General features: G+C 37.3%; 8 protein-coding genes across 8 annotated transcripts; 6 read left to right on the top strand and 2 right to left on the bottom strand.

The window, feature by feature from the left end:
- Positions 1-19,383: 19,383 nt before the first annotated feature.
- Positions 19,384-451,195, bottom strand: LOC134661010 (protein madd-4). Its single transcript, XM_063516910.1, has 30 exons — positions 450,539-451,195; positions 273,262-273,295; positions 200,452-200,540; positions 170,351-170,443; positions 134,795-134,938; positions 122,033-122,212; positions 113,790-113,906; positions 89,915-90,059; positions 66,972-67,101; positions 47,961-48,076; positions 47,141-47,241; positions 42,692-42,832; positions 41,785-41,909; positions 39,722-39,964; positions 36,116-36,236; positions 35,632-35,753; positions 35,053-35,134; positions 34,563-34,730; positions 34,018-34,200; positions 33,419-33,571; positions 30,740-30,918; positions 29,997-30,103; positions 26,254-26,354; positions 23,733-23,825; positions 22,913-23,160; positions 22,623-22,734; positions 21,982-22,138; positions 21,675-21,820; positions 21,208-21,373; positions 19,384-19,548 (listed from the first exon to the last, which is right to left on the bottom strand). The coding sequence occupies exons 3-30, from the start codon at positions 200,494-200,496 to the stop codon at positions 19,442-19,444; spliced, it is 3,825 nt and encodes a 1,274-aa protein (XP_063372980.1). The 5' UTR covers positions 200,497-200,540; positions 273,262-273,295; positions 450,539-451,195; the 3' UTR covers positions 19,384-19,441.
- LOC134661087 (uncharacterized) lies at positions 36,550-39,308 on the top strand. Its single transcript, XM_063517010.1, has 2 exons — positions 36,550-37,465; positions 38,819-39,308. Exons 1-2 carry the CDS (start codon positions 36,665-36,667, stop codon positions 39,269-39,271), a joined length of 1,254 nt encoding a protein of 417 aa, XP_063373080.1. The 5' UTR covers positions 36,550-36,664; the 3' UTR covers positions 39,272-39,308.
- Positions 115,679-122,000, top strand: LOC134655576 (uncharacterized). Its single transcript, XM_063511038.1, has 5 exons — positions 115,679-116,759; positions 117,790-118,113; positions 121,315-121,411; positions 121,680-121,776; positions 121,872-122,000. Exons 1-5 carry the CDS (start codon positions 115,808-115,810, stop codon positions 121,998-122,000), a joined length of 1,599 nt encoding a protein of 532 aa, XP_063367108.1. The 5' UTR covers positions 115,679-115,807.
- On the top strand, positions 173,948-180,521 carry LOC134662232 (cilia- and flagella-associated protein 298). The gene is made up of 5 exons (XM_063518493.1): positions 173,948-174,154; positions 176,479-176,649; positions 177,222-177,465; positions 179,569-179,686; positions 180,343-180,521. The coding sequence occupies exons 1-5, from the start codon at positions 173,948-173,950 to the stop codon at positions 180,482-180,484; spliced, it is 882 nt and encodes a 293-aa protein (XP_063374563.1). The 3' UTR covers positions 180,485-180,521.
- Positions 234,413-247,930, top strand: LOC134661409 (uncharacterized). Its single transcript, XM_063517485.1, has 3 exons — positions 234,413-234,516; positions 245,102-246,386; positions 247,810-247,930. Exons 1-3 carry the CDS (start codon positions 234,441-234,443, stop codon positions 247,928-247,930), a joined length of 1,482 nt encoding a protein of 493 aa, XP_063373555.1. The 5' UTR covers positions 234,413-234,440.
- A 29,903-nt stretch (positions 451,196-481,098) lies between the features above and the next one.
- Positions 481,099-484,604, top strand: LOC134661416 (glucose dehydrogenase [FAD, quinone]-like). The gene is made up of 5 exons (XM_063517498.1): positions 481,099-481,278; positions 482,271-482,353; positions 482,459-482,616; positions 482,907-483,021; positions 483,273-484,604. Exons 1-5 carry the CDS (start codon positions 481,122-481,124, stop codon positions 484,602-484,604), a joined length of 1,845 nt encoding a protein of 614 aa, XP_063373568.1. The 5' UTR covers positions 481,099-481,121.
- Positions 484,605-492,796: 8,192 nt separating this feature from the next.
- On the top strand, positions 492,797-494,977 carry LOC134661424 (uncharacterized). Its single transcript, XM_063517512.1, has one exon. The coding sequence runs from the start codon at positions 492,797-492,799 to the stop codon at positions 494,975-494,977; it is 2,181 nt and encodes a 726-aa protein (XP_063373582.1).
- Positions 494,978-505,798: 10,821 nt separating this feature from the next.
- LOC134662233 (glucose dehydrogenase [FAD, quinone]-like) lies at positions 505,799-513,304 on the bottom strand. Its single transcript, XM_063518494.1, has 5 exons — positions 513,151-513,304; positions 512,537-512,619; positions 508,715-508,872; positions 507,934-508,048; positions 505,799-507,143 (listed from the first exon to the last, which is right to left on the bottom strand). Exons 1-5 carry the CDS (start codon positions 513,302-513,304, stop codon positions 505,827-505,829), a joined length of 1,827 nt encoding a protein of 608 aa, XP_063374564.1. The 3' UTR covers positions 505,799-505,826.
- Positions 513,305-519,186: the final 5,882 nt, after the last annotated feature.

The raw sequence follows: 519,186 nt of genomic DNA on the forward strand, positions 1-519,186 counted from the left end.
ATCACGGAACAATGGTGTTCCTAACATAGAGGGCCTTTTGACAAGGGGTAGCAAGTTGCTTGATAAATTGCATTGTGGTTACCGCATTGCTGTCGCAATTGGAACGTTTGTGACGTCTCCTCTGTCACTGGTACCTAACGTCGTGCCACGAGATTCTAACAGATGGCGTTAGCATACCCTACATCGCGCTTACGGAGTTCCGAATGTAAGTGCAATAATATACTTGTATTGAAGTTATGCTGTCAATCAATCTTCAGATGAGAACATGATGAGAAAGAACGGGAGAAGATGACGTCTGTGGCGGTTTCTGGGTCTAATCCACTGGTTTGCTTTGAATAAGAAGTGTAACGTGTGTTATATGAAGTCTTGTCCAGTAAGGACTGTGAGTTGAATAACGTATTTCATTGACGAGGGCTCGCCATCCACGATTGAAGGTCCTGATGTACTCCTGATAGTATGATACGCCCACGATTCCCATAAACATACTTGTACTAGCTTTTGCCCGCAGCTTCGCACGCGCAGGAGAGTTTTTTTTAATTTTGTTTTGTTTTTTTTTTTTATGAATTTTGAAAAACTTTTTCTTAGTGGACCCCTAGACCTTATAAGGAACCTACTTGCCAAATTTGGACTTTCTAGTCCCAGCGATTTGGGCTGTGCGTTGATTTATGTCAGTCAGTCAGGTCTTTCACGTTAGATGTATTTGCACTTACATTCGGAACTATAATACAAGTATAACATCCGCCTCACCTGGGAGAGATTACTCTCATTCAATAAATAATTCAATTTATTAAGAAAATTGACTATAGGTAAGGCTCATTTTACACAAAAACACATAACACAAAAACAAAGGTTTTGGTGTTATAAAGCGAATATTTTGTATTCCTTCAGGTTGTTTTTGTCGACTGTCCCGGTTCGATGCCTTCGTTGCAATATGCACACCTGGTTGCTAGCTGATGCGATATTTGCGGCTTCTATTTGAACGGATGCAGATTGCAACTCTATTAATTAATTAGAAAGTGTCTTGAGGTTTTCTTAGAGGGTGGAGATTATTCAAGAATCGGACTACGGTAAGACATATGGCGTTATTAATAATCGTCGTTTGTTCCTCTCCATGGCATAACGACAGATAGGGACAAACGATGATCATCAACTGATTTAAGTTAATCAGTTAAGGATGACACACTAGTCCGGGCCGGGCCCGGGCCGATGCGTCTGTCACGTCATTTTCTATGACGTATCACGTGGTGCTTTCCATAGAAAACGAAACGCCGGGAGCTCCAGCCGAGCCCCGGTCAGGTCTAGCGTGAGTCATCCTTTAACCCGCTTGCCGATAACAACAGTAAAATAACTATCAGTAAAACTAAAATACGGATAAGCATGGATTGGGAAATTTGGAAAATACGACACAATACGATACGTTTCTTCTATCAAAATTCCAAATTCAAATATGGAATAGATATTTGTGGACCGCACTGACTCAGCGACGGCGCAGCCAGAATGCAGTCCAAGGAAGTAATTATCTAGAGTGGATACCACCCCCGATGGAATACAAGTAAATTAGGTAGTTAAAAGGATGGGAGGAAATCACCTGACCACTTCTCCATACAATCGTGGTTCTAGTTTACTTCTCTGGATTTTAACATATAAAAGATATTTTTACGCGATTTGATGTACTTATATTAATAACTACAGCTAACCTACCCCTACCCTTCGATTGATTTATAAAAAAAAAAATCATCAATTCTTACAAATACGTAGTTGCTGTTGGTGCGTATTGCTGCTTGCTATTAGAATATGAGTAATGTATAGTTACGAATGCTATAGTTACGTACTTACCTTACTCAAACGTCAATACAAAATCCCTAGTCTAGCCTGTTTTTGAAAATAATAATCTAAAACAATACGGTATTATCCTCTCCATAAACAGCCCCCGAAAATTCTATTTGGCGTTGCAGCGAAGAATATGTCCGGGATTTCCCGGCAAGTCTTACATTATGTAAAGTCCCGGCGCGCCGTAAATAAAGATTCCCGCTAATTTATTGAGTCGGTATGCTGTTTATTTACGGCTTGGGTTGGCTTGATTTGACAGCTAGAAGACAGAAAATGAAAACTCCTTCTACAGGATGCTTTCTTCTAACTGGCCAAACTCTGAGGGGTGAATTTGTAGGTCATACTGAACAACTTTTACTATGGGGTCAACCCCAAATCGCAAAAAATCAGCTTTTCTATAGAAAACATTGACTCTGATTCACCGATATGTATGCGACGGCAGATTTTTTTTGCGATTTCGGGGTTGGCCCCAAAGTAAAAGTTGTTCAGTATGACCAACAAATTCACCCCTCAGTAGCACACTTAGGACCCGATTCGGATTTTGAAATAGACATCTGTTAGATATCTTTTAGACATCGCCAAGATACGATAACGATAAGATCTAACCTATCAAATTTGAGATTTGCGCGATTCTGGAGATACCTACTCTTGAACGATTTCCACAAGATATGGCTTAGAGATCCAATTCACATCTAATAGATATATAACTTTAAAGTGACATTGGTTGCTCGAATTGCGCTGCAAAAGAGAACTAGTTGAAATCTAAACTATAACGTATCTAGAATGGATCTAGTACGTGTCGTCTCTTGTGAATATCTTGAAGTTCGAAATGTTCGAATACGGCAGTTACTCCTACTTAACTGCAGCACTACCTAGCTAGGTATTGCAGCGCAACATTACATCGTTCAAAAGGTTAGAATATAAACTGAAATAGATGTCAGAATTAATTATTAAATTATAGATTAAACAACAAATGATAATACCTAAGTCTAAACCTAAATTAGCTTGAGGCTTTGTTCTCAGGACACTGGCCGCGACTGCACAGTGAGGCTGAGTTTTTGCGCAAAATATGCGCCAGCTCGTAGGTGGCCAGACACCCAGACTAGTTTGGTAGAATAGTTTCTTGCAAACCTTAATCGTAGCCCGTGAGATATATTTATTGAAGCATCTAAAATCTTAAAAAAAACTTACTGCACAAAATAAATTATGAATGAAAAATCTTATTACTTATAACCTAGCCCAACCATTATTGGGCTTTCAGCCTTTCACAACAGGGCTGTGACGTCATAATTCTGAATGCCCACTCCTGTTATTCATGGCGGACACTCGGGTATTTTACGGTCATGTAACGGCTAGTGATGAGAAACGGGTATCGACAACATTTAATTATCGTATCGGCTACATTGTTTTGAGAGATAAATAAACTAAGTTAAACTAAACTCTAGAGCTTTTACTATACCTTTCGCGTCGAATGATGGTCCCTGTGACAGTTTTTTTTTTGAGTACCTAGCTGTCGCGAAATATATTGTAGACATTTTTTGGAAGTTTATTAGCACATTCATTTATTAAGAAATGATGGGGATTAACGTGAGGCGTAGATAGTGCTAGCTTTTTGGACAACACTTGTTGCGAATTTTATCGAGTACATTTTGTTTTGACGAAGCTGGCGGATTATTAGATTTGACTTAACCTAAATCTAAACAATAAAATGTTACTTTTTTATTTATAAACCACGTAATGCCATTTTATCTAATAATTTATAGCCTTTTTTTTAGGGTTTTTAACAAAGTCATATTTTGTTTATTAGGTTTATCAACAACGGTTACAATTGAAAATTATTGCATATTGACAATTACCGTCAACCGGGATGAATTGGGATAGCTGGGGTTAATAGGGACAAAACTTAAAATATGATTTCTGTCAATTTCTTAAAAATTACTTAAAGCCAACACAAATAGTATCATTAGTTTGAAAATAACAGTAGATTTTGTATGATAAAACTTGCATGAACTTAAAGCTTAAATTAACATTATCTAAAGAAGAAACCTAAAAACATCGAGATATTCCAGTGTACATTTCAATATTACAAAGTGTCCTTATTTCTTCATCAGAACATTTCCAACTGCCATCGAAGGCCATTATACTCGTCATTAAAGTTCATTACCACCCTCTGGCTGCGGCGCGGCGTCGCCGTCGCACTGCATTTGTTCTGAGATTTGCAAGCAGTTATCTTTTATGGGGCCGAGTGTACCGACGCTTGTAACCACAGGCCCCACGATTGTGGATAAAATTTCATTTTGTAAAATCATGAACCTATACTTCCTTTTACCCTGAAGAGGCATCTTTTTATATCGATTTTAAGACTAACCTGATCATTTTTACTTCCCCAACTCATTGAAATTGCTATTAAAAGATTGGAAAATAATTTTATTGACCGAGCGACAGCGAAGGTCTCCGTTTCAGCAAGTGCAAAAATGCTTTCATACGTCCGGATGTTCTCCTCTGCAGGTATAATTTCTAAACCGTTAGTCGTGAAATTTTGTGAGCAGGTTCAGTGTTAGATCTTTATTTTCTGTCGTTTCGTATTTGAAAAAAAAATGAGGATTCTGGCATAAAGGACCTAAGCTCCAGTAGAGTCTATCGCACTTAAGACCGTTGTGAGTTCACTGTGATAATGACTCAGCGATGTTAAGTAAGTACTTACCTATTTAAAAAAAATTAAGCTTACCGCGAGGTCTACAGCTGATAATTATTACTTAAAAAATGTAAACTACGTTGATATACCTATATGTAGCATCCAAAGTTTCAATAAGTCCTATCGATAATTTTGACCCCCATCACTAGTCAATTTTACAGCAGCGAGCGAGCATCGCATCACGGCAAGATGAAATATTCAGTAAATTGTACCGGATTTAGGACCGTACGGGCGTCGGGATATCGACTGTTCATGTATACGTCACAACACTATTTATCGACATGATTTTCAGTTCCGAGATGTTAGCTTTGTACTAGACTTAGTTTGACTTGCAATATTCGTAGCCCGTTTCGAAATTTGCGAATCATTTTTCAACTAGGTACATGGTTTATCAACTCAAATTAGGTGGTGATTCAGCTCAAATTAGGGAAATCTCGCATTACATTTCCATCTTCACTAACAACAATAACAACAAACACAACAATAACAACACGATCCAACACACACAACAACAATCCTCAACAAGATTGATTGGTTAACAATCCTCAACTGTGCGTTTCCTCAAAAACTTCCTGCCACGCACAACTAAACTAGGTGACCCATACCTTCAAGAAACGAGCGTACTCCTATCTTAAAGGCCGGCAACGCACTTTCAGCCCCTCTGGTGCTGCAGGTGTCCATGGGCGACGATAATCGCTTACCATCAGGCTATTCGTCCTACTTTACGGCATCAACGGCGTATTTCGGGTTCCATAGATATTACTTTTCCCAACCCTGGCGGCGTAGCGCTACGCTATCGAATCGCTTTGTGTCTCTCTATCACTCTTCCAATTCTTCCATATTAGTGTGACAGTGACAGTTGCGTTTCGTTCGCTACGGAGCGATAGCGATTGGCATGTTGTCTACGCCCTACGGGGCCTGAGGGGCTACCGCGAAAACCAAAATCGCAAATTGCGGGAATCTTTCTCTTTTACTCCAATGAAGGCGTAATTGGAGTGACAGAGAAAAATGCCCGCAGTTTGCGAACTTCGATTTTCGCGGTGATATCGGCCTGGTTACCAATGAATTGCAACATTGATTTGGGTTTGGGTATGACCTTGAAATTATCGGCCTCATTTTGTTGTATTAAGTTAAATGAGCGATGCATGGCCACCGTATTAAATATTTACAGACAATTAAGCTGCCAGCCGCCACAATTCGTCGGGACTCGAACCGACTGCCAGGCGACTCGGCGGCGCCGCGGCAAAGAATACATAGATACGACACTTCATATTACGAGTAGTACTAGCCTTTTACAGAAGGCTATATACCTATAAAGACATTGTGAGAAAACTGGACTACCTAACTAATTAATCCCAATAAGGCCTAGTTTCCGCTCTGGGTGCGTATACAAGATGCCAATCGTTCATGCTCCGTAGCGTAGCGTGTTTGGCATTTTGTCTACGCACCCTGGATTGGAAGGTCAGATAGCAGACGGGTTGGTAAAAACTAATGCTTTGGGCTACGTTGCCGAGCGGACCTAATCCAAAGTTGTGAGCCGTGGCAAAAAAGTAAGAAAATTATGATTGTCATCTGCATCAATAATAATGATTGGATTGCGCTTAAAAATACGACGCTACACCAAAATGAAGGATGACTCACGCAAGACCGAGCCTGGCCCGGGCCGATGCTTCCGACACGTCATTTTCTATGACGGCTGATCGGTGATCACGTGGTGCTTTCCATAGAAACACATCGGTAACTCGTGGCATTTAGGTAGCACCTCAAATATTAGTTTAATTAAACCCTTTTTTTTGTGGTTTCTTTTTCTCGACTCGTACAGGAAGAACATTGTCACATCACTAGTCTGTTAGAAACTGTCAAGTGTTACCTAAGTGCCACGAGTTACCGATGTGTGCTCATCACTAATCTTTTAAGTGCTACCTAAATGCCACGAGTTACCGATGTGTAATCATGACGTGAGTGACCTTGAATATGACGGATTTACACTATACCAGGCGTGTCTCACTCCGCGATTTCGTCGCTTTGCTACAGGTAGCTAAAAGTACATCCGTTCGGCCCCAATTTTGGGGAAAGCCGTAAGCCGCGCGTGGCGCTGTCGCCACCTAGCGGCCATATCTGTGCTGATCGTAACAGTCGCGTTTTGTTAGAGAGTGAGTCTTCTGTACTTAGTACTATTATTTATTCTGTGACTATACGCAAAAAATGCAATCTTCTTAAACCTTCTGTATTATTAAAGCTTATTCTTTGCCTTTATCCAACTAGGCAATGTACCAAATACCCTGTTCAGTAAGAAATTTATTACATTATGTTATAGCGGATAGCTGCCCAGCGAGAATGAACTGTAGAACAACGGATTAAGGTACATATTTGGCTGTAGATTTTGGGATTAAGATAGTAAAAATAGGGTGCCTATCTAGTTGCAGGATATTTCAGTGTAAGTAACATTTTCCATTTAAGTATATGGTAAAGGTGTAATACAGTGTGTGGAATTTTTATAACGCGTTTTTGAAGTGAAAACTTCTTTAGCAGCGCTGGGCACTTTTTGAGGTGGGGAAAAAATGATAAACTCGAGACAGCGTAGGTAAGGCGATCACGTGACCGTAAGGAGCGTAAGGCGGTCACGTGACCGTAAGGCCACTCATAATTTAAATGGCATTTAAATCAATAAAGAAAAACTCAATGTTATTTGACATTTATGTTGCGGACTCCTTTTCAAAACTCTTTACCTATGTTCAAATAATTTGACGTTGTTATGGCAGTATGTAAATAAACATTTCAATGAAAAAGTGTGATCATATTTGAGAATGATAATAATACATATATAATAAATAAATAGAATACCTCCGCTAAATGTATGTATCGTGTTACCGGGCGTCGGTAACATAGTGAGGTGAGTTTTCACTTCTATCGGCACTCCCGGAGTGCAAGCGTTGTTGCTTGTTTTTAACAATAAGTAGGTACTAAAATCTCGGATTTGAGGTTATAGGTATATGTTTGTAGTTTGGCACTATGTTTGTAATAAACGCAATTAAAGCTTTAATAATGTTAAATCATATATTTATTTGTAAACAAAGGTTTTTATAGATCATAAGTTGTACAGTTGTAAAATGTTATTGTCTGTACATGCTCTCCAGAGAGACATTTTTTTCAGCATTGCTGCCGCAAATGTCATAATCGTAGTCGTCACCCGGAACTTTGACATTTGCATCAGCAATTTCTGATGCAGTCTGAATCGGAACCGTACGTACCTTTATTCGATCAGTTCTGAGAGATTTTGCAAATGGATCTGTACCTACTTTTAATTCTCTAGTTAATTTGTACCTACCCTTTTAACTAAAAGAATTCTTACTTCCTTTTATCGAACCCCCGACACTCGTACAATTTCGAAATAGGACGGAATAAGACTCCATTTTTATAGACGGAGAGCCAGCCCCGGGAAATGGTACATGTTAATAACAGCAACATAACTTGACAATTTGTACTATTCTTATCTGGCAGATGTTCATCGGTGGAGGTCAGAGAATACAGGCTACTTGATGGATGGAGGATGGATGGATGGATGCAAGTTTTCAGTTCCCTTTGGTATAGCATTAAAGGGAATCATGTTTTTCATTCGAACATATCAAGATGTTTCTGTTGAGATTATTGAGGGAAACAAGAACCAGGCGGTCTAGCATGAGTTGCGTTCTCGCGCGCGACTCCATACTTGAAGTCGCTCAAGATGTATGGAGTCGCGCGCGAGAACGCAACTCATGCTAGACCGCCAGGTGATGTCTTATAGAGTGATTGCCTGCGGTTTTTATTGTCACAATAATGTAATGTAGTTTATTCTAATCATAACATCACGGACCAGCCCTGTATAATGAGACAACTTCCGGACTTTTCTAGTGTCTTGGCATTCCTATTTTTCAACTGACAAGTTTACCTACCTGCCATTTTGATCTCCATCGCGGAACAACTGCCAGAAGTCCGGATCTAGTAAAAAGGATAGTATTTACCTATACCTATAGAAAAGTAACGGCCAAGTTTCGCTCATTATTACTTACCATACCCCGGTTTGACATTAAAAGATAAAAGATAAAAATATATTTTATTGCACGGAAAGGATACAACAGTGGTTACAACACGAGTTACTGGTAAGAGTTGTGCATAACTAAATTGACATGCCGAAATTCCAGGAGTCCCCGCACTAGGCTAGGCCTGTATCGCGGGAGACCAGATGTACATTGTATGTCTTGCAAGTTAACTTAATAAATAATAATTCTAATTTTAACAATTGTGTAAACTATGTAAGTCTATCTGTAGATGACGGCCTCCTTTTGATATCGAATACTCTTTTATACTTTTTCTAATGTTTTGTCACATTTTTTCCTATATCTGTCACTCTTGTCAATTAAATAAAACCACACGTATTTTGCAAGATTTCTACGTTTTTATTAGCGAATTAAGCTCACGACTTCTTCACTATCTGTTATTACATTACTACTAATTTTTGTTTCTAGGTTCACCTTTAGTATCAGTTATAATATCTCAGTCTAATCAGTTATTTTTATATTTATTAAAGTTTTCAGTTAAACAGTTTTTAGAGTTATACAATTTTAGTCTAGTTTAGTTAGTTTTACATTTATTCGAGAATTGTGTTAAACAATTTTTAGAAGCAATGTCTCAGTCTCATTATAATCAAGTGATAATAACCAATTAAACAGTAACCTTTTAGCTACATGCACAGTGCAATTAATTAATTCGCTCTGGAACTTTACGGCCGTATTGTAGATCAAAGAACTAAGGACGTCGCCAAATCGTCTCCCAAAAGCGGAATTTACCCTCGGGATAGGTAATTTAAATACGCGTTTAGAAAGTAATTCTGCATAATTATGATTTAGAAATTGCTTGCTGTCGATATCGACAACACTTGAATCGATATTTAATTAGGTAATTACTAGCACTGGTACGTATTGTCAAAGCTAGTACCTACATGTCTTTTTCGTGGCTAGCTCTTAGTCTATTATTGCTGTTTTGCGTTGAGAATAATTGGAAAACGTTAATATCCTGTCACGGCGTCAGGTGCAGGGATCGCCGTTTAGACTGACCAGGAAAAGGTTTGTTTTAATTAAAAAGGTTACAGGACTTTTCCTTTCCTCAATAAAGGTAAACATCCTTATAGCCCAGTCTTTCGGGGGCAAACACGTACCGGTGCTATTGAATAATTAAAAACTGATATCGATAGCAAACAATCACTAAATCATAGGAACAACATGATCCTAATAATTGGTTTATCTATCTATATCTGTCTATCCCTGGAAAACCGCCTTAAGGATGACTCACGTTAGACCGGGCCGTGTCCGGGCCGGAGCTTCCGGATCTTTGTTTTCTATGGAAAGCATCACGAGTATCTGTCATAGAAAAGTAAGCGCCCGAAGCTCCAGCCCCGACACGGCCCGGTCTAACGTAAGTCATCCTTTATTGGGGTTCATACAGGCACACACAGATCTACATCTAATTAGAACAATAACCAAAATTACACGTTTTAAAATGTCACACGAATTTGAAGCTTACTCCATTTAGAAACAATTGAAATTTCAATAGCATTGTTATGGACTTTGATGAATTAGATACGTATCGACGCATTCAGAGTATATACATATAGTTACCCATTTAATGAAATGTGGATATGTGACTGTGGGTTTGTGGGTTTCCAGTGGGCTTGACTGACTAATAATGACTTAATGAGGTTTTGATGGAACACACAAATGATATTTATTGATGACTAGCGACCCGCCCCGGCTTTGCACGGGTTAACAAATTATATATAAACCTTCCTCTTGAATCACTCTATCTATTAAAACCCGCATCAAAATCTGTTACGTAGTTTTAAGATCTAAGCATACATAGGGACAGACAGACAGCGGGAAGCGACTTTGTTTTATACTATGTAGTGATATTATGTTATGCTGCTGCGTGAGCAAGACAATCGTCAAATGTGGCTACCACCAGCGGGTGCAGCATGGTTCAATTTTTATCGCCTGTCACTATGCCCGTCACTTTCGCACTTTCTTACTAGTTAGAACGTGAACAGCATGGTGACAAGCGATAATAAAAGCGGCCAAGTGCGAGTCAGACTCGCCCATGAAGGGTATTTAGGGGATTTATGACGTATTAAAAAAAACTACTTATTATATCTAAACGAAATTTCTGGGAAGACTTCGATGAGGTAATGCAAAATATACCGGTGGCGGAATATATACATATCGGAGGGGACTTAAATGGCCATGTCGGCAGGAAATGCGATACAAACACAAACGCCCATGGGGGATATGGATACGGAAAGGAAAACCAACAGGGGATAGAAATTATCAACTTTGCTACTAAATATAATCTTAGAATCATTAACACCTACTTTGTTAAGAAAGAGGAACATTTAATGACGTACAAAAGTGGAAATCATAAAACCCAGGTGGACTACATCCTGGCAAAGGAGAACCTGTATAAACTGTATAGGGACTGCAAAGTGATCCCGGGTAACGCTCTCACATCACAACACAGGCTCTTAGTTTCCATTCTGATTCTACCAAAACCTCTAAAACCCCACGTAGACAGAACTGAACGAATAAAATGGCATGAATTACACGGGCCAAGGGGTGACGTTTTGTGCGAACAACTTATATATCTTATCTTGAGGAGGACCTTAAAATTGAAAAATCATTGCAGAAAATGTGGGCTGATTTTGAGACGGTCTGCATAGATAAGGCTAAAACGATCCTGGGTGTATCTAGAGGTCCACTACAATCCAACAAAGACTGCTCATGGTGGAATGGGAGCGTAAAAGAACTAATCAAATGCAAAAGAGAAGCTTTCAAAACCTGGCAAAAATCGAGCTCTGAAGAAGATCGCGAAAAGTATATCACATTTAAAAAGATAGTGAGGACCGCAGTCGCCCAATCTAGAGCAGTTGCAAACAAAAACTTCTACGAGAGACTGGAAAAAGCAGAAAACGAGGCCACTATATACAAGATCGCCCGACAAAGGCATAGGGCGACCCTAGATACAAAATTAAATAAATACATAAGAAACACCCAAGGCACCCTTTTAACATCAAATAGAGATATTACCAAAAGATGGAAGGAGTACTTTGAACAGCTTATGAACGAAGAGTACCCGAGTGAATCCAGGACCACTGTTAGAGCGACCAAAGGCCCTGTAAATCTTATATCTCTCGAGGAAACCAGAAAAGCAGTCTCTAAAATAAAATACCGTAAGACTGCTGGCCCTGATCTAATTCCAGCAGACGTGTGGAAGAAAATGAGTGATGCTGCGTTACCCTGGCTTACAAAACTCTTCAATAATATCCTAATAGAGTGTAAGATTCCCGAATCATGGCGAAAAAGTACTCTATGCCCTATTTATAAAAACAAGGGAGATATAGCCCAATGCGGAAACTACAGAGGGATAAAGCTGACATCGCACACTCTAAAGATATGGGAGAGAATAATCGCGGCCCGAATAATGGCTTTATCTGACATCTCAGAAAATCAATTCGGCTTTATTCCAGGTAAAAGTACGATCGACGCTATACAAACCATCCGAATAGTAATGGAAAAACACCGCGCAAACAAAGACAACCTGTTCTTACTATTCATAGACCTGGAAAAGGCATTTGATCGCGTACCTCGGAAACTAGTCTGGCAGGCTATGAGAGCGCAGAATATACCCGAAGGCTACGTAGCTCTGGTACAGGACATGTATCACGACACTACCACCTGCGTCAAGAGCCCTGCAGGGATCAGCGACCCATTTAAAGTAGAGGTAGGAGTCCACCAAGGGTCAGCGCTTAGCCCCTTGCTATTTAATCTCTGCATGGACTTTATTACACGTGAAATACAAGGGCCCACCCCATGGTGCATGCTGTACGCAGACGACATTGTGCTACTAAGCAGAAGTGCAACTGCCCTGCAAGAAACTTTCGACACATGGGTAGCACGAATTGAAAGCCACGGTCTTCGAATCAGCAGAACCAAGACGGAATTCATGGAGTGTAACTACGGTGGTACAGAGAATGTAGGTTGCACCATATGCCTCGATGACGCACCATTACCTAAAGTAGACAGCTTCAAATACCTGGGTTCTACAATCACACCAGATGCCAACATCGATAGAGATGTAAACAACCGCATAAATACGGCATGGCTTAAATGGAGATCAATCTCCGGAACTCTTTGTGATCCCAAAATGCCCATTAGAACAAAGGGAAAGCTCTATAAGACAGTAGTGAGACCTGCATTAATGTACGGAGCTGAATGCTGGACTACTAAAGCAGTACACGAGCAACAACTACATACGAGCGAAATGAAGATGCTTAGATGGGCAGGTGGTGTGACACGTCTGGACAGGGTCCGCAACGAACACGTGAGGGGATCGTTTAAAGTAGCCCCAATAGCGGAAAAAATCAAGGAAAGCCGACTGCGCTGGTTCGGACACATTTCCAGGCGAGAGGATGACTATGTAGTCAAAAAGGTCCTGAACATACCCAACCGATCCAGAGGACGAGGTAGACCCCCCGCTACTTGGTGGACCAAAGTACAAAAAGAGATGAACCAGGACAGCCTAAATACGCAGACAACTCAGAACAGAGCTCTCTGGCGCAAACGTACAAGGAGACCCGACCCCAGATGAGCTGGGAAGAGGGTTGGCCAAAGAAGAAGACTTATTATATCTTAACCCAATTTTTAATTTTCCATTATTCCATTTAATTTCCATTCCAAATTAAACCAATTTTCGGTGGAAGTTTGCATGGTAATGTACATCATATATTTTTTTTTGTTTTATCATTCTCTTATTTTAGAAGTTACAGGGGACACACACACACACACACACACACACACACACACATTTTACCACTTTGGAAGTGTCTCTCGCGCAAACTATTCAGTTTAGAAAAAAAATGATATTAGAAACCTCAATATCATTTTTGAAGACCTATCCATAGATACCCCACACGTATGGGTTTAATGACAAAAAATTTTTTGAGTTTCAGTTCTAAGTATGGGAGTGGGAACCCCCAAAAAAATTTTTTTTTCTATTTTTGTGTGAAAATCTTAATGCGGTTCACAGAATACATCTACTTACCAAGTTTCAACAGTATAGTTCTTATAGTTTCGGAAAAAAGTGGCTGTGACATACTGACGGACAGACGGACAGACAGACAGACAGACATGACGAATCTATAAGGGTTCCGTTTTTTGCCATTTGGCTACGGAACCCTAAAAATGCGACCGCGCACGTGCAGTGACATAAGTAAACGCTACGTACTTACCTCCTTATTCATAAATCGACAGTCGTGTGTTGAATTTGTTTTCGATTTCTTAGTTAGTAAAGAGTTAGGAGCTTCCAAAAATTGGTAGTTGAGTTCATTATGCGTTCCTAACTCTTATATAAAATAAATCAAAAAATTGAAAAATATCAAATAGAAATTGAAAAAGAAACCTTAAATTATTTTTCTTTATCCACTATCCTCTTAATCACTTTGTTTTCCATGTCTTAGTCTTTGTTATCTTAACTGTATCAATTCACTTAACTAAATGAAAGATATCACCTAAATACTACCACTAGACTCATAAAATCAATACCCACTCGTATTACAAACCAAATCAGCATAACCACGTTTGCCGCCTCTGCGCAACAATGTGCTCTGTGGCAATCAAGCCGAATTGTTCATTAGACCAATCACGTCCCAGGGCGAGCGCGTACCAGCCAATCAGAGCGGAGTTTGGCACTGACGCAATGGAAATATCTCGTTTGGATTTAAATTCGGAATTCTGTTACGGATAGACTGCAGAATGTGTAATTTTAGAACAATGTTTAGTATTGTTTGTGTTAGTTGCGGGCAGTTTGGATTTGACTGAATAATTTATTAGAATAGACCTTATTTCTATAAATAAAGCAATATATTTATGTACGTTATCGTGGCTGTGATTTGCATAATATTTTATGTATTTATTTACTGACGTTAATTTAAGATTTTCAATCAAGATTTCTTTATCTACCTACTCTACCTAGTACGTACATAAATAGAGAAAGAGGGTTTTGTCGTATGTAGGCAGGTAGGTACTCTAAAGGTCAAAAACCAAAGTACTACATTACCTAATTAATTAATTATATTTCCTATTTATATTGATAATATCGTTGGATACAGGTTATCTGAAATAATAAGTGGGGTGAGTAATAAAACAAAATAATTTAAGTAACTTATTTATATAATATATTTTATTCATATTTGAAAATTTCGGTACAATGTACAATTTCGGACTTATGCAATGGGACTTGAACAAAAATACTATTCAACATTGCGCAACATTCAGACAGAGGTATGTAGTGGTTCCATAAACAAAGAACTAATAAAGGTAAATTCAGAAAATTTTGAACGTTGAGTAATTCCGAAAATAACCTACTCGTATAATTCAATCATCAATGTCGAGTCCATTTTCGGAATTATCCAAGTACCTATCTCCCACTACCGGTCTACCTACTGATGCGCCTTCGGAATGTTTCTAAAATTGTGTTGCAGATCACAGAACAACTAGAATGGCGATGCAAGCAGGGTACGTGTCGCCGCCGGTTATGAGCAAATGCTTGCATGCTAGTACTCGCCCGCGCTGACCGAAAAACGTAAACATGCCTTTTGCGCCACAACATTCAGATTAAGAAGCCAGACATCAAATCTGTCTAAAGGAGGCGTATCCATTCACCACGCACACAAGTTTTTACTACCGTTGCGCGAGAGATGTGGAAATGTGGAGAGGAACGAGCGGCGACACCGGTTCCGATACTAACTGCGCGCGATAGCCGTTCTAACCTCTTTAATATGTTCTGTGTTGCAAATGGAAAAAAAAACAAATTTTTTTCATATACATATTTATACATGGGGATAGTCAATTTCAATTTTCAAAATGAAAGTTTCCTTCTGTTTCCGTAAAAGAAGAAACCGCGACTTTTCGCAACTGTTTGCAGAATTCCCGCATATTTCACATCTAGTGGTCTACCGCTTGAAGCGTGGTAAGAAGACGGCCATCCCACACTAGCGTTTTTTGAGCGTCGGCGTATAGTCAGGCTATGCAAAATGGCGTCGCTGCGCTGTTGCGCCAACGTTGCGTCGAGCAGCAGCAATAGACTAGACGTCGACGCTCGGAAGACGCTAGTGTGGGGTAGCTCGTATTGTGGTCAATAATCCAATTGTTAAAGGTTTAACTCCGTACCGTAAAACCGCCCTACTATGTCTAGTCCAAAATGTCCCAACTTTGGTCCAAAACTAACTCGCGAATATCTTAGTTAACCTCGTGCCGCCCAATGTACATTAGGATGTACACTTAGTTTCGATGGAATGTCAACCTTCAAAAAACAAAGTAGGTAGCATTTCATTTGTCTCGTAAAATTTTAGAACAAATGAAATTCAACCTAATTGGAAATACAACAAGATTCTAACTGCCTTGGCTATATTTTTTATGGTGGGCGGCACGAGGCTATGACTATTATTTGAAGTAGCCAATTCTAAAGGGGCCCACTGATTACCAGTCCGCCTGCAGTCTCTGGCATCGGGCGGCCTGCCGTCCTAGGCCAATAACGTCTGCACACTGCGATTGTTGCCGGCAATGGCCTGATTGGATGCTGCCACCATTGCAAGTACACACTAGCAGTTGAGAGTCGTTAGTTTTCGCTCCAAGACCACGGACTGTCCGGCCGATAACTATCGGTTCGTGTTAGTCGTCAGGCCGAAAACTGTAAGGGCCAACCCACACTATCGTCTCCCGAGCGTCGGCGTCTAGTCAACTCTATGGCTACTGCTCGACGCAACGTTGACGCAACTGCGCCGCGCCGCGACGTCATTTTTAATAGCGCTTACTAGACGCCGACGCTCAAAAGACGCTAGTGTGGCCTCTTGCGGTTAACTGACAGCCTGATATCGTTAAACTGGTAATCAGTGGGCCCTTTAAGGGGAAATATTTACATGAACAAACTCAGAAAAACCCGAGAATTGTTGGTATGGATGCTTTATTACGTATTGCACTTGTGGACCATAGTTATAGGATTAGACCATAGTTGGGTGGTTTTACCGATTGATTCACAAGTACCTATTTAATCAAAATAAATCGACGCTACGGTATGCTGATTTTGAAAACATACAATTATGAATAGCTGAAATATGTGCATTACACGACCTCACAAATCATAATATATATTTAACTATATATTTACATTTAGGATAACGCGTTTAACAATTGACAACAAATTGTTTTACCTAATAGTTCGTATTTTTATAATACTGTATAGCGTATTTAAAGAAAAAACGTATCCTTAAGTATACAAGGAGTCGTTGAATACATATCCTAAGTCAGTAAAAATAATTATAATTAAGTATTAAGCTCTTATTTTTTGGAACCGCCTCAAAATTTCACACACACTAAAATCATTTTAGTTTCCCGATTGAGTGAAAACTGAGACAATAAGCTAATCTTGAAACTAATTTATTTTTTCTAATTCAAGGCGGTTCCAACTAATAATTATGTTAAAATATAAAAGTAGTTGAAATTTAAATAAGAGAAAATTGATTGTTACATTTTCCTATTCCACAGGTCATTATATGTATATTTAATTTAAATTAATGGTATTATATACATGTTTAATGTAAGCGATTCGTATTGCTTTCAATAATAAAGAATAATACTAGTTTATAAATTTTCAATATACATATTAAATATGTTAAACATTTGCTTAACTAGATACATACATAGGTAATGCCCTTAACAAGGCTATCTAAAGACAGCTTACGTTTAAATTAATTTTACTAAATTGACATTTAATAATTATTTTTCTATATAATGTAGAAACAACTGCACTCGTAAACAATGTATTTCCTTCTGAATTGATTTTGGCATTTTAACTACCTTTCCTATATATGAATATTGCATTTCCCTATTTAATAGTGCGTTTTCCAAGACAGAGCTAAGCATAATAAGCAGACAGAGGAATCCGTGGGGCAAATTTTCTTGACAAGTAGGGACTTCCTATATCGATAAACTCAATAATCGATGCTCGTTCTATATACTAGTGATCGCCCCCAACCCCAACATTGTGTGTTTTTATGAAATTCACACATAGCACATTTTAAATAATCGCTAGGTTATATAAAGGTACGGCGTAATACTTATTGCACTATAAAATAGTCAATATTATCTCAACCTCTTTATTGATTGATTATCGATCAAAGCGAATTGAGTTATTATTTTATTTGATTTTTACACTTTTAACAAAAACATATTTTTACAAGCAAACCTTTGAGTGATCACTAGTATATAGAACGAGCATCGATAATTGAGTTTATCGATATAGGAAGTCCCTACCTGTCAAGAAAATTTGCCCCACGGATTTCTATGCCTGATAATAAGGTATATTGTGCTGCTTTTGTATATTTATTATATATTTACATATATTTAAATATATAGTACAAAACATTTTACTAAATATTTTGATTCCTACTTACATAATAATCAATTCGAGGACTATTATATTGAAACTTTAAATTGTTCAATCATTATTTTAATCCTATCAAATCATATTGATTTCAGAAATTCTTCTTTCATTCATTAAAAAATATATTACATCCATTCATTGTTCAGTATTTCAGTATCCAATCAGTGCACTTTACGACTAGATCTATTTTTTTTAATTTGTGCAACTTAAATGTCATTTTTCTTTGTAACCTATAACTTATATTAATTATAAGAAAATCGAGTGAAAACAAAGAAATGATCAGATCTGTTGAATTGATATAATTACACTAAAGCATTATTAGTTTGTTTTTAATACAAAAGTCGTCTCACATTAATAGATTTTTAAAAACGTATTCCTGCTTCAATTCCACATTAATTACATTTCAATTCTTATTTCAAATCATAGCCCCAATTAAATATTAAACCAATGCCGCAAAAAACATTTTTTTTGTGATCTTTCTACAATTTAAATTTGGCGTCATAATTTAACATGCAATATCAAGATATCAAACTTATTTGGTTGTTTTGTGTTGTGATTAAAATTTGAATATCAATTTTAATAGGTATTCGAACCGATTCGATCAATCAGCGTAACTTTTGAATTTGACCGCGTACGTATTACAATGATGAGAGACTAGTACAAATCTCGCAAAAATTTCGTACAAATTTCACGCTTGCTCTGGACATTGAATGTTAAACAGTAAACTAACAGATTTTTGTCAGTATGTTTTAAAATTATTCAGCGTACATATTGTACTTGAACTAATAGTTACAGGTTTTATAGAACTGCATTTTCTAGCGTTCGAGTACGTACGAATTGTACTTATTTATATAGTTTTAGCAGACTTAAAACTATAGTTACAAATCTTTTAGCACAGTCGCGCTTAAGGATATCAGTCAGCAAACTGATACAGTCAGCGAATGTTAGAATTATTCAACGAATTTCTTGAAGCACTGCATGCAGCCTGAGTATGTATTATTCTACGCACAAGACGTCAATCATCAAACTGATAGAATTAGTCAGCGCACTGACAGCGTACTTGTTAAATTGTTTAGCGTACTTGAACGAATAGTTACAGGTCTTGCAGCACTGTAGCTTGTAGCGTTGGAGCGCGCACATGTGCCTGAATCGTTTAACAAATCGTTACTGAGTCTTAGCTGAAATCAATCAGAAAACTGATAGAATTAGTCAGCCAACTGACAGCGTACAATAAAGTTGTTTAGTATACTTGAATTAAGTAATCGTTACAAATCGTTTCACAGTCGCAAAAAGTGATGAATAAATGAATTTATTCTTATTCTTATTCTTGATGCCCGTCAGCAAACTGATAGAATTAGTCAACGAATGATGTAATTATTCGGTGTACTTGAACTAATAGTTACAGGTCTTGCAGCATTGCATCTTGTAGCGCTGGAGGGCGCACATGTTCATGGCACGGACGTTCTCGCAGAAGCGCGACGTGTCGCGACAAACGCCATCTGCACAGAACAACTAGCGTTTTTATTGAGCCATGAAAATATATTATTATTAAGGTAGCATTAAAATTGTATTTATATTACAATATAAGGGATGTATGAGAAAGTGATTAAAACCCGCAGTCACGCGAAAGCAAATAGCCAACGCAATGTTGTTTTTGGGTTTACACACTCGTGTTCGCTATACGCCTCGCATCAGTGTAAAACTTTGAGGTAAGATAGTTGCCGAAAACGGTTTTCAATGTCAATTCCGGTTCGGTTTTGTACGATTTGATTGAAATAAGGTTGAAATAAAAACTATTTTTATTGTTACTGTATACTGTAACAATAAAGTATTATGTATACCTACTGTACAATCAACGTTCAAAAATTTATTTTTCAATTTGCATTTAAATTAAATGTACGTAATTAATGTGGCAGACGACTTTTTTTTCTTAAAGTTTAAATAAATTAAAATCACTCAAGAAATCATGTTTAAATAGAGAGCAAGACTAATCGAGTTAAAGTCATGAATAAATTATAACTGAGTTCATTGCACACACCAGACAGCTAAAATAAATTATTTAAAACTAATTAAAGTAGAATACGGTAACAGAACTTAACAATTCAGTGTTTAAAAATAACATTTTATCATTGCCTGTGCATTTTATTTTAGCAGATGCATTTTATACATCTTCATCAACTTTATTTGTGGATCCATTTTGTGACGGTAATGTTTGTGACATAAATTAATCATTCTTAGCAGCACCACCAACAACAGCGTGTATTTTAAAGTTTGTAAAATCACGTAAATGTCGTTTTGTTTCAGGTTTCATATCACTTGACTTAACAAATTGGAATGAAGAGGAAACAAATTACCATTCTGAAGTTCCAATCAAATTAGATTCATTGAATTCATCAACTAGTTGGCTTTCAACAGATTTAAACATCAAAATGGTAAACATTACATCCAAACATTAATCCATTTATTGGCGATTCAAATACTTCATTTCCCTGGCTTACTAATACTACCTTTCGTGGTGACAGAATTTTAGGAGCATAATGTCCGAAAGTTTTAAGTTTATATAGAACATTTGTATATTTGTTTAATAAGTAAATAAATTACATTTATTACAACAGCAAATGTTCATAACATTCAATAAATGAACTCAGGGAAATCAAGCTTTTAAAACGCTACAACTACAAGTCATGCTTGGAATGTATTTACCTATCTATACCCGTATCATCATTTGTGTGAAGATTGAGTGGACGCTCAAATTGGGCGTGCAGCGTCAAAAAGTAATACGTTAGCGTAAAGTAACATGCGGGCTGAATACACACTGCTCAATTTGACGCTGCCCGCTCTTCTGATCTGCCTCACAGTTCTCACCTCTTAACCATCGCCAGCGCGGTATCCATAATCCAGTTGCCTCATGGGCATGCAACGTCGCACTGGCTTATAACGCTGGGCCACTTAAGAAACTCGCTGTTAAACAAACCAGCCCTCCACAGTTCTCACCAACTTAACCATCGACAGCGTGGCATCCATAACCAATCACCTTGCGAGCTTGCAACGTCACACTGGCTTATAACGCGCTTAAGGAACTCTCCCCTAAACAAACCAGCCCTCCACAGTTCTCACCAACTTAACCATCGATAACGCTGTATCCGTAACCCAGTTACCTCGCGGGCATGCAACGTCGCACTGACGTATGACGCTAGGCCGCCTGAGAAACTCGCACGCTGCGCCCGCGCTGCGCTCCTTGCGTCGCTTCTGTGATTGGTTGTGACGCCAGACGCAGCGGAGCACGCGGTGCTGACGGCCTGGTGCGTTGCAAGGGCCTATGCACTGGAGATGAGAATTTTTGTTAACGTCTAAATTGAAAAGTCAATATTATGCAGGGACAGTACAATTGTACATCGTACAATCCATCAGATACATCCGAGCGGCCACGGTGAACAATGCCTCTATTATCAAGAAGTTAAAGTGCATGTTTAGATATTTTGAGCACCTTGGCGTTCTGATAATCTGATGGTGACTAAACATCAGTCTACTCTGCTTTTCGGGTGTTGACTAGTGTTAACTGGGTACGTCTGATGCCTCTGGAGCCATGTTGCTATTATGGAAAATAATACATAGGATTTTGTACCTTACTCCAAGGCCCGAGAGCCCAAGTCGCCTTGCAAGGTTGTGGTTCCCGCCTAGTCTTCTCTGGCTGCGTGCTAATGTCGCAGGCCTCTGGAGCCAGCACGGTGCCGTTGGAACTGACGCATTCCACCCGGCGGCGGACGATGGCTGGATGGAAATGGAAATAACAGTTTTTAGATACAATGAACTTCCGAACGGCATTGTACAATTTTTTGTAAAGAAATTGTAGAATTATGGACATGGACGTTGGAGTTTCTCTTTGGAATTCCCTAGGAGATATACTACATAAAAGAGATAGGCATATTTACCAGCCCCGCTGGCGAGACAGCGAACTGGCGACCACGGCGACGCTCTCCACGAGGCGCACGCGCCGCTCGAGCAAGCCATCAGCACAGACGGAGGCGTCAAGCTGCGCGAGAGACACTCGTCTGTCTCAACGGTTGTCGTCGAGTTCTCTTTCTTGTGCTGTTGATAAGATGACAAATTGTATTGTTGTTGAAGTTTATTTATTTGTTTATTACGTAGGAGGAAAGTTATTTACCAAAAAATTAACTGAAAGTCGTTTAATATAAGCACGCAATTTTATTAATTCAGACAATCCACTAAAGTGGCCAATGCAACAAAATAGTAAAACTTTCAGAATATGCTAGTATTCAGTGGAGTATCTCGCGACTATAGGGTCAAATTTTAGAAATAGAAATACTGCGCAAATATACATAACACCTAACTGTTTTAGGTGTGTCAACTTCTTAAATATGTACAATAAATAGTTCATAAATTGTACAAAATACTTTAATTAAATGAATCCGCAAGTCTCAAGTCAATGTATTGATGGTAAAAAAAGAATTAAATGTGTTGCCATTAAGAAAGAATCACATTTGAGTACAAGAGTGGTTTAGTGCGTGCTTTTAACGCGCAGAATCGGTAATGAATTGAAACACCTAGGTACCTGACAAACCGCTCCTCTAACCTGGTGGCCCGTTTGGCCACAAGGTGCATTGCACGGGGACCAGTCTGTCGTCCTCCACGTGTACTCTTTGGCATCCACGGCTTCCACTCGTCTGCAAAGACACGAATTTTAAATAACCTTATTAGAATGAACTACTTACAAAGAATCATGGAATATAACGTATTATTTTATCTCAAACGTTTAACATTAAAATACCACAAATAGTAATAATCAATATCTGAAATAATCTTCCTGATTTACTTTTCGTTTCCATATTATTGTTAACTTACCTGACTTCAGTAGTCGTTTCGTCATCTTCTTTCAAATTCTCAACTCTAACTTCATCAATGGTATTTTTATCATAATCTTCATTGACAATAATAATGTCAGAATCATCATCTTCAGGGAAAACAAATTGTTTGTCTTCCAAATTGATGATGTGGGCTTTAATAGGGGTCCCGTAGTTTTGGTACATAATGAGCGGGTCCACCATTCGTTGTCCTCTCGAGTTCCCGAAGCCCTGGAAATTCCAAAACATCTGAACATATCAATTATATGTGTCCTTTTTGGGCTGATAAAAAAAATCAATTTAGGGATTGAGAATAACTACTTATATCTACGTAAAAAGTGACCAGAATGATACTAAATGACCTTATCGAATTGTTACAATATTAGGTACATAATAAAACTACGTCTATGGATGAAAATAACCAATAACAATGACGACCATAAGGAAACTGGAAACCGAAAATTACAACCATGTTAAACCCTATCAAAGCAACCTGAAAGAAATAAACATGCCAATACAAAAGATAACTTATGTGTAATGACAACCTTGTTGCGTGATGATAAAAAATGGTTAGTGAAACGCCTAACTATAGAACCCAAAAGTAAAAAAAAAAACAAAAGAAGAGCGATGACAAACCTGTTAAACGATGAAAAAATTATCTAATGAAACTACATATTAAAGGAATCTAAAATGAAGACCAAAATAACTCAATAAACAAAATACCGGTGAAAACATAAACACCCGAAGAAAATACTAGATACTACAGGAAAAATTAAACCAAAGACGATATAAATAAGGTCTCTATTCCGGTAACTTCTCACCTGGATCTGCATAACCAGGAAATGGAAGCAGGGTAGCAGCCGCGAGCCACTGCTCGGCTTGGGGGGGAGCATCTGGGAGGAGACGGCGCTCTCCTTTAGTCCAAGCAGCGTTGGGAGACATAGTTGTTGTTTATAATAAATGTTTGGAGAATTCATACGTACTACGTTGACTAAGACAAATGCGATGGAATTGGAATTCTTTGATGGTTTAAGAATTCTTTGGCTGGGTGCTACATATCTTTTTAATTTTTTTAATGAGCACGGCAGATTTCTTGCAAAGTGTGGTTTATTCTTCTTCGAGAAGTTATTGATTATGACTAAAAATCATTCTTTGTTTGTTTTTGACATTATTGTCATTTAATTATTACAAAGTGTTTGATACTGAATAGGTGCAAATTCATTCGATATAATAATATTTTGAGTTAGACAGTACGCAATGTAGTTGGATCTCTGTAACTTTCGTTTAATTAAACACTGCAATTGATTATTTCATTTACAATTACATATTTTCTTAGAGAAAAATTATTCCCAATATTGAATTTAATTTTTTTGTGTATTTTTGTACTTACATGTCGTGTTTTTGTACAGTATAATAGTGTTTTTTTTATTGAAGAAACTGAACCTTTTAAAGTATATTGTATTCCTTCGTTCAATTACACTGTTGTAAACGTATCAAATGGCAGTTTTAAAGCCTTTTTAAGACCAATCTTTAAAGGTAGATAAAACAATTTACAGCCAAGGTGCCTTTGTCTACTGAATCTCATAATCAGAAGCGAGACGTAACTTCAGTAAAGGAGCCGATAAAACCTGACGATTTTATGGACACAATAAACTAGGAAGTCAATTCTGTTTGAATAATTAGGATTTCATCTTATTTCGAAATATCATTGAGTCGTTTCATTACGAATCTAGAGAGTAAATGCAAGCGAGATGCCTCATAAGACGACTTTTGACTTTGTATTTCTTACGGCTCGGCCACGACATTGAGCGACTTGCGACGGCGGCAGCGATAACCATAGGTTGGGGCGAGATACAGCGATCGGACCTTCCGTTCCCATTCCCACCTATGGTTGTCGTTGCCGCCGTCGCCAGTCGCGTAATGTCGTTCACCGTGAGCCCCAATTTTTCAAATTAAATGATAAATTCACCGCTCAAGGCAAGATTTGAACTTCGCACGCATCTGGTAAGCCTTCAGTAGTAGCTCTGTTGTCGCAATTTAGAATCTTGGTCGAAGCGGTGATATTTTCCATTTATTAATTGATAAAAAAAATTGTATAAGCCGCTATTGCTCAAGGTGATCAACACAAGGTCGTATCAAAATATGATGAAAACTATATCAAATTGTTAAATCAGAATCTGGCTCTCGGTGATGTAGAAACTGATGAAATATAATCTGATTTAGAATAGCGTGAAGCCAACTGAGATTAAAATGGAAACAAAGTAATGTTATCAATTTATTTATTTAATCGTATGGAAAACATATTGTGAAAATATAGATGGTCAACCAATTCTTGTCAGTAAAAAAAGGCGCGAAATTCAAATTTTCTATGGGACGGTATCCCTTCGCGCCTACATTTTTCAAATTTGCCGCCTTTTTCTACTGACAAGATTTGGTTGACCATCTATAGAAACAAATATAATTATAAGATTTATAAGTCTACACTAAGACCATTTAGTTAGCAATAACTCTATAGATAGAGTCAATTATTTACGTACATACTTAGTTGGAAATAGTAATCCTTTGTTGCTTAATGCAATGTTCGCGTAATTGATATAAGTAGGTACTACTTATTTTATATTCCAATGATATAAATATTATATTTCAAATCGTTGAAAGGATATTATAAATAGCGAATTGTAAAGATAATGGTTCACCTGTTTTTATATTTTAATGATTTACCTACACTTTGTGAAGTAGAAAATCGTTGAAAGCGTATTAAAATAGCGTATTGTAAAATGATTCATTAATCAATTCTTAATTAATCCTCACTATTCTGTTTTTTCACTTACACCGAGACAATGTTACGTGAATTTTTCATTGTTTATGAGTACATTTTTAGTTTCAATTATTTTCGCAACGAATTTTTTCAACCCATGTTTTTTAAGACTACGAGTAAACCTTTCACATACGGGTTAGACCATCAACTAGCCAAGAATCACCTATAATTTGTGTGTAATTAGGGAATATTACTTGAAATTATGCCTAGGGGGCGCCACTACCAATTACTCACAGAGGGTCTACCGCAAACGAGAGAGTCGAAATGTTGTTATCTAACTTTGTGTGTTTTGTTATCACTCTTGCATATACGAGCGAGCAGAAATTAGATTTTCGCGTTTCACGGTAGGCCCTTTGTAACCGAAACCTTGATGTACCAATGTTTTATTTTATTATCTGTGGAAACTTGACGAACAACAGTTTAAGGCACAGTATGTATAAGTTACTCTATGGTTTGCGATGGGTACTAGTGCTGCTCTCTGGCGGCAGAACATTGTAGTAATACTCCCTATTGAAGATTCTTACCTCGTTCTCGTCGTAAATGTCTCTGGCCTGCGAGTTATATGTGGGAGACGCCTTTGTTGTCATCGGATTATGGAGGGCGTCTCTAATTTTGTCTATTTTACCTGTTTTAACAAAAATATGATTTTAAATAATATGAGAAAATTATACGAATACTTTAGATTAAGCCTGATTAAGGAGAATGTAGAAAATGACTTGATATTTGCTAAATGTTTTTTCTATTAATACTTACCTGTTGTTATAATTCGTCAGTCGCATTAAGTTTATTTGCCCCAAGTTAATAAATAAAATAAATAAAAAAATGCATTTATTTCAGACTTAAGTGTCCATAGTTTGTTAGTAACAACAAAAAATACTTAAACAACTATATTAGTACCTAAACCTAAGTGAAGCGAGGACCAGTGCCTGATTAGGCCACTGTCCCACCTCCCCGCTACTACGCTCAGGAAAAATGAAAATGACATAATGCTTAATGAAAGTGACAAAATGGTCACAAATAATACATAAAAATTGAAGAAAAATGTACAAGTTTTGTATTTGCGCAAATAAATAAATAGGTAGTTACAGAATATGACCAAAGAAGAAGTGACAAAGAGCGAACAAGACGATATAAAAAACGAGTGACGAATGCAGAATGATACGAAATAAAAAACGAATGAGACGAGCGATGATGATACCCAAAATATATAATTATAGCTGGTCAACCAAAGCTTGTCAGTAAAAAAAGGCGCGAAATTCCAATTTTCTATGGGACGATATCCCTTCGCGCCTACATTTTTCAAATTTGCCGCCTTTTTCTACTGTCAAGATCTGGTTGACCAAGTATAATTATGTTGCTATGCCGCGCAAGACATTTATCATAATTTTATAGAACTTTGTATTAGCCAAGCTTTTATGAATCAATTAACAACTATCAATAGCGGGGAATTGTGTATTGGATATTCAAAACTGCGAGCGGGGTATATTTACATATAAATAGAAGGAATACTTTTCAGTGACATGTGTCAGACAAGTGTCAGTCCCTTTATATGGGCCCTTTGTCAAACTCAAAAATGCACCGAAAGCTTCGTCTATATAATTATATATTATATTACATCGCTGTTGTATTTGTACTAAAAATGTTTCACACGCTTTTACTTCGTTTTCTATCTCTTCTTAGCTCAAGCAGACGCCTAAAATGTAAACCGCCTTTTCTCGTATAAATGTCTAAATTTCCTAAATTATTTTACGACGTCATCTATTCCATTTTTGTGGCGCGCAACAAAACCACTTTGGGAGGGTGCTGAAAAATGTAAATAAATTATGACTCATAAAACTCGTAAATGGGTACCGAGATTCTCGGCGTGATAGAGCAAGCATAGTGAAAGTATACAAGTAAGTTATCTTTGCAATTTATTGACATTGTCCATAAAAAAAAAAATTATCATGCAGATACGTATGTATGTGATACTACTTTTTTTATTAAAGGAAATATGAAACAATATGGAATTGAAGAAGACTCAAACTTGCGACCTTTTGGAATACTGATCCAAAATTTAAAATTAAAATCATAAAAAGCCATAAGTACCTATGAGAATAAATAATTTTAAAGTTTATTTTTTGTTAATTTAAAAGTGGAAAAAAGTACTGTCTTGGGTGTTTATTCCACTTTAAAATTTATTGCAAGCTTAATAGCATCGGTCGCAGACGTTTCTGCTTGTAAAAAAATAAATATATTTTTTGTATTTTTTGTTCAAATAAATCTTTGAATCTTTGTATTGGGCGCATGTCATACAGTCTAATCATAGTATTTTGTTTATGGTTTTTTTATCCTCCCCCGAGCCTTAAACTCTCTCCATAGCAAATTTCATCTAAATCGGTTCAGTGGCTTAAGTGTGATGAGGTAACAGATAGACAGACAGAGTTATTTTCGCTTTTATAATATTAGTAGGGATATCGCCAATGTCACCTACCACTGTTTTTTTTGTAAAATTGTTGTAAAATTAAAGTTCTTATTTTCTATTTAAAAAAATGGGCTAACTTAAAACGTGAAAATGCGTAACATTTATGCAACTTAAACTAGCCAAGCAAAGCTATAAACAAAACAAACTCGCTATACTTTTTCCAACACAGTGATGTGGTCCGCAGCATCCTTAACAGCGGCTTAGCTCTCAGATTAATTAAGATTTGCCCCGACTGCACGGAGCTCCGTAAACAACGGCGAATAGGAACCATTTTGAATTCTTTCACGAAGCCGATTCTGTTGTAACAATTTGTTACGGGTTCGATCTTGTTTTGATACGATCTTAAAGATCGTGATTGGTTTATGCGAAATGAAATAAAAGTGTCGTGAACAAGAACAAAACAACATATAAGAAAAAAAATGTGGGAGTCGGTAGTATCCCTAACTAAGAAGCAGCAGGTGCCAGGTTCGAATCCTGGTAAAGTTATTAAATATTTTTTTCAAAATTATTGATGTTTTCTTTATAAGTATAACTATAATAACTATTTATATATATAACTATATAGTCTATATACCTATATGATTTATACATACATATTGTCGCATACTTAAGTACCCACAACACAGCCAAACCTTCTTAAGTTTACTGTGGGGGCTGTGGGGCTACATCATCGATTTGTGTAAGACCGTTCCAAAATATGTATTTGTATTATTTGTTTTTATCAGACGTTAAAACCAGAATCAGCCTTTAGTGTTTTCGAGCAAAATCGAGTTTCATTCAGATTCAGACATTTTATTTCCATTAGCACTATACAGTTTGGGTTAACGAATTGCTTACTATATTTCTATCTTTGAATTTTCAATTTATGCTTCAGCAAAGCTCAGAGAGAGATTTTACAAAAAAAATCATGATGTCTGAAATGATTTTTCCTTTCAGTTATTCGAAAGTTACTTTTATACTTTGCTGTTTTTACCTTCCAGTTTCTAATACGACAGTTTGATTAGCTGATTCATTACAAAAAACCCTTTATCAATGTTCACAATTTTTTTTTGGATTAGATACTTTTCCCTAAATTACGTTCAATTACGCTTAAAGAAAAAATCAAATGTTCTATTTTCCATTGTTTTTTTAAATTAAGATTTGCTCTAGATTTTAATAAAAATCACCACTTATGTATTAGATGATATACCTACAGTTTACTTTAAAAAAAAAAGCTAATATACCTACATCAGAAAATCATACAACTGTATTTCATGTATATTATTCTTCTGAGACGATACATTTTTATCTTTGCGGGTTTATAGACATATCGTTGGAATAATAATCAGTAGTTCGTGGCTCATGCAAGGAAAATATTTCAAACGTGCAAGTTCGTTGCTTCCAATAAAACAACTTCGATTTGTAGTAAAATTCTCAAATATTTCATGTTATTTCCTTTCAAATAAATAGAGACGAGACGCAAAGGATAGGTATTGTGTTTGTTAAGATAATACTTTCTACAGTTCTTTAAAACAAATATGTATACTTACGTACCCCTTTCAGTAAAGTATTTGTGTTTTAATCTTAAATCATTTTTAAACAAAACCTAGTTTTTAAGAAATTAAGAGTAGGTATGTTTAGATCATTATGGACACACCTGACCCGTTAAGTCACTTCTACTACTGATTGAACTGTATTGTATAATATATTTTAGTCTTTTTTCTATGTCACCTGACCCCGCACCGCACGCCCCGCTTGCTCGTCCACTCAAACACTTGCCCTTCTTTCTTTTTTTTCTTAGTATATGACATTTATTTCACTTACCCTTCTGTTTCCCTTTGTAGCTTTTCCGTGTGTCCCCAGGCCGTTGCTCGTGGGATTGGTCGTCCGATCTGCCCCCCACCATGGCTCGGTAGCGGCCATCGGTTCTGCTGTTGGCAAAATGACATTTACAGCAGGATAGCATTTATAGACGAATGGAGTTTGCAGCAAAAATATCAACCGGCTCTGTCCGATTAATTTTTTTTACAACACAACTTCACACCTTTTCACGAGCGGTAAAATCCTTTATCTATCCATAGGACCATCACCGACTAGGTAAATTATATGACCCATTCAAATCATGGTTCTACAAGACCTATACTTACTACCAGACTGTGTAACAGATTCTAGTCGTTCCGTGAAAATACGATGGAAAATAATTATGTACTACATTATTCTGTATCTTCTTTCATGTGTTGCATTTTGAATACGAAACCAAATAAGAAGACTTTTGCAATATCAGTAATTTCGAAATAGGGTAATTCGTCAGGAACTGGCTACCGGCTAATAACTAGCCACCCTAACCTAAAAATGAATTCTATTCTCCTATAAACAGAATTAATTTTAGTATAAGGTTTTAATAAACTCAGCCTTCAATAACTAGCCACCTTATACTAAGATTAATTCTGTTTATAAGGTGAATAGAATTCATTTTTAGTTTAGGGTGGCCAGTTACTAACAGGTGGCCAGTTACTGGCGAATTACCCTACTATTGCCCAGTGCGGGGGACCTGTACAATAAATTACCTGTCAGCTAAAGGTGATGACGGTTCGTCCAGCGCCTTATGCCGCTCTATCTCCTCGCTGGACGGGAACTCGCCTGGCCGCGGCTTGACCAGCAAAGTCAGGTTGGCGCTGGAGCGGCCAGCAACGCATGTGTAGATACCGTGGTCTCGGAGCGATAAGGAGTTTATACGAAGAGCGCCCTGGGGAGGAAAGTTTATCACATCCTTAAACACAATTAACGAGGATGCAATAGTAATCATAATTAATTTGAGAAATTTAAGCCTCTAATGAACTACCTGGGAATTAATTAGTTTTGCCTTTTTGCCCTCAGGGAAATGCTTAATTTTAAATTTTCTTTGTCAAAAGCAATAAAATCCGAATGTTGAATGTATTAATTCCAAACCGAAATAAATGTCATATCCACTCACATGATTCCGATTTTAACAAAAGGTGCCCTGAACTGCTCTGCCATTTCGCAGATACGACGGCACAGTGTCATGATATTTTCAAAAATCGATAACTTTACTTCTGCTAAAGCATTTGCAACGATTCTTTTGGTTTTTTAATGATAAAGAAACAAAGAATTTATTTTACTACTATAGCATTGTGCTGTTATAATAAAAATAATTATTAAAAATTCACAAAGTTGACCCAATGAAATAATGTCCGCGTTATAGTAGAAAACTATTTTTAATTAAAAATCTAAATCGATAACGTATCTTTTTTTTGTATTCAATTTAAAGAAGACTTAATAAGCTTTTAATTGGTACTAAACATCTTGATAGCTCACCTATGAAATTGCCGAGTAAAACTAATTCAAATTCCGATAAGAAACTTTCGAATTGCTCAATCTGCTGTGAAACTATATATTATGTTCATGATTTTTTTGTGGCTAATTTAGACACTGAAGTACTAAAATATAGTAAAAAACAGTTTAAGACACTAATAATCTTGAAATAAAATGCATAACTTATGCAATTATAACGATGATAGTAGCTATATAACTTAAAATAACAAAAGAGTATCTACGTACCTACTAAATTTTGGTGTTTTTATAATTGCCGATCACCAACAACCGAACTAACTTATAACTACACTAATACGTTTAATACATCCACCATAACACACACTTCACAACATATGAAGCACAATAAACCAATAATAACTATTAACACATAAAATTATACTGATTACAAACGTAAATAAGCCGGTAAACTGACTTCTTCCATCTCAAAAATAAAGATGGCTACCCATTTAGGGTGGAGACACAACAGCGCGCGGTGCAGATGTTCAACAGAAATAGGAACTTTAAAATTGTAATACCTAATTAATTATTTATTTAATCGTATAATTATTTAGTTTATTCAATGTAAATAGCAAAGAAATATTAGTAAATACAAATTATAAGTAAGTAGTAAAAAAAATCCCAAAACGCGTATGCAACGCGTCTAGTACACCACATGCCTTACGATATGCAGAAATGCTTTAAGCAACCACAGTTGCCGGGGTTGTACTTACAATTTACCGTCACATGTTTTGATCGCTAATCCTGTGTAATACACAGTGATTTAATACATTCTATGGTTTATTAATGTAACTTAATCATCGAACTAGTTAATGTCTATTGGTTGCTCAAGATATATTTAGTAATCTTAGAAATGTAGGGCATTCAAATAAGAAACACGTCAAGAATCTACAGAACTATTGTTTTGAAGTGATATTATTTGGTCATCAATATTAAGTAGGTCTAAAATATAGTTTTAAACTAATAGACCAATAAACGCGGAGTAGTTTAATATACATTACTAATAGAAATATCTAAATTTGAATACTTGAGGCATTTTAAAACACGCAGCAACTTTTTACACATCGCACTTCCTGAACAACTTGCAAAGTAAAATAGATAAGAAATACTGTGGTTGTGTCTATATGGTTGAAACATTTTTTAAATATTGTCACGTTGGTAGTCTGTGTTTTAAAAATTGTTTATACCGTATCTGTGCAGCCCTTCACAGATAATAAATAAAAAACCGCATACACTCCTTTTGCAACTCAAGTTGCGACGATCATTTTAGAGGTGCGCAATCTTGAAACTCTAGTTGCTGGAATCATGTGAGTGGATATACGAAGGAAAAAATCCATGGCTAATCCTGGCTGGTAGGCTGGTTCGATTCCAGCCTTGGAGGCCTTGATATTTTTTTCTTTCGTATATGACATTTATTTCGGTTTGTAGGTAGTTAAATAGTAGTTACCTTATAAATAAACCGTTTTATTCTATTAAAGAATATTTTGCAAATGCTTTAGATTAAACTTTGTTGACATCGATATTGTACCTACGTGTAATTCTGACTCTGACATTCTATTAATCTGTAATGCATTATTATTGTTGTGATTGTTTTATTATATTTTATGTTTATTTTATTGTGCACCCTGGCACCATAATATATAATTGTATTTGCATGCATTTAAGTATGTTTTATTGCAAATAAAAATAAACTGAAACTGAGTGTGTCTACTTTAAATAACACAAATTAAAATATTTTCATAGAAAGTAATTTAGTTTATTCCTAATGTCCAAAAATGCCAATAAAGATAGAAGGCCTTTTTGGATTGGTTTCAGTCATTAACGTGACGTTAACTGGCGTACAAATTCATAATAGCGACTTTTTAGATTTTTATCAAACTTGAATCAAATCATACCTTTTTCGATATCTTGTACTTCTTCGACTTGGTGATGATCTGGTGGTCCTTGGCCCACTGGATCTTGGTGCGATTGTAGCCTTTGACCGGACACTTTATTTTCACCTGCGTCCCGTAGAACACTGTGGCTGAACCCCCCACTTTCACCGTCACCTTGGCAAACAAACAAAAGCTGTTAGTTGACTGTGTATAGAAAATTATGCAGAAATATTCCGAAAACTTGGCGAATTCTGCTCAGCTTCAGTTTAAGACTTATTGTACTCATGTAAAAAAAACATTTCCAATAATTTAGTCTTTCGGTAACATGTGTTTTACTTTAAAATAATGTACGATGCAATTATATGGACCTTGGGACCTTTGTCATAAATGGACCTTTTACATAAAGGCATCATAAAGTTCTGTAAGGTCTGTGAATACATACTACACTTTAGTAGGCTTATCACGAGTGCACCACTATAGTATCTCGCACGCTAAAGACTACCCATCTTTTAGCTGTACTTATAAACTAGAAAGGGGCACTCGTACTTAACCTACTTCAAAGCTGCTTCAAATCGTAAAGCTGTGGAGTATTTGAGTAACGTAGAGGTTTATCGTCCTACCTTCTTCTTCTTTGGATCATGCTGTATATACGAGGAATTGTCAAGCTGGATCTCTGGAGCTGACGTGTCCAAAAGACAGGGTCTGCTGTTGCAGGATTTGGTGGGTGCGGGCTTAGGAGAGTTGCAGAAAGACACGGGCCGCTCCACTACGTGAGATTGAGCCATTATTTGCTTGCATTCCACCTGTGGAATGATATTTTATGTAATGTTGATTGGTGACGTAATAATACGTGTAATATTTAGTGTAATTTATATCAAGAGAGGCTGTCTCCCTATTTATGAGCTTAATGATATCATAAAATGTAAAGATTAGTCCTAAGTGGCTAACCGTTAAGGGCCACTTGCACTATCTCACTAACCCGGGGTTAACCGGTTAAACATGGAGTTACCATGGTTACCAGTACAATTTGACACTGAGTCAACGGTTTAACCGGTTAACCCCGGGTTAGTGGGATGGTGCAAGTGGGGCTAAGTCGTACAAGATGTCAAAAAGTACACATCTAAATATATGGACTATTAAAACAGAAAAAGTACGATACACTCACATCTCTCGTCTTTATTCCGCCACCACAAGTCTTGGAGCACTTCGACCATTCTCCTGTATGCCAGCGAACGGGACAGTCTAGGACATTGCAGTATTGGCGGTCTGGCGGAGGTGGTTGAGGGCACATGCTGTTTGGTACGACTACGGTGTTCGTGCCGCCTCGTGTCACCTGTGAAGGAAACGATTACACTAATGATTTTTCTTAATGATTTCAAAAATCTGAAGATCGAACAGCGACAAACTACCTATTATTGTTGCCTACATGACCAGGTATTTTGCTCGTCGTAAGAGAAACGGTAGATTCTGACCACGATGATTTTGCACAAACTTGGCAGTAATAATTCATAGATAAGTATTCCTATTAGCTCCATACTTGACGTAGCAACTTGACGTAGCATTTGGCATAAAAATTAAGCTACGACCACGCTCGCTGACGATTCTTTACAAGTGTTGCTCATAATAAATTGGTAATTGGACGTAAAAGAACTTACCTCATGAATACAAGAAACTTCTCTCGTCTGTATACCGATACCGCAGGATTTTGTACACTGGGAGAACTCAGTGTAGTTCCATCTAAAAGAAAGGAAATTGTTTAATAATGTTTATTACAGAATTCTTTGACCACCAAAGTTGTCAACGGACGCGTGCGGCTACAGGCCAATATCAACCTTCGTGCATTCCGATAAGGTGCACAATGACGCGCCGCACACGATAGGCGTGGCGTTCAAAGGGTTAAATTCGGTGATTTCATTTGAACGCAATTTATAACAATAAACACAAAAGATTATGACACCTTCATCGTCACTCAGGCACTTGAACCACACAGTGTACACGTGTATGTATGTACATTAGTATTACAATAAAGTCAGCCAATCATTTTGTTTCTGCACTTCGGAGGGTATCGTAACTTTTACCTAAAAGTAAGAACGCTGGCATCTTGGGTGGGACAGGAATATAATTACACGCGTACGATAGAGAGAGAAACAGGCGGATCAATGTACCAAATTCTCCGTGCTTAGCGTCCTTACTTTAACACTCTCAATCTGAATCTACATAAGTTGTTTAGGTACCTTGGCGGGCACGGATGGTCGTTGCAAGTCCTGACTCGGTTCTCAGGCTTAGTGAGCGGGTCACACATGTAAGGCGACGCGTTCTTCCCATCCTCATCTCTGACGCACTGGATTATCAGCTCCTGTAGTAACATTTTGATTTAGATATCGCTCGGAAGATGCTCGTTTACTGGAAGGTGATTGTGCAGGATCGAGACAACTAGCGTAAACGTATGTCAGAAACCTAGACTCGGTGCAAGTTACAAGGTTAGAGGAAAGTCAGTTTTTGTTTATTTAGAATTGTAGATAAGTGCGGTAGCGTGAACCAATCTAGTCGTGTGTAAACCACATCAGCGAGGACCTTTTCAGTGTTTTCCCAAGGTAATAAAAAGGTTGGCTTTGCGAGGCCTCCCAAAGTACGAAGCCGTGGGCAAAGGCCCCTTTCGTCCACGCCTAGCTACGCCACTGGATAAGTGAAGCCCAAGTATTTTATACTCTATTTTACCTGAACGCCACTGAGACAGGAGGCACTGCAGCTGGTATACCCCTTCTCCTTCCAAGAGTAGGATTTGCCAGGGGATCCAGGCGCCACCCTGATGTTGCTCGACGTACCGTAGGTCAGTGATCTGCTGGGAAAGAGGTGTCGTTATTATATTATAATGAGGGATCTTTTGGACAAAGTTTGTTTTACAAGTCTTCATAAGTTTACGAAGCTGAACACAATAATGATGATCCTACAAGCATGTAGAGGATGGGAGAGGATCGTGCGGCCAAGAGAGCTTATCTTCTAAATTATTGTTTGTTTCTTTTTTACGGGCCATTTTAAATTTGTAAACACCACAAGTGAATCAGAATGTAAAAACAACTTTAAGTTAAAAATATATAATTATAATAATTATATATTTGATTTAAAAATTTTGAAATGAAATGTAAAAATAATAAACGTCACCTTACTGATAAGTATTATCGGTCGTTATCGATATTCAGCTTATCGCGGATGATTAACTTTAAATAAACATCAGATACCACTTCAACAGAATTTATCGTAGCAAGAATGTCTCTAGACGTCAATATTAGTGAACCCGAAGAATTCAATTGCCAAGAACTGCACACTTCTATTGAACAAACCGCTCTGATTAAAGGGATAAAGGATTTTAACTATCACGTAGATACTATTAGTGGCAAAGGAGATAACTACATTGCAAATCTATTTCGTGTAGTTATCAAAGATACTGAAGATGAAACTAACATCGTCAATGTAATTGTGAAAACTCTTATAAACACAGCAAGACAAGAAACATTTAGTGAATTACACAAACGAGAAGTCAAAGTTTATAATAAAGTGTTACCCATGTTTAAACGAATACAAAAGCTCATTAACGAGGAAGATAGAGTGATATTTCCAGATTGTTTATTATCAAGTATTGAAGAAGAACAAGAGATTTTAATACTCGAAGATATGCAAGATAAAGGTTTTGTAATGAGTGATAAGATGGCTAAATTTGAATCGTTGACTTTTTATGAAATCGAATCAATATTAAAGGAGTTAGCAAAGTTTCATGCCCTCTCTTTGATTTGTGAGAAACAAGAGCCAGAAGAATTTCAAAAGTTACAGAAAAAGTTTAAAGATTTAATGTTCGATAACAGATTTCTGAACAAAAGTAATTTACGAAAATATTTTGTGGATTCTTTTGAGATGTCATTAAAAGTTGTAGAGTGTATCGAACTCAAGAAATTGTTAGAACAAATAGGAACGAGACTTATAGACTTGTTAAGACTGTATACTTCGCCAAAGAAGTTTAATGTATTGTGCCATGGAGACTGCTGGGTTAATAATGTGCTGTTTAAAAAAACGGTAAGATTAAGTACTTGTTTAATTAATTTTTACAACATGTTCATTTAACACAGACCGACCAACTCTTTTATCACTAAAAACGAGTGGAATTCAAAATTGCTATGAGTAATCTTACAATGATCTTTAGTAATACCCTCATGATAATACAGTAAACATTCCGTTTTAATATTTGTTGGATCACTAATGTTGTCAACTTTTTTTTAAGTACATATGTGCTTAAAACACAGGTGTTTTTATTTATTTAATTAAATAACATATCACTTATCCTTATCAATAATAGTTATCCCTAAGAGCTAGCGCCAGATCTGAATTTATCACTAACTATTAGCTTCGCACGGGTTAACAAAAAAGCGGCCAAGTGCGAGTCGGACTCGCCCATGAAGGGTTCCGTATTTAGGCGATTTATGACGTATAAAAAAAAACTACTTACTAGATCTCGTTCAAAACAATTTTCGGTGGAAGTTTACATCGTAATGTACATCATATATTTTTTTTAGTTTTATCATTCTCTTATTTTAGAAGTTACAGGGGGGGGGGGGGGACACACATTTTACCACTTTGGAAGTGTCTCTCGCGCAAACTATTCAGTTTAGAAAAAAATGATATTAGAAACCTTAATATCATTTTTGAAGACCTATCCATAGATACCCCACACGTATGGGTTTGATGAAAAAAAATGTTTTGAATTTCAGTTCGAAGTATGGGGAACCCCAAAAATTTATTGTTTTTTTTTTTCTATTTTTGTATGAAAATCTTAATGCGGTTCACAGAATACATCTACTTACCAAGTTTCAACAGTATAGTTCTTATAGTTTCGGAGAAAAGTGGCTGTGACATACGGACGGACAGACAGACGGACAGACGGACAGACAGACAGACATGACGAATCTATAAGGGTTCCGTTTTTTGCCATTTGGCTACGGAACCCTAAAAACCGCATCAAAATCCGTTGCGTCGTTATAAAGATCTAAGCATACATAGGGAGGGAGCGGGAAGCGACTTTGTTTTACACTAAGTATGTAGTGATACAATCATCCGCACGTCACATTAAATATCACTGCTCAATTTTACATTGCTTTAGCTATGTTCCAAATTCCGGTGTGATTCAGTTGAGTGTGTTCTCTGTTAAATTGATAAGATACGATATCGTACAATTTGCAGTCTTGAATGGGTGTGTATTTGTTTGATGTACGACGTAAACTCAGAAGCTCAGAACCAATAACAATTACGAATCACATCGTATTGACGTTTCTGCGCAAAGGGTCCCTTTTTTAAGCCTTATTTTGTAACAACTTTTTTTCTTGTAAACTATTACTTTTTCGGTTTTCAAAAACAAATTTCTTTTTTTTTTAGGAACACGGAGATCAGCTATGCTTCTTAGACTTCCAGGTGTTACGAAATGCTAATCCAGCTACCGACGTCCTACATTTCCTGTTCCTATGCACCAACTCCAACTTCCGATCTCAACATTTAGAAAACCTCTTAGACGCATATTACGAAAGTTTCCAAGCATTCTCGAATTTATTCAACGTAGATGCAAGTTTAATTTATCCGAAGGAGGATTTTTACAGGGATATAAGGGAAAGTTTGCCTTTCGGGTTCTTGATAGCTTTCATAGAGTTGAGGATAGTCACATGTACCGCGGAGGATATTGATTTTTTGAGAGGTTCTAGTCTTTCGCTGAATAATTTGGTGTCGCCGAATGGCAATGAGCTGTTTAAAACTAGAATTAATGACGCTGTTAGAGAAGCCTCCAATAATGGCGCTATAAAGAATTTGATTCATGAAATGAATAGATTTAGTTAGTGATATGCGTATTGAAGCTATTTGATAATTGTATGTACTACATATTTAGTACGGTTGTTATTTTTACATTTGAATTTAATAAAATGATGGCTATTACTTACAAGTACCTAGGTATTAAAATAAATGTAACATAAGTCCGCAAACAAAGACGTATACTTATAATGTAGCTAGTTTACACCAACGTGTACATAATATGTTTAAGAAGTACGACACGCAATCAGTATAGGTACGAAGCTTTATATGTTCCTATTTAAGTACATTAAACTCACTGGAGTATTTCCAAAACCAAAACAAATATAATTATTATCAGGGAAATATTATATTATTAACCTTTCATTTTATATTATTAATCTTGTTTGATGCTGTTTTTCTTAAATTAAAATAAATAGGCAATACCAAAGTTTTTTAACATCATTCACAGATAAAGGGTTTATGTTACCAGCAACTTACCTGTCAGATCCACCATACGCAGGTACGCTTGAATCCCCAAAGGAAGTCCCATAAGCCAACGAACAAGGTTCCATCACGCATCTCTCCGTTTCCTCCGTTGGCTTCGGCCCCATACATTTACTGTCCGGCAATTTCGCTATAGTCCTACTGAACTCCAGGAATATCTTGCAATGAACTTCTTTCTTTCTCCAACCCTCTCCACATGAGACACTGCACGGTCCCCAATCGTCATCTTTGATGTAGCTAGTAAATAAAAAACAACGTTAACTACTGGCTTATTATTATTACTGTCTATGTCTTAGTTAAAAGGATTCGCTATACTATTTAATACTATAGAAATTCACACGTTTCTCGTCATGCTGGGTGCTGAAGGGTCAATTTCTACTATCCTATTTTTACATTTCATCAATTTCTGGCTGGTATATGTAGAAGTATGTGCACCAGTGTATATATGTTATCTGTCCACCAATTGAATGTTTCACCTGAAAATTGTAACATAGTAAATTTAGCTTTAACATTGAGATTAGAATTAAAGTGCCTTGTAATTTTGTGTTGTAACTCTGTGAGTCAATCTTTTGGAAACAGTGTAGCTGTGTCAGTGTGGGTGCCAGAAATGTAGAGTAAAGAGTACGTATTGGAAAAGTGTTTAGAAGCGAAAGGAAAAACAAATGCAAGACAAATCGTCACTGTGTGCTACAAGTGTGCAAGGAAATTTAAATTTTATTGTGCGGTGCAAAGAGTTGAAAATACAAGTATTGTAGGTTCATGTGAAAGCGATGGATAGTGACAGTAAGTGGTCTGATTCTGATTGGTCAAGGATGTGCAGATTTTGGATCTTTTAGGATTATGTTTATTTTATTCTGTACAGTATTTACAATGAACAATTAAAAACTGCTAAATCATCTAGACATTTCAGGATTATTTACATTCGGGTTTCTGTATCTATTCTAAGACCACTAGTATTTTACCGTGAGAACAGTTGTTCAAAAATGAGTCTTAATTTTGTTATGTTTTAGACCATTTTTGAGCAACTGTTGATACACAAAAGCTAGAAAACATAACAATAGCTAGCAGCCACTTGACTGTGTTGATGGAGGGGGTCAATGTCATTAATTGTAAAAAAATGTGTGATGTTATTTTGAATTGAAAAGTGAAACCTTTAAAAATTTGATCGTTCTCAGGTACAATACCTTACATACAACCAGCCACACGCAAAGAATATTTTGTAATTGCTGAAAGAGACAACAACAAAATACTCTGAGCTTTTAAAGGAAATGACTGAGACAAGTAATACGAGATGGAAATAACCTTAACATTTTAGGAGATTGATAAGGTTTTTCAGTCATAACTGGACTTTACCGTGATTCTTACGTAGATATATTTTGGACCTAATAGGTACCTCACAAAAGGCCTGTTCTACAAAAAGACCTGCAATCGGAGAGTTAGCACGAACTATATGCGATCAAAGTCCAGTTGTGTCTCAAAAATAATTAAATATGACGTCAATTGTGACAAATTATTCTTAATAATAATTGTTAAATGAGAAGTCTGTATGTGTATTCTAAATATTCCTACACACATGATGGACATGATGTTAATTGATGTAGGTACAATGATAAAAAAGAAAACACCATTGGAGTTTAACTATACTGAACGTAATCTAAAATTAGTCTAATTGATATTCAGAGCTTAAACACTAAAGTTAAAAATCAAGGTCTAAAGCACTAACCACACCAGAACTTAACGAACATTAACTCGTGAAGTAAAATATAATAATTATATTGCGTTCTTGTCGTTTCTTCATCAACAATGTTCACTGACAGTGACAATTTGTAAATGATAATAGATCCACCGACGATCAGTTAATTATGCTGCTGTTTGTAAATTTTGCTGTCAATTTTTTTTAAGAACTAGTGTGGCCGATCCTTCGGTATATTGTACCAGAATTGTGTCTGTGATCTTCTTAATGTAATTATATAACCTAATTATTCTAACACAAACTAATAGGTCGTATGAATTATAAATATTCTGGTATCAATGTACTAGGACTACATAAAACTTACGTGGCTTCGACTGGCACGTCGGGGTCTCCGATGAGGCGCTCGGCCTTCGCTTGAGGCGGCGGGTATGGTTGTATGAGGGGTTGGGTGTGGTACACTACGCCTGGGAGGAGTTCTTCGATATCGTCCTAGGTGGGAATACAATAAAATATACATTTTAATAAAACACGTATTTAAGTCGCTATATGTTTTTGAAAAGATCTCGTACTCGTATCTGATAATACTTTTCAAATTTGATACGCGGCGAAATATTATGTATTAGTTCAAAGTTACAAAATGTTTATTTTGGTTAACAATGCGAGTCTTCCCGAAGTAGGAACCTTTTTATAGTGGAATTTCCAGTTCTTGCAGTAAAACATCATTTTAAGTAGTAATGAAGATAATCGAAAAGGGCAGAAGAGTCCGTCGCTTATCTAGTGAACCGTGTGATAATTTTCAACATCACTCGTGTGTCACTTCTTTAAAAAAAAACTACTAATGATATCCTGGTCACGGCACCACATTGTAACAATAAATTAACCATTTACCAGGTTGACAGTTCAAGAATGATAATTGAATGTCAGTCGTACTGATCAAAAATAGAACACATGTTGGAAATGCCGTATGTGGGAAATACATATCCCTTAGCCTGGTAAAGGGTTATTAACTTGATGAAGCAATAACACCTTTGACTTCTCAAATACCCCGTTAATATTGCCAGCAAAGCAATAGTTAATATTGTCAACAATATCCGACTAGATACGACAAGATGTCAGTTGAGAAGGAGGCTGGCTCAACTGGACTCGGCTGGAAAGAGCTGAAAGTAAACGCTCAAGATCGTGAAAAATGGAGGATTTTTCTGCAAGCCCTATGTCCTTAATGAGGGATAAATAAAAGGAATACATCACCATCATGTTTGGCATTGATCTACCTCAGGCTCTTCCTCCCTGCAGCTGATACCAGTGGAGCATGGCCGTGAGATTTCTGGCCTGGTTGAAGGATCGCAGCCGCCGCCAGATGGCGTGCACTCGACACCTCGGACCTGGATGCCTTCGCCGCAGGACACTGAGCACTAGTAACAGGCAATATAAAATGAATAATTATATGTTGTTTATTTGGATCTTAGTGCTGTTTGAGAGAATTATTTAATCTAAACTACAAGTATAATCAGCATCAATAATATAGTGACTAGTGACGACCACGTTGCTAAATATATCGGTATAGATCCTTATTTCTATATAAATAGTAACATCATATCACGGATATTTTGGCCACTTTGGCTCACTATTTTATTCGATGCTGACACTTTAGGGTGATCTGTTCATTAGTTAACCATATGTAACTCACTGTACATGGCGTGAATCTTTGGCATAGACGAACTCGAAGTTAGAATGCAATCGGTTCCTGGCCGCAGGCAAAATGCAACTACATCTAAGTATTTCTATCTATCTTGGTATCTGTATGCCGGACAGTATATTGATCGTAGGCTATTCTCAGTCGCGCATTTAATATTTAATTCCCATTGTAGATTTTGTTCCCTGAGTTTAGTTCAATTCGAAATTCGAACGTACGTAGACTGACATCTAAAATATGATGAATGACTATTCTAATTTCAAATTTTTCTTATGTTTTGTATGTATGTATGCCTAATAAAGGTAGGTAAAGTGTCATTATATGGAACTTGCTACTTATGTAAACAAACCGCCATATTGAAATTGTCAAAAAACATGAACGTACTAGTGACTTTCGTTTACATAGTCAGCAAGTTCCATAGAATGACACTTTAAATATGATTTGTAAGGTGTCGCAATTTTACTTTGAGAGTTGTTCAAAACATTCGGACATATTAAAAAAATTTGGTACCTGCTGTCATTAATTATGAGCCAAATTTCTCATGGTTAAAACATTTTCGACTTCTCGAAAGTACTTATATAAGTAAAACATTTCTGGCTCCAAGAATTATAGCACTTGTTAGTCTTGAAACACTTCTCACAAAAGAATAAGCTACAACAAGAAACAAGTAAGACGCAAGAACTGAATGAAGACAAGCAAAGTTTCCCAACCTGTGCGGGTTGTTAAAAAAGCCATTCCAATTAGCTAAAGTTCTAAGGCAGGTTTTTACTTTGGCTAACTATGTCGCTCGCGGCTTAACCAATTCTTTGATGAGTTGGAGCTAAATCGGCAGCGGAGAGCGGGTGACAGAAGGCCGATAAATTATACCGTTTATGATTTTTTACTTTACATCAAAGACAACTTTTTTTTTTTGCTATTAGGAAACATATAAACGTAAAAATATTTGAGTTGTATATCAGATTTTAGATATGATGTTTTGCTTTGGCATATGGCTACTTCTGGTTGCTAGTCAATATTATAACTAAGATGATTTCAATTACTTATCTAAATTAGGTAGGTATAGTGAAGAAATTAAACTAGAATGGAATTATTATTGCAAAACGGAGATTATTTTTGTATTCATTTTATTGTTAGAAAACTATAGGGAAGGCTTTCTATTTTTTTCCTGACAAACCTCTCGTAATGCATACACGTTACGTCTTAGTCATTAATTTTGTTAACTGTACTTAAACCGGCTAAATTTAACATTACATTTGCAGTCGGACCAAGCTAACTTTGCCCAGACACTAACCTGTCAAAGCGCAACCGTAAACTTCCAATTCCTATGAATATATGCCATTGTGGCTTCACACTTTGTAACTTCAAAGCCGGATTATAGTTAGTATAGACGTAGAGTAGATAGGACCAATAACCTCTAGTCTTAAACTTCAAAGTCCACAACTTCGGCTTACGTTTCTAAACTCACGTTGTCCTCAAGCCTGTCTTAGAAGCTCACCTGACTGAATCGCTGCCTGCCAGACCACAACCTAGACTCGGAACTTACCAACTTGTTAGTCTACGGGTTGTGTTGAAAGTTTGACAGCCCAAGTTGAAAGTTTGCGTTGTCTTCGCTTTGGGTCAATTAATTATACGTCGCGGCTACCATGTTAATTGGGAAGCGAAAAGTAAATATAGTTTGAAGCGTTAGAATTTTTCATATCCTCGTGAGACCCTCTGAATAAAATATTGTTAATTTTTAAATACAATTGTTTTTAAAATACAATCGCTCTGGGTTTTTCCTGATGCAAAGGCTGTCCATCACAACGCGGCAACGCAGCAAGCGTGATGGGCACCTTTGCATCGGGGGCAGCCCGGGACGGGTTTTAGTACCTAGTTATTTTTTTATAAAATTTAGTTTGTATTTATATTTAAGTTTCTACAATACATATTACATATAGGTCTCATTAAAAAAAATGTAGAGAATATCTGGAAATAGAATAAAGGGAACAATCTCTCTCATTTATTAATTTTCGTAAAATGAGTCAATATTTCCAACCCCTATTTTACTTTACGCTGAACATACTTGGCTAAATTCACGATACCGTAATTAAAATGAGGTGAGTGAGGGCAAAACTCACATTCAAACCTCGATAATATTTTATTTTTACATATGCAAACTGAATGGTGTATGTAATAAGTGTTCCGGACGTTTGTATTTTAGTTTTTATTTTATTTTAGGTAGTTCCATTTCATAACTTTGCAATAAACAGGTAATCCCACCTCACCCCGTAGTCCCTCGTAATTGGGGTGAGATGGAATTTCATACAAAGGTGATTTTGGAAGATTGTTGGATCGATTTTTTTTTATTATGAGTACCTATTACTTAACTATAGCTCCATTTTAAATTGGATACCTACATTATTTTTGTAGCAGTAGCCTTAAAATCCCATCTCACCCCCCTTTCATCCCTTCTCTTTCCGTTCATAACCCAACTCTCCCCGCGAACCCTACACACCCCATTTTACGGTATATGTAGTCTCTCTAAACAATATGCTAGTGCTACCCTGATGCAGCACTATCTCAATCCTTTTAGCATCCTGCCAATCAAACACAGACCTTAAACTAGGTATATAAAGTTAGGTCGACTTTAGCACGGCTGAATAATGTTAGAAATTATCTTTTGCATTTTCAACAGGATGGAATGGGCTGTCGAAAAAAAAATTACTACCTATTGAAATCTCACCTTACGTTTTGGAACACCACGTTTAAGTCAACCTTCGTTTTGGTAATGCTCAAAATTATTCATGTTGTGTCTCTATCGCACTCATGAAATATTCATATGAGTCATCAGTCATACTACCACAGATATAAAATATCGCTAAAAAGATATAATAGTGCATCCACTATTATATCTTTTTAGCGATATTTTATATCTGTGGTTTACACACCCATATTCGCTATTTTCTACGCATTTTTCTTGCAACTCATGGCTAGGCAAATTCAATTTTTACTCAATATCCGAATGTCTTACATGAAAACAATGTGTGCAACAAATGCGAGTAGGTAGGTACCTATAAATGTATGACAATAAGTAGTGTGTATGTATTGTAAATAAATACGGTATGGTACGGTATTGTAAATACAGTAATGGTATATTAATTTAGTTGATGTAAATATTTAATAAAATGTTTGCATACCTGATAATGTTTCGCAAAATAAATTATTTACTTTACTTTAATTTACTCGTACGTGTGTGTAACGTTGCATACGTTAGAAATGTCAATCGTCAGTGCAATATATCTCCGTTTACTGGCACAAAACACTAAAATAACAAATAAATAGCCCAATACCAACCAAACGCTCCCCATTTTCAAGAAATAACAACACTGGATTTTAACAACAATATCAGCAATTTCCCATTCGCAAACAACAAAGTGCGGTAAGTACAAAAGTATGCATATTCCCGATATTGCAACGCCGCTATAAAACCCGAGCACTAAAAGTACTGAAAACTTAACAATGTTGCTACTTAGGACAGAGTTACGGGAACAAAGGACGGTATAAATGTTATAAGGTACGGTAACATTAGTGAAACAGTAAGTTATGTTGGTAACGACTTTTTTTTGCGGATAGCTTAAATATAAATGTATTTCATTTGTCTATAGTTATTTTGATTTATTTAATAAGTGCTGTTCAAATCAGTATATGCACAGGTTTGTTAATAAAAACAAATCATTAGACTATTTTACCCTAAAAACTGAAAACAAAGAGTGAAGGACGACTATTAATTAAAATTTGGATATCCAGTAATAGGAGTTTCAAAGCGGGTAAAAGCATGTCGTTCGACTTAAAAGATACCAAAATAACATTTTTAATTACGAAATATCCGTGAGACTGACATATTAAATAAATGACTCTGTCAGTTAACACGAGAGTTTCTGGATAATCTGGATAAAGCTCGTCCCAACAAACTTAAGTGATAAATTTTAGGGATGATGACAAGTTTAGTTGTGAAGTAGGGTTGGTAAGTACTTAACATTTTACTTACCCCTGACCATGGTCCTTCGACCCAGACAGGACAGTCCTCGGTGTTGCAAGGCTGGGTTGAACGAGGCGCTGGAGACACGCAACCAGGGTCTGGACTCGAACCTGTTAAAATAAAATACTGCATTAGTTATTTCTGAAAAATTTTGGTGCATTATACTAAAAGACGATTAAGAAGTCAATATATCACGATCTAGCACGTTAAGCATTTTGTTGCCTAAAGGGGCCCACTGATTAACAGTCCGCCGGACGATATGGGCCTGTCAGTTAGAACAAAAAATTTACAGCTCCGAACAACTGACAGGCCGATATCGTCCGGCGGACTGTTAATCAGTGGGCCCCTTTAGTCGGTCCCTCAATGCTGAGGATCGTGACATGTCCTTTTTTTGAAGACCAGGCGGCCTAGCCAAGGTGACAATCGCTATCGCTTCGCGATCGAATCGCTTTGTGTCTCTCTATCACTCTTCCATATTAGTGTGACAGTGACAGCGTTTCGATCGCTACGGAGCGTAAGCGATTGGCACGTTGGCTACGCGGCCAGGTTCCTCTATAATTAAGCTTCTATTCTTCGCCAAGCGCATGGCCTCGTGCAGTTTTAATTGCATAGACGCAGTGGTTTAAGCACACCATCTACTAGGAGGAGGGCCTGAGGTCTCGAGCCTTCAACTTTTCCTGTCATAATAACTCTCTCCAGCCTATCCGAGGAGCGACGTGAGAGGTGTCCGAAGTTTTATGCTCACCTACTGGTTACTACCAAGAATCGTAGATTAATTGGTAAAGCGATATATGTAATGTATGTACCATATGTGGCATATATCTCTTACCAGGTTCGTATGTGTCCGCTCTTGTCATGTTGGCAGAGCGTGCGCACAGGACGCGGCGCGAGCGCATCCCTCCGCCGCAGGTCATGCTGCAAGATGACCATTCCCCAACGTACCACCTGAGTGACAAAAAGTTTTGTATAGAAGGCACTAGAGATCTTGTGGTAGTTTTTAGGGTTCCGTACCCAAAGGGTAAAAAACGGGACCCTATTACTAAGACTTCGCTGTCCGTCCGTCCGTCCGTCTGTCACCAGGCTGTATCTCATGAACCGCAATAGCTAAACAGTTGAAATTTTCACAAATAATGTATCTCTGTTGCCGCTTTAACAACAAATACTAAAAATAAAACAAAATAAATATTTAAGAGCGGTCGAACACAGGAGTGGTCATTTCTCCATACAAACGTGCTCGACTGTTTCCTCCGTGGGTTTTGAAGCTAGAGCAATGATTTTTTCAACACAGATTAATATTGTCAATATCTGTGTCGGACCGTTTTGCTATTTTTGATATTTTTGTTTTTTAAGGCGCTAGAGCCCTTCAAAAATTGCCAAAATGGCCTAATTGACTATGCCGCAATAAGAGGCGTGCTATTCAAAACTGATATCAATTAGTCAAAAAAGCAAAACGGTCCGACACAGATAATGTCATAATCATTTATATTTCCAAATTTGGTTACGATTGGTTAAGTTTTGGAGGAGGAAACAGTCGAGTACGAAACCTCGATTTTTGAGATTTTTACGCAGGATTTTTCGCCTTGTCCTTATCGCACTCGTTTTAGGAGCCGCTTCCGTTAGCGAGACGGGTATATTTACCTAAAATATTTAAATCTTAGCTCATGTTGGCTCTTAAGGGGGGCTCCCATACAACAAACACGATTTTTTTGCTCTATTTTTTGTTGATGGTGCGGAACCCTCCGTGCGCGAGTCCGACTCGCACTTGGCCGGTTTTTTTTGACTAACCGGCAACTGACCCTAGTCACGACCGGTTACCATGAGTTGCTTTCTCGCGCGCGAGTCCATACTTGAAGTCGCGCGTGTGAGATACGTAGTATAAAAACAAAGATCACTTACATTTTTACGAAATAGTCCACTTTTGCTAAGCTAATACGTATATCGAAATAATAAGTTAGAACTGCTGTTTAATTACACAACTACCCTCCATGTATATTTCTTGACCATAACTGTCAGAACATTAGTAACGTAAATAAAGTATCTTATAATAATAAGCCATGATATTAAATTCGTATTAATTTGCGATTAATTATTCTATAATAAATTAAATTAAAATGTAGCAAATACATTTGTTAAATTGAATTATTATGATAACCGGATGTGCAGGAAACATCTTACTTGTTATTCCTACCAAGAAGTGGTGGAAGGGGTGAAGTCTGATTGAATATAAGCGGGTGTCTGACAGTTGTGGCTCACTTCTCAGTTGGAGAGCTAACGACGACAAACGAAGCTAAGTGTCCATTTTATTTTGTTGTGTTTTTATGACTTGTATATTTTCTTTGTGTTATAGTCTGATGGTATGTACGTTACAACCTTTAATGTGAATATAAACCTTTTAATTAACAATTGCTATGTAACGTATATTCCAACTGATTACGGGGTAATACATCATGTAGCTTATTGCTAGATCTTTATTACTGTTTTGAATTATTTCAGTGTGTACGTTAAGGTAGCCAGTGCTAACTATAAGCCACCAATATCTATTACGCAGCGTACCTACTTGACTAATTTAGCAATACAATATTAAGATTTTTGTGAATTGTGTGGTAAATAAAGCCGATTAATTGTTCAGTAAATCTACAATATACTTTTACTTACAATCTGCTTATATAAATATATTACTTAAATAATGTTTACCATTTTTATATTCTAAACCATGTAGTTGTCCCTATAATAAATACATTACTTTGACCAATAACTAACTGATCTTAATTAAATACTGCATTACATCCTGATTTCCTATGTTATTAATGGTCTTACTATTAGTAAATCTGACATCAGAAGTGGGATAGTAACCAGCTACACTTTACATATCTACTTATTTAATTTCAGACGAATTTGGAAGCTGTGGAAAGCCTTGTGATAGCGGTTATGAAAAACCGTCTCCGGTGCTCGCGGAAGAGACAAAGACATCGCTTTGCCCACCTTTGACCCCACTACAAGCGACAGTGGAGCAGAGTCCTGGTGTACCATGAAGCTATCGTCACGTAATTAATATGTTTAAATGTGCAATGATTCGTCAGATTGGCCGAACGATATTTGGAAGGGTATTTTTTTTTTTGTATTTTATACAAGATAATATCTGCTGTAGATTCGATATGTGATCGCTATGTCTGTGTATGATTTGGCATTTATGATACATGCTACCGGGGCTGACGTGATGTGATAAGTGAAACGGTAGCATGGTGATTGTAACCAGGATAATTGCTGCCGAGCCAACGAGCTCTCGCTTGATGTAAGTGAAAACGTAGCAATATAGGGACCTGCTGCAGAGCCTGTGTGCCCCACTTGATGTTATAAGTGGACCAGTAGCCAACTCAGGGCGATACATGCTACCGAGGCTGACTTGATGTGATAAGTGCCCGTAGCATGGTGATTGTAGTAGGATAATTGCTGCCGAGCCTGCGAGCTCTCGCTTGATGTAAGTGAAAAAGTAGCAATATAGGGACCTGCTGCCGAGCCTGCGAGCTCTCATTTGATTAATGTGATATGTGATATAGTATCTGACTAATAAAAAATAGTCATTGCATATACTAAGTTTAATATGATTGCAGAAATAAGGTACTTCGAGAACGAAGCACCTGTCAGTATGGCCGTGTGAGATACGTAGTATAAAAACAAAGATCACTTACATTTTTACGAAATAGTCCACTTTTGCTAAGCTAATACGTATATCGAAATAATAAGTTAGAACTGCTGTTTAATTACACAACTACCCTCCATGTATATTTCTTGACCATAACTGTCAGAACATTAGTAACGTAAATAAAGTATCTTATAATAATAAGCCATGATATTAAATTCGTATTAATTTGCGATTAATTATTCTATAATAAATTAAATTAAAATGTAGCAAATACATTTGTTAAATTGAATTATTATGATAACCGGATGTGCAGGAAACATCTTACTTGTTATTCCTACCAAGAAGTGGTGGAAGGGGTGAAGTCTGATTGAATATAAGCGGGTGTCTGACAGTTGTGGCTCACTTCTCAGTTGGAGAGCTAACGACGACAAACGAAGCTAAGTGTCCATTTTATTTTGTTGTGTTTTTATGACTTGTATATTTTCTTTGTGTTATAGTCTGATGGTATGTACGTTACAACCTTTAATGTGAATATAAACCTTTTAATTAACAATTGCTATGTAACGTATATTCCAACTGATTACGGGGTAATACATCATGTAGCTTATTGCTAGATCTTTATTACTGTTTTGAATTATGTCAGTGTGTACGTTAAGGTAGCCAGTGCTAACTATAAGCCACCAATATCTATTACGCAGCGTACCTACTTGACTAATTTAGCAATACAATATTAAGATTTTTGTGAATTGTGTGGTAAATAAAGCCGATTAATTGTTCAGTAAATCTACAATATACTTTTACTTACAATCTGCTTATATAAATATATTACTTAAATAATGTTTACCATTTTTATATTCTAAACCATGTAGTTGTCAGTAGTAAGCTAATTACTGTTTCTGCGGCACCCCCGCGCCTACCTGCGGCGCAGATTTTTTTTTGATATTTTTTGCTCTATCCTTAATGGATATATGTTTACAGCTTCTGCGGCGGTCATTGCTTGTGTGGAGTGGATTTTTAGTATTGCCATAAACTAAAGCCACATTTCGTGTGCCTGTCCATTTTTTTGGTTTTGACAAGCGTGTGACTCCATGTTTTTTTGAGGTAGAATAGTTTATTAGGGGTTGCATACGTATTTCTTTAAAACGATTTATTTTATTAAGGTTAAAGTTTTTGCCATTTATTGTAGCCTCCCACGCTGTAATAGTTACATCTTTTGGAATGCAATAATATTATAAATTTATGCGACATGGGCCGTGAGAAGTATTTTTAGAAAACCCATAAAATATCCTTCATTATTACGAAATGTCATGGTCCCCCGAATTTTATTGTGTATTCAATTATAGAGCATTTCATAAAACTGATCAGGTACAAACACGTTGCAACCCACAGGTGTCTATTTTATTTAATAGGGGTTTTGCCTTAGATAACCAATAAAATATCATTAATTATTACGAAATGTCATGGCCCTGTATTTTATTGTGTATTAAATTATAGAGCATTTTAAAAAACTGATCGGCTACAAACACGTCGCAACGTGTCGTATCATACAACGCACAGGTGTTTGGGTTATTTAATAGGTTTTTGTCTTATCCGCCATATGTATGCATGTGTGTGTGTTGTACAATAAAAGGAGAGCTCAAATCGATGGGACCGCCATTCGTTCAAACGTGTTTGTCTCAAAACAGTGTCAAGTGCTAAAAATATACTTCAAGTAGTTTAAAGTATCGCAATACAGTACTCTTCGTCATTAGTGTTTATTTTGCAAATCAGTATACAACTTGCAGCGAATTAAAATGGAGGTAAGCTCAACATTATCTGACTGTTTATACACAAATATTATCTACCTGTTTCCATTTATATCAAGCGTCTCACAAATGTTTTCTTTTGTTTTAGATTTCAAACGAGAATTCTCTTGAGTGCACATTCAAAAATTATTATTACGGCAATGTGAGCGACAATGAAACTGAAGTTTCAAAACCACTTAAAATCCGTACCCAAAAACGAACCAACAATATTGATGTATTTTTCGAAAAGCCTACGAAGAAACAAGCTGCAGAGTATTCGTCTACTGTTGCCCAGTTGACAAATGGAGGTACAAATTATATATCTTCTCGCGTAGATGACGTTTCAAAGGCCACTCATCTCATAAAAGTTGATGTCTATGACATGAAAAAATTGCGAGGTGTTCCAAGCGATCAGCACTGGAAATTCGCGAATACTAGAATCAAATACTACACGCAGACTGAAGAAGATGACTATTATTCCAATACACAAGAATTAATTTACAATATTACTAAACATATTGCAACTAAAAACAACTGTAAAAAATATTTCATCGAAGCAAAGCCATAAATCATCCCTTACGCCGCCCACACGTAGAAATCCCCCACCAACGAACAAACGATTTTTGGGCCTATATATAGATAGACAACGCAAAGCAAAACCATACCGTATCCCTTTTGACACCCGTAGAAGCGAAACAACGAGCACAAAATGGACCTACAAGATTCGCAATACGACGATGAGCTCTATGAACGCTGTGAAGATGTTTCAGAGCTCAATAAGTCAGTTTTTGATAATGAACTCTATGAACGTTGTTTGGAAGCCGAGAAACAACATCAAAATATGTGAGTATAAATATTTTAAACATGTTTTAACTAGTTTTACTTTAATTACTGCTTGTAGTGGGGGGAGATATGAAACCAATATAAATGAAATCCTAAACGATCTGTGTCATTTGATAAACCATCACAATGGAGTTTACTAGCGAAGACATTAAAATGTTCAGCAAATCAGTGCTACTGAAAAGTTTTCATAAATATTTAAGATTGTGGTTTATCAGTGGAAAACTTGATCCGAGTATAGCTCACGATTATGATTTTAAGCCCTATATCACCCCCTGTAGTGGACATGTAACTGTTAAGCGATCGTCGATTTCACCTTATGATGAGATAGATGGTGTATTAACCATGGAAGCCTATTGTTCTCTTTGCCGGTCAAATTTAATGTCAGGTATTATGGTACAAATGACTTTCGTACTGAATTTATTTAGCCCATTCTCGTATATAAGTATTTTAATCAATTATTTTTTTATTGTTTTAGATGCGTAACACGTGGAATAAAAAGAAAACGTGAGTCAGAGGAACCTATTCCAGCATATGATTTAACAAGCCAGCATCCAGCAGCCGCCATGGAGCCACAACCATCAACTTCTCGAACAGCTGAGGCAACATCTACTCCTGTCGTTGTTGATACTGTCGAATGTAAAACATGCAATCGGAACGTTTCAAGGAGGTACTACGCCCAACATGTAAGAAGTAATGTACACAAAAATAATAGTTTAAAATTTCATCATTCTTATCCAAATGTAGATCTTATTGAAACTGCATTTGGAAATAGATTATTGACTTATAGAATATCATCAAATGTGAATAAAGGTAACCTTGAATTTGAGACGCCGGAACTTTTTTTTGAGAGTATTAAAACGCCTTTAAATAATTTAATAGATGATGCCCTTCAACAATTAACAGTATTCAAGGTTAGCTTTATTTTACACGCAGAATTTATACAAGAAACTAAAGGAATCAACAATTTTTTTGATTTTAATATTTTAAGTTGGACAATCTGTAAAGGTGACAACAGGGAAGAATTTTTTGAAAGTTTAAAAATGTCACTCATAAATAAAATTTCAAACTTTGAAAAGAAAGACAGCGGATGGAGCCTTAAAAATATACAATACATAGACATGAACATCAATCAATTCAATCCATTGCGTGGTTCTTCGTATATCGATTTACCACATGATATTAAAACCAAAAAAGCTATAATCAACGTACAAAATAATGACCACGAGTGTTTGAAATGGGCGATTCTTTCAGCGTTGTACCCGGTTAGGAACAGTTCACAAAGAGTGTCGTCCTATATCACTCATCGTAACAAATTAAATTTTTCAAATATACCGTTTCCAGTTAAACTAACAGATGTTCATAAAGTTGAAAAATTAAATAATATAAGCATTAATGTTTTCGGACTACATTATAATGAAAATTCCAAATCACATGAAGTAAACGGCCCACTTTACTTTACCAAATGTCGTAAGTCAACACATATTAATTTACTTTACATATCTAATGGTAGCCAGGGGCATTACTGTTATATAAAAAATCTATCTCGATTAGTAAGCCGACAGATTTCTACAACCAATTATAGCTTTCACATTTGCGATGGGTGTTTATTAGCATTTTACTCGAATGAAGAACTAACGAATCATCAACAAAATGATTGTGCTCACATTGTTGTCGAACTCCCAAATCATGATAAGAAGCACAAAGATTGGTTTGGCAAAGAAATTTCGAACCAACAGATATTTTTTGACAAATATCATCGTAAACTTAAAGTACCGTTTGTTGTTTACGCAGATTTCGAGGCATTTTTAAAACCTATATCGTCTTGTGAACCTAAGCCTAGCACGTCGGAATCTTACACACAAAGTGATCCTAAGCCTAGCACATCGAAATCTAACACAAAAAGTGATCCTAAGCCTAGCACATCGAACATAAAAAGTGAACCTAAGCCTAAAAAAACGGAATCGTACACAAAAAATGTTCAACAACATGAAGTGTATAGTTTTGGATATTTTATAAAGTGTTCATTTGATGATAGTCTTTCACGCTATCGATCATATACAGGTTCAGATTGTGCTAAAGTATTCATGGAAACTCTTTACAATGATTTAACAAAATTAATAAAATTTATTCACTTTCGGAAACAACCCATTCGACTAAATCAGAGCGATTTAAACAAAATTGGAGCTAATAATAAGTGTTTTGTATGTGATAAAACGTTAGAATCTGAAAGCGTGTTCAGTTATGATTGGACTACGGGAAAATTCCATGGAGTGGCACATAAGGCTTGTAATAATAAATTCAAACCTCAACCGTTTGTACCAGTATTTTTTCATAATCTAAGTAATTACGATGCTCATTTTATTGTAAAAGCATTAAATTTCCGTGAAGGGAAAATCGAGGTTATACCTCAAAATAAAGAAAAATATATTTCCTTTAGCAAGGAACTTAAAATTGATGGAAAATTGTTATCACTCAGATTTGTTGATTCCTTTAGATTCATGTCGAGTAGTTTAGATAAATTAGCCCGAAACCTCCAGGAACACCAATTCCATGAATTAAGGAAACAATACCCTACATATGAAGATTTTAAACTTCTGAAGCAAAAGGGTATATTTCCATACGAGTTTATGAAATCGAGTAAATCTCTTGAAGCGTTATCGTTGCCTGAAAAATCTGATTTTAACAGTGTCTTAACAGATAGCAGTATAACAGATGAGGATTATCAACATGCGCAAAACGTATGGACCCATTTCAATTGTAAAACGATGTTAGATTATTCTAACTTGTATTTAAAAACAGACGTTCTCCTATTAACCGATGTCTTTGAAAATTTTCGCTCAGTGTGTCTTGATACATACAGCTTAGATCCAGCTCATTATTTTACAGCTCCTGGTCTCAGTTGGGATGCTATGTTTAAAATGACTGGAATTCAACTTGAACTCTTTACAGATTTTGATAAAATTGCGTTTGTTAAAAAAGGGCTTCGAGGTGGTATATCACAGTGTAGTAATCGCTATGCTAAGTCAAATAATTACTATATGTCAGAGTTTGATCCAAATGAACCGTCATCTTATCTTATCTACCTCGATGCTAATAACTTGTATGGTTGGGCGATGTCACAACGTCTTCCTGTTGGTGAATTTGAATGGGTTGACCCAACTACGGACTTTAAACTTTCAAACGATGCTGATTATGGGTACATTTTAGAAGTCGATTTGGAATACCCAGATTCATTGCATGATTCTCACTCAGATCTACCATTTTGTGCTGAACATATAATAGATGAAAGTAAACAAAAAAAATTGATTCCAAATTTGAAAAACAAAATAAAATACGTTATACACTATAGGAATCTTATACAATGTTTAGACAACGGATTAATTTTAACAAAAGTCCATAGAATCTTAAAATTTAAACAAACTAACTGGCTCAAAAAGTATATTGATTTGAACACTACGTTAAGGATATCTGCAGTAACCGATTTCGAAAAAGACTTCTATAAACTAATGAATAATGCAGTTTTTGGAAAAACCATGGAAAATATTGAGAAAAGAGTGGATGTGTATTTACTATCACAGTGGAAAAGTCAAGATCACAAAAAAGGACTTGAAAGTTATATCGCTCGTCCTGAATTCCATAGTATTTCTATTTTTACCGAAAGCTTAGCTGCAGTACAGTTAAAAAAAACTAGACTAGTATACAACAAGCCTATATACTTAGGATTTTGTATATTAGACTTATCAAAAACATTAATGTATGACTTTCATTATGGATATATGCAACAAAAATTCAGGAATAATGTTAAGTTGTTATACACAGATACTGACAGTTTTATTTATCAAATTTTTACAGAAGATTTCTACTCTGATATAAAAAACGACTTGAAAAAACATTTCGATACATCTGACTATGCTCCCAATAATATATACGGTTTTCCATGTATAAATAAAAAAAAATTAGGATATTTCAAAGACGAAAATAAAGGTAAAATTTTAAAAGAATTTGTAGGTTTAAGATCTAAAATGTATGCGTTGAATATCGAGGAAAAAATAGTGGCTAAGGCTAAAGGTGTGAATAAATGTGTCACTACGAAATTTCAGTTGGAAGACTACAAAAATTGTCTAGATAAAAAGAAAAATTTATTAACAGTAATGTACAGATTTCGATCTATAAAACATGTAATTTTTACACAGAAAATCAATAAAATTTCGTTATCTTATTCTGACACGAAAAGATATCTTTGTCAAGAATCATTTGACACCTTAGCTTGGGGTCACTATAAGTTAAAGTAGTGAAATAAATATTAAGCTGAACGATCATAAAAGTTATTGGATCGATTGTGCATTTGTCATTTAATTGTAAAAGTAATATTAATTAAATTTGCTCTTGTTCGTTAGTTGGAGGGATGATAATGTATTTTTATTTTAAGTGTATTGTATTAATTAATAATCTTTTTTAAATATAAGTTTTCTAATAAACGTATGTGTAATAATTATAGTAATTATTTATTGTTCATAAGGTGTGTCTAAAACAATAAGATGTAGATGTAATATAAAAGATGTAGTTTAGTATGATAGAAATTGTATATATTTTTTGTGACTTAAGTATCTTTTAACAATTGTTTAAATAATTAGAAATAAATATGCTAACAAAAAAAAAATGTTTTTGATTTACTTATAACGTAGTAAATAATTTCGAATAAATATGCATTTTTGTGTATAAGAAGGAGTGCATATATACACATAATCTTATAATTGGATTTTATTTTCTTGACAGTGTTTAAAGGAGAAAGACCGTTTTCTATAATGTATCATTTTATCCATCCTTTTACAGCAATTATTGCTGGTCCAAGCGGTTGTGGGAAATCAAACTTTGTCACTAACTTTCTGAAAAATGTAGAAAAAATGTGTAATACGGAATTCAGTCAAGTTCTGTGGTGCTATGATGAAATGCAGCCGCTATATAATTTAAATGGAGTCGATTATATTCAAGGCATTCCCGATTTAAGTATGTTTGATGGAAAGCAACCTAAACTACTTATAATCGATGATTTAATGAGAGAATCAGATGGACGCATTGTTGATATTTTTACTAAAGGCAGCCACCATAGAAATTTAAGCGTTTTCTATATAACTCAAAATCTATTTCATCAAGGGAGAGGACAACGTGACATATCTTTGAACACAACATACATTGTTTATTTTAAAAACCCTAGAGACAAAACTCAAATACGGTATTTGTCACGACAAGTTTATCCCGAAAATACAAAATTTGTTGAAGAAGCCTACAAAGATGCAACTACGCCAGCACACGGATATCTGATGATTGATTTGAAACAAAGCACTGATGATATATGCCGTTTTAAAACTAAGTTATTTCCATTTGACAAATGTTGTACAGTATATATTCCGAAAAAAGGGTTTAAATATGTCAGTAATCATTCTGTTCTTGTCAGTTCTAAATGATGTCTGATAGAGTAACCACACATCAACATTTACTTAAAGCTCTACATACGTTAAAACCAAAGTATCGTAAAGCTTTACTTAAAGCATGTGATGAAGATGAAATAAATATTATATGTGAGTGCATTTACAACGTTTTAAGGGGAAAAGTTCCATTAGACAGTACAGAAAAGACCAAGTTACATAAACATAAAAATATATTACGGAAATTAGTTTCTAAGGGTAAACAAAAATTAAGAAAGACTATTATAATTCAAAAGGGTGGTGCGTTTTTACCAATTATACTAGGCGCTGTTTTAAGTAGTTTATTGAGCTCATTAACGTAATTAAAATGGAGAACACGAAGAAAATGATTCTAGTAGAACCAGATTTCATTGAGAAGCTTAAACATGATGACAATGCACCTTTGAATTCCTTATCACGTTTAGACGCAGACATGCAAAAAATATTGAAAAGTAAAATGGGAGATCGTGAAAAATGGGCATTATATTCTCAAGCACTGCAACGTTTTTTGCATTTTACAGAAACAGATCGAAAACCGTTCAAGCTACCAATTATTGTTGATGATATAAAAAAAGTTCATGAAGACTTTGATAAGTATATCGATAAATCTATGGTTAAAAGAGATGAAACTGATTATAATGTGACATTACCAACTCCAAATCCACACGAATATGACGCTGCTAGTACTCCTTCAACTCACACTTACCCTGAACAGTTTACTCCATCACATATCATAAATTTAATTCCAAAAAGTTACCAAAAAAAAGGTTACTCCCTGCTTGATTCTATTTTAAAAAATAAACCGAAGATTTGGTGGAAAGAAGGAGGTGAAATCGTAGTGAATAATCAAGTAATTCCAGAAAGTAATATCACTGATTTGATAAGTGACGTTGTGAGACCCCTCAAACGAAAAACAAAACCCACTGGCTGGAAAGAATTTGCTTCAGTTTTAAATGATATTGGAGTTCCTACATCTTGCATAGGCAATCAATCTAATCTAGAATATATAAATAGTCTGCAGTTTAACAAGGTTCAAGATTCGCCAATATATAAAAACACCAGATCAACATCGACTCAAGTAAAAGAAGCCTCTACGCCAATTTCACACAAAACTCCTGAAGCATCAAAAAAGAAAATCAATTGGGAGAGATGGACCCCTTATTAGATATCAATAGGATTTACTATGATGTTTCTAATCCAGCTGGCTACAGCAGTATTGATAAATTAGCTAAAGCAATGCATGGTCGAATGAACAAAGATGAGGTAAAAAACTGGTTACGGTCTCAGGAAACCTATACGTTACATAAACCAGTTCAAAGACGTTTTACACGAAACAAATACATTCTTTCTAATTATAATGAACTTTGGCAAGTCGATTTAAGTGATATGCGTACATATAGTAAATATAATGATGGATTTAAATACATAATTTGTGTTATTGATGTCTTTAGTAAGTATGCTTTTGCTAGATCCATGAAAAAGAAGGATTCAGAAACAGTTAAGCAATGTTTTGATGATATATTTACCGAAGCTAGAGCAACTCCGCGTCACATTCAATCTGATAAAGGGACTGAATTCGTTTCCAAAGAAGTAAGGAACTATTTTAAGAGTAAAAATATAAACTACTATACAACAAATAATCCTGACATTAAGGCAAGTATTGTAGAACGATTTCAAAGAACATTAAAAATGAAAATGTGGCGCTATTTTACACACAAAAATACTTATAAATACATTGATATTTTACAAGATCTCCTTTATTCATATAATCATAGCTATCATTCTAGTATTAAAATGCGTCCAATAGATGTTAATTTTAACAACATTATGACTGTATGGACTCATTTATACGACACACCAAGAAATATATCAAAAAATAATTATACTTGTAATTTCAATGTCGGTGATCATGTCAGAATAACTAAATATAAACACATATTTCAAAAAGGTTACGAAACCAATTGGAGCGATGAAATCTTTGTTATCGAATCAATAATAAAAAGATTCCCTCATTTTGTTTATACCTTAAAGGACCTACAAGGTGAACCAATCACAGGCACTTTCTATTCTAAAGAACTACAAAAAGTTACTTATAACCCCACCATGACATGTAAAATAGATAAAATAATACGTTCAAGACGAGTTGGTAACAGAAAGGAGGTGCTTGTGAAGTGGAAAGGTTATCCAAATAAATTCAATAGTTGGATATCTGCGTCGAGTTTAGAAGAAATATGAGTGATGATAGTTTTTATTTAACTTTGTTGAGCAACAGCTCAATGCAGTATTATCCCGAAAATACAACAGCAAACTTTCTCACCAAACTCCCAAAGACAATAAAATTAGAAGGAGAATGGGTTGTCGGATTAGTGGAGTTTCATTACCCGTGTTCCTTGTACAACGTTCAGGAACATGAAAACGTAGTGTATGTAAAAAAGCACGTATTATTACAAAATGAAAAATCACCTGTTACCGTTGAATATAAGTCTCATATACCGGCAACAACATATGACGACATAGATCACTTTTTATCTGCCTTTAATGAAAACTCATTATTGAAGAACAAGGTTAAATTTAGTTATGACCGAATATCGAAAGTTATCAAGGTGACTTCTTCGCACAAAGAAATTGTTTCCGTACATGCAACGCCAATACTAAACCTTCAGCTAGGTTTCAAACCTAATACGAACCTTATACAATGTCAACTAGGAAAATTTCCTGCTAATTTATATTTAGGCCTACCATCACAATTATTTATATATTCAGACATTGTTCAACCTCAGGTAGTGGGGGATGTTATGACATCGTTAGTAAGAATAATACCGCTTGATCCGACAAAATACATTTATGGAGCATATAAAATGCATAGCTTCTCTCCTGCACATTACATACCCGTTATGCGTAGAGAGTTTGATACAATTGAAATTGATATAAGAATGCATACGGGTGGAAAGGTTCCATTCCAGTTTGGAACTTTATGCGTGAAACTACATTTTCAACGGATAAAATGAATCATAACCGTGAAAATATTCGCTGTCCATATGAACATTATTATTCTCATCAAGCTGGTTCAGGGGTAGGCATTGTATATAAAGGTGTTCCTCACCAACGAGGACATGGCATAGGAAGTTTTTTGGGGGGACTGTTTAGGTCAGTATTTCCTCTGTTATCCAGCGGTTTTAGAACGGTTGGAAAAGAAGCACTAAATGCCGGTGTTGGCATCTTGTCCGACATGATGAATTCACACCCTATTGATGAATCATTAAAGTCTCGTTTTAAGACTGCAAGCAGTAATTTAAAAAGAAAAGCTGATGAAAAAATTGATTCTTTGATGTCAGGGTCCGGGTATAAAATACAACGAAAGAGACAGGAGCGCACCATTACATCAAAAGCAGTGCGACAGAGAGGTACAAAGAAAAATAAAAAATATATAAACGATATTTTTTCTAACTAAAACATGTCATTTTTACATAATCATTCATGCGAATGCGCTAAGTCCGAGTTAGATTTGTTTGCCCTTCCATCAACGCAGACAAGTATAGAAAATGGGCAGTGGATACACTATAAACCTATTTCTTCTCTTAGTGATGATGGTCCTATTGAATTTCAAGTACCAGGATCAGGTGATGACTATATTGACCTGTCTCACACTTTACTGCATATCAAAGCCAAGATATTGAATCAAGATGGTTCTAACATTAAATCGGCAGAAACGCATGTTGCTCCAGTTAATAATTGGTTACATTCACTTTTCAACCAGTTGGATATTTATTTAAATCAAAAACTAGTATCACCGCCTAATAATACATACGCATACCGTGCATATATGGAAACTCTATTAAATTATGGACCGGCAGCAAAACAGTCTCATCTTACATGTGGGTTATGGTACGAAGACACTTCGGGTCATATGAATGCAACTGATGCGACTAATAAAGGTTGGACCAAGAGAGAAACATTTATCGAAAACAGTAAGGAAGTTGAAATGATAGGACACCTACACGGTGATATTTTCAATCAAGAAAAGTTTTTAATAAATGGTGTTGAAGTTCGTGTTAAATTAGTACGATCCAAGGAGTCGTTTAATCTTATGTGTAATCAAGATAAAAAACTTAAAGTACTTATAATGGATGCAAGTTTAATAATTAGAAGAACAAAAATTAACCCGAGCGTTTTACTTGCACATCAAAAGGTTTTAGCTTCAACGACTGCAAAGTATCCCATCACAAGAGCGGAAGTTAAAGTACTTACAATACCATCAGGTGTGCAAGGGAAATCACTTGATAATATTTTCCTCGGCCAAGTGCCAAAAAGGTGTATTGTGGGTTTTGTTGATAATACGGCATTTAATGGTAGTTTAAAAAGTAATCCTTTTAATTTCCACCACCACGATATGAACTTATTTAGTTTGTACGTTGATGGTCATCAAGTTCCTTCAAAAACATTACAACCATCTTTCAGCAACGGTTTAATGGTTTCAACATATCACACCTTGTTTTCTGGAACGGGTATTCATTTTCTTAATGAAGGGAACTCAATAAGTCGAGAAGACTATGGAAATGGTTATTGTTTGATGTGTTTCGATTTAACACCTGATTTATCAGCAAGTTCTACTTCTCACTGGAATCTTGTTAGACATGGTAGTGTACGATTAGAAGTTCGATTTGAAAATGCTCTTAGCACAACTGTTAATTGCATTGTTTATGCAGAGTTTGATAATATCATCGAAATAAACAAACATCGAGATGTGACTGTAGATTTTAATAGTTAGATTATATAATATATTAGTGTATATAATAATAGATATATGAAACACTATGTCATTAGTTTTTGAACCTTGGTAACGAATTCATCTGTGAATTCAATAAGTAATTTGTAATGGATACCAACGAATTACAATTATGTATGAAAAAAATCTGTCCCACGATTGAGTCGCATGTTTATCCAGCTAACAGAATACCTGTTTTCATGGACCTTCCGGTTTATATCATAAGCAATTTAGACCCAGATTTTAAACCCGGATCACACTGGGTAGCAATTCATATTGATATGCATGGCAATGGTGAATATTTTGATTCTTTTGGTAGAAAGCCTTCTGGTTATCATAAGTTGTTTTTAAAAAGAAATTCAAAGAAATGGTTTTATAACAATGTATCTATTCAAAATAATTTCACGTCAGTTTGTGGCGAATACTGTTTAGTTTATATATATTTTAAATTTAATGGTAAAACGATGTTTGATTTTTTAAGCTTATTTATAAATAATACCATGTATAATGATTGGGTTGTGAAAAATATGTATAGATCTATTTTTTTGTGTAATAAATAAATATTTTATCAGACAATGTCTTTACTTTCTTTCCTTATTTCTTATTGCAAGTACACAGAAAGGGAATTATACCAGTAAAATACAGGAGAAGTATTGACAAATTTATTAGCTATAACTAATTACACACAAGTCTTTCCTACATTTACACACAAACGTTTCACATAAAAACACATATAAAGACGGTCTTAATTTTAAAACATCTAGCATCTTAATGCATATCACACCATTTTCCCCCACTCCAATCTCCACTCATCGTATTGTGGCACAGGCGACGAACATGTTGTAGCACAGGTGGCGAACGCGTCATAGCATAATGGTTCATATGCATCTTCGCTGATAGATATTGCCGTGTTGTCCATTTCTATGTCTTCCTCTTCATCTTCCCACGTTATCAAAAGAGGGTTTTCAGCATAACTGATGTATAAAGGCGGTGACGCAGGAGAATATCCTTTAGAGCTTTGATTTTGCATCTCAATGTCTTCACAAATTTTAATTAATTCTTCGTCGTATTGCGAATCTTGTAGGTCCATTTTGTGCTCGTTGTTTCGCTTCTACGGGTGTCAAAAGGGATACGGTATGGTTTTGCTTTGCGTTGTCTATCTATATATAGGCCCAAAAATCGTTTGTTCGTTGGTGGGGGATTTCTACGTGTGGGCGGCGTAAGGGATGATTTATGGCTTTGCTTCGATGAAATATTTTTTACAGTTGTTTTTAGTTGCAATATGTTTAGTAATATTGTAAATTAATTCTTGTGTATTGGAATAATAGTCATCTTCTTCAGTCTGCGTGTAGTATTTGATTCTAGTATTCGCGAATTTCCAGTGCTGATCGCTTGGAACACCTCGCAATTTTTTCATGTCATAGACATCAACTTTTATGAGATGAGTGGCCTTTGAAACGTCATCTACGCGAGAAGATATATAATTTGTACCTCCATTTGTCAACTGGGCAACAGTAGACGAATACTCTGCAGCTTGTTTCTTCGTAGGCTTTTCGAAAAATACATCAATATTGTTGGTTCGTTTTTGGGTACGGATTTTAAGTGGTTTTGAAACTTCAGTTTCATTGTCGCTCACATTGCCGTAATAATAATTTTTGAATGTGCACTCAAGAGAATTCTCGTTTGAAATCTAAAACAAAAGAAAACATTTGTGAGACGCTTGATATAAATGGAAACAGGTAGATAATATTTGTGTATAAACAGTCAGATAATGTTGAGCTTACCTCCATTTTAATTCGCTGCAAGTTGTATACTGATTTGCAAAATAAACACTAATGACGAAGAGTACTGTATTGCGATACTTTAAACTACTTGAAGTATATTTTTAGCACTTGACACTGTTTTGAGACAAACACGTTTGAACGAATGGCGGTCCCATCGATTTGAGCTCTCCTTTTATTGTACAACACACACACATGCATACATATGGCGGATAAGACAAAAACCTATTAAATAACCCAAACACCTGTGCGTTGTATGATACGACACGTTGCGACGTGTTTGTAGCCGATCAGTTTTTTAAAATGCTCTATAATTTAATACACAATAAAATACAGGGCCATGACATTTCGTAATAATTAATGATATTTTATTGGTTATCTAAGGCAAAACCCCTATTAAATAAAATAGACACCTGTGGGTTGCAACGTGTTTGTACCTGATCAGTTTTATGAAATGCTCTATAATTGAATACACAATAAAATTCGGGGGACCATGACATTTCGTAATAATGAAGGATATTTTATGGGTTTTCTAAAAATACTTCTCACGGCCCATGTCGCATAAATTTATAATATTATTGCATTCCAAAAGATGTAACTATTACAGCGTGGGAGGCTACAATAAATGGCAAAAACTTTAACCTTAATAAAATAAATCGTTTTAAAGAAATACGTATGCAACCCCTAATAAACTATTCTACCTCAAAAAAACATGGAGTCACACGCTTGTCAAAACCAAAAAAATGGACAGGCACACGAAATGTGGCTTTAGTTTATGGCAATACTAAAAATCCACTCCACACAAGCAATGACCGCCGCAGAAGCTGTAAACATATATCCATTAAGGATAGAGCAAAAAATATCAAAAAAAATCTGCGCCGCAGGTAGGCGCGGGGGTGCCGCAGAAACAGTAATTAGCTTACTACTGTTGTCCCTATAATAAATACATTACTTTGACCAATAACTAACTGATCTTAATTAAATACTGCATTACATCCTGATTTCCTATGTTATTAATGGTCTTACTATTAGTAAATCTGACACGCGCGACAACGCAGCTCATGCTAGCAGTTCTGATGGAAAATGAAGACAGAGCACAAGATGGAGTTCACCAGTACAATAATAGCCTATTTCATTGATTTCATTTCATTTAATTTATTTGTTGTAAAATTATGTACATAAAATCAAAAAGGTGTTAATTTCTCCATCCTCCGTATTCTTGCTTTAAGTGCCGAAGTCATATTTGTTAGGGAATATAAATGGCGGGAGCGCACTCCATTCCATTAATTTTTGTAACTGCTGTATTATTGTAACTATTGGTAGGTGGAAATACATTACTCTGCACTTTACAGTTTTCACTTATTTAAGTCTGTCCAGGTTCTGCCTTCCCCTTGACAGCTCGAGACAATATACTTACTCTAGGCATACATAAAGTAAACGGAACGGACAAGCATCTATGTTTCAAGAGACGATTGATGCTTATGGCTTATACACAGTGCACAGCTGCTCAGGAGTTCCTGAATAGACAGCTAGCGACATCTATAAGGCAGTGTACGTACTTGAACGGGCAAGGATGTGTGTTACACGGAACGATGGACGCCTGAGGCTTGCTTGAAGCGTTACACAACTGCTCAGGTGCATCTGATCCCGTTAACCGATCGCGGCAGACTGCAAGCGACATCTTGTAGCCTGAAAAGAAAATTATATAGCATTTACACACTGCAAAGTCAGGGGTCATACAAACAAACATTATTAGAGCATTTAAACGTACAAAATACACGCTAACACAGAAAATCTCATTGACCAGAAGAAAACAGTTCTGTAGAGATGCCAAAGACTAATAAAGAAATCGCATCTTTGTAGCTGCTTCTTCGTCGATAAAATAAATATTGTCTACTTCAAAATATTTTTACAAACCATCTTAGCTAGGCATATATATATAGGTAAATCATTAAATATGTATAGACACTATTAAGCTTAATAAGTTAACCAATGTCAAAAATGTTTGATTGCATTCAGTAGTTAGAGTGCGATCATTGTTTTTATTAACGCTCAGAACGAATATTTTTTTCAGTCATTTCAGACTTAAATTTTAAAGAACAGCATCAATTTTCAAAACTACAATTTTCATAATTTCAGGTAAAACAAGCAACGCAAACCTCTGAAATAAACCTCGCCTCGAAAAAACAAATAAAGGCAAGAAACTTTCAGTGTTTAAATAGCTATTAGAGAGCTCTCAGAAACCAAATTACTAAACACGGATATAAAATCATCTGTACAGTTCTCGAATATTATAAAGAAAGAAACATTTTTGGGAAAATTAGATGTAAATTGGATAAGCTGTTGACCAAACCCATTTTGTAAGTAACGTCTTATTGAAGTGGCCTTGGTTCTGCAGGTACCGTCCGATCATGATTAAGTCCTATTAAAATGTGGCATAGTTTTGACTGTGCAGACCTACATTTTTAATCAGAAGTAAAATAAAGTAAGATATCTTTGGAAAGGTTGGCCTAATATTGCCATAGAACGAGACGCGTGGAATAAAGAGAGGGAGGCCTTTGCCCAGCAGTGGGACACAACAAGCTAACAAATAATAATAATAAATAATTAGTGACAAAGGGATTAAATAAAAGAGTCTTCACAAGACGATTCTTTTTATAATACCTTAGCATACCATATAATCTGACGCAAGCAAATAACAGGATTGAATAATTTTACGGTTTAGACTCACTTGTCCGAAACATGTCGCGCGAGTGACTTAAAACAAGTGAGTCTAACTAAACCGTAAAATTATTAAATGTGGGAAATAACAGGATATTCGATTCTCGTTATAATTTCTGCAAAGCACATAATAACTAATAATGGAGGGCTCAATGAGGGATTCTTGTCTGAAAACTAAAGAAGACAAAATATCATTATTATTCCTCGTAAATGGTTCCACCATTTTCTACAAGAAACAAGAAAACTGACAAGTTCATCTAGCGTCACTTAGTCCCTGTAAGGTCGGACCATGGTAATGAGCGATTAGCGGAGCCTGGGAGTTCCCGTGAATACATAAATATGTAAATAAAGATGGAGGTTCATTACGGGCCGCGTTCTGCAGGGGATATCAAATTTAGAGTCGCTTTGCCAGGCTAAAGTGCCGCCGAGAATGGACAGACATTTTTAACTTAAAGTGAAGCGACTATTTTATTTACAACCTACAGACTTGGTCTTTGCTTCTTCTTAAAACCAACTTTAAAATAATGAAGGAAGAAATTTTGTCGAAATATTTATGTTTTTTTTTTAGAATGTTTCCAGATTTATGGAAAACTTGGATGAACTGGCTTGGAAAATCATATTTTAGGATCTGTTGATTCATAATCCTGGATCAATCGAATATTCCGTGTCAATGGTCAATTAATACCTACTGTTTAATTGGTAATGTACCTCAGTGTGGCTACCACCGTTTGGCACTGACATAAACGCTAGCGTGAACGTTACTTACTTTCTAATATGCATCTCGATAGTAGTGATATAGGTATTAGTGCGAGCGAGATGTGGGTATAGATAGTAAATTAAGTACGTAGTTGTTGTCGTATATATGTCAGTGTTGACACTGTCTGTAACTCATGGTGCAGTGCAGGTAAAGGTATTAGTTCTAGTCTAAAATAACAGTCATGTGACATTTTTAGAATAACATGTTTGTTCAGCTTTTTGTCCCCGCAAGGTAGATTTTCTCGCTCGTTTTTGTAGTTTCGACTGCAAACGCTCATTTAAATAGTAAAGACACAGCTAAATTCATGCTTGGTTGAAGGAAAAAAAAACATTCATAAATAAAGGAACAATGAGAATAAGTAATGCAATAAAGGATTTTCATCCATTTGTGCATTTACTTGGTACGTTTGTGCCGCGGTTTTTGTGCATACATTTACCAGACAGAATTTAGTCTGATTTGAATGAACAAAGAAATCATACAAGCTATATTTACGTTTGGTATTTTGTACAGAAAATTAGGACATGTGTAGTTTAAAGGAGCATATATCATTTACTTGTATATTTCGACCTAAGTCGTGGGTAAAAGCTAACCTCTTCTCCACTCCGCTGGATTACATGAATGATTACATTTTTGTAATTGATTATATCATATTCATAAATGAAAGCGTATAGCAGTAGTAGGCGGCGACTAGTTTAGGTTCCCATGATTCTTAATGAATGTGAGCTATAGATGCCCTATAAGTTATGTCAAAATGAAACTAATTTACAAAGTACCTACAAATAAACCCCCCGAATGATATATTAAACAACGGGATTCAAACCCACCACCCCGTGACAGCCGACAAGAACTGCGGCATTTGACACTTTGAGATAATTTGTCGCCAATTAAAGATAAAGTATCGCCTTCATTTGTCGTTTCATTTATTAACTGCGAAGCTTTTGTTAACGATGTCGCGTCGAGTTTGATTCGTGAATTTCTTTGTTTGTGACAATAACAGAAATAATTTATTTGATTTTCAACACGTGATATAGGTATCGAGCTTTAATAACCCGTATATACTGTTTATTTCTCTGTCTAATTAGCGTAAACAAAAAAGATATGGTTCGTACACATCGTTCGTATTTTTCTTGTATACATCGCAAAATCAAGAAAATCCAAAGCAAATGTTTACGCTGCACCCTTTCAGCCTGGATACCTACATTTTTGCATTAGGTACTCGAGACTGGAAAACGGAAAACTATACATATTTGTACTCGGGTCGTTAACTTTTTTTAAATTGTCCTCAGTGGTGGTCCTGTTTGACCCACATATATTTTTGAATAGGTACCTAGTTTGCGCGTCCCAAATAGGGTATTTTCCTACTAGTCAAATCAGTTTCTTTTTTAGAACTGTCAAAACAATTTGCTAATATGGAATGTATATGAAACATTACACAGTGACGTCACGTTCAACTCACCTACGTTTTATATTTCTACCTTTATATTACTAATTGCTAATCTATGTTTTTCTAATAATTATCTGTGCTTTATTTCATGCATGGTGTGAAATAATTTATTTTATATAGAATAAGAAGAATAAAGAAGAATTAAATATACAGTCAAATACCCTATTGTCCTCAGTGGTGGTCCTATTTGACCCACATATATTTTTGAATACCTAGCGCCTATACTTTGCGCGTGCCAAATATCATGCAAATAGTTCAATAGTTCGAATTCACAATTTGGATTATCTTCTGCCACATTGTATTTGGCACAACAGCCCCAAATCTGAAATTTTGATTCACCATCGATACATCAACATAGTTAATTGCTCGGGTGGACGTTAATTTATAACAGTAGACCGCCATTAGGAAAACGCCACGATAAATCAGGCAGGTTTCCTTTTGTCTCCGGCAGAGGGCAGACGGGCGTAGCGGAGGGCTGAAGGTTTTTGGCGATTTTGGAAATGTTCACTATAATAACTATTAATAGTGATGCTTGGAAAGCTCTGCTGAATGAACGTTTCAGGCCAAGCGCGCACCACGATTTTAAATCGTGCGACGCGATTTTAAAATCGCGCTGTAATACATATTTTTTTGTCGCATGTGCGCGCACTGGCATATAAACACATACGTTGCATTTCTGCGACAAAATAATCGCGCGACAAAAAATCGTGGTGCGTTCTTGGCCTTACTGTCTAGTTTATGGTACCGTAAAACGGGGTGAGTAGGTTTCGCGGGGAGAGGTGGGTTATGAATGGGGAGAGAAGGTTTGAGAGGGGGATGAGAAGGGATTTTAAGGCTACTGCTACAAAAATAATGTATTCCAATTTAAAATGGAGCTATAGTAATACGCATAATAAAAAAAAATCGATCCAACAATCTTCCAAAATCACCTTTGTATGAAAACCCCTCTCACCCCAAATACGAGGCACTACGGGGTGAGGTGGGTTTTCCTCTTTATCGTCAAAGTTATGAAATGGAACTACCCAAAATAAAATAAAAACTAAAATACAAACGTCCGGAACACTTATTATATACACCATTCAGTTTTCATATGTAAAAATAAAATGTTATCGAGATTTGAATTTCAGTTTTAACCCTACTCACCCCATTTTACGGTAGTCTCTTGTCTCAAGTGAGGTTGGTATTTTTTTTTTGTTACTTTACTACATATTATTAAATCGAAGCCGATCATCTGAACTAGAACTCAAACCGTTGTAAATAAAAAAGAGACTTGTTGAGTATTTCATATGTCATCAATTTATGACCCTCATCAAGAGTACGAGATCTTTTAATAAAGGTCAAGACCAAGGCTTGTTAAAGTATAAAAATTGTTGCCACAAATAATAACATTAATAACTGATATTGTATACGTATATAAGTAAGCGATCACCATCGGTATCCAAAGGTTGGTTGTGTACCTACACAACCAACCTTTGCTGCATTGCTAGAACTGGCGGTGGTTTATTCCCTGATCCCTATAAAACAGGTTTACCTAGTTTAGGACTCAGGACACTATTCCTAGGCTGTCTAACAGTAGAATACTCCTAAAAATTTAATATTCTTCTATTATGTCCTAAGCTGCATTTTTGATACCCAAATAAATCATTTTTCATTTTCATTTTCATTCATTTTTAAGGTCAAGGTCGAGGTCAATAAAACTTTCTGGATAGTTAATGCCTTTATGGAAATTATTTCTTTCCCCCCGTCGTTTGACTTTTTCCGATTTTTCGATGATTATAAAAGTAAGAAGCAACTCCATACTTAAATCTTATTAAAGCTCCTAGCTCTTATAATAATTAGCCATTATTAATTATCACATCGCGTAAAAATATTTGCTATAATATTAATATTCAGAGAGGAAAATGGGGACTACTTTTTTATGCAGAAGCGGTCATCCCCTTTCGTCCGAAATTGTGCCTCAATTAAACCGCCTCGTGATTGTTTTTATCTATCTACTTGTCTGCTCTCCTCAACCCTAATTAGGCCGGAAGATCCGATAAGAATTAGCATCCGATGTAATCGCACTCCAGAATAATTAACGTTCTCTGATTGATTCTCTTTGTAACGTCTGCCCGGTCGGGTAGACATACTGCCGTATTCGAACTTCAAGATATTCACAAGAGACGACACGTACTAGATCCAATCTAGATACGTTATAGTTTAGATTTCAACTAGTTCTCTTTTGCAGCGCAATTCGGGCAACCAATGTCACTTTTAAGATAGATCGTGTTATTTAGATATCTATTAGATGTGAATTAGGTCTCTAAGTAATATCTTGTGGAAATCGTTCAAGAGTATCTCCAGAATCGCGGAAATGTCAAATTTGACAGGTTAGATTTTAAACATATCGTTATCATATCTTGGCGATGTCTAAAAGATATCTAATAGATGTCTATTACAAAATCCGAATCGGGCCCATAGACATAATTTATTGGTAATAAGGCATTATTAATAGGTGACAATATTCAAACTTATTTCTACACTTCTCACTTCTTTTTTCAAGTATTAGCATTTTATCGTGCGGTTTGCAGGATAGATTGATAACGATAAATATTTTTGATTAAACTTTTACACTATAAACTGAGATATATGTTTTTTTCTAACATACAAAAAGTGGGTAAAAACATCGTGAAATGAATACTCATGGACAAATTTAAAACAACGCAAAAAAAAGTTTAATTACTAATTTTGAAATTACTTCATTTATATCAGCACCTGTAATCCAATTACCTTTTTTACGTTCCTCTTTTGTCCATATTTTGATAAATTAACGCGTAATATTTTATTTTATTCTTTGTTAAAAGTGATACTAAATTATTCATCCGCGTCACCTTTCGTGATTGAACTTTTTGTATAAGTTCAATGTTAAAAGGCTGATGTTTCACTGATTACGCTGAAAAAACCGATACCCAATCACAAGGTTTAATTGGAACGCATGCTAATTTCAGCGCTCACACGATGGATCGGTGTAACTGTAATTACGAGTACACCTTTGCTGAAAGGATGCGCAAAGCTGAAAGGAGCTGTGTTGTGATCGGTTTCAGGAGAGCAGTCAAATGGAGGAATTTAATCACCGATTGTTAGGGTTCCGTACCTAAAGGGTAAAAACGGGATCCTATATTACTAAGACTCCATTGTCTGTCTGTCAGCTTGTTACCAGGCTGTAACTCATGAACCGTGATAGCTAGACAGTTGAAAGTTTCACAGATGATTTGTATTTCTGTTGCCGATAACAACAAATACTAAAAAGTAAGGAACACTCGGTGGGCGAGTCCGACTCGGACTTGGCCGGTTTTTTTAAGTATTTGTAGCCACAGCGGTAAGCATGCCTTATATTAACCCATTCAGAGCTAATCACGACACGTTGTCGTTTTGCCTCTACGAAGCATTTCCGCTACATACCGGGAAATGCGTGTTATCGGCTACGACGTAGCGCTACGACCGTAGCTCAGCGGTGTATGTGTTAAGCAACATAGCAGTCAACCTATATAAATCATGCCTGTCTAATTTCGATTCATTGCGTCTAATAAGTCTAGACAGGTTAACAATTAAAGCCACATAGCGTATTATACGTTTTAATTACAACGATTACTGTTAATTAATATCGGGAAACGGCTAGTGCCGAGTCTCCTCTGTGTTATGTAAGTTAGAGTACCGTAAAATGGGGTGAGTAGGGTCAAAACTGAAATTCAAACCTCGATAACATTTTATTTTTACATATGAAAACTGGTGTATATAATAAGTGTTCCGGACGTTTGTATTTTAGTTTTTATTTTATTTTGGGTAGTTCCATTTCATAACTTTGACGATAAAGAGGAAAACCCACCTCACTCCGTAGTGCCTCGTATTTGGGGTGAGAGGGGTTTTCATACAAAGTTGATTTTGGAAGATTGTTGGATCGATTTTTTTTTATTATGCGTATTACTATAGCTCCATTTTAAATTGGAATACATTATTTTTGTAGCAGTAGCCTTAAAATCCCTTCTCACCCCCCTCTCAAACCTTCTCTCCCCATTCATAACCCACCTCTCCCCGCGAAACCTACTCACCCCGTTTTACGGTATGGCTGATCAGAACTTGTAGGTAAACTTAGATAGTTTAAATTTTGAATTTGAAGGGATTTGTTGTACTTTCGTAGTTCTATATTTCTTATAGTTATGTTAAGACGATTTAGAGGACCCGCCCGAAATCGCCTTTTCATACAAATCTGTTCCTCATTTTGAAAATATATTGACACAATTTGTTGTATATCAAAAACAGCTATGGATTTGGACCTCAACGTTGGATTTTTTCGAATTTTTAATTATTATAAAGTTAGGAGCATTTAAAAAATTGTGTGAAATCTGTTTTTCACTCCTAATTTTTACAATAATGAAAAAAAAAATCCGGTCAATTGCGAGTCGGACTCGCGTTCCAAGTGTTCCGTACATTAAGTCCGACTCACGCTTGACTGAACATTTCTAATAGGTTTTCCTGTCATCAATAGGTAAAAAACTATTTTGAGTATTTTTTTTCAAAATTTTAGACCCAGTAGTTTCGGAGATAAAGGGGATGGATTGGTAGTTTTTTGGCTATTTTCTTAAATAACTTCTAACCTATGTACTTTAAAACCTTAAAAGACGGTAAGTATACAGAGTGCTTCCTGTAACAGGAGCAATAAATTAAACTGTAGGCTGTACTCCTCAAACTGACCAACATTTGATCAGCAACTTTTGAAAATAACTCATCAGGTTTTGATTTTTATTACACTTTAAAGTTTATTCTAAGACGCAATGTATTGCAAATTTTGTTATGTTTAAAGCGTGACAAGCAACGTCAAACACACTGATGTCAGTGTACATTGAAGGCAATATTTATTTTGTATGAAAAAGAGGAAGTCTAAAGGATTTATAATTTTTAAAAGTTGCTGAACAAATGTTGGTCAGTTTGAGGAGTACAGCCTACAGTTTAATTTATTGTTCCTGTTACAGGAAGCACCCTGTATTATATTTAATTATATTGTTGTTGTATTGTATTGTATATAATCAAAAATACGTGTGTAAATTCTCTGTTTTATATACTTATTGTATTTATTTCCTAACCTTAATGGCACTTACCTGCCCTCGCTGGAGCAAATTAAAAACGATCCGAGTGTTTTCGATTAGATCCCATTAAGGCGCCGCCGCAACCCTTGACCGCCGCACAGTGCACAGATTGCAAACGTTAACCTTTTGAATGCCAAGCCTGGGCCATTTCATTTAAAGTTGTCCCATATATTTGTTTTTTAATTTGGGATTTTTTGTTATTTCTACTCAGAATCACGAGCTCTTTTGATCCAAATAGGAGAAAAAAAGTGTCCTACAATTTCCATACATTTTTCTATCTTTCCATTTCGTGACCGCCATACAAAGTCTATGAAAAATGGTAACGGAATGGAAATAAAGCCTTGGGACACTTTTTTTTCTCCTATTAAGATAGAAAGAGCTTGTGATTCTGTGTAGAAATAACAATAAATTAAATTCACAAATTAAAAAAAAAAATGAAGGGGACAACTTTAAATAAAATGGCCCACCTATGGGTGTGCGGCGTGCCATAGTGAACCTTGTCGGAATGCACAAAGGTTGATATTGGGCTATAGGACAGATAGGTATCTTTGGCGGTCAAAGTATTAATGAGATTTTAATCAACGGTTTTCTTTTGTTTTATTCCATTGAATAAAATATAGGAAAGACGTGATTTATGTCACCGTAAAATTGTAAACACTCGTCAGTTCATAGGGCCCGGCCACATGTCAGCGGTGCGGCGCCGCCGCCGCCGCGCGGCGCGGCACCGCAGAAATCTGCGGCGACGCCCGCCGCAACGCAAAATTTTGCGGTGCCGCGCTGCGGCGCCGCAAAGCGGTGCGCGGCGCCGCGCGCGGTGCCGCAAAGCGGTGAGTTTCGCCGCGCGCGGTGCCGCAAAGCGGTGAGTTTCGCCGCGCGCGGTGCCGCCAAGCGGCGTGCGGCGCCGCGTGCGATGTCAAGCTGCATAGTAAAGAATAAAATTCGACTACCTGTTGTTTAATCAGACATGGATCCCTTCACACGTGTTCTGCTCTTGCTGTTGTTATAGCGATAGCGGTTCGCCAAAAAACGCTGCAAATGGTGTTAAAGGTATGAAAATCGGTACGATTGAGCTTTAGGACATTTGAAACAATTTGACCCGAAGCACCAACAAATAAAAAAAACGAGAGGAGTTATGACGTCATCTTTTTTTTTGTATGAAATTTAAAAAAAAATTGTTTAGAAACCTATCGTGTGTAGTATTAAACGAAAGGGCTTCCTGAGCCGATTCCAAAAATATATCACATCATTACATTTGAGTTATTTTTTTTTAATTATAATAAAAATATTTTTCAAAACATACCAAGTTTGGGTTTCTCCAGATACAATACCGTTAATTTTTTTTTTTGTTAAATATACCTCAAATTATACCTAATATCCTCATATCTAATTCTAATAAAGCAATTTTGAAAATATTTACATTTAGTATATTTGTTTTAATTTTTTCTACTCCCGTACCTTTATTTGTCATTTAAAAGGTCATCATACCTTTAAACTAGTTTAAACCCCTATGTTATAGTTGTCAAGACAAGTCTTTAGTCTATTCCCCAAAAAAGTATTTGTGCATACACGCAGTATCTTTTTGGTACTTTTACGATACTTCGTGTAATCACCACTTAAAAAATATTGTATGAAATACATTGTTGCCAACCTAATTTTAATTGATTGATGAGTACTAAGTGCATTGCTGCCAATTTACAAAATATTCGTTAGGTTCTATAGTAGAAACAATAAAATTCCTTCAGAAGTCAGAAACGCGCATGTGACACCCGTAATATAGCAAGATCCATAGACTACGAACACCGCTTAGCGTTGCTTGTTAGTCTCCATAGGCTACTGTGGCCAAAATCGAGAAAAAAAAACTATCCAAAATTGTAATTTAACTAAGAGCAAGTACCAGGGCCTCATGAGTTACTAGAAGGTGTCGCTGACCATCCGGCCGTGGGGCGCGGGGCGCGGTGGCCGAGTCGCGTATCTTAGCTGTAGGTATACTTTTGGTTTGTTTACCTACATATATGTCCTATATAATTTCCACTTGTTTAAAGTATTATTTTTGTTGAATGAAAAATATTTGTTAAATTTACAATTTTTTTTTTTCAAAGTAAGTAAGTGCTTGGTCGTAGAAAAAGTATTGTATGCAACGTTGTTTAACTGAGTCAAAAAATACTCGTGGCGTCTTTATTAACAATTTTCGGCTTCGCCTCAAATTGTTACTCACGCCACTCGTCTTTTTTGACCCCTCTTAAACAACGGTTGCATAAAATACTATTTCAATTTTACAAAGTGTAAGTGTACCCCTGCCGAATTATACTCATAATGTCATTCGGGTAAAATAAGAGTATTGAAACTTGGTTTACATGTTCCTTTGGTAATATCTAAGCTTTAAGTAAGAAAAAGTTCTCATAAGTGGGGGGTGGAGAACTCGGGTAAAGGGGGGGGGGGGGTTAAAGGTGAGATTTTTCAGTTAATTATTACATAAATAATTTTTACTACGACTTATAGATTCCGAGATATAAGCGACTTTCTGGAAAAACCGTTATACTTATATTAATTTTATGCTTTCTATTTAAATATTTAATTGAGAGATTCATAGATCACACTTTGTAAAATTGAAAAATTAAAAAAAAAGTACATGATGAAATTATTTTCAAAATTGCTTTCTTAGGGTTAGATACCTAATATCCTAATAGGATAATAGGAATAATAGGATATTAGGTATAATTTGAGGTATATTTTACAAAAAAATATTGAACGGTATTGTATCTGGAGAACCCCAAACTTGGTATGTTTTGAAAATTATTTTTATTATAATTAAAAAAAACCGGCCAAGTGCGAGTCGGACTCGCGTTCCAAGGGTTCAGCACAATACACAATTTTTAACAATATGTTTTTTTTAATGAAAAGTCAGTAAAATGTCTTTAAAAAACCCGTAGGGGTCGGATCAAAAACTAAGTACTTAAGTCCGACTCACGCTTGACTGCATATTTCTAATAGGTTTTCCTGTCATTTATAGGTAAAGAACTATTTAGTGTATTTTTTCAATATTTTAGACCCAGTACCTAGTTTCAGAGATAAAGGGGGGGAAAGGGTCATTTTTTTTCTATTTTCTTGAATAACTGCTAAACTATTTATCTTAAAATGATCATTCCAAATTTTAATTAATAATTAAATTAATAAACTTTACTTTGAAACACTTTTAGGTACAGAAATTTACGAACTTTTCTCAAAATGAGCTCTTTCATTTGATATGTAACACGATATCTTAGTTTGAAAAACTTTATTTTTTTAATTTGCTCTTTTACCCCCCAAAAGTGGCCTACATATTTAAAATTCATTTGTTTACGTTACATATATGTCCGTCTTTGGGTCACAAACTTACATATGTGTGCCAAATTTTAACTTCATTAAAAGTGAGTAAAATGTCTTTAAAAATCCCGTAGGGGTCGGATCAAAATCTAAGTACTTAAGTCCGACTCACACTTGACTGCACATTTCTAATAGGTTTTCCTGTCATCTATAGGTAAAGAACTATTTAGTGTAATTTTTTCAAAATTTTAGTCCAGTAGTTTCAGAGATAAAGGGGAGGAATGGTAATTTTTTGCCTATTTTCTTGAATAACTGCTAAACTATTTATCTTAAAATTATAAAAAAAATATTTGAGATTCTCAAAATGAGATCTTTCATTTGATATGTAACACGATATATTTTGAATAACTTTATTTTTTTATTTGCTCTTTTACCCCCCAAAAGTGGCCTCCATATTTAAAATTCATTTGTGTACGTTACATATCCGTCTTTGGATCACAAACTTACATATGTGTGCCAAATTTCAACTTATTGAAAAGTGAGTAAAATGTCTTTAAAAAACCCGTAGGGGTCGGATCAAAAACTAGTACTTAAGTCCGACTCACGCTTGACTGCACATTTCTAATAGGTTTTCCTGTCATCTATAGGTTAAGAACTATTTAGTGTATTTTTTTCATTATTTTAGACCTAGTAGTTTCAGAGATAAAGGGGGGGGAATGGTCATTTTTTGCCTATTTTCTTGAATAACTGCTATTTATCTTAAAATTATAAAAAAATATATATTTGAGATTCTCAAAATGAGCTCTTTCATTTGATATGTAACACGATATAGTTTGAAAAACTTTATTTTTAAATTTCTCTTTTACCCCCCAAAAGTGGCCTTCATATTTAAAATTCATTTATTTACGTTACTTGTTCGTCTTTGGGTCACAAACTTACATATGTGTGCCAAATTTCAACTTTATTGGTCCAGTAGTTTCGGAGAAAATAGGCTGTGACAGACGGACGGACAGACAGACGCACGAGTGATCCTATAAGGGTTCCGTTTTTTCCTTTTGAGGTACGGAACCCTAAAAAAAATGACTGAAATGTAATGATATGATATTTTTGGAATCGGCTCAGAAAGCCCTTTCGTTTAATACCACACACGATAGGTTTCAAAACAGTTTTTTTTAAATTCCATACAAAAAAAGCGGCCAAGTGCGAGTCGGACTCGCCCATGAAGGGTTCCGTATTTAGGCGATTTATGGCGTATTAAAAAAAACTACTTACTAGATCTCGTTCAAACCAATTTTCGGTGGAAGTTTACATGGTAAAAAATAGATAATGCACATTATTATCTATTTTTTTTAGTTTTATCATTCTCTTATTTTAGAAGTTACAGGGGGGGGACACACATTTTACCACTTTGGAAGTGTCTCTCGCGCAAACTATTCAGTTTAGAAAAAAATGATATTAGAAACCTCAATATCATTTTTGAAGACCTATCCATAGATACCCCACACGTATGGGTTTGATGAAAAAAAAATTTTGAGTTTCCCTTCGAAGTATGGGGAACCCCAAAAATTTATTGTTTTTTTTTCTATTTTTGTGTGAAAATCTTAATGCGGTTCACAGAATACATCTACTTACCAAGTTTCAACAGTAGGTATAGTTCTTATAGTTTCGGAGAAAAGTGGCTGTGACATACGGACGGACAGACGGACAGACGGACAGACGGACAGACAGACAGACAGACATGTCGAATCTATAAGGGTTCCGTTTTTTGCCATTTGGCTACGGAATCCGAAAAAGATAACTCATCTCATTTTTTTTTAATGGTGCTTCGGGTCAAATTGTTTCAAATTAGGGTTTGCTCCCGGGAAATACCGGTACCGAAAGTACCGGGAATTCCCGGGATTTAGAGCCAAGCAAAGAACCGGGATTTCAAAATTAAAATCCCGGTACTCCCGGGATTTTCGAGACTAAAATTTCCGGTACAATATTTGACTGCTTTCTGTTACTTAGCATGAAATATCATGTTTTATAAAGAAAATAAATATATTTTATCAATCTAAGGCTGATGGTAATACTTTTACGGCTGATCACTACATTAAAATAAATTAAAAAAAAGTCAATGGGTTTGACAATGCCTACAATATAAAATTGCGTAATTTGATACTTTAAGGGCATAAATGTTTGTACGATAAATAATTTTATACGGACAATTAGTTATTTCATATTTGTATACTAACTACAAGCAAAAATAGAGACAATTTTGTAATAATAAAATACTACTTTTAATTCAAATTCAAACACGGTATAAGAAACTCACATATGAAAATGATATTTTAAAATTTTTAAATGAATTAATAATTCTGGCTGAATAATTTCTTGATTTGTCGTATTGATAGTTCTGTTATTATATTTGTCGAAGGTCCACAGCCCATTTTGAACGCATGCGAAAATTATCAATTTTTTTTATCCTTTTTCAAAAAACGTCTTACATATTTAAAAAAAAATGATGATATTACTGAGCCACAATTCAGTTTTTGCCAATCAACAAAGATAGTAAAAATATCATGTAGTTTAGGAAAAAAAAAACAAACTATATTAATGATTGTGTGACTTAAAGACACGTATTATGGTACAAAAGAAGTGTGTACCTTCACTGTGCTACTTTTTTATTGTTTTCGTGTATTAGATTCGTGATTCGTTTTTATTGTATTAGATTCGTGGTCGTTTTACGCTTTTTTTTACTGAAAATTGATGTGAAAACTGATTTTTGAAGGCAGTCCCGAAAGTACCGAAAATACCGGGAAATCCCGGTTCCATTTTTGCCCGGTACCGAAAATCCCGGTTCTTTTAAACAGTACCGGTTCTGCAATCCCTATTTCAAATATCCTAAAGATCAATCGAACCGATTTTCATACCTTTAACATCATTTGCAGCATTTTACTGAATTTCTCGGTGTACTGCCAGCGCTATTAAGAAGGCGCAGAAATAAAAAAACAATTGAAAAGAAAATTTTGGGTGAACCCATATCTTCGTATAATGAATGAAGATGCAAATCATTTCAAAAGAAAATACGGGCGCGGCACCGCAGAAATCTGCGGCGCCGCACGCCGCTCGGCGGCACCGCGCGCGGCGAAACTCACCGCTTTGCGGCACCGCGCGCGGCGCCGCGCACCGCTTTGCGGCGCCGCAGCGCGGCACCGCAAAATTTTGCGTTGCGGCGGGCGTCGCCGCAGAGCGGTTTGCGGCGCCGCAGATTTCTGCGGTGCCGCGCCGCGCGGCGGCGGCGGCGCCGCACCGCGTACATGTGGCCGGGCCCATAATCTCGCTAGTTAAATTATAAACTGACTGTAGGGAGATTATAAACTAACCTAACCTACGTTAGATTGTAAACTAACGGGTTCACAATCGTACGGTGTCATATACACCAAAAATTATACAAATTTGCCAAAAAAAACGACAAGCCCTTTAAATTATGCAACTATCTTGTACAGTCAGCAGCAATAGTTGCTAAGCGGGCGTGGTGTTCAAAATTACCTTGACGCGCTCTTATTCTCTTAACAATAAAGTCGCGTCAAGATCATTGTGAACACCTCGCCCGCTTAGCAACTATTGCCGCTGACTGTACGGTCTATTCTTGTAAGTACTTGGTAATCTCTCAAAGATTATCTCCTGACCCGGCCCTTCGGCGTTTCAATTGTTAATTAGGTGCGGGTGATGAATGGATGTCAGGCTTTTGTTGGGAAGGGTAAGGTGCGTTGGGGTTATTCGGGCTCGAGATAAACTCAATTATAAACTGAAATAGACGTCATACGGAAGAACAAGCGACCAAGTAAAGTGCCCAGGGTTAAATATTTTAAGGGCCTACTGCAGCCGCGTCTGGCGCTTCGTAAACCACGCCCGCTAGTTCTTCCCTCCCCGCTAACACGCACACATGGAAACGCTTCGCGCCGCACGTGAAGTTTGTGTGACCTTTTAGCACCATCTAACGTTACAGAAGTTAACTACCATTATACGCGGTCGCTGCGGTCGGCCAGAAACTTAAATTCGGAAAAAATTGAAACAGATGGCGTTGTTACTTGTTCATAATAGCAAACAATAAAATAATTAATTCATAAACCTGCATATTTATTGTTGTTTTGGAAGATGTTAACAGCATAGAAGCAGCAGCGTATATAGCATATAAGTTAAGAGTATTGATAATAAGAAAATAGCACAAGAACAGAAAAGAGATTATTTTTGATAAAATATGATGAAAACAGATTTACTTGATTACGGTCACCTGACTTTGCGGTCACTAAATGCAAATTTCAACCTTATTGTTATGGGGTTACAATACCCCTGGGGTTGCAGGCGTCCATAGTCGTTATTATTATAAATGCTTTGGTTGAAATGCTTTTTAACCCTCGAATTTTTCATAGGTACAGGTATAGGTAGGTGACTACCTGCAATAATATGTTACTCTTCGACGGCCGCAAAAATATGTGACACGCTCTTATGGCTCTACAAATAAGATCTAACATGATCTACCGCAAAACGGCCTTCGGTGTGTAACATATTATTGCAACTGACTGTACTCGTATTCATTGTTGTATAGGTAGGTATTAATATCTTTTATCCGATCGATTTGCATTTATTTGAAATAAATCACAGTGTTTAGTAATTATCTGGGGGCACGGTAGTGCCCCCGCCAAGACGAGCAAAGCGAAGCGCAAGGGCACTACCTACCTTTTCTCGAAGCGCTTCGTCGTTTTTTTGAACCCTCTTAACTTGGGTTTGGATTATACCAGATAAACAAAACTCTCGGGATATGATGTCAATAGTGGACTTATTAAGCATAAAAAATTTCAATTGCTTAGCTCTTATACTTAAGATTTCATTAATGTCTAAAAAACCCCGATTTCGTCACTGACTCACTCACTCACTGTTGATCATCAAAACCTCTAGGGTACTTCCTGAAGTCCTAGGAAGCTGAAATTTGGTATGTGAGATAGTATTAGTCCACAAACAACAGAAAAATTCAAAAACTTTAAATTATTAGCCCCTAAGGGGGTGAAAAGGGGGGTGGAATTTTGTATGGAAAATCAATAACCGCGGAACCGATTTAGTTGAAATTTGGTATGTAGATAGTTATTGTTATGGAGAAGGATATAAAATAGTTTCAACCCCAAAATCACCCCGTAAGGGTGAAAAGGGGTGGAAAAAGGCGTTAGGGGAAAAAGGGGGTTGAAGTTTGTATGGGGAATCAGTAAAAAGCAGATTGTATATAAAATATGCCCCCAGGTACGTATTTCAGGATTTTTAATAGTAAATCACCCGCAACCCTTAAAAATCAGAAGATTGTCATAAGCAACTTACAAAAAGATGTGAAATCCCACCAAAAACATTTTCATGTAAAATGTTGCCAAGACGAAACCATAAGGCTCGCACTGACAAAAAGTTATCAGATCTCTTGTAGAGCCAAGCTTCTAACTCTACAGGCCCTACCTTCACAGACTCTACACCTTAGTCAAAATATGTGGCTTGGCCGTTTCAATATTACAAAAACTATTTTATAATAAAAAATAATGAATAGTGAATACATTTTTCACCTAATGCCTATGTGACGAAACGGTCAAGCCACATATTTTGACTAAGGTGTAGAGTCTGTGAAGGTAGGGCCTGTAGAGTTAGAAGCTTGGCTCTACAAGAGATCTGATAACTTTTTGTCAGTGCGAGCCTTATGGTTTCGTCTTGGCAACATTTTACATGAAAATGTTTTTGGTGGGATATGTTTTATTGAATAAGAGATTATTTAGGTATGTAAGGAATACAGGGTGCCTTTTTGAAACACTCATTTTTAGGGTTCCGTAGCCAAATGGCAAAAAACGGAACCCTTATAGGTTCGTCATGTCTGTCTGTCTGTCTGTCCGTCTGTCCGTCCGTATGTCACAGCTACTTTTTTCCGAAACTATAAGAACTATACTGTTGAAACTTGGTAAGTAGATGTATTCTGTGAACCGCATTATATTTTCACACAAAAATAGAAAAAAAAAATTTTTTTTTGGGGGTTCCCCATACTTAGAACAACTGAAACTCAAAAAATTTTTTTTCATCAAACCCATACGTGTGGGGTATCTATGGATAGGTCTTCAAAAATGATATTGAGGTTTCTAACATCATTTTTTTCTAAACTGAATTGTTTGCGCGAGAGACACTTCCAAAGTGGTAAAATGTGTGTGTCCCCCCCCTGTAACTTCTAAAATAAGAGAATGATAAATCTAAAAAAAATATATGATGTACATTACCATGCAAACTTCCACCGAAAATTGGTTTAACAAGATCTAGGAAGTAGTTTTTTTTTAATACGTCATAAATCCCCTAAATACGGAACCCTTCATGGGCGAGTCCGACTTGGCCGCTTTTTCTGGATAATTTTGAATTTCAATTGTCAGGGGTGCCTACATTATTTTTAATACATTTTACAACGACAACAAACAAAAGTTCAAATTCGCCGTATTTTTATTACCCGGGTCGATCGCAACAAAATAGAAAATCATGTTTTTCAAATCTAAGCGTTATTGTAATTTATCTCAAATAACCAAAAAGTCAATCTGACTAGAACTTAAAAACGAACTGAATTATTTTAATATGTCGATTTTTCTTGGTGACCCAGGAGAATTTTTTTTTATCCCATACAAAGAGAGCGTATCCCAATCGCGTATCGGTTTTGGTTTTTACTTATAAGTGTGAAAAATATATTCTACCATATACGAAGGATGTGTGTTTTTTCATGTTTTATGTGTCTTTTTGTACAATAAAGTGTTTTACTGCTACTAATATATCATATTAACGATTAACTAAAAAGGTATTTACATCTAATTTAACTGGTAAATTATTAAAGTCCGCTAAAATTAATATATATTCAAAAAAATATTTGTTAATATGTCCCAAAATCATGGCTCATTTTTTAAGTCTCCTCACTTACCAAACATATCGCAACGAAGGCAAGGGTACAACGCGGCATCGTGAACCTAATAACGTAACGTTTCAGTTACTTTTTTAGTCGCCGACCATTTTATCCGGGGTACGAAAAGAGGTATTAGATCTATCCTGGGTTTAATATGTTATAAAAACATAGTTTTTTGAAAAATATTCGTAGGTAGTACACAAAATTTACATTTTCTTTTAAATGTGATTTGGGTCATCGTTCTCCCTGGTGACTTTTCTGGTGACCCAAGAGACTACAATTTTATTATGACTCAGGAGACTTTTTTTCTATGCACTTTGATTTTTTTGATGCGCTAATTTTGTAATCTAAAATAACTTTAAACTGCTGATATACTTATATCACTTTGCTGATGAGTGGAAGTGGAATTTAAACTTAATTTATTGTTCTCTCCCTTGACATTTTGGCATACATTTGACATGCTGCAGTGCACTCCTAACGTTAATAAAGACATAATTTTTAGAAAAAGCTTTAGGAAAACTCACTCTTGAGCTTAAAACGATTAAGTCCTTATCATATTATGTTAGATTTTTAGTACAGACCCCAAATCAGTGAAAATGTGTCTTAGCCAACTAAATTTGTCTCTGGGAAAAGTACGATATCCCTAAAAATTGTACGTACATTTCGCATTTTTCTGAAGGAACGGAATTCATAAATTGGGTTATTATTATTTTTTCAGATTATTTGATAGCATTGACATATCACCAAGATAGATAGAACATTTAAGTTACCAGAAGAAAAGCATTTGTGTTCTTTTATACAGTGTGGAAAAAGTAGGTTCGATTCCCGGGCGCGACTAAGCGAATTTAAAAAAAAACAACGTGTTGCATTCCGGGAGTGCCGACAGAAGTGAAAACTCAATGACTAGTCCAAAATGTCTGCAGCACTATGTATAATTGACCCATCCTCCTTTCTATTGAAAACTTTTGGTTCCGAAATTGCTGGTCAGTGAGCTTGTTTAAAATTCGAAATTCAAATTTATAGCGTTAATTGTTTAAAATTCGAATAGAAATTGTAAAGTTACCTTGCAGACCTCGCATCTAAATATATTTGGTCATGATATTTTGAGTTTTATTCACCAGTACTAGAGTTCACTTTTATTAGCGATTTCATCAAGATGTAGCTTTATTGAATTATATTTGAGTGATATAAAGTTATAATACTGTGAGATCCTCGTATTTCAGGCAGTACAAGATTATAACCTTTTTCATGTAATGTCATTGAGTTTTTCTTTATTGATTTAAATGCCATCTAAACCTTACGGTCACATGATCGCCTTACGCTGTCTCGAGTTTATCATTTTTTCCCCACCTCAAAAAGTGCCTCGCCGCTAAAGAAATTTTCACTTCAAAAATCTTTGAATGCAGTTGTTTCTTTAAAAAACAATAATGTTTCATGTAAGTAAAATGAGCAAACTTAAGGTTTTAAGGCACTTTCCCTCCAGGGCCCATAATTTTTTTCCACCCGGTAGTAGACAACTATTTTTTTCGACTAAATGAAGTTTTATTAGATAAATCGTTGATCACATGGTTTGTTTCACACATCACATCAAATCGTTTGTCATCACAATCAAAATTTGTCAAAAGTAATGAAATTTATGCCAAAAAAACATAAATAAAACATATAAATTCAACACATTTTTTTAATAAAAATCTTTCTCGATGATATAAAAAAGAACATCGACAAATTATGTTCAAAGAATTAATATCAAAACAGATGTCATAATTAGGATTGGCTACTTTAAGAAAGGGACAGAGAAATTTAATCCTCTCGCTCTGCACGTTTTTCTCATTCCTCCTTGTCAAGCCAAAATAAACTATAAAATGATAGTAACACAGTACATTGTAATATTCACTTTTTCCACGGTATCATGTCATTGTAAATTACTTATGTGAAATTGTAGTGGCGTGCGACTTTCAAACCGGAGGTCACGGGTTCGAACCCCGGCCTGTGCAAGTGAGTTTTTGTAAGTAGGGACCTTTTTTAGTGGTACTTAAATATAATAACTTTTCGTATTATTGAAATAAAATATTTTATTCAAACAAACTTAATAATATAATAATTAAAACGAATAATATCAATTAGTTTTTAATATTTATTCAATTATTTTAAATTATTTGAGCATGAAACATACTAGATTTATTTTTATCATTACAATAGAAAAAAAGCAAAAAATATATTCTTATAGATATTTTATTTTCAAACAAAAATAAAGCAAAAAGTTACGGTTAGATTCTGATGGCTAAATACCAAACAGCTACCGATACATTTCAATATCTGTCGAAATTTCCTAACCCGCGTTTGTAACTGACAAAGAGTATAGATTTCGACGTAGCATGACGTAGCTAAGCAAACACGCACACATGCGTAACGTATAGGCCTGTAAGAAGGCACCATCATAGGTTTACCTCCGATTCCGTTACTACTCAATGGAGTTACGACTCAACGTTTATTGGATATTAAAATTTTACGTAATTCGGAGCGCTGCGCGAAGTGACATAGGTCTTACCTCTTTGAGGCACGACGGCCATCTAACATTACTGGCATAAAGGATGCATTTATGACTTTGACGCATGACAGAAAGAGAAACCGAACTGCGTAAAATGGGCGTTTGCTGTTGAATTCATAAAATCAAAAATCGATAATAAATCCATCGGTAAAGGATAATAAGTTAATATTTAGTTCTTTGAAAGTTAAGACGAGATGAAAACCTTTGCTGTAAGGTGGGTTGTGCTAGATATGGATGTGTTTTCTAGTTGCACGAAGCTAAAACCGAAAAATGAACACGTAAGTTTGGATTTATTTTCTATCGAGAAAATTTTAAGCATTCGTGTTTCGACTACTACGAAAACTCTTATCATATAGTCAAGAAACATATATCCGAAAATCACTACTGTTTGTTTCCGGGGCTAGCCACTGCCACCTTTCTAAGATCCTGTTATTTTTCGATGCACGGCCTTAATAAAACAAAATTATTCTTTGTTTATGATATAGGAGGCAAACGACCACACGGATCGCCTGATAGTAAGGAATTCCCGTTTACCATGGACACCTACAACACTAGAGGGTTTGCAAAGTTCCTAGTTACATAAGACCAAAATTTCAAAAAACTAGGCGCTTTCCATTCGTTCCAGTCGATAGTTGTTTGTATGTTTTTGCTTTAAGTATTTCAAAATATAAGTTGCCACGATCATACGATCTTTATTTTTCTTGATGGTATGGAAGTCCTTTTTACAGGTCTATGGGCCGCTAGTGGATATCTTTACTCAAAGTTGTATAATAATCATATTTACTGTTTTTGGAAATTATACTTACACCACGAAAGCATTACCCCGTTTATAGATAAAATACGGCCATTTTTTTTTAACCGAAAATATTTTAATTCAAATGATATTTAAAGAATAATATTCGAAAAGAGAAATGATATTATGTCTACTACAATGACGTTCATCATGTCTCAAGAAAATTCGTAACTTATTACTTTAGAGTCCAATGATTGGTAAATTTGGTAATAATCCCAATGCACTAGTTACCTTTGTTACGAGTAGAAAGGGTACCAGGTCTACGGACGATTTAGGCCTACTAAATTGCTGTAAACCTAGCTTGTTAGGCCATGGCCATGATACCTAACAAGGTTAGGCCAAGAAACTAGATTCTAAGCTGATTGAAAGGGTTAATTATCATTGAAATGAATGGAATGGGTTATTAAATATTTAAACCAAAACCGTTAGTTAGTTTTACTGGGCATTCCGCAAGCCGACAATGGTCCTATTCGGCGTGAAATACGAGGTAGCTCTACTCTAGCCACCCCAGTTCCTCCATGAAACCTAGCAGTGTCTTCAGGTTGCTAACTGCCTCCTTCATTGTGCACGGAGTCCCTAGGTATTGGTTCCTGTATACTTCTAACCAAAACCAAAACCGTATTGCGGCCGGAACCAGCCTGAAATGTGCTTATTATTACATTGAGTGCTGGGAACCCGCTTAGCGGGCGCTCTGTTCGTAGTCGCTTTCCTCTACAAAGCGGGAAAATGCTAGAATCGCGTCTAGCATTACGAAAACGTTTGCAGTGAATGCATTATACAGAAGGAGACGTAATTTTCGTTGTTGAAGTAATTCTTTTCTTGCCTAGCCCATGTGTAATGCGTAGCAAAACATAGACAAGGATAGCATACCTCCGCCACATGTAGCGCTACACAGGGATCCCGGGGTAGCGAGCCAGTGGTACCGTGGCCTTGAGCACGAGGACCCGTCACCGCCGCAGACGCCGCACTCGTCGACGCGGCGCGTGCTGCCCACGCGCAGGTCGCAGCCGACGCGCTGTGGACAAGTATGGGAATTAGAACACATAAAACAGAGAAAAGATGTTGTAAACAATCTTAGGCGCTGTCACGCTTAGGTACAATCTGATGCCTTCTTAAAAAAACCGGACAAGTGCGAGTCGGACTCGTCCACCGAGGGTGCCGTATTTTTTTAGTATTTATTGTTATAGCGGCAACAGAAATACATCATCTGTGAAAATTTGAACTGTCAACAGCCTGGTGACAGACAGACAGATGGACGGACAGACAGACGGACAGGGGAGTCTTAGTAATATGGTCCCGTTTTTAGCCTTTACGTCTTGATCCCTAACAAAAAATAACATTTTTGGTAAATAGAAACTTATGTGGAACTTCTGTATAATTATTAAGTCTATGACAAAGTGCACCCACACATAGGAAGCGGATATTTGGACACATTAGGTACTATTTCACCTCACTGAGTCGTCGCATGAATATGCTATAAGCAATCCTGCGGTATCACAGCTTGTTACGACAGAGAGTGCTTTTAATGATAGCGTAAAATGTGGCAACTTTACTCCCCAATGGGTTTTTGTGCTTAAATAGTTTTTACAGTACATTTATGGGGCTACTTTTCCGCACTAGTGCGTAAAATAGCACTTTTCGTACGTATGTCGACACTTTAAAGTGCCATATGTACTGTAAAACGTTGTTCGATACACGTGCGAATAAGTAATTCGCAACTCGTGTCGATTTAAAACACTCCCTTCGGTCGTGTTTTAATTTATCGCCACTCGTTTCGAATTTCCTCTTTTTCGCACTTGTATCGAAAATAACTATTATGCATGAAAACAACATCACAACATCATTTAGGTGTGACAACATGATCGCTTTACATTAAATCGGCATAATATATAGTATATTAACATACTTACTCGTACCACAATATAGTTAATAAAATAACTTAATTTTAGGCTCCCATTAGCCATGGTAATACACCAGGACAAATGGAAATTATAGGAAGAAGAAATTAAATTTCGTCTTTTGGAGCTAATTTTAAGCAAAGTAGGCACAATTTCCTTTTTTTATGATATAAGAGGCAGATAAGCAGACAAATCGCCTTGTGGTAAGCAATTACCGCCTATGGACACCTGTAACACCGGCCCCTATTTCACCAAGCTGACAGGTACGACAATTGTCAAAAAAATGACAGACCTTTGTTTCACCACGCCGACATTTGTCAGTGACATATGTCGAGTGACAATTGTCAAGTGACAGGTGACAGATGACAATTTCGTAAATTGTTTTGTATAGAACTTCATATAAACATGACAGGTAGTTTAGTACAATTGTCCATCTTAAATTTAATGACAATTATTTTGTGAAACAAGGGTAATGTAAACAAGGGTGTTCAAAATCCAAAAGCGCGCCGTTCGAATAATTGCTAACAAACCGCACGATCATCCCGCTCGGGGCCTACCTATTCAAAGAGCTCAAAATACTCACCCTACCTAGCGTATTCATTCTCGAAGCCTGCCTGCACGTCCGGTACAACCTCGGGTCGTACCCGACTCGCGCGCAACACCATGCCCCCGGCAGGAGCACGCGCGGCCAGCACCTTCTAGTCGTGCCGTCGCGGAGGCTAGCTAAGGTTCGAGGAACACTCGGTGTACTGGGGCCTAAAATGTACAACTGTCTTCCAGCTGACATACTAAACGCGCCCAGCGATGCAGTTTTTAAAAACAAGGTTAAGAATCTGTTACTAGATAAGGCTTGTTACACAATTGACGAATACTTTGAAATGATATCATTGGCCCACTCATAAATATTGTAATACTTAGTCAATGTTAAACTGGCAATCACTGTGCAAATATCTTAAAATTAAACTTAAACTAATAACTAACTGTGTGTTAAAAAAGATATATGAATTAAAAATGTGACATATCTAGTTATAATATATTTTTATGCCTGACATGTAAAATTCTGTTATACTTTTACCAATAAAATTCTGATTCTGATTCTGATTCTGAATGTTTACTAGTCGACATATTTGTCAATTCTTCACAAGAGATCGTTAATTGCTTTCGATGTGCCGTGTTGTCATCACTAACATGATATTGATTGAGATCCCATCTGTGTCCCGACTCCATTTAATGCAGCGTATACCTACATTATATGATGAGAGAAACCTTGGATAAGTGGACAAGAGACCTTGTAGAGTGGTGCCCTAGATATAATAAAAGAAAGAGTGGCCCACAAAAGTTTAGATGGTCGAATGATTTAACAAGAATAGGAGGTAAATGGATGCAAACAGCAAAAGAAAGAAACAAATGGAAAGCTATGGAGGAGGCCTACGTCAAAGGACGAGTTGAAGCTAAAGTTGATAAATCAAATTAATATATGTTATGTACCAGCTTCAATAATAAAGGCTAATTATAATTACAATACCTACATTATTTGTTGACAAGGCGTCAAAGCATTATTTTTTTGTTCATTTTAAGTATTTTTTTCTGCAAATGCAAAGTCAGTGACGTCAAAGTAGGAATCTATTCGTACTTTATATATTCCCTTGTATAAGAATATCACCACTATTGCTTTCGCGGAGATTCATTTTCTAACTAACCAAAACCCTAACTTTACTGTTAGTGCCCAACTTCGCCCAAGTAAATTATTAAAAAAACAATAAGATAAGATAAGATAAGATAGTTTATTCCATAACAATTTTACAATCATGTCGGAAATTTAACTTACAATACCTATCGTTTTTTAGTTTATTATTAGTTTTATGATTATGTTTTTTTATTATTTATTTATTTATGAAGTGAAGTGTGAACATTATACCTATCTAAACATACCTAATTTCGCTACCGGTCCCCAACTTCGCATTATATTTTTTTTATTATGAAAACTATACTGAGACTTATTCCAAATCCTAAATGTTTAATTACTAAACGCCTTCATAGGCAACAATTACAATTTATAATGGAATTATGATTTAATGCTAGTTAAGAAGAATTTAAAAGCGATTTAAAGCGATTTTTATTTGTACCCTAAAGGCGAATTTAGGGTACACAGTTTTGCGAACGTTTATTTTCAATGAACTGCAACGATGATAACGGGGTTTGATAACAACGAAAACACTACAATTGTCACCCAAGCCTGACACAGCTCCGATCTCATGTCAAGAATTACCGACAAATTGACAAATATGTCGACTTATAAAAACCAAATCATTGTCAATTGCACAATTGTAACTAAATGCCTGTCATGTTTATAAGCACTTCTATACAAAAACAGTTTACGAAGTTGTCACTTGTCACCTGTCACTTGACAATTGTCACCCGACATATGTCACTGACAAATGTCGGCGTGGTGAAATTGGGGCCTGTGGTATTTCCTCTGTTTTTTCACAAATTTTTTAAACATATCTAAAGTGTAATTCTATGGAACTTGCTAACTATGTAAACCGCCATATTGAAATTATATCTGAATGATGAATTTACTAGTGACTTTTGTTTATATATTTAGCAAGTTCCATAAATGACACTTTAAGTGTTCCCTCTGTTTCCATAGCACGCCATTCGTCACGTCTCGCGTGATTTAGCGTTAGCTGTTCTGACGCATTCTACATCTCAGTTTGCTCAGACTTGGCTGCGAGTGTTTTATTTATGACGAGCTTTTAGAACTTGTCTCGTTCATTTATCTACGGGAGCGATGTTTATAGTTTAAACTCTGATCTTGTTTCGATATTAAGTTCTGCCTTGATATTAAGTTTCCTAGAGATTTTCTAGTAGGAGGTAGCTGAATTTTGGGACTAATAGGATGGCCCAAATTGACGTTAAAACATATTTTTTCTGCGGCATATTGCTGATAATTTTAACAAAGGTCACAGCGTATGTGCATCGAAGTTAAAGGAGAATATTTCAAAGATAATGCGATTGTTTTTAGTTTTAATTGATTGTAGTTTTTGGCTTTATTTTATAAGCGCTGGGAGCCTAGCGGTAAGAGGGTGCGACTTTCAATCCAGAGGTCGCGGGTTCAAACCCCGGCAGGTATCAATGAGTTTTCCGGAACATAAATGTACCTACGAAATTATTTTTGTATGATTTTTTATATACCATTAACCTTTTGTATAATACAATAAAGACTTTATCTCCTACGAAATATCATTTGATATTTACCAGTTGCTTTTCAGTGAAGGAAAACATCGTGAGTAAACCAAACTAATCCCAATGATGCCTAGTTTCCCTCTGGGTTGGAAGGTACGATGGCAACCGCTTTCGTAAAAATTAGTGCCTACGTCAAATCTTGGGATTAGTTGTCAAGCGAACCACAGGCTCCAAAGAGCGGTGACAAAATGCCAAGATAACGCGATGAAGATTCCGTTCATGTATTTATTTAACATAATACGAATCAGCTTCATGCAGCCAAACCTATAATGAGTTTGTACTTAAAGATAATAAACTCTTACCAACTGCCTCAGTTAAATGGTAGATTTAGGTATAAATGGTACGTGGAAGTTTGCCTTTTATATTTACTTTTAAAGATTAATTGTAAAACGTTAGACGAATGAATAAAATTAGGTTCCTTGAAAATATAATAACACTTTCAATTCAGTAGAATTTCGTTTGTACAGACAATGTAAGCTTTAATTAACCTTTCTCAGAAGTATCCAGCCGTAAACAAATTGAATTATGGGCCGGAGAACCCGTCTTATAATAAATATTCATGAAAATACTAGCCTAAGTCGGTGACTTCGTCCGCGTAGAAATCTTTATAACAATAACCTTAGGGGAGATCTGATATTGAAGTAGTAAAAAGCGTATAGATAATCGTATGAATAATGACATAAATAGGTACCAGTGGCGTAGCGTAAACAAATCTAGCCGTGGGCGAAATCGCTTTTGCCTTTTCTTTCACTGTTCCCGAAGGGGCCTCGCGCGAGGCCCTTCTTGTGTCGCGAGGCCGTGGGCGACGGCCCAATTCGCCCACGCCTAGCTACGCTACTGAATACCTACTGATTTTTACCACTTAAATATCAGTTTGAAGGTAAAATATGTATAGAAATATGTATTCATCCTATAAAAATAAGTTTGCTACCTTAAATAGTTAAATGTTACCTTATTCTGGCGTATTTGGGGCATTTAATTTTAACTGTTATCTCATAATATGTGCTGATACTCGATCTTCCGGCAAAATATGTAGTATTTCATATTTAAGCGTCCCGGCGGACGTTTGCTCGCTCTTTATATCATTTTCGCCGATACATTCCCACTGTAAATCATCGTAACAGAGAAGAGTAGTTCACAAAGTTAATTTCTCGATGTCAGCGTATTGCTTTTCGTAACTAGCTTTGGCAACATCGTCATCATCTTCTTCGCATTGTCTGACTTTTTGCCACGGCTCGTGAAGCGGAGCGTGAATCTCTAGCGACCAAAACGTCGTAAGCGCTGTAAAATTCATGGCGCTTACGCGTTTAGAGCGCTAGATTCACGCTCCGCTTCTATGCTTTGTTGTCAACACAACAACAACTCATGGCGCAGAATACTGGTTCTCTGTATTCTTCTAAAGGGGAAATTCCTCTGAAACCGCACGGACCAATACCAATACCATGGACTATGTTAAAATGTCTTTAGTAATAACCTGATAAAAATGACTAAGGTTTCTTTCCCCACAGGATCAAGTGAGTGGTTTTGTGACTTCGGGTCTAATGTATGCAGGATTCCGGCAGTCGATCGAGAAATAATGTTCTGAGACTGTTTATCTATTCTCAACCGTTTCTTGGGACTACGGACGTGACATACTTAAAAAACTAACACTCAGTGGGTAGGTAGGTACCTACAAACTACATACATAGTAGGTATGTACCTAACCTACTTACCTCGATAAAAATGCAAAAAAAGATTATTTTTTTTAATATTCCTGTGAAATTGACCCTGAGATAAATAGTAAATCTAAAACAGAATTGAAAGATCTATTTCATTTTCAAGGAATAACCAAATTATATCCTTCCCATCTAGTAAACGTTTACAACTCATTTTTAAAAGCAAACATAAAACTGCCTTCCTCATTTAATACTTTGCAGCATCCAAAAAATCAGTTCACCCCACGCCAGTTATAAATTACCCCGATATGTAGCAGTGACACTGCTCATCGTTTATTCACGAGCTCGAATCGAGCCGGTGCCACACAAATGTGGCGAATTTTCCGATTATCATAATAAAGTAGGTTGAACCCGTCCCTTTTACCCCAGAATATAACGCCGTATGAGGGAGTGGATGTGAGTAATCGATCCTGGCTGGTTAAGAGGATTTAAAGTTGAAGATAATTGTCAGCGAAATGTTTGTTTAGGGACTGAAAGGGTTTTTTGGTCGAGCTTTAATGTGATCCAACACGACGGGTGGAGTTTTTTGATACAGATTCGGGTGTGACGTGTTTTTTATGCTTTACATGTTGATGTTTAAGCAGGCGTGGCTCACTCCGCGATTTCGTCGCTTTGCTACAGGTAGCTAAAAGAACATCCGTTCGGCCCCAATTTTGGGGAAAGCCATAAGCCGCGCGTGGCGCTGTCGCCACCTCTGTGCTGATCGTAACAGACGCGTTTTGTTAAAGAGTGAGTCTTCTGTACTTAGTACTATTATTTATTCTGTGGTTTAAGTAAGAAATACTGTAATGTAGGTGTAAATTTGGCTTCATATTGTAAAGAAAGTAGTTTCGGTACTCTGTATTAATGAACTATGAAAATTCTTAGTAAATATGTACTTATAGAAAAGTGAATTGCTTTGCTGTAAAGGTCATAATTTAAGACGATAGATTAAAGTAAAGACGACATTTTTTTACCGAGTAAGGCTTCTGGATGGTAATATAAGATCTGTGTAACTAGTAAGCTTAAAATATCTTTAATTCAATCAGCTGTAAAACTGGGAATACATTAACATTACATATTGCATTTTAATATAGCTTTAGAGTTTTTAGAAGTACAGCTTACACATTTGACTAAAACTACTTTTAGTATAATAAGTCTAGCTTAAGCCCGCAACTATACACTATCGCATTGGGAAACTGTAAAGATAGCTGTAAGATTTATGAAAAAAAAATTCGTCAGCGTGAATTTATCTTGATATTCGTGATTATTGATAAACACTATTTATTATATCCCTCTCGGGGTTTCAATCTAACTCCACACTAAAATTCATCTAAATCGTTTCGGTGGTTTAAGCGTGAAGAGTCAACAGACAGACAGACTGATCTTGATGTAAAAATCATACCATATCTGCCCACAAAAACTCAGATAAAGTGTCACTCTCATCTGTTTTACCTCTCGTCATTTTTGCAAGCCTGACCGTACTCTCCAAAACTCCCATCAAAAGTAACTCACCTAAAACACTAGAGGGCCAGAAGGCCCCGAAAGTGATATAACTCCAGAACGGCTACTACCCCAATTCTTTCAGCATTTTGCATAATTTCATATATTATTTAAGTGGCGACTTCGTACCATCGTTTGCATATTTGCATAATCCGACCCGCCGTGTACTGCCGGAATACTAATTCAGTTTTCAAGTTAGATGGCGCTCTAAAGGATAATAATGACATTGGATGGTGACCTTTTTTGAGGGTCTTTGAGATATGTTAACCTTTCTAAGTATCAGAGAATGTTGCCCACGAGATAGAATTTAATTTATTGAGGGCTGCAAGTATGCATAGATACGTAAGCAAAGCTTCTAATAAATTAGATGCAGAGCGAGTACGCAAAGCAAACATGCAACGACTGAAAACTTGACATGACAAATGCAATTCAGATTTTATAAAAAAAATAGGTTTCAATTTATTGTATAGGTATATGTAATCTGATTGGCTAGGGGTTAATAGATCCTAACCAAGTGACAATGGGACCAACTGTAAGGATATCTTTTCGATAAAAAAGAACCAATGCCTTCAGACATCTTCAGGAAAGATAAACATAAAGATACACATGAGCCAGAAATTCGGGAATATACATAAATTAAACAAAGACTAATGCGAAAACCTCTTCCTTTTTGAAAACCTAGGTATCTTTTTATATTTTGCCCTGAAAATAACTGCACATGAATATGCGCCGTATTCTTTATTAAAGAGTCCATAATTTAAAAACCAGAAAAATTCCTTTTCTCCCAGGTCTATTCAAAAGTCTTCTATAGAAGCCATTCCAATAACTGTTTCCATAAGAATGCTCTTAATACCGACACAGTGGAAAGACCTTTTTAAACAAAGAAAAAAATGCGAATTGAAACCTCGTGACACAATGTCGGAGCCGACCTGACATCATCAGGGAATGGGGACGCGAAATAATAAGGCTTGGGGGTGGAGCAAGGTGAGAGAGAGAGCGTTGCAGAAACATTGCGTTTTTTTAAGCCTTCTTCTTCAAGGGGCCCGTTCCTCAGAAGCTTGTAACTTGTAATACAAGCGGATGTCACTTTTTGACAGCTTTTGTTAGAAAGGAATTCCACTTGTATTACAAGTTACAAGCTTTTGAGAAACGACCCCAGAGCCATCTCTTACTGGAGGTTGGCTATCTCGTGATAGCCAACCTCCAAAGCACCGTAAAGCACTCGTGTGCTATGTGCAAAGTCCGTATAGCACTCGTGTGCTATACGGACTTTAGACAAAGTCGCGCGAAACGAGCGTGTGCTCTGTTTAAACCATGTTCGAAGATTTTTGAGGCATGAGTTACAACTTCCCTAAAGAGGAGGTCTGTATTTAGCCTTATGTCCTTTTTATTAATCCATGTTCATTATACATTTTTAGTTGAGGTTTTTAAACATACTCTAAAAAATCTAACTTATGGTGCCTCCGGCAACAGAGCAGGTGCAAGATGCCATTATTGGTTACGGCCGCAGAAAGAGTAAACATCGTGTTTAAGCGCCGTGCCCAAGGTATCTAAATGCGACAACGTAAAATAGGTATTGTACATAACCGTTCACCACCCTTCTCTTAATCAGTAAACATCTAATATCCCGCTATCTCCTAACTTGCACCACCGTCGCCGGCAGTCGTCGGCGCCAGCCTTTGTCTAGCATGTTTGCTCCCGTTTTTAAAATTAAAACTATGTGGCCCGGAACATGAGCCCCTAGTTATTTGTCGCAACAACCACATTTTTCTAGGAAGAAATTGTTCGACCTTTCAAGTTTTTTTAAGAAACTGATGAAGATATTTCAATCTCGATGTTGGTATCGGAATAATAGAAGAATACCGGCTTTATCTTTTTATCCGAAGATGTCAGTTTGTAATTGACAACCAGCTTTTTAATAACTGGGTACTCGATATCCGATAACGGATATCGTAAGGGTAACATTCCATTTCTGACCGCAGCTGCACTACTGGTACTGAACGCGTCGCCGTCACTGTCAATTTCCATAGTAAAATTAACTAGTGCAGCTGCGGTTGGAAATGGACTGTCACCTTAAACTATCAATAGCCCGACTCCATTGCTGAAGAAAATGTTAAAAACGTCATTTTATCGAGAAATTTTTGACGTTTGCGGTAGTTATGCACTCGGCAGTATTACTTCTGCAGTATTGTTTTTTTTACCTAACATTTTTGACATTTTCGGCAGCAAGTCAGGAGTAATATCGCAGTAATATTGGTGTACCTAGTCCGAATCCCAATGGTACCTTTATTTATGTCATTTGTCTTGTCTGCATCTTCAGGTGGGTGCTGTCTCGCCCATGATGCCGGTTGTCAATATCACTGTGCGAGTTTGACAGCAATATAATTATGCGCGCGCAATAGAGATAGCAACAGGCGGGTCGGTGTACGAAAATCTATCTGGAAAGCGTCTCTTCTTTATGGCACGTTTTTAACCGGTCAACTAATTAATCGAATTTGGGTAGTTTAAAAAAATAGAAACGGGTACTTAAATTAATAATTTGGCAACCAAAACGGAGCCTTAAAATATATCAATATGAGTTGTATTTTAATGTCGTTACAGCTTTTGATTATTTTTAGGCAGGTACCAAGTATTTATTTGGCAACTGAATTATTATATTGGAGACTATTTATGAAGCACATTTTAAAAAGAAAACGGCTATCTATTAATTAAAAAATGAAGTTCTTTTAAAATATTTTGTTTGATCATTACACGGTCAACCTAACACGCTCCTCCTCGCTTCGCTCGTCGTCGCACCTATCTGTTGACTGGCAGAACACAGTGGTAACTATTGAAATTAGTAATAAAAAATTGCATCTAATGGTATAATGGCCATTAGGTGTTTCATGATTAGGAATTTCGACTATAAGTATACTGACCATTGCGTATTGGTAAATTAATTTGAGGTTTTTGTGTCAAAAGTGACCAATATTCATTAAATACTACTTAGCTGAAACGATATGCTTAATAATGATTACTCAGGTGTGAACAACTAGATGACAACCAAATTTTATGATCGCTTTACAATATTAGTTGCCAATTTATTATTTTAGACGCCAACCTATCGCTTCGAGTTCCCTATAAATTTTTTGGGTGGCTTGATTTTGCTGCCAGTTTTTTTAATAATTATGATGCTTATATTTGAGGCTAATATAAATTTTTTGGCGCTAAAATATTAATGCACAGCCAAAATATATTATTATATACCCAATGAAAGTTCTTGTTTAATATTTTAGGTGCCCGGTTAATAATAAGCCCTTCTTTATAATAATTCAACAATCCTAAGACTTAAGAGTCACGCGCTTGTCTTCTCAACTTTATGTTAATTATGGAACTGAACAATAAAAAAAAGATCTGCTTGAAATAATTGCATCGTTGAAACAAAAAGCTCTTTTATTAAGTTTTATCTAAAGAAAGTCGGATCTAATATGCATAAAGAACTGAAGCTTTTCGCTTTCCCCGGGATTTTCTTTTTGGTTCTTTTGTGATTTTATTCACTTTAATAATTATTACGCGCAAGTTTTGCTTTCTTGTTTTTTAACTGCTCAAATGCCGGACAATAAGGGACTTAAATAAGAAATAAAATGTGTCTTTATAATTCCCTTACCCGATTGCATGAGGTGTCTTATTATGCCCTAGTATGGGATATTATCTACATCCTAAGACGTAGTCCTAATACTTGCTGGATTTTAACATTATTACTGTCTTGGGTGAGACTTGAACTCACGGCCTCTGGATCGATACTCCAGCGCTCTGCCATTTGAGCCACCAAGAACATGTCTTGGTTGGGTCATGGATGAGGTGAGTTCAAGTCTCACCCAAGACAGTAATTTGTCCACTTTTAAATTTATTCTAAGCTTAAGCTTAGAATAAATTTAGCATCGTTTGCAGATGTTCTGCTTGTTAAAAATTAAAATTATAGAAAATATTATTTTTACGAGATTTGATGTAAGTATCTTAACCATAGGAATGCCCCTTCGAGCTTCGTTAGATTTTTTTGATTTTATCATAATAGTTATGAGACTTTTAAAATTTACTATAAATTAAAAAAAGAAATATTTTCCTTAATGTCAATATCCAGGGAGAAAAATGAGGACTACGTTTGTATGGAGAAGCGGTAGCCCACTATCCTCTTAACTCATAAGTACCTAGTAGTAGTAGTATTTAGTTTTTGCTTATCAAAATACACATCGAGCTAACTGGGGCCCGTTTCTCTAAATCTTGTAACTTGTAATGCGAGTGGAAGTCCCTTTCTAACAAAAGCTGTCAAAAAGTGACATCCGCTTGTATTACAAGTTACAAGCATTAAAGACGGGCCCCTGGACTACTCGTAGGAAATCCATTATATGCATACGCCGTGCACGGGTTTTTTCAAATTTTAAATTTATAAGTTACCCGAGGCAGAGGCAGACCAAAAATGAGATGGCTAAACGACCTGGACTCATTCTGTGGCGACTGGCGGGAACATGCACAAAGCCGTGACGAGTGGCGAAAGACAGGGGAGGCCTTTGCCCAGCAGTGGGACACAAATTAGGCTATAAAAAAAAAAGTTATTATTCAACTTAATTACCTATATGATGAATTGATGAGCCAATAATCTTAAACAGCTTTAAAATTATAATACCTAATTATAAATTTAATGTACAATTAAAATTTGCTGAAAATTAAAAGCATCCCATTTCAATACAAAATTACAAACTCGTTAACGCTCGTTATACAAACGAAAGCTTAATAACTTTGTTAATATTAAATGAATTTACTAACATGCAAACCGCATTGTCCCAATGTACCTTTATCGGGCCAATCCGAATTACTGTATTGACCGGGATCGGCATAGCTGGTGTTTGTGGAGCTGGACAAACACAATCAAATCCAATTTATTCAGAACCATTGTTTAATTTTGCTGGTGTGCAAAATTTGTATTTTGGTATTGGTGGTGTCATTTATTTTATTTCTCCGTTTTATTCTAATCTAATTGTTCTACGCATAAGTCTGATATGCTCAGGGCTCGGAACCGGTATTTAAATACCGGTTAATATCGTTCCAAAACCGTTATATTAAATCGTTCGTTAAAAAACCGGTTAATAGATGGAACGCGAATTAAAAAATTACGTTCGCGCTCGTCACCGGTAAGAAGAAGGAACGGAATTTTATGGTTCGCAGGGAACGATATAATACCGGTTACTCTTGGCTTTCAGAGACTCTCAGTTAAACTCGTTATCATACGTGAAAGAGATATATAGCAATACTTACTCGTTCTATGTCGCTTCGATATTTTCAATTTAACCGGTAAATTTCCACAAAAACGGAAGGCGAACGAATTTGGTATAAATCAGTGTCACAATAGAACAGTTTTTTAACTGGTAACCGCAAGTGGAAACGAAATCCTTTTCATTTCCGGGTGAATGAACGAAACCGGTTTGAAAAATAAACCGGTTTCCGAGCCCTGGATACGCTACTTTTGACGCTGACGGTACATAAACAAACCAGAAACAAACAGTATTATCCCGGAACTTCCTAACATAACAAACCGTCTTAATGTTTCGTCAAAGCAGAGTTTGTAATTATAATTGAATTTTCTCCACACTCGAGTCATGGCAGTGTATGGTATGGGAACAGTAAGGCAGGCTTACCCATTGAGGGAAAAAAGAGAACAACCATTTGAAGAAAGTCTCTGGTGTGAAAATAACTACTAAACGACGATGAACTAAATAACTGGTAAATAGCAGAACATTTTCTAACAACAAACGTGCACTGCACAGAATCAGTACTGTATGCTCAAGAGCAATGTGTACATTTAATGGAAATTACTATTCTAGTTTAATTATTGGGAAACCCGGCTTTGTACGGCACTAGTAGAATCTTAGACAACGATTCATACGATTCTATGCCTTCATCCTGAACCGTCAGATAAGCATTGGTGCTGATTAAGTCGTAACAAAAATTGCAAGATATAGATGGTCAAACCAATTTGTCAGTAAATAGGAACAAAAAAAACTATACTCATCCTTTTCTTTTGGGTGCTAGTACTAGTGTAAGACAAAGATAGTATGACTCTCTCTGTCTATGTTTGAAATAAGACAGTCCTTTGACACACTAATATGTATCTATGTTTTCCATATTTTAATGTTGGTACTAAATCCTTTAGGTACCTACTTTAGGTATTTGATGTAAAGTCGGGTATGTATTTAAAAGTACCTACATATTTCTTATGGCTTGGAACCGGTTTTCTAATTTGCAAGACGACATGCCAAATTGCAAGCATTTAGGTATAAGATTATTTCTGAACTCACTTATTAACTCAGAAAAAAGTCACTTGGATGCCACAGTCAGGCCTTACTTTACGTAAAAAGGCTTGTGTCGAAAATTAAATTGTAACAAAAACTTATTCCAACGTACTTTGAGAGTTGTTCCACAAATTCCGTTCCATTTCGTTGTTAGACGGTAACTTCGGAATATGCAAATGATCAAGTCACGAGTTGAAAATGTGGAACTCGGGGAAGATCCGTTTGATGCCGGTTTCAAAACAAATGGGCAGGTGGTTTAACAATTCATTTCTTAAAATAAAACATTTTTAACTTTTTTTATGCAATGCATTCTGATCGATCAAAAAATTAAAATCACTCAAATAAAGTCCAAAAGAAGGCAAAATATTTGTATAGGTACGAGGGGCGTTCAAAATATTCTCGGTATTGATATCTTACAACCTCTTCTAAAATTTCTTTCGTTACTGGCCGCTAAGGTTTATTCATTGACATTAAAAAAAAGTATAATTCGAACCGAGATGTTCTTTTGTTTTTCTGCAATTGCTGAACAAACATGAACATCATGTGGGAATTGACAATGTTAACTAAATTAGAACATCGATGCGTGATAAAATTCTTGACAAAACAGGGTAAAAATCAAAAAACCATAAAAGAGGAAATGGATTGTGTTTACCGTGAGTCTGCTCCTTCTTTATCTACCATTCAAAAGTGGTCAAGCGAGTTTAAACGTGGAAGGGAGAGTGTTGAAGACGACCCTAGACCTGGCCGGCCTGTAGTAGCTACTTCACAAGAAAATATTGATAAAGTGGAAAAACTTATATTGGAAGATGGTCGAGTGAAGGTAAAATCTATAGCACAAGTAACCAATCTCTCTATTGGTACCGTACATGATATTATCCATGACCATCTTAATATGTCAAAAGTAAGTGCAAGATGGGTTCCGCGAATGCTGACTCGGCTTCAAAAAGACATGCGTGTAGCTTGTTGTTCCGATTTTATTGACCTGTGCGGTGAAAATCCTGATGAGGTGCTGCAAAGAATAGTTACTGGAGATGAAACCTGGGTTCATCATTATGACCCAGAGAGTAAACAAGAGTCCATGCAGTGGCACATTAAGGGTTCAGCTCATCCCAAGAAGTTCAAGGTCATCCCTTCAGCTGGCAAGGTCATGGCCACGATATTTTGGGATTGTGAAGGAGTATTACTGATCGATTATAAAGAAAAAGGTGTAAATATCACAGGACAGTACTACGCTAACATTCTACGTCAATTAAAGGATGTAATCAAAGAAAAGAGGCGAGGAAAGTTAACCAAAGGTGTTATGCTTCTGCATGACAACGCCCCCGTCCATACTGCTCATATTGCCAAGGCAGCTATTGTTGAATGTGGGTTTGAAACTGTTACTCACCCACCGTATAGTCTGGACTTAGCCCCCAGCGACTTCTTTTTGTTCCCCAATCTTAAAAAGGATCTGCGTGGAAATAAATTTTCCGATGATAAAGCATTGAAGGCGGCAGTGGAGGAGCATTTTTACACCAAAGATAAAAAATATTTTTATGCAGGATTAAAAAAAATAATTGATCGATCTTTTAAGTGTATGAACATAGGGGGGGAGTATATTGAAAAATAAAAATATCAAACTTTTCGTACTTGTTTGTTTTCATTCTCATACCGAGAATATTTTGAATACCCCTCGTAAAACCAAAAAAGAACATTAGCATGGTAACATTACATATTGAATCAGAATCAGAATCAGAATTCGTTTATTTTCATAGTTAAATCGGTTACAACTTGTGTCCCTGCTCCCATTCGAGTCTCAGGGGTGTATACTTGCTTAAGTCTAGGTGAGATCAGTGCAAGTGTGGTGTATTTGATTTAATGTTAGTTACTTTATATAAGGACAACTATCATTGAACGTTCTTTGTTGTGTTCTTAATAACTACTTAAAACTAACTTACAATCTATGTGACCTGGGAACTGTTACTCTTGTACTGAGTGGTCTCCTGCGGTCTTTCTTATTTACAATATACGGAATGTCTCCTATTCTATGGTTAGTGAGCAATGGGTTAAATTGACCTGGGCTATAAGTAACTGGATGATTAAATTATTGATATAAAAAACCGACCAAGTGCGAGTCGGAAACGCTCGAAGGGTTCCTTAGGTACCATTATGCAAAACCGGCAAAAAAATCACGTTTGTTGTAAGGAAGCCCCACTTAAATATTTATTTAATTTTGTTTTTAGAATTTGTTGTTATAGAGGCATCAGAAATACATCATCTGTGAAAATTTCAACTGTCTATAGCTATCACGGTTCATGAGTTATGTCCTGGTGACAGATAGACGGACGGACAGACAGTCTTAGTAATAAGGTCCCGTTTTTACCGCTTGGGTACGGAATCCTAAAAAGATGATTTACTATAAGTACCTACCTAATACTCATTCTACATTGTAATTAACGTCTTACAAAATACAATATTAATTAATCACAGAAAATAACTAACATTCGACTGAGAATATAACAAGCAGATTGTTTTATCAGCAAATAACAATAGAGGAACATTGGAACCGAAACCCCAAGCTCATCACGTCATAAGGTGATTATTAACAATGCCTTTGTAGGTATTTATTCAAACCTATTTGTAATTTCTTGCCAAGGACTACATTTAAGGAAAATGATACAATCCACAAAAATTTTGTCGGAAGCATTTGAACGTTCCGAGTTTAGAAAACTCATTTATTTAAATGACAAACTTCTTGAGATGGATTTTTTTCGGTAAACTACGTCGAAATTAACTCTTTTTGTATACCTACCACTTTAAGCTCTGCTACAGTCCGCAGCAAAAGCACAGAATAACTAATAGTACTGACTAAGCAGGCGTGGTGTTCAAAATTACATTGACACGCTCTTATTCTCTTAACAATAAAGTCGCGTCAAGATCATTTTGAACCCCTCACCCGCTTAGCAACTTCTGCTGCTGACTGTACCTATGTATATTTCTTTATTTGATAAACAGAAAATAAGCGATTTTGTAGGTATCCGTTTCAACCTATCACGTGAAAGCTTTAATTCATATTGCTACTTCAGAACTCTTTTGAATTCGCCTCCCGGGGGCTTCGTAAAGAGATTCAGTACACACAGACATTGAAAACACAGTGCTATTTAAATTGTACCTGGAGCCTTTAGAGGGCCTACCGCAAACACCTAAAAAATTCGGGCATTTTTCTCTTTTTTATTTTTTTTTCTTTTTTTTTATTAAGGCGTATAGTTAGAGTGACAAAGATAGTTGCTCGACGAACTTTTATTTTGGCGGTTAATAGCCCTGATTCAGATTTAACAACATGTTATACAAATACAAAAATACAAAAAAAAAATACAAAAATTCTTTATTTCAAAAAATACACATATTTATGATGCAAGGGATGGAGCTACCCTGTAAGCAAAAATATGCCCGTGTTGGGTAACACCGCTCTTCCCTATGTAACATAATGTACTTAGGTATACAATTAAACTAAACTAAACTAATTAATTACACAAAATTACAGTATACAGTATTACAATGTAAATACAAAGAAAGCACAACTTTTTTTTTTTTTTTGTGTCATGTTATGGTTTTGAACTGGTTTTGATACAACCCTGACCTTCGTCTTGGTGAACTCACGCACGACTTTCACTTCATTTCGAATGCACCAATCAGTGAGCGATCTTACACAAAAGTTTCATAACATACATTTTGGTGAGGTGTTAAGTGTGCAGTTAATATGTAAACTGTCAATATTACAATTAGAAATCTGTAGATATTAAACAAAAAACGTCAAAAATATGTTTTTTTTTATATACCGCGTGGCCGGAGAGTCTGTTCGGAAAGAGTAAAGTCGTGGAATGTATTGAGCCTCATACATTCCACGACTCTTCTCTTTCCGCACAGACTCTAATAGCATTATCCACGCTGCTCTGCTGGCCAACGATCCATTGTCACTAGTCTGTTCGGAAAGAGAAGAGTCGTGGAATGTATTAGGCCCCATACATTCCACGACTCTTCTCTTTCCGCACAGAGATACATTGCCGCAACACTCACGGAACAGAAATAAAAATTAAACTAGAAATTAATAATCTGGCGCAGTCCTGCAGTTTGTGACCAGTATGTTGTCAAAGAACCTCTAGAGTAGACGATGCTCAGCTCTGCAATATTCAAAACGTTTGCCAAGCACTCCGCCCGTATCGCATTCAACTGATTTTATTAATGGTGCCACAGTTTTGATTTTCAATATTGAAAGGGTTGCCAAATGGAGTATCTTTTGTGCCACAAACAATCCCAACACTGAATGGTGGGATGCTGACGCGTATTAATTATACGCTGAAGATGAAAAGGCTGAAATGTAATTGAAAATAAAATGTAATCTAGAGGGGGAATTCCTTGAGGTACTTGTATTCATTCGATTCAATTCATTGTGTTTGCTTACGTTTGAAAGATGATTTAGTTTGAGGCTCTGATCGAAAATAATGTTGGGGATTTATCTTCGTAAACAATTTAATACAATTGTAATTGTTTTGTTTACGTTCAACTGCTATAATTTTATATTTTAAATAGATAATATATTATCTTTAGAATTAATCTACATTTCGGGACAAAAATATATCGATATCGCGATGTAAAAAAAAACAAGAAGAACGTTACGGCGCCATCTATTGGGAGATTTTGTTGACTTTCAGACGAAATTATCTAGGTAAGTTTTTCAAAAGAAAAGGGTTAATCAATTTTTTCTTGTCACCCGTTGCTATAGTCACGGTCTCCCGAGTCACTCTTAAAACTCTAGGTTTTTCGTATTTAATCATTGGATCTTTAGAAACTGAAAGATATACAGGGTGCTTCCTGTAACAGGAGCAATAAATTAAACTAAAGGCTGCTGAACAAATGTTGGTCAGTTTGAGGAGTACAGCCTACAGTTTAATTTATTGCTCTTGTTACAAGAAGCACCCAGTATAGCATGATAAATCTCACAGTAAATACTCGTACTATAGTAAATACTATAGTAAACTTGATTTAAATGAGATATCTTCGCTTGTAATGTAATTTATACGAATGTTTGCACCAAGGACGGTTTGACCCAATTCTTTCCCATAGAAAATCCACAATAAACTCTTTCGAATCTCGAAGTTCGATTGGGTCTCCCAAAGTTTCCTACTTTACTGGGAAGTTAAAATTATTTTCCCCTTTAAATAATTCCAAACCTGTAAAAGTTGGACAAATTAATTTCGTACTACTTTTAGCAATTAAAGTTGAAACCTGCAATTTGGACCGGAACTTTAGTGGGCCAGAGGTTACCGTACTTAAATACAATGTCAGAATAAATTCAGGTAGTTTCTACAAATTTTTACCGTCTGGTTCTTACCAATTTTTTATTACAACGTCGGTGGCAAACAAGCATACGGCCCGCCTGATGGTAAGCAGTCACCGTAGCCTACGCCTGCAACTCCAGAGGATTTACATGACCCTTTAAAAATCTGAAGACTCCTTTTTTGAAGAACCCCATACTGTAGCCCCTCGAGAAAACCTCGGCAGGCGCATTCCATAGCCGCATATTCAGCGTCCGCGGGAGGAAATTCCTCTTGAACCGCACAGAGCGCGGCCATTATTATTACCATCCATTATTATATGCCATTATTATACTTATGAACTCTCTGTAGTTCCCAAGATACAGGCTCGGCCTAGTTTGGGGACCACTGTCAATTTGTTCTGATGTAATGTTTTTTTGCCTCATTAAAACTTCTTCATCCATCCAGCGATGGAGCGTATATTAGGTGTTCGCAGAACTGATCGGATCAGAAACACGGAACTACGCTCCAGAACTAGAGTTGTAGATGTAGGCGTCAAGACCGCTAAGCTTAAGTGGGGCTGGACTGGACATGTCTGCCGCATGCACCCAGAAAGGTGGGCCAAAATGGTTACTGAGTGGGACCCACGGAACACAATAGCCGGTGCAGGCCGGAGTTCAGGCAGACCGAAAAGGAGATGGCGGGACGACTTGGACGCATTCTACCCCAAATGGTGGGAAAATGCTGATGACAGGGTCGAGTGGAGAAAACGAGGGGAGGCCTTTGCCCAGCAGTGGGACACCAAAATAGGCTAGAGATAAAAAAAAACTTCTTCATCATTTTCATTTTCATCCATGCACTTTTGCACCTCGCTCCACGTTCCATACAAACGTATCTTAGTCATTTTCTGTTCCACGACTACACGTCGCGCTTTTCCATTTGGTACCCGCCATACGGACTGCTTCAGAGAGATACTTTCATTATTTATGCATGATCGTCGGTTCGGTACTTTACACCTGACAGTTCTCTGATATCTATAGAAGAGATTCTCTTCTATTTAGTTCGAGTTCGCCTTCTTGTTACCATTCTATCTAAATATACTGGGTGGGGCCTGTAACATAATATTTTCTACTCCCGTACTTTTATTTGTCATTTAAAGGGTCGTGCACACACCTTTAAAACCCTACCTTATAGTTGTCAAGACAAGTCTTTAGTCTATTCCCCAAAAAAGAATTTGTGCTTACACGAAGTATCTTTTTGGCGATTTTACGATACTTCGTGTAATGACCACTTAAAAAATATTGAATGAAATACAGTGTTGCCAACCTTATTTTTAATGTCATATCTGACAAATAAGTGAACCATAGACATGTTTTTTTTTTAAATTTCATTCATTCTTTTCCGGCCCGTACCCTCCATTTTTGCTACTTTTTGAATTAGAAATATTTGTTAAATTTACAATTTTATTTCAAAGTGCTTGGTCGTAGAAAAAATATTGTATGCAACGTTGTTTAACTGAGTCAAAAAATACTCGTGGCGTCTTTATTAACAATTTTCGGCTTCGTCTCAAATTGTTACTCACGCCACTCGCCTTTTTTGACCTCTCTTAAACAATGGTTGCATAAAATACTATTACCTATATGCAGAAGTTCTGTTACAATTACAAGTCGTTTAAAATCAGAATCTGACTTAGATACTTACAGCAGCCTCCTTACAGCTTATGCATACCCAAACCGTTGAACATGCCTTTTTTAATCCACCTCTAACATTTTTAATGACTTTTACGCGGACTTATTCGTGGGTACTCTATACAATATAGAGTTAGCGAAATTATAAAAATATCACATTAGCGAAATTGATATCCTCATCCTATATCAGTTTCAGAATTACTATCTTCATTGTACGTTCAAGCACAAACTAGTGTTGTTAATAAAGAATATATTATTAGGAATCCTTACTTTTACGATTTGACTCTTGACTCACTTCGCTTCAGTTTCGTTTTCTAGTCACAATGCCGAAACATGTGTAATCTAAAGCTTGCTTAGAGACTATTCTCCTATAGAAACTCGAGAAATGCACAGTCGAGGACTGAGTCTAAGACGTCTAAGTGGTGAAAATGGAAAGGTTGTCGCGTAAAGCGAAGGCGGAAAGAAGCGGTAGGGATTAAAGGATGACTCACGTAAGACCGGGCCGTGTCCGGGCCGGTGCTCCCGGAGCTTCGTTTTATATGGAAAGCATCACCTGTCATAGAAAAGTAAGCGCCGCGCCGGTAGCTCCGGCCCGGACTCGGCCCGATCGGCCCAATCTAACATGAGTCATCCTTAATCCGAACAATTCCTCGAAGCATGTTATTGATGTTATAAATGACAATGTCTCTTCTCTAATGTTCATTACAAAACTTCTAAATTACGCTTCAATAAAAGCGGCCAAGTGCGAGTCGGACTCGCCCATGAAGGGTTCCGTATTTAGGCGATTTATGACGTATAAAAAAAAACTACTTACTAGATCTCGTTCAAACCAATTTTCGGTGGAAGTTTACATGGTAATGTACATCATATATTTTTTTTAGTATTATCATTCTCTTATTTTAGAATTTACAGGGGGGGGACACACATTTTACCACTTTGGAAGTGTCTCTCGCGCAAACTATTCAGTTTAGAAAAAAATGATATTAGAAACCTCAATATCATTTTTGAAGACCTATCCATAGATACCCCACACGTATGGGTTTGATGAAAAAAAAAATTTTGAGTTTCAGTTCGAAGTATGGGGAACCCCAAAAATTTATTGTTTATTTCTATTTTTGTGTGAAAATCTTAATGCGGTTCACAGAATACATCTACTTACCAAGTTTCAACAGTATAGTTCTTATAGTTTCGGAGAAAAGTGGCTGTGACATACGGACGGACAGACAGACGGACAGACAGACAGACAGACAGACAGACAGACAGACATGACGAATCTATAAGGGTTCCGTTTTTTGCCATTTGGCTACGGAACCCTAAAAAACATGAGTAAGAGTTTGAGTTCAGCCTTTATGTCAGTGTTTATTTTTCTGTCTGTGTGTATATAATTTTTGTCTGCTGTCTTTGTATTGTTGTTGTTATCCTTTTCTTTTTCTTTCCTTTTCATCTTTGTGTCCTGTGTGTGTGTGATTTATCGAATAAATGACTTTCTTCTTCTTCTTCTTCAGTCTCGTTAAACTGAGTTGAGTCGGTCTTTAGACTCAATTTTTACCAACTCTACCTATAAACCTTGCATATACCTCGCGCTAGACGAGGCACTGCATAACTTTATTATTAAAGCCAGCTTTGTTTATTTGTGGCCGCAAAGCCAACTAAATTACTGCATTTTGGTGCATTGATTTAAGTTACAAGAGGCGTGCGGAAGCGAGAGGGTGATCTATAAATATTGACTCTTCCAGGCCAATTCGAATAGAATGTACATGATCCCAGGACGCCCCCCCCCCCCCCAAACGGCATATTGTGGGAAACGCCGTTTTCACAACTGAAAAGAGCTGGGAGGTGAGAGTCCCACATACCCGGGCCCCCATTATGGGCCCACGTCGGGGCCAGTGGGACTGTGGGACGATGCGTAATGCAGCTAGCATTCCCACATCGACAAAAAAAGGCCAATTCGAATGTACACTGATATCAGAATGATATTTAAAGCATATTATTATGTTAGTTAGTGTTATTGTGTGTTATGTACATGTATTAGCGTAAAACTGTTGACGGAGTTCGGAAACTCGAGTCCTTTTGAGTTGTTCTTAAAAAAAGACCCAATAAAGAACTCGACTCGGGACTTAAAAGACCCAGAAGTTTTTAAGCGCCGAGTCTCGTAAAAACTAGCTGAGTTCGACTCAAAGGACTCGAGTTCTTACCAACACTAGATACACGATAACTAAATAAATAACATGATTCAGATAACACCAGATGACAGTATACTGCGTTCGGTCTGTTGGGTTGTTACGTAACTTGTGGTGAAATTGATAAAATAATCAGTGTCTAGTCCTTTAAAATCATAAACGCCAAGATAAGATTATTATCTTTTTACACGGACAGAATGGAATCGCTTCATTTTGCAAATTAAACCAAAGTGCGACATCAAATATTCAGCTCAGACCTCAGACTGCTATCCGTTCCCTGTATAATGGGATTGTTTTAGACGCCGAACAAAAAGTTCAGAAAAACGGCCGTAAAACAGACTATTGTGGCGAAAATAAAGATATTTCAGGTCCGATATATAAGGTTTAATCACTGCTTCGAAGGAAATTGTTGTATTATTTAAAAATGGCAGCCGTAGTTTCAAGGTATTTTAGTCAATGGTGCTTTGTATTTAGCATGTCCTCAAATATAAGATTAAATCGCTACCCCTTTTCTCCTAGGGGTCAATAAATAGACATTGTAAAGGATGGCTAACGCTAGAACGATCCGGGTTCGGTCCGAGGCGACTAACACTTCAGTTTTCTAAAGGAACATTGGAAGGTGGAAAGTTGGAATTGGAAGTAACTGTAATACAAGCGGATGTCACTTTTTGTCAGCTTTTGTTAGAAAGGGACTTCCACTTGTATTACAATTTACAAGCTTTTAAGAAACGGGCCCTTGATCGATGTCTTCGAGTTACAAAGTTTGAAAATCATATTACGTCGTCACTTCGTACGTAATAGTGGTTTATGTGACTGCTGCATAATGAATGGCATTAAAACTCGAGTGTGGGTTTATGAAACGAACGAAGCGAGTTTCATCATAGAATCACACGAGATAAAAAAGCTAATGCCATACCTGACAGCGGCCGTCGATGCACATATCCAAGCTGCCGGGCCGACACCTCGTGCCGTCGGACACTCGTGCCGCCAGGACTGCCACAACGACGCGGTCATCCTCATCAAGCGACGCACTCTGAAATAAAGAATCGAGTTTCAAGACCGAAGTGATCCCATTAGTGTTCCGTGAGCAAACTTTTGTACGGAACTCTAAAAATAGTCAAATTCACAGAATTTACAGATATAAGCAGAAATCGGTGTGTTAAGAGATTAATTTTGTCTTAATTATTTAGCCAACTTTGTGATCAGAGATGAATCAATAGGATCAGCTTTTGAACTGGAAACGATGAAGGCAAGTCGTTCTAGCGAACCTCTACGCAGGGATCGGAACCGGTTTTTTGCAAAAACTTAGAAATAACCATATTTTTTGAATTATTTTATACTCAAAATGTAGGACTCAGTTGTGTTTTTAGGTTACGACTTCATATTATTAGATTGCCCAATTAGAAATGAAGTACAAAGAACGAAAAAGTACCGTTTCCGTTCCCATACAAAAAATACCGGTATCCGATCCCTGCTCTACGTTAGTAAAATAGATCATACAAATAAATCTGAATAATAAATAAATCTTATTATTATACTATTACATGCTCGATTGCATCTGGAGGAGGTAAAATATCTTAATGAGTCACTATGATGTTTTCTCATAAAAAAGTATACCTACATTTCTTAAATAAAACATATCACTTCAAAAGCGCTAGTCAAGTATTTCTAAAATTCTCTTAGCCGATTTGAACGTCTAGCTCAAAGACCGGCCACGTTCCGGATTATCCTAGTGTACTCGTAACAGTAATTGGCCATCGATGGACCTTATGCCATTGCTTTAAGGTTTAAATTCGTGTATCAACAGTGGGGTACGTGCCGCGCCGTGGAAACGTGGCCACGCTCGTTTGAGACGTGGAGACTTCTTTAAGTTCTGTTGCAAGTGGATCACAAAAATCACGTGCCTAATATCCGGGTTAGGAGCGAATTAAATGTGAAATTGAACGAAAATGCGTTGCTTGTAACTCTCAGGAGCGGTAAGTATTTTGATTTTACACTTAAAAGTTTTGATATTGTGATGACATTGTACTATATGCCCAAGTTAACATATTAACAGTAACTATACGTTACTGCCTGCGACATAAATATGCGACGCACGTAATTGTATAAATAGCATGTAAGCAATAATAGCCTATAAATATGTGTTATGTTTAGATTTACTCTCTCTCTATACTTGGATACCGAGAATACAACACAACTTCGGTAATGTTTGGTTTTACTTAAACTCCATTTCGACCCTCCGACTACCAAGTCATCACATGGCGACCCATACCAGAAGAAAACCAGGAAAGTGAAGAATACCACGGCGCACCGCATACGAGAATGAAGATAGAAGTCAAGGCAAGAAGATCACCCTAATGAAGATTCAAGTTGAAGAACCTATTTTTCAAGAAAGAAACTTCCTGCGCTTTTTCAAGAAAAAACCTTCCTATTAAAACAGAACCCTCCCACACATTTTGGAAACGAAAGAGAAGAAAGAAAAAGATGACCAAGAAACAAAACTCAAATTAAGAAGAGACGAAGAAGGAAGAAAGAAGAGCGTTGTCCAGGGTTATCCCGGCTCGCAATTCAAGAGGTGTCCAGGGTTATCCCGGCCCACATCAAGAGGTGTCCAGGGTTATCCCGGCCCATGCTCGAGGGAGTCCAGGGTTAGCCCGGCCCGTCATCGTCGTCGGAGCAGAGGCAGCCACATGCAGCGTCAGCGAGTGCCACATGGAGGTGCCAGCTCGCCAGCAGCGTCACGCGACCGCCCGCCCGTGCCAGCGCGGAATGCAGCGTCGACATAACCTACTTACGGGAGTACATTGCCCGCTACCAATGTAAGTTAGATATAACTTTATTATTATGTTTTATTATTTCGTCACGATATTTAGCGAATGATAGGTATCCTAATTTTAGCCGTTGTATGTAATTAATTGTAGCCGCGAATTTATTATGCTAGCCGAATTACAGTCCATACGCGACAGATTAAATAAATTAAGAGAAGATATTGTAAAGTTAGGTCCAGACAGGCGACGGAAAGAAATAGGTAGGAAGAAACTAGACGAATCAAACGAATTATATAATCGCGCGGCGGATATTGTGTCTCAGTTACAGGAGCAAACGGAAAAGTATAAAGCTTCAGAATTAGAGTTAGCTAATACGCATATAAACGATATTGCCGACACTTACAGTAGGATAAAGATAGCGTTAAATTATTTTGATACAGAATCACAAACAGAGGAAAAAATGGCTAAGCCCAGTTTTGATGTCAAGACGGCCATCGCCTTGTTGCCCGTCATGACGGGGCAGGAGGATACCACTAAGCAGTTGATAGACGGCATTCTAATGTACAGTTCCATTATTAATAGCGAAACTCAACAGGTTTTAATAGAGTTCGTCCTGAAAACAAGACTCTCATCTAGCGCTAAGCTCAGATTAAAGACGTCATATACTAGCGTAGAATTACTTATCGCGGATATGCGTACATTCTTACTACCTAAAAAATCGTCCGAATCGATTCAGGCTCAACTGTACAGAGCTAGGCAAGGTAGGAGAACTATAGAGGCATTCGGAGCCGAGATCGAGGATCTTTTTGTCAATCTGACCATATCCCAGGCCGACGGTAACGATAGCAGGTACGATGTACTTCGTCCACTGAACGAGAAATCAGCCATTAAACGGTTTGCAGACGGTTTAGCAGATCCCAAGTTAAGTACCATAATATCATCTAGGCAATTTACGTCACTGCCCGAAGCGATCAGGACGGCCATTGACGAGCACAGTTCATCACCACGACAGGATCAGGTCCTACATTATGGGAGCGGACATTCCCGTAATAATTACGGGAACCGGAATGCCCACTCTGCGCGTTACAATAGGAATAGGGGTAGAAATTTTAACGCAGGTAATAAAAATACATTCGGGACACGGTATTACTCTAGTAATAACCGTAACATAGGTATTTCGCAACACGTCCCGCCAAATAGAGTTAAACGACCTGACAATTTCGCTGACAGTGCAGCTACAGTTCGCCGACCTGCGCGCGCGCCCGCTCGCCCGAATACGTGTGCGCAGCACATACAACCGTCACACGATGATGAAAAACCTAACAGGCAGTTTTTTCGTAACTAATATGAATAGCGCAATATTTAGTTATAATAAAGATAATTATAGCACAGTAACTTGTAGTGTAGGTAATGGATATAAGTTAAAGCTCCTGGCCGACAGCGGAGCAGCCCTGTGTGCCATTAGATACGAATATTTACAAAACAAACCCGATCTTTTTAAACAAATACAAGGATATAGCATTACCATTAATGGAGTATGTGGAGATTTAACTTCAGAGGGATATATATATTTAGAATTAGACTTTAACGGTTTCATTTGCGAAGAAAAGTTTCATGTTTTTAAGAATTTGCAATGCTCAGCCCAAGAAATTTTAGGAGAAGAATTTTTCAAACGTTACGATGCAGACATAAGTTATAAACGCAATGCATTAATTTTAGAGGACACAGGTCAGTCCGTATCGATACCTATGCAAGTACATTCAAAGAATACGTATGTCCACAATATACCTCCGCGATGCGAAGTTATGACTCACATTACGTCACAACTAGACGATGATTGCGTAGTACTAGCCGAGGAAATGCAAGAAGGCGTTTTTGTAGCAGGTGTTATTTCAAGACCAGACAAAGGTCAAATACCCGTACGGATATTGAATACGACTGATAAGCCAGTTACTTTAGATTTATCAAAGTTAAAAGTAAACAGATTATGTAATTTTGATATTTGCAATTTTGACTCAAGGAAAATTAGCGTCAATAGAGTAAAAACCTTATTAGATCTTTTAAATTTACACACTTATTTAAACACAGAGGAACAGTTAAGTATAGAACAAATTTGCGCAAAATACGCAGATGTTTTCCATCTGCCAGGCGACAAGCTTACTACAACAAACTTGCTGGAGCACAAAATTAACTTAAAAGAAAATGCCAGCCCAGTATACGTAAAGCCTTACAGGATACCACACGCCTTACGCAAAGAACTCCAAACTCAGATCCAAGATATGCTAGACAACGACATAATTGAAGAGACTACTTCCGAGTGGTCCAGTCCAGTTTTGCGTGTTCCCAAAAAGAGTGATAAGTTAGGAGAAAAGAAATGGAGATTAGTTGTCGACTATAGGCAACTAAATAATAAAATACAGGATGATAAATTCCCATTGCCCAACATAACAGAAATATTAGATTCCCTAGCAGGTAGCATATATTTTTCAAAGCTCGATCTTTCCCAAGGTTATTACCAACTAGCTTTAGACAAGGAATCCCGGAAATACACCGCGTTTACGACCGATAAAATGTATTCAATGAAGAGATGTCCCATGGGGCTCCGAACAAGCGGTAGTGTTTTCTCAAGGCTTATGACCATAGCCATGTCCGGATTAAATTACAAACAATGTTTTATATACTTAGACGATTGTATTGTCATAGGAAAATCCATGACGTCACATAACCATAACCTTACTCAAGTTTTAGAACGTTTGAGGAGCGCGAATCTTAAACTAAATCCATTAAAATGCGAATTTTTACGTAAAGAGATAATGTATTTAGGACACAAAATAACTTCAAAAGGAGTAGAGCCCGACCCAGCGAAAGTAGATGCATTAACCAAATACCCAAGACCAACGAATACAGACGAGGTCAAAAGATTCGTAGCATTTGCCAATTACTATAGACGGTTTATTCCAAATTTCGCGAACATAGCTTATCCCTTAAATCAACTTTCCAAGAAAAACGCAGTTTTTAATTGGTCTACAGAGTGTGAAGCAGCATTTTTAAAATTAAAAAATATTCTTACTAGTCCACAAGTCTTAGATTATCCAGATTTTTCGGAAAATAACACATTTACGTTACATACAGATGCATCAAAAATAGGATTAGGGGCAGTATTATCGAATGCTAGCGGGAAGGTAGTCGCGTACGCAAGTCGAAATCTTAAGCCAGCCGAAACGCGATACCCAATCATAGATTTGGAATTACTTGCCATAGTTTGGTCGACAAGACATTTTAGACCCTATCTCTTCGGGAAAAAGTTTAAAATTGTCACCGACCATAAACCATTGATTTATCTTTTTGGAATGACTGATCCTTCGAGTAGATTAACCAAATTTAGATTGTATTTAGAAGAATTTAATTTTGATATTGAGTACATTCCGGGGCGAAACAATGCAGCTGCAGACGCATTGAGTCGCTTACCGATGAATAGTGAAGATTTAAAAAATATTAGAACAAACGTTGTATCAGTCATGACCAGAGCCCAATCACGGAAACAGCGCGCGCAACAAACTTGCGATCAAGGTAACCTAGCGACAGATGTACCCGCAAACGATAGGCTTGATCAACCTAGAGTTGTGGAAATCATCAAAGCACCAAAAAATTGTATCGAACTCATATTAAGTTCCAATTATAAGTTAAGTAAGACATGTCAAAATAAAATAATGAGTAGTAAAGGAAATTTTGTGTACGTACCAAGCAAATCATGCATATATCTAATATCCCGATCGTTATCTACCGTAGGCGTGTTAGCGAGGGAATTAGAAGAATTTTGCAAGAAGCAATGCATAAATGAAGTTATAATAATAAAAGATAAACGAAATGCGCAAGAAATAAATGATTTTTTAGCTAGCTACAAATGTGATATTCCTAGGATCCTTGTAACAAAAGGTGTTACGAAAGTATACGATAAAGAGGAAATAAGAGTTATTTTGAACGATTTCCATCTATAACCCACGAGTGGCCACGCGGGGGTTAATAGAATGTTAAACAATATAAGACGTCATTACTTCTGGCCAAGAATGAGCCACGATGTATACGAATACGTAAAGAAATGTGCACATTGTCAACACAATAAACACACTAATAGATACATTAAGGAGCTAATGGTTATAACTACAACACCAAGCTCATCCTTCGAAAGAGTTTCTTTAGATATTTTAGGACCTTTAGAAGTAGATAATTATAACTATAAGTACGTATTAACAATTCAGTGTGAACTGACTAAGTTCGTCGAAGCATACCCCTTAGAGAGGAAAGACACTGAGTCTGTAAGCAAAGCATTTGTAAATAATTTTATTTTAAGATATGGCGTACCAAGCGACATCATAACGGATCAAGGTACCGAATTTATGTCCAGTGTATTTAGCGATATTTGTAGATTATTAGGTATAAATAAGCTACACTCGACTGCTTACCACCACGAAACTATAGGAGCACTCGAGAACACGCACAAGAACCTAGGAGCTTACCTTAGGATACAATGTAGTAATAACCGCGCAGACTGGAGTACCTGGTTAAGCTATTGGTGTTTTTCGTATAATACCACCGTACATACCGAGACGCAATATACGCCATTCGAATTAGTTTTCGGCAAACACTGTCGTTTACCGAATAATTTAATTTCTTCTGTTGACCCTCTCTATAATTATGATAATTATACTAAAGAATTTAAGTATAGGTTACAAAGAGCTCAGTCAGAAGCTAGAAATAATTTAATGTCTAGTAAAGTAAATAGAAAATTAATGTATGATAAGAAAATGAATTCTGTACAATATAAACCAGGAGACTTAATACTTTTAAAAAATCAAGTAGGCGATAAATTAGACTCCATTTATAACGGACCTTACAAGGTCATAGAAGATATGTCACCGAATGTTAAGATATTAAAAAATAATCAGGTTTATATAACTCATAAAAATAACACTAAGATGTATTTTGAAACTAAGTAATAACTAGTTTATTATTATATTCAATTATAATTTAAAAAAAATGTAAATGCAACTGCGTGTGTCACATTTTTTTTCTCCTTTGTGGGGGTGAAGAGTAACTTTCCAGGGAGGTGTACTATATGCCCAAGTTAACATATTAACAGTAACTATACGTTACTGCCTGCGACATAAATATGCGACGCACGTAATTGTATAAATAGCATGTAAGCAATAATAGCCTATAAATATGTGTTATGTTTAGATTTACTCTCTCTCTATACTTGGATACCGAGAATACAACACAACTTCGGTAATGTTTGGTTTTACTTAAACTCCATTTCGACCCTCCGACTACCAAGTCATCACAACATGATCTGAAATTACGCATGATTAAGAGGTTGATGGACGTCGGCAAGAAATTGCGGCCTATTTTCTTCGTCTTGCCAAGGACAAATATAAATGTCCGCGAAACTTTACTAGTTGAAAAGGCACTAAAGAAGAAGTCACACTATTGCCTATATACAGGTTCAGTCTGAAATGCATGCTGTGGTTCCCCGCGGAAGGTAAGAGCGCAAGGCTCGGCGTCACCTGGATGAGCTTGCCAATGAAACAAGTGCTGTCGTGTGCTGCGCATTGCTGCTCCCATCATATGTCCTCTTCTAACAGCTAAAGACCTAGCTATCTCTCACACTTACAGGATCAGTCTGCAACGCATGTTCTGGTTCCCCTCGGCAGGTAAGCGCGCAGGGCTCAGCGTCATCTCCATGGGCTCGCCAGGGGAACAACTCGGCACCGTAAGCGGTGCTAAGCATTTCTGCTCTCGCCATTTATGTCTTCTTCTAACAACTAAAGACCTAGCTATCTCTCTCACACTTACAGGATCAGTCGGATCTGCAACGCATGGTTGTGGTTCCCCTTGGCAGGTAATACGTGCACACGGCTCGGCGTTATCAACATTGGCTTGCCAGGGGAACAACTCACCGCCGTAAGGTGCTGAGCATTGCTGCTCTCGCCATATGTCTTCTTCTAACACCTAAAAACCTATCTCTCACACACTTACAGGTTCAGTTTGAAGTGCATGCTGCGGCTCCCCACGACAGGTAAGCACGCACGGCTCGGCGTCATCTCGGTGCGCGCGCCAGTGAAACAGCTCGCCGCCGTAAGCAGTGCTGTCGTGTACTGCGCATTGCTGCTCTCATCATATGTCCTCTTCTAACAACTAAAGACCTAGCTATCTCTCTTACACACTTACAGGTTCAGTCTGCAACGCATGTTGTTGTTCCCCTGGGCACGGCTCAGCTCATCTCCATGGGCTCGCCAGGGGAACAACTCACCGCCGTAAGGTGCTGCGCATTGCTGCTCTCGCCATATGTCTTCTTCTAACACCTATAGACCTATCTCTCTCACACACGTACCGGTTCAGTCTGCAACGCATGTTGTGGCTCCCCACGACAGGTAAGCGCGCACGGCTCAGCGTCGTCACGATGGGCGCGCCAGTGAAACAGCTCGCCGCCGTAAGCAGTGCTGTCGTGTGCTGCGCATTGCTGCTCGCGCCATATGTCCTCTTCTAACAGGGACACGTTTCCGCGGCAAGGCTGGAAAGGAATACAAAATTAGGGTTGTATGAAGAAAATAAGGCACAGGTATATTTTACATACTACCTACTTACTACAGGTGCGTTGCTGGAGCAGCGTGGATAAATGGTGATGGCAACTATCAAAGGTTTGCATAGATGGCGCCATCATAGCTTGCCCCCTTTCTCTAGTTTTGTTCTATGAATTTGGCTTAAAGGGTTGGCATCTAGGACATAAAATTCCAAAATATCAAATTATGAAGGAAAGTGAAAGATGGTAGTTTTACTGTGCCAATCCGCCTCTATTCTAAATTATTTTTGCTATGACGCTGTTTGTTTTCTATTTCAGTAAGTTATTGGATTGGTTAACCTTATAACATTGTATAGCTTTGAACAAAGAAAACCCCACCAACCAAAATAATTCTAGACCCATAATCCTGAAATAAATGCGCACTCACGCTGTACATCTTCATAAAACGGTCATCTCAAGTAAAGTAGTTTAGCTAAATGGACGTATTGTATTATAAAACGGTCGGCACTTAAGCCCTTCATTAGTTGAAAAGTCGAAGAGGTTTACTTTATACAGAATGCATAGTTTGTATTTGTAGTCACTTTACCCTGAATAGTAATGGTTGTAAGTGATGATGTATTTGAATTTAAAATATTAAAATGGTTTTGGGTAAGATATCGTTTCGTTCAGCGATTCCATTTAGTTGTGGAGTTTCATTTATAATTTTACGAAATCGTAGAACTATTTATTATTTTTATATTTTGGGTACACTTGTAGGTTTTCAACACATTTTTTATGATATAAGACTAGGAGGTAAACAAGCAGACGAACCGTGACAAACGGACAAATTATTAGACACCTGCAACACCAGAGAGGTAACATAACCGATAATAATATCGTCTTTTCATAGGCTAAAACAAAAAACCGGACAAGAGCTAGTCGGACTCGCCCACCGAGGGATCCGTACTTTTTCCACCACCGGGATCCGTTGTTATAGCGGCAACAGAAATACATCATCTGTGAAACTTTCTACTGTCTAAAGTCTATTTTTTATTCGGTAGACTAAAATGACATTTCATAGTATGAACATCATGTGTCATTTCATACTATGAAATGTCATTTTAGTCTACCCAATAAAAATAGACTTAGCTATCACGCTTGGTGACAGACGGACAGACGGACAGTGGAGCTTAGTAATAGGGTCCCGTTTTTACCCTATGGGTACGGAACCTTAAAAGACCTTTATATTTCCACAAATATAGGTCCCAATAGGCCTGTAATTCTAGTGTTCATATTTTATGACCTGCGTGCGATCTAGCCGTTATTTCAGGGTTTAATGTAACTTTTTCTACAGCTTAATATGTGAGGATATCAAGGGCGCTGTTGACCTTGAGAACTTTTAACTTATAGTGTTGTAGGTTAGGTAAACATATTTGACAAAAATACCTACTCCTAATAAGGTCAATACGGTTAGTGTCTGACCTTCACATTGGAGCTTGTTTGCGCACTTCTTAAGGGGCCCACTTAGGGTTTGCACGACGGAACCGAAATGTATGGGAATATCCGCGGATTCGGATCCAGATCCGGATAATTTCATACATTTCGGATCCGGATTGCAAACCCTAGGCCTGTCAGTTGATTAGAACAAAAAGTTGACAGCTCCGAATAACTGATAGGCCGATATCGTCCGGCGGACTAGTAATCAGTGGGCCCCTTTATACTTGGTGTTTGCGTTGAGTGGCGAATGTATGAACTCGAAATAAACACAAATTTTGTTGTCCCATGCATATATTTTTGTGTAAGTAGTAACGATTTTTTTGTTACTGTTATTCAAACATTTCTTTCAGTGATATTGAAGTGATACAAGCAAACGGCCTTAGTCGAACTTTAATATTACGTCAAAAACAGGCTCGCGCACTAAGGGTTCCGTACCATTACGCAAAAAACCCCAAAAATCACGTTTGTTGTATGGGAACCCCACTTTAATATTCATTTTATTTTGTCAACAGAAATACTTTTACATACATACAATTTAAACTTTCTAGCTAACACGGTTCATGATATACTGCCTGGTGACAGACAGACGGACGGTGGAGGCTTAGTAATAGGGTCCCGTTTTTACCCTTTGGGTACGGAACCCGTAAAATTAGCTCTGATCGAAAGTAGCAACAAACGCTGACTGCAAAACTCGTGTTCAAAACCTCCAAACTCTCGATATTTCCCTCCAAATGATATTCGAAGTGCCTACCAATCAAATTTAAAAGCGCGCCAGCCAATAAGGGCAAATAACAATTCGTATTATCATTCACTTTTCGTTCTCCCCCTGCGGAGTCGATTAAATTCGTAAGGAGCTTGGGAGTTGCGGATATTTTAAATTCGGAATTATCCTGGAAAGATCTAGGATAAAAGACTTAGCTGTGATGTTGGTTAAGACTTTAAGCGCTAGGTACTTGCACCGTCCCACTAACCCGAAGTTAACCGGTTAAACCGTTAAACCAGTGTCAAATTGTACTGGTCACCATACTAACTCCATAGTTAAGGCTAGTTTTAGTGTCACGCGGACCGTCCGTGCGGATCGCTCCGCACCGGACCAATATGTATTAAGTTCAGGGAGCGTTTTAGAGTAAAGCCGACGGGTCCGCGCGGACGACCGTTCGCGTGGACAGCTTTCTCTTGACGGTGCGGAGCGATCCGTACGGACGGTCCGCGTAACTTTAAAACCAGCCTAACCGGTTAACCCCGGGTTCATGGAATGGTGCAAGTGGGCCTAAGAGTCTTAATTCTTCTACGTAATTTACTTTCTACGTTCGCACTAGTATGCGAGTGCCAGCGAGATGAATAGAAAGTAAGTTACGTTCTCGATAGCGTTTATGTCATACCAAACTGGTGGTAGCCGCACAGGCGGCCTAGCCAAGGTGACAATCGCTGTCGCTTCGACAACGAAACGCTTTGTGTCTCTCTATCACTCTTACACATTAGTGCGACAGTGACAGTTGTGACAGTTGCATTTCGATCGCCACGGAGCGTAAGCGATTGGCACGTAGGTCACCTTCAATCGCATGACGTTACTTCTTTGCTTGGTTGTAAGCAAAGCAGACAAAAGTATCAAAACAAACATAATAACACCCTATTATTCCCAAATTGCCCTCTCATTGTTATGACGTTTCGTACACGAACGTAAAGCTAGTGCTACATGAGCGTAATTTTATTACCGTCGGCTGAATCGCCCGCTCCCTGCCTAATGTCCTTATTAATGCACTGCAGTTTGTGTGCGAGAAGTTGCATCATAACAGGAATATGGTGGAACTTCGGTAAAAGTGTATTGTTTTTATAAGCTTTTATTTAACTTGCAATGTACCTATGTAAGTATGACCGTTATTACAAGCTTTTACTTAACTTGCATTGTTTGTACTTATGTACGTATGTATGTATGTACGGGTCAAATCTTGCAAGTTAAATTTGAGCCACTTCCCGGTTTCTGATGAAGCTGAAAATTTGCATACATATGTAAGTCAGGTGACAATGCAATATTATGGTACCATGAAGCTGATCTGATGATGGAGACAGGAGGTGGCCATAGGAACTCTGAGATAAAACAACGCAACCTAATTGTGTTTGGAGTTTTTAGAATTGCCTCGATGAGTATTAATTGCCTTTGGAAAGAAAAGTATTTTTTTAAAGGTGTCCGAATGTTACTTAAAAGGTCCTACAATTCGAGTAACCTTTAAAAAATCTATCTGTACTCCTCCTTAATCTGTAGCCTACGAATAAATGAGCCAAATATCTTATCTGTGTGTCCATCAGGCTGTATTCCAGTATGTAGTGACTCAAATAGCGAAAATTAGGCAGCGCGAGTTAATCCACCCACTGCTGGATTATAACGCCACCGCCACTGGGGACTGTTGAAGTGTACACCCGAAATATGATTTAAGCTGAGTGCAATACATGCAGGAATTGCTCAATGCTCATACTGTGCTATATATCTTGCCTGTATATTCAGTCTGTAACCCAGCTCCCTGTAGTCTAACTAGACTCAAACAAGGAAAATTGGGCGAGTTAATCCGCGCTAAACCATAACGCTTCTGCCATGTTGACTGTTGAAGAGTTCACGTAAAGTGCGATGTAAAAGCAACACACACACACACACACACACACACACACACATCTTCACATCTTCAGCAAAATCAGCAAAACTTGTCGAAAAAGTAATCGCACAGTTACACCTATCCTAGAATGAACTGGGTTACTACACTTACTACAATAACGTAAAACCAAACAGGATTTGAAATAGAGGCGGATTGTCAAAGTAAATTATGCAGCTACAGTAAATTTACTGCCATCTTTCGGCAGGAAAATAAAACCGTTAGAACGCCATTGATTTTGATCCTTATTCTTTCACTGACATGTGTTAATTTTGTAAGTATCAAAAATTAACGCCATCAACTCGAGATACTGTCGCGTAGATGGCGTTAATTTTTGACATTTAACAAATTGACAAATATTAGTGAAAGAATAAGGATCAAAGTCAAATGGCGTTCTAACAGTTTTAATCTTCTGTCAAAAGATGGCAGTAAGTGTACTGTGGATACATAATTTACCATGACGTAACTCTCTATATACACTATTCTCTTTGGTAAAACTAAGGATATTCCCAAGTTTCGTTACGTAAGATTTCCATTCGGGTCCGGTGAAGGCAAACAAGATAAACTATCAGACGAAACTGTTATAACCGGAACATTGTGATTCGGTGGAAACAAGTTCCGAACTTTAACCTTAGGAACCTGAACTTGGAATGGTTGACTGTCACACCGAACGGGGTATTTTCATATTTCTACGCACAGTATACTCCACGTAAATACAATTATAGCTACATATATTATTATTATATTCTCCATGGACATGTTTCTAGGCAGAGTGATGTCAGGTGGACTAAAATGATGACGGATTGGTGGCCGCTTTCGGATGATAGAAGCGCCTGGCGTCCGTTTGCCTCGTTGGGTGGATGACATTCGAAAAATCTCGGGGCACTTTTGGATGAGACTAGCCCAGGACCGGGATAAAACTTAGTGGCGTTTACGAAAACAGGCCAATGCTCAGCAGTGGGCGACCGAAAGCTACTAATGTGTCTAGAAATAACGTCAACTACACTGGTACATTCGCCATCAGATATATCGGAGCGGCCAAGGTGTTCACAATATCTGAACGCGCACTCTAACGCCCATTGATAGTGTTCAGATATTTGTGAGCGCCTTAGCCGCTCCGATATATCTGATGGCGACTGTACCAAATACAAAACAGTAAGTACCTACCCCTAACTGTAACTTTCATTCGATAGCGTGACGTGACGTACGCGTATGCGTTAAGTGTCATTTTGTGTGGGATTTTGAGTTATTAAAACGTCCCGCTTGGCGAGCTGTTCAAAATCCCATACAAAAATATCGCTATTGAATTAAATTTACACCAGGGGTTGAGAATTTTGGTGGCAGTCGAAATGTTCAATGTGGCATTGTTTCCAGGAAATCCATTTTTCCGAAAGCTTCATTCATCCGAATTTAATTTACGCGAAAGCAATTATCTACGGAGCGCAACTCCAATAGAAAATATAGGTAAGTTAGGTTTCCTTTGTTGTTGTTTTACAAACAAAAACAAGTAGAATGTACAGGAAAAATCCACGCGTACCGAATAATAAACGTAGGTAAGTGTACGTGATTAAGACGCGATTCAGTTTTATAATTAGTAATTATAAACCGTAACAAGTTAATTAAATAGGGCTCCCTTTTATATTTTCGTTCAGTACAGTTTGTACTAAAACATTTACAATGAAATTTGTTTTATATTTATGTGAACTAAATAGCAGAGCTTCACAGAGTTTGAGTGTGGCTACCACCAGTTTGGCACTGACGTAAACGATATCGAGAACGTAACTTACTTTCTAGTTTCTATGCATCTTGCTCGTACTCGCATATTAGTGCGAGCAAGATTATGTTTAGAAAGTAAATTACGTAGACTTAAGCGTATTAACCGTATATGTCCGTTTACGTGAAATCAAATCAATACTGATTGTACTTATATTCCCATTTTGCTTAGCATCTGCAAAAGGCGAGAAACAAAGACAAATTGAATAAAAGTTTTGAAATAACGTTGGCGTAACTATAAGATGTAGTTACGAGTACAACAAGTTTCAAACTTAGGATGTTCCTGACCGTCTGTTACACAGACGAGAACAGATTATGAAATTAACATTGAGATAAGAATGGGACCAGTACAGCAGCACCAGTGTCACGCACACGAATTCGAACCAATCGTGTAGTCTAACGCCACAAAAAGAATGAATAAATAAATAATTATTGGGGACAATATTACACAGATCGGGTTCCAAACTAAGCAAAGCTTGTAGGTACTATAGTCAATACCTATGCGACGATATATGTACATACGTATACCTATAAATAAATACATACTTATACTTTAAAAAAAACCATGACTCAGGAACAAATATAATATCTTACTGTTCAAAACGCGGCCGCGATACAACGGTTTTTTCCTGTGGGTGACTTCTGTCAAGTTATGGTGTAGGACTTAGCAGATTCCAACGGAACCGCCAAAATACCACACCTTTAAGGATGACTCACGCTAGACCGGGCCGGGGCCGGGCCGGAGCTTCCAGCGCTTCGTTTTCTATGGAAAGCACGACGTGATCACCGATCAGCCGTCATAGGAAATGACATGTGGACGCCGCGGCCCGGGCGCGGCCCGGTCAAGCGTGAGTCATCCTTTATACGTAGTCATTACGTAACCATAGGTCTAGTACGGTGTGACAGGCAGCCTCATCGATGTCGCTCACTTCGCCTATTAATCACCGCTGAAAGCAAAGTTTGCACCTCGTCGGCTGTTATTGCTTTAAATTTGTTGGCCCCGCTTGACTTGGGAGTTATGAATTGATGCTTAGTCACATGACAGTATGAGGATGCTAACTTAATTTTAAACAACTAAGTGAAGCCTGACAGGCTTCTATTTGGTCCTGAAAAAGGGGTCGCTACAAACAGCAGATATTTCAATGATGTGCGTACGTAATGTACTTATAGACAAATAAAATGTCAGTAGGTACCAGTCACGCCAACGACCAATTTTAAAACATCTGTAGTTACAAATTGTAGCTTGCACAGCTTCGTCAACCATTCCGTGCCGTGTGACAAGTTGGTATATAGCTCCAATAACTCCATAGTTTCTAAGGTAGATTGTAATGTAATTCCACGCAATCCATACGCATTTTTGTTTTGCTGAATATATTTTATTGTATTATTCAACGTAATTTTTCTTGCATTTTTGGGAATCTTTTTGGGATTTTTTTTAATAATTTGTAACTGCAAAATCTTTACTTAATGTTTACATTAGAGACATCCGCAAAAATTGTGAATCAATATTTTGACACAATATAAAAACCTCCCCGTTTTTCAATGGTATGTGTATGGTATGAGTATGACCAAATTTCACTTGAAAACCATGAAAAATCACAAACTTGTTTTAGTTCCTCTTGAAACGACGCTCATTGTGTCGCACTGCCAACATAGGACATTAAGCCAACTCAAAACAATAATAGCTCCTATCGAATTTCCATTACCAGGACGTTTCATAATAGGCATTACGCCGTTAAATTGCTCAGAACGGGCAGTTTGTGTCCCGAGCCAAGCCTATTCAAAAAGCACAGCGTCGAGATCTCTTAGTGGAACCAGCTATATTAGTACACTAAGGTCAGTGGCTAATTCCGTCATAGGGGCTATTCCTTCCACGAGCGTATACCAATTTCTTTAAAAAAAAAACCATCTGCATTTCATTGCTGAAACTAAAAGCAATCGCTGCTTTGTCGATGAAATTATCAATTTTGTTCGGTGTTCGTGACTAGTAGACGGAATAAAAAAAAATAAAAATAATAATTGTTTATTTCGGACCAGCATAATCCATAGGAGTGTTAGTAAAATGCATCTTAATAGCCTAAATGTTAGTTTACACAAAAAAACAATGTAGAAAAAATAATAATAATATATACAACAAAAAAACTAAAATTAAAATGACAAACACGGAAACATAACACATAAAACTACTTACAAATACCCTGACTATCAGGACTACTTGTCCCTCCCTACCGCGACCTCAACCCAATACTTAATTAGCGGGCAGTCTAGACGCTCGGCCATACACCTCAGCATGCTGTTTCCACTGCCTCGCACTCTTTTCAGCAGTGAGGCTATTCTTTTTCGCCTAATGGCAAAAAAGTCGTCCGCCCTTGCTTCGGCAAACATACCAGAAGCGCTGCAGTGCTTCGGCAGCCTCAACAGCATCCTGAGGATGTTATTGTATTGTAGGCGTATTGTGTTGTAGGCCTTCTGCGTAAATTTCACCCACAGGCTGCACGTGTAAAACGTTTGACAGTAAGCTTTAAAAAGTGTCAGTTTCACCTGTTCATAGTCCTTGTGAATAGTCCCTATATGACGGAATTAGCCACATTTACCTTGCGAAGTGAATTATGTAGAGGAGACAAAGGTTAGACAAACACTGGTCTTCGGTAAAACGTTTAAATCTAGTCGTGGATTAATATTTTAATATTTTCAAAATCGCAAGAATGGACACTATAACATGCACTGGTCTTCAATGACAGAAACGTTACAATCTCATCGTGAACCACCCAAGTCCCGACCGCGCACTTATTTGATAAACTGCAAGGACCCGCTTTGAAGCGACTTGCTCTTAGCTCTGTACACTGCGGGACACCGAAATTGACTTTCTCGAGTGGTTCGTCGAAATGCAGCGATGAAAATTAAATGCTGGGGTGGTAAAACTGACTGTTTTTGAGTACTTTTCTATTCATATATTTTAAAGCAAATAAGTAGGTTTTAAAAGATGTTTTAATCAATTTCATTAGTCTACTTTTAAAAAACAAGATAAGATGGATATTTAAAACACGCCGATTATCAGTATCATACTTGAAACGCGGGCTTTTTGCGTTTTGAAGCTTGGAAGGCGAAAATAAAATGATCAGTACGAGTATGTATAACTCGTTTAAACAAAATGGTGTCTCGGATATTCAAAATACGAAAATATTAAAATATTGTTCTATATGTTGCAAGCAAATGACTACAACTCTCTCAGAAGGTAAAAATAACAATCATGTTTGTTGGCGGGGCCTATTGATGCTTAATTAACGCCATGCTGTGTGTTAATGAAAAATTTGTCAAGTTTGGTGGTAATATACGATTAGTAGCACCAAACCGTCGGTAGACATATTCGTAATTACTTTCGCGGAAATGAAAATAGAATTACCTTTTTACACAAGGAAAACGGGAGTCAGATTATATTTTCTGTGTGTTCTAGAAAGCAATTATTTTCTCGAAATGAGAGTTTAACATTTCTATGAAATCTATTTCGAGCATAAGTGTTTAATTCAATTCAATTCAAATATTATTAATAAAATACAATTTTACACGTCATAAATAATTACTATTCTATATTTAAATTACATTACTATATTTACATACCCATTACATGTTTACCCGTATTTTTATGAATGCTTTATATCTAATTCCTTAAGGTCAATGTGGCTAATTCAGTCATAGGGGCTATTCCATCCACGAGTTATATCTCTAAGGATTTTTAATCGTAGGAAAAAAAAACATCTACTTTTGATTACTGAAACTAAAAGCAATCAATGTGTTGTCGATGAATATATCAATTTTGTTCGTTGTTAAAAAAAACGCTTGTAGACGGAATAGCCCTATGACGGAATTAGCCACATTGACCTTAAACAGACGTTTCTGCATTACTGTCGCGGTTAAAACTGAGTAAATAGCAATGCTGTAAAGGCGGTGTTATTCTGTAGGTTTCCCAGTTGGGATGCTCCGGATTCTATGATATTTCGCTATTCTCCACCTCTTTTTTGGTTAAACATAGTATAAGGACAATACCCGGGCCCAAATTCGGTCTCCGGTGATATTATATTCCCTTGGATAGTTTGCATTGTCCAAACCAACGTCTCAATTCTCCAGGAACTTGGTATTAAGCAGGGTCTTTCTTCCATCGTCAAGTGTCGTATTCTCACTTTCTTTGGACATATTACACGTCGAGATGATACATCTGTGGAACCACTTGCAGTGCAAGGAAAAGTCGAAGGCACAAGGCGCGGTAGGTCACCAATGCGTTGGCCAGACCTAGTTAAAAACGCACTCAATGGACCACACCATGAATGCACAGGAAGAGCTACAGTACGGAAAGAATGGCGACGGATTGTGAAGCTTGCCACCGGCCCTGATATGACGACCACGACCACTCTGACATGAGTGTGACGACAAAGAAGAATTTTCAGTGTATCCATGTTATTTTGTCCGCCATTGCCCCGTCAACTAATTACCGCGACTGCAACAGTTTGATTGCGACCGCAGTGTACCGTTTGTATCGAGTTTATGCGACATCATTATCGTACTGTGCCTCCGCACAGACTTGGTGGTCAGAGTGTGAGATCGTCACTATAATGTCAAACTTACTTTAAATAGGTACATACCCCGGAATACCGGGTGGTAGTACATTCCCTTGGATAATTTTCAGTGTATCCATGTTACAACGCGTCACAAAACTCCACGTGGCCAAGCACTGTGCTAGCTACCAATCTGTCTTGCTTGTTATTTAATAAGTTACCTGCTGAGCTTAAGACAATAAACAATACAATCTTGTTTAAAAATAAATTGAAGGCTTTTTTGATGGAGAAGTGTTACTATACGCTTGAAGAATTTATGACATATGTACCGGTATAAATTTACTTAATTATTGTATTTTCGTTTTATTTTTTTAATGAGCGTGGCAATGCTGCGAGCATCATGGGCACCTTTGCGCCGGGAACGACTTGAAGCGTTGTCTTTTTTTTAAATTTATAATTTTAATTTGTAATTTTAGATATAAATATTAATTTTTTTTAATTATTCCAGCACTTATATATAATTTATTATTGTTTGACATTTTGTAATATATTAATGCTTTTGTAAATATTAATTCTGTTTATTTTTAAGATAATTGTTATTTATTTTGTTTATTTATTAAGAAATGTGAAGAATTTTTGTATATTTCTATATTTCATACACAATTAATATTGTTCATGAATAAATAATGATGATGATGATGATGTTACTTTGTCCGCCATTGTCCCGGCAACCAATTACCGCGACTGCAACAGTTTGATTGCGACCGCAGTGTTCCGTTTGTATCGAGTTTGTGCGACATCATTATCATACTGTGCCTCTGCACAGACTTGGTGGTGTCAGAGTGTGAGAGTGTCACTATATTGCCAAACTTACTTTAAAAAGCGGCCAAGTGCGAGTCGGACTCGCCCATGAAGGGTTCCGTATTTAGGCGATTTATGACGTATAAAAAAAAAACTACTTACTAGATCTCGTTCAAACCAATTTTCGGTGGAAGTTTACATGGTAATATACATCATATATTTTTTTTTAGTTTTATCATTCTCTTATTTTAGAAGTTACGGGGGGGGACACACATTTTACGACTTTGGAAGTGTCTCTCGCGCAAACTATTCAGTTTAGAAAAAAATGATATTAGAAACCTCAATATCATTTTTGAAGACCTATCCATAGATACCCCACACGTATGGGTTTGATGAAAAAAAAAAAATTTGAGTTTCAGTTCGAAGTATGGGGAACCCCAAAAATTTATTGTTTTTTTTTCTATTTTTGTGTGAAAATCTTAATGCGGTTTACAGAATACATCTACTTACCAAGTTTCAACAGTATAGTTCTTATAGTTTCGGAGAAAAGTGGCTGTGACATACGGACGGACAGACAGACGGACAGACGGACAGACAGACAGACAGACATGACGAATCTATAAGGGTTCCGTTTTTTGCCATTTGGCTACGGAACCCTAAAAACCGGCCAAGTGCGAGTCGGACTCGCGTTTCAAGGGTTCCGTACATTACGAGTAAGTCCGACTCACGCTTGACTGTACTTTTATAAGAGGTTTTCCTGTCATCTATAAGTAAAGAACTATTTTGTGTATTTTTTTCAAAATTTTAGGCCCAGTAGTTTCGGAGATAAAAGGGGGGGGAGGTCGGACAGACAGACGGACAGATGCATCCTATAAGGGTTCCGTTTTTTCCTTTTGAGGTACGGAACCCTAAAAAGGTGCATAATTGGACCAAATTAGCTTAGACGGACTCTAATGTATTTAATGACCACGACTTTTAAGAGTCCCACGTACCCTCCGCCTTACAATCGAAGGTATCTAAATCGGGAAATCTATATCAATAGCATGAAATTTGACGTGAACATTCAAGTAACCTATTTCTATCTTAGTTTTCGTTGCTAGAAATTGCAATACAAAGAAATTGTTCCCGTTATGGATTGTGAAGTTTTTTTTTATTACCTATGTTCGTGTCTATTTTCCTTTTCAGTAGATGCTCAGATGCTCTAGCCCTAGGGTCTTCGTGCAGACTAAAGGAAGCAGTTAGCAATTATTAGCAACCTAAAACCCAAATAATAGGCACAATGGTCGTCGATTTGCGGAAAATGACCAGTGTAACTAACTATAGCTCACCTGCATGTTGCAAATCTTGTACCGCACCGGCTCGCCGCGACAGCCGACCGGCGACGAACATGTTCGCAGCTGTCGCGACACGCCACCGTCGCACGTTCGCGAGCAGAGCGACCATTCGCTCCATTGCGACCATCCTCCGCGGTCCTGAGGAAGATGAAAATAATACCAATAGTGAATTCGAAATTAAAGGTAAATGTGAAAAATTGACGTAGGTATATCTCAGGACGGGTCTTACGTGCACTAAACGAACCGGCGAACTTTGAGTTCGCCGCGAGCGCGCAACTACTTCGCTTCCATTCCGCTCGCGGCGAATTCGCTACGCCTTTCGCAAAAGTGGCCCGTACGTAGCAACAATTTATCGTAGTAAGAAAACTCTGCTACGGACTACAGCGTAGCACATGTAGCGTAGTTTGCCAATGAAAGGTACATTTTGCTACACAATACAACAAAGAAACGCTGGAATGCATTCCTTCAGGCATTCGCCTCGGGCATTTTATATTAATAGAGATATGTGATTTTATGAAATAGCGGTTATTATTGAGTTTAATATAATAATACCCGGATAAGGATCGTCTTTCCTGTGGACGATACAGTATCGTCCACAGGAAAGACGCTGTAATTAACTGTAATTAACTATTTGGGTATTTTACTACTAAAGCTTTTACATTTTTTATTCGGTATAATTTCATACGTACGTTGAGGTCATAATTAATATTAAATAAGTATGTAGGTACTTATGTACTACGTAGGTACATGTGTACCTACATAGTTTTCCACCTCAATACATTAAAATAAGTTAAACAAGTGTGTAAGGTATCTTACACAAACAATATTTTTGACCTTAATGACACGGCGAAAAAAATTAATAAGTAAGTACTAAGGATATTTTTTCTTAATCTTTTCTTGACACCTAACACTCACAACAAGCTTAATGAGAAAAGCGTCTGCGAGTGACAAATAACAAAGGTGGAGCCACTGACGTAGCACCAATAGATGCCGTAACATAAACTTAAGAATAAGAATAAGAAACCATTTATTGCCACACACAAAACAGGTTACAAAATACATACTTACAATAAAATAAAAAAAAAATCGACATGTGCTGCAAAAGGAACGGGCTCAGCATACGCTGCGTCAGCCATTTCATCACAAATTGCCTGCGCAGCGCTGATTTTCAGTCCGTCCCCTTCACTGAACCACATTGATATCGGGGGTATGCGGGGGGGGGGGGGGGGGGGGATTTTTTTACCAGAGATAGCTTGTGTGCACCCAAAGCATAAAACAAAAAAACGTGTAATGTGTTTCTATTGGCTTATGACAACACATCCCTCGCTACGCATCCTCACCATATCTCTGGTTGGTGGAAACGCAGCTTAAAAGGAGTTTCGTTCATTAGAATGAACCAGAACCGTTTCATTTCATTATGAATCGTTTAAAATAAACAAATCATCGAAAGAAACACTCTAATACTCCCAATGCACTTATCAAAGGCGCACTCTCAAAGAAAATTAAAAAAAGCGGCCAAGTGCGAGTCGGACTCGCCCATGAAGGGTTCCGTATTTAGGCGATTTATGACGTATTAAAAAAAAACTACTTGCTAGATCTCGTTCAAACCAATTTTCGGTGGAAGTTTACATGGTAATGTACATCATATATTTTTTTTAGTTTTATCATTCTCTTATTTTAGAAGTTACGGGGGGGGGACACACATTTTACCACTTTGGAAGTGTCTCTATTTGGGGTGTAGGTGGGGGTAGGTACGTAGTTCAGGTGTGCGACGCTGGGCTCACAATGCCTACCCCCTCAAGTCTATCATACACGTCCCCGTCGTCTATGGCTCTGCCGCCGCAGGCCATGGACGAACCCATCCCACTTGTGGGGTGGGTCGTACACCCTGGTAATGCTGGTGGTCGGTCGGGCGTCGCACATTCCATCTGCCCCGGACCACCAGTAGCTGAGTATGAAGGCGACGTCGTAACCCATGAGGACCTAAAAACCCGAGTGGAGTACGACACACTCTGGAGAGTCCTGTACGGCGTGGCTAGCAATATGATCTCGATTAAATTGCTAGCTACGCTATGCGGACCTCCGTCATAACCCATGAGGACCTAAAAACCCGAGTGGGATATGACACATTTTGGAGAGTCCGCACGGCATAGCTGGCAAAATGACTTAGGTCAATTTGCTAGCTATACTAAGCGGACCTCCGTCATAACCCGTGAGGACCTAAAAACCCGAGCGGGGTATGACACACTCTGGAGTGTCTGTATGACATGGCTAGCAATAAGATTTCGATCATATTGCTAGCTATGCTATGCGGACCTCCCGGTTCCGCCTAAGGTGTAGGTGACTTAGGCGGACTACACTCACCTGCCTGCGTAAGTCCTGCGCAGTAGAGCGCCGTAAGCGGGGATGCAGGAGTCCTGGGGGCCGAGGCCTGCAGGGGGTCGGGGTTAGTTATCCCCTGTAGGCCAATATGTCCTTTTTGGTCCGAATTTCCGGCGAAACGGTGGCCCTGCAACTAGCCACTGCAGGGTATTGGACACGCGTCCCGTACGGTCGAGGTGGTACGGTCCGCAGGCGAGGTGTGGGGAGGGGCGTCCTCTGGGAGGATGCCAGGGGCTCGGCCATGCTGACGGGGCAAGGGCGCGTGGAACCACTGGGGGAGATAGGATCGTCTCTCTCAGCCACGTGTCTGCAGCTCCCGATGTCGCGCATGAGTCCCACCTCAACACACCTATACCTCTTGGGTAATCCTGGTGTCCTAAGTGACATCCCCAAAGGTGCGGGCTCCATGGAGGGTGGGAAGCTCGAGAGGTGAAACAACACAAAAAAACAACATGGATGAAATAAGATCCCAAACCCCGCGGGTACCGGAAGGTACCTCAACACCGGAGGGAAACGGGGCAGTTTCGGCTGTTCCGGTAACCTCCACACACACACAACACACAACACAACACGGAGAAGGAGCTGTCTCGACAGTTCCCCCCTCCTCAACACGTGCCTACAGGGAGGCTCAAGCAACCCTGCCAGGCACCACTACACACGGAGCTGTCCTGACAGTTCCGACAAATAACACTCAGCAAAGGGGCGCCGTCTTGACAGTGCCCCCACAAAACAGACACACACACAACACACACCGGCGGGGCGGCGCTGTCTCGACAGCACCGCCTCGCAAGGGGCAGGCCGCAGCAGGGGGAAGAGCCGCCGGGAAACCGAAGGCACGGAAACCTGCTGCGCTGACGCCCAGACCAGTAGGCCCGGTACCACAGCGTACCCAGGCCCTACTGCCAACACCGGGGACATCAACGGGTGCTGTTCCGCCAGGGGGAAAACCCCCTGCCGCGGAGCAGACCCCAGTGATGGAACCAGCGCTGGACCCCGTTTCTGCTCAGCTGGAGGCGGGATGGACCATTCAGGTGTCCAGGAAGGCGCGGAAGTGGAAGCCCGATAAACGGGTGGAAACTCCTGTACCCCCGCCTCCCCCTGTTACAGCTGCGGCTAAGCCGCATAAGCTTAACAGGAAGCAGCGACGGAGGCGCAGAGAGAGACTAGGTGCTCTCGACAACACCGCCCCGGCGCCACAACAAGGCGCCCCTGGGAAGGGCCAGGCGCAGGCAGCAGCTGGTCCACCAGCAGCGAACCGTGCCCCTCCCCAGGAAAAGAGGGCGAAGGCCAGGACTAAGGGGGAGAGTAAACAGGGTGCCCGGGCCTCTGCCAAGAGGGCCCGTCTGGACGAGACCATATCTCCCAGAGGCGAGCCTAAGAGGCAGAGGACTGGACCGCCTGGAGAAACCACCCTTGCCGAATATGCAGAGGCTGCAAAGGCTGACCTGCTGGTGGCGGTGACCACTGCCACCTCGGGACACCTGACCTCGCAGCAGTCGGATGAGGTCCAGAGGCAGCTGCTGGCCCTGCTCTCGCAGGAAGCCAGACAGCCCACTGCAAGCCTTCCCGCAGGCCCAATCTTCAGGGGCAAGCCCACATGGGCGAATGGCTCCCTCAGGTTGTGGTGCGAGGATCAGGCCACACTGGCATGGCTCAAGCGCAGCGTGGCTACCATCACCCTCGACAAGGGGGAGAAGGTGGTAGTCAAGCGCCAGAGCGAGGTACCCAAAAGGGTACGCTGCGGTATCCTGTTCCCGGGTGTCTGGGAGGACTTCGGCGAGGTAGGCCGAGCTCTCCGGTATCAGAACCCGTGGGCGGAAATAGACCGCTGGCTGCTCAACCGGCGAGAGGTGCAGGGAACGGAGACGTTCGCTGTCATCAGTGTGCCGGAGACAGTCGTGCAGCCCCTAGTAAACCGCGGACGCCGGCTCGGCTTTATGCTGGGCTCGGTGTACGTGAAGTTTGAGGGGTCACGGGGCAAATTCAGGGAGCAGCCGCCCCCCAGCAGCACTGTCGCCATCGATGGCGCAGCCGATACACCTGCCGAGCCCATGGACACTCACTCGGCGACACAGGCACCTATGGACGAAGTCCAGGAGCCTGAGTCGCAAGCCCCAGCGCAATCTCCTTCCGTCCCCGAGAAGGACGAAGAAGAACTTCTTCGTGACTCCTCGGAGAGTGAAGGGGAGTGCGCGCAGGGGCTGGGTAAGCTGGCCATCGGCAAGGGGGAGGAGGAGCCGATGTCGGCGGAGGAGGGTGATCCTGGTGGAGGAACCCCCTTTGCCAATTGGTAAATTCCTCCAAGCCAACCTCCACCACAGCGAAACGGCGACGGCACAGATCCGGAAGTGGTTGGAGGTCAACACAACAGCCGTAATTCTGATCCAGGAGCCGTGGGTCAGAAGGGGCTCTGTCTGCGGTCTCCGCAACTTAGGAGGTAAGCTGACAGTCTACTCGGGTCCGGACAACCCCCGGGCCTGCATATACACAACTAAAGATATACATGTGCAACCTCTAACGAGCTTCTGTTCTAGAGACGTGTGCGCCATAAGGCTGCACGGCGCGCAAGACACCAGCCTGCAGGAGATGGTCGTAGCCTCCGTGTACATGCCGGAGGCGGACGACCCACCACCGCATGACATGACAAGGCTGGTCAACTACTGCGAAGAGGAGGGGCTCGAACTCATCGTGGCAACCGACTCGAACGCTCATCACCCCCTATGGGGCATGGAAACAGGTAACGAGAGAGGTAAGAAGCTTGTCGAGTACCTATTTACTACAAACCTCAACCTCCTTAACACAGGTTCGGAACCGACATTCATAAACAGACGCAGCAGGACAATCATTGACCTGACCCTAGCATCCGAGGAAGCATCGAAACACATCTCAGGTTGGCATGTATCGGAGGAGGTGTCGTGCTCAGACCATAGGTGGATTCGATTCGACATTCAGGTAAATACACTTACAGCAGTGCCTAGAAGGGACCCACGCAGGACCAATCGCGACCTCTATACCCTGCGTTTAAACACAATACTGGAACAGCAGGAGGGTCCCCTGAAGATAGTAGGCACAGCTGAAATAGAAGAACAGGTAAGCACCCTCACAAACACCATCCTGGATTGCTACCATCAGGCATGTCCCTTAACTACCCCATCAACAAGAAGTGGAAGGAAGAGCAACTGGTGGGGACCTGAGCTGGAGAGACTCAGGGGCAAGATGAGGAGACAACTAAACAGAGCTATGAACACTGGCACTGATGAGGACTGGGATAGCTACAAGTCCACAAAGGCCAAGTACAAGAAACGTCTCAGGTACAGAAGCACAAACTCCTGGCGCAAATTCTGTACAGACATTGAGACCACCATGCAGGCTAACAGGGTAAGGAAGGTCCTCTCCAACAACTCAACCATAACCTTGGGATCCCTGCGGAAGCCTGACAACTCTCTCACCAACTCACCGGAGGAGGCGGAACGGGTCCTGGTGCAAACTCACTTCCCGGACTGCGTGATATCGCACCCAGTAAGTTGGGAGGAGGAGGAGGAGACCACTCCGTCGGAGGACGAGTGGCTGCAGACACACGAGGTAATCAGCCCACAGCGCACGCAGTGGGCCATAAACAGCTTTGACTCCTTCAAATCTCCAGGAATGGACGGGATCTTCCCTGCGCTACTTAAATGGGGCGGCAGGCATCTCACTTTGAAGCTGACCACCGTCCTGCGCGCCTGTCTGGCTCATAGGTACGTGCCGAAGCGGTGGAGAGAGGTCAAAGTCATCTTCATACCGAAACCAGGTAAAAGCGACTACTCGGATCCCAAATCCTTTAGGCCCATCAGCCTGACCTCCTTCATGCTTAAAACCTTGGAGAGGTTGTGCGACAGGTATCTGAGGGAGAGGGTGCTGAGTAACGTGCCCCTACATCCCAACCAACATGCCTACAGCCCTGGCAAGTCTACAGAATCGGCACTACATGCAGTGGTAAGCAAAATTGAGGTGGCGATTAAAAGCAGGTCCATGTGCTTAGGAACCTTTATAGATATAGAAGGGGCCTTCGACAGGACTAGGTTCAGCAGCATTGCAGCAGCACTGGTAAGACATGGAGCGAATACAGTTATGATCCAGTGGATAAACAACATGTTGAGCCAGAGGGTCATAAAACTTGGGACAGGCGAGACACAGCAGGCATCAGTGGCAAAGGGATGCCCCCAAGGGGGCGTTCTATCACCACTTCTATGGAACCTAGTAGTGAACGACCTAATCACAACGCTAAACAACAATCACTACTACACAATCGGCTATGCTGACGATATAGTGACACTAACGAGCGGCAACCACACAGGTACGGTATGCGACGTTACCCGCTCTGCACTAGCCATCGTGGAGCGCTGGTGCATCAACAACGAACTCACAGTCAATCCCCACAAGACGGAGCTGGTAATGTTCACCAACAAACGCAATTTGGGAAACTACCGCCTTCCCAAACTGTTCAATACAGAACTCCAACTATCTGCAGAGGTAAAGTATTTAGGGGTAATACTTGACAACAAGCTAAATTGGAGTAATCACTTAAATGGCAAAATTGATAAAGCTACAGTCGCGTTCTGGCAATGTCGTAGAATGGTGGGTAGAACCTGGGGATTAACTCCCAGGTTAACTCTATGGCTTTACCAGGCAGTAATAAGACCAATAATAAGCTACGGAGCGATAGTATGGTGGCCACGCACCAAACTATCCACAGTTGAGGCTAAACTACAACGACTCCAGAGGCTGGCCTGTATGGCGACAACGGGCTGCATGAGGACAACACCAACCGCGGCCCTGGAAGCCTTACTGGGCCTGCCGCCGCTGCACCTCTTTATACAACAGGAAGCGCTAGCTGCGGCGGTACGTCTTAAAAAATCTAATCTCTGGAGACCGCCTAGGGTGCCACACACCGAAATCCTCTACGAGGCCATAGGTAGGGAACCGCTTATAGAAGCGGTGACTGACAGGATACCCAAGCAGTTCGTCTTCGACAAGAAATACAAAATACAATTACATGAAGAACCCCATGAAGGACTCAACCCAAGAGAGCTGAGAATCTTCACGGACGGATCAAAGACAAGGTCAGGCACTGGCGCTGGGGTTTTCTCAGAGGACCTAAACATACACATCTCAACACCACTTGGTGCCCATAACACAGTCTTCCAGGCGGAATGTATGGGCATCATAATGGCAGCACACGCAATCGTCTCAAGGGAAGTAATGGACTACCCCATCCGCATACTCTCTGATAGTCGATCAGTACTACAAGCCCTACAAAGTTATACTCTCACTTCAGGGCTAATTTACGAATGCCACAAAGCTCTGTCAGAGGTATGTGTACCACCAATGGCGTAACTCTGCAGTGGATTAAAGGACACAGCAACTCACGAGGTAACGATGCAGCCGACATCCTGGCGAGAGGTGGCTCGGAACTGAAGGTGGCAGGACCTGAGCCAATTCTACCTCTGCCATTTGCCTGGCTCCGGAACATGCTGCGACATAACACCAAGGTAAAACACCAACAATACTGGTCTAACCTAGGCACCTGCAGGCAGGTGAAGGAAGCCCTCCCGACACTCAACCCCAATCTGTCACGGAGGCTGCGACAGCTGAAGAGACCACAGCTCCGGCTTATAGCTGGGGCCATAACCGGCCACGCCTCATTTAACAAACACCTACTAACCCTACGTGTTACAGATAGCCCCCTCTGCAGGGCGTGCATGGAGGCAGAGGAGACAGCCGCCCACGTCATTCTCGAATGCCCAGGGGTGGCAGAATACCGGGCACAACACCTCGGCTCACCGGGGTCGCTCCCAGAAGTCGTCAGCAACGTCAAGGGTCTGCTAGGCTTCCTGGTAGAGCTGGGTTGGCAGGAATAGGCCGCCAACCCATCACGCAAAATAGGCGCAATAATATGACGTCGAGTTGCGGAAACCAAGCCCGCGAATACCTATAATACCTATAACCTATGAACCAGAACCGTTTCATTTCATTATGAATCGTTTAAAATAAACAAATCATCGAAAGAAACACTCTAATACTCCCAATGCACTTATCAAAGGCGCACTCTCAAAGAAAATTAAAAAAAGCGGCCAAGTGCGAGTCGGACTCGCCCATGAAGGGTTCCGTATTTAGGCGATTTATGACGTATTAAAAAAAAACTACTTGCTAGATCTCGTTCAAACCAATTTTCGGTGGAAGTTTACATGGTAATGTACATCATATATTTTTTTTAGTTTTATCATTCTCTTATTTTAGAAGTTACGGGGGGGGGACACACATTTTACCACTTTGGAAGTGTCTCTCGCGCAAACTATTCAGTTTAGAAAAAAATGATATTAGAAACCTCAATATCATTTTTGAAGACCTATCCATAGATACCCCACACGTATGGGTTTGATGAAAAAAAAAAAATTTTGAGTTTCAGTTCGAAGTATGGGGAACCCCAAAAATTTATTGTTTTTTTTCTATTTTCGTGTGAAAATCTTAATGCGGTTCACAGAATACATCTACTTACCAAGTTTCAACAGTATAGTTCTTATAGTTTCGGAGAAAAGTGGCTGTGACATACGGACGGACAGACAGACGGACAGACAGACAGACATGACGAATCTATAAGGGTTCCGTTTTTTGCCATTTGGCTACGGAACCCTAAAAATCTAAACGTGAAACATGTTATCTGCTTAAAAGGATTCTCGAATGCACTTTTCGGCGACAAAAACTGAAAATATTCCATTTCTATCGTACCATCGACTGTACTATTGACTGTACATTCTTGGACTTTATGTCTTTTGTAATAAGGTCCACAGATGTACAGTTGAATGTTGCTGTTTGCACGTTTGATACATTCGGAACAGTTGACGGATACCATGTACGATTTGTTTATTTTGCAGATTGCCTGGCTTTTGAAGTTTCGTGCAAAACAAGAAAACAAACATGGAAAACAATCTTTTAATCCTTTGGAAGCTGACTTATTTTATTAGATTAATTTTGTTATGAATTGATTAAAGGTCACCGCAACTATAAGATGGACCGTATTAAGAAATTTAAGAGTAGGTACGAACTTATGGCCCGATTCGAACCCCGATTTCTTCAAACAAAAACGTCACTTTTGACAGTTTTATACTGACATATCTAATCCATATTGTATCTAGACGTAATATTTGACGTACCTATCTTAAAGTTCGAATCAGGCCTATAGCTGCCGCCATTTAGGTAGGTAAGTACGTAGTCATTTTATAACAGACTTTCTGAATAACATGAAATTTGGAATACTTAAACATTCAAGTAAACTAATGTCGGGTACTTTTTTTTTTTGATGCTACAAATTATAGTATCTACCTCGGTATCTAATAACGGGCGGTTTTTAAGTTTTACACACAAACTGGCTCTATTATTTATATTTATATATATTTTTCGTTGTTTACGGATAAAAATCTATTTCCTCTAAAGTCTGAGTTTACTCACTCTTTTCCGGCGATGAAAGTTACGCGTAAAAAAGTAAAAGCTATTTTCATGCAAGAAGTGAAGTGTTTTAGAAAATATGTCTGCAAACTCGTACTTTTGTCACAGAATTAATTTACTTTATAATAAAACTTAGCCGCGCTCTTAGCCTCCATTGTTCACTATCTCACTTCCCAGTTGCCTTTTCAGAATACAAATATTGTTTACCCAGTATATTCATACCTCTCAAATAGGTAGATATATACTGATTATTTCATTTGATACTTTGTTTACATTCATAACAGCTAAATGCTTATACATATAATATATTTTATTATAATATTTCTAAAACTATAATAGTGGCTTGGTTAGCTGTAGACCGCGCGACCCCCATGACCATATCCCCCATGGTTACGCCATTTTGAAAATTTTCCAAAAACTAAATCGACAAAAAAAACTATTTAATCATCGAACCTACTCACAATTGCGACTTGCAGAGGCGATACGGACACACGAAAGCATTTTTGCCCATGCTGAAACGGTTACCTACGCTAAGGGCTCATTTAGACGGCGCGTGAACTCGTACTTACGAGTATACGATTTTAGTCACATTGCGGACCATTGAAGTTACATCTATTCAGCCGACCGATCAAACGACGCAATGTAATTAACTCGCATGCGACCTCGTCTAAATGAGCCCTAACGCGAGGTCAGTTACGATACTACTACTGTACTTTTTAGCGATATTAATATAACTCGTTGTATCTATTCTCTACATCTGTTGTGACCTTGTTCCAGCTGGAATCACGACATTAATGAAACATCAATCAAAACCGGCCAAGTAATTTGCCGGGAAAACGTTTCAGGTCACGTCCCACGGAGTTGGTACGCCCACACTGTTAACTGGCATTTCGTAGATCTTATTACAAGGGCATAAGGTCCAATGATGGTCAGTTAAGAGTGATGCTGTTTGTACGTGCGGAGGTGTTTAGAACGAGAATTGTTATTTGTTGGAGCGCATTGGAGTGGTTTTGACCACCGACGCAAAAAGAGGAGTGTTATTGGCAAGGTGCGAAGCCGGTGGAGGGAGAAGTGGCGCTGATTGTCACAAACAGGTAATCTTATGGAATGTCAAACATTAATGCTAGCGGCAGCCGCTTGAACTAATTTTACTCCATAAGATTTAACGTAGAAAAGCCGACAAAATGAGGGCAGCACCAGTGGGGCACCTAGCGAATATCTATAACACCGCAGCTCGTAAACGGGTAAACCGATTTAGAAGCGGTTAATTTTATTTGAAAGACATGTTTCATCAAAATCGATTCATCCGTTTTTAATTATTCTAATATCGGTTTGATGTCGGTGCACGTTCGAATTGGAAACGTCAGAAAAAAACTATTATTCAAGATTCTACATGACTGTAAATGTTAAAAATATTAAAGGTTATTTGCCAATTTTTGTTCCACTACTACATAAAACAAATATACGTACTCCATCAAAGCTAAGCCGTAAGCTTCACGCCTACATTTTACATTTCCAAATTCACAAAAAAACACATCAAACTCCCAACAGGCGAAAACCGTAAACTAAAATGCAACGAATTTAAAAATCACAAGTCTCCGCGCGCTACTGTTAAAAGCAAATCTATGGATCTTTCGCACTCTCCTACCTTGATATATCTTGTTGATATAATTCCAACCTTACTATAAAACAATAAGGTTGGGAGTTGGATGGATAGTGAAGAAGCGATGTGAAGTGTCTGAGATGCCTCGCAAATCTCGAAATACTTTATACATGCCCCCTCGAAACACTCGGTGTGAACCTTTTATCGAATTTTCTGGTTCACAGGGTCCATTTGTGGAGCACACGTGAATAGTTAATATTAACGATGCACGTATTGATGGAAGTTTTTAAGCGGAAAATGAGGGTACAGGCGCCTCTTTATAACAACAACTTCCTGAAAATGTATGGATCGTTTAAAGTACCTAATCAAGGTAAATAGCGTCAATATTTATATGTAGAATAGACGCTATCAAATAATATATTATATCCGAGCGGCCAAGGTGCATACAAATATCTATACGCCATTATTGTCAAGGCGCTAGAGTGCGTGTTCAGATTTTTTGAACACCTCGGCCGCTTCGATATATCAAAAGGGGCCCACTGATTAACAGTCCGCCGGACGGTATCGGCCTGTCAGTTGTTCGGAACTGTCAAAATTTTGTTCTAACTAACAGGCCGATTCCGTCCGGCGGACTGTTAATCAGTGGGCCCCTTAATGACGACTGAAACAGCAATGTACGGCAAATTGTCCCCATGATGAAACAGGGGCCAGGCAGGACAGGCCATAGTACTGAATCGTAATAGTAAACGATCAGGATGCCAAGCCACGTGCCAATCGTTTACGCTCCGTAGCGTAGTCATCTGTCTTTATCACTCTTCCGTATTAATGCGACAGAGATGCGTTAATTTTTCGTAATTCTCTTACTGATTTGAGCAGAGTTGACGTGGAAAGGCAGCTTAATCCGCTAACAGCATTCAGCAGTTCTCTGTATAGAGAGCTCTCTCGTATCCACCATCGTCCACTGTTGACTGAAACTCAACCTTATTACAAGTACACAAGACTCACAGATACGAGTAGTCGTGTTGTTGGTACGTAGCGTATTCGCCGAATTAAAACTGTCACTCACTGTAACGGAACGAATCGTAACAACTCTTGACTGGCGTTGAAATTTTACCATTGCAAATAGTATAGCAATAGTATTTTACATGCATGACAAAAGAAGTTTGTAGGGTGTACCCTTACCACGAGTCACTGACAGTGTCAAAACTGACATAATGCTTACTTAATTTTTCAACAAGCAGAAACATCTGCGAACTATACTATTAAGCTTAGAATAAAGTTAGTGGAAAAATTACTGCCTTGGGTGAGACTTGGACTCACGGCCTCTGGATCGATACTCCATCGCTCTCCCAGCTAAGCCACCAAGAGCTCATCCCTAGCCAGCGAATTTTTTCACAATGACCCATATGGTAGGCAGTAATTTTTCCACTTTATTTATTCTAAGCTTAATATACGCTAATAACGTCTACGTAACTTACTTTACTCTCTATGCGTCTCGCTCGTACTGGGATATTAATGCGAGCGAGATGTATAGAAAGTAAATTACATGTCAAATGATGTCAGTGTTGTACTGTACGGCTACAGTTTGGCACTGACCTTACGCCATCGAGAACGTAATTTACTTTCTATACATCTCGCTCGTACTCGCATATTAGTGCGAACGAGATGTATAGAAAGTAAATTACGTTCTCGATAGCGTATATGTCAGTTTTGACACTGTCAGTGACTCATGGTACGGGCTCTGGTACTGGTGAAGTGATACTTACCTAAATAAGTGCAGTTTTGAAAAATATTATTTACATAATTCTAAATAAATGCAATTTCGATTAGGACCTGATTTTGCAAAATGAGTGAATTATTTACTCATTACTCACTCGCAAAACATACATACACCACTTTGCATAATGACGCAACCTAACAAATCCAACAATAATGTATGTATGTACAATGAACATCATAAATATGTATTTCACGAATGATCCAACGTTTCATTGTAATAAACAACAAAATGAGTTCTGTCTCTCAAACGTCAGTGTCCCGCGCACGCCTACAATTTGCGATCGGTACCCTTACCATGAGTTTACCTACAGTGTGGCTACCACCAGAACGCCTAGTGTAAATTTCATTCGATAGCACGACGTGAGTTCGTGTTTGCGTTGTCTATTTTTGTATGGGATTTTGAAGCGCGCATAAACACTAGCACAGAATAAGTAATAGTATTATCATACAGAACGGACACGCACCGCCCCGCCCCGATTCGGATTACCTCGCCCGCGACAGGCCGCGACGTGAATGTGTGCGTAAGTCGCTCTACTGAGAGCATGTCAGGATTCCGTCAGAAACTCAATGACGCGTGTACAGACGTGCCGCGCACACATATAAACGCAAATCATTTTTGATGTATGGCGTGTCCGCCCTGTGACACTAGCGTGAACGTAACTTAAGGGGCCCACTGATGATCAGCTCGCTGGAAGATATTGGCCTGTCAGTTGTTCGGAGCTGTCACCTTTAACTGACAGGCCGATATCGTCCGGCGGACTGATCATCAATGGGCAGTTACTTTCTTTGGATCTCACTCGTACTGACATATTAGTGCAAGCGAGATAGAAAGTAAATTACAAGTATGTCAGTTTTGACACTCTCTGTGACTCATGGTATGGGTAAATTGTTTTCAATGGCAGACTTCAGACTTTACAGTTGGCTCAATAGAAAAATTCACGAATGTATAATTTTTTTTAAACTCATGGTAGGGGTACTACACATGTTTCATGCAAAAAAAGTTAAATTTGACATGTTAAATTGTGACTGTGAACGTGTATAAACGGAATTTCTGATTGTCTTTGTTATTTTTAGCGTTATGTTTTTGAAATGTGGAAATCCACAGAGCCAAAAGCAAGACGATGATTTGCGTATGTATGTCATGTTTTGTTTGTTTTAGCTTGAAAAATGGGGGTGGATTTAGGGACAGACAGACAGACAGCGGGAAGCGACTTTGTTTTATACTTTTTTATTTATTCGTATGGCAAAAAATACAATCGTTCGTTTTGTGATATAGCTAACAGGTATATATTATAGCAGTACGCCCAATTGCTGGATCCATTGGGTGACATTGTTGTCTAGGTTGAACAAGTCCACCGGGTTGCCCTGGTATTTGGTGAGTGGGCATTCGCGGATAATATGGTCCATACTCTGCACCGCAGCTCCGCACTCGCATGCTGGCGACTCTCTCCAGCCACATCTGTGCAGGAACTCTCGAATCCTAACCGAAGCCGTTCGTAGATTATTTAACTGGCACCAACTTCGTCTGGGTAGTGAGAAACCTGCAGGTTTTTCTATAGGGTTGTCCGTAGGTTGGTGGGTTTTATACTATGTAGTGATGAATAGAAATTTCTATTACACATAATTTCTACATAATTTCTTAGGTCTTTAAAACTACGCAACGGTTTTTGATGCGGTTTTTTTTAAAATACATACTTATAGTGATTCAAGAGGAAGGTTTGTGTATAATTTGTTAACCCGTGCGAAGCCGGGGCGAGTCGCTAGTATAATAATATGTTACCCTAGTCAGTTGACTAATTTTCACAATCCAAAACACACGATGCTTAAATTCCACTAATATTTACGCTCCGCAGAACGATTTCAAGGCACGAACTTTTTTACATACGGCTGACCGGAATAAGTAATTGTTTGGGGAACTGAAGTATTTGGTTTGGGTGCCTTTTTGTGTCGAGATTGGAGGTTAAATCATATAGGTACTTACTATACTTTTTCTTTAGGTATATGACATCTTTTTCAGTTTAAAATAATTTGATTAATTCCCTTTGAAAGTAAAGATTGATCAGTACCTACTACCTACTACCTACTACAACCTACATGGGAATAATTCACTTGGCAGAATATAAGTGAATATCGGGGACTGAGCATTGCTCGGATAACATATTATCGCTCCTTGAGAAACATAGTGTCATTAACCTGTCGAATCTCTAGATATGACGTCACCATAAGCGTTCTGGCTCATATACAGGGTGCTTCCTGTAACAGGAGCAATAAATTAAACTAAAGGCTGTACTCTTCAAACTGACCAACATTTGTTCAGCAACTTTTGAAAATAACTCATGTTTTGATTTTTATTACACTTTAAAGTTTATTCTAAGACGCAATGTATTGCAAATTTTGTTATGTTTAAAGCGTGACAAGCAACGTCAAACACACTGATGTCAGCGTACATTGAAGGCAATATTTATTTTGTATGAAAAAGAGGAAGACTAAAGGATTCATATTTTTTAAAAGTTGCTGAACAAATGTTGGTCAGTTTGAGGAGTACAGCCTTTAGTTTAATTTATTGCTCCTGTTACAGGAAGCACCCTGTATGAGCCAGAACGCTTATGGTGACGTCATATCGTTTGATTCGACAGGTTAAGGCATATTTAAAACGTGTTTTTTGGGTACAAAGCTTAAATTTCTTCGAAACATCTAAAACTGCCGTATTTGTGATAAAAGTAAAGTTGTTTGGTAGTTTTTGTCACATTTATTTGTAAATTAGCTTGTTAGTCATTAGTTAGAGTAAAATGTGTTTTTTTTTTGTTTAATTTCTAAGATAATTAATTAATTCCATTTTCTTTATACAGGGTGCTTCCTGTAACAGGAGCAATAAATTGAACTGTAGGCTGTACTCCTATAACTGACCAATATTTGTTCAGCAACTTTTGAAAATAACTCATGTTTTGATTTTTATTACACTTTAAAGTTTATTCTAAGACGCAATGTATTGCAAATTTTGTTACGTTTAAAGCGTGACAAGCAACGCCAAACATACTGATGTCAGCGTACATTGAAGGCAATATTTATTTTATATGAAAAAGAAAGAAGTCTCACGGAAGTATTGTTATTGAAAAAGAGGAAGCCTAAAGGATTCATAAAATGTTGGTCAGTTTGAGAAGTACAGTCTTTAGTTTAATTTATTGGTCCTGTTACAGGAAGCACCCTGTATAAAAGCGCACATAAACAAAAAAAAGGCCATAATGAAACAACAAGAAACACAATAACACATGAAAGAGAGCACACTCGAATGCGTGCGTTGTCGGGAACAAACAAATTTGTAACAAACGGCAATTTGCAGGCAATCTGCTCACTTGACGAGTTGGAAGCAAACAATTTATGGAAAAATAACGGAAAGGCGTGTACGATGGGTTCAAGAAATATAAACAAGTAAGTACAGAGAATCTTGCGAAACATGAAAATATGTAGGAATTTTTGACTGATTTGTCGTTTGAACAGGCGTGGCTCACTCCGCGATTTCGTCGCGTCGCTACAAGTACCTACAAGTACATGCGGCCCATAACAATTTTGGTGTCTAGTAGTAGTAGTAGCCATAGTAGTTGCCACGGCTATACGGAACGGACGCCTGCTCGCGCTTGTGCCACCTAGCGGTCATATCTGTCGTAACAGATGCGTTTTTTTAGAGTGAATCTTTTGTACCTAGTACTATTATTTATTCTGTGGTTTGAGTTGGTTAAGGAAACAATAAAATCATCAAGTTGGACCAAATTAATAACCCTGAAGACTTGGCGTCATATTTCATCTCGCAATGAAAATAATGGCGATAAATTTTCGTCTAGCGACCTTCAACAAGGAGCTTTGGCCGAAGAATGCATCGCAACCATAACGTGTTTGTAGTTTTAAATTCTATTTTTAGGGTTCCGTACCCAAAGGGTAAAAACGGGACCCTATTACTAAGACTCCGCTGTCCGTCCGTCCGTCCGTCCGTCTGTCTGTCCGTCCGTCTGTCACCAGGCTGTATCTCACGAACCATGATAGCTAGACAGTTGAAATTTTCACAGATGATGTATTTTTGTTGCCGCTATAACAACAAATACTAAAAACAGAACAAAATAAAGATTTAAGTGGGGCTCCCATACAACAAACGTAATTTTTGACCGAAGTTAAGCAACGTCGGGCGGGGTCAGTACTTGGATGGGTGACCGTTTTTTTGGTTGTTTTGTTCTATTTTTTGTTGATGGTGCGGAACCCTCCGTGCGCGAGTCCGACTCGCACTTGGCCGGTTTTAGTTTTAATTTATAATATGTAATTGTAAACCAGTTTTAGCCTAAATAAAATAAGATTTTCATTTCATTCATATAATTCGAGCCTCAACCGAAGAGCCTAGAAGGAATACAGTCAGCAGCAGAAGTTGCAAAGCGGGCGATTCAAACGTTATTGCATAGTAAAAATTATACAAAAGGCAAACTTAATGCCAGAAGGCATTCTCTACCAGTTAACCCTCGGGCCAAACTGCAGAAAACAAGCAGTAATGAATGCAGGAAATATTATAATACACTTATAAATTCTAATTTTCAGACTCAGAATGCGGCTCTAATATACCGATGCACAAAAGACCGTTAAACATCGTTCGCGCTTGCACAGATTAGCACAGACAAAAAAGTGGCAAGTGTATCGTCGTGAACACTGTCAACCTGTTCTAAGCCTTATTAGTAAGACATAAAGTACACGAACGGTTAAGTGTTAGTCTGTTGGTGTACAATCGCCCACACACTCTTAACTGTCCATCAGTGGACCTTATGCCTGTTGTAATAAAGTCCACCGATGGAGAGTAGAGTGTTCCTGTACGTGTCGGAAATTATGACGTCGTTACGTATGCATGGAGCCGGGCTTACGGAAAGCAAAAAGGGTTGCTTTACACATCATCATTTGCGTCCGGTTTATTGTGAGAAAAGCATTTCTCGACACGCTTTTCTAACCTTTTTTGTTGCGTGTTTTGGATAAATGGAAGGATATAGTAGATTGTTACCCAAGGGGTGAAATACACTCATTTCTGCCGAGGTAGTTTGGTGCTCGAACGCAGGGAGAGCGCCAATAGTCCGAGGCTGAAATGATGCCTTTCACCCGAGTTAAATACTCCACTTTTCATGTCGAATACGAGGAAAGTAAAATGCATATGATTTAAAAAAAAACATGACTGAGTATACATTTTTATACTGTTTCTCGAGAATACTTTCAATTACTATCGGTAAAATAATCGTTATTTATGGAATGGGGAGTTAAAAATCAGAATGGATATTATATATTCGTATTTTGTATTTTATTCCCGTATTTTGTTTTGACATGAATTGATAAAATTGTTGACAGAAGATTGATTATTTTTAAGACATTTTTAATTTGTATCTAATAAATAATATCATGTTAATGTTAATGACGATCATAATATAAATTCATGTAGATTAGTTTAGCATAATTTATAATGTAATTTCATATTATGAGAATAAATATCTAAATCTAAAATCTAAATCTATAACAAATCCATTTAAAACCAAATATCAATTGTTTATCTTAAAAAAAATAAAAAATCGTACTTGGGAATTTAAATACTCTAGTGCAGAAACGTATCACTTTCTGCACACCTTTCAGAACAACAATATATACCACACCATCATCTTTTTTCAACAGCCACCAAAAAAAGAAACGTAAACGTACGAGTAAGTTCGCTTCCACCTTCCCTATATTGTAACATTGAAGTTCAACAAAAAAAAATTTCCTAAACATCTCAAACATCCGGATCACGTAATAAAATCACCCGAAAAACAAAAGACGAGCGTTCCCGTTCATTCCGATTGTTTCTCGCATTTTTTGTATCCAATTTCTTATAAATCAGTGCTCTTTGGGAGTGAGGAAAGAACACTTGGCCACTGTTCGCAGTTGATTGTTAGGCTTTATTTGTTAAAAGTTTCTTAAACTCGAGGAAAGTACAATTAATTTTCTTTATTTTGTTCAAATTTCGTGGTTAGTAATTAGTTATAGCACCCCTTATTTTGCGCCGGGAGTTAAAAAATGTACATCTACAAGTATATCCTATTTTTTTAGGAAACAAACTTTCTGAAACGAAAAAAATTATCGGATTATTGTACAGTTAGTTACAAATACTTATACAGTGTCTGCCAAAGTGGCCAATACACACACACTTTTTTAGTGGCACACTTTTGTTGTTTTTAACCACGTATCTATTTTAACTATACCATTGATACCAACTTTAAAATTGCTGCTGGAACATACAAAGCAGGTGTCGTTCAACAGAATCCTAAAAATAAACACTAAATGAGGAAGTTCCACAATACGAAGGTACGACAATAGAACGAACTAGTATATAAATAGATATTATGTACTTATATTCCAGGCGCGGATCCAGCCCTCAAAAAAGGTTGTGGTCACAGGAACCCAAAAATCTTCAAGTACGAGTCAGAGTAAGGTGTCGAACTCGCTCATGAACAATCATGACTCTTGAACGACCATCCCGATCTCAATAGACCTTGATGACGTCACAAGTCTTTTAGGGGGGGGTACCTAATGATTCTCCGAACAATTTTTCGCAGAATATCGATTCACAGACTATGTTTCACCGAACATCTAACTTTTAGACGACATTTTCTAGTTTTGGTTCACATACCGTTCAATTCGCTTTTGTGTTAATTAGCAGAACAATTAAATATTGTAAGAATTTCATTTGGCAGAGTAATCTTCTCGTTTAAGGAACTTTTAGTCGTGATTTTTAGAGTTCCGTAGCCAAATGGCAAAAAACGGAACCCTTATAGATTCGTCATGTGTGTCTGTCTGTCTGTCCGTCCGTATGTCACAGCCACTTTTTTCCGAAACTATAAGAACTATACTGTTGAAACTTGGTAAGTAGATGTATTCTGTGAACCGCATTAAGATGGTTCACACAAAAATAGAAAAAAAACAATAAATTTTTGGGGTTCCCCATACTTAGAACTGAAACTCAATTTTTTTTTTTCTTCAAACCCATACGTGTGGGGTATCTATGGATAGGTCTTCAAAAATGATATTGAGGTTTCTAATATCATTTTTTTCTAAACTGAATAGTTTGCGCGTGAGACACTTCCAAAGTGGTAAAATGTGTCCCCCCCCCTGTAACTTCTAAAATAAGAGAATGATAAAACTAAAAAAAATATATGATGTACATTACCATGCAAACTTCCACCGAAAATTGGTTTGAAGGAGATCTAGTAAGTAGTTTTTTTTTAATACGTCATAAATCGCCTAAATACGGAACCCTTCATGGGCGAGTCCGACTCGCACTTGGCCGCTTTTTTTTACCGTTTCTTGCGTAATGGTACAGCCCTTCGTGCGCGAGTGCGACTCGCACTTGGCCGGTTTTTTTAAAGATTTCGTTAAGTAGATAGTCTAGTCGACGAGTTCAGGGTGGTGGAACGTAGAGATACTGCTGCTAGAGATACGTGTGATGCCTCATTGAATTCAGCATAATGTCTAGAAATTTCTAACAGTAGTACATGCATTGACATGTTTAAAATACACCATTCCTACACCATTATTTTTTTCCATATTTTTAAATGAATATTTAATACCTTTATAACATTTTACCTTTTCACGCCAATTAGTTTATGAGATATGTACTGGCCAAAAACGAAATACCATACCTATGTATTTTTTAATGTTAATAATTATAACTTTAGCAATTTTTGATGTGCGCTTCGAATAAACACGTATTTTTGGGTGCAGTATCTCAATTTTTCATCATTTTGAGCTTGTAGACTAGACTACTAAAAGTACCTACTAAAGTTACAGGTAAGAAATTAGTGATTTAGCAATTGCGTTACTTACAACATTATATGATCTGTGCTTACAACATTGATTCATTGATGCATAGATAACACTTTTTATACATAGATACCTAAATATAAAAATAAATGCAACGCTAACTACGCGGAAAAAAAACTCGTAAATACACCTGTAAATTAAAAGCTGGCATTATTAATTTAGGAAATTGTACTAATATTTGTGAATGTTTAAGATTTTTAAGACCCCATAAGCTAAAAATAATTGCCCCTGTTAGTAAATAATTTTTATGCTTGCAAATAATTAGAGAATTCCTAATTCATTGGTACCAGACTACCAGTTGATCACACTACCTACTGTGTTTCAACACTTTCAACCAATGGTTACTCGTGACAGTTAGGTACCAAACGATCAGTCTAGTAAAGTTAATTCGCATATCAATAGGTTAATTCGCAATGAAATTCTGCGAAAGGTTCCTCTGCCAAAGCGTCTGTGAAAAATCGGCTAGTCAGGGAATCGATAGGACATACTATTTAGGGTTGTGGGCATGCCCACCGTGCCCACAACGGTGGATCCGCGCCTGTTATATTCGCTGCCACACATAATACCTACATATACGTTACAGTTCTTAACAATAATGTCGCGTCAAGATAATTTTGAACACTTGGCCTGCTTAGCAACTTCTGCTGCTGACTGTAGTATTTAATGATATGTGACGTTATCTATGATAAGTGACCTTATTGTCGATGGCGCTTACGCCATTATTAACGATGCTCCGATATAAACACGATGCCGCGCGACGCTGTGCGACGAGAGCGCCATCGATAATAAGGTCCCTTTTCATAGATATTGCCCCATATTTGATGTTAATCTTTAAAAGACCAGATCTTCTTCGAGATTTACTAATAGACTTTCCAGATTTTTACTTAGATCTTTTTAATAAGCACAATACATAATATAATATTTTATATTTTCAACTGAATTCGGTACACACGTGCACACCCTTATTTCTGTGATAACAAAGGTGTTACGATATATTTGGCCACTTTAGCCGTCACTATCTATTTGAAGCAGACTGTACTTAACTTGTAATGTACACGGAAATTATTCCTTTTTATTAAAAATAGAGAGAATTTGTAGTTTGAGCTGCAATTTATTTTTATTCTTAGTTGAATAGTTGTAACGATCGCTCGGTAGAAATATAATAGAATAGAATAACTTTATTTGTCAGATGTCTGGTACAAGATAAGAATAGAAAAGATCTAAGAAAATAAATAATCTGGCTGACTGAAATAGCCTCCTAGTGGGTAGTCACCCTGCCTGTGAAGCCGATGGTCCTGGGTTCGAACCCCGGTAAGGTAATTTATTTGTGTGATTAGGTATCACAGATATTTTTTACTGAGTCTTGGCCGTTTTCTATGTATTTGTTTATTAATTTTATTATATTATATCGGGGTCTGAGTACTTACAACACAAGCCTTCTTGAGCTTACCGTGGGACTCTGTGTAAATATTTATTTATTTATCTAAGAAGGCCTTGAAAAAAACCTATAAAATGGTTATAATTTTCTCACATGTTTAGTTAGCTTTCAGACACAAAATGTATATTGTATTAATAATTACAATACAACAATAAATACACAGTAACATCATGATGAAATTGTACCCTTCACATGAAGCATATAATTTATGCGTGTGTGTATCGTGAACACGTCAAGCGCTGACTGACCAATCAGAGGCGTCATTTGTGTATGTGCATGTGTGCGTGAACACATTTGATTGGCTATTTACATAATCAGACTATGGCTTCATATCAGAGCTATACTGTTTTAATACCCCAATCTATCGATTTCGATGAGGGCAGCTCTATTAATTATGGATGGGCCAGTTCGGTTTTAATTGTGGCATCTGATTCCGATACGATACTGATCTGTCAGTGTCAAAAGTGACATTTCCTCAACTCAAGATTTTACTGGGTGCTGTAAAAACCTTATTCAATCGTCAAAGCATAAATTTCCAAGGACTACTGTTTCAGAGTGGATTATTAGTTGACTTAATATTTTGTGCCGTACCTAGTTGATATTGTTGATAAGGAATATACTTAAACCTAGCATTTTGTGTTTTGTCATCGCTGAAGCTTCATAAATGTGCCTCCAAAGAACGTATTTTTTCTCCGAATCCAACAAAATAAAACGAAATATTATCTGGAAAAGCTTTTAGGAAAAACAAAAATATTACGGCTACCTAATGATTTCACAGAAATTTATTTTTTGTAAGCGATGCCTCTCACTAATTCAGTTGAAAATATAAAATATTATATTATGTACTTATTATAGAGATCTAAGTAAAAATCTGGAAAGTCTATAGTAAATCTCGAAGAAGATCTGGTCTTTGAAAGATAAACATCAAATAAATCATTCAAACTGAAAGAAAATTTGCTATTATTGATAAGGATTTAGTATTATTAAATACTACAGTCAGCAGCAGAAGTTGCTAAACAGGCCAAGTGATCAAAATGATCTTGACGCGACTTTATTGTTATGAGAATAAGAGCGTGCCAAGGAAATTTTTAGCACCTCACCCGCTTAGCAACTTCTGCTGCTGACTGTACATGGAAAATTGCACTGTCAAAGAAAACATTAAGTACCGACAGACCAACACATTAGACGTTAATATCCGTCTATTCATTTGGATTGCATAACTGCATGCGCACCAAGATATTTAATTTCATGAAAAATATTACGACGACAAAATATAATTATGACGAGATACAGTCAGCAGCAGAAGTTGCTAAGCGGGCGAGGTGTTCAAAAGTACCTTGACACGCTCTTATTCTCTTAACAATAAAGTCGCGTCAAGATCATTTTGAACACCTGGCCCGCTTAGCAACTATTGCTGCTGACTGTACAATACAATACTCTTTATTGCACACCTCACCAAACTCGTAGTTTACAATAGAGGTAACAACAGGCGGTCTTATCGCTTAAGAGCGATCTCTTCCAATATTTCTATTAAATACAACCACGGTCTCTCATCGATAAAATATTAGTCCATCCACCCCTAAAATTGTTCCAATTCCAATATAGTCCATCATGCCTCGTTTTCCTCCTAGTCGTAATGCTGAACTAATTTTCCATAAACAAAACAATACCGACAGAGCCCAGCTTCCCCTCGGCTCTTCAACTTTTTCCTGTTACACAATAATTAATGTTGCCGACTTTTCTTGTAGACCGGGAGGCCGTGGGGAAAAAATAATGTTACTGGGTACCTAATACTTCAGTTACTTGTATAAATACTGCTTTCGATGCCAGAATAGTTGACCGGAAAATTTACTCACTTTTACTTTGAATAGGTTATATTTATTACATCGCAATAGTTGATACAAAAAAATAAGTATGTATTGCCAACATAGGAATCGGACCCCGCTAAGTTTTCATGTAGGTACTAATTACGTCAACTGTATGTATGCATCAAGTTTGGGCATAGTGTGTTGTGTAGTCTAGTATACGTCAAAAAAACCAAAAATGTAAGAGTATGTAAGAGTGCAATAAATGTGTACTTGCCTCTTTTAATATAATAAGATGTTAAGAGCCCTTTTTAATATTTTTTAAAATTATCCCGTACATATTTCAAAAAACCTAGTGATATTTTTGAGGAGTGCTTTTGATAAGTCTTTGATCAATAATATATTTATAATAGATTTTTTTTTAATAACAAACAATAAACTGCCGTATAAATAATAAAACTTAACAAACTAACAAACTTGTTAAAATTTGTCCCTTTCTAACACAAATAGTCAAAATGACGGATAACGGCAAACAATTATCAAGTGCTTGTTTGACTAAATAGACTGTTATGAATAACGCCATCAACGTTTATTATAGAAGACTTAGCTTTAGAATATATATTATCTAACAGTCTTATTGAATTACACAAATGGGTCTACCGCGATATAATTTCATTGTTTTTACCTTTAATTTCGACGTTTCAGCTATGGTCTTTCCGTGACCATAGCTGGTGCAACTCAGCTGAATCGTCGGAATTAAAGGTAAAAACAATTAAATTAAATCGCGGTAGACCCGTTTGTGTAATTAAATACTCGTATGTGTACAAAACGCGAGAGTTTAAATAAATAAATAATAAATAAATATTATTATAGGACAGTATTACACAAATTGATTAAGCCCCACGGTAAGCTCAAGAAAGCTTGTGTTGTGGGTACTCAGACAACGATATATATAATATACAAATACTTAAATACATAGAAAACAACCATGACTCAGGAACAAATATCTGTGCTCATCACACAAATAAATGCCCTTACTGGGATTCGAACCCAGGACCGCGGCTTCACAGGCAGGGTCACTACCCACTAGGCCAGACCGGTCGTCAAAGTGTTATAGTCTTATTGAAATTCAGTTATTGAAAAATCTTACAAGTAAGTTTTTCAGACTTCGATTCTCGGCCTACAGCGAGTTTGTTCTCCATTTATTGCGAACGAGGGATCCGTTTTGTTTTTCACTCGGACTTTAATCGTTTTCGTTTGTCCTTGTTAATGTTGTTAATGAAAAAGTTCGCTTTTTGGCTTGTGCGAAACGTGTCGGTGGGTTGTTACTAATGTAGGTTTTGGGGTTAGGTATTTGACTTTTGATATTATGTTTTAAGTCCTTAAAATATCACAACATAACTTACCATAATTTATTATACAGTATAGAATCTGATAGGACAATTCGAGTGTTAGTTATTCGATCTGTTTCCGATATTATACTGATCTGTCAGACCCAAAAGTGACATTTCTTCGGCCAAAAAACGTGACGTGACACTGACAGATCAGTATCAAATCGGAAACAGATCGAATAACTAAAACGCGAATTGGCCTTCAAGTCTTATTTTTAATTTAATTATTTCTATTAATTATGTTTTTAGTACTTTGTTGTATACAATTTAAGCTTATTATGCCCTAGATAAACCACAAGTATTTTCATTTAGGTCGGATTTCTAAAAGATGAAACACATTCTCCAAGATGTCACTAGAAGTACTAGAACTCTCCAAATGTCAGATGGTCTGAATTATAGAACTGTTCATACCAAATTTTAGAATTGTTCTAGAGATTTTGAGCTTTGTCCAAATTTGTACAAAATTGTACTAGTAGTCTAACGGGCGAAGTTTTAAAAATGATGAGTACCTAAACCAAATTTTTGTTAAGAGAATCCTGTATAGCTGCTTTTAATCTGCTTTTGACTGTATGTAGTTCACAAACAAGTTAACTCAAACCAGAAACAAGCCTTTTTAACATCGCGTCGCATGACCCACATAACGCTCTATTCTCCATTGCATCATATTAGCGACGCCTAACCAGGCGAAATAAAAGAGGTGCAGCGCGAATTCACAATCGCGGGCACACGCTCGCTTTCTGTGTGGTCCAAGGCATAAGAAACATGGCTAGTAGCACAATCGAAACAGGACAAACCTTGGAATCTCTAAAACCGTCCTGAAATTTAGTATGCCGCCATTTTAGAAGTGTGTTGCATCCTTTATAACTTTGCCTTTTACTCTGAATCGCATCGCATGACCCACATAGAGCTCTATTCTCCATCGCATCATGTTACCGGCGCCGAAACAGGCGAAATAAGAGAGGTGCAGCGTGAATTGACAATCGCGGGCACACGCTCGCTTTCTGTGTGGTCCAAGGCATAAGAAACATGGCTTATAGCATAATCGAAACAAGACAAACCTTGAAATCTCTAGAACCGTCCCGAAAATGTAGTACCGTAAAATGGGGTGAGTAGGCGCAAAACTGACATTCAAACCTCGATAACATTTTATTTTTACATATGCAAACTGAATGGTGTATATAATAAGTGTTCCGGACGTTTGTATTTTAGTTTTTATCTTATTTTGGGTAGTTCCATTTCATAACTTTGACGATAAAGAGGAAAACCCACCTCACCCCGTAGTGCCTCGTATTTGGGGTGAGAGGGCTTTTCATACAAAGGTGATTTTGGAAGAATGTTGGATCGATTTTTTTTTATTATGCGTATTACTATAGCTCCATTTTAAATTGGAATACATTATTTTTGTAGCAGTAGCCTTAAAATCCCTTATTACCCCCCTCTCAAACCTTCTCTCCCCATTCATAACCCACCTCTCCCCGCGAAACCTACTCACCCCATTTTACGGTATGCCGCCATTTCAAAAGTATTATCATCCTTTATAACTTTGCCTTTTATTCTGAATCGCATCGCATGACCCACATAGCGCTCTATTCTCCATCGCATCATATTAGCGACGCCCAACCAGGCGAAATAAAAGAGATGCAGCGCGAATTCACAATCGCGGGCACACGCTCGCTTTCTGTGTGGTCCAAGGCATAAGAAACATAGCTTATAGCACAATCGAAATAGGACAAAGCTTGAAATCTCTAGAACTGCCCTGAAATTTGGTATGCCGCCATTTTAAAAGCGTGTTCCATCCTTTATAACTTTGCCATTTGCTCTGAATCGCATCGCATTACCCACATAGAGCTATATTAGGTTAGGTTATTCTCCATTGCATCATATTAGCAAGGTACAATAACACCAAAGTAAAAAACCGCTGATGTCAATATTTTGCGGCCGCGGTAAGCTATTGTGTGACGATTCTAATAGCAGCGCAAAGAGGCGTAATAAATACGAGCTCGAATTTACAATCGCGAACACGTCCGCGTAGAGACGGAGTGTGGTCCAAGGCACAGGAAACGAACTGAAAGCTCCGGAAGCGACGTGAGAACTCTATAAAAGCAGCAGTGGCGTCACCGGTGTCATACTTTAGGGACAACATGATTCGTGAGCCTGAACATTGGGTTTGACAATCAGTTATCATTCTGTGATAAGAGTGAATAATCAAGATCACGTAACAAGATGCTAATTTGAAAAAGTGCTTCGATAATGTCCTTAACCAGTTTGCAGGCAAGAGTGCACACATTAAGGCCGGCCACTTTTATTTAGTCGATATAATGAGTGACAATCGTGTGAGCTTACATCGATATACAGGAAACGAAATTTCAATGACACAGATACAGTCAGCAGCAGAAGTTGCTAAGCGGGCGAGGTGTTCAAAATTACCTTGATGCGCACTTCAACAATAATAAAGTCGCATCAAGATCATTTTGAACATATCGCCTGCTTAGCATTTATTGCTGCTGACTGTACTTCTGAAAATTAAAGCAACGTCACATAATTAAAGTTGTTCATATAAAATCGCCACGCACAACTCCGGGGAGGATGATTGACTGAATCGACCAGAACGAATACGACGTTTTACATATATATAAATTTTCATAACAAAAACCAGGAGGTTTGACCTAACTGGTTATAGTTTTGATCTGGTTTTGATACGACTTTGACGATCGTCATAGACCCAGCATAGATCGTCATACGTCATAGTCATAGTAAGTATTCATAAACAATTTACATTGGTGATTGACACACGTCACACGCATGACGTTCACTTCATTTAGCAATTTTAGCATGCAGCCATGCAGGAAATCAGTGAGCAATCTTCAAGGTATTCTCAGAATAAGTGAGAACCAATAATTGGCTCTGAGATTCTATTGTAATTTCTGGATATATGTAGCGCTGTTGGTTTTCCATGTACTAAAAAATAAGAACAAAACCGTAACAATTTGTTAAATCTGAATCGGGCTCCAGTACTGTTATAAAAGCGACGCCAAACAAGGTAAAAGAAACGGGCGCGAATTTACAATCGCAAACATACGCGAGTATTCATACGGGGTGTGGTACAAAACACAGGAGATTACACTTATTTAGGGTTTTTATCAATATCAATACATATTATAAAACAAAGTCCCCTCCCGCGTCTGTCTGTCTGTATGTTCGCAATAAACTCAAAAACTACTGTACGGATTTTCATGCGGTTTTCACCTATTAATAGGTGATTCTTGAGGAAGGTTTTCGTGTGAATATACAAAGGTTTTGTGTAAATTCGTTGAATTATCCATGCAAAGCCGGGGCGAGTCGCTAGTTATTTATAATTTAACCCACATTACTTTTATGCTTAGAACAAGATTTTTAGTCTGAACTATTTTAATGTGTAGAAGTAGTTCATTTTATTCCAGTGGGTCGAAAACAACTCAATGCACATAATTATATGCGTTAGGTAATTTCGTATACTTACAAAACAACATATACTGGTAAATTAAAACCCACATTACTCATTATCACATCTGAATAACTCTACAACATACTGCGCATAAGATGTACAGTATCGTCTAACATTTATGTAGTGCATTTTAAATTAAATTTTAGCGAGGTAGGTTATTTTATTTTATTTTACTTAGTGTAGGTTGAAGTTTGCTTTGGGTTAATTGTAGATATTATTTTTAATAATTAAGGTTTTGGTTTGTTAGGTGTAAATTGTAACATTTTTGAAAATCATTATATATTGATTTAATCTTCTATATACGTGAAATAAAAGAATAAATTACTAAATAAATATAAAGTTTACTTCTTTAACATCGACTTTGAGAGCGATAGGACAAGATGCAAAATCTCAAACGCTCTGTATGTCACAAAGATACACTCACAGCTTCAATAGTCTAGTATCATAACAACAAAGCCAACGACATAATAAAAATGCGCGCCAATTTACAATCACGAGTGTACGTCTGTTGTGTGGCCCAAGGCACAGGCGTAGCGTTTTATAGTCCGCTCAAACCGTTGCACTATAATTATTACGCGGAATGAAGCGCTATAAAAACGCTCGAGAATATTCCACTGTGAAGGAGCTTAGGATGCTAAAAATAGTACGCAATAGTCGCTATAAGTACGAGTATAAGAATAAAAGTAGCACATGGATTTGTCACTTTTATATTTTCCAAACACGAAGGGTATAATACTTTTTGAATAATTTTTGTTTATTAATAAGTATAATCAGGTATTCTTATGTGGTTCTTTATTAACTTACAAGGGCTCAATAGATCTTATTGTTTTTATAAGTTTTTGTATTAAAATCCAATCCCACATGATGTCCTTTGGTTTGTTATGTGGTGGTACAGTAAAAATCCTACATATTCGCATATCCATTAAAATATAAATGATGATTAGATAGGTACCCTATACCCTATGTGTTCGTTACTACATAAATAGAACGGAATGAACAACAAAGGGGTTATATGCCATCTATTAACGTTATAAGTAGGTAATCGACCCTTGGATAACGGGACAGAACAATAACACAAAAAAGTTGATCCACCCAAGAAACAACGATGGTAGTCGTAAAAATCCACCACAAGCCCTGTATTTGCGAGAAACAAGGTAACGGTTAAAACGAGCTACGGGGCGAGAATTTATAATCGCGTGCATACGTTTGCACTAAGCTAGGGTGTGGTTCAAGGGAGAAGAGACGGCGATTGTACTTGGGTTCTCTTGCAAATTTTAATATGCGATTACGACACTAGGTTATACTTATCGACATGTTATAGTACCTTTATAATTCATTAGAAAGGCCTCGAGAAGTATTACCTACTTGACAGACATGCATATAGGAAGTACAAATAGGAAAAAAAGTGTCTCACAAAAACTTTTTGACAGTAACTTGTTTTTATTCTCTGTCAACTTAAACATAGACCGATATCAGGGGCCCGTTTCTCTAAAGCTTGTAACTTGTATTACAAGTGGAATCCCTTTCTAACAAAAGCTGTCAAAAAGTGACATCCGCATACAAGTTACAAGCTTTTGAGAAATGGGCCCCAGAACTGAAGACACAGCATACTCCCCGCTTCTTCTCATAGTTAAGGTTTTAAGTAACAAAAAAAGGTCGAACCTTTTTTTGCTTGATTAAAGCATGAAACTTGGCACAGTTGTTCCTTATATCAAAATAAGCCGATTAAGATCGGTAGCCCGAGGGACCCCCCGCTTAAGCCCGAGAGGGGGGGGGGTCAAGTAGCGCCCCGCCCGGCTTCATTCTAAAAATTCTAACAGGCCCCGTTTAGCTAATAGGTCATATTTGGTATCAATTTCGGATAAATCAATAACGTAAAATTCATTTCTGGTATAAAAAATTGCAATTTGTTGAAAAAAAAATAAAAAAAACACAAAAAATCTAATTTTTCAAGTGTAATTTTTGTTTTTCATTTATTGTCAAAATTAAACTGCTTGGTTTTTCTACATATAAAAAATATGATAATAAAGCCTATTTAATGCAGATTTTAAAAACATAACTTTTACTAACCTTTATTAAAAGGAAATTGCATTAAAAAAACATATATCGTCCCGCGCCGGTGAATATCTTGTTACCGACATAGGCATCGATATAGACAACATCCGAAGTACACACTCTGGAGACCGACTAAATGTGTTGTTTATTATTGTAGATCATATATTAAAGATAGAAAGGCGTACATAATATTTGATTAGAAAAAAAATGTGTCGTTCAGTGAAAAAAGGGACCTTGGAAAAAATTATCATAGAGCCTCTCTTTTGTATAGAAGCATAGTTAATTCCAACCACTCCATGGACTCCATGGTCCCTGTTCTCAATGAATAAGAAGTAAACTGTAAGTATTATTTAATCTACTTACTTATTACATTATAGAATAATTTGCCAGTAACTGGCCGCTTTAATAACTAGCCGCTCTAAACTAAAAATGAATTCTCTTCACCTATAAACAGAATTCATTTTAGTAAGGTTCCAAAAACTGGCCAGCTTTCAATAACTGGCCACTGGCTAGCCTAAAATGAATTTTTGGTTTTGGGTGGCCAGTTACTGGCGAATTACCCTACCACACTTTAATTTTGCGTCTTGTGTCGGAATACAGTTCCTTCCCCAGACACATAAATGCGTACATTTCATCATTCATGTAGTTGCATCGCGTTTTTTATTCCGGTTTGCATTTACTTCTGGTCAGTTTCAACCATATTCTGACCAAAGCAGGTGTCAGACCAGTGTGGAACCCGTCGTCTGCTTCTTGCTTCCATTCTCAAGAAGTCTGACGGACTGAGCAAGTTTGACGACGAACTAACGTCTGACCCTAAACATCAACCCCTCGGTACACTGTGCGTAATAGGGCATTTATATGGCTCCCTTTTGTTAGAAGTAGGTATACATTATGGAATTTAATAATAAAATAACTTAGCAGTGACTTAATCTCATAGAACAGGTATAACATTATACAACTCTTCATTTAAATATCCCGGTGTAACTTGCCTTCTTCAATATTGCACTTATTACCGATCATATAATAACATTTTAGTATTTTAGGGGAATGCTTTTAGCCACTGCTATTGCTCTATCTTGTAAGAGCTTGAATCCTTGTAGTGGTTTGGTTGAACTCTGAACAGATTCCATGCTTCGAATTCACTTTTTCTCCCCTTTCCACTGAATGCTCGAAACAGGGGTAAGACTTCCGCTCTTTTAGGGTAAATAAAAGATAGTTTACTTAGCTTATAGAATAGATAATTTTATTAGCTTAAAATATAATTCCCTGACCTGGATACAATGGTGTGTCATGTGATATAATTGTGTTTTCCACTGTGTCAACGTGAGCCCACAATTCCTGTAGTTGGGGAAATATTCGTACGCATGAATCTAGTCTAGCTGCTATGACTACGTTCGTGTCTACTGTGCGTATGACTGATTTACAGCATCTGCAACTAGGGCCATCATATTAAATGAATCGGACTTTTCATGGTTCTTGGAGTATTCGGAATCTCACGAGGAACATTACTTGTGACATGTTTCTCTACACAATTTCGCGATGGCATAAATAAGGACTTTTAACTCTTCGAAGTTTTGTCAACACAGTGTCTCAAAATTATTTACCTAGTGGTAAAGAAATGAGTTTCACTAAAAGATCAGTGGTTATAAGTGAAGCTTACCGTCATGGTAAATTAAACTCTAAATTTATTTCTATCGGGCCCTGAAAAACCAGGAGTCGTACTCGTATTCCAAGCATTCTCTCGATCGACCTTGTAATACTGTAAGCTCAATAAGACTTGTGATGTGGGTACTACATGATATATATCATATATATTTGATACATACTTTCAAAACATCCATAGATAATTCAGGAACAAGTATTCACGATAAACAGACAAATAAATGCCTTCTAGAATTTGAACCCGGGTTCCCCATTTAATATAAGGTGTATAAAAGTGAGATCTAAGCATGGACCCTTTTTAGCCTGGCCGATACAAGGATTCAAGCTCCTACAGGATGGAGCAATAGCAGTAAATAAATAGCATTCGCCAAAACTTTATTATACCTTTATATGAAGATAGGTGAAATAACCTTGTAAAGCAAAGTAAAGTGATACTTACAGATAAAGCCGTTGGTAAATAATTAAAAAATGCCCGAAATAATTCTTTACATGAATCGACTACTGAAATAGAAGCAGCCTTATCAGGATAGGATTATATGTTTGGGGTCAGACTTTAGTTCCTCTTTAAACTTGCTCAGTCCGTCTTCTTGAGAATGAAAGCAAGGAGCAGACGACTGTTTCCAAACTGTTCTGACAACCCTGCTGTGGCCAGAATATGGTTGAAACTGACATATATACGTGAATGACGAAATGTACCCATTCATGTGTCGGGGGAAGGAACTGTATTAATACACAAGACGCAAAATTAAAGTGTGGTATAATGTAATAAGCAAGTATATTAAAGAATACTTACAGTTTACTTCTTATTAATTGAGAACAGGGACCATGGAGTCCATGGAGTGGTTGGCACTAACTAAATACGAGTATGCTTCTATACAAACACGAGGCTGGCTGTGATAATTTTTTTAAGGTCCCTTTTTCACTGAACGACACATTAAAAAAAATTGTACGCTTTTCTATCTTTATAATAGAATCTACAACAATAAACAATACATTTAATCGGTCTCCAGAGTGTGCACTTCGGATGTTGTCTATATCGATGCCGATGTCGGTAAAAAGATATTCACCGGCGCGAGACGATATAAGTTTTTTTATGCAATTTCCTTTTAATAAAGGTTAGTAAAAGTTATGTTTTTAAAATCTGCATTAAATAGGCTTTATTGTCATATTTTTTGTATGTAGAAAAACCAAGCAGTTTAATTTTGACAATAAATAAAAAACAAAAATTACACTTGAAAAAATAGATTTTTTGTGTTTTTTTTATGTTTTTTTCAACTAATTGCAATTTTTTATACCAGAAATGAATTCTACGTTATTGATTTATCCGAAATTGATACCAAATATGACCTATTAGCTAAACGGGGCCTGTTAGAATTTTTAGAATGAAGCCGGGCGGGGCGCTACTTGACCCCCCCCCCTCTCGGGCTTAAGCGGGGGGTCCCTCGGGCTACCGATCTTAATCGGCTTATTTTGATATAAGGAACAACTGTGCCAAGTTTCATGCTTTAATCAAGCAAAAAAAGGTCATTTCACTTAACACCCTCACTATCATGACTCGCGCCTTTATAACGAACGAAACAACTGACATAGTGCCATATGTAAATTCCAACCCCCAGGGCTACCAACTTCAATTTGTCAACCGCCGTTACCGTTTCATTTTTTCACAAACGACTTTATCTTCTAAAACTTAGAGTTTCATTTCGCGAATCAAATATTTGATTAGAATGCGGGGAATTTCTGATCTAGTTTGAATTTGGAATTAGCAGATCTATTATTGAACCGATAGCGAATTTGGGAAATTCGGCATTTATTATTTAATCAGAATGGCAGCTTGAATTTTCCGTATCTAATTCACAAAGTCCGGCAATTACTGTCCGTATTTAGTTTGTTACTTGATTTTATTGAAATTACAGTTCACTTTTTGGTGTGTTATGTCTCATTATATGTTTGCATCGCGAAAATATACTTACAGTCGCCATCAGATATATCAGAGCGGCCCGGCCAAGGCGTTCACAATATCTGAACATGCACTCTAACGCCCTGACAATAGAGGCGTGCTCAGATATTTGTGAGCGCCTTAGCCGCTCCGATATATTTGATGGCGACTGTCCGCTATTTTCTTTGAAGTTATGAAGGTCTCCGTCTGGAAAGACCGCGAGCGACAGTACGGTTACCATCAGTTTGTCACTGAGATAAACGCCGTCGAGAAAGTAATTTACTTTCTATACATCCCGTTTGCACTAATAAGCGAGTGCGAGCGAGATGTAAATTAAGTTCTCGACGGCGTTTATGTCAGTGACAAACTAATGGTACCTGATGGTAGCCGTACAGTTCATTCCACAGTTAAGCTGTGCGAGGCAGGTTTCTGAAGAAATGCACAGTTGAGGACTGCCAACCATCAGGCTATCCCACACTAGCGTCTTTTGAGCGTCGGCGTCTAGTCAGCCCTATGAAAAATGGCGTCGCTGTGCAGTTGCGCCAACGTTGCGTCGAGCAGCAGCCATAGAGTTAGCATAAAGCTAGTGTAGGGTGGCCCTAAATGGTGAAGATGGAAATGTCTCGTTACGTTGGCCTGGTTGGTTGATGTTGTAACTAACCTTGCCATGATGTGTTGAGTTGTCATGCTCGCTGAGGTCCGGGTCCTCTGTTGAGATATCGTGCCCGTGTCTGTGCGTGCTGCCCCCTGATATCTGAAACAATGAAACATAAACTTTAAACCTTGCTTTAAAAGTAATTTCCACGTTGGAAAATGTTAAATACTATTTTTCTTCTAACAGTTAAAGTTAAAAAAAATTTGAATCTGAAAACATGAATTAAACTTGGCTTTTGAGTCATGAAAATGTGCGATTTCCAAGACACCTATATTAAAACTTTATAAATTAATGTCATTTTTACATCATTATTTATCTCTCTATCATTAGTGGGGGGAAGTGATAAATAATAAATAAGACCATTTAAAAAGTTTCAATGTCTGTTTCCCATACTAAACAACTGACAAAACTCTTATAGAGACAATAGAGACCGTGCGCATTGGAGGATCTGCCATCTTCTGGCCTGAATCGGAAACATAAACTTGACATTGACACTTCACGTAGCAGGCGCTGCCATTTACAGTTCACGCACTCTATCTTGCGCGTTGTAGGTTCTGCCATCTTGTAGCGTAGATTATTTACGCTTGATACTTTTTTCAATTTCAGGCCAATAAACAGGGGGCTGCCCGCTACATGCACGCTCCCTATCGTAATAATTATAATAACAATCCAACTTGCCGCACACTATCGCAAACCTATAAATAATACCCAACCCGGCATAAGCCGCTTAAGAAATACAATCCGTTGCAATGAAAAGCAACTTGCAAATAGGTAAGATCGATTTTCAATTTGAAATCTCGCCGAATTTATGCAATTCAGTCCTCAGATGATCCTAAAATACCACTATAAAGTAAAGGGAACCTTCTGGCAATAGTAATAAAGATGATATCCAGAAATCTTGTAAGCTCTGGGATATTCCGGACTATTTGAAATGTGTTCGAATTTAGAATTGAACAATCGCTTCGAATGAATAGAAAATTTGAGGGTATATTTTGACAAATATTTACTTGGAATATTTAAGTATTGTGTTCATCACAATATTGTCATGGCAATGTGTGCAATGCATAATTAATTTTACCATTTTTTCACTCAATAAATAACGTAATTTCTAGACGGTTTTTGTGTAGAAAAGGAGGCCGAAGTAAATCCGTACAGAGTCCGACCACTGGTGTGCCGTCGGATTGTTTCCAAAATTGAGAAATTTTCACAAATACAAATTTCGGAAACTTCTCATATTAAGGTAAGTAGGTATGTGAAAATTTCCATTTACAAAATGAAAGCTTGCTTTATTCTTTATAGAAAACTTCTTCAACTTTTTGGATTTTTTCCCCAATACCTACTGTAAGTTGCACATAAAATTTTGTAAGTTGGAGCCAGTTGCCTCGGTACAGACAGACTTAGCAGTGTTAAAATGTTGAAGTGTCACCATGAATGTCCAACTAAATGGCGATTCCACACTTTGGTAAGTCAAAGTCGGTACAAAGGTAGATAAGATGGACTCTAATCTTAAATTTGAAATAAAAATGAAAAGAAAATGAATACAAAGCTACTGAAAGAAACTAGTATTCATTGCAGTGCAATTTACAAAATTATTAAATAAATCGACCCTATCTACTAATTTTAATAACCTTTTAATACACCTGTTACATAAAATACTACCATTTGAATAGGGTTAAACATCTCTTTATTTGTAATACTGCGGGCTCATCGAGACGAAAAGTAAACATACGGAAAGTAGAAACTTACAATGAAGTAGTAATTGAAAAAACTACGACTTTTCATGCGTAGCGACCTCTTCAGCTATTCAAGTATCTGATTTCAATCCGGAACCTGCACCTCAATTCCGATAGCTTGAATAGCGCGAGGTGATCTCTCGTAAGAACGAGTTGACTGTATGATTACACAAACATTAGTCAAAGAATTTATAGTTGGTCATACCAATTTGTCAGTTTGTCTTTCCACAGGCAACTAATACATACTTACTTACTCATCAAGACAATTCTAAAACCCCCAAACACAATTAAGTCGCGTTGTTTTATCACAGATACTAGTATTAAGTATATGATCTGTGTCACTGAGTTTCTATGGTCCTGTCTCCATCATCAGATCAGCTTGATGGTACCATAATGTTGCATTGTCATTCGACTTAAATATGTATGCAAATTTTCAGCTTCATTGGAAGTTCGGAAGTGGGTCGACTTGCAAGATTTGACCCGTACAAACATACATAGATAAGTACTTACATTGCAAATAAAAGCTTGTAAAATATAAACCGTAGGTGCTGGAAAAGTTGACGATTACTTAGACAACGTACGCCATAGCACTTATAAAGCGTTCTTGGCGCCACAAGCACGACTTCATGCGATGCCTTTAAGAGTTCTTGGCGTTTAAAGGGTTAAGATGCAAAGGAGAGGAAAGCAATAAAAGTGTTTATCGAGTTTGTTGCCGGTCCCATATTGGGATACCCTCCTTATCGAGGCAGAGGTGTAGGGTTGGAGCCGGTGTAAGTAGCTTTATTTGACGTTCATAAGCACATTGTAATATGCCTACTTTATCTTTATAATTTTTTTATATTTGTTTTTTTATGCGCTAGCGACGAGAATACACGGCAGGCAACATTAAATAGCCGCGAGATTAACAAAAGTTTGAAAGGCCGGCACTGAACCCGGGACCGCGCATTTTCCGGCCCAGTGGCTCTTGCGCTACATTAACTAAAGGTCCATGCTGGCAGAGATGAGGTAATATTAATGACTGTTAATCAGCAATTAGGTACGTGAAAATACTCTTCTTCTTCCTCACGATGTCCCGGCATTTTGCCACGACTCATGGGAGCCTGGGGTCCGCTTGGCAACTAATCCCAGTAATTGGCGTGGGCACTAGTTTTTACGAAAGCGACTGCCATCTGACCTTCCAACCCAGAGGGTAAACTAGGCCCGTATTGGGATAAGTCCGGTTTCCTAACGATGTTTTCCTTCACCGAAAAGCGACTGGTAAATATCAAATGATATTTCGTACATAAGTTCCGAAAAACTCATTGGTAGTATTGGTACGAGCCGGGGTTCGAACCCGCGACCTCCGGATTGCAAGTCGCACGCTCTTAACGCTAGGCCACCAGCGCTTCTGGTGCCAGGTACGTGAGAATACGATGGAAAATAATTAAGTATGCACTACATCTGTGATGTGGCCAGTAATAGACGATTTACCCTACATAAGTCATAGCACACGCAGTGCAAGTGTTATTTTAAACGTCAAACTTCTATGAAATTATGACGCGTTAAATAACACTTGCACTGCGTGTGCTATCAAAATCGTTGTAGACTTATCTTGGTCTAACTCTAAAAAACTAAAACCAATGGTAAACTAGTCACAATAAGATTCAAATTGCCTAAAAACTAAACATTCACTTTTCATTCATTCCGTTCTTGTTCCAGTTTCTGCCAAAACGTCTCCATAGCAACGCTTACCATCGTAACCGTTAGATCAATAATTCAAATTTACATTTCGCTTCACTGTCAAACGCGATTGCACGGTTTTATTATTTAAAAAAAATCTTATCTCTACAAGTGCCTAGTTTTTCCTGTAGTTAAAAATATTGAGGACAAAATGGTGGTTCTTCTTGTAAAGAGAGGCGATGAAAACCAGTTCCTGTACGAAACCACCGTGAACTGTTCGGTAGACGACGTAGTAAAAGACGTGACGGCTATCTACAACGGCAGATTGAAGATCACCAGGATCAGTTACGAGATTGAAGAGCTTGGGAAACATGGGACATCCTTGCCGCTTGAGATGCAGGGGTTGACGGAGGAACAGGTAAGGATAAACAAGTGTTATTTATATAGGCACAAGATTTAGTTTTGCGTGGCTAGTTAAAGGTACTTTACTGTGTTAGTTCATTTAGTATAGCTAGAATAGTCTTACCGAGACACGAGCAACTTTATATCAATCCGTGCTGATGCTGATTCGTCCTTCTCGTGCGAATTACGGCAAGAGATGGCATCTTATTACCTACTGGTGTCCAACAATGTACATAATCTAAAACCTGTGGTGTTATGTTACTCAAGTCTTATAGGGACCCGTTCTGATTGTAAGCATTCGGTCGAACTATTTTTCAACAAGACACCTATCCAAGTGAAATGTGGTCACAAGTCCCTATGAAAAAGAGTTGTAGGCACATTTTTATAGTTCCATAATATAATAATATTATAGTGATTTAAAAGTGCTTGTTGCTAGGCCGACTTGAATAAAAATATTTTGACTTCTAGAGAATTACTTATAAAACTATTCAATACAAGTGCACTTTATGCACAACCTCAATAAAACATTTACAGAGTAACACACATAATACATGAAGACAGAGGTAACAACAAGCGGCCTTATCGCTATAAGATTATAGATATAAGAGCGATCTCTATAACACTGTAATTATGGTAGGTACTCTATTTTAACCTCTGAATAATGAATAGGTATCTAAAATGTTTTTTTTTTCAAATGAAATTATTACATGTAAACTGAATATGCCCTTTATGCCAAAATCTTGGTATAGATATTTTTAATAAAGTCCAAGATAAGAGCTTATTTCCTTTAGCTCCTCACTTTCTCAGAAGCAAAGTAGCTATTAATAAGATTGCTATAAGCACGGCGCCAGGCGCTTCAAGATTATTAAAAGGCGCTTTATTTTCCTAGATTTATTTTCATACTTTCGCACGTAATTGAATTATTAAACTAGTCTTCACTCTTCACAGTTTCCTTTCATTAGATATTTAGTTTTATTAGGAAAGGAAGAGGTTTTATAGGTACTCGTAGACCTGAAAAGTCGTGATGCTATGTTTAGTTAGGTACCTACGTATAAATCTATTAATATTAAAAGTAATGTAAGAAGTGCAGCTAATACATTAAGTATAATTCGCATTAAAGTTGAAATAATATTTGATATTCTGTGTAAGTAATGTTTTCATTTATAAAATAATAATGTACTGATGTAGTAGAAATAATGTGTAGACATGTAAAATACTCTATTTTTATCAATAAAAGATTGATTGATTGATTAATGGCATTATTAATATACAGAGTGCTCAGTAATTAATGGATAACCTTCTAACCACCGACAGGGCACCTTAGGCTGGTCCAGAAAATGCACTTATAGGTCTAATAAAAGTTTCGTGGTTTTCGAGATAATCGCACTTTTCTAAATTTTAAGCTATTAAAAAAGACAGAAAAGTTCGATTATCTCGAAAACCACGAAACTTTTACTAGACCTATAAGTGCATTTTCTGGACCAGTCTAAGGTGCCCTGTTGGTGGTTAGATGGTTATCCATTAATTACTGGGCACCCTGTATATCCAGCAGCTACCGGCCGACGACCCGACCGGTCTGGCCTAGTGAGTAGTGACCCTGCCTGTGAAGCCGCGGTCCCGGGTTCGAATCCCGGTAAGGGCATTTATTTGTGTGATGAGCACAGATATTTTGTTCCTGAGTCATGGTTGTTTTCTATGTATTTAAGTATTCGTATAGGTATTATATACATCATTGTCTGATTACCCACAACACAAGCTTTCTTGAGCTTACCGTGGGGCTTAGTCAATTTGTGTAAACATGTCCTATAATATTTATTTATTTATAAATAATTGTTTCTATATCTTGTCACTTAAAACAGGAGTTCCAAACTGTGTGCGTGACGTCCCGGGCGAGGGGTTCGTTTGATTTGAGCGTTGTTTCAGGGGCGTCGCGAAACGTTAGGTAGCTCTGAATTTTTAGAGCCACTCCAGGTTATCTTCATTTAAAAGGGACCTTTGATTAATACGACCTTCAAAACTTCAAGAAACCCCTCTGGTGTCATTACCAACGGTAATTGCTTACCATCAGGTGATTCGTCAAAAAAATAGATTGTAAGACATCACTACATAGTATAAAACAAAGTGGCTCCCCGCCGCTGTCTGTCTGTCCCTACGTATGCTTAGATCTTTAAAACTACGCAACGGATTTTGATGCTGTTTTTTTAATAGATAGAGTGATTCAAGAGAAAGGTTTATGTATAATAATTTGTTAACCCGAAAGCCGGAGCGGGTCGCTAGTGATTTATAAAAAGGATATGTCCTTGATAAAAACAAATCTATGTTTAAACCTAATTGTTTCAGATAAAGGAGCTAAAACTAGAAGACCCCTGGGCGACGCGCTGTGCGCCCATGGGCTACGTGGAATGTAAAGACGAGATGGGAAGGCGTTGCGGGCTTGCCCCACCTCCTAATCTTCAGGAGGTATTAAAGAAAGCAGCGGAGGCGGCTAAGGAGTTTGTCCATAAGAAACTGGTGCGTATTGGCTATTACTAGTTTGGCTAAAAACTGGAAGACCCCTGGGCAAAGCGCTATGCCCCCAAGGGCTATGTGGAGTGTACAGATGACACAAGCAGGCACTGCGGGTTCGCACCACCACTGAACCTTCAGGAGGTACTAAAGAAAACTGCTGAGGTGTCTAAGCAGTTGAGTAGGTTTTGAAATGTACTTTGCCTACAACTTTATCCGCCTAAAAGTCGTTAATAGAGGCGTACTTAGTCCCTTTCAACCTCTTTCATCCATTATCCTTTTCAGTGGAACTTTACAATATTTAACACACATTTCAATAAGTAAGTTCCTAGTATCAATGTTCAATGGATTACAATGGATTACAGTTACGATGAACATTATGCCATTAAAAGTGACTTAAAAATAAATGCTTCAAGATTGCAACCCAACGCTGCCATACAAAATATATATAAACGCAAGATTTATATTACGAGTTATCAATATGTAATAGTCAATCAGGCAGCATATTTTGTTCTCCCAAGTTTTAAACCTGTTAGAACACACGGCAAATTTATAAAACAAACAAATACATCTTCCAGGTGGACCACCGTAAACCTCTAACTCAGAAAGACGTGGCCCGCGCTTTAGACGAGCTCCTTGGAGCCACGAAGATCGTATTCCCCGCTGGTCTTCCTCCTCACGACCCAGTTCGCATGGAGCTGGAAAACGTGGAAGACCTGACTGGAACGCAGGCCGCCAACGAGGTCCTGGATCCCGTGAAAGCTTGCTTATGGGCGTGCGGGAAGAAGTTGATCAGTGGGAATCTGTTGAGTGACCATTTGGGTAAAAAATAAAATCGATAGATCCGGACGGTTTTCAATAAAAGACTGAGCGTTGAATGACTTTCAAAAACATTTATAATCAGGCCCCGTAAACAACATGCCGTTCGCTAACGCTCCGTAGCGAACGAAACGCAATTGTCCCTCTCACACTAATATGGAAAGCGCAAGCGATTGTCACCTTGGCTTGGCTGGCCAGGTTCGCAAGCGTTTGTAAGGTCACAGAAAATGAACCCGATGTGCAGTTTATAGTAATGAGGTTCCTCCATCACCACAGGTGTGAAATAATTCCCCCAATCCCGTCGCGTTTCAATTGGGTCAAACCTAAACTAGTTTTGAAATTAAGCTTCCTCCCTTAGGGACAGAAAATGCATCATTGAGTTAGGAGCTACATAACGAAAGGTAGCTATTCGGATTACCTGTATAGCTATATTTTTCTGGTATAACAAAATAGAGTAATAGGTAGACAGAGCAAATATTTAAATATTCTATAGCCGTTTTTGCTACTAAACTGACTTTTAAATGCTATCAAAAAATGAATTTAAGTAGCTTGCCACAGATCTACAATCCCATTTGAATGAATGGGCATGTTTCATAAAGAAAAGTATAGTGCTTTGTTAATGGTTGTACACGCCAGAATTTAACCAACCATAACAAGCTTATTCACCATCTTTTGTCCCTCATTCGTGACAAATCCGCTTATTTAGAAACATATTCGCAAAGCCCGTTTAATAGCTGTTGGACTGTAAAAAACATTTTTCCCTGTTTTTCGCGAATTCTCTAAAACCTGAATGAATGAGAAATTTCCGGGCGATCTGAGTAATTGATTAATTGTGACAGAATAAAAAATGGCGGGCGTTTAGAGTATTTTCGTGTTTTGGCGTCAAATTGTTGGTATTTAATAGCTTTGAAAGCCATCTAAGCATTATAGTCGTAGGTACTTTTGGTCGGTTCATTATCAATGACATACTTAATGTTGATTTTTAAATAGTTACAATATAATTATCATTACACCTATAAAATTGCCGTACAAAGTGAGAAAAAAGAGACGTTGTTTACTTAGTTTACAATCTACCTGAAATCAATAAGTATAATTTAATGTTTTTTACAAGCTTTTATTTAACGGGAAGGTGTTATTTAAGTATACATTTTATTTTATTTCTATCGGATACACATGACATACAATTTTAGTTGATGATGATGATCCTTCCGGCCGATTTAGACCATGGCGACCACTTCGACTCCTATACTTAGTTACAATGCGGACTACCTACTGAGAGTACTGAGGTTACATCCAATTCAGTCGACCGATCAAATACTGCAATGTAATGAAACTCGCATGCGAGTTCTAGCACCGTCTAAATATACCCTAGGGAAATACACAAGCAAACATGCATTACAAAGATCACCTCACCTAAGTAATTACATTGAACGAATGTAATTATCTTAGTTGGATCCAGTAGTTCCTTCCAACACGATCTTCTAAGTGATTTTAGTGGTCGAATATGTTTACTTCGAGCGCCTCATGAATAAATTTCTCAACATCATGGATCTTTCTGAAGCTGTAAAAAATTGTGTATTGAAAAACGCTATTAGAAAAGTAAAAATTTACGTCATCAAACACACAGTCATCAATATTCAGGCCGTAGCCAACATAATAACCTATTCAAAACTGACAATCGAAAAGTGAAAATGTACCGAATATTAGCGCCACGTAAAATTGTCGTTAGTTAAGATTCGATTGGCATTTTCTAAAAACGATGGCTACTAGGCCAGGCCAGGCAGGATATAGGAGGCAAACGAGCAGATGAATCACCTGATGGTAAGCAATTACCGTCGCCCATGGACATCTGCAACATCAGAGGAGTTGCGTTGCCGGCCTTTAAGATTGGAGTACCTACGCTCGTTTCTTGAAAGTTATAAGGGATCCGGAAATACCGCGGGCGACAATTCATTCAACAGTTTACGTGTTGATCAATTCTGTGTACAGTCAGCTGCAGAGAGAGGTGACCTCCCCCCCTCCAAACAAATTTCTATGCAGGGGGGTCACTTCTCTCTGCAGTCAGCTGCAGACTGCACGCGTGTGTAAGTTTTGTCCTGTTTGCAGGCAAGAACGACAAAACCAAAGTGACCGTTAAGCTGTGCTCTTCATCTGAACACGCGCCCGGGCGTGAGCCAGTCCTGTCCGAAGATGAACGCAAACAGCTCATGCTGCACGCCTACAGGTAAGAGCATCGCTGAAATTGAACCTTATATCGTAGCAATAAGACTCTTCTTCTTCTTCGTTAGACTCTTGACAGAGTGGTCGTGGCCATTATGTAAACTTTTGAGCGATTCGCTTAAGGAAACGTCGCCATTCCTCCCATAGAGCTCTGCTGCTTTCTGTAAGCATTCGCTTACTGTGGCCGACACACTGGCTTTAATTTGATCGGTCCATCTCATTGGCGATCTTCCTCTAGCCCTGTCACCTCTCTTCCTTGCGCAACTAGACGTTCTATATGTTCCGTCTCGCCGAGACACGTGTCGAAAGAAGTTGAGGATTCGAGTTTTGACCGTAGAAAGCAATCGCTCTTTGATCCTGAACTCAGTCCATGATACACCCAGCATTCGTCTCCAGCACCACATCTCTAGTGCATTCACTTTCTGTTCTTCGGATGCCCTTAGTGTCCATGTCTCAGCAGTATATGAGGGTTCTGACGAGCCTGGTTTTAGTGGTCGTTGTGATGTTCCGGTTCCACACTAGTAATTAAATAACTCTTCCATGGAAATCACAATCGCATGTAGGTATCTAATTTAGATAGCACTTCCTGCAAACAACATGTAATCCCATATACACTTCTAAAAATGGCAAAAAATAAAAGAAACGCTCATCTATCCACAGGAAACAGGAGGAATGGAAGAAGTTGGAACAGGACGATGATGACCACTTCCTGGACTCCAAGTGGGCTGACGGCCAGGGCCTGAAGAGGGCGTTTCATGGCATGAATGATATCTCTTGGAAGCCTGTTGGTATTAGGAAGTAGGAATTTGATTCTAAAATATAGAGGGTTTTTTAAAAGAAAATGTACCGTTTACTTTTTTTTGATCAAGAATTTAATTACTCCAGGATTACTTCGACTCAGAATTAAGAGGATTATTAATTAAAACAAATAAAAAAAGTGTCCCCAGTTTTTATTAAAAATTTTGGGTGTCAGTTTAGTGACGGTCCGTACGAAATGTATGTGAAAATGCGTCACAAGCCCGAAAAAAAATTACGAACATTTTTTCATTTTCATATCGATAGTTCTCATGATTTTGAGAGAGAAACAAACTAAAAGTTGATGCTTTCACAAAAAATAAGGAAATGGTACACTTTCTTCTCAAAATGCTTATACATCTACGTTCTTGGGGCACACAGGGCGATCTGTGGCACCGTGGCACGCAGGCGTAATGTTGTTTAACACATTGTATTCCTTGTTAACGCAATTATGTGAATATTAATTAACTTTGAAAGTAGTTTTTGGTATAAGTACTTTAATTATAATTGTATTATTTATATTTGAATTAAATAGTTTAATTGTAGTACTCAGTGTTTCATAATTTTCAATGTAACCAGGAGTTTATGTTCTTACTTACTAAATATTAATTCAACTAAGTAAAAATTGTGTTTCTATCATATGTCATTGATCCATCAATACCTACTAATAGATATTGGTACAACTACTTGCGCTTGTGGCGACAATATGACTTCAGATGGCATAAATCATTTTAGACTTGTAGGAATTTTAAGTAAATTACTGCCAATTATTTAAATTTCAAATACACCTACATATCCCACAGCGGAAGTTTGCTACGTAAAAAGGAAGTGTAAACTTTTGCATGGCCATTTTACAACGAATTTTCGGAAAGCAGTTGAAATTGCCACGACGTGAAAATGACAGACAAATTTTCGACAAATTGCATTTACCGGACTCTAAACAAATGCCATCTGTCGCTTAAAACGGTCCAAAGCCCAGCTATAAATTTGCAGGCATGAGCACGGATTGAAATAAAATGGCCGCCGCCGTCACGTTGGACCATTGATCATTCCGACGAACGCCACGTGACTGATGCTAATTGATGCGTTTGAAGCATTAGATATTTGTAACATTTTGTCAGAGGGCTTTATGTTCTGCCGCCAGAGTTCAGTACTAGCACATCTTGTAAGCATAGATTAACTTATATATACTAGTATGCCTTAAACAGTTTTTTGACAATTTTTCACTATGATTGATTCACTAAGGCGGTTTGTTTACACAGAGTCTACCGCTACACACACACACACACACAAATTTTGTTTGCACTTTTCACTTCTTGTACTATTAATGAGTAGTAATTAGTATTACGAGTGTAAGTCTTTGCCTTTTCTTTGATGACCCAGGGGGATCCCGTGGGGATCCCTTATGGTTCCCACTGGCCTGGGAGAAGCCCAGAGGGTATGTCTGACTTCCACGGACTAAACCCCCTGGGGTGTTCCGCCGCGCGCACTTCGTAGGTGGGGTTTCGGGAACTCGATTGTAGACCTCCGATACAGTGCCAACCCTGGCTTTTTCTGCACCCTCCTTATATAAATCACTAACACGACTTTAACAAATAGCAACAACCGACAGGTTATACGTATGATACACGATAGTTTGTACAGTCGAGGTCAAAAATATGTTTACACTTTGCCCTATTACAAAGGAGAAGGGTGCAAAAGTGTAAACATATTTATGACGTCGACTGTACATGGATATTAGTGGGCGTACGTATCATAAAGCTCTGCAAATTACTGGTGCTACATGATCAATGATGTGGAGTGGGACATACGGATGGAGAGAATGATGAAATTCAGACTGGATCCTAATCATACACTGGTTAAGACGTTAGAAATGTAAATATAGTACAAATTGTAATCAAGCTCGTTTGGAACAAAATCCTCCATTTTTTATTTATTCTGTAGAAAGCCACGTTGCTTTGAAACACTGTATATTAACACGTACGAAATACATCGTCAGCGTCACGTACTAGATTAGTCTGACTCAGCTCATAAAGTTCACTGCTACAATGTATGTATAAGATTTATCTTGACTTAACTCTTAATGCACTGTTCGGAATCAGACTTCACCAGCATTACTAGGTAGTTACCCTAATCCGACGAGTTTAAAGAGTATCAGCTCTTTTTCAAAAGGATGTACATATGTCACCGTAAAATTGTAAACACTCGTCATATTATAATCTCGCTAGTTACATTATAAACTGACGGTAGGGAGATTATAATCTAACCTACGTTAGATTATAAACTAACGTACATAAGACATTTTGGCATGAAATTGATTTTTTTAGCTTATAGCGTAGGGTTTTTTTTAATAGTTATTTATTATCTTCCTCGCGTTGTCTCGACATTTTGCCACTGCTTATGGGAGGCTGGGGTCCGCTTGACAACTAATCCCTGGAATTGGCGTAGGCACTAGTTCTTACGAAAGCGACTGCCATCTGACCTTCCAACCCACAGGGAAAACGAGGCCCTTATTAGGATTAGTTCGGTTTCCTCACAATGTTTTTTTTAATAGTTATTGCTGATATTAATTATCTGGTGCGCATAAAAGTAAGACGTTCGCCAGGACAGTGTGTATGATCTTTTATCGCGGTGTTAAAGCCATGCGTCATTCTTATGATTCCTTTCGCGTCATTTTCTAACCCGACCGGTGATCCATCATTAGCGTCATTTATACGAAAGGGGAGCGTGTTTCTTCGGTATTTGCTTTTGTGTGTTTTGGCGTAAGAAATATTATTTAATGTTTTTTATACTTAGCAGATCCTTATCACTACATAGTATAAAACAAAGTCGCTTCCCCTGTCTGTCTGTCCCTATGTATGCTTAGATCTTTAAAACTAAGCAACGGATTTTGATGTGGTTTATTTTAATAGATAGAGTGATTCAAGAGGGAGGTTTATGTATAATTTGTTAACCCGTGCGAAGCCGGGGCGGGTCGCTAGTATCAAATATAGTAGTTTCAGCTAACTCAGGAACAAATATTTGTGATCTTCTTTCTTGCGTTATTCCGGCTTCTTGCCACGGTTCATGGGAGCCTGGGGTCCGCTTGGCAACTCATTCCAAGAATTGACGAAGACACTAGTTTTTACGGATGCGACTGCCATCTGAGCTTCCAACTCAGAGGGTAAACAGGCCTTATTGGGATTAGTCCGGTTTCCTTCACCGAGGTAAATATCAAATGATATTTCGTACGAAAAGTTCCGAAAAACTCATTGGTACTTAAGCCGGGGTTTGAACCCACGACCTCCGGATTGAGAGTCGCACGCTCTTACCGCTAGGCCACCAGCGCTTACTATTAAACACACAAATAAATGTCCTTATCAGGTTCAAGATGTACCTTATTTATACGAATAGGATAATTATATACAGGGTGCCCAGTAATTAATGGATAACCTTCTAACCACCGACAGGGCACCTTAGGCTGGTCCAGAAAATGCACTTATAGGTCTAGTAAAAGTTTCGTGGTTTTCGAGATAATCGCACTTTTCTAAATTTGAAGTATGCAGGTGCTAGCTATTAAAAAAGTTCGATTATCTCGAAAACCACGAAACTTTTACTAGACCTATAAGTGCATTTTCTGGACCAGCCTAAGGTGCCCTGTTGGTGGTTAGATGGTTATCCATTAATTACTGGGCATCCTGTATAATGCACCTACAAGTCCTACAACGTAAACACAGGTACTTAATTACGAAGCTCATTAGCGAAGCTGGGCTGATTAAGAACGGCTTCATTCCGGATTGGGTAATACCGCTTTGAATGACATGCCGATGACACGAGGAATATACGCGTCTCGTATTATGATTAAGAATTTTCTTTCTACCAATACCGATTAACACTTAAGTCAGTAACATCTGGGAGACCGAGCAAGCTCGGAAAACATACAAAAACTCAAAAGTGCGCGTTTTCCCAGAGATAAGACCTAGCTAAATCGATTTTTCGCCCCCGAAAACCGTAGAGCCGTTTCCGAGATCCCCGAATTATATAAAAAAATAAATAATACAAGAATTGCTCGTATAAAGGTATAAGATTTAATTAATCTCGAGCAATGGTACGTTTTTGTCCTTTATTATTTGCATATTTTCCTTTATATTAACTTTAGCTGTATAAAATCTGGCATCCCTCCCAAGGTTCCATACATCGTCAATATGACATCAATAACCGTCATATTTATTAGGTTAACGATGGATTTATGTATTTTCGGTGTTCTCCGGTAATTCGGTCTAATCGAGATGGATAGGATCGTGTTTTGTTTTAGAAAAAGATATGCATAGTATATGGCAAAAGGATGATGTTTTGATATTTTATATTTGGTATGAGCATGGTAGAATATTTTTTCTACTCCCGTACTTTTATTTGTCATTTAAAGGGTCGTGCACACACCTTTAAAACCCTACCTTATAGTTGTCAAGTCTTTAGTCTATTCCCCAAAAAATAATTTGTGCATATACGCAGTATCTTTTTGGCGATTTTACGATACTTCGTGTGAATGACCACTTAAAAAATATTGAATGAAATACAGTGTTGCCAACCTTATTTTAAATGTCATCTCTGACAAATAAGTGAACCATAGACATTTTTTTTAAATTTCATTCATTCATTTTATTCTTTTCCCGCCCGTACCCTCCATTTTTGCTACTTCTTGAATTAAAAATATTTGTTAAATTTACAATTTTATTTCAAAGTACCAAGTGCTTGGTCGTAGAAAAGTATTGTATGCACGTTGCGTTGCATTTAGGGTTTGCACGACGGATCCGAAATGTATGGAAAGATCCGCGGATCCGGATCCAGATCCGGATAATTTCATACATTTCGGATCCGGATTGCAAACCCTAGTTGCATTTAACTGAGTCAAAAAATACTCGTGGCGTCTTTATTAACAATTTTCGGCTTCGCCTCAAATTGTTACTCACGCCACTCGCCTTTTTAAACCTCTCTTAAAGAACGGTTGCATAAAATACTATAATGAACGCGAAACGGAAAAGTATATTTGTATTGACTCAAAATAAAATGCCTACAGAGGTTCTATTAGTGTTCCGTACAAAACTTTGTTCATGGAACACTTAATTATGGGACTTCGGTCTTGCAAATCGGTTAAATGGGTTTTTCTCAGAGACCGTTTGACGTATAGATAGCTAAAATTTGTAACAGTTATAGCAAGTACCATCAACTAATATTGTAAATATGTAAGTAAAAACTGCTTATTTTTATTAAACTATCAACTTGCAAAGCTCTAAATTATCGTTTTATTCTTATTGCAACTGTAAGGGCCACTTATGCGTACCAGGGTTAGCCAACTAACTCGGAGTTAACCGTTTGTCTTCTATATCACAAAAAAATCTAAAGTATCAAAACATACTCACCCATATTTCTTAAATTGGTAAATTGAATACGGACCCGATGCTGCAAATTCAGCCCGAGAATAATTATATCTCGGTAAGTGAGGGTACGTGATGATACGGACGTGCCAAGGAAAGGGGGAGTGTTGACACAGGCGAGTGTATTGGCGCAAGATACTAAACTACTGGAACGAATTTCAGACCGATACGACCTTTAAGAAAAGAGCGTACTCCCATCTTGAAGGTCGGCAACGCACTTGCAACCCCTTTGGTGTTCCAAGGTATCCATGAGCGATGATAATTGCTTATCATCAAGCGATTACTCTATTACGCACATATATACTCGTTTGCCTATATCTGTAATGTAGCTGAAACATTTGGCATCTTTTGGAAACTTTAAAATTATGTTTTCCGAACCCTGATTACCTACTAGAAGATATCCTGTATCTACCTACGGGCTGATTATAAGTTTAGGTTACTAAATGTTACCTAATAGGCCATTTCTATTGAGTTGTACCAAATTGAACTTTAGATTTTGGAATTATTAATACATATTAGTTTCATACTTTTTTTTTATCCGTTTTGTTACGGTGATACAAGGTTGTATTGAAAACGTAACCAAACGGACCATATATTTTGGGGACACTTGTTATCTCAGTAAAAATTAATTAAACTCGTGGATCAGAGTAGAATTATTAGAATTCCCAATTCTAACACAAAGTTAGGAGATACCACTTTTAATAGAAATGCCCATGAACTAAACTAACGTAGTTATCTGTTAATATCACAGCTAACGCCTATTTCAATTATTAATAACTTTGCAAAACTTACAACTTGAAACCCCAATCCCTGCCTCATAGTTTGTCAAGTTCACTTACTCGTTCCAGTAGTTTGCCAACTTTACACGTGTCACGCGGTTAGCCGCACGACATGCCTAAGCACTCTCCGGCAATTTTGTGATGTGCCCCCTAAAATAACTGGTGCAGGCTACAAATACAGAGTACCCCTAGTGTAAATCTCATTCGATAACTTGACGTGACGTACGCGTTTGCGTTAAGTGTCATTTTGTATGCGATTCTGAGTTTCCAAAATGTCCCACTTGGCGCGCTGTTCAAAATCCCGTACAAAAATAGACATAACGCAAACGCGCACGCTCGTCACGCTATCGAATGAAATTTACACTAGGGTTTCAGAAAAGTATTTGGCAACTAGTTGATTTTTCGTGTCATATTGTTGCTTAACCTCTCGTGTGTTAAATTATTTAATAAGGCAGCCATAAGAGGAAACCGTACATGAAATCAAAATGTTTTACAATACATAAATATTGTGCTAATTACTATTACTAGCACTATTCGTGCGTACGTCGAAAATTGTAAAACGTTATACAATACACGTGAGAAAAGGTTATTCGCAACTCGAAATTCGGTCGTGTTTTAATTTATCGTCACTCTGCTGCCACTCGTTGCGAATTTCCTACTTTTCGCACTGGTATCGTAATGTTCTATTTCTGCTGCCTAAACTATTGAGATTTCAATATAATTTTGTAAGTGTGTAATTAACACACCGATACCATGGAATGCAGCATATTACCGTATACTACGGTATAACGTAATACGTTACCAGAATATCGGACCGCGAACGATATTTCAATACATAGTGTGGGTGGAATGATGATGATTGATAAAAACAGGATTGTTGTTCCTCGTCAGAAAGTAATAGACAGACAGACAGTATACATACAAATAGACAAAGTAATTTACGCATTTATACCTAATATTAGCAATGATTGCAAGCCTGTATTCAAGCAGAATGGTTCCAGTAGTCAAGTTCAAGTACACGCACCAGTAGCTTTCTAATCTAAACGCAGCGTCACGTGCTGCAGATTTTTCGCTGATGCCGAGATATTGATAATTTCTCAGCCATTCTATCAGCAGTAAAGTTGACTTGTACCAGTAGCTGGCCAGTCTAAACAGTACCCAATCTCAGCCATTGGCGTCACGTGCGGTGAGATTTTTCGCCGATGCCGAGATATTGATAATTTCCCTGACCGCTTTGTGGCCGATAAGCTCCCGTATGGAGCTTCGTTAAATATACTGGGAAACCGAAGAAGAAACCTGATTCACTTTGAGGGTTTATATGACATGGAATAGGGTCTCTATTTTTCCCAAAAAGTTTTAAGTCATTATGTATTGTTTGCCCGTATTTTCGTTAGTCATAATTCATTTGGTTCAGGAACGCGTCACTTTTCAGGATTGCCATAAAACAAACCTAACATAACCTAACCTATCTACAGGATAACCTTACGAAAATCCTAAAAAGTTAACGGTTTCAGTTTTACGACTAATGATAATATGACAAACAATACATTATGATTTAAAACTTTATGGGAAACAAAGAGACCCCCATGCAATAGCCTGTCCTAGTGTAAATTTAATTCGATAGCGTGACGTGACATACGCGTTTGCGTCGTATCATTCTGTATGGAATTTTGAGTTTCCAAAACGTCCCGCTTGGCGCGCTGTTCGAAATCCCATACAAAAATAGACATAACGCAAACGCTTTCGGATGAAAGAAGCGCCTGGCGTTCGTTGGCTCGTTGGGTGGACGACATCCGGAAGATTACGGGTCACTTCTGGATGAGATTAGCTCAGGACCGGGACAAGTGGCGTACTAGAAGAGAGGCATATGCTCAGCAGTGGGCGATAGAAGGCTGATATGATTATGATGATAAAGGCAAAGGCGAACGCTCGCCACGCTATCGAATGAAATTTACACTAGAGTTTCTGATGAGTCGAATAGGCACTAAAGCAATCGTCACATGCCATACAAAGCAGTATTAAACATGGTTAAACCGAATCCAGAATGAAGCGCCGGCTTAATCAGTCTAGCTTCCCTAATGAGCTTCGTAATTACCTCATATAAGCGATGCTTGTCGAGCAATTTTAACGCTTAGGTGGCGCGTATGACGTTAAGTTTCATTTTCAAATTGAAGTTCGCAAATTTATGGCGTTTTTCTCTTTCACTCTTATTACGCCTCCATTGGAGTAAAAGAGAAAGATCCCCGCAATTTGCGAATTTATGTTTTCGCGGTAGCCCCTCTTGTATCTATTCTACCGGCGCTCAGGTATTGCCTGAATTAATGTGACATTAGTGTAGGTACAGCAATAGTTACTAAACGGGCGAGGTGTTCAAAATGATCTTGACGCGACTTTATTGGTAAGAGAATAAGAGCGCGTCAAGGCAATTTTGAACACCTCGCCCAGTTTGCAACTTCTGCTGCTGACTGCACAATAGTGATATAATCAAGGTTTTTAATCTCGTGCCTTACTTAGGCCACTCAGCAAGCTCGACTGTAAAGCTCTCCATTAATATCACGATTGTATAAAATACTAGTTTATTATAAAAATTGTAGCAATCATAACATTACGACGTTCAATTACATTTGGCTCAACTCGAGTACTTTCAAAACTAATGATCATTAACCAGGGTTATCCATCAAAGGGAAATACAATGAACATCGGGCAATAAAACAGGGCACGCAATACAGACCCGCGGGGTAATTTCACCAAATCGACACCCCTGGTCTCCGGAGGGCGGTGCGCGATATGTAACCATTTGGTAAATTAGGTTATTTGTGTTGGGATTGTGTTTAGATATTTAGAGCTAGTTGGATGATATGAGTCCGCCTTTTGTTTGTTAAGGGTTTCTTTTGTGTAATGAAGGGTAAATTCATGTATAAATATTTGCGAAATGTGTTAGAACTTGTATATATGCACTGCTATAAGGTATTTGACTACTAGTCAAATCAGTTTCTTTTTTCGAACTGTCAAAACGAATTTCCTACTATGGAATTTATATGAAACACTGGCATGTGACTTCACAATCAAATTACTTACTCCTATAGTTTTATACGGGTTTTAAAATAGAAATTGTGTCTAAAAATAACTGCTGTCTACGTTTCTCTATTAATATCCTGGTGCTTTATTTCATGCATGGTTTAAAATAATTTATTTTAAATTCAGTCAAATACCCTATTGCTAGGTAAAGGAGCGATGTTTAGTGTATGTTTCCATTCAGAAAACCTATGCCTTCGCATTATGATAAATTCGAAGAACAAAATAATTAACTAAATATATACATAATTGACACTAGCTTAGCTATCAAAGTAATTACTAGACTGCTGAAATAATTAATTAATTTTAATATTTAAAATGTACTAGTCTGTTTTTACTAAGATAAATACCTATATTCGTTTTCATAAAGTGGCAAAATATTTTCTTCTGTGTTGTTTTTTCGCTTTATCTCTAAATAATGTGGCATATTTATAATATCTCCACGAAAACTTTCTTAAACCATTTGTGCTTAAGATCACGTAGTCGCGACGTGTCGTCACATAAGTTCCTCACGAAACCTTCATAAATCTGAAACAAAATATACCAACAACACCGCATCCAAATACAGCTCAATAAAGACACCAATTCCATTTAAAAAGCAAAAATGATTCAGTCTCGTATAAAGCGGTCCCTAAACCCGTTTACTGCGGCCAGTAATATGATGAGATACGCCGCGATTCCCTGGACATAGCAATATCCGTTGCGCGTCGTAAATACCAACCCACATAAATATTAGATTGACAGCGAGCAATCTACTGCGAGCATTACGTTGTTATTCGTTAAATTGTTATTGCGGGATGAATGTGGTGGCGGGAATGAAATTTTGTAAGATTGTGATGAAAATTACGGTTCATGTATGTTCAGTTTGGTCGTGAAAGTGTAAACTTCGTTCATTTCAACATTCACTTGCCTATTTAGTGTTAAATATGATATTTAACACTAAATAGGCAAATTCAATTCAGAGGACTTACTCTTGAGTCGGACCAAGCTAAGTCTGTATGGTTTTTGCAATGACAAAGTCAAATTTCTATGAAATTATTGCATTTATATCGACGCTTTGTTCCTATTATACTTACTTTACTCTTTGTTTTGTTCTATTCAAGTTGGTGCAAAGCTAACGTCTATACTTTACCTATAAATACAGTTATAAATATAGTTCCAATTATTTATGCAAGAAATTTTGACCTTTAATTTAACCGTTCAGATCTAGAACCTAGTTCTAAACTTGACATTTAATCCTAAAACAACCGTCAAGAGCAATTTCAGTGGAAAATGTCACGTAGCACTGAAATCAGATTACTCTTGACTGGACCCGGATCGTGACTTGGCTTGCCTGGCCAGGAATTATAGCAATGTTGCACTTTGGCAACTACGTTATGACCTTAAAATATAGATTTACAGAGGTTTTAATGAAATATTGTTTCAATTTCAACATTATGAATGGTATGGTAAAGATGGAAATAGAGTAGAGTGCATTGAGGTATATACAAGAGACGACATCTCGAACAAAATGTTTCCGCACCTCAGAGAAGTGCATGCACTTCTTTGCTTTTAGTACGTCACCGACCACTGACGAGATGCCACACATGTACAGAAAAAAAAATGCCTTCGTGCGTGTTAAAAAGTTGCAACAATAGCACAAGAAAATATAATAAAAGGGATGGAATAACATTTCACCGGTAAGCAATGGAATAACTGTTGATTTACTATTATTTAGTTTTCAAAGTAAATGTTTGGTCGTAGAAAAAGTATTGTATGCAACGTTGTTTAACTGAGTCAAAAAATACTCGTGGCGTCTTTATTAACAATTTTCGGCTTCGCATGCATGCATGCACTTCTCTGAGGTGCGGAAACATTTTGTTCGAGATGTCGTCTCTTGTATATATACCTCAATGGTAGAGTGATGGGGGAAAGAAGCAGTCAGGGATTAATCCGAAAAATTCCTCGGAGCACAAATATAGAGATAAATATAGGTACAAATATGGCAAATTAGGAAAGGTAGGAAATATAGGTATAGGTTCTGATTCTATACACGATTTGCCTAAGTAAAGATTGGCCTAAAGAGTAAACAGCAAGGGACAGTATGATGGAAAATGACGACAAAGCCTTATTATACAAACTCATTTGTTCAGTAAAAACCCTGAATTTAATAGTACATTACCGCAGAGGCCGTGAAGTAAGGGATGACAGGACGAAATTGCGGTAGACGGCCGAGTCGTAGACGAACCGGATAAAGCGAGTGTTGTAATCCCAGTTCCGGCCAAAGATTGTATAGGCTTTTCTCCAACAATGTAAGAAAATATTATAATTAAAATAACTACTAAGTAATCAAGTAAATAAGTTTGTTTGCTTTTTTCCGGTAGCATATTACGCATAGCTATGCGTAACTAACTTAGCGGAGCGGAGGTATGCGGAGCTAACTTAGCTAAGTTAGCTTCCTCTCTTAAATTAGGCGGAGTACAGTCCATAATTGGCCCATAATTTCCCTATCGCTCTCGTCACTTGATGTCATTTTTATTTTTGGTGATATAAAAATCGGAAAAAAATAAACTTGACATTTGAAAAAGCTATTCGACCACCATGTTTAACCGCTTATAAATAAGTATAGTACCATAGATTTTATTTTAATGTCGCAAGTATGCTTATACAGAGAGAGTGGTCTTTGGCTGTATGTAATATTTCCTTTGTCAGTCTAATCTTAGTGAGTAAATTTAAAAAGTTAGAGCAGCGGACAATAATGTACGTTTCATACTAACTCCCTACATTACTTCTTGGCCTAGGTCAAGAAGTAATGTAAGGAGCCATAAATGATTAACTTCATGTCTTCATTTCGTGACATTAACGCATACATTTCGGAGTATGTTTGAGAAAAAAGTGTTATTATCCGAAATGGAACATTTTTCTACGAAAACGCTCACGTTGTGGATGTGATTGACATGAATTTTATTACACTTTGTAACTCCCAAACTGCGTATTCCAATCCTTTGGTCAAACATGAAGCAATATAACCCCTTTGGCTTGAAACTCCATAGCAAACAGTTAAAAAAATACAGCTCTGTCGCATACGGACAGCTTATTTACCTAACTTCTACTTCGATGTAAAAAATGCTAATTAAAACTTTGCTCCCTAGCGTACAAAAAGCGAAAAAAGCAGGTATCAGACTGTTTTCCTATCGCTTTTATAACTCGAGATTTTTATTTAGTAAGAGTGGACTCGTGTTCAGTAATAATTTTAAGTAAATGAGAGACCAAACATAAGGTGGTTTGTTTGAGGCAAATGCTAGGCGAAAATAATATATATAACCCAGGGTCTGAGTGTTCCAAACATTTAATTGTAACTGACAGTTACATACAAATACATATTTAAATATTTGAATTTTGAAAGGTAAAACCGCACGATGAAGGCCAAATTAGTCACAAGTTTCGCGCGGCGCGCCATATCTTTTGATTCTTTCAAAATTCCTGCATTCTTGCCCCTTAAAGAAAACAAGTCTCAAAAAAAAAACGCATTTAACTGATTTGCAAGACCGAAGTGATCCCATCCCATATGTGTTCCGTGAACAAAGTTTTTTACGGAACACGTTCATTTATTACTTACAATAACGTCACAATACATGTGTCAAATCAAAATATCCCAATATTTTGCTTGTATAAGATACGTACCTATACAGAAGACTCGTCGTTTTCTTCTCTGTCGGCATTCAATGAGATTGCCTTAACACAATAATAACCAAAGTTACCGAAAGTTATTGTTATGTGGATTTTCAGATACAAAATGTAAGGATGTGTTGGATTATACTTGGAAGTATTTTCTTTATGACTACGAAAATACTGTTTAAGAAAAGTATTTTGCCTGAGCCTCCTTGGTTGTTCAATTTTGTAGGTATGTAAAACTTCTTCGTTCCTCTTATTTTTTGTATTGCAATTTCTACCAACGGAAAGTTAGTCAAACACATGTTTCAAATTGGCAAGAAACAAGATGCGACATGCAGGTTCTGCCAGGAGTCAGAGGAGACTGCAATATCCCTGTTCCTGTGGACCACTAATGTGAAAAATAAGTACCTACTTACTTAGGGCGGCACGTATTGCATTGCAACCCTATGAGGTACAGAATGTTACGGCCCAAAGAATCTGCAATTTTCTGGATGCAACGGGCATTAGTAATGAACTTTAAAGGGCCGTCACAATATCTCAATACTTGGTCGATGCGGCACTCAAAGGCCCAGTACCACCCCAATAATAATAATAAATAAACGGAAAGTACTCGACATTATATTGTATATGATAAATAAATAAATATGTTACTTGAATGTTCATATTAAATTTCATATTATTTCAGAATATCTGTTTAAAATGAGAGCGTAATTTCGATGGTATGGAAGTGGCTAAGTTCGCGTGGCTCTTAAACGAAACTAATAGCAGTGAATTTATAAATGTTTTGAGATAAATATTATTTTGTGTAGTATAAGCCATATAAGCCAAAACACCCGAAAGCAAAATCATCTATTTACACACGTTTACAAAAAGAGAACGGTTGAACTGAACAGACCGAATAGAACCCTGATTGAATGTAAACAATCTCATCTTAATTAACGTTAGGTATATCATTCGCTACATTACACATATCGAACCTTAGCAAACATGGATAAAGCTGGCATGGGAAATCAATACCTAATAGGTATATATTGTCTGTGGGAATCGGCACCGGATTTGAGGTCACGCACATATCCTATCGTCATAATTATACCTAATGATAAGATTATGTGGGATAAGATAAAAATATAGGCTAATTCGAGTTTCTGTTATTCGATCTGTTTCTGATATGACACTGATCTGTCGGTGTCTAAAGTGACGTTTTTGGTTGCAGAAATGTCACTTTTGACACTGACATATATCAGTATAATATCGGAAACAGATTGAATAACTAAAACTCAAATTGGCCTGATAGTATGACGATTCTCTACAGTATTTCTCTTGTTTAATTTTTTTTAACCCATCTAACCTTGTCAGAATCTTGAAATTAGAGAAAGAAATTCAAAGGTGTATATGAAGTCAACCCAATCCCGCATTGGGCCATCGTACGGAACCCAGCAGTATTTTCCTATACTACTTAATAGGCAATATTATTATTATATATTAATTTTACTCCTAAATCTCACACTTCACACATCAGCAATTTCCTTTTTCCTACATTTTCCACCGTCGGTATTCGCGAATGTTCCAGTTCCAGTCGTATTCAAAGCGGGGCTTAAAAATAGCCAATAAAAATCAAAGTCGCGATCAAATATTTGCACTGCCGGCGCGGGGGCACAGTTGAGAGATTCAGCAAGAGCACTCGGTCTTTATACTTATAGTATTTATTTAGTTCGGCAAACTATTTTTTGTCAGTAACAGTAGAATAAAAAAACCGGCCAAGTGCGAGTCGGACTCGCGCACGGAGGGTTCCGCACCATCAACAAAAAATAGAGCAAAACAAGCAAAAAAACGGTCACCCATCCAAGTACTGACCCCGCCCGACGTTGCTTAACTTCGGTCAAAAATCACGTTTGTTGTATGGGAGCCCCACTTAAATCTTTATTTTATTCTGTTTTTAGCATTTGTTGTTATAGCGGCAACAGAAATACATCATCTGTGAAAATTTCAACTGTCTAGCTATCACGGTTCGTGAGATACAGTCTGGTGACAGACGGACGGACGGACGGACGGACGGACGGACGGACGGACGGACGGACGGATGGACGGACGGACAGACGGACGGACGGACGGACAGACGGACGGACGGACGGACGGACGGACAGCGGAGTCTTAGTAATAGGGTCCCGTTTTTACCCTTTGGGTACGGAACCCTAAAAAGATAAACTGAAATACGTCTTAAAATAGGTTTCCGAGAGAACCCCAGGTTCTCTAAATCAGTCGTGATATTATGGATTCACATACCTAACTGTTCAAAACACCATAATATGCGAAACATACATATGGAGGAAACAGTTATTTTTCTTTATTTATTTCTGAATTAAGTAGGAAAAATACAAACCCAAAAGTAAAAAACTAATGAAGACTCAAAAATTAAGTAAACAATTTTACTTTTATCATTTAGATTATATAGGTGGAAGTCGTGCTGGAAGTTGAAAATCGATAACTCAAAAATAGTTTCCAATTTTCCATTCGCAAATAATCTATAAGTAAGTTTTAAGAGCATTTTCATTTTAACTTGTACTTGTGCTTAAGTCGTGTTTCAGTAATGTCTAACCGTCACATGCCTGAAAAAAAGTTTGGCGTTTGACATTGACCGTCAGTTTTGTGACGATTGCTAACCGGCAGTCAATGGTAAGTGAAAATGCCCATAAATGTAACAAATGCTTATAAAATTGTGATTTCGCTTACCCGATTTTATCTGTGGCAGTACAGATAAGGTTTGTTTAATAAATCAATATTTTATTCAATGAAACATTCCGCTTCCCCGACATCAGAAGTGGGATGGAAAGTGTTCAGCGGGAAGCCATTAGAACAGATAAAAGGTCTTTCTATTGTCTAAGTTTAAAATAAGAAACAGAATGAAAAAGATTGAAAATGCTTCTTATTGTTTACAATGTGAGTTACAATTTTTTTCAAGTTTACGGTTTAAGAGAGCGTCAAGCCAAGAAATTAGATGGGAATAAAGGATGTGGCGGGCCGCGCGATACTCGCGACGAAATATTTGGCTATATCTCGGGTTTTTATCCTTTATCTCAATTACTCCGGTTTAGTTTTGCTTGTCAAATTACATCACTTGCTATTTCAAACTAAAGTTATACTGCTATGGCATTCAGCGTAACGATATACAAATTGAAACTTTAACCTTTTAAGGTCTTGGTTAGAGTCTGCCCTTGCAAATATATAGCTGGTCAAGCAAATCTTGTCAGTAAAAAAAGAGCGAAATTCAAATTTTCCATGGGACGATATCCCTTCGCGCCTACATTTTTTAAATTTGTCGCCTTTTTCTACTGACAAGATCTGCTTGACCAGCTACAGTCTAGTTTCCGTGCCATTTTGACAAGGAACTTTCCCTTGATTAAACATTTAAAAATACTTTTTGCGTAATAATTGAGCTGCAAATTTGACAACACTTCTGAAACGGTATCTTAAAAACTAGACAAGGAGCGATTTAATATCTTCTTAAAGAAACAAAATTAACATAAAACAAAATAAATACCAACAAAAGATTTCCCAAAAACACAAAGCGACATTAAAATAAAATGCAAAACGCCAAATATAACTCAAGACAAAAATATCATCATAATAAATCTGTCAACGCCAATCCCACTCACATCACCTGATACACTGTCAATTTGTCAAACCGCTGAGGCAATAAATGGAATAGCTTTATGTAAAACAATATACTTTATAAATACGGCTCCTAATATTGAATTGATGGCATCTGTATGAATATTAAATGTGAATTTTGGCGTGAACAAAGTAAATTCTGCTTTCGGCATTTTATAAGCTAATTTTTAATGTAAAACGAAATCATTGGAAATTTAAGATTGCGAGTGACAGCTTCAATCTGAGGCAGGTGGGCTTTACAAAATGAATAAATGTTCTCAAAAGAAGGTGAGTTAATTTTAAATGAGTCTCGTTCAATGTCTGCTATTCATTTTATTTTGTCTAGTAATTCCTTTAGTTAGATATTTAAGTAAATGTTTGCATTTCGTACAGAATTTACAAAAACAATAGTTACAATAATAATATTTTTATTTTGCAACACAATATTAAACCTATTAAGTATAATTTCGATAGATGGTCGTGTTTTCTTAAATCATACATACTTAGGTACAAAAATAATGCTCATAAAATATACACAATCAGCATGAGTAACGCGTAAGTGATATCTTATCCATCCATATCCAACTATAGGCTTCGGTATCTACTTCCTAACAGTCATGATAATACACTTGTTAGCCACCAACATATTATAAAAAAAAATATGACTTCTTCTTTCTTTGTAAAAGTATGTACCTACCTTTTCGTGATGTTAATAATAACATGTAAACTGTGGTTTTCTATAAATACTACTAAAACTACGTAATTAATATCTAAATTTATATAATCAAGCCAGCAGTTAAGCCTTATAGTGACGTTATACCGGCTATATACCCACTAGACGGCCAACTGGGCATTACAGAGGTTATTGCATTTACCAACATAACAATTACGGTAAGTGAAATAGGGTAGTTATAGTGGAAGTTACACGCGACGTTGCCGCTTGGTGCAAGATATATTGTAATATAATAGCGCAATTTGAGAATAAACATAGCATCAATAGGAAAATCAACCTCTTGTCTGTGTGATAAGGATTCTGGCAAATATTTAGTAATGTTATTGCATTTTTTTCGAGAACAATTTTTCCGTTACAGCACAACCGAGGTTTGAACCCACGATTTTTGTTGACCGCCATCTTCTTCTACGTAGCGTTATCTCTGCCTTTGCCAGGGTCCGCTTTCCTACTTTCCTTTCTCCGCTTTGCGCGATCCTGGTCGTTGTCTCTTGTGAGCCCGTTTACTCTCATATCTGTTCAGCTCACCTGAGAGAGAGACCAGAAAAACCTCGATATAGACGCCCATCTTGCACTCAATCGTGCAGAATGGAGGAAAAGAACAGGGAAGGCCGACCCCAAGTAATGGGAACAAGGCCTAGCAGGATGATGATCTGCTTTCACGACATCGAGCCATCGCTTTTTTAGGGTTCCGTACCCAAAGGGTAAAAAACGGGACCCTATTACTAAGACTTCGCCGTCCATCCGTCCGTCCATCTGTCACCAGGCTGTATCTCATGAACCGCGATAGTTAGACAGTTGAAATTTTCACAAATGATGTATCTCTGTTGCCGCTATAACAACAAATACTAAACATAAAATAAAATAAATATTTAAGGGGGGCTCCCATACAACAAACACGATTTTTTCGCTCTATTTTTTGTTGATGGCGCGGAACCCTCCGTGCGCGAGTTCGACTCGCACTTGGCCGGTTTTTTGGTCTGCCGTGGGGTCGGGGGCCGTCAAAAGCTAGGTTAAAGTTGTTATTCCATCTGTCCAATATGTTTGTCCAATCTCATTGCATGTCACTCTCTCTCTCAAGCAAAATGTGAGACAAAACACACATTGGACAAAGAAATTGGGCAGGTGGAATACCACCCTAAGGCACAATTATGTTTCCTACGTGTGACCACCATATGAAAGGCTAATCAAAAATTCAATAAAATGTTATGTGTAGCAATAATAAATGCGCATTAGGTATTTAACTTAAGCTCACGGAATTTAACTCTCGTTATATGGGAATGTTCAGCAATACACAGAAATTCTGTGTATTCTGTGACAGAACGGGTACTTTCAGATATCAAGATAAGCAACGCACAAGTCAGAAAGTAAAGAATTTCATTTCCATACCATTTCGTAACTTGTCACAGTACCTTGACCGTACCTTCCAAAATGACCTGTCACTTTTATTAAGAAAAAGGATCGTGTGTAGGTCAATATGAAAACTCGACTGCTAAGCTAATTTTGACAGGCGTAGATGACATAAACCGATCGTAAAATTTCTAGTATCCTACTGAAAGAGAAAACTAATATGAAATGTATATACACCTAGGCGTTTATAATTACAAAATACTGTTCATAAATTATCAGAAAGTCTAGATAATTATCACGTTGTAATTGGCATAACTATGGGAGTAGGAAAAGGAACAGAGTGACAGTTATGTACCTACCTACCTAAGATATAATATCTGGGTACTGCAAAGGTGAGCATTAGTTTTCTGATAGTGAAATAAAACATAATAGAGTCAGACCAAACGAATTTTGCACCGACTTGAATAGAACAAAGTGAGGTCTATTGTTATGGGATACAGGACATTTCATTCTTGAGAGCTTTGCATATACTGTAGTAAGGATAAGGTTTTGTATAAAGCTGTTACTCTGCATTTTCTTCACTCATCTCCCATTGCACTAACCAAATCGCGCTCCAATTAAGCACATTAGTTATTCACAAGTTGAAATCACTCAAACAGTGTTATGTTAATTCATTTTATCTGATTATTCTGTAAATTTCAGATTTACGCTTCTAGGAGCGGTATTCTGATTTTAGAATCCGTTTATGATATAGATATAACACGATTGTGCGCGCTGATTGGCGCGCGAATTGCGAGTCGTATCTACTAATATTTTTAGGGTTCCGTACCTCAAAAGGAAAAAAAACGGAACCCTTATAGGATCACTCGTGTGTCTGTCTGTCCGTCTGCCACAGCCTATTTTCTTGGAAACTACTGGACCAATTAAGTTGAAATTTGGTACACATATGTAAATTAGTGATCCAAAGATGGACATGTAACGTAAACAAATGAATATTAAATATGGGGGTCACTTTTGGGGCGTAAAAGAGAATGTAAAAAAAAGTTTTTGTTACCTATACCTACCTAATTTAATAATACATAGGTTAGAAGTTATTTAAGAAAACAGCCAAAAAATGACCATACCACCCCTTTATCTCCGAAACTACTGCGACTAAAATTTTGAAAAAAAATCAAAAAATAGTTTTTACCTATAGATGACAGGAAAACCTATTATAAATGTGCAGTCTAGCGTGAGTCGGACTTAATGTACGGAACCCTTGGAACGCGAGTCCGACTCGCACTTGGCCGGTTTGTTTATTCTGTGTTATAAGGTAGGTACTTACCAGTGAGGCACACAGTATGGTCAGCACTATCCAACAATTCGCCATGTCGCCGTCAGGGGTATCCTTGCTCTTGCATCACTGCGTTACGACTTCTGAAACAACAAACATTCTATCGTTACTATGAGGTGTTGTCTTGTCGGAAAACATGAAGGTTTCGGGTTTTCTTTCGCGAATGCTCCAGCTAAATAAGTTGTACCAAAACTTTTTGTGTTAGAATTGGGAATTTTGATATTATTTCTACTCAGAATCGCGAGCCTTTTTAAATTTTTACTGAGAAAAAGCGTTTCCCCTAAATTTTTGGTCCGTTTGGTTACGGTTTTCAATATAACCTTTTATAACCTTTTATAACCGTAACAAACAAAACGGACAACAAAAATTGTATGAAATTTTGGGAAGACTTTTTTTCTTGTATTAGGGTCGAAAGAGCTCGTGATTCTAAGTTGAGTTTGTAAGTTTAACTTTAAATAGGGGGTACAACTTTAAATAGAAATGCCCTTTTCTCAAGATACATATATGTGTATTTAAAAAGTACAGGATCAGCTATGCTCAGGTAGGTACCATCCCTACAGTTGCAAAACTTACAAATTGCTTTGTACAGTTTGTACTCTTAAGCACGCTGCTAAAGGGGCCGACTGATTACCAGTCCGCCGGACGGCACCAGCCTGACATTTAGAACAAAAAGTTGACAGTTCCGAACAACTGACAGGCCAATATCGTCCGGCGGCATTAATCGGCGGCGGCTAGTATTTTAACTGGATCAGGCATGAGGGATGGGGGGAAATGACCGAACGGGATAGTCTTATGTATCTTTCAGTAGGAGTAGCAGTGAAAGCGCTATTATTGTTTACCCTTGTCACATTCTCACTTTTTTTTATTCCACACCATAAATTAATATGGATTATGGTGGTGTGGGCAACAAATAAATTCAACCAATCATAGTGTCGCATTGCCAATGTTTTGTCCCTCACGGACGCACGCGTATACTTAGGATCCTACCATCTATGTCCGGCGGACTGATAATCAATGGGCCCCTTAAGTGGATGGGCCAAATAGAAAAACAAAACACTACGAGGGGTATTCAAAATATTCTCGGTATGAGAATGAAAACAAACAAGTAGGAAAAGTTTGATATTTTTATTTTTCAATATACTCCCCCCCTATGTTCATACACTTAAAAGATCGATCAATTATTTTTTTTAATCCCTCGTAAAAATATTTTTTATCTTTCGTGTAAAAATGCTCCTCCACTGCCGCCTTCAATGCTTCATCGTCAGAAAATTTATTTCCACGCAGATCCTTTTTAAGATTGGGGAGCAAAAAGAAGTCGCTGGGGGCTAAGTCCGGACTATACGGTGGGTGAGTAACAGTTTTAAACCCACGTTCAACAATAGCTGCCTTGGCAATATGAGCAGTATGGACGGGGGCGTTGTCATGCAGAAGCAGAATACCTTTGGTTAATTTTCCTCGCCTCTTTTCTTTAATTACATCCTTTAATTGACGTAGAATGTTAGCGTAGTACTGTCCTGTGATATTTACACCTTTTTCTTTATAATCGATTAGTAATACTCCTTCACAATCCCAAAATATCGTGGCCATGACCTTGCCAGCTGAAGGGATGACCTTGAACTTCTTGGGATGAGCTGAACCCTTAATGTGCCACTGCATGGACTCTTGTTTACTCTCTGGGTCATAATGATGAACCCAGGTTTCATCTCCAGTAACTATTCTTTGCAGCACCTCATCAGGATTTTCACCGCACAGGTCAATAAAATCGGAACAACAAGCTACACGCATGTCTTTTTGAAGCCGAGTCAGCATTCGCGGAACCCATCTTGCACTTACTTTTGACATATTAAGATGGTCGTGTATAATATCATGTACGGTACCAATAGAGAGATTGGTTACTTGTGCTATAGATTTTACCTTCACTCGATCATCTTCCAATATAAGTTTTTCCACTTTATCAATATTTTCTTGTGAAGTAGCTACTACAGGCCGGCCAGGTCTAGGGTCATCTTCAATACTCTCCCTTCCGCGTTTAAACTCGCTTGACCACTTTTGAATGGTAGATAAAGAAGGAGCAGACTCACGGTAAACACAATCCATTTCCTCTTTTATGGTTTTTTGATTTTTACCCTGTTTTGTCAAGAATTTTATCACGCATCGATGTTCTAATTTAGTTAACATTGTCAATTCGCACAGGATGTTCATGTTTGTTCAGCAATTGCAGAAAAACAAAAGACTATCTCGGTTCGAATTATACTTTTTTTTAATGTCAATGAATAAACCTTAGCGGCCAGTAACGAAAGAAATTTTAGAAGAGGTCGTAAGATATCAATACCGAGAATATTTTGAACGCCCCTCGTATATAACCCCTTGTATCCAACAGCAATAGGGTTACGTAACCTCGGCACGCAAAGTTCGTTCCATCGATATGTCGATTCAGATTTACCGAGCGAAGTTAAATCGAATACAGAACTCGGTCAGGGAATAAACATAAGGTTCGCATGTCGCGTTCCGTAAATATCGAGTGGCGTTGGCGTGCCGATCGATTGTTGAACGATCGATTGTTACTATTTTGTTAGTTAGGTTTACCCGTTTACTACATATTCTGTTATATTTACCGTCGGCTCAACTCTAAGCCGCATGCACACAAGCAAAACGTTTCACCGACCAAACTTTTTATAATTTACATAAACTTCCAAATCCCCATACAGTTTCCCCAAACATCGTTTCCTTCTCGACAAAAACGGCGTAACTCACATCCATTTTACGTGTAAATACGTCGTTTTTGTTTACAGTAAAAGCATTAGCAGTGGAATCCTTTCGCAAAGAATACAACCAAGTTCGGACAAGTTTCGTAAAGTTTGGGATGCGGCAGGTTGGGATATTTATCGGATTTTGGAGTGACAGGTCATCTAGACTCAATTAGTTTTGAGTCTAGGAAATGTCTGGGGGTTAGACACGAGTTGATGTATCGACAATATCAAAGGGAAGTTTCTTTAGTTTTGCTTGTGGTTTTGACATGCTTCAAGAAACCAAAAGAAAGACGTCTGCTGGCAGACTTAGGCCAAAGATAAGATAAGATAAAGATAAACATTGAACATATTGAAGTATATACATATTGAACATATTGGAGTGGAGTATGTAGGTACTAACACTATTATTAGGTAGTTAGCTTAAGTTAAACTAAAAAATTCTATGGATTGTTAAGATCTGAAATAAATGATTATAGAATTAACGTCATATTTTTATAAAAATTGTCATTAATGGTGACATTGTTACACTTTGTGTCCTCTTGTGATTGTCACTCAGGAGCCAGATTCTGATACGTTTTTACGTGTTTTAACTGGTTTTGATACGACCATGACGAAAATATTGGTGGTGATTGACGCGCATTACATGCACGAATTCATTTCATTTCGCATACACAAATCAGTGTGAGTAATATAATATTCTAGTATCAAAATAATGTCAAAACCGTCAAATTTAATTTCCCCTTTTGTTTAATATAATGTGCGTAACTACATAAAACAAAAAGAGCATTAGGTAAATTCCATCATTAAATCAAGCTCTTCATTATCATTATCACCCTCTATAACACTTGAAACAATATGGCGGGAAATATTAACAAACTTTTAATAACTGATATCAATCTAATGGCATATCCCTGTGACGTCACTTATTGATAAGCTGGCATGATAGGGTATACATACAATTGAAAGATGTAGGCAGAAGGTTCACTTGATATAAACGCCGTAATTTTGATCAACCTGAAAAGGCCTAAGTAGTGTAAATAATGAGTCGTATATTGATTGATTAATTGCTATGGAATTGATATGATCTGGATGACCGGTCAGTGGCAAGTGGCAAAAGTGACGTTCAAATTTATAACCTGTGATTACAATCAGAATACGCCTTCCTTTCAGCATACCACACTAAATTATAACGTAATTTTGCAAACGGGAACCAACGCCACAATCAAAAATAAAATGTGGATTGGTTCCCATTTGCATAACTACTTCCAAAGTTGTTTCACGCTTACGCTTTTGCCCTCTGTGTAAGTTTTGCGCTACGGATAGGGAAACATCTGTTACGAACGTAGCGCTACGCAATAAGCTTGACAGAGGACAAAAAGCTAGTGTTTTTCAAAAGAGGTGGGAAAATCAATGCAATCAATCTCATGGTAATGAATGACTATCGGTCACTCATAATGATTTTGTCATAGCATATTTCGAGCAGCATTTTAATTATTATTTTTCGTTTCATATTTGTCCTTTTTCAAGGGACTTTGTTCTCGTATTATACGGGCCATGGAAGGTATAAAAAAAAACATTTGTATCTGATACACCTAGTAGATGAGGTCAAAAACTTCCTGGTTATTATTATTATTAACTCTTTATTTCAGATAAATTTTGTCCATAGAATTGCTAGTTTGGCTTATGACTATGTTAGTTACCTACTACTACATGATTAATTTATTTTATTAATAAAGGGTTTAATGAAAGCGTTTTTCATTGTCGCGCGGACTAGCTGTTTTGCTCTGCGTTGTTTACCTTGCATAATCAAGGATCTAAATCGCCCGTCAATTTGTTTAATGCGATAATAGTGTTTGTCGAAATGACTCTAGTGGTTCGAGTGCTATCTACTTTACGTTTAGTAAGCTTTATTAATCGATATGCCCATTATGAGTGGATATTTTATATACGGTCTTATGGTTTCATATTTTGACATTTTGAAATTCAAAGGAATTTCAGTATTAATTAACACTTTGAACCCATGCTATTGTAGTTATTATTATTACACACTTTTTAGCTTCACTGCGTATATCCCTTTGTATACGAGCACATATATGGTGCTTCAAATCTTGTAACTTAAATTTGAACCACTTCCAGGTGTCTCATTGAACTGAAATTTCGCATACTTCCATATTTGCGATGACAATGCAATAATATGCTAACATGGAGCTGATCTGATGATGCAGTCAGAAGGTTATAGCCAAAGGAACTCTTCGGTGGGAAGACATAAACACATTGAGTTTAGGCTCATTTGAAAATTCTTGAGACGTACTTGATACACATGCAAAGTACAGTCGGCAATAAATGTGTGTATCAATAAATATTTTTGACGGTTACTTGTTAACCTGTAAATAGATGTTTGGGAAATGTTTAAACTTATTTGAGACAGGAAGAAAACATAAGATTTTATCACGAAATAAAATATACAAAAGTTTATCATGCCAAAACCAATTTAATTTGATGTTACGGACACGTTACGGATGGCGGTAGCACTGAGAATCGGGGGCAAGGTGTGCGAGCCACATCAGTGTAAGTGCGGGGTAATGGTGGAGACGGATGGACACCACGGGCTAAGCTGCTTACGGTGTGTGGGTAGGATACCTAGGCACTGTGCTATCAATGAGTTAATAAGGCGAGCTTTGGTGTCGGCGAACGTCCCATGTATCATGGAGCCCCAGGGCCTAAGTCGTTTGGACGGTAAGAGACCGGATGGTCTTACACTTGTTCCTTGGGCGAAGGGCCGCAGCTTGCTTTGGGATGCCACGTGTGTGAGTACTTTTGCACCCACTCATCTCGCGCGCACGGTGAACAAGGCAGGTGCAGCGGCTGAAAGTGCTGCTAGGTTGAAGCACAGCAAGTACGCGAACCTTGAACAAGTGTACGATTTCGTCCCGGTTGCCGTCGAGACGGCGGGGCCTTGGTGTGCCGAGGCCAAAGCCTTTATTAAGGATATAGGGCGACGTTTAAGGGATAGGGGCTGCGACCCTCGCTCTGGTTCTTTCTTTGTCCAACATATATCACTGGCCATTCAGCGGGGTAATGCGGCCAGTATTTTTGGCACATTTGATCCGGGAGACAATCAGAGTGAGGGGTGATATTTTATTTGTTAAGTTACTTTTACTCATTCTTAGGTTTATTTTAGTTTATAATTTGTATGTTTAATCAGTTAACTACCTATATTTTTGAAGTGTAAATTAAATGTACATATATGTCATTTGATGCATTATTAGAAACCTAAAACTAAGAAAACTGAACGTACGATAAGCACTGAAAGAAAGTAAATTTAAGTGACTTATTTACTTAAAAGCTTTTCAGTAACAGGTACAAGATTAAAACGGATCCGATTCCTGAAAGCACCAAACTTTCAGGAATAAACCGAAGGCTTAGCTTTATCCTTTTCTATTTCACTTATCTCCGCTTTTTAGATACCTCTCTGGATTGGGATCTCGGAAATATCTGAAATTGTACTGTTTTCAGTGTGGTTTTAAAAATTTGTAGGAATATAATTTGAATTCGTCGCATCGAAGTATGATTTTCTTTTCATAACCTGTTATAGCCCCCATTAGGTTGGATTAGGTTTCTTAATACTTATTAAGAATTTTAATATGTAAAGAGGTCGTGAAAAATACTATTTTTACAAAGTTTTTTACAAGGTTTTATTATTTATTTAACTTGCAATGTACCTACCTAACTATGTATGTTTGTACGGGTTAAATATCGCAAGTTAAATTTGACCCACTTCCCGGTTTCCGGTAAAGCCGATAATTGGCATACATATGTAACTCGGGTGACAATGCAATATTATGGTACCATCGAGCTGATCTAATGATGGAGATAGGAGGCGGCCATAGGAACTCTGTGATAAAATAACGCCCATTGAGCCTACGGTACCGTAAAATGGGATGACTAGGCGCAAAACTGACATTCAAACCTCGATAACATTTTATTTTTACATATGCAAACTGAATGGTGTATATAATAAGTGTTCCGGATGTTTGTATTATAGTTTTATGTTTATTTTGGGTAGTTCCATTTCATAACTTTGGCGATAAACAGGAAAACCGACCTCACCCCGTAGTTCCTCGTATTTGGGGCGAGTTGGGTTTTCATACAAAGGTGATTTTGGAAGATTGTTGGATCGATTTTTTTTATTATGAGTTTACTATAGCTCCATTTTCAATGGGAATACATTTTTTTTGTAGCAGTAGCCTTAATAATCCATCTCACCCCTTTCAACCCTTCTCTCCCCATTCATAACCCAACTCACCCTATTTTACGGTAGGTAGTCGATATGTTATACTTATGTCACTGCCACCATATCGATCAAGCACCGGTGGCATGTCGTGGAAACATTGATTTTTCAGTACATGAAATATTCAGGACTCACTGATTATAGGTACATTTGCCTCCGATACACATTTCACTGAATTTTAAACCTTTATCAATTGGAATAAGGTTTATATAAGTTAGTTAACAATATTGATATAGTATTAGTTTATGTATTATGTAATTATAGTAACGGAAACTAGTAATTCGATTGCTACTATTTTATTATAATAATAAATGATTTGAATATACGATATTCGTAGGTTAGTTATTATAGTACTTAGATTTAGTTTTGCTGGCCATACTTTCATTTTATACTTCTGTTAGTGTACGGCCTGAGTGGACGCTCGAAGCGGAGCGTTCGGCGGGGCGTGCAGCGTGGCGTCGAGCTCCCAAGAGATTTGAGCAGCGTGCACTAAGGCCGCTCCTATACGTTTGCATTTGTTTGACATGCGCGCCGCACGCCCCGCCCCGCTGCACGCCCAACATGAGCGTCCACTCAGGCCTTACACTTATTGTTTTTAAGTCTAACAATCTGGTCCAAGACTCGAGTCAGAATCGAGGCAGCAGCAGACCACAAAACAACCGCACCAACAGGCCGATACAACTTCTTCGTCTTCTTCTCGTGTCGATGATTTCAGACTGTGCGGGACCAGAAGGTAGCGACACTTATCGCCCTGTCTGTCGCATCACGGAGGTCCTGCTCAGAGCAGGCATGCGGACACGCTGGACAGGATATCATGTGCTCCATCGTTTGTGGGGCCGTCCCACATGGGCATTGGGGGTCTGAGCCGCTAGAGCGCCCTACTTCAGCATGTTTTCTTTGCTGCGGCCGACCCGGGAGCGCAATCTGTTCAAGGCTTTCCAGATCGGCCACGGCTGCCTATGCCCAGCGGGAAGCGTTTCGGCGGGGCGAACGTAGTCATCAGGGGGGGCGCGGGTACTTTCCCATTGGGCTAGTCAGTTCTGGGACAGCGGAATCCGGATGCTAAAAAGCATCAAGCTCCTACGGCTCTTCAGACGAGACGGTGGTAGCTTGTGGCCGTGGAGGATGCCTTGGGTCTTGTTTCTGCTTCATATTTTCGACGCTGTAACGAAGATGTTTATGAAACGTACTTATAACTAATAACTAAAAGAACGTTAGTAGTTCATTATAAACATTATTACTCTAGTAAGATACTTAATGTCAGATACTTATAAAAATATTTGTGTTTAAGAAAGTGGTTTCTCGGAGCATTATAGAAGCAATTGCGCTTCTGAAAGTGTATTATAAGATCGTTACAAGTAAACAATGCTCCTATAACTGCGCCCATAGCCAGGATTGTAGCAAAGCATAGGTATATTATAAGTATAAGTACAAGAATACCATAAGTATCTATTTTGCTAGTTGGGAGGAGCTTGTGTTATATGATTTCAAACTTCCAAGTAGTTTCTATTTACCTTCCATTTGAAATAGTTACCTACTTGTTTTTAAATTCCAAGCCAAGGTTGGCCCAGTTCCACAATTAATGTAAAGTTGTGTAAATTGCGCTTCGGTGCTTTTACAAATTACACTGTTTCTTGCGGTTATTATGACCAGTACGACTTCCACAGTTTGACACTGACATATTCGTTAGCGTAATTTGCGTAACTTACTTTCTATGCATCTCGCTTAGTTTGTAACATTATTGATTCAAATTTCACTGGTAATATTTCCTATAATGATGGGTATAGCTACAGTGCTACCTATCATGACCTGATAAATAGTTTAACATTTGTTATTTATCGATGAACCGATGTTTAACTACATAGAAAATAGTACAAATAATAGAAGTATGCATGTTTACGTATACATTATGCAAATGCTTCATGGCTCACCCGGCATATTCAAACACCATTCTGCCCGGCTAGCCTAAAGAGTCGTATTTTCAATGAAATTTCAATGCAAACATGTACCTTAAAATCTTAGTCTGAAAGTTCATTTTTCAACTTCATTTGTTTTTGATATGCCGCGTTTTAGGTGAGGGCGGCATAACTAGCCTTCTTTCACGATAAAACGCTTTTCTTTAGCTTTCAAGTCAAAATAAATAACTAATAAATAATGAGGAGAACAAGATTCATGGTGGCGTGCAGTTTACCCTTTGAAAAGGGTTGTTATACTTACTTATAAGTATACGCTAAAGCCCAGCGTACTTGTGTATGTACAAATAATAGCCCTACTTATACGTTTTATGAGATACTTTACATTGATGTCGCGATTGGAACGTTCAATCCGTCACTCATTTCATCAAGGAAAATTATAAGGGCATTTATTTGTGTGATAGATAAGATAAGATAAAAGATTTTTATTCGTGACGATCACAAAACATGTACGGACACAACAACAGCAAGAAAAGAAGAAATCAATAAGTGTGCATCACGAAATGGACCCAACTCAGCATAATGCTAGCTATAAAGCCAGCGCTGGGCTTCCGTAGGGCCCATTCGGTGATGCCACGACAGATAACACAAAGCTACAAAGAAACACAAAAGGAATAATGAAGAAAATAGAGAAAACGAAAAATAATAATTAAGAAAACAAACAAAACAAAAAAGGAAAAAACATAAACATGGACAGAAATATATAATAATATTATGAACACAGAACCCCTAGTGTAAATTTCATTCGATATCGTGACGTGCGTTCGCGTTTGCGCTATGTCTATTTTTGTATGGGATTTTGAATGGCGCGCCAGGCGGGACGTTCTGGAAACTCCAAATCTCATACAAAATTACACTTAACGCAAGCGTGTACGTCACGTCACAATATTAACACTAGGGGTACTCTACTACAAGTGTTGTAAATGTTTTTATCATATTAAAATATATTTTTAAGACTTCATGTTAAATTTATTTATAATAATGATACGTTCCATCAACTATCAGCTTACAAAGGTATCTTCTTTCACGTATTTTTGTCCAATTACTGGCAAAAACCTTACTTATTTCCGCTTAAGGAAAATGTATTTATCAACGTGAACCAGAAAACAATAATAATATATGTAAGAATATTTGATGCGTATCTTACGAAAATCGTTTGTTTTGATAAGTAGGATGTACTTTTAGTAGGTAGTAAGTACCTACAAATACGTTGTTGTCAACAATCAAACATCTTTAACTATGGTTAGAATTTATACATAGGTAAACATAATTAATGAACTTATACCGTCTACTAAATAATTTGCTCGGTCCAATACTATAGGATCGGACAATCAAATCTGTCAGCAATTTCCGTTAGAAATGTCGTTATAACGTCTGACACGGTAATAATGAGATTTTATTTTTCGTGTCTATCTGTGCGAGCTGCCTATTTTTTTGCGTTTTATTTCAAACGGGTCATTTTCGCATAAAATGTCCATAAAAAGTGTCCCATTAAATATTGCCCTTGATATTAAAATATTTCTATATTACTAACTTTTTTTCCCTGCTCGTTAAAAAACTCTTTAGAGGTAAATAAAGGTGGTTACCCGATTCCGCTACCGCTCATGCCTCCGTCCGGTCACGGTGACCGCTGCCAAGTCACGATTCCATCATAAACAGACCGAACAAGCTGAATTTACCCTCGCACAGCGCACAACAATAAGACACTTTCATTTTACACTGCTCTTACCTCGTAAGACCTCGCGTTTAAATTTTAGGACATATTCAAAAATCTACCTATCTGTTCCTGAGTCTTATCTCTATATACAATAATACCAATATCGTTGTCTGTTGTCCCACAACACAAGCCTTCTTGAGCTTACTTGTATTTATGTATTTGTATATTATATATCTCGTTGTCTGAGTACCCACAACATTATAAATATTATAGACATTCTTACACAGATTGACTAAGTCCCACAATAAGCTCACAAAGGCTTGTGTTTCGTAGGGATTTGGAACTCAAGGTTCCAAATTCGGACGAATCAACTGTTTCCAGGTCTCAGGAAGACATTTTTAAACTTAAACTGGTACTTATTGTTTCGTTTGATTTTAAAACAAAGCAAAATCAACTCTATTTTCTAATAGCATCAATTCAAATTTGCCTGTCATTTTTTGTTATATGGTGGTCGCTAGAGCTTATAGAAACTGTGAGTATAAGTGAAATACAAAATGAGCGTCCTTTCTTAAGGCCTGAGATACAGTTGTAAGTTTTACTTACGTAATTAGGGACACAGCTATACTACAGAATGAGAGATGAATATCATTACCTCATTCTAGCAAATAGCTTTGTCCCTTACGTAAGTAAAACTTAAAAGCGTGTCTTAGGCCTTAGTGAAAAGTCTGTAAACATAAGTTGTTACAGGCCGTCTGCGGCAGATTTTCGGAACAGCGGAACAATATGAGGCGTTTCGACATGTTACTAACATGCTAGCCACATATGGTGCTCGGAAATTGCCGATTCTGAGTTAGTGGTTTGTTTTGGCGTCTTTATTACGTTTAAAACTAAGCTACCGCTTTGCCTTCGTGAGATTGTATCTTTCGAGGGATTTGATTTAAAAAAGTACGCTTAATTTTTTTATAAGTAGGTATTTTATAGCTGCCCACACTGTTGACTGACACTTCGTTAACCTTATTACAAAAGGCATAAGGTCCAACGATAAACAGTTAAGTGTTGTTGTTTTTAGGTACCTAATATTGTCATGCATGTATGTTGTGTAAGGGTCAAATCTTGCAATTTAAATTTAAGCCATTTCCCGGTTTCCGATAAAAAAAAAATCATACAATATGTAAATTGGATGACAATGCAATATTATGGTACCATCGAGCTGATCTGATAATGGAGACAGGAGGTGGCCATAGGAACTCTGTGATTAAACAACGAAACCTAGTTGTGTGTGGGTTTGTTAGAATCGTTTCGATGAGTACTAGTTGCCTGTTGAAAGAAAAGTACAAAAACTTAGTACCAGAAGTTAATTTTTTGCCAAAAACTTATTTTGTTACTCAACTTAACTCGTTTTCCGTTTCCGATTCAGTTGAAATTCATTATATCCACGTATTTTCGTCAATAATCAATGGTGACAATGGTATGACTTTATAAAGTTCTAATAAAACACTCTACAATATTAATTTTGGGCCAAAAACGCACTGATTCTAAATTTAAATTAAACCCGATCTTAATTTGTAGCTAAACGCTGTCCCGTATGTCAATCACACCTAAAACCAACAGATGGCGTTGCTGGCAACGCGCCAAAATCACTCCGCGACTGAATAGACGCAACTCAACACACTTTATATAGGACTTATGTCCTTCTGCCATTAGTGGTACGAGTAGTTGATCGCGCTATTCAAGTATTATCTGTGGTCGCCGCTGATTGGATGAGTTAAATTAATGGCATTAATATCCCGTCTCAATTGGCTGGATGAAATTAAGTTTAAAATAAATAAATAGATAGAGTATTTAAACTAGGTACTGGGCTATTATGTGATAACTCTACGAGTATATGATATTTAGTTAGTAAACTGGCATTGGCATTTTGCCACGGCTCTTGGGAGCCTGCATGGGGTCCGCTTGGCAACTAATCCCAGGAATTAGCGTGGGCACTAGTTTTTACGAAAGCGACTGTCATCTGACTTTCCAACCCAGAGGGTAAACTAGGCCCTTATTGGGATTTAGTAGTAAACTATCCAATAGTAATTGCCGTTCGCAATGTCATCATAAAAACATACTGAAATTGTTTACGAAGTACTAGTAGGCTGCTAACTTAATTAGTTAATGATCGTCGTTTGTCCCTATCTGTCGTTATGCCATAGAGATGGACAAACGACGATCATCAGCTGATTTACTTAGCTGACGTTTTTGAATAACGCCGTTAGTATTTGTTGACCCAACGGAGTGTCTAGGCTATACTGTATCGCAATTTAGTAGAACCTAAACCTTAGACTTGTCCGTAGAATTCTTGGGACATTTCACTGGAAGCCCGAAATCCAATCTCTTACCTTGCTAGCCAACTTGATTGCATAGCGCTCTGTTGAAAAACAGTACGTAACATAACTAGACAGGAAAATTTGAATATCTGGATGTCATCTACTACTTATGATGTCATCTAACTGAATTCATTCAGTTAGCGTGCATTTTGCTCGTACTTGTCCAATGTCCGTACATGTATTGGCGAGGATGACTTGCACGATGACTAAATAACATGATTCAAATATCATTCTGAGGTCAGTGTAAACACTAATTGGCCTATTTAACCTCGAAAAGCATAAGGTTCTATGTATATTGTTCGATTAAAGTTAAATCATATTCAATCTGGATAGAGTTGTATTTTTTTTGTTTCGCACGGTTTTCACCTAAAGCAAAATTATCCCTATTTCATACAGGTAAAAATTTCCCAGGCAAACTTTCGATTCGTTTCATCGTATAAATCTGTCAAAATTTATGTTGCTTCCCGGATTTTTAACATTTGCGGCAACATTGCACCGCAGTAATGTCGCTCTTTAATACTGCAGCAGTAATGCTGGTGTAGTCTAAATCCGAACGTTACCTTAAATCTACACGAGGAAAAACAGAAACATATTACCCCTACCGTTTACCATCTGTGTGCTATTTATATCCCATTGTTCTCAACACACGATCGGTTTATTGTTACCTCCGACCAAACTCCGCCACGCCAAATTTAACTCTATTCCCCTCAAACAAAGCACACACTCCAACGACACGATTGTCACAGTCCTGATCGAATTACAGTAAGAAGAGTAATTCCTACTAGAAACGTTATTTTTCCTTTGCCTCGGTTTCTAAAGGAGTCTTGACGCGATCGGAACGTAATGTGTAGAGAATGTATGTGTGTTTTCTGTGGAAAGCGGTATAATATACATTACATTTTATACGTTTTCCGTAGACAGATCTTACCTACTGCTACCGATGAAATGCTGCCAAATGATTCAATGAAGATTGGGATGAGAGTAAGTGTAGCTGGCCTGTTTACTTACACATTGATTAAGGGGCCCACTGATTACCAGTCCGCCGGACGATTTCGGCCTGTCAGTTAAACGCAAAAGTTGACAGTTCCGAACAACTTACAGGCCGATATCGTCCGGCGGACTGGTAATCAGTGGGGCTCAAGATTCCATTTTGGAATCTTTCGCTTGCTCGGGTATCAACAATATTAGCACGAGAGGTTTAAGCAACAACTACAAAATAAGTTTTTGGCAAAAAATAAATTTTTGATACAAGCTTTTATCGCTAACTGTACTTTTCTTACGACAGACAACTAATACTCATCGAGACAATTCTAAAAACCCTAACACAATTAGGTTGCGTTGTTTCATCACAGAGTTCCTATGGCCACCTTCTGTCTCCATCATCAGATCAGTTCGACAGTACCATATTATTATATTGTATTGTCATCAGAACTACATACAGCTGCCAATTTTCATGACGCTACGATCCTTGGAAGATGGTTAAATTAGTTACTTTAGATTCCATTACATAGTTAGTTATATACAGGTCGACCTAATAAAAGCTTGTTAAAAACACTACTTCCATCATTATCTCATTTAGTCAGAGAAAAACTAATTAGACAAAACAAAACAAGATCAAAGTTCATTAATTTTATAGTTGTAAAACACATGCCATTCTTGACTTTCCTCTTTGTATACAATAAATTGTACCTAAGAAACTCGTTAATAAAGTAAATTGCTGTTTTAGTTCTATTTTTAAATGCTTAATTGAAATGCTTTTAAAAGATCAGTACTAAATTGGAGGTAATTATTCAAATTGGCTTTGAGAGTTAATGACTAATAAGGGGTTCGTTAAGACTGTTCTATTGTTTTTATTTTGTTTTCACATTGCTACCACATTTATTCCGCTGATGTTTCCTTATTAAAACGAAAGGCGACCGTGCGAAACCGCCAAAATATACAGACGTAGTCCTCATTTTTCTCCCTGGATATTTACATTATTGAAAATATATTGACACATTATGCACATATAACAGTGGCGACATCTAACTTTTGGCAAGATTAGGGCTTCTTTTTACCACTGTGTCATATGGCAGATCTATTAAATGTGGTAGCTCCAGAGTTGTTCATTGCCAGTGGTAGAGTCTGTGCGGAAAGAGAAGAGTCGTGAAATGTATGGAATCCAATACATTCTACGACTCTTCTCTTTCCGCACAGACTACAGTCTGCAGTAGAAGTTGCTAAGCGGGCGTGGTATTCAAAATTACCTTGACACGCTCTTATTATCTTAACAGTGAAGTCGCGTATGATCATTTTGAACACCTCGCACGCTTAGCAACTTCTGCTGCTGACTGTATTACCCCATAGCCTTGGTGTAAGGCCTGAGTGGACGCTCGAAGCAGAGCGTTCGGCGGGGCGTGCAGCGTGGCGTCGAGCTCCCAAGTGATTTAAGCAGCGTGCACTAAGGCCGCTGCTATACGTTTGCATTTGTTTAGCATGCACGCCGCACGCCCCGTCCCGCTGCACGCCCAACTCGAGCGTCCACTCAGGCCTTACACTTAAAGACCCCATTGAATGCAATCTACCAAATAGCACGGAACACAATACCCTAACAAGCCAGCCTATCGGGTTACTAACAATGTGCACCGATTCTTCACGACTCGACCCCGAGCGTGACTGGAGGCATTTTCGTGTGATTACCGTACATTATGCTCTTTATTTATAGAGCGAGTAGTGTGAGAGCCCGCTGTGAGTTTTAAGCTTCATCAAATTCACCTTCATTAACAAATGAAGTTCAGAGCAGCACCATGCTGTATTCTATTCCACTTTGTGGCAGTAATATAATTTATCTGTTGTCATAGGTACTTTTGTGCATGCGTACGTGTCTGTGTTGTGTCAGAAATTTAAAATAAATGTAGATTAAATGTTATGTCATACTTTTGTGCTACCTATATTGTTTATGTAGTGACACAAATGAAAAAAAAAATGTTAGTGTTTCCTAAATTACATATATAGTTTGATCCAGAAAGCTGTATGGGATGGATATAATCACAAAAAAATACTGATAATTACAATAATTACTATATTAAAACTCGAAAAACATAATCTCCTTTTCATCTTAAGTCGGGTAAAAATCTTGATGGCATTTACAATACGTGAGTAAAAGCCAAAAGGGTAATACAATTCAAATCTAATCAACTAAGGGTGTGAGGGTCGACCAAGGGTCTAATTAGATTTATTTCATTTTTGATCACGACAGTTGCTAAAATAAAAATATAATGTTATTAATTACATACTACTATACTGACTATACAAACTTTGAACTATATAACACTGGACACTGTGTGACATAGGCTCATCAGCTCAATAGCTGCTCGCCTATAATTATATAATAATAATAATAATTTTAAATGTGGTACGTCACTTACATCTTTGTTTGAAAAAACGTAGGGATTGGATATTGAATCTTTTAGGATAATATGTTCTATTTATTATATTATTGAACCATTAACATATTTCTAATGGACAAACATTTTTTTTTCTTCTCTCATACATATATTTGATTTAGAAACGTTTTGTAAGTATTTTACGTGAGGTGAAGTCAACGATTTTAATTGTGCCAGTTAGGATTACATATTTTACACTATACATTTCGTACGTCCCTATTTCATACGTTCATACTAATTAGCTAATTAACCCAAATAAATAGCTTAGCAAATTAAGTCTCTAGCCGCACTGAGACCTTATAATTCGTTTATATGTATATAGGTACTATAACATAGGCGACGAAAATGTTGCTCTTATCACCAAAATCAAATTGTATCCTAAGAACAATCAGCATTAAGTTTATGATATTCTTGACAATGTCCGTCTCATGGGACATTTAAAGAAGTGGGCAAGTTAGCAATGTCCTTTTAAAGTGTCATTAAAAAAAACCTTTTTTTTGTATCTGTTTTGCTTGCATAATTTATTCATTTTACCTAAATCAACGTAAACCTCAAACTTTTACTTAGAAGATCCTGTGCTTTCACAATGACCATTATATCAGTGATTTAACCAGTGTACGGTGAATAACGTTAATAGAACTTCGTCTCACGGCCTATAATGCTGAGGTCGTAGGTTCAGATTTCTAACACGGCTATTACTTGCTTAAACTCTGTTCATTGGCGCCATGAAGGCGAAAAGTAGAATATACACCTTACGTAAAATATCTCCATACTAAGGGGCATGGCACACTGCGTACGATTCGCAGTTCGGACGTCGTAATGTACTTATTCAACTAAGTGTATTGGCGCCTTGATATCGACATTACATAATTATGTATTATTTAACTGTATACCATTATGATAATTTTACTTTATTTCGTTTTCATCGCTCGAATTCTGAGACCTCTGACATTCTAGGCGCTAATGTACTAAGTATGTTTTTTTTTTCTCTTTTTATCCCTCTCTTTTTGTTAGCATGTGTGTGTGCGTAGGTGCTAGCATTAGTTTAAAATTTAATACTTTGTAACTACCTGTGAGTTCCTGTAATTGGCTTCCTGTTTTTAATCTTATTATCTATTGAAAGTTTGTAGCTGTTGGTTCTCCTTAACATAAATAAATAAATAAATATAGTGAATAATACGTATTATGACATTACCTATACGTAACGAATATATGTTGTATTAGCGTGATGTTGTAATTTAAATACCTACCATGCATCTCTCGGTACTTAATCAAATTCGATGGGTAGGATGACAGCTGTCATTCCAATACAATTTTGCGAGATTTGACGTTTTTAGGTTATAAATTATATGGAAATGACACCTGTCATCCTACCCATCGCGTTTGAGAAATACTACAGCGCTTGTAAATCTGTATCGTCTTACTCTAAATACTGTGGAAATATAAGCTTATAAAGCTCGTATCAATTTCTTTTCCATAATTTCAGTATAAATTCAGAGACATTTTACTGCACCATAAAAGACAAAATCGAAAATCTATTTTACACGAATGTGGAACAGAATCGTAACACCACAGCAATTCCGAGCAGGATTGACGTATGTAAAATTAGAAATAAACGTAAATTTGAAACTGCCACACGTCTGGGGGCCGTAAAAATATGGCGGCACTACTTTTGGTTGTCGATAGAAAAGTTTTAACATATTATTTAGTATGTAGTGGCTTTTAGGTACCATTTAGAGTCAGACTTAAGGGGCCCACTGATTACCAGTCCGCCGGACGATATCAGCCTGTCAGTTGTTCGGAACTGTCAACTTTTTGTTCTAACTGACAGGCCGATATCGTCCGGCGGACTGATAACCAGTGGGCCCCATTAAGACTACGCCAGCGAATACCGCAGCATTATTACAGCTAAACATTACTGCATTGCTGCCACAAATTTCAAAAAACTATATTGCAGCTCGGACTTTTCGGCCCCGTAAAATATGGTGGCGCTACTATCGGTTATCGATCGAAAGTGTTAAACATTTTTAGTAGCTTTTCTTTTTCTTTTTTTTGTCTACTAATGCGACGTCAACGTCAACAGAATATTTAAATATAGATTTGTAATTGAATAGCTCATAAGAATTGAGAACAATACTAGTTATAGAGGTGACAAGAGAGATGACTGAGAGATTTTCTTATGGAACTTTCAGGAGTAGCTGAAAAAGCGCTATTATTGTTTATCCTTGACAGAGTCACTTTTCATTTCTGCCTTCTTCTAAAACGTCATTAGTGCCACGTCAAAACGGTAGACTACTTTGCTACTTTGTAGCTACTTTGCTGGCAGCTTGTCTTTTTACAACTAAATTAATATGTGATCTGAGACCGAGCTTTGCTCGGAAAACATATAAAATCTCAAAAGTGCGCGTGATCCCAGAGATATTAGCTAGATAGATTTCCCCCCCCCCCCCCCAGACACCCGTTATTAAAATAAAATAAAATTCAATTTAATTTAACTTTTGTTCTCTTCAAATAAAATTCGTTCTAAAACCCGTAGTAACCCATTTTCTCAAACCGGATCGCCGGCGTAAGCGGCCGGAAGTCGTCGCGATGGCAACTTCCGGCTTCCGCCAGCTTTTCGTTCAGACAATGGAAAATACTTTACGTTGTATGTTTGTATGTATTTTAGAGCATATGCATGGACGCGGAGCTACCAACGAAACTAAAGTAAACAGTTTGATAAAAAATAATTTCTTATAATATAACTGAATCAACACGTCTGGCAGTAGTTAAGTAGGTATACCCTGTAAATTGTAAGTATTGTGTGCTTGTAAAAATACAAATCAAAATGCGGATGAAATAATAAAAAAAATTAAGGATATTTCTAGAAGATTTTTCTTTGACTCTGTATTTATTTTCTTTTGTAGCTCATAAATATTACTTTCTCTATTCTTCGTATATTTATTTTAGTGTAATGTCTTATGTGTTTGGATAAAGTACGTGTTCTTGTTCAAACAATGTAATGGTAATTGTTCTAAAATATAAAAGGTTTGCTGGTTATTTTTAGATCCTTTTTGTTTCTTGTTTTGTATTTGTAATGTTTTCTTCATAATAATTGTAGATGGGCTTTTTGATTAGGTTTCCTTAAATTACTTTGACTGAATGAGTAGGTGTAGGTATATTTAAAAGGTTGGTAAACATTTTGAGTATTTTTTTTTACATTACCTATATTAAAACGGGTCACGGGTCACGCAAAACATGTCGAGCAATCTGATCAATCGGTATTATTATATTAAATATATATTTTTAACTCTATTTTCATTCATTCGACGACCTATCTGGTCTAGTGGGTAGTGTAGTAGTGACCCTGCTTATGAAGCCGATGGTCCCGGTTTCGAATCCCGTTAAGGGCATTTATTTGTGTGATAAGCACCCGGATATTTGTTCCTGAGTCATGTTTTTTCTATGTATATTAGTATATATTTATCTATTTAAGTACATAAATATGTATATCGGCGCCTAGTACCCATAGTACAAACTTTGCTTAGTTTGGGGGTAGATCGATCTGTATAAGGTTACAACACTTTAAACTCTCGCGTTTTGTACACATATTTAATTAGACCCGTTTGTGTAATTAAATATCTGTATAAGGTTGTCCCCAAATATTTATTTATTTATAATAAACAACGGAAACGGGTGTACCGCGTCGTTCCGTCCTGCGGGTTCTTGCTAGATTGGAAATTCTATAGTGAAAGTATTGCACAACCATTTTAGCTAGGACCCTAAATTGTGCAACAATCGCGGGGCGTGATGGTACATATGTAGGTAGGTATTTGTATGTGTTTGAGCACACTAACACAGATGTTTACCTACATGCGGCTTGGCGTTTTAAATATTTAAAGGGTTGGTGAACGGATTCGGTGATATTTTTAGAAGCTTTTTCCTTTTTTCGATGGCATTTAGTATTTATGTGCTTTTATAAAGCTTTTATCACTTTTTTTTATGTTTTTCTAAAGCAAGTAGAGCAGGTAGTCTGTCTTGCTTGCTCCTGTCAATAGATACACTACATATATGTATTTTCTTTTATTCTTATTTTGTTATTGTATTATGCCACTAACATAGTTATTAAGATACTCTGTAACTAACAAATTATGGATCAACTTGGTCTGAAATAAATGATTTGTTTATTTATTTAATTTACTATCTGATGGGAGACCGAGCTTTGCTCGGAAAACATATAAAAACTCAAAAATTAGCGTTTTCCCAGAGATAAGACAATCGATTAGATCGATTTTTCGCACAGAAAACCCCCTTAGCAAATATGTATAATGGAAATCGTTAGAGCCGTTTCCAAGATCCCCGAAATATATATACTTACATAAATAAATTTATAAGATAAGATTTAAAGCGTGACATTGTTACTAGGTTTAATGTACTTAACATATTAAGTAAATGATATCTTGATCAGATACATTTTTTAAGCCTTATTAAAATATCTAACGTAATATTTAAAAAAATACTTCGATAAATATAACAAAAAAGATGAACAAATACGACCTTTAATGCAAATAAATCTAAACTATAGGAACATATTCTATGTATTATACGGATTCATAATCGGATAAAGGTAGCTTCAAAATAACACTAATTCAAACAGAAAACAATGCCAATTAAATAGGCATGCAGTGCCCAGGGCTGGAATCGAACCAGTGCACAGTGTCCTCTGCAATCGCTAATACTATTCCAAACTCCAAAACTTCACCGAATCAGGATTCAAACTGTGTTCATACGAGCCCTATCATAATTTACATCCAAATGTATCTCAAAACAAACGACACGCGCATAAATTATGAAACATACATACAATACAAATGTATACGGTTATTGGTTAAATGTATGGAGGCGAGAGCCGATATCTCTTCGACGATCTACCAATTAAATCGACTAGAATAACGAGCATGGGGTAGACCTAGAATGTTATAGACAGGGCATACTATTAGTGTGATCTAAAATATAAAGTTATGAAATATTCCTTTTCCAAGATACATATAAATTATCTGTAATAAATTAATCAATTCTGCTGTACAAAAATGTATGAAAATAAATTAACTCATCAATACTTCTGCTTTGGAGTTGTTTAATGGCCCTTTCCATTTATACGTTTTACCTATTAAGTAGGTATACTTAGTTATATGTAAAAAATATGCCGGTCCCAATTTTTGGTTGGTTGTTTTTTTGCTTGTATGAGATTATTGCGAATCACAATTCCATACGAAGGTATTCGTAACTCAGTGGATAATTTTGTAGGACTTTGTGAAATTGCGCTTATATTGTAAAGATTTGGGAATAGGGTATTTGACTGTATTTAAAATATTTTTTTATTTTACACCATGCAAGAAATAAAGCAGCAAAAGATTATTAGAGAAACAGTTATTTTTGGAGACAATTTCTATTTTAAAACCCGTATCAAAAGTAGGTAATTTGATCCTGACGTCCCATGCTAGTGTTTCATATAATTTTTCAATAAGTTCTTGACAGTTCGAAAAAAGAAACTGGTTTGACTAGTAGTCAAATATATTCAATCAATCCGCCAAATTTCATAAAAATATATGTGACAAGAATAAGACAGCAGAATAAAAAACCCATCTGTCTCTTCCTATGTCTATGAACATATATCAAATTGAACTGCACTAATTAAAATAGATGACCCGATTACGCTTATTGAGATTTAGTACGGGCACGAGCTTGGATTAAAAATACCTGCGTTCTTTTATTTACCTTTTTCCCTTAGTATTTATTTACTAACACTTGATTTCACACGGCCTTTTATAAGAAATGCCGCGGCAGAAAGAAGTTTAAGTTTGGGTTGAAAAATGTGGTAGAGAAGATGATATTTTAAATAGAGCTAGAGGGCATATCTTAGCCCTTAGGTGATATCTCTTATGTTTTAAACAAAAGTTTTTTTTAAGGAAAAAATAAATAAAATGCCAGGTTTTATGAAAGCACAATTAAAAAAAAAAAACAAATATACAAACAAACATGTATACGCCGCGAAGCTACATAAAAGTAAAAACAATGACAACCTCGATTACTTAAACATAAACGCAATTAATTTAACAGTTGATATAACTGTCAACCCAACCAACCACCAACCAACCAAGTTACCAACTTAACGTGATTTTGATTGGCGGAACTTTTTAATTACTTGTAAGTTGCAAACTCATCAGGGCCTTGACAATTAAACTTGATAACTTTGCGTTTCTGTGTACTTTGCGTGTTTCTCAATGTATTGTATCCTCCTGAGTCCCTGAGTCCTTTATAAAGGATTTAATTAAAAAATAGAATTTTGAATTAAAATGGACAACAAGAAGGTTCCAAATTTAAAAATGCTATTTAATGATAATTGGGACTCAGGAGGGTACAGACGTCTCGAGCGAGTCAGTTGATGTCAGACTGAAAATTATTAAATTGGTTAAAATACACTTTTATGTTGTCACGCGTGAAGAAATAAAACGAAGATATCAAGTTTAATATTAGAAATTGTGTGGCTACCACCAGTTTGGCACTTACTTTCTATGCATCTTGCTCGTACTCGCAGTTAGTGCTAGGGAGATGTATAGAAGCGTACCTATAATATATTATATCAGTTTTGACACTGTCTGTGACTCATGGACCTCATGGTACGGGTACCTGGACTACAGGCTCAAACCAGTAGCTAAAGTTACGTGGGGTCATAAAAATAACCCATTTCACTAAACCGTTCCAAGCCCTGATGAGGTCAACAATAAACTCACATTTTAAACACTAATTATGGGCTTCGGTTAACCGGGCCATTACTTAATTAACTTCAAGTTGTAAACGTCACTTTAGCTCGAGCTAACTCATTAAAATTACTAAAATGAGCTTCTTTTATGGGCAGATATTTTAATTTTATTTATTGCTTAATGAGGTTAGGGATCTTTGGTGGTAATAATTGAAGGATTTTTTTTCAATTCAAAGAATAAATAACCACATACATATGTATGTGGTTATTTATTTATTGTAATGTATATACATATACTTACCTATCATATCATCTAGAATATATCTGGTATTATATCTGGTAGAGAATGCCTTAAGGCATATTCCGCCATTTTGGACTTGGCCGGCAGCGCACGTTAAACCACTCTGGACGGTGTAATTGCGGGTGTCCATAGGCGACGGTAATCGCTTACCATCAGGCGATGTCTCGTCTGCTCGTTTGCTTCCTCTATCATAAAAAAAATAACCCCGTCAGGCCCAACGTGCATGACATGCACACTTCGTTTTAATGTAATTACATAGTACTTACCTTTCATTAAACAAATAAATTTCTTTCTTTTGTTTCATTGCTTTCTCAAACAAACGAAATTCACCCCAATATACAATATATACATAGGTACGTATATTGTATATTATACAAGAAGGTTCAAATTAAAAATGAGATTTATTTATGGTACCTAGGCCTTACGAGGATAAAACAGTTTTGATAAGTAGGTACCTATGTAAAGCCTGACCAGGAATATAAATGATCACGCGCCATATTGCGGAATTTCACTGGAACTAATCTTTTCATACTATACTGAGCTGTCACTCTATACATGAGAATAACAGCGCCCTCTTGACAATGATCATATATTACTGAGCCCGTACCATGAGTCACTGACAGTGTCAAAAGCAAAACTGACATATACGCTATCGAGAACGTAATTTACTTTCTATAGATCTCGATTGCACTTATTCTTCAATACATGCGAGCACGAGCGAGATGTATAGAAAGTAAATTACGTTATCCATGGCGCTTATGTCAGTGCCAAACTGATGGTAGCCGTAAGGGACAGGCTTTCCGTTAAACAAAACAGATTTTTTTTTTTCAAAATGTTGAATGATTTTTAGAAATTCAGCTTCATAGTGGTTGAAAATGGAATGATTTTTAGGGTTCCGTATTTATTACAACTTCCACGCATACAAAGTCGCAGCGCATACTACGGAACCCGATAATATTCTTTTTACCATATAAACATGTAGAGCTACTGTAAATTAAGTATTTTGTTTAAAAAAACGACACAGTTTTGAAAGAAGTCGAAATAAAAAGTCTACCTACGTAGGTGTTACATTAAACAATTTAAAACTTTTAAAAGTTAAACAACTTTTCTTACTTTGTAACGATTTTTTAAGGCTTCTGATGGAATGTAAAATGGGTTAATGAGTTTATTAAAAAAAATTTAGTGACGTAGGTTTAATACTTTCTAGGTTATCAGGTTTGACCTGAAACAAAGTTACTTGTACCAAAAATATAAGTACCTACATATAAAACGATTTTTAACAGAAACTGGAAAACTGAAGGAAGAAAGCCCGTAAGTATTTAGCCAACTGCGTCAGAAGGAGGGTAATGTTTTTCTAGCGTAGGTATATTACGTATGTATATCCATTTGTCCTGTTTTGATATATGAGGTGTAGTTGAATTCGTCAGGTTGTGACATAAATAGCTACAGGTTAACTGTATTAATTCGGAAAATGGCGTCCGCTTATGAAAATAATAGAGGGAGCGGGGGGGCTTCTTACCATAGAAATATGGGTATGAAATGAAAGCTGATGAAAATACCATTCCAAAAATATATATGTAGCAGAAATATTATTTTGTACCATAGCACAAACAAATTGATTGACCCTTATATAATACCATTTATTTACACCAATTTTTGTTCTAATTCTAAACTGAGAAAAGACAACAAGCAACTAATTATGCCTAATAAAGATAAGTCCTACTTTCGGCCTAATTTTCACACCCCCATTGAACTTTCAGCACGCAACCAACCGCTTTGGCAAAACAAAACATCATATCTGCGGAACCGCTCAAACAAATTGGCATGCACTTATACCACATTACAAATACACTCATCATCTCTTTATTGTAAGGAAATAGAGTTTGTTTTCGAGTGTTTTTGTGTTATAAGGGTTAAGCGATGCCCTAAAATGCTGGTTCGCGTGTGTAAAGCACATTTGGCATGTGAGCACGGAACGCTAAGTTCGCCACTATTTTAGAGAATTGGCTAAGTATTGTTATATTTACCGTGAAATATTGATTTGTGTATATGAAGTTTTTTTTTCAATACTGAGGCTGAGGCAATAGTTAAGTATTTGACTGAATAATTGCGTAGGATTCTTGGCTGGCTTTTAATGGCTTTTGATGATAATAATATTTGTCGTAAATAGTCAACCTTTGGCAACCACTCAGTAGAAAAACGGGAACATTTTATTTTCCTAGCCTATCTGCCACTGCTGGGCAATTCCGACTCCCGATTTGGTGTTTCCTCTGGCAAGTTGTTCAGAAAGCTGTGATTTAAGTTTTTTGAGGCCGTAAATCTATTAACTAATCAACATTTCTTTCATTGAAATCGACGCGAGGCAAGGCGTAGGTACGTAAAGCTATATGTGCTTATGAATTTTTGAATTTGGACGTTTGTTGACTTTTGTTGTAAAAGGTATAATGTCCAAATAGTTGCGGATCCCTGTGGCATAGAAAAAAATATCTATTGTTCCCTATCACTGAAAGGTTTAGAACCACTTGCTTAACTGGTACAATTAAAGCAGCGAAAAGGTTAACAAAACGCGTAGCCCTAAACCAAACGGATCTAACACCGTTAAATAGTGTTTCAACCCGTCGGCTGCCACGGCGCCGGGTCCTAGAGATAACCCGGCGCTGCACGGGCTGATAACATCGCAAGGAACGTCAGCAGCGGAAGAGTTATTTTTTTTTAATAAAGGCAGTCCCGCTGAAGAATATTTATTTTGTACTTACTAAAAGTATTTGAATTATACCTATTATTTAAAGGTAAACAAATTTAACAACTATGTAATTTTAAATATATTTTTAACAAACTTTAGATATAGTAATTATTAAAATCATCTCGAGGCAGAGGTGTAGGGTTGGAGCCGGTGTAGCTTTATTTGATAAGCGCATTGTAATATGCATACGCGAATAAACTATCTTTTATATTATCTTTATCTTTAAAAAGTCAACCGAGAGTCCAAATAAATACAATTCGTTTCCAACATTGACTTACACATCAAAAAGTCATAACCAAAACAAAAAAGCGGCCAAGTGCGAGTCGGACTCGCCCATGAAGGGTTCCGTATTTAGGCGATTTATGACGTATTAAAAAAAAACTACTTACTAGTTCTCGTTCAAACCAATTTTCGGTGGAAGTTTACATGGTAATGTACATCATATATTTTTTTTAGTTTTATCATTCTCTTATTTTAGAAGTTACAGGGGGGGGGGACACACATTTTACCACTTTGGAAGTGTCTCTCGCGCAAACTATTCAGTTTAGAAAAAAATGATATTAGAAACCTCAATATCCTTTTTGAAGACCTATCCATAGATACCCCACACGTATGGGTTTGATGAAAAAAATTTTTTTGAGTTTCAGTTCGAAGTATGGGGAACCCCAAAAATTTATTGTTTTTTTTCTATTTTTGTATGAAAATCTTAATGCGGTTCACAGAATACATCTACTTACCAAGTTTCAACAGTATAGTTCTTATAGTTTCGGAGAAAAGTGGCTGTGACATACGGACGGACAGACAGACGGACAGACAGACGGACAGACAGACAGACATGACGAATCTATAAGGGTTCCGTTTTTTGCCATTTGGCTACGGAACCCTAAAAACGCAAAACGCGCAATTTCGAAACGCAACCAGCATAAATGTGCCGCCATTTTGCTGACGCTACACGTAGGTGAAGATAGGCGATAATTTATTGTTTCATTTGATTAAAGTGATTAAACTCACTCACTGCTAGGTGAAAAACGGCGTACATGCCGTGGCGTTTGTATGAAAAGGTTGCGTTAAAGTGATATACTTATACATAGTGGATTGAAACGTTCTCACGAAGGGAATAATTTTAGACTTGAGTTAGGTACTTACCTATATTTTAGTTAGTTATATTTGCCTTTTTGACTGTTTATTTACTCATCACTACATAGTATACGTAGTCGCTTCCCGCTGTCTGTCCCTATGTATGCTTAGATCTTTAAAACTACCCAACGGATTTTGATGCGGTTTTTTTTTAATAGATATAATGATTCAAGAGGAGGTTTATGGATAATTTGTTAACCCGTACGAAGCCGGGCGGGTCGCTAGTTGATGTATATTTTACAAATTATTATTTGCCACCAGTTAAACTGTGTCGTTTTAATACGTTTTATGTCAAATTTAACTAAAAATCTGCGGGTAGCAAAAATAATGCGGTTTTTTAATTGCTAAATACTTACTGATATTTTAATTGTTCTATATTTATTCTTCAGTGCTTCAGCAGTTACTTACCTGTAACAGAAAAATAAGTTTATTATTATTTATTATGTTATGCTAATAATAGATCCATATTTTTAAACGAAACGGGTCACGAATTACCTCGAAACTGGCTTGTTGGAAAACCTTCAAAAGTACAATGTTTTTTCCATCGTTACTGTATTACCGACACACAAACGAAAAATGTACAGTACAAAGAATATCTAAGTTGGTTAAAATATTTTAAATGTAAATTCCTTAGGTGAAGATAGTAAATAATTTATAGTCAGATCGAAATCTACACTGGATTAAACAATTCTCACGTAGAACTATCTATTTACATTTACTCAAATTTATTTATATAAAGAATAATTAATTATATGTCAATACAAATCTTACAATTACATTTCAATTTATATTTAAATTAAAATTTCATTCCGAAAAAAAAAATATTGATAAAAAATTTAAATAAAGGCAAATACATCGAGCTTACAGCCAGGCAGCTAGGTTTATCGCATTTTGCAATTCAACTGTGACTCAATACGGATAATACATAGAAAATAACATAATATGTTTTGTTTTAATTAAAAAATGATTACATGTAGTTTAAAATAAAATTATTTTTTCTTAGCCCGTTATAGTGTCCCACTGCTGGGCAAAGGCCTCTCCCCTTGATCTCCACAACTCCCGTGTTGTGCTTTTTCCGGCCAGTTACTGATGAAGGCGTCTATAAGTCGTTCCGCCATCTCTGCCTGGGCCTGCCGCGTCCGCGCTTCTTTTGCGGTATCCACTTGGTGGCTATACTAGCCCACCTATCTGGATGCATGCGGCAGACGTGGCCCGCCCAGTCCCACTTCAGCCTGGCGGTCTTCTACCCCACGTCAAAAAATAAAATTAAATTAAAAATACTTTGATAAATAATGGGAAAATCATTTATTTACAAACAAGATATATACAGTGTATTACTAAAAGAAATTAAAAACTAGCTTAAATCTAAAATAGGCCCTTGAGGCATTGTACCAAGGATGCTGGCAACATTTCCTCGCTGTATCGCAATGCTGATACGTTGTGCGAGGTAGCCGCCAGCTCTTCGGTCACCAGTTACGTCAACCAGACGCTTCGCGATTTCTGCGAACAACTTATGCGCGCTGGGACCCCATGGACCTAGAGTTTCAACTCCAAATGGTACAAAATGGTACTCTCTACCGAGGCTCTTATATTTGTTACGTTTTAAAATTTCGGCGCTTTCCGCCGCCCCGCCCGCTTTTACATTAGTCCGTTGGAGGTGGGACGGTGCCAGTGTGTCTACGCAGGTAGCATCCCACACTAACATCCGTCCCAAGCTCCAAGGAACTAAGGACACCCCATCGGGCCTCTTGCCATCGTCTCTGAAAATGCCAGTCGGCTCAAGAAGAGCAGGCACATTGATGGTGGCAAGAGACCGACGGATTATGTCATTAAGCGACGCATGTCTCGAAAAGCGTCCTGCACTTTTTTGACAGGATAATCCATGGTGTCCCAGTCGGTCCACGTCCGTGCCACAAGAGCATATGTGTGGCGTACACACCGAAACCCCAAGTCGCAAACCAGTCGCCAGTCTAAGGGAGGCCGGATCCAAGAAAGTACCAGTATTGGGCGAAGGATGGGCATGTAGCCAGTAACCGGCTTCCCGGGCTCCGACCGCCAAAAGCCTCGCGCGATCTGGACCTGTACAGTTGTTTAGCAGAGTATTGTAAGCTAAATCACAGTAAACATTATCCCAGCTCCTTTGTGAATTTGGGTTGTCTGGAAATTGTTTGCCTGGGCAAGCAATTTTAAAAGCATTTTTGGCGTCCTCAAAGCCCGCAATCTCACAGTTTGTGGGCAAAGCCCTTAAGATATTTCCTGTGAGACCAGACGTGCTATGAGTGGACGCCAAAAAGGCTGGGGAAGCCACACTGGAAATTTTGCGAATTCCTAAACCTCCAAACCGAATAGGGAGGGACGCTTGAGACCAGGAAGGCTCACTTAGCTGAATGTTTAGAATCGTCTCTAAACTAATTTTGATCAAATCATCTATAGGCGACAATAAATTTTGATGTTTCCAAAAAGGACAACTGCGGAGCACATATGTAAATTTAGGGACAAAAAGGCAGAATTTGAGAATCACAAGAGCATAATGAGGGCTAATTTCGAGTAAGCGATTCGTGTGACTTTTGAATTTAGTTATAGCGTTAGAAATAAAACTGGGAAATGATTCCTCGAATATAGGAGAACCCAGGAGGCAAAGAGAATACTTGTCTACTGATTTGATATTGGGAGTCAGATCGTCAAATTTGGTTTGTAAGTCAGTCAAAGTACAAGAAGATTTTTGAATAAAGAGTTCGCATTTGCTGAAATTCAGTTCTAAACCAATATTTTCGAAACTACTCTTAATAAAAGACAAATCAGAGAGCACAGTATTCACGTCGCCTCCTAGGGTTCCGTCATCTAAGTACCAGACATTGAATTTTGATTTTAAATTTTTAATGATTGGATTTATTGCCAAGCTAAAAATTGCTGGCCCGAGAGGGTCACCCTGCTGACAGCCAACCTCAGAAGATAATTCATGTGACTTGTACATTAATTTAGATGAGTCTGAATAGCAAAAGAAAAGGTAATTGTATAGTTCCGGAATTTTGTCCTTAACTTCTGTCAGCAAAGTGTCTCTACTAACCGAATTAAAAGCATTTTTAACGTCAATTTTGACAACAATTTCGCAGTCATCGAAAGAAAGGTAGGTCCTTAGGGCATGGACGGCTGCCTCGATATTTATTTATCAAAGTATTTTTGGACCACCCTGTACTGTATTCTAATACTAAATTCAAAACACTTAATAACATCTTACAGAGTAGAAAGAAGGATCACTTTCAACAAAAAACGCCCGGGCGGTAATTTGTAAACGCGGCAATTACGCGTGTAGATAACCGGCGATCCATTTTGTCCACACTCGAGGGTGCGAGCCCCCGCTGCGTCGGAGCGCCGCACTGTGGTGGCGGTTCCGCTGCGGTTCTGGACAAAATTTCGTTTTTTTTAAATGATATAACGAGCAAACCAATTTAACCAATCACCTGATGGTAAGCAATTACTGTCGTCAGAGGGGTTGTATGTAAGTGGGTTGGTTTATTACGGACATTTATATGCAATTATGCATGTATTTACTGTCAAAATTGCAAGTATCAGATAAGAATATTAAATCGATTTCCTCATTGAAAGGTAGATAAAACAGGAACCTAGGAAAATTGCCGGAACACAAGCTGCAAAATTTAATAATCATCTTGATGGCTTAATTTGTAGGTACCAATATTAAAGGGGGTCAGACCTCTTCTTAATAAACTGCCGCTGCAACAATCATCTGTCAAGATGCTGTGGCCAATGATGATGATGATTATGCATTTTTCTAATATTCTAATAAAAGTTTTAATAATTCTATTTACATATAATTACATAAATCCAGTGTGGATTTGTCATACGGCTTGATTGGAACTTTATTAAGATACGTCAAAAATTTGCTAAAGAATCGACATGGATCGGATATGTCAGTGTCAAAAGTGACGTTTTTGTTTGAAGAAAAGTATTTTAAAGTTCAAATCCGGCCGATACTCTAAAGTCAGTGCAGAATTATCTTTAACAGGCTTTATAGCCAAACAATCATCACTTATCATTAAATGTTATTTTAAACCAAAACAAACCACAAAAAAATTAAAATTGCTTTTGTCTAAAACAAAAACGGGATCGCACCACTAGCCGTTTACACTCCTACCGCCCGCTGTTAGTGAATTAAGGTCCGTTCCTTTTACTTCTTTTGCTTCTGCGTGTAAAGGAACATTCCGCTTAACCGCTCGCTTTAACAACCTCGTAAATCTTTCAATTTTTTTCGGTGAATTCAACTCTATTTCGCACGCATTTTCGTCCTTTTTGCAATGAAAGTAATGAGTCAGTTAGGAATTACGGTAATGTTATGAGGGCTCATGTTTTATATTAAATTTCACACCTAATAATATTCGCTTGTAATGAGCATTCAAAATGGGAAATTATATGTGAGCGCTTTAACGGGTTTAAAAAAGGAATCGATTTCTTAAAATAATGAGGTTTTGAGGAGCTCCATTTTTTAATAATTCTTATCCTGTCCATGTTTTTTAGTCTTTGAGTTAATTAAATGGTTAGCGAGAAAAGATTATATTTTATGTATTTAATCCATTTTGTGAATTAACTGTGTATATTTTTATTAGGTACCTAGGTATAGGTATATAGTTTTTGAGTGTCGTTTAATCCCCAAATCCAAAATTTTCACTTCAAAGATTTATAAAAATGCCTTTTATAAATGTAGTGGCCAATAACTATGGCAGTCACCCTATAACGATATGCAACTGAAAACAAATGAAAAATAAACATGTTTTCGATATTTTTTCCGAGCCAACTGTAAACTTTTAAAGTTTTCGTTTAGAATCTGTCTTTTCAAACTAAAGTTTAGTTTTTAACCGACGAAAAAAACGGAGGAGGCTCTCAAGTCGACGCGTATATTTTTTTTGTGATTTTTTTCATGGTTGACTAAAAAGTGTAAATATCCAATACAAAAACTACTACATCGCATCAGCAATCATCCAAAAAATCGTCATCTCCATGTTTGTTTGTATAATGTAACATGATTGAATACTCGCACGCACATCAATAGATGATACACGATAGTTATGCACGATTACAGTGACTGCATTATGACACGTCTAATAAATCGCCAGTAGGCATCTGTGGTGCTCAAACTTTAGAGTATAACGTACGTGCATGAACTATAGGTGGCAGCATAGGAGCCGTGACGGCTCAGCCTATAGCCAGCCCAGGCTCAGCGTGGCGGTCAGATTTTTGGCACGAGGCGCAAATGTGAAGTTTATGCTTCCGATGTAGCCCACGAGATGGCAGAACTTATGCACAAGAAAACGTACGAAAACGGTAGATGGTAGCATTTACTTTGGCAAAAGTATTTTTATTTTTATTTTAGTAATACAACTGCAAGATGTATAAAATATATTTTTATCAAGCAGAAACCTCTGCGAGCGATTTTTCCATTGTTTCTTCAATAAAAAAAATAAAATAAGTTAGGCACTTAAAGTTGTTTCACATGTTAAACGTTCAAACTTTACACAAAACAGTATACAAAAACGCCGAATATTCTGGTCATATTTTAAGCACGGCATTGTTAGCAAAACTCGAATGGGCGAAGATTCGTGTGAAGCACTCAGAACTTGCTTTTGTCGCTAAGTTCTCGAAGTTTCGTAACTATACGCAAGTTTTTATTTAGTTATAGTTTGAAGCGCTTAGGGCGCTGTAATGGTGGAGAAATATTGAATAATGGTTTTAGTATTTGTAACGTGTTTTGGGAAAAGTAATAACCATGTTACGAGAAAAGTTTTTAGATTTTATTTTTGTTTGATATCACAAATTATTAAGGTTTCTAAAATATAGACGGTCAAGCAATTCTTGTCAGTAAATAAAGGCGCGAAATTCAAATTTTATATGGGACGATATTCCTTCCCGCCTACATTTTTCAAATTTGCCGCCTTTTTCTACTGACAAGCTAGTGTGTAGCTGCTTGACCAAGTATAGTGTGTCTATACAATGTTTTCAGGATTCAAATTTGTTATAAGAAACATATAATGAACAATCATACTTTTTCTAGCATTAAATATAAATAAAAGTATCTCATCCACCCAACACAATTCCCAAAATATGATCAATGAAATTTTTTTTTTATTTTATTTACAAAAACTATAGAATATTTTAAATTTATTTTTGTGTCTGTCTTCGTCACTCTATAAAAATCATTAGAAATGTAATATTCCCTTATAGACTTAGCACAGGAGCTCCGCGACAGTATCTCGCCCGCGAATGTTGCAACAACACCAAGACAAAGTGCGGGTAGTTCGAAAAACTCGCGCGGTTAGAAGATGTTGACGTCAACTTTAGCCAGTCTTCTCCGAGCCCACGGGGACAACACCGTCCTCGAAACGTCGGAGGTAAATCTTAAAACTTAGATACGCGATTCAGTCCCGTTGTACAATTTAATAATCTACATAATATGTAGATTATTAGGTATATTATAATAATATGTTTCGCATTGTACAAAGTTTGAGAACCGCACCTCGTCGTCGCCAAAACCAAAACATCGGTGTAACCGGAGCCGTTCGTTCGCCGCATTTCTGTAGCTATGTCGCGCGTGTGTGTCCGCGTCTACATTATATGTCTGTGTGCGGCGGTTGTGCTAAGTGTCCATGTGGCTAAAGGTGCGTATTTTAAGGAATTAAGATGCATTGGGATAATTTCGAGGTCGGGGTAATTTTGCAAATGGAAAATATCTTCTAAACTATGAATTTAGAAGCATTTTATATTGCATAGCAACAGTACCTAAAAGATGCCTTGCTAAGCGTTACATTAGCGTACCTAAGTGTTGCTATACTACTTAGTTCTTCTGTTTTTATAGGTACATATTAACCAAAAAAGCGGCTAAGTACGAGTCGGACTCGCGCACCAAAGGTTCCGTACCATTACGCAAAAAAAGCCAAAACAATCACGTTTGTTATATGGGAGCCCCACTTCAATATTTATTATATTCTGTATTTAATATTTGTTGTTATAGCGGCAACAGAATAATATATCATCTGTAAATATTTCAACTGATGAGATAGAGCCTGGTGATAAACAGACGGACGGACACAGACGGATAGCGGAATCTTAGTAATAGGGTCCCCTTTTTTACCCTTTGGGTACGGAACCCTAATAACTTCCTATTAGGTAGATATTTTGGAACAAAAAGCGGCCAAGTGCGAGTCGGACTCGCCCATGAAGGGTTCCGTATTTAGGGGATTTATGACGTATTAAAAAAACTACTTACTAGATCTTGTTCAAACCAATTTTCGGTGGAAGTTTGCATGGTAATGTATATCATATATTTTTTTTAGTTTTATCATTCTCTTATTTTAGAAGTTACAGGGGGGGGACACATTTTACCACTTTGGAAGTGTCTCTCGCGCAAACTATTCAGTTTAGAAAAAAATGATATTAGAAACCTCAATATCATTTTTGAAGAGCTATCCATAGATACCCCACACGTATGGGTTTAATGAAAAAAAAATTTTTGAGTTTCAGTTCTAAGTACGGGGAACCCCAAAAAAAAAATTTTTTTTCTATTTTTGTGTGAAAATCAATGCGGTTCACAAAATACATCTACTTACCAAGTTTCAACAGTATAGTTCTTATAGTTTCGGAAAAAAGTGGCTGTGACATACGGACGGACAGACGGACAGACGGACAGACGGATAGACAGACAGACAGACAGACATGACGAATCTATAAGGGTTCCGTTTTTTGCCATTTGGCTACGGAACCCTAAAAATGAGTCATTGACAAAATGGAACTCATAATTGTTATTCGTATCTTATTGAAGATAGTCACACAGCTACAGGACACGACGGCTATTTACTAATACATTAGTATGATTTTAATATGGTACCAAATACCTAATTAGAAAGGTTTCGACTTGCATATATATTATGTAGACTTGCATTCTTGACTTCTTAAGTTCTTATATCAAATGTCATCATTCATTTTGTGCACGGTAAGTAAAACGTACTAGCGTGCTACGTAAATATCAAAGAGTATTGAATTAATATTATTATGATGACATTGTTTAAATATATTTATATTATGTAATTTAAATAAATGTTATATTGAGGTAAAATTATGCCCAGGCTGATTTGTGGCATATTTGACTCGATTTCAATACAATACAATACAAATACAAAATTTATTTATTAACAGAGTAGAGCAGGCAAAATTGACAAAAGTAGGAAATTATATATTTATAATATATTATGTATAATACTAGCAACCCGCCCGGCTTCGCACGGGTTAACAAATCTATATAATATATAAACGTGAAAGACCTGACTGACTGACTTAAATCAACGCACAGGCCAAACCGCTGGGACTAGAAAGTCCAAATTTGGCAAGTAGGTTCCTTATAAGGTCTAGGGGTCCACTAAGAAAGGATTTTTCAAAATTCATCCCCTAAAGGGGTCAAATGGGGGTCCAAAATTAAAAATACTCGCCTGCGCGTGCGAAGCCGCGGGCAAAAGCTAGTTATACATAAACCTTCCTCTTGAATCACCTATCTCTTAAAAAAACCGTATAAAAATCCGTTGCGTAGTTTTAAAGATCTAAGCATACAGACAGACAGACAGCGGGAAGCGACTTTGTTTTATACTATGTAGTGATTAGAGTTGGATTGTAGCCCTCACACTAGGTCAAGCCTGTGTCGTGAGGACTGTGGTGAGACAGCAATAGCAAAACGAGTTTACAAGTAGGTGGTGTGATTTTTCATCGAGCAAACAAATGTCATCATGCTAAATCATAATTTTAGATGATCTATCGTTAGTTTTTCTTTTTACTTTACTTCAACCCCTACCCCCTGATTTAACATGTTGTGTTCAAAATTAGGTTAGAAATGTTAGTATTAAACGATCATAATTATATAACTACTCGCCTCTTGCTAAGTATGTATATGTATTTACAAATAGTGGAAGTCTACAGGCATTGTTCACCGGTACGCCGTGGAAGCAAACAGAAATTTATAGCGCTGTTATTTCGAAATACTTTATACCTAAAGGTACCGTCCGGATTCAGACCGCACCAGCATTACTGCTGGGCAGCAATACTGCACAGTATTGCAGCGCGACATTACTGCCGATTGCATTTCATACGCCTTAAAATTACATATTTCTCCACACCATGCGTTGTCTTTATTCTACTTTAAAGTCTAAACTTGGTATAAATATTTATATACTTATAAAAATAAAGCTGACATTTATCTAAAAATAAGAATTGATTTTGCTCATTAGAGCTTGGCTCAGTGGTATAAAAATAAACTAAGTTTATTCTGTACCCCTGAGCCCGTACCATGAGTCACTGACAGTGTCAAAACTGACATAGCGTATATGTCAGTTTTGACACTGTTTGTCTCGTTTGCACTAATATGCGAGTACGAGCGAGATGTATAGAAAGTAAATTACGTTCTCGATAGCGTTTATGTCAGTTCCAAACTGTACGGTTACCATCAGTTTGTCACTGAGATAAACGCCGTCGAGAAAGTAATTTACTTTCTATACATCCCGTTTGCACTAATATGCGAGTGCGAGCGAGATGTAAATTACGTTCTCGACGGCGTTTATGTCAGTGACAAACTAATGGTACCTGATGGTAGCCGTACTTGTGTAAATTTCATTCGATAGCGTGACGTGACGTATACGCGTCTTTGCGTTAAGTGTCATTTTGTACAGGATTTTGAGTTTCCAAACGTCCCGTCCCGCTTGGCGCGCTGTTCAAAATCCCATACAAAAATAGAATAACACAAACGCGAACGCTCGTCACGCTCTATAGAATGAAATATACACTACTTACTGACATGTTGTCAATGTTATCACGTTTAAATAAATCATACATACATACATACATATAGCCTTAAGATATAAGATAAGTACTACAAATTGTTTGTTTTTTACTAATGGTTCGTGCCAATAGAAAATATCTATTAATAATTGTAAACTGAATTTAACTGACGGCCATATTCGAACTTTAAGATACGTCAAATACTAGAGATTGAAACAATATGGAATGGATATGTTAGTGTCAAACAAGTGTCAAAAGTGACGTTTCTTCAAACAAACGCGTCACTTTTGACACTTGTTTGACACTGACATATCCAATCCATATCGTTTCAATCTCCAGTATTTGACGTATCTTAAAGTTCGAATATGGCTGTGAGTATCTCGGTGAGAACTGCTGGGGAGGAAAATGCATGTTTTAGTATGTACGTTAGTTTTTAATCGAATTTATGTACATTTTACTATGTTGTTCTCCTAATAAATAAAATAAAATAAAATACCTAAGTCATAACAGAAAATTAATCAATATCAATACATATATTATTATAAAACAAAGTCCCCCGCCGCGTCTGTCTGTATGTTCGCGATAAACTCAAAAACTACTGTACGGATTGTCATGCGGTTTTCACCTATTAATAGAGTGTAATTATTGAGGAAGGTTTTGGTGTATAGTTTGTAAAGGTTTTGTGTAAATTTGTTGAACTACCCGTGCGAAGCCGGGGCGGGTCGCTAGTTATTAAGGCCGTGCATCGAAAAATAACAGGATCTTAGAAAGGTGGCAGTGGCTAGCCCCGGAAACAAACAGTAGTGATTTTCGGATATATGTTTCTTGACTATATGATAAGACATTTCGTAGTAGTCGAAACACGAATGCTTAGAATTTTCTCGATAGAAAATAAATCCAAACTTACGTGTTCATTTTTCGGTTTTAGCTTCGTGCAACTAGAAAACACATCCATATCCAGCACAATCCACCTTACAGCAAAGGTTTTCATCTCGTCTTAACTTTCAAAGAACTAAATATTAACTTATTATCCTTTACCGATGGATTTATTATCGATTTTTGATTTTATGAATTCAACAGCAAACGCCCATTTTACGCAGTTCGGTTTCTCTTTCTGTCATGCGTCAAAGTCATAAATGCATCCTTTATGCCAGTAATGTTAGATGGCCGTCGTGCCTCAAAGAGGTAAGACCTATGTCACTTCGCGCAGCGCTCCGAATTACGTAAAATTTTAATATCCAATAAACGTTGAGTCGTAACTCCATTGAGTAGTAACGGAATCGGAGGTAAACCTATGATGGTGCCTTCTTACAGGCCTATACGTTACGCATGTGTGCGTGTTTGCTTAGCTACGTCATGCTACGTCGAAATCTATACTCTTTGTCAGTTACAACGGGTTAGGAAATTTCGACAGATATTGAAATGTATCGGTAGCTGTTTGGTATTTAGCCATCAGAATCTAACCGTAACTTTTTGCTTTATTTTTGTTTGAAAATAAAATATCTATAAGAATATATTTTTTTCTTTTTTTCTATTGTAATGATAAAAATAAATGTAGTATGTTTCATGCTCAAATAATTTAAAATAATTGAATAAATATTAAAAACTAATTGATATTATTCGTTTTAATTATTATATTATTAAGTTTGTTTGAATAAAATATTTTATTTCAATAATACGAAAAGTTATTATATTTAAGTACCACTAAAAAAAGGTCCCTACTTACAAAAACTCACTTGCACGGGCCGGGGTTCGAACCCGTGACCTCCGGTTTGAAAGTCGCACGCCACTACAATTTCACATAAGTAATTTACAATGACATGATACCGTGGAAAAAGTGAATATTACAATGTACTGTGTTACTATCATTATATAGTTTATTTTGGCTTGACAAGGAGGAATGAGAAAAACGTGCAGAGCGAGAGGATTAAATCTCTCTGTCCCTTTCTTAAAGTAGCCAATCCTAATTATGACATCTGTTTTGATATTAATTCTTTGAACATAATTTGTCGATGTTCTTTTTTATATCATCGAGAAAGATTTTTATTAAAAAAATGTGTTGAATTTATATGTTTTATTTTTGTTTTTTTGGCATAAATTTCATTACTTTTGACAAATTTTAATTGTGATGACAAACGATTTGATGTGATGTGTGAAACGAACCAGGTGATCAACGATTTATCTAATAAAACTTCATTAAGTCGAAAAAAATAGTTGTCTACTACCGGGTGGAAAAAAATTATGGGCCCTGGAGGGAAAGTGCCTTAAAACCTTAAGTTTGCTCATTTTACTTAAATGAAACATTATTGTTTTTTAAAGAAACAACTGCATTCAAAGATTTTTGAAGTGAAAACTTCTTTAGCGGCGCTAGGCACTTTTTGAGGTGGGGAAAAAATGATAAACTCGAGACAGCGTAAGGCGATCATGTGACCGTAAGGTTTAGATGGCCAATCATTTAGATGGCATTTAAATCAATAAAGAAAAACTCAATGACATTACATGAAAAAGGTTATAATCTTGTACGGGCTGAAATACGAGGATCTCACAGTATTATAACTTTATATCACTCAAATATAATTCATTAAAGCTACATCTTGATGAAATCGCTAATAAAAGTGAACTCTAGTACTGGTGAATAAAACTCAAAATATCATGACCAAATATATTTAGATGCGAGGTCTGCAAGGTAACTTTACAATTTCTATTCGAATTTTAAACAATTAACGCTATAAATTTGAATTTCGAATTTTAAACAAGCTCACTGACCAGCAATTTCGGAACCAAAAGTTTTCAATAGAAAGGAGGATGGGTCAATTATACATAGTGCTGCAGACATTTTGGACTAGTCATTGAGTTTTCACTTCTGTCGGAACTCCCGGAATGCAACACGTTGTTTTTTTTAAATTCGCTTAGTCGCGCCCGGGAATCGAACCTACTTTTTCCACACTGTATAAAAGAACACAAATGCTTTTCTTCTGGTAACTTAAATGTTCTATCTATCTTGGTGATATGTCAATGCAATCAAATATGTAATCTGAAAAAATAATAATAACCCAATTTATGAATTCCGTTCCTTCAGAAAAATGCGAAATGTACGTACAATTTTTAGGGATATCGTACTTTTCCCAGAGACAAATTTAGTTGGCTAAGAGACATTTTCACTGATTTGGGGTCTGTACTAAAAATCTAACATAATATGATAAGGACTTAATCGTTTTAAGCTCAAGAGTGAGTTTTCCTAAAGCTTTTTCTAAAAATTATGTCTTTATTAACGTTAGGAGTGCACTGCAGCATGTCAAATGTATGCCAAAATGTCAAGGGAGAGAACAATAAATTAAGTTTCAATTCCACTTCCACTCATCAGCAAAGTGATATAAGTATATCAGCAGTTTAAAGTTATTTTAGATTACAAAATTAGCGCATCAAAAAAATCAAAGTGCATAGAAAAAAGTCTCCTGAGTCATAATAAAATTGATGTCTCTTGGGTCACCAGAAAAGTCACCAGGGAGAACGATGACCCAAATCACATTTAAAAGAAAATGTAAATTTTGTGTACTACCTACGAACATTTTTCAAAAAACTATGTTTTTATAACATATTAGACCCAGGATAGATCTAATACCTCTTTTCGTACCCCGGATAAAATGGTCGGCGACTAAAAAAGCAACTGAAACGTTACGTTATTAGGTTCACGATGCCGCGTTGTACCCTTGCCTTCGTTGCGATATGTTTGGTATGTCAGGAGACTTAAAAAATGAGCCATGATTTTGGGACATATTAACAAATATTTTTTCAATTATTTTTATTAATTTTAGCGGACTTTAATAATTTACCAGTTAAATTAGATGTAAATACCTTTTTAGTTAATCGTTAATATTATATATTAGTAGCAGTAAAACACTTTATTGTACAAAAAGACACATAAAACATGAAAAAACACACATCCTTCCTATATGGTAGAATATATTTTTCACACTTAGAAGTAAAAACCAAAACCGATACGCGATTGGGATACGCTCTTTTTGTATGGGATACAAAAAAAAAATCTACTGGGTCACCAAGAAAAATCGACATATTAAAATAATTCAGTTCGTTTTTAAGTTCTAGTCAGATTGACTTTTTGGTTATTTGTGATAAATTACAATAACGCCTAGATTTGAAAAACATGATTTTCTATTTTGTTGCGATCGACCCGGGTAATAAAAATACGGCGGATTTGAACTTTTGTTTGTTGTCGTTGTAAAATTTATTAAAAAATAATGTAGGCACCCCTGACAATTGAATTTCAAAATTATCCAGAAAAAGCGGCCAAGTGCGAGTCGGACTCGCCCATGAAGGGTTCCGTATTTAGGGGATTTATGACGTATTAAAAAAAACTACTTACTAGATCTTGTTCAAACCAATTTTCGGTGGAAGTTTGCATGGTAATGTACATCATATATTTTTTTTTAGTTTTATCATTCTCTTATTTTAAAAGTTACAGGGGGGGGGGGGGACACACATTTTACCACTTTGGAAGTGTCTCTCGCGCAAAATATTCAGTTTAGAAAAAAATGATGTTAGAAACCTCAATATCATTTTTGAAGACCTATCCATAGATACCCCACACGTATGGGTTTGATGAAAAAAAATTTTTTGAGTTTCAGTTCTAAGTATGGGGAACCCCCAAAAAAATTTTTTTTTTTCTATTTTTGTGTGAAAATCTTAATGCGGTTCACAGAATACATCTACTTACCAAGTTTCAACAGTATAGTTCTTATAGTTTCGGAAAAAGTGGCTGTGACATACGGACGGACAGACGGACAGACAGACAGACAGACATGACGAATCTATAAGGGTTCCGTTTTTTGCCATTTGGCTAAGGAACCCTAAAAATGAGTGTTTCAAAAAGGCACCCTGTATTCCTTACATACCTAAATAATCTCTTATTCAATAAAACATATAATTACTAAACACTGTGATTTATTTCAAATAAATGAAAATCGATCGGATAAAAGATATTAATACCTACCTATACAACAATGAATACGAGTACAGTCAGCTGCAATAATATGTTACACACCGAAGGCCGTTTTGCGGTAGATCATGTTAGATCTTATTTGTAGAGCCATAAGAGCGTGTCACATATTTTTGCGGCCGTCGAAGAGTAACATATTATTGCAGGTGACTGTACCTATGAAAAATTCGAGGGTTAAAAAGCATTTCAACCAAAGCATTTATAATAATAACGACTATGGACGCCTGCAACCCCAGGGGTATTGTAACCCCATAACAATAAGGTTGAAATTTGCATTTAGTGACCGCAAAGTCAGGTGAGCGTAATCAAGTAAATCTGTTTTCATCATATTTTCATCAAAAATAATCTCTTTTCTGTTCTTGTGCTATTTTCTTATTATCAATACTCTTAACTTATATGCTATATACGCTGCTGCTTCTATGCTGTTAACATCTTCCAAAACAACAATAAATATTCAGGTTTATTAATTAATTATTTTATTGTTTGCTATTATGAACAAGTAACAACGCCATCTGTTTCAATTTTTTCCGAATTTAAGTTTCTGGCCGACCGCAGCGACCGCGTATAATGGTAGTTAACTTCTGTAACGTTAGATGGTGCTAAAAGGTCACACAAACTTCACGTGCGGCGCGAAGCGTTTCCATGTGTGCGTGTTAGCGGGGAGGGAAGAACTAGCGGGCGTGGTTTACGAAGCGCCAGACGCGGCTGCAGTAGGCCCTTAAATAAGTACCTAAATAATGTTGAATGATTTCACTCCCACAGTTTCACTGTCTGTGTTTGATATAACTAAAATATATTGTTTTTTTAAATAATATCTAGAGTTAGACCAAGATAAGTCTGCAACGATTTTGATAGCACACGTAGTGAATGTGTTATCGTCATAATTTCATAGAAGTTCTGATGTTTGATGCTTATTTCTACACGAATAAATAAGTAATTAAATTGAATACTACTACCACGTATTTATTATTTATTGCCTATTTGCAGTTGTGCGAAGAATCAATAATATAATAAACAATCAACTATGTTTATTGCCCATAGAATATTAGAATACAGCTATTTTCAAACTAACTAGTAAAAGCAATATTCATCAAAAATAAAACATCCAGTCATTAAGTTGAATAGTTAACATGCGGGTAATACTCATACAGTCGCCGTCAGATATATCGGAGACGCTAAAGTGCTCACAAATATCTGAACACGCCTCTATTGTCAAAGCGTTAGAGTGCGGTTTCCGATATTTTTGAGCACCTCAGCCGCTCCGATATATCTGACGGCGACTGTACTTTTGCAATGATCATAATTCATAGTTGATATGAATCGAATTAAGTGTCATTCCGTTTGGGGTTTGTTGTATTATGACATCATTGTCTATTCAATTGAGTTATCCTGCCATCGTAACTATTATATCATTGTTAACTCGGTAGGTAAGTACCTATTGTAAATTTCATTCGATAGCGTGACGAGCGTCCGCGTTTGCGTTATTGGGCCATTTTATTCAAAGTTGTCTCCTACACTTTTTTCAGATTTGGGATTTTTTATGTTATTTCTACTCACAAATTACAATCACGAGCTTTTTTGATCCTAATAGGAGAAAAAAAGTGTCCCAAAATTTCCATACATTTTTTCGATCTTTCTATTCCGTGACCGCCAAACAAAGTCTATGAAAAATGGTAACGGAATGGAAATAAAAACCTGGGGACACTTTTCTTCCCCTATTAGGATAGAAAGAGCTCGTGATTCTGAGTAGAAATAACATAGAAATTCACAAATAAAAAAAAAGTGTCGGGGACAACTTTAAATAAAATGGCCCTATTATGTCTTATTTTGTATGAGATTTTGAACACCGCGCCAAGCGGGTCGTTTTGTAAACTCAAAATCCCACATAAAATGACACTTAACGCAAACGCGTGTGAAACGTCACATTATCGAATGAAATTTACACTAGGGGGTACTGAAAAGGGGTGCACTAACATAATTGCTATGGGCCATTTTAAGGTGCACAATACACTTCTTTCTGAAATTTGGGAATTTTTGTGTGGTTTCTATTCAGAATTACGAATTACGACTTGTTTCGATCCCAATAGGAGAAAAAAGTAATCTATTTTTTCCATTCCTTTACCACCATACAGTCTTTATAAAATATTAACGAAATTAAAACCAAAAATATGGGACGCTTTTCTCCTATGAGCATTAAAAAAACTCGTTAAAATAAAAAGAAGTGAAATCTGTCTACATTGCTCCAAACTTTGCTCCATTATTTTTATAAATTTTAAAATTATTATATTGTGGTAGACATGTTGACTTATAAGTATGCCGATTAGAAGTAGACCCACACCACTACTATCAATTCGTTACAATTTAACCAAATAAAGAAGCTTTAATAATTTCTCCAACTTTATTTTCAGAATATGTCTGCCAAGATCCAGATACGGGAACTCTTCATGAACTCAACACGACTTGGCGATCTACCACTTTCTGCGGAAATTATACGTGTAAAATTAGAAGAATAAACACTGGTCAACAACCATCTAAAGTGTTTGTGAGTCTATTCAACCAACAAGCCAGGGCTAATCCTAATAATCAAACAAATGGATTAAGTCTGACAAAAATCTTACCAGAACTCACTAAGGATAATGACAGATTTTTAAATAAAGCAGAAATTCAGAAAATTACAGAACTATTGCATTCAGTGAAGAAGAGTGACTTGCAAGCTGTTATAGAACTGTATAATGTAGCTCAAGAAATGTATAAGGATATAAAAGTGGCTGACGATTTAGATAACAAAGCGAGTGAAGCAGTGTCAGGGGAATCTAGAGAAAGTAGTCAACATAAAACTTATTGGTATGAACCTAATGATGAACATAGAAAGGTAGCTGATATGAAACCAGAAGGCTCTGAAATTGAAGGATCGGCCCTGTATTCACCTAGTCCATATCCGAATGCGCTACGACAACCGTACTATTACTCGCAAGGTCGAAGTAACTATCCCAGTTACTTTCCCGGATCGTTGTTTAATAATGACGGTAGAGTGCGTTATCCTAATCTACCGATGAATCAGCAAGGCGTGGCATATTACCAACAGAGAAATATTTATGATGGTCCTGGGCCAACACCACAGAGTTCCTGTAACCCCTGCGTTCGACCATATCAGTATCAACCAATGCCCATGCCCGCAAACTATCCTCCACGATCCACTAGTAATACGTATCCGTATTTTCTAACATACAACTATACTAGCCAAGGCTACAACAATTATTACAAAGGAAATCCTTGGGCATATTATGATTATTATAGAAATCTTCCACATCCGAAACCTTCACACATTCAAAGGAATCCGAACGTATTAGAACAAAAACAGTACAGTACAGACGAAAACAGTATTAATGCTGAAATCAAAAATGAACAATCATGGCAAACTGATCCTTTGCCTGAAGACGTTATCAATGAAATCAGAGCAAATATAGCGCAGCGTGGTAAATTAATAAATATACCATTGAAAAAGAGAATAAAATTAGAACGAGCTGCTAAAGTAATTAAAATAGATCAGAATAATAGACAAACGAGGTCAATACCAAAGGAAAATAGTGAAGAAAAACATTCAAGAGAAAGTGAGATAAGTCAGAAGACTATAGAAGAATCAAAAAGTCATGAGAATACAGAAGAAATGGAAACGTATATCGAAAAAGTAACGTAAGTATAACGTAACTTTGGGAACAAATCAAATTATTAAATTAAATATTTATTTCCAGAAATTCTGCTTCAAAATGAAACACAGTTACTAATCACGGCCAAAAGCCCGCATGCCGAGTGAAATGTAGGTAGGGAGTGTAAATATGGTCAAAAATTTCAATTTGCACAGCCAACACGAGTAGTGGGACCGCAGCATTCCCGGTTCCCTGCGGTCGAGCCTGCGATGCGAACGAAACTTGTTCAGAAACACAAAATATTACACCAATTTAATACAGAAACAACCTATTACCTGACTTGATTCGGATAGGTGGTATGAGCTATACTTGAGAACCTAATCCCGGCTGTACACTTTAGTCGAGACACCGCGAGACAGGCCGAGAACGAGTGTGTACATAATGCTCCCTTCTCGTCTCGCTCTTACTCGTCTCGTCTCGCGTGTCTCTGATTGGATCGGAGCGGTACCGAGAGTCGGCGAGAGGCTTGTACAGTGTGTACAGCCCGCATTAGAATTGGTCAGATGGCCTTTTAAGGGATTGCATATAAATTCGAGCCATGACCTAAGTGGCCGAGATGTATCAGCCGCGAATGCGGAAGACGCTGGTTCAATTCCAACCCTGGGCACTGAAGGCTTTCACTTTTTCTTTCATATATGACATCTAGTTCAGTAAACACCAGTATTATATAAAAATTATTATTTTACATTCGAACACGTAGAAATCTTAGGTACAATTTTAAGTTTCTAAATTATTGTTTGTATACGGACAATAATTTTTCGACATGAATAACGCATACAATTTACACCTAGATTAAATGCTAATTATAATATTTTAGTAAAATACAAACCACAAGTATTCGCGCTTATCCGATCCAATCACACACAACTTTAGTTAAATTATTTTCATAGTAATAATCGCAAAACCATCGAAAACCTAGAATTTTAAAATACAATTAATTACAGTCGTATGTATTACACACAGTATTTTTTAATTGAGTTCCTTAATTATGATCATAATAATAACTGCAAATTCAAATGCTCTCTGAATTTGGAATAACCCGCCCGAGCTCTGTTTAATTTGTATAATTTATTCTATAATTCATTTTAGTTGAGTTACAGTTGAAGGTAGCAATTTAAAATATAGGCTGATTAATAAAATCTTACTTTTCAATATTAAAGTCGCCTCGAAATAAAGCCTACCTTTTAGTCTGTATAAATATAAGATAAGATAATAATTAAAATTACTGTCTTGGGTGAGACGTGAACTCAAGGCCTCTGGTTAGCCAGAGCCAGCGGCCAGGGGCCGTGAGTTCAAGTCTCACCCAAGACAGTATTTTTTCCACTTTTAAATTTATTTTAAGCTTCGCAGACGTTTCTGCTAGTTAAAAATTAAAATTATATATCATACTTACGTATTTTCTTTTTCAGGTGCGAGCCAACGACAGAACTTGGTTACTTCAAGATGGGTAACATGAATAAAACTTTTCCTGAGTGCTGCCCTCAAAAAATAGAAGATAAACAAAAATTTTATTTGAGATCAAATCTTTGATTTTGAGATTATTATTTTTTTGGTTTTAGATTTGTCACCTTATGGGTGAATCAACTATTTCTTGTTATTTTGTCTTGTCAGCCAGACGACATTAAGCTAATTTTTATGGTTTAACTCAAGTATTTTTGTGACAAAAAATACATGAGATAGATAAAAATGCATTTTTGGGTTAATGCCACTCAACCATTATTTTAAAGCGGCCAAGTGCGAGTCGGACTCGCCCATAAAGGGTTCCGTATTTAGGGGATTTATGGCGTATTAAAAAAAACTATATACGAGTGGGGTACGTATGGGTATGATGAAAAAAAAAAATTCGGGTTTCAGTTCTAAGTATGGGGAACCCCCAATTTTTTTTTTTCTATTTTTGTGTGAAAATCTTAATGCGAATCACAGAATAAATCTACTTACCAAGTTTAAACAGTACAGTTCTTATAGTTTCGGAAAAAAGTGGCTGTGACATACGGACGGACAGACAGACAGACATGACGAATCCATAGGGGTTCCGTTTTTTGCCATTTGGCTACGGAACCCTAAAAAGTGACCCGTATGGCCACCAGTGACAAGAACAAGTTGATTCACCCTTTTGTAGAGAACATGTTTCGTAAGTAGAAAGTAACATAATTATTTTTATTTCAAAATAACCTTGAAATATATTTTTGTAACCTTTTGTACATAGCAGTTATTGCAGGTTTTAGAGTAATTTTCATTACCTATATTGTGGTTCTGAGGGGCTAACGCGAAAACCGGATTTCGCAAATTGCGGGCATTTTTCATTCGTCACTCTAATTACGCCTTCGTTGTAGTAAAAGAGAAAGATCCCCGCAATTTGCGGAATTCGGTTTTCGCGGTAGCCCCTCTGTCATACCAATTTCTACTAATATTATGACCGCAAAAACTTTTTACAAAAAAAATAAAACCGACTTCAAAAAGGATGAAATAAAATATTATCCTTTTTGAAGTCTATGCGTTACCAACTGATATGTTTGAAGTCGGTTTTATTTTATTTTTTCATCCTTTTTGAAGTCGGTTTTATTTTTTTTGTAAAAAGTTTTTATTTTTCCATTTTTAGTGTCCTATTTTCCTACCCTTTTTTTTTCAAATTTATATGGAACCAACTTCGGGGTATACCCTTTCCAATAAAAAAATAATTATCAAAATCGAACTACTCTGTAAAAAGTTATGCGTGGTCATACATAAAAAAAAAATATTTATATATATATCGGGGACGGATGGTCCCGATGGCGGTGGGCGCGTGGGGGTAGTACCTAGATATATTACTTCACAGCCAAAATAGTAGGTATGCTACCCACGCATGAAATAAACATTCAGACTTGTTAACCATACTAGTGCCTACTATATTTCAGTACTAAATTATCAAAACGACCAATCACTATTCTAAAATGATTTTATTTAAAATAAAAAGATCACTTGAAATCGTTCAAATCTTTATTTTACAAAAGTAAGCTTCTAATGGCACATAAGAAATCAAAATAACACTTGGAATAAAACACTTAGATAAACGGTTAAAGAACGTGAGAATCTATAAACTTTCAGAATAATCCTTCAGGTATAAGCCTTCAGGAACGTAGCGAATTAGGCACGAGCTTGGCTAACGTCCGATCTCTAGCGCGGTCCGATCAAGAAGAAGGAAGCCAGTTCCAGCGGCGGAGCCAACCGCTCCCGCCTCCAATTCAAGTTGGTAAACCTGCCTGACCAGTCTACCAACATAACGACAAAAATGCCTGCTCGTGCCTACTTTCACTCAAGATACCCCTCTTGACGTTCCAAAGCCTTCTACCTGTCATCTTAGTTCATCAATACGCCAATAGATGGTGGCGTTACTCTCTACGCAACTTTAGGATTCCGTTACAAGCAAATAATATGTAGCCAAACATTGCTAATCGATTTTATACAGGCGTTTAAAGCTATGAACTGTAACACTGCAATACGTCCTTCTGGTGTCTCGCTCCGACATATATATATATATATATATATATATACGCGTCGACTTGAGAACCTCCTCCGTTTTTTTCGTCGGTTAAAAAGTAACTCTGTCTGTCTATCTTTTAACCCTTCACGCCTAAACCGAACCGAATTAGATGAAATTTGGTATGAATATAGTTTGAAACCCGGGCAAGGATATAAGATATTTTTTTTCCAATCATCATCATCATTTCACACAGACAAAGTCACCGGCAGAAGCTAATAGGTAATAAGTAGGGGAGACCGTGGTGAGTTGAAACAGGGGTAGGTTGAAACAATGTCAATTTTGAGACATTATAACTGTTGTCGAGCTTGAAAACTATGTTTTTTTTTTATAAGCTGATCGGCGATTGGCTCTAGTTACACCTGATGGAAAGTGAAGACAGAGCCTAAGATGGAGCTCACCGGTTCAGTAATAGTCTATTCACTCTTGCTTAAAGAGACCGACGTCATATTTTTCAGGGAATACAGACGACGGGAATACAGATGTTTAGCCTTGTCCTATAGTTCGTTTTTTTAGCATTAGAAATAAGGTAGACAATCTTGACGTGTGTTTTTATTGAAAAACACGTTTTTAAAATAAATAATGACAAATATGTAACAATTATGAATCTAATACGATCATTTATAATAAACCACCTGATTTAATAAGAAATAGTTACTGATTTTTAAAAAGCGTTTTTAAATTAAAAGACATGTCAAGGTCGCTTACCTTCTTTCTAATGCAAAAAAAAAAAACGAACTATAGCGTCCGCTGGTCCCACAATATGCGTTGTCTCAAGACGATTATGAATACCGCGAAATTGATGTTGTTTCAACTTTCCTCTGTTTTGACTCACCTCGGTCTCCCCTAGTCCATGTATTCACATAATACACAATTTAAGTTAGAGTTTCGAGCCAAAAGCAATTTCAGTTTTCGAAAGCAATTATCTATCGAAATTGAACTTTAAATTGATAGACAGTTTTAGGTCAATAGAATTTCAAAATAAACCTATTTAAGGTTGCTACGTTTGGTCAATTCTATAATGACTTGTTAAATAGTAGCGACCCGCCCCGGGTTCGCACGGGCTAACAAATTATACACAAAACCTTTCTCTTGAATCACTCTATCTATTAAAAAAAACGTATGAAAATCCGTTGCGTAGTTTTAAAGATCTAAGCATACATAGGGACAGACAGAGGGAAGCGACTTTGTTTTATACAACCAATGTAGTGATATTAACCCGGGTCACTCACGTTGATAAAGTCGATAATTGCTTGGCATGTTTCGCTCTAAAACGAGGAGCTTTTTCATAGCGCACGCGTTGGTGAGTGACATTTGTAGCAGAAAAAACTAGTACCAGACATAGATATATATATGTTACTTGAATAATGTAATTTAATTAATAATTTTTAGTTAATTCAGAATGTAGTTTTGCAATGAGAGCGTAACTTTGAGATTCGTGTGACTCTTGAATAAAGTAATAATCATAGGTTAGATATATACGTGTTGTAAATATTTTTCTAACTCTTGTAATAAAATAAATGATTTGACAACATACCTTTCTATTTCTAATTTATAACTCCAATCACTCATTCCTAATTAACAAAACTAACTTATAAATTAACTATAATCTAAGAAGAAAAATTACATTTGTTAAAAACACATTAGTCAATAAATTCCAATTAAAGGTCGGAACGAAGTGAGATAACTTACAATTTTAAATTAATCACCAAAAAAAACATAAATCAGATACGGCGTTTGATTGTGGGTCAACATGGAACCTTGTCTCAATAATTTAAAGATTAAGTATTAAGGGTATTGTAGGGGATAAACAGCTGGCTTGCTTTGACAAGGTTGCAGCCTACAAATCATTACACCGCCCACGAAGCAAAGTGTGGTATCACAATAACTACGTTTTTTACCCAAAACTTTGTATTCCGGCATAGGTTTGATTTATTATTCAGTAACTGGGTTACTTGGAAAAGTTTTGGGAAGAAAAGGTTTTTGAAGCAAAAAATGGATAACAATTTATTGTTACGCATTATACAAAATAGGTATCGTCAATAAGGAAGTGTGTAGTTATCTGATACATAAAATCCATTTTTGAATAATCAATTAATCTTTCAATGATCTACCTATTATTAACAAGTAAAATATTTTCTAATGATGTGAAAATATTCGAATTATTAGGTATTCAGGTATCCACGACAAGTCAGACATCCAACAGACATCAGTAGGTAAATTTTTAGGGTTCCATACCCAAAGGGTAAAAACGGGAGCCTATTACTAAGACTCCACTGTCCGTCTTTCCGTCTGTCTGTCACCAGGCTGTATGTCATAAACCGTGATAGCTAGACTGTTGAAATTTTCTTAGATGATGTATTTGTGTTGCCGCTATAACAACAAATACTAAAAATAAAATAAAATAAATATTAAAGGGTACCGTACAACAAACACAATTTTTTTGCTCTATTTTTTGTTGATGGTGCGGAACCCTCCGTGCGCGAGTCCGACTCGCACTTGTGCGGTTTTTTTATTCATGCTATTTTTGTAAAAAATATGAATGAAAAGATAAATAGTCACGTAAATCAAAGTAACTAACTTTAAGCTTAAACTACAATTACCTTAATATCTGAAATGTCTGCAGAAATATTCAAAGCATTTTAAGTACATTAGGTACCTACCACTATAAATGTCAATAAAATTTCCATTATAATATTAAAGCTAACCGCCTGCGTGATTATCTTATGATGCACCCCATTTTATGATCATTACATAGTCACTATACTTACACATCCAAGTGATAAAAGCACTAGGATAACCGTATTCATTTAAACTGATCATTTGTAAACCGTATTTCAATGGCACAAGATCTATAATTGACGATTCAGTTTGTCTTCAACTAAATGATAATGGCTACATACGACCTTTTTCCACTGCCACGATCTATCCACAACAGGGCTGTAAAACGAAACAATGTAATTAAAATCATTCAACATTAAATTTACCGCCCGATCACAACCCTAACGGAGGGAATATACTTACATTGTGGCCGAACGGGCCGTGTGGAATGAGGGTTCAGTACCCCTAGTGTAAATTTCATTCGACATCGTGACGTGACGTACGCGTTTGCGGTAAGCATCATTTTGTATGAGATTTTGAGTTTCCAAAACGTCCCGCTTACCGCGCTGTTCAAAATCCCATACAAAAATAGACATAACTCAAACGCGAACGCACGACACGCTATCGAATGAAATTTAAACTAGGATGAGCTATGAAGTATCACATACAGTATGTAAACTAACGAAAAACATTTACTCAAACCCGTTAATGTGTAAGTCACACTGAGCAACTTTTACTATGGCACCGACCCCGAAATCAAAAAAAAAAATTGGTTGTTTCATACATTTTGCTGGTCTAGCATTGAAGTTTTCTATGGGAGAGTCAATTTATTTTACGCAATTTCGGGGTTGGTGCCATAGTAAAAGTTGCTCAGTGTGACCTACACATTAACGAGTTTGAGTAAATGGTTTTCGTTAGTTTACAATACTGTATGTACCTACCTACATTAGGGTCTCTAATGTTTCCCATAAAGTTTTTAGTCATAATGTATTGTTTGTCCGCATTTTCATTAGTCATAATTTGGTTTTACTCAGAAACGCGTAACTTTTCAGGATTGCCATAAAACAAACCTAACCTAATGTATCTAGGATCCTATACATTAGGTTAGGTTTGTTTTACCTTAACCTGTTTAACCTTAGGAAATTCCTGAAATGTTAACGATTTCAGAATTATGACTAATGATAATCTGACAATCATTACATTATGACTTTCAATCATTATGTCAAACAAAGGGATCCGCCTACATTATAAGCGCTAATGCCTGAACAGACTATATACAATTCTTCTATCTGTAATTTGATTGATGATTTTAAGTAAATCACTACTTTCTCGTAATAAATACTTTAATAATACATAACATAAAACCATATTTTACCAAATATTATTTGACCGCGGACCCCTAAACAAGGAACGTTCTGTTCAAGTTCACTTAAAAAGGCATTTACCCGCCGTCGGTCTGTGACTTATCGCGGTCCCGAAAGAGACCTCAATAGTAAACTCAGCGAGAAGGAAAGCGACGGAGCGAGCATAGAAATATTTAAATTAAGTCCTCCCCTTAATGTTGGACATTATTTTTTTATCGGAGCACCCAAATAAAGATATGTAAGGAAATGTTAGGGAACGATCGAATACTTAAAAATGTACGTAGCGAGTTGTAAGATTGAGGTCAACGTAAAGGTGATGTTCGGATTCAGACTGCACCAGCATTACTGCTACACAAAGAGAATAGCTATTTTAGTATAGAGGGGTCCAGTCATAGTAAATTTTGTTGTCACAGTAAATTTACTGCCATCTATCGACACACGATTAAAACTCAAAATTAAAATGTATAAAACTAACAAAAAATGTGTATATATGGATAAATTACATTATTATTTTTATATCATTTCGACCCATGTTCTTTCACTGATACCTATGTGTTAAAATTGTTAAATATGAAATATTGAAATGGTGTCGTCAACGCCATCTAGCCAAGCATAGGCCAAAGGTGTGTGCGCGATGCGCCAGCTAACCGAGAATTTCTTCGACTCTTTCTTGATTTCCGAGGCACGTTTTTTCCTTACACTATATTCATCTTGTACGGAGTTACATATGTCTTTACTGCTACAGTATTGCAGCGCGACACTACTGCTTGACTCCTACATCACAACTACCGTAAATGTGAAAATTCTGCAGCAACATCGATTACTGTTGTAGTAGACTGCATTACTCTAGGAAACATCAAACAATTCGATATTGCTGCCCGGAATTTTGAAATTTGCGGCAGTAATCCTGTCGGCACTTGGCAGTAATGTCACGCTGCAATACGGCAGTAATTACTACTAATGCAGTCTGCATCGGAACGTCACCTTTAGGCCTCATTGTATTGTAAGGGAGCCCATACATTTCGCGACTCTTCTCTTTCCGCACAGACTCTACTTTTGACATCTTTTGGTAAATGTAATATGCCCCAAGGTTGTTCATTCCATTAATATTAGGATGACTCACGTTAGAACGGGCCGTGTCCGGGCTGGAGCTTCCGGCGCTTCGTTTTCTATGGAAAGCACCACGTGATCACCGATCAGCCGTCATAGAAAATGACATGTCGGCCTCCTCGGCCCGGGCACGGCCGGTCTAGCGTGAGTCCTCCTTTACTCAACTGTATAGGCGATGGCAGGTAGATCCACTATCTACAGCTAAGTATTAACTAAGCCCACTCCAGAATAATTAAAAAATCCTCTGCTATAATCCCTCCACAATCTCAGGGTCAAAAAAACCCACATGACAGGTGAACCCAACTCACGCTTATCTGTGGGCCGAACAAATATTTTAGACCCGTAAGCCTTGTCGAGTCAATTTAGGGTGAAGATTTTACTAAAGAAAACCTTTGGATTTAGTGTGAAATTTTTATTTTTACTAGACTTATATCGACCGGGGTATGAACCGTGATTACCTTTTGTATTGTCCCGGTCGATACGAGTATAAGTCTAGTGAAACTAACCGTGAATCATTCAAAACTGTTAAGGTTTTATTTAGACTATTTTTAGGGTTCCGTACCCAAAGGGTAAAAACGGGACTCTATTACTAAAACTCCGCTGTCCGTCCGTCCGTCCGTCCGTCCGTCCGTCCGTCCGTCTGTCACCAGGCTGTATCTCACTGATGATTCCTTTCATAAAGCTGCACTCGTATTTTAATGCTTTTCATTATGTATCATTCACATAAACTACTGTTTTGTGTTAACAAAGAAAATATTATGTTTTGAATAAAATAATTAATTTTTGAAGTGAAAACTTCTTTAGCGGCGCTGGGCACTTTTTGAGGTGGGGAAAAAATGATAAACTCGAGACAGCGTAAGGCGATCACGTGACCGTAAGGTTTAGATGGCCACTCATTTAGATGGCATTTAAATCAATAAAGAAAAACCCAATGACATTACATGAAAAAGGTTCTGATCTTGTACGTGCTGAAATACGAGGATCTCATAGTTACATTCTAACTTTATATCACTCAAATATAATTCAATAAAGCTACATCTTGATGAAATCGCTAATAAAAGTGAACTCTAGTACTGGTGAATAAAACTCGAAATATCATGACCAAATATATTTAGATGCGAGGTTTGCAAGGTAACTTTCCAATTTCTATTCGAATTTTAAACAATTAACGCTACTGAATTTCGAATTATAAACAAGCTCACTGGCCAGCAATTTCGGAACTAAAGTTTTTCAATAGAAAGGAGGATGGGTCAATTATACATAGTGCTGCAGACATTTTGGACTAGTCATTGAGTTTTCACTTCTGTCGGCACTCCCGGAGTGCAACCCGTTGTTTTTTTTTTTACAAATGAAGAAGATTGCATGCTGTATTTCAAATCGGATGATAACATGTATAATGGCTGGGTCGGTGCATTAAATTTGAAGTAAATATAAGATTTATTATTCAGTTTTTTAATTGTTGTACGAGTAGGTATTATGTTTATTCAATTTGTATAAAATTCTCTGATTGTTACAATGTTATATGTACAATAATGAATATTTTATAAGTACCATTATATAAACAGAGGGCAATATAAATATGTAAATTCATAACTCGGTGTTTATTTTATTTTATACAGTGTTTAGCTGCGATTGAAATTTCGAATGTATAATCCTAATTTATTCCCCAAAAAGCTCTCGCAACAAAATAAAAATCAGCTAGCATGGACAAAGGCATACAATCCAATGTTTTTTGATAAATATTTAAAACGAATCGCGTTCAAATCACATTAATATTTATAACACTGAAGAGTGGCATTAAAATACGACAATGTCATGAAAGGTGGCAATGTCACTACAAAACTGTCAAACATCGCACGATACGAGTACCTACAGAGCCCGTACCATGAGTCACTGACAGTGTCGAAACTGACATATACGCCAGTAAGAACGTAATTTACTTTCTATACATCTCGCTCACACTAATATGCGAGTACGAGCGAGATGCATAGAAGGTAAATAACGTTCTCGATGGCGTGTAAGTCAGTGCCAAACTGGTGGTCGCCACAATGATGTAGTGCGTATTTGTTTTCCATCGTATTTTCTCAGAAACGTTCGTATTTGTCATGCTAGTTCAGTCACTAACCGACTAGGCTATGTGGTCATTAAAATAAAAAAAACTATTCATTTTTTTATGATAGAGATGGCGGGACGACTTGGATGCGTTTCAGCATAGGGGGGATTGGAAAGGGAGAGTGGACGCTTTTGGCCAGGAGTGGGGCACAATAATAGGCCTAATTTTTTTAAATAAAAAGTGTCCATAATACATTCAGTGCCAGCGTAGCGCGTAGCCGATAACACGGGAAAAACCGTATGTAGCGAAAAGCGCCTACGAACAGTGAACTCCCCTAGCGAGTCGCTGGCAGTTAATGTGTTAACTACCTAAATAAAATGAATAAAAATATTTATTTCAGGTCTTAAAACCCATATTACATAATACAACACAACCCTAAATAACACAACCCTCGATTAAATACCACACTTGAATTAACCCTTGAACTCTCTTCAAAAAACTTTCCCCGTAACCCAGGAGCCAAATGAACCAAAAGGCAGATTAATGTTTAGAGCATATTTCATTGTTCTTCAAACAATAGATCTAACAAGATATAATAGGTTCAATTACGGCTGCTCGGAATTTCATTAAGTCTTTGTGACCTCTGGTAGAGGGTCTGAACGGGAGCTGGTGAGAGTTTTGAGCTATAAAATTTGTTTTTGATTGAATAAGGTACTGGCGCCTGAGATGGCCCGGTTCCTAAACTTTATAAATTTCATACTTTCTATAAGTGTGGGTTAAATTTGTGAGTCTGGACGCCCTAGGTACCGCTGGAGAGACGAAGTGCAGTAAGACCTTAGCGAACTTGGCGCCGTCGACTGGACAGAAACGGCTTTGGACAGAGTAGCATGGCGGTCTTTGGTGTGGTGGTTTGGTGTTTGGTGGTGATCTACTTCGGGTCGTTGCGCTACAGCAGTAAGTAAATTTTGCGTCCAAGTTAGCTAGTACCAATAGTAGGGAGGTACCATAAATAAAACTGCAAGATAATATTAAAATAAGAAGAAAAATAATATGCAGGTAGCTTTATTTATATGGATAATAAGTATTATTTGTATTCATTTTATACCTATAATCTTGTTTAAGTCAGTTTTAATTGTTGAATGTTGTTTGTATATTTTTGGAGGCGTAAGTACATTGTAGACGTATTTTTGTAACTATAGGTACCGAATAATAAACTTAATTCAAAATGAAAAAACCGGCCAAGTGCGAGTCGGACTCGCGCACGGAGGGTTCCGCACCATAAAAAAAAATAGAGCAAAACAAGCAAAAAAGGGTCACCCATCCAAGTACTGACCCCGCCCGACGTTGCTTAACTTTGGTCAAAAATCACGTTTGTTGTATGGGAGCCCCACTTAAATCTTTATTTTATTCTGTTTTTAGTATTTGTTGTTATAGCGGCAACAGAAATACATCATCTGTGAAAATTTCAACTGTCTAGCTATCACGGTTCGTGAGATACAGCCTGGTGACAGACGGACGGACGGACGGACGGACAGCGGAGTCTTAGTAATAGGGTCCCGTTTTTACCCTTTGGGTACGGGACCCTAAAAATGAATCTACAAATGAAATTGTTATGCTTAGATATTACGTATAAAGGAAAAATAGAAAACTCATTATCTTGGGTGAGAATCGAACTCGCGACTCTGGGTTATCCACTTTTCTTTATTTCTAAGCATTGTGATAATTATCGTTTACAGACGTTACAGCTTAATATATGAAATTAATATATTTTATCTTCCATTATCTGGGTGACCAAGCTTCGCTCGGAAAACATATAAAAACTCGAAAATGCGCGTTTTCCTAGAGATAAGACCTAGCTCGATCGATTTTTCGCGCCCGAAAACCCCCGTATAGCAAATTTCATCGAAATCGTTAGAGCCGTTTCCGAGATCCCCGAAATATATATATAAATAAATAAATAAACAAGAATTGCTCGTTTAAAGGTATAAGATGAAGTAATTAAGTTGAGCTCCCGGCCTAAGAACCCATGATTTACGCGGTTTGGAAATGAACCCATTGTTACGGAACACCTCTCGATGTAGCCCTGATATATTGGACGGGTACATCACAGTTTGGAACGAAACTATTATATATTATATTATATTTATAATATATCAATTCTTGTTTATTTTTTATAAATATTTCGGGGATCTCGGAAACGGCTCTGACGATTTCTATAGGCATCAAAGGATTGATTCACCCCGCGCCGCATCGCTTCGTTTCGCGTTCGCGTATTGTTCGCCTAGGTAGGTACGTAGTACGCTTCGTTATTTTAGATGATAGTAACTAGTGGACGACAGACATTTTCATGCCGCTTCTCTATACAAACGTAGTTCTCATTTTCGTCTCTGGATACGTCAATTAACCATATTAGCTATGGGATTTTGAACAGCGCGCTATGCGGGACGTTTTGGTAACTCAAAATCCAATACCAAATGACACTTAACGCAAACGCATAATATGTACGCCATGTCACGCTATCGAATGAAATTTACACTGAACACACTTAAAACTGACTTGCCCTTGTCTCCGCTAGACATTAACCCTTCGTACGCTTAAACACGGATCCGTGCGTGAGAATTGAAATCTATTGTTTTAAATGTGAAGGTCACTTTTTCAATTATCAAATTTGACAGGCCGCATACGAGGGGTTAATACCAAAATAATAATAATAAAAACAGTGAAACAACTCAACTAAGCCTCAACATTGTAGACAACATCACCGCTCATGTTTTTAAGAACATGTTTATGAATCCATGTCACCGTGTTGACATAATCTTTGTCATTATCATCCGCACCGAGATCCAAACATTTTGTTGTCACATTCAGAGGCTAGTTAATATAGAAGACTGACAACCTTCATACACCGCGTGCCTTGACAATGTTGTAGGTAACGCTAATGACCATATTAATTAGGTTTGCATTCATTTTCCGTTATTTATGACTTCAAAACCAAAAATTGAACTATCCTGAGCGCTCTCATAAACATTGCATACAAATGCATTAAAAACTTAATAACAGGCATAACAGCATTTTAAACATACTTAGGTTAAAAAAAGTTGAAGGTATAGATAGATGGTTATTATAAAAATAATGCTTATTTTGCTTTCATTGTCTTTTTATGCCGTTAACAGTGCAGTTTCGAAGTTACAAATACATAGCAGTAAGTAGACAATTTTTAAAAGCGCCACCTACAACGATTACAAAGCTCACATCATTGTATGGAGGTTAACACTTTTGATTAATTTACTCCCTGTCACATGAATGAGATCGGAATTTCAATAAGAACAAAAATATTCTTCACGGACAAAATGGACCTTTCTCCCGATAGCCGATACATTATAATAAAAAAAGAAATCGGGACACTTTGCGTTATCTATGTCGCCCGATTACTACCCATGTTCACGAACAAAAAGATTGTACACGTGTTTCATGTTTTCTATACGTTCGTTGTACTTTAGAATGTAGCAAGAATGTCCATTTTTATTTAAATTTTGATTTGGATTTAGATTTTATTGATCTCAAACGGACATTTTAACTTGTAGGTATTTTAGAACGCGACGTAGGTTGAGTTAGGGGCCCACTCGAGGTTGCGGAAGAGTACTTCGGCGTTTCTGGGACCTCGCCGTATAGCAGCGAGGCGGCAACAGAGGGGTTTTAGTGGGTAAACCTGGGGTCTCATTAGCCCACAACAGGGAGTCCCACATAACCATGGTATAATAATATACTCCGCCTGGTACTCTCTTCCGAGATTCGCGAATGACCTAACTGTCACTTGCCTACGTCATCATGCTGTTTACAGGTTCTCAAACTTTAAAATGTGGGAGAATTTTAACCAACGGTGAAAATTATTTTAACGGCATTAATTTTAAGTTATTCATGCAGAAACATAGTAAAATAAAACAAATCTATACTGCACTTTTCACTCCTACTCTTACAGTTCCGAATGGAGCAGCCAACCATTTTCGTAACAAAACATTAATTACCAAGCTTACGACGTGAAAAGTTTGGAAAACACTGCGACTGCTGACATGACACTGAGCTAGAAGGAAATAACAATTAACACGCGTTCGACAAGGATGACGGTCAGGGACAACATGGCGGATTGTCAAATGTGACAGCGCTATCCTGTGTTGCCAGTAGTGTAAACAGAATTACCCGAACGTCTGAAATTTCTTTCGTGAATCGGAAGATATTGCTAACGAATAATTAAAAATGACGTGTTATTGTAAAATTTAAGATAAAATACATATAAATGAAAATTATAAAATTATAAAGAAATATTTTAACTTATTAACCATAGATATAATGTACCCATGTAACATGTTATGTTGAATGAAATAAAGTGGCAATGTTATTGTGACGTAGGCAAGTGACACTCTGGGAAGAGAAGACCATGTTTTATTAGACCATGCACATAACCATCCCGGCTCGTCCCCGCGCCGGGTGGTATGCGTAAAGCATTTCTCAAAAATAAGGGGCCCGCTGCTGATTAACAGTCCGCCGGACGGTATCGACCTGCCAGTTAGAACAAAAATTTGACAGTTCCGAACAACTAACAGGCCGATACCGTCCGGCTGACTGTTAATCAGTGGGCCCCTTAAGTCACGTCTGTCACTTTCGTGACAATATGGATGAGGTTTGTCATTGACCGTCAGCTGTGTGAAGATTGCTAAACACATTAGTCCACAGTTAAGTTAATTATTGTTCTTTATTAATGTTATTTAAATCACTGAGGATTTTTATGATAAACAAGTCAATACGAACGTAAATATATGTTTTAAGATGACGTTCGGATGTTAACCGCAGCTGCATTACTGTTGACAGAGACTTGCCTGCATAAATGCAGCAACAATAACGTTGCCACAGTAATGTTGCTGCAGTTACCACTTAAATGTCACCTTTACATGAAAAACAGGAACCGGGAAACCCAAAATAATGCAAAGTTTTATGTACCTACTTTATTTTCATAACCTGCATAGTACCAGTACTTACAGCCTTCAGACAAAACCGTTTAGCAATATTTCTTAGCCAACGTCTAAAGTAAACCCATAGTTCCACACAAAAATGTCAATTTGTACATATTTCACAAGAGATAAAACTACCCTCGAAAATCAAGACAGAGGGTTAAGACAAATCCAAATAAACTCAGAAAGGTCCACGGTAACGAGTTTGGTCAATATTTATACGGAGCCAGCGAGATTTACAAAAGGATTGGATAGGTACCAAAAACGACATCCAAATTTTCCTTCCTTCCCTTTCGCTCAAGTAGTCCTAACCTATATGTATGAGTGGGATAAGTAGCCTGTTTAAGAATGTAATGCTTGTAGGAAAGTGTACGCTTTGGAGCAATGAATAAATTTAGGTATAGAGATAATATGAATTTCTATTGCCTTATTGTAGGGACTAAAATGGTGGAGGAAAAGATTCTGAAGAAGAAAACTGATGGTTTTTTTTTAAATATTAGCATTTAAAAGGAAGTTTACTTTAAGGATTAGCAATATATATGTTTGAATACCATCCAAGCTACTTATAATTATTGATATATTAAATTGGAAATTCAAGTCATACCTACTCGTCCACAGTTGAAGCTCAGAGGACCACTTGCCCAGGTAGCTAACTAAATTAGTTTTAACTTATTGGGTCATGCGTTGTACCTATATTACAATCATGTCAATTATTTACAAAACATATTGAATAAAAATTAATTAATCCTATAGATAATACCCACTACACAGGTAGGTACAGACAGGGTAGGTGTACAACACAGGCAGGCGTGGCTCACTCCGCGATTTCGACGCGTCGCTACAAGTACCTAGAAGTACATGCGGCCGACACCAATTTTGGTGTCTAGCCATAGTGGTTGCCGCGCACCGCTACGGAACGGACGCCTGTTCGCGCTTGCGCCACCTAGCGGTCATATCTGTCGAAAAAGACGCGTTTTGTTAGAGAGTGAATCTACAGTACTATTATTTATTCTGTGACACAGGTGCGAATTGACACCTTAACGAACCTTACACGAGATTATTATCTCAACACATGTCCCGAGGAACTCAACGTGCAAACAAAAAGATCAAATATGGCTGACATGACATCCCGTGTTCTGTACAAACTTAGATTTGCCGCCGTGGGGCACCACTGTAAACAACTTGGTTGTGTGATTTGTACTCCCAACTATTAAGGTTGAGAAAACGGGTTTTAATTAAAAGTCGTAGCTCTTTTTTGGATCACAATCCTACGTCTGCTAAAAGTTTAATCAGCAATCTTGAGGCCTTTGTCCAGGGTCTTCAGTGATTCGAATTCTGAGTTTTTGACTTTCGCATGATAGAAAAAAATCACGAACATAAGTCTAAAATACAGGTTAGAACATTATAGTAAATTGTGCACAAAAGCTTAACATATGAAAATTTTCTAATCTGAACACGATACTGAATATGCCCTTAAGTGGATCCCCATAATTTTTGTTACATCCTGTAGTTTCGTCGTGTATACGTCTGGTCGTCCGTCCGTGTCATACAGCTATTGATCTCAAATACTCTAAGCCCCCATTCGCACGAAAGCTTTTTCAACGCGCGTTAAAAAAGCGCTTGAATCCGTATGTACTCTAAAATTCGATTTAACGACCAAGGCTTAAAGTCGAAAATCCAACACCACTTGATAAAAAGCGCCACCGCTGTCGTGTGAATACATACATGGTTATCCATTTGTGTCATTCAAACGCTCTTTTAACGCGCGTTAAGAAAGCTCCCGTGCGAATGGGGGCTAAGACTTGAATAGTTCTTGAATGAAATTTGGAACATACGTGTATAGGTATTTAAACCGCTAGTACCTAGTACTACTCGTAGTAGTCATAGCTTGGAAGTTGAATTAAAAAACAAACTCCAAAAGTGAAAAAAAAGTTAATGATGTCGCTTGCCTGGGGTTGCTTGACGAAGGAAGGTCCAGAGGGTCTACCGTGAACCACCTTCGACGTGTTGCCTCTCTGTCGCACTTGTAAATTCGTACGTAAGTGTGACAGGGAGGCAACACGTCAAACGTGGTAAGCCCTCTGTAATTTTAACACCAAGTGTTAGTTCCTTGTTTGAACACTGGTAAAATTAAGTTTGTATGTTCCGCTCTTTAACCAAGTTATGTTTGCCGTTAAACGCGTCGCTACTGTAGAGTAAACTATATGGGAATATTGTAGTTTCCTGTTTAACCCACGGTAAAGTTATGTTTGTTAAGGTCTAACTAAGGTCTAAGGTTTGTTTATGTTAATTCGGTTTCCGGAGATAAGGGGAATACTTGGACCTACCGCACAATCACATGTCTCTTAGACAAAGGGAGAGTTTTTACTTAAATATGCCTTTTGAATTTAGTAGACTTGGGAAGGGTAGAGAGATTTTTTTTAAATTTGTTTAATGAGTTGTAATTCCTTTAAGATAGTACCCGGAGCGGAGCTACCTATGATCGACAGTTCATTTTTATATGGATTAGTTGTTGTACAGTCGTCATCATATATATCGGAGCTGCTAAGCCGCTCACAAATATCTGAACACGCCTCTATTGTCAGGGCGTTAGTGTGCGTGTTCAGATATTGTGAACACCTTGGTCGCTCCGATATATCTGATGGCGTCTGTACGTTGCGATTGTACGTAAAATGTTTGCCATTTTTTAGGGTTCCGTAGCCAAATGGCAAAAAACGGAACCCTTATAGATTCGTCATGTCTGTCTGTCTGTCTGTCTGTCTGTCCGTCTGTCCGTCCGTATGTCACAGTTACTTTTCTCCGAAACTATAAGAACTATACTGTTGAAACTTGGTAAGTAGATGTATTCTGTGAACCGCATTAAGATTTTCACACAAAAATAGAAAAAAAAAACAATAAATTTTTGGAGTTCCCCATACTTAGAACTGAAACTCAAATTTTTTTTTCTTCAAACCCATACGTGTGGGGTATCTATGGATAGGTCTTCAAAAATGATATTGAGGTTTCTAATAACATTTTTTTCTAAACTGAATAGTTTGCGCGAGAGACACTTCCAAAGTGGTAAAATGTGTGTCCCCCCCCCCCCCCCTGTAACTTCTAAAATAACAGAATGATAAAACTAAAAAAAAATATATGATGTACATTACCATGTAAACTTCCACCGAAAATTGGTTTGAATGAGATCTAGTAAGTAGTTTTTTTTAATACGTCATAAATCGCCTAAATACGGAACCCTTCATGGGCGAGTCCGACTCGCACTTGGCCGCTTTTTGAAAGTAAATTTCTTCAATATTTTTTTAAATTAAGGACTTGATGGAACTGTCATAATCATAAGGACCACCATTTGATGCGAGAGCTATAGGATGACGGTTGTTTAATACTTAGGTATTTACATTAGACCAAAACCCAAGTTTCCCAAGAAAAGTCCATTAACCAATCTTAAGACAAACAAAAAAGCATCTAAAGCGCTTTAACATTTCATTCCTCTATTTTCAATCTTAAGAATTACCTAATCAGCCGCCAGCTATAAATCTTAAACATTAGACATTGCTGAACATCTAATCCACTTTAGGGGCTATTCTCAAAGCGAAGGCAATTTCATTTGGACCATTTTAAATCTACGGGCCGAAGAAAGGGGATCTGGACGCGTTCTGATTGGCTGCAAGAGATGACTGGTTCGATTTTTAAAAATTCCAGTCTAGCAAGACCTATAGACACTAAGCGCCACTTGCACCATCCAATTAACCCGGGGTTAACCGGTTAAACCCTTTATTCTATTCTACGTCTGCTCGTTTGCCTTCGCAAAAAAATAAAAATATTATATGACTGTATCTAGGGCGAGGCTATAGGGTCAAAGCGGGATTATATTTCGCTTCCTTGGACCTTGTGTGTGCTGCTTGTGTTCCAACCATAGAGAAATATAAGTGAAGAAAGAATATGTTAACTCCATACATCAGTTTTCTTACCAAAACGCGAGTTATTTCGTAGTCAGCACCTAGCGTCAAGTAGCGGAATTTATCAGTACTGCTAGTTGACAATAGATGTCGCCACGAACGAAACGAACGAAAAATGCTCAACAATTTTCAGCTAATATTTTAACCGGCTAAACCGGATGTCTATTTTCAAGTCTTTGTTCTTATAATATTAGTTGTAAATTGTTTTAGTAGTACATTTTTCGTCATACATTGTGACATTTGGCGGCCTAGCCAAGGTGACGATCGCTTGCGCTTCGTCATCGAATCGCTTTGTGTCTCTCTATCACTCTTCCATATTAGTGCGACAGTGACAGTTGCGTTTCGATCGCTACGGAGCGTAAACGATCGGCACGTTGTCTACGCAGCCTGGTGTCAAGTAGCGGTCAACTGATAGTTCCACTAATTGACGTCAGATGTCGACTACGAAATGACTCGCGTTTTGCTAAGAAAACTGATGTATGGAGTTACCACTCTTTCTTTACTTATATTTCTCTATGGTTCCAACTATCCTTCGTTTAAGATTTCCACTCGTCCTCAGCAAGCAAATGGAATGAGACACCAGTACAATTCTTTCAAATTGGTGATATTTCGAAATGGTGAGATGAATGAGGGGCCGAATTGAATTTTTCGCGTTCATCTGACGAGGATGTCTGCTTTGTCCGTTATTTGTCATTTTTATTTGATGCGTAAAATGTGGGTGCTTTAGAAACTTTTGTTCGCCAGTTTATTAATGTTTGATGGCACGATTTAAAAGGAGAAATTGTCTGTTTTCAAATAAAAGGTAGCTTTTTTGTCAGAAAAGAAAATGAAATTAAACAAATCGAATTTACCAACAACTGATAACAAGGAAATCCAATTTTTAATAATGTAAAGGGTGTTTCTGCCCGGAGTATTGACATTTGCGGCAGCAATGCAGTCGGCAGTTAATATCGCGCTGCGATACTGCCGCAGTTATGCTGGTGTAGTCTCCGAGCGGTACCTAAGGATGACTCACATTAGACCGGACCGTATCCGGGCCGGAGCTTCCGGCGCTTTGTTTTCTATGGAAAGCATCACGTGATCACTTGTCATCTGTCATAGAAAAGTAAGCGCCGGGAGCTCCGGCCCGGACACGGCCCGGTCTAACGTGAGTCATCCTTAAAGATATTGAATCAACTGACAAATAATACTACATATAATTTCTATCGAATGTGTTTACAAATTTCTGGTGGTGCCTGGGTGCGTCTAATTATTTAAAAAGCTTCATCACAAAACCCACTTAAAAACTCAAAGAGAAAGTCCGGGTAATCCAACCAAAACATTCCGAAAAAATGAAAATATATCATGACCACATTGTACGGTTACAATGTTTATACAATTAGGTCTTATTACTAGGACATAAGGTACAATTTGTGACTGTTTGGGACTCGAGGGATTACTGTCATCGAAGTATTAAATATCACAGTAATGCTGAATGTGGCTTTGATAGTGGACACTAACAAGGTAACACTGGATAAGTGCCACATAGCATGTTAAGTGCAATTGAGAGAACTATCATACGATAGTACTTTTGACCTAATATTTAGCCACTTTGGTTTTAGATCGTTCTGACGCACGGTTCTAAGATAAGAGAAGATAAAGTAAATAAATATTATTTTCAATAAATATTGATATTTTCTCAAAAATAAACCGTCATAAATAATTTATAGAGAAGTTCATTCATCATTTTGTAATTAATAATTGTTTTTGTTCGTTAAATTATAATTATTAATTAAAAAAAAACATACAATTGGTTTTATTCACGGACCATAATTTTATATCCTCAAAAAAAATTTTTATTTAACAATTTGAGGGCCCAATAACTTTTATTAATTTGTATAGAAATTAACGAAGAGAACCAATACCAATAAATAGGATGAAAAACAATAATCATTTTAACACAAGTACTTACACAAAACCTAATTAAGTAACGTACCTACTCGTACAGCAATTTATTTACGATTAATTTATCTCTCAAAGACATAAGTCAGGATCTATTATATTTACTGTTGAATTCTTTTACCAAGTATTTACTCATCTAGATAAAACGTTAATAACGCTAATAGATCGAATGCCGCAAGAAGCACGTTTTGCTTATTTCACGGATTTTCTCAGATATCAGGAAGCCAATCCTGATTTATCGTTTATTAAGGTTTTGATACGTTCCTGAGTTCGGGCCTATATAGACGGACTGCAACCCGACTGCAACTTGTATGGGAACTGCACGCAGATGATGCCAACTGCAATGTCCAACACACTTATTGATGCGCTTATTGGTTTGCGTGAGATGCCTTTTTTATGGTACGATTTTTTTGGTGGTTTGATTGAAGCGTTCATGGAGGTCGTATTGAAACAAGATCAAACCCTTAACAGATGGTTGAATCAGAATCGACTCCTTATAACTACCTACCATTGTAATGAGGGTAGTCGTCTTAGAGGGTCTCAGTCTCAGTATCTCTGTAGTAAAAGAGTTTTTCTAAAATAAAGCAGATACTTAGACCAGCTTTAGAAATAAAAGTATGGCCATTGAAGTTGCGGTTTGTTCATTTTTAGTGGAAACCAGAACATTTATTTGCCTGCCTATAAAAATAAAACCACATATACAATGTTAGTAATGAAGGTAGTTAACTATTTAGTTCTAAAATTTCTTTGTGTAGGTATACGGGTCAAAAACGTTAGGGAAATCCGGCGTCTTTTCTATGGACATTACACACACATTGTTAACGATTTGGGTAAATTTTTCTAAGACTTAACTAATCTCACACATATTCCCGCTTTTTTCGTGGCCTCAGTGAACGTGGCCATCGATCTAACCCGGGGTTAAACGGTAAAACCTGGAGTTACCATGGTTACCAGTACAATTTGACACTGAGTTAACGGTTTAGTAGTAGTAGGTAGTAGTAGTAAACTCTTTATTGTACAAAAAGACATATTAAAAATAACACAAAATTAGTAAGAAGTACAAAGGCGAACTTAACCGGTGCAATACTAATTAGTATCCTTTGTTTGACATAATGATGGTCAGATTATCATTAGTCATAATTCTAAAACCGTTAATTTTTCAGGTTATCCTATACATAGGTTAGGTTTGTTTTATGGTAATCCTGAAAAGTTACGCGTTTCTGAGAAAATTTTAATTATGCCTAATGAAAATGCGGACAAACAATACATTGTGACATTTATGACTTAAAACTTTATGGGAAATAATAGAGACCCGTATCCTTAACATGCTAACATATTGTCGGCTAGTATTTTCCAAGTAGCTTATAATTTTTACTACATTTCCCACTGTTTTCGTGGCCACAGTGAACTCTAATGACCGTGGTCCTTAACACGCTTACGCTATGTCGAGTCGAGAGTCTTTTCCGGGTCGCTCTTTGTCTCACCTCGGGGCCCGTAATGGATTAAATTCTGAGAGTTCGATAGCTAAAAGTTTTATGGAATTGCACCCTTTGGTGCCATTTTACTTTAGTATGGCGTAGTGAAGGATAGATCATAATGGGGTTGGTGGGTTAAGTATTTTACAAACGGCGCCAGCATTTTTACCTGTCAATACTACGGATAGTGTCATATTATTTTTTTATGTGCTAGCCAGAGGGCTAAAACCAAGGCAAAAACCATATATGTAGCAAAACTATATTAGAGACAGGTAATACCTATGCTGGCGCCGTGTATAAAAACCTTTGACAGGTGCCAACCTCATTAGAGTTACTAAATATTTGAACCCTAGTTTGGACCCTTGGTTAATGGTTACGCCTAAATATTTTCAACAGACTGCCCATAGCCATGCGAATGTTTATCAAAAATCGAAATAAAATATTTTAAAGAAATACTTAGTTCGAATTAATACCTACTCGACACGAGTTTCTAAAAGATTAGTTTACCTATATGACTCGGGGACTATTATGAAAGTTTAATACCTATATGATGAATGACATTTAAACATTTTCTTGTCTCATTCTTTCTACTAACAGAGACAGAGCGAATCGAACCCGAGTATTTCGAGTTTATATTTATTTATTTATTTAAACTTTATTGCACAAAATATATACCTACAAGTTGTACCGCCATTTGTACATTGTTGTAGGCTACAACAATGTACAAATGGCGGACTTAATGCCAAATGGCATTCTCTACCAGTCAACCATAGGGCCAAACAGAGATACCTTCAATTGGTGCAGAGAGAGAAAATATATTGAGTGAGTTAAAAAAAAGCGGCCAAGTGCGAGTCGGACTCGCCCATGAAGGGTTCCGTATTTAGGCGATTTATGACGTATAAAAAAAAAACTACTTACTAGATCTCGTTCAAACCAATTTTCGGTGGAAGTTTACATGGTATAATGTACATCATATATTTTTTTTTAGTTTTATCATTCTCTTATTTTAGAAGTTACAGGGGGGGGGGACACACATTTTAATAGAAATAGAAATATATTTATTTGCCATTAAATGTGGTATACAATGGTGTTACGTTACCACTTTGGAAGTGTCTCTCGCGCAAACTATTCAGTTTAGAAAAAAATGATATTAGAAGCCTCAATATCATTTTTGAAGACCTATCCATAGATACCCCACACGTATGGGTTTGATGAAAAAAATTTTTTGAGTTTCAGTTCGAAGTATGGGGAACCCCAAAAATTTATTGTTTTTTTTTCTATTTTTGTGTGAAAATCTTAATGCGGTTCACAGAATACATCTACTTACCAAGTTTCAACAGTATAGTTCTTATAGTTTCGGAGAAAAGTGGCTGTGACATACGGACGGACAGACAGACGGACAGACGGACAGACGGACAGACAGACAGACAGACATGACGAATCTATAAGGGTTCCGTTTTTTGCCATTTGGCTACGGAACCCTAAAAAGCAAACTATACTTATAAATTACATAAATAAATAAAATATATATAAACTACCACATATTTATAAAATACATACTATAAATATAATAATTATGGATATTATTCGAACCTTGCTTTAGGGGGCCTAATATAATATCTCGTTGAAATGACATTATTATATTTCTAATGTCATTTATCTCATGCTTAAACAACGAAGTAAACTTATTTGAGCTGTTGAAGTGAATAATACCTACTACGATACTAAATCATGATACCTACACATAGTATGTCTATTAATTTCATTTGTTCAAGTAATCAAAATTGTAACTCGCGAACAAGTGTTGCGGTTACCATTGAAATTAATAACAAACATTCAATTAAGTTATTGCTTATTCCCCCTTCACATCCAGCTCATTAACTAATTATTAGATTACTAATTAATGAGTGTCGCTCGCGGTGTCTTACCCTGAATATAACGGGTTAATATAACATGCCGGGGTTCATTACGTGCTGTTGCATTTTTAATGTGCATTGGAGACTGGCCCAGTAGGGAAGTTTAAAATAGGAGTGATAGGAATACGGATAAAGGATGATCCGCACGAAGCGCTTTGCTTCCTCTTTCCTTATGCGCACTGCCAAGAAATGGAATTCCTTGCCGGCGTCTATATTTCCGAGCTCATATAACCCGGCAACCTTCAAATCAAAGGTGAACAGGCACCTTCTGGGCAGACTCGCTCCATCGTAGGCCACGTCTTCGCCTCGGCTAGTCTGTGGCCATGAGTAAGCCCATTTTTAATAAAAAAAAAAAAAAAAAATTATGACCGGGCCCGGCCCGGGCCAAGGCGTCCATCTTGTCATTTTCTATGACGGCTGAACGGTGATTACGTGGTGCTTTCCATAGAAAACGAGTTTATACGAACAGGCATATGTGACGTCTTGATGTGAAATTAATTTAAAGTAAATTTGTTGGTTTTTTATTAGCCTATTTGAGTGTCCCGCTGCTGGGCAAAGGCCTCTCCCCTGGTTATGCGGCTGAAGGTCTAGTGAACTCCACCAAGGAGGAGTTTTAGCCAACAGGGGGGCTACCGCGAAAACCGAATTTCGCAAATTGCGCGAACCTTTCTCTTTTACTCCAATGCAGGCGTAATTAGAGCGACAGAGAAAAAGGTGTCAGTTGCGGCGGTTCCGAGACCGACGCCCTGACACTGCGGGGTTGCGTAATGCATCGCAGCGATGACGTGTTGTAGTATTTTGTTTGAAGATGTATATTTTCTTATATAACATGTAGGTATACTACTATTAAGGTACTTATCTATGAGACACTAGTTGCCTGAAATAATGGTTTTTCATTTCATTGTAGGTAATTTGATTTCATTTAATATTACAATCGTTGAAGTTGGCCTACTGTGTTATCTCCGCTGTGCCCGTGAAAGCCCAAAGGGATGTCTTATATCAGAACTGTGTCCCCATTATGTATTAAAGGGTACGTAGCGACACATGATCACATACTGAATTTACTTTTAAATGCATGATCCGTGATACCTACTATGCTGTAGGAACCCTTAGAGCTCATTTAGACGATGCGAGAACTCGCATGCGAGTTTCATTACATTGCGGGTTTTGATCGGTCGGTTGAATTGGACGTAACCAACAGCCCACAATGTAGCATGCGAGTTCGCGCGGCGTTTAAATCAGCCCTTTAGTGCTGTCACGGTTTGTATAATAATAGTACGGATATATCGCTCTTGTCTACAGCTACAGTGACAGCGTGATAAAACGGTGTCCGTCACTTTTGATCGCGCGGTGATAAAATGTGGCGGTTATTTTATCACGCGAATGAAGTCATGCATTATTAATATTATTATGAATCGCAAATTGATGTTAAAACGTTTGAATTGGAGATATTTTCATTATTTTTGTTTAAAAAGTCCGAGCCGAGGCGTCCGAAACTTCCGTTTTCTATAGAAAACAATACATCTTCCAGTACGGCTACCATCAGTTTGTCACTGACATAAACGCCGTCGAGAACGTAATTTACTTTCTATACATCTCGCTCGTACTCGCATATTAGTGCAAACGAGATGTATATATAAAGTAAATTACGTTCTCGATCGTGTAAATGTCAGTTTTGACACTGTCAGTGACTCATGATACGGGCTCAGCAGCCACGTATAGATGTGACATTTTTAGGATCATTTTAAATGTAGTATTTTCGTCTCCATATCTACTTCTTATACCTACCTGTTTTCGTACCATCACACACACTGTTAACTGACGTTCGTAAACCTTATTACAAAAGGCATAAGGTCCACCGGGGGACAGTTAAGTATTGCTGTTTGTACTTCCGTTGTCGCTCTTTATGTATTTTTTTAACTTACATTTATTGTCCATTCCTTCAACCCCAGTCGATACCTGCAACGAGTTGAAAAATCTCAATAAATAAAATAAATAAAATAAAAAATAAAGTTTTATTTCAGGCAACATGTACAGTACAACTGTACAATACCCATACCAAAATACAATTATAAAGCTACAAATAGGTATGTGTAACACACAACAACGTATAAATGACTGATCACCACTGAATGTATGATCTGTGACTGTAGGTACACCATTTTAAATTAAAAATATGGTTTTATTTTTAACAAGCAGAAACGTCTGCGATCGATGCTATTAAGCTTAGAATAAATTAAAAAGTGGAAAAATTACTGTCTTGGGTGAGACTTGAACTCACCGATCCAGAGGCCGTGAGTCCAAGTCTCACCCAAGACAGTAATTTTTCCACTTTTAAATTTATTCTAAGCTTAAAAATATGGTTTACCGTAAAATGGGGTGAGTAGGGTTCGCGGGGAGAGTTGGGTTATGAATAGAGAGAGAAGGGATGAAAGGGGGGTGAGATGGATTTTTAAGGCTACTGCTACAAAAAATAATGTATTCCAATTTAAAATGGAGCTATAGTAATACTCATTAAAACAAAATCGATCCAATAATCTTCCAAAATCACCTTTGTATGAAAACCCAACTCACCCCAAATACGAGGGACTACGGGGTGAGGTTGGATTTCCTGTTTATCGTCAAAGTTATGAAATGGAACTACCCAAAATAAAATAAAAACTAAAATACAAACGTTCGGAACACTTATTGTATACACCATTCAGTTTTCATATGTAAAAATAAAATGTTATCGAGGTTTGAATGTCAGTTTTGCACCTACTCACCCCATTTTAAGGTAGGTCTATAACTTATTTAATAATACGCATATTCCATTGAAAATTAATTATTTTACATGACAATCTCGTTCATAACTATTACCACTAAATTAATAACGATGTCGCAATTAACAGTGATTGTCCAAGCGATATCCAATATCAGTTAATATTGCGTTTTCGCATAATAATGTACAAGCGGTGACCCAATTCACGGATATTATCATAGTTGTGCCCATGTATTAATGTGCCAATATGTACCTCTGTTATATTTGGCAATTGGGCTTATTATACAGGGGGATTGGAGATTCGCCGTATTCCTTGAAAGGGGTTACTCTATGGGTCATTTTCAATGATTTACGTCTAGTCAACCAGGGGTTAAAACTCATTGGTTTTCAAGTTATTTGACTTTTTAGTTTTTTAAAACCCGCCTTTCGACATAAAAGTGGCAATTGTGAAAAAACTACTTAAATTTAGAATAAAAAAGCATTCGTCTAATAAGCGGACAGGGTTGACTGTCCCTACTTGTCGCACTGTGAGGGATTCCCCCATCAGTGTTGTGTTGTTTTAAATTTTTGTACCTACTAACCCCCTAGCTTGTAAGCTCTACTAATAAAAATGTGTCCATGTGTTCCATGAAAAATAAATATCATTCATTCATTCATTCACAACCAATAAACTACTGATTAAGTGAAATAAAAAAAGAAAGCCAAACTTTCCAAAATTTTACAAAAAAAGGATTTGAAGTCACAAGTTTTTGTAACTAGGTGCATCATAATAATATAGCGTTCATATCTTACAAAAGTGCGTGTTTAACTGACAGTTTGGTTTATCATATCATGTCATGGTCGATAACAGCGGCCAAAACACGCCTACAGAACACTAACACCCCCGTTTGGGTCCGTCTGTGTCCCCTATAAAACCTAACCTCAAACTGACTTCGAATTACTAATTAATTTGACTGACTATCACACCGTGACACAAGCCCATTCTACATTTTATTGTTATATTATAAATGTTCATAGGTATAGCTTCGATGGCCAACTGGTAGATCTTAATATTTCCTGAATATAAATAATATTGATGCCTATAAGATCAAAAAAAGAGATAAAATAAATGTTCGGGCCAAAAATTTTGCCGCAATTCTTGTGTCGTTATATAGAGCATCCAGCAGTCAGCTATCGATGCTAACGCCGTGAACTCCTTAGCCATTCCGTCACGACGATAATTTATATACAGCGTGAAATTTTAACCATCCTCCATTCTGTATTATAGTCCTCCTCACCGTGTCCGACGACGCCGACTCCTCCAACTGGTCTTAATCAGAAACATGGAATGCTCTGATATGACTTGCGAAGCCAAACTTGAGTCTGTATATAAATTATAAATGCATACTGAACAACTTTTATTAAGGGACCAATACCGAAATCGGGAAACAAAATTTGCCTGTCCCATAGAATCAGCGGCATCACATCAGCCGGAATGTATGAAACAACCAAATTTTTTTCGCGATTTTGGCATTGGTACAGTCACCACACGGGATTGTTACGCCATTTAGGGTCCTAGCTAATTTGGTTGTACTTACGCTATGGAATGTCCAATTTAGCTAGAACCCTAAATGGCGTAACAATCACGAAGCGTGACTGTACCATAATATAAGTTCTTCAGTAAGTATGGCCTAAAAGTCACTACGCAGAGGATACTATACTACTAGGTACTTTAAAAAGCACAAAATATTTGATAAAATAATTTGATTTGTTCCCAAAGTTGATAAAGTAAAAGCTTAGACGTCGGTGTGACAGGCGGCCTAAATAAGGGTCCGCATTAATTGGGGGCGATTTAAAATTAATTTCGCGGAAATTCAATTTTCCTAAGTGGCATATCAAATTAGTTGACACGTCAAATTAAATAAAAAAATTAAGCAGCCGATTGTGCAGCCAGAAAAGGCCGGCCTTTGTCCCTTTATTGGTGGCAATTAAGAAAAGTTCTTGAATAAGGTAATTAAATTTATTATGGTTTTTAATTGAGTGAGGAGTTGGCTAATTTGTGCCTACTTAATTTTGTAAAATGAAATTTTGAACAATTTGGTTCAAAGTGAACTAATTTAATGATGTACCTTTTTGGTTTAAACTTTTTTAAAACAAATTACATTTCAGCAAAAATAGAGTCAGACCACTTACCTAAGTCGGCAGCTATTTTTATAGCACATACGTGCAAATGTTATTTAAACGTCATAATTTTATAGAAATGCCAGTATGTCACTTTTTGACAGGTTTTGTTAGAAAGGGACTTCCAGTTGTATTACAAGTAACAAGCTTTTGAGAAACGGGCCCCAGATAGTACCATAATATTGCATTGTCATTCAACTTACAATACTTGTATGTGAACTTTTAGCTCAATCGAATAATGGGAAGTGAGTCTAATTTGGCTTGCAATCATTATTTGACCCGAACTTTGCAAGTTATAAAAAAGTTTGTAAAACTAAAACGAACCTAATAAACGACAAAACCCCAGTAATTGTTTTACACAGCAAACAACCGAAAACCTATTACGTAACTCAAACATTTTAATCCAACAAACTATTTCCCAACTATCCTGAAGGGATAACTAATCGTTCCGTCCGCCCGCCATTTTGTGTCCGCCATTTTTCTCGGCTGTCAGCGAGTGACCCGCGCATTTGTCATTCGGCCGCTTTCGGCCGCGGTCGTGACGGCTCGGAAGTGTTGCCAATTTATATTTTTTATACTTACACATTTTTTCTGACGTCTTTAGGTTAAGTAGATGTATTAGGTGGGTGTTACTTGTTCGTGTTAAGGTGACATTTCCTTAATAATAAAAAAGCGGCCAAGTGCGAGTCGGACTCGCCCATGAAGGGTTCCGTATTTAGGGAATTTATGACATATTAAAAAAAACTACTTACTAGATCTCATTCAAACCAATTTTCGGTGGAAGTTTGCATGGTAATGTACATCATATATTTTTTTTAGTTTTATCATTCTCTTATTTTAGAAGTTACAGGGGGGGGGGACACACACATTTTACCACTTTGGAAGCGTCTCTCGCGCAAACTGTTCTAAGTATGGGGAACCCCCAAAAGTTTTTTTTTTTTTCTATTATTGTATGAAAATCTTAATGCGGTTCACAAAATACATCTACTTACCAAGTTTCAACAGTATAGTTCTTATAGTTTCGGAAAAAAGTGGCTGTGACATACGAACGGACAGACAGACAGACAGACAGATATGACGAATCCATAAGGGTTCCGTTTTTTGCCATTTGGCTACGGACAAATAATCAGACTTATCTTTTTTCAAAGATTGATTTTGATTAGGCATATTTATCTGGAGCAAATCGCTACTAAAGCAGCATAAAATATCAATGGAAAAATGGACAAAAGCCACGTCACACCTGTCACTCCGACGACTCGAATAGGCCCCGGGAAGCGCTCCAATGTAACAGTGACCCAGTTCACAGTTACAAAATGTCCTATAAAGTAAGTAGGTATTAGGGCTTCCAATACCGGGATCCCGGGATCCCGAAATACCGGTATCCCGTCTTTTTAAACGCATTTTTCAATACCGGTATTTTTAAAGGCAATACCGGGATCCCGGTATTTTAAAAAACGGGGGAAATGCGCAGTATAAAGCCTTTAAATCCATAATATTCGGCTGTATCAAAAAGCTTACTAAACGTCAAACGCCTCTAGAGTTAGACCAAGAAAAGTCTGCAACGATTTTGAAAGCACGCGCCGTGCAAGTGTTATTTTAAACGTCAAACTTCTATGAAATTATGACGTACAAATAACACTTGCACTGCGTACTGCGTATGCTATCAAAATCGTTGCAGACTTTACTTGGTCTAACCCTAACGCAGTATAAACCCTTTAAATCCATTATATTCGGCTGTATCAAAAAGCTTACTAAACGTCAGACGCATCTAGGGGAGCGTTCAAGTATTACGTAACGCAATTTTTGGACATTTTTGACGCCCCCTTCCCCCCATGTAACGCGCCGTAACGTTTTTCTGTACCCCCCCCCCCCTAGTAAAACGTTATGTACCCCAAGTGGCCATTTTTTTACCTAAAGTTTTTTACGCCACAATCATGTGGCGTAAAGTACCTGAAGGGTTAAAAAACGATGTTACGTAACGCGTAGTTCAAACCGCCCCCTCCCGCCCCTGTAACGCATCGTAACGTTTTACATGATTTCTAATTCCCCTTTAAAAAAAACTATATATTTTTAAGCGATTCATATCCAATACCGGGATCCCGGGATCCCGGTATTGATGAAGACAGTTTCGGTATTAATACCGGTATTGTGAGAAGTCCGGTATTTGGAAGCCCTAGTAGGTATCATAATGATTCTACTAGACTAAGAGCTGGTCCCGGAAAACGGTATCCCATCAAAAACATTACATGTAAAAAGGTGCAAGTCTCGCAACGCTTCTACTACAAAAAAGTTTTGAGATGTAATGTGAAACCAAGTCGGTTATTTTAATCAGTGCCAGGGGGTGTTAAATCATATCAATAACATATCTTTAATTTGTAATACGTATAATGACTTGGCCATCGCACGGCTGCATAATGACAGAAGGATCATCGTCACCTATTAAAAATAAAATAATTCTAATTGAACATGACGTTAGCGTTAATTGCAGTTTGAGCATTACACATATTTACGAGTACGGTACGAGTAAAGCATTATGTGCGATTGCCAAGTCATTATATTTGCAGTTCTTAGATATTTAAAACTTGACTTATATGGCAATATTTTTAGGTTTTCTATGGCTTGATAAGCTGAAAACTACTTATGTTTAAAATTTGAAGCTTGTGGGTATGCTAGAAGTGCCTTAGAATTATGATGATCGTAGGTGAGTGAATGAGTGTGTCAGTGTCGAAACTAAGGAACTTTGACGTACCATAATTCTTAAACTACAAGTTCCGATTTAATGTTTTTGAGAATATATCTGAAACATATTAAGCCCTATATGTCACTGAAAATTCAGGGTTCTAGCTTCAGCCAACAAAAAATTACAGGACGTCGAAAATGGCCTGAATCGCTTCGAGAAAAGGATGGTACGGCCATGCCTCTTTGTTTTGCTCGACTAGGCGTGGGCACTGCCGTGTCCCCAGATAATGCAGCAAGGAAACTACTCTGGTACACAAGTTTGCCATATGATATGTACTACCCTTACTACTACTGGATCCGGGCGTCTGGCATCATCATCATCTGTCATTGGGGGAGGTCGAAAAAAGTTCGGTTTTGCGAGTCACATTAGAGCGTTTCATACTTAATCCGGATAAGAACTGTTGATGGAATCGCCATTGCCGGATACGGCTAGGAAGACTGATGATGATTATCATAAATAATTATAAAAGTGTCAAGTCTCGTTGCTCTCATTATCACATCTATTTCCGGAGTTAGCTCTCAGTCTATAAGATAGACCCTCGAAATAAAGAGGCGATTTAAAATACAAGTGCTATCCCATCGGGTCGAACGCAATGGAGCGAGTCGTGTAACCCTTTCCGAACGTGGATGTTAGGGCTTCGGGAGAAAGGGTTCCGTGGTACCACGTGTACGGATGATTACGAGCAAAATGTACCATAAATAAATAATAAATATTATTATGATTCAAATATTTTTCTGAAGTCAGTGTACAGTCAGCATTCATAGTAAAGGATAAAACAACGCGCCAAAAGTGTTATGTTATGTGTTCATGTTACCTGTCGTGATTGTTTCACCGGATGGTCTCATCGGAAGATCAGCGCTGGAAGTCGCCAGCAACATGCTGAGGTGAGACCATTTTGTGGCACTTTATGCCAATACCCTTATATGTTTCTCTGTTATGTATAATTTTCTATTTTGTGTTTATGCTCATGAATAAATTATTTCTATATTTCTATAAAAGTATCTGCCACCTTGGATTACTTTTCTAAAGAGAGACATATTTCGACGATTCGCGTTAAAAAAAGTATCTGTCACAGTCTAATTGTGCTATAGTGTCATATCTCTTTTTGTTAACTTAATATTAGAGAATGATAGATACTTTTACGTTACCCCTAGGCCCGTAAGTGGGATTTTCTCCCCGCTACGCGAGGACATACGCCTAAATACAAGCAAACGTTTTGCTTGTACACTTTTAGGCGTACAGTACAGGCCTATGTCCAATAGATAACTTTTTTTTATTTGGCTTCATCGGTATAAAAATTGGGTATTTGAATAAGCCCACACTCTTTTTATTGCTGTCTAACAGACTATGCGGTTGGACAGATTTTGCACAAAAATATCGGCCTTAATAAATATAGTTGGAATAGCGTTTCAGCATTTGCGTTCAATTTTTCACGTGCGTATAATCACAGAATATATATCATAGTAGTGCTACCAAATACATACTTCGTATGTACAGTCAGCTGCAGAGAGAGCAAGAGCAAAATAAAAATATATAATGTTATTGAACATCCAAGCTTTCGTAAAAACTAGTGCCCACGCCAATTACTGGGATTAGTTGCCAAGCGGACTCCAGGCTCCCATGAGCCGTGGCAAAAATGCCGGGACAATGCGAGGAAGTGATGATTGAACATCCAAACTCTTTGGTGTGGACGTATTGATTACAGTCAGAATTAAATTTAAAAAAGCTGGAAAAGTAAAAAGGACTAGTTCGCAATAAAACCAACTTTGCGAACGCTAAACAGCTACGTAAAGTAGCACTTTTTGAGCAACTGTATTATTAATAAAAATAGGTAACTATTACGTGTTGTTTTATTCACTATTATTGATGCTGGCTGTACCTGTATCTACTCGTGTTATGGATTGAACGGTTCACGCTCGTGTGGGTTCAATTAATGGTACGCCTAATAGTATTATCTCAGCTCTCTGACTTGATCAAGATATCCGCATATTACTATCACTACACCTTATAAAACAAAGTACCCCGCCACGTCTGTCTGTGTGTATGTTTATTCGCGATAAACTCAAAAACTACTGAACGGATTTTCATGAGGTTATCACTTATCAATAGAGTGATTCTTGATGAAGGTTTAAGTGTATAATTTGTTAAGTTTTTGTGTAACCCGTGCAAACCCTGGCTTCGCACGGGTTACAAATGTGAGAAATTATTCATGCAATACATGTTACGATTACAAATTAAATAATTAATTACACAAAGGATAATAGGGTAATCGGGTAACTTTTAAGGGTAAGGACGGCAGATGTGGCCACCCGGGCTTCATGGTAATTTATATCTGCGCTAAGTTAATCCTTGTGAAGCAACTGACAGAATGGACAAAGAGCTGAAATATTTGAGTTCCAAAAATTAGATCTTGATTTGATATTTGTTAAAGTTTGAATGTCGTTCTTGAGCCTGAGTTTACGATACTTCGGAGCTATATAAGTCGCATTAATAGATCCGTCCTTTAGCGATCCAATTTAGGTTCTAAACAGAATAATAGCAATAAGGACATAAGGGCCTTCCCCTGGATTAGATGAATTTTAACACAACATTGTTGATTTTGAGAACAGCTGAAATTTGGAGGTTCCAAAGTAAATAAATAGCGTTATTTATCTTTCATTTTTGGCCAATGGAAGTTTGAAGTGAACGGACAAAGGAGAGATACGTTTTAACAATTTAGATATTAACATATTCAATGCATTTAAATTAATAATTAACGTTTCGAAACATGAAAATAGAAAAGACACTCCTTGAAAATCCGGACAGTGTGGCTAATAACAATTTTGAGCGTGTTTGAAAATTGACACGCATGATTCTAAAACATGAGAAATTATATTATTTATTTATCTAATACCTTAAACGAGCAATACTATATTAATTTATATATATCTTTATTTCGGGGATCTCGGAAACGGCTCTAACGGTTTCGGTGTATTTTTTTCATAATTTTTAACCCATGCAGTAGTTTCGGGGATAAAGGGCGGGGGGATGGTCGGACTGACAGACAGACAGACGCACGAGTGATCCTATAAGGGTTCCGTTTTCTCCTTTTGAGGTACGGAACTCTAAAAATAACTTTTCGCTGACAAGTTATTTTCTTATACCTATTCATACGTAATACGTACCATCTATTAGCCATTGTCCTAATAATATGCGTTTGTCTCATCGTCTATGTCGAGCAGCCTAATTTCCATTGTCCCCTGAGTTACGGCCGTTATAGGCGCCATAATGCTCATCGTAAATATCGATGGTGTTTGTGCGTCACGATTTATTGGGGTTCAGTACAAAGGAGTTAGCACTGAGGGATCTGCCCCTAGAAGTGGGGGATGCCCTATTTACGCCTGTATACAGACACCAGTCTACAAGTATGGATCAAAAAATATACTACAACGAGGGGTTAATCATGCTTAACAGCTTCCTACAGGTTTGAGTTCTATTCATGGTTTTTAAGGTTTTTTTTTTTTATTTTGACACCTTGAGTCAAAACACGATTCACAGGTCACGTTGATTTGGTTTGGTCGGTTAGTGCACAGTAGTTGTTTAAAATTCATTTTTTAGCACTTTTTTGTCCAAAATTTTAAAAAGTGTAACTTTTATGCAACTCTCCAGCATGAGACGAATCTAATGACATATCATTTATCAAAATCGGATCATAACTGTAGATCTGATGGGATGTACAAAATCGGCTTCGCGTAATATATGTATATAAGGATAGGGTATTTATTTTACTGTATTTCAAATAAATTATTTTACACCATGCATGAAATATAGCACTTGCAAGAATATTTATAGAGAAAGGTAGACAGCAGTTATGTTATTTTTAGATACAATTTCTATTTTAAAACCCGTATCAAACTATAAAGAGTAGGTAATTTGATTGTGACGTCACATGCTAGTGTTTCATATAAATTCCATAGTAGCAAAATCATTTTGACAGTTTGAAAAAAGAAACTGATTTGACTAGTAGTCAAATACCCTATAAGATCAATATCCCCTGTAAGTCTAAATAACCTCACACGGAAGTACTAAAATAAATGATAACCTGTACAGACAACAAATCTTGTCTAAATTACTCATAACAAGCATTAGCACTTAATTAGATGTCATAATTAAGGAAACCGGCTTAATTGAACGATTGCGTACGCAATTATTTTTGTTTAGCATCCTTTATGTGAATTCGTAATAATACATTCAAGCTATGCGTAAGAAAATTAATTGTAACGTCCCGGGAATTATGCGGAAAGCACCCCTGCCTCGAGGAAAACAAAGTGTCTTAAAGACGCAAAATGTTAAACAAAAATATACCGTAACCCTTTTAGCCACGATTCAAATTTCTACGAAACAGTCAACAGCACATAGGCTCGATTAACTTTTATCAACTGACCATCGAAGTCATAAAAATTGAGTAGCGTTCAAACAGAAGCGAACCTTGACTGACAAATAATAAGGTTTAATTTTGTTTGAAAGTTTCAGGTACATAGGTCGTTTAGTGTCGGAGCTTGAATTAATAAAAGCCAGATGTAAGCAACCTTGTGGGTCGCATACTAATGACAGGTCAAATATTGTTAATTTTGCCTTATGCAGCATGTTCCTGAAGGTAATGGAAATCGGCTAAGTTTGATCATAGGAAAGCAAATTGCCTAATAGACTGGGTAATGAAGTAAATGCGATTAACTTTACTAGTAAAAGAAAATATATCTAAGTAGAAGCTCGACATAATACCGGTTTTATCCTATTTGCAGTCAATGTGATTAGCCAAAGATGTAAACAAACCATAAATTATGTACTCTTCATAACATTTTCAATTTCTAAGGTAACAATAATTTAAGGTGCCGTGGGTGCCGCAGCTAGCAGAGTTTTTGAAACATCGTAGCGCTATTTTAGATCATAATACGCTTGCCCAAAATATGCCAAGGAATCTTTAGGCCTTTCTTTGGTAATTTCATCATGAAACCTGATTAATAAGTTAGGCGCGATAGGAAAAAATCACGACAATAGGTCTAAACCGCACTAGGTATTCAAAATATGTAGAATTAGACCAAGATGAGTGTGCAAAGATTTTGAAGACGAGTGTTAATTAGGTACACGTCATAATTTCATGGATGTTTGACGTTTAGAATAACACTTGCACTGCGTGTGCTATCAAAATCGTTGCATCGCAGAATTATCTTGGCCTAACTCTATCAATATTTGCGCAAAAGCTAAAAATATAAAAAATTGCGCAATTTTATTTTTGATCGAGCTCACCGATATTTTTTTTGTTGAAAATTACTAAATAATACTAATTTATTAACAATTATATCCGCGATCGCGGGCACGCACGGCTGTCCTCTGTGAGGAGGAGGAGAGGAGGAGGAGGAAGCACTAGTAAGTAGGGAACAGCCAATTCAGCTAGGATGCTAAATGGCGTAACAATCCCGTGTGGTGACTGTACCTAAACAATTGAATGGGTTTTGAAAGTCACTTACGCTTGGTAAAGCAGTACACCATTGTGGCTCAAATACACACCGTAAATTTACTTAATTCAAATGAAAATGAAATTATAATATTTTGACATAATTTGCGAATCGTTCCCCGAAACAATTGAAGTCGAGCCTGTGTGGAGCTGAGTTGTGGAAACACCAATGTAATCAGTGGGAATTAATTTAACTGTATACAGAATGAAGCGTTGTTATACTGTAATTGGATAGGTACTTTTAAAGATTTTGACAAATACGAGTAATATAATAGTATTTTATGCAACCGTTGTTTAAGAGGGGTCAAAAAAGGCGAGTGGCGTGAGTAACAATTTGAGGCGAAGCCGAAAATTGTTAATAAAGACGCCACGAGTATTTTTTGACTCAGTTAAACAACGTTGCATACGAGGGCTGTTTGATAAGTACCCGTTTTCCAAATGTATTAATATCACGGGCCGAAAATATGTATACAATCGTTTTAAGCCATTTATCAGAGGTGGGATTTAAAAAAAAAAAACAGCATTCTTTTGTTTTTTTCTCATTTGACAGTGATTCAGGGAAAGCGTGAAATTAAAATTGTGAAAATGGGGAAAGAGCAGTATCGGTCTGTAATTAGATTCTTGTTTTTGGAAGGAAAAACATGTGATGAAATAAAAGTAAGAATGCAAGCGGTTTACCATGAATGTGCTCCTTCTATGACAACCGCCAGATACTGGTTTAACGAATTTAAGCGGGGGAGAACAACCGTCTTTGTTGAGGATCGCCCAGGCCGCCCAATTGAGGTGACTACAGACGATATGGTTAAGAAAATTGAAAATATCATTTTAGCCGACCGCCGAATTGGACTTCGAGAAATCGTTGATGCTGTAAATGTTCCAATCGAGCGGGTACAAAACATATTAGAAGAAAAATTGGGTATGAAGACAGTATCGGCGAGGTGGGTGCCGCGTTTACTCACGGAGGAGCAAAAACGGAACCGACTGACTACTTCGGAGCAGTGTTTGGCCGTGTTCAAACGTAACCCGAAGGAGTTTCTGCGTCGTTTTGTGACCGTAGACGAAACGTGGGTCACCACTACACCCCGGAAATGAAAGGGCAGTCGAAGCAGTGGATTTTACCGGGTGAACCTACGCGAAAGTTAGCAAAAATCGTCCCATCGGCTGGATAGGTCATGGCGACCGTTTTTTGGGATTCGCAGGGTATTATACATATTGAGTTCTTAGAAAAGGGGAAAACGATAACAGGACAGTACTATGCCAATTTATTGGATGAATTTGACGCTGTGTTGAAGGACAAACGACCCCATTTAAAAAATAAAAAAGTACTGTTTCATCACGACAACGCACCAGCTCATTCGTCTAGAGTTGTGATGGCTAAATTAACACAATTACGCTACGCCCTATTGCTTCACCCCCCGTATTCTCCAGATTTGACCCCATGCGATTTATTTTTGTTTCCCAACCTGAAAAAATGGCTCGGTGGTAAGCCATTTGGATCAAATGACGAAGTCATTGCCGCCACAGAGGCCTATTTTAATGACTTTCCGAAATCATACTTTTTGGATGGTTTATTGAAGCTTGAATATAGGTGGAACAAGTGTATAGAGTTAAAAGGAGACTATGAAGAAAAATAAATGCATATAAACAAAAACAACTGATTATTTTTTTCATAAACGGGTACTTATTAAACAGCCCTCGTACAATACTTTTTCTACGACCAAGCACTTTAAAAAAAAATTGTAAATTTAACAAATATTTTCCATTCAACAAAAATAATACTTTAAACAAGTGGGATATAGGACATATATGTAGGTAAACAAACGAAAAGTATACAGCTAAGATACGCGACCCGGCCACCGCGCCCCGCGCCCCACGACCGGTTGGTCAGCGACACCTTCTTGTAACTCATGAGGCCCTGGTACTTGCTCTTAGTTAAATTACAATTTTGGACAGTTATTTTCTCGATTTTGGCCACAGTAGCCTATGGAGACTAACAAGCAACGCTAAGCGGTGTTCGTAGTCTATGGATCTTGCTATAATATAGCAATATCCATAGACTACGTAATATTATTACGGGTGTCACATGCGCGTTTCTGACTTCTGAAGCAATTTTATTGTTTCTACTAGTTAGTACTCATCTGTCAGAGATGACAATTAAAATTAGGTTGGCAACAATGTATTTCATACAATATTTTTTAAGTGGTGATTACACGAAAGTACCAAAAAGATACTGCGTGTATGCACAAATACTTTTTTGGGGAATAGACTAAAGACTCGTCTTGACAACTATAACATAGGGGTTTAAAGGTGTGTGTACGACCTTTTAAATGACAAATAAAAATACGGGAGTAGAAAAAGATATTTACTTTATACATATTTTATACTCAAATGTACCTATAAAATGAGAAAGTTTTATAAACATTTTACTTTCATACAAAGAGAATGTTACTCACAAATGCATACAAAAAAGAAGAGTATGAATTCCCCTACCCACGTATGGTCCCCCTTGGTCATCTCATGTACCTATAAAAGCAAAATAACAGTTAAGGCGCCGAGAGTTCAGGACACAGCTCTCTAAGCACTGAGAGTAGGAGCCTCCTCCTACTCTCAGTGCTTCCTCCTCCTCCTCCTCCTCTCCTCCTTCTCACAGAGGACAGCCGTGCGTGCCCGCGATCGCGGATATAATTGTTAATAAATTAGTATTATTTAGTAATTTTCAACAAAATTTCAATATCGGTGAGCTCGATCAAAAATAAAATTGCGCTCGATCAAAAATAAGTTGTCAAGACGAGTCTTTAGTCTATTCCCCAAAAAAGTATTTGTGCATACACGCAGTATCTTTTTGGTACTTTTACGATACTTCGTGTAATCACCACTTAAAAAATATTGTATGAAATACATTGTTGCCAACCTAATTTTAATTGTCATCTCTGACAGATGAGTACTAACTAGTAGAAACAAAAAAATTGCTTCAGAAGTCAGAAACGCGCATGTGACACCCGTAATAATATTACGTAGTCTATGGATATTGCTATATTATAGCAAGATCCATAGACTACGAACACCGCTTAGCGTTGCTTGTTAGTCTCCATAGGCTACTGTGGCCAAAATCGAGAAAAAAACTGTCCAAAATTGTAATTTAACTAAGAGCAAGTACCAGGGCCTCATGAGTTACAAGAAGGTGTCGCTGACCAACCGGTCGTGGGGCGCGGGGCGCGGTGGCCGGGTCGCGTATCTTAGCTGTATACTTTTGGTTTGTTTACCTACATATATGTCCTATATCCCACTTGTTTAAAGTATTATTTTTGTTGAATGGAAAATATTTGTTAAATTTACAATTTTTTTTTCAAAGTGCTTGGTCATAGAAAAAGTATTGTATGCAACGTTGTTTAACTGAGTCAAAAAATACTCGTGGCGTCTTTATTAACAATTTTCGGCTTCGCCTCAAATTGTTACTCACGCCACTCGCCTTTTTTGACCCCTCTTAAACAACGGTTGCATAAAATACTATTATATTACTCGTATTTGTCAAAATCTTTAAAAGTACCTATCCAATTACAGTATAACAACAATACTTCATTCTGTATACAGTTAAATTAATTCCCACTGATTACATTGGTGTTTCCACAACTCGGCTCCACACAGGCTCGACTTCAATTGTTTCGGGGAACGATTCGCAAATTATGTCAAAATATTATAATTTCATTTTCATTTGAATTAAGTAAATTTACGGTGTGTATTTGAGCCACAATGGTGTACTGCTTTACCAAGCGTAAGTGACTTTCAAAACCCATTCAATTGTTTAGGTACAGTCACCACACGGGATTGTTACGCCATTTAGCATCCTAGCTGAATTGGCTGTTCCCTACTTACGCTATGGAATGTCCAATTTAGCTAGAACCCTAAATGGCGTAACAATCACGGAGCGTGACTGTACTATATTATTATAAGGTAAGTTTATGACTTTCAATCCGGAGGTTGCGGACCTACCAACGAGTAATTTTTTTCGGAACTTATGTAGATACGAAATATCATTTGATATTTAAGTACCAGTTGCTTTTCGGTGAAGGAAAACATCGTGAGGCAGCAGGACTAATGCCATAATCCCAATAAGGCCTAGTCCCAATAAGGCCTTTGGGTTGAAAGGTCAGATGGCAATGCTGCCGTGTCACGCGCATCTCATGTAACTTTAAAAGTTGAGTTTCGAGATAATTACGTTTAAAGTTTTAAAGATACAAATGCTGTTATCGATGACGGTTCATCGTATTTTTTTATTTTTTCTAATCTACATGTAGGAAATATGGTCACAGAATAGGATCTTTAAAATTTTTTTCGCATAATTGAATAGTTTTAATTTTATTCGAATTCAATGGTTTGGCATGACCAACTCTTCCATACTATAGTGGTCACACGAAGTCATGTAAGTCAAGTTACATGACATACATTGTTGTCGTATAACCCAAGAGCTCGGCCAGTCATGCCAAAGTTGCCTAACTCCGGTAACTTAAGAACATATTAGATATAATATGCAGTTGCATGATAATGCAACTCAAGTTAACTGAGTTGTGATCGGCAAAAAAATGAAGTTACATGAGTTAGTCATATGCTTTTCTCAGTAAATAATGAAGATTTTCAAAATTTTCTTTTTGAAGATATATATTTAATGGTTTTTAAGACGATTTAGACTGGTTATCCGTAACTCATGTAATTCGAGTTAACGGAGTTTGGCGTGACACGGCAGAATGGCAGTCGCTTTCGTAAAAACTAGTGCCTACGTCAATTCCGCCGTGGCACATGTCAGAAGATCTTCGATACATGATTGTCAATTTGTCACCTTGGCAATAGCTTGGTATAGTTTTTCCTTCAATCCTGTACAGGTATTTGTTACAAAAAGGTTTTTATTTAAGGGTGTTTTCATTCGTTCTCATGTCAACCCTCTCTTCAGCGCTCGTGGATTATTGAGGAACACCCGTGCGGGACCTTGCGGATTATCTACGTAGAGTCCACAAAACAAGTACCTGAAGGGCCGTAGCAAAAATAACAACTTTTTTATGATATACGAGGCAAACCAGCAACCAATCGTCTGATGGGATTGTTAAGCAATTACTGTCTCCTATGGACATCTGCAACACCAGAGGAGTTGCAAGCCGCAGGGATTAAACTGATCCGAGCAATACTTTGGAGCACTCCCCTTACATCGACAAACGCTAATCGGAAGGTAAAAACATATCATACACTTGCAATAAAAATTGACGTCATCAAAATTTCTATAAATTATTGGAGTTTCGTTTGGCGTTACAATTAGAAAGGCTCTCTAAATTATTGGAAACCAGTGGGTAAATAGCTTTTTATTTACAATTGCACTCTGCATTGCGATTGAATAGGTACCAATTTTGAGTACTTTCTTCAAGTAAGCGGTTAAATGGAGTTTTACATCATTATTTTGGATGATAATAATGTTAATGCATTATTTTATTTGTAATACGTTACAGCTAGCGTTTCGAGAAGTTTACACAAGTATATTTATAGACAGATTTAGTTATGGACTACGTTATATCTACTGCATAAAACATCGTAATATAAAAACCTTTTTCTTCTATCGCTACATAGGGCGAAGCAATCAGGCGAGGATATAAAGGGCGGCCCGTAAACTGCCCACGAGAGATACAGGATTTGTGCTAAACTAGTTTTTAGAACATCCTGTACGTGGGGTTGTAGTGTGGACTATAATAGTTTTGTTGTGTGAAGAAAACAAAGCAAACAAGGGGAAATTATACCTTACTAGAAAACATAAGTACACTAAGGTATTATGTGTCATTTTCCCTTTTTGCTTCTTCCTTAAAAATAAAAAACTTTTCCACCATACCAGCGGCCCGTTTCTCAAAAACTTGTAACTTGTAATACAAGCGGATCTCACTTTTTGACAGCTTTTGTTAGAATGGGACTTCCACTTGTGTTACAAGTTACAAGCTTTTGAGAAACGAACCCCTGTTCGTAAAGACTTTCTTTTTCTTCAAAAACGGATGAAAAAGTTGCATTTCAACCACTAACAAGAGTGGAAAAGTAAGTTGATGCAATACAGCAGCGGCAACAACGACCCCGCAACAGTAGGTAGGTAATGCAGCTGCAGTTGTCATCCAAACGACACCTTTAAACTAATGTTTTAAGGGGCCCACTGATTAACAATCCGCCGGTCAATGATACAAGTGGTGACCAGAGAGCTGGCAGCTTTCTATCGCAACGCATAAGTATTGCCATTCAGCGAGGGAATGCTGCCAGCATCTTTAGCACAATGCCGCAATTTTTTAATTTAGATTAGTTTATTCTTTAATTTTATTATAAGTACTTAGTTTATTTTTAACTTTAGTTTATAATTTTATATTGTAATTTTATCTGTTGTTCCATGAATAAAGTAATAACAACTTGAAATAAATTTGATATTTCGTTTCAAAATTTAAGTATTTCACTCCAAACGGCAGAGCATAGAGTAAGCAAAAAAACTGACAGAAAAACTCAATTCAATCGCCGAAAATATTTCGTCACCATGACTGACTGTTCTGAAATTGGAATATCATCGCAGTTTTGAAATATCAGTTGTCTATTTTTGAAGCAAAAGTGTAGATATCGTTGTTTTTTTTATGAGTTAGGTTAGGAGGCAAACGAGCAGACAACACCAGAAGGGTTGCAAGTGCCTTCTCGACATTTAAAAGCAGGCAGGCAGTATGTGTATAGGCAGTATGGCAGTACGTTCTTTTTTTAAAGGATTGAAGGTTTGCGTAGTAATTTTATTTTACTATTTTATTTCAAAACATTGTTAAAATTGTGTGAATGATGATCAAAAATTTACTGATTTTTAATATTTATTTTGTCTTGCGGAAGTTTTGTAGTTCAATTTGACACCACTTGGATTGATTAATCAGGTAAAAAATTACATGTTCAGAAATGTATACATTTTTTTGTTCTTAAAATGTAACAAAATTGAATATGGCCGATAAAATTAAACGCAGAAAAATTGTTTCGCCGAATTCGGCCCGTACATTTTTTCCGTTCCCACCTCTACTCTAAGCTCTTCGATGCCCGTTGAAATAATAGCTTTAACGAAACGAAAGCTCCATTACTGAAGAATTACTATTGCTTCTAATTGGGGCTTAACAAACGGGTATTCGTTAAATTTAACGTTCAATTTAATGAGCATTGTTATATTTTGTTGAAAATCGTGGAAGTATAAAGGTTAGAAGTTGAAGGTTAGTTTTTAAGGATGTGAAAAAATATTTATATATTTTTTTATTTACTTGTGTTTATGACTATATACATTTATTTACGAACAAGATATATACAGTGTATTACTAAAAGAAATTAAAAATTAGCTTAAATCTAAAATAGGCCCTTGAGGCATTGTACCAAGGATGCTGGCGACATTTCCTCGCTGTATCGCAATGCTGATGTGTATATTAATTAACTATAGTAGATTTGTAATATTATAGTTCCTATATTAAACAACATTATTATTCTATCTATTGAATAAAATTGTATGATAGATAAGGTAAATCATAAATATGATATGATATATTATTATACCTACAATGTTAAAAAGTTATTTGATACCTACCTTTGATTTGAATGTATTCATTTTACCTCCTAAAATTCAGTAATTAAGTGTAATTTAAATCAGGCAAAGTCTATGGCGTTCTAATATAGTTGTACACAATTTGACATTTAATTTTCAATAACGTTCTGCATCCAAAAATACAGTTATAACTTGATTCAAGTTCCGTTTAGCCACATAATGGCTCTCAAACGAGACAATATCATAAAACTCATAATAATATAATAATGCAACAAAATCAAACGTCATAAAAAACAACTATTTCCTTACGACTTCACTGTTAAATGCTAATTTGTCATCTCGTAACGGCACTGGAGGTCTGTTCGAACTCCAAAAATTCCAACTTGATTTATTCTACATTCAACGTTTTATTTGCAAGGAGACCTCATAAGGGCTCTTTTACACTCATTTTATTAAGCAGATTGACGGATGCAGCGCCTGCGTCAAGGCCGCAGCAGTTATGCCGCAACAGTAACGCATTTGCAGTTGCCATACAAACGTCACCTTAAATGTCGCTGTACGGCCCCGTACGGGTCTCTATTGTTTCCCAAATTGTCTTAAGCCATAATGTATTGTTTTCCCGAATTTTCGTTAGTCATAATTAATTTGGTTCAGAAACGCGTCACTTTTCAGGATTGCCAAAAAACAAACCTAACCTAACCTATTTATAGGATAAGTAACCAAACGAAAATCCTGAAATGTTAACGGTTTCAGTTTTATGACTAATGATGATAATGACAAACAATACATTATGACTTAAAACTTTATGGGAAACAACGGGATCCCGCCCCGTACATTAGCGGAAGTTCTGGTTGTCAAAAATGTACGTTTGACAATCAGTACACATTTTGATAGTTTTATTTTTATTTTTCGATTACACTTCCTTTTCAGTCGATTAGTCTTTGATTGCGAGTAATGTTAAAACAATATTAAACCAAGATACGAGTTTAAAAGTTCGAACAGGACTCCAGCTTAAGCTTTAACAACTTAACTGCACATACTTTAAACTGAGGCCGAATAGAACTACATTAAAATATCTACTTTAATAACCTATATATAAGATGCAAAATGCAATAACCATTGTAAGTTACGCCGCTGTCCAAATATTTTAAGAAATAGCTTGGATGAAAAATGGCGTGTCTGTATGGAAAATGGTGCTACTTAAGACCTTTTTGGACTAAGTATTAGAATGACATACGATGCGGTTGGATGGAGCGTTTAGCGTTAATATTATTTATGTTTCGGCTAGTTTACTGGACATGAGGGCTAAGGTATGAGAGATAGCGATCAATAAACGCTTATTTCAGTACACCTACTTACCTTTTTTTAACACGATCTTAGGTGGTTATCACACTGGCGCCGTTTTCGTTTACGTCGACGAACTGCAAGCAAAACTGCATTACGGGCTAGAGTCTGTTCGGAAAGAAAAGAGTCGTAGAATGTATTGGATCCCATACATTTCATGACTCTTCTCTTTCCGAACATACTCTATGTGCGAAAGATGGTAGTAGGGAAATACAAGCGACGCCGTGAAAATAATTATGAAATTTCGTCGGACGACATCTTCAATACTATTTTGCTGCTGCCGACTATCAAATTAACAATATGTCCCACACCTACTAGGGCGGCAGCACATTGACGGAGTGAAAAGGCAGGCTTTTCCATCGTTTTAAACATAAAATTTAAATTAATATATTCAATAGGCTACTTTTAAATAAAAACAATATCTAGAAAAACGTAAATACTTATGTACTCGAATAAATTATTAAGTTTTTAAAAAAATTGTTAGGTAAAAACTAAATTTTCATGATGATGATAATGTTCAAGCTAATTTGTTTATTAATACTAACGGTATGAAATGTCCAATGTAAAGTGAACACTAAATAGCTTAACAATTAAAGTCCATGACTGTATACTACTTACGTTGGAATGCAAAACTGAATATAAACATAAAGTAGATCGTATGATGAGCCATTTTAACAAAACCGCTCCTCCTATGAACTTAAATCGCATTATTGCCCAAACATTTAGTTTGTTTATAGTCCACACATCGAAAGTCGAGTGTGGCCAAAGCGAGGCGCCTCTTACAGGCTAACTTAAAACCAGAGAGTAGTCATAATGTAGACAGGTAACCTCTATATAATGCCGCGTGCCGTGTACCTCAATGTGTGTCTGTTGTGGCCAAAGCCTAGCACCTCGTACAAGCTAAAATAAATCAGAGAGTAATATTATCAAGAGTGGAGGTTACCCTCCATTATAAAGTATAAATACATCATGATGGTGATGATGATCATCATATCAGCCGAAAGACGGTCACTGCTGGACATAGGCCTCCCCCAGAGATCTCCACAATGACCGGTCCAAATGTATGTACAAATACAAATGCGTTTATTTCATTACTTTTTGTAGTAAGTTTATAAACGCAGCGTTGGTCATTGTTTCGTTTATTTAAAATCAGCAAAACTATGCTTAAACCCCACCCTTGCATGTCAATATCATATGGAATTCATGAATGAAGTACCTATCAAGTTTCAAATGTTCTTTATTCTATTAAATTTTATACTGATATTGTCAGTCTCCTATATTTACTAGTCTCTGGTTAAAACTAAACCTTTTGGATGCTTTTGGGTATGTTGACAGTTTTATAGTTATGTTTCAACGAAATGTTCTGTTGACTAGTTTAGATTTAAGCCTAATTTATTTTAATCCGTAAATACTTTACCCGCGCTTTGATTTTCGAATTTCTAAGAAGAGACATTTAGTTTTAAGATAACGGGAGGCTCTTGTTGATAATGTAATAAAATTTTAACACAATGATAATTCAAACAAAAACCGTTGTTTCTAAAACAAGAATGATAAATTTTCAATCTGTGTAAGAATGTGCTATAATTATTATTTATAGCCGCTATAACAACAAATACTAAAAAGTACCTACGAAAACCTCGGTGGGCGAGTCTGACTCGCACTTGGTTCATGAGATACAGTCTGGTTACAGACAGACAGACGGACAGACAGACGGAGAGACAGACGGACAGTGGAGTCTTAGTAATAGGGTTCCATATTTACTCTTTGGGCATGGAACCCTAAAAAAAGAATTACAAACAAAATACCACACATAGAGAGATAATTTCGCGAGCTTAATATACTGTGATCTTATTTTACAGGATTTTGTTTGAAGAAACGTCACAGATGACACTTGTTTGACACTGACATATATTATCCGACACATATCGTTTCAATATCTAATATCTGACGTATCTTATTGTTCGAATACGGCTGTTATACAACAGTTATAACTGTAAAACTGTAAAAAAATAACGTGGGCCTTATATTTATTCCCCGAACCCGGATAAGGCGCGGTCTACCTTGCCGGCGTTATTTACATGCTGTAGCCATTACTCATCTCCCTCTGTTGTTTAGTTTTATATTTTCTTAGGGTTCTCTAGGAATACATAGTATTATAATATTAGCAAAATTAGATACCTATCGTAAGGTGCGTTGGGATCACAATACAATACAAATATTCTTAATAATTGCTCACCAATATGAAAATGAACATGGCACACGAATTAAGCATAACTTTAACTATGGTAGACAACAGGCGGTCTTATCGCTAAAGAGCGATCTCTTGCAGACAACCTTAGGGTAGTGAAGACAAGGCAAAAAAAAACAAGTAATGTGAGTAGGTGATGTAGTTAGTGATAGAAATTGAGAAATAAAAATACCTAATAAATAATACACGTACATAAAAAGCAAATAGTGAATGTAAACCGGTTTTTATTCGTATGAAATTTCGGTTAACAACCAGTTTTTCCATAGAATTAAAAACCGGATTACATTCCCTAATTGGGATAACTTCGAAAGAGGTTGGGATATTCAAATTGGCAAATATTTATAAAACCAGAAGCACTTCATAATTTAGCAACGCTTTACGCTAATGTGTAATTTTTGCACATTTTTATTTATTTTCCATTTTCAATGACCCCGCTTTGAAAGTTATTGTAATGTATCTTTTTCTAACAATAAGAAATAATGTGATCGTAATATTTATTTAGAAAAAACAATAAATGAAAGCTTTGGATTATATTTATTACACTCTGACTCTTCATATGTGTGATGGGTGTACATTGTTATAAATATCGGTAATTCAGAAAATTATTTCAATCTCCCACACTTATATTCATTTAACATGTTCTTTGTTCTGCTTATAGTGTTTATTTTTGCGTACCTACATAATAAGAAGAATACACGTAATGGGGGAACCCGTAAGTAAATACGCCACGCACTTTGCTGTTTTTAGGGTTCCGTAGCCAAATGGCAAAAAACGGAACCCTTATAGATTCGTCATGTCTGTCTGTCTGTCTGTCCGTCTGTCCGTCTGTCCGTCTGTCTGTCCGTCCGTATGTCACAGCCACTTTTCTCCGAAACTATAAGAACTATACTGTTGAAACTTGGTAAGTAGATGTATTCTGTGAACCGCATTAAGATTTTCACACAAAAATAGAAAAAAAACAATAAATTTTTGGGGTTCCCCATACTTTGAACTGAAACTCAAAATTTTTTTTTTCATTAAACCCATACGTGTGGGGTATCTATGGATAGGTCTTCAAAAATGATATTGAGGTTTCTAATATCATTTTTTTCTAAACTGAATAGTTTGCGCGAGAGACACTTCCAAAGTGGTAAAATGTGTGTCCCCCCCCCTGTAACTTCTAAAATAAGAGAAAGATAAAACTAAAAAAAATATATGATGTACATTACCATGTAAACTTCCACCGAAAATTGGTTTGAACGAGATCTAGTAAGTAGTTTTTTTTTATACGTCATAAATCGCCTAAATACGGAACCCTTCATGGGCGAGTCCGACTCGCACTTGGCCGCTTTTTTTTTAAAGATTATAGCCTCTTAAGTGAGCAATTTTTGAGGAAAAAAACAGGAAAAGTGAGGTTTTAAGTTGTATAATACGGGTAAAACGGGAGTTTTATAAATTTATCAAGTTTGTACACGATTTTTGAAGATAAGTTTGCTTGCGCGGGAGAACTTTCGTTTATTTTAACTTTCTAGAGTCATACCAAGCTAACTCTGCAGTTGCAATGTGTGGCAATGTCATCATGTAAAATTTCTATGAAAATATGACGTTTATAATGACACTCCCACATTTTGTTATGTTCAAGTTGGTGCAAAGTTAGCATAGACGGACTCCAGATTCAAAAATGATAAAACTACCTACTTATCATCACCAGTCTATTTACTTTATAAAGGTCCTAGCTGGACGGCCGATTATGAAATCATAATTTGTTAAAGTTTTGGTTTTGTTGTGATTCGTTCCGGACACCATTTGTAGTGCATTTCACGGTTGCGTCTTTTACAAGCTCCTAAAAAACATGACAGTATTTGGACTATTTGGCGGTCCAAATACTCCAAATACTGCCAAGTATTGATCGGTATCAATTCAATGTGATTGGCTTTCTTCTTAAAAGCTTACCTACCCAAATTAAAAAAAAAAACAGTCAAATAAGTTAGTTTAATTTATCTGTTACATGGAAAAACGCCCTTATTCGCCAATCACTCACGACCTATGCTATCCTAGCACATTATAGGGCAATTATTCTTTGTTTGCAACCTTTCACCCAAATCTGACATTTCCATCATCGACCCCGTTACCCCATAAGGCATACAGCAAGCTTATGCGGTCAGTTCGTAGGTCAGGCAGGGTTAATGTTCAGTGTACGGCAATCAGGGCTAAGTTACTAGATTATAACGATTTTCAATATAGTCCAACTAAGTGCCACTTGCAACGTTCCATTAACTCGGGGTTATCCGTTAAACCGATAACCCAGTGTCAAATTGTACTGGTAACCATGGTAACCTCTACCTTTAACTTTACCACTACCGTAAAATCGGGTAACTATAAATATAGTCTTTAAGTACAATTATGGTCCAGTCTTTAACGTTGATTTTTAACGAGCCTTTATGATTTGTACTCATTGCAATTATTTTGGAGGTTAGATACATTATATACTCAACACTATTTGAAAAATACTTATAGGTACATATTTTACTGGAACTTGAATTTGGACCATAGTTGTAAGTTCTGGACTAAAGTTATCTGATTTTACGGTACTAAATACTTTCTTTATATATTACCTTATATGTATAATGATTGCCTAAGAAATGACCTCAATACACGAAGCCCCCGCTACCGCTCATCCCTTAAACCGCTTCTAATTTGTCAGCTTTTACCAGATTGAATGTTATTACCATGATTGCGTTCGGCGCACCTTAGCGTTGACTATTGTGAGCTTTCGGAAAAAGCTCTAATCGCAGTAGATTTGAATGATTCCCAGGGTGTATTGTCAAAGACTATTTCTGAACAGTAGAAAGAACTTTGCTGATTGAATGTTTAGAATGGAAGAATTTGCTACTTGTTTTCTTTCATGTTTATTGAATGAATGTTCTTTTAATATGCCTCATTTATCAGACTATGTGATTATAATTTTGGATCTGTCTCTTGAAAACAACGTGAGAATATTCAGGTTTTTACGGCGATATAATATAAAATACGTATTCTCATTACTAGCGAATGTAAACCGGTTTTTATTTGTATGAAATTTCGGTTGATAGCCGGTTATTAATTATTAACCCATAACACGACACGCGAGCAATAAGTGTAACTGAAGGCTGTACTGCTCAAAATACCAATATTTCTAGATCGCGTAGACTTTCTCTGATGCTAAAAAAACGAACTATACCTAATCTAGGGTAGGTTTATTTTTTCATGAATGGACTCTAATATTTTGAGAGCGAAGGTTAATTAAGTATTCACCACTGGATTACAGAAAAAGAACAATATCCTTCTCAGTTTATCAGAATTCTGTCCGTGTGGGTAGAAACTTGAATCCTCAATATAATGTACGCGTTGTGTGTGTGTGTGTGTGTGTGTGTGTGTGTGTGTGTGTGTGTGTGTGTGTGTGTGTGTATGTGTGTCTTGGTGCACACCAAGGCTCTGCACCGATCGTAATCAACCTACAATCTCAGTATCGGATCTCGGAGCAGTTTGCAGTAACCGCAGCGTTTAAGGCTCAGACACACGTACAGAAGTGCCGTCGGAAAGTTACCAAAATTGTGAAATTTACACATTCGTAAATTTTAATGGGAGTCGAAATTTCCATTTACAAAATGAAAGTTTGTTTCCGTTTCCTGTATTTTTTTTCTGAAATTTCCGAGAACTTTTTGGAAACATTCCGCTACTTGCACATCTCTGTAAGTATCTACACCGATCGTATAATATTATTAGTATTATAATCAACTATCTCACTATCGGATCTAAAAGCCGTTTGCTTTCACCGCAGTATTTAAGGCTGGAACACACGGTCTCATAACGTATGGATTTAAAAAAAAATTTGGAAGTGAAAGACAATTTTAATAACAAAACTTCCGTGAGACAAAGACATATTAAATATATGAATTCATATTATATGTTTCTCGCCCCCCCTGCCGCCACCGGCGCCTGCGCAGAGTCGTCGGGCGCGGAGAGCTACGGCCCGCAGTCTGCGCCGGTCCGCCACCGTAAACGCAAGCTCCTGATGACACTTCTCGGTACGAAGTGAAACATGTCGAGCGTTTTTCGACTTAAAATACGTGAGTGACCCGTTTCTAATATATTTAATATGAAAGACAATTGTTTAAAATTCTCCGGAAAAATGTAAAAATCTTACCTTTAAGAGCCTAACGCAAAATTGTATTTTTAACATATATAATTTGTAAGCGCAGAATCCATTCAGAACCTATAAGTTCTCTTGATAAAAATTAAATTCATTTATACCGTTAGATATCCTATACCTAACGTATGTCTTAGTAGTAAATTTTTTGTATAAAATAGCAGTTATAGAGCCGACTGATATGACAAGCAAAACTTTAAGTACCTACCTACCCGGTCTAAACTTAGCCAGATTTATGAGTTCATTCTGTATCAGTTTGATCTTTCAATAAAATGGAATAGTAAACTCGATTTACAAGTATTCCAGATACACCCACAGTGCACATTGTAGATCGCATCGGGTCAGGTGATTCTGAGCAACGATTACCCGGAGAATAGTTACCCCACGTATATACGTTCGTAGTAGACGTACGCGTTACATTACACATACATTTACCTACAATAATATTTTCCACATGGAAGAGCGCAAATAATATCTGTGAGACCAAGCTTTGCTCGCGAAACATATACCTAAATCTCAAAAATGCCCGTTTTCCCAGAGATAAGACCTAGCTAGGTCGATTTTTCGGCCCGAGAACCCCCTATATAGCAAATTTCATCGAAATCGTTAGAACCGATTCCGAGGTCCCCGAAATATATATATAAATATACAAGAATTACTCGTTTAAAGGTATAAGATAAGATAAGATAAGATAAAGATAAGATACAAATATATTTAGTAACTTTATTTTTTAATTTAATTGCAGTGAGACGCCTCATTCGGTTCTCGTATGTTTCATTTCTCTTAATGAATGTGTTAATCACACAGGATTCTGACTCTTGGAGACCCTATACATCTCTAAGGATAATTTGATAAACTCTTACTTGATCTTTTAGTTCTGACACTTAGAGACATTTACACCTCTAAATAAGTTTATATTTTTTTTCCATGTATCTGTTTTGTTTTTGTTTTAATATTATTATTATAGTTTTATTTTTGTAATTCGACATTAAGAGACCTTCTACATCTCTAAGTAATTGTATTACGTTAGTTTGATTTGGTAGTTGCAGTTGTATTTTATAATTGTTGATGTATTATTATTTTTTTGCTTGTATGTAAATTCAATGTTGACGTGTAAAAGTGCCCTTGTGGCCTATTTGCTGAATAAATGTTGAAGTTTGAAGTAAGATAAAGGGAACAATTTCCTTGATAACATGAGTGACATTCGCCAAGTCATTATTGTCGCGATTATGTTGTTCAATCATCACTATCATCAGTCACTCATTTTATCTAGGAAATCGGCATCAGCGTCGCCGCAGTAATGTTGCAGCAGTACTGCAGGTGCAGTTAACATTCGCCTTTACCCCTCTACTGCCTTGTCCCGTATCCGTCCCAGACAATTTTTTTTGTTTTTATTATAAATGGGCTTACTCATGGCCACAGACTAGCCGAGGCGACGGCCTACGATGGAGCGAGCCTGCCCAGAAGGTGCCTGTTCACCACGGCGGTGTTCTGTGCTGTTCACCCTTGATTTGAAGGTTGCCGGGTTATATGAGCTCGGAAATATAGACGCCGGCACGAATTTAAACTGTAATTAACAGTTGAAAGGTTATTAATTCAGTAGCAAATTTTTGACAAGGGCGTTCGAGGGGTTAACGGTTAAATATACTTGTCTATTAAGTATAATGTTATGCGTCCCTTCCGTTTCGCTCTAAGCCAAATTGAATCGCCGAATAATAACGAGAATGGCCTTAGGTTTATTTTCCCAAGCTTTTCCTGTTTAATCTTTTACTGCTAAAAAGAAGAATTTCTATAGTGAACCTTCATTTAACAAAATCCTATTATAGACGTTTCGGAACTTACAGAAAAAAAGATGCCGCTTTGTAAGGGGAGAAATATGTTATTTTTCGACACACCAGCTCGTAAAGGCTCTTTTTATTTTTCAAAAACGGTTGAGATAAATGTATTTTATCCACAAGACCAGCAATTTGATGCACATTTTGACTTGTTTCCTTATTGGGTAATAGTACAATTTCCTTTTTAGGGATTACCTATTTAAAAATACCACATAAGTAAACGTTAAAATACTTAATGCTCTTGACGATATATCAAATTTCCGGTTTAATTTTCTATCAAAAGATCCAAACATACCTGATCACCATATTTTACCGTCCAAAACCCTGAAAATAACGTTTACAATACCGCTTTTGTAGTTATTTTCGAACGTAAAGCGAACCATGTACGTACTAAGTTTATCTACGCAAATGTGATCAATCATATGAAAAAACCCTTTTTTCTACCATAAAAGAAAACTGTCTAACAAAAACAAACTTTAACGGGAAGCCACAAAGTCGAATATCCAATGCTATATGTTGGTTTTGGGAAAGATCAATACCTAAAAATATATTTATGAATATGTAGGATATAATATATTTTATGTTGAGTGCAAGAGGGCATTATGGAAAATATTTTGAAGGCTTAGATTTTTTCGTACAAACTGGGCTTGATATTCCAAAGATTTTTTTCTATATATTATATTTAAGTTCTTCTTTGACGTATTAAATGTAAAGTATAGGTATACTCAACAAGTCAACACGCTTATCTACAATCTTCGTACCTAATGAGACTATAATATGTCATCCAATAGTTAGGTGTAGGTACCCATGTCAAATATGTGTAATAAGTACATTGACAACATAAAAATAGCATAAATAGCATATTTAAGTGTCGTAAATAGCCCGTAATAATAACTTTATCAGTCGGATTTTATATAGGTACTAGGTAGGTACTTTATACTAAAAATAAAGTATATAAATACTTTATTTTTACAAATAAGTAATAGAAAGGTACCACAAGTAGAACGGTCTTACCAACACATTTTTTGTCATCGAGCAATGGTAACTGGTGTTCAGTTGTAAAATACCTGGAACAGAAAAAACATTTAGGTAAGTACAAATATTTGAATAATAAATACATTATTTGTGGTAGATTTTAAACGAGTAAATATTGATTTAACTGCCCTATAACATAGTAGTAGCATGTAGTAGGTAGTTATGTAATACGAATAGTATAAAGTACAAATATTTGCCTTAGCTATGGCGTATTGCGACTATTGCGTCTGATCATCAAAATGTCACTGGGCCAGTTAAGGTGACATTTTGATGGCAACTGCAACTGCATTACTGTTGCGGCATTACTGCTGCGGCGTTAATGAAGGCGCTGTCACTGTCAATGTTCTTGCTAAAATGAGTGACAGATTGAACGTTCTAATAGGCAGTAATGCAGTAACGACTTCACTCATTATACGAGCACCAAGAAACGTCATTGGTGCAGCAGTATTGTTGCAACAGTAATGCTGCAGTCGTTTAGGATGAAAAATTGTTTTGCATTTCATTTTTTTTTTCTTAGCCCGTTATATGTCCCACTGCTGGGCAAAGGCCTGTCCCCGTGATCTCCACAACTCCAGTTGCTTTGCTTTGGTGGTTGGTTATAAGTCCCTACTAGCCCACCTATACGGATGCATGCGCAGACAACACCTGAAAATTTTTGAAGTGAAAACTTCTTTAGCGGCGCTGGGCACTTTTTGAGGTGTGGAAAAAATGATAAACTCGAGACAGCGTAAGGCGATCACGTGACGGTAAGGGGCGTAAGGCGATCACGTGACCGTAAGCCCCGTAAGGTGGCCACTCATAATTTAAATAGCATTTAAATCAATAAAGATAAACTCAATATTATTTGACATTTATGTTGCGGACTCCTTTTTAAGACTCTTTACCTATGGTCAAATAATTTGACGTTGTCATGGCAGTATGTAAATAAACATATCAATGAAAAAGTGTGATCTTATTTGAGAATGATAATAATATAATAATAAATAATAGAACTAAGCTAAACGTATGTATCGTGTTACCGGGGGTCGGTAACATAGTGAGGTGAGTTTTCACTTCTATCGGAACTCCCGGAGTGCAACCGTTGAAGCTTGTTTTTGTTTATGCTTAATTGATATAAGTTCTTTTTCTACTCCAGCACTTAAATGTGTCAATTAAATGACTGACAGTGATATCTAAAGCAATGTCATTTGAATGCTTTGTCTATAGGCTCATAAGATGACTGCTAGCAGTCATCTTATGAGTATAATACAACTGCTTTATTTTTTTTAAAGATACAATTTCCGATCATCTTGATTGAAAGAGGTATGTTTTCATTTACAATAATAACTCTTTTTTTTTTAAATAATAACTAAATTTTTTTTAAATAATAACTCTTTTTTTTTAATAATAACTCTTTTTTTTAATAATCTCTTTTTTTTAATAATAACTTTTTTTTTTTTTTTTTTGCTGCAGCTGTCATAGAAAAAGTAATGTATGCAACAGCTCATAATTGGTTCTTAAAATTCTCGGGTCTTTTTTTACAAAACTCGACTACGTCTCGTTTTGTAACTTCGACCCTTGAATTTTAAGAACCCTTATTATATCACTGTTGCATAAACTACTATTATAAATCACGTTTGTCGTTATGTAAAATGTGACGAAACAAAACGTTTACGTAATCACACACTGTCAATTTTATGACGGATTTAAACCAGTTGATGAGGTACAAATTTATATGAAACTGCATAAATACGCCCTTAAAAAGCTTAAGAGATTTTAGAGAATAGTTAGTCTAGTATTATCCAAGCTTATAATAAGAACGTAAACTCAACAAAATATTCAAAGTAGCTGTCAAATAAGCACATAACTGCATTTTACACTTAGCGCCATGCAAACAGTCCCCAATACCGCCTAGGCAAACAAAAATGAACCCTATCACAAGTGAATAGGGCTCTACAAACACGCTTTTACAACATTGTTGACACTAGAGATGGGCCGAATATAGAGTTTGCCAAATACAAAATTAGGCCGAATGTTCGGTTTCGATCTTAATGAAAACTGAATATTCGGTCGAATTATTTGGTTCATCTGTATTATAATAAATCATTTGCAAACTCTTCAATCACATTAGTAGGTAAATATGAATAAATTCCTATGCAATTTCCTAGAAATAAACAGGTCAAAAGCAAGGGACTGGCAAACAAATTTTCTACTAATTTTAAAATTTTCAACCCTCTCCAAATAGGTAATCAAAACATTCTAAGGATTCAACATGACTGATTATGTCTTAATGACAACTGTAAAATTTACTTAGTTACTACTTACTTAAAGTAGGTACTTACTTGAAAAGAAATGAGACGAAACAAACATAGGTACTTAATAAAAAAATATAAGCGGAATATTTGGCACTTTAACCAATTTAACCGAATAATTCGGCCGCATACGAACATTGGAAAACTTGCCGAATATACAGAATACAAAACAATTACGGAATATTCGGCCCATCTCTAGTTGAACGGATTAAAAGTGGGCCAAATAAAATTAAGCTCTGCGTCCTACGCTTTAAAGTTCAAATTGAAAATTAAGGACGATATACTTTCTTTAGAACTGCTGCAAAGTTGTAAACAGTGCTAAAAGAGTATGAGCTTTATTAAGAAATGGGTAAGGTTTGGTTTTGTGTGGCGTATAGTGGCTTTGAATGGTAATTGGTTTAGATTCAGTGAAAAGCAAGGGTTATGAAAAATATTTAACATTTTTAACGGATACGTTTTGCAGTTAAAAGAAATTACTTGGATGTTAAGCGAATATTTTGTATTAGAATAAACTTTTGCGGTGGAACAGGGTTTTATAATGTTATTTAAATCTAAATAAACGACAATGCTACATTAAAAAACGAAGGGCAGTATCTTTTATATAAGTAGGTACTCGATAAATAAATATAAAATAGTAAGTAATATTGGTAAATTCAATACTCTACACATACTTAAACCATTTTCATTTATATATTTACCAATTGCACGAAAAGCTATTAAAACAATATTCAAAACTATATCACTATTGAAAACAAATAAAGGCCGCATTCAATAAAATTATTACAACATAAATAATCCACTGCGAAACTCAATATTTCATTTCAGATGAAAGACCGAGAGTGGCCAATTCGAACTTACATTTTTATATCTTAATGATATCATTCTCGAGTGCGTTGCAATCGTACTTGTTCGTGAGTACAGGGGCCTTACCATGATGTCCTTATTGCGATTACCGGTGTTTAGGACCTTAACTCTCTCTCGACCCCTTGTATTATGTATTACTTTAGGTTGAATGAAATAAATTATTATATTGTATTATTAAACTGAATTAATATAGAACGGAGATATATAAGTCACATAGCTCCGTCCCTTAGCAATTCAGTTTAGGTCCTATACAAGGACAATAAGAACATCATGGGAAGGCCCCAGGTCGAGTTCACAAACAAGTTTACAAGCTAACTTTCCAATAATACCATTCCAGTGTTCCATTTCTTCAACCAAAAACGTCACTGACAAATCAGTATCGTATCGGAATCAGATCGCAAAACGAGAACTCGTATTGGCCCGTAAGACAAAAGACAAAAGGTCGTGTACTTAGGTACCTAAATATATTGGCGCGAGCGAGACGAGTGAGCGATATCCAAATGGCATCGGAATTAAGTTCGAATCGGCCTCAGGTTTTTAGACGCAGCCGGCAATTTAATTATTATCGCACAAGGATAAAAAGGGAGTTTTTCCGGTCTGTGAATAGATAATAACATTTTCCCGAAATAGCTACAAAGTAAGGTAGGTAATATTTATTTATAAAAGGTTATTTTTATAAAAATAAATATACCGCTCGGATTCAGACTGCGCCAGCATTACTTCAGCAGTAAATTCGCGCTGCTATACCTACTGTTGCAGTAATATTGCCGATTGAATTACTGCCGCAAATGTCAATACCTATACATTTCTCCATAAAATTTCGTTTTGACGTTTCCTGCAATGCAGTCGGCAGTAATGTGCTAAAGTTGGCTCTATACCTAAATATCCACGATAACGTCAAATTTTCATATACTTTTTAGGGTTCCGTACCCAAAGGGTAAAAACGGGACCCTATTACTAAGACTCCGCCGTCCGTCCGTCCGTCCGTCCGTCCGTCCGTCTGTTACCAGGCTGTATCTCACGAACCGTGATAGCTAGACTGTTGAAATTTTCACAGATGATGTATTTCTGTTGCCGCTATAACAACAAATACTAAAAACAGAACAAAGTAAAGATTTAAGTGGGGCTCCCATACAACAAACGTGATTTTTGACCTAAGTTAAGCAACGTCGGGCGGGGTCAGTACTTGGATGGGTGACCGTTTTTTTGCTTGTGTTTTTGCTTGTTTTACTCTATTTTTTGTTGATGGTGCGGAACCCTCCGTGCGCGAGTCCGACTCGCACTTGGCCGGTTTTTTCAGTTGTATGTAGTTACCCTATATACTATAGCAATACAATTTTAAGCTTGTATTGTAGTGATTGTGAATTAAATATCTCGGGATTTGAAGAGCAAAATAAACACATCTATAATTTTCAGAGTAATGGCAAGTAATGGAGATAAAAGGTATAAAAAAGCGGCCAAGTGCGAGTCGGACTCGCCCATGAAGGGTTCCGTATTTAGGCGATTTATGACGTATAAAAAAAAAACTACTTACTAGATCTCGTTCAAACCAATTTTCGGTGGAAGTTTACATGGTAATGTACATCATATATTTTTTTTAGTTTTATCATTCCCTTATTTTAGAAGTTACAGGGGGGGGGACACACATTTTACCACTTTGGAAGTGTCTCTCGCGCAAACTATTCAGTTTAGAAAAAAATTATATTAGAAACCTCAATATCATTTTTGAAGACCTATCCATAGATACCCCACACGTATGGGTTTGATGAAAAAAAAATTTTTGAGTTTCAGTTCGAAGTATGGGGAACCCCAAAAATTTATTGTTTTTTTTCTATTTTTGTGTGAAAATCTTAATGCGGTTCATAGAATACATCTACTTACCAAGTTTCAACAGTATAGTTCTTATAGTTTCGGAGAAAAGTGGCTGTGACATACGGACGGACAGACAGACGGACAGACGGACAGACGGACAGATAGACAGACAGACATGACGACCGTTTTTTGCCATTTGGCTACGGAACCCTAAAAACCCGCACGACGGCCATATCTTCCTTCGCAAATTTCGCGCGGTGAGCGATATCTTTTGTTCCCTTCTAATTTCTAGGCTTTATACTACTTTACACCTCTCCTATGATATTTGATGAACTACACAAAGTTCAAACCCTACTGTTAATTAGATTAGATCTCAAAGTTATCAGCCGCTAAGTGTCCGTCCGGCGATAATCAGGTTTCCGGACGGACGGACGGCCAGACAGAACAAGATTAGATGCTGTGACGAGGTCAGTTGTTCTGGGAGTTTACAGAGGGTTTGGATGTTTAGTGAATTATAGGTTATAATTGTGTCCCAGGTGACGGAATATAAAGGGAGGATCGACTTTTTTTTCTTGTGGTTCTGTCCCGTCAGCCAGGCGACAATATTTTATCTGACACATATTAATAACACTGAAAGTCATCGCTTCTCTATAAACATACCCCGTCTGCAATTTTGAACATTACCTAATACACCATTTCTCGCTATTAGAAAAGGTTGTGATTGGTCAATAAGTTATGATTACCTAGCTAAAAAAAAGTAACAATATTTGAGCCGCTCTCACGACTCAACAATTACGACACGGCCCGATTCGAACTTTAAAATACCTACGTCAAATATTAGGTCTAGATACGATATAGATCCGATATGTCAGTGTCAAAAGCGAATTTCTTCAACCAAAAATATCACCTTTGACACTGACATATCCCATCCATTATCGTATCTACACCTAATATGTAATTGACGTATCCACAGGTGTGGCCCACTCCGCGATTTTGTCGCGTCGCAACAAGTACCTACAAGTACATCCGTCCCACACCAATTTTGGTGGCTAGCCATAGGCCGCGCGTGGCGCTTGCGCCACCTAGCGGTCATATCTGTCGTAATCGTAACATACTCGTTTTGTTAGACAGTGAATCTTCTGTACCTAGTACTATTATTTATTCTGTGACGTATCTTAAAGTTCGAATCGAGCCCACAACTTCCCGTACGGTGGCTTTCGAGCTCTAGTCACATATAAGTACAGATGTAGTGCATAGGTAATTATTTTCCTTCTTACCTATTTTTACAGAAACGTACGAACGTGCCTTGCTATATCAGTCAGTCTCGGCATAGAGAAAAAAATACAAAGAGTGCTCACTCCATACATCAGTTTTAGTTCCAAAAAGACTATTAGCATCTAGCATCGAGTAGCGGAACTATCAGTACTGCTACTTGACAATAGATGTAGCACCGACCGGAAATTAAGTCTTATCTCAAAAGCATAAGACTTTCCGGTCGGTGCTACATCTATTGTCAAGTCCGCTACTCGATGCTAGATGTAGACACTGAAATTAATAGTCTGAACTGATGTATGGAGTGAACACTCTTGTCTTACTATATTTATTTCTCTATGGTCTCGGTACAAAAAGTACTGAGGTTGATTGAAGTAGCATGACAAATACGGAAGTTCCCGAGAAAATACTATGGAAAACAATTATGCACTACATATCTAGTTATTTTCGTTCGTTAATATCTGTGTATAAAATAAACATACAACATAAAAACTACGGCAATCAATTACATCTGACGAGCAGCAGACGGAGGAATATAATTTACCTTAATAAATACGAGTCCGTCATTATGTCAGGAACAAAGGAACATTTAATATAAGTACGAATACAACAAATTAGTCTAATAGTAAGCGCGTTTCTACATTAGAGATATATCGACCGGAATATGAACCGTGATTACTTTTTGTATTATTTTCAAGCTTATATTTCGACGCAGTTACATGCATCTTGTTCACGGATGCATATGCATCTTGTTACAACAATACAAAAGGTAATCACGGTTCATATCCCGGTCGATATGTGTCTAGTGAAACTAACCGTGAATCAATCAAAACCGTTTCTACATTGTCCGAATGATATCTGTACAGTGTACCCCTAGTGTAAACTTCATTCGGTAGCGTGACATAGCGTGATAGCGTGTTGGCGTTATGTCTACTTTTGTATGGGATTTTTAACAACGCTTTGGAAACTCAAAATCCCATACAAAATGACACTTAACGCAAACGCGTACGTCACGTCACGCTATCGAATGGAATTTACACTAGGGGTACAGATATCGGATGGAAGTAAATGTTTATTTATTCATATATAAGAAATATTTATTGTTAAAATAAAAATAAAATAAAAATAAAATAATTTTTATTGCAACTTTGAGTGGTTACATAGCATTGGTTCCTGGCTCTCAAAGTAGGTGTCCCTGTGTCTCAAGAGCCAGTTCCTTCCCAATTACAAGCGTCGGTAATGTTACAAGTTAGACATTTTATATTTCAGTTTCAACAATATTAAAATTAAAGAAAGATAATCTAAACATGCGAAACTATGATGTGTGTGTACGCGCGCGTGTGTGAGTATTCTGTATGTCTGATTTTTAGAATATGTGTGTTTACGCGCGTGTGTGTCTGGTTATTTTAGATTGTATGTAAGTAGAAAAAAAATCTTAATGCAAAAAAGGCGAACATGACGCCATAGGGCACTCTCTAGCAGCTGTTTTTCTCATAGACACCATCTGACTTCCGATATCGAAGAGGCACTTCCGATAATTTCAGCCATGTCGGACTACCGTCAGCTGTCGGACCGACATTATCGGATGCATGTTATCGGATATCGGATGTAGGATCCTACATCCGATACTGAGAAATAAAGGATGACTCGCGTTAAACCGGGCCGTGTCCGAGCCGGAGCTTCCGGAGCTTCGTTTTCTATGGAAAGCATCACGTGACCTGTCATTGTCATAGAAAAGTAAGCGCCGGAAGCTCCGGCCCGGACACGGCCCGGTCTAACGTGAGTCATCCTTAATACTAAATATATTAAAAACGGGTCACTCACCCTCCCTGATGACACTTCTCGGTACGAAGTGAAACATGTCGAGCGTTTTTCGACTTAAAATACGTGAGTGACCCGTTTTTAATATATTTACTATGTCTTTGTCTCACGGAAGTTTTGTTATTAAAATCCTTAATACTGGAGCGAATGTAGGATTCTACATCGCTAATCGCGTGAAAACGCTGAGGGTGAGAAAGGGATGGAACGTCCGACATTTTCTACTAATATAGTTGAGGACCATCATGCGTCCGTTCACATGATTAGCAAATTTTCCCTGAAAAACCAACATAATACCTACTTTAAGTCGCGTAAAGTATTTGCCGATAGATTGCGCTGCGCACTCAGGTGCTCTTTTTCTACTTCGCACTATTTTATCCTGAGACATGAAACAGGTACAATTTGAAAGATTGATCGGAACCCTAGGTGTGTGTTCGTTTTTTTTCGTTTTATGTTACTTCCAAGAACGTCTTTCTAAGACTTCCATTTTACATTATGTAACTACATATAACAACTCGCAATGTCATACTAAAACATTTCATAATAAAAACACATTCCTTTCCACGGACCTCGTCATATTTTCTTAGAAGAAGAATACAAATCAGCAAAGGAATATTCTTAGAAATAAACTATTATATTACTACGCTCCGTAGGTTGGCAACGTATCTAATAAATTACGCGAAGTGTACTGCCTAGCCAGGGACCGGAACCGGTTACCTTAACCGGGGTTTTTCATAGGGTTATTTTAGAAGTGGTTATAAAAACCCCTACCATAACGGTAACCGTCTGATAAGGTAACACTTTGATTCGGTAACCGTATCAGATCGAGTTAACCCCTGTTACCGGTAACCGAAATAAAAACCCCGTCTATGCTGTTACCTCATAATAAGGTTTTGAACCAGTTCAAACGATTGTAAACTTTACGCAGACTTAAATTCAACTTATTATTGAATAACCGTGGTTGGCATGGGCGGTCTATGAAGCCTCCAGCACAAACAAGTTTTTTTGCCGGTAACTTCGCTTATTGTCAATTCAAACAATATTGCACTTTGAGTCCTTAAGCTAAAATTGAAAACAAGTGAGCGATTACAGTATTATTTTTAGAGCGACAGCCGCGGCGCAGCGCGGCCATTCCTTTGTTTATCTTTATACCTGTGTGTTCCTATTGTTTTTGTCAATTCTAGTTTAGAAATTTTTAGAAAAGGGGTTGCAAGTAAACAAGATCCTATCCTAGTAATATCTGCTATTATTTAGATATATTTTATGCTACTTAGATTATTATTTTTATTTTCGGGTTCACACTTGATATGTACCTACAGATTAAAGACTGATTTAAAGAAAAATTTTCACCTAACTAGTAATTTTACTGGTACCTAGTTAGGTATAATTTATCTTAAGTGATTTAAAAAAAAAACACTTTGTGATAAAGATACATGCGCTAGCGGATTGTGGTAGATATTTTACCATTGTTAACAAATGACATATGTACTAGTTATTATGAGCTTATTTTATAATAAGCAATTAAAGTCTATTTTTTTATTCGGTAGACTAAAATGACATTTCATAGTATGAAATGAAATGACACATGATGTTCATACTACGAAATGTCATTTTAGTCTACCGAATAAAAAATAGACTTTAGTTTAAAATGTTTTCAGATGCGGTGAGTTGTATGAGCTAAGTCGTAATTTACCTTGTACCGCTTAATGCAGCGATCAGAAAATATATATCTATAGCAGTTATAAACTTATTTTAATACTACAAATCTTTCATTAATACCAGGGGGCTCAGCACGGTTCCATTTTTATCGACTATCACTATGCCCGTCACTTTCGCACTTACATACTTGTTAGAACGTGACAGGCATGGTGATAAACGATAAAAATGCGACCGTGCTACTAGGGCAGAATTCATTATACATATTCATTGGGTATCTATAACATTGGTAGGTGAAATAGTTTTGATTAAATTAAATAGATACATACATTACATACATACTTAGTAAGCAGTGTTGGGCATTCAAGAATAAAATCATTATTTAAATAAGAATTCCTAAGAATAAAATCATGTTGATTTTATTCCCGTCAAAATTATTCAAATAATTTTGATCGGAAATAATTCGTATGTGAAAAAATTGAATAAGAATCATCTCATTCTTAATCAAATAAATATAATCATGATTTTATATTCTAAATAATATTCCTGGATTAAACATGTAGTATGGGTGCCGTATAGGCGTTACGTATAGATAGAAGTAAATTAGACAAGAAACTATTATGTTTCTTGACTAATTTATACCTGATTTTATGCAATAAAATCTTACAAATTTAATTTACTGCCGCATAGTCTTGGTATTGGACGATACCCGTATTTATTTTAATGTGATAACTAAATCATCAGGTACAATTCAGCTGCTCTGAACGGATGGTGGATAGCGAAACTCTTCAATGGCTCACTGTGCCTAAATTAATGTAAAAAATAAAAAACCGGCCAAGTGCGAGTCTGACTCGCGCAGGAAGGGTTCCGCACCATTACGCAAAAACCAGCAAATAAATCACGTTTGTTGTATGGGAGCCCCACTTAGATATTTATTATATGCTGTTTTTAGTATTTGTTGTAATAGCAGCAACAGAAATTAATTATTTGTGAAAATTTCAACTGCCTAGCTATCACGGTTCATGAGATACAGCCTGGTGACAGACAGACGGATAGAGGAGTCTTAGTAATAGGGTCCCGTTTATACCCTTTGGGTACGGAACCCTAAAAAAGATGTTTTTAAAGGTAGGATAAGGAATGGCTTGATATGGTGTATTCCTATTTCTCCCCGCCGGGCACAGATGGGAATAGGCGCTTCAGTTAAATCATTCCCATATGTCCCCGCCTCATGTATCGCGGCGATCACGTTGGGCAGGAACAAATGGGGAAAATACTCATGATTTTTTTCTGTTTTCGAATTATGTTTATAATTCGTTTTTTTTAGCATTAGAAAGAACTTGAAAGAAGGTAAGCGATTTTGACATGTCTTTTAATTGAAAAACACTTTTTAAAAACCATAACTATTACTTATGAAAGCAGAAGACTATAAAAGATCGTATTAGATTCATAATTGTTACATATTTACCGTAACTTATTTTTAAAATGTGCTTTTCAATTAAAAGAGACATCAAGATTGTTTTCTCCAATATGCTCGGAAATGTTCACCTTATTGTAGCAAAAATAGTACGGGAAGTTCTACGTTATTGTCAAACTCTAATTTAAAAAAATCAAACTATCGCTGTCCTGTTCTAGCGGACGGGAATGAAAAAAACACTACAGTAATGACTTATTACTGTAGTGTTTTTTACTTTTTAAAAATAAAAAACGCAAACAGCCAATTATTGTAGCCGCGAGCCGCGTCTACACGACCCGATCAGCTATCATTTCAAACTATAGGATAGAGTGAGATAGTAAGATAAACGACCTTACTTGTCTCGTTCTTACAAGACCGTTGTGCTCGTGTATGATCGTGCAAATACTGCTTAATAAAATCAAAGATTATTTTTATATTTTTTTAAGGATCTCATCCGTGTACATAAACAGAGACAGAGAGAATCATACTATCTTTGTCTTACACTAGTACTAGCACCCAAAAGAAAAGGATGGGTATAGTTTTCCTGGTTCTTACTGACTGACAAATTGGTTTGACCAACTATATTGCACAATTATATTGAATGGTACTGAATGGCAGAATAAGTTTGTGCCCTTAACTTAAAAAAAAAAAATATTTTAGAGGGAAATTGTTTTTGACATTTTTGATGTGAAGGTTCGATTTGAGTGATGCTTGCTGCTTAAATAATTATTATTTTACCTTATTTCCTCGCATGTTTGGAGAAAAGCACTATATATGCCTCGGCAGGAATAGCAATTCGTGGATTCGTCTTCTTCGAACGAATCGAAACTCATCCACGAATTGCCCTTTCCCGGCCTCTGCAATAATGTACTATTACCTTATTTCTAATGCTAAAAAAAAACGAACTATAGTATGTGGTTTCAGTATCCGAGTTACTACCAAGACTTATGGTGTTTTTAAAAGCTCTTCTGATATTTAAAATTTGCATTTATTATTTAGACGGAAATTAACAGGTATATTTGACACAACGCTTGCCGCACGTGTTTAGCAAATGCTGACAAAGAATTCACCACGCCACGACTTAATCCTATTGTTATTGCCAATGAGTAATGAATGACGGTCTCAAGTGCAAACACGCCTGCAACTTTCTGCAAATCTATTTAATTATAGTGATAAGCGTAGGACTCTTTTCTTACCTGCAGTAATTTACTATCTCATTCACTTTCCGTAGGTGTGAAAGAGATAGCATACGTAAGACCTCAAGGCTGGTAGGAATAATAAACAAAATACATACTTAATACGCAAAGAAATATACATTGAACCATCATAATTATAATTTCGCAGTTTACTTTCTATGTAGCTTCATTATAAAATTATCATCACCGTTTCGAAGGCTTCAAAAAATTCAAATCAATCCGACCATTGAAAAGAGGGGTGAAATTCATTTTACTATCTATATACATTGTACTACATATAATATGACGTATAATATGACCAAATAAATGCCATTTAACCTTGTTACCACTAACTCATGTATCTACAATTACATCAATTAGTCATGACACGGCAGAGTACTGATAACAATACTGTAGTGTAGTACAATAATAAGGCTTTATTGTTGTCACTATGACTCTCACCGCATTCTGCTTAATCCTAAATATCCTAATACAATAGAAAATACCACGACCTTTAAACATTCGGTGCACTTGCGTTGTAGCGCGTGCCAGCGGAGCGCAGCGTTTCGATTTAAATACGCATGTTGCTTCGCCCGTGTAGGTATATTTATTATCTTCATGTTATTAGGTACTAGGAAGTGCAAATAATTGACTTCATACATGAAAGATATTTTGCAGATTTTGTTCAATAGTCACCTTCAACAACACGAGAGTAATCTAGAGCAGAGTTGGGCAAAAAATAACTTGAATAAGAATAAGAATAAAAACAGAAATTTCATTCTTATTCCAATCGATTTGAATAAGAATAATTCTTGCACTCGTTATTTTAGAATAAATAGAAAGTGAATAAATCATGACACTTTTATTTTAAATGAAAAAGACAAAACGGAATATTTATTCCAGATGTAGGATTATACTAAATAACGTTTTATTCAATTAGAATGTTATTCTGAATTAATTTAACTTTTGTAGTTACATACTACTACTTTTAATTTTGTAAGTTTCTAAAATAAATAAAACAAATAAAATAGATAAAATAAATGAAATAAATAAAAAAAAACAAATAAATTATATTATTGACATCTATTTTATTAGTATTGCATTTTAGTTTTTATATAATATTATAAGTATTAGTTTAATTTTTAAGTAGGTTTATTTTAATTTTAGTTTAGGTTTTAAATTTTTAATTTATAGATTTCATAGTTAGTTGTAATGTTTTTTTATTATTACCTTTTAAGTTAAATAAATGAACTTTATCCTAATAAAATAAATAAGATAAATAAAATAAACAAAATAAATAAAATAATCAAAATAAATAAAATAAATAAAATAAACAAAATAAATAAAATAAACAAAATAAATAAAATAAATAAAATAAACAAAATAAATAAAATAAACAAAATAAATAAAATAAACAAAATAAACAAAATAAACAAAATAAACAAAGTAAACAAAATAAACAAAATAAATAAAATAAATAAAATAAATAAAATAAATAAAATAAATAAAATAAATAAAATAAATAAAATAAATAAAATAAATAAAATAAATAACATAAATAAAATAAATAAAATAAATAAAATAAATAAAATAAATAAAATAAATAAAATAAATAAAATAAATAAAATAAATAAAATAAATAAAATAAATAAAATAAATAAAATAAATAAAATAAATAAAATAAATAAAATAAATAAAATAAATAAAATAAATAAAATAAATAAAATAAATAAAATAAATAAAATAAATAAAATAAATAAAATAAATAAAACAAATAAAATAAATAAAATAAATAAAATAAATAAAATAAATAAAATAAATAAAATAAATAAAGTAAATAAAGTAAATAAAGTAAATAAAGTAAATAAAGTAAATAAAGTATATAAAGTAAATAAAGTATATAAAGTAAATAAAGTAAATAAAGTAAATAAAGTAAATAAAGTAAATAAAGTAAATAAAGTAAATAAAGTAAATAAAGTAAATAAAGTAAATAAAGTAAATAAAGTAAATAAAGTAAATAAAGTAAATAAAGTAAATAAAGTAAATAAAGTAAATAAAGTAAATAAAGTAAATAAAGTAAATAAAGTAAATAAAGTAAATAAAGTAAATAAAGTAAATAAAGTAAATAAAGTAAATAAAGTAAATCAAATACATAAAATAAAAAATAAAAAAAATAAACAAAATAAATAAAATAATCAAAATAATCAAAATAAATTATATAAATAAAATTAACAAAATTAATGACAAATAAAATAAATGAAATAAGTAAAATAAACAAAATAAAAATATAGACAAAATAAGTAAAATAAACAAAAACATTAAAATATGCAAAATTAAAAAAAAAATACAAAAATAACAAAATAAACTATTAGTTCTATTAATAAATTAACTTTTTCTTTTAGTAGGTATTTGACTGACGGCACATCACTAAATACGAATGTAGCAAACCAATAAGCAACCGATAATAAAGGTTACCATAACTGAATAAAAACCGGTTAAAAACCCCTAACAAAAACCCTAACGCGATGGGGTTTTGAGATTAACTCGGTTAAAGGTTAAGGTTACCGTTTCAATAAGCTTACCGTTACAATCAGGTAACAGTATGATAGGGTTACCGAATGATACGGTAACCGAATTGATTGGGTTACCGAATGGATAGGATTAAGCGTAAAGAGGGGTTTTCCGGTCCTTGTGCCTAGCTAATGTAATGTGCTCCGTACAGTCAACAACGGAAATATGCCAGGAAAATGCTCATAATAATTTTTACTTACTTCCTACTATTTGTAATATTATTTATTTATTTATTTAAACTTTATTGCACAAAATACAAATAAAATGTACAAATGGCGGGCTTAATGCCTAAAGGCATTCTCTACCAGTCAGCCATAGGGCTAAACAGAGATGTAATAAAATGGTGCGAGAAGAAAAGTAAGAGAATTTAATTAGGAACTATTGCAAACAACTGAAAAACATAATAAACTACATATACAATACACAGATAAAAATAATAAAATATATACAATGAATATACTAGGTACTACATAATTCTCACATACATAATATGTAATATATTACGATGGAATATTGTCTGCGGTTACCGCGATAGTTATTCATCAAGTAAAAAAATAGACGGATTATGTCCCGTACATACCTATAATGAATTTAAAACTATTTGGATCGACAGAGCTCGTGATTCTAATAATACAGTAATTTTATACATTTAGCGTTTGCATCAGATCCGTTAGTTCTGATTTTTTGCAGACTTATTTATGATGTTGACCCAATGAATAATCCAAGTTTGTGAATCCAAATCGAAAAAACCGCGAAAAATTCGTTTCTTTTTTTAGTTTTGGGCGATTCTAACCCTAAAGGACTAGTTTTTGAAAGTACCTTCTTTAGACATTTTTAAAGAAGACTAAATTTGAATTTGCTACAATACGAGATTAGAACTGTCTCTGTAGATTGAACAGTTTCCGAGATAAAGACTTTCAAAACTTAGATTTTTTTGAAATTGAGCTCGTAAGATAAGTGAGTGCAGTGATATGCACTTTTGACTCAGGCGATGCCGGTTGGCACGATTGTTCCTAAGATCAAACAAAGCTGATTTGGCCCAGTAGCTACGAGATCGTACCGTGCCTACCCCCCAAAAAGGGAGGGGAAAGGGTCGGATCCCCAGCTCCAATGTTAGCTATATTTCTTCCTGCTCTTAGCAACTAGGGCAAGTTATATCAGGGACCGGAACCGGTTACCTTAACCGGGGTTTTTCATAGGGTTATTTTAGAAGTGGTTATAAAAACCCCTACCATAACGGTAACCGTCTGATAAGGTAACACTTTGATTCGGTAACCGTATCAGATCGAGTTAACCCCTGTTACCGGTAACCGAAATAAAAACCCCGTCTATGCTGTTACCTCATAATAAGGTTTTGAACCAGTTCAAACGATTGTAAACTTTACGCAGACTTAAATTCAACTTATTATTGAATAACCGTGGTTGGCATGGGCGGTCTATGAAGCCTCCAGCACAAACAAGTTTTTTTGCCGGTAACTTCGCTTATTGTCAATTCAAACAATATTGCACTTTGAGTCCTTAAGCTAAAATTGAAAACAAGTGAGCGATTACAGTATTATTTTTAGAACGACAGCCGCGGCGCAGCGCGGCCATTCCTTTGTTTATCTTTACACCTGTGTGTTCCTATTGTTTTTGTCAATTCTAGTTTAGAAATTTTTAGAAAAGGGGTTGCAAGTAAACAACATCCTATCCTAGTAATATCTGCTATTATTTAGATATATTTTATGCTACTTAGATTATTATTTTTATTTTCGGGTTCACACTTGATATGTACCTACAGATTAAAGACTGATTTAAAGAAAATTTTTTTAGTAATTTTACTGGTACCTAGTTAGGTATAATTTATCTTAAGTGATTTAAAAAAAAAACACTTTGTGATAAAGATACATGCGCTAGCGGATTGTGGTAGATATTTTACCATTGTTAACAAATGACATATGTACTAGTTATTATGAGCTTATTTTATAATAAGCAATTAAAGTCTATTTTTTTATTCGGTAGACTAAAATGACATTTCATAGTATGAAATGAAATGACACATGATGTTCATACTACGAAATGTCATTTTAGTCTACCGAATAAATAATAGACTTTAGTTTAAAATGTTTTCAGATGCGGTGAGTTGTATGAGCTAAGTCGTAATTTACCTTGTACCGCTTAATGCAGCGATCAGAAAATATATATCTATAGCAGTTATAAACTTATTTTAATACTACAAATCTTTCATTAATACCAGGGGGCTCAGCACGGTTCCATTTTTATCGACTATCACTATGCCCGTCACTATCGCACTTACATACTTGTTAGAACGTGACAGGCATGGTGATAAACGATAAAAATGCGACCGTGCTACTAGGGCAGAATTCATTATACATATTCATTGGGTATCTATAACATTGGTAGGTGAAATAGTTTTGATTAAATTAAATAGATACATAATTACATACATACTTAGTAAGCAGTGTTGGGCATTCAAGAATAAAATCATTATTTAAATAAGAATTCCTAAGAATAAAATCATGTTGATTTTATTCCCGTCAAAATGATTCAAATAATTTTGACGGGAATAAAATCAATCAACGGAAATGAAAAAATTGAATAAGAATAATCTCATTCTTAATCAAATAAATATAATCATGATTTTATATTCTAAATAATATTCCTGGATTAAACATGTATGGGTGCCGTATAGGCGTTACGTATAGATAGAAGTAAATTAGACAAGAAACTATTATGTTTCTTGACTAATGTATACCTGATTTTATGCAATAAAATCTTACAAATTTAATTTACTGCCGCATAGTCTTGGTATTGGACGATACCCGTATTTATTTTAATGTGATAACTAAATCATCAGGTACAATTCAGCTGCTCTGAACGGATGGTGGATAGCGAAACTCTTCAATGGCTGTGCCTAAATTAATGTAAAAAATAAAAAACCGGCCAAGTGCGAGTCTGACTCGCGCAGGAAGGGTTCCGCACCATTACGCAAAAACCAGCAAATAAATCACGTTTGTTGTATGGGAGCCCCACTTAGATGTTTATTATATGCTGTTTTTAGTATTTGTTGTAATAGCAGCAACAGAAATTAATTATTTGTGAAAATTTCAACTGCCTAGCTATCACGGTTCATGAGATACAGCCTGGTGACAGACAGACGGATAGAGGAGTCTTAGTAATAGGGTCCCGTTTATACCCTTTGGGTACGGAACCCTGAAAAAGATGTTTTTAAAGGTAGGATAAGGAATGGCTTGATATGGTGTATTCCTATTTCTCCCCGCCGGGCACAGATGGGAATAGGCGCTTCATTTAAATCATTCCCATATGTCCCCGCCTCATGTTTCGCGGCGATCACGTTGGGCAGGAACAAATGGGGAAAATACTCATGATTTTTTTCTGTTTTCGAATTATGTTTATAATTCGTTTTTTTTAGCATTAGAAAGAACATGAAAGAAGGTAAGCGATTTTGACATGTCTTTTAATTGAAAAACACTTTTTAAAAACCATAACTATTACTTATGAAAGCAGAAGACTATAAAATATCGTATTAGATTCATAATTGTTACATATTTACCGTAACTGTGCTTTTCAATTAAAAGAGACATCAAGATTGTTTACCTTATTTCTAATGCTAAAAAAAACGAACTATAGTATGTGGTTTCAGTATCCGAGTTACTACCAAGACTTATGGTGTTTTTAAAAGCTCTTCTGATATTTAAAATTTGCATTTATTATTTAGACGGAAATTAACAGGTATATCGTTTGACACAACGCTTGCCGCACGTGTTTAGCAAATGCTGACAAAGAATTCACCACGCCACGACTTAATCCTATTGTTATTGCCAATGAGTAATAAATGACGGTCTCAAGTGCAAACACGCCTGCAACTTTCTGCAAATCTATTTAATTATAGTGATAAGCGTAGGACTCTTTTCTTACCTGCAGTAATTTACTATCTCATTCACTTTCCGTAGGTGTGAAAGAGATAGCATACGTAAGACCTCAAGGCTGGTAGGAATAATAAACAAAATTACTTAATACGCAAAGAAATATACATTGAACCATCATAATTATAATTTCGCAGTTTACTTTCTATGTAGCTTCATTATAAAATTATCATCACCGTTTCGAAGGCTTCAAAAAATTCAAATCAATCCGACAATTGAAAAGAGGGGTGAAATTCATTTTACTATCTATATACATTGTACTACATATAATATGACGTATAATATGACCAAATAAATGCCATTTAACCTTGTTACCACTAACTCATGTATCTACAATTACATCAATTAGTCATGACACGGCAGAGTACTGATAACAATACTGTAGTGTAGTACAATAATAAGGCTTTATTGTTGTCACTATGACTCTCAACGCATTCTGCTTAATCCTAAATATCCTAATACAATAGAAAATACCACGACCTTTAAACATTCGGTGCACTTGCGTTGTAGCGCGTGCCAGCGGAGCGCAGCGTTTCGATTTAAATACGCATGTTGCTTCGCCTGTGTAGGTATATTTATTATCTTCATGTTATTAGGTACTAGGAAGTGCAAATAATTGACTTCATACATGAAAGATATTTTGCAGATTTTGTTCAATAGTCACCTTCAACAACACGAGAGTAATCTAGAGCAGAGTTGGGCAAAAAATAACTTGAATAAGAATAAGAATAAAAACAGAAATTTCATTCTTATTCCAATCGATTTGAATAAGAATAATTCTTGCACTCGTTATTTTAGAATAAATAGAAAGTGAATAAATCATGACACTTTTATTTTAAATGAAAAAGACAAAACTGAATATTTATTCCAGATGTAGGATTATACTAAATAACGTTTTATTCAATTAGAATGTTAAACTGAATTAATTTAACTTTTGTAGTTACATACTACTACTTTTAATTTTGTAAGTTTCTAAAATAAATAAAACAAATAAAATAGATAAAACAAATAAAATAAATAAAAAAAAACAAATAAATTATATTATTTACATCTATTTTATTAGTATTGCATTTTAGTTTTTATATAATATTATAAGTATAACTTAATTTTTAAGTAGGTTTATTTTAATTTTAGTTTAGGTTTTAAATTTTTAATTCATAATTTCATAGTTAGTTGTAATGTTTTTTTATTATTACCTTTTAAGTTAAATAAATGAACTTTATCCTAATAAAATAAATAAGATAAATAAAATAAACAAAATAAATAAAATAAATAAAATAAATAAAGTAAATAAAGTAAATAAAGTAAATAAAGTAAATAAAGTAAATAAAGTAAATAAAGTAAATAAAGTAAATAAAGTAAATAAAGTAAATAAAGTAAATAAAGTAAATAAAGTAAATAAAGTAAATAAAGTAAATAAAGTAAATAAAGTAAATAAAGTAAATAAAGTAAATAAAGTAAATAAAGTAAATAAAGTAAATAAAGTAAATAAAGTAAATAAAGTAAATAAAGTAAATAAAGTAAATAAAGTAAATAAAGTAAATAAAGTAAATAAAGTAAATAAAGTAAATAAAGTAAATAAAGTAAATAAAGTAAATAAAGTAAATAAAGTAAATAAAGTAAATAAAGTAAATAAAGTAAATAAAGTAAATAAAGTAAATAAAGTAAATAAAGTAAATAAAGTAAATAAAGTAAATAAAGTAAATAAAGTAAATAAAGTAAATAAAGTAAATAAAGTAAATAAAGTAAATAAAGTAAATAAAGTAAATAAAGTAAATAAAGTAAATAAAGTAAATAAAGTAAATAAAGTAAATAAAGTAAATAAAGTAAATAAAGTAAATAAAGTAAATAAAGTAAATAAAGTAAATAAAGTAAATAAAGTAAATAAAGTAAATAAAGTAAATAAAGTAAATAAAGTAAATCAAATACATAAAATAAAAAATAAAAAAAAATAAACAAAATAAATAAAATAATCAAAATAATCAATATAAATTATATAAATAAAATTAACAAAATTAATGACAAATAAAATAAATGAAATAAGTAAAATAAACAAAATAAAAAAATAGACAAAATAAGTAAAATAAACAAAAACATTAAAATAAACAAAAACATTAAAATAAGCAAAATTAAAAAAAAAATACAAAAATAACAAAATAAACTATTAGTTCTATTAATAAATTAACTTTTTCTTTTAGTAGGTATTTGACTGACGGCACATCAGAATACGAATGTAGCAAACCAATAAGCAACCGATAATAAAGGTTACCATAACTGAATAAAAACCGGTTAAAAACCCCTAACAAAAACCCTAACGCGATGGGGTTTTGAGATTAACTCGGTTAAAGGTTAAGGTTACCGTTTCAATAAGCTTACCGTTACAATCAGGTAACAGTATGATAGGGTTACCGAATGATACGGTAACCGAATTGATTGGGTTACCGAATGGATAGGATTAAGCGTAAAGAGGGGTTTTCCGGTCCTTGAGTTATATATGATTTTCATATAATTTAGGGCTTCCTTATTCTATAAAGTATCACTTCAAAGCAGGCATTCATACATTTTTTGTAAAAATATGAAGCGGATTGAGTGACGATTTCCATAGAAATGTAATTATGGCCAAAGTCAAAAGTTATAAATCTTTAAAAAAAAAAACACTTGTGCCAACGCCAAGTGCGTTTTAAAAGTATGAATATAATGTTGTTATCTCTAAATTATATGAAAATGATATATAATGTACCAGCCCAAAAGTTCCAAAGATACTAGTGGCGTGCGCGGCATGTTTTAATTATTTGCTCGTGTTACAGAGGGGCTACCCCGAAAACCGAGTTTCGCAAATTGCGGGCATTTTTCTCTGTCACTCTAATTACGGCTTCATTGGAGTAAAAGAGAAAGATCCCCGCAATTTGCGAAATTCCGTTTCCGCGGTAGCCCGGTTGTAGAAATCATGTAAAACATCCCCTCAAGGCATTAATCCACACAACAATCATAAGAATTCAGCCGGAGATTCCATAAGCATATTTCACGCGTAAAAGCCACGCAAGGAAGCCATAAAATAAGGCGGGATCCACATTAGTGTCAGAGCCGCTAGGCTGGCGACAGACTGGCGTGCGAAACGCTCGGTTTAAAGCCACGAGTTAGCTAGGAAACGATAAAATAAGACGGAATCCACATTCACTCTTCACCACTTTACTACACTTTACTTTTCTTTACTTTAGGGATAAGACCGCCTGTTGTCTGCCTCTACATTTAATGAATTGTTCTTTTCTTTTGTATCATTTTACTGAGGTGTGCTAATAAAGAGTATTCTATCTATCTATTCGTTAGTGTCCGACCGAAACATGTTTTTTTGCCGAAACCGAAACCGAAACCGAATGTTCGGCTTTGGCTCTAGTTTCGGCCGAAACCGAAACCGAAACCGAAACTTTTGTAGACTTGTTAAAATCGTTGAAAAAATGTCATAAAACCGCTTTTACACACATATTATGGGGCTGTCAACACCCAATGTCCTTGAAATTGATGTTACTTAAGCAGTTTTTTATGAAAATTACTAGAGTTAGACCAAGATAATTCTGCAACGATTTTGATAAGTTGATAACACACGCAGTGCAAGTGTTATTTTAAACGTCAAAACTTTTATGAAATTATGACGTATAAATAACATTTGCACTAGTTGCACTGCGTATATCAAAATCATTGCAGAATTTTCTTGGTCTAACTCTATTCATTCACCAGTCAAGTTAACATGTAGACACAGGGTCAACCAAAAACGCGAGCGCAGCGAGCGCGAAATTTTTTGTTAACAATATCGCAAGGCCGGGTACCGATCTTCACCTGGGCCGAAAAGTCCGAAGTGCCCCATTGAGGCGAACTTTCATGCGAAGTAAAAGCCGTGCTTAAGGCTTCAGGATAAGTAGTTGAGCACAGACTCCAACCAATGTCCATTGTATTCAAAAGCGAGACCGCAGGCCGAGCATGGCGCAGCGAGGCCAAAGGCTAAGCTGAAGTAGAGGACATGTGGAACACAAACCAATGGTAAATTGAGGTAAAAAGTGAGGCTAGTTTTCTTATTATTATCTTGCCCAGGGCCCAGTAACATGCGACAGTGCTATCTCATTCACTTATAGGTATTGACAGCCTCTTAAGACTGCGTCAACCGTCCAGTGGCGCCCTCATTAGTGGAATTGTGTTTTATAATAAACCAATTAATGTCTATACCTAATATACATGAATCAGTATATGTAGGTATTAATATTGTTGTCCTACTTATTCCCCAACTTTTGGTCTTTGTCCGAAGTACCATTTCGTAAGTTTCGGCCCGGCCGAAAGGTTCGGCCGTTTTTTGGCCGAAACCGAAACTACAGCCGAAACATGATTTTTTGGCCGAAACTGGCCGAAACCGAAACCGAAACCGAACCTTCGGTCGGACACTACTATTCGTTCCAAACAGCTAGGCTGGAAATAGACGGTCGGGTTGATCGCTCGGCTAAAAAAAGAGAAGCGTAGTTACAGTGAGACGATAACATAGACCGCTAGGCTGGCGGCAGACGGGCAGGACAACCGCTCAGAATAAAAGCTTGGGTTATACACATAAGAAAACGATTAAGAAAGAATTTATATTATCGTCAGAACTGACACACTGAGGCCACTTTGCTTAATTAAACGGTTACGTGGCTACGTGCGGTTTTATTCTGGCCATTAGGTACTTATTTTTATTTAAGACCTATTCACAAACCATACAATTTATATTAGTCTCGATACAGACCATTTTGTTTGTAATTTTTGCCATAGATATACTAAAAAAACGAAGTAAGTACCTACACGTATCCATTCCTTCAAATACAAAAGGACAAGCGTTTTTAAAACCGTTCGTGTGTCCTGCCTCACGATATTGTAAATGAACTACCGCTGTCAATATTTATTCGATAGTTCTCGTTTGCTCTACGCCTGCTTTACAACACCAACTTACCAAGACACCCAGTAAAATCGTTACCTTCCTAAATTCCTTATCAAGTTATTCGATTTGATGAGCATTTTCGTAACCGCAAATACAATGTGGTTGATCGTCAAGGGAGCCGAATTTTGAATTTATTTAACCAGGTGTGTACGCCGCTTTATGTAAATGAGACAAAGGGAATGAAAATGTAATGATAATGACATGTATACTTTATCATAACAGCCGTAAGTCTATTTAACACCAGTTTGAATTTGGAGTTTATATCGTTAGAATAGGGTAAACAATTGAATGTTTTTTCCATTTGCTCTTACGGTTGTTATGATTGGAGTATTTTTGTGACATACGGTGTTTTTGTAGGTGTCATTTAAATGGAAAATGGAATCAAGTGTTTTTATGAATGCGGATGCCTTTCTTCTGATATGTTAATTAACTATGGTTACGGATGAGGTCTTGGTGGCTCAGATGGCACAGCGCTGGAGTATCGATCCAGAGGCAGTGAGTTTCTCACCCAAGACAGTAATTTTTCCACTCTACATCATAAGTTCCCAAACTAAACGAAATAAAATATAAAACCCGCAAACGATTTCCAGCTCCTTTTAGCGAGTCCTTAAATTTGTGAGCACTCGAAAGGGCACACCTTTACACTCGCTTGGGTAAAGGCCCTTACACACGCGCCGCGCGTCTGAAGGGCCATTAGTCTGGGTTTTTTAATGACTCGGTAAACGTTTTGGTGTTAATATTTTTGTATGCCACGCCTGCGATAAGTGAATAGATAAGCTGACTAGCGTTGAAAAAACCCAGAAAAATACCGCCTAGGCTCGTTTTATTCAAGTTTCTTTCGCAAAAAATATTCAAAATTTTAGTTAAAATACTTTCGAAAAAAACGAATAAGTAAAGCCGAAATAAACCAAGTTTTTTTAAACCTAAAAAAATGTAAACAGGTAGGTTTCTGGCATTGTGTATGACGTATGTTTCTGAATAAAAGTAGAAAAAACCCACAATACGAAATTTTGTAAAATTCCCGAAAAACACATTTGATTTTTTTCCGGAATTTTCATCCCTAAAGCTGACATGGCAGAATATACGCTGGCAAACTCTAGGGGTGACATGTGCATATTTTATTTTAGTTATTTTATTTTCCTTTTGTTAGGTAATATTTTTGTTATAATAAAAAAATATTTGTTTCATTACTAAAACTGTAATTTTTTCGCCATGAATAAAAACTTCTCAATTTATTTACGATCCTTAATAGGTATAGAATGCAGGCCAATAATCACAAAACAGTCAATTTTCGGGAAATTTGATTAGAAATACATGTTTCTGATGTAAGATATGTATCAATCAAATTGAGCCTAATCACCCTCCAAATCTTTATTTTCACTCGGAAAAAGATGCAAGTGGCTAGTTACAAATAAAGAAGTATATCAAACAGTTGTGGTTTATTCAAACAAATCTAATCCATTGTGGCATCTGTCCCCAAGTACGGAATTGGCCGACCTTCCTCACAATACTTAAGGGCCCCTCGTCGCGCAGCGCAGACTCTCCAGGTGCAGCAGTAATTGCCTGAATGCCTCTGAATGCGACGACCAATTACAGGGCTTCCAGACATTTACATGTCTTAGTTTGTCAAGTGTCTTGAGTATGTCGTTTGTCGCTGTGGATAAAATTTTGACGTAAATTCAGCCCGCGCAGTAGGGCTAAGATGGCCGGCTCTTTATCATTTGTCACCGTGTCACGTTCTAACAAATATGTAAGTGCGAAAGTGACGCATGGCATGACAGGTGATAAAAATGCGACCATGATAGCTGGTCAGGTTGTGTTGTAATGGAAGCGACTGTTGTCATGATAACAAATATGTAAGTGCGAAAGTGACGCATGGCATGACAGGTGATAAAAATGCGACCATGATAGCTGGTCAGGTTGTGTTGTAATGGTAGCGACTGTTGTCATGATCTTGGGAACGTATTGGTATGTATGTATCACTTGTTGTGTAGATATTGATGATGACATTATGAATTATTGGCATTCGGCAAGGGGCGAATCAGTACTATCGGCAGCCGTTTGAACAAATTTTTCTTCATAAGTTTCAATGTAGAAACGTCCAACACCCTGCTGCCCGCACCCGTCGTAAAACTATCGAATATTGTATTTTAAATAATAAGTTAAATTTTTAGTTTAGGTATGTTATGCAGTAGTAGTAGTAAATCACTTTATTGTACATAAACTGGTTCACATGAAATTTACATAAATTTAGGGTACAATTTTATGTTACTGAATCTTTAATCAGTTTTTCTGACTGAGAATATATGTAGTAAAATAACATGGTATTTCGTGCAGTTCCGAAAAACTCATATGGAAGATAAAAAAAAGCGGCCAAGTGCGAGTCGGACTGGCCCATGAAGGGTTCCGTATTTAGGCGATTTATGACGTATAAAAAAAAACTACTTACTAGATCTCGTTCAAACCAATTTTCGGTGGAAGTTTACATGGTAATGTACATCATATATTTTTTTTAGTTTTATCATTCTCTTATTTTAGAAGTTACAGGGGGGGGGACACACATTTTACCACTTTGGAAGTGTCTCTCGCGCAAACTATTGAGTTTAGATAAAAATGATATTAGAAACCTCAATATCATTTTTGAAGGCCTATCCATAGATACCCCACACGTATGGGTTTGATGAAAAAAATTTTTTGAGTTTCAGTTTGAACTTTCAAAGTATGGGGAACCCCAAAAATTTATTGTTTTTTTTTCTATTTTTGTGTGAAAATCTTAATGCGGTTCACAGAATACATCTACTTACCAAGTTTCAACAGTATAGTTCTTATAGTTTCGGAGAAAAGTGGCTGTGACATACGGACGGACAGACAGACGGACAGACGGACAGACATACAGACAGACATGACGAATCTATAAGGGTTCCGTTTTTTGCCATTTGGCTACGGAACCCTAAAAACCAGTCAAGTGCGAGTCGGACTCGCGCACGCAAGGGTTCCGTACCGTACCATAACGCAAAAAACGGCAAAAAAAATCACGTTTGATGTATTTATTTTGTTTTTAGTACTTATTTGTTGTCCTAGTGGCAACAGAAATACTCATCTGTGAAAATTTCACCTGTCTATCACGGTTCACGAAGTACAGCCTGGTCTGGTGACAGACAGACTGACGGACAGACGGACAGCGGAGTCTTAGTAATAGGGCCCCGTTTTCACCCTTTGGGTACGGAACCCTAAAAACCATACCTATATAAATATCTAACGACAGTATTATTCTGAATTTGAAATAATACCTAGTCTTAAATTCGTATTAGGTTACCTATTATAAATTCCTAAGTTGTTTAAGTCCTTCGAGACCTCTAGGGTATAAAACATCTTAATGGTATTAGATAATATTTTATACGAAACATAAAACAAGCAGTTGTCAAGAAATAACTAATGAGATACAAAAATTATTAAGAAAAGTGTTCGTTGGTCTGGCAAGGATGGATGAGATAATAAGAATGATTATACTGAAAGAATACCTAGGTATAAGTATCTCGGAACATTAATGTAAGATAAATATTTACAGCTCTAAGACCAAGCGCTGGTGACCTACCGGTAAGAGCGTGCGACTTGCAATCCGGAGGTCTCGGGTTCAAACCCCGGCTCGTACCAATGAATTTTTCGGAACTTATGTACGATATTCGTTTATATTCGTTTTTCGGTAAAGGAAAACATCGTGAGGAAACCGGACTAATAAGGCCTAGTTTACCCTCTGGGTTGGAAGGTCAGATGGCAGTCGCTTTCGTCAAAACTAGTGCCTACATTCCTGGGATTAGTTGCCAAGCGGACCCCAGGCTCCCATTGGCCGTGGCAAAAATGCCGGGACAACGCGAGGTTTGAACCCGCGACCTCCGGATTAATAGTCGCACGCTCTAACCGCTAGGACACCAGCGCCGAAAAACGCTAAATAATACTAAGTTTAATTTAAAACTAGAAACCCTATTCTATCCGCAGACAGTAGGTTCAGCCAGCCAGCACAAAAAGCTAAGTGAGTTGCGGGCGGGCAAACACAAATATTGTCATAGCTCGGATTTGTTTAATTTGACACGGCGTCGCTTTGTCTTCGGTCCACAGAATGACGCCGCAGAAGCGACATACATACATTGGGAAGGTACATTACTTACCATTCTTCTCAAGAAATTAGAAGCTCTCGGAATACGAGGCTCTGCACATGACTGATTTTCCAGCTACCTAACAAATAGACAGCAATCGGTTAAGATTGGGGAATCAACAAGCAGCAGATCTCACATCTACTTCGGCGTCCCACAGGGCAGAATCCCACCGGGCACCCTCGCTTTTCATTACATTAATGACCTTCTTCGCAAACATCGCCACACCCTTTGGCCAGAACTCCGCGTATATTTGACCTTCGTCTGGCCAATTGTCCGTGAAATATTATTCCCAGAATATTATTTAAGTAAGATTTTTAAAAGTAACTTAAAATGTTATTAAATTGTACAACGGGACTTAATCGCGTATCTAAGTTTTAAGATTTACCTCTGACGTTTCGAGGACGGCGTTGACCCCGTGGTCTCCGAGACCACGGGGACAACGCCGTCCTCGAAATGTGTAAAACTCGTGAAAGTTTAAATCAGTGTTACCTTAAAATGTACAGCGAACGCAACTGGGTTTACAGGTCACATAAAAATAAACTGATGAATGTTTCAGTTTACTCATGTTACAGCTCCTGAGTTTTAGTGTCTCTAATATCAAACAAGTTACACGTCTACGTTATTTTCGTTCATAATCTCTGTCATAGCACTGCGGGCACCAGATAAGCTAACCAAATAGAGAGGTAATCTTCTCGCTAGTTCCACGACTTTATTATCCCGGGCTAACGACCTCCCTCATTCGGTCGGGTTGGATCAATGCAGCTGAATTTTCTAAAGGAATAACAAAAGATAACGTGTTGCCGTGACACTTCGAACTTTGATTTGGAATTTTATGTGTTAGTGTTAAGGTTGTGATTAGATTGAATTTGTGTTTTGATTTATGTCGTTTTATAATTTAAGAAAACTATGGAACTAACTTTGAACGTCGAACTTTGATTTGAAATTGTATGTATTAGTGTTAAGGTTGAGATTAGGTTGCGTTAGTATTTTGAATTATATCTTTATGGAATTTAGTAAAAACTTGTCAACTAAAGAATGCATGAATCAATATAGACTTTATACAGACGAGTTAAGGTTGCGTTTGTATTACATTTTTTACATATCTAGTGAATAATGGAGTGGAAAATTGACTTTAATAAAATGTTTGCTTGTAGATATTTGTTTTGGTATTGCGAGAATGAATGCTGTTATGTTGTCATAAAATCAGATTGGTAATTTTATTTTTTCTTTCGCCGAAGCAGTTCTTTTTTAGGGTTCCGTACCCAAAGGGTAAAAACGGGACCCTATTACTAAGACTCGGCTGTCCGTCTGTCCGTCTGTCACCAGGCTGTATCTCACGAACCCTGATGGCTAGACAGTTGAAATTTTCACAGATGATGTATTTCTGTTGCCGCTATAACAACAAATACTAAAAACAAAATAAAATAAAGATTTAAGTGGGGCTCCCATACAACAAACGTGATTTTTGACCGAAGTTAAGCAACGTCGGGCGGGGTCAGTACTTGGATGGGTGACCGTTTTTTTGCTTGTTTTTGTACTATTTTTTGTTGATGGTGCGGAACCCTCCGTGCGCGAGTCCGACTCGCACTTGACCGGTTTTTTTTATTTAATGATTTGTATAAATAAGCCATACTTTATAACCTAACGGTTTCTATATAATATATACTTAATCCTAATTATTTTTGGGCCAGCCCGTACTTACTCATTTATTTATTACTTTATTAGAAATATTAGCCTAATAGAGAAATTCAGTTAGACCAAGACAAGTCTGCAACAATTTTGGTGCTTTCAAAAAAAACGTCAAACTTCTATGAAATCATAACGTACATAGGTATAAATAACACTTGCACTGCGTATATGCTATCAAAATCGCTGCGTACTTTTCTTGGTCTAACTCTAATTTATTTATACTACAGCTCCCATTAAATACCTTCTAGTAAATTTACCGTCCATTCCTTACCCTTTTTCGTTAACAACAAATTCCCAGTAGCTTAAAAACATAATAAATTTAAGTTTAAATAACTCAAGTTAAGAGGGGGATAAATTTGGCCGATAAATGGAGCCATATCTTGTGGAAGAATATAAATATCCTTTCGAAATGCGAGTTTTGTTGCATTCGGAAAATGCGATTTGAAAACTCATTCTATTGTTAACTCCACTTTTGAAATATTAATTTTGATGGATGTTAAGGGGCCCACTGATTAACAGTTCACCGGACGATATCGGCCTGTCAGTTGTTCGGAGCTGTCAACATTTTGTTCTAACTGACAGGCCGATATCGTCCGGCAGACTGTTAATCAGTGGGCCCCTTTAAAGTCTCTGTATTTAGCACACGAACCCGCCGCCAAAAGCCGCTCCCATACTTACAATCTAATTTACGCTTTTATTTTAAAACGACATTACCTACATGAAACTTGGTATGAGCATTTAGTGTAGGAAATGAAGCAAATTGTTGTTACCCATGCATTAATTTCTCAGTCGATGAAATTTTGCTTGGTTATTGTATAATGAGCCGAAACGTACGATACGTACAATCTACGTAGGTACCTAATCTATTCACAATAACACTGTCCTCGAAAAGTCGGAGTTAAAAAAACTTAATTTTACGCGATTAAGTCCCGTGGCTGTGAATAATAATGAGTAAAAATCATGACAAAGATGACTCTTGAAACTTGATTTACTACATTAGGAGTTGCAGTTAGGCGCCGAGGTTTAGCAAGGTCTGTTAAAAAGAATAAAATAAAATAAAATCTAGTCAGGAGAGAGAAGGTAAACAAATGAAGTCAATAAAATCTCACAAGGCATTATGCCTTAAATTCTACATTCGCATAAGCGGTTGAGTTTCTTTCCTCGATTAGGCAAGATTTGTGTCCCAAGTTCACCAACAACGACTTTCAAGTGGTTTTTACTTTTTTTACAACTCGCAAATTAACTTGGATAAGGGCGGTTTTTGATAAACGACTCTTTAGAAACTTCCATTGGGGATTTACAGCTATTTTTCCTTTATTCATGTAGGTAAAATTTTATTAAGAAATTAGGAGTTTTATTCGGGTTCGTATTTGATTATATATAAAGTTGGGAAAATTTTTACAAGCTTCTATTGTTAGTACTTACATATAATGTGATATCGAATTATTTATGCAAAATAATACTTAAATAAAAGTAAATAATACTAAGTTTTTTTAAAGAAAGGGAGGGCAATGTTTTATTTTTAATTGGTATGTGTATTAATTGTTACGCCTTTACTATACCGCTGGGCTATAATAATTATGTATATTAGAGAAACATTTCTAAAGCCTTAAGGGATACTTTACAACAAATCTTGAACCCGTAATTTGAATAAGTAAAAAGCCTTCCTAACGTCTGTATCAAATCCGGCTTAAACGTATTAAATCCAGTCAAGAAATCCCAGGGCAAAAAAATGTTAATCTGCCAAAAGGTACCCCTGAGTAAACCTCGACTTAATCTGTCTGCGGCATTATGCGAGACGCGAATGAATTGGCAGTGCTATGAAATACATATGTGATTTGGGAATTTTTCCCTTCATGTTTTTTTTCGGTAATAGGTAACTCGAAAACCGTGCAACTTTTACTGAGGTCATGTTAGGAAGGTTAGGTTTCTCTTGAGTTGACCAACCTCTGGTGTTACTATGACGTGGTAGTTCTGGGACACCCTGTATGAGTACGGGTAAAATGGCGCGCTCGAAACGTCGGTCATTTCAAGTTTATTTAGTTTCAGTAGTATGCATCAATATTTATTAGATAATTAGCCACGTGGTCGGCCATTTTTGAGTTCTGGGCCAATAGCGCTCGAGCGTGCGATATTAATATCAACGCTCCACAGATTCAAAAATCGGAATTCCGACCCATTATTTTGAATAATCATACTTATTCAAGTTTTATTCGGGGGGTGTTCAGAAACAAGTAAAGTGATTAGTTATCATATATGATATATGTAAACAAGTAAACTGATTAGTTATCATATATCATATTTTTCATAAACATACCCGGAACGGAACTACCCTTTCCGAATGAGGCTGTGTATTTGTATTTCTCACCCTCAGAAGGGGGAGGGGGGGGGGGGGGGGTTAATTAGGGATGAGACAGACAAACGCGTTGACGGAAAAATGTGTAACGAACCGTGCTGTCGTGGGAGCGGCGCTAGGTATAAGCGGAAGCGGAAATGTTTCTTCTGTAATATTATAGACTTCCGTTTTTGTTATTTTGGCTAAGGGCCCTGCAAATATGCTCACAGCGTGAAGTTAAATCAAACTTATCGCAACGAGGTTATAAAAATTTAGCGTTTCTCATGAAGGTTTCCAGAAATTTGAGAATTTTATGCAACATTCACATTATTGCTAATAGGAATGTGCATCGTTTGAGGAAAACCGCCTCAATACTTGCTCAATACCTTAGATGCCAAACGGCAACAACCTAAAGAGTGACTGAAGCCCTCTTACGCGTTTATCTACAACGCGTCTGGCCAACTCTATTGTAACGCCTGCAAAAGAGTCTTTAAGACCAAGTTCGGCCTGGCCAGTCACATCCGGGCCCATGATAGGCGTAATCCATAATTGCTGAGGTCACCGTCATCGAAATCGGTGAGGAGGATTATATATATGTCGGCGGCAGATCGTAAAATCGGGCATATCGAGATATTCCTAGGCATATCATGAAACGCCGCCATTTCATGATCTGACTAATTGTAAGATTAACCCAGACATATCACGATCTACCTTATAAAAGAGGCGGCGGCTGTATAATAGGAAATATATCCATAAGCGAAGAAGATCCATAAGAAAGAGGAGAAGAGGAAGACTGAGGAAAAATTATTTCAACCAAATAAAAGAACAGGTTCAGGTAGTGTCAATTCAATACCTACCAGAAGGTTAAGGAGTTGGCAGTTGGAGATTGCTCCACCGACAAGAGCACAGCTCTTAAATAAGAAGAAGAAGAAGATCCATAAGCGGCAGCGTATAGAAAATTGGAGCATAAGTTGAAGTCAGATGTAATCTCCTAACACTTGCGCCACGAGACTAATATTTCCCTGGTATTGGCACATTTTTTCTCCCACGATGCGTTTTATCAATGCTTACTATGTCGAATGCTCGCAAATAGTTTCTAGGCGGGCTGTATGCTTGTTTTCCAACAACGTAGTATAAATAAAACCGGCCAAGTGAGAGTCGGGCTCGCCCACCGAGTGTTCCGTACTTTTTAGTATTATTGTTATCGGCAACAGAAATGCATCATCTGTGAAAATTTCAACCGTCTAGCTATCACGGTATGAAACAGCCGCTGACACACACGATACCTTTAATGCTGACGCGGCCTGAATTTAAACAGTCACTTTTAGTCATTTCAAATTAGGCTTATATGACCACAAGTTTCCTAAAAACACGTGGGTAAACCTTAAAGTTTATAAATTAGATTAACCACTTAAAATTAGGCATTGGGTGAGATTCATCTCAACCTACGCACAACGAATGTAGATAATTATTTTATCGGAACCAATTTTTTTATGTAGGATTTTATTAATCTAAAAGTCGTTAAAGCGTAGGCTGGACATACAAATTGATGATATAAAGGTTAAAATCATTTACGTTATCAAAATTATGTGAACAGCAAAGTTATAGAACTGCGGTAAAACGGTCACACCGAAAGTTTCTAGAATGAGTAGGTAGGTGACTTGTAACTTGTCATATAAGTACCTAATATAAACTAACAAGTACAGTCGCCATCAGACATATCGTAGCGGCTGAAGTGCTCAAAAATATCTTAACACGCACTCTAATGCCTTGACTATAGAGACGTGTTCAGATATTTGTGTGGACTTTGGTCGCTGGCGGCGATTTTGGGCGCTGATGGCGACTATAAAATCAACAGCAGGTACGTGTTAAAAGAGAGAGGTGCACAAAATGATCTGCATGCTTCCTTGGAGTCGTTTGCACCAAAACTTTAAAAGGTTTGCTAAATTTTATTATAGGTACATATGGGAATTTTCATAGCTCACTTCTCATGTCTTACTTTTACTCCTTTTAAAAAATATTGGTGTGTTTATATCTAATATATTTTTTATCAGCTTGTCTTCTTAGCAACAAGCCAGCCAGGATTCGAGCCTACGACCTTGGCTTGAACCTCGTGCATCAAGTCTCATCTCATTATATGTAATAAGCTATATTTCTTAAAGAGCAAACACAGACGCAACAACATCAAATCCTAAAAAATTAGCTATTCCCTTTTCTCCCTACAGTTAGCAAGCACACTTTTAGATATAAAACAAAAATAACCAACGCAGAGGGGATATAAAATATGAGTCCCACAGGACAGAACAACTCAGTCTACTCCACCGTAAAGACTTAAGTCACATCCATCAAAGATATCTTCACAAATTTGCACCTTACTGAAATAGAAATAAGGTGAGAATTGCATACAGGTTTATACGTATGACTTTTTGGAAATAAGACAGTACAAGTCAGAACAGAAGTGAGTTTAGGCTCAGAGAAGTCGGTTTTACAAGGTTTCGTTTGATACCGGGGGGGCCTGTTTTCCTCTTGTTTATATAGGTTGACATCGTAATGTGTAGGTAATTGAAAATGATAGAAAAGTAAAGCAAATTTTAAAAGGTCTTAAGTTAAGACTAATCACAATATCTATTAGAGCTTTGTCACATTAGCAATTTGCGACATAAGCGTACTGAGTAAGAGACTGGAGATTTTGATAAAAAAAAAGCAAATTTGTTTGAAAATTCTTTGCGCGCTCGTGGCGAGATTAAGGTCAAGAAGGGAACAGTCAGTGGCTTGGTAGAAAAAGACCGAGTACAGTGGCTCACTCAACCTAATTTCAACAAGAGAGAGGCGATATTTGGACGACTAAGCCACGAGTTCGAGCTGAGCCACTGTTTCCGCATTGACCCTAGTTAGCGCTATCGGCGAAATCGTTGCGCGCTCTTCTTTCTTCCAACTGCCCCGCAAATCGCCAGTGTGATAAGGCCCTAGCCCTAGACTATCAGTCAGCAGCAAAGTTGATAAGCGGGCGAGATGTTCAAAATGACCTAGATGCGACTTTATTGTTAAGAGAATAAGAGCGTGTCAAGGTAATTTTGAATACCTCGCCCGCTTAGCAACTTCTGCTGCTGACTGTACATACCTGTTAGCTATTAATACGATTTTATTTAATGATTTAGGCTTCTCCAGGTGACAACATACCTGCAATCAAAAATGTTAGTTTATTATACAATAGAATCGATAACACGAGAAATAAAAATATACCTTTAGAATAAAATGGTTGCACCGGACCGATGGCAGTGTCAGCGTAGTTCGTTAAAATTTGCTTACTTGAAAAGTTGGACAGTTATATGGGGCATTATCTATGAAAAGGGAGCTTATTGTCGATGGCGCTTACGCCGCACAGCGTCGCACGGCATTGTATTTATATCGGAGCATCGTTAATAATGGCGAGAGCGCCATCGACAATAAGGTCCCTTTTCATAGATAACGTCACATATATTGAATGAAAAAGCGAAAGCGACCAATTGTTATCTGAATTTAACACTAATAATTTTACGGTTTAGACTCACTTGTTTTAGTTACCCGCGCGAGTGACTAAAAATAAGTGAGTCTAAACCGTAAAATTATTCAATTGTTATCCGCATAAATTGCCCTGCTTTTGTAGACGACTGTACCCGCAAAACGTGTGCGCTCGCGATATTTAGCGACACATTATTTATTACTTTTTACTCCGCTATTTTCAACTATATAAGCGAAAATGTTCCAGCGAAATAACATGCACTTTTATTTGATAACATTCTAGACTAGGAGCCCGGTTCTGATTTAACAGCTTGTTATGGTTCTTAACTTATTCTGATACGACGTTGACGATCGCCTTGGCAGGCGTGGCTCACTCCGCGATTTCGTCGCGTCGCTACCAGTACCTACATGTACATGCGGCCCTCACCAATTTTGGTGTCTAGTTGCCGCGCACCGCTACGGAATGAACGCCTGCTCGCGCTTGCGACTAGCCGTCATATCTGTCGTAATAGACGCGTTTTGTTAGAGTGAATCTTCTGTACCTAGTACTATTATTTATTCTGTGGCCTTCGTGACTGCCGCAGCTCACGCAGTTTTTAGGTGCATCGTTTTTTAGTGAATTCAACTATGGCCGACAATTGTGTGATAAAATGTGTACGGCAAACACATTGTACTAAGGTGTAAACACACAAGACACACACAGATTAGCTAATGCCCTTTGTGTAACGATCGTTACTCACGCTTCCGATGGTAACTAGGGAGGCAAACAGTTGGTCAAGATAGACAGTTATAGGTCGTTCTCTTGCTAATTGTGCTAAAAAAACAGAATCAAAACTATCAATAAGACTAGACTATAAAATTGTTGTTTTGACATTTCGCAATAACAATATTTGTCTATTTAATGATCATCAAAAGAATGTATGATGTTATATGTTAGTAATATAGCATCCTCAACAACACCAATAACGAATGAACTCATCATAGTTACAAAAATTCAAAAATTGTGTACAAGTTTGACAAAAGAAATAGTTATATCTTTAAACACGATTATCTCAAAATGGCGAATATGTGGGTTAACACAGTTTTGCTTAACCACGTCCAAGTATACTCCTAACTTCTTCTACATACATTTAGGGCTTGATCAAGCGAATGTTCTTTTCTACTAGGATACAGTGAGCAAAATCACCTTTTACTTTATCTCACGCAGCGTATAGAAGAGATTTTTTTTTAAATGAAAGGGTATATATATATATATATATATATATATATATATATATATGTTCTTGTTACTTATCAAAAAAGTTGGGTGCAAACAAAACAAAACAAACAAAACTTCGTGCCTATCAAGTGCCTTACTACTATCAAAATTTCAAATTAAAATTATTCTTTACATAACGTAGGTACATATTTACACAATTCGTTATATGGTATTATATATTTTTTTCCTGTTTCGAAACATAATATGGCGTTCCAATGTTGGCGTGGAATATCACCAATAACAAAGCTGTAACAGCTAAAACCAACTTTACTCTCTTGGGCGAAAATCTATTTATTTCTCCATCAATCTTGTTGCACCATATTTCGTCGAACGTCGTGCACGAAACGTGATGGCGCGACGATATAAAGAATGTGTCGAGTCATACAATATGCACTTTGATATGCAGATGCACTTCAAACAGATCAGCGGTTTTACCAAATTGATTCTACTTTAGGAATTGATGTAGGAAAAACACAGTTAGGTGACCTTTATGTCGAAGTTGTAAGGTTTATTTTTGTGCATATACCTATAAATTTGTATTACTTAAAACGGTATACGCCTACAATGGTGAAATGTATGTTTTCATGTCGGTCAATATGTTTAGTTTTGGGTCGTTTCTGTGAAATGGGCATTTGATTTTGGTTCTGATATTGCCGCTTTCCTGTATGCATAGTCACCTGCATAATTTGTTACACAACGAAGGCTGCAAAGATATCTGATATATGATCTTATTTGTAGAGCCATAAGAGCGTGTCACATGTTGCCGGTGACTGTTCATCTTGTCAATTATTTTGCGTGGGTATCTAATAAATTGTGGTGTCGACCGTAGTTCAAACTGTAAACAGTAGAGTTGGCCAAATAGTATGAAAATGTCTTCACACGAAAGTCCATCTTTTGCACGCCGTCGTGTGTTTGCGTCACTTTTATTTCAATAGTCAATAAACAGACCAAAGAATTATATTAGACTTATGACCTCATTGCTTCTTAAAAATGCCTATTAACGTGAATTGTCAGTTTTCCCTATTTCCGTAAATAATGCCGGCGATATTTTCTATATCGACGCGGGTAATCTGCGGATGGAGGGTATTTTTATCCCTTACGAGTTTGGGGTTGGGCGGCAGTGTTAGCGACGATAAATTTTGTCAATAAAACTTATTGCAATATGACATACTTTGCGTGGTGCGTTAGCAATGGTTTTAAATCTAGACATTGAGAGAAAATCAAATTGAAACACTAGTAATGGTTTGACCAGGGGCTTATGTCACTAAATATGCCGTAAATTAAATAAACCTCATCTTGCAGATAAGAATGTAGATAAGAAAATGTATATGTAAATTAATTTCAAACACAATGAAAATTGTTTATGAATAAACTATGACTATGACTATGACTATGACTATGCAATAAATAACAATGACATTAAATGATAAATTCATCCTTATCTTTGCCTAATCCCATTTACGGGGTCGGCACATCTAACACTCTGGCGCCATTTTTGGCGGTCTTTTGTCATATCCGGCGTCAAGCCTTGCAAGGTTTTTTTTTGATGGTCGAAGCCCAGTTTGTCAGCGGTCGGCCTCTTTCCCTTGAGACCTCAGACTTTCGGTGGTTACACTCATGTAACATGTGTAAATATTCTTTACATTATATTAACATCACTACATAGTATAAAACAAAGTCGCTTCCCGCTGTCTGTCCCTATGTATGCTTAGGTCTTTAAAGGGGTCCACTGATTACCAGTGCGCCGGACGATATCAGTTGTTCGGAACTGTCAACTTTTTGTTCTAACTGACAGGCCGATATCGTCCGGCGGACTGTTAATAAGTGGGACCCTTTAAACTACGCAACGGATTTTGTTGCGGTTTTTAGGGTTCCGTACGCAAAGGGTAAAAACGGGACCCTATTATTAAGACTCCGCTGTCCGTCCGTCCGTCCGTCCGTCCGGCCGTCCATCCATCCACCAGGCTGTATCTCACGAACCGTGATAGTTGAAATTTTCACAGATGATGCATTTTTGTTGCCGCTGTAACAACAAATATCCAAAATAGAATAAAATAAAAATTTAAGTGGGGCTCCCATACAACAAACGTGATTTTTGACCGAAGTTAAGCAACGTCGCGTCGGGCGGGGTCAGTACTTGGATGGGTGACCGTTTTTTTGCTTGTTTTGCTCTATTTTTTGTTGATGGTGCGGAACCCTCCGTGCGCGAGTCCGACTCGCACTTGGCCGGTTTTTTTTAATAGATACCTAGATTGATTCAAGAGGAAGGTTTATGTATAATTTGTTAACCCGTGCGAAGCTGTTTTTTTATAAATAACAAATTATCACGCCCCAACTCGACCGCGCCCTTACCGCCTTTGTACGTTTACAAAATGGCGTATCCCTTGTTATTGGACAAAAGCGATTTGTATGAAAAATCCATTGTTCCCCCACAATATGTCAAAATGTTTACTGCTCCCGAATTACTTAGGCTTTAGATTGTTAGGATTCTACTTCGTGTTGAGCTTTGAATAAATGATGTATTTAATGTTTGACATTGACAAAGTTTTTCGAAGCTTTTATTCGGCCAGGAACTTGGTTTCTGTGCCACTTCGTCGCTACCTCGTCACAGTGACAATAATAATTATATGTAGGTACCCTTCGAATTCAGGTTAAACCTAAACCAGCATTATTATTGCTGCATAGAATTACTGCAACAAATGTCAAAATCTATGTAACTGAATCGATGTGCTCGGCCTTTTGCTAGCTTTATTTTCTTGGTATAGTCACGCTCCGTGATTGTTACGCCATTTAGGGTTCTAGGCTCATAGCGTAAGTATGGAACAACCAATTTAGCTGGGAGCCTAAATGGCGTAACATTCCCGTGTGGTGACAGTACATATAACGGGGTAGCACTGATTGACTAGCACAGCACGTTTCAAATGGGTTAAACTTTATTATGCAATACAATGTAAATAATAGTACAAATTCACAAAATTACTGATTGAATGTCTTCTAAATTCTCTAGTAGCCATGAATGTTATTTCCCTTCGGAAACTTAAATGACAAATTCCAAACTTCGTTTATAGTCCAGGACCCCGCCCGCTACTCCCCCAGCTCGTCAACAAATTCGAACAATGCCATCAATTTCCTGTTAGAATAAGATCAGAGATAAATTAATTAAAATAAACCAATTAACTAGACGTATACCGATTGGTATCGATGCGGTGTGGGTGCGAGATTCCGAGCTACGATTTATGATATGAATGTTTATACAAGTTTTTTGTTTTTATTGAAAATGCAGAGGGAAGAATGTTTGTTTGTTTTTTATGGTTTACCCAATTCAATTCAATTATTCATTTAGGGAAAACAATGGAATTTTTGCACTTTTCCTAATATTTTTAGTCAACTTTGTTTTGATAATTCAGCCATAATCAAAATTTTCTTATTATTTTCGTCTTACTAGTACTAAAGATTTCGTAAAAAAAAACAGGATTTTTTTTCCAATCTGTTTTATCTTTTTATTTTTATTTACCATAATTAAAAAAAAAACGATTCTAAATGACGATATTTATTTTGACAAGACTCAAGCAAAAATGCAACTACTTCAAAAACTATCAAAATCATTTTTAGATATTTATAACTACACAATAATATACTTGATATGCTTGAGTGTGCCATCATCAACTTGTTATAAAGAATACAGAAATCAATACAATTTATTTCCCTAACATTTAAAGACATAGTGATATCAAGAAAAGTCGTAAAACGCAAATTATGACAGCGTTAGGTTAAGTGTTCTTGTAACTGCCTTTTTCAACCCTTGTATGACCTTTATATGACCCTTGGGTTTCGGAGTTAAGATCCAATTTTATGAGAGGGCCGTTTTTTTAAACATTATTAAAGAAATGTCCAACTTGTTAGCCCGTATGTTTATTTCTATGCAATTTTCTCACCTTTTTAACGCTTTAACGGTTAAAAAAAAACAAGAATGATGAAGCTTTTACCTCATCGTCTCCGTAAAGTCTTAAAAAATCTTCATAAGTATAAAATACACCCATTTTAAATGGCGGCAATGCACTTGCAACCCCTATGGTGTTTCCGGTGTCCATGGACAGCGGTATTCGCTTATCATAGGCGATCCGTCTGCTCGTTTGCCTCCTATATCATTAAAAAAAATACAAAAATTTGACGCAATTTTTGCCATAAAGAAAGGCCCATAAAGAGTTAAAGAAAAGTGAAACTCACATATATATGCGTCTGAATTACTGAATAAGTATGAAATTCTTCTAAAATATAGGCACTTTGTAATATGTAAATAAATAAATAAATATTATAGGACATTCTTACACAGATTGACTAAGTCCCACAGCTGCACAGTAAGCTCAAGAAGGCTTGTGTTGTGGGTACTCAGACTACGATATATATAATATACAAATACATGGAAAACACCCAAAACTCAGGAACAAATATCTGCATGTACTCATGACACAAATAAATGCCCTTACCGGAATTCGAACCCAGGACCGCGGCTTCACAGGCTGGGTCACTACCCACTAGGCCAGACCGGTCGTCAAGTGTAATCACTGGTAATACGATGTTTAATCGGGCGGGTAGAGTGAAGAGTAATTTGCTGAAACTCTGTGGAGATCCACGCACTGTGGACCAAATGAGGGGAGACAGGCGTTTTTAAAAGAAGAAGAAAGCATGTATTACTCCCGAGAATTCGACCGATACCACCATGAGCCGGGTAGCTTAGTGGTTATGGCATTGTGCTGATAGAAATTTGGTGGAGTTAATATAACTATTTTAAAAACATAGGTACCTACATGCATTTTAACGCAATATTACATGGTAAATATTTAAGCCTGTTTTTTGGTGATCAGAGTTTTCTTTTCGAAATTAACTTCATATTTCAGTAATCATACTTAATATTTCGGGCGATGCTTAATCTTAGCCAGCGGAGAGTGAGCCGTTGAGCTGTAATTCGTCATTATCTCTGGGGATCCCAACACCAGTGGCCAAGTTAAAGCCTACAAGCGTTTTAAAATGAAATATACTTAGTTGGTCAAACCAATCTGTCAGTCAGTAAGAACCAGGCCCCTATTTCACCACGGCGACAGGTGCAACAATTCGACAAATGTCACTGTTGCTGACGTTACAGGCGTCCATGGGCTACGGTTACCGCTTAGCATCGGGCGGGCCGTATTCCACCATCGTTTGTCACCATCATTGTATTATTTAAAAAAACTTTATTATATCGGCAAAAAACAGGTATTTCTCTTTCGAAGTTTATGATGATGATGATGATGACAATTGTCACACGATTTAATAGAACTTTCGGTAATTCTTGACACGAAATGAGTTCTGTGTCGGAATTTCGTGACAATTGTCGTGTTTCGTGTGACAATTGTCATTAGCTTCGCAAAATAAGTAGTTATTTATTGGCGATATAATGGAGTTTTTTTAATGAATATGTTGGTGGCAAACAAGCACACCGTCCGTCCGGTGGTAAGCGGTTACCGTAGTCTATGGAGGCCTGTGACGTCAGTAACAGTGATGCCGACAATTCTCGCACCTGTCACCTTAGTGAAATAGGGGCCAGGAAATAGGTATTTGTTTTACAAGGGGGCAAAGTTGTTCTTTAACCCCTCGTGCTAATATTGATACCCGAGTAAGCGAAAGATTCCAAAATTGAACCACGAGCGTAGCGAGTGGCTCGAAAAATGGAATCTTGAGCGTTGCGAGGGTTTCAAAGCACGAGCGGTTAAACAAAATTTGCCCCGAGTGAAACACAAAATTTTTCACCACACCAATCCGAAGAAAATATTAAATGTAAAATATCAAACAAAATCAAACCAAATCAAATCCAAAGATAGATAGATAGATAGATTTATTTATTTCTTATTGGAAATTACATGGTATTTAACAATGTCACAATGTTTCCAAATAACATGAATTCACAAAAAGATCGTCAGATTGTAAACAATAATACATTAAAATAATTAAGAAATAAGTAAAAAGTTATAAATGTTATTAAATGTTTATCATCCAAAATCATCATTTAAAAGTAAATGCTACCAGCAAACATAGGAAAACAACTCAAAATTTGCATTTGATTACTTTGCCTCACATGTGAATAAAATGCTACTTTGCTATCAGTTTTTGAAGTACAAAGTAAGCCTTTCCGAGCTGGTGTGGTGAAAACTATAATATTATCCTTTTCTTTTGGGTACTAGTACTAGTGACAAAGATATTATGATTCTCTCTATGTTTGAAATGAGACAGTCCTTTGACAAACTATAAAAATTATGTTTTCTTATATCCAAACTTTCTCTTTGGTAAAGTTAACTAAATGTGGCTTTTCATTAGGGCCTTATGCAGAAGGAATTATCTATCAGTAACGGGTACTTATACGTGCATAAGGACCCTTCTTTGGAAAGCCAAAAAATCTTCTTCATATCACAGAAACAAAAATTCACATTAAAACCGTAAAAGGTAGATGGTAGCAGTGGTAGGTCGGTACGTGGTAGGAGTAGTAGGTAGGTGATACCTACTAGAGGATTCAAATTGCATATAATTATTGGTATCATTCAATAAATACTTACATACAAAACCTTTACAATTTTTCCAGTTACAAATATTTCGATCTTATAATTTCGCTCTCGCTCCCACTTATGCTTTGCGCCGCAAGCCGGTTGAATAAGAGACATCAGTCACAAGTTTTGGCGAAATCCCTTATCTGTCAAAATCTCGCGTTTCGCCAACTGTGGCCGGCTGTGCCCATGTATTAGGAGAAATGTGGACAAGTACATATTACACGAAGCATCTGTCACCCGTTGCCATGGTTACGGTCTCATGGGTCACTCTTTAAACCCTGGTTTTATCTTATATGTATTATTATACCTTTAAACGAGTCCCCTTTGTTAGAGTGGACCTACGTGTTCCTAAATGTATTAGATAAACCTTTAAATGTTTAAAGCAACACAAAACAGGGAAAGTTGTGGGTTCAAACCTCCTTAGTGACTGATAGGTTGTAATCATCCTAGTAAGAAAACAAATGCAATTAATGAGGTCAACAGTTATTTTAGTTAGGTACGTTATGTCGTGTTGGACGTTGAATAATTAATTTTGTATTTTTTTGTACAACTGACAGAAAGCAATATTAAAAAAATATTCTTTTAGACGTCTTTTGTCTATACCTACGTCATATTACTTTTTTAACGTCAGACAATGTGGTCACCCGACAACGAATATTTGACAAAGTAATTTGCGTACCCTAGTACCTACTAGGGTTGGACGAGGACATACCTATTCAGTTCCTACAACTAAGTAAAAACCCCTAGGGTTTTTGGGGTGGTGCCAAGTTACAACAAGAAAAACTACAGTTTTTAAACGACAACCGGTCTGGCCTAGTGGGTAGTGACCCTGCCTATTTTGACACAACCTTGAAGATCGCTGCCGCTGATTGGTGCATGCCTAAATTGCGTAATGAATTGAAGGTCGTGCGTAACATGCGCGCCAATCACAATGATGATCGTCAAAGTATCAAAACCAGTTCAAAACCGTAGAAAGTTGTTAAATCTGAATCATGGTATAATGAGAGTTCTACGAACAGTTAAATTATTTTTTTGCTACTACCGGTTCTTTTTAGTGTCCAGAGTGCTTTATTCAAAAACTTTAGATATTTCTCTTCCCGTTTCGTATGACTTACGAACTTTTATCAGGAAATTGAAATAGGATATCCGCTTTAAGCAATACAACGGATTTTAATCCTTATTCTATATGATCAAGTGTTAAAGTACCTTACACAGTTATTGGATAAGTTTCAAGTGGTTCTGCAGCGTGTGGCAGCGTTCGGTAAATTTGAAGAGTTAAAGTTATTTTAGTGTGTGAAAACTCCGAGAGATGACGCCTTTTCATAAAAATCGGTGTTTTGCTTTAAGTTGTTAAAATTGTTCTTAAAACTGTAACTGCGGGTTTTGTTTGCAGTATAAGTTACCTCCTTTGTATGTTTTTTAATAACTTACCCAAGTTAGTATTACTTTATAAGCATTATTGTGTACTTTTATTATGTACCTATGTTCAAACTCTTTGATTAAACGTCTTTTATTATTTTATTATTATTATTAAGAGCTAGAATTTAATTTTCTATGAATAGTCAGAAGAGTGATGAGTTTTTTCTTAACTAACGCACGAAAGATTATTTATTTACATATCAGTACATATTCAAAGAAACTCAAACTGTGGTGTAATCACTGATCCGTATTTTTCTATTCCGTAGCCAACTAGCCGTTTTTAATAAGTAATAAACTCAGATATTTTTAGGCATTTTTAGTATTGTTAAAAGTATAGAAAGAGCTCATAATTCTGAGCAGCAATAACACTTTTTTTTTGTCAAATGGCCTCTGTAATGTTAGGAAGTTACAATATAAAGGTTCTCATCTAGTTTGCTATGTTGCTTCAAAAACAGCATAGTTGCTCATTGGGACCCAGCCAACTCCCATTTGATAAAAGACTCGAATACATTTCCAAGCAATTTCTGTTATCAAACATTTTGCAGACGAATTAAATTAAAGATAAAAATCCTCCGGGCATAGCGCCAATACTCAAAATGATCTTGCACTACCTACTTCTCTAAACTCTTATCTTACCTAACTATGTTAACGTGAAAAGAACTTTATTCTTTACGGAATTAAGTGCACTTTAGAATGTTATAGAAACTGAAATGGTAAAGTTAGCATTTTACCTTAAATGATCTTAGACTACCTACTTCTCTAAACTCTTATCTTGTTTACCTATGTTAATGTAAAAAGAACTCTATTGTTTACAAAATAAAGTGGATTTCAGAATATTGTAGATACCGAGTATAGCAAGGTAAGCATTTGATATTTCTAGTGCACTCATGGTTCCCTAGTATCTGAAATGAGATCGGATGCATTCGATTTAGATAAAGGTTGCATATCTATTGCTGAATGGATAAGCAAATTTTGATACTGTCATGTTATTTTACATGTATTTGAACGGGAAATTGACGATATCTTTGAAAGTACATATAATAGTACATGAAAGTACATAACTCGTTGTTAAGGAAAAATCACATCGCTCTAAAATATTAAGTTCAGCCATTGAGGGCATTCGGTTTAAAAAACGTAATACATATTTGATTATAAATACAGGGTGGATTTTCTTTTTGGGTTAGTGAGGGCAGCTATCAGATCCCGTGCTGCTACGAGAAAACGGTCTTAGAAGACCTTCTTTCGATTTCAAATTAATAAAGATTGGCTTTTACAGATTTTGGAAAAAACATACAGGGTGCGAGAAAAAGGTCATTATTGAGAAACTTTTTTTTTGATGCCAATCGATCCCATTCCTATTGAGGATCAAAAGCTTGTATGGAACCAAAAAAAATTTCCGCCTAGAAAAGCCACAAATTGAGGAAAACTTTTCCCATACAATTTGTATGAAAATGAAAACTTTTATTTTTCACATGCTATTTTTGAATGCCAATCGGTTCCATTTCTATCCAGTATCAATAGTTTCCTAGGGGTCAACTCACGGTAATGTACTTAAAAGATACAAATTAATAAAAACTTTTTCAATACATTTACTATGGAGAAAACGTGAAATTTTCTATCTCGCCCATCAGTCCTACAGCAAAGTCTTCATACAGTATTATGGTCCTTAAGTGTAACAGGTCTGATTGGCCAGATAGAAAAATGTGAATTAAATTTTACGTTTCTCCATAGTAAATGTATGGAAAAAGTTTTTATTAATTTGTATCTTTTGGCTTTTTAGTACATTACCGTAAGTTGACCCCAAGAAACTATTGATACTGGATAGGAATGGAACCGATTGGCATACAAAAATAGCATGTGAAAAATAAAAGTTTTCATTTTCATCCTAATTGTATGGGAAAAGTTTTCCTCGATTTGTGGCTTTTCTAGCCGGAAATTTTTTTTGGTTCCATACAAGCTTTTGATCCTCAATAGAAATGGGATCGATTGGCATAAAAAAAACGTTTGTCAAAAATGACCTTTTTCTCGCACCCTGTATGTTTTTTTCAAAATCTGTAAAAGCCAATTTTCATCAATTTGAAATCGAATGAAGGTCTTCTAAGGCCGTTTTCTCGTAGCAGCACGGGATCTGATAGCTGCCCTCACTGACCCAAAAAGAAAATCCACCCTGTATATTTGAAATAAAAGTATTGATTAAAAAATGATAGCCAAGATTATTATTCCTTTGTATTAAGTCGAAATACAAATATTTAAATTTAAATAGTATTTACTAGAAGAAGAAGAAAAGTGTAGAAGACATTATCTCAAATGCGGCTTTTTAGCTAAATAGCGATCTCTCCCAGACAACCTTCAGGTAGTGGAGAAATGTAACTCTGAATTCAACCAATGAGGCGGTGCAAAAAAAACTAAATTGAAAACTTAATAACAGTAAAGAACTTTTAAAATTAACCTTCGCGACTTAAGTATTACAATTCTAACCCTCTCTTACTCGGGCTAAAATATAATTATTTACTTTCACCCCTAAATTGCAACAGATTAATTAATAATTATCAAAACCCGATATCTCGATTGCCGAAGGTCGTCTGGTGTTTGACCTTAAACACTTATTTCAGTTATTCCAATATTTTAGAGGTTAAACATGAATTAATTGGAAACTGTTTTGTATCAGATTAATTTTCATAATTGAGCGATCTCAATTAATACTTGTAAACAAGTGTTGTGTGGTATTCTTAATAACTTCGATAATGAATGTTAAATATAATGATAAATAAAAGCGCCTTATTCAGGAAATTAGCCACTTTACAGCTGTTATACGATTTTTATAGAACAATTATGCTGAATAAAGGTGATTTAGTAGCGCAGACTCAATATTTGTTAAAAGGTGGAATAAAAGTACTAAAAGATAGTGCTGTAAACGTTTATACGACAAGATTATAACACAAATTAGCGAAAATCACTAAATAGTCGTGATAACCGCTATTACACGATATTTATATTGGTATTTCAACCACCGTATCTCGGCTGTTATACGATTACAGGTGAGTAAATCAATTCTTATACGACTGTTTTGCTAGTTGGGTCGTTTAGTTACCATTCAGGGCCAATACAGACGGACTGCACCCCGACTGTAATTTGTATGGGAACTGTGCACGCCCATTAGATTTTTTTTCGGGACGAGTTGTCATTTCGTATTTATTGCCCAAAGCTCTTCAAACCAGCCAAATTTAATTCGTCGAAAGGCTTAAAAAAGGTCCACACAACCAAAGCCTCTCGCCAAAATGGTCACGTGAAGATATTTTTGAACTCCACGCCCGTGTAGACCTGATCGTTCCCTGCAGATTTCCTGTCGCTGTCCCGGCTTTTTGCCACGCCTAACGGAAGCTTGGGGTTCACTTGGCAACTAATCTCAAGAATTGACGTAGGCACAAGTTTTTCCTTCTAATCCAGAGGGGATACTGGGCCCTTTTGGCGTTTTAAGCTTATAAAATGTATGAATATGACCCATCATGTACGAAAAATACGTTACCATTAGGCTACCAACGCTACCTACCGCTTGATATCTTTCCCTGCGGTAAGTCCATTAATTACGTATTCCGTTAATCGATATTCATGGCCTCATTAACGGTTTACGGCTGATACCGGAGAGATGTATGTTTAAGTGTTGTGATAGTAATTGAGAATAATTGGTAATTACGTAAGGCGAGGTGTATGAGAGAGGCCGTATTAATGTATAAGTACTGAGAAGATACTTTCATACTGAGTTTCTTTCGTATCTTCTCGAGTTTTTCATTATATTAAAATCCCGTATAATTAGTTTTAATAACATAACTTCTGTGAGACATACCTATTAAATTACTATATTTAAACGGATCACTGACGTATTTTAGGTCGATCACTGCTCGACATTTTTAGCTACATGACGAGGAGCTTAACGGGAGCACGTGTTGCCGGACTGACGCAAACTGCGACCGATTACTCAGCGTTCGTGGTCAGTAACAAAATATATAAATAATAGAACTAAGCTTTTGGAAGTAGGTGGGTACGTTTATATTAAAATATCGTTAAAATAGGTGTGGTTTTTATATTAAAAAAAATACATGGTATCTAGCTAGATTTATATAATATTTTGTAGTGGATACCTCCTGTTAAGTATAGCAATACTTGTGTTAGGAGGTACCGCTGCTTCCAAACGGAGTGTTTCAGGTTTAAAGTAAAGTAAAATGACTTTTTACTTTACTTTACTTTACTTATATAATAATAATGTTTTTAGGTAGGTATCTGAGATAAACCTGAAACACTCGGTTTGGATTATTATATAAGGGACATGTTATTAATTTTACAATAACTATAACTACCTATTGCTTATTTGTATAAATATTTTATTACAATTCAATATTCCGAAACTTATAATAAATTATACCTAAAGGGAAAAATATTGTTATATAAATTGCAGGAGAATATAAGTACATCATGCATGCGTATTCTTTTCCAATAGTGCGATATGAAGACCGATGAATAATTCAAAGAATAGAAAAGAGACAAGACTCCAGAAAAATAGTAGTACATTTATATTTCCTTAAAAATACAAGCCCTTGAACACTATCCACGACTTTAGATATATAATATATATTATACAAAAGACTTTTCTCTCGAATAAGTAGATATAGGCTGAAATTCAAATGTATTTTCTAAGGTTCTGTAACTCAAACGAAATGATTATTTACGAGTACTATAAAATCACTTCATTGCCCATTGATAAAAATCTTGAGCCTCATATATTCGCAAGCAAATTTAAACTTATCCATTTACTTCGAATCATGATATTAAGTATATCGAAAAAAGTTAAACATAATTTATAAGAAAGTTAGGTCAACGCCTCCGAGAAAAAAGCGGCGGCGCCACAAGTTCGGCGCATATTTAGTCCAGCATATTTCGCTGGCCGTTCAAAGAGGCAAAGCCAGCAGTGCTAGGCACATTTACTCGGGTACCTATCGACCCTAGCCGGCCTAGCGTATCCTTAATTTTTATATTTAGTTATAAATAACTTTGTAATTTTTTTTAATGATTTCTGTATATTTATAGGTGTTCCAGAATAAATGAGTGATAAATTAAACAGACAAATGCAAGAACTTTTTACTTTTTTGTTTTTTACTTATTCTAGGTTTCAATCTACCTATTATTCCTACGCATAGGTATTTTTGACAAACAATCTAATTCAACCTAGACTTATGTTCGTTCTAAGTACTAAAGCTAGGTCTTCAGTGGGCCTAATTTGAGTTGAATAACTTAAACTTGGCCATAATGATCTGAACTAAACAAGGCCCGTTAGTCTCCCGTTTATCCTGAATAGGCCAAGAGATAACTTTAATTTTGTGTTATTCACTACATATCAATATTATAAGTACCTAGATATCTTTTGTCGATGAATTTTGTTAATTGTAGGTACGTTTTACAGTTTAATTTTACAACCACGATATAAACGACTAAATAAAACAATATAGGTATCTTGATAGAATTTCACTTAATGTACCATACACAGTTTGACTATGTACTTTGTTGAGCTTTTAATGAAATTATTACTCATAGTCAATAGTCATATTCATGATAGTCGAGTTTGTAACAAAACATTTTTTTATAGACATATTAAAATGCACTTATGAATATCAGAAACTACAATCGCTAATTAACCTTTTTTTTCTAACCTAACCTAACCCTACTCTATTTATTCAAATCGAATAATGATACAAAAAATCTTTAGAATACGTACCGCGGAGTTTAAACGTATCAAACATTATACTATTTAAAGTAAAATTAAATTAATCTTTATAATCGATTTTATTTCATTCAGATTAACATTTTGACCGTCGGCTCTCAGCCTACACAGAATAAATCTCACAAACTTATTGCGTACGAGTTGGCAGCACTTGTTCTAATTTACGGCACTTCGCACATTAAATTACCAACTAAGAAGTGGAATTATTTTTAAGCGGGCCTACTTTAAGTTGCGCCATTTGCAAATAATCGAGTTTATTCTTAAAAGGGTTATTTTTGTGTTTAATGTATACAGTTTGTTCCCATTTACAGCTCCTTACCAGGTTTAATACATTTTCCGCAAAAAAAGCATAAGTTTCTATTGTACAATGGGGAACTTAATCAACCAAGTTTTGTCGAAATCAGACGAAAAATAAAATCAACAACAAAATTACTTAAATTAAAATTAATAATAGTGTAGAGGTATCATTCTCTCAATAAAATCAAATCAAATCAAAATATAATTATTTATATCAAGAAAAGATCGAATATTCCAAGAGAGACAGTACAGTGATCCCTACAGGTATACAGTAATAAGGTTTAACAAGCATCACCTTGCCCTAAAACTTCCTGATCGCAAGTATCGATTTAAAGAAACAACTTTTAAAAACTAGAACTCACAATCAACTTTATTAAAGTTAGAACTGCATTCATTAAAAACAGGCTCCATCGATGCATTAAAATTAACTACATACAGTCATACATGCAATCCAAAGAAATCCCACAATTTCACACCAAAAAGCTCACAAGCAAAAAGTCGCGTATTCCGTACATTTTACTTGCATAACCGACTTTTTAACAGTAACATCCACTGCCCAGGTTTTATGGCGTTAAGTACCATGTCACCATTATGCCAAGTGTTGAATTAAACGAGGCGACGGCAAGTTTGTACTTTTTATGTGTTTTCTATTGAGATAGTGTATGGAAATTAACAGATTCTTGCATTCTTAAAGTACCTATTACTCCTGTTATTCCAATAGAGCGTAGGCGAGATAAAATGTTTGACGAACTAAAGTGTGTGTGTCTCTTCGATAATCGTAAATAGAAAAAACCGGCCAAGTGCGAGTCGGACTCGCCCATGAAGGGTTCCGTAATTTATGACGTATTAATAAAAAAAACTACCTACTAGATCTCGTTCAAACCAATTTTCGGTGAAAGTTTGCACGGTAATGTACATTATATATTTTTTTTAGTTTAACATTCTCTTATTTTAGGAGTTACAAGGGGGGGGCACATTTTACCACTTTGGAAGTGTCTCTCGCGCAAAATAACTGTGATTGAATGTAGGGGCGTATTAGAGCGTGCGTGGGAAACAAATAAATTCATTAGCAGACGGATCCGAGTGTGACGCAAAATGTTTATTTACAGTCAGAGTTGCACAAATCTCTATTTTGACATTTTGCTGGGACATCAGTTGGCCGCGACCATGACCAGTGAAACCTGTGTCGAAACGTCGGTATATAAAGGTAATTGAATAAATTTCGCGTTAGACCCGTCTATAAATGTGAGTTAATAAGAGTTACTGATGTGCCTAAGGAAACTTTCCAAAATTGCGAAATGTTTCGGAAATTTAACGTAGGAAAAATTCGGAAAATTTCTTACTATTTTGTATGAGAATTGAAACTTTTCAATTTTAAATTTAAATTTTCCATATTTCCTAGTGAAAGTTTCATGAAATTTCCGAGAATTTATAGAATTTTATGGAAACTTTCCGCAACTTGCACATCTGTAGTCAGAGTCAATAGTAGCGAAAAGCGAAAGAGACTACGCGTCAAAATTATGTACTCTTCTATTCTCTTATAGCTTTATCAAAGGAGATACATACTCGTATATCTCAGTAATAAATGGCCGTAAAGTAAGATGAATTCAGTCGGTACCATAGTGTCCGAGTGACTGAGTCACCCTCCAGCTCCACGTTTTTAGGGTTCCGTACCCAAAGGGTAAAAACGGGACCCTATTACTAAGACTCCGCTGTCCGCCCGTCCGTCCGTCCGTCCGTCCGTCTGTCACCAGGCTGTATCTCACGAACCGCTAGACAGCCGAGCCAGACAGTTGAAATTTTCACAGATGATGTATTTCTGTTGCCGCTATACCAACAAATACTAAAAACAGAATAAAATGAAGATTTAAGTGGGGCTCCCATACAACAAACGTGATTTTTGACCGAAGTTAAGCAACGTCGGGCGGGGTCAGTACTTGGATGGGTGACCGTTTTTTTGCTTGTTTTGCTCTATTTTTTGTTGATGGTGCGGAACCCTCCGTGCGCGAGTCCGACTCGCACTTGGCCGGTTTTTGTATGTTTGTAAAGAAAAGGAAAAGGAATTTAGTACATTGACCGGCCTATTCCTATCTCTATCGCAGAAGCATAATTATATTGCTGTCTCGCTCGCACAGTGTCATTGACCGCCGGCATCATAGGTGGGACAGCAATATAAATACTCACTTGTCTTGGATAAAATTAACTATGATCGCCTTGTCCTTCGTAAACTATTTAAAAAGATTTTTTATATGGAGCAGCATTCCTCGAGTATTTTGCAAGCCTCGCTCAACTCGTCCGCTAAACTGAAAGATAATCTACCGTCTAGTACGTATGAAACTCATCTAGTTTTTCCAGTAACAAATGGATGTAAAGTAAATAGAATTCAGTCGGCACCTTTAAGACACTAACCACGTACATAGTGTCGGAGTGATTGGTTGCTACTCCGTGACGGGACGGTGTTTTGTGTTTAGTTAAAGTTAAAATGGTGCAAAAAGGTGAAATGAAGACGATATTAAAGTGAAGAAGGCGAAGTGTCCTGCAAAAAGGTAAACGAGGAGTAGAAAACTTAACTTCACTTGAAATGAAACTTAGTATGGAAAAGGATCTCGCGTATAATTAATTTGAAATAAGTTCCGATGTCGCGACATGGTACAAGGGATACTAGGCGATGAAATACATACTTGTGTAGATAAATAAATAAAACATACATAGCTCAGGAAAATATATTCGTGGTGAACACACAAATAAATGCCCTGACCGGGATTTGAACCCGGGACCTCCTGTTGAATAGGTAATGTTACTACCGACTAAGCTAGGAGGCCTTTTAATGTATTCACTATAATCTAAATTGGAAATTGATTAGAGTTTCTAATCAACAATAGATCCAGCACCTTTCTATTTTAGCATCTGCGTTCTACGTTAGGCATTGTTTGTACAGTGGACAGTGGACGTCAAAGATATGTTTAAAGTTTTGGCCTTATTACAAAGGAGTAAGGTTCAAAAGTGTAAATATATATCTGACGTCGACTGTATGTAGGTACTCGTACCTACATACGAGTATACGGCACAAGCTAACTCTGGTGTTATTTCAAACGCTTGCAAAACGAACGCGAGTCACTTACATTTTCACTAAGCCTAGCCAAGGTGACAATCGCTTGCGCTTCGCCATCGAATCGCGTTGTGTCTCTCTAAATCTCTATCACTCTTCTATATTAGTGTGACAGTGACAGTTGCGTTTCGTTCACTACGTAGCGTTAGAAAAAAAACTTGAAACAAATAATATTATTTGATTCAAGATCTTTTCTATTTTCTAAACTCGAAATTGTCTTCGCCCAAGATATAATATCTCTCGTATTAGATCTTGAGCCAAGAACTAATTTGCAAGTACTAAATCCAGTTTTTAAAGTGCGAATAGGCCTGTTAATGGAAGTGTAGTGACGTATAATGCTTGAAAGATAGGAAAACAAATACGGAAGTATTAGATTTTAGTAGGTGAAAAGAGAACCTTGCTGAAAACGATTGAAAACAGAAGGGAAAACATGTTGGGGCGCCTGATACGGCACGATACTTACTTACTTAGACTATAATTGAAGGAAAAATATATAGAAAAAAAGAGAGGCACAGGATGGCCGAAACGTGCGGTTTTGGACCAAGCTAAAGGGAAAAATTAGTGTAGTGACGTATCAGGAGCTCAAAACAGTGGCAGAGAGAAGAACGGAATGGCGATTACTCCACCGACAAGAGCCAGGCTCTTAAAATTGTGATGATGATGATGAGGCCTGTTAACACTGGTTCACTAGAACACTCCACTCGCCTGTCTATTGCGACGAAGCACTCTGTTTGTCCGCCTTGTGCCTACAAACAAGCGCCAAAGTGACATTGATTTGATAATGTTTGTCGATGTTCGACTGCCATTGTTGGATTTGGTTGAACTTCGAAATGGCGAAGTCGTCTCGAAAATATTATGTTTTAAACTCGTTAAAGTGTTATATCGAACAAAAGTGTTCAAGTGTTCAGTATGCTGTGAAATAATGTGGAACTGTATGTACAGCTAATGTAGAATTAATCTTAAAACGCGTTTAGACATTTTTTGATCAACATACTTTTGACATTGGCTAAATTATCCTAAATTTTGATGAAAGCCGTTTACAATTTACCTATTGTTTTACGCAGAAACCTTCCTATTTTAATGCTGACGTCAGAAGGTGGATTATCTAAGAATATGAGGGTCTTGTATGTACGTATCAGGGATGTTACGGATGCCGATTTTTTGACATCCGCGGATGCGGATACGGATTTTTAAAGGCTCACATCCGCTGATGCGGATGCGAATGCGGATGCGGATGCGGATATTCGCAACATCCCTGGTACGTATGTGTGACAGCGTGATACTGATTATTATTTCGCTCAATCGCAATATTCATTATAATTTTACTGCATCTTAAAGCTTAAAAACAATATGGCCCGAGGAAAGACGTAGAATAGTTTTTTTTATCAATCGTAAACATACCTAGACAACGTCGCAGGAAAAAGCTAGTACCTATACTTATATGTTTTATTCCTACGTATAAGCAAAGCTACAAATATGTCACTATTGTTAAACAACATTTGTTACGATAAATCTCGACACTTATAATTTTGCATATGAAAAGATACTACAAGATCCTATTTAAATATCAATAGTTAAACCAATTCTAAAATATTAACTATTCCATATTCAATAACTGTCGGTTCGTCTGTCCGCAGCGTAAACAAGGCGCTCAGCGGGCGGTCACGATTTACTGCGCCGGAGTCGAACCCGCGACCCGTGAGCTCGTGACCTCACGTCATCGTGTTTCGTAAGTTGTCGATACCGATATGGGAAAGTTGAACGATTAGAATAGTAATATCAGAGTGATATCAATTCTCACAATTATACAGTGTGTAAGTCTAATACGGGCAATAAATTAAACCAGATATAGAATTTACCCGTCTTATCATTAATTAAAATGTTTTTTTAAGTTACACTTAATTATGACCCCGTGATTAATTTTTTCCACATGTACCGAGCAGCAATGTACTGCAAACATTAAGAAACAGAAGATGACATGACATTACTAGATACGAGCTTTTTATAGTAACTGCCAACAAGCGTTGACAGTTACTTTAAAAAGCTCGTATCCCGTAACGTGTGGTGTATTACATTGCGGGCCGAATTATTTTGTATGGTTAAAATTTTCAATGCATTTCTAAGTAAAATCTATCTCAATATACTTTTTAGGTCCTATGCTAACCACCGTTTAAATATTCGCCCGTATTGGATTTACACACTGTATTCTTAAAAACTCATGCATACTTTAATAGAGTTAGACCACAGTTGGCAGCGATTTTGCACAGACTATGCACGTGTTACTATTTTAAACGTCATACTTCTATGCAATTATGACGTTTAACCCGTCAAACGACCATTATACAACAAATTGACGCAAACCAGTTTGACTCTTATTGATACAGATCAACACACAGTAACACGCTACTACAGAGTAACACACGTCTGATACTGAGTCGCTACGACCCAAATTGAGTTAGTATCACACGTATGATATTAGGCAGCTCCACGAGTTAAAAACTCTTTTAACAGTCTGTTCTATCTAAATCGCTACCGACTTAGCTTGGTCTAACTTTATTACAAATGCTAAATGTAACTCTGCCTCTCCGTCTATATTTTTCCGTTACCTCTTCAGGCTGCTGTAACCGCTACTGGACTGATTACGACGAAATATCGTATGGAAATAGTTTCAGTCCCAGTGAAGGACCAAGGCTAGTTTTTATTCCGGTACATATTCGCCGCAATCGGGTGAACTTTGATAGCTAAATACGGTGAATTTTACCACTTTCTTGTATTTTAAAAAACATATTAATTTAGCAACAGCGTGTATATTATGTGTTCACTTGAACCAGATGGGAACATAAACTAAAATTAACTTTACCCACGTAACTACGTATGTATATACAGTCACCTGCAATAATATATTACACAACGAAGGCCGCAAAAATATCTGACACTATCTTATCTGGAGAGCCATAAGAGCGTGTCACATATTTTTGCGGCCTTCGAAGAGCAACATATTATTGCAGGTGACTGTACGGAGGTAATAATTTGAACTTACGAGTAGGTATCTGCCCTCAATATTGAAGTTAGCTTACTTGACGGTTTGTTGTCAAGGATTTCATTTTTGATACAAGCTTTTATAGTTGACTGTACTATAAGAACTATTATATAATCTGTGGTACTATGGCCACCTCCTGTATCCATCGTCAGATCAGCTCGATGGTGCCATGCAATAGTAAACCAAGTTACATTATGTGAAGTTTAAGCCCCATCGAATCGAAGTGGGTCAAATTTAGCTTGCAAGATTTGTCCGAACAAATATTGCAAGTGAAATAAAAGTAGAAAAGTGTTTTTCTTTTTAGTATTCCTTTATAACACCCTTTGCTTTGCAGATTTCTTCTGTTCTCCTTTAGCGATAATAAAAGTCAACTTATTGGCATTCCCCGATCCATCCTTATTTGAAATATTGTTTTTCCGTCCAATAGAGTAAGCAATAACGCTATATTGTAATATACTGGCTTTTGAGCACGTTTTGTCAGCATTTCGCTTTATGAAAATGTTTTATTGATGTTTTGCGGAGTTTAGGAAATATTGAGAGCTTTCGAGGAGCCAACATTAATATTTCTCATAAGTACATATATTTTGTCCGATAACAAGTGAAGACATAAGAAATTATCAGCATAAATGAAAGTCTAATATTTCATGCATAGACGATGTAGGTATGTACACTATTAAATTTCCGGAAATACTTATATTATTTGATATAAAAATAATTTTTAATCACGCTTTAAAATAAAAAACTAGTCTAGTTCTTTAGTGGCTTTTAACTCTTCCCTTTATACCTACCTACACGTGCCTACACATACTTTAAGTGCACTAAAGAAGGTAGATAGAGCAGGAGTCTATCGCTTCAACTAAACAAAAAGACCGTAAAAAAAATGGAGAGACCTCCATACAATTAAACAATATTTCATACAAACGAAAGGGCAGTTAATACTTACTTTCATTTTGGAGTGAACTCAAAAAACAGCTCAAACAAAACCATAATAATAACTGCAAACATATTTAAATCTAAAAGGAATTACACTTAATCTGCGAATTTAATTTCGTCCAGAATCAAAAGGCGTAATTTCGTAAGACAATCATAATCAACGTTAATCAAATAAATCAAATGATGTAACCAATAATCAAAGTTCATCAAATCACAATTAAATTTCCAATTCTTATTCCGCAACTCAAAATTAAAGAAAATTACAGTCAATCAATTTTTAAACACTTCATATTTCTTAGGAACTAATTAATACGTCTTCTGGCTCATACATAATGGATGAAACCGTCCACGCTGTTAACAGACAAATGTAAACCTTATTGGATTGAGTTAAGGTACACGTAAGGTAAGGTCAGCGAAGAGTGTCGCTGTTATGATGTATGGAATGAAAATAGACACCGAGGTGGGAAAACGTTTTGAATGGTCAATTTGTTTTGATGAATGACTCCGACTTTAAGTTTAGATTCGGAATACGACTGTGGCAGTGTTAAGGTGATGCCTGGATGTCAACTGCAGCTGTATAACTGTAGCGACGTCGTTATTGCTGCTTGCTACGGAACCGATTAAATGTCTTAATTGCGGCAGTATGAGGCTGCAAACGTCACTCAATGGATTCTATGAAGGAAATGGAGAGGGACAGAGCAGCAGTAACACAGTTGCAGTTGCCATCGACATTTCGGGTTGCGACTCCAGCAGCGTTGCTGTCGACTGCATTGCTGCAGGATATGGCAATTGTTCAGAAAATCGACATCGATTTTAACATTTTCTGTAGCGACGCAGTCGGTGCTGTACAGCAATAATAATTCTTGAATTATTATCAAACTGCTTTACTGCTGAAATCAATATATTCATCACAAGTCAATGACTTTGATAACATAATTAATTTAAACAGTTTTGAATGGTTCACGGTTAATTTCACTAGACTTATATCGACCGGGATACGCGTGAACAGCATGTAACTGCGTCGTACTATCGGGAGCACGAAAACAATACAAAAGATAATCACGGTTCATATCCCGGTCGACATACATAAATCATTAATTTTGTTAGATAATGACATTAAATTTTACATTAAAATCAGTATCCTTGTCCTAGATTGACATTTCCTGCGACAACGCTGAATAGTTACGTTTTTTTGCTCTCATGTAATATTTGGTCTGTGGCCCTTACTAGGTTTTGATATGTATTGGGACAGCCGCGCTGCAGTCCCAATCCGAATGCAACCTAACCATTTGGTGTGATGGACGATGCCACCTTAACCAGTAATGGCGCCGTCTCCATTACCGGTATGTGGGTCGAAGGTGCTTGATTAATGACACCTCTGATGACTGTGATCACACTTCTTGATTAAATTATTACAATATGTTAATTGTAGATGGTCAACCAAATCTTGTCAGTAGAAAAAGGCGGCAAATTTGAAAAATGTAGGCGCGAAGGGATATCGTCCTATAGAAAATTTGAATTTCGCGCCTTTTTTTACTGACAAGATTTGGTTGACCAAGTATATATGAATTTCCATCGGAATTGGGTGAATGTGTGCCGATGTTTCTGTTTCTAAATTTTTTTATTGCGAAAAACGACAAATACACAGAACTCATTCAATTGTTTATCGCATTCTCGAAAAAATTAGCTTTTACTGAGTAAAAGCAAAGATAAACTTCAAACTCGGATGATTTCTTATACAATTTATAGATTGCCACATAAAACATGTATTTTATTTAAAGAACACAACGGAGATACACATTTTAAATACATCACCAATCCATTATTCCAACTCACTAACTCCCAAACCAATACTGTAAATGCGAGAGTCAAACCTTGGAATATCTAAATAAAATATAAATAAAGAAATCCATTAGCTAACAAGCGTATTCAAGCCAACTGGGTCGGCGATTATTCATTCCGACAATTTACGATACCGAGGAATCGATTAAAACAAAATCGAGGGAAAGAGTAATTACGAGTGTTTTAATAAGATATTTTGAAAAGTATAATGACCTCTTTTATTTTTTAAAAGAGAAACAGTCATTTCGTACAGAGTTAGATTTTTGAGGATATTGAAAGATATTGTAAAAACACGAAATTATAAATTATAGTGTACAGTCAAAGAAATTAATTCTCATACCATTTCGTACCTTTGTCACAGTGACTCCATAGGAAAGTCGCTAAGGGACCTCATACTAAATTGTCACTGTGACAAGGTACGAAATGGTACTGAAATTTAATTCCTTGACCATACCTACCGTTCGGATTCGAAGGAATAGTTTATATCCAGTATTGCCGCTGCAGTATTACAGTGCGTCATTACTGCCGACTGTATTGCTGCCGCAAATGTTCGATTTTGACATTTGCAGTAGTAATACAATCGCAATAATTTCGCGCTGCAATACTGCTGTAGTACGTACCAAATACTGCCGGTTGCATTACTGTAAGAAACGTCAAATTTAATAAATGCAGTCAGAAAAACAAGCATTTTTAGTAGGTATCCAGAAATTGATCTCACGTTCCAAATATGTATTAATATTTAAGCGTAAACATAACTATTATAAACGCTCAAATCAATAAACCTAGAAACCCAATATTTCTCCTAAACGAATGTGTCACACACGTCTTTCAACATATTCTTTGCCACATTTAAATTTATATAAAATATTAGTGGATAGTTTAAATAATTCAGCGAGCAGCGGGACACCGCACACCGCTAGGCCAAACCCTATACGCGTTTGCAAGCAAAAATGAGAAAAATTTGGAATACAATCTAAGACTTATATATTGTACCTAATAAGTTTGGTATCCTGTATACATTTTCAGTCAGTCAGAAACAACCCACCTAAACTTTACACATACATAAAACATACATAATAATATAATCACGCCTATTTCCCGGAGGGGTAGGCAGAGACCACGGATTTCCACTTGCTACGATCCTGACATACCTCTTTCGCTTCCGTTACTTTCATAATATTCCTCATACACGCTCGCCGGTTTAGGGTGCTCTTGACCTGGCCTTTCTTCAGGATTTCCCCGATCTGATCGAAGAAAGTCCGCCGAGGTCTGCCCCTTCCAACTCCCTCTAAAGGAGAACTAAACTAAACTTTACAGTACAGTCACCAGCAAAAATATATGACTGTGGGCAGCCGTGCAAAAATATCTGATGCTCCATTGGAGGCATAAGTATATGACGACACTACCTCGGTAAAAATATGTGATGCTTTGTGGTCGGCAAAAATATCGTTACTCTGTATCCGCATAAATATCGGATCGGATCGCTTAAAAATATTTGATTACTCATAAAAATCAAAATTATGTGATTACTCTCATCTGGCATAAATATCTCTCCAATGTGAATGCAAATACATCGGATGGCAGACGGACCGCCTATATATCTGACACGAAATTATGAAATATGTCATCAATCGGCAAAAACGAACCATACCTGGATAGCATAGAGCCTTACATTGTTTGAAGTGATTTGACAATTCACGAAAAGAGTGCAGACTTGTCATTGCATATGTCTGTCTCACATATTTCAGATGCAATTTTAAATTGTGACATAATTCAGGTAGACTTTTAATAGACAATGTGTAATAAACCTCCTTCTTACATAAAAAAGAATGATGAAGAGGTCAACCTGTGAGACTGACAAGGACAAACAATAATAGCGCTTTCGCTGCTACTCCTACTGAAAGATACATAAGACTATCCCGTTTTGTCATTTCCCCCACCCCTCATGCCAGATCTAGTTATATACTAGATTCATGATTGCAATACGTTACAATTCAAAATTATATCCAGTTTATTCCGTCAAATCGATGATAGAATATAATGTGAGACAGACATATACAATGACAAGTCGGCACTCTTTTTGTGAATTGTCAAATCACTTTATACAATTTACGGCTCTATACCAAACATGTATGGTTCGTTTTTAAAGGTCGATAACATATTTGTGATTTTCCAACGTGTCAGATAAATAGGCGGTCTCTCGTCCATCCGATGTATTTGCTTTTACAGTGGAGAGATATTTATTCCAGATGAGAGTAATCACATAATTTTGAATTTTATGAGTAATCAAATATTTTTAAGCGACCCGATCCGATATTTATGCGGATACGGACTAACGATATTTTTGCTGGTCACAAAGCATCACATATTTTTACCGAGGTAGTGTCGTCATATACTTATGCCTCCAATGGAGCATCAGATATTTTTGCACGGCTGCCCATAGTCATTTATTTATGCTGGTGACTGTACAGTAAAATATTACAAATTACAAATTCTTTATTTGTGAAATAGAATAATAACAGTGTTACATTTATGCTGACTGCCACGCTAGGTATATAGCCTGTCCTGTGGGACATAATAATATACATTTAAAAAAGGTGGACTTATGCCACTCGACATTACCTAAGCTATCAGTCAACCTTTAGCATAGCATAGCAAAGCCTATAATATTGTCAAAAAATCATTTTTACCCTTGGACCTCTTTGAAAATGACAATGCTTAGTCAAAAACTAGAACGATCGAACGAATAAATCAACGAATTAGAATGGTTATTAGATTAAGCCATATCAAATTGCCGATAAAGTGTTACCTACACTTGAAATGATATCATCATAACCGACGTTAGGCTATCAACTGGCCTCTAAAGTTGCGTTTTTAGGGTTCCGTACCTTAAAAGGAAAAAACGGGAACCTTATAGGATCACTCGTGCGTTTGTCTGTCTGTCCGTCTGTCACAGCCTAATTTCTCGGAAAGTACTGGAGCAATTAAGTTCAAATTTGGTACACATAAGTATATAAATTAGTGACCCAAAGATAGACGTGTAACGTATACAAACAAATTTTAAACATGGGGGCCACTTTTGAGGAGTTAATGAGAAAGTTAAAAATAAAGTTTTTCAAACTATATCGTGTCATATATCAAATAAAAGAGCTCATTTTTTTATAATATAAAATAAATAGGTTAGAAGTATTTTAAGAAAAAAGCCAAAAAATAACCATCCCCCCCCCTTTATCTCCAAAATTACTGCGTGAAAAAAATACATAATACCTAAATATATTCTTTATCTATAGATGACAGGAAAACCTATTAGAAATGTGCAGTCAAGCGTGAGTCCCGAACCCTTGGCACGCGAGTCCGACTCGCACTTGGTCGGTTTTATAACTCGCGCCCCGCTGGGTTTACGCACAAATTATATTTTATGGCAACATTGACAAATTGGGTACTTTACGAGCGGCCGCCATTGGCGAGTTGATCAATATCGGGCCCAATAAGTGACATAAGGTTACGCCCTAGCGTTTGACGAACTCACAGACAAGACATCCTCTAGACTGAGCATAGTAACGCTACCCCCTCTGCCACGTATACGGTAGTTTTACTCCATCTTCGAGTCAATCCCGTGCCGTGATTGGTCCGTGTCTTTGAACGGACCAATCACGGCACGGGATTCGCTCACCTCATCCCCCCGCACCCCCGTATTTTTGACAGCATCGGTTTCATGAAATAATTGCTCTAAACTCCGTCTAGAGGATTCCTAGTCTATGGACGAACTGTACCACTACCACCAGTTTGGCACTGACATAAACGTCATCGTAATTTACTTTCTATGCATCTCGCTCGTATTCGCATATTAGTGCAAGCGAGATGTATAGAAAGTAAATTACGTTCTGGAAAGCGTTTATGTCAGTTTTGACACTGTCACTGACTCATGGTACGGGCTCTGGTTCCAATAGTTAGCAGCCTGTTGGTTAACTTTATTACTTGCGAATCTTCTTGCTATTATTAAGATTGAAGGTATATTTGGACACTGTATATTTGGATGATGTAAACTGATAAACTTGAAAAATACACAGATTATCACGCAAAATAAATAATTCTGCTTTTAACTATGTTTACTATAGTTGACAAATAGGAGTATCCGCAATTAGGACCGTATCTTACAAAGTTTTTTTACAAAAAAAAGTTGTCGATTGAAGTGTCAATTGATGTTCGTTATTTTATTTCCATTACTTATTTATTTTTATTTCCATTATTTTACTGAAATGTATTTGTTTTTGCGTTTGATTGCGGTAATTAAACTTAATTGTTAGAATATCTTAGGAAAATGTGAGTTATGAATAAGTGATGAAGAATTAAATTTTTCAGGTTGTCTAATAATAATAATATGTTCTCACTGCTGAGGTGAAAAGTTATGTGTACTACACGAGATCAAAGTTATTTACATCTCGTGCGCTTTTGAGTCCCTTACTACGCTCAAGATACTATAGAATCTTTCGCTTGCGCGGGACTCAAAATAAGCACTCAAAGAAATATCAAACTTTGATCTCTTGTTGTACAAATAACTATTTACAATATTTAAGTATACTTCGTACAATTTGAAATAACTATCGAAAGATAAATTTGGTACATTGTATACGGGTAACCACCCTCTTTTTAATGTCATAGATAACGGGGTATAATAACCAAAACCAATCATAGCCAAAACGCTATGATAACACCCTCAGGCCCAAAACGTCTTATGTCCATACAAGACCAATAGCACTTGCATCTTTTCTATAAACGGTTTATATTGATCGGACGGCACGGTCGCCATTAGATATATCGGAGCGGCCAAGGCGCTCACAAATATCGGCACACGCCTTTATTGTCAAGGCGTTATGGCGCGTGTTCAGATATTTTTGAGCACCTCGGCCGCTCCGATATTATCTGATGGCGACGGTACGCGATACGAAACACATTAACCTTTTATTAGTTCGATAAGACATCCAGTTCCGGGTAACACGGCGTAAATATTTTATGGTACGTTAAAGACTACTTTTACGGTGATTGGTATTTTTTTTAGTACAAAAAGATATCTTCACAGTTTTGCACCTTACTCCGTTGTAATAGGGCGTAAAATCTTTGACGCCGACGTAGGTACAAAAAGCGTCCGATGCGAAATCGAACAATCCGTTCGCGTCTTTAGTTTCATGGCAATATGTCGCTAGATGTCGCTGAACGGAACATGGCGATTTGTAAATCGCGCTAACGAAATTTTAATTTCGTTAATCAAGTAACACTTCTTTACAAGTCGCTTTCGCTGCATCTATAGTTGGTAAAACCAAATCTGACAGTAAATAAGAACAAAAAAAAATACCTAATATACCCACCCTTTTCTTTTGGGGTGCTAGTACTATTGTAAGACAAAGATAGTATGATTCTCTCTGTCTATGTTTGAAATGAGACAGTCTTTGATAAACTACCTATAGATAACATATTAAGAACAAGTTTTATCGGTCGAATAAATTATTAAGTAAGTAAGCAGTTCATCCTAATCACTTCACTTCTTCTGTGGACTGTAAGTACTATTTACTTATAAATTTTATTACTTTCAAAAGTTTCATAACTTGTCCGTTTTCTTTCCTGAGTTAAGATTGAAGTTTACGCGTACAAATCTAAATTTAAAAAAGCCGATGAAAATAGAATAAATCGTTATTTTAGGACAAAACCCAAAGAAAAGTATGAATATGGATTCCGAAGGAAAAGTCTCGGTAAAGTTTTACGGGAAGATTGTTTTAATCACTTCGAGATTTGAGGGGATAAGTTTGATCAAAATGTTGATTTAAATATTTTTAAACTGTTTTAACTTCAGTGTCGACTGAAAATTAAAATGTCCTTAAATCGACGGCTGTTTGTACCACAAGTTCCCAAAGAATTCTTTATCATTTAAATCATCAACATATTCCATAAAGGATTAAATTGAAATGTATAGTTATGTTATACGTATTTAATAACTATAACAGGACGGCGATAATGCATTTAACTAGTTACATTAGCATAAAAGCGCAGTTACGCTAGTTTGGGACAAGATGCTTGTTATGTTTGTGGCATTATCCACGAAAAGGGACCTTATTATCGGTGGCGCTTACGCCGAACTGCGGCGCGCGGCGTTGTATTTATATCGGAGCACCGTTAATAATGGCGGAAGCGACATCGACAATAAGGGCCCTTTTCATAGACAACGTCAGGCAGCTTGACAAAAACTATCAGACTGGTAGAACGATTAAAGTGTTATTAGCATAGTTTAAAATAATTCTAGTTACGCCTTTGCGCCCACGGTATTTTTTTATTATTATTTAATTTGTTATTATAATAGGATTCCGCGTTTTAATACGAATTAATTTGATCATGCGTCTGGTTTTGCTCTTATATGTCTTAAATAATGTCCTTTTATAGGTATAAATACTAGTTTCTGCTTAGTACATTTGTTTTATCGTGTAGGTAACAGACAGACAGGCAAAGATATTATTTTCACATTTACGTAAGTATAATATGTATTAGTAGGAATTAATAAATCCTATACAATTATACATGTCATGTTAAAAAGTAAATTGGTGTCGAATGTATTAGCACCACTCGCATTCGCTCATGTCTTAAAATAATGCTTATTTTCCAAACTTCTATACTTACTGTGACTACACTATAAAATGACATTATTATCGTTTTGTTTATAAAAATATCTTCCAGAAACGAGAGGTCAGATTCCGTATTAATCAAACTAAACATAATTTCATTCTGACACGGTAATCTCACCAAAATGCCACAAACCCAGATTGTCAACATACCTATCCATACCGATTATCGATTACATTTTGCATACGGAAAAGCGGAAATCGTCCATTCGATTCGCTTCGCGTGATCTCGACGATAAAACCTCACTTTCTGTTTATTTAATTGCAATGAATTCATTTAATTACTCGTTATATAAATAAAACATTAGATACGGGTGTTGATAAATATTTGGATTTGTATGGCGACGGCTTGCGCGGCGTTTTTGATGTGAAACTTGAGACGAATGGAAGTTGGTAAATCATACAGATTTACATTTTCGTTTGTGAATTATGTTAAGATGTCTCGCAGCCTATAAATCTTCAGGCCACGGGAATTTGTAATGTGTTTATACAATTTGCCTTTGTCATTCCTAGAAACAATTTATAAGGTTGTAGGTGTATTCAGGAACCTTTTGATTATGAGTGAAAAGTACCTATCTAACATTCTCTATTCTCTTAATAATTCTCTTAAGCTTAATAAAAAATATAGTAGGTATGTCTACGTGGAAACACTATGGATGTTTAGGATATTTTTGAACTAACGAAGATATAGATCTCTATTTAGAAAACTATCCGAGGGTCGAAGATTTCCTCGTAGGTTCCGTACCTCAAAAGGAAAAAATGGTACCCTTTTAGGATAACTTTGTTGTCCGTTCGTCCGTCCGTCTTTCTGTCTGTCAAGACTCTATCTCGGAAACGCGTGGAAGTGTCGAATTGAAATATAAACCATATACTCAGATCTACGGTTCCTTTAAGCTGTGAAAAAATATAAATAAGTTAAATTTGTACGGAATCCTCGATGCACAGAGGATTCCGTACAAATTGGTGGGCGAGTCCGACTCGCACTTGAACAAGTGCGAGTCTTGAAACCTGAACAGATTTTTATTAAACGGCCTTCCACTAAAACTATACTCCACCAATTTTACCACTGGCGCTACAAGCCTTCTTATGTGTAAACACAGAGTTTGAATTACCTCTACCCTCCATAGTTTGAATATAGCAAACGTCAAAGCTCGCCAGTTGGGTAACTAAGTTGTATATTGTAAGCTGTCAGGACCAGGCATTGTAATCGGTGCGGTCCGTCGCTTTGAACGAAGCGATTCATGAAGCTTACTTACTATGTATTATATACACACAATCGAGTACGATCGAGTCGAGTTCCGTTCGGAGCAAACTACTAGTATGAATAGTAATTCATACTAGTAGTTTGCTCCGAACGGAAACCTCGCGACTCATACATAAAAAAGCGGCCAAGTGCGAGTCGGACTCGCCCATGAAGGGTTCCGTATTTAGGCGATTTATGACGTATAAAAAAAAACTACTTACTAGATCTCGTTCAAACCAATTTTCGGTGGAAGTTTACATGGTAATGTACATCATATATTTTTTTTAGTTTTATCATTCTCTTATTTTAGAAGTTACAGGGGGGGGGACACACATTTTACCACTTTGGAAGTGTCTCTCGCGCAAACTATTCAGTTTAGAAAAAAATGATATTAGAAACCTCAATATCATTTTTGAAGACCTATCCATAGATACCCCACACGTATGGGTTTGATGAAAAAAAAAATTTTGAGTTTCAGTTCGAAGTATGGGGAACCCCAAAAATTTATTGTTTTTTTTCTATTTTTGTGTGAAAATCTTAATGCGGTTCACAGAATACATCTACTTACCAAGTTTCAACAGTATAGTTCTTATAGTTTCGGAGAAAAGTGGCTGTGACATACGGACGGACAGACAGACGGACAGACGGACAGACGGACAGACGGACAGACAGACAGACAGACAGACAGACAGACAGACAGACATGACGAATCTATAAGGGTTCCGTTTTTTGCCATTTGGCTACGGAACCCTAAAAAGCCGCTTGTTGAAAATAAAAGTACAACTTAATAAAATTAGTGTTTTTAATAATGAATCCCTAGTGGGTATAGGCCTCCTCCAGTGCTACCCATTTGTCCCTGTCCTGTGCTATTGTCATCCACTCTATGCCGGTTGTTCTTTTTAGGGTTCCGTAGCCAAATGGCAAAAAACGGAACCCTTATAGATTCGTCATGTCTGTCTGTCTGTCTGTCTGTCCGTCTGTCCGTCTGTCTGTCCGTCCGTATGTCACAGCCACTTTTCTCCGAAACTATAAGAACTATACTGTTCAAACTTGGTAAGTAGATGTAGTCTGTGAACCGCATTAAGATTTTCACACAAAAATAGAAAAAAAAACAATAATTTTTTGGGGTTCCCCATACTTCGAACTGAAACTCAAATATTTTTTTTCATCAAACCCATACGTGTGGTATATCTATGGATAGGTCTTCAAAAATGATATTGAGGTTTCTAATATAATTTTTTTCTAAACTGAATAGTTTGCGCGAGAGACACTTCCAAAGTGGTAAAATGTGTGTCCTCCCCCCTGTAACTTCTAAAATACGAGAATGATAGAACTAAAAAAGGTATACGATGTACATTACCATGTAAACTTCCACCTAAAATTGGTTTGAACGAGATCTAGTAAGTAGTTTTTTTTAATACGTCATAAATCGCCTAAATACGGAACCCTTCATGGGCGAGTCCGACTCGCACTTGGCCGCTTTTTTATGTTATCCTTCCAACTCAATCGTGGTCTGCCATGGCCTCTTTTGCCAAGTGGGCCTCTCCATTTTGTGACTCAAGGCATCTGTTGCTCCTGTTTTCTCCCTTATTTTTGAGTGTCTTATTTTTTGTAATTTTCTTATATTGACTCGTACATACTTATTCGTAAAAATTCTTTGAGCAATGTATTTTTGGGCCAACCAAAACCCCTAGTGTAAATTTCATCCCACCAAAAACATTTTCATGTAAAATGTTGCCAAGACGAAACCATAAGGCTCGCACTGACAAAAAGTTATCAGATATCTTGTAAAGCCAAGCTTCTAACTCTACAGACCCTACTTTCACAGACTCTACACCTTAGTCAAAATATGTGGCTTGACCGCTTCGTCACATGGGCGTAAGGTGAAATATGTATTCACTATTCATTATTTTTTATTATAAAATAGTTCTTGTAATAATGAAACGGCCAAGCCACATATTTTGACTAAGGTGTAGAGTCTGTGAAAGTAGGGTCTGTAGAGTTAGAAGCTTGGCTTTACAAGATATCTGATAACTTTTTGTCAGTGCGAGCCTTATGGTTTCGTCTTGGCAACATTTTACATGAAAATGTTTTTGGTGGGATTTCACATCTTTTTGTAAGTTGCTTATGACAATCTTCTGATTTAAAGGGTTGCGGGTGATTTACTATTAATAATCCTGAAATACGTACCTGGGGGGCATCTTTTATATACAATCTGCTTTTTTACTGATTCCCCATACAAACTTCAACCCCCTTTTTCACCTAACGCCTTTTTCCACCCCTTTTCACCCTTACGGGGTGGTTTTGGTGTTGAAACTACATTTTATATTCTTCCCCATAACAATAACTATCTACATAGTTCCGCGGTTATCGATTTCCCATACAAAATTCCACCTCCCTTTTCACCCCCTTAGGGGCTAATAATTTCAATTTTTTGAATTATTTTGTTGTTTGTGGACTAATACTATCTCACATACCAAATTTCAGCTTCCTAGGACTTCAGGAAGTACCCTAGAGGTTTTGATGATCAACAGTGAGTGAATGAGTCAGTGACGAAATCGGGGTTTTTTAGACATTAATAAAATCCAAAGTATAAGAGCTATGCAACTGAAATTTTTTATGCTTAATAAGTCCACTATTGACATCATATCCCGAGAGTTTTGTTTATCTGGTATAATCCAAACCCAAGTTAAGAGGGTTCAAAAAAACGACGAAGCGCTTCGAGAAAAGGTAGGTAGTGCCCTTGCGCTTTGCTCGTCTTGGCGGGGGCACTACCGTGCCCCCAGATTCGATAGCGTCAGCTCGTCAGTGTTCGCGTTTGCGTTATGTCTATTTTTGTATGGGATTTTGAACAGCGCGCCAAGCGGGACGTTGTGAAACTCAAATTCCCATACAAAATGACACTTAACGCAAACGCGTACATCACGTCACACTAATATCGAATGAAATTTACACTAGGGGTACTGTATTATTTGAAGGAGATGGAAAGAGAGGCTTTTGAACATGAACGAAGTCGCGAGTAGAAACTTGTGACGTTTTATTAGCTCTTCTGTCAGTTGATGCTTATAGTTTGTCAAAAGACTGTCTCATTTCAGACATAGACAGAGAGAATCATACTACTTTGTCTTACACTAGTACTAGCACCCAAAAGAATAGGATGAGTATAGTTTTTTTGTTCTTATTTACTGACAAATTGGTTTGACCAACTATATTATCATAGATCTAGCATATTCTAGATGTGAGCCGGCCGAGAGCGACGGTTCGTGAATAGGGGGAAGTACTCAGTGACTTCATTAGTGCTGTGTGCTTTAGCGACGTTGACTCACCGTGACTTTAGGTTGCCCGCACACTATGCTGATTGCTGATGTGAGGAAACTTCAGCTCTCGAGACCTCTACAAGGTCAGCGGACCCCTGAGGCCCGTTTCTCAAAATCTTGTAACTTGTAATACAATGTCACTTTTTGACAGCTTTTGTTAGAAAGGGACTTCCATCAAATTACAAGCTTTTGAGAAACGGGTGGTAAGAATTTTGTAAAGGTTCGTTAAAAAATAGTTCAACCCTTAAGGGGCCCACTGATTACCAGTCCGCCGGAGGATATCGGCCTGTCAGTTAAAATAAAAAGTTGACAGTTCCGAACAACTGACAGGCCGATATCGTCCGGCGGACTGATAATCAGTGGGCCCCTTTACTTGCATATTGCATATAGACGTGTACAGTCGCCATCAGATATATCGGAGCGGCCAAGGTGTTCACAATATCTGATCACGCACTCTAACGCCTTGATAGAATAGAGGCGTGTTCAGATATTTGTGAGCGCCTTACCGCTCCGATCTGATGGCGATTGTAGGTACTTGGTTTGTTTTATTCACAACTAGCGACCGGCCCCGGCTTCGCACGGGTTAACAAATTACACATAAACCTTCCTCTTGAATTACTCTATTTATTGAAAAAAACCGCATCTAGATCCGTTGCGTGTAGTTTTAAAGATCTAAGCATACATAGGGACAGACAGACAGCGGGAAGCGACTTTGTTTTATACTAGGTAGTGACGCTGACTGAAACATTTTCGTCACCAACTCGCATCGAAAAATGTTCTTCGTACCCATAATCCATCAAAAAATACAAGAGTCATTTATACCTCATCGAGTAGTCCGTTTGCAGCCAACTTAACCAACTGAACTCGTGTCTAACATCGCTCAGCGTAATTGTAAAAGTTCAACAATGAGTTAGAGTGCTGCTATTGTCGACTTATTAATTTCTTGCATTGCTCACTCAAGTCTAACGGGTTGTTACCTAATGCTTCTCAGTGTGATGGGATATTGCTGGAATATCTTCCTCCGGGAAAAAAATGCATTTTGACAACATTAAATATTGTAATGTCGTGCAAGAGATTTGACTTATAGAATTTTATTGTAGCCAATCGAAGATTTTATTGACTAATCTCAACTTTTTTTAATAGATGGAAATTGTGTATACGGTAATAATATTATTATACACATTGCGAGTGGGAGACATTTATGAAGAAGGGATAACTTCTTTAAGGGCACCAATCACTAACCCGGGGTTAACCGGGAGTTACCATGGTTACCAGTACAATTTGACACTGGGTTAACGGTTTAACCAGTTGACCAAATGGACCGTTTTTCGAAGTTCAAAGCGTATTGAGACCTTTTTATTTGCCGCTCTGTATGAAATTTGCTATTGCTAATTCTGTGGTATAGGTGCCTTGGTTATACGAGTAGTAAAAAAAACAGAGTTACACATCTGTATAAGTATTTTGTTCACGATCAAAAAATACGATTGCATTAAAACGCAAACAAAATATTTCATCAAGCTTGCCGCTCAAAAATCACCTCTGTCCCTTTCAATTTTAGTTTATTATGCCTTAAAATAACAATAAGTTTTAGAAATAAAAATGAGTTATGTAACATATTTGAGTAGATGTAATTTGAACTTAAGTACATTATTTTATAGCTGAAAATGCTAGAAAGGTTTTAGTGAGCAAGAGTCACTTTTATTGTCTTTTAAACTAATATGTAATCTTGAATTCATTTGGTTTAACTTTCGATTTATATTAATAGGATTAAGGTCAAAGGTGACCTCGTGGGTGACACTTGGGTGTTTGGTTTTATTATAATTTTATAGGCAAATTATATATAAATTTAATTTAATTAGCTGGTGTAATCCTTGTCCTACAACCATTTACCTATGGCTGAATTAGTAGTTCAAGTTTGTTATTTTAACTTTTGTTTAAGAATTTTATAATTACTAAAAAACTGTGTCAGGGATAGCGAAACTTACCTAATTGCCGTTTCAATAAAATACGGATTTTCTCGGAAATGTTCGTATTTTTGTTATACTACTTTAGTCAACCTAAATTTTGTACCGAGACTGACTGAAATAGCCAGACACGTTCATATGTTTCCGTAAAAAAACGATAAAAAGTAATTATGCACTACATCTGTAATGTGGCGTGTCATAATATTAGAAGACATAACGTATACCATTAGTTTACAATTACAAGCCTATAACTGAGCACCTATATTTATGTAGGTATACCTAATTTATTTACTGTATAAATTATGTTGGCTGTGGATTTTTGTTCATTACATTACACACACATGGGAGTGTTATTAAAAACGTTATATTTTATAGAAATATGACATTAATGATGACATTGCCACACTTTGTCACGAATAGTTAGCTTGGTCGCGGACTCTCTATTTTATTTTAAAAATCGAATAAATTAAATAGTCGTTTTAATAACAAATAGAACAGGATTAAAAAAAAACCTTTCATCATAATGACACTTTGAACATCATTCGCACCTTCCTAATTACAAAATTATTTAAAAATAACCATAAGTCATCAGTAACCGTCACCCAGTTAATATTTAAATTAAAATACATTAACATTTATATGATATAAAGTTATATCTAAATGATTTTACCCTCGGAATATTAAAATCAAATTAGTTTTTATATCCATAGGCAAAGAACATCAATAGACGATTATAAAATCCATATTTTTTCGCAATTGGATATTCAGAGTTATAAATTAAATGTGAACATTATTTTTAATTTAATTCGTTCTCGTACAGTCACCACACGGGATTGTTACGCCAATCAGGGTCCTAGTTAAATTGGTAGTTCCATACTTACTCTATGGAATATCCAATTTAGCTAGAACCCTAAATGGCGAAACAATTGACTGTACATTAAACAATGGTTGTGTGGAAAAGTTCGGTCTTTAGTGATAAGATCGCTTGTTGTTTAAGCCTTATTTAGCCCTGTTTTTTAAATGCCGTAAAAGTATTAAACTTCCCTCTAACATAACTTTGCCCACCGCGTCACAGTTCAGTAAAAGCGAAATAACTTAAAAGTAGCGTATCTGTAACAAATTTTAAGATATTTCGCTTTTACTGAACTGTGACTCGGTGGGCAAAGTTATGTTAAAGGGCACAGTTTTATACTTTTACGGTATCCGGTCTTAATCCGATTCGATCTTATCCCAACACTTCAAAAACATTAAGTACTCTCAGTAAGGTCAAGGGGGTCAATAGACGTATGTGGTCGTGGGACGTCTAATTTTAATTGTTACTTCGAAACTCGAAGGGACCAAGATAAGGGTACGGAACCCTAAAAGAGCAAAGGGTTCGTGTTTTGAGTTATAAACAGTGTATCGAGATGAAAAAGTTTCTTGGTTCTAATGAGTGACACACAGACAGAAGGAATGATGGATATTATATCTACAGGTCAATTTAAGTACTGACATTGATATCAGAATGATATTTGAATCATTGTTTAGTTATCGTGCGTCACGCCCGCGCCTATTATTGTAAGTGAAAAGTTTCAGAGCAATGTAGCTATGAGGCTACCACCAGTTTGGCACTGACATAAACGCCATCGAGAACGTAATTCACTTTCTATGCATCTCGCTCGTACTCACATATTTAGTGAGAGTGAGATGTATAGAAAGTAAATTACGTTTTCGATAGCGTATAATGTCAATTTTGACACTGTCAGTGGCTCGTGGTACGGGCTCATAGTCGTTTTAAAATGAGAGCGTAACATAACTACGTTTGTATGGAAAACCGAGCTTGCTGGGGACTCTTGAGGAATAAAAGCTGTTCCACGGTTTTGTTGTCAGTGTGTCCCATTTTAATTGCCAAGTCGTAGAAACAAACTGAAGTCAACTCTAAATAACTCGTAGGAACTCTAAACAAATTAGCGCTTAACACACATTTGTCTAGCTCGCTTTGCGCCGTCGCTTTACTTCGTGAACATTTAATTATTTTATATTTCATTAATTCAGTTGTTTCATTAACTTACGGCCCGATTCGAACTTTAAAAGACAGTTAGCTAAGATACGACATATCCTATCCATATCGTATCTGTAGCAAATTTTTGATGAATCTTAAAGTTCAAATCAGGCCGTTAGAGACGATGCTAGTTGTCGAACATTCATGAATATCTATATGTTTATTTTCACTTTAGTATGTAACTGCGTATTAACTACCTAGTCTCTTTGGTATCACCATAATAATAAACATCATTAACTTGTGTAAACATTGTTATGACAGGTGTCCGTACGTCTTTGTAATAACCCAGTCTCATAGTCCACCCAAACTTCAATCCATAGACCGGTATACTGTTCCCTTTTTCTACAATAGTCCCAATGCCTGCTGAGACCGGTTCATGGGTGTCTATTGTTCCACCTGTGGACGGGTTCCAGCAGGCGTTCTACATGACATAAAAGCTCTCCAAGGGGCCTCTACGTGTTGGATCTGTGTCCCCACGCAAGCCTATCAAAAAACCGGGATTATAGGCCCGTGATATCCAAGGAGATACAAATAACATCATTATAATAAATAGGTACATTTGATTAGTCTCACTCACTACTCATAGATGTGTACTTATTATAAAAAAAAATAACTCTTCAATTGTATTTTTTCAATTGAAGAGTTAAAGAAAATGCTGTGTTTTCCGAAACGCCAACAACAAAATAATTCCAACTGCATTTCCCAGTATATTCCAGGATGTTTCGAAATTCTAATACCCATTCAATTTTATTGTTCCAAGTATTCCTGATAAGCTGTATAACATAGCTTTGAAATGTTTCACAGAATTTCTATGCAGTTGTCAAGCTTTTTGAGTACCGCCCGCCCTCCGCACAATAGATCGACATATTATCTTACACGGGTATTTTGAAGGTATTTCACGGAATAGTACTAAATATACTCTAGTCCAAAAATATCGTAGAGAAATAATGACTTTTAAAGTTGGTCGGTATGACGTGTTTATCATAATTAGCAGAGGGGTTAATTAGCCTGGCACTCTAGATAATTCTAGTGTTTATTACGAGTAGGTATAGAAAGATTGTGTTATAAATAAAATTAGCAGTTAAAAAGTATTTCCACTGTTATATGCTGTTTTCTCGCATAGCTTGAAATATTATAAATCCAAAATACCGTGAGGAAAGCTAAAGCTGGAAACAAATTATCGGACGCGGCTGACGGACGCGGCTCACAGCCGCGACTTATATTAGGTATCTAGATAATGAATATACATACACTGAACCGCTGGATGTTCCTGACTGTGCACACTTTTAGGGCGGTTTCAGATCCGAACCCGTGAAAATATGGTCCGTTGTAGCCGTAGAACTATTTCTATGGTAAGTTACGCACTACATCCGTAACGTCGCCCGATTTCTTTCCGTCATTCTAGAATTCCGGAAAAGATGTTTGACGGACCGAAGTAGCCTTAGTATTATTTGTATAAACGCTCGCGCACTGTGTCCGAGTTAAAGCCGAGCTGCGTACGAGCAGAGAGGCAGCGGGGCGGGCGGGGTATTCGGATAGGACTAGTGCGTAAGCCAGTATACGAATTCGGTCCGAGTTAGACATATTTTCACGGGTTCGGATAGGAATAGTGCGTAAGCGAATATCCGAATTCGGTCCGAGTTAGACCCATATTTTCACGGGTTCGGATCGGATTCGGATCGGACGTAGTGCGAAACCGCTCTTATGTCGCGCGCGTCAGCCGTGTCCGTCAGCCGCGTCCGATAATTTGTTTCCAGCTTACACCTGACACCTACAAAGCGCGCATAAATATTTGACACGCTCTTGTCTCATTAGACAATCAACCTGATTCGAATCAGGCCGATCGTTCCCAGGCCGGATGACCCAATACTCGGGATCGTGGTACTACAGCTTTATATGACGAAATTTTTGTGGCCTGGCGTGGATGTCTTGTTTGGCTGGGCTGGGTGGCAATGAATGTGTTAACTTTTACGTATCATATCGCTCCACCCTGGCCACCCTTGCCGTATGCGACAGCTTTTAACCGTATCACATGCGTGCGTAAGTGTGTTAGCCGCTCGAAAGGCTTGTTAAAAATAACAACATGGATTAAGTAACTATAGCCTCAAGGTCACCTACGCACGAATGAGGTCGTGTTATATAAAATAATCTATGGTTTGACACTATTAACAAGTACCTATAGGCAGGAGCGTATTTACCCTAGGGCCAAGGGGGCCATGGCCCGGTGGCAGGCTACAGGGGCGGTAAAACAGGTTTTTTTTCTTATATGAGATTATCAAATTATCATCACTTAATGGGGCGGCGAATCTAATTGGGCTAGAGTGCCAAATCTTTAAAATACGCCTGTGCCATTTTGACAAAATTAGTAGGTGAAACGCTGGTAGCCTAGCTAGCGGTAAGAGCGTGCGACTTGCAATCCGGAGGTCGCGGGTTCAAACCCAATGAGTTTTTCGGAACTTATGTACGAAATATTTGATATTTACCAGTCGCTTTTCGGTGAAGGCAAAAACATCGTGATGAAACCGGGCTAATCCCAATAAGGGCCTAGTTTACCCTCTGGGTCGGAAGACATCTGGGTCAGATGGCAGTCGCTTTCGTAAAAATCTAGTGCCTATGCCAATTCTTACCAAGCAGACCCCAAACTTCCGTGAGCCGTGGCAAAATGCCGGGACAACGCAACGCGAGGAAGATGATGACAAAATTAGTAGGTATTACATATTTTTCTGACAGCATGGGTGCGGAGCGGAGGCAGATAACATCTCCATATAACTTACAACTTTAAAACGCAAAATCTCGCAAAACTGCGGCAGTAACATGCTTGTTTATACTATCTAAACCCGAACGAACAGTACCTTTAGTTAAAGCGGCAGGAACCCAGCGTGTCGTATGTACTCTTTCACGTCACATATTTACGTAATGACTCATGTAACATAAAGCATCAGCTATGTACCTGAAAAGAAGAAAAACATTTTATGACATTAACTTTTCAACTAAAAAACTGGCACCAAACTAACCTATAACAGCCGGCGGCCTGATCCTGATTCGAACTTTAAAATACGTCAAAAATTTGCAAAGGATACGACATGGATTGGATATATCAGTGTGAAAAGTGACGTTACTTCAAACAAAAATGTCAATTTTGACACTGACATACCCGATCCACATCGTATCTTTAGCAATTTTTTGACGAATCAGGCCGTAAATCACTTCCAGTATCACAAGTCTCAAAGCGAGGTAATTCTGCCTAGGCTAGTCCACTTTAGCAACACTAGTGTTCAGACTAGACTGACGCGATAGCACAAAGCTGTGATAACGCCGCAAGCTTGGCTGGCTCTTGCTATTCGCATGCAGATGATTGGATTTGAGGTTTAAGATTATCTAGATGCTAGATTGAAGATAAACTAGTTTATAAACTGGTTAACCATAAACTTAAAGATGTGCGAATTGTGGAAGATCCAAAAAAGGTGGAAAAGTTTTCGGAAATTTCAGGAAATTTTATAGGAATTTGATGAAAGTTTCATTTTGGAAACGGAAAATTAGCTATCTGTACAAATATAGGTAAGAGAAGTTCCAAAACTTTTCAATGTAAAAAACTTTGCGTTTTCGGAAACTTTCGGACGCCACATTAGTAAGTAAGCTTATTTAAGCTAGATCAACTATGAAAATATAGGTAGGAACACAAACACAAAAAATATAGAAACACATATAAAAATATAGACATGTGCCCTGTTTATCGAAAGCTTGTAACAGTTGTAACTTGTAATACAAGTGGAAGTCCCTTTTTGACAGCTTTTGTTAGAAAAGGACTTCCACTTGTATTACAAGTTACAAGCTTTTGATAAACAGGGCACAGGTAATATATGTACAGACAACTAGGTTTAACTAAGGCGTTAAATACAACTAGTTTCACAAAGTATTTATTTAAATTAATACAATTTTCACTCATAATTTTAAAATCGCGTAAAACTTACGTTTATTTATGACCTAAACCATGGTTTATTTATAATTTTTAACGTAAACGTAAGTTTTACGCAATTAAGTCCCGTTTTAGTTTCACAAAGATCTCCAAAAACTCCATTCCTTTTTAATTAAATCACTTACAGACATAACATACATTAACACCCATTTGATTGATGGAACTTATCAAATTGACCCACCTAATGACACCCGCAAAATACACATTAAATATCCATTAGCACTAAATGTACGTTTTTCATTCGTAGTATTTGTATCAAATAATGTGCGAAGTTGCCACTCGAAGCCCGGGCGAACTTTTGCAATAAAATTGTTCGTGTGTGGCCCAATTTACAAGCTTTAGTGTTTCAGTTTTGGACTCGTGTGGTGTGTAAAATATTTGAAGAACACAGAACTCATATCGTCTGTTCTAAAGCGATCGCTAGAGGCGGTGTACAATACTGCATACATAGTAGATTGTTAACCAAGGAATGAAATTATGCCTCTCAGTCGAGTTAAACCGAGCCTCTACGTTTCATTTCCAGGAAAGAAAAATAAATGTGTTTTTTTAAACATGAAAGTATAATATTTTTTATAGTATTTCTTGAGAGTAAATAATAGTTTCAATTAACCATTTAGGTAAAAGTATCGTAAATTATCGAATGGGGAATTAGATTACAAAATGGGAATTGTATAACAAATCCATTTATAACCAAATTTTAATTGCTTACCGTAAAAAATGAAACAAATCGTATACTTACATAAAGAGTAAACATAAGTAAGTACAGTCGCCATCAGATATATCGGAGCGGCCAAGGTGCTCACAAATATCTGAACACGCCTCTATTGCCTTCTAAATAAGCTTCACTTTTTATTCCATCAGCTTTACTAAGATTGCAAGATTGTTGATTGTTGATTGTTGTAAGGCAATATGGTGGCGACTTTACATAAGTAGTAAAATTATAGAAATTTTCTGCACATTTTTTAAAACAAGCTGAAATAACAACAAACTTGGCACGAACATTTAAGTAACATAATATTATTTACACGCACTATTTTCTTTGTTATTTTAATTCTAGCAACGAAAACATGTCACCGACTAGTTGCTTTGCGCCATGCAGTAATGTAATCGACAGTAATGTCGCGCTGCCGGGGAACGTCACATATCTTTACTATTTCATATCTAGTGAACCACTAATTCATTTCCCGAATCGCGCCGTGTACCTCGTAATCTTGTAACTCGTGCCGTACATTCCTGAATTTGCTGAACATTGCAATGCGATGATACCACCGTTATGTGTGGTTACCCTACATCGGGACGTGTCTCGTAATTGTTCTGTTCGGAACCAATTGTCTTGTAGTGTGGCCATACTTCTTTTCGTGTTAAGGATAAATAAAACGGGTTTAGAAGGTATGTAGGGTTTTTGGCCACTACATAGTAATTGGCCACTCCTAACAAATCTGAAAGAAACAAGCCAATTGAAGCCTTATTGTTAAGAGTGGCCAATTACTATACAGGGTGTCCCAAGAAGTAGTGATATACTGAAGCTGGGAGGTAGAGGACCTAGAGGGCTATCTGAATCACCCCCATGTATGTTCCGCGATTTTTCGTATTTTCGGAGTTATGATTTTTTTTAATTTTTCACCTATCGCCGAGTACGATGAGATTTTTATTTATGGTGACGTGAATTATTGCGGTAAATGCTTGATTTTTTTTGTGTGCTAAGCTGATAGATAGGCCAATTCAGTATGGTAACATTTACTATCGTTAGATCTTTGAATGGAATAAAAAAAAAACTATGCCAAGAAAGATAAAATTACCCAGTATGTTCACAACTTCAAGGGCGCTTAGAAAAATAGCAGTCACCCTAGGTAGAGGAAAAAGGAAACTTCTTCTCTTTTGAAAATTATGTTTATATTTTGTATCTTAACACGTTGCCTGTGTACCTAGGAACCAGAAATTGAGTCCTCACGTGCAACGTGTTTTTTGTCAAAAGGTTCATAGCCAGTATGTGCATGCAAATAAAAAAGACCTAGCTCACACGTGTAAATTTTGGCAATGATTTATGTTTATATGGGGTCATACATCATTAGTGGTGCATGCACGTATCATATGTACCCTAAAATGCTACACATATGATGCATACACAGGTAACGTGTTAAGGTGACGTACGGTTGGCAATTGCAGCTGCACACAGTAAGGGTAACATTCCATTTCTGACCGTAGCTACACTACTGGTACTGAACGCGTCGCTGTTGCTGTCAATTTCATAATAAAATGAACAGTAGTGCAGCTGCGGTTGGAAATGGACTGTCACCTTAACACATCACAGACGCAGCAAAGACATATATAACTCCGTATAAGATGAATAAAATCTAAGGAAAAAACGTGCCTCCGAAATCAAGAAAAAGTCATTCTCGGATAGATGGCGTCATCACTTTTGGCCTATGATCGGCTAGATGGCGTTGATGACACCGTTTCATATTTAATTATTTTATCACATATCAGTGAAAGAACATGGGTCAAAATCATATAAAAATAATAAATGATAATAAAAAATCAGTTATTCATATATGCATATTTTTAGTTTTAATCGTGTGTCGATAGATGGCAGTAAATTTACTGTGACCACAAAATGTACTTTGACGGTAACCCTCTATACTATCTATTCTCTTTGGCTGCAGTTAACACTTAACATCTGAACATCACCTTTACTGCAGCAATAATGCTGGTGTATTCTGAATCCGAACGGTACATTTATACTATTGTGTGTGAATCATTGTTACAAATAACAATTACTCAGTCTATATCTAGACATACAGCTCAACGTAACGTGTTAGTGCCTAGGCTAAGCTATCTAGGCAACGTTAGACCCATTGAGGCTCTCAGGACACTCAGATTACGCCATGTTAACTTGTAGGTATCAAATACTTAGTATCAGTGCCACAAAGTACCTTTAGATGCCATATAGTATCAAAGTTACAAAGCACAGTATCTCAAAGCGGTCATTTAAGAGGCTGGTGTCGAAAACAATATAAGTTGTAAGAACATGTTGAATTTTATACAAAAATCTAGTTAAACAAATAGAAAACTAGCAATTTATGAGAATAAATTCGATTCGTAAAAACGGAATTGTCACAAAATACAAGACCATAAAGTTTCAAAGTTTTATTTTACATTCCAAAAAAAAACTACCATTGGCTTACATATTGTTGAAAAATTAATTGTATGGTAACTATTAATACAACTATGTATATGGACATATTATTATACATAAATGTAATATTTCACCGTCAAAATTGTCAAATAAGTTTTAAATTAGGTACTTATTTAGGTAAGGTAACTGCTACAGTTTTTGGCCACTACATTACATAGTAATTGGCTATTCCTAACAAATCAGAAAAACAAGCCAATCGAACTCTTATTGTTAACATCACCCACTTAGGTATTTATAAGGTGTTTGACTAACATTATCCCTTCAGATACAGTTTCAATTCTTACAAACATCGCATAACAATGAACACCTATCAAAACAATTAACCATCGCCAAAAACGCCTCCGTCGCACGCAAACCCAAAAGGATACGTTTCAATTTCCCAACCAACACCCACTCTAATTAAACCTTAAAATCAAGGTACTAAAGTAACATTTTCTTTAGCAACGTTTAAATTTTTCAATTAACCGTTTCCCAGTCGAATTTAAACCTTAACTTTAGGGAATAAAGTTAAAGCTTCTTTGGCTAAGGGTGTGATGTTTTCTTAATTCCTAAGTATTTAATCCGTCGGACTTTCCCGGATCCAAAGGAACCGCAAATAAGCTTTGTTCTAATAACATGCGGTGGGTCTGAGTTGAACGATTTTAGAGGTTTAGTCGTTGATTAGAACTGTCGCGGTGGCACGGGTTTATCGCGCATTACATCATGATAAAGTGTCATGACATGACATGACAAGATAAATAAGTTTTTAGGGTTCCGTAGCCAAATGGAAAAAAACGGAACCCTTAGGGATTCGTCATGTCTGTCTGTCTGTATGTCACAGCCACTTTTTTCCGAAACTATAAGAACTATACTGTTGAAACTTGGTATTAAGTAGATGTATTCTGTGAACCGCATTAAGATTTTCACACAAAAATAGAAAAAATACAATAAATTTTGGGGGTTCCCCATACTTAGAACTGAAACTCAAAAAAATTGTTTTTCATCAAACCCATACGCGTGGGGTATCTATGGATAGGCCTTCAAAAATGATATTGAGTTTTCTAATATCATTTTTTTTCTAAACTGAATAGTTTGCGCGAGAGACACTTCCAAAGTGGTAAAATGTGTCCCCCCCCCCCCTGTAACTTCTAAAATAAGAGAATGATAAAACTAAAAAAAAATATATGATATACATTACCATGAAAACTTCCACCAAAAATTGGTTTGAACGAGATCTAGTAAGTATTATTTTTTGGAGTTCCCCATACCTACTTAGAACTGAAACTCAAAAAAATTTTTTTCATCAAACCCGTGTATAGGGATAGGTCTTCAAAAATGATATTGAGGTTTCTAATATAATTTTTTTCTAAACTGAATAATTTGCGCGAGGGACACTTCCAAAGTGGTAAGATGTGTCCCCCCCCCCCCCCGCCCCTGTAACAGAGAATGATAAAACTAAAAAAATATATGATGTACATTACCATGCAAGCTTCCACCGAAAATTGGTTTGAACGAGATCTAGTAAGTAGTTTTTTTTATACGTCATTTTTTTATTTTATTTATTCAGGTAATTACAACACAATATCTAATCTTAATTACAAAAGTATCGGTAAACCAGTAAGGTTTGTCTCGATACTCCATCCGCGGTAGATTTTATACAACAATAGAATATCTTTTAACTTAAGAAACTACTTACATTCATAACATGCTCAACTTAATCTATCATTTAAATTACAACAACCGACACCACTGCACTGAGCACTCATAAATCCCCTAAATACGGAACCCTTTATGGGCGAGTCGGACTCGCACTTGGCCGCTTTTTTTCTAATAACATGCGTGGTGGTGATTTGAGGATTGAACGATTTGGGCTTTCACAGTGGCTAATGTAAGGTACACGTCATATACGTGGTTTACAACATTAAGCGTTATTAATTGCGTAACAAATTCATAACCTGTTATTAATCAGAATATGCCTCCGAGCTACATGTCGCCGCTACCGCTATCAACACATCGCTGAATAATTTTCCAAAAAATACAACGACAATAATAAACACTTGTCCTGAAACCAGTTTTTTTTACTGAAATTTATTTATATTCGGTAGATAGAATTTTGTTTTTTTTTTTGAAGTGAAAACTTCTTTAGCGGCGCTGGGTACTTTTTGAGGTGGGGAAAAAATGATAAACTCGAGAGCGTAAGGCGATCACGTGACCGTAAGGGGGTCGTTCTCGCATTTCGTGCAAATCGGTGTTTTCGGAAATTTACCAAAAATGTGGTGGCGTTTTCAAATATCTGTTAATGCAAGGTTGTAACATAGGGCCTAAAGTATATGTCTCTCCAATGAACAATTCTAAAAAGATATGTATTTTCTTTATATGTACAATTAACACCCAATTTTTTCATTCATCTCTACATGTAACGCGTGAAGATATAACTTTGACCTACATTTTAACCTTAAGATACTACAAATAGAAAATTCGTTGTTTGTTCAATAAATGACTTATTTAGTTATGTTTTAAATCGTATAATATTAGAAGCTAGAAATAAATAATAAAAACTATACAGCCTTATAAGTGTATGGTTCAAGTAATTTCTTCATTACCGACGCGAGAAATAGATTAGCTATATTTTGCTATATAGCGAGGGTATATAGCGCCTACCGCCGATGCAACACATTGTTCGTCAGTCAGTTGGCCGCGTGATCTCGTAGCGGACGCCCGTGTGCCGCTGTTAGCGAAAATATATACGATCTCTCGGGTCGGGAAGGAGTGTGGTTCTCGTTAGTCTTCATCGCCATCGCGTGATTTATACAGTAAGTAGCAAGTGTACATTATTATAATTATACGTAATGAAGTGTTTTAGTGTCCCCTTTCAGATGGTTTATTCTGCAAAATTAAGGTCTGATGCCAACTGATGTAGGCGACAAAAACTTCCAAAACTTCATTCATATCGGTTTCATTCACTTCTTTTCCTTCTAATTTTACTGGGAAAGGTAATGAATGACTTAAGAAGGTAATGATAATATATTCGAGGCAGTGCATTTAATGGAAAGAGGCTTAGTTATTATAAATATTACGTTGTTATAAACATTTAAAACTGTATATGATAATAGGGGAGCCCAACCGGGGAGCCTTTGTAGTCTAAGATGGTCGACCTTCACCGATATGTCTGACGGATGAAACTTACATATTATGAAAGAAAATATATTCCTGAACATAAATAAATAGGGTTGCTTAAAGAAATATGGTCAAAACTATGTTTAATTATTTTTTGAAAAAAAAAAATTTTTTTTCTTCAAATTTCACCGATCTGTCTGACAAACGAAATAAGTTCCAATGGAAAGTATACAACTTGTACAATATAAATCAACTAGGTTGCCTATCTTTTTCCGGTCACTATTATGTGGTTATAGGGTTGCTTGCGAAAATCCGGTCACAAATAAGGTTTGCCAGGCTTTTAAATAAAATAAGAAGGGAAGACTTTTAGCGATAACTCATAAACGGCTTAACTTATCAAGTTCGCTTTAATTTTGTTTGAATGAGTTTATTAAGCACTATTTTTATGATTTTTTTCCATATTTTTTGGATCGATTTTTCAAAAGTTAGAAGGAATAACCGTTTTTTATTCTTTCTAAATTATTATTTCCGAATTGATTGACTTTATCAAAGAATGTTGTTTGCAAACTCCTATTTATTTTTAAAGACCTATCCGACGACACCCCACACTATAGGGTTAAAACGATAAAAAAAAATTACATAGGTACAAAACGCGAATGATTTAAATATATTTTGTCTATGCTAATTTTTGAAAATTTGAAAACTATGTTTTATGTGATATGGTGCGCAGATGATCAAACCGACTTAACAAACACTTGGGGTTAACAATCTCGACTTATAATGATGATAAGTAAATGGTGAATGTACCATCTAGCTTGAACATTATAAGTTGAGATTGTCAACTCCAAGTGTATGTCAAGTCGGTTTGATCATCTCCGCAGTGCTTAAGACACATGTTTTTAATATTGTTGATTTTAATTGGTGTTAATTTTCTTGAAATACAGTTTTTTATATAAATAATAAATAAATAAATAAATAAATATTGGGGGACATCTTACACAGATCAACCTAGCCCCAAACTAAGCAAAGCTTGTACTATGGGTGCTAGGCGACGATATACATACGTATATAGATAAATACATATTTATATACATAGAATATGTTCGATTTCATAAGTTTGTTTCATTACCGTCCACTGATAAAATTACCATCTCGGCCGAATTCATTACCAGCGCGTAGTTCATTACCAGTAGCCTTATTAAATGAAAAGTAATAACGTTACAAAGGTGCCTTTAGCAGAAAAATGTTAATAAATGAATCCACAAATTGACGAAACTCAAAAGTTTACCATTTAAAACAAAAATTACAAATCGAGAGAATCTCACCGATTTGCACGAAATGAGAGAATGACCCAAGGGGCGTAAGGCGATCTCGTGACCGTAAGCCCCGTAAGGTGGCCACTCATAATTTAAATCAATAAAGAAAAACTCAATGTTATTTGACATTTATGTTGCGGACTCCTTTTCAAGACTCTTTACCTATGTTCAAATAATTTGACGTTGTCATGGCAGTATGTAAATAAACATTAACATGTAATGAAACAAAACAGTGTGATCTTATTTGAGAATGATAATAATATATAATAAATAAATAGAATACCTCCGCTAAACGTACCGGGCGTGTTACCGGGCGTCGGTAACATAGTGAGGTGAGTTTTCACTTCTATCGGCACTCCCGGAGTGCAACCATTGTTGCTTGTTTCTACTTTAAAAATCGATTAAGGTACCTTAAGTAGTTACTCAATAGGGGAGACTGGGGAGACTTGGTCACCTAAATTATAAAACCTTAATAACTGCCAATAAATAAAACTAATTTAATAAGTCTCCACAAGGATCAAGTCTACTGACATGAGACATTACATGTTATTTGCCATTATTATCCACAAATGTACCTACCTATTTACAATTTATCAATAATGTATTCTACTCCTACGTAATAAATCTACCCTAATGTTCCTCAATGCAAACATAAAGTTATAATAATGTTGATACGAATCCAATAATGCTTCAGAACAGAACCAACCAACATTTAACGATATATCTAATACGAAATTATTATCCCTTAGCCTTGCGTCATTTTGTATCTAGGGTGTCTTGGCCACTACAAAGTAATTAGCCACTCTTAACAATAAGCTATTGGCTTGTTTCTCTCTGATTTGTTATGAGTAGCCAATTACTATGTAGTGGCCAATACCTAACTATATCAGTCACCCTATTATAGAATAACGTTTCAACATTGCCGCAAGAAAAGTCAAAATTCTGGGCAGCAACATCGATTATTATCGTCAGGTGACAAGCAAAACTTACTAATTACCACCACAAGTATGGAGGCGTGTCTCACTCCGCGATTTCGTCGCTTTGCTACAGGTAGCTAAAAGTACATCCGTTCGGCCCCAATTTTGGGGAAAGCCATAAGCCGCGCGTGGCGCTGTCGCCACCTAGCGGCCATATCTGTGTTGATCGTAACAGACGCGTTTTGTTAGAGAGTGAGTCTTCTGTACTTAGTACTATTATTTATTCTGTGGCCATAGTGAACCATATTAGTACTGGAAGAAGGTTGATTTTTGTTTAAATATTTTTTAGTAATTAGTGACTTTTGCTTGTCACCTGACGAAATATTCTTTTTTACATAGTACAAATCTACTTCATCCAGCCAAGCCTTCAAGCCTTAGCTGACCCTAATAACTTGTTACCAACCGCCTCAGTTAAAGGGACACTGAAGGTCCCTTGAACAAACAGCAACATTCTTAACTGTCCACCAGTGGACCTTATGTCTTTTGTAATAAAATCTGTCAACTGTCAGTTGACAGTGTGGGCGATGGTACGGAACGAAACATAGTAGTTCTGTATCGTCTAAATTCCATTGCCTGAGATATTAATTTGTGACCTTGAAACCAACAGCTATATAGCTGACGTAACTAGATATCAGTCTTAGTCAAATTGGATAGTTCCCGACACCAATGAGCGAAGTAATTAAGTATATTGCCTATGGCGTGAATTTAATTGCGCGAGATATGTATATTATTAGTAGCGAAGGCTTCGAGACGTTACAAATTTCAAAAGCAGGTACTTAATTTAAGCATATAAGCCATATTATACTATTCAAGAATATCTCAATGTTATACATATGTAATAGAGTAGGAAAAAGTACCTAATTTAAGCATGCAACACACATGACATCAACTCACATTTATAGATGGGTCTATCACGAAATTTTTGAAGAGAAAACTTCGGAAAAAATGTTAAACTCGAGACAGCATAAGACGATCACGTGACCGTAAGATTTGGATGGCCTCTCATTTAGATGGCATTTAAATCAATAAAGAAAAACTCAATGACATTACATGAAAAACTGTTACATGTAATGTCATTGAGTTTGTCTTTATTGATTTAAATGCCGACATTTTAAATAACTATTTGCATGTCTTTGTGACAAAACATGTATGTAGTTATTTTTTTTTAATATGAATGAGGTTTTGTACCATGTTTTAGCAAATAAATATCTGGTTCTGATTCTGATTCTTATGATATATGAGGCAAACGACCGAATGAATGTGCGTCGATTTCAGAGCGTGCATGACGTTTTTAATTAACCAAAGGCTGACCAAAACGTTTTAATCATAAGTAACCGACGTATAACATGACTTGTTAGTTAATCCACCTGTCTACATATTCCCTAAAGAAATATGTCGGACATTGAAGCCCCGAACGTGAGTAATATACATCCGTATTCGAACAATAAGATAGGTACGTCAAATTATTAGATATTCGGATATGTCAGTGTCAAACAAGTGCAAAAGTGACGTTTTTGTTTGAAGAAGCGTCACGTTTGACACTTGTTTGACACTGACATATCCGATCCATATCGTCAATCAATCTCTATCAATATCTATCCTGTACCTTGAACATACATTACGGCCTAATATAAATCATTGGTGGGCTTTAACCGGAGTTTAAAAAACCGGACTAGTGCGAGTCGGACTCGGCCACCGAGGGTTCCGTACTTTTTAGTATTTTGTTGTTATAGGGGCAATAGAATTACATCATCTGTGAAAATTTCAACTGTTTAGCTATCCCGGTTCATGAGATACAGCCTGGTGACAAACAAACGGACAGTGGAGTCTTAGTAATAGGAACCTTAAAAAGGAACTTTTAAAGTCCAGGCAACGCACTTACAATTCCTTTGGTGGCGCGGGTATCCATGTGCGACGGTAATCGCTTACCATCAGGTGATTCGTCTGCTCGTCTATGTATAAACTATGTACTTTCAAGTACGCACGCAAATGCACGCGCGAATGATAACGAAATCATTTAGGTATCATTTTTATGTCAATGTGTGCGTTCGATTCAGCCTCCAGGATGCAAATCGCCGATTTTGTGTAACCAAAAAATTTCCTCACCCTCGACCGAAAATCCCCTATTTCCCGGTCTTTGTCGTATCACCCTTTTTCAATAGGTGGGCCATTGTATTTAAAGTTCCTACACTTTTTTTCAAATTCGGAATTTTTTATGTTATTTCTACTCAGAATCACGAGCTCTTTTGATCCTAATAGGATCATCCAAAAAATTCCATACATTTTTCGATCTTTCCATTCCGTGACCGCCATACAAAGTCTATGAAAAATGGTAACGGAATGGAAATAAAAACCTTGGGACACTTTTTTTTCTCCTATTAGCATAGAAAGAGCTCGTGATTCTGAGTAGAAATAACATAGAAATACACAAATTTAAAAAAAAGCGGCCAAGTGCGAGTCTGACTTGCCCATGAAGGGTTCCGTATTTAGGGGATTTTGACGAATTAAAAAAAAACTACTAACTAGATCTCGTTCAAACCAATTTTCGGTGGAAGTTTGCATGGTAATGTACATCATATATTTTTTTTAGTTTTATCATTCTCTTATTTTAGAAGTTACAGGGGGGGGGACACACATTTTACCACTTTGGAAGTGTCTCTCGCGCAAACTATTCAGTTTAGAAAAAAATAATATTAGAAACCTCAATATCATTTTTGAAGACCTATTCATAGATACCCCACACGTATGGGTTTGATGAAAAAAAAAATTTGAGTTTCAGTTCTAAGTATGGGGAACCCCCAAAATTTATTGTTATTTTTTCTATTTTTGTGTAAGAATCTTAATGCGGTTCACAGAATACATCTACTTACCAAGTTTCAACAGTATAGTTCTTATAGTTTCGGAAAAAAGTGGCTGTGACATACGGACGGACAGACAGACGGACAGACAGACAGACAGACAGACATGACGAATCCATAAGGGTTCCGTTTTTTGCTATTTGGCTACGGAACCCTAAAAAGTGTAGGGGACAACTTTAAATAAAATGGTCCAGGTACCTTCCAATATTACTATTTGAACACGAATGTCTAAAGTCATATATACCTCAAACATACCATATAGTACAAAGAGCTCATTCCCTAGACGAGTTTTCATGTATCATAAATGGAAGAGGACTTTTACTACCCCGCTTTACTATTGGGGAGGATTTATCACCTCCCCTAGGATTCTGCGCTCCTGGTACATCAACTCTTAACTGTGCACGGATGGAACCTTAAATCATTGCAGTAAGGTTACAAATTACCCGTTTACAGATGTTATAATGTGAGTGTGTATGGAAAAGATACGCGTAGTGATTACCACATGTAAAATGCAATAGTGCAAAATATTATTTTAAATTTTCAGGCGATATAAAAACCTTTTAAATAAACAAAATGCGGGAAGTACGGGTATTCGGTTGCAGATTAAGTACCGAATCTAGACTGTGTGTGTACGAGTATCTTTATCCTATTGCAGAACGTTTTCTACTCCAAATCTTACACTATTCACTAACACACACCAATGTTTAATGTACAGTCTGCCGTATTCGAACTTCAAGATATTCACAAGAGACGACACGTACTAGACCCATTCTAGATACGTTATAGTTTAGATTTCAACTAGTTCTCTTTTGCAGCGCAATTCGGGCAACCAATGTCACTTTTACGATAGATCGTGTTAGATATCTATTAGATGTGAATTAGATCTCTAAGTAATATCTTGTGGAAATCGTTCAAAAGTATCTCCAGAATCGCGGAAATGTCAAATTTGTCAGGTTAGATCTTAAACATATCGTTATCGTATCTTGGCGATGTCTAATAGATATCTATTACAAAATCCGAATCGGGCCCACAGACATTAAACATACTACGACATTTCTACAGACATAAAAATGGCAATTTTGTTAGTAAATAGGCAAATTCTCCTTTATTATTTTTTATAGGTACATCAATAATCTGTGCGTGATCTAGGTTCTAACAGAATTATCAGTGCTACGCCTGAAAGAGTGAAGCGTATTACTGAGCCTGAACCGTATTGTTTCCTAAAAAAAAATATCTATAAATAACACTCATGAAAAGAAATCTACCAATGTTTTTAATCGTAAAATGTATACAAAAGAATTCGTATAGGAATCCATAATAGCTCTTTATACTTTAACAAACAAAAGCCTGAAGAAGATTTATAAATCACTTTCAAAGAAAGCTCTTAGTTAAACAACTGCAAATCTTATTCTCTACCAAATTAGGCTCAATTTTCAATGACATCATATTGTACCTATTAAGTTACATTTGCCTTAATAACGTGTTTTGTGACTTTCAGAATGAAGACTTATAAAGTTTTGGGTAGCTAATGTAATGATTCTAATTTGTTATCAAACGTGAAACTTTAGATATACGAAGTTCGCCTACATATTTGCTTCAATTAGAAACCTATTAGAATTTAGTACCTAAAGTAGAAATAAACTCTATCGAGAACGTAACTTACTTTCTATGTATCTCGTAAGTAAATTACGTAGACGTTAGCGTAGGTATATGCCAGTTTTGAGACTGTCAGTGACTCATTGGTACGGGTAAAGGATCTAAGAAATACTTCCATGATCTAAATATGGTCTAAATATCGTATATTATATTAAATATCTGGGTGACCGAGCTTCGCTCGGAAAACATATACAAACTCGAAAATGCGCGTTTTCCCAGAGATAAGACCTAGCTAGATCGATTTTTCGCCCCCGAAAACCCCCGTATAGCAAATTTCATCGAAATCGTTAGAGCCGTTTCCGAGATCCCCGAAATATATATATATATAAATAAATAAATAAACAAGAATTGCTCGTTTAAAGGTATTAGATATACATATAAATAAATAAATAAATAAATAAACAAGAATTGCTCGTTTAAAGGTATTAGATAGATAGATGGATAGATAGATACGCTTTTGTTTGAAGAAACTTCACTATTGACACTTGTTTGTCACTGATATATCCGATCCATATCGTTTCTATATCTAACATTTGACGTATCTTAAAGTTCGAATATGGCTGTATGACGCCTCAAGTCAAAACGTTACATCTTTCAACTTATTTCTAAGTAACATAAAACGTTTTGGTTTCAAAATTGGATGTAATAAGAGGGTAATTAAGCCTTATTAGAGGGGCCAGCTGCAAAGTGCGAAATCTCATTATCACGATAATTTCTGGTTAAGTGCCGAATGGCTTCTAAGTGGCTCAGTAAGGAAATTACAAGTTTCATAGCTAAAAGACGTTCTTGGGCACAATAGACTATTAATTCTTACCGAAGTATATTCTACCAACATAAAAATAACTTTTTGGCAAAAATTTCATTTTTGGTACAAGCTTTTATCGCTGACTGTACTTTTCTTACGACAGACAACTAATATTCATCGAGACAATTCTAAAAACCCCTAACACAATTAGGTTGCGTTGTTTCATCACAGAGTTCCTATGGCCACCTCCTGTCTCCATCATCAGATCAGCTCGATGGTACCATAATATTGCATTGTCACCCGACTTACATGTGTATGCAAAATTTAAACTCAATCGGAAACCGGGAAGTGGATCAAATTTAACTTGCAAGATTTGATTACAGACAGACAGACAGACAGACAACGGGCCAGGTGAAACTAAATAAAAGCTTGTAAAAACTAAAATCAAGGTAGTAGTTCGCCACTTTGAACATTATCTACCCTCTTTTTAAAACCGGGCAAGTGCGAGTCGGACTCGCGCACGAAGGGTTCCGTACCATTCCGTAATATCGAGCAAAAAACGGCAAAGAATGACGTTTGTTGTATGGGAGCCCCAGTCAAATATTTATTTTATTCTGTTTATAATATTTGTTGTTATAGCGGCAACAGAAATACAAAATTTCCACTGTCTAGCTATCACGGTTCATGAGATACAGCCTGGTGACAAACAAACGGACAGTGGATTCTTAGTAATAAGGTCCCGTTTTTACCCTTTGGGTACGGAACCCTAAAAATGAAAACTAAAGAACAGAAAATAAACTGACAGTATATTAAATTCTCTATTGTAAGCAGTTCGAATATAATTTGGAGCCGAGATTGAGGATGACTCGAGTTTTTCACCGACCTCGCCGTGTTTGCTCGCTAAAGTTTTCTAATAAAAACCCGCTTAATGGTCCCGCGATGATCCAATATCGGCCAGTTCACTGTTGCATAGACAGACGGACAGATGCTTCACTTGACGCATATGATTTTCTTTTTAACTGCGATTTAGTAAAAACAACACTCGACAACAGTGCACAAGTGTACGTCAACTGTACATTAGACAGGTATTTTTGAACAACTTTTACTATGGCTTTAATCACAAAATCGCAAAAAAAATGTTATTCCATGGAAAATAACGATATCTATACTTATAGAAAACCCAATCAGCACTTAAAAAATGCATGGAAAATCACTTGACTCGTTCGAATCTATCATATTTCCATTTTCCAATTTTTTTGTGATTTCAAAGTTGTTCTGTCCTAATAGAAATATCCTTATAATCCAAAGCTCGTACCAGTCACTGACAGTGTCAAAACTGACATTTACGCTATCGAGAATGTAATTTGCTTTCTATACATCTCGTTTGCACAAATATGCGAGTACGAGCGAGATGTATTATAGAAAGTAAATTACGTTCTCGACGGCGTTTATGTCAGTGCCAAACTGATGGTAGCCGTACTAATAAATGTTTTCATCCTATAAGAATAGTACTTATTTGCCGTTTACTGTAACGTTGATAAAGTTTATTCAAACTTCTTATCTTAGAAAATTTATTCACTTTGATAAGAGATCCGCAATAATCCCATCTGGTGTTGCGTGCGTCCGTGAGCGACGGTAATTGAATACCATCAGGCGATTCATCTGCTCGTTTGCCACCAATATCTTAAAAAAGATTCAAAGCAAAATTAGCTTAACTATAAACTGACTCATCTGTCCCGCGCTCTGTGCAAGCCGCACTCCACCACATCCTATTACTTTTGAATACCCGACCGCTGAAAAGGCGTTGTGATTTGCACTTTGAGATAAAATCTTTCATTCATGCCGATACCGCCACGGATTCATTTCTAAGGCTCGTAGAAATTGCATTCAAATGCATTCAAGAAAAGTACGTAGCTTATTGTGTATAAAGCATTCAACTCAAATCATAGATTATTGGGTGACATTTATGTTAGAGATGTTCATTTATTTATGTAAACTTTTCGATTTCTTGACTTCGATTTTCATATTTTATTCAAAGAGAGTACAGATGTAGTGCATAATTCTTTTCCATCGTATTTTCACAGAAACTTACGAACTATTTCAGTTAGTCTCGGTACAAAAAGTACTGACATTGACTGAACTAAGATGACAAATACTAACGTTTCCGAGAAAATATGATGAAAAACAATTACTTATGCACTATATCTGTATTTCTTGTCGGTAGACTACACCTTTCAGTTTTCAAATAATTTCGCCTTCTAGTGTGACATTTCATTTATTAGTTTTTTTGTTTAGATCTATGTAATATTTTACGGCTTTTTCTTTATTCCGCGTCACTTTACAATCTCCTCTATTATTTTCATCACACTTGCTTGAAAGTTGACAGACCCGTCTATAAACGTGAGTTAATATGTGTTCAAAACGCGAAAGTTTTAAATTTTATATTGAAAAAGTGTGATGAAAATAATGTAATTATATGTACTATGTATTTTTGCTTGCTATCGTATTAGAGTCGTAATAAAATTAAAAATTAAATGTGACATCGCTCGCGTCAATGCTGCAGCAGTAACGATGCTGGTCATTCTGTTACATTTAACAGAAAATTAAAACATTTAGTCATCTGGAAGTTCTCAGCAACATGTCAAAACAGCTTTCAAAAGTCAATTAATAACCTATTGTCGGTACAGCCGCCATTAATTACGGCCGCCATATTGAAAACTTGATACCGACGTTTGGAAAGATTAGCTCGAGTACAATATTAGGTTTATTAAGTCGTTGTTAGGATGCTGACACTTGGCCACCTTGAGATGGTTCTGACAGTTTGTCTTTGAATAATTAATAAGTACCTACATAGAATCGGGTGTCACTTTGCGGAAATTAGTAAACCGGCCAGCGAACGCAAAGTCTTCTGGAAATCGATTTTCGCTCATGACGTCTCGGATGGGTGGACGATGGGACGGGGAATATGGTATCGATGCATTCAGTGTAATGCTCTGAACACAAATATATGAGATGACAAGCGCGAAAGTGGTGGGGGTAGTTGCTGTGACGTCATAAAGTCGGCAGTACAAACTTTTTATTTATTTACGTTTAAACATACCATGTGGGGTACCAAATGAAAGGTCTTTGTGAGTAGTTCACAAATAAAAAACATACTGTAACTGTTTAAAACTCCGGTCTAATCGCTCTTAACCAACGGAGCTACCGATACTTAACATAAGCATGCGATTTTTTTCATTCCTTTCTTCTTTTTTTTACCAACACGCCTTAGGGAACAAAAGCCGAAGTGGTGAATTTTTCAGTTTTTAAGAAAAATACTTAATTAAGTCAGCAAGAGGATATTTGTCCGGCACTAAGAAAAAATATTATTCAAAATTTAATGTTTGGTGAGATTGGAAAATAGGTCGTTCATAAAAAGCAATTCAGTTCAATAATTGACGTTAATAAACTACTTCTTTGTATACCTTCTCCGACGCCGGGCGCATCGCTTCGAAAATATTAAAATTTCCAAACCGGCGAAAATCAATATGCCACTCGACTAACTAGGGTCCACTTAAACTTTACTTAATTTTCTAACTTAACGACATCCACCTGCCCTCTGATTTGCAACTTTATGGCTTCAGCATAAGGTCCTTATTGGTGTGGTGAGATTGGAAAATAGGTCGTTTATAAAAATGCCTTTAATGAAAGAACAGTGCCTATTCTGTCGGAAGGGTATTCTTTCAGACGATGGAGATTTTTTCAAGTGACTCCTTTGATAGCTTATACGACAAGTGAAGTGGAAAAAAGTAGTCGTTATACCACCGGATTTAGAGTTCATTTTGGCGCAAATTTTGTCGCCTGGTATACCCTTAGTCCTAAGGTATTATGTATCAGCGAGATAAGGGCATCAAAGACTTGTATTGTCTGAAAAATGTTGTGAAAGAGCGATTTTCTTTGGAGCTTTGGAAAGTTTTTAGGTTATTTTATGAACCTGTCAAGATGAAGTGAAGTTTTGAGTTAAATTGCGGAACTTATTTCTATTAAATTAGGCTTTTGTAAAGCGACGTCTACATAACATCTACAGTGAGCGTTTTCCAATTTTTTAACCGACTTCCAAATCTAAAAGGAGGAGGTTATCAATTCGGTTGTGTTTTTTTTTATTTTTTTTTATTTTTTTTTATGTTTGTTACTCCATATCTCCGTCATTACTGGACCGATTTTGAAATTTTTTTTTTGATTATTTGTATATGCATACAGATTGGTCCCGTTTTTGTCAAAACCCAGTTCTGATGATGGGATCCATGAGGAATCGAGGGAACTCCTCAAATCTTAAAGGCATACATATAGTGATTTTTGTGTTTTTATCAACAAATCAAGCATATACATTTAAAAAAGTGACATTTGATGAAGTGGAACTGCTGATGATGATCAGAACGGAACTCTTCAACGACGCATAGTACACGTTTGACGATTTGTCCTCTTCGTTATGTTTGTTAAGCAAGTTAAGTTTTTAAGCCACATTTTTGTCAAGCTCGAGTTCTGATGATGGGATCCATGAGGAATCGAGGGAACTCCTCAAATCTTAAAGGCATGCATATAGAGATTTTTGTATTTTCATCAAAAAATTAAGCATTTTCATTAAAAACTGTCGCATTTGATGCAGTGGAACTGCTGATGATGATCAGAACAGAACTCTTCAACGACGCATAGTACACGTTTGACGATTTGTCCTCTTCGTTATGTTTGTTAAGCAAGTTAAGTTTTTAAGCCACATTTTTGTCAAGCTCGAGTTCTGATGATGGGATCCATGAGGAATCGAGGGAACTCCTCAAATCTTAAAGGCATGCATATAGAGATTTTTGTATTTTCATCAAAAAATTAAGCATTTTCATTAAAAACTGTCGCATTTGATGCAGTGGAACTGCTGATGATGATCATAACGGAACTCTTCAACGACGCATAGCTCGCATTTGGCGATTTGTCCTTTTCGTTATGTTTGTTAAGCAAGTTAGGTTTTTAGGCACATTTATGTCAATCTCAAGTCCTGAACATGGGATCCATGAGGAATCGAGGGAACTCCTCAAATCTTAAAGGCATACGTATAGAATTTTGTATATTTTCATCAGAAAATCAAGCATTTACATTACAAACTGTGGCATTTGATGAAGCGGAACTGCTGATGATGATCAGAACAGAACTCTTCAACGACGCATAGTACACGTTTTGTGATTCTGAATTTCGATTTTGACTTGGACTGGGCCCCGGACTCCGGACTCGGACCCGTACTCGGACTCGGACCCGTACTCGGACTCGGACCCGTACTCGGACCTTGATCCGGAAAACCACTATGATACCTAAACTAAACAAACCACTATGATTACCATAAAATGTATACATATTACCAAATAAAGTATAAGCGCCGTTAAGTGGGTCCAGGCTAGTAGTTAGAGAAGTCGGTTTTTTTCTATTAAAGATTATTTTGGGACATTTTCACTATGACATTAATGCATCAAGGCGGTTTGTTTACAGAGAGCCTACCGGAAAACTCGAAAATGGAACTTTTTCGTCATCTGCGTCTGTATCGCTCGAATATGCCAGAGTGATAGAGAGGTAGATAACGAAGTTTCGATTTTTCTGTTTCGCGGTAGGGCCTCAGTATGGCCTTGGCCCCGTAGCCAACATGCCAATCGCTAACGCTACGTAGCGAACAAAACGCAATTGTCACTGTCACACTAATATGGAAGAGTGATAGTGACAAAGCGATTCGATGGCGAAGCGCAAGCGATTGTCACCTCGGCTAGCCCGCCTGTTTTAGAAAGTACTCTTTGGCACATTTCTAGTCGCGCGTGTAATGCGACGCAGAATATTGATGTTTCAATCACTGTCGCGTCGCATTTACGACATCGTGCCAAAGAATTTGCGGTGACACGAGCGGTATTGTCTTACAAAATAATTAGCGCCGGATTAAATATTCCTTTGATAGATCGCGTGGCGTTTTGTTGACTCCGGAGATGAAAGGAAATACTGTCGGGGTAAAACAGCGGAAATAATGCGTGTCGCGTTTTAGGAATAATTGGCTACGTGTATGTTTTGTAGCGACCCACCGCGGCTTCGCACGGGTTACACAAAACCTTAACAAATATACACCTACTAAGCCTTCCTTTTAAACCTTCCTCAAGAATCACTCTATTGATATGTGAAAACCGTATGAAAATCCGTTCAGTAGCTTTTGAGTTTATCGCGAACATACACACAAACAGACAGACGTGGCGGGGGACTTTGTTTTATAAGGTGTTAGTGAAGAGAGTAACAGGCCAATTCGAACGTGCAGCTGACATCAAAACGATATTTGAATACTATTGGAATAATATCAGTCAGCTATCATTCGCGCGGGCGTCTCGCACGCACTAATACATGTACGGACAAGTCAAAGCGAAATGAACGCTCGAATGAAAGCTAATATACATAAAATTATGTAAAAATATGTTCCATAATGTAAATATCCAGATAGGAAAATGAGGACTACGTTTGTATGGAGCAGCGGCCGTCCCCTTTCCTCTTAATCCTGGTCTAATAATTGGCAGAAACAACCTGAGATGTATAAGCATTAACGTTGAAATACGGAGTGCAAATTATTGGTTATCATGTCAAATATTGGAGCGTTTACCTTATAATTACCTGTCAATAATTATCCTGATGAAACACATACCTGAAAGCAAATAAATATGTTATTTTCAGAACAAAGCAGTATTTTAACATTAATGAAAATAATGAACCAACATTTTTACCTGGAAATTAAATATTCTCAATATACGAATATCGAGTTTCCATTTTAATATGGACGGAAATGACTTTTTAAACTACATTTTAAATGTTTCGAGTATTTTCATTTTCAACTACCTACATGTTTAATATTACGAATGAAATTATTTACATCATTTAGTTGCAAAAGTTTTATTATTAAATCAGTTAATTATTCTTTAATGGGGTTCGCAACTGCATAGATGGCGCCATCATAGCTTGTCCCTTTCTCTAGTTGTGTTCTATGACATTTGGCTAAAGGGTTGGCATCTAGGGCATAAAATTGCATTTAAAACAACAAGAATTTGACACATTTCTAGGGATTGATAAGGCAAGCTATGCTGGCGCCATCTGCTAAATACTTCGACCGGCCAACCCCATTCACTACGAAAAAATCGATTTATCCGTTTCATTGCATTACGGTTTTTTTTATTTAATTTTTTTTTTATTCCATACACATAATAATGATACTGAATGCAATGCTTGATCTACGGCGTAGCGTGCTACGCATGTAGCAATCTCGTAGCAATAGAATTCCACATTTCAACTCATATTAAGAAAAGCTTAACACAAAATGCCATCAACCTAAAACAGACTTAAACGCTAAATCATATATAAGATTGCATTTTACATGGAACTGTTCTTCCACTTACAGCTATGTCAATTTAATTGCACCACCAAAATTGTTGAAATTTTAACCTAATGCGTTCGTAATAAGATTGCTTTTGGATTCATGTAGGTTTCTTGTAGCAAGCCAATAGAACAATTAACAGTGCTATGCGGTGTACGGTAGTGTACGGTATTGTACGTTATTGTACAGTGTTGTGTGGCGGCTTTGTTTGGCCGAGTCAAACAGGAATTGAGTTGAAATAAACTTGGTTTGTAAGTCGGTTACATTCAAACCAAGCTTACGTTACAGGTCTGACAATAACTAGAAAGTACAGTACAGTAGTGTAGTTTAGAACAAGTTCAAAGTTAAATGCGCGTTGATTTTAATGTATGAACTTATGTTAAATAGTACATAAATAGGAAAGTAACTGTCTGTATGTCCGTCTATTACCTCTTAACGGTTAAACCGTAGAACTGATTTAGATTAAATTTGGTATAGAAATATTTTGAAGCCAGACTGCCGTATTCGAACTTCAAGATATTCACAAGAGACGACACGTACTAGGTCCATTCTAGATACGTTATAGTTTAGATTTCAACTAGTTCTCTTTTGCAGCGCAATTCGGGCAACCAATGTCACTTTTACGATAGATCGTGTTAGATATCTATTAGATGTGAATTAGATCTCTAAGTAATATCTTGTGAAAATCGTTCAAGAGTATCTTCAGAAGCGCGCAAATGTCAAATTTGACAGGTTAGATCTTAAACATATCGTTATCGTATTTTGGCGATCTCTAAAAGATATATTTTAGATGTCTATTACAAAATCCGAATCGCGCCCTCTGAAAGGACATAGAATAGTTTTTATCAATCATCATCATCATCTTACGCAAATGAAATCACTTATTAATTATTATGTACAGTCAGCCAAACTATTAGCTCAGTTCCCCTGGATATTTGTATTTTTGTATGCAGGGGTGCAAAGTTATAGTAGTTTTGCTTACTTAGTTATAGTAGTAGTTAGTAGTTAGTTTTGCTTACTGTACACATTTTTTTGTAATTCATCCTGAAGCAAACATAAGTATTATTTGAATATTATTACAAATTCGTAAGCTCTACAGAATTGTAAGTTGTTTTATAATCAGCTGTAAACCCAAGTTACCGTGCTCTAGGGAGCTCTACATTGTAATATTAGCTCTACAATGTATGAGGATGACAAAGGGTAGAGTTAACCGACTTCAAACGAAAGGGGTAGGTAGATCAATCTAAATCGTTCTCTGTTTATGGCACATTCGAAGATGCTTAGAATAAATTTAAAAGTGGAAAAATTACTGTCTTGGGTGAGACTTGAATTCACGCCCTCTGGATCGATACTCCAGCGCTCTGCCATCTGAGTCACCAAGACCTCATCCATAGCCAGCGCGGAGTATCGACCCAGAAGCCGTGAGTTCAAGTTTCAACCAAGACAGTAATTTATTTTTTCCAATTCAAGTCTCAACCAAGACAGTAATTGAATTCTCGAACGCAAGGCGAAGGTTTAGATGCCAATTCAGAACTATATTGTGACATCAAAACGATATCTAAATTATCTGCCGTATTTGAACTTCAAGATATTCCACAGACCTGTCATTGTCGCGCTCGCGCTTGACAGACAGCTGAAGTGTGCGAAAGGGAAGCCATCACGTATATGAACATCGCATGAGTGCGAAAGAGTCAGACTACAAATGAGAAAACGTGACCATTTTTGAGTTTGACGACGGCCGCGGACGGCCAAGAGCGTAGATATCACCGTAATTTTCAGTTTGAAAAATATACACAAATTCGGAAGAAAACTATTTGATAAACTAATACAATGAAGATAGTGTCTTGTAGTGTACCGGATTTCAGTGTCACGGGGCCAAATAAACCTAGCAAATATTCATTTCAGAGGAATAATGATATTCCGAGCGAAATTTTCTTAACGATATTTTGTCAAATTAACAGCATAAAAAGTGTAAGAAGCCGGTTTATACAGTTGATTATAAGTTTTTCTTCCTTTGTGTGCTAATATTTTATCATATTACTCAATAATTTAAAATATTTTGTGTAAAAACATAAACTGTTACTTTACGCTAGGGCTTGACAAAATGTTCAGATGACAGTATCGATAACTTGTCGGTATATTAATAGCTACCTATCTATGTAATCATTTCTTCACAAGACATAATTGGGTGGATCAACTATTTCTTGTTGTTATTCTGTCCGGTCACCCAAGAGACAATAGTAGCATAGTTTGTTAGAAGACATTGTCCACCACCTTCTTCTGACACGCTTGGTAGACGACCCTCAATGGAAAGGGTTTATAAGTTTCACAATAAAGCGTGTTTGGAGAATTTAAATGCCTAAAAATCAGGTTTTAAAGAGTGACCCAGGGGAACGTAACCATGGCAACGAGTGACAAGAAAAAGTTGATTCTCCCAATTAAGATATTAACCTTTATAACCGACTACAAATAATGATTGCTATCTTACCTTTTTGAAGGTGCAGATGTTTAGCAGTAAATTTAAACTTCACTTTCCAACACAGTAAGAGTTAGACTAAGATAAGGCTGCAACGATTTTGATAGCACACGCAGTGCAGGTGTTATTTTATACATCATAATGTCGTAGAATTTTAACGTTTAAAATAACACATTTGAAAAAGTAGTCGATAAAGCAATCAAACATCGACAGATTATTAATATGTTATAAAATGACATCACTATTTTTGATCTCACATAGACAATTTACGCACACACTTGCATTTCATTTTTGGTCGCACTTTTGAAGATTGACAGTTGTTCTTGTCTATTCTAATTCTATGAGATATTCACAAGAGACGTCACATACTAGATCCATTCTAGATAGCTCAATTCGGGCAACCAATGTCACTTTTACGTTAAAATATCGTATGAACGAACGATTTCCATTAGATATCTATTAGATGTGACTTTGATGAGTATCTCCAGAATCGCGTAAATGTCAAATTTGACAGGCTTTATTTTAAAAATATCGTTGTCGTATCTTGGTGATGTCTAATAGATGTCTAGTTCAAAATCCGAATTGGGCCCTATGTCAGTCGCCTGTGCATCTCACGCACGAGTACACGTACGGACAAGTACGAGTGAAATAATAACCAGTTACAGCTACTCCTGCTGTGGCGCAGCGACCCGAAGTGGTTTTGGCCTCTGACACCAAAGACCGCCACGCTACTTTGTCCAAAGCCGTTTCTGTCCAGATTTCTTCTGTGGGCAGTAATGTCTCGCTGCAATACTGCAGCAGTAATGCCGGTGGTAGTCAGAACATAAAAGGGACCTTAAAGTAACCATATTGCAAGGGATTACCATAAAACTCCAGGCTCTTTCAAGACGTTCTTTTCTACTGAATTATATTAACCCACTTCCACAAAACTCTTTGATTTAAAACCAGAACTCTAAATTGAATTCTTCTGTCTATTTTAAATTTTCTTAATTGGATCGCTTCCAGGGATAACCTTCGTTAACTTTACAGGGTGGCCCAAAAATACGTTCACAAAAGAATCTTATTTATTTATTTATTCATTCAAACTTTATTGCACAATTTAACACAAAAGGAGTACAATAACGGACTTAAGGCATTCTCTATCGGTCATTCATACTTTATATTTATTACTGCTATTATTATTATTATTTAATTTTGTTACTGTATTATTACATTTTTTACTGCATACCGCTACACAAGTTAAATAAAGTCTTTTATTCAATATTGCATTGTCATGTACATAATAGGGTATTACAATTTAAGAGGCCAGTTCATGACACCCTGGGCCCTGTAAGGGTACAGAATAGTAGGTACTTATTTACAGTTTTATACGACTTTAGACAAATCTATAAGGTGATAAAATATAATCATTTAAACTTATCAATTATTTAATAAAAATAGCAGCAAAATAGCATATTTTCCGATACCTAAAAATCTCGCACAACAATATTCTAACACGTTACGAGAGACACAATACGAAATGCTCACGCCACACAAAAGAAACGTTTTAAGAAAAAAATCTTTCGGCGATAAAAAAGCGGGAAAAACACAAGTGGCCCTGGTTCGCACTTGTTTGCTCGTCGAAATGAGGCTGGCAGGAGGAAAAATACGGTGTTCTTTTTTCGAATTCCACGAGGAATAGGGATGGGGCATAGATGGTAGGATCCTATAGATGTGCTATACGCGTGCGTCCGTGAGGGACAAAACATACGCAATGAGACACTATTATTGATCGAATTTATTGATTTCCCACAATAATCCATACTAAATTTACGGTGGGGAATAAAAATATTTTTTTTAATCCGAAATTCGAAGTGGGTCCTACTTGAAAATTCAATATGATTATATAATATTGACCTTTAATAAATATGTACTACTGGTATAATTAAAACGCTTGTATTACTAATGGAATTAAAATAAACTTATCAGCCGAAAGTAAAGCTAATAAATTATGCATAAGTATTCAATAAACTAATAAGTTACGACTGAAGTTTGAGAGAGGTTTCTTTGAAGTATTGCCTATTTGCATTTTTTAAATAATTAATTCAATTAGTATCTACCTTCCCTCCCTCGTCCCAACCAAAGGGGTTGATCACTTTTCTTTAGTGCAGGTATGATACCTATTTCAGTTTGTAAAACGGGACTTAATCGCGGATTTAAGTTTTAAAATTTACCTACGACGATTCGAGGATTGCGTTGTCCCCGTGATCTCGGAGAAGACTGGCTAAAGTTTACATCAACATCTTCTAGTCGCGTTTTTCGAACTATCCGCACTTGGTCTTGTTTATCAGCTTAAACGTTTTGCGCACTAGGGATGTTACTCTGTCGACACACAACACTAACGATATTTACTTTTTCTACTCCCATACTTTTATTTGTAATTTAAAGGGTCGTGCACACACCTTTAAAATACTACCTTATAGTTGTCAAGACAAGTCTTTAGGGCCCCCCCACATCTAGCGTCTCCCGAACGTCGACGCCTCACCAACGCCCGCGCGGCGTCGACGCTGCGGCGCCTCTCGAACGTCGACGTCGCAGTGACGTCCGCGCGGCGTCGGCGCCGCGTTAGCGCCGCGCCTCCTCGACGTCAGTGGCGGCTGTCGAGCGTCGGAGCGTCTGACTGGACGTTGGTCGCCGCTGGCGTCGCGGAGGCGCTGCGCGGGCGCGGCGTCGGCGCTGCGTGGGCGCGGCGTCGGCGCCGCGCGGACGTCACTGCGACGTCGACGTCCGAGAGGCGCCGCAGTGTCGCGTCGCCGCTGCGGGAGCGCGGCGTCGACGCCGCGCGGGCGTTGGTGAGGCGTCGACGTCCGGGAGACGCTAGATGTGGGGGGGCCCTTAGTCTATTCCCCAAAAAAGCATTTGTGCATACATGCAGTATCTTTTTGGTACTTTGTCGATACTTCGTGTAATGACCACTTAAAAATATTGAAAGAAATACATTGTTGCCAACCTTATTCTAAATGACATCTCTGACAAATAAGTGAACCATATTTCATATTTTCATATTTTTTAAATTTAATTTATTCTTTTTCCGCCCGTACCCTTCATTTTTGCTACTTCTTAAATGAAAAATATTTGTTAAATTTACAATTTTATTTCAAAGTAAGTGCTTGGTCGTAGAAAAAGTATTGTAGGTATGCAACGTTGTTTAACCGAGTAAAAAAATACTTGTGGCGTCTTTATTAACAATTTTCGGTTTCGCCTCAAATTGTTACTCACGCCACTCACCTTTTTTGACCTCTCTTAAACAACGGTTGCATAAAATACTGTAATCTGTAACAATCTTGAAAGTTTAATTCAGTGTATTACCATAAACTCCCTTTATTCACGATCGATCGATCACTTCATTCACGATCGTTTACTTCATTCACGATAGTTCACTTCATTCACTATCGTTCACGGGCACATCACTAGCGACGTGCTGTTAACAGTCATTTGTTTCACACTGAATTCCGGCCTCGCGCCACGGTCCGTGTCGACGCGACTTATTAGGCGCCGATTTATCGGCCGTTCTGACTAAATTGGCTGATCTGATTAACTACCTACTGAATTCAACTAGCCCTTATTCGGCGGTGGGGGAAGCCGAAACCATCGCAGCGCCTGCTACGGCTAAAAAACCGGCCAAGTGCGAGTCGGACTCGCGCACGGAGGGTTCCGCACCATCAACAAAAAATAGAGCAAAAAAATCGTGTTTGTTGTATGGGAGCCCCCCTTAAATATTTATTTTATTTTATTTTTAGTATTTGTTGTTATAGCGGCAACAGAGATACATAATTTGTGAAAATTTCAACTGTCTAGCTATCGCGGTTCATGAGATACAGCCTGGTGACAGACGGACGGACGGACGGAGAGCGAAGTCTTAGTAATAGGGTCCCGTTTTTTACCCTTTGGGTACGGAACCCTAAAAATTAAAACACTGGGGCACGAAAAACGAAAACAAAAGTTTCGTGAGTGACTGCAAATTCTACAGATTTCCAAAAGTTTAATCTAATCATTTTCTTTTGAACAGCGCGCCAAGCGGGACGTTTTGGAAACTCAAAATCCTCGCTCGCTCAAAAAAACGCTCGGTCACGGTCACCCATTCGAACCCATTTCGACCGTTATTCAAATACTCTGCCAATTTGATACTAACATTTGCGCTCAATTAACAAGGAAATTAAATTAACCCTTATTAAATTCTATTGGCCCATATAAACTTTCTACCCTCTTTGTCCATCCCTCTCTATCTATTACAGTATAACGGAGACAACTGAACAGCGGTCAGTACTTGAACCTTGCTTGAATAAGTAAATAGCACAAAATGAACTGTTTCAAATTGAGTATTTACGGCGTTATTCATAAACGTCTGCTAAGTTAATCAGCTGATGATCACCGTTTGTCCCTCTCTATGGCATAACGACAGATAGGGACAAACGACGATCATCAACTGATTAAGTTAGCAGCCGTTTATGAATAACGCCAGTACCTACTGTATAAAGGCATAAGTACCAAAACATTTACATACTTAGTTATTTTATAAGTCGTTTTTGCTTGGTTGTGAGTGTTTGTTGGACAGTATAAAAGGGCGTAAGTGATATGATAATTTGATGTATATACGACGTTTTTGATTGGTTGTTAGGTTTGCAATGTTCACAAAAACAGGCAACATTAGCTGACCCCATGACTCAGCGAGGTTGGGCTCCAGTGAGAGCGACCATAAAAAATATGGTTGTCTGCAAATTCGGTTTACGGACGACAATTTTGCGTGATAACGTCATAAGAAATCAGAAATCAGAAATCAGAAATTTATTTGCTTAAAACACGGTCAGTACAAAGGTATACAGAGGTATTAAGTTCCACATGCTTTGTCAGTAGAGACATGCAAATATTCACACTTATTCTAGTAACTAAACTATCTTTACGAAACCATAATTCAATACATTAATTAACATTTAACATTATGTAACATCGTTACCACGGAGATCTGTCCACAACGTTACCATGGAGATCTGTCCACAACATGACACTTTTTCGTGCACGCTACTGGTGTTCATCGGATCTATATCTAAATCCCTAAAGTCTTTTCTCCTATCGATGCATTCCCTAATATTGTTTGTCATAATGATCAGTTGTCCTAACACTAAAAACCCTAATTTTGGTTATCCTAATATTGATTACTTATCCTAATGTTATTATGCATATTTTCTTTTTTGCGAGGGTCGCAGTTGAACCCTAACCTAACCCACTTTTGTGGCAGCAAGTTCTAAAACCTAACCATTTTTCAGAACCTTACATTATGGAAAATAATCGTTATGACAATTGATCGTTATGGCATGTGCCCATTAGGACAAACCAGTTAGGGCAAGTGACTTTAGGACAAACGTAGTTAGGGATTCAGAATGACACCCGTGTTCATCGATTTATAAGACGTTAACGTCAAAAAATGTTTAAGAGCCATACGACCTCACCGCGTGTATGCTCCTACCTTATAATCCAAGTTCCGTACTCCTAGTGTAGATTTCTGCATTTGATCGTGTGACGTGACGTAGGTACGCGTTTGCGTTAAGTGTCATTTTGTACGGGATTTTGAGTTTCCAAAACGTCCCGCTTGTCAAAATCCCATACAAAAATAGACATAACGCAAAACGCGAACGCTCGTCACGCTATCGAATGAAATTTTCACTAGATGTATAGGTGAAATTTCATGTCATTTCATTTATTGTATGCCGGCAGCTAAGTAGGTTCATGGTACATATACATACAAGACTTTTTCTAACAAACTGTGTTACTAATCTCTCTACAGTTTAGACAAGAAATAAGTGATTTACCCATAAATAAAACCGTTTAGAAAAAAAATCTGTTAAAATAGTGTCCATAGTTTACAATTTTAATAAACCATTGTATAATAAAAACTCCGCATTTATTATATAGCAATAAATAAAACCATAAATTAAAGTAACGCTTGAAATCAAGTAATTTTCACCACACCATAATGTTTTTCACGTTTAAAAATATTAAAATACATCGCATAATTTATTCTGTGTCCGTGCCGTCCGATTTATTGCTATCGTCGGAAATTATTCGACTCATTTTATTTTGGGAGTAATTTCTCAAAATAACTTGTTTCCTGTCTGGTAGTTATTTAAAAGTGAACCTTATTGGATAAATCTTAAGGTGGAATGAAGACTATTTTTACTGCCGATTTTCTTATAAGGTAAAATATATAGGTATTGAACTTATGGATTACACTCAAAAGGAATGATGATAGTTCACTTTGTATAGAAATTATTTACTAAGTGCCTCTTTTGCATTGCCCATGATTGTATTTATTGGCCCCAAAACAGGCAAATCTGGGAAAATCGAATGTCACCTCTCATACGTTGAATCAAACATTAATATAAGCTTGTTCATAATCTTAAATCTCAATCGATATATAATATAATTTTACTTGGATTATTTGAATTTTTTTTATTTAATTTGCAAAAGGCTGACTGGAAGAGATCCCTTATAGGGATAAGTTATTATTAGTACATTGCATGTACTTGGTTTTTATTGTGTTTTAACCTGTCTTATGTACAATAAAGTGTTTACATACATACATACAACATAGTATGTAGGTATACAATAAAATTATAGTTACATCTAAACGTGTCGTATAAATCAATAACACGTGTTTTGACATCAATTATTAAACATTTTTGACCGACAGTTGACGTAGTAGACAATTTGACAATGTAAATTAAACCTTAAATTAAACATTTTAGATAGAGGTCAGTTTTTAGTTTAATAGGTTAAAATAATACCTACAACAGACATGACGTTAATTATCGATGAGAACATGGTGTTAATTGATAGATAATTGATATAGGTCAGAATATTTAATCAAGCATAGATTGCTTTACTTGAGTTGACGCCTAATTGAAGCAATTAAATACAATTTAAAAACTTCCTATTGTCATTATATTTCCTATTACTATTGGAACAATGTTTTCAAGGTCATTGGTGCGTACTTACTTGAAAGTACCTATACGAGTAATGTATACGAGTGGTGGAGCGAAATATATAAAAATATTTAAGATAAGGAGGCCAATACAGACTTATATTTTTACATACCAAAAAAAAAGATCAAATTGGTTTGTTCTTGGAAAAACTAGCGGCATAAACAGGGGCAGGCTCTCGCGTTTTGTACACATAATTACTGCCGTATTCGAACTTCAAGATATTCACACGAGACGATACGTACTAGATCCATTCTAGATACGTTATAGTTTAGATTTCAACTAGTTCTCTTTTGCAGCGCAATTCGGGCAACCAATGTCACTTTTACGATAGATCGTGTATTAGATATCTATTAGATGTGAATTAGATCTCTAAGTAATATCTTGTGGAAATCGTTCAAGAGTATCTCCAGAATCGCGGAAATGTCAAATTTGGCAGGTTAGATCTTAAACATAAAATATCGTTATCGTATCTTGGCGATGTCTAAAAGATATCTAATCTATTACAAAATCCGAATCGGGCCCATAATATCATTAAGGGGTATAACGCGATTTAATTTCATTATTTTACCTTTTTTCCGACGTTTCAGCCAGGTTGCACTAGCTGTGGTCAATTTAGACCCGTTAATGACATTAGTTAAATGTAGTTTGTTTTGACATTTTCTACAAACGATTCTCAAAAATAAACACGCTCGCTGTCACTGGGACCCTACCCCAGGGGCTCAAAACGCAGTTTAGCAAACAAGCGAGCGATTACTGTATCAAAGGACTAATCTAACTGAGTACCGCTGACTACAGTTAGTTTAAGTGGCGCTAGTGTAGCTTGCGCGCGATAAGAGTGCGCAGTGGAGCGGCTACGACTGATAAAGTGTAAGCTTTTTGTGTGTGACGTGTGACTGCGTATTCCCCACGAAAATAATGCGGTGCGAGGTTGGCAACATTAATTGCATGCAAAATGGTACGCAAGTATATAACGGGTTTATAGTAGGTACAATAACAAGTAGGCATATAATTATTTCGCGGATTTGAAAACTTCCGCAAGGGATGCAAAATTACCGCCTGATTCTATTAATTATGTTTAGGATAGTTATCAAATTGTGATTTAGTAATTTTATTTCAGGATATATCTTATTCATCATTTCATAAGTCTTTTAAGAATAACTTAAAGGTAGATATATTCAGAAATAATCGACATACATACATTTTACAAATTATTTTTAATATTTTCGATTGAGTCGTTTGTGAGTTTTCCTAAAACTTAAGTTACCAAACAACGAATGTAAGTTACGATAAAACACAAACTTTTGTTTATAAAATCACGTAAGTACCGAGATGATACGCCGTTTTGCTCGCACAGTTATTTGTTAACTTCGAATGTGTACAAAGATTTGTTATAGTGACTTATGATGGTTTGTTTCTCTCGGGATATTTGCCGGGATATTCCGCGGGATACGTTCAATCTTATCCCCCGGCCCGAATTGATTTCCTTCCGGCGGTACTACGGGTTGTCGAACGTAAACTTTGCGAGATGAGTGGCAGCCATATTCGAACTTTAAGATGCGTGAAATATTAGATATCGAAACGATATGGACTGGATATCTCAGTGTTCTCTCTGATATGGCCAATCCATATCGTTTCGATATCTAATATTTGACGTATCTTAAAGTTCGAATATGGCTGTTATTGTGTGAATTTTTTAAGTGTTAGTCAGCAAACGAGCAGACGAGCCGCCTGATGGGAAGTAGTCACCATCGCCCATGGACATAACGTCGATGCGAATAAAAAAATCGCCATGTATTTTATAGCTACTTTACAGGAGACAAAAAACTGTTTATTTTCCTGTTTGTAATATATTTGTTGCGCCTGTATTTTTTTCTGGTAGATCAATGGTTTTTACATGATACTTATGCAGAAATTAAACAATTTTTTTCGTAAATTTTTACAATATAAATTATTTTAACCAGAATTTAGCTACATAGCGACTTAAATTTGGTTCACTTAAAATCGTCATGTGTAAAGTTCACACATTTGTTGCCAAAGTAACGTAGCACGAGAAATGATACATAGCGCATTTTAGGGTCAATAAATCGCCATGTGCAACATTATCGCCATCACCGTCGACGGAAAACAAGGCATTTAATTTCGTTATGTGCAAATAAAATCACATAGCTATTTTTTTGTACAAATTTTGTTAGTTATTTTCAAAACTAATATAGATATAAAAAAAAATATATAGGTCGACGGGAAATTGAAAAAGGAATTAGAATATGCCAAAATCAAAAAATCGTAAAAAAAACACATAGCGATTTTTTTATTCGCACCGACGATAGCAACATGGGAGGAGCCATTAATGTGTTTTATGGACAGCTTAATATTTAGGATAAATTTACAAAACAAAAAGTTTAAACGGGAACAAATAGTAAATCTTTTACTCTTAAAGCGTATTGTTATGTTGTATAAGTATACCTACTAATAGGTACCTGGGAGACCGACGAGCTTTGCTCGAAAAACATGTAAAAAACCCAAAAATGCGCTTTATCCCAGAGATGATCTAGGTAAATCGATTTTTCGCCCCCGAAAACCCCCATATAGCTGATTTCATCGAAATCGTTAGAGACGTTTCCGAGATCCCCGAATTATATAAATATACAAGAATTGCTCGTTTTAATGTATAAGATATAGTGAATGATGTGTATTTATAATACAGCTTCACATGTAAAAGGTAAATGCTTATAATTTTGTACCAAGACGCGACTTTTCACGTAAACAGAATACAAACAGCGAAGTAAATTGCGTGGAAAGCAAGGTAATCGGGGTTTTACCCCTATTTGTGATGCTTATTTCTCTCTCTTTCATTGTTCAAAAAAGGGAGACAAAATACTTTTATATTGAGCTGTACCTACTTAAGTGTACACATTAGACAAAGTTATAAAACCAACATTTTCGAAGAAAATTAAATACGAACAACAATATTTTATGTAACTTTATATTTTAACGAAACAAAGTCTCCTTCAGCCTTTTTTTAAATGGGTGATATTTTCTTAAAATAAACTGGGATATTTCAGGACAGTATAATAACAGTAAAAGGGCCCAGTATTTGCTAAAATAATATCTCGTGCACTTAGTCAAATGGGAGAACGATTCAGATGTAACAACTGGTTACGGTTTTGATACGACCTTGACGATCGTCGGGGATTGGCGCGTATCTCAACGACTTTCACTTCATTTCGCATGCACCAATCAGCGTGAGCGATCTTCAAGGTCTTATCAAAATAAGATCAGAAGTGTAACTAGTTGTTAAATTAATTTGAATCGGGCTCTGGGGCGCATATCAAATTTGATTTATTCTTGGGCAACTCCGAAAACATGCGGAGTTGCCCAAGCTTTATTTTATAGAATGAGATTTAAGCTGAATAGGTGGGTGAAAGAATTAAAATATGTAAATGGAGAAAGAAAAATGTAATGTTACGCAAATCGGCCTATTAGGCCCGAATTAAGCTTTAGATTTCTAGAATAAGCTCCGACGAATAGGACTCTTATAAAAACCCATTTATAGGTACCTAAACTGTATATAAGTACTGGATAGAAGAAGTAGGTATGCAGTACAGTCAGCAGCAGACGTTGCTAAGCGGGCGAGGTGTTCATAATTAATTACCTTGACACGCTCTTATTCTCTTAACAATAAAGTCGCGTCAAGATCATTTTGAACACCTCACCCGCTTAGCAACTTCTGCTGCTGACGCTTACTTACTTACTTAAATACGAAAAGTGTTTGTCAATTTGTTCTTCTTTCATTTGCGTATTTTTATCTAAAAATACTTTACTGACAGCCTGACATGGGATACTTTCCATTCCAAAACAGAAATTCTCAAAGGATTTCAGTTTCACAGTATCAAAATAAAAGTCCTATTTCGATCAAGTATCTTGTGCGTTCACGCTTGACCGCAAACGTCAGATTCAGGGAAGATTGTAAAAGAAAATGTAGGTACATATTCCGTTCTGTGATATGATAGTTCATGGGATCGGCTGTCACTCGCTGTCCGTTTGACAGGTGACCCAAGCCATGAACTTTAAATTATTTTGTGGCGAGCATTCCAAATAAACGTCTAGCGACCTATACTAAGGAGGAGTTTTCTCTGTAAGGGTGTCAAGTCACAAAATAAGTAATAAGACAAGAAACTTCCTACAAAACCGAAGTTCGACAGCGATTCAGGAACGAATCATGATGTCCCTTTCTAATGTTCGATTATTTAGGGTTGTCAAAATTCAAGTCATCTTATTTGTGGTCGTACACACAAAGGTACGTCAAGTTGTGCCAACCCTAATAAATAATTGCTCGGGGCAATGCTGAGCCGAACGGTGCCGAGATTGCCCGTTTTGGACTGCCAAGTACAAACGATTATAATGGTAAGGGTGACGTTATGCCTGCGTATAATAATTTTTATCCTAAAACGTAAAACGCTAGTAGTTTCCTAATAAATTCAAGTCTTTTCTTTTCTTATCTTACTAAAATAATATAATTGTATAGCACAGATTTGCATAGTACATATTTCTAACTGGTTTGATTAGTTCGTCTGAAGGTATAAATTTACATTCCGATTGCGTACCTAAGCATTTTTATGCAGTATTACTAGACAACATAATTATTGACGTCAAAGCTTATTCCTCTACTGATTACTGTTAGTGGTTGGTTGTCATTTTATTCTAAATATAGAAAATCGCGGTCGCCTTTACTTTGGGCCACTCGGGACCGCCAAGATTGTCGACGTAAACATATCCCGGATTCGATAAAGGATAATATAATTTGTGACGTCACAACCTGCATTTACTTACTAATATAATTTGTTATAACACTTTTTCAGCAAGCATCAAGCACCAGTAAGTATTGCTTTAGGAAGCGTCTCAGTCTTTCTTAGTGGCTATTCATAAATTACGTCATTTCAAATGGGGGGGTCTGGACATCGAATGATGGTAGCATGATGTAGAAGGAAACGGGGTCATTCGAAGCATGAGTTTTGGATGATTTTAGGGGGGAGGGGTCAAAAATCGTCAAAAATAAATGACGTCATTTATGTACAGCCCCTTACTAAAAACTATATAGAAATAGAACACACTTTTTTTTTCTGTAAAATCTAGTTGTGTATGTCTTGTTCTGCCTGGATTGCGAAGAAAACCATCAAAATTAACACGATCCTGATGTTACCTATCCTATAAGTGCCGATGCGGTCTAGGATGGAACATGTTTACCTAAGAGTTGTCTATTCACTCTCGATTTGAAAATATCCAAGTTATAGGTTTGCTGCAAAAACCCGGGTTTTTGCAGCAAACCTATAATAGCAGGAAGTGAGTTCCAGGTGAGTTCCTATCTTAGTCGTTCGCATATCAAAGCTGTGTGGCTGCCACCAGTTTGGCACTGACATAAACGCTATCGAGAACGTAACTTACTTTCTATGCATCCTGCTCGTCCTCGCATAAATGTGCGAGCGAGATGTATAGAAAGTAAATTACGTAGAAGTTAGCGTATACACTGTCAGTGACTCCTGGTACGGATACTGGAAGCAAAGTGTTGTGTGAATTACCTATTTTCTTCTAAAACGCTAGTTCTCTATGTCTTGCGCCACTTGGGAATAGGAAATTGTCAACGTAAACACGTCCCGGATTCGCTAAAGGATAATATAATTTGCTGGGATCCGGCTTGGAGTTAAACGCGATAATGTAAGCCCACTGCCCACAGCTGGGCATATACAGAGTGCTTTTGTTATCAAAAACGACGACAAGTCTCAGTGTCGTTTTCCGCAAATCTATCTTATCAGGCCTGTGGTAGACCATGTCTGTCTCGCATCGGTCTATTCAGCCACCAAAAACGGTGTTACACCATAAATCGTCTGCAATAGACGCAAAGGCCAATGATGATGATGATTTGTTATCACTGACAAAACCCTGAGGGGAGAATATGGAGGTCCTACTAAACAACTTTTACTATATGGGGCCAACCCCGAAATCGCAGAAAAAAACAGCTGGTCTATAGAAAACATCGACTCTGATTCACCGAAATGTATGAGACGGCAGAATTTTGATTCGGGTTTCTGGGTTGGCCCGTTAGTAGAAGCTGTTCAGTATGATCTACATATTCACCCCTAAGAGTTTGGTCAGTGATAATCGAAGCATCCTGTATGAATATCTAAACATATGTGTGTCTATGTATAGCTTGTATGGGAGCGTCCCTTGAGAACGGAGGGTTTTCACAATGAATTCAGGCTTTTGCGAATTGAAAATTAATGTATTTATAAAAATGCTTATTTAGTTAGGACCAACTTCGAATTTGGGGAACCTGGGGTCCGCTCGGCAACCTAAAGTGTCATTCAATACAACTTGCTAACTATGTAAACAAAGCGCCATACTAAAATTGACACTGAATGTCAATTTACTAGTAACTTTTGTTTACACAGTTAGCAAGTTCTATCGAATGACACTTTAGAGGCCAATTCAAGCTTACATCGTGACATCAACATGATATCTAAATAATGTCAGTCGTCCGTGCGTCTCGCTCTCTCTAATACATGTAATGACATCATTTAATAGATATAATTTTGATGTCACAATGTAACTTTGAATTAGCCCTTAGCAGGCGTGGCTCACTCCGCGATTTCGTCGCGTCGCAACAAGTACCTACAAGTACATCCGTCCCACACCAATTTTGGTGGCTAGCCACGCGCGTGGCGTTTGCGCCACCTAGCGGTGATATCTGTCGTAATCGTAACAGACGCTTTTTGTTAGAGAGTGAATCTTCTGTTACGATACGATTATGTATTCTGTGCCCTTAATCTCAAGAATTTGTACAGGTACTATTTATTACGAAATTGACTGCCATCTGGCTCTGATATTTATCCCCTTCGGGAACGATACCCTAAGAAATATTAAAAAAAAAAACAACGTTTGCACTCCGGGAGTGCCGATAGAAGTGAAAACTCACCTCACTATGTTACCGACGCCCGGTAACACGATACATACGTTTAGCGGAGGTATTCTCTTTATTTATTATATATTATTATCATTCTCAAATAAGATCACACTTTTTCATTGACATGTTTATTTACATACTGCCATGACAACGTCAAATTATTTGAACATAGGTAAAGAGTCTTGAAAAGGAGTCCGCAACATATATGTCAAATAACATTGAGTTTTTCTTTATTGATTTAAATGCCATTTAAATTATGAGTGGCCACCTTACGGGGCTTACGGTCACGTGATCGCCTTACGCCCCTTAGGGTCACGTGATCGCCTTACGCTGTCTCGAGTTTATCATTTTTTCCCCACCTCAAAAAGTGCCCAGCGCCGCTAAAGAAGTTTTCACTTCAAAAATTAAGGGTAGTAAAAGTTAGACATGATTTAAGAAACAAGTGTGATTTTTTAACTGCCCGTAAAATAACTGTATCGCACACCTAAGGGATAATAGTTGCCGTAAAACCAGCAAAACGTCCAGTTTTTAACGCGGGTCGGCCGTTAAGGTGAAAACATGTTTCCGACATGTACACTCAGCAAGAGTAAATTGATGATGATTGGTGAACCTTTGTTTAAAAAGATACTTCCCGAAGCATTTTCTTTGCATAGGTAGGTACCGATATGGGTTCTTCAAGAATTGAGAGTTCGAAAGAAGAGTTCGAGAGAGAGAAAAAAAGTATTGAGAGTTCTAAGTCTAAGGGAAGAGTTTCTTAAAAGTTAGTACATAAGTACATAATTAATTGGCCTTTTGAAGTAAATACATTTATATAGAAAACGCAGCAATGTGTTTCGTGTTAGTTCGTTTTCGATTAAATATATTTCGACCAACACCAAGATACCTATACCAAATCAGTAACTGGACGTAATCGACTAGTACCTACTACGGGATACGTACGAAAAATAGCGCAGAATTTCAAACAGTTTACTCAATAACAACAAAGAAATCCAAACATGCTCAACAAAAGCAAAGAATTGTTGATAAAATCTGCGCTCAAATCTAAAGAACTCCCAAAACAGCAGTAACGCTCAAATCGCTCGATACGAAGTTTCTGAAAGGGAATAAAAACTAATGGTGTGCAGCGAGCACGAGTGTTACGCGGATACGAGTACACTTAGACGAAACAGTACGACAAATAGCACTATTTAGTACCTACATTGTGCACTGTGAGGCTGGGGGGTAAAACAATAATACTGTGGGGGGGTAAAAAGTAATAAATAAATACAAATATTGTAAACTGACGCGAAACGAAGGACAGGGGTCGTTCTAATACAAAAAACGGTGGACAGGGGTCGTTCTAATACAACTCGACTACACGACTATCGCAAGTTCGTGCAATTTTACTCGTGCGAATGCGCGATCAAACTTAATACATAATTATATTGAACTCGAATGCGGGAACTTGCGATAATCGCATAGTCGCGTTGTGTTAGGAATGTTAGGATGACCCCTTATGATTTGGGGTTTAATATATTACTACCATCAAATCTACGCACAATGTTTTTATTTAAATATTTAAAGAAAAAAAATTACAACGAAAATGATAAACAATAGTCCGCCATTTTGATAATTTTTGAAGTAAGGCGTGCAAGACTTCAAACGCTTTATACCCATTTTGTCTGCGTTTCATCTACTTAGGTACTTATTAACACGATAGAAAACATTCAAAACCTTCATGTTTAAAGGTAATAAAAGCAACCGTACTATACTTAAAAAAACCGGCCAAGTGCGAGTCGGACTCGCGCACGGAGGGTTCCGCATCATCAACAAAAAACAAGCAAAAAAACGGTCATCCATCCAAGTACTGACCCTTGCTTAACTTCGGTCAAAAATCACGTTTGTTGTATGGGAGCCCCACTTAAATCTTTATTTTATTATGTTTTTAGTATTTGTTGTTATAGCGGCAACAGAAATACATCATCTGTGAAAATTTCAACTGTCTAGCTATCACGGTTCGTGAGATACAGCCTGGTGACAGACGGACGGACGGACGGACGGACTGACGGACGGACTGACGGACGGACGGATGGATAGCGGAGTCTTAGTAATAGGGTCCCGTTTTTAGGATTCCGTAGCCAAATAGCAAAAAACGGAACCCTTATAGATTCGTCATGTCTGTCTGTCTGTCCGTCTGTCCGTCTGTCCGTCTGTCTGTCCGTCCGTATGTCACAGCCACTTTTCTCCGAAACTATAAGAACTATACTGTTGAAACTTGGTAAGTAGATGTATTCTGTAAACCGCATTAAGATTTTCACACAAAAATAGAAAAAAACAATAAATTTTTGGGGTTCCCCATACTTCGAACTGAAACTCAAAAATTGTTTTTTTCATCAAACCCATACGTGTGGGGTATTTATGGATAGGTCTTCAAAAATGATATTGAGGTTTCTAATATCATTTTTTTCTAAACTGAATAGTTTGCGCGAGAGACACTTCCAAAGTGGTAAAATGTGTGTGTGTCCCCCCCCCCCTGTAACTTCTAAAATAAGAGAATGATAAAACTAAAAAAAATATATGATGTACATTACCATGTAAACTTCCACCGAAAATTGGTTTGAACGAGATCTAATAAGTAGTTTTTTTTTATACGTCATAAATCGCCTAAATACGGAACCCTTCATGGGCGAGTCCGACTCGCACTTGGCCGCTTTTTACCCTTTGGGTACGGAACCCTAAAAATACAACATTACTGTAACAATAACTAAAATACCGTCCGTACAATTGAAACAATTTACAATTCCAGGACGCTACGTTACGTTCTAAAGTACTTTGTACACGGCACTTACCAGAAATATACGGTGACCGACTAGTGATGCAACGAATAGTGCTTTATGAATACGAATAACACTTTCAGAAGTTCACGAATACAAATAAGTAGCATTTACGATTGAGGTACAAATTTAACCTTGCAGTTGGCCCCATACACATGACTACCAACTCTACCAAGAGCAAATTAAATATAACTGTCATCATCATCAAAGTAGTAAACAAATGTATAGATTTAACAATTTTCCATTATTTCTGCTGTAAGATAATCCTTCTTGGCAAATTTCAGACTCTGAAATGAAGGTTAGGTATTTCCATTTTATGGAAATTCGTAAGTCTACTCGTCGTAGGTATATAATGGGCGCGTTAGAAAATTTGAAAGAGCAAGGTACCGTAAAAATAAAAATCAAATCCCAACATTGTTAATTCTCGGTGAATACAAATTTAATAAAAACGTTGATATCTTTCGAATAGGTACCTACGAATCGTATCCGTATTCGTTGCATCACTAGTACCGACATAGTGGCTGAGCATTTCTTAAATTTTCTCCAAGTATAACGGGACGAAACGGGCACCCTTTCCGTCTAGGGTAGAAAACCCTCATTTTGACGTGATCGCTGACTCGGCAACTCGAGTTACAATGTACCTACCTATGTTCATCATAACTAGAATATTCGGACTGAGAACATTTGTATTGGGTGATGGACGTCGTAAATTTATTTAAGTATATTAACTAAAGGTGACATTCAGATTACGACCACAGCAGCGGTAATGTTGTAGTGTTATTGCTGCAGTGATGACAGTTTCCTTGATAAATTGTATTGATGTAGTAATTGACAGTCCATAACAGTACAAGGACAGTAAGAGTTAACAGTTATGATCAGTTAAATATAGTTGTTTGTTCATTATACAAAGATTTACTTAGTACAGCTACAACTAATCTAGCTCTGTAGTCACACAACAGTCGACCTGCGCCATTAAAGTGAGGTAAATACTAAGTTCTATTTACTGTTAATATTTACTTAGTGCTTATAAAGTGACGTAATGTGACAACACACGACTGCAATGGGTCTCTATTGTTTCCCAAATAGTTTTAAGCCATAATGTATTGTTTGCCGGCATTTTCGTTAGTCATAATACTCATAATTCATTTGGTTCAGAAACGCGTCACTTTTCAGGATTGCCATAAAATAAACCTAACCTAACCTATATCTATAGGATAACCTAACGAAAATCCTCAAATGTTAACGGTTTCAGTTTTATGACAAATGATAATATGACAAGCAATAGGTACATTATGATGACTTAAAACTGTATGGGAAACAACGGGACCCCGACTGCAATAGCAAATGATATGAATTATATTTTAACTAAATACAAATCTGCTCCACGAAACAGTTTAAAATGCCCTCATTTCATGTGAAGCCGATGGTCCGGGGTTCGAATCCCGGTAAAGGCATATATTTGTGTGATGAACACAAATATTAATTTGTTCTTGAATCATGGGTGTATTCTGTGTATGTAAATCTGTAAAGATAAACAAAGTTCCTCACAAATTCATACCGTCCTTTTTACATTTAAAATATAAAGACTGTACTAGAAATGTTCAAGTAACCGCTATTAATCACGATTTAAGCTTGATTCATGTCATACCCTTTACAGGACCAAGTTCAGAACTTTCACCTTTACCTTAAAGTAAAATAAAGGCAGTCAAGTCCAGATACAAACCCACAACTTAGACGTATAATTGAAGTCTATTTAGAAATCTAAAAGCAGTCTCAAATGTCTAAGGAGTCCTAATACTAAGTAATAAGTTTTCTTCTGAACTGACCATAATACAGTTGGTTGAATAAATAAATACGAGTAAATACGCATTTAAATGATAATATCTGGGAGACCGAGCTTCGCTCGGAAAACATATAATTATCTCAAAAATTAGCGTTTTCCCAGAGACAAGACCTAGCTAGATCGATTTTTCGCCCCCGAAAACCCCCATATACCAAATTTCATCGAAATCGTTAGAGCCGTTTCCGAGATCCCCGAAATATATATATAAATAAATAAATAAATATACAAGAATTGCTCGTTTAAAGGTATTAGATATCTGGGAGACCGAGCTTCGCTCGGAAAACATATAATTATCTAAAAAATTAGCGTTTTCCCAGAGATAAGACCCAGCTAGATCGATTTTTCGCCCCCGAAAACCCCCATATACCAAATTTCATCGAAATCGTTAGAGCCGTTTCCGAGATCCCCGAAATATATATATAAATAAATAAATAAATAAATAAATATACAAGAATTGCTCGTTTAAAGGTATTAGATAGATAGATAGATTAGCAAAATACTAAATAAGACACCTTCTGTTACTCAATATTTACATACAGTTTTGATGGTTTTTATCGACATCGACAGTATAACATATACATATGTATACAAGTAGCCTTACCATGACTGCCTTTTAGCAGTGTCTGCGTAAGTACCTACGGTAGTACTATTAGTTGTTATGTGGCGTAAGTTAGTTTTTGTATATCCCGCTTGCGCTAATGCGAGTACGAACGAGGTACATATAAAGTAAGTTACGTACTACGCACACGCTAACGAATATGTAAGTTTCAAACTATTGGTAGCCGAACAGTAGGTACTTACCTATTACTACACCATTCACGTAACGTGTCGAAAAAAATACCAAAATATTACAAATCGGTCTACGCCTAAAATTAATAAACTCCCTCCACATCATACAATTTTTCCGCCTTCAAATATAAGCGTATTTTCCTTGAAAAGCGAATTATAACAGAAACACCCTTTTCCTATTTCGTTACAAGCCAACGGCCTTTTAAGGGAATTGCCTGAATGGAAACTACAAAAGGCTGAATATTTAATAACATTGTTTTAGATTACGTTATGCTATAAGTAAGTGTTTTAATATGAATATTATTTTAGATTAGCCTACCCTATCCGCCAGAGGCTGGTAAATATATAGGTACTGTAAATTCATACTTAATATTATAAAAGGAAGTTTGTCTGTCTGTCTGTTACCTCTTTCACGCTAAAACCATTGAACCGATTTAGATGAAATTTGATACAGAGATTGTTTGAATCCCGAGGAAGGACATAGGATAGTTTTTATCCCAGAAATCATCCCTTAAAGGGGTGGAATTTTTTATGGGGACTTAACAACACCTGCATAACAAACTTTGTCGATAGGAACTGTCTCGCCCGTGCGGTGTAGCACCGGCGCTGGTGCACGATTTCGTTGAAATTTGGTATAGAGATAGTTTGAAAAGGGTGGGGGGGGGTCGAAGTTTATATGGGGAATCAACAAAACGCAGATTGGATAAAGTAATAGCTACCTAAATTACTAATTCTACGCATACGAAGTCGCGGGCAAAAGCTAGTCTCTTTATAAATGGGTCATTCCCTGCGAACATGTCTGCGGTTGCTAATTGCCGCAACTCTTTCCACACATTTTGTATGGGTCGCGGAACACCGCACCCACAGTATAACTGACAGGCCGATATCGTCCGGCGGACTGGTAATCAGTGGGCCCCTTTAGACCGCAGACATATTTTTTGACAATCACCACTGAATAAATAATAGTACTAGGTACAGAAGATTCACTCTCCAACAAAACGCGTCTATTACGACAAATATAACCACTAGGTGGCGCAAGCGCGAGCAAACATCCGTTCCGTAGCGGTGCGCGGCAACTACTATAGCTAGACACCAAAATTGGTGTGGGCAGCATGTACTTGTAGCGACGCGACGAAATCGCGGAGTGAGCCACGCCTGCAATAGCCGAAATAACTTTCATATTAGCTTTAGTTCATACACATTGAGTAGGATAGAGTTAGATTTGTTGTACTTATTTAGCATTGTACATACCAAAGAAAAGTTTCCGAACTTGTCGAACTTCTATAGGAAACTTGTCGCAGAAATTTAAATGTATAAATACATGTCCAGACGAAATTGGAAGACCCGCGCCATCGCCTTTTCATCCATGTAAACGTGTTTCTGTTTTCTTTTGTATCGTTTTCTTTTTTTTGAGGTGTACCGTAAAATGGGGTGAGTAGGGTCAAAACTGAAATTCAAACCTCAATAACATTTTATTTTCACATATGAGAACTGAATGGTGTATATAATAAGTGTTTCGGACGTTTGTATTCTAGTTTTTATTTTATTTTGGGTAGTTCCATTTCATAACTTTGACGATAAAGAGGAAAACCGACCTCACCCCGTAGTGCCTCGTATTTGGGGTGAGAGGGGTTTTCATACAAAGGTGATTTTGGAAGATTGTTGGATCGATCTTTTTTTATTAGGTATGCGTATTACTATAGGTCCATTTTAAATTGGAATACATTATTTTTGTAGCAGTAGCCTTAAAATCCCTTCTCACCCCCCCTCTCAAACCTTCTCTCCCCATTCATAACCCACCTCTCCCCGCGAAACCTACTCACCCCGTTTTACGGTACGTATAAAAAGTATACCTACGTACTTGTAAGTATTGTATTGTATATTGTAAGTAAATGTTTGTCCACGTTCATTACAAATGCGGATATAAATATCTAACACTAAAACGGCCTTAATTAATTCTAGGAGTTACAAGTTTGAAGCTACTTTTAAAAATTTGTTTGTCTACAACATACTCTGTATAAGTTCTCTCTGCACGTGTAACATATAAACATAGACACTCAATTATACCTAACCACATACTTAAGTAATTAGGTAAGTAAGTCTAGAGTCTAGATAATAGTTCTAGAAAAAAGTGTTTGTGTATTTCTTTTGATATTACTTTGTTTACGAACTCACAACTTTAAGAGCTGAGAATAAAGTACCGAAATGACAAAAACAATTTTTCCTAAGCGTCAAGTTGACAATAAAGGACAAAGTTTGGCGAAAGAGACGGTGAAGTTATAATTCCGTACAGATTCTGCGACATTTCAAATGCCTGTAGAGTGCATTGCTTCAGGCCAACCAAACTTATAGGTACAGCCATATTCGAACTTTAAGATACGTCAAATATTAGATATCGAAACTATATGGATTGGATATGTCAGTGTCAAACAAGTGTCAAAAGTGACGTTTCTTCAAACAAAAACGTCATTTTTAACACTTGTTTGACACTGACATAATATATCTTGGTGATGTCTAATAGATATCTAATAGATAATACATATATCTAGTTCAAAATCCGAATCGGGTCCCTAGACATTTCGTATGGCGCCTGCAATGATGAAGTGAAGTGAAGTGGCCACTTCGGCACCAAATTCTATACAGAAAACTTAACTTTACTATTTTTAATTTCGTTTGAATCTCCTAAATGTATGACATTTTGAGATGTGGTCTTATTGCAGGCAGCACACGATTTATTTGTGAAAATTTAGATTTATTCACTAAGCATGTTGCTACACTTACATTCTAATAACAGTTAGGTCTGTTCTCAGTGAGATACCTACTATTATGTTTAAGGAATAATACAAGACATTTCCATTAGTAGGAAAAAGCGGCAAATTTAATAAAATTGTCCAATAGAAAATTTTAATTTCGCGCCTTTTCTACGGACATAGTTGTTTGACCGGCTACCGGCTATATACAAAGTATTAGTCACGTAAATTCTGCTTATACTGAGAGGCTGCCGCGAAAATCGAAATTCGCAAATTGAGGGGATCTTGCTCTTTTACTCCAATGAAGGCGTAATTAGAGTGAACGAGAAAAATGCCCGTGGTTTGCGAACTTCGATTTTCGCGGTTATAGCCCTGTTCAGAACTTGTATGCTTGTGTTTTACTAAATTTCTCTGTTATAAAGATAAGCATTTAAAGTGAGACATTTCATCATTATTATTTTATACTTTATTGCGCATAACCTATAAATCCTTATATTTATGTTAATTGGAAAGTCAACGGGCAAAAACTTTCCTCAACTTTACTTAGACTAGTTATCAGTACCATATTTTTCTGTTTACATGAAAAGTTTAATATAAGTAAGCGTTGTTCCCTCATAACAATATTTTCTATGAAAAAAAACGCTTCAGCGTTGTTGCAATGTTCATATATTTACATTGTATTTCTTTGCTTGAAGCAAATACTTGGTAAGCCGCGGTTTATAGTTTTGAGACTAGTGAGAAACTATGTTTTTGTGAAACTACCTTGTAACTTTTTGTTGAGATTTAGCCCGGATTAGATATACCCGGATATTGTTAGATATACCCGGTTTATGAATGCCTAAAATATAGTTATAGTTATCGTTACTATAGCGCTCAACGTTATCGTTAAACATAACGATACCGGATCTAAAACTAGAGAATAAAAAAAAAGTTAATTCGCATTATCAATAAATAAAATAAAAAAGAACGCCAAGGGCACTTCCAATAATACGCACACTACCTCCATCTATGAACAGCCAGACGCCTGAATAAGTATTAGGCCTAAAATATACTTGTAAGTTTTACTTACGTGAATAGGGACAAGGCTATTTGTTAGAATGAGATAATGATATTCATCTCTCGTTCGGTGGTATAGCTGTGTCCCCTACTTACCTACGTAGTACTAAGGTATTAAGGGTAAGTAACTGTCAAGTTTCATTGTTCTCATTCTCACTTACCATTTCCCAGGGCTAGCGCTTATTCTATTACATAAAAGACCAAAACCGAGAAAAGCATACTCTAACGCTATAATACGCTATATAAAAATTGTGTGTACTAATGTGTAATTGTGTATTGTGTGGACCATTGTTGTCTGTTAATAAATAAATGATTATGATTATGATTATAATTATATTCAAACGTCAATTAAAAATTTCTTTTGAAAAATTCTAGGCACTTTCATAGAATTTATATTTTTCCGCACAACGCACATTCAAAGTTAAAAATCGTTTGTACATTTCATAAATAGGTTTTCATAATTTTCCGGTCTTGTAGACCATTTTATTCTGAATAAAGATTCCAAGAACTGAACTGAAATAGTATTAGTAATTTTATTTTTTATTAAATTTTAATATAAAACGAAATCGCCATTATTGAATTAAATATACCTATTTCAATTAAAAAACAGTAATTTATTTTAATTCGGTGGACACTGAGTAACGCTCCACCGGTCGTGCCCGCACACGATTTAAAACAATTCGCTTTTTAAAATGGCGACGAATAAAATTATACCTTTTTCACAAGAGGATATAGAGGTATAAACTTTTTCGGAATCCCATTTAATTGAGCAACTATGGTTCGAGAGTTCTCTATGAAACGGTTTTTTATTGTTTTTAGTTAAAAATAGTTATAAAATTCGCCCCAAAACGTCGTTCTCCGAAAAATATTTTTACATCGCAAAAATTCAGAAAAAGAGTCGTAAAAAACATACAACTAATACTACATACTACTTTTGTTTGGAAAATGTTTGCAGTAAGCGTAAAAAGATACTTACTGTTAATTCTAAGTACTTGATATTCTACTAATACGAGATCCCAAATACATAATAAAACCTCATAATCTAATATGCTCTATACTATACTTTTAATACACTTAAATTACGTGGCATTTTCACGACGCTATCTCATGCTACATTATATTCCCAAAAAGAGGGATTAACAATTTAACATACCGGTTGAGTTACCTCTTTTTAATTAAGCACAAAAATACGTGTCTTCCTTTGTGTTTAACAAGATAATCCAGAAAAGTACTTGTTATTTCAATCAATTTAATTACTATAAGAGAAAGAAAAGTTTCTTACATATTGATTGTGATGAATACCTACATTTTATCAGATCAGCAAAATAATTTAAACTAAAATGTCTGCACAAGTACGAGCCAGAGGGTCTACCGCGAACCACGTTCGACGTGTTACGTCCCTGTCACACTTACGTACGAATTTACAAGTGCGACAGAGAGGCAACACGTCCAACGTGGTTCGCGGTAGGCGCTCAGATCGTAACGATCTCGCGGGCCCATTCTGTTAATGGCTGCCAATAAATTTGCGCGCGATCGCGGCACTTAATTGGACTTGTGTGTTTGTTGCTAAACGGCCCTGTTCCAATCAAATTTTCGAATACAATCTAAACACACACATAAATATTTTCTAATACAATATAAACACACTCATAAATATACTTAGTGAAGTAAAAGGGAAAACTTGGGAACCGCGACTATGTCAGTGTATTGTCGACGCGTATTCATAGTAGAGTAATTACTTATGTAGATAATAATATTTATGTTATTCAAAAGGGATATTTATTCGCCAGTTTCTTGTATTTTTATCGTAATTGTAATTGGGTAGGTTATTAATACGTAAAATAATGGAAGCAAATAAAGCTAAATTTATGATCTTTCCCGTCTTTGGTATTAAGCGTATTAAGTATCTAATTAGCCGAAAGACATCAGGAGGCGTATTCCGATTAGTAATAACAGTTTTATTTTTTATGGATAATATAATATTATGATCAAAAGTGACAACGAAACCAAAAAAACGGAATTAATCTATATTGTACTTTCTATAACAAATCGCAATAGCTTGTTTTACTTAATAGATAGTCCAATCGAATTTAATAAAAATAATAAATATATAAATAATAGATAGTCCTTTGGAAACTGAATAAAGAGTATAAACCCACCTGCTACCCCAAGGTTATCTGGAAGAGATCGCTTACAGCGATAAGACCGCCTGTTGCTACCTTTATTTACACTGTAAATCTGTTATTGTATTTTTCTTTGTGGTGCAATAAAGTGTATTTACTTACTTACTTACTTACTTATATAAGTATTGCGAAAAGGAGAGCTTGTCATTACGAATAATCCGCAAATCTGCTTGAAGAGGGACTCCGGGCCGGCTATTTGGCATAGAATATCGCAATGGCTTCCTTACGAGCTCATATGTCTCGTGTACGAGTATAACTACAATACTACGTAATAATGTAGTTATACAATTATATCTACTTTCTGTCTTTGAAGAAAAATAAGTATAATATCTGGGAGACCGAGCTTTGCTCGGAAAAACAGATAAAAACCCAAAAATGCGCGTCTTTCCCAGAGATAAGACCTAGCTAGATCGACTTTTTGCCCCCGAAGACCCCTATATATCAAATTTCATCGAAATCGTTAAAGCCGTTTCAGAGATCCTCAAAATATATATATACAAGAATTACTAAGTTTAATGGTATAAGATATTCGAACTTACCTATGTATTTATATACAGTTGTAGTGCATAATTTATTTTCCATCGTATTTTAGCCAATCGAAACTTTTTGGCGAATCACAACTGTTTTTCTTAATAGCAATGGTGTAGTTGGTTTTATTCAAAGCTCAATTGGGCATTTTACGAAATCGAAAAAGTACTATATAAGACTAACCTAGGCCCCTAAGGGCCACTTGCGTTAAGCGGTTAAACCGTTAATCCAATGTCAAATTGTACTGGTAACCATGGTAACTCCAGGTTTAACCGGTTAACCCCGAGTTAGTGGAATGGTGCAAGTGGCACTAAGTAACCTAGTTTTAACCCAGAATCACTGAGTGTTTTGAACATGAACCACAAACACGTAATGCACTAGATTACTGCTCTCAGCACAAGATGGATGGACCATGTGAGCTCTGGGATTCCAGTTTTATACCCCGTAAAACTATAGTGCAGGAACCAACTGTCGTTGTCTAATGTCATTGAACACATAAAATATGGTTGTCAAAATTATATTCTCAAAACTCACTTGACTGAAGTATAAAATTTTAATGACAGTATTTTTATAGTTGATTAAAATAGTACCTATTACAACACTTAGCACACTGTCAAGCCAAAATTAAAATGTAGGACATAGAGTCAATAATGGAATATTTCAATTAAAACTTGTGTTCGAGTAAAACTCAACATAAATCTAAACACGTAATGCATCACTGCTCTCAGCGAAAGATGAATGGACCGTGTGAGCTCTGGGACTCCAGTTTTATACCCCGTAAAACTATAGTGCAGGAACCAACTGTCACTTTGAGAAGTCGTCGAAACACTCTAGCAAGTTTGTTTTAAGGTAATGTGAACACGCATAATGGTGCATGTCAACATTTTATTTTAAAAAGTCGCTTGCCTAAAATATTATGCTTTCAAAAACAGTAACTAATTTTATTGAACGAGATTAAATTATAAATAACTATGGTTACGTTTATGCGCTGGGATTAGATCAATGGATTTAATAAACCATTTTTTAGACTTATGTACTTTTAGACGACATCTAACCTGGTTTATTTCTATTGGAAATATTATATAGAAAACATTAAATAATTTCATTAATGAGACTTAATAATTAAATTCAGCAAGACCCTAAGTTTCCTCGCCGGCTCTTGGTCTACCTGCCCTAGTTTGAATTAACCTGAGCAGTTCCGAATATAAACCAGAGTTTACCCCGTTGTTAGTAATAGAACCTCTTTGGGTGTTTAATATCGGTGTAGCTACATTTATAGCTGGGAAATATGAAAATTTCCTGAAGAAACCTCGCCTAAAGAAAACGTTTTATATGAGCTAAGTTTGAAATAATATAGTATAAATATAGTAGTTAAGTTTCATTTTTTTTTGTGGATTCATTTATTAACATTTTTCTGCTAAAGGCACCTTTGTAACGTTATTACTTTTCATTTAATAAGGCTACTGGTAATGAACTACGCGCTGGTAATGAATTCGGCCGAGATGGTAATTTTATCAGTGGACGGTAATGAAACAAACTTATGAAATCGAACATATTCTATGTATATAAATATGTATTTATCTATATACGTATGTATATCGTCGCCTAGCACCCATAGTACAAGCTTTGCTTAGTTTGGGGCTAGGTTGATCTGTGTAAGATGTCCCCCAATATTTATTTATTTATTTATTTATTATTTATATAAAAAACTGTATTTCAAGAAAATTAACACCAATTAAAATCAACAATATTAAAAACATGTGTCTTAAGCACTGCGGAGATGATCAAACCGACTTGACATACACTTGGAGTTGACAATCTCAACTTATAATGTTCAAGCTAGATGGTACATTCACCATTTACTTATCATCATTATAAGTCGAGATTGTTAACCCCAAGTGTTTGTTAAGTCGGTTTGATCATCTGCGCACCATATCACATAAAACATAGTTTTCAAATTTTCAAAAATTAGCATAGACAAAATATATTTAAATCATTCGCGTTTTGTACCTATGTAATTTTTTTTTATCGTTTTAACCCTATAGTGTGGGGTGTCGTCGGATAGGTCTTTAAAAATAAATAGGAGTTTGCAAACAACATTTTTTGATAAAGTCAATCAATTCGGAAATAATAATTTAGAAAGAATAAAAAACGGTTATTCCTTCTAACTTTTGAAAAATCGATCCAAAAAATATGGAAAAAAATCATAAAAATAGTGCTTAATAAACTCATTCAAACAAAATTAAAGCGAACTTGATAAGTTAAGCCGTTTATGAGTTATCGCTAAAAGTCTTCCCTTCTTATTTTATTTAAAAGCCTGACAAACCTTATTTGTGACCGGATTTTCGCAAGCAACCCTATAACCACATAATAGTGACCGGAAAAAGATAGGCAACCTAGTTGATTTATATTGTACAAGTTGTATACTTTCCATTGGAACTTATTTCGTTTGTCAGACAGATCGGTGAAATTTGAAGAAAAAAATTTTTTTTTTTTCAAAAAATAATTAAACATAGTTTTGACCATATTTCTTTAAGCAACCCTATTTATTTATGTTCAGGAATATATTTTCTTTCATAATATGTAAGTTTCATCCGTCAGACATATCGGTGAAGGTCGACCATCTTAGACTACAAAGGCTCCCCGGTTGGGCTCCCCTATTATCATATACAGTTTTAAATGTTTATAACAACGTAATATTTATAATAACTAAGCCTCTTTCCATTAAATGCACTGCCTCGAATATATTATCATTACCTTCTTAAGTCATTCATTACCTTTCCCAGTAAAATTAGAAGGAAAAGAAGTGAATGAAACCGATATGAATGAAGTTTTGGAAGTTTTTGTCGCCTACATCAGTTGGCATCAGACCTTAATTTTGCAGAATAAACCATCTGAAAGGGGACACTAAAACACTTCATTACGTATAATTATAATAATGTACACTTGCTACTTACTGTATAAATCACGCGATGGCGATGAAGACTAACGAGAACCACACTCCTTCCCGACCCGAGAGATCGTATATATTTTCGCTAACAGCGGCACACGGGCGTCCGCTACGAGATCACGCGGCCAACTGACTGACGAACAATGTGTTGCATCGGCGGTAGGCGCTATATACCCTCGCTATATAGCAAAATATAGCTAATCTATTTCTCGCGTCGGTAATGAAGAAATTACTTGAACCATACACTTATAAGGCTGTATAGTTTTTATTATTTATTTCTAGCTTCTAATATTATACGATTTAAAACATAACTAAATAAGTCATTTATTGAACAAACAACGAATTTTCTATTTGTAGTATCTTAAGGTTAAAATGTAGGTCAAAGTTATATCTTCACGCGTTACATGTAGAGATGAATGAAAAAATTGGGTGTTAATTGTACATATAAAGAAAATACATATCTTTTTAGAATTGTTCATTGGAGAGACATATACTTTAGGCCCTATGTTACAACCTTGCATTAACAGATATTTGAAAACGCCACCACATTTTTGGTAAATTTCCGAAAACACCGATTTGCACGAAATGCGAGAACGACCCATTGGGCGTCCGTTCCGTAGCGGTGCGCGGCAACTACTATGGCTAGACACCAAAATTGGTGTGGGCCGCATGTACTTGTAGCGACGCGACGAAATCGCGGAGTGAGCCACGCCTGGCTAAAGTTAAACGTAATCGACACTATATCGTATACGGACGTAGTAAATATTTATAAAAGAATATTCCCTCCATATCCCGCTGACTGGCGGTCCCGGCTGACCTATCGTCGGATCGGATCGGATAACGGATTGACAATTAGGCTCGATTGAGCGGCGCCTCCCTGAGGACGTAGGGACGTCGGGGTTTCTCAACATTTCACCAAATTTTACCGAAAAATAACAAATATAGTTTATGTTTTATTTGTACTTTTACCAATAATACTGCCACCTTTATTTCAGCACCTTTAGCCACCACACACAGCCCTATACATAGTATAAAACAAAGTCGGTTCCCGCTCTGTCCCTATGTATGCTTAGATCTTTAAAACTACGCAACGGATGTTGAAGCGGTTTTTAGGGTTCCGTAGCCAAATGGCAAAAAACGGAACCCTTATAGATTCGTCATGTCTGTCTGTCTGTCTGTCTGCCTGTCTGTCTGTCTGTCTGTCTGTCTGTCTGTCTGTCCGTCTGTCTGTCCGTCCGTATGTCACAGCCACTTTTCTCCGAAACTATAAGAACTATACTGTTGAAACTTGGTAAGTAGATGTATTCTGTGAACCGCATTAATATTTTCACACAAAAATAGAAAAAAAACAATACATTTTTGGGGTTCCCCATACTTCGAACTGAAACTCAAAATTTTTTTTTTTCATCAAACCCATACGTGTGGGGTATCTATGGATAGGTCTTCAAAAATGATATTGAGGTTTCTAATATCATTTTTTTCTAAACTGAATAGTTTGCGCGAGAGACACTTCCAAAGTGGTAAAATGTGTGTCCCCCCCCCCCCCCTGTAACTTCTAAAATAAGAGAATGATAAAACTAAAAAAAATATATGATGTACATTACCATGTAAACTTCCACCGAAAATTGGTTTGAACGAGATCTAGTAAGTAGTTTTTTTTTATACACCGTCATAAATCGCCTAAATACGGAACCCTTCATGGGCGAGTCCGACTCGCACTTGGCCGCTTTTTAATTTAATAGATAGTGATTCAAGAGGAAGGTTTATGTATAATTTGATAACCCGTGCAAAGCCGGGGCGGGTCGCTAGTTATAAATAAATATTTGTGGACAATCTTACACAGATCAACCTAGACCCAAACGTGCCCAAACCAGAGACAATGGCTTAATTCTCTTTGCCCAAACTAAGCAAAGCTAGTACTATGGGTACCTACTATTTAAGCGACGATACACATGTACTTATATAGATATATCAAACACTCATATAGGTACATAGATAACATCTATAACGTAGGAACTATTATTCGCGATTACTATTTAGACGTGTTTTTGACATTAATGATATTTATTTATTATTTTATAATTAATTTTAAAATTTAAATTAGGAAACAAGGCCCATATTACACATACCTTAAATAATAACATACCTTCATATAATTTTATAAACTTAAACACTAAACACTATTATTATTGAATTTGAACACAACAATGCCCTTACCGAGACTCGAACCCTGGACCTCCTGATTCAAGTAAGGTCTGGTCACTACCGAAGTTAACCAATCATAATATCCTGAATAAATCAAATGTACCGCATTTATAAAGCTTCCCTGTGTGACCTATTTGTACAATTCTGCCGAATTAAACCCACAGTAAACCCTCCAAGTGGAACTAACGTGTTTTGAGAGCTTGCGGAGCGGACTGTACTTAGTGGAGTGTACAAAGGCAAGCAAGCACAGGGTTCGAATGGATAATGATCAGTGGTAGTTATCTTGATAATTATCGTGATTTTTATGCCTGATAATTATCGATTTCATAATAACCTAAAATATAAAAAGCGGCCAAGTGCGAGTCGGACTCGCCCATGAAGGGTTCCGTATTTAGGCGATTTATGACGTATAAAAAAAAAACTACTTACTAGATCTCGTTCAAACCAATTTTCGGTGGAAGTTTACATGGTAATGTACATCATATATTTTTTTTAGTTTTATCATTCTCTTATTTTAGAAGTTACAGGGGGGGGGGACACACATTTTACCACTTTGGAAGTGTCTCTCGCGCAAACTATTCAGTTTAGAAAAAAATGATATTAGAAACCTCAATATCATTTTTGAAGACCTATCCATAGATACCCCACACGTATGGGTTTGATGAAAAAAAAAATTTCGAGTTTCAGTTCGAAGTATGGGGAACCCCAAAAATTTCTTGTTTTTTTTCTATTTTTGTGTGAAAATCTTAATGCGGTTCATAGAATACATCTACTTACCAAGTTTCAACAGTATAGTTCTTATAGTTTCGGAGAAAAGTGGCTGTGACATACGGACGGACAGACAGACGGACAGACAGACAGACATGACGAATCTATAAGGGTTCCGTTTTTTGCCATTTGGCTACGGAACCCTAAAAAGGCCCCAATTATATTTTTTTACTATAAAAGAATTCAAAGAAAATAAATATAACACCTTTCATACCTGGGATAATTATCCATATGTAAGCTATTAATATGTATCATGTATGATCATTTACAAAGTGGCAAACAAAAACTTAGTTTTAAGAAGTAAATCCCTTTAGGTATAAATATACCTAAAGGGATTTACGAATATACGAATATATATAAATACGAAAAAGAAGACGAGTTTACATTATTTTGGTTTCAAAAATAACAAAAACCATTTTTTCAGGAAAAAGACTCGTTAAGATTGTTATTATATTTCTAATGTTAAAAAACAAGGCATACGGTGATTCCGGGATAGCAAGAGAGATGGCGCTGCTTAATTCCCACAATATAATGGAAAAGTACCTACCCGCCAGACACACCTGCCACACAGATCTACTATTGCTATTAGCGACACGTATGGGGCTACATATAATTTCGTCGGGCTAAAAACTATTTTGTAGTCCGCCGCGCGCCCCGTACACATATATCGGCGAAACGACCGGGAAAGCCGTAACAATATAATTTTATAATATTTCGCGCAGGACAAACGGACGGATGAAATGGTGGGATATTCCTTTCAGGGTCTTCAAGTTTAAATCTCATTTTTCACGTAGAAAAATATTATAGGCAAATTTTACAAAAATCGACACAATATCATAGTACTTACGTTCAATAAGGCTCGTAGACTCTGTGCAGCGGGCATAGCGTAGTTTCATTTTTATCACCTGTTACTATGCCTGTCACTTTCGCACTAACTTACTTGTTAGAACGTTGCAGGCATGGTGACAAGCGATAAAAATGCGACCGTGCTACCGCCGCCGCCGCAGAAAGAGAAGAGTCGTGAAATGTATGGGATCCAATATATAATTCGACTCTTTTCTTTGCGTACGGACTCTAATAAGGATACTGGACGAAGATGCATGTTGAAATTACTTACACTGGATTTTAAGGAGATGAGTAGAAGACAGCAGTTTCTAATGCTAATACATTTTTCCTGAAGAAAATTTAAACAAGGGGTAAAAATATAGATTACATCTATCAAAAATCTCTAAGAAAATAATCTCGGATCGGAGTCCAAGTTACATTTTAGATCGCTAAGGCAATGGAGTAAGTAAAGTATGTAAGTAAGTGAACTTATAGAAATGATTAGGTACCAGTTACAAGAAAAGTTAAGTCAAAAGTTTGATGGAACTAGACCGATCATTACGATAAATAATTGAATATTTACCATTTGACATTGTTAGTACTTCTAATGGCATAATTGGTTCTATACATAACGGATATCCTAATATTTAATACCTAAATAGAGCATTGGTCCCATTGTGCCCGGCACAACTAGGGCAGGATATTGGGCGCCATTGTGAGTTCGACAACTCCTATTAATCACGCCATATTGCGGTAAACACCGCGATTCTATTAAACTGGAAGTAGTCATTAAGACGAAAGTGGAGTTTCCTCCAAAAATCGCCTTTTCATACAAACGTAGTCCTCATTTTCCTCTCTGTATATTAAAATTATTGAAAATATTTTGATACGGTTTGTTGTATGTCAACTACAGCCATGCCCCGACGTTTGATATTTTTTCGAATTTTCAATTATATTATAAGAGTTAGGAGCATTTAAAAAGTATGAAATCTGTTTTACGCTTCCAATTTTTACAATAATGAAAAAATCGAAAAAAGTCAAACGTAGGAGCATAGTTATGGTTAATATACATCAAATTAGGAAAATATATTTACCATAATGTCAATATCCAGAGAGGAAAATGGGGACTACGTTTGTATGGAGAAGCGGCCGTCCCCTTTCCTCTTATGATAGCTGGCCAAATGGCCAACTTTAGCATACTTCCTTATTTTTTTGTCTGATATACTTAATAAACAAATATCTGGGCGACCGAGCTTTGCTTGGAAAGCATATAAAAAACCGGCCAAGTGCGAGTCGGACTCGCGCACGGAAGGTTCCGCACCATCAACAAAAAATAGAGCAAAAAAATCGTGTTTGTTGTATGGGAGCCCCCCTTAAATATTTATTTTATTTTTAGTATTTGGTGTTATAGCGGCACCAGAGATACGTTCATTTGTGAAAATTTCAACTGTGGGTTCATGAGATACAGCCTGGTGACAGAAGGACAGACGAACAGCGAAGTCTTAGTAATAGGGGGGACCCTTAGTAATAGGGTAAAAAACGGGAGTTTTTTACCCTATTACTACCCTATTACGGGAGTTTTTTACCCTTTGGGTACGGAACCCTAAAACGCGCGTTTTCCCAGGGATAAGACCCAGTTAGATCGATTTTTTGCCCCCAAAAACACCTATATAGCAAATTTCATCGAAATCGTTAGCCATTGCTGATATCCCCGAAATAAATATATATATATAAATAAATATACAAAAATTGCTCGTTTAAAGGTATTAGATAGATATACATATGAGTCCCGTTTAATCATTGATCACTTACTTATAAATTTAATCACAGCTTCCTGTTCCGTAATGTCACGGGCTCATTCCGGAAAAGCCCGTAAAATGTTTGAGCCATCACAACATGGCGGCTCGCACGACAAATTGAAATGTCCACACAATTACACCCACCTTCCATTTTGTGTTCCTTTGGTAAAAAATACCTAGTACTGGTGACGACGGCATTTGTATTATGATTTACAATTTTATAATAAAATAACATTATTGAAAAAAGGTTAAATCATTAAAAATAACTAAGCAGGATGTTCCAGTTTCGAATACTGGGAAGGGCATTTATTTCTGTTTACCGTATCTTATAAACATAAAATAGGTACCTTTTTTAAGTTTTAACAAGCAGAAACGTCTGCGATCGCTGCTATCCAGATGGAGTATCGATCCAGAGGCCGTGAGTTCAAGTCTCACCCAAGACAGTAATTTTTCCACTTTTAAAATTCTAAAATACCTATTAAAAAATATAAAAAAAAAACTTTTCAGACGTTGTAGGCGATGGAAAACAAAAATATTTTCAAGGTACACCTATTTCATTTTTGTCATGTAGTTGCCATAGTAGGTTGATAATTTTATTATTAATGTGCAAAAATGGCGACATTATATTTATTCATATTCATAAATCATAATATAATGACACAGTTTGTGAAAACTAGTGCCTATGCCAATTATTGGGATTAGTTGCCTTGCCAAGCGAACCCCAGGCTCCCATGAGCCGTAGCAATAATGCCGGGACAACGCGAGGAAGATGATGATGATAATGACATAGTTAATATTACGTCTTCATTTTCTGACTTTTTCATATCATAAAACCACATTCATTTGCATAGTATCATTGGGATTAGTCTGGTTTCCTCACGATGTTTTCCTTCATCGAAAAGCGACTGGTAAATATCAAATGATATTTCATACATAAGTTCCGAAAAACTCATTGGTACGAGCCGGGGTTTGAACCCGCGACCTCCGGATTGCAAGCTTACCGCTAGGCCACCTAGGCCACAGCATAATAGTATGTACAAAGAAAACAAAATTTCATATTTAAGTAGATTAGGTATACCGCTCGTGCTAATTTATTATAATTATTATATATACAAAACTATAAGGTAGGTCATCAAAATATTAAGCGATTCAAAATAGACACCGAATAGTGTAAATAACTTCAGAAATGCCCTTCATCTAATATTTACAGTTAAAACATAAATTATATCAACGAAATGTCAAAAATACAATCGACTGTACGTTATAACTTAATAACCATATTTTTTTCGCTATTGCCAAATATAAAGCTATTAATGTATGAACAGATTAACAAATTATCATCTTTATATCTATGACCAATCGGATTCGGCAGCTATGGATTAAATTAACCATCATAACATATTTAGATATAAAAGAACAAGTTAAACATTCAAACTCACTAAAACATTCAAATATATGCAATGCAACTTTAACTGGGCGTTTGCTAAAACTGGGCCAAAGGAATTTCTACTTTATTTCAATACTCAGAAGTTAACTGATCTTTTATGCATTGAAATTTGGATGCAGTTATAAAATGGTTACTTTATCTCAGTATGGAAATTAAAAGTTAGCGCTATCTCAAAAATGCTACTGTTATTGAACTTATAGATTTTCGTGAATAAAATCTGGGGGCACGGCAGTGCCCCCGCCAAGTCGAGCGCGAAGCAAACACTGCCGTACCATCCTTTACTGGAACCATTTCGCCGCATTTTCAGGCCCCTATTTGAGAACCTCTGGATCAGACCAGAACGCAGAAATTTTCGTCATCCAGTAAACTATAATCACATACTTAAAATCCAAAATTTCAAGACTGCAGGTCATTTAGTTCCGAAGTTAAGCGAAAACAAAGTTTCGCATTTATGACACTCATTCACTCACTCATGATCATCAGAATAGAACTAGTACTTCCCATAAACTCAGAGAGCTGAAATTTGGTACAGAGTTAGGGTTTAATGGCCACATAAAGGGAAAACCTAAAAATATTGCAATATCAGTCACGTTTTAAAGATCTAAGAACTGCATAAGTAAGTTTGTAATCCCATATAAATAAATGATATTACAAAGTTACTGTTGCAGTTCCTACAAATAGTAGGTAAAGTAAAGGTACACTACGATGTACGATGTGAGTATGAATGAAGATGTGTTTAGTTATGATATGTGTATACATAGTATGGGTATGAGTACCTGAAAAGAAGGACTGCCTACAAAAAGAGATGAGATCCCATCAAAAACATTTCATGTAAAAAGATGCAAGTCTCGCAACGCTTTTACTACAAAAAAGTTTTGAGATGTAATGTGAAACCAAGTCGGTTATTTTAATCAGTGCCAGTGGGTGTTAAAACCGTATCAATAAGATATCTTTAATTTGTGATACATATAATGACTTGGCAATCGCACATAATGCTTTACTCGTACCGTACTCGTAAATATGTGTAATACTCAAACTGCAATTAGCGCTAGATGTTCAATTAGAATTATTTTTAATAGGTGACGATGATCCTTTTGTCATTATGCAGCCGTGCGATGGCCAAGTCATTATACGTATCAGAAATTAAAGATATCTTATTGATACGGTTTTAACACCCACTGGCACTGATTAAAATAACCGACTTGGTTTCACATTACATCTCAAAACTTTTTTGTAGTAAAAGCGTTGCGAGACTTGCACCTTTTTACACGTAATGTTTTTGATGGGATAAAACGGTTTAATTTAAAGCATATTATTATAAAAATAAGGTTATTTTTTTAGTGTAATATTTAAGTAAATGCTTAAGCATTATGTATAGTGTATTTTATCGAATACCTACTTAATAAACTGTTTACGACCCGTGGGTATTAAATGGCAGTTTTAATTACGATATTTTGCATATTGCATACAAAATGGACTATCAAATTATACGAATATTGCTTAAAATTAAGAGGCGTTTGCCTTAAAACGTCAGCAATACAAAAGGTATCTGTAAAATCTTTAGATTCGTATAATATTATGTCTTAAGAGTCATACGAACCAGCCGTTAAAAAGACAATCTCATACAGTCGAAATTACCCTTTAATTTTCAAATGAAATATTTTAATTTACCTACATGAAACTTGGCATGAATATTCACGTAACAAACTCGTATATCTATATCTGGTACTACTAGTTTTCGATGGTAACAATTATTATACAAAGAAAATATGTTATAACACATTTATAGATAAAAAAAAATGTTTTAAACAATTAATAAAACGTATGGAGTGCCATTCCAAATTCCATTAAATATACCTTACAGTTTTTGATTTAAATGGCTGTGACATACGGACAGACGGCAGGACGGACTAACGGACATGACGAAACTATAGGATTGCGTTTTGCCATTTTTGCTACTTAACTCTGAAAATCTGCAAAGTAGTAATCAGTTACCAAGAAATTTTATGAAATGTTACAAATTCTTATTCCACAAAGCAGTATTTAAATTCTCAGTAACGTTGTACACTCCATTAAACGCCATTTTGTTTTTCTCCCGAGTTGCTACTTTTAAAACTGCAGTCTTAAAAATGTAGGTACAGTCGCCATCAGATATATCGGAGCGGGCAAGGCTCTCACAAATATCGCAACACGCCTCTATTGCCAAGGCCCTAGAGTGCGTGTTCAGATATTTTTGAGCACTTGAGTCGGTCTGATGTATCTGTTGTTGACTGTACTCTTACGATGGAAGCGGTACTTTTTTCTCGCATACCTTCCAACACATTGCGTAAAATATTGTGAATAATAACTGAATGAGAGAGTGTTAGACATGTTTCTTACACGTGCGACCACAGACAAGACATCCTAGGATTCCTAGTCTATGCGTGCGACTTAAGCTCTTTTAATAATAGGTAGTACCTGGGTAGTACATACGAAACCGCACGAACGGCGGCGGCCAAACCGCACAACCGAGGGATTTCAATTACCGAGTCGAACATTATGGAGCGATCGGCGGACATTTGTTCTTTTGATTATACCGGTAATTAAAAAAAATCGACAATAAAATGAAATCGGCCCCGATAACAACCCTGGTTGTTTTAAATCCCTACTTACGGCCGTATTCTGAGGCCCGAGATACACTTGTAAGTTTTACTTACGTAAGTAGGGACAGGCAGAGATGGCAGGACGACTTTGACGCCTTCCTTAACAACTGGCCGGAAGAAGCGCTGAATCGGGAGTCGTGGAGAACCAGGGGAGAGGCCTTTGCCCAGCAGTGGGACACACAAATAGGCTAAGAAAAAAAAATGTAGGGACAAAGCTATTTGTTAGAATGATATAACGATGTTCATCTCTCATTCTGTAGTATAGCTGTGTCCCTACTTACGTAGGAAAAACTTACAAGTGTATCTTGGGCCTATATAACACTGCTTATAAGATGTCAAAGCGATACGATACCGATCTGTCGTTGTCGAAAGAGACATTTTCTTCAACCAAAAACGTCACTTTTGACACTGACAGATCGGTATCGTATAGCTGTGACATCTTATAAGCATTGTTCGAATACGGCCGTTACTTGAAATAACACTCATACCTATAGCGCAAACGTTTAGTATGGATCAAACGATGGTCCGCGATGTTCTCTGAGACCATTAATTTTCGCCGAGCACACATAGGGGTCAAATCGTTAGCTTTCAAGTACCTCTACCATTGGTCTCCGTTTGACCCATACTGACCGCGACAATGTGAAGCTGGTGTGATGATAACACGTAATTTTTTTACGATCTGTCAGTGGGCCCGATTCGGATTTTGTAATAGATATCTATTAGACATCGCCAAGATACGATAACGATATGTTTAAGATCTAACCTGTCAAATTTGACATTTCCGCGATTCAGGAGATACTTTTGAACGATTTCCACAAGATATTACTTAGAGATCTAATTCACATCTAATAGATATCTAACACGATCTATCGTAAAAGTGACATTGGTTGCAGTGGCGTAGCTAGAGGATATGGCGCCCGGGGCAGGCACCAAATTTGCGCCCCCCCCCCCCCCCCCAAACGAAATGAACTAACGAAAGGTTTACTTTTGATTTAGGCAAATAAGTGTTTTTTTAGTACATCGGTGGCTAACAAGCTTACGACTCACCTGATGGTAAGCGGTCACCGCATCCTATGGACGTCTACACTCCAGAGGCGTTACATGCGCGTTGCCGACCATTTTAAAACTTATACACTTAGACTTGAAGATTCAATATCGCTTGTAAGTTTGGGATCGTAGACTATTCATAGCGCGCCTTTGGACTGATTTGAAGGGACCAAGGTGGCATCTAGGTGCTCCTGCCCATAGGTAACAGCAGTACTCATTATATGGGATCTGTCCATGGTCGTACGCAGCATTTTTTAAGGGGTGGGGCAGAAGTAGGGGAGGCTGGGGACGTTGTAACAGGGTACGGTTGAAACCGAGATTCTTAGCTTATGGTCAGAGACCAGGGTGGGACAACTGCCCCACCTTGCCCCATCGTGGGTACGCCTATGGATCTGTCTGCCCCAGAGTAAAGTATCGCCTCCCTTTATTGAGTTTTTTGGATACGAGCGCAGCCTACCCAGCAAGGTGGCTACGTAATTATTGGACGTCACTGATGGAGATGTCAACACCGAGGCTCCCAATACTCCCTGACATGGGAAGGGTTGTGCCTTGAAAATTGAGGTTTTTCTTAGCGGTAAACGCGCAAAATTGAGCCTTGCTGGGATTGAATTGGACTAAATTCTCCCGATCCCACACCGAAACTCTGGATCTGGATAGAATGCTCTCAATAACTGACACAGGTTTTTCACGGCATTCTAGTATCACAGAACGAGCGATGTTGGCACGGCATGTGTTATACTGGTTGGTCCAAACCTTGCCGTCCAAAAAAATTTTTAGATTCCTCACGCTGTGTATAGGAATTAACTATCTGGGAGTCTTCTACCTCGCGTTGTCCCGGCATTTTGCCACGGCTCATGGGAGCCTGGGGTCCGCTTGGCAACTAATCCCAGGAATTGGCGTGGGCACTAGTTTTTACGAAAGCGACTGCCATCTGACCTTCCAACCCAGAGGGTAAACTAAGCCCTTATTGGGATTAGTCCGGTTTCCTCACGATGTTTTCCTTCACCGAAAAGCGACTGGTAAATATCAAATGATATTTCGTACATAAGTTCCGAAAAACTCATTGGTACGAGCCGGGGTTTGAACCCGCGACCTCCGGATTGCAAGTCGCACGCTCTTACCGCTAGGCCACCAGCGCTTTTTTTCATATAAATGATAATCAGGAATACTTAATTAGAACGTGTATTTCTCAGTACACGGCCGGGGGACAACTGAGGAGCAAGTCGCGCGGCGGGCATTCCGTATAGCGCGGGGAAATGCTGACTACGTAATCTGTCCCTATACTGTGGGCTATCAGAATTTGTATGTTAGCCGACTTTTCGTAGTTTTCGAATTATGATTTTTATTTTTATTACTTTTAACTGTTGTTGAGAAATTCCGGGGTGAAGCAATTATTTATTAAAAAAAACTATTGAACTTTTTTGAATATTTCTTTTTGTAACATAATCCTTCACAAACGGCACAGTTGCTAAAAAAAATCAGCATCCTCACTTGACTGAGTTGGGAAAAAAAGACAAACTTTTACGTTCAAGCATGTCAAGCTTAGATGTTGCTCTTACCTAAATAAATAAAAAATACAAGCGATTTCAAGGACTTTTGGTTATTTTAGAAACTGCTAGACCCTACGTTTTTTTAAAAGGTCAAAAAAGTGATACTTAATAGTCATAATTTGTCAGAGTCGCCGGTCAAAGGAACTGAGGTGGAAAGCTTCCAAATTAGAAATTCATTACAAAAATCCTCTTTTGTTATTTCTACTATTATTTTATGGGGTCACTTCCCCATCGCTAATTCATGTTATCAGTGCAAATACCACGAACAATTATTAGAAGGCATAAAAGCAACGCAAAGCTTCACCCCGGAATTTCTTAACAAAAGTTAAAAGTTAAACTCGAAAACTACGAAAAATCGGCTAACATACATGGGGTATATTCTAATAACCAACGACGAGGATTCTAAAAACACTTTTTGGACGTCAAGGTTTGGACCATCCTGTATACAGGGTTGCTAAAAAATAACTGCATTTCCGTTGCCAGGGAGGTTTTGGGATTATACTGAGCAATTTTTACTATGAGACCAACCCCTAAGTCGCGAAAAAAAAAATTTGACTGTTTCTACATTTTGGCTGGTCCATTTTCTATGGGAGGTCTTTTGCCCATTTTGGCGACCCCCTTGGACGGCGCCCGGGGCACGTGCCCCCCCCAGCCCCCCCCTAGTTACGCCACTGATTGGTTGCCCGAACTGCGCTGCAAAAGAGAACTAGTTGAAATCTAAACTATAACGTATCTAGAATGGATCTAGTACGTGTCGTCTCTTGTGAATATCTTGAAGTTCGAATACGGCAGAGTGTCAAAAACAAAGTTTCTGGAAGAAGAAATGTCTTCTTTGACTTCTAAAAATTATTGGGATGACGTAGCCCGCAGTTATTTTTGACACAACTTTTATTTAATAAATAGGACAAAACTATAAAGTAAAGTAAAGTCTCGTCATATGTCCAAGTTAGATAGTAGCTTATTGATTTGACAGTTCTAAAAAAAGAAGCTGATTGTCCCTCTCTCGATTTATTATGTATATTGTTTATTCTGCCAATGTACCATTATAAAGTTATATTGTGTATAACGGCCAGCATTTAATCCAAGTCTGGGGACAATACTCGTTTAATCAAAAGGATAACTTAAGCTTAGTTCTAAATATTTGCGCACCGGAGTGTTAATTAAACAATTATATTTGTGCCGGCTGAATACCTAAGAATAGCCTGTATCTTTGTTTTACTAGTTAATGCCCACCAATTGCTTAGAAGGCCATTAGCACAAAAGGTCAACCGAGGTAAATGCGTCACTTGAGGTAAATGCGTCTTTTAAAGATTTATTTATTTAAGTATTTAAACTTTTTTGCACAAAGAAAGAAAAATGTACAAATGGCGGACTTAATGCCAAAAAGCATTCTCTACCAGTCAACCATTGGGTCAAACAGACCCAATGAGACCCAATGAGATGGTCGAAAGATTTCTTCTAAACGGAACATTTTAGAACTATTGCAACCCTCTTTGTTTGAAGTGTGGTCACTGAACTTTTAATGCAGACGGCTATAATAGTTATAATATGTTGCGTTTCGAAAATATCTTCAAATAACGCATATACCACTAGAGACGCATTTACCTCGGTTGACCTTATTTACTTTTTTGTGATCTAGTAAGCAAACGAGCAGACAAACCGCCTGATAAAGAGCAATTACTGTCGTAGAGGTATACATAAATATTCAATTAGAGAAAAAAATAATCCACTTTTTCGCATTTTATTCGGGCAAAAAAATTGTCGACGAAAATTTTGACCCAGTTATGCTTGATAGCAAGTGTAGCCAATGTAATTTTACCAAAATGTAATAGCGTTTTCAACATCCCCAGTTACACAAATCAATGGGCCTGTTCAGTACATCTGTTACACAACAGTTCAACCCTTCTGCCCTTCTGGTGCATTGCGTAACATCTAATTTAAGTTTGTAAGCTGAAGCGGGTTAGCTTAGCTAGGTCTAGACGTCTCGTTTGATGGATACCCTAGGGCCTTAGCGGTTAAACTAAAACGATAACTAAGTTCTTTTTAAGTTTTTATAGTCCAGCACAACTCAATGTAGAGTTTGTGCGGAAAGAGAAGAGATGTTTTGAAATGTATGGGATCCAATACATTCTACGACTATTCTCTTTCCTCACAGACTCTAAAACATATGGGATCAATAACTTTGATGCCTGTCTGTCACGAGTTATTTTTATGAAGTTGTTAAAAGGCTTTCACAGACGTTGCGACAAAATGGCAATCATTGCAAAAATATCTAATTGCGCAGTGATAAAAAAAGTTAATTAAAAAAAAACTTTCGATGCGTCTGTGTTAGCTTGTTAATAACAATTCGCAATTTCAAATCGATAGTGTAATTACTGTACTTAATTAGTTTTCGAGATATTTAACAATGTGACAGACAGACGAACAGACAGAGTCAGGTCATAAGGGTTTCCTTCTACCGTTTGGTACGGAACCCTAAAATGTGTTCCATTCAAATAAATTGACTTAATGAAGTTTTCTTTCTCTTCTGAAGTATTTAAATTAAGCCTTTGATACAGATCTAATTAAATTAAAACAAAGGCTTTACGTTTGCTCGCAAATAACTACTGAAGACTAATTTAATAAGTCAGAGTAGTGTTATCAAGAGAATAAAATAAATATTTGCGATTCTGAGTTACACTTGGAGAGAATGGGAGAGGATCGTGCCATGAAGAGAGCGTACTTGGGACACCCAAATGGGAGACGCCCGGTTGGACGTCGCTAACGCTACGTAGCGATCGAAACGCAACTTTCACTGTTGCATTAATATGGAAGAGTGAAAGAGAGACACAAAGCGATTCAATGGCAAAGCGCAAGCGATTGTCACCTTGGCTAGGCCACCTGCTCAACTTCAGCCATGGCGACTGGCGAGAGCTATCGCAAGACCGAGAGGCATGGCGTGATCTGGTGTCGGAAACCAGGACTTACTTTAAGTCGTTGCGTCACCGTAGTAACTAAGATTCTGACTGTATTCACTAGACGTATATCGACCGGGATATGAACCGTGATTACCTTTTGTATTCTGACTGTATTGTTATACTTAGGTACCGAAAAACCACGTAGGTAACCAGGAACCTTCTGGGTGATTTTGAGGCCCGTGTTCAATACGTAATACGTATCAATACCTATCTTATTTTTGGTTTTGTCTGGATTTTAACCCTCGAAGCAAATAAGAGGGGTGTTATATGTTTGACGCCTCTGTCTGACTGTCTGTAGCATCGCAGCTCTCAAACGGATGGACGGATTTCAATGAGTTTTATTAACGTGTAAGCGAGTTCCCTAGCGGTGGTTCCTAGCTATATTTGATAATAATCGATCTAGCAGTTTTAAGGTTATCAGCTCTTTTCCAAAATGATGTAAGGAATTATTGGCATATAAAAAAAAAAAAATAATCATTTAATTTACATATTTATAAAATTATTTTGCCCTCGAACTGCGACATTTAAATAATAGTCTCGCCCAAACGTAGTAAATATAATTATATTATACGAGTTAATTTTGTACCATAGTTGGGAGCTATTAGACTATAATAGTAGGCAATTTTTTTTAATCACACAGACTATACCTATAGTTACAAACATAGATTGAATACTCAACGCTACATGCCATAAAAGTTTTACTTAATTATCTCCATGTTTTATATTAATTCTTATGCATTATAGAAATATGGTAATCCCGTAATTATTAAAAAAATGTTACCTTCTTTTCCGCAATCCTCAAATACAGGTAACCCGTAAATCCTAATTTATGACCGTAATTAAAAAATATTTATCTAACAAATTACAGTGCAAATTTTTTAGAGCACGATTAATTAAACTAAATGAAATGTCAATTTAACATGTATTTCTGAATTGTCCATATTATATTAGTGTCACGTTTATTTATTTAAGCACCTAATAAAACTCTTTGTAAATATTACGCTAATGAATTAAAACACGAAAATTACACTTACCTCAATTTGCCGCAATATATCCAATTTCAGCAAACAAAACACTTGAGATGCCAACAGGAAATCCGGTCTAGATCACAACAAAACACTCAAATCTCCGACACTTCTCAAACACTTAATTCCAATTTCAAAAACTTCAAATCCACTCACGTCACTTCCGAATTTTTATTTTTTAAATTCCAAGCTCAACCGCGCGGTCCGAATTTCGAATCACATCGCGTCGAATTTTTTTAAATACACTCGCGCGAGAGTAAAGCTCCAGCGACACGGCCTCCGGCGGTCGCAGCGACTACCCGAATGCTTTGCGCATGGTTCCCTCTCCTTAGAACGGAACGTCCTATGTCGCATTGCGTTTTTACATTTAAAAAGTTCCCTTATAAGCTCTAGATTATCTATGGACAAAAACGCGCCGTGTCAACCCCTTTTACTTGACACTTTAGTAATTTTCGTTTTATTATCATTGCGTTTACGGTTTTGATTGGAATTGTTTTGAAGTGTTTTTGAAGAATGCGCAGTACAAATGGGTTGAAATTATATAATTTATTGGCTGCGGCGTTTCACAGCTTGAATTTTGATGAAAATATAAGTTCGGCGAAACAACTTTCGTCGCTCTGCTTTTGCTTTTGTTTATTTTGTAGCGTTTCCGACTACCGCCTTTTTCATTTTTATGACGTTCTTCATTCGTTCTTTTTAAAAGCTTTTATAGAACTAAATGAGTTAGGGCGTCTAGTCATGGAACCTGATTTTAACGATTTATGCGAGGTTTAATAGGAAAACGGAGAAAAAATGTAATTATGGACACGTAAAAAATATGTAATATCTTTGAAAATTGTACATTAAAAAACTTTTAAGCTTGGGATGTCTTGATTGCCGTTAGGAACGCTTTTAAGACAATCTTTTTATTTTCAATATTGTATTGGAATATTAAATTTCCAATTGAATAGTTTGGATAATATTGATGTAATAATTTTAGACACGATTTTATGTAGGTATTTACATTTCAATATTCTCAATAACAAACTTTTTGAATTTATTTCGATTGATAATCAAGAAATCATTTTACAGGCCATCATTTTCGGCCTAATTCGAACTTTAAGCGTCAAAAATTTGCTAAGATACGATATGGATCAGATATATAAACATCAAAAGTGACGTATTTGTTTGAAGAAACATCGTTTCATCGTTTGCCGTACTGCCACCATCTTAAAATCGTTATCTGCCGAATATGCAAATGCGATAGATAGGCAGATATTATGATTGTCAATTTTTCCACTTTGCCTCGCTTGGTCAATAACTTCAAATAGCTATTAATTCCTCGTGGGAATCACTTTCATTCTATAAATAGGACTGTTGGATACAACTACGAATAAAGATACGCAGCCATTGTTTTTATTAGTAGCAAGTATTCCTGCATTTCCATCGCGATTAATATGCCGTCCTAAGCGCGGCAGAAACTGTCAAGCTACTTCCTAGCTTTACTGTACAGTCAGCACCAAAAGGCTAAACATGTCCCATTAAACTATTATTAGTAACGTATAGAACCGGGACAGAGAAAGACAGTAATGACATCAAACCACGGAACGGAACGTGAAACTCGCTACCTAAACGCGTAAGCGCCATGAAATTTACGGCGCTTACGACGTTTTGGTCGCGTGGTAAAGGTTGCGATTGCGACAACTAGTAATAATAGCTCAATGACATGCCTTAATGAAACTCAAATAGGTACTTATGGTGTAAACCTTCTTTTCGGATCTCATGACAGGACAGAGACCTATTCTGTTTTACAATTTGATATGAACTTAGATTAAATTTAAAAGTGGATAATTTACTGCCTTGGGTGATTTAATGTTATATAATATATCGTGCTTTATAACGTTATAACAATACCAATGATAGGCATGAGGCATCTTGCTCGCACTTATTGGTGAGTTTAAGAAAACCATATCCAAAGACAGAATCGACGTCAAGGAAATAAATGTAATGATGTTTTATTGGAATAGGACTCGAACTGTTGATCAAAACAGGCCGCTTCCCACATTTTTATGAGATTATTTTTAGTCCAGTTGATCCTTTTTTCCTCGAATCAGATGTCTTTGCGAGAAATGGGAACCATTTACTTAGAAATACGATAACATTTACGTTAAGGTCACGTATATAGTTATAAATATCCCATTGTAGTTATAAATAAAGTAATAGTTGGCCATTTCCGGCAGTACAACGAAACATATTATTACAAATATAAAACAAGATTAAGTATAATTAAAATAACTTATTAGGAAATCTACATACATAAGTATTAGTCTAATGCATAAATTGTAAACTGAAAAGTTAAAAATGACCCACGGCCTGATTCGAACTAGAAATTTGCTAAAGTTGCCTACTTACAAACATGGTTCGAATATGTCAGTGTCAAAAGTGGCGTTTACAAACAAAAACGCGATGACACTGACATATCCGATCCATATAAGCAAATTTTTGACGTACCTATCTTAATGTTCGAATCAGGCCGTGCTGTAAATATTTTTTTTATCGAAAATCATATAAAAAATTAAATATATCCTATTATTTGGAAAGTTTGTATACAAACACGTTGCATACTAATTCCAGTTTAAGCTGATCAGCAAAATTAATTAAAATTTCATTGACAATTTTCACCCCGACTGTACGTGCAAATAAATGTTAATTTCTGAGTTTATACGGTTTTACCAGTCTCCATAATTCATCAGCCGCCTTAGCTTGAGTAAACACTAGTTTGTCTTATTACTATTGTTACTGATTCCGTAATTGGTAGTTTCGATTCCAGGTTGAGACTGTCAGGCCAATTCGAAACACTGATATCTGAATGACATCTAACTGATGTCTGATTCTGTTATCGACGTTATCGTGCATTTCGCTCATACAATACAATACAAATCCTCTTTATTGCACAACCTCCGTATAAATGTACATGGAAACACAAATAATACATGAAGACGGAGGTAAACAATTACAGACGGCCTTATCGCTAAAGAGCGATCTCTTCCAGACAACCTTTAGGTATTGGAGAATGAAACTGATATATTAACTATAGGAGGTGCAAAAAAACTAAATATAAACTAGAAAGAATACCTTTTAATCCTTACTATCATGTACTTGTCCGTACATGATTGGCGTGAGCGAGACGCACAATGACTAAATAGCCTAATTCAAATATCATTCTGTGCACGTTCGAATTGGCCTGTGTGATGGATACGATACAACGGCGATCTGGTACCGATATGTTAGTCAGTTATTTTTGGATCATTTGGTAAAGGCTCATTTCAAGCGGGCTATAAAAATAAACGACTAACATCCTATTCATCAATATATATATAGAAATAGAAATATTTTTATTCGTAAACACGCAAACGAAATAACTAACACAAAATAAAAAGGTGCTCCAAACTCTACGATCTACGATATCGGCTCCGAACGCTACGACATGGATCGGATCGAACTTTAAGATACGTCAAAAATTTGCTAAAGATTAGACATGGTTCGGATATGTCAGTGTCAAAAGTGACATTTCTTCAAACAAACACGTCACTTTGGACACTGACATATCAGATCCATGTCGTATCTTTAGCAAATTTTTGACGTAGGTATCATCAAATTCGAATCAGGCCGATAGTCTAAGAAATATTGTTTGCACCGATGAATATCGATAATCCTTCCCGTTTTCCGAAAAAATGCGTATTTTATACTATATTGTATATTGAATGCATAGCTGATTGTATTTAAGGAAGCTACCGCGATTTTCACCGATTGCAGATAGAGATCAGTCATTCCAAATCCAATTTTTAGGAGGATATGGTTTCATTAATTGAATATAAAAAAAGCGGCCAAGTGCGAGTCGGACTCGCCCATGAAGGGTTCCGTATTTAGGCGATTTATGACGTATTAAAAAAAACTACTAGCTAGATCTCGTTCAAACCAATTTTCGGTGGAAGTTTACATGGTAATGTACATCATATATTTTTTTTAGTTTTATCATTCTCTTATTTTAGAAGTTAGGGGGGGGGACACACATTTTACCACTTTGGAAGTGTCTCTCGCGCAAACTATTCAGTTTAGAAAAAAATGATATTAGAAACCTCAATATCATTTTTGAAGACCTATCCATAGATACCCCACACGTATGGGTTTGATGAAAAAAAATTTTTGAGTTTCAGTTCGAAGTATGGGGAACCCCAAAAATTTATTGTTTTTTTTCTATTTTTGTGTGAAAATCTTAATGCGGTTCACAGAATACATCTACTTACCAAGTTTCAACAGTATAGTTCTTATAGTTTCGGAGAAAAGTGGCTGTGACATACGGACGGACAGACAGACGGACAGACAGACGGACAGACAGACAGACATGACGAATCTATAAGGGTTCCGTTTTTTGCCATTTGGCTACGGAACCCTAAAAACGTGGATATTGGTATGGTTCAATCTAAATTTAGATACTTATACCTATCTGCATGGTTAAAATATAATAGGTACATTATTAGGCGCTCGGTAATCCGTCAACTGAAATTTTCAGGCTACGCCGGAATGTTGGGACAAAAGACACACTTGTCTTCTTCGAAACACTAGTCTCTACTGGGACAAGCCTACCATATAGCCATAGGTCACCGTCTTATCAATTTTCCCGGATGCTTACGAATGGCGGATATCTATGGGATACCGCCCTTTACGAATATTGGCCTTATTGATCGGGAATGCATAGGAATGGTTTATGGTAGGTTTTAGAAGTCACAACTGTACACGTTTCTTCATGACTTGGGTTTTGTTTTTCTTTTTTATTGAGAAACAAACAGTCTTATAATAAACATATGAGCAACTTAGCTAATAGCTACAAATTGATTTCTTTTTATCTTGGGATAAATAAAGTGTTTTTACACGGACATTTTGGTCACTCTTAATCTACTACAGTACAAAATATATACTGGGTTTTGATACTCTTTTTGGATTTTTACTTAAAACCATTCACATGAGACCAGTTTTAACGAAAGGCTAATCAAAAATTATGACAACTTTTTGAGCGCCAAGGTGAATTTAACTCACTTTCCCTTTTTACAGCGTAGGTACGTGGTAGGTAAATAAATTATGACGTGCGTATTTATTAGGTAGGTACGTATATACCTAACGTAACGTAAACTTGCTCAACATAGCATATGATTGCTTGAAAAAACAGTGATTCTCTAACAAATACATGCCATAAACTAGAACTATGTAATGTTTGGCATGGCTATGTAAAAAAGTTTGCGGTAAAAAATAATGGTCCAAATAAATTAAGTAAGTTTCTCAATAGCAACAATTTTTATTACTACGACAGAACCTTGAAACAAATATCGAGGTCTTTGTTAAAAGTTCTTTTTACTCACGCTCTAACAAAAACTACAAAAATTTGAAAAATTAATTATATTTTTTGAAGATTCAAAAGAATTAGGAAATGAGAGCGTCACCAAGAACATTAGGTACCGTCGGAATATTCGTGCGTCTGATGAAAATATGTACCTATTTTATCCTGTATTCGTAAATAGCTTTTTAATAAACGTGAAATGGTTTCCTTGTATATTTATGAGAAAGAAATGTTTAATTTTATCCCAGTTCTGATTTCTTCTTAAGGTTCTACAGTCCGCGATATTAGGTCTCTTATTGTTTTGTCATGTCCTCATATCAAAGAACTGCATATATTTCTACACGAACATAATATACATATATTTCACAGGCGGACGTTAGTCCATAATAGTTGCATTTACCTAACCCGAAAACACAAAAATGCAACCTCGTTTCCAACAACCTTAAGCACGTTACCCTTCTACGAGCGTAACACAAAAGACTACCGACGCTCATAGCGTAACACAAGACTGTTTACGCTCACAGCGTGACCCGCAGCGTAATTTTTACAAAGTAATCGTAAAAATGAAAGAAGTGCTCCGAAATTATTCGCGTCTTTGTACGTCGGTCAGACTGCGATGCGTTACTATTGGTCTGCATTTAAAAAAAATGACAATAGTCTAAGTTTCGATACGAGATTTTACTGCCGACTATACATTTGTTTAGATATACAACAACCCATTCAGGTGATTCTGGTTCGGGTTCAGGTGAAGTGGTGCAACGATGCCGGACTTCGCTCGACATGTCTGGCAATATGGCGCGAAACGTGTCGTCAGTGTGTGTCCTAAGTCGTCGCCACATATTTTGACTAAGGTGTAGAGTTTGTGAAGTTAGGGCTTGTAGAGTTAGAAGCTTGGCTCTACAAGAGATCTGATAACTTTTTGTCAGTGCGAGCCTTATGGTTTCGTCTTGGCAACATTTTACATGAAAATGTTTTTGGTGGGATTTTTATTACAAGCTTTATTAACTTATCTACAATGTTTGGTTACATATGTTAAATTAAATATTACACACAAAAATTGCTTATTCCCTGGGACTAAATATAACGCAATATAGGTACTGTGTAAAATTGTAAATAATTATCACTACATAGTATAAAACAAAGTTACTACCCACTGTCTGTCTGTCTGTAAGTATGTATGCTTAGATCTTTAAAACTACGCAACGGATTTTGATGCGTTTTTTTAATAGATAGAGTGATTCAAGAGCAAGGTTTATGTTTAATTCGTTAACCCGTGCGAAGCCGGGGCGGGTCGCTAGTAGGGTATAAATCATAAATCATTTATTCGCTTGAAAAGGGTACAGTTACAGATTTTCATTTCCTTATTTACTTCCACTTTACTTCAGAGTTCATTTTGATGTGAGAGTATTTATGTCATGTATTTAAAAAAAACCTTGCTAGCTGAAACGGAGATGCGCTCGTTCAATGACACCCTTATTTTCATGTCATACACATTTTATAGTATGGTTAACTCGTTCGCATCTATCCTGTAGATATCGCAAAGTAAAGGGAATCTAAAGCATCTTTTTACGCTGGACTATTTTTTCGATGGTACTTACCTAAGACTAAAATAAAATAAACGGGATTTGTCTATGTAGATACCAGACAGGCCAAGACCAAAGAGTATAGAGTGTATAGAGAGTTACTGTCATGGTAAATTATGTAGCCACGGTAAATTCACCATCTTTTGACAGAAGATTAAAACTGTCAGAACGCCATTTGACTTTGATCCTTATTCTTTCACTGATATGTGATAATTTGTAAATATTGAAATTAACGCCATCTAGTCGAGAATAGGCCAAAGGTATGATGCGCCATCTTTCAAAAAACATTGCACCATACCTTTGGCCTATTCTGGACTAGACGGCGTTAATTTCAATATTTACTAATTAACACATATCAGTGAAAGAATAAGGATCAAAGTCAAATGGCGTTCTAACAGTTTTAATCTTCTGTCAAAAGATGGCGGTGAATTTACCGTGCCTACATAATTTACCATGACAGTAACTCTCTATAAAATCTATACTCTTTGCCAAGACGAACCTAAACGGGCATTAAAATGATGTAAGTTAATTAGTTCTTTTGCGTCTCGCTCGCGCCAATACATGTACTTACGCACAAATCAATAATAAATAAATAAATAAATATTATAGGACATTTTTTACACAAATTGACTAAGCCCCACGGTAAGCTCAAGAAGGCTTGTGTCGTGGGTACTCAGACAACGATAGATATAATATACAAATACTTAAATACATAGAAAACAACCATGACTCAGGAACAAACATCTGTGCTCATCACACAAATAAATGCCCTTACTGGGATTCGAACCCAGAACCGCGGCTTCACAGGCAGGGTCACTATCCACTAGGCAGACCGGCCGGTTATGTACCACACAATGTAACCTATAAATTATCCTGTCGCATGTATGTACGCAAGTACCTATATTTCTGTTGTTTCTCCAATAAATAAATAAAATAATGATACAAAAGAAATGCACGATACCTGGCCCCTATTTCACCACGGTGACAGGTGCGGCAATTGTCGACATCACTGTTACTGACGTCACAGGCCTCCATAGACTACGGTAACCGCTTACCATCGGACGGGCGGTGTTTGCCACCAACATAGGTATTAATTTAAAAAAAAAACTCCATTATATCGCCAATAAATAAGTACTTATTTTCCGAAGCTAATGACAATTGTCACAAGAAACACGACAATTGTCACGAAATTACGACACAGAACTCATTCAGTCAATCGTGTGACAATTGTCACCATCATCATCATAAACTTCCAAAGAGAAATACCTGTTTATTGCCGATATAATAAAGTTTTTTTTAATAATACAATGATGGTGGCAAACAGGAATACGGCCCGCCCGATGGTAAGCGGTAACCGTAGCCCATGGATGCCTGTGGCGTCAGCAACAGTGACATTTGTCGAATTGTCGCACCTGTCGCCGTGGTGAAATAGGGGCCAGAATGACATCATTATGTAATTCTCATGTCGGTGCACGGCCGAATTGGCAACTGTCGTTAACTTTTAATTCAATTTGTTTGACCCTTTTGCGTCGAGGGTTAAATAGTACCACCGCAAGATTTATCCACATTATTATTTCATGAATGCAAAAGTCCACTTTGTTGCAAGTTTTTCCGTTCGCATCTATTTCGTGTTCGCAAAGGCGTTTTATGTGCACACTCTTTGTGGAAAAATGTTAAGGGCAAGTTGTGATGTGCTGAAAGTAGGATACGCAATTACAATTTTTAGGGTTCCGTAACCAAATGGCAAAAAACGGAACCCTTATGGATTCGTCATGTCTGTCTGTCTGTCCGTCTGTCTGTCCGTCCGTATGTCACAGCCACTTTTTTCCGAAACTATAAGAACTATACTGTTGAAACATGGTAAGTATGTAGATGTATTCTGTGAACCGCATTAAGATTTTCACACAAAAATAGAAAAAAAACAATAAATTTAGGGGGTTCCCCATACTTAGAACAGAAACTCGAAAAAATTTTTTTCATCAAACCCATACGTGTGGGGTATCTATGGATAGGTCTTCAAAAATAATATTGAGGTTTCTAATGTCATTTTCTTCTAAACTGAATAGTTTGCGCGAGAGACACTTCCAAAGTGGTAAAATGTGTGTCCCCCCCCCTGTAACTTCTAAAATAAGAGAATGATAAAACTAAAAAAAAATATATGATGTACCATGCAAACTTCCACCGAAAATTGGTTTGAACAAGATCTAGTAAGTAGTTTTTTTTACGTCATAAATCCCCTAAATACGGAACCCTTCATGGGCGAGTCCGACTCGCACTTGGCCACTTTTTTTTATCACACCAGACACCATTATTGTAATTGAGATCTATACGCTATTACTTTTCAAAACCGTATGAAAAGGTTGCATTTTAACCACAAGAGTGGCAACACTGTCATTGCATTGCATGCATATATATTTTAATCTGTAAGGTATTTGTGATATGGGCCTTGTTGCCTAATTTAAATACCTAAATAAATAAATTGCAAATACCATGCAGCTTGGTCTGACTCTAATCTCTATTTTCTAAGTACTTATGAAGCATACAGAGTTACTATTATAACTTTTAGGAGCTGTTGTAGGTATGACATATATTTTAAGTGAACCTATGTAGAAATACATATTTGAGCAGCAAACTATCATTGCAAAATAAGCATTCTTGCCTAGTCGATAAGGTCGATATTCGAACAGATGCTCTTGACCGCAGATCCCCATTCCATAGACGAACGTATGTCCATTCGGAATGCCCAATTAGCCGGAAAACCAACTAAAAGTAAAACTCCCGTCACTCGCTGTCACGAATTGGAAAAGTTCGCTTTTTTTTATTAAATCCTGGCAACTCTGGTAACGAAAGGTTTTTATAAAAGTTTTCCCTTTTGGGACTCTGAATTAGAGTCTTTGATTTTGCAAACACGGCCCGATTTCATAGGACAGATAGAAGTAACTTTAAATTGGAAAAAGTCAATAGATACGTATGCGTTTGATATAGGTATGTATTTTACGTTTACCATAGGACGACAATTCTCTTAAATTATTTTCGTTCAGGTGAAATACGGCCCGATTCGAACTTTAAGATACGTCAAATATTACGTCTAGATACGATATGGATTAGATATGTCAGGGTCAAAAGTGACGTTTTTGTTTGAAGAAACGTCGTCCTCTTAAAGATCGAATCAGGCCGATACTTACCTATCAATATTCATATACCATTGAGTATAGTAACATCAAACATTATTTATATTAATATTATAAATGCGAAAGTGTCTGTCTGTTACCTCTTTAAGCTTATACCGCTGAACCGATTTAGTTGTGGCATAGAGATAGTTTGAGACTTGATTTTTTATGTCGGAAATCATCCCTTAAGAGAGCGCAAAGAGGAGTGGAATTGAAAGAGTTAATGAATTGCCTAATAATTGAAGTAAGCAATGCGCAAATTATATGATTGCTATTAGCATTATCCAGGCGCTATACTTACTTTAGCTGCTGTCACCAATTCCACGCAGACGCAGTCGCGGGCAAAAGCTAGTAAAATATAAACTAATTGATACTTGTAAAGTTTTATGAACAAAGGGAGAGAACATTGGGGAGAAGCCCAATCTTATCTCTTACTCTCTCTCACTAATCAATATGCAAAAGAAACAGCAATCGTTCTTTTAGGTACATTTTCTTTCACTTAATTCAGTCAATAGCACTCTATTCCAAGTTATATTTAAACTTCTTTAACCCTTTGTCTGAGTTCGTTAACCTGCTAGTTTATCTAAAGAGCATGTTACGCAATTTAAAACCATTTCAACTTAATTGCCAATCAATAAAAGAAAAAAAATACAGTTAAGGTGACGGTAGAGGTGGGTAAATTTTCAGATTCTGTCAATTTACCCCATTTCACACACAAGCGCACTTCACGCACACTACCTCACTTTACTGGGACAGGTCACTGACCCATCAAGTTTTTTTTAAGATAGCGTTTTGAGTTTAGTGGCCTCCTTTTAGGAAAAGCGTTCCATTGAAAGAAGAAAAAGAAACAATACATTTAATCTTGCTTTCCTTGTCTGTTCATGTCACACGTGACGTATTTAAATTCTAATAATTCATTTGGTTGTTGACAATTTTCTACATTATGGCTTTGTCGAGATACGCGTTTTCTAAAGTTAAACCGAATAAAACCAGATGTCATTAAGTCAGATGTAAAATTTTATTTACTACTCTATACGACTTTTCATAAGGCTCAAAATCAATTAAATGAGAATTTAAATAAATAAAGTTCCGGCAGGGTGCAAAATTTAATTAAGGCGGACAAAATAAAATTTGAAAATATATGGAAACAGTGTTGGCTAATGTACCCCTAATATCTTTACCGATTTACTTTTATGTGGTATATTCGCCTTTTGTTTCACTATTAAATTAATACAATTAAAATAAAAAATATTATACCGGTATTCCACCGGTATTATTTCAGTGCTGAAGCGATTATCTTCGATCGTAGCCTTGATAATGTAGGTGTTGATAGTTACTTACGGCGGTAGGAGCGGCAATGAACCCCGTGCAGAGTAGAACGTGAGGTGCGTTGGGATAAGTGCATATATCTACTTATAATTCTTTGGCTGGTTGGTAACCCTCTATATTTTATTTTTTGTTTTACTGTTATTAGGTTAAGGGAGTTTTAGGGAGTGAAAAAAAAAATGATTTTCGTTTTATGCGCTCGCGTGATTGCCGATGGATTATAATTAGACAAAAGAACTTGTTTTCCACGCATCGAATGTAGATCCCTATGACACTTCCTCCAAGTCTTCTCCAATAATGTTTATACCGTATTTTAATTACCTACCTTAAATGTTACATTTCTAAATATTTTTTTTGTGCTATACATACTTCAAAAAAATCGCTGGAGGCCTAGCGGTAAGAGCGTGCGAATTGCAATTCCGGCTCGTACCAATGAGTTTTTCGGAACTTATGTACGAAATATCATTTTGATATTTACCAGTCGCTTTTCGGTGAAGGAAAACATCGTGAGAAAACCGGACTAATCCCAATAAGAGCCTAGTTTACCCCCTATGGGTTGCAAGGTCAGATGGCAGTCGCTTTCATAAAAATTAGTGCCCACGCCAATTTATGGGATTAATTGCCAAGCGGACCCCAGGCTCCCATGAGCCGTGTCAAAATGCCGGGACAACGCGAGGAAGATGATGATGATGTCACACATACTTCCAAAAAAATCTACAAATATTTTACGTGACAACTGCTTATAAGTAAATATTATGTAGGTACACTTATAAAGTATAAAGTAGAAAATATCTTATAAGTACATAATATAAAAACCGATCATGTACGAGTAGGATTCACTATGGGTTCCACAGTTACACATTTTTATTGCATATTTTTTGTTTAAGACCAACTCACCTATTATAGGACATAGGTCTTCCATTAATCTTTTGGCGTTGAACTATTTTTTGTATATGTATTTATGTAATACAATTCTGAGTTAGGTTATGGTACATTTTTGCTCACCTACTTATAATTATGTATTATATCTGATATGTCACATGATACCAAAAATCGCCGCAAAGTTAAAAGTTCATTTATTTACGTTACTCATCTTCGGATCACCGACTTACTACTTCCTTACTTGACATATGTGTACTAAATTTCAATTGAACTAGTCCAGTAGTTACGGTGAAAATTGGCTTTAACAAAATGGCAGACACACGAGTGATCTTATAAGGGAGATTATTTTCCTTGAGTGAATGGTATGCATTTACCCCAATGCACCTCACGTTCCACGCGGCGCGGCGTAATCTGGCCCCTATTTCACCACGGTGATAGGTACGACAAAAACATCACTGTTATTGACGCCATAGGCATCCATGGACTACAGTTACCGCTAACACTGATTTAAACTTTCACGATTTTTACACATTATTAAATTGTACAACGGAACCGCAAAACGTTCAAGCGGATAAACAAGACCAAGTGCGGGTAGTTCGAAAAACTCGCGCGGTTAGAAGATGCTGATGTCAACTTAAGCCAGTCTTCTCCGAGACCACGGGGACAACGCCGTCCTCGAAACGTCGGAGGTAAATCTTAAAACTTAGATACGCGATTAAGTCCCGTTGTACAATTTAATAATACAGTTACCGCTTACCATCGTGCGGGCCGTATTCGTGTTTGCCACCGTCATTGTACCTATTATTAAAAAAAAACTTTATTATATCGGATAAAACAGACATTTCTCTCGCAAAAAAATCTTGTGACAATTGTCACAAGATTTTTCAAAGAATTTTCGGTAAGTCTTGACAGGAAATGAGTTCTGTGTCGCAATTTCGATACAGTTGCCGTGTTTCTTGTGACAATTGTCATTAGCTTCGCAAAATAAGAATTTTTTAGTGGCAATATAATGGAGTTTATTTATTTATTAAAATGTTGGTGGCAAACAAGCACATCGCCCGTCCGATGGTAAGCGGTTACCGTAGCCTATGGAGGCCTGTGACGTCAGCAACAGTGATGTCCACAACTGTCGCACCTGTCACCGTGGTCGTGGTGAAATAGGGGCCAGTAAGTACCTAATAATCGCAGTGATCTTAAGTGTCACAGACCCTACTGGCGCTTAAGTCCTTTATGACAATATCTGCCTATTTTAAATTGTTCAAAAAAAAAAGAAACCGAATAATTATATCGGACTACCGAATTTTCACGAGAATCAGTTGAGAAATGTGATATGCAAAGGAGAAGAATTCGGACATACGAAAGCATTTTTGCCCAAGTTGAAACGGAGACCTTCGCCAACGCTCGGTCAATGATGGTTTAGGTAGAGCTAGCTGCAGAGAAAAGGTACCACCCCTGCATACAATTATCTATCTGGTCGTACCTTTTCTCTGCAGCTGACTGTACACCTATAAAAATGGTTGTCCCTGCTGTAATTTTATACCGGTACCGTACTTTGTATTTCAACCGGTATAGTTTTACCTTCAAAACGAACCGGTATTGATAAATAATAACGGTACCATACCGCTTATACCGTAAAGAAAGCATGATGCAGTCTCTGCTTTGCACAATTATTGTGTGGACAAAATTCTTATAATCACCGAAACATACATACCTACGCACATAATGTCATTGAAATAAAACATTGTTATTTTATAGTAAATTTATATAATACTCGATATATACACATAACAATAACCAGACCGCAGCGGTATTAGCCTGTAAGCTTCATCTCTTGTCTCCAAATCCGCAAAAACTAGTACTAAATGCTGGTCTTGCTGTTATTTTATCCTTGAAGATTATGGCTTGTTTCTTGATTATTGAGAACAGCACGTAATCGCACACATATAGACGGAACGAACGGCAACAAAGTAGGTGTAGACACTAAGACTTTCAGGTATTAAACGAATTACGCTTCGTATTAATAGGTAAGTAATATTTAAATGAATATATAATATTCTCTAACGTAAATACAAGATTACAATTGACATCAAATGTCATTGACGTACAGAAGTCATATACTTTTTTTTAATGACGCAAAATTGATACCAGCATAATGAAAATCAATCCCAATCAGTAAAACGAGTCTTTAAACTTTTTTCATTTTAAGCGGGTTTTGAAGGAACAAGTTACTTAAATTCAATTGTAATCGTATTGTTTTAGGATAGTTTACTGCTGTTTTCGATCGTTACGACCTGTAAATAACAACAAATCAAATTTTAAATAAATTTATTTACCCTATTTTTTGAAATACAATTTATCTACTGGTATACATTTTCGTATGCGTATATGATGAAATGTCTAAATAATGTCAAAAACGAGCTACGACGACGTACACGTCTGCTTCGATCCAAGGCCAGCGGCCATCTGACTCGAAGAAGAATTTTGAGTGATGTCGTCAATGTATGGAAATTGTACGAAAGTTTACATTTGGGATTGAATTTCTGTGTTGTATTTGTGAGTAAAAATATAAGTAGATAATAATTTGCTAGTTTAGTTATCTAGCTTTCAAAATCACACAACAACTCAATTACTGTTAAAGGCAAAACTGTAATGCGTGTTGCTCAAACGGAACTCCATATTTTGATTTTTGGATACTTTTAGTGTCGATTTGTAGAGAATTACAGCAAATAAAAAATATTATGCCGTGAAGAGCCGGTACACGGCTTCTTCGTGAACAAATTTACGTATAATTTAATGCAGTTATTAAACATTTCTTGAACAAATTGATTGCACAAAGTGAGCTTTAAATCGAAAACGTCATATACCGTCACCTTAAAACACCTATATATACTTACTTTACTCTTTGGTTAAAAACGTGAGCGAATTAAATATGGGAGTTTCAATACTTATTTTCGAACAGAATTTTGAAATTAGGTAGGTATACGAAGATTTGCAGGGCTTTTTCCTATATTTTTTTCTTAGCCTATTTGTGTGTCCCACTGCTGGGCAAAGGCCTCTCCCCTGGTTCTCCATGACTCCCGATTCAGCGCTTCTTCCGGCCAGTTGTTAAGGAAGGCGTCAAAGTCGTCCCGCCATCTCTGCCTGGGTCTGCCCCGCCCACGCTTCTTCGTCGGCATCCACTTGGTGGCCATGTTAGCCCTGCACCTATCCGGATGCATGCGGTAGACGTGCCCGGCCCTGTCCCATTTGAGCCTAATCTTATTTCTATGAAATTGGACGTTTTTAAATCCTTCGCTTCTTTTCTGTAGAGTTGTAGACATCGATTGCGTTTTTTTGGTGGAGCAGTCCACCTTATCAGACCAGCTGGGTGCAGACCCAGCTTAGTATCACACTGGTGGCAATTTGTATGCGAGTTGTAAGCGCCGAAATTTCCCCGCCGTCGCACGGGCGTAACGATTTCGCCTCGAGCACGCAACGATTTCGCAACAATTGCGTAACGACTAAATGTATATCTTTGTATATTTTCCCGGTACCAGTGGTAGGTAGCTTTGTTAACTGTTCTGTAATTTTAATGAACTTTTATAAACTGCCCCGAGGACCTCTACCCCGGGTTCTGTGGTGTGTAATTCTAATAGCCGAGCACAGCTGTTGAGTCGATACTCAGATCTACCGCGAACGTCGTTCGTGTATCTCTCTCTGTTACTTAATACCTTTTGAACAGTAATAGGTTTGGTATTATAAAATCAAATCAAATATCATTTATTTCCTGACAACTAAGGCTCATAGATACGAGGGGTATTCAAAATATTCTCGGTATGAGAATGAAAACAAACAAGTACGAAAAGTTTGATATTTTTATTTTTCAATATACTCCCCCCCTATGTTCATACACTTAAAAGATCGATCAATTTTTTTTTTTTATCCCTCGTAAAAATATTTTTTATCTTTCGTGTAAAAATGCTCCTCCACTGCCGCCTTCAATGCTTCATCGTCAGAAAATTTATTTCCACGCAGATCCTTTTTAAGATTGGGGAGCAAAAAGAAGTCGCTGGGGGCTAAGTCCGGACTATACGGTTGGTGAGTAACAGTTTTAAACCCACGTTCAACAATAGCTGCCTTGGCAATATGAGCAGTATGGACGGGGGCGTTGTCATGCAGAAGCAGAATACCTTTGGTTAACTTTCCTCGCCTCTTTTCTTTAATTACATCCTTTAATTGACGTAGAATGTTAGCGTAGTACTGTCCTGTGATATTTACACCTTTTTCTTTATAATCGATTAGTAATACTCCTTCACAATCCCAAAATATCGTGGCCATGACCTTGCCAGCTGAAGGGATGACCTTCAACTTCTTGGGATGAGCTGAACCCTTAATGTGCCACTGCATGGACTCTTGTTTACTCTCTGGGTCATAATGATGAACCCAGGTTTCATCTCCAGTAACTATTCTTTGCAGCACCTCATCAGGATTTTCACCGCACAGGTCAATAAAATCGGAACAACAAGCTACACGCATGTCTTTTTGAAGCCGAGTCAGCATTCGCGGAACCCATCTTGCACTTACTTTTGACATATTAAGATGGTCATGTATAATATCATGTACGGTACCAATAGAGAGATTGGTTACTTGTGCTATAGATTTTACCTTCACTCGACCATCTTCCAATATAAGTTTTTCCACTTTATCAATATTTTCTTGTGAAGTAGCTACTACAGGCCGGCCAGGTCTAGGGTCATCTTCAATACTCTCCCTTCCGCGTTTAAACTCGCTTGACCACTTTTGAATGGTAGATAAAGAAGGAGCAGACTCACGGTAAACACAATCCATTTCCTCTTTTATGGTTTTTTGATTTTTACCCTGTTTTGTCAAGAATTTTATCACGCATCGATGTTCTAATTTAGTTAACATTGTCAATTCGCACAGGATGTTCATGTTTGTTCAGCAATTGCAGAAAAACAAAAGACTATCTCGGTTCGAATTTTTTTTAATGTCAATGAATAAACCTTAGCGGCCAGTAACGAAAGAAATTTTAGAAGAGGTCGTAAGATATCAATACCGAGAATATTTTGAACGCCCCTCGTACCTTAAAAACTAACATACATACAATAAAAACCCTGTGTTCTGTTGCGGTGTAGGATTCAGCAGATCCCCACTGAACCCCCGACTTATCACACCCTTCGGCCAGAAGACCGCGCCCGCGAGGGTCTCACGCAATTGGCGCGATTGCTGGAAGACTTTCAGGCACTTTCAGCTGCAAGCGTGCTCTGGTTTATCTTATCATCTATGCGGGGAATCTCTGATGCCTACTTTATGATGAGAAAGAGGCTACAAATGTTAAGGTCCAGCTACACTGGTAAGCGTGTGATTGGACTCCACCGCCCTCATACAATTTAGATACAGCGGGGTATCTCTGACACCTACTTAATGCGCGCAGTAAGCCGCGTCGCTCCACTTTTTACATACGAAATTAATTCCCACGGCTCCGGACGGTTAGCAGAAAAAGCGGGAGTTTTAGGATTTTTGATGTATTATTTAAACCATGTCAGTGGCAAACAAGCGTACGGCCCGCCTGATGGTAAGCAGTTACCGTAGCCTATAGGCGCTTGCAAATACAGGGGTGTTACATACGCGTTGCCGACTCAAAAACCTGTAAATTCATTTTTTGACGTGTAGGTTAAAATAAAATTGTACTAAAGCAACGATTTTTTTATAAATAATAAAATTGTAACTTTTTAAAATACTTATGTGATAGAAGCTGATAATTTGAAGTGAAATTTTAGGCATGTTGATCTAGAAAACCTAATAATGGAGTTCTGAAGTCTGGATCAAAGATTGTAAATAAAACTAACCTGCACCCGAAAAAGTAGTATTGAATTCATTGAAAGATAAGGTGATAGAAGAGCTCAATTGGTTAAGAGTATTTCCCAAGGTGATTAGATTAGATTAGATATGTTTATTTCTTAAAGAAAAAGACACAGTATTTTACACAAAAGGATAAAACAAAGGCTTTCACTAAAAGGTGAAGCTAAGATTGTCATTTTTGTATTTAAAAGAGCTATTTGACAGTGAAGTTGAAATGAATAAACGGACTGAAGGGTCTCACTTTGCCCCCGCCTCACAATCCCCAACTTTCCTGTTCTTGGAATCCATTGACGAATATTTTTCGTTTCGTTTTCGTCCGACGCTACGGCAAGTTGTTGGGATAAGCGGCTAGCTTTAATTGTTTGGAACCGAGAACCGGATTAACGAAAAAACCGTGATCTCCTTTATTTTAAGCCTAAAACGACACGTGGGGCTTTAAAATATGAAATGTTTTGACATTTACTAAATCATGATTCAGGCTTTATATGGAAAGTGATCTAAAATCTGATGAAGCAGAAGTGATTGAAATTGAAGTTTGCTTTTTTGGGAAGTATTTCACTTTTAATTATCTTTAACTGATTTCCATTTAAGGTATAGTTGCGTGGGTGTCCAAGCTCTGAAGTGGCATTCAAACTTATCAAATATAACTAATTTTCCATTTCGAAATTTTATCTATTTTTGACATCACTCGCATATACCTACATAAAAATACATTGGAAATGATATCTGAATTATATGAAATTGAGTTTTCGCAACTGGTAGCTACCTAATCCTATTCTTAACGATTTCGTAATTCACAAAAATCATTAAAGCAATTTTAGGGAACACAATTTTTAACGACACATAGCGTCCATAAAAAACTAAGTGACATGTGCTTATATTTGAAACCTTTGACCTTTTATGGTAGAGTAGATAAAGCGTCTAGCGTAGGTATTATACAAATACTTCCTCCTCACTTCTTATCCTTACTTGATCTTATAAGTGGGTCAGGTATCTGACTTAAGTGGGTCAGAAATGGGTACTTCCGACCAAAATGCACCGTTTACATTGATTCGATGGCTAGAAACGGTCGCTCGGTTTAAAATAGATTCTATTTGAATGTCAAATTCATGCGGCCATCTGCGCCTCCATTTGTGGTGAAAATAGCAAGCTCTTTGTAAATAATTGTCCAATAACGTGTTAGTTTAAAGCGCGTAAATACATACTTAATTAACATAATTATTATATGAATTCCTTCGTTTGTGGTGTACTTCGTGTTCGAATATTTATAAAAGAAATTGGTCGTATATAATACGTAGTATAGGTATGTTTTAAAATTGCTCACGCTGATTGGTGCATGCGAAATAAAGTGAACGTGCCACTCACCAAGACGATCGTCGAGGTCGTGTCAAATCCAGGTCAAAACCGAAACAAGTTGTTAAATCTGAATCCACCGCTGGGCTACTTTCGTAGCGCTATGTCGTAGCCGATAACATGGATTTCCCGGTACGTAGCGGAAATGCTTCGTAGAGGCAAAACGACAAACGTGTCGTGATTAAATAGCACTGAATGGGAAACCGCATGAAACCGCGCGAATTTACGCGTTCATTTCGCTCAGACTTGTCCGCACATGTATACGCGCGAGTGAGACGCCGGTACGATGGACAGCTAACTGATATGATTCCAATTATTATTCTAATATCGGTTTTATATCAGGTGCACCTTCGAATTGGCCTGGAAGGTTTTGAAAGTCAAACTCGTCATGTTTCGAGTTCGCCCATCTGCAAGCCCTATTTCTAAACCAATTAAAGTGTTCAAAGTCAACCGTCTAATCCCCAAACTTGACCAAGTCAGCTAATTGCCCGATAACTACCAACTTAGCTGGACCTCTGTCCAGTCATTATTGAACAATCAAACTTGGCGGACTTAACGACCTAGTTCGAAAGCGTGGAGTTCCGGGTTATTTTGAAAGTTTATTGAATATAATATGAGTGAAATTGTTACGTTGACTTTTTAAACTAATGTTATAAGTTTATTGAATGAAATATGAGCGGTGAAATGGTTGTTGTTTTTTTTTTGTTACAAAATTACGGTCATCGACCAAAAACTTTTACTGGAGTTTTATTTTTAATGTATCTATTTATACCTACTCTGTCAATTCAACTTTGTCAGTAGAAAAGTAGAAAAATGTAAATAATTAGAGTTAGACCAAGAAAAGTCTGCAGAGATTTTGACAGCACATGCAGTGCCAGTGTTATTTATACGTCATAATTTCGTAGAAGTTTGACGTTTAAACTAACACCTGCACTGCGTGTGCTGTCAAAATCTCTGCAGACTATTCTTGGTCTAATTCTAGCACTTTACGTGCGCGTGCCGAAAATTCGATGGCCATATGTACTGTAAACAGTTGTACAATACATGTGCGAATAGGTAATTCGCAGCTCGTGTCCATTTCACTCCATTTAAAATGCTTCCTTCGGTCCATGAACCTATAATATTACGGACAGAGTTTCGCTTACAACACAGCTGTGATTCCAACATCCACCAGTTTCTAAGTATTTACGCGTGACACACACACATTGACAGCCCACATCCACCAGTTTGCCGTCAGACGAATCGAAACGTCATTGAAGTAAACATGTCGAAGAAAAATATAAAATATGCCGGCATGCGTAGTTAAATCCTGCTAGAATTGTACCGATCGAAAGAAAAAAAGTCACGGAATAACTTTTCATACTTAAGTTTATCAATTAGTACGTAAAATCACGATAATTTGTTGTTTATAAATTATCAAACTGCAAAACAGGAGTGTGACCAGTAACATGAATAGGGTAATTTCCCGAAAGTAGGGTAATTGATACCCTTCTCATTAAATCATTATTTATTAAGAGATCATTTAGGTAAATGGTTAAATTATTGATTGTGCATTTCAAACTAGGTCGGCATGGTAATTTCCCGATACTAAGGAGCGATACTTAACGTTTGTTTGTTATGTATTATAATTTTTTTGTTGAAAACCAGATATGTTTCAAGTTAAATGTATAAATTAAAAAAACATGACGAACTGATTTCATTGCGATGCTAAATATCATTAGGTATTGAAAATAATGTTTGCACAAAGTAATTGTGCAATATTGCGCATTTTCAAGACCTATAAAATCAGATACGTACACACCTTTTTTATTGTCTAACGTAAAACTGTCCTAATTTTTTATTTTAAATTAAAAAAAAAACTAGGACGATATTAAAAATAATTGTTTCACCATTAGGGGAGAATTTGTGTTACATGGTAACACTCGTCTACACGCACACATTCAAACCGGCCGCCATTGCAGTGTCACAGTTTGTCTTAGGTGACAGTCCGTCCGTAATATTCTAGGTCCATCTTCGGTCGTGTTTTAATTTATCGCTACTCTAATTTCCTACTTTTCGCACTTGTATTGTAATGTAGGTACTATGACTTTCACAGTCAAAAATGAGGAGCCCTCATCACCAACAGAGTGCAGACAAGAGCACAAAGTACATAATATTTCTGTTTAAATTATAAACTAAAACCCAGTGCACTTAAAAAGTCTCAATCAACAGGTCTGTTAAATATCGAAGTGGGCTCAGCCATTGATCCGACGGGGCTTAACAGACAAACAGATTATCGGCTTATGTAGCTCTCTTGGCTTTTGAGCGGATCAGTTATTGTATTGTACAACCGATTGTACAGTAACTGGTAATATTTCAAACACTGGGCGAGGTCGGAAGTGTAGCATGTGTCGATCTTTCGTAGCTAATGTACAAAATTTCCGAGTTTAAAAAAAATTGGGTTATTTGGTCAGAACCAGAAAAGAGACGAATTAAAATGTCGTGAGCCTTTTGCAAATATTTTTAATAGTCTTTTTTTCTTAGCCTATTTGAGTGTCCCACTTCTGGGCAAAGGCCATCGCACTCATGGAGCTTGAAAATTTTGCACGAATGAAAAATATGTGCCTTAAACTTTAAATAGTACATTATTGTCGAGGTTCGGAAGTAGCTACTTGCTGGCTGAGGATTCGTTTTAAACGGACGACCTTGGGAGTCCGTTTAATTGAATCCGAAGCCAGCAAGTAGCCTTCCAGCCGAGTCATATATAGTGCTTTTCTCAAAAATGGTGCAAGAAATAGAAATATTTTACAGAACTTACAGAAGCAACGTTCTAATTTTCCATTAAGTTTCACAGAAAAAAATACAACCATTAAAAAAATTAGCTTGCCGCCTTTAAAAAAAAGATGTGTATTTTTCTGATGAAAATACGCCAACCTATTTGAGACACCTAAATAGTCGCGGTACCAACATTAAGCCTGTAACAGACTATCGCACCGCACCGCGACCTTGGAGCGTCGCACCCATAAGTGAGAGCGAGAAAGAGATCTGTTTCACCCATAAGTGAGAGGGAGAAAGAGATATCTGTTTCTCGCTCTCACTTATGGGTGCGACGCTCCAAGGTCGCGGTGCGGTGCGATAGTCTGTTATAGGCTTTATAATAATAAGTGCTGATCATCTGTTTGGCTGTTTAAGGGACCTATGCCTTCATTTGATATGGCCATTTGAAGTTTTAAAAAGTTTGGAACTCGTTAAATAATGGAATTTGTATGCGACATTGCAGTCCCGAAATCAAGACTGCAATGTTTTTAACTTTTTAATTTTTTGAATGACCATAAACTACGCACTTCGCGACCTATTTTTTAACCGGCAACGTCGACTTTGCCGTCCATTTTTGAGAAAATGAATCTTTATTTAAAAGTAATTTTTGTGATGCTTTATTAGGTACATAAATTGTGTACCTATGGATCGTCATAAAACGGGCACATAAAGTTTGAAAAGTTTAAAACGTGCGTGCTAAACATTCGTCTCAACACACAAGCAACATTCTGATTACCAAGATTGGATTGGATCTACTTCATACGCATCCAATGCAATAGCGGTCTGGACTATAAAATGCATTTAAATGTAAATATTTGTAAAATCAGTTAGATTCTAACCAAATAGCCGTCGGACAGGTTGTGCGCTGGCACAAGTGACCAGCGCTTCGCGGGTTAAATAAGAGGCTTAAATAGTAGATTGTTCATTATTAACCAAGGGATGAAAGACACCACGGCACCAGTGCCTGGCGATATATTTTGTATTTTTAGTCAGAATGAGCGCCTTCGACTTAACACTGTTATTTTCATTTAGCATAATAGTTCAATTCCTCAGAAAATTTTAAAAACACATATAATCCTAACTGGCAAAAAGCAAGAAACTTGGCAATCTTGGCATGCAAGTTCAATATATTATAAAATTACTTTTGCAAATTACCTATATGTATTGATTATTGGATTGCTGTGTAAGAAGATTTACTTATTTTTTCATATTATTTCATATTGATATATTAAGCGTTTTTTTAAGCGAAACAATGTGTTTTCGTTTTCAGTTTGTTGATATTACAAATTAAAAATATTCATAATAAAATCTACACTAGCGTTATATTATCTATTACATGATTTTTTTTATGAAACTGTATGGTTTATATTTTTACCTTTTGGTAAGCATCGCATGACATTAATTTAATTATGTGAACTTATAATATTATTTCATTTATGGAAGTTTATAAAATCGTGAGAATAATTCACTCTTACAAAAAAATCCACTAATATATTTTTTTAAGTAAAATATTTTTTTCATAATAAAACAAATATTTGTCTTATATTATTATTTATTAAAAACAATTCCGCTGTTGCTCATGCCTTGAGTGTCGTAATGTACTAAAGGAAGACGCTCCGATCGTTAGAGTAAAAAAACGCGATCCAATTTCATTACGAGCGTTTTATAGAGCGTGTCCTGCTACGGGGTGCTCCTTTAATGATGTTCATTAACTAACATAGGATTTTACCTCGCGATTGTTATTTATTATTTAATATTCAAAGGGAAAATCTTTTGTCCTTTTTTTATTTTTTGAGTGGTTTTACTGATTTTAGTATCTATATTATTGTGTTGTTATTTATTATTGTAAAGTATGAGTATGAATAGGTATTATAGTAAAGTTGTATAAATCGTTGTGTAATGAATATTTCAGTTCAGTAAAAAGGATCACGCCGCTACGGATATATTCTTATTCAAAAGGCAAAGCTTCATCCTGCTCAGTAACGACATCTAGTTTATTAGTAAGTAACTAAATGTTACGGCGACGATAATATACAGTTTTTAAGTGAGGTTAAAACCAGACTATGAAGAGAGCACTCTATTTCTTAATACATCCTCTTTGGTACAGCCTACAGGATACAGGTGACTAAAAATAGACCAAACAAAATATAAAATGAATAAAGCATCAAAGATACTTTCCGAGCTTGGAATATTAAAAACAAGAACCAGGAATATGCAATATCGGCGAAAATATGCTTTAGTGATTAGGAAGTGCCTTTACAAAAGAGAGGGCAACGGCCAAGAGATTGTAAGTAGGTAAAACGATTTTTGCTTTAGAAGGCTCACGATCCTACCTATAGGATAGGACCTATTAAGCTCGATGAAGTTTAAATCATTTTCAATAGGAATAGAGTGGCATTTGTTTTATTCCATTATTAAATTGTAAAACGGGACTTCATCGCGTATTTAAGTTTTACCTCCGACGTTTCGAGGACGGCAATGTCCCCGTGGTCACGGAGAAAACTGGCTAAACTTGACATCAACGTTTTTCGACCTACCCTCACTTGGTCTTGTTTATAATCTCTTGAACGTTTTGCGCACTATGGATGTTACTCTGTCGACACACAACACTAACGATATTCGATTTATCATGTAGGTAGATTGTCGCACATAATATCACAGACGAGGAATCAATCAATCTTTGGGTAATATGGCTCCATCGATACTGTCGATGATTTCGCCAACGTCAAAGTGGATCCCACGTGGGATCGAATTAATATTATTTGTAATAAAATCCAGCCAGTGTACGGTATAAAAGTATAAAATTATGGCCTCTAGGGCTCTAGCCAGCCACGGTTAGAGGTAGAAATACCAAAATAAATGCTCTAGAGCACGACGTTGTTCGGTAGTCTGGTTCTCAGTTCTTGTAAGGCGATAGCTAGACTTTACAAGAACCCGCGCGGCTACCCGGCGTTGACGCCAGAATGGTGATTATACGCGTTTCATGATTATTTTTTCATTATCTGCACACTTCCACATTAGTTTACTGCATAATACGCTATCAATATTACACTTTAAACAATATTAATAAGCAAAAACAAAGAAATTAATCACGAGGCCATGTTACCAAAATGGCGGTCGACGAATAACCCCACAGACGAGGAACAAAAGTCACGAAATTTGACATGTGACCATCTGGCAACACTGACTCAACTGACTGTGTATCATCCTGTAAACGTCACTTAGCGGAACAGTTATAAAAGTTTACGAGGCCGTTAAAGGACACGTATCAATTGCACGTAAATTCGTTGCACCTTGCCGTGGGCACGTATTATCTTGTTATACTTGTTTATTTCTTTGCTCTGTTTATTATTCTATGAGATTATTCCGGAGAACCTCGTAATGATAAAATTTAGGATCTTAATTTATGAGGTTTGTATTTGAAAGTCCTACACGAGCAATGAGTTAATGGTAGCGAGTATATTATTATTTATGAAAACGGGACTTATAATCGCGTATAATTTATTTCATTTAGTATACGCGATTAAGTCCCGACTTCGTAAATAATAGTGTGTAAAAATCTGTTCAGCAGGCCAAATCGAACGTGAACCTGACATCAAACTGATATTTGAATTATATTGGAATCATATCAGTTAGTTATCATTGCGCCATCTATGTCATTTTAAGGATAATTATTTCAGCCATATGATTGAAAATTGGACATTTTGTCACCTGGCCATTCTGGCAATGTGGCATTATACTCGTAACAGTTTGACTTAAAGACATTACAACATACAGGCGTCCCGGCATTAGGACCGTAATACTCGTACCTACTTAGGTACCTACATTTAGACTTGTTGGCATTAGCACATTGTGACTCTGGACTTTCGGAACAATTTGACATCTGTACTTATAAGATGAAATAAAACTATTAAAACGGATTATAATCGCGTATACCTAATGATTTTATTTTTATTTCATTTGGTTGACACCCGTTGTCCACGAATGCTGTAATGGGTTCGAAACGTTGGGATGTCGCGATATAATTCATTTTTATAGTCTTATTTGATGAGTATAACCGAAGACAATATTATAAGTAGGTATAAGAGTACCAGTAAGATACCATGGGTCACTGACAGTGTCAAAACTGACATTTACGCTATCGAGAACGGAATTTACTTTCTATCCGTCTCATTTGCACTAATATGCGAGTACGAGCGAGATGTATAGAAAGTAAATTACGTTCTCGACGGCGTTTATGTCAGTGCCAAACTGATGGTAGCCGTACTGGTCATTCTGGCAATGTGGCATTAAACTTTCTGGCATTAGGAGCTTAGGACAGTAATACTCGTACCTACTTAGGTACATTTAGAATTGTTGCCATTAGCACATTGTGACTCTGGACTTTCAGAACAATTTGACATAAGTATAAGATGAAATAAAACTATGAAAACGGGTTATATCGTGTATAATAATTTTATTTTTATTTTATTTGGTTGTCACTCGTTGTCCACGAACGCTGTAAAGGGTTCGAAACAATTATTTCATGAGTCACATGAGTGTAACCGAAGACAATATTATTAGGTTGAAAAGTCTGCTAGTCTCTTTATGTTGTTTGTTGACTATTGAAATTCATATACCTATTTTAAATTTCGTCAGCAACATGACTGATATCCTAAACATTGAAAGGCGAATACTGTATTTATTATTCTTTAACATTTTTCTAAGTAAATAACCATATGGAGCGCGCGCAACGCTCTTGAGGTTGCTATGTTTACTATCCTCGAAAGTTCACTTGCAGCCTTCTTTTTTATAGAAATATAAACCATATCGAAAATACCCTAAGGTCGATATTGCATTGAGGATTTTTATGGAGTTACGAGGTTTTGAAGATGGGGAATGAATTTTTCCGAGCAAATTCGGAAAGCCTGGTTGCCTGTTATTTTGAGGGTTATATTTTATTCCTGAAATTTAGTGCTTTTCTAACATGTGAGCGAAGTTTTGTTCAGCTGCCTAAGTAGATACATATCAATAAGCCTACTTTGAGACTACTTTTCCACAAGTACCTATATTTTGTTAACTTATTTCCTTTTACAATGTAGGAATGCAAAACATCCCACTTTGCTTGTTTCATCTTATATCTCTTGTTTATTACGGAAAAGAATAAATAGCAAAAACCGTGTTACACACAATGATAATCACACCGTTGTTGGTCATTGGTCAACATGTACCCTGCAAATCCTGCAATCCACAGAACATCCAGACTTGGCCGTGTTTTATCAATGTCAAATTTTTACAAAAACATAAAAGGCGTGCTGAATGGAACGGAACGGTAATTGAATTTAATCATTAGTGATCGGAATTGGTAGTGCCATTTCCTGGGACTTCGGTGCGTAAGCTTAGTATGGATATACCTTTTCACCCCGGGTTTTCATATTACCTACTTCAATAGGGATGATGACACATGTTGAATTTTATAACAAAATCTAGTAAAATGTAGTAGTAGCAAATGAGCAATTTATCATAATAATGTGGATATTAAAATAAAATACGGAAATGTTACAAAAATACAGGACCTGAAAGTTTCTAATTTTTTTTAACTTCTAAAATATTGTATAGCAACTATATACATAAACGCAATATTTCACGGACAAAAACGCAATTTTCTTGTTTTGTCCGTACTTCAAGATGGGATCTCAATGACCTTGACGTCACGTTCACTTATCCTTTTTTGAGGGGCGTTTCGCGAGTGAAGTGCGACTGTCGGGCTTTGACTATAATTTCTGACTTTTGTGTTGCTTAAATGCAATGGGCCCCATATAGACATTTGATCCTAAAAACAAACCCGATCGATTGATACCATAAATGAAAATTAGTCATGTAGCCTATTAAAGACATGCCAAGAAATATTTTCGTGAAAAAATAAGAGTCTTGGAATCCCAAGTCTTATCCATGTTAACTTGTTAAGTACAATGTTTGAGGTCATTGACCCCAAATGGCACTACCTATTCCGATCATTGTAATCATGTATCACATTACGTACAGTATGCTGCGAAATTGCATGGAGAAATTATGAATGAATTCATTGATAAATTCGCCATTCATTTTTACGGCTGAAGGTTTTGGAATATGGATCTTGCTTGATTTAATAATTGTATTTTCCACACCAGCTGGTAAAGGCTCTCTTGATTGTTACAAAACGGATAGCAAAGTTTAAAAAAGCAAAGCATTTTACCCACATGTGGGGCCAAGCCGGCAAAGTACTTAATCAAATGCAAATTATGAGTTGTTTCCTTATGTTGGCTGGTAGAATTGACTTTTAAATAATGATTTTGAATGATAAATATTTAATACCATTCAATTTGAATTTTTAAGAATAAGAATAAGAATAAGAATAATTTATTTATAATAAAATAGGTAGGCAATCACAAAGGTGTCCGGTAAGCACCAAACTAGGCTGAGCCTGTATCTTGGGGCTTACAAAAGAGTAGGTAACATACGGTAACTAAACCTAATTAAAATGATGTGTGAAAGAGGGTGATAAGGTGTATGCTTTTAGGGTGTGTATGTGTGTGTGTGTGTGTGTGTGTGTGTGTGTGTGTGTGAAAGGTGTAGGAGAGCGAGTAAGGACTAGATGATGACAGACCTAAACATAAGAACGTATTATATTTTCCGTATCATTGTAGGATAGGGTCACAAACCATTTTTTGAGTTTAGATTTAACATTTGATAAAGTACACGTTTTTAGATCGATAATTTTGCAAACAGAGTTATATATAAATGGGTGCATATGGGAAGCAAACCTCTTGGCGTGAGATGTATGGACAGCAGGTACCGGGACTCTATATATACGTCTGCTCAAAATGAGGTCTCTTACCGGTAAATTTGTAATACTTTTATGAACTCTACACACTGCGCTGAAAATAAATAATTGTCTGACTCTGAGGATCCCCGTTTCATTATACAGCAAGTCGGTAGGAAATCTAAAAGGTTTTCTTAGCATGACTTTGATGACAGCACGTTGCGCACGCTCTAGTTCTAGGAGTGCCGTCTTACCTGCGCTGCCCCAGACTGCAATACAATATTTTATAACAGATTGGCACAGGGCATGGTAGACAACGCGAAGGACACTTAGAGGTGAACAGTCCCGCAGCCGTTTCACTAAATAAATCAGTTTTCTCACTTTTTTGGATAGACTAGTCAAGTGTTGTTTAAAAGAAAGGTGTTCATCAACGATAAGGCCCAGATACTTGACGGTGTAGCATCTACTTATGGACCCACATGAGCAGTTTAAGTTATTTGTGTCGCAGGAATGTAACTTTAAGTGGTATGTGAGCGGAGCAGAGGAGACTGATGTCTTTGAGAATGGGATGTGATAGCTTTTGTTCATATTTAGAGTGAGAAGATTGTGATCCAACCATTTCGATACAATTGATTTGCTTTGATTTTGTTTGATATTTTACAGTTAATATTTTTGTTGTGTTGGTGTGGTGAAATTTTTTGTGTTTCACTCGGTGGCAAAATTTGTTTAACCACATCAACTTTGCCAAATAACTATTTCTTCGAACTTGGCTGGACACACTACCGTACCTATATAATGCTCAGTATTTATTAAGCGAAGCAAACTGTCTCTTGACAGTAAGATCGTGATCCTGACAGTGATAATCACCTGTAAACAATAACTGCGGCGCACGCGCCGCTTTCTCTGCCACCTCTGCTCTGTACAGTAAGTAAGATTTTTTGAGAAATACGTCATTGCTATTTTAAGGACATTTTATCACTACATAGTATAAAACAAAGTCGCTTCCCAGTCGCTTGAGTGATAAATTTTGTATTCTGAGTAGAAATAATCCAAAATGTGTAAGGTACGTTTTTTTCTGAAACGCGTTTTAATTTTATTTATTATAGTTAGGTACTATTTACAAACATAATTACTTGACATTGCAGTACTTTGTTGAAGAGGTTTTTGTCTTCTATTCGCTAGGTGCACGACTGGTGCTGCCCTCATTTTGGCAGACTTTCTACGTTAAATCTTATGGAGTAAAATTAGTTCAAGCGGCTGCCGCTAGTACTAATGGCGGCCATTCCATAAGATTACCTGTGTTTGTGACGATCAACGCCACTTCCCCCTCCACCGACTTCGCACCTTTCCAATAAATTTTGCGTAATAACTTGATTCAAACAAGAAAACTAGAAAGCAGAAATCACCTGCATTTATTAGTTAACTAATATGACTGAAACTTATCTACAAAATTTGCAGTTCAATAATGGTGGAGACCGTATGGCAGCCGCCAAACATCGCTCAACAATGCCCGGCGCAGACAAATCTCACCGCATGTACCCCTTTTGGTCTCGTGTACCTCAACTTGTTGGTGAAACTGTTTGGCTCGGCGCCGGACCGAGCCCCTGAGCCGGTAGACGCTGGTAAGTGACCTCTCGTGTACCTCAACTTGTTGGTGAATCTGTTTGGTTCAGCGCATGTAGGTGACTTGTTGTAGTTTACTAGCTTACTATTGTCACATATTACATATTGCATTGCTGTAGTTTCACTAGCTTGATATTGTAACTAGCTTACTATTGTCACATATTACATATTGCATTGCTGTAGTTTCACTAGCTTGATATTGTAACCTAGCTGTTTAAGTCCTGCTGGCATCAGCAAGTGGTGCCCCGAAAACCTAAATTAATCTCACTTCTTTTACCTACTTCTTTTGCGTTCATATACAACTCCGCGAACAAATACCGTAAAATGAGGTGAGTAGGGTTCGCGGGGAGAGTTGGGCTATGAATGGGGAGAGAAGGGATGAAAGAGGGGTGAGATGGATTTTTAAGGCTACTCCTAGAAAAATAATGCATTCCAATTTAAAATGGAGCTATAGTAATACTCATAATAGAAAAAAGTCGATCCAACAATCTTCCAAAATCACCTTTGTATGAAAACCCAACTCACCCCAAATACGAGGGACTACGGGGTGAGATGGGATTTCCTGTTTATCGTCAAGTTACGAAATGGAACTACCCAAAATAAAATACAAACGTCCGGAACACTTACTATATACACCATTCAGTTTGCATATGTAAAAATAAAATGTTATCGAGGTTTGAATGTCATGTTTTGCACCTACTCATCCCTGTACACAAAGCTCAAGAATGGCGGATTTTAATTGTGCCGGTTCAACAACAACGACAACGGCCATTCAACAACATTCATCCAAGAGTCAAAACATGAGAAATTTAACGTCGTTTGTGTCGGTATTTTATTAATTTAATTGCTTTGTCATATTTTCAGCACGACATTCATGTTTATTGTTTAGCGATAAGAAAAGTACAATATTTTCGGATATGAAATATAACTAAGTACTTGGTTTCATTTACCTTCTAATCAATTATGAACTAACTATTTCCTCTCGTTTCAGAAACCTACGACTTCATTGTCATTGGAGCCGGGGCCGCTGGATGCGTTGTCGCTAATAGACTTAGTGCGATTCAAGAATGGAAGGTACTCTCCTAACTAATGAAATATTGCTTAATAACCGTTAACGCAGTGTCAAATTGTCGGTTAACGCCGGATTACTGAATGGTACATGTGGTCCTTACTGTTCAGGTACTGCTCCTAGAGGCTGGCCCTGAAGAACCCGAGATAACCTCAGTTCCCGCGCTGTCCACAGCGCTCCTAAACTCAAACTTGGACTGGCAGTACAGGACCATGCCCAGCAATGTCGCCTGTCTGGCCTTCCCGAACCAGCGATGCAGCTGGCCAAGGCAAGTTGTAAATTCTCTTCATCCTTTCTGCTGAATTTCGCTACCCTCGCCTTCCACTATACCGCTATTACCCGTCATCATTACTCACTTCCTGCATAATATGTGGTTACATATCGTTTCTTTCGCAGTCTATACACTTATTCCTTGATCTTGCAGCCTTGCATATTTATAATACTTAGGTATCATGACTTTCACTTACATCTCTACTTCTCTTGACACATAACACATAATTTTTACCTCTTCTTATCATATCACATGTTAATATACCGTGTTTTTCGTGAATGTTTCAGGGGAAAACTGATGGGTGGTTCAAGTTCCATCAACTCGTTCGTGTACGTCCGCGGCAACAAACTTGACTATGACGATTGGGCGGCGCTGGGTAACCCGGGCTGGAGCTACGACGAGGTGAGTAACACATCATCATCATTCATTACTAAGATGCCCTCTATCGTTGCAGCATTCTCCTTCCCAGCCTATGGGCTTTCTTCTTCCTGGTTTGAGCTCCAACACCATTTTTCATATCATGTCAATTCTGCCCTCATCTCATTCAATAGTTGACCTAATTAATTAAGGACATCACAAGAAAATTTGGACTTCAAAAATCTACAGGATGAAAATGCTACTATTAAATAATAATAAAATGTTTTGTTCCGCAGGTACTAACATACTTCAAGAAATCCGAAAGAAATCTAAACATAGAAGTGTTAGACCGAGCATATCACGGCGTCAACGGCGATCAAGCCGTTTCATTCTTTCCCTATATAGGCGATCCCGCTATTATGATGACCGAGGCCTTCAACGAGACCGGTTTGCCGATTAATGACTGTAATTCCGCCCGACAGTATGGAACCTTACAGGCCCAAGCCACCTCAGAACAGGGTCAGAGAGCTTCCACTAACAGGGAGTTCATCAGGCCCATCAGATACAAAAGGAAGAATCTTAATGTCAGACCTGAAGCCGAAGTTGTCAAAATACTTTTTGATGAGAACAGAAGAGCTTCTGGCGTACAATACATTAAAAACGGTCAGCTATTCACAGCTTATGCGACTAAAGAAGTCATAGTGAGTGCCGGATCTATAAATTCCCCAAAACTACTAATGCTTTCTGGAGTCGGACCTAAAGAACACTTGAATAATCTTAATATACCAGTGATCTCAGATTTACCAGTTGGAGAAAACCTCCATGATCACGTCACTTTTAACGGGTTAGTTGTTGCGTTGTCAAATAAAACCGCTACCACTGCCAGCCAGGAAAAGATCATTGAAGATATATTAGAGTACAAGCAGATGGAAGTCAAAAGGGGTCCATTGTCAGGCAACGGCCCAGTGAACAGTATATCTTTTTATTTGACTGAACCTGGCTTGCCGGCTCCCGATATCCAAGTACAAGTTAACAATGTTAATTGGGAAGAATATGTCAGAGAACCTATTGATTATGAGAGTTTGGCTATCTTCCCGACGGCATTTTATAATGGAGTCATACCAAGGGTCATGAACAATGTTCCAAAGAGCAGAGGTAGATTACTCCTCAACGCGAGTGATCCTTACGGAGATCCTCTGATATGGTCCGGGTATTTGACTGACCCACGGGATTTAGAAGTACTAATAAAAGGTGTGAAAAGGGTTTTGGCTTTGGAAAACACTCATGCTTTTAGAACTAGAGGTGCTTACTTCGTTAGGACCCCTCTGCCTGCATGCAAGCACTTGCCTTGGGGTACAGATTCATACTTTGAGTGTTTGGCGAGGTCTTACACATCTAGTACTTACCATCCTGTGGGGTCTTGTAAGATGGGCCCCGCTGGGGATCCCACGGCAGTGGTGGACCCCAGGCTCAGAGTTTATGGAGTGACAGGGCTAAGAGTTATAGACGCGTCTATGATGCCACAGGTAATTCGAGGTAACACGAATGCTCCGTCAATTATGATTGGAGAAAGAGGAGTGGCTTTAGTCTTGGAGGATTGGCTGGATAAATATAAGAAGTATAAATAATTTGCAAGACCGAAGTGATCCCATAATATTAAGTGTTCCGTGAACAAAGTTTTGAACGGGACACTATAAATAAGAAATCTGCAAAACTATACCAGTGACGCCGCTACAGTGGAGTTTATGTGAGTTATCATTTGGACTAGCACCTTGAAAACTTACATCAACTTTAAGACAATTGAACTTTCGACCATATCCGACCTCTCCCTTAGAAAATCCCATGGACTTCCTATATAGTTACAATAAAATTTATTATAATGCTTAATGAATAAACCTTGACTTATTATTTTATTAAAATTGATAATTTTAATTAGTTATTGATAATAATTTGATTTTATTTCATTAACTGTTAATATTTAAGTAGACATAAGTAAATGGGGGCACGGGAGGTAAGTAGCAATAGAGATATTGGACAATGACGTACGTCCTGCATAAGTAGTGCAATTATATTTAATTTCTGTACCCCTAGTGTAAATTTCATTCGCTTATTTATTTATCGTATGGCAATAGGTTCACACACCTATTAAAACAACAGTTAACATCAAAATGTACAATTCCGCAGGTACAAACTCGCGTTTGTTGTCAGGTTTTTAAAATCCTCAATTGGACCATTATATCTGGTAACAGGGCACTGAAATACCATATGATGTATGGTCTGTTCTGGGTCTCCACACTCGCACGCCGCCGACTCGCACCACCCCCACTTGTGCCAGTGGTAAGCACAGTTGCCGATACCAGTCCTTAGACGGTTCAGTGCACACCATATTTGTCGGTTTTCGTTAAATCCCAAACCTATATTTGGAGCACCGCCCTCTACGGATGTGAAAGTTGGAACATCACAACACAAGACCGCCGGCGTCTAGAAGCATTCGAAATGTGGTGTTGGCGAAGGATGCTCAAAATCAGCTGGACAGAAAAGCGCACCAACCTTGAAGTTCTAGAGAAGGCAAAAGAGAAGAGACAAATAATGCACGTCATTGAAAAACGTAGAGCCAAATGTATAAGTCACATACTCCGACACGAAGGGTTAAACAAAATCATATTGGAGGGCAGAATTGAGGAAAAAAGAGGAAGAGGAAGACCTAGAATATCATACATGACACAGATAAAAGAATGGTGCTGTAGCCACTCGTATCAGGAAGTAAAAACGAAAGCCCAGAATAGGCTGGAATGGAAAATGCTGCAGCGACAAAGGGCCAGGCCCTCTTAATATTGATGATCGTTAAATCCTTTGGGCCGTTCCCGTGTGGTAAACTCAAAGATGGAGTTGTCTAAATTATGCTGCTGGGATTCCCATTCTTTTTCCCACGCTTGACTATCATTCCATGCCAGGTTATGTGTATGGAAAGTTTTGGCTGGTGGATTTCGGGACTTGAGTCGGCTATTTTTGAGGTTGTCCAAGTCTTGATGGATAGACAGCAATAAGTTTCCAGACATTTTGGTGATCTCCCTTGATAGGCATTTTTGTCTGCGAATTCCTGGTGGTGTAATGCTGCTTAAAGCCGGTAACCAGTAAGCAGTATTCGCTAGTGTGACGTGACGTGAAAAGTTAACTATGATTTTTGCATGATTTCTGTATGAAACATTGTTTTCCTATTAATTTCGCGCAAACGAATATTCGAAAGTAGATACATGCGGAAATATTTATGTAGTAATAGTGTGTAGTTACTTAATGAAAGACGATTGAATTTTGTATGAAAATCGAACCACCTTAAGTGTCATTTTGTATGGGATTTTGAGTTTCGTTAGCTGTTCAAAATCCCATACTATAATCACAGAATAAATAATAGTACTAATGCTATAATAGACAACGCAAACGCGAATGTCGCTCGTCACGCTAACGAATGAAATTTACACTTAGGGGTTCTGAAAACTTCTCGGAAATTTCCTTATGTCCTAAAAGTATGGCCCTAAAACCCTACCCATGCAGCATTTTGGCTTACAACAAATGTTGTGTGTATGTATAGGAAGTAAAGTCAGCAGAAAATCTCGGGAACGTATAACAATAACTTATTCTACACGTAATACGGCACTCGCGTTCTGTTCGTAGACTACAGCGTACACCAATCAATGAAGCTGCTGAATTCAACAATCTTTTGTCCATTTTTACGCGTCTGTACGTACAGCGTGTAAGTTTAATAGAGCCAAAAATGGCACTGAAATTAGGTTAGCCTTATCTCAGATCAAACGATTTTAAAAGAAATGATGATACTCACTAATAAATTACTAGTTCATATATCATTACTTGCGACACTTGTGACGTCGTGACACTCGCGACAGTAAGTGCAAGTAATACAATACATGCTTAATTATTTTATTAGGAAAAATAACATTTGTATTTTTTTTTTATATAAGTAACATTATATGAAGGTTAATTTATATGGGCCTATACTGACTACCCATAGAATATGCGATAATGTTAAAAATACGAGCTTTATATGATTCCCAGGCATGCTTTATACAATCTGAGAAGGAAGAAAAAAGTGAGTACAGTTGGTGCCTTTGGTGCTTACTTACTTATTTTGTGGTATTTTTACGGCTGAAGTAAAATGACTGTACATAAAGGGTAAGATTTTAAAGCAACCATCTAAGTCTCCATTGATCGGAGTACAAGCCGTATAAGCATAAACATAAGTATAAGCTGCGACTTGGCAGATACGCCGATCGACACGCGACAGTACGGCGCCGGTCAGTGTTGGCCGAACGTTAATCCCAATTACCATTAAAAATTAACCATTGAAAAGGTTAATTCGAATTAACCATTAACCATTGAAGGAAAATTAATTGTCAATTCGCATTAACATCAATTTGCATTAATATTAATTTATTTCGAACCATTAAAAATTAAAAAGAATTAATGGTTAATGCTTCACAAACCATTAAAAATTAAATCAATTTTTAATGACAATTAAAAATATTATTGATAATTATCAATTAACAAAAATATATCGTAATTTTATAAAGGCGCCCGTAATTTTTATCTAGCTAGTGGACCTCAGGTTTGGTGCAACATAGAAACACGCCGTTTGGTCATCCAACTCGTCTTGATGAGCACTTGGGAGACCAGTACCCAAGATAGAGCTGATGCTGAACCCTGGGTGTACCTAGTGGAATTCAGGTTTGGTGCAACATACACACACGCCGTTTAGGCTATTCGACTCGTCACAATGAGCACTTGGGAGAGCAGTACCCAAGATGGAGCTGATGCTGAACCCTGGCTGTACCTAGTGGAACTCAGGTTTGGTGCAACATAGACACACGCCGTTTAGGCTATTCGACTCGTCACAATGAGCACTTGGGAGAGCAGTACCCAAGATGGAGCTGATGCTGAACCTTGGCTGTACCTAGTGGAACTCAGGTTTGGTGCAACATAGACAAACGCCGTTTTGGTCATCCGACTCGTCTTGGTGAGCACTTGGGAGAGCAGTACCCAAGATAGAGCTCATGCTGAACCCTGGCAGTACCTAATGGAACTCAGGTTTGGTGCAACATAGACAAACGCCGTTTTAGTCATCCGACTCGTCTTGATGAGCACTTGGAGAGCAGTACCCAAGGTAGAGCTGATGCTGAACCCTGGCAGTACCTAGTGGAACTCAGGTTTGGTGCAACATAGACAAACGCCGTTTTGGTCATCCGACTCGTCTTGGTGAGCACTTAGGAGAGCAGTACCCAAGATAGAGCTGATGCTGAACCCTGGCTGTACCTAGTGGAACTCAGGTTTGGTGCAACATAGACACACGCCGTTTAGGCTATTCGACTCGTCACAATGAGCACTTGGGAGAGCAGTACCCAAGATAGAGCTGATGCTGAACCCTGGCAGTACCTAATGGAACTCAGGTTTGGTGCAACATACACACACGCCGTTTTGGTCATCCGACTCATCTTGATGAGCACTTGGGAGACCAGTACCCAAGATAGAGCTGATGCTGAACCCTGGCAGTACCTAATGGAACTCAGGTTTGGTGCAACATAGACACACGCCGTTTTGGTCATCCGACTCGTCTTGATGAGCACTTGGGAGAGCAGTACCCAAGATAGAGCTGATGCTGAACCCTGGCTGTACCTAGTGGAACTCAGGTTTGGTGCAACATAGACACCCGCCGTTTTGGTCATCCGACTTGTCTTGATGAGCACTTGGGAGACAAGTACCCAAGATAGAGCTGATGCTGAACCCTGGGTGTACCTAGTGGAATTCAGGTTTGGTGCAATATACACACACGCCGTTTTGGTCATCCGACTTGTCTTCATGAGCACTTGGGAGAGCAGTACCCAAGATAGAGCTGATGCTGGACCCTGGCAGTACCTAGTGGAACTCAGGTTTGGTGCAACATAGACAAACGCCGTTTTGGTCATCCGACTCGACTTGATGAGCACTTGGGAGAGCAGTACCCAAGATAGAGCTGATGCTGAACCCTGGCAGTACCTAATGGAACACAGGTTCGGTGCAAAATAGACAAACGCCGTTTTGGTCATCCGACTCGTCTTGATGAGCACTTGGGAGACCAGTACCCAAGATAGAGCTGATGCTGAACCCTGGCTGTACCTAGTGGAACTCAGGTTTGGTGCAACATAGACACCCGCCGTTTTGGTCATCCGACTTGTCTTGATGAGCACTTGGGAGACAAGTACCCAAGATAGAGCTGATGCTGAACCCTGGGTGTACCTAGTGGAATTCAGGTTTGGTGCAATATACACACACGCCGTTTTGGTCATCCGACTTGTCTTCATGAGCACTTGGGAGAGCAGTACCCAAGATAGAGCTGATGCTGGACCCTGGCAGTACCTAGTGGAACTCAGGTTTGGTGCAACATAGACAAACGCCGTTTTGGTCATCCGACTCGACTTGATGAGCACTTGGGAGAGCAGTACCCAAGATAGAGCTGATGCTGAACCCTGGCAGTACCTAATGGAACACAGGTTCGGTGCAACATAGACAAACGCCGTTTTGGTCATCCGACTCGTCTTGATGAGCACTTGGGAGACCAGTACCCAAGATAGAGCTGATGCTGAACCCTGGCTGTACCTAGTGGAACTCAGGTTTGGTGCAACATAGACACACGCCGTGTTGGTCATCCGACTTGTCTTGATGAGCACTTGGGAGAGCAGTACCCAAGATAGAGCTGATGCTGAACAGCTGGCTGTACCTAGTGGAACTCAGGTTTGGTTCAACATAGACAAACGCCGTTTTAGTCATCCGACTCGTCTTGATGAGCACTTGGGAGAGCAGTACCTAAGATAGAGCTGATGCTGAACCCTGGCAGTACCTAATGGAACTCAGGTTTGGTGCAACATAGACAAACGCCGTTTTGGTCATCCGACTCGTCTTGATGAGCACTTGGGAGAGCAGTACCCAAGATAGAGCTGATGCTGAACCCTGGCAGTACCTAATGGACCTCAGGTTTGGTGCAACATAGACAAACGCCGTTTTGGTCATCCGACTCGTCTTGATGAGCACTTGGGAGAGCAGTACCCAAGATAGAGCTGATGCTGAACCCTGGCAGTACCTAATGGAACTCAGGTTTGGTGCAACATAGACAAACGCCGGTTTGGTCATCCGACTCGTCTTGATGAGCACTTGGGAGAGCAGTACCCAAGATAGAGCTAATGCTGAACCCTGGCTGTACCTAGTGGAACTCAGGTTTGGTGCAACATAGACACACGCCGTTTTGGTCATCCGACTTGTCTTGATGAGCACTTGGGAGAGCAGTACCCAAGATAGAGCTGATGCTGAACAGCTGGCTGTACCTAGTGGAACTCAGGTTTGGTGCAACATAGAAACACGTCGTTTTGGTCATCCGACTCGTCTTGATGAGCACTTGGGAGACAGTACCCAAGATAGAGCTGATGCTGAACCCTGGCTATAGCTAGTGGAACTCAGGTTTGGTGCAACATAGACACATGCCGTTTTAGTCATCCGACTCCTCTTGATGAGCACTTGGAAGAGCAGTACCCATAGCTGATGCTGAACCCTGGCTGTACCTAGTGGAACTCAGGTTTGGTGCAACATAGACACACGTCGTTTTGGTCATCCGACTTGTCTTGATGAGCACTTGGGAGAGCAGTACCCAAGATAGAGCTGATGCTGAACCCTGGCAGTACCTAATGGACCTCAGGTTTGGTGCAACATAGACAAACGCCGTTTTGGTCATCCGACTAGTCTTGATGAGCACTTGGGAGAGCAGTACCCAAGATAGAGCTGATGCTAAACCCTGGCTATACCTAGTGGAACTCAGGTTTGGTGCAAAATAGGCCCACGCTATTTAGGTCATCCGTCACATCTTGAACCTGCAGGTACTGCCAGGGTTCAGCATCAGCTCTATCTTGGGTACTGCTCTCCCAAGTGCTCGTCAAGATGTGACGGATGACCAAAACGGCGTTTGTCTATGTTGCACCAAACCTGAGTTCCATTAGGTACTGCCAGGGTTCAGCATCAGCTCTATCTTGGGTACTGCTCTCCCAAGTGCTCATCAAGACGAGTCGGATGACCAAAACGACGTGTTTCTATGTTGCACCAAACCTGAGTTCCACTAGGTACAGCCAGCTGTTCAGCATCAGCTCTATCTTGGGTACTGCTCTTCCAAGTGCTCATCAAGAGGAGTCGGATGACTAAAACGGCATGTGTCTATGTTGCACCAAACCTGAGTTCCACTAGGTATAGCCAGGGTTCAGCATCAGCTCTATCTTGGGTACTGGTCTCCCAAGTGCTCATCAAGACGAGTCGGATGACCAAAACGGCGTTTGTCTATGTTGCACCAAACCTGAGTTCCATTAGGTACTGCCAGGGTTCAGCATCAGCTCTATCTTGGGTACTGCTCTCCCAAGTGCTCATCAAGACGAGTCGGATGACCAAAACGGCGTGTGTCTATGTTGCACCAAACCTGAGTTCCACTAGGTACAGCCAGGGTTCAGCATCAGCTCTATCTTGGGTACTGCTCTCCCAAGTGCTCATCAAGACGAGTCGGATGACCAAAACGGCGTTTGTCTATGTTGCACCAAACCTGAGTTCCATTAGGTACTGCTAGGGTTCAGCATCAGCTCTATCTTGGGTACTGCTCTCCCAAGTGCTCATCAAGACGAGTCGGATGACCAAACCGGCGTTTGTCTATGTTGCACCAAACCTGAGTTCCATTAGGTACTGCCAGGGTTCAGCATCAGCTCTATCTTGGGTACTGCTCTCCCAAGTGCTCATCAAGACGAGTCGGATGACCAAAACGGCGTTTGTCTATGTTGCACCAAACCTGAGGTCCATTAGGTACTGCCAGGGTTCAGCATCAGCTCTATCTTGGGTACTGCTCTCCTAAGTGCTCATCAAGACGAGTCGGATGACCAAAACGGCGTTTGTCTATGTTGCACCAAACCTGAGTTCCATTAGGTACTGCCAGGGTTCAGCATCAGCTCTATCTTGGGTACTGCTCTTCCAAGTGCTCATCAAGACGAGTCGGATGACTAAAACGGCGTTTGTCTATGTTGCACCAAACCTGAGTTCCATTAGATACTGCCAGGGTTCAGCATCAGGGGCGCTAGGTCGGGTAACCTCCACGAGGGTCTGGGCCATTCTGATGTCTGCTGATCCTCGCGGATCCGCAGTCAAGGGAATGGCTTATGGCTGGTGCGCCCTGGGGGCAGCGATAAGTGATCTCCTACGGGGTTTGCTTACCGGTGCTGCTAATAACCTGACACCCGGGAACATCCCGGGGTGGGGGGGGGGGTGCTCTTGGCGTGTCTCTATGATCTCCTAGGCTATACCGGAAAGGGCTACCCATACCGGGCAGGCGAAGGGTGAGGGACACTACCAGGAGCAAGGAGGGATAAAGGAGGGGAGGATTAAGAGGGGGGAGTTTCGAAAGGAACTCTGAGGGGAGCATTAGCCAGCTTCCCTTGAATCCCGTAACCTGGTGCTTTCTTCAAAGACCACCATCCTATGGCGTGATGGTGGTACGTTGGGAGTACTGGGACCGGAGGGCTTGCCTTAATTGGCCGGCCCGCGAGAAGGAAAACTCTATAAAACCCGACAGTGAAGTCGTAAAAACCTGTGCATACCTGGCGACCTGCACAGTACATAGCTGGCGCATACTACGGAATGGGCGTTACCCGATGCGTCAAACCTTTCGTCCCATACTCGTGGGAACTACATGGCAGACAAAATAAAAAACAAATATAAAAATCGGACGGAAAACTCAATCGACAATGGCAATGGAATGGATTTTGTTAATCTGGCGGTGGAGGTGGGCACCCCGACGGTGCGCACCGATGCCAACGACAATGGCGAAGATAAACTGATGCCGACAAGCTTGGGGACTGATCCTCAGAAAGAAACGACGCTGCGGCTCACTCGGCAAACGGCCCGGGAAATAAACGCGGCGACTAAGGGGGCTGGAGGCGGCCTCCCTGTTTCCCAGATTGTGCCCGGTGGGGAGGAGGGAAAAGCGCTCCAGAGACGCAAGGGGCTGAAGGCGGGGGCAAAAAGGGTCCACCCCGACGAAGGGGAACTGGAACCCGATAATGAGCCGCCGAAAATTAGCTCGGCTCGGAGGGGGAGGAAAGTCGGCGGTGTAGGGTCCGGCGCGCCTCGCCTTAAACTAAAAATCCCAGCTCGAGGGAAAAAGGCCGCTGGAACATACGCTGGGTTGTCGGCCGCCCGCGAAAATCTGCGGAACAGCATGGGCCTGGATCCTGAGGAGGAAGATGAGGAGCTTATGGACGGTGACTGCTGGAACGAGGGTCGGGCGTCCCCGTTGGGGGATAAGGACCCCATTGAGGCGGCACGCCGGGCTGCTCAGACAGTATTGGAGCAGACGGCGAAGTCCTCCGATATCGGGGGTTGCGTGAGGGGCACCATCAACGACGCTTGCAGCGTTATTAAGGCCGCCATGGAACAGCTGCAGTCACGGCATGAAGGAGAGGAGATCCGCTCCCTCAGAGCGGATAATAAAAGGATGCGGGAGGAACTCGCCATCATGCGATCGGAGACAAAAGCGCTCCGGAAAGCCTTCTCCGAGAGGGGAATGGCGGCCCCTCAGGCACCCCCCGCGATGGACCATAATGGGTCAGGGGACCTCCTAAGGGCCGAGGTGGAGACGCTTCTCAACTCCTTCAGGGAGGAACTAGAGCAGAAGCTATTTGCCTCCATCGGAGGGATGGTGAACACCAGGCTGCAGGAGATCCAGAAGCGCCTCCCTCCGGAGCCGATCATCCGGCCGCCGTTAGCGGCAGATAGAAAAAGGGCAGAGGGCCCTAATAATGCGCCTGCCGTCCCGGAGCAGCCCAGCCCGCAACTGAGAGCGAACAGGGGGCCATTGGGAGGCAGCGGCAGACAAACCACTGCGACGGGGGCGACACTCATGCCCCCTGCGAGACCTGCGCCTGCTCCGCGGACCAAGAAGACGACGGCGGCTGGGCCCAAGCCGGTGCCTGCAGCCCCCACACAGATGCCCCCCACGCAGGGGGAATGGACGCAGGTGGTGAAGCGGGGAAAGAAAAAGAAGGCCACCCCTCCTGCCGCTTCGACGACAAAAGCGGGTAAGCCGGCGGCCCCGGCAGCCAAAAAGCTGGCGGTCCCGAAAACCGCAGCGGTAGTGGTGGCTCTTAAGCCAGAGGCGAAGGAGTCGTACGCCTCCGTAATGCTGAGAGCCACTCAAGCCTTTCGGCTCGAGGAGATTGGCCTCGAGCACGTTAATATGCGGAAGACGGCGGACGGGACCCGCATCCTGGAAGTGGCGGGGGCAGACAATGGCCGCACCGCCGACGCTCTGAAGGTGCGCCTGGAGGCAGCCATAGGAGACGCGGCCAGAGTCTATAGACCGGTTAAGATGGCGCGTCTTCGAGTCTCCGGCCTCGACGAGGCTACTACACCGGAAACAGTGGCGACGGCAATTGCGGCCAAAGGGGGTTGTTCGAATGCGGATGTCCGGGTCGGGGACATCCGCATTGGCTACAGCGGCACTGGTTCGGCCCTTGTACAGTGCCCTATAGAGGCGGCGAGCGCCGCGGCGTCGGTGGGTAGGGTGACAATAGGGTGGTCGTCCGCCCGAATTAAAGCACTGGAACCTGGTGTGCTCAGGTGCTTTAAGTGCCTGGGCATCGGACACACTAGGGCCACGTGCCCCTCCCCGGTAGAAAGAGGTGATCTGTGCTTCCGCTGCAGCAAGCCGGGGCACCGAGGGGCGGACTGCCAAGCAGAGGCTTTCTGCGCAGTCTGCCATCAGGCGAAATTGCCAGCGAAGCACAGGATGGGCGGTTTCTCCTGTAACCCCCCTAAGGTAAGGGGAGTGGAAGCCCGCAGTGGGAACCGTGGGGCTCCGGAAAAGGCCGCCCCGGCTATTGACCCAAGCCCCCCTCCGACGGAACAGATGATTGTGGGACAGCCAATGGACCAATAATGCAAGTACACCCGCAACAAGGTTCATGGGAGGTGTTGCAGTGCAACATCAACCACTGCGTTCCCGCACAGGATCTGCTCATGCAGAACATGGCGGAGTGGGGTATTGCACTGGCTGCGGTGGCGGAGCCATACGCTGTCCCGCCTCGGCCCAACTGGGCAGGGTCTAGAGACGGCCGGGTGGCGCTGGTGGCCTCGGTGCCGGGGGAAGTCCTCATGGGCATAGAGAGAGGGGAGGGATTCGTGGCGGCTAAATGGGGAGGAATCATAGTAGTCGGGGTATACTTCTCCCCCAACCTGCCGCTGAATGCCTTCCAGCGCTTCCTGAGGGACCTGGAGGGGGTGGTGAGAAGGGCCGGCCAGGCGCCCATCCTTGTGTTGGGAGACTTCAACGCCAAGAGCCGAGCATGGGGGTCACCAAACACCGACCCCAGAGGGGCCGAGGTTGAGGATTGGGCGGCTGCGGCTGGCTTGGTCCTCCTCAACCACGGCAACACGCAGACGTGCGTCCGCTGGAATGGGGGGTCTATAGTTGACTTATCCTTCGCGACCCCCGACCTGGCAGCGCGCGTTGCCGAGTGGCGAGTTTTGGAGGACGAGGAGACCCTCTCGGATCATTTATATATCCGCATGAGGGTCTCTCCACTGCAGAGGGCCGCGCCGACCAGTCCTCATGGCCGACGTGCAGGGAGAGGGGGGTTCCCAAGATGGTCGTTGGCCCGCCTCGACAGAGAAATGGCGGAAGAGGCCGCCATCATCGAGGCGTGGAACGCTCCCCAGGCGGCCCCAAGAGGCATCGAAGAGAGGGCCGTCCACTTCAGAAGGTCCCTGGAGACGGTTTGTGACGCTTCCATGCCCCGGGCCCGGCCTGCCCGAGGCAAAAAACAAGTCTATTGGTGGACTCCGGAGATCGCCGCCCTACGCACGGCCTCCAATAATGCCCGGCGGGCCTACACGCGGTGCAGGAGGAGGAGGCACACCGCTGAGGAGGAGGAGCTCCTCTGCACCACATGGGCAGCGAAGAAGCGGGCCCTCCAGCAGGCCATTAAGAAGGCGAAGAATGAGGGGTGGGAGGAGTTCTTGGCAACCCTCAATAGGGACCCATGGGGTCGCCCTTATAGAATGGTGCGCAATAAATTGCAGAGCGCCCCGCCCATGGAGTCCATGGACCCAGAACTCCTCCGGAGAGTGGTTGAGGGCCTGTTTCCGGAGGCACCGCACTTTGTCCCACCGGCGATGGCCCCCCCAGTAGTGGACCCAGTGGAACCTCTCGTCGTCATCCCCGTCACCGACGACGAGATAGAGTGGGCAATGGACCGGCTCAGGGGCTCACGCAAAGCGCCGGGACCGGACGGAGTGCCAGGAAAAGTGCTTTTCCTGGCACTCAAGCACCTCGGGAACCGTCTCAGATCCCTCCTGGACGATTGCCTCGAGGAGGGGCGCTTCCCGGGATGCTGGAAGGAGGGGCGATTGTGCCTACTGAGGAAGGAGGGGCGCCCACCAGACTCCCCCGCTGGCTACCGCCCCATCGTGCTGCTGGATGAGGTCGGGAAGCTTTTCGAGCGAATCCTGGCCTCCCGTATACAGCAGCACCTAGTGGAAACAGGTCCGAACTTGCATGACAGCCAGTTCGGGTTCCGTAGGGGGCGGTCCACTATAGACGCGGTGGGCGCGTTGAGGGATTTCGGGCTGCTTGCGGCAGGCCAGGGGGAGGGAGTGGTGGCGGTGTCTCTGGACATCGCCAACGCGTTCGGGTCCCTCCCCTACGCAGTCATTGGGGAGGCACTCCGCTACCATGGAGTGCCTCATTATCTGAGGCGCGTCATAGAGCAATACCTGACGGGGCGGGTAGTGCTCTATGAGCAGAGAGGTGTCCGGGGCGCGAGGGCCATGGTGTGTGGGGTCCCACAGGGGTCTGTCCTGGGTCCCCTCCTGTGGAACCTCGGTTACGACTGGGTGATCCGGGGGTCGCAGCTTCCACGCATGGTCACCGTATGTTATGCGGACGACACACTGGTGGCCGTACGGGGAAAGCAGCTGGAAGAGGTGCTCAGAAGGGCAGCGGTAGCGACCGAGCTCACGGTGCACCGCATAGGACTCCTGGGGCTTAGGGTCGCACTGCCGAAGACCGAGGCCATGGTCCTCGGGCGAATGAGGGCGTGGGGGCAGCTGCCGGCGGGCACTGCAGTGAGGGTGGGGGGCGAAGCTGTCCAGGTCAAGGCCCACATTAAGTACTTGGGCCTTGTCCTGGACAGAAGATGGTCCTTCGAGGAGCACTTTGCGAGACTGGCTCCTCGTCTCGTTGGTGCTGCCTCGGCTCTGGGCCGCCTACTGCCTAATCTGGGGGGGCCGAATGCCCCATGTAGGCGGCTATATGCGGGGATCGTCCGGAGCATGGCGCTCTACGGAGCGCCAATTTGGGCTGGACGACTGACGGGACGCGCGAGGGCATTGCTCCGTCGGCCACAGAGGGTGCTGGCCCAGAGGATGGTGAGGGCCTACCGCACCACCTCTCACGCAGCAGCATGCCTCCTTGCCGGCACCCCGCCTTGGGAGCTGGACGCAGGGGTGCTGGCGGACAGGTACCGGCTGAGGGCGGAAGCCAGGGGGCGTGGGGAGCTCCCAGACGCGGAGGAGGCCGAGAGGGTGATGCGGGGAGCCGCGGAGCGCCTGCGAGAGAGATGGAGGGAGGCCTTGGAGGATAGCCACTATGGAACCCGAACCATAGGGGCTATTCTCCCGATAATGGACGAGTGGGTGGATCGGGGCAAGGGGGCCCTGACATATAGGGTGACGCAGGTGGTGTCCGGACACGGCTGTTTTGGACACTACCTGCACAAAATACAGAGGGAGCCGGGGCCTCAGTGCCACGAATGTGGCGCGGCGGATGACACGGCTCAGCACACTCTGGAGGAGTGTAATCGCTGGGCCGTGGAAAGAGCTTCCCTCAGGGCAGCGACGGGGGTGGCGGACCTCTCGCTACACAGCATAATAGCGGCGATGCTGGGTAGCGAGAGGAAATGGGAAGCGGTGGCCTCCTTCTGCGAAGAGGTTATGTCGCAGAAGGAGGAGGCGGAAAGGGAGCGAGAAGCGGCTGCTGACGCGCTTCCTCTTCGACGCAGGCGGCAGGGTCGAAGGCGAAGGGCATATGCTCGCCTCGAGCCCTAGTGGGGCCGGCGGGTACCGAACCTGCATTGCACGGCCCCACACACGTCGTAGGGGTGGGGATCAAGCGTTTCTGATCCCCCCCCCCCCCTGCATTGTGAGGGTGCCCTGGCGATAAGCCGGGGCTGCCGGAGGGCGCCGTGGTGGTATGATATCGATCCCAGTGTGCCCTCACGAACGGCAAAGAGGATGAAACGCCGGAGTGGGTTTAGTGGGTAGGGCCAATTTCTCCCCCCCTCTCGCCAAGAGAGGGACAAGGAGCGGCGAGTCCCACACACCGTGCGTAAATGCATTCCCACTCCGTCAAAAAAAAAAAAAAAAAAAAAAAAAAAAAAAAAAAAGGGTTCAGCATCAGCTCTATCTTGGGTACTGCTCTCCCAAGCGCTCATCAAGACGAGTCGGATGACCAAAACGGCGTGTGTCTATGTTGCACCAAACCTGAGTTCCACTAGGTACAGCCAAGGTTCAGCATCAGCTCCATCTTGGGTACTGCTCTCCCAAGTGCTCATTGTGACGAGTCGAATAGCCTAAACGGCGTGTGTCTATGTTGCACCAAACCTGAGTTCCAGTAGGTACCTACTGCCAGGTTTCAGGGTCATTTTGTTGTCTCATTTTAAAATATCACGACCTGATAATTCACTGAAGCTTGTATTCATATGCTTATTTTTAATTTTAATACCTAGCTCCAAGTTTCTAAGCAATAGTAACATTAATTATTAGTTTATGAAAAAATTGATTTAATTGCATTAAACGTTAATTTAGATTGACAATCAATGTAATTAAACGTCTCAAAATTCAATTATAATTAACTTAATTTAAATTGATGCGTAATGCAATTGACTAATTGCGGATTTAATGGTTAATGGAAATGATTAATTGTTAATTAGAATTACACATTACGGCCAACACTGGCGCCGGTACACTGAGGCGCACAAATCGAGTTTTCGGCCCGAGGGTGGAAATGAACCTTTTCCTGTCTCAATACCAAATTTTATGGGGCGGTTTTCAGCCAGTTACGGTAAAGATGATATTATGAATATGAATTTTACTTATACCTGTCGCGTCGAATGATGGTCCTTATGACAGTTCATTTTTATATGTTTTATAGGTAAAGTCAATGTGGCTAATTCCGTCATAGGGACTACTCCGTCCACGAGCGTATATTTCTTTGCTTTTTAATCGTAGAAAAAAAAACCATCTGCTTTTTATTGCTGAAAATAAAATCAGTCGCTGCTTTGTCGTTGTCAATTTTGTTCGTTGTTAGAGAAAAACGCTAGTAGACGGGATAGTCCCTTGATAGTCCCTATGTCGGAATTAGACACATTGACCTTATATGTAGTTGTAGACAATGCAGATGTAGAGGTAAGTACGTTATAAATTAAAAAGCCTAAATAATTTTAAGTAAAACCTTTAATTAATAACAAAATGTAGCAATGTCATCACTCATCAATAATGACAAAGTTAGGACTTTGTCCTATTCAATATCCCATTCGGAAGAAAAATAAAATGGAAGATAAGTATGTATTTTCATGAAACTCCTTACATTTATGTATGAAGATATTGTGTTGCGATGACAAGTAAAACAGGCGTTTTGCATTATGTTTCATCGACAGATCTAGAACAGTGGGGGTAATTACCCCCGTGGGGGTAAAACTGGTATTTTACGGGGGTAATAAGCTAAACTAATTTAACAATACAACAAACGTACACGTTTTATTTTTTATTACCATTGGGAGGAGGGGTAATATCAGGTTCCCTAGTTGGTCATAGGGGTGACCGGACTGAAAAGGTTAGGAACCACTGATCTAGAATGTACTTTTGGCACGTAGTTCTGTCCATGCCGACTGTACTCCGTTCCAAGAATCTCTGCTTTATATCGGCCTTTTTATTGCATTTTATTTCGGCGCCGCCTCCACTCGAACAAGGTTCCCCGTCTCCCGACATCCGCGCATTATAGAACCTTGTCGCAGTTGCTTACTCCTTGCAAGCGATTTATATGTTACAGCAACACTCTAATTTAATCATAGATAGACTTTAAGGCGATGGAATAAGGTTCAAGAAGAGTGAGTTAGCTGTGTTAGATGGTACGCCATTTTGACTGTTCTTTTGATGGTTGACAATATTTGGGCCTATTGATTTTAGGTCGTTGAGTTGTGTCGTGTAAGGGAAGAATCAATTTGAACTGTTTAAATATAAAGTACCTACTTACTTAATCTATTTATTTTTTGCTCTAATCTTACTCCAAACAGATTTGTCAATGTATGGCGAAAATAGGGAGTATTACTGTAATGTTTTGCCGCCAGAGTGCAGCACTAGTGCCTTTAGGAAACCATAGAGTAACTTATACATACTGTACCTTAAACTGTTTTTGACATTGAGACAACATCAAAGCGGTTTGTTTACAAAGGGTCTACCGGGAAACGCGAAATCGAAACTCCTATCTCCCTCTTTATCGCTCGAATATGCAAGTGCGGTAGACCCTTAGATTGTGACGGATTGTGGAACTGGCGCCCCCTACGCAGAGTTTCGCGTAATATTCCCTATTGTGAAAAGATGACTGTGTCTGTCTGCAAAAAGTAACTATTATTAATATGTGCATCCAAAAGTCCTTCACTAACGCACAAAAATCAAGTTTATTTTGAATACATTACCATAGTTTTCCCCTTCCCTAACCCGATTTAAGATTCTCTGAGAACTTTTCTTAGTTGGTAACTACTTAGTATTTCGTGAAACGGATACTTCGGAACACTTAGTGAGGTATCATTGGACTTACCTGCATGTGTCGGGTATCGATAAAAAGACTAGGTACCTATCGATATCGATGAAAATCTATTCCACAGTGTAGTATCTAGTTGATTGGACGAATATCTAAAACTTATTAATGTTGGTTAAAGTAGCGCTACCTCGTTTCACGCAGAATAGGCACAATGGTGGTCGATTTGCGGAAAATGCCCAGAAACACTAACTTAACTTTAATATATTATCAAAAAAAATACACATAAATTTAAAATTTGTATCGACTATCGACGTTTCGCGCCTTCATTTTGAAATTACCTATTGTTACTTTTTTCCTGACTTAATTTGTTTGCCAGAATACACGTATGAACAATTGAACATACCAAGTTCCATGTAGTTTAAGCATATCGTTTGAAATTGAGAGCGTATTTTCGATTGTATGGGAGCGGCTATTTGGCGTCGGGTTCGTGTGACTCTTAAACAGACTTTAAACATTATTAAATTGTACAACGGGACTTAATCGCGTATGTAAGTTTTAAGAATTACCTCCGACGTTTCGAGGACGGCGTTGTCCCCGTGGTCTCGGAGTCTTCACCGAGACCTTACATACGCGATTAAGTCCCGTTGTACAATTTAATAATGTGTAAAAATCGTGAAAGTTTAAATGTGTTAGACTTTAAACAATTAATTAACTTAACAGATATTTCTATCGATAATCCAATATAATATAATATCCGACACAACACGAATTAGACGAGCGTGTTACAAAGTGTGACTGTGTGCATTGTGCATCAAACTTTACAATTAAAACTAGATAATTCTATCGATATCGATAAAATACCGTCCCACAGTCGCATCACTGTCGGGATTCGATCTCATAAATAAAATATAGGTCGTCAGCTGTCCGCTCCCACACCTGCACGGGATATATCCGACACGGTCACGAGTTAGACGAGCGTGTGACCGTGTATAGCACATTTTACAAGCTACGAATTTGACGAGGAATCTAATCAAATTATTTTAGAGTCTACAAGAAAAGTCTGCAAGCATTTTGCTAGCATACGCAGTGCAAGCGTTATTTATAGGTACGTCATAATTTCAAAGAAGTTTGACGTTTAAAATAACTCTACAACTCTACACCTCTTCGGGGTATGATAAAAATCCTGACCGAAATTTAGTCATATTTTTGCATTTTTTTTCTGCCCTATCTCGATTCTCGATACGAAACGACCAACGTTTAAATTGGTTTAAACACACGATTTAAGACCGCCACGCACATACTTACGAAAAGATAAACAACTTATTATATTACTTTTATAATTCTAAATCCAATTGTTGGAGGCAATTCTATCCGTATAATTAAAAAAGCCAAACACATTGAGTTTATTATGCTCATTTGAAAGGTCTCAATAAGTATTTGATCGACATACAAAGCAGAGAAAGTACAGTCAGCAATAAAAGTGTGTATCAAAAAATATTATTTACGGTTACTTGTTTGTGAACGGGTATATTTGGTCTAAATAATTTCTAACTCTGTGTTGGATATCAATAAAATTTACAATTACAGTTTCGTCACACAGCCATCGTGACCCATTTTTATCGTCAATATCATAAATATGATTTTGAAGCAACAAGCGTGAATATAATAACTGAGACGTATGACATTCAGAAATACAGCACAGAAAGTGGAGTGATACATGGATGCAATATTGTCTCCCAAATCCTTCAATATCTACGGCATTTTGGCCTCGAAATGGACGCTCTCCGACAACCGCGCATGCAGCGGCCGCCATCTTCAATATGGTATTCCGGACATTTGGGTGGCGTGCGCGGAGACGAAGCCAACACGTTGCAGCCCTTCCCCGGACGCACGCGGATACAGCAGCACCCGATAGGGCGTAAGGCCTACATCTAACTATTATAGAACCGGCACAGAAAACCATGATGTCCTTTTATTGCGATTCTGTTTAGGACCTAAACTGATTTGCTAAGGGACGGAGTTATGCGACTTATATAGCTCCGTCCTTTAGCAATTCAGTTTAGGTCCTAAACAGAATCGCAATAAGGACATCATGGTAAGGCCCCAGTATTTTACGCCATAAGTTGTTTGTTGTTTTGACAACAAACCATAGAATCGGAGCGTGTATCTCGCGACCTAAACGCGTAACCGCCATTAATTTTACGGCGTTTACGACGTTTTGGTCGCGTGGTACAGGTTGCGAATGTTGCGATTGCGACAATTTCATTGTTTGGTATGGCTTCTGTATAGTAATAACTAGCGACCCGCCCCGGCTTCGCACGGGTTAACAAATTATACATAAACCTTACCTTTGAATCACTCTATCTATTAAAAAAACCGCATCAAAATCCGTTGCGTAGTTTTAAAGATCTAAGCATACATAGGGACAGACAGACAGACAGCGGGAAGCGACTTTGTTTTATACTATGTAGACTTGAACAGAACAAAGTGTGGGTTTGTCAAATGTTACTTAATTGCTCCGGCTCTAACCCCCTCTACATACTATATGGTATATATGCTATATGGTATGGTATGGTATGGTATAAGGTAGGTAAGTGAAAAACTGAACCCTCTAGTTACTCGAGCGTCGTATACCTACGTGAAGTATGTATACCTACTCGGCCCCGGGTGAAGTATTTACGAGATCCTCGACTGATCTCCGTCTCAGTAAACGGGGGTTTATACCCGTTTTGTTCTTTACCGGCTTTGGTTTTACGGATGAAGATGTTTTAAGAAGCTTATTGGAGATAGATTGATGTTTATGTGATCAGGAGGCGTATTATGGATGACTTTAGAGTTAGACCAAGATAAATTTGCAACGATTTTGATATCACACGCAGTTCAAGTGTTATTTATACGTCATCATTTCGTACATATCCTAATCCATTCGGTTCATCCAATGGTTTAAAAAATATTTTCTCTAATGTTGTCAAATTCTACTAAGAATGGATTATTTTAATTGAACCCTTGGGAGTGAAAACTAAGTTGAAAGTATTAACGACTTCTCCCTCAAAAATCAATTGTAAAAAGAAAGATCGTACACATACAAATAATTCCAACTTCAATACATATTGTAAAACAAAGTCGCCTGCCGCGTCTGTATGTCTGTATGTTCGCAATAAACTCAAAAACTGCTGTACGGCTTTTCATGCGGTTTTCACCTACTAATAGAGTGATTCTGGAGGAAGGTTTTGGTGTATAATTCGCAAAGGTTTTGTGTAAATTCGTTGAACTAGCCTTGCGAAGCCGGGGCGGGTCGCTAGTAATATTATAAATACAAAAGGAACTCTGTCTGTCTGTTAATTACCTCTTCACGGTTTAACCGCCGATTTAGATGAAATTTGATATGGAGATCGTTTGAGCCTTAAAGATAGACATACGATAGTTTTTATCAACCATCATCACCATCATTCCACGCAGACGAAGTCGCGCGCAGAAGCTAGTAATCTAATAACAAATGCTAAATAAAATTCAACTTGGTAAAAAGTAAATATATTTGATTGAACGTTACAACAATTAACACCTAAAATAGATCACAAAATATCACACAAAAGTTTTTTAATTATGGAGACTTGAAAACTCAAAGAAAAGCCTATTTGATTACAGTAAATTAACTCCTTAAATTCCTTAAAGGTTTTTAATTAATAACGTAATATCAATTAAAGAGTGCATGCATGCATAATTTATAGCCAATCATGGCTGTTAAGTATAAGTCGGCATCATTTATTCTGAAAGAATACTCTTTGATGTAGGTGTAGATGTAGGTCTATATTCAGCAAAAATTGCAAAAAAGCATATCATATTTTATTTGTTTACAAATAAAATATTTAAATTTTATTAGGGAGAGGGGGGCTGACGCCCGCGCGGGTTCGTACCTGGTGCAAAGGTTGTCCATCGCCATTCAACGTGGTAACGCTGCTATAATATAGTGTGATGGGTACCTTTGCGCCAGGGACAACTCGCGGGGGACTTTTTGACTAGGCTTAAGTTAGTCTTAAGTTGTTATTGTTTTTTGTATGTGTATTTTGACTTTTATTGAATAAATATGAATTTCCAAAAAAAAAAATCCGGGTATTCGGTTTTTTTTTACCTAGTTTATTATACGCATAAATAGTTCATAACTAACACTATCTACAATTATGTTGTTAAATTACCTATTTGTTACTTGTTTGGAACAATTGGAACAACGCAAAAGTTTTGAATAGTTGTCAAATAATAATAAAAGCTTTTCCGCATGTACGCGAAATCCTGATAACCTACTTTCTGTAACTATGTTGGTCCAAAAAGTGGAGCTTTTTGAGCATTTGCAATGCACAATGCACTGTAAAATACAAAACAATTTTCGTAAAACCGACTACTACACCTATGGTCCACAAGTTCAATATTTAATATACAGGGTCAGGGATTTTTGGACCGTTAGCCATATTGTGCGAGGTGATTAGGTAGGCCATACTGAACAACTTTTTCTATGGGACCAACTCCGAAATCACAAAAATTTCGAGTGGATGTCGACGTTTTCTATGGGAAGGCCAAATTTTTTTTGGGATTTCGGGGTTGGTCCCATAGAAAAAGTTGTTCAGTATGACCTACCTAATCACCTCGCACAATATGGCTAATAACGGTCCAAAAATGACCCTGTATTTTATAATCTTCTGTTTTATTTTGTCTGGGTTTATTCATTTAACAACATATTTTGCTACGGAACTACTACTCTCAAGTAATAGTTGCACCTAAATGAAGATATACAAGTAAATTTTGGACCATAGTTCGGAGATTTTGGACTACGAGTATAATAGTTGAGTAGTTTTATGGGTTATGCTTATCATCCATCTATAAAAGCTTTACGTAAATACACTGTGTTTAACAGTGTTCTAATGGCATAGCTTAGGAATGTACATTAGTTAAGTATATTGTTCAATACTCATTCTGCTTATAATTGTTTCCAATCTTCCAAAACCAAAGCTACTCCTCGTTCCCCAATCATAATCGACGGAGCATTTGTATTACCTCTAACCACTTGCGGCATTATTGAGGCATCAATCACCCTCAACCCCGAGACTCCGTACACTCTGAGCCTGGGGTCCACCACCGCTGTAGGATCATCCGCTGGACCCATTTTACAAGACCCCACAGGATGGTAAGGACAAGATGTATAAGACCTCGCCAGACACTCAAAATAAGCGTCAGTACCCCAAGAGAAGTGCTGACATGCCGGCAGAGTGGTCCTAACGAAATGAGCACCCCTGGATCTAAAAGCATAACTACTTTCCAAAGACAAAACCTCTTTCACACCCCTCACTAGCACTTCTACATCGCGCGGATCAGTCAAATAACCAGACCAAATCAATGGATGTCCGTAAGGATCACTCGCGTTGAGAAGCAAACGACCTCTACTCTTCGGAACAAGGTTCATGACTCTAGGAATGACTCCATCATAGAACGCAGTCGGGAAGATAGTCAAACCATCATAAACAGTCGGTTCTCGAATATATTCTTCCCAGTTTACACTGTCTACTTGTACTTGGATGTCGGGAGCTGGCAAGCCGAATTGTGTTACATAAAAAGACACACTGTTCACCGGACCATTTCCAGATAGAGGGCCTCTTTTGACTTCCATTTTATTGTAGTCATAGACATGCTGAATAAGCTCATCCTGGCTGACAGTGGTAGCGGTTTCATTTGGTAATGCTACGATAATACCGTTAAAGGTAACGTGATCATGAAGATTTTCCCCGACTGGTAAATCGGCAATCACTGGTATATGAAGATCTTCTAAATGCTGCCTAGGACCGATTCCAGAAAGCATTAGTAGCTGTGGAGAATTTATAGATCCACCGCTGACAATGACTTCCTTAGTTGCATAGGCTGTGTATATCTGTCCGTCTTTTATATATTGAACACCTGAAGCTCTTTTATTTTCATCAAAAAGTATTTTGATAACTTCTGCTTCTGTTCTGATGCTTAGGTTATGCCTCTTATATCTGATGGGCTTGATGAACTCCCTGTTGGTGGAAGCCCTTTGGCCCTCCTCAGAGATAGCTTGAGCCTGCATGGTTCCGTATTGAATGGCGGCGTTGTAGTCATTCAGCGGGAGTCCTCTTTCGGCGAAGGCCTCCGTGATCATAATGGAAGGGTCATCCACGTAGGGGAATCGGGATACGGCCTGTTCTCCTTTGACGCCGTGGTATATTCGATTTAGCCCTTCTGTATTCAGATTCCTTTCAGATTTCTTGAAATATGGTAATACCTGGGTAACAGAAAAAAAGGCAATACTCAAGGGTTAAGCAAAATCATTTCATGTAACCTCACTTAATAATGAAATCTTGCGAGTCAATTTTAACCTACTTCAAATAGACTTACACTCGCGGTCAAATAGTACGGGTCAGTACGAAAAACTAAAATATCTCCTAAAATAATAAAGCTAGCGGCATGAATAGATGTACGACTGTATTGTAGATAAATTCATAGTTAATAAAACAAAACCAAATTTTTGAAACGTTATTCACTTATTTATTAAAATTACATAGGAAACAATAAGTATATCAACTAATTTTAGGTAAAAAAAATAACAGTGGGTACCTCACCTACATAAAAAAAAAAGAAAAAAAAAGTAACAATACTTCGCATTGGCATTGCCTCCTCGGGCTTTTCTTACAGCTTCCAGACGATTGGGCATACTGTTTATTAATTCATGCAAATACCACTATTAGTTTGAAAAATATAAAGGTTTTCGTCACTGACCCGTATTATTTGACCGCTAGTGTATAATGCAGATGACAAATAATACAGTCGACAACAACTAAGTGTGTTTTTTGGCAGAAACTTATTTAATAGAATTAATAGATGATGAGTTCTCTTAAAATAATATTCTTTAACGATATAGTAAGTAATATGTAAACATGTTGTGTATGTGTGTGTGTGTGTGTGTGTGTGTGTGTGTGTGAGTGTGTGTGTGTGTGTGTGTGTGTGTGTGTGTGTGTGTGTGTGTGTGTGTGTGTGTGTGTGTGTGTGTGGAGTGTGTGTGTGTGTGATCTGACCTCCTCGTAACTCCATCCTTTGTTCCCGCGCTGTGCCCACCCGTCGTAGTCCAGTCTGTTCCCACGGATGTACACGAACGAGTTGATGGAGCTCGAGCCGCCCATCATTTTACCCCTAAAACAAGATACATATGTTTATCATCATCATCATCATCAACATATCAGCTGAAATACGTCCACTGCTAGACAAAGGGGGGAGGCCAAGGATCTTTACAACGAACGGTCATTCGCTGCCCTCAACCCTCAACCAACGGTTTCACGCGACTTTAACCAGATCGTCGGTCCATCTAGTTTGGGGCCTTCCCACGCTGCCTATATGTTAGTTTAAAACCTGCAATGCGTTCTAAAAGGGTCTTTTATCACCCATCCAGTTAAGGTAAATTGTCTAGCATGATCCTAGCAAGAGAATCGGAGGGATAGAAATCATGTAAAGAGAAAATATTAATGGGAAAGAAGAAATACCAATGAAAAACCAACTTGCCTGGTTGGGCACCACTTTTCCTGGAAGGTGGCGAACGTTGAGGAGGTTCATAACTGTTCACCGAAGTTATCTAGGAACTAACTTACAGGAGAAGTATGAGATAGTAACCTCGGCCATCTGCATAGTTGGTTCTGAAGACATGGCACTCCAGGCAGGCGACGGCATGGTCTGTGTCATGGTTGTGTACCCAGTGCCAATCGATGTTGGAATTTAGGTGTGCTGTGGACAGCGCTGGCACCTATAGCCTCTCAGGTTCTTCTGTCCCGTTCTGTAGTATCAGGATTGAGTGGGAAGGCTAACCTCGGCCATCGGCACTGCTGATTCTCGAAGGCCAGGCAGGCGACGTCGCTAGGCATTGTCTTGTACTGCCAATCGATGTTGGAATTCAGGAGTGATGTGGACAGCGCTGGCACCGATGTGATAACAGGCTCCTCTGGACCAGCTTCTAGCAGTAGCACCTGAATATATGAAAAAAACTATTAGGGTGCCTAGCCAAATGCAGTAATTTTTCAAGACGTTTCTGCTTGTTAAAAATTAATAACAAAACTTCTGTGAGACAAAGACATTAAATATATTAGAAATGGGTCACTCACGTATTTTAAGTCGAAAAACGCTCGACATGTTTCACTTCGTACCGAGAAGTGTCATCAGGAGCTTGCGTTTACGGTGGCGGACCGGCGCAGACTGCGGGCCGTAGCTCTCCGCGCCCGATGACTCCGCGCAGGCGCCAACGCAAACAACGCAAGCTCCTGATGACACTTCTCGGTACGAAGTGAAACATGTCGAGCGTTTTTCGACTTAAAATACGTGAGTGACCCGTTTCTAATATATTTAATATGTTAAAAATTAATTTGAAGCAGCCAGGTATAGTAGGTTTTTATTAACTTGAGACTTGAGACCGATGATAATGTCACTAATTACCCGTGCAAAATGAAATGCATAAATAACATAAGACTTGATACAAATAGTAACTTTACCGTATTCTAACTTCAATTTAAAACTCCGGTTAAAATGGGAACAAATTATTTGAGAAAGAAGCACTTGAGACTATGACTTTACTTGGTATTTGTAATACCTAGGTAAATGCCTAAACTGTACAAGTGCACCCAGCATATGACGCATTTCATTTTTTCAAGTCAAATAGGTATGTCAGGTGTAACCAACCTTGTAAATACATACAGTAATTACGTATTTTCTATCCGTTATACATAACAAGGCTGCGGTAATGAGCGAGCAAACTAGTTTGTTATCGGAAAATGGCTGTTCACTTCATTACAGTTATTTATGTTTCGGGACTGTTGAATATGAAACTGTTTAATAAAAGGGTTCCGTAGTCATGGCAGGGAACCGTAAAGGTGACGTTCGGATATCCACTGCAGCAGTAATTGCAGTATTTGTCAATTTCCTTAATAAAATGAGTGACATTCGCTGCCGCATTACTGCCGCTTGAAAATAAAGTTTCTCGGTGTATTGGTGTTAACTGTAAGTAACGCTGTGTAAATAAATATGTGTCAATAAATGTGGATACCTATAGTTAAAACAAAATATGAGACATTTCCGAAATTTTCCTAGATGGAAACTGGATATTTCGAAATTTTGAAAACTTCCTGACTCCACGTAAAAGGTAAAAAGAGCAAGAACAAAAATTAATAATCCTTCTACGGAAGCCTTCAAGAAACAAATAGGTAATTTATTAAGTAGATGCTCTTGGCTTATTTTGCGTGATTATTTATCGCCGAGCAATTAAATCCATAATCATTATTACCAATGAACCATTATTGCGTTCAATGAAAGAGGTGTTAGAACACCAATACTTAATGATTTTAAGTAACTGGTAATTTTGTACTATTTATGGTAATAGTATAGATGGTCAAGCAAATCTTGTCAGTAGAAAAAGCGCGAAACCAAATTTTCTATGGGACGATATCCCTTCGCGCCTACATTTTTCAAATTTGCCGCCTTTTTCTACTGACAAGATCTGCTTGACCAGCTAATTGAGTTAATTTAATTGTGTAGTTAAGGCTTCTACACACCTTTCAACGAATAACAGGCGATTTTAGGTAATCGCTAGCTAAGAAGGAGCAACGAATTCAATCGATCGATGAAAGGCCGCAATGTATTGCAAATCGCATGCGATTATCGGTGAGGTTTGAAGAGGGTGGATTATAATTGGCAATATTTTAGAAACGCTGACAACGCTGTCATCAGTTGAGAGCATATAAGTTCGCAAATTTCGGGCAGAAGAGAATTCTCTTTTACTCCAATTAAGGCAGGAGTGACAGAGATAGTTGCTCGAAATTTACGAAATTCGATTTTCGCGGTTATAGCCCAGGCCCCAGCAGCATGGAAAACCTGTTGAAACGTAGTACATGTATAGGGTAACGGCACCAGTGGCCAGCCGGGTACCAGTGGTCAGCCTTTTGAGCCGTTTATTGGTCATAAATATCTGGTATATTCGTTTAAACGAATCGCGAGTACTCAAATAGGAGCTTTGATTCCTTATTGGTTAATACGTCACACGACAGGTGCGGTGAGGGAACGGGGGGAAGAAATATACTCGTTCATACAGGTGCTGTTTGTCGACGAGTGCAATAGTGTCATGTCCGCCATATTTTTTACTGCACGTGGTGTTCTCTTAACAGGCAAGAAAAACTATGTTTTAATGTTAAAAGTTATTGTTTTTGTTAATAATTGGTTTATTTATTAGTTTATCTATTAAATTGCATTATATTTGAATAAAAATATCAATATTTCACTTATAAATTGAGGGGGCTGGCCACTGGATAACACTTTTTTCCAAAGAATCCAGTGCCCAGCCCCCCACGGCTGACCTTTGGGTTATTCGTTTATTTTATTATTTTCGAGCCAATGCGACTGTTAGGACCGTTAAATTTACATTTTCAAATTTAGTTAGGCATGCCCTAGTCAATTTAAAGTAAAACCCAGTAGTCAGCCGCATTTGAAATAACGTTTTAATGCGGCTGAGCACTGGGTTTCGCGGATCCAGTACTCAGCCATTGACCTTGCTTGGTACGTCGCCGCCAAAAATGTGTCCACATTTTTAAACCCAATCTCATTGAAATAAGGTTCAAAAGTGTATACATATTTTTGACGTTAACTATACATAACTATCATTTTGCTTTTTCCTGGTCGGTATATGACTTTGTTTATTAATGATAATTAGATCTGCATAGACTCGATTAATTATTTTTTACCGAATACCTACTAGGAACATAATTATATATTACCTGATTTACCTCATTAATTTTTGACGGATTAATTATTAGAAAATAAATATCGCGATTCTTAGTTTGCAAGAATAATGTTAGTTAGTAATTAAGTACCTATGGCCAACAAATTTCGTGTCATAAGAATTGTATGTACCTATAAGATTTTTTATGTATTAAATAAGTAAACAAGTAGGTAAGTAATACATATGTATATGCAAAAAAATTATAAACTAAAATTAAAAACTACAACTAACTACAATAACAATAACTAAAATAGTAATAAAAAATAGATATTTGTATAACATCGTTGATTTTGATATATGCAAAAAATTAAAAACTAAAATTAAAAACTACAACTAACTACAATAAGATAACAAAAATTATAAAGAAAAAATAAATATTATAATATCGTTGATTTTGATATAAATATTAGTGATTTTGATCTAATTATTATGAATAGTTTATATAGGCTGAGTACTGGGTACACAGAGGCTGCTTACTGGATTTTGGAGGCTGACTACTGGAGAAAAGTGCCACTTTTTGTTTAAACTTAATTAGAGATATTATAAAGAGGATTGTTATTTTTTTTTATATTTTGTTTTAAAACTATGATAAACAATTGATCTAACCATGTCATTTGTTTAATTATCCGACTAATCCTGTAGAAATGCCGAACGTTCAAACTTAAAAAAGTCGTTATAAGGCTGACTACTGGTGCCTTTACCCTACATGCCATATGTGGATCCATATAATAAAGAAGCACTTTCAGATCAAAATAATATGTATGTTAACACATTTCGCTTCGCAAACGTCCATGGGCAACATGTCCGCTTACCATCAGACGGGTCGTCCGTACCCCGTACCATCACCGTAATACAAAATCTTCATGTACCTTCCACTCTGCGATTGCACTGAGCCTGTTTGCGACCACGCATCCCGCTGCGCCAGCTCCCACTACGATAAAATCGTAGGTTTCTGAAACGAGAACAAAATAAATTATTAATGTGATATGTTTTTAAGAGGGGGGGAGGGGGCTGATTAAAAATAAGTACCTATCAAAGTTTTTGTTTTGTTAGAAAAAGTTACAGGTAATCCGTCAATATATGTTTAGACCTAAAGGTTGTCTGGAAGAGATCGCGTTTTAAAAGACCGCCTGTTGTTTAACCTCTTCTTTTCTGTATTCTTTGAATTGATTCGCCTCGCTTCTTGCGCACCAAGTTTCCTGGATGCCAGCGCAGCCTTCCCTTCCAGGTGGCCACGGAACTGGCCGCTGGACGCTGGAGATGTCGACACAGACGATCCCCATACTCCTATACTACTTACAATATGTCTATCAGAGTTCTACCTGAACATATTGCTAGTTATACAGTAACAATAAGTACCTTCATCCAGTGGGTCAGTCGCATGGTCCGGCGCTGAACCAAACAGCTTCATCAACAGGTCGAGGTACATCCCGCGAAAGGGGTACACCTGAAATATCCTTAGTCAATAGAGTAACAAGCCTACCTCCATCCAGTGGGTCAGGGGCATGGTCCGGCGCTGAACCAAACAGCTTCAGCAACAAGTCGAGGTACATCAACGCAAAAGGGGTACACGCGGTGAGATTGGTGTACGCCGGGCACAACTCGTGCAGGTTAGGCGGCTGCCACACGTTCACCATGGTTCTACTGAGAAAATAGGCTGTGACAGACGGACGGACAGACAGACAGACAGACGAGTGATCCTATTAGGGTTCCGTTTTTTCCTTTTGAGGTACGGAACCCTAAAAACTGGTCTTGAACCTGGGATCTAATAAAGTGGCCAGGAGTTTTGATTTTCATCAAGATCATCGAAGTGTTGTTGCAACTCAGTTTTCAACAACGTTAACGCCTGACGGTGCCGTTATACATCACCCGTTTTTTACTAAAAGTATTATTTTCACTAAAAGTTATTTAAAATGTATTCTAGATTCATTATTAATAATCGAAGAAGTCCCGAAGAAGAAGAAGATGTCGGCGAAGGATGGTCCCGATGGCGGTGGGCGCGTGGGGGTAGTGCCTAGATGTATTACTTCACAGCCAAAATAGTAGGTATGCTACCTACGCATGAAATAAACATTCGGACTCATTAACCATACTAGTGCCTACTATTATTTCAGTACTAAATAATAAAAATAACTAAACGATCTTACGATGGAATCGGAATTCAATAAAAATAAAAAGATCACATGAAATCGTTCAAATCTTTATTTAAGTCAAACTAAACCGGTTCCAACCCTACACCTCTGACCCGAGAAGATTTAACCCGGCAACAAACTCGGCGGGACACATCTTTTCAAAACAACACATAGTTTCTTTATTTTACAAAAGTAAGCTTCTAATGGCACATAAGAAATCAAAATAACACTTGGAATAAAACACTTAGCTAAACGGTTAAACAACGTGAGAATCTATAAGCTTTCAGAATAATCCTTCAGGTGTAAGCCTTCAGGAACGTAGCGAATTAGGCACGAGCTTGGCTAACGTCCGATCTCTAGCGCGGTCCGATCAAGAAGAAGGAAGCCAGTTCCAGCGGCGGAGCCAACCGCTCCCGCCTCCAATTCAAGTTGGTAAACCTGCCTGACCAGTCTACCAACAAAACGACAAAAATGCCTGCTCGTGCCTACGTTCACTCAAGATACTCCTCTTGACGTTCCAAAGCCTTCTACCTGTCATTTTAGTTCATCAATACGCCAATAGATGGTGGCGTTATTCACTACGCAACTTTATTATTTCGTTACAAGCAAATAATACGTTGCCAAACATTGCTAATCGACTTTTACAGGCGTCTAACTGTGAACTGTAATGCTGCAATACGTCTTTCTGGTGTCTCGCTCCGACATATTCAACAATTATCCAATTCTACGAATATAAAATAATTCAGGCGCTAACTGGTTCAGACTACTTATTAGCCTAGCGGTGCCATGTGGCACCCATTGTTTTTCCCAGAAGTAATAAATCAATTCAACTTTTAATGATCAAAAATGACTAAGGGGATATATAACAACAATATTAACCAAAAATCATCAATTCATCACTTTCTGGGATCCTAAAATAATTCAGGTCATAATGGGTTAAGGATGTGTATTAAGGTCTACAAGTTAATTGTTTTTGCAAGGGCGGTTGAGTGACGGCGGCACTAGTACTTGCAGCTGATCTCGTAGAAAGAGCAGGTCCGCGACATGAAGACGGACCACCATAAATTACGGTAAACTTATCGGAATGCTTTCCTTGTAGGTGGTTTTTCATGCACGAGGTGCCAGCTTTTTTGCTCTCTCCCCCACGTGAAATTTTTAGTTTACAGAGTAAAACAATCGCGTATTTAGCATCTTCTTTGTCCACTAATCATTCCAAAGCGGAGATCTTTTTGTAGCCATTTTTCATAACTATGCTAACGACGCAGTAGATAGAAATGAATACGTAACCAATGTCACACAGTACACTTATTTGTTTACACAAAAATACGCGCGCGCACTTGTAACTATAAACGAACTTACTATGTAATGATAATTATGATAAAACTCGTTACGATCCTAGAAATGTGTCCGCGCGAACGTTCACTACGAAACCTGCACGACGCGCACCTGCAAAACTCAAAATATAGGTATAGTTCCGCCGGCCGAATACCGGATATTCGGCCAGTGTCCAGGCCGGATATCCGGTATCCGGTATCCGGCCAAACAACTATCCGTTGCATTGCATCTCTATAACAAATGTACCTAACGCTATTAATTATATTCCACCGTTCATTGTTCATTTTATAATTTTACTGTATTTTACACGTAATTAACGTACGCGAAGTTATTAATTACTAAATATTTTTTGTAATCTAGGTAACCATATTTATCATCTACCTTACCGGATGTAGGTACCTAATTAATGTAATTTTTATAACGGATATTGAAATTTTATATTTAAATTTTAAATAACCACTTCCAGGGGCCCGTTTCTCAAAGTTTGTAACTTGTAATACAAGTGGAAGTCCCTTTCTAACAAAAGCTGTTAAAAAGTAACATCCGCTTGTATTACAAGTTACAAGCTTTTGAGAAACGGGCCCCGTGTCTGATTATGCTGAAACGATTAAGTACACTTGTTAAATTCGGAATGTCGTCGTTAAAACGTTAAATCAATGTTTGGCCTCCATTTTTTGTTATGTAGGTAGGTATTAGAGTTACTTAGATGTACAAGATTAACTATTTTTAAACACCAAATAAACTATTTTATTTCTATTTAAATTACCTGGATTATATGCCCGCGGCAGGATTGTTTTAAGGCGGGTGCGCGTGCGCTGCTGCGACAGCGCATCACAAACTGTAGTTACGCAAAGCAGGATTCACTATTAAAGGTACGGTACGGGTAACCTTGCTTCATAATAATCATAATACTTAGGTCATACTGAAAGTTCAAATCTCTAAAACTGTAAAGGGACTGTAAAGGTAAATCGTACATATCTACATATGTAAGATTTTCCTTTACAATCCCTTTTCTTAATTCTCTTCTTAATTGCTCACAGGTTAACTGAAAGAGATCACTTAAAGGGATAAATTCGCCTTTGTACTATGACGAATGTTATTTTTCCTGTTTTGTTCAGATTTTTGTACAATAAAGTGTTTTACTACGAAGCGTTGGTGGCCTAGCGGTAAGAGCGTGCGATGCAAGTCCCGGAGGTCGCGGGTTCGAAACCCGGCTCGTACCAATGAGTTTTTCTGAACTTATGTACGAAATATCATTTGATATTTACCAGTCGCTTTTCGGTGAAGGAAAACATCGTGAGGAAACCGGACTAATCCCAATACAGGCCTAGTTTACCCTCTGGGTTGGAAGGTCAGATGGCAGTCGCTTTCGTAAAAACTAGTGTCCACGCCAATTACTGGGATTAGTTGCCAAGCGGATCCCAGGCTACTTGACAAAGTAGCAGTAGGTAGGTACTGATAATTCCGCTATTCAACTACTGGGCCAAACAGAAATAGAAATTAGCTAAGGTTAATAGCGCGATTTAAGAATTTAATCACACGGAACAGCGCCATCTAGCATAATATTGGTAAGCTAAACAAAATAAATTTATATAAGGTAATTATCTCAACAAAAATCTTAACAGCGTGATTCAGGATTTTAACAACACAGAACAATGGCATCTAGCGTGCTATTGGTAAATAAAATAAAATATGGGGTCATTATCCCAAGAACGCGAAAACCGAAATTCGTAAATTGCGGGGATCTTTCTCTTTTACTCCAATGAAGGCGTAATTAGAGTGACAGTGAAAGATGCCCGCAATTTGCGAACTTCGATTTTCGCGGTTATAGCCAAGTTAGAATATAGCCCTGAATTTTGACTACATGGAACCATGGAACAGAGGCCTATTTCTCGAACGGTATTAGTCTAATATTATTAGTGTGTTGTCATGGCAACCCATACGATTTGACAGTTTGTGGACTAGCGATGTGACGAGTCCACTTTTGTTCAATTCGAATCATTCGAATTGAATCGGCCGCTGATTCGAATTCAAAATCGAGTTGACTCGACTCGACGATTCGCGTGGTTCGCGACAAGGTCACAGGCACAGACGCGGAGCGAGTTGAGACGGCGAGTTACGCGGCAGTTGTTGGAAAAAGAACCTTCAGGGCACGGAATTAAGGTTTATTTTTGAATGGCCATACTAGCAGTGAACTCGAGTTGGGATACTTGGAATGGCGAATCAAGCGGCAGTTGTTGTAAAATGAACCTTCGGGTCACGGAATTAAGGTTTATTTTTGAATGGTCATAGTACCAACTCGAGTTGAGACGGCGAATCGAGCGGCAGTTGTTGTAAAAAGAGCCTTCGGGCTACAGTATTAAGGTTTATTTTTGAATGGCCTTAGTAGCAGCGTGATAGCGTTGACTCGGCTCGGCGAGTTGTTCGCCGAGTTAGCTAGTGGTCGAGTTGATTCGAATTGCCCATAGTCTTGATTCGAATTAACTCATCTGTAGGCTGATTCGAATTATTCGAATCAGATAACTCGACTCGCCCATCGCTATTGTGGACTAATAATATTAGTCTAATAACGTTCGAGAAATGGGCCCCAGCGCGATACAACCGGAAGCGGACACTTTTTTTTATATTATTTACCTACACAAAACTCAATTTACAGCTGGTCAATCAGATCTTGTCAACTGACTGGTAGAAAAAGGCGGCAAATTTGAAAAATGTAGGCGCGAAGGGATAACGTCCCATAGAAAATTTGAATGTCGCGCCTTTTTTTGCTTTTTTACTGACAAGATTTGCTTGACCAGCTATATTAGAAAAAGTAACATTTCGAGTGCAAGCAATTTACAAAAATAGATTATTATAATTCCGTAATTAAATTATGTTTTCAAGTAAAAACTATTTTGTAAATAACAATCAACAGTTTATAGCTGGTCAACAAAATCTTGTCAGTAAATAGGAACCAAAAAACTATACTCATCCTTTTCTTTTGGGTGCTAGTACTAGTGTAAGACAAAGATAGTATGAATCTCTCTGTCTATGTTTGAAATGGAACAGTCCTTTAACACACTATAGTTCTATCTTGTTTCCATTTAAATGTTTACGGTACACAATGGGCCATCGCCGGCCACTCCAAGGGACGCAGCCATGCGGTAGAATGAAATAGCAATTGGGCATGAGTGGTGGGGATAACTGACAGAACAGGATAGTCTTATGTATCTTTCAGTAGGAGTAGCAGCGAAAGCGCTATTATTGTTTGTCCTTGTCACAGTCTCACATTTTATTTTATTCCCCACCATGAATTAGTATGGATTATGGTGGGCAACAAATAAATTCGACCAATCATAGCGACGCATTGCGTATGTTTTGTCCCTCACGGAGGCACGCGTAGACCGCTTCTATAGGACGCTACCTTCTATGGGGAAACGTAATATTTTTGAACGCTTCCGATTTATGAGACAGCAATAACATGGCAACATTCAATAAAATTTCAATTTCAAAGACTTTTTGGCGGGAAGTCGAAAAAAGCGGGCGATTTAATTTTGCTCAGATTTTCTCAAATTGATTTCTTTGTATATATTAGTTTAATTTAGGTGTAAATAATAAATTTGTGTACATAAAACATTGTGTAAATAAAAATGGGTGAAAACACCGGCGGGGGCCAGCCCCCCGGTGATAAAGAACAGAAAGAAAGAAAGAAACGAAAGTTGGCGGCTTCGGACGTTACCGCAAACTATAAAATGTTTGTTAAGCCAAATTACAAGCGACAATTCCCAGACAATCACAGCGCTGAGTGCGTCGTGTACGTAGAATCGCAGGAAAACGACAAGTTGGGCAATAGGAATCCCATTGCTCTGACTAAACTATTCACGGACAATGTTAAAGGAATAGTCGGCGTGCATCGAGTGAACGCGCATAAAGTAGGCGTCACTTTTAAAAAACCTGCACCGGCCAATAACTTTCTCAAAATGGACAATTTTTTGGGCAAACATAAGTTGAAAGCTTTTGTACCAGCACACCTTACAGAGACAACAGGCGTGATACGTTACGTGCCTAAGGAG

This window comes from Cydia amplana, chromosome 2, assembly GCF_948474715.1.
Source record: "Cydia amplana chromosome 2, ilCydAmpl1.1, whole genome shotgun sequence".
In the NCBI taxonomy this organism is placed as follows: Eukaryota; Metazoa; Arthropoda; class Insecta; order Lepidoptera; family Tortricidae; genus Cydia; species Cydia amplana.

Excerpts from the sequence above, each read along its gene's own strand:
- LOC134661087 (XM_063517010.1), top strand. The coding sequence starts at position 36,665 with ATGTCTCTAGACGTCAATATTAGTGAACCCGAAGAATTCAATTGCCAA. Across the intron at positions 37,466-38,818 it reads ATGTGCTGTTTAAAAAAACG|GAACACGGAGATCAGCTATG; the intron begins GTAAGATTAAGT and ends TTTTTTTTTTAG.
- LOC134655576 (XM_063511038.1), top strand. The coding sequence starts at position 115,808 with ATGCTAGCCGAATTACAGTCCATACGCGACAGATTAAATAAATTAAGA. Across the intron at positions 118,114-121,314 it reads AATATTAGATTCCCTAGCAG|GATCAGTCTGCAACGCATGT; the intron begins GTAGCATATATT and ends TCACACTTACAG. Across the intron at positions 121,412-121,679 it reads CAGGGGAACAACTCGGCACC|GTTCAGTTTGAAGTGCATGC; the intron begins GTAAGCGGTGCT and ends ACACACTTACAG.
- LOC134662232 (XM_063518493.1), top strand. The coding sequence starts at position 173,948 with ATGGTGGTTCTTCTTGTAAAGAGAGGCGATGAAAACCAGTTCCTGTAC. Across the intron at positions 174,155-176,478 it reads AGGGGTTGACGGAGGAACAG|ATAAAGGAGCTAAAACTAGA; the intron begins GTAAGGATAAAC and ends TAATTGTTTCAG. Across the intron at positions 179,687-180,342 it reads CTCATGCTGCACGCCTACAG|GAAACAGGAGGAATGGAAGA; the intron begins GTAAGAGCATCG and ends ATCTATCCACAG.
- LOC134661010 (XM_063516910.1), bottom strand. The coding sequence starts at position 200,496 with ATGGCGAATTGTTGGATAGTGCTGACCATACTGTGTGCCTCACTG. Across the intron at positions 113,907-122,032 it reads ATGCGTTGCAGACTGAACCG|AGTGCGTCGCTTGATGAGGA; the intron begins GTACGTGTGTGA and ends TCTTTATTTCAG. Across the intron at positions 23,161-23,732 it reads TCCTGGTTATGCAGATCCAG|ATGTTTTGGAATTTCCAGGG; the intron begins GTGAGAAGTTAC and ends TGATATGTTCAG.
- LOC134661409 (XM_063517485.1), top strand. The coding sequence starts at position 234,441 with ATGTCGCGCGTGTGTGTCCGCGTCTACATTATATGTCTGTGTGCGGCG. Across the intron at positions 234,517-245,101 it reads AAGTGTCCATGTGGCTAAAG|AATATGTCTGCCAAGATCCA; the intron begins GTGCGTATTTTA and ends CTTTATTTTCAG. Across the intron at positions 246,387-247,809 it reads ACGTATATCGAAAAAGTAAC|GTGCGAGCCAACGACAGAAC; the intron begins GTAAGTATAACG and ends TTTCTTTTTCAG.
- LOC134661416 (XM_063517498.1), top strand. The coding sequence starts at position 481,122 with ATGGTGGAGACCGTATGGCAGCCGCCAAACATCGCTCAACAATGCCCG. Across the intron at positions 481,279-482,270 it reads CCCTGAGCCGGTAGACGCTG|AAACCTACGACTTCATTGTC; the intron begins GTAAGTGACCTC and ends CTCTCGTTTCAG. Across the intron at positions 482,354-482,458 it reads GTGCGATTCAAGAATGGAAG|GTACTGCTCCTAGAGGCTGG; the intron begins GTACTCTCCTAA and ends CTTACTGTTCAG.
- LOC134661424 (XM_063517512.1), top strand. The coding sequence starts at position 492,797 with ATGGATTTTGTTAATCTGGCGGTGGAGGTGGGCACCCCGACGGTGCGC.
- LOC134662233 (XM_063518494.1), bottom strand. The coding sequence starts at position 513,304 with ATGGTGAACGTGTGGCAGCCGCCTAACCTGCACGAGTTGTGCCCGGCG. Across the intron at positions 508,873-512,536 it reads GTGCAATCGCAGAGTGGAAG|GTGCTACTGCTAGAAGCTGG; the intron begins GTACATGAAGAT and ends TCATATATTCAG. Across the intron at positions 507,144-507,933 it reads AAGGATGGAGTTACGAGGAG|GTATTACCATATTTCAAGAA; the intron begins GTCAGATCACAC and ends TCTGTTACCCAG.